Raw genomic sequence first — 542681 nt, forward strand, 5'->3', positions numbered from 1 at the left:
CCCGAGGAGAGTTTCCCTTTCGAGAAGGCAGCTCCCAGAAGCTAGTTTTGTGCCCTTTCTGAGATGAGCCCTAGGTGGTTCCCTCCCTAGCAGGCGGAGGTTGGGGTGCTGGGGCCAGTGCACACAAGGCCTTTTCAGACCCCATCCCCCTTCTCCCTGAAGGAGAGCACGTTTGGAGTTGGTTTCCAGCTCTGGTGGCCCTGGGCAAAGCACCGGTGCACAGGGAGCGGGAGGCAGCCCAGACCCTCCTCGGCCCTAGGGCGATCACAGGCCTAGGGGCGAAACCAGCAAGCGCTGCTTTGCTGAGCACACACGCAGTGGGGCTGAGCTTGCTTTCCCGAGGAGAGTTTCCCTTTTGTGAACGCAGCTCCCAGAAGCTAGTTTTGTGTCCTTTCGGAGATGGGCCCTAGGTGGGTCCCTCCCGAGCAGGTGAAGTGTGGGGTGCTGGGGCCAGTGCCCACAAGGCCTTTTCAGGCCCCATCCGCGTTCTCCCTGAAGTAGAGCACGTTTGGAGGTGGTTTCCAACTCCGGTGACCCTCGGCCAAGCACCGGTGCACAGGGAGCGGGAGGCAGCCCAGATCCTCCTCGGCCGAAGGGCGAGCACAGGCCTAGGGGCGAAACCATCAAGCGCTGCTTTGCTGAGCAAACACGCACTGGGGCTGAGCTTGCTTTCCCGAGGAGAGTTTCCCTCTCGAGAAGGCAGCTCCCAGAAGCTCGTTTTGTGCCCTTTCTGAGATGGGCCCTAGGTGGGTCCCTCCCTAGCAGGTGGAGGGTGGGGTGCTGGGGCCAGTGCACACAAGGCTTTTTCAGACCCCACCGGCTTCTCCCTGAAGGAGAGCACGTTTGGAGTTGGTTTCCACCTCCGGTGACCCTCGGCCAAGCACCGGCAGACAGGTAGCAGGAGGCAGTCCAGACCCTCCTAGGCCAAAGGGCGAGCAAAGGCCTAGGGGCGAAACCGGCAAGCGCTGCTTTGCTGAGCAAACACGCACTGGGGCTGAGCTTGCTTTCTCGAGGAGAGTTTCCCTCTCGAGAAGGCAGCTCCCAGAAGCTAGTTTTGTGCCCTTTATGAGATGGGCCCTAGGTGGGTCCCTCCCTAGCAGGCGAAGTTTGCGGTGCTAGGGCCAGTGCACACAAGGCCTTTTCAGACCCCATCCGCCTTCTCCCTGAAGGTGAGCACGTTTGGAGGTGGTTTCCAGCTCCGGGGACCCTCGGCCAAGCACCGGTGCCCAGGGAGCGGGAGGCAGCCCAGACCCTCCTAGGCCGAAGGGCGAGCACAGGCCTAGGGGCGAAACCGGCAAGCGCTGCTTTGCTGAGCAAACACGCACTGGGGCTGAGCTTGCTTTCCCGAGGAGAGTTTCCCTTTCGAGAAGGCAGCTCCCAGAAGCTCGTTTTGTGCCCTTTCTGAGATGGGCCCTAGGTGGGTCCCTCCTGAGCAGGCGAAGGGTGGGGTGCTGGGGCCAGTGCACACAAGGCCTTTTCAGACCCCATCCGCCTTCTCCCTGAAGGAGAGCACGTTTGGAGTTGGTTTCCAGCTCCGGTGACCCTCGGCCAAGCACCGGCGCACAGGGAGCAGGAGGCAGCCCAGACCCTCCTCGGCCGAAAGGCGAGCACAGGCCTAGGGGCGAAACCGGCAAGCGCTGCTTTGCTGAGCACACACGCACTGGGGCTGAGCTTGCTTTCCCGATGAGAGTTTCCCTTTCGAGAAGGCAGCTCCCAGAAGCTAGTTTTGTGCCCTTTCTGAGATGAGCCCTAGGTGGTTCCCTCCCTAGCAGGCGGAGGTTGGGGTGCTGGGGCCAGTGCACACAAGGCCTTTTCAGACCCCATCCCCCTTCTCCCTGAAGGAGAGCACGTTTGGAGTTGGTTTCCAGCTCCGGTGGCCCTCGGCCAAGCAACGGTGCACAGGGAGCGGGAGGCAGCCCAGACCCTCCTAGGCCGAACGGCGAGCACAGGCCTAGGGGCGAAACCGGCAAGCGCTGCTTTGCTGAGCACACACGCACTGGGGCTGAGCTTGCTTTCCCAAGGAGAGTTTCCCTTTTGTGAACGCAGCTCCCAGAAGCTAGTTTTGTGCCCTTTCGGAGATGGGCCCTAGGTGGGTCCCTCCCGAGCAGGTGAAGTGTGGGGTGCTGCGGCCAGTGCCCACCAGGCCTTTTCAGGCCCCATCCGTGTTCTCCCTGAAGGAGAGCACGTTTGGAGGTGGTTTCCAGCTCCGGTGACCCTCGGCCAAGCACCGGTGCCCAGGGAGCGGGAGGCAGCCCAGATCCTCCTCGGCCGAAGGGCGAGCACAGGCCTAGGGGCGAAACCGGCAAGCGCTGCTTTGCTGAGCACACACGCACTGGGGCTGAGCTTGCTTTCCCGAGGAGAGTTTCCCTCTCGAGAAGGCAGCTCCCAGAAGCTCGTTTTGTGCCCTTTCTGAGATGGGCCCTAGGTGGGTCCCTCCCTAGCAGGCGGAGGGAGGGGTGCTGGGGCGAGTGCACACAAGGCCTTTGCAGACCCCATCCGCCTTCTCCCTGAAGGAGAGCACGTTTGGAGGTGGTTTCCAGCTCCGGTGACCCTCGGCCAAGCACCGGCAGACAGGGAGCAGGAGGCAGTCCAGACCCTCCTCGGCCGAAGGGCGAGCACAGGCCTAGGGGCGAAACCGGCAAGCGCTGCTTTGCTGAGCACACACGCACTGGGGCTGAGCTTGCTTTCCCGAGGAGAGTTTCCCTTTCGAGAAGGCAGCTCCCAGAAGCTCGTTTTGTGCCCTTTCGGAGATGGGCCCTAGGTGGGTCCCTCCCTAGCAGGCGAAGGGAGGGGTGATGCGGCCAGTGCACACAAGGCCTTTGCAGACCCCATCCGCCTTCTCCCTGAAGGAGAGCACGTTTGGAGGTGGTTTCCAGCTGCGGTGGCCCTCGGCCATGCACCGGTGCCCAGGGAGCAGGAGGCAGCCCAGACCCTCCTCGGCCGAAGGGTGAGCCCAGGCCTAGGGGCGAAACCGGCAAGCGCTGCTTTGCTGAGCACACACGCACTGGGGCTGAGCTTGCTTTCCCGAGGAGAGTTTCCCTTTCGAGAAGGCAGCTCCCAGAAGCTAGTTTTATGCCCTTTCGGAGATGGGCCCTAGGTGGGTTCCTCCCTAGCAGGCGGAGGGTGGGGTGCTGGGTCCAGTGCACACAAGGCCTTTGCAGACCCCATCCGCCTTCTCCCTGAAGGAGAGCAAGTTTGGAGGTGTTTTCCAGCTCCGGTGACCCTCGGCCAAGCACCGGTGCATAGGGAGCATGATGCAGCCCAGACCCTCCTTGGCCGAAGGGCGAGCACAGGCCTAGGGGGGAAAAAGGCAAGCGTTGCTTTGCTGAGCACACACGCACTGGGGCTGAGCTTGCTTTCCCGAGGAGAGTTTCCCTTTCGAGAAGGCAGCTCCCAGAAGCTCATTTTGTGCCCTTTCTGAGATGGGCCCTAGGTGGGTCCCTCCCTAGCAGGCGAAGGTTTGGGTGCTGGGGCCAGTGCACACAAGGCCTTTTCAGACCCCATCCACCTCCTCCCTGAAGGAGAGCACGTTTGGAGTTGGTTTCCAGCTCCGGTGACCCTTGGCCAAGCATCGGCGCACAGGGAGCGGGAGGCAGCCCAGACCCTCCTCTGCCGAAGGGCGAGCACAGGCCTAGGGGCGAAACCGGCAAGCACTGCTTTGCTGAGCACACATGCACTGGGGCTGAGCTTGCTTTCCCGATGAGAGTTTCCCTTTCGAGAAGGCCGCTCCCAGAAGCTAGTTTTGTGCCCTTTCTGAGATGGGCCCTAGGTGGGTCCCTCCCTAGCAGGCGAAGGGTGGGGTGCTGGGGCGAGTGCACACAAGGCCTTTGCAGACCCCATCCGCCTTCTCCCTGAAGGAGAGCACGTTTGGAGGTGGTTTCCACCTCCGGGGACCTTCGGCCAAGCACCGGTGCCCAGGGAGCGGGAGGCAGCCCAGACCCTCCTAGGCCGAAGGGCGAGCACAGGCCTAGGGGCGAAACCGGCAAGCGCTGCTTTGCTGAGCAAACACGCACTGGGGCTGAGCTTGCTTTCCCGAGGAGAGTTTCCCTTTCGAGAAGGCAGCTCCCAGAAGCTCGTTTTGTGCCCTTTCTGAGATGGGCCCTAGGTGGGTCCCTCCTGAGCAGGCGAAGGTTTGGGTGCTGGGGCCAGTGCACACAAGGCCTTTTCAGACCCCATCCGCCTTCTCCCTGAAGGAGAGCACGTTTGGAGTTGGTTTCCAGCTCCGGTGACCCTCGGCCAAGCACCGGCGCACAGGGAGCAGGAGGCAGCCCAGACCCTCCTCGGCCGAAAGGCGAGCACAGGCCTAGGGGCGAAACCGGCAAGCGCTGCTTTGCTGAGCACACACGCACTGGGGCTGAGCTTGCTTTCCCGATGAGAGTTTCCCTTTCAAGAAGGCAGCTCCCAGAAGCTAGTTTTGTGCCCTTTCTGAGATGAGCCCTAGGTGGTTCCCTCCCTAGCAGGCGGAGGTTGGGGTGCTGGGGCCAGTGCACACAAGGCCTTTTCAGACCCCATCCCCCTTCTCCCTGAAGGAGAGCACGTTTGGAGTTGGTTTCCAGCTCCGGTGGCCCTCGGCCAAGCAACGGTGCACAGGGAGCGGGAGGCAGCCCAGACCCTCCTAGGCCGAACGGCGAGCACAGGCCTAGGGGCGAAACCGGCAAGCGCTGCTTTGCTGAGCACACACGCACTGGGGCTGAGCTTGCTTTCCCAAGGAGAGTTTCCCTTTTGTGAACGCAGCTCCCAGAAGCTAGTTTTGTGCCCTTTCGGAGATGGGCCCTAGGTGGGTCCCTCCCTAGCAGGCGGAGGGAGGGGTGCTGGGGCGAGTGCACACAAGGCCTTTGCAGACCCCATCCGCCTTCTCCCTGAAGGAGAGCACGTTTGGAGGTGGTTTCCAGCTCCGGTGACCCTCGGCCAAGCACCGGCAGACAGGGAGCAGGAGGCAGCCCAGACCCTCCTCGGCCGAAGGGTGAGCCCAGGCCTAGGGGCGAAACCGGCAAGCGCTGCTTTGCTGAGCACACACGCACTGGGGCTGAGCTTGCTTTCCCGAGGAGAGTTTCCCTTTCGAGAAGGCAGCTCCCAGAAGCTAGTTTTATGCCCTTTCGGAGATGGGCCCTAGGTGGGTTCCTCCCTAGCAGGCGGAGGGTGGGGTGCTGGGTCCAGTGCACACAAGGCCTTTGCAGACCCCATCCGCCTTCTCCCTGAAGGAGAGCAAGTTTGGAGGTGTTTTCCAGCTCCGGTGACCCTCGGCCAAGCACCGGTGCATAGGGAGCATGATGCAGCCCAGACCCTCCTTGGCCGAAGGGCGAGCACAGGCCTAGGGGGGAAAAAGGCAAGCGTTGCTTTGCTGAGCACACACGCACTGGGGCTGAGCTTGCTTTCCCGAGGAGAGTTTCCCTTTCGAGAAGGCAGCTCCCAGAAGCTCATTTTGTGCCCTTTCTGAGATGGGCCCTAGGTGGGTCCCTCCCTAGCAGGCGAAGGGTGGGGTGCTGGGGCCAGTGCCCACAAGGCCTTTTCAGACCCCATCCGCCTTCTCCCTGAAGGAGAGCACGTTTGGAGGTGGTTTCCAGCTCCGGTGACCCTCGGCCAAGCACCGGCGCACAGGGAGCAGGAGGCAGCCCAGACCCTCCTCGGACGAAAGGCGAGCACAGGCCTAGGGGCGAAACCGGCAAGCGCTGCTTTGCTGAGCAAACACGCACTGGGGCTGAGCTTGCTTTCCCGAGGAGAGTTTCCCTTTCGAGAAGGCAGCTCCCAGAAGCTAGTTTTGTGCCCTTTCTGAGATGGGCCCTAGGTGGGTTCCTCCCTAGCAGGCGGAGGGTGGGGTGCTGGGGCCAGTGTACACAAGGCCTTTGCAGAGCCCATCCGCCTTCTCCCTGAAGGAGAGCAAGTTTGGAGGTGGTTTCCAGCTCCGGTGACCCTCGGCCAAGCACCGGTGCATAGGGAGCATGATGCAGCCCAGACCCTCCTTGGCCGAAGGGCGAGCACAGGCCTAGGGGCGAAACAGTCAAGCCCTGCTTTGCTGAGCACACACGCACTGGGGCTGAGCTTGCTTTCCCGAGGAGAGTTTCCCTTTCGAGAAGGCCGCTCCCAGAAGCTAGTTTTGTGCCCTTTCTGAGATGGGCCCTAGGTGGGTCCCTCCCTAGCAGGCGAAGGGTGGGGTGCTGGGGCGAGTGCACACAAGGCCTTTGCAGACCCCATCCGCCTTCTCCCTGAAGGAGAGCACGTTTGGAGGTGGATTCCAGCTCCGGTGACCTTCGGCCAAGCAGCGGTGCCCAGCGAGCAGGAGGCAGCCCAGACCCTCCTCGGCCGAAGGGTGAGCACAGGCCTAGGGGCGAAACCGGCAAGCGCTGCTTTGCTGAGCAAACACGCACTGGGGCTGAGCTTGCTTTCCCGAGGAGAGTTTCCCTTTCTAGAAGGCAGCTCCCAGAAGCTAGTTTTGTGCCCTTTCTGAGATGAGCCCTAGGTGGTTCCCTCCCTAGCAGGCGGAGGTTGGAGTGCTGGGGCTAGTGCACACAAGGCCTATTCAGACCCCATCCCCCTTCTCCCTGAAGGAGAGCACGTTTGGAGTTTGTTTCCAGCTCTGGTGGCCCTCGGCCAAGCACCGGTGCACAGGGAGCGGGAGGCAGCCCAGACCCTCCTCGGCCCTAGGGCGATCACAGGCCTAGGGGCGAAACCGGCAAGCGCTGCTTTGCTGAGCACACACGCACTGGGGCTGAGCTTGCTTTCCCGAGGAGAGTTTCCCTTTCGAGAAGGCAGCTCCCAGAAGCTCGTTTTGTGCCCTTTCTGAGATGGGCCCTAGGTGGGTCCCTCCCTAGCAGGCGAAGGGTGGGGTGCTGGGGCCAGTGCCCACAAGGACTTTTCAGACCCCATCCGCCTTCTCCCTGAAGGAGAGCACGTTTGGAGTTGGTTTCCAGCTCCGGTGACCCTCGGCCAAGCACCGGCGCACAGGGAGCAGGAGGCAGCCCAGACCCTCCTCGGCCGAAAGGCGAGCACAGGCCTAGGGGCGAAACCGGCAAGCGCTGCTTTGCTGAGCAAACACGCACTGGGGCTGAGCTTGCTTTCCCGAGGAGAGTTTCCCTTTCGAGAAGGCAGCTCCCAGAAGCTCGTTTTGTGCCCTTTCGGAGATGGGCCCTAGGTGGGTTCCTCCCTAGCAGGCGGAGGGTGGGGTGCTGGGGCCAGTGCCCACAAGGCCTTTTCAGGCCCCATCCGCGATCTCCCTGAAGTAGAGCACGTTTGGAGGTGGTTTCCAGCTCCGGTGACCCTCGGCCAAGCACCGGTGCCCAGGGAGCGGGAGGCAGCCCAGATCCTCCTCGGCCGAAGGGCGAGCACATGCCTAGGGGCGAAACCGGCAAGCGCTGCTTTGCTGAGCACACACGCACTGGGGCTGAGCTTGCTTTCCCGAGGAGAGTTTCCCTTTCGAGAAGGCAGCTCCCAGAAGCTCGTTTTGTGCCCTTTCTGAGATGGGCCCTAGGTGGGTCCCTCCCTAGCAGGCGAAGGGTGGGGTGCTGGGGCCAGTGCCCACAAGGCCTTTTCAGACCCCATCCGCCTTCTCCCTGAAGGAGAGCACGTTTGGAGGTGGTTTCCAGCTCCGGTGACCCTCGGCCAAGCACCGGCGCACAGGGAGCAGGAGGCAGCCCAGACCCTCCTCGGCCGAAAGGCGAGCACAGGCCTAGGGGCGAAACCGGCAAGCGCTGCTTTGCTGAGCACACACGCACTGGGGCTGAGCTTGCTTTCCCGAGGAGAGTTTCCCTTTCGAGAAGGCAGCTCCCAGAAGCTAGTTTTGTGCCCTTTCGGAGATGGGCCCTAGGTGGGTTCCTCCCTAGCAGGCGGAGGGTGGGGTGCTGGGGCCAGTGTACACAAGGCCTTTGCAGAGCCCATCCGCCTTCTCCCTGAAGGAGAGCACGTTTGGAGGTGGTTTCCAGCTCCGGTGACCCTCGGCCAAGCACCGGCGCACAGGGAGCAGGAGGCAGCCCAGACCCTCCTCGGACGAAAGGCGAGCACAGGCCTAGGGGCGAAACCGGCAAGCGCTGCTTTGCTGAGCAAACACGCACTGGGGCTGAGCTTGCTTTCCCGAGGAGAGTTTCCCTTTCGAGAAGGCAGCTCCCAGAAGCTAGTTTTGTGCCCTTTCGGAGATGGGCCCTAGGTGGGTTCCTCCCTAGCAGGCGGAGGGTGGGGTGCTGGGGCCAGTGTACACAAGGCCTTTGCAGAGCCCATCCGCCTTCTCCCTGAAGGAGAGCAAGTTTGGAGGTGGTTTCCAGCTCCGGTGACCCTCGGCCAAGCACCGGTGCATAGGGAGCATGATGCAGCCCAGACCCTCCTTGGCCGAAGGGCGAGCACAGGCCTAGGGGCGAAACAGTCAAGCCCTGCTTTGCTGAGCACACACGCACTGGGGCTGAGCTTGCTTTCCCGAGGAGAGTTTCCCTTTCGAGAAGGCCGCTCCCAGAAGCTAGTTTTGTGCCCTTTCTGAGATGGGCCCTAGGTGGGTCCCTCCCTAGCAGGCGAAGGGTGGGGTGCTGGGGCGAGTGCACACAAGGCCTTTGCAGACCCCATCCGCCTTCTCCCTGAAGGAGAGCACGTTTGGAGGTGGATTCCAGCTCCGGTGACCTTCGGCCAAGCAGCGGTGCCCAGCGAGCAGGAGGCAGCCCAGACCCTCCTCGGCCGAAGGGTGAGCACAGGCCTAGGGGCGAAACCGGCAAGCGCTGCTTTGCTGAGCAAACACGCACTGGGGCTGAGCTTGCTTTCCCGAGGAGAGTTTCCCTTTCTAGAAGGCAGCTCCCAGAAGCTAGTTTTGTGCCCTTTCTGAGATGAGCCCTAGGTGGTTCCCTCCCTAGCAGGCGGAGGTTGGAGTGCTGGGGCTAGTGCACACAAGGCCTATTCAGACCCCATCCCCCTTCTCCCTGAAGGAGAGCACGTTTGGAGTTTGTTTCCAGCTCTGGTGGCCCTCGGCCAAGCACCGGTGCACAGGGAGCGGGAGGCAGCCCAGACCCTCCTCGGCCCTAGGGCGATCACAGGCCTAGGGGCGAAACCGGCAAGCGCTGCTTTGCTGAGCACACACGCACTGGGGCTGAGCTTGCTTTCCCGAGGAGAGTTTCCCTTTCGAGAAGGCAGCTCCCAGAAGCTCGTTTTGTGCCCTTTCTGAGATGGGCCCTAGGTGGGTCCCTCCCTAGCAGGCGAAGGGTGGGGTGCTGGGGCCAGTGCCCACAAGGACTTTTCAGACCCCATCCGCCTTCTCCCTGAAGGAGAGCACGTTTGGAGTTGGTTTCCAGCTCCGGTGACCCTCGGCCAAGCACCGGCGCACAGGGAGCAGGAGGCAGCCCAGACCCTCCTCGGCCGAAAGGCGAGCACAGGCCTAGGGGCGAAACCGGCAAGCGCTGCTTTGCTGAGCAAACACGCACTGGGGCTGAGCTTGCTTTCCCGAGGAGAGTTTCCCTTTCGAGAAGGCAGCTCCCAGAAGCTCGTTTTGTGCCCTTTCGGAGATGGGCCCTAGGTGGGTTCCTCCCTAGCAGGCGGAGGGTGGGGTGCTGGGGCCAGTGCCCACAAGGCCTTTTCAGGCCCCATCCGCGTTCTCCCTGAAGTAGAGCACGTTTGGAGGTGGTTTCCAGCTCCGGTGACCCTCGGCCAAGCACCGGTGCCCAGGGAGCGGGAGGCAGCCCAGATCCTCCTCGGCCGAAGGGCGAGCACATGCCTAGGGGCGAAACCGGCAAGCGCTGCTTTGCTGAGCACACACGCACTGGGGCTGAGCTTGCTTTCCCGAGGAGAGTTTCCCTTTCGAGAAGGCAGCTCCCAGAAGCTCGTTTTGTGCCCTTTCTGAGATGGGCCCTAGGTGGGTCCCTCCCTAGCAGGCGAAGGGTGGGGTGCTGGGGCCAGTGCCCACAAGGCCTTTTCAGACCCCATCCGCCTTCTCCCTGAAGGAGAGCACGTTTGGAGGTGGTTTCCAGCTCCGGTGACCCTCGGCCAAGCACCGGCGCACAGGGAGCAGGAGGCAGCCCAGACCCTCCTCGGCCGAAAGGCGAGCACAGGCCTAGGGGCGAAACCGGCAAGCGCTGCTTTGCTGAGCACACACGCACTGGGGCTGAGCTTGCTTTCCCGAGGAGAGTTTCCCTTTCGAGAAGGCAGCTCCCAGAAGCTAGTTTTGTGCCCTTTCGGAGATGGGCCCTAGGTGGGTTCCTCCCTAGCAGGCGGAGGGTGGGGTGCTGGGGCCAGTGTACACAAGGCCTTTGCAGAGCCCATCCGCCTTCTCCCTGAAGGAGAGCAAGTTTGGAGGTGGTTTCCAGCTCCGGTGACCCTCGGCCAAGCACCGGTGCATAGGGAGCATGATGCAGCCCAGACCCTCCTTGGCCGAAGGGCGAGCACAGGCCTAGGGGCGAAACAGTCAAGCGCTGCTTTGCTGAGCAAACACGCACTGGGGCTGAGCTTGCTTTCCCGAGGAGAGTTTCCCTTTCGAGAAGGCAGCTCCCAGAAGCTCATTTTGTGCCCTTTCTGAGATGGGCCCTAGGTGGGTCCCTCCCTAGCAGGCGAAGGTTTGGGTGCTGGGGCCAGTGCCCACAAGGCCTTTTCAGGCCCCATCCGCCTTCTCCCTGAAGGACAGCACGTTTGGAGTTGCTTTGCAGCTCCGGTGATCCTTGGTCAAGCATCGGCGCACAGGGAGCGGGAGGCAGCCCAGACCCTCCTCTGCCGAAGGGCGAGCACAGGCGTAGGGGCGAAACCGGCAAGCACTGCTTTGCTGAGCACACACGCACTGGGGCTGAGCTTGCTTTCCCGAGGAGAGTTTCCCTTTCGAGAAGGCCGCTCCCAGAAGCTAGTTTTGTGCCCTTTCTGAGATGAGCCCTAGGTGCTTCCCACCCTAGCAGGCGGAGGTTGGGATGCTGGGGCCAGTGCACACAAGGCCTTTTCAGACCCCATCCCCCTTCTCCCTGAAGGAGAGCACGTTTGGAGTTGGTTTCCAGCTCCGGTGGCCCTCGGCCAAGCACCGGTGCACAGGGAGTGGGAGGCAGCCCAGACCCTCCTCGGCCCTAGGGCGATCACAGGCCTAGGGGCGAAACTGGCAAGCGCTGCTTTGCTGAGCACATACGCACTGGAGCTGAGCTTGCTTTCCCAAGGAGAGTTTCCCATTTGTGAACGCAGCTCCCAGAAGCTAGTTTTGTGCCCTTTCTGAGATGGGCCCTAGGTGGGTCCCTCCCTAGCAGGTGGAGGGTGGGGTGCTGGGGCCAGTGCACACAAGGCTTTTTCAGACCCCACCGCCTTCTCCCTGAAGGAGAGCACGTTTGGAGGTGGATTCCAGCTCCGGTGACCCTCGGCCAAGCACCGGTGCACAGGGAGCGGGAAAAGCCCAGACCCTCCTCGGCCGAAGGGCGAGCACAGGCCTAGGGGCGAAACCGGCAAACGCTGATTTGTGAGCACACACGCACTGGGGCTGAGCTTGCTTTCCCGAGGAGAGTTTCCCTCTCGAGAAGGCAGCTCCCAGAAGCTAGTTTTGTGCCCTTTTTGAGATGGGCCCTAGGTGGGTCCCTCCCTAGCAGGCGGAGGGAGGGGTGCTGGGGCGAGTGCACACAAGGCCTTTGCAGACCCCATCCGCCTTCTCCCTGAAGGAGAGCACGTTTGGAGGTGGTTTCCAGCTCCGGTGACCCTCGGCCAAGCACCGGCAGACAGGGAGCAGGAGGCAGTCCAGACCCTCCTCGGCCGAAGGGAGAGCACAGGCCTAGGGGCGAAACCGGCAAGCGCTGCTTTGCTGAGCAAACACGCACTGGGGCTGAGCTTGCTTTCCCGAGGAGAGTTTCCCTCTCGAGAAGGCAGCTCCCAGAAGCTCGTTTTGTGCCCTTTCTGAGATGGGGCCTAGGTGGGTCCCTCCCTAGCAGGCAAAGGGTGGGGTGCTGGGGCCAGTGCACACAAGGCCTTTTCAGACCCCATCCGACTTCTCCCTGAGGGAGAGCACGTTTGGAGGTGGATTCCAGCTCCGGTGACCCTCGCCCAAGCACCGGTGCCCAGGGAGCGGGAGGCAGCCCAGACCCTCCTCGGCACTAGGGCGAGCACAGGCCTAGGGGCGAAACCGGCAAGCGCTGCTTTGCTGAGCACACACGCACTGGGGCTGAGCTTGCTTTCCCGAGGAGAGTTTCCCTCTCGAGAAGGCAGCTCCCAGAAGCTCGTTTTGTGCCCTTTCTGAGATGGGGCCTAGGTGGGTCCCTCCCTAGCAGGCAAAGGGTGGGGTGCTGGGGCCAGTGCACACAAGGCCTTTTCAGACCCCATCCGACTTCTCCCTGAGGGAGAGCACGTTTGGAGTTGGTTTCCAGCTCCGGTGGCCCTCGGCCAAGCAACGGTGCACAGGGAGCGGGAGGCAGCCCAGACCCTCCTAGGCCGAACGGCGAGCACAGGCCTAGGGGCGAAACCGGCAAGCGCTGCTTTGCTGAGCACACACGCACTGGGGCTGAGCTTGCTTTCCCAAGGAGAGTTTCCCTTTTGTGAACGCAGCTCCCAGAAGCTAGTTTTGTGCCCTTTCGGAGATGGGACCTAGGTGGGTCCCTCCCGAGCAGGTGAAGTGTGGGGTGCTGCGGCCAGTGCCCACCAGGCCTTTTCAGGCCCCATCCGTGTTCTCCCTGAAGGAGAGCACGTTTGGAGGTGGTTTCCAGCTCCGGTGACCCTCGGCCAAGCACCGGTGCCCAGGGAGCGGGAGGCAGCCCAGATCCTCCTCGGCCGAAGGGCGAGCACAGGCCTAGGGGCGAAACCGGCAAGCGCTGCTTTGCTGAGCACACACGCACTGGGGCTGAGCTTGCTTTCCCGAGGAGAGTTTCCCTCTCGAGAAGGCAGCTCCCGGAAGCTCGTTTTGTGCCCTTTCTGAGATGGGCCCTAGGTGGGTCCCTCCCCAGCAGGCGAAGGGTGGGGTGCTGGGGCCAGTGCACACAAGGCCTTTTCAGACCCCATCCGCCTTCTCCCTGAAGGAGAGCACGTTTGGAGGTGGTTTCCAGCTCCGGTGACCCTCGGCCAAGCACCTGCGCACAGGGAGCAGGAGGCCGCCCAGACCCTCCTCGGCCGAAAGGCGAGCACAGGCCTAGGGGCGAAACCGGCAAGCGCTGCTTTGCTGAGCACACACGCACTGGGGCTGAGCTTGTTTTCCCGAGGAGAGTTTCCCTCTCGAGAAGGCAGCTCCCAGAAGCTCGTTTTGTGCCCTTTCTGAGATGGGCCCTAGGTGGGTCCCTCCCTAGCAGGCGAAGGGTGGGGTGCTGGGGCCAGTGCACACAAGGCCTTTTCAGACCCCATCTGCCTTCGCCCTGAAGGAGAGCACGTTTGGAGTTGGTTTCCAGCTCCGGTGACGCTCGGCCAAGCACCGGTGCACAGGGAGCGGGAGGCAGCCCAGACCCTCCTAGGCCGAAGGGCGAGCACAGGCCTAGGGGCGAAACCGGCAAGCGCTGCTTTGCTGAGGAAACACGCACTGGGGCTGGCTTGCTTTCCCGAGGAGAGTTTCCCTTTCGAGAAGGCAGCTCCCAGAAGCTCATTTTGTGCCCTTTCTGAGATGGGCCCTAGGTGGGTCCCTCCCTAGCAGGCGAAGGTTTGGGTGCTGGGGCCAGTGCACACAAGGCCTTTTCAGACCCCATCCACCTTCTCCCTGAAGGAGAGCACGTTTGGAGGTGGTTTCCAGCTCCGGTGACCCTTGGCCAAGCATCGGCGCACAGGGAGCGAGAGGCAGCCCAGACCCTCCTCTGCCGAAGGGCGAGCACAGGGGTAGGGGCGAAACCGGCAAGCACTGCTTTGCTGAGCACACACGCACTGGGGCTGAGCTTGCTTTCCCGATGAGAGTTTCCCTTTCGAGAAGGCCGCTCCCAGAAGCTAGTTTTGTGCCCTTTCTGAGATGGGCCCTAGGTGGGTCCCTCCCTAGCAGGCGAAGGGTGGGGTGCTGGGGCCAGTGCACATAAGGCCTTTTCAGACCCCATCCGCCTTCTCCCTGAAGGAGAGCACGTTTGGAGGTGGTTTCCAGCTCCGGTGACCTTCGGCCAAGCAGCGGTTCCCAGGGAGCAGGAGGCAGCCCAGACCCTCCTCGGCCGAAGGGCGAGCACAGGCCTAGGGGCGAAACCGCCAAGCGCTGCTTTGCTGAGCACACACGCACTGGGGCTGAGCTTGCTTTCCCGAGGAGAGTTTCCCTCTCGAGAAGGCAGCTCCCAGAAGCTAGTTTTGTGCCCTTTATGAGATGGGCCCTAGGTGGGTCCCTCCCGAGCAGGTGAAGTGTGGGGTGCTGGGGCCAGTGTACACAAGGCCTTTTCAGACCCCATCCGCCTTCTCCCTGAAGGAGAGCACGTTTGGAGGTGGTTTCCACCTCCGGGGACCTTCTACCAAGCACCGGTGCCCAGGGAGCGGGAGGCAGCCCAGACCCTCCTAGGCCGAAGGGAGAGCACAGGCCTAGGGGCGAAACCGGCAAGCGCTGCTTTGCTGAGCAAACACGCACTGGGGCTGAGCTTGCTTTCCCGAGGAGACTTTCCCTTTCGAGAAGGCAGCTCCCAGAAGCTCGTTTTGTGCCCTTTCTGAGATGGGCCCTAGGTGGGTCCCTCCCCAGCAGGCGAAGGGTGGGGTGCTGGGGCCAGTGCACACAAGGCCTTTTCAGACCCCATCCGCCTTCTCCCTGAAGGAGAGCACGTTTGGAGTTGGTTTCCAGCTCCGGTGACCCTCGGCCAAGCACCGGCGCACAGGGAGCAGGAGGCCGCCCAGACCCTCCTCGGCCGAAAGGCGAGCACAGGCTTAGGGGCGAAACCGGCAAGCGCTGCTTTGCTGAGCACACACGCACTGGGGCTGAGCTTGTTTTCCCGAGGAGAGTTTCCCTCTCGAGAAGGCAGCTCCCAGAAGCTCGTTTTGTGCCCTTTCTGAGATGGGCCCTAGGTGGGTCCCTCCCTAGCAGGCGAAGGGTGGGGTGCTGGGGCCAGTGCACACAAGGCCTTTTCAGACCCCATCTGCCTTCGCCCTGAAGGAGAGCACGTTTGGAGTTGGTTTCCAGCTCCGGTGACGCTCGGCCAAGCACCGGTGCACAGGGAGCGGGAGGCAGCCCAGACCCTCCTAGGCCGAAGGGCGAGCACAGGCCTAGGGGCGAAACCGGCAAGCGCTGCTTTGCTGAGGAAACACGCACTGGGGCTGGCTTGCTTTCCCGAGGAGAGTTTCCCTCTCGAGAAGGCAGCTCCCAGAAGCTCGTTTTGTGCCCTTTCTGAGATGGGCCCTAGGTGGGTCCCTCCCTAGCAGGCGGAGGGTGGGGTGCTGGGGCCAGTGCACACAAGGCCTTTTCAGACCCCATCCGCCTTCTCCCTGAAGGAGAGCACGTTTGGAGGTGGTTTCCAGCTCCGGTGACCTTCGACCAAGCAGCGGTTCCCAGGGAGCAGGAGGCAGCCCAGACCCTCCTCGGCCGAAGGGCGAGCACAGGCCTAGGGGCGAAACCGGCAAGCGCTGCTTTGCTGAGCAAACACGCACTGGGGCTGAGCTTTCTTTCCCGAGGAGAGTTTCCCTTTCGAGAAGGCAGCTCCCAGAAGCTAGTTTTGTGCCCTTTCTGAGATGAGCCCTAGGTGGTTCCCTCCCTAGCAGGCGGAGGTTGGGGTGCTGGGGCCAGTGCACACAAGGCCTTTTCAGACCCCATCCCCCTTCTCCCTGAAGGAGAGCACGTTTGGAGTTGGTTTCCAGCTCTGGTGGCCCTCGGCAAAGCACCGGTGCACAGGGAGCGGGAGGCAGCCCAGACCCTCCTCGGCCCTAGGGCGATCACAGGCCTAGGGGCGAAACCAGCAAGCGCTGCTTTGCTGAGCACACACGCAGTGGGGCTGAGCTTGCTTTCCCGAGGAGAGTTTCCCTTTTGTGAACGCAGCTCCCAGAAGCTAGTTTTGTGTCCTTTCGGAGATGGGCCCTAGGTGGGTCCCTCCCGAGCAGGTGAAGTGTGGGGTGCTGGGGCCAGTGCCCACAAGGCCTTTTCAGGCCCCATCCGCGTTCTCCCTGAAGTAGAGCACGTTTGGAGGTGGTTTCCAACTCCGGTGACCCTCGGCCAAGCACCGGTGCACAGGGAGCGGGAGGCAGCCCAGATCCTCCTCGGCCGAAGGGCGAGCACAGGCCTAGGGGCGAAACCATCAAGCGCTGCTTTGCTGAGCAAACACGCACTGGGGCTGAGCTTGCTTTCCCGAGGAGAGTTTCCCTCTCGAGAAGGCAGCTCCCAGAAGCTCGTTTTGTGCCCTTTCTGAGATGGGCCCTAGGTGGGTCCCTCCCTAGCAGGTGGAGGGTGGGGTGCTGGGGCCAGTGCACACAAGGCTTTTTCAGACCCCACCGGCTTCTCCCTGAAGGAGAGCACGTTTGGAGTTGGTTTCCACCTCCGGTGACCCTCGGCCAAGCACCGGCAGACAGGTAGCAGGAGGCAGTCCAGACCCTCCTAGGCCAAAGGGCGAGCAAAGGCCTAGGGGCGAAACCGGCAAGCGCTGCTTTGCTGAGCAAACACGCACTGGGGCTGAGCTTGCTTTCTCGAGGAGAGTTTCCCTCTCGAGAAGGCAGCTCCCAGAAGCTAGTTTTGTGCCCTTTATGAGATGGGCCCTAGGTGGGTCCCTCCCTAGCAGGCGAAGTTTGCGGTGCTAGGGCCAGTGCACACAAGGCCTTTTCAGACCCCATCCGCCTTCTCCCTGAAGGAGAGCACGTTTGGAGGTGGTTTCCAGCTCCGGGGACCTTCGGCCAAGCACCGGTGCCCAGGGAGCGGGAGGCAGCCCAGACCCTCCTAGGCCGAAGGGCGAGCACAGGCCTAGGGGCGAAACCGGCAAGCGCTGCTTTGCTGAGCAAACACGCACTGGGGCTGAGCTTGCTTTCCCGAGGAGAGTTTCCCTTTCGAGAAGGCAGCTCCCAGAAGCTCGTTTTGTGCCCTTTCTGAGATGGGCCCTAGGTGGGTCCCTCCTGAGCAGGCGAAGGGTGGGGTGCTGGGGCCAGTGCACACAAGGCCTTTTCAGACCCCATCCGCCTTCTCCCTGAAGGAGAGCACGTTTGGAGTTGGTTTCCAGCTCCGGTGACCCTCGGCCAAGCACCGGCGCACAGGGAGCAGGAGGCAGCCCAGACCCACCTCGGCCGAAAGGCGAGCACAGGCCTAGGGGCGAAACCGGCAAGCGCTGCTTTGCTGAGCACACACGCACTGGGGCTGAGCTTGCTTTCCCGATGAGAGTTTCCCTTTCGAGAAGGCAGCTCCCAGAAGCTAGTTTTGTGCCCTTTCTGAGATGAGCCCTAGGTGGTTCCCTCCCTAGCAGGCGGAGGTTGGGGTGCTGGGGCCAGTGCACACAAGGCCTTTTCAGACCCCATCCCCCTTCTCCCTGAAGGAGAGCACGTTTGGAGTTGGTTTCCAGCTCCGGTGGCCCTCGGCCAAGCAACGGTGCACAGGGAGCGGGAGGCAGCCCAGACCCTCCTAGGCCGAACGGCGAGCACAGGCCTAGGGGCGAAACCGGCAAGCGCTGCTTTGCTGAGCAAACACGCACTGGGGCTGAGCTTGCTTTCTCGAGGAGAGTTTCCCTCTCGAGAAGGCAGCTCCCAGAAGCTAGTTTTGTGCCCTTTATGAGATGGGCCCTAGGTGGGTCCCTCCCTAGCAGGCGAAGTTTGCGGTGCTAGGGCCAGTGCACACAAGGCCTTTTCAGACCCCATCCGCCTTCTCCCTGAAGGAGAGCACGTTTGGAGGTGGTTTCCAGCTCCGGGGACCTTCGGCCAAGCACCGGTGCCCAGGGAGCGGGAGGCAGCCCAGACCCTCCTAGGCCGAAGGGCGAGCACAGGCCTAGGGGCGAAACCGGCAAGCGCTGCTTTGCTGAGCAAACACGCACTGGGGCTGAGCTTGCTTTCCCGAGGAGAGTTTCCCTTTCGAGAAGGCAGCTCCCAGAAGCTCGTTTTGTGCCCTTTCTGAGATGGGCCCTAGGTGGGTCCCTCCTGAGCAGGCGAAGGGTGGGGTGCTGGGGCCAGTGCACACAAGGCCTTTTCAGACCCCATCCGCCTTCTCCCTGAAGGAGAGCACGTTTGGAGTTGGTTTCCAGCTCCGGTGACCCTCGGCCAAGCACCGGCGCACAGGGAGCAGGAGGCAGCCCAGACCCTCCTCGGCCGAAAGGCGAGCACAGGCCTAGGGGCGAAACCGGCAAGCGCTGCTTTGCTGAGCACACACGCACTGGGGCTGAGCTTGCTTTCCCGATGAGAGTTTCCCTTTCGAGAAGGCAGCTCCCAGAAGCTAGTTTTGTGCCCTTTCTGAGTTGAGCCCTAGGTGGTTCCCTCCCTAGCAGGCGGAGGTTGGGGTGCTGGGGCCAGTGCACACAAGGCCTTTTCAGACCCCATCCCCCTTCTCCCTGAAGGAGAGCACGTTTGGAGTTGGTTTCCAGCTCCGGTGGCCCTCGGCCAAGCAACGGTGCACAGGGAGCGGGAGGCAGCCCAGACCCTCCTAGGCCGAACGGCGAGCACAGGCCTAGGGGCGAAACCGGCAAGCGCTGCTTTGCTGAGCACACACGCACTGGGGCTGAGCTTGCTTTCCCAAGGAGAGTTTCCCTTTTGTGAACGCAGCTCCCAGAAGCTAGTTTTGTGCCCTTTCGGAGATGGGCCCTAGGTGGGTCCCTCCCGAGCAGGTGAAGTGTGGGGTGCTGCGGCCAGTGCCCACCAGGCCTTTTCAGGCCCCATCCGTGTTCTCCCTGAAGGAGAGCACGTTTGGAGGTGGTTTCCAGCTCCGGTGACCCTCGGCCAAGCACCGGTGCCCAGGGAGCGGGAGGCAGCCCAGATCCTCCTCGGCCGAAGGGCGAGCACAGGCCTAGGGGCGAAACCGGCAAGCGCTGCTTTGCTGAGCACACACGCACTGGGGCTGAGCTTGCTTTCCCGAGGAGAGTTTCCCTCTCGAGAAGGCAGCTCCCAGAAGCTCGTTTTGTGCCCTTTCTGAGATGGGCCCTAGGTGGGTCCCTCCCTAGCAGGCGGAGGGAGGGGTGCTGGGGCGAGTGCACACAAGGCCTTTGCAGACCCCATCCGCCTTCTCCCTGAAGGAGAGCACGTTTGGAGGTGGTTTCCAGCTCCGGTGACCCTCGGCCAAGCACCGGCAGACAGGGAGCAGGAGGCAGTCCAGACCCTCCTCGGCCGAAGGGCGAGCACAGGCCTAGGGGCGAAACCGGCAAGCGCTGCTTTGCTGAGCACACACGCACTGGGGCTGAGCTTGCTTTCCCGAGGAGAGTTTCCCTTTCGAGAAGGCAGCTCCCAGAAGCTCGTTTTGTGCCCTTTCGGAGATGGGCCCTAGGTGGGTCCCTCCCTAGCAGGCGAAGGGAGGGGTGATGCGGCCAGTGCACACAAGGCCTTTGCAGACCCCATCCGCCTTCTCCCTGAAGGAGAGCACGTTTGGAGGTGGTTTCCAGCTGCGGTGGCCCTCGGCCATGCACCGGTGCCCAGGGAGCAGGAGGCAGCCCAGACCCTCCTCGGCCGAAGGGTGAGCCCAGGCCTAGGGGCGAAACCGGCAAGCGCTGCTTTGCTGAGCACACACGCACTGGGGCTGAGCTTGCTTTCCCGAGGAGAGTTTCCCTTTCGAGAAGGCAGCTCCCAGAAGCTAGTTTTATGCCCTTTCGGAGATGGGCCCTAGGTGGGTTCCTCCCTAGCAGGCGGAGGGTGGGGTGCTGGGTCCAGTGCACACAAGGCCTTTGCAGACCCCATCCGCCTTCTCCCTGAAGGAGAGCAAGTTTGGAGGTGTTTTCCAGCTCCGGTGACCCTCGGCCAAGCACCGGTGCATAGGGAGCATGATGCAGCCCAGACCCTCCTTGGCCGAAGGGCGAGCACAGGCCTAGGGGGGAAAAAGGCAAGCGTTGCTTTGCTGAGCACACACGCACTGGGGCTGAGCTTGCTTTCCCGAGGAGAGTTTCCCTTTCGAGAAGGCAGCTCCCAGAAGCTCATTTTGTGCCCTTTCTGAGATGGGCCCTAGGTGGGTCCCTCCCTAGCAGGCGAAGGTTTGGGTGCTGGGGCCAGTGCACACAAGGCCTTTTCAGACCCCATCCACCTCCTCCCTGAAGGAGAGCACGTTTGGAGTTGGTTTCCAGCTCCGGTGACCCTTGGCCAAGCATCGGCGCACAGGGAGCGGGAGGCAGCCCAGACCCTCCTCTGCCGAAGGGCGAGCACAGGCCTAGGGGCGAAACCGGCAAGCACTGCTTTGCTGAGCACACATGCACTGGGGCTGAGCTTGCTTTCCCGATGAGAGTTTCCCTTTCGAGAAGGCCGCTCCCAGAAGCTAGTTTTGTGCCCTTTCTGAGATGGGCCCTAGGTGGGTCCCTCCCTAGCAGGCGAAGGGTGGGGTGCTGGGGCGAGTGCACACAAGGCCTTTGCAGACCCCATCCGCCTTCTCCCTGAAGGAGAGCACGTTTGGAGGTGGTTTCCACCTCCGGGGACCTTCGGCCAAGCACCGGTGCCCAGGGAGCGGGAGGCAGCCCAGACCCTCCTAGGCCGAAGGGCGAGCACAGGCCTAGGGGCGAAACCGGCAAGCGCTGCTTTGCTGAGCAAACACGCACTGGGGCTGAGCTTGCTTTCCCGAGGAGAGTTTCCCTTTCGAGAAGGCAGCTCCCAGAAGCTCGTTTTGTGCCCTTTCTGAGATGGGCCCTAGGTGGGTCCCTCCTGAGCAGGCGAAGGTTTGGGTGCTGGGGCCAGTGCACACAAGGCCTTTTCAGACCCCATCCGCCTTCTCCCTGAAGGAGAGCACGTTTGGAGTTGGTTTCCAGCTCCGGTGACCCTCGGCCAAGCACCGGCGCACAGGGAGCAGGAGGCAGCCCAGACCCTCCTCGGCCGAAAGGCGAGCACAGGCCTAGGGGCGAAACCGGCAAGCGCTGCTTTGCTGAGCACACACGCACTGGGGCTGAGCTTGCTTTCCCGATGAGAGTTTCCCTTTCGAGAAGGCAGCTCCCAGAAGCTAGTTTTGTGCCCTTTCTGAGATGAGCCCTAGGTGGTTCCCTCCCTAGCAGGCGGAGGTTGGGGTGCTGGGGCCAGTGCACACAAGGCCTTTTCAGACCCCATCCCCCTTCTCCCTGAAGGAGAGCACGTTTGGAGTTGGTTTCCAGCTCCGGTGGCCCTCGGCCAAGCAACGGTGCACAGGGAGCGGGAGGCAGCCCAGACCCTCCTAGGCCGAACGACGAGCACAGGCCTAGGGGCGAAACCGGCAAGCGCTGCTTTGCTGAGCACACACGCACTGGGGCTGAGCTTGCTTTCCCAAGGAGAGTTTCCCTTTTGTGAACGCAGCTCCCAGAAGCTAGTTTTGTGCCCTTTCGGAGATGGGCCCTAGGTGGGTCCCTCCCGAGCAGGTGAAGTGTGGGGTGCTGCGGCCAGTGCCCACCAGGCCTTTTCAGGCCCCATCCGTGTTCTCCCTGAAGGAGAGCACGTTTGGAGGTGGTTTCCAGCTCCGGTGACCCTCGGCCAAGCACCGGTGCCCAGGGAGCGGGAGGCAGCCCAGATCCTCCTCGGCCGAAGGGCGAGCACAGGCCTAGGGGCGAAACCGGCAAGCGCTGCTTTGCTGAGCACACACGCACTGGGGCTGAGCTTGCTTTCCCGAGGAGAGTTTCCCTCTCGAGAAGGCAGCTCCCAGAAGCTCGTTTTGTGCCCTTTCTGAGATGGGCCCTAGGTGGGTCCCTCCCTAGCAGGCGGAGGGAGGGGTGCTGGGGCGAGTGCACACAAGGCCTTTGCAGACCCCATCCGCCTTCTCCCTGAAGGAGAGCACGTTTGGAGGTGGTTTCCAGCTCCGGTGACCCTCGGCCAAGCACCGGCAGACAGGGAGCAGGAGGCAGCCCAGACCCTCCTCGGCCGAAGGGTGAGCCCAGGCCTAGGGGCGAAACCGGCAAGCGCTGCTTTGCTGAGCACACACGCACTGGGGCTGAGCTTGCTTTCCCGAGGAGAGTTTCCCTTTAGAGAAGGCAGCTCCCAGAAGCTAGTTTTATGCCCTTTCGGAGATGGGCCCTAGGTGGGTTCCTCCCTAGCAGGCGGAGGGTGGGGTGCTGGGTCCAGTGCACACAAGGCCTTTGCAGACCCCATCCGCCTTCTCCCTGAAGGAGAGCAAGTTTGGAGGTGTTTTCCAGCTCCGGTGACCCTCGGCCAAGCACCGGTGCATAGGGAGCATGATGCAGCCCAGACCCTCCTTGGCCGAAGGGCGAGCACAGGCCTAGGGGGGAAAAAGGCAAGCGTTGCTTTGCTGAGCACACACGCACTGGGGCTGAGCTTGCTTTCCCGAGGAGAGTTTCCCTTTCGAGAAGGCAGCTCCCAGAAGCTCATTTTGTGCCCTTTCTGAGATGGGCCCTAGGTGGGTCCCTCCCTAGCAGGCGAAGGGTGGGGTGCTGGGGCCAGTGCCCACAAGGCCTTTTCAGACCCCATCCGCCTTCTCCCTGAAGGAGAGCACGTTTGGAGGTGGTTTCCAGCTCCGGTGACCCTCGGCCAAGCACCGGCGCACAGGGAGCAGGAGGCAGCCCAGACCCTCCTCGGACGAAAGGCGAGCACAGGCCTAGGGGCGAAACCGGCAAGCGCTGCTTTGCTGAGCAAACACGCACTGGGGCTGAGCTTGCTTTCCCGAGGAGAGTTTCCCTTTCGAGAAGGCAGCTCCCAGAAGCTAGTTTTGTGCCCTTTCGGAGATGGGCCCTAGGTGGGTTCCTCCCTAGCAGGCGGAGGGTGGGGTGCTGGGGCCAGTGTACACAAGGCCTTTGCAGAGCCCATCCGCCTTCTCCCTGAAGGAGAGCAAGTTTGGAGGTGGTTTCCAGCTCCGGTGACCCTCGGCCAAGCACCGGTGCATAGGGAGCATGATGCAGCCCAGACCCTCCTTGGCCGAAGGGCGAGCACAGGCCTAGGGGCGAAACAGTCAAGCCCTGCTTTGCTGAGCACACACGCACTGGGGCTGAGCTTGCTTTCCCGAGGAGAGTTTCCCTTTCGAGAAGGCCGCTCCCAGAAGCTAGTTTTGTGCCCTTTCTGAGATGGGCCCTAGGTGGGTCCCTCCCTAGCAGGCGAAGGGTGGGGTGCTGGGGCGAGTGCACACAAGGCCTTTGCAGACCCCATCCGCCTTCTCCCTGAAGGAGAGCACGTTTGGAGGTGGATTCCAGCTCCGGTGACCTTCGGCCAAGCAGCGGTGCCCAGCGAGCAGGAGGCAGCCCAGACCCTCCTCGGCCGAAGGGTGAGCACAGGCCTAGGGGCGAAACCGGCAAGCGCTGCTTTGCTGAGCAAACACGCACTGGGGCTGAGCTTGCTTTCCCGAGGAGAGTTTCCCTTTCTAGAAGGCAGCTCCCAGAAGCTAGTTTTGTGCCCTTTCTGAGATGAGCCCTAGGTGGTTCCCTCCCTAGCAGGCGGAGGTTGGAGTGCTGGGGCTAGTGCACACAAGGCCTATTCAGACCCCATCCCCCTTCTCCCTGAAGGAGAGCACGTTTGGAGTTTGTTTCCAGCTCTGGTGGCCCTCGGCCAAGCACCGGTGCACAGGGAGCGGGAGGCAGCCCAGACCCTCCTCGGCCCTAGGGCGATCACAGGCCTAGGGGCGAAACCGGCAAGCGCTGCTTTGCTGAGCACACACGCACTGGGGCTGAGCTTGCTTTCCCGAGGAGAGTTTCCCTTTCGAGAAGGCAGCTCCCAGAAGCTCGTTTTGTGCCCTTTCTGAGATGGGCCCTAGGTGGGTCCCTCCCTAGCAGGCGAAGGGTGGGGTGCTGGGGCCAGTGCCCACAAGGACTTTTCAGACCCCATCCGCCTTCTCCCTGAAGGAGAGCACGTTTGGAGTTGGTTTCCAGCTCCGGTGACCCTCGGCCAAGCACCGGCGCACAGGGAGCAGGAGGCAGCCCAGACCCTCCTCGGCCGAAAGGCGAGCACAGGCCTAGGGGCGAAACCGGCAAGCGCTGCTTTGCTGAGCAAACACGCACTGGGGCTGAGCTTGCTTTCCCGAGGAGAGTTTCCCTTTCGAGAAGGCAGCTCCCAGAAGCTCGTTTTGTGCCCTTTCGGAGATGGGCCCTAGGTGGGTTCCTCCCTAGCAGGCGGAGGGTGGGGTGCTGGGGCCAGTGCCCACAAGGCCTTTTCAGGCCCCATCCGCGTTCTCCCTGAAGTAGAGCACGTTTGGAGGTGGTTTCCAGCTCCGGTGACCCTCGGCCAAGCACCGGTGCCCAGGGAGCGGGAGGCAGCCCAGATCCTCCTCGGCCGAAGGGCGAGCACATGCCTAGGGGCGAAACCGGCAAGCGCTGCTTTGCTGAGCACACACGCACTGGGGCTGAGATTGCTTTCCCGAGGAGAGTTTCCCTTTCGAGAAGGCAGCTCCCAGAAGCTCGTTTTGTGCCCTTTCTGAGATGGGCCCTAGGTGGGTCCCTCCCTAGCAGGCGAAGGGTGGGGTGCTGGGGCCAGTGCCCACAAGGCCTTTTCAGACCCCATCCGCCTTCTCCCTGAAGGAGAGCACGTTTGGAGGTGGTTTCCAGCTCCGGTGACCCTCGGCCAAGCACCGGCGCACAGGGAGCAGGAGGCAGCCCAGACCCTCCTCGGCCGAAAGGCGAGCACAGGCCTAGGGGCGAAACCGGCAAGCGCTGCTTTGCTGAGCACACACGCACTGGGGCTGAGCTTGCTTTCCCGAGGAGAGTTTCCCTTTCGAGAAGGCAGCTCCCAGAAGCTAGTTTTGTGCCCTTTCGGAGATGGGCCCTAGGTGGGTTCCTCCCTAGCAGGCGGAGGGTGGGGTGCTGGGGCCAGTGTACACAAGGCCTTTGCAGAGCCCATCCGCCTTCTCCCTGAAGGAGAGCACGTTTGGAGGTGGTTTCCAGCTCCGGTGACCCTCGGCCAAGCACCGGCGCACAGGGAGCAGGAGGCAGCCCAGACCCTCCTCGGACGAAAGGCGAGCACAGGCCTAGGGGCGAAACCGGCAAGCGCTGCTTTGCTGAGCAAACACGCACTGGGGCTGAGCTTGCTTTCCCGAGGAGAGTTTCCCTTTCGAGAAGGCAGCTCCCAGAAGCTAGTTTTGTGCCCTTTCGGAGATGGGCCCTAGGTGGGTTCCTCCCTAGCAGGCGGAGGGTGGGGTGCTGGGGCCAGTGTACACAAGGCCTTTGCAGAGCCCATCCGCCTTCTCCCTGAAGGAGAGCAAGTTTGGAGGTGGTTTCCAGCTCCGGTGACCCTCGGCCAAGCACCGGTGCATAGGGAGCATGATGCAGCCCAGACCCTCCTTGGCCGAAGGGCGAGCACAGGCCTAGGGGCGAAACAGTCAAGCCCTGCTTTGCTGAGCACACACGCACTGGGGCTGAGCTTGCTTTCCCGAGGAGAGTTTCCCTTTCGAGAAGGCCGCTCCCAGAAGCTAGTTTTGTGCCCTTTCTGAGATGGGCCCTAGGTGGGTCCCTCCCTAGCAGGCGAAGGGTGGGGTGCTGGGGCGAGTGCACACAAGGCCTTTGCAGACCCCATCCGCCTTCTCCCTGAAGGAGAGCACGTTTGGAGGTGGTTTCCAGCTCCGGTGACCTTCGGCCAAGCAGCGGTGCCCAGCGAGCAGGAGGCAGCCCAGACCCTCCTCGGCCGAAGGGTGAGCACAGGCCTAGGGGCGAAACCGGCAAGCGCTGCTTTGCTGAGCAAACACGCACTGGGGCTGAGCTTGCTTTCCCGAGGAGAGTTTCCCTTTCTAGAAGGCAGCTCCCAGAAGCTAGTTTTGTGCCCTTTCTGAGATGAGCCCTAGGTGGTTCCCTCCCTAGCAGGCGGAGGTTGGAGTGCTGGGGCTAGTGCACACAAGGCCTATTCAGACCCCATCCCCCTTCTCCCTGAAGGAGAGCACGTTTGGAGTTTGTTTCCAGCTCTGGTGGCCCTCGGCCAAGCACCGGTGCACAGGGAGCGGGAGGCAGCCCAGACCCTCCTCGGCCCTAGGGCGATCACAGGCCTAGGGGCGAAACCGGCAAGCGCTGCTTTGCTGAGCACACACGCACTGGGGCTGAGCTTGCTTTCCCGAGGAGAGTTTCCCTCTCGAGAAGGCAGCTCCCAGAAGCTCATTTTGTGCCCTTTCTGAGATGGGCCCTAGGTGGGTCCCTCCCTAGCAGGCGAAGGTTTGGGTGCTGGGGCCAGTGCACACAAGGCCTTTTCAGACCCCATCCACCTTCTCCCTGAAGGAGAGCACGTTTGGAGGTGGTTTCCAGCTCCGGTGACCCTTGGCCAAGCATCGGCGCACAGGGAGCGAGAGGCAGCCCAGACCCTCCTCTGCCGAAGGGCGAGCACAGGGGTAGGGGCGAAACCGGCAAGCACTGCTTTGCTGAGCACACACGCACTGGGGCTGAGCTTGCTTTCCCGATGAGAGTTTCCCTTTCGAGAAGGCCGCTCCCAGAAGCTAGTTTTGTGCCCTTTCTGAGATGGGCCCTAGGTGGGTCCCTCCCTAGCAGGCGAAGGGTGGGGTGCTGGGGCCAGTGCACACAAGGCCTTTTCAGACCCCATCCGCCTTCTCCCTGAAGGAGAGCACGTTTGGAGGTGGTTTCCAGCTCCGGTGACCTTCGGCCAAGCAGCGGTTCCCAGGGAGCAGGAGGCAGCCCAGACCCTCCTCGGCCGAAGGGCGAGCACAGGCCTAGGGGCGAAACCGCCAAGCGCTGCTTTGCTGAGCACACACGCACTGGGGCTGAGCTTGCTTTCCCGAGGAGAGTTTCCCTCTCGAGAAGGCAGCTCCCAGAAGCTAGTTTTGTGCCCTTTATGAGATGGGCCCTAGGTGGGTCCCTCCCGAGCAGGTGAAGTGTGGGGTGCTGGGGCCAGTGTACACAAGGCCTTTTCAGACCCCATCCGCCTTCTCCCTGAAGGAGAGCACGTTTGGAGGTGGTTTCCACCTCCGGGGACCTTCGACCAAGCACCGGTGCCCAGGGAGCAGGAGGCAGCCCAGACCCTCCTCGGCCGAAGGGCGAGCACAGGCCTAGGGGCGAAACCGGCAAGCGCTGCTTTGCTGAGCAAACACGCACTGGGGCTGAGCTTTCTTTCCCGAGGAGAGTTTCCCTTTCGAGAAGGCAGCTCCCAGAAGCTAGTTTTGTGCCCTTTCTGAGATGAGCCCTAGGTGGTTCCCTCCCTAGCAGGCGGAGGTTGGGGTGCTGGGGCCAGTGCACACAAGGCCTTTTCAGACCCCATCCCCCTTCTCCCTGAAGGAGAGCACGTTTGGAGTTGGTTTCCAGCTCTGGTGGCCCTCGGCAAAGCACCGGTGCACAGGGAGCGGGAGGCAGCCCAGACCCTCCTCGGCCCTAGGGCGATCACAGGCCTAGGGGCGAAACCAGCAAGCGCTGCTTTGCTGAGCACACACGCAGTGGGGCTGAGCTTGCTTTCCCGAGGAGAGTTTCCCTTTTGTGAACGCAGCTCCCAGAAGCTAGTTTTGTGCCCTTTCGGAGATGGGCCCTAGGTGGGTCCCTCCCGAGCAGGTGAAGTGTGGGGTGCTGGGGCCAGTGCCCACAAGGCCTTTTCAGGCCCCATCCGCGTTCTCCCTGAAGGAGAGCACGTTTGGAGGTGGTTTCCAACTCCGGTGACCCTCGGCCAAGCACCGGTGCACAGGGAGCGGGAGGCAGCCCAGATCCTCCTCGGCCGAAGGGCGAGCACAGGCCTAGGGGCGAAACCATCAAGCGCTGCTTTGCTGAGCAAACACGCACTGGGGCTGAGCTTGCTTTCCCGAGGAGAGTTTCCCTCTCGAGAAGGCAGCTCCCAGAAGCTCGTTTTGTGCCCTTTCTGAGATGGGCCCTAGGTGGGTCCCTCCCTAGCAGGTGGAGGGTGGGGTGCTGGGGCCAGTGCACACAAGGCTTTTTCAGACCCCACCGGCTTCTCCCTGAAGGAGAGCACGTTTGGAGTTGGTTTCCACCTCCGGTGACCCTCGGCCAAGCACCGGCAGACAGGTAGCAGGAGGCAGTCCAGACCCTCCTAGGCCAAAGGGCGAGCAAAGGCCTAGGGGCGAAACCGGCAAGCGCTGCTTTGCTGAGCAAACACGCACTGGGGCTGAGCTTGCTTTCTCGAGGAGAGTTTCCCTCTCGAGAAGGCAGCTCCCAGAAGCTAGTTTTGTGCCCTTTATGAGATGGGCCCTAGGTGGGTCCCTCCCTAGCAGGCGAAGTTTGCGGTGCTAGGGCCAGTGCACACAAGGCCTTTTCAGACCCCATCCGCCTTCTCCCTGAAGGAGAGCACGTTTGGAGGTGGTTTCCAGCTCCGGGGACCTTCGGCCAAGCACCGGTGCCCAGGGAGCGGGAGGCAGCCCAGACCCTCCTCGGCCGAAGGGCGAGCACAGGCCTAGGGGCGAAACCGGCAAGCGCTGCTTTGCTGAGCACACACGCACTGGGGCTGAGCTTGCTTTCCCGAGGAGAGTTTCCCTTTCGAGAAGGCAGCTCCCAGAAGCTCGTTTTGTGCCCTTTCTGAGATGGGCCCTAGGTGGGTCCCTCCTGAGCAGGCGAAGGGTGGGGTGCTGGGGCCAGTGCACACAAGGCCTTTTCAGACCCCATCCGCCTTCTCCCTGAAGGAGAGCACGTTTGGAGTTGGTTTCCAGCTCCGGTGACCCTCGGCCAAGCACCGGCGCACAGGGAGCAGGAGGCAGCCCAGACCCTCCTCGGCCGAAAGGCGAGCACAGGCCTAGGGGCGAAACCGGCAAGCGCTGCTTTGCTGAGCACACACGCACTGGGGCTGAGCTTGCTTTCCCGATGAGAGTTTCCCTTTCGAGAAGGCAGCTCCCAGAAGCTAGTTTTGTGCCCTTTCTGAGATGAGCCCTAGGTGGTTCCCTCCCTAGCAGGCGGAGGTTGGGGTGCTGGGGCCAGTGCACACAAGGCCTTTTCAGACCCCATCCCCCTTCTCCCTGAAGGAGAGCACGTTTGGAGTTGGTTTCCAGCTCCGGTGGCCCTCGGCCAAGCACCGGTGCACAGGGAGCGGGAGGCAGCCCAGACCCTCCTAGGCCGAACGGCGAGCACAGGCCTAGGGGCGAAACCGGCAAGCGCTGCTTTGCTGAGCACACACGCACTGGGGCTGAGCTTGCTTTCCCGAGGAGAGTTTCCCTTTTGTGAACGCAGCTCCCAGAAGCTAGTTTTGTGCCCTTTCGGAGATGGGCCCTAGGTGGGTCCCTCCCGAGCAGGTGAAGTGTGGGGTGCTGCGGCCAGTGCCCACCAGGCCTTTTCAGGCCCCATCCGTGTTCTCCCTGAAGGAGAGCACGTTTGGAGGTGGTTTCCAGCTCCGGTGACCCTCGGCCAAGCACCGGTGCCCAGGGAGCGGGAGGCAGCCCAGATCCTCCTCGGCCGAAGGGCGAGCACAGGCCTAGGGGCGAAACCGGCAAGCGCTGCTTTGCTGAGCACACACGCACTGGGGCTGAGCTTGCTTTCCCGAGGAGAGTTTCCCTCTCGAGAAGGCAGCTCCCAGAAGCTCGTTTTGTGCCCTTTCTGAGATGGGCCCTAGGTGGGTCCCTCCCTAGCAGGCGGAGGGAGGGGTGCTGGGGCGAGTGCACACAAGGCCTTTGCAGACCCCATCCGCCTTCTCCCTGAAGGAGAGCACGTTTGGAGGTGGTTTCCAGCTCCGGTGACCCTCGGCCAAGCACCGGCAGACAGGGAGCAGGAGGCAGTCCAGACCCTCCTAGGCCGAAGGGCGAGCACAGGCCTAGGGGCGAAACCGGCAAGCGCTGCTTTGCTGAGCACACACGCACTGGGGCTGAGCTTGCTTTCCCGAGGAGAGTTTCCCTTTCGAGAAGGCAGCTCCCAGAAGCTCGTTTTGTGCCCTTTCGGAGATGGGCCCTAGGTGGGTCCCTCCCTAGCAGGCGAAGGGAGGGGTGATGCGGCCAGTGCACACAAGGCCTTTGCAGACCCCATCCGCCTTCTCCCTGAAGGAGAGCACGTTTGGAGGTGGTTTCCAGCTGCGGTGGCCCTCGGCCATGCACCGGTGCCCAGGGAGCAGGAGGCAGCCCAGACCCTCCTCGGCCGAAGGGTGAGCCCAGGCCTAGGGGCGAAACCGGCAAGCGCTGCTTTGCTGAGCACACACGCACTGGGGCTGAGCTTGCTTTCCCGAGGAGAGTTTCCCTTTCGAGAAGGCAGCTCCCAGAAGCTAGTTTTATGCCCTTTCGGAGATGGGCCCTAGGTGGGTTCCTCCCTAGCAGGCGGAGGGTGGGGTGCTGGGTCCAGTGCACACAAGGCCTTTGCAGACCCCATCCGCCTTCTCCCTGAAGGAGAGCAAGTTTGGAGGTGTTTTCCAGCTCCGGTGACCCTCGGCCAAGCACCGGTGCATAGGGAGCATGATGCAGCCCAGACCCTCCTTGGCCGAAGGGCGAGCACAGGCCTAGGGGGGAAAAAGGCAAGCGTTGCTTTGCTGAGCACACACGCACTGGGGCTGAGCTTGCTTTCCCGAGGAGAGTTTCCCTTTCGAGAAGGCAGCTCCCAGAAGCTCATTTTGTGCCCTTTCTGAGATGGGCCCTAGGTGGGTCCCTCCCTAGCAGGCGAAGGTTTGGGTGCTGGGGCCAGTGCACACAAGGCCTTTTCAGACCCCATCCACCTCCTCCCTGAAGGAGAGCACGTTTGGAGTTGGTTTCCAGCTCCGGTGACCCTTGGCCAAGCATCGGCGCACAGGGAGCGGGAGGCAGCCCAGACCCTCCTCTGCCGAAGGGCGAGCACAGGCCTAGGGGCGAAACCGGCAAGCACTGCTTTGCTGAGCACACATGCACTGGGGCTGAGCTTGCTTTCCCGATGAGAGTTTCCCTTTCGAGAAGGCCGCTCCCAGAAGCTAGTTTTGTGCCCTTTCTGAGATGGGCCCTAGGTGGGTCCCTCCCTAGCAGGCGAAGGGTGGGGTGCTGGGGCGAGTGCACACAAGGCCTTTGCAGACCCCATCCGCCTTCTCCCTGAAGGAGAGCACGTTTGGAAGTGGTTTCCACCTCCGGGGACCTTCGGCCAAGCACCGGTGCCCAGGGAGCGGGAGGCAGCCCAGACCCTCCTAGGCCGAAGGGCGAGCACAGGCCTAGGGGCGAAACCGGCAAGCGCTGCTTTGCTGAGCAAACACGCACTGGGGCTGAGCTTGCTTTCCCGAGGAGAGTTTCCCTTTCGAGAAGGCAGCTCCCAGAAGCTCGTTTTGTGCCCTTTCTGAGATGGGCCCTAGGTGGGTCCCTCCTGAGCAGGCGAAGGTTTGGGTGCTGGGGCCAGTGCACACAAGGCCTTTTCAGACCCCATCCGCCTTCTCCCTGAAGGAGAGCACGTTTGGAGTTGGTTTCCAGCTCCGGTGACCCTCGGCCAAGCACCGGCGCACAGGGAGCAGGAGGCAGCCCAGACCCTCCTCGGCCGAAAGGCGAGCACAGGCCTAGGGGCGAAACCGGCAAGCGCTGCTTTGCTGAGCACACACGCACTGGGGCTGAGCTTGCTTTCCCGATGAGAGTTTCCCTTTCGAGAAGGCAGCTCCCAGAAGCTAGTTTTGTGCCCTTTCTGAGATGAGCCCTAGGTGGTTCCCTCCCTAGCAGGCGGAGGTTGGGGTGCTGGGGCCAGTGCACACAAGGCCTTTTCAGACCCCATCCCCCTTCTCCCTGAAGGAGAGCACGTTTGGAGTTGGTTTCCAGCTCCGGTGGCCCTCGGCCAAGCACCGGCGCACAGGGAGCAGGAGGCAGCCCAGACCCTCCTCGGCCGAAAGGCGAGCACAGGCCTAGGGGCGAAACCGGCAAGCGCTGCTTTGCTGAGCACACACGCACTGGGGCTGAGCTTGCTTTCCCGAGGAGAGTTTCCCTTTCGAGAAGGCAGCTCCCAGAAGCTCGTTTTGTGCCCTTTCGGAGATGGGCCCTAGGTGGGTTCCTCCCTAGCAGGCGGAGGGTGGGGTGCTGGGGCCAGTGCCCACAAGGCCTTTTCAGGCCCCATCCGCGTTCTCCCTGAAGTAGAGCACGTTTGGAGGTGGTTTCCAGCTCCGGTGACCCTCGGCCAAGCACCGGTGCCCAGGGAGCGGGAGGCAGCCCAGATCCTCCTCGGCCGAAGGGCGAGCACATGCCTAGGGGCGAAACCGGCAAGCGCTGCTTTGCTGAGCACACACGCACTGGGGCTGAGCTTGCTTTCCCGAGGAGAGTTTCCCTTTCGAGAAGGCAGCTCCCAGAAGCTCGTTTTGTGCCCTTTCTGAGATGGGCCCTAGGTGGGTCCCTCCCTAGCAGGCGAAGGGTGGGGTGCTGGGGCCAGTGCCCACAAGGCCTTTTCAGACCCCATCCGCCTTCTCCCTGAAGGAGAGCACGTTTGGAGGTGGTTTCCAGCTCCGGTGACCCTCGGCCAAGCACCGGCGCACAGGGAGCGGGAGGCAGCCCAGACCCTCCTCGGCCGAAAGGCGAGCACAGGCCTAGGGGCGAAACCGGCAAGCGCTGCTTTGCTGAGCACACACGCACTGGGGCTGAGCTTGCTTTCCCGAGGAGAGTTTCCCTTTCGAGAAGGCAGCTCCCAGAAGCTAGTTTTGTGCCCTTTCGGAGATGGGCCCTAGGTGGGTTCCTCCCTAGCAGGCGGAGGGTGGGGTGCTGGGGCCAGTGTACACAAGGCCTTTGCAGAGCCCATCCGCCTTCTCCCTGAAGGAGAGCACGTTTGGAGGTGGTTTCCAGCTCCGGTGACCCTCGGCCAAGCACCGGCGCACAGGGAGCAGGAGGCAGCCCAGACCCTCCTCGGACGAAAGGCGAGCACAGGCCTAGGGGCGAAACCGGCAAGCGCTGCTTTGCTGAGCAAACACGCACTGGGGCTGAGCTTGCTTTCCCGAGGAGAGTTTCCCTTTCGAGAAGGCAGCTCCCAGAAGCTAGTTTTGTGCCCTTTCGGAGATGGGCCCTAGGTGGGTTCCTCCCTAGCAGGCGGAGGGTGGGGTGCTGGGGCCAGTGTACACAAGGCCTTTGCAGAGCCCATCCGCCTTCTCCCTGAAGGAGAGCAAGTTTGGAGGTGGTTTCCAGCTCCGGTGACCCTCGGCCAAGCACCGGTGCATAGGGAGCATGATGCAGCCCAGACCCTCCTTGGCCGAAGGGCGAGCACAGGCCTAGGGGCGAAACAGTCAAGCCCTGCTTTGCTGAGCACACACGCACTGGGGCTGAGCTTGCTTTCCCGAGGAGAGTTTCCCTTTCGAGAAGGCCGCTCCCAGAAGCTAGTTTTGTGCCCTTTCTGAGATGGGCCCTAGGTGGGTCCCTCCCTAGCAGGCGAAGGGTGGGGTGCTGGGGCGAGTGCACACAAGGCCTTTGCAGACCCCATCCGCCTTCTCCCTGAAGGAGAGCACGTTTGGAGGTGGATTCCAGCTCCGGTGACCTTCGGCCAAGCAGCGGTGCCCAGCGAGCAGGAGGCAGCCCACACCCTCCTCGGCCGAAGGGTGAGCACAGGCCTAGGGGCGAAACCGGCAAGCGCTGCTTTGCTGAGCAAACACGCACTGGGGCTGAGCTTGCTTTCCCGAGGAGAGTTTCCCTTTCTAGAAGGCAGCTCCCAGAAGCTAGTTTTGTGCCCTTTCTGAGATGAGCCCTAGGTGGTTCCCTCCCTAGCAGGCGGAGGTTGGAGTGCTGGGGCTAGTGCACACAAGGCCTATTCAGACCCCATCCCCCTTCTCCCTGAAGGAGAGCACGTTTGGAGTTGGTTTCCAGCTCCGGTGACCCTCGGCCAAGCACCGGCGCACAGGGAGCAGGAGGCAGCCCAGACCCTCCTCGGCCGAAAGGCGAGCACAGGCCTAGGGGCGAAACCGGCAAGCGCTGCTTTGCTGAGCAAACACGCACTGGGGCTGAGCTTGCTTTCCCGAGGAGAGTTTCCCTTTCGAGAAGGCAGCTCCCAGAAGCTCGTTTTGTGCCCTTTCGGAGATGGGCCCTAGGTGGGTTCCTCCCTAGCAGGCGGAGGGTGGGGTGCTGGGGCCAGTGCCCACAAGGCCTTTTCAGGCCCCATCCGCGTTCTCCCTGAAGTAGAGCACGTTTGGAGGTGGTTTCCAGCTCCGGTGACCCTCGGCCAAGCACCGGTGCCCAGGGAGCGGGAGGCAGCCCAGATCCTCCTCGGCCGAAGGGCGAGCACATGCCTAGGGGCGAAACCGGCAAGCGCTGCTTTGCTGAGCACACACGCACTGGGGCTGAGCTTGCTTTCCCGAGGAGAGTTTCCCTTTCGAGAAGGCAGCTCCCAGAAGCTCGTTTTGTGCCCTTTCTGAGATGGGCCCTAGGTGGGTCCCTCCCTAGCAGGCGAAGGGTGGGGTGCTGGGGCCAGTGCCCACAAGGCCTTTTCAGACCCCATCCGCCTTCTCCCTGAAGGAGAGCACGTTTGGAGGTGGTTTCCAGCTCCGGTGACCCTCGGCCAAGCACCGGCGCACAGGGAGCAGGAGGCAGCCCAGACCCTCCTCGGCCGAAAGGCGAGCACAGGCCTAGGGGCGAAACCGGCAAGCGCTGCTTTGCTGAGCACACACGCACTGGAGCTGAGCTTGCTTTCCCAAGGAGAGTTTCCCATTTGTGAACGCAGCTCCCAGAAGCTAGTTTTGTGCCCTTTCTGAGATGGGCCCTAGGTGGGTCCCTCCCTAGCAGGTGGAGGGTGGGGTGCTGGGGCCAGTGCACACAAGGCTTTTTCAGACCCCACCGCCTTCTCCCTGAAGGAGAGCACGTTTGGAGGTGGATTCCAGCTCCGGTGACCCTCGGCCAAGCACCGGTGCACAGGGAGCGGGAAAAGCCCAGACCCTCCTCGGCCGAAGGGCGAGCACAGGCCTAGGGGCGAAACCGGCAAACGCTGATTTGTGAGCACACACGCACTGGGGCTGAGCTTGCTTTCCCGAGGAGAGTTTCCCTCTCGAGAAGGCAGCTCCCAGAAGCTAGTTTTGTGCCCTTTTTGAGATGGGCCCTAGGTGGGTCCCTCCCTAGCAGGCGGAGGGAGGGGTGCTGGGGCGAGTGCACACAAGGCCTTTTCAGACCCCATCCGCCTTCTCCCTGAAGGAGAGCACGTTTGGAGGTGGTTTCCAGCTCCGGTGACCCTCGGCCAAGCACCGGCGGACAGGGAGCAGGAGGCAGTCCAGACCCTCCTCGGCCGAAGGGAGAGCACAGGCCTAGGGGCGAAACCGGCAAGCGCTGCTTTGCTGAGCAAACACGCACTGGGGCTGAGCTTGCTTTCCCGAGGAGAGTTTCCCTCTCGAGAAGGCAGCTCCCAGAAGCTCGTTTTGTGCCCTTTCTGAGATGGGGCCTAGGTGGGTCCCTCCCTAGCAGGCAAAGGGTGGGGTGCTGGGGCCAGTGCACACAAGGCCTTTTCAGACCCCATCCGACTTCTCCCTGAGGGAGAGCACGTTTGGAGGTGGATTCCAGCTCCGGTGACCCTCGCCCAAGCACCGGTGCCCAGGGAGCGGGAGGCAGCCCAGACCCTCCTCGGCACTAGGGCGAGCACAGGCCTAGGGGCGAAACCGGCAAGCGCTGCTTTGCTGAGCACACACGCACTGGGGCTGAGCTTGCTTTCCCGAGGAGAGTTTCCCTCTCGAGAAGGCAGCTCCCAGAAGCTCGTTTTGTGCCCTTTCTGAGATGGGCCCTAGGTGGGTCCCTCCCGAGCAGGCGAATGGTGGGGTGCTGGGACCAGTGCCCACAAGGCCTTTTCAGGCCCCATCCGCCTTCTCCCTGAAGGACAGCACGTTTGGAGTTGCTTTGCAGCTCCGGTGATCCTTGGCCAAGCATCGGCGCACAGGGAGCGGGAGGCAGCCCAGACCCTCCTCTGCCGAAGGGCGAGCACAGGCGTAGGGGCGAAACCGGCAAGCACTGCTTTGCTGAGCACACACGCACTGGGGCTGAGCTTGCTTTCCCGATGAGATTTTCCCTTTCGAGAAGGCAGCTCCCAGAAGCTAGTTTTGTGCCCTTTCTGAGATGAGCCCTAGGTGGTTCCCTCCCTAGCAGGCGGAGGTTGGGGTGCTGGGGCCAGTGCACACAAGGCCTTTTCAGACCCCATCCCCCTTCTCCCTGAAGGAGAGCACGTTTGGAGTTGGTTTCCAGCTCCGGTGGCCCTCGGCCAAGCACCGGTGCACAGGGAGTGGGAGGCAGCCCAGACCCTCCTCGGCCCTAGGGCGATCACAGGCCTAGGGGCGAAAGCGGCAAGCGCTGCTTTGCTGAGCACACACGCACTGGAGCTGAGCTTGCTTTCCGAAGGAGAGTTTCCCATTTGTGAACGCAGCTCCCAGAAGCTAGTTTTGTGCCGTTTCTGAGATGGGCCCTAGGTGGGTCCCTCCCGAGCAGGTGAAGTGTGGGGTGCTGGGGCCAGAGCCCACAAGGCCTTTTTAGGCCCCATCCGCGTTCTCCCTGAAGGAGAGCACGTTTGGAGTTGGTTTCCAGCTCCGGTGACCCTCGGCCAAGCACCGGTGCCCAGGGAGCGGGAGGCAGCCCAGATCCTCCTCGGCCGAAGGGCGAGCACAGGCCTAGGGGCGAAACCGGCAAGCGCTGCTTTGCTGAGCACACACGCACTGGGGCTGAGCTTGCTTTCCGGAGGAGAGTTTCCCTCTCGAGAAGGCAGCTCCCAGAAGCTCGTTTTGGGCCCTTTTGGAGATGGGCCCTAGGTGGGTCCCTCCCTAGCAGGTGGAGGGTGGGGTGCTGGGGCCAGTGCACACAAGGCCTTTTCAGACCCCATCCGCCTTCTCCCTGAAGGAGAGCACGTTTGGAGGTGGTTTCCAGCTCCGGTGACCCTCAGCCAAGCACCGGCGCACAGGGAGCTGGAGGCAGCCCAGACCCTCCTCGGCCGAAAGGCGAGCACAAGCCTAGGGGCGAAACCGGCAAGCGCTGATTTGCTGAGCAAACACGCACTGGGGCTGAGCTTGTTTTCCCGAGGAGAGATTCCCTCTCGAGAAGGCAGCTCCCAGAAGCTCGTTTTGTGCCCTTTCTGAGATGGGCCCTTGGTGGGTCCCTACCTAGCAGGTGGAGGGTGGGCTGCTGGGGCCAGTGCACACAAGGCTTTTTCAGACCCCACCGCCTTCTCCCTGAAGGAGAGCAGGTTTGGAGTTGGTTTCCAACTCCGGTGACCCTCGGCCAAGCACCGGTGCACAAGGAGCGGGAAAAACCCACACCCTCCTCGGCGGAAAGGCGAGCACAGGCCTAGGGGCGAAACCGGCAAGCGCTGCTTTGCTGAGCAAACACGCACTGGGGCTGAGCTTGCTTTCCGGAGGAGAGTTTCCCTCTCGAGAAGGCAGCTCCCAGAAGCTCGTTTTGTGCCCTTTCTGAGATGGGCACTAGGTGGGTCCCTCTCTAGCAGGCGAAGGGTGGGGTGCTGGGGCCAGTGCACACAAGGCCTTTTCAGACCCCATCCGCCTTCTCCCTGAAGGAGAGCACGTTTGGAGGTGGTTTCCAGCTCCGGTGGCCCTCGGCCAAGCACCGGTGCACAGGGAGCGGGAGGCAGCCCGAACCCTCCTAGGCCCTAGGGCAAGCACAGGTCTAGGGGCGAAACCGGCAAGCGCTGCTTTGTTGAGCAAACACGCACTGGGGTGAGCTTGCGTTCCCGAGGAGAGTTTCCCTTTCGAGAAGGCAGCTCCTAGAAGCTCGTTTTGTGCCCTTTCTGAGATGGGCCCTAGGTGGGTCCCTCCCTAGCAGGCAAAGGGTCGGGTGCTGGGGCCAGTGCACACAAGGCCTTTTCAGACCCCATCCGACTTCTCCCTGAAGGAGAGCACGTTTGGAGGTGGATTCCAGCTCCGGAGACCCTCGGCCAAGCACCGGTGCCCAGGGAGTGGGAGACAGCCGGAAACCTCCTAGGCCCTAGGGCAAGCACAGGTCTAGGGGCGAAACCGGCAAAGGCTGCTTTGTTGAGCAAACATGCACTGGGTTGAGCTTTCGATCCCGAGGAGAGTTTCCCTTTCGAGAAGGCAGCTCCTAGAAGCTCGTTTTGTGCCCTTTCTGAGATGGGCCCTAGGTGGGTCCCTCCCTAGCAGGCAAAGGGTGGGGTGCTGGGGCCAGTGCACACAAGGCCTTTTCAGACCCCATCCGACTTCTCCCTGAAGGAGAGCACGTTTGGAGGTGGATTCCAGCTCCGGTGACCCTCGGCCAAGCACCGGCGCACAGGGAGTGGGAGGCAGCCCAGACCCTCCTCGGCACTAGGGCGAGCACAGGCCTAGGGGCGAAACCGGCAAGCGCTGCTTTGCTGAGCAAACACGCACTGGGGTGAGCTTGCGTTCCCGAGGAGAGTTTCCCTTTCGAGAAGGCAGCTCCCAGAAGCTCGTTTTGTGCCCTTTCTGAGATGGGCCCTAGGTGGGTCCCTCCCGAGCAGGGGGAGCGTGGGGTGCTGGGGCCAGGGCACACAAGGCCTTTGCAGACCCCATCCGACTTCTCCCTGAAGGAGAGCACGTTTGGAGGTGGTTTCCAGCTCCGGTGACCCTCGGCCAAGCGCCGGTGCACAGGGTGCGGGAGGCAGCCCAGACCCTCCTCGGCCGAAGGGCGAGCACAGGCCTAGGGGCAAAACCGGCAAGCGCTGCTTTGCTGAGCAAACACGCACTGGGGCTGAGCTTGCTTTCCCGAGGAGAGTTTCCCTTTCGAGAAGGCAGCTCCCAGAAGCTCGTTTTGTGCCCTTTCTGAGATGGGCCCTAGGTGGGTCCCTCCCTAGCAGGCGAAGGGTGGGGTGCTGGGGCCAGTGCACACAAGGCCTTTTCAGACCCCATCCGCCTTCTCCCTGAAGGAGAGCACGTTTGGAGTTGGTTTCCAGCTCCGGTGACCCTCGGCCAAACACCGGTGCACAGGGAGCGGGAGGCAGCCCACACCCTCCTCGGCCGAAGGGCGAGCACAGGCCTAGGGGCGAAACCGGCAAGCGCTGCTTTGCTGAGCAAACACGCACTGGGGCTGAGCTTGCTTTCCTGAGCAGAGTTTCCCTTTGGAGAAGGCAGCTCCCAGAGGCTAGTTTTGTGCCCTTTCTGAGATGGGCACTAGGTGGGTCCCTCTCTAGCAGGCGAAGGGTGGGGTGCTGGGGCCAGTGCACACAAGGCCTTTTCAGACCCCATCCGCCTTCTCCCTGAAGGAGAGCACGTTTGGAGTTGGTTTCCAGCTCCGGTGGCCCTCGGCCAAGCACCGTTGCACAGGGAGCGGGAGGCATCCCGAACCCTCCTAGGCCCTAGGGCAAGCACAGGTCTAGGGGCGAAACCGGCAAGGGCTGCTTTGTTGACCAAACACGCACTTGGGTGAGCTTGCGTTCCCGAGGAGAGTTTCCCTCTCGAGAAGGCAGCTCCCAGAAGCTCGTTTTGTGCCCTTTCTGAGATGGGGCCTAGGTGGGTCCCTCCCTAGCAGGCAAAGGGTGGGGTGCTGGGGCCAGTGCACACAAGGCCTTTTCAGACCCCATCCGACTTCTCCCTGAGGGAGAGCACGTTTGGAGGTGGATTCCAGCTCCGGTGACCCTCGCCCAAGCACCGGTGCCCAGGGAGCGGGAGGCAGCCCAGACCCTCCTCGGCACTAGGGCGAGCACAGGCCTAGGGGCGAAACCGGCAAGCGCTGCTTTGCTGAGCACACACGCACTGGGGCTGAGCTTGCTTTCCCGAGGAGAGTTTCCCTCTCGAGAAGGCAGCTCCCAGAAGCTCGTTTTGTGCCCTTTCTGAGATGGGCCCTAGGTGGGTCCCTCCCGAGCAGGCGAATGGTGGGGTGCTGGGACCAGTGCCCACAAGGCCTTTTCAGGCCCCATCCGCCTTCTCCCTGAAGGACAGCACGTTTGGAGTTGCTTTGCAGCTCCGGTGATCCTTGGCCAAGCATCGGCGCACAGGGAGCGGGAGGCAGCCCAGACCCTCCTCGGCCGAAGGGCGAGCACAGGCCTAGGGGCGAAACCGGCAAGCACTGCTTTGCTGAGCACACACGCACTGGGGCTGAGCTTGCTTTCCCGATGAGATTTTCCCTTTCGAGAAGGCAGCTCCCAGAAGCTAGTTTTGTGCCCTTTCTGAGATGAGCCCTAGGTGGTTCCCTCCCTAGCAGGCGGAGGTTGGGGTGCTGGGGCCAGTGCACACAAGGCCTTTTCAGACCCCATCCCCCTTCTCCCTGAAGGAGAGCACGTTTGGAGTTGGTTTCCAGCTCCGGTGGCCCTCGGCCAAGCACCGGTGCACAGGGAGTGGGAGGCAGCCCAGACCCTCCTCGGCCCTAGGGCGATCACAGGCCTAGGGGCGAAAGCGGCAAGCGCTGCTTTGCTGAGCACACACGCACTGGAGCTGAGCTTGCTTTCCGAAGGAGAGTTTCCCATTTGTGAACGCAGCTCCCAGAAGCTAGTTTTGTGCCGTTTCTGAGATGGGCCCTAGGTGGGTCCCTCCCGAGCAGGTGAAGTGTGGGGTGCTGGGGCCAGAGCCCACAAGGCCTTTTCAGGCCCCATCCGCGTTCTCCCTGAAGGAGAGCACGTTTGGAGTTGGTTTCCAGCTCCGGTGACCCTCGGCCAAGCACCGGTGCCCAGGGAGCGGGAGGCAGCCCAGATCCTCCTCGGCCGAAGGGCGAGCACAGGCCTAGGGGCGAAACCGGCAAGCGCTGCTTTGCTGAGCACACACGCACTGGGGCTGAGCTTGCTTTCCGGAGGAGAGTTTCCCTCTCGAGAAGGCAGCTCCCAGAAGCTCGTTTTGGGCCCTTTTGGAGATGGGCCCTAGGTGGGTCCCTCCCTAGCAGGTGGAGGGTGGGGTGCTGGGGCCAGTGCACACAAGGCCTTTTCAGACCCCATCCGCCTTCTCCCTGAAGGAGAGCACGTTTGGAGGTGGTTTCCAGCTACGGTGACCCTCAGCCAAGCACCGGCGCACAGGGAGCTGGAGGCAGCCCAGACCCTCCTCGGCCGAAAGGCGAGCACAAGCCTAGGGGCGAAACCGGCAAGCGCTGATTTGCTGAGCAAACACGCACTGGGGCTGAGCTTGTTTTCCCGAGGAGAGATTCCCTCTCGAGAAGGCAGCTCCCAGAAGCTCGTTTTGTGCCCTTTCTGAGATGGGCCCTTGGTGGGTCCCTACCTAGCAGGTGGAGGGTGGGCTGCTGGGGCCAGTGCACACAAGGCTTTTTCAGACCCCACCGCCTTCTCCCTGAAGGAGAGCAGGTTTGGAGTTGGTTTCCAACTCCGGTGACCCTCGGCCAAGCACCGGTGCACAAGGAGCGGGAAAAACCCACACCCTCCTCGGCGGAAAGGCGAGCACAGGCCTAGGGGCGAAACCGGCAAGCGCTGCTTTGCTGAGCAAACACGCACTGGGGCTGAGCTTGCTTTCCGGAGGAGAGTTTCCCTCTCGAGAAGGCAGCTCCCAGAAGCTCGTTTTGTGCCCTTTCTGAGATGGGCACTAGGTGGGTCCCTCTCTAGCAGGCGAAGGGTGGGGTGCTGGGGCCAGTGCACACAAGGCCTTTTCAGACCCCATCCGCCTTCTCCCTGAAGGAGAGCACGTTTGGAGGTGGTTTCCAGCTCCGGTGGCCCTCGGCCAAGCACCGGTGCACAGGGAGCGGGAGGCAGCCCGAACCCTCCTAGGCCCTAGGGCAAGCACAGGTCTAGGGGCGAAACCGGCAAGCGCTGCTTTGTTGAGCAAACACGCACTGGGGTGAGCTTGCGTTCCCGAGGAGAGTTTCCCTTTCGAGAAGGCAGCTCCTAGAAGCTCGTTTTGTGCCCTTTCTGAGATGGGCCCTAGGTGGGTCCCTCCCTAGCAGGCAAAGGGTCGGGTGCTGGGGCCAGTGCACACAAGGCCTTTTCAGACCCCATCCGACTTCTCCCTGAAGGAGAGCACGTTTGGAGGTGGATTCCAGCTCCGGAGACCCTCGGCCAAGCACCGGTGCCCAGGGAGTGGGAGACAGCCGGAAACCTCCTAGGCCCTAGGGCAAGCACAGGTCTAGGGGCGAAACCGGCAAAGGCTGCTTTGTTGAGCAAACATGCACTGGGTTGAGCTTTCGATCCCGAGGAGAGTTTCCCTTTCGAGAAGGCAGCTCCTAGAAGCTCGTTTTGTGCCCTTTCTGAGATGGGCCCTAGGTGGGTCCCTCCCTAGCAGGCAAAGGGTGGGGTGCTGGGGCCAGTGCACACAAGGCCTTTTCAGACCCCATCCGACTTCTCCCTGAAGGAGAGCACGTTTGGAGGTGGATTCCAGCTCCGGTGACCCTCGGCCAAGCACCGGCGCACAGGGAGTGGGAGGCAGCCCAGACCCTCCTCGGCACTAGGGCGAGCACAGGCCTAGGGGCGAAACCGGCAAGCGCTGCTTTGCTGAGCAAACACGCACTGGGGTGAGCTTGCGTTCCCGAGGAGAGTTTCCCTTTCGAGAAGGCAGCTCCCAGAAGCTCGTTTTGTGCCCTTTCTGAGATGGGCCCTAGGTGGGTCCCTCCCGAGCAGGGGGAGCGTGGGGTGCTGGGGCCAGGGCACACAAGGCCTTTGCAGACCCCATCCGACTTCTCCCTGAAGGAGAGCACGTTTGGAGGTGGTTTCCAGCTCCGGTGACCCTCGGCCAAGCGCCGGTGCACAGGGTGCGGGAGGCAGCCCAGACCCTCCTCGGCCGAAGGGCGAGCACAGGCCTAGGGGCAAAACCGGCAAGCGCTGCTTTGCTGAGCAAACACGCACTGGGGCTGAGCTTGCTTTCCCGAGGAGAGTTTCCCTTTCGAGAAGGCAGCTCCCAGAAGCTCGTTTTGTGCCCTTTCTGAGATGGGCCCTAGGTGGGTCCCTCCCTAGCAGGCGAAGGGTGGGGTGCTGGGGCCAGTGCACACAAGGCCTTTTCAGACCCCATCCGCCTTCTCCCTGAAGGAGAGCACGTTTGGAGTTGGTTTCCAGCTCCGGTGACCCTCGGCCAAACACCGGTGCACAGGGAGCGGGAGGCAGCCCACACCCTCCTCGGCCGAAGGGCGAGCACAGGCCTAGGGGCGAAACCGGCAAGCGCTGCTTTGCTGAGCAAACACGCACTGGGGCTGAGCTTGCTTTCCTGAGCAGAGTTTCCCTTTGGAGAAGGCAGCTCCCAGAGGCTAGTTTTGTGCCCTTTCTGAGATGGGCACTAGGTGGGTCCCTCTCTAGCAGGCGAAGGGTGGGGTGCTGGGGCCAGTGCACACAAGGCCTTTTCAGACCCCATCCGCCTTCTCCCTGAAGGAGAGCACGTTTGGAGTTGGTTTCCAGCTCCGGTGGCCCTCGGCCAAGCACCGTTGCACAGGGAGCGGGAGGCATCCCGAACCCTCCTAGGCCCTAGGGCAAGCACAGGTCTAGGGGCGAAACCGGCAAGGGCTGCTTTGTTGACCAAACACGCACTTGGGTGAGCTTGCGTTCCCGAGGAGAGTTTCCCTCTCGAGAAGGCAGCTCCCAGAAGCTCGTTTTGTGCCCTTTCTGAGATGGGGCCTAGGTGGGTCCCTCCCTAGCAGGCAAAGGGTGGGGTGCTGGGGCCAGTGCACACAAGGCCTTTTCAGACCCCATCCGACTTCTCCCTGAGGGAGAGCACGTTTGGAGGTGGATTCCAGCTCCGGTGACCCTCGCCCAAGCACCGGTGCCCAGGGAGCGGGAGGCAGCCCAGACCCTCCTCGGCACTAGGGCGAGCACAGGCCTAGGGGCGAAACCGGCAAGCGCTGCTTTGCTGAGCACACACGCACTGGGGCTGAGCTTGCTTTCCCGAGGAGAGTTTCCCTCTCGAGAAGGCAGCTCCCAGAAGCTCGTTTTGTGCCCTTTCTGAGATGGGCCCTAGGTGGGTCCCTCCCGAGCAGGCGAATGGTGGGGTGCTGGGACCAGTGCCCACAAGGCCTTTTCAGGCCCCATCCGCCTTCTCCCTGAAGGACAGCACGTTTGGAGTTGCTTTGCAGCTCCGGTGATCCTTGGCCAAGCATCGGCGCACAGGGAGCGGGAGGCAGCCCAGACCCTCCTCGGCCGAAGGGCGAGCACAGGCCTAGGGGCGAAACCGGCAAGCACTGCTTTGCTGAGCACACACGCACTGGGGCTGAGCTTGCTTTCCCGATGAGATTTTCCCTTTCGAGAAGGCAGCTCCCAGAAGCTAGTTTTGTGCCCTTTCTGAGATGAGCCCTAGGTGGTTCCCTCCCTAGCAGGCGGAGGTTGGGGTGCTGGGGCCAGTGCACACAAGGCCTTTTCAGACCCCATCCCCCTTCTCCCTGAAGGAGAGCACGTTTGGAGTTGGTTTCCAGCTCCGGTGGCCCTCGGCCAAGCACCGGTGCACAGGGAGTGGGAGGCAGCCCAGACCCTCCTCGGCCCTAGGGCGATCACAGGCCTAGGGGCGAAAGCGGCAAGCGCTGCTTTGCTGAGCACACACGCACTGGAGCTGAGCTTGCTTTCCGAAGGAGAGTTTCCCATTTGTGAACGCAGCTCCCAGAAGCTAGTTTTGTGCCGTTTCTGAGATGGGCCCTAGGTGGGTCCCTCCCGAGCAGGTGAAGTGTGGGGTGCTGGGGCCAGAGCCCACAAGGCCTTTTCAGGCCCCATCCGCGTTCTCCCTGAAGGAGAGCACGTTTGGAGTTGGTTTCCAGCTCCGGTGACCCTCGGCCAAGCACCGGTGCCCAGGGAGCGGGAGGCAGCCCAGATCCTCCTCGGCCGAAGGGCGAGCACAGGCCTAGGGGCGAAACCGGCAAGCGCTGCTTTGCTGAGCACACACGCACTGGGGCTGAGCTTGCTTTCCGGAGGAGAGTTTCCCTCTCGAGAAGGCAGCTCCCAGAAGCTCGTTTTGGGCCCTTTTGGAGATGGGCCCTAGGTGGGTCCCTCCCTAGCAGGTGGAGGGTGGGGTGCTGGGGCCAGTGCACACAAGGCCTTTTCAGACCCCATCCGCCTTCTCCCTGAAGGAGAGCACGTTTGGAGGTGGTTTCCAGCTACGGTGACCCTCAGCCAAGCACCGGCGCACAGGGAGCTGGAGGCAGCCCAGACCCTCCTCGGCCGAAAGGCGAGCACAAGCCTAGGGGCGAAACCGGCAAGCGCTGATTTGCTGAGCAAACACGCACTGGGGCTGAGCTTGTTTTCCCGAGGAGAGATTCCCTCTCGAGAAGGCAGCTCCCAGAAGCTCGTTTTGTGCCCTTTCTGAGATGGGCCCTTGGTGGGTCCCTACCTAGCAGGTGGAGGGTGGGCTGCTGGGGCCAGTGCACACAAGGCTTTTTCAGACCCCACCGCCTTCTCCCTGAAGGAGAGCAGGTTTGGAGTTGGTTTCCAACTCCGGTGACCCTCGGCCAAGCACCGGTGCACAAGGAGCGGGAAAAACCCACACCCTCCTCGGCGGAAAGGCGAGCACAGGCCTAGGGGCGAAACCGGCAAGCGCTGCTTTGCTGAGCAAACACGCACTGGGGCTGAGCTTGCTTTCCGGAGGAGAGTTTCCCTCTCGAGAAGGCAGCTCCCAGAAGCTCGTTTTGTGCCCTTTCTGAGATGGGCACTAGGTGGGTCCCTCTCTAGCAGGCGAAGGGTGGGGTGCTGGGGCCAGTGCACACAAGGCCTTTTCAGACCCCATCCGCCTTCTCCCTGAAGGAGAGCACGTTTGGAGGTGGTTTCCAGCTCCGGTGGCCCTCGGCCAAGCACCGGTGCACAGGGAGCGGGAGGCAGCCCGAACCCTCCTAGGCCCTAGGGCAAGCACAGGTCTAGGGGCGAAACCGGCAAGCGCTGCTTTGTTGAGCAAACACGCACTGGGGTGAGCTTGCGTTCCCGAGGAGAGTTTCCCTTTCGAGAAGGCAGCTCCTAGAAGCTCGTTTTGTGCCCTTTCTGAGATGGGCCCTAGGTGGGTCCCTCCCTAGCAGGCAAAGGGTCGGGTGCTGGGGCCAGTGCACACAAGGCCTTTTCAGACCCCATCCGACTTCTCCCTGAAGGAGAGCACGTTTGGAGGTGGATTCCAGCTCCGGAGACCCTCGGCCAAGCACCGGTGCCCAGGGAGTGGGAGACAGCCGGAAACCTCCTAGGCCCTAGGGCAAGCACAGGTCTAGGGGCGAAACCGGCAAAGGCTGCTTTGTTGAGCAAACATGCACTGGGTTGAGCTTTCGATCCCGAGGAGAGTTTCCCTTTCGAGAAGGCAGCTCCTAGAAGCTCGTTTTGTGCCCTTTCTGAGATGGGCCCTAGGTGGGTCCCTCCCTAGCAGGCAAAGGGTGGGGTGCTGGGGCCAGTGCACACAAGGCCTTTTCAGACCCCATCCGACTTCTCCCTGAAGGAGAGCACGTTTGGAGGTGGATTCCAGCTCCGGTGACCCTCGGCCAAGCACCGGCGCACAGGGAGTGGGAGGCAGCCCAGACCCTCCTCGGCACTAGGGCGAGCACAGGCCTAGGGGCGAAACCGGCAAGCGCTGCTTTGCTGAGCAAACACGCACTGGGGCTGAGATTGCTTTCCCGAGCAGAGTTTCCCTTTCGAGAAGGAAGCTCCCAGAAGCTAGTTTTGTGCCCTTTCTGAGATGGGCCCTAGGTGGGTCCCTCCCTAGCAGGCGAAGTGTGGGGTGCTGGGGCCAGTGCACACAAGGCCTTTTCAGACCCCATCCGACTTCTCCCTGAAGGAGAGCACGTTTGGTGGTGGATTCCAGCTCCGGTGACCCTCGGCCATGCACCGGTGCACAGGGAGCGGGAGGCAGCCCAGACCCTCCTCGGCCGAAGGGCGAGCACAGGCCTAGGGGCGAAACCGGCAAGTGCTGCTTTGCTGAGCACACACGCACTGGGGCTGAGCTTGCTTTCCCGAGGAGAGTTTCCCTCTCGAGAAGGCAGCTCCCAGAAGCTAGTTTTGTGCCCTTTCTGAGATGGGCACTAGGTGGGTCCCTCTCTAGCAGGCGAAGGGTGGGGTGCTGGGGCCAGTGCACACAAGGCCTTTTCAGACCCCATCCGCCTTCTCCCTGAAGGAGAGCACGTTTGGAGGTGGTTTCCAGCTCCGGTGGCCCTCGGCCAAGCACCGGTGCACAGCGAGTGGGAGGCATCCCGAACCCTCCTAGGCCCTAGGGCAAGCACAGGTCTAGGGGCGAAACCGGCAAGGGCTGCTTTGTTGAGCAAACACGCACTGGGGTGAGCTTGCGTTCCCGAGGAGAGTTTCCCTTTCGAGAAGGCAGCTCCCAGAAGCTCGTTTTGTGCCCTTTCTGAGATGGGCCCTAGGTGGGTCCCTCCCGAGCAGGGGGAGCGTGGGGTGCTGGGGCCAGGGCACACAAGGCCTTTGCAGACCCCATCCGCCTTCTCCCTGAAGGAGAGCACGTTCGGAGGTGGTTTCCAGCTCCGGTGACCCTCGGCCAAGCGCCGGTGCACAGGGTGCGGGAGGCAGCCCAGACCCTCCTCGGCCGAAGGGCGAGCACAGGCCTAGGGGCAAAACCGGCAAGCGCTGCTTTGCTGAGCAAACACGCACTGGGGCTGAGCTTGCTTTCCCGAGGAGAGTTTCCCTTTCGAGAAGGCAGCTCCCAGAAGCTCGTTTTGTGCCCTTTCTGAGATGGGCCCTAGGTGGGTCCCTCCCTAGCAGGCGGAGGGTGGGGTGCTGGGGCCAGTGCACACAAGGCCTTTTCAGACCCCATCCGCCTTCTCCCTGAAGGAGAGCACGTTTGGAGTTGGTTTCCAGCTCCGGTGACCCTCGGCCAAACACCGGTGCACAGGGAGCGGGAGGCAGCCCACACCCTCCTCGGCCGAAGGGCGAGCACAGGCCTAGGGGCGAAACCGGCAAGCGCTGCTTTGCTGAGCAAACACGCACTGGGGCTGAGCTTGCTTTCCTGAGCAGAGTTTCCCTTTGGAGAAGGCAGCTCCCAGAGGCTAGTTTTGTGCCCTTTCTGAGATGGGCACTAGGTGGGTCCCTCTCTAGCAGGCGAAGGGTGGGGTGCTGGGGCCAGTGCACACAAGGCCTTTTCAGACCCCATCCGCCTTCTCCCTGAAGGAGAGCACGTTTGGAGTTGGTTTCCAGCTCCGGTGGCCCTTGGCCAAGCACCGTTGCACAGGGAGCGGGAGGCATCCCGAACCCTCCTAGGCCCTAGGGCAAGCACAGGTCTAGGGGCGAAACCGGCAAGGGCTGCTTTGTTGACCAAACACGCACTTGGGTGAGCTTGCGTTCCCGAGGAGAGTTTCCCTCTCAAGAAGGCAGCTCCCAGAATCTAGTTTTGTGCCCTTTCTGAGATGGGCCCTAGGTGGGTCCCTCCCTAGCAGGCGGAGGGTGGAGTGCTGGGGCCAGTGCACACAAGGCCTTTTCAGACCCCATCCGACTTCTCCCTGAAGGAGAGCACGTTTGGAGTTGGTTTCCAGCTCCGGTGACCCTCGGCCAAACACCGGTGCACAGGGAGCGGGAGGCAGCCCAGACCCTCCTCGGCCGAAGGGCAAGCACAGGCCTAGGGGCGAAACCGGCAAGCGCTGCTTTGCTGAGCACACACGCACTGGGGCTGAGCTTGCTTTCCCGAGGAGAGTTTCCCTTTCGAGAAGGCAGCTCCCAGAAGCTCGTTTTGTGCCGTTTCTGAGATGGGCCCTAGGTGGGTCCCTCCCTAGCAGGCGAAGGTTGGGGTGCTGGGGCCAGTGCACACAAGGCCTTTTCAGACCCCATCCGCCTTCTCCCTGAAGGAGAGCACGTTTGGTGGTGGATTCCAGCTCCGGTGACCCTCGGCCAAGCACCGGTGCCCAGGCAGTGGGAGGCAGCCCAGACCCTCCTCGGCCGAAGGGCGAGCACAGGCCTAGGTGCGAAACCGGCAAGCGCTGCTTTGCTGAGCACACAGGCACTGGGGCTGAGCTTGCTTTCCCGAGGAGAGTTTCCCTTTCGAGAAGGCAGCTCCCAGAAGCTCGTTTTGTGCCCTTTCTGAGATGGGCCCTAGGTGGGTCCCTCCCGAGCAGGCGAAGGGTGGGGTGCTGGGGCCAGTGCCCACAAGGCCTTTTCAGACCCCATCCGCCTTCTCCCTGAAGGAGAGCACGTTTGGAGGTGGTTTCCAGCTCCGGTGGCCCTCGGCCAAGCACCGGTGCACAGCGAGTGGGAGGCATCCCGAACCCTCCTAGGCCCTAGGGCAAGCACAGGTCTAGGGGCGAAACCGGCAAGGGCTGCTTTGTTGAGCAAACACGCACTGGGGTGAGCTTGCGTTCCCGAGGAGAGTTTCCCTTTCGAGAAGGCAGCTCCTAGAAGCTCGTTTTGTGCCCTTTCTGAGATGGGCCCTAGGTGGGTCCCTCCCTAGCAGGCGAAGGGTTGGGTGCTGGGGCCAGTGCACACAAGGCCTTTTCAGACCCCATCCGACTTCTCCCTGAAGGAGAGCACGTTTGGTGGTGGATTCCAGCTCCGGTGACCCTCGGCCAAGCACCGGTGCCCAGGGAGTGGGAGGCAGCCCAGACCCTCCTCGGCCGAAGGGCGAGCACAGGCCTAGAGGCGAAACCTGCAAGCGCTGCTTTGCTGAGCATACACGCACTGGGGCTGAACTTGCTTTCCCGAGCCGAGTTTCCCTTACGAGAAGGCAGCTCCCAGAAGCTAGTATTGTGCCCTTTCTGAGATGGGCCCTAGGTGGGTCCCTCCCGAGCAGGCGAAGGGTGGGGTGCTGGGGCCAGTGCACACAAGGCCTTTTCAGACCCCATCCGCCTTCTCCCTGAAGGAGAGCACGTTTGGTGGTGGATTCCAGCTCCGGTGACCCTCGGCCAAGCACCGGTGCCCAGGCAGTGGGAGGCAGCCCAGACCCTCCTCGGCCGAAGGGCGAGCACAGGCCTAGGTGCGAAACCGGCAAGCGCTGCTTTGCTGAGCACACACGCACTGGGGCTGAGCTTGCTTTCCCGAGGAGAGTTTCCCTTTCGAGAAGGCAGCTCCCAGAAGCTCGTTTTGTGCCCTTTCTGAGATGGGCCCTAGGTGGGTCCCTCCCGAGCAGGCGAAGGGTGGGGTGCTGGGGCCAGTGCCCACAAGGCCTTTTCAGACCCCATCCGCCTTCTAGCTGAAGGAGAGCACGTTTGGAGGTGGATTCCAGCTCCGGTGACCCTCGGCCAAGCACCGGTGCACAGGGAGCGGGAGGCAGCCCAGACCCTCCTCGGCACTAGGGCAAGCACAGGCCTAGGGGCGAAACCGGCAAGCGCTGCTTTGCTGAGGAAACACGCATTGGGGCTGAGCTTGCTTTCCCGAGGAGAGTTTCCCTTTCGAGAAGGCAGCTCCCAGAAGCTAGTTTTGTGCCCTTTCTGAGATGGGCCCTAGGTGGGTCCCTCCCTAGCAGGCGAAGGTTGGGGTGCTGGGGCCAGTGCACACAAGGCCTTTTCAGACCCCATCCGACTTCTCCCTGAAGGAGAGCACGTTTGGTGGTGGACTCCAGCTCCGGTGACCCTCGGCCAAGCACCGGTGCCCAGGGAGTGGGAGGCAGCCCAGACCCTCCTCGGCCGAAGGGCGAGCACAGGCCTAGGGGCGAAACCGGCAAGCGCTGCTTTGCTGAGCAAACACGCACTGGGGCTGAGCTTGCTTTCCCGAGGAGAGTTTCCCTTTCGAGAAGGCAGCTCCCAGAAGCTCGTTTTGTGCCCTTTCTGAGATGGGCCCTAGGTGGGTCCCTCCCGAGCAGGTGAAGTGTGGGGTGCTGGGGCCAGTGCCCACAAGGCCTTTTCAGACCCCATCCGCCTTCTCCCTGAAGGAGAGCACGTTTGGAGGTGGTTTCCAGCTCCGGTGACCCTCGGCCAAGCACCGGTGCACAGGGAGCGGGAGCCAGCCCAGACCCTCCTCGGCCGAAGGGCGAGCACAGGCCTAGGGGCGAAACCGCCAAGCGCTGCTTTGCTGAGCACACACGCACTGGGGCTGAGCTTGCGTTCCCGAGGAGAGTTTCCCTTTCGAGAAGGCAGCTCCTAGAAGCTCGTTTTGTGCCCTTTCTGAGATGGGCCCTAGTTGGGTACCTCCCTAGCAGGCGGAGTGTGGGGTGCTGGGGCCAGTGCACACAAGGCCTTTTCAGACCCCATCCGCCTTCTCCCTGAAGGAGAGCACGTTTGGAGTTGGTTTCCAGCTCCGGTGACCCTCGGCCAAGCACCGGTGCACATGGAGCGGGAGGCAGCCCACACCCTCCTCGGCGGATGGGCGAGCACAGGCCTAGGGGCGAAACCGGCAACCGCTGCTTTGCTGAGCACACACGCACTGGGGCTGAGCTTGCTTTCCCGAGGAGAGATTCCCTCTCGAGAAGGCAGCTCCCAGAAGCTCGTTTTGTGCCCTTTCTGAGATGGGCACTAGGTGGGTCCCTCTCTAGCAGGCGAAGGCTGGGGTGCTGGGGCCAGTGAACACAAGGCCTTTTCAGACCCCATCCGCCTTCTCCCTGAAGGAGAGCACGTTTGGAGGTGGTTTCCAGCTCCGGTCGCCCTCGGCCAAGCACCGGTGCACAGGGAGTGGGAGGCAGCCCGAACCCTCCTAGGCCCTAGGGCAAGCACAGGTCTAGGGGAGAAACCGGCAAGCGCTGCTTTGTTGAGCAAACACGCACTGGGGTGAGCTTGCGTTCCCGAGGAGAGTTTCCCTTTCGAGAATGCAGCTCCTAGAAGCTCGTTTTGTGCCCTTTCTGAGATGGGCCCTAGGTGGGTCCCTCCCTAGCTGGCGAAGGGTTGGGTGCTGGGGCCAGTGCCCACAAGGCCTTTTCAGACCCCATCCGACTTCTCCCTGAGAGAGAGCACGTTTGGTGGTGGATTCCAGCTCCGGTGACCCTCGGCCAAGCACCGGTGCCCAGGGAGTGGGAGGCAGCCCAGACCCTCCTGGGCCGAAGGGCGAGCACAGGCCTAGAGGCGAAACCGGCAAGGGCTGCTTTGTTGAGCAAACACGCACTGGGGTGAGCTTGCGTTCCCGAGGAGAATTTCCCTTTCGAGAAGGCAGCTCCTAGAAGCTCGTTTTGTGCCCTTTCTGAGATGGGCCCTAGGAGGTTCCCTCCCGAGCAGGCAAAGCGTGGGGTGCTGGGGCCAGTGCACACAAGGCCTTTTCAGACCCCATCCGACTTCTCCCTGAAGGAGAGCACGTTTGGAGGTGGATTCCAGCTCCGGTGACCCTCGGCCAAGCACCGGTGCCCAGGGAGCAGGAGGCAGCCCAGACCCTCCTCGGCCGAAGGGCGAGCACAGGCCTAGGGGTGAAACCGGCAAGCGCTGCTTTGCTGAGCAAACACGCACTAGGGCTGAGCTTGCTTTCCCCAGCAGAGTTTCCCTTTCGAGAAGGCAGCTCCCAGAAGCTAGTTTTGTGCCCTTTCTGAGATGGGCACTAGGTGGGTCCCTCTCTAGCAGGCGGAGTGTGGGGTGCTGGGGCCAGTGCACACAAGGCCTTTTCAGACCCCATCCGCCTTCTCCCTGACGGAGAGCACGTTTGGAGTTGGTTTCCAGCTCCGGTGACCCTCGGCCAAACACCGGTGCACAGGGAGCGGGAGGCAGCCCAGACCCTCCTCGGCCGAAGGGCGAGCACAGGCCTAGGGGCGAAACCGGCAAGCGCTGCTTTGCTGAGCAAACACGCACTGGGGCTGAGCTTGCATTCCTGAGCAGAGTTTCCCTTTGGAGAAGGCAGCTCCCAGAAGCTAGTTTTGTGCCCTTTCTGAGATGGGCACTAGGTGGGTCCCTCCCTAGCAGGCGAAGGGTGGGGTGCTGGGGCCAGTGCCCACAAGGCCTTTTCAGACCCCATCCGCCTTCTCCCTGAAGGAGAGCACGTTTGGAGGTGGTTTCCAGCTCCGGTGGCCCTCGGCCAAGCACCGGTGCACAGGGAGCGGGAGGCATCCCGAACCCTCCTAGGCCCTAGGGCAAGCACAGGTCTAGGGGCGAAACCGGCAAGGGCTGCTTTGTTGAGCAAACACGCACTGGGGTGAGCTTGCTTTCCCGAGGAGAGTTTCCCTTTCGAGAAGGCAGCTCCTAGAAGCTCGTTTTGTGCCCTTTCTGAGATGGGCCCTAGGTGGGTCCCTCCCTAGCAGGCGAAGGGTGGGGTGTTGGGACCAGTGCACACAAGGCCTTTTCAGACCCCATCCGACTTCTCCCTGAAGCAGAGCACCTTTGGAGGTGGATTCCAGCTCCGGTGACCCTCGGCCAAGCACCGGTGCCCAGGGAGTGTGAGGCAGCCCAGACCCTCCTCGGCCGAAGGGCGAGCACAGGCCTAGGGGCGAAACCTGCAAGCGCTGCTTTGCTGAGCAAACACGCACTGGGGCTGAGCTTGCTTTCCCGAGGAGAGTTTCCCTTTCGAGAAGGCAGCTCCCAGAAGCTAGTATTGTGCCCTTTCTGAGATGGGCCCTAGGTGGGTCCCTCCCTAGCAGGCGAAGGGTGGGGTGCTGGGGCCAGTGCCCACAAGGCCTTTTCAGACCCCACCGCCTTCTCCCTGAAGGAGAGCACGTTTGGAGTTGGTTTCCAGCTCCGGTGACCCTCGGCCAAGCACCGGTGCACAGGGAGCGGGAAAAGCCCACACCTTCCTCGGCCGAAGGGAGAGCACAGGCCTAGGGGCGAAACCGGCAAACGCTGATTTGCTGAGCACACACGCACTGGGGCTGAGCTTGCTTTCCCGAGGAGAGTTTCCCTCTCGAGAAGGCAGCTCCCAGCATCTAGTTTTGTGCCCTTTCTGAGATGGGCCCTAGGTGGGTCCCTCCCTAGCAGGCGGAGGGTGGGGTGCTGGGGCGAGTGCACACAAGGCCTTTTCAGACGCCATCGGCCTTCTCCCTGAAGGACAGCAAGTTTGGAGGTGGTTTCCAGCTCCGGTGAACCTCGGCCAAACATCGGCCCACAGGGAGCGGGAGGCAGCCCAGACCCTCCTAGGCCGAAGGGCGAGCACAGGCCTGGGGGCGAAACCAGCAAGCGCTGCTTTGCTGAGGAAACACGCACTGGGGCTGAGCTTGCTTTCCCGAGGAGAGTTTCCCTTTCGAGAAGGCAGCTCCCAGAAGCTCGTTTTGTGCCCTTTCTGAGATGGGCCCTAGGTGGGTCCCTCCCGAGCAGGTGAAGTGTGGGGTGCTGGGGCCAGTGCCCACAAGGCCTTTTCAGACCTCATCCGCCATCTCCCTGAAGGAGAGCACGTTTGGAGGTGGTTTCCATCTCCGGTGGCCCTCGGCCAAGCACCGGCGCACAGGGAGCGGGAGGCAGCCCAGACCCTCCTCGGCCGAATTGCGAGCACAGGCCTAGGGGCGAAACCGGCAAGCGCTGCTTTGCTGAGCAAACACGCACTGGGGCTGAGCTTGCTTTCCCGAGGAGAGTTTCCCTTTCGAGAAGGCAGCTCCCAGAAGCTCGTTTTGTGCCCTTTCTGAGATGGGCACTAGGTGGGTCCCTCTCTAGCAGGCGAAGGGTGGAGTGCTGGGGCCAGTGCCCACAAGGACTTTTCAGACCCCATCCGCCTTCTCCCTGAAGGAGAGCACGTTTGGAGGTGGTTTCCAGCTCCGGTGACCCTCGGCCAAGCACCGGCGCACAGGGAGCGGGAGGCAGCCCAGACCCTCCTCGGCCGAAGGGCGAGCACAGGCCTAGGGGCGAAACCGGCAAGCGCTGCTTTGCTGAGCACACACGCACTGGGGCTGAGCTTGCTTTCCCGAGGAGAGTTTCCCTTTCGAGAAGGCAGCTCCCAGAAGCTAGTATTGTGCCCTTTCTGAGATGGGCCCTAGGTGGGTCCCTCCCGAGCAGGCGAAGGGTGGGGTGCTGGGGCCAGTGCCCACAAGGCCTTTTCAGACCCCATCCGCCTTCTCCCTGAAGGAGAGCACGTTTGGAGGTGGTTTCCAGCTCCGGTGACCCTCGGCCAAGCACCGGTGCACAGGGAGCGGGAGGCAGCCCAGACCCTCCTCGGCACTAGGGCGAGCACAGGCCTAGGGGCGAAACCGGCAAGCGCTGCTTTGCTGAGCAAACACGCACTGGGGTGAGCTTGCGTTCCCGAGGAGAGTTTCCCTTTCGAGAAGGCAGCTCCTAGAAGCTCGTTTTGTGCCCTTTCTGAGATGGGCCCTAGGTGGGTCCCTCTCTAGCAGGCAAAGGGTGGGGTGCTGGGGCCAGTGCACACAAGGCCTTTTCAGACCCCATCCGCCTTCTCCCTGAAGGAGAGCACGTTTGGAGGTGGTTTCCAGCTCCGGTGGCCCTCGGCCAAGCACCGGTGCACAGGGAGCTGGAGGCATCCCGAACCCTCCTAGGCCCTAGGGCAAGCACAGGTCTAGGGGCGAAAACGGCAAGCGCTGCTTTGTTGAGCAAACACGCACTGGGGTGAGCTTGCGTTCCCGAGGAGAGTTTCCCTTTCGAGAAGGCAGCTCCTAGAAGCTCGTTTTGTGCCCTTTCTGAGATGGGCCCTAGGTGGGTCCCTCCCTAGCAGGCGAAGGGTGGGGTGTTGGGGCCAGTGCACACAAGGCCTTTTCAGACCCCATACGCCTTCTCCCTGACGGAGAGCACGTTTGGAGGTGGATTCCAGCTCCGGTGACCCTCGGCCAAGCACCGGTGCCCAGGGAGTGGGAGGCAGCCCAGACCCTCCTTGGCCGAAGGGCGAGCACAGGCCTAGGGGCGAAACCGGCAAGCGCTGCTTTGCTGAGCAAACACGCACTGGGGCTGAGCTTGCTTTCCCGAGGAGAGTTTCCCTTTCGAGAAGGCAGCTCCCAGAAGCTAGTTTTGTGCCCTTTCTGAGATGGGCACTAGGTGGGTCCCTCCCGAGCAGGTGAAGTGTGGGGTGCTGGGGCCAGTGCACACAAGGCCTTTTCAGACCCCATCCGCCTTCTCCCTGAAGGAGAGCACGTTTGGAGGTGGTTTCCAGCTCCAGTGGCCCTCGGCCAAGCACCGGTGCACAGGGAGCGGGAGGCAGCCCGAACCCTCCTAGGCCCTAGGGCAAGCACAGGTCTGGGGGCGAAAACGGCAAGCGCTGCTTTGCTGAGCACACACGCACTGGGGCTGAGCTTGCTTTCCCGAGGAGAGTTTCCCTTTCGAGAAGGCAGCTCCCAGAAGCTCGTTTTGTGCCCTTTCTGAGATGGGCCCTAGGTGGGTCCCTCCCGAGCAGGAGAAGGGTGGGGTGCTGGGGCCAGTGCACACAAGGCCTTTTCAGACCCCATCCGCCTTCTCCCTGAAGGAGAGCACGTTTGGAGGTGGTTTCCAGCTCCGGTGACCCTCGGCCAAGCACCGGTGCACAGGGAGCGGGAGGCAGCCCAGACCCTCCTCGGCCGAAGGGCGAGCACAGGCCTAGGGGCGAAACCGGCAAGCGCTGCTTTGCTGAGCACACACGCACTGGGGCTGAGCTTGCTTTCCCGAGGAGAGTTTCCCTTTCGAGAAGGCAGCTCCCAGAAGCTCGTTTTGTGCCCTTTCTGAGATGGGCCCTAGGTGGCTCCCTCCCGAGCAGGCGGAGCGTGGGGTGCTGGGGCCAGTGCACACAAGGCCTTTTCAGACCCCATCCGCCTTCTCCCTGAAGGAGAGCACGTTTGGAGGTGGTTTCCAGCTCCGGTGACCCTCGGCCAAGCACCGGTGCACAGGGAGCGGGAGGCAGCCCAGACCCTCCTCGGCCGAAGGGCGAGCACAGGCCTAGGGGCGAAACCGGCAAGCGCTGCTTTGCTGAGCACACACGCACTGGGGCTGAGCTTGCTTTCCCGAGGAGAGTTTCCCTTTCGAGAAGGCAGCTCCCAGAAGCTCGTTTTGTGCCCTTTCTGAGATGGGCCCTAGGTGGCTCCCTCCCGAGCAGGCAGAGCGTGGGGTGCTGGGACCAGTGCACACAAGGCCTTTTCAGACCCCATCCGCCTTCTCCCTGAAGGAGAGCACGTTTGGAGGTGGTTTCCAGCTCCGGTGACCCTCGGCCAAGCACCGGTGCACAGGGAGCGGGAGGCAGCCCAGACCCTCCTCGGCCGAAGGGCGAGCACAGGCCTAGGGGCGAAACCGGCAAGCGCTGCTTTGCTGAGCACACACGCACTGGGGCTGAGCTTGCTTTCCCGAGGAGAGTTTCCCTTTCGAGAAGGCAGCTCCCAGAAGCTCGTTTTGTGCCCTTTCTGAGATGGGCCCTAGGTGGCTCCCTCCCGAGCAGGCGAAGGGTGGGGTGCTGGGGCCAGTGCACACAAGGCCTTTTCAGACCCCATCCGCCTTCTCCCTGAAGGAGAGCACGTTTGGAGGCGGTTTCCAGCTCCGGTGACCCTCGGCCAAGCACCGGTGCACAGGGAGCGGGAGGCAGCCCAGACCCTCCTCGGCCGAAGGGCGAGCAGAGGCCTAGGGGCGAAACCGGCAAGCGCTGCTTTGCTGAGCACACACGCACTGGGGCTGAGCTTGCTTTCCCGAGGAGAGTTTCCCTTTCGAGAAGGCAGCTCCCAGAAGCTCGTTTTGTGCCCTTTCTGAGATGGGCCCTAGGTGGCTCCCTCCCGAGCAAGCGGAGCGTGGGGTGCTGGGACCAGTGCACACAAGGCATTTTCAGACCCCATCCGCCTTCTCCCTGAAGGAGAGCACGTTTGGAGGTGGTTTCCAGCTCCGGTGACCCTCGGCCAAGCACCGGTGCACAGGGAGCGGGAGGCAGCCCAGACCCTCCTCGGCCGAAGGGCGAGCACAGGCCTAGGGGCGAAACCGGCAAGCGCTGCTTTGCTGAGCACACACGCACTGGGGCTGAGCTTGCTTTCCCGAGGAGAGTTTCCCTTTCGAGAAGGCAGCTCCCAGAAGCTCGTTTTGTGCCCTTTCTGAGATGGGCCCTAGGTGGGTCCCTCCCTAGCAGGTGAAGTGTGGGGTGCTGGGGCCAGTGCACACAAGGCCTTTTCAGACCCCATCCGCCTTCTCCCTGAAGGAGAGCACGTTTGGAGGTGGTTTCCAGCTCCAGTGGCCCTCGGCCAAGCACCGGTGCACAGGGAGCGGGAGGCAGCCCGAACCCTCCTAGGCCCTAGGGCAAGCACAGGTCTGGGGGCGAAACCGGCAAGCGCTGCTTTGCTGAGCACACACGCACTGGGGCTGAGCTTGCTTTCCCGAGGAGAGTTTCCCTTTCGAGAAGGCAGCTCCCAGAAGCTCGTTTTGTGCCCTTTCTGAGATGGGCCCTAGGTGGGTCCCTCCCGAGCAGGAGAAGGGTGGGGTGCTGGGGCCAGTGCACACAAGGCCTTTTCAGACCCCATCCGCCTTCTCCCTGAAGGAGAGCACGTTTGGAGGTGGTTTCCAGCTCCGGTGACCCTCGGCCAAGCACCGGTGCACAGGGAGCGGGAGGCAGCCCAGACCCTCCTCGGCCGAAGGGCGAGCACAGGCCTAGGGGCGAAACCGGCAAGCGCTGCTTTGCTGAGCACACACGCACTGGGGCTGAGCTTGCTTTCCCGAGGAGAGTTTCCCTTTCGAGAAGGCAGCTCCCAGAAGCTCGTTTTGTGCCCTTTCTGAGATGGGCCCTAGGTGGGTCCCTCCCGAGCAGGCGGAGCGTGGGGTGCTGGGGCCAGTGCACACAAGGCCTTTTCAGACCCCATCCGCCTTCTCCCTGAAGGAGAGCACGTTTGGAGGTGGTTTCCAGCTCCGGTGACCCTCGGCCAAGCACCGGTGCACAGGGAGCGGGAGGCAGCCCAGACCCTCCTCGGCCGAAGGGCGAGCACAGGCCTAGGGGCGAAACCGGCAAGCGCTGCTTTGCTGAGCACACACGCACTGGGGCTGAGCTTGCTTTCCCGAGGAGAGTTTCCCTTTCGAGAAGGCAGCTCCCAGAAGCTCGTTTTGTGCCCTTTCTGAGATGGGCCCTAGGTGGGTCCCTCCCGAGCAGGCGAAGGGTGGGGTGCTGGGGCCAGTGCACACAAGGCCTTTTCAGACCCCATCCGCCTTCTCCCTGAAGGAGAGCACGTTTGGAGGTGGTTTCCAGCTCCGGTGACCCTCGGCCAAGCACCGGTGCACAGGGAGCGGGAGGCAGCCCAGACCCTCCTCGGCCGAAGGGCGAGCACAGGCCTAGGGGCGAAACCGGCAAGCGCTGCTTTGCTGAGCACACACGCACTGGGGCTGAGCTTGCTTTCCCGAGGAGAGTTTCCCTTTCGAGAAGGCAGCTCCCAGAAGCTCGTTTTGTGCCCTTTCTGAGATGGGCCCTAGGTGGCTCCCTCCCGAGCAGGCAGAGCGTGGGGTGCTGGGACCAGTGCACACAAGGCCTTTTCAGACCCCATCCGCCTTCTCCCTGAAGGAGAGCACGTTTGGAGGTGGTTTCCAGCTCCGGTGACCCTCGGCCAAGCACCGGTGCACAGGGAGCGGGAGGCAGCCCAGACCCTCCTCGGCCGAAGGGCGAGCACAGGCCTAGGGGCGAAACCGGCAAGCGCTGCTTTGCTGAGCACACACGCACTGGGGCTGAGCTTGCTTTCCCGAGGAGAGTTTCCCTTTCGAGAAGGCAGCTCCCAGAAGCTCGTTTTGTGCCCTTTCTGAGATGGGCCCTAGGTGGCTCCCTCCCGAGCAGGCGAAGCGTGGGGTGCTGGGACCAGTGCACACAAGGCATTTTCAGACCCCATCCGCCTTCTCCCTGAAGGAGAGCACGTTTGGAGGTGGTTTCCAGCTCCGGTGACCCTCGGCCAAGCACCGGTGCACAGGGAGCGGGAGGCAGCCCAGACCCTCCTCGGCCGAAGGGCGAGCACAGGCCTAGGGGCGAAACCCGCAAGCGCTGCTTTGCTGAGCACACACGCACTGGGGCTGAGCTTGCTTTCCCGAGGAGAGTTTCCCTTTCGAGAAGGCAGCTCCCAGAAGCTCGTTTTGTGCCCTTTCTGAGATGGGCCCTAGGTGGGTCCCTCCCCAGCAGGCGAAGGGTGGGGTGCTGGGGCCAGTGCACACAAGGTCTTTTCAGACCCCATCCGCCTTCTCCCTGAAGGAGAGCACGTTTGGAGGTGATTTCCAGCTCCGGTGACCCTCTGCCAAGCACCGGCGCACAGGGAGCGGGAGGCAGCCCACACACTCCTAGGCCGAAGGGCGAGCACAGGCCTAGGGGCGAAACCGGCAAGCGCTGCTTTGCTGAGCACACACGCACTAGGGCTGAGCTTGCTTTCCCGAGGAGAGTTTCCCTTTCGAGAAGGCAGCTCCCAGAAGCTCGTTTTGTGCCCTTTCTGAGATGGGCCCTAGGTGGGTCCCTCCCGAGCAGGCGAAGGGTGGGGTGCCGGGGCCAGTGCACACAAGGCCTTTTCAGACCCCATCCGCCTTCTCCCTGAAGGAGAGCACGTTTGCAGGTGGTTTCCAGCTCCGGTGACCCTCGGCCAAGCACCGGTGCACAGGGAGCGGGAGGCAGCCCAGACCCTCCTCGGCCGAAGGGCGAGCACAGGCCTAGGGGCGAAACCGGCAAGCGCTGCTTTGCTGAGCACACACGCACTGGGGCTGAGCTTGCTTTCCCGAGGAGAGTTTCCCTTTCGAGAAGGCAGCTCCCAGAAGCTCGTTTTGTGCCCTTTCTGAGATGGGCCCTAGGTGGCTCCCTCCCGAGCAGGCGGAGCGTGGGGTGCTGGGGCCAGTGCACACAAGGCCTTTTCAGACCCCATCCGCCTTCTCCCTGAAGGAGAGCACGTTTGGAGGTGGATTCCAGCTCCGGTGACCCTCGGCCAAGCACCGGTGCACAGGGAGCGGGAGGCAGCCCAGACCCTCCTCGGCCCTAGGGCGATCACAGGCCTAGGGGCGAAACCGGCAAGCGCTGCTTTGCTGAGCACACACGCACTGGGGCTGAGCTTGCTTTCCCGAGGAGAGTTTCCCTTTCGAGAAGGCAGCTCCCAGAAGCTCGTTTTGTGCCCTTTCTGAGATGGGCCCTTGGTGGGTCCCTCCCGAGCAGGCGAAGGGTGGGGTGCTGGGACCAGTGCACACAAGGCCTTTTCAGACCCCATCCGACTTCTCCCTGAAGGAGAGCACGTTTGGAGGTGGTTTCCAGCTCCGGTGACCCTCGGCCAAGCACCGGTGCACAGGGAGCGGGAGGCAGCCCAGACCCTCCTCGGCCGAAGGGCGAGCACAGGCCTAGGGGCGAAACCGGCAAGCGCTGCTTTGCTGAGCACACACGCACTGGGGCTGAGCTTGCTTTCCCGAGGAGAGTTTCCCTTTCGAGAAGGCAGCTCCCAGAAGCTCGTTTTGTGCCCTTTCTGAGATGGGCCCTAGGTGGCTCCCTCCCGAGCAGGCGGAGCGTGGGGTGCTGGGACCAGTGCACACAAGGCCTTTTCAGACCCCATCCGCCTTCTCCCTGAAGGAGAGCACGTTTGGAGGCGGTTTCCAGCTCCGGTGACCCTCGGCCAAGCACCGGTGCACAGGGAGCGGGAGGCAGCCCAGACCCTCCTCGGCCGAAGGGCGAGCACAGGCCTAGGGGCGAAACCCGCAAGCGCTGCTTTGCTGAGCACACACGCACCTGGGCTGAGCTTGCTTTCCCGAGGAGAGTTTCCCTTTCGAGAAGGCAGCTCCCAGAAGCTCGTTTTGTGCCCTTTCTGAGATGGGCCCTAGGTGGGTCCCTCCCTAGCAGGCGAAGGGTGGGGTGCTGGGGCCAGTGCACACAAGGTCTTTTCAGACCCCATCCGCCTTCTCCCTGAAGGAGAGCACGTTGGGAGGTGATTTCCAGCTCCGGTGACCCTCTGCCAAGCACCGGCGCACAGGGAGCGGGAGGCAGCCCAGACCCTCCTAGGCCGAAGGGCGAGCACAGGCCTAGGGGCGAAACCGGCAAGCGCTGCTTTGCTGAGCACACACGCACTAGGGCTGAGCTTGCTTTCCCGAGGAGAGTTTCCCTTTCGAGAAGGCAGCTCCCAGAAGCTCGTTTTGTGCCCTTTCTGAGATGGGCCCTAGGTGGGTCCCTCCCGAGCAGGCGAAGGGTGGGGTGCTGGGGCCAGTGCACACAAGGCCTTTTCAGACCCCATCCGCCTTCTCCCTGAAGGAGAGCACGTTTGGAGGTGGTTTCCAGCTCCGGTGACCCTCGGCCAAACACCGGCGCACAGGGAGCGGGAGGCAGCCCAGACCCTCCTCGGCCGAAGGGCGAGCACAGGCCTAGGGGCGAAACCGGCAAGCGCTGCTTTGCTGAGCACACACGCACTGGGGCTGAGCTTGCTTTCCCGAGGAGAGTTTCCCTTTCGAGAAGGCAGCTCCCAGAAGCTCGTTTTGTGCCCTTTCTGAGATGGGCCCTAGGTGGGTCCCTCCCTAGCAGGCGGAGGGTGGGGTGCTGGGGCCAGTGCACACAAGGCCTTTGCAGACCCCATCCGCCTTCTCCCTGAAGGAGAGCACGTTTGCAGTTGGTTTACACCTCCGGTGACCCTCGGGCAAGCACCGGTGCACAGGGAGCGGGAGGCAGCCCAGACCCTCCTCGGCCCTAGGGCGATCACAGGCCTAGGGGCGAAACCGGCAAGCGCTGCTTTGCTGAGCACACACGCACTGGGGCTGAGCTTGCTTTCCCGAGGATAGTTTCCCTTTCGAGAAGGCAGCTCCCAGAAGCTCGTTTTGTGCCCTTTCTGAGATGGGCCCTTGGTGGGTCCCTCCCGAGCAGGCGAAGGGTGGGGTGCTGGGGCCAGTGCACACAAGACCTTTTCAGACCCCATCCGCCTTCTCCCTGAAGGAGAGCACGTTTGGAGGTGGTTTCCAGCTCCGGTGACCCTCGGCCAAGCACCGGCGCACAGGGAGCGGGAGGCAGCCCAGACCCTCCTAGGCCGAAGGGCGAGCACAGGCCTAGGGGCGAAAGCGGCAAGCGCTGCTTTGCTGAGCACACACGCACTGGGGTGAGCTTGCTTTCCCGAGGAGAGTTTCCCTTTTGAGAAGGCAGCTCCCAGAAGCTCGTTTTGTGCCCTTTCTGAGATGGGCCCTAGGTGGGTCCCTCCCTAGCAGGCGGAGGGTGGGGTGCACACAAGGCCTTTTCAGACCCCATCCGCCTTCTCCCTGAAGGAGAGCACGTTTGGACGTGGTTTCCAGCTCCGGTGACCCTCGGCCAAGCACCGGTGCACAGGGAGCGGGAGGCAGCCCAGACCCTCCTCGGCCGAAGGGCGAGCACAGGCCTAGGGGCGAAACCGGCAAGCGCTGCTTTGCTGAGCACACACGCACTGGGGCTGAGCTTGCTTTCCCGAGGAGAGTTTCCCTTTCGAGAAGGCAGCTCCCAGAAGCTCGTTTTGTGCCCTTTCTGAGATGGGCCCTAGGTGGCTCCCTCCCGAGCAGGCGAAGGGTGGGGTGCTGGGGCCAGTGCACACAAGGCCTTTTCAGACCCCATCCGCCTTCTCCCTGAAGGAGAGCACGTTTGGAGGTGGTTTCCAGCTCCGGTGACCCTCGGCCAAGCACCGGTGCACAGGGAGCGGGAGGCAGCCCAGACCCTCCTCGGCCGAAGGGCGAGCACAGGCCTAGGGGCGAAACCGGCAAGCGCTGCTTTGCTGAGCACACACGCACTGGGGCTGAGCTTGCTTTCCCGAGGAGAGTTTCCCTTTCGAGAAGGCAGCTCCCAGAAGCTCGTTTTGTGCCCTTTCTGAGATGGGCCCTAGGTGGGTCCCTCCCGAGCAGGCAGAGCGTGGGGTGCTGGGACCAGTGCACACAAGGCCTTTTCAGACCCCATCCGCCTTCTCCCTGAAGGAGAGCACGTTTGGAGGTGGTTTCCAGCTCCGGTGACCCTCGGCCAAGCACCGGTGCACAGGGAGCGGGAGGCAGCCCAGACCCTCCTCGGCCGAAGGGCGAGCACAGGCCTAGGGGCGAAACCGGCAAGCGCTGCTTTGCTGAGCACACACGCACTGGGGCTGAGCTTGCTTTCCCGAGGAGAGTTTCCCTTTCGAGAAGGCAGCTCCCAGAAGCTCGTTTTGTGCCCTTTCTGAGATGGGCCCTAGGTGGGTCCCTCCCGAGCAGGCGAAGGGTGGGGTGCTGGGGCCAGTGCACACAAGGCCTTTTCAGACCCCATCCGCCTTCTCCCTGAAGGAGAGCACGTTTGGAGGCGGTTTCCAGCTCCGGTGACCCTCGGCCAAGCACCGGTGCACAGGGAGCGGGAGGCAGCCCAGACCCTCCTCGGCCGAAGGGCGAGCAGAGGCCTAGGGGCGAAACCGGCAAGCGCTGCTTTGCTGAGCACACACGCACTGGGGCTGAGCTTGCTTTCCCGAGGAGAGTTTCCCTTTCGAGAAGGCAGCTCCCAGAAGCTCGTTTTGTGCCCTTTCTGAGATGGGCCCTTGGTGGGTCCCTCCCGAGCAGGCGAAGGGTGGGGTGCTGGGGCCAGTGCACACAAGACCTTTTCAGACCCCATCCGCCTTCTCCCTGAAGGAGAGCACGTTTGGAGGTGGTTTCCAGCTCCGGTGACCCTCGGCCAAGCACCGGCGCACAGGGAGCGGGAGGCAGCCCAGACCCTCCTAGGCCGAAGGGCGAGCACAGGCCTAGGGGCGAAAGCGGCAAGCGCTGCTTTGCTGAGCACACACGCACTGGGGTGAGCTTGCTTTCCCGAGGAGAGTTTCCCTTTTGAGAAGGCAGCTCCCAGAAGCTCGTTTTGTGCCCTTTCTGAGATGGGCCCTAGGTGGGTCCCTCCCTAGCAGGCGGAGGGTGGGGTGCACACAAGGCCTTTTCAGACCCCATCCGCCTTCTCCCTGAAGGAGAGCACGTTTGGACGTGGTTTCCAGCTCCGGTGACCCTCGGCCAAGCACCGGTGCACAGGGAGCGGGAGGCAGCCCAGACCCTCCTCGGCCGAAGGGCGAGCACAGGCCTAGGGGCGAAACCGGCAAGCGCTGCTTTGCTGAGCACACACGCACTGGGGCTGAGCTTGCTTTCCCGAGGAGAGTTTCCCTTTCGAGAAGGCAGCTCCCAGAAGCTCGTTTTGTGCCCTTTCTGAGATGGGCCCTAGGTGGCTCCCTCCCGAGCAGGCGAAGGGTGGGGTGCTGGGGCCAGTGCACACAAGGCCTTTTCAGACCCCATCCGCCTTCTCCCTGAAGGAGAGCACGTTTGGAGGTGGTTTCCAGCTCCGGTGACCCTCGGCCAAGCACCGGTGCACAGGGAGCGGGAGGCAGCCCAGACCCTCCTCGGCCGAAGGGCGAGCACAGGCCTAGGGGCGAAACCGGCAAGCGCTGCTTTGCTGAGCACACACGCACTGGGGCTGAGCTTGCTTTCCCGAGGAGAGTTTCCCTTTCGAGAAGGCAGCTCCCAGAAGCTCGTTTTGTGCCCTTTCTGAGATGGGCCCTAGGTGGGTCCCTCCCGAGCAGGCAGAGCGTGGGGTGCTGGGACCAGTGCACACAAGGCCTTTTCAGACCCCATCCGCCTTCTCCCTGAAGGAGAGCACGTTTGGAGGTGGTTTCCAGCTCCGGTGACCCTCGGCCAAGCACCGGTGCACAGGGAGCGGGAGGCAGCCCAGACCCTCCTCGGCCGAAGGGCGAGCACAGGCCTAGGGGCGAAACCGGCAAGCGCTGCTTTGCTGAGCACACACGCACTGGGGCTGAGCTTGCTTTCCCGAGGAGAGTTTCCCTTTCGAGAAGGCAGCTCCCAGAAGCTCGTTTTGTGCCCTTTCTGAGATGGGCCCTAGGTGGGTCCCTCCCGAGCAGGCGAAGGGTGGGGTGCTGGGGCCAGTGCACACAAGGCCTTTTCAGACCCCATCCGCCTTCTCCCTGAAGGAGAGCACGTTTGGAGGCGGTTTCCAGCTCCGGTGACCCTCGGCCAAGCACCGGTGCACAGGGAGCGGGAGGCAGCCCAGACCCTCCTCGGCCGAAGGGCGAGCACAGGCCTAGGGGCGAAACCGGCAAGCGCTGCTTTGCTGAGCACACACGCACTGGGGCTGAGCTTGCTTTCCCGAGGAGAGTTTCCCTTTCGAGAAGGCAGCTCCCAGAAGCTCGTTTTGTGCCCTTTCTGAGATGGGCCCTAGGTGGCTCCCTCCCGAGCAAGCGGAGCGTGGGGTGCTGGGACCAGTGCACACAAGGCATTTTCAGACCCCATCCGCCTTCTCCCTGAAGGAGAGCACGTTTGGAGGTGGTTTCCAGCTCCGGTGACCCTCGGCCAAGCACCGGTGCACAGGGAGCGGGAGGCAGCCCAGACCCTCCTCGGCCGAAGGGCGAGCACAGGCCTAGGGGCGAAACCCGCAAGCGCTGCTTTGCTGAGCACACACGCACTGGGGCTGAGCTTGCTTTCCCGAGGAGAGTTTCACTTTCGAGAAGGCAGCTCCCAGAAGCTCGTTTTGTGCCCTTTCTGAGATGGGCCCTAGGTGGGTCCCTCCCTAGCAGGTGAAGTGTGGGGTGCTGGGGCCAGTGCACACAAGGCATTTTCAGACCCCATCCGCCTTCTCCCTGAAGGAGAGCACGTTTGGAGGTGGTTTCCAGCTCCAGTGGCCCTCGGCCAAGCACCGGTGCACAGGGAGCGGGAGGCAGCCCGAACCCTCCTAGGCCCTAGGGCAAGCACAGGTCTGGGGGCGAAACCGGCAAGCGCTGCTTTGCTGAGCACACACGCACTGGGGCTGAGCTTGCTTTCCCGAGGAGAGTTTCCCTTTCGAGAAGGCAGCTCCCAGAAGCTCGTTTTGTGCCCTTTCTGAGATGGGCCCTAGGTGGGTCCCTCCCGAGCAGGAGAAGGGTGGGGTGCTGGGGCCAGTGCACACAAGGCCTTTTCAGACCCCATCCGCCTTCTCCCTGAAGGAGAGCACGTTTGGAGGTGGTTTCCAGCTCCGGTGACCCTCGGCCAAGCACCGGTGCACAGGGAGCGGGAGGCAGCCCAGACCCTCCTCGGCCGAAGGGCGAGCACAGGCCTAGGGGCGAAACCGGCAAGCGCTGCTTTGCTGAGCACACACGCACTGGGGCTGAGCTTGCTTTCCCGAGGAGAGTTTCCCTTTCGAGAAGGCAGCTCCCAGAAGCTCGTTTTGTGCCCTTTCTGAGATGGGCCCTAGGTGGGTCCCTCCCGAGCAGGCGGAGCGTGGGGTGCTGGGGCCAGTGCACACAAGGCCTTTTCAGACCCCATCCGCCTTCTCCCTGAAGGAGAGCACGTTTGGAGGTGGTTTCCAGCTCCGGTGACCCTCGGCCAAGCACCGGTGCACAGGGAGCGGGAGGCAGCCCAGACCCTCCTCGGCCGAAGGGCGAGCACAGGCCTAGGGGCGAAACCGGCAAGCGCTGCTTTGCTGAGCACACACGCACTGGGGCTGAGCTTGCTTTCCCGAGGAGAGTTTCCCTTTCGAGAAGGCAGCTCCCAGAAGCTCGTTTTGTGCCCTTTCTGAGATGGGCCCTAGGTGGGTCCCTCCCGAGCAGGCGAAGGGTGGGGTGCTGGGGCCAGTGCACACAAGGCCTTTTCAGACCCCATCCGCCTTCTCCCTGAAGGAGAGCACGTTTGGAGGTGGTTTCCAGCTCCGGTGACCCTCGGCCAAGCACCGGTGCACAGGGAGCGGGAGGCAGCCCACACCCTCCTCGGCCGAAGGGCGAGCACAGGCCTAGGGGCGAAACCGGCAAGCGCTGCTTTGCTGAGCACACACGCACTAGGGCTGAGCTTGCTTTCCCGAGGAGAGTTTCCCTTTCGAGAAGGCAGCTCCCAGAAGCTCGTTTTGTGCCCTTTCTGAGATGGGCCCTAGGTGGGTCCCTCCCGAGCAGGCGGAGCGTGGGGTGCTGGGGCCAGTGCACACAAGGCCTTTTCAGACCCCATCCGCCTTCTCCCTGAAGGAGAGCACGTTTGCAGGTGGTTTCCAGCTCCGGTGACCCTCGGCCAAGCACCGGTGCACAGGGAGCGGGAGGCAGCCCAGACCCTCCTAGGCCGAAGGGCGAGCACAGGCCTAGGGGCGAAACCGGCAAGCGCTGCTTTGCTGAGCACACACGCACTGGGGCTGAGCTTGCTTTCCCGAGGAGAGTTTCCCTTTCGAGAAGGCAGCTCCCAGAAGCTCGTTTTGTGCCCTTTCTGAGATGGGCCCTAGGTGGCTCCCTCCCGAGCAGGCGGAGCGTGGGGTGCTGGGACCAGTGCACACAAGGCCTTTTCAGACCCCATCCGCCTTCTCCCTGAAGGAGAGCACGTTTGGAGGTGGATTCCAGCTCCGGTGACCCTCGGCCAAGCACCGGTGCACAGGGAGCGGGAGGCAGCCCAGACCCTCCTCGGCCCAAGGGCGAGCACAGGCCTAGGGGCGAAACCGGCAAGCGCTGCTTTGCTGAGCACACACGCACTGGGGCTGAGCTTGCTTTCCCGAGGAGAGTTTCCCTTTCGAGAAGGCAGCTCCCAGAAGCTCGTTTTGTGCCCTTTCTGAGATGGGCCCTTGGTGGGTCCCTCCCGAGCAGGCGAAGGGTGGGGTGCTGGGACCAGTGCACACAAGGCCTTTTCAGACCCCATCCGACTTCTCCCTGAAGGAGAGCACGTTTGGAGGTGGTTTCCAGTTCCGGTGACCCTCGGCCAAGCACCGGTGCACAGGGAGCGGGAGGCAGCCCAGACCCTCCTCGGCCGAAGGGCGAGCACAGGCCTAGGGGCGAAACCGGCAAGCGCTGCTTTGCTGAGCACACACGCACTGGGGCTGAGCTTGCTTTCCCGAGGAGAGTTTCCCTTTCGAGAAGGCAGCTCCCAGAAGCTCGTTTTGTGCCCTTTCTGAGATGGGCCCTAGGTGGCTCCCTCCCGAGCAGGCGGAGCGTGGGGTGCTGGGACCAGTGCACACAAGGCATTTTCAGACCCCATCCGCCTTCTCCCTGAAGGAGAGCACGTTTGGAGGTGGTTTCCAGCTCCGGTGACCCTCGGCCAAGCACCGGTGCACAGGGAGCGGGAGGCAGCCCAGACCCTCCTCGGCCGAAGGGCGAGCACAGGCCTAGGGGCGAAACCGGCAAGCGCTGCTTTGCTGAGCACACACGCACTGGGGCTGAGCTTGCTTTCCCGAGGAGAGTTTCCCTTTCGAGAAGGCAGCTCCCAGAAGCTCGTTTTGTGCCCTTTCTGAGATGGGCCCTAGGTGGGTCCCTCCCTAGCAGGCGAAGGGTGGGGTGCTGGGGCCAGTGCACACAAGGTCTTTTCAGACCCCATCCGCCTTCTCCCTGAAGGAGAGCACGTTTGGAGGTGATTTCCAGCTCCGGTGACCCTCTGCCAAGCACCGGCGCACAGGGAGCGGGAGGCAGCCCAGACACTCCTAGGCCGAAGGGCGAGCACAGGCCTAGGGGCGAAACCGGCAAGCGCTGCTTTGCTGAGCACACACGCACTAGGGCTGAGCTTGCTTTCCCGAGGAGAGTTTCTCTTTCGAGAAGGCAGCTCCCAGAAGCTCGTTTTGTGCCCTTTCTGAGATGGGCCCTAGGTGGGTCCCTCCCGAGCAGGCGAAGGGTGGGGTGCTGGGGCCATTGCACACAAGGCCTTTTCAGACCCCATCCGCCTTCTCCCTGAAGGAGAGCACGTTTGGAGGTGGTTTCCAGCTCCGGTGACCCTCGGCCAAACACCGGCGCACAGGGAGCGGGAGGCAGCCCAGACCCTCCTAGGCCGAAGGGCGAGCACAGGCCTAGGGGCGAAACCGGCAAGCGCTGCTTTGCTGAGCACACACGCACTGGGGCTGAGCTTGCTTTCCCGAGGAGAGTTTCCCTTTCGAGAAGGCAGCTCCCAGAAGCTCGTTTTGTGCCCTTTCTGAGATGGGCCCTAGGTGGGTCCCTCCCTAGCAGGCGGAGGGTGGGGTGCTGGGGCCAGTGCACACAAGGCCTTTGCAGACCCCATCCGCCTTCTCCCTGAAGGAGAGCACGTTTGCAGTTGGTTAACACCTCCGGTGACCCTCGGGTAAGCACCGGTGCACAGGGAGCTGGAGGCAGCCCAGACCCTCCTCGGCCCTAGGGCGATCACAGGCCTAGGGGCGAAACCGGCAAGCGCTGCTTTGCTGAGCACACACGCACTGGGGCTGAGCTTGCTTTCCCGAGGATAGTTTCCCTTTCGAGAAGGCAGCTCCCAGAAGCTCGTTCTGTGCCCTTTCTGAGATGGGCCCTTGGTGGGTCCCTCCCGAGCAGGCGAAGGGTGGGGTGCTGGGGCCAGTGCACACAAGACCTTTTCAGACCCCATCCGCCTTCTCCCTGAAGGAGAGCACGTTTGGAGGTGGTTTCCAGCTCCGGTGACCCTCGGCCAAGCACCGGCGCACAGGGAGCGGGAGGCAGCCCAGACCCTCCTAGGCCGAAGGGCGAGCACAGGCCTAGGGGCGAAAGCGGCAAGCGCTGCTTTGCTGAGCACACACGCACTGGGGTGAGCTTGCTTTCCCGAGGAGAGTTTCCCTTTTGAGAAGGCAGCTCCCAGAAGCTCGTTTTGTGCCCTTTCTGAGATGGGCCCTAGGTGGGTCCCTCCCTAGCAGGCGGAGGGTGGGGTGCACACAAGGCCTTTTCAGACCCCATCCGCCTTCTCCCTGAAGGAGAGCACGTTTGGACGTGGTTTCCAGCTCCGGTGACCCTCGGCCAAGCACCGGCGCACAGGGAGCGGGAGGCAGCCCAGACCCTCCTAGGCCGAAGGGCGAACACAGGCCTCGGGGCGAAACCGGCAAGCGCTGCTTTGCTGAGCACACACGCACTGGGGCTGAGCTTGCTTTCCCGAGGAGAGTTTCCCTTTCGAGAAGGCAGCTCCCAGAAGCTCGTTTTGTGCCCTTTCTGAGATGGGCCCTTGGTGGGTCCCTCCCGAGCAGGCGAAGTGTGGGGTGCTGGGGCCAGTGCACACAAGGCCTTTTCAGACCCCATCCGCCTTCTCCCTGAAGGAGAGCACGTTTGGAGGTGGTTTCCAGCTCCGGTGACCCTCGGCCAAGCACCGGTGCACAGGGAGCGGGAGGCAGCCCAGACCCTCCTCGGCCAAAGGGCGAGCACAGGCCTAGGGGCTAAACCGGCAAGCGCTGCTTTGCTGAGCACACACGCACTGGGGCTGAGCTTGCTTTCCCGAGGAGAGTTTCCCTTTCGAGAAGGGAGCTCCCAGAAGCTCGTTTTGTGCCCTTTCTGAGATGGGCCCTAGGTGGGTCCCTCCCGAGCAGGCGAAGGGTGGGGTGCTGGGGCCATTGCACACAAGGCCTTTTCAGACCCCATCCGCCTTCTCCCTGAAGGAGAGCACGTTTGGAGGTGGATTACAGCTCCGGTGACCCTCGGCCAAGCACCGGTGCACAGGGAGCGGGAGGCAGCCCAGACCCTCCTCGGCCCTAGGGCGATCACAGGCCTAGGGGCGAAACCCGCAAGCGCTGCTTTGCAGAGCACACACGCACTGGGGCTGAGCTTGCTTTCCCGAGGAGAGTTTCCCTTTCGAGAAGGCAGCTCCCAGAAGCTCGTTTTGTGCCCTTTCTGAGATGGGCCCTAGGTGGGTCCCTCCCTAGCAGGCGAAGGGTGGGGTGCTGGGGCCAGTGCACACAAGGCCTTTTCAGACCCCATCCGCCTTCTCCCTGAAGGAGAGCACGTTTGGAGGTGGTTTCCAGCTCCGGTGACCCTCGGCCAAGCACCGGCGCACAGGGAGCGGGAGGCAGCCCAGACCCTCCTAGGCCGAAGGGCGAGCACAGGCCTAGGGGCGAAACCGGCAAGCGCTGCTTTGCTGAGCACACACGCACTGGGGCTGAGCTTGCTTTCCCGAGGAGAGTTTCCCTTTCGAGAAGGCAGCTCCCAGAAGCTCGTTTTGTGCCCTTTCTGAGATGGGCCCTAGGTGGGTCCCTCCCTAGCAGGCGAAGGTTGGGGTGCTTGGACCAGTGCACACAAGGTCTATTCAGACCCCATCCGCCTTCTCCCAGAAGGAGAGCACGTTTGGAGGTGGTTTCCAGCTCCGGTGACCCTCGGCCAAGCACCGGTGCACAGGGAGCGGGAGGCAGCCCAGACCCTCCTCGGCCGAAGGGCGAGCACAGGCCTAGGGGCGAAACCGGCAAGCGCTGCTTTGCTGAGCACACACGCACTGGGGCTGAGCTTGCTTTCCCGAGGAGAGTTTCCCTTTCGAGAAGGCAGCTCCCAGAAGCTCGTTTTGTGCCCTTTCTGAGATGGGCCCTAGGTGGGTCCCTCCCTAGCAGGCGAAGGGTGGGGTGCTGGGACCAGTGCACACAAGGCCTTTTCAGACCCCATCCGCCTTCTCCCTGAAGGAGAGCACGTTTGGAGGTGGTTTCCAGCTCCGGTGACTCTCGGCCAAGCACCGGTGCACAGGGAGCGGGAGGCAGCCCAGACCCTCCTCGGCCGAAGGGCGAGCACAGGCCTAGGGGCGAAACCGGCAAGCGCTGCTTTGCTGAGCACACACGCACTGGGGCTGAGCTTGCTTTCCCGAGGAGAGTTTCCCTTTCGAGAAGGCAGCTCCCAGAAGCTCGTTTTGTGCCCTTTCTGAGATGGGCCCTAGGTGGGTCCCTCCCTAGCAGGCGGAGGGTGGGGTGCCGGGGCCAGTGCACACAAGGCCTTTTCAGACCCCATCCGCCTTGTCCCTGAAGGAGAGCACGTTTGGAGGTGGTTTCCAGCTCCGGTGACCCTCGGCCAAGCACCGGCGCACAGGGAGCGGGAGGCAGCCCAGACCCTCCTCGGCCGAAGGGCGAGCACAGGCCTAGGGGCGAAAGCGGCAAGCGCTGCTTTGCTGAGCACACACGCACTGGGGTGAGCTTGCTTTCCCGAGGAGAGTTTCCCTTTCGAGAAGGCAGCTCCCAGAAGCTCGTTTTGTGCCCTTTCTGAGATGGGCCCTAGGTGGGTCCCTCCCTAGCAGGCGGAGGGTGGGGTGCACACAAGGCCTTTTTAGACCCCATCCGCCTTCTCCCTGAAGGAGAGCACGTTTGGAGGTGGTTTCCAGCTCCGGTGACCCTCGGCCAAGCACCGGTGCACAGGGAGCGGGAGGCAGCCCAGACCCTCCTCGGCCGAAGGGCGAGCACAGGCCTAGGGGCGAAACCGGCAAGCGCTGCTTTGCTGAGCACACACGCACTGGGGCTGAGCTTGCTTTCCCGAGGAGAGTTTCCCTTTCGAGAAGGGAGCTCCCAGAAGCTCGTTTTGTGCCCTTTCTGAGATGGGCCCTAGGTGGGTCCCTCCCGAGCAGGCGAAGGGTGGGGTGCTGGGGCCAGTGCACACAAGGCCTTTTCAGACCCCATCCGCCTTCTCCCTGAAGGAGAGCACGTTTGGAGGTGGATTCCAGCTCCGGTGACCCTCGGCCAAGCACCGGTGCACAGGGAGCGGGAGGCAGCCCAGACCCTCCTCGGCCCTAGGGCGATCACAGGCCTAGGGGCGAAACCCGCAAGCGCTGCTTTGCTGAGCACACACGCACTGGGGCTGAGCTTGCTTTCCCGAGGAGAGTTTCCCTTTCGAGAAGGCAGCTCCCAGAAGCTCGTTTTGTGCCCTTTCTGAGATGGGCCCTAGGTGGGTCCCTCCCTAGCAGGCGAAGGGTGGGGTGCTGGGGCCAGTGCACACAAGGCCTTTACAGACCCCATCCGCCTTCTCCCTGAAGGAGAGCACGTTTGGAGGTGGTTTCCAGCTCCGGTGACCCTCGGCCAAGCACCGGCGCACAGGGAGCGGGAGGCAGCCCAGACCCTCCTAGGCCGAAGGGCGAGCACAGGCCTAGGGGCGAAACCGGCAAGCGCTGCTTTGCTGAGCACACACGCACTGGGGCTGAGCTTGCTTTCCCGAGGAGAGTTTCCCTTTCGAGAAGGCAGCTCCCAGAAGCTCGTTTTGTGCCCTTTCTGAGATGGGCCCTAGGTGGGTCCCTCCCTAGCAGGCGAAGGTTGGGGTGCTTGGACCAGTGCACACAAGGTCTTTTCAGACCCCATCCGCCTTCTCCCAGAAGGAGAGCACGTTTGGAGGTGGTTTCCAGCTCCGGTGACCCTCGGCCAAGCACCGGTGCACAGGGAGCGGGAGGCAGCCCAGACCCTCCTCGGCCGAAGGGCGAGCACAGGCCTAGGGGCGAAACCGGCAAGCGCTGCTTTGCTGAGCACACACGCACTGGGGCTGAGCTTGCTTTCCCGAGGAGAGTTTCCCTTTCGAGAAGGCAGCTCCCAGAAGCTCGTTTTGTGCCCTTTCTGAGATGGGCCCTAGGTGGGTCCCTCCCGAGCAGGAGAAGGGTGGGGTGCTGGGGCCAGTGCACACAAGGCCTTTTCAGACCCCATCCGCCTTCTCCCTGAAGGAGAGCACGTTTGGAGGTGGTTTCCAGCTCCGGTGACCCTCGGCCAAGCACCGGCGCACAGGGAGCGGGAGGCAGCCCAGACCCTCCTAGGCCGTAGGGCGAGCACAGGCCTAGGGGCGAAACCGGCAAGCGCTGCTTTGCTGAGCACACACGCACTGGGGCTGAGCTTGCTTTCCCGAGGAGAGTTTCCCTTTCGAGAAGGCAGCTCCCAGAAGCTCGTTTTGTGCCCTTTCTGAGATGGGCCCTAGGTGGGTCCCTTCCTAGCAGGCGAAGGGTGGGGTGCTGGGACCAGTGCACACAAGGCCTTTTCAGACCCCATCCGCCTTCTCCCTGAAGGAGAGCACGTTTGGAGGTGGTTTCCAGCTCCGGTGACTCTCGGCCAAGCACCGGTGCACAGGGAGCGGGAGGCAGCCCAGACCCTCCTCGGCCGAAGGGCGAGCACAGGCCTAGGGGCGAAACCGGCAAGCGCTGCTTTGCTGAGCACACACGCACTGGGGCTGAGCTTGCTTTCCCGAGGAGAGTTTCCCTTTCGAGAAGGCAGCTCCCAGAAGCTCGTTTTGTGCCCTTTCTGAGATGGGCCCTAGGTGGGTCCCTCCCTAGCAGGCGGAGGGTGGGGTGCCGGGGCCAGTGCACACAAGGCCTTTTCAGACCCCATCCGCCTTGTCCCTGAAGGAGAGCACGTTTGGAGGTGGTTTCCAGCTCCGGTGACCCTCGGCCAAGCACCGGCGCACAGGGAGCGGGAGGCAGCCCAGACCCTCCTAGGCCGAAGGGCGAGCACAGGCCTAGGGGCGAAAGCGGCAAGCGCTGCTTTGCAGAGCACACACGCACTGGGGTGAGCTTGCTTTCCCGAGGAGAGTTTCCCTTTCGAGAAGGCAGCTCCCAGAAGCTCGTTTTGTGCCCTTTCTGAGATGGGCCCTAGGTGGGTCCCTCCCTAGCAGGCGGAGGGTGGGGTGCACACAAGGCCTTTTCAGACCCCATCCGCCTTCTCCCTGAAGGAGAGCACGTTTGGAGGTGGTTTCCAGCTCCGGTGACCCTCGGCCAAGCACCGGTGCACAGGGAGCGGGAGGCAGCCCAGACCCTCCTCGGCCGAAGGGCGAGCACAGGCCTAGGGGCGAAACCGGCAAGCGCTGCTTTGCTGAGCACACACGCACTGGGGCTGAGCTTGCTTTCCCGAGGAGAGTTTCCCTTTCGAGAAGGCAGCTCCCAGAAGCTCGTTTTGTGCCCTTTCTGAGATGGGCCCTAGGTGGCTCCCTCCCGAGCAGGCGAAGGGTGGGGTGCTGGGGCCAGTGCACACAAGGCCTTTTCAGACCCCATCCGCCTTCTCCCTGAAGGAGAGCACGTTTGGAGGTGGATTCCAGCTCCGGTGACCCTCGGCCAAGCACCGGTGCACAGGGAGCGGGAGGCAGCCCAGACCCTCCTCGGCCCTAGGGCGATCACAGGCCTAGGGGCGAAACCGGCAAGCGCTGCTTTGCTGAGCACACACGCACTGGGGCTGAGCTTGCTTTCCCGAGGAGAGTTTCCCTTTCGAGAAGGCAGCTCCCAGAAGCTCGTTTTGTGCCCTTTCTGAGATGGGCCCTTGGTGGGTCCCTCCCGAGCAGGCGAAGGTTGGGGTGCTGGGGCCAGTGCACACAAGACCTTTTCAGACCCCATCCGCCTTCTCCCTGAAGGAGAGCACGTTTGGAGGTGGTTTCCAGCTCCGGTGACCCTCGGCCAAGCACCGGCGCACAGGGAGCGGGAGGCAGCCCAGACCCTCCTAGGCCGAAGGGCGAGCACAGGCCTAGGGGCGAAACCGGCAAGCGCTGCTTTGCCTAGCACACACGCACTGGGGCTGAGCTTTCCTTCCCGAGGAGAGTTTCCCTTTCGAGAAGGCAGCTCCCAGAAGCTCGTTTTGTGCCCTTTCTGAGATGGGCCCTAGGTGGGTCCCTCCCTAGCAGGCGAAGTTTGGGGTGCTGGGGCCAGTGCACACAAGGACTTTTCAGACCCCATCCGCCTTCTCCCAGAAGGAGAGCACGTTTGGAGGTGGTTTCCAGCTCCGGTGACCCTCGGCCAAGCACCGGTGCACAGGGAGCGGGAGGCAGCCCAGACCCTCCTCGGCCGAAGGGCGAGCACAGGCCTAGGGGCGAAACCGGCAAGTGCTGCTTTGCTGAGCACACACGCACTGGGGCTGAGCTTGCTTTCCCGAGGAGAGTTTCCCTTTCGAGAAGGCAGCTCCCAGAAGCTCGTTTTGTGCCCTTTCTGAGATGGGCCCTAGGTGGGTCCCTCCCGAGCAGGAGAAGGGTGGGGTGCTGGGGCCAGTGCACACAAGGCCTTTTCAGACCCCATCCGCCTTCTCCCTGAAGGAGAGCACGTTTGGAGGTGGTTTCCAGCTCCGGTGACCCTCGGCCAAGCACCGGCGCACAGGGAGCGGGAGGCAGCCCAGACCCTCCTAGGCCGTAGGGCGAGCACAGGCCTAGGGGCGAAACCGGCAAGCGCTGCTTTGCTGAGCACACACGCACTGGGGCTGAGCTTGCTTTCCCGAGGAGAGTTTCCCTTTCGAGAAGGCAGCTCCCAGAAGCTCGTTTTGTGCCCTTTCTGAGATGGGCCCTAGGTGGGTCCCTCCCTAGCAGGCGGAGGGTGGGGTGCTGGGACCAGTGCACACAAGGCCTTTTCAGACCCCATCCGCCTTCTCCCTGAAGGAGAGCACGTTTGGAGGTGGTTTCCAGCTCCGGTGACTCTCGGCCAAGCACCGGTGCACAGGGAGCGGGAGGCAGCCCAGACCCTCCTCGGCCGCAGGGCGAGCACAGGCCTAGGGGCGAAACCGGCAAGCGCTGCTTTGCTGAGCACACACGCACTGGGGCTGAGCTTGCTTTCCCGAGGAGAGTTTCCCTTTCGAGAAGGCAGCTCCCAGAAGCTCGTTTTGTGCCCTTTCTGAGATGGGCCCTAGGTGGGTCCCTCCCTAGCAGGCGGAGGGTGGGGTGCCGGGGCCAGTGCACACAAGGCCTTTTCAGACCCCATCCGCCTTGTCCCTGAAGGAGAGCACGTTTGGAGGTGGTTTCCAGCTCCGGTGACCCTCGGCCAAGCACCGGCGCACAGGGAGCGGGAGGCAGCCCAGACCCTCCTCGGCCGAAGGGCGAGCACAGGCCTAGGGGCGAAACCGGCAAGCGCTGCTTTGCTGAGCACACACGCACTGGGGCTGAGCTTTCCTTCCCGAGGAGAGTTTCCCTTTCGAGAAGGCAGCTCCCAGAAGCTCGTTTTGTGCCCTTTCTGAGATGGGCCCTAGGTGGGTCCCTCCCTAGCAGGCGGAGGGTGGGGTGCTGGGGCCAGTGCACACAAGGCCTTTTCAGACCCCATCCGCCTTCTCCCTGAAGGAGAGCACGTTTGGAGGTGGTTTCCAGCTCCGGTGACCCTCGGCCAAGCACCGGCACACAGGGAGCGGGAGGCAGCCCAGACCCTCCTCGGCCGAAGGGCGAGCACAGGCCTAGGGGCGAAACCGGCAAGCGCTGCTTTGCTGAGCACACACGCACTGGGGCTGAGCTTGCTTTCCCGAGGAGAGTTTCTCTTTCGAGAAGGCAGCTCCCAGAAGCTCGTTTTGTGCCCTTTCTGAGATGGGCCCTTGGTGGGTCCCTCCCGAGCAGGCGAAGGGTGGGGTGCTGGGGCCAGTGCACACAAGGCCTTTTCAGACCCCATCCGCCTTCTCCCTGAAGGAGAGCACGTTTGGAGGTGGTTTCCAGCTCCGGTGACCCTCGGCCAAGCACCGGTGCACAGGGAGCTGGAGGCAGCCCAGATCCTCCTCGGCCAAAGGGCGAGCACAGGCCTAGGGGCGAAACCGGCAAGCGCTGCTTTGCTGAGCACACACGCACTGGGGCTGAGCTTGCTTTCCCGAGGAGAGTTTCCCTTTCGAGAAGGCAGCTCCCAGAAGCTCGTTTTGTGCCCTTTCTGAGATGGGCCCTAGGTGGGTCCCTCCCTAGCAGGCGGAGGGTGGGGTGCTGGGGCCAGTGCACACAAGGCCTTTTCAGACCCCATCCGCCTTCTCCCTGAAGGAGAGCACGTTTGGAGGTGGTTTCCAGCTCCGGTGACCCTCGGCCAAGCACCGGTGCACAGGGAGCGGGAGGCAGCCCAGACCCTCCTCGGCCGAAGGGCGAGCACAGGCCTAGGGGCGAAACCGGCAAGCGCTGCTTTGCTGAGCACACACGCACTGGGGCTGAGCTTGCTTTCCCGAGGAGAGTTTCCCTTTCGAGAAGGCAGCTCCCAGAAGCTCGTTTTGTGCCCTTTCTGAGATGGGCCCTAGGTGGGTCCCTCCCGAGCAGGCGAAGGGTGGGGTGCTGGGACCAGTGCACACAAGGCCTTTTCAGACCCCATCCCACTTCTCCCAGAAGGAGAGCACGTTTGGAGGTGGTTTCCAGCTCCGGTGACCCTCGGCCAAGCACCGGGGAAGAGGGAGCGGGAGGCAGCCCAAACCCTCCTCGGCCGAAGGGCGAGCACAGGCCTAGGGGCGAAACCGGCAAGCGCTGCTTTGCTGAGCACACACGCACTAGGGCTGAGCTTGCTTTCCCGAGGAGAGTTTCCCTTTCGAGAAGGCAGCTCCCAGAAGCTCGTTTTGTGCCCTTTCTGAGATGGGCCCTAGGTGGGTCCCTCCCTAGCAGGCGGAGGGTGGGGTGCTGGGGCCAGTGCACACAAGGCCTTTTCAGACCCCATCCGCCTTCTCCCTGAAGGAGAGCACGTTTGGAGGTGGTTTCCAGCTCCGGTGACCCTCGGCCAAGCACCGGTGCACAGGGAGCGGGAGGCAGCCCAGACCCTCCTCGGCCGAAGGGCGAGCACAGGCCTAGGGGCGAAACCGGCAAGCGCTGCTTTGCTGAGCACACACGCACTGGGGCTGAGCTTGCTTTCCCGAGGAGAGTTTCCCTTTCGAGAAGGCAGCTCCCAGAAGCTAGTTTTGTGCCCTTTCTGAGATGGGCCCTAGGTGGGTCCCTCCCGAGCAGGCGAAGGGTGGGGTGCTGGGACCAGTGCACACAAGGCCTTTTCAGACCCCATCCCACTTCTCCCAGAAGGAGAGCACGTTTGGAGGTGGTTTCCAGCTCCGGTGACCCTCGGCCAAGCACCGGGGAACAGGGAGCGGGAGGCAGCCCAAACCCTCCTCGGCCGAAGGGCGAGCACAGGCCTAGGGGCGAAACCGGCAAGCGCTGCTTTGCTGAGCACACACGCACTGGGGCTGAGCTTGCTTTCCCGAGGAGAGTTTCCCTTTCGAGAAGGCAGCTCCCAGAAGCTCGTTTTGTGCCCTTTCTGAGATGGGCCCTAGGTGGGTCCCTCCCTAGCAGGCGGAGGGTGGGGTGCTGGGGCCAGTGCACACAAGGCCTTTTCAGACCCCATCCGCCTTCTCCCTGAAGGAGAGCACGTTTGGAGGTGGTTTCCAGCTCCGGTGACCCTCGGCCAAGAACCGGTGCACAGGGAGCGGAGGCAGCCCAGATCCTCCTCGGCCGAAGGGCGAGACCAGGCCTGGGGCGAAACCCGCAAGCGCTGCTTTGCTGAGCACACACGCATTGGGGCTGAGCTTTCCTTCCCGAGGAGAGTTTCCCTTTCGAGAAGGCAGCTCCCAGAAGCTCGTTTTGTGCCCTTTCTGAGATGGGCCCTAGGTGGGTCCCTCCCGAGCAGGCGAAGGGTGGGGTGCTGGGGCCAGTGCACACAAGGCCTTTTCAGACCCCATCCGCCTTCTCCCTGAAGGAGAGCACGTTTGGAGGTGGTTTCCAGCTCCGGTGACCCTAGGCCAAGCACCGGTGCACAGGGAGCGGGAGGCAGCCCAGACCCTCCTCGGCCGAAGGGCGAGCACAGGCCTAGGGGCGAAACCGGCAAGCGCTGCTTTGCTGAGCACACACGCACTGGGGCTGAGCTTGCTTTCCCGAGGAGAGTTTCCCTTTCGAGAAGGCAGCTCCCAGAAGCTCGTTTTGTGCCCTTTCTGAGATGGGCCCTAGGTGGGTCCCTCCCGAGCAGGCGAAGGGTGGGGTGCTGGGGCCAGTGCACACAAGGCCTTTTCAGACCCCATCCGCCTTCTCCCTGAAGGAGAGCACGTTTGGAGGTGGTTTCCAGCTCCGGTGACCCTCGGCCAAGCACCGGTGCACAGGGAGCGGGAGGCAGCCCAGACCCTCCTCGGCCGAAGGGCGAGCACAGGCCTAGGGGCGAAACCGGCAAGCGCTGCTTTGCTGAGCACACACGCACTGGGGCTGAGCTTTCCTTCCCGAGGAGAGTTTCCCTTTCGAGAAGGCAGCTCCCAGAAGCTCGTTTTGTGCCCTTTCTGAGATGGGCCCTAGGTGGGTCCCTCCCTAGCAGGCGGAGGGTGGGGTGCTGGGGCCAGTGCACACAAGGCCTTTTCAGACCCCATCCGCCTTCTCCCTGAAGGAGAGCACGTTTGGAGGTGGTTTCCAGCTCCGGTGACCCTCGGCCAAGCACCGGTGCACAGGGAGCTGGAGGCAGCCCAGATCCTCCTCGGCCAAAGGGCGAGCACAGGCCTAGGGGCGAAACCGGCAAGCGCTGCTTTGCTGAGCACACACGCACTGGGGCTGAGCTTGCTTTCCCGAGGAGAGTTTCCCTTTCGAGAAGGCAGCTCCCAGAAGCTCGTTTTGTGCCCTTTCTGAGATGGGCCCTAGGTGGGTCCCTCCCTAGCAGGCGGAGGGTGGGGTGCTGGGGCCAGTGCACACAAGGCCTTTTCAGACCCCATCCGCCTTCTCCCTGAAGGAGAGCACGTTTGGAGGTGGTTTCCAGCTCCGGTGACCCTCGGCCAAGCACCGGTGCACAGGGAGCGGGAGGCAGCCCAGACCCTCCTCGGCCGAAGGGCGAGCACAGGCCTAGGGGCGAAACCGGCAAGCGCTGCTTTGCTGAGCACACACGCACTGGGGCTGAGCTTGCTTTCCCGAGGAGAGTTTCCCTTTCGAGAAGGCAGCTCCCAGAAGCTCGTTTTGTGCCCTTTCTGAGATGGGCCCTAGGTGGGTCCCTCCCGAGCAGGCGAAGGGTGGGGTGCTGGGGCCAGTGCCCACAAGGCCTTTTCAGACCCCATCCCACTTCTCCCAGAAGGAGAGCACGTTTGGAGGTGGTTTCCAGCTCCGGTGACCCTCGGCCAAGCACCGGGGAAGAGGGAGCGGGAGGCAGCCCAAACCCTCCTCGGCCGAAGGGCGAGCACAGGCCTAGGGGCGAAACCGGCAAGCGCTGCTTTGCTGAGCACACACGCACTAGGGCTGAGCTTGCTTTCCCGAGGAGAGTTTCCCTTTCGAGAAGGCAGCTCCCAGAAGCTCGTTTTGTGCCCTTTCTGAGATGGGCCCTAGGTGGGTCCCTCCCTAGCAGGCGGAGGGTGGGGTGCTGGGGCCAGTGCACACAAGGCCTTTTCAGACCCCATCCGCCTTCTCCCTGAAGGAGAGCACGTTTGGAGGTGGTTTCCAGCTCCGGTGACCCTCGGCCAAGCACCGGTGCACAGGGAGCGGGAGGCAGCCCAGACCCTCCTCGGCCGAAGGGCGAGCACAGGCCTAGGGGCGAAACCGGCAAGCGCTGCTTTGCTGAGCACACACGCACTGGGGCTGAGCTTGCTTTCCCGAGGAGAGTTTCCCTTTCGAGAAGGCAGCTCCCAGAAGCTAGTTTTGTGCCCTTTCTGAGATGGGCCCTAGGTGGGTCCCTCCCGAGCAGGCGAAGGGTGGGGTGCTGGGACCAGTGCACACAAGGCCTTTTCAGACCCCATCCCACTTCTCCCAGAAGGAGAGCACGTTTGGAGGTGGTTTCCAGCTCCGGTGACCCTCGGCCAAGCACCGGGGAACAGGGAGCGGGAGGCAGCCCAAACCCTCCTCGGCCGAAGGGCGAGCACAGGCCTAGGGGCGAAACCGGCAAGCGCTGCTTTGCTGAGCACACACGCACTGGGGCTGAGCTTGCTTTCCCGAGGAGAGTTTCCCTTTCGAGAAGGCAGCTCCCAGAAGCTCGTTTTGTGCCCTTTCTGAGATGGGCCCTAGGTGGGTCCCTCCCTAGCAGGCGGAGGGTGGGGTGCTGGGGCCAGTGCACACAAGGCCTTTTCAGACCCCATCCGCCTTCTCCCTGAAGGAGAGCACGTTTGGAGGTGGTTTCCAGCTCCGGTGACCCTCGGCCAAGAACCGGTGCACAGGGAGCGGAGGCAGCCCAGATCCTCCTCGGCCGAAGGGCGAGACCAGGCCTGGGGCGAAACCCGCAAGCGCTGCTTTGCTGAGCACACACGCATTGGGGCTGAGCTTTCCTTCCCGAGGAGAGTTTCCCTTTCGAGAAGGCAGCTCCCAGAAGCTCGTTTTGTGCCCTTTCTGAGATGGGCCCTAGGTGGGTCCCTCCCGAGCAGGCGAAGGGTGGGGTGCTGGGGCCAGTGCACACAAGGCCTTTTCAGACCCCATCCGCCTTCTCCCTGAAGGAGAGCACGTTTGGAGGTGGTTTCCAGCTCCGGTGACCCTAGGCCAAGCACCGGTGCACAGGGAGCGGGAGGCAGCCCAGACCCTCCTCGGCCGAAGGGCGAGCACAGGCCTAGGGGCGAAACCGGCAAGCGCTGCTTTGCTGAGCACACACGCACTGGGGCTGAGCTTGCTTTCCCGAGGAGAGTTTCCCTTTCGAGAAGGCAGCTCCCAGAAGCTCGTTTTGTGCCCTTTCTGAGATGGGCCCTAGGTGGGTCCCTCCCGAGCAGGCGAAGGGTGGGGTGCTGGGGCCAGTGCACACAAGGCCTTTTCAGACCCCATCCGCCTTCTCCCTGAAGGAGAGCACGTTTGGAGGTGGTTTCCAGCTCCGGTGACCCTCGGCCAAGCACCGGTGCACAGGGAGCGGGAGGCAGCCCAGACCCTCCTCGGCCGAAGGGCGAGCACAGGCCTAGGGGCGAAACCGGCAAGCGCTGCTTTGCTGAGCACACACGCACTGGGGCTGAGCTTGCTTTCCCGAGGAGAGTTTCCCTTTCGAGAAGGCAGCTCCCAGATGCTCGTTTTGTGCCCTTTCTGAGATGGGCCCTAGGTGGCTCCCTCCCGAGCAGGAGGAGCGTGGGGTGCTGGGGCCAGTGCACACAAGGACTTTTCAGACCCCATCCGCCTTCTCCCTGAAGGAGAGCACGTTTGGAGGTGGTTTCCAGCTCCGGTGACCCTCGGCCATGCACCGGTGCACAGGGAGCGGGAGGCAGCCCACACCCTCCTCGGCCGAAGGGCGAGCACAGGCCTAGGGGCGAAACCGGCAAGCGCTGCTTTGCTGAGCACACACGCACTGGGGCTGAGCTTGCTTTCCCGAGGAGAGTTTCCCTTTCGAGAAGGCAGCTCCCAGAAGCTCGTTTTGTGCCCTTTCTGAGATGGGCCCTAGGTGGGTCCCTCCCGAGCAGGCGAAGGGTGGGGTGCTGGGGCCAGTGCACACAAGGCCTTTTCAGACCCCATCCGCCTTCTCCCTGAAGGAGAGCACGTTTGGAGGTGGTTTCCAGCTCCGGTGACCCTCGGCCAAGCACCGGTGCACAGGGAGCGGGAGGCAGCCCAGACCCTCCTCGGCCGAAGGGCGAGCACAGGCCTAGGGGCGAAACCGGCAAGCGCTGCTTTGCTGAGCACACACGCACTGGGGCTGAGCTTGCTTTCCCGAGGAGAGTTTCCCTTTCGAGAAGGCAGCTCCCAGAAGCTCGTTTTGTGCCCTTTCTGAGATGGGCCCTAGGTGGCTCCCTCCCGAGCAGGCAGAGCGTGGGGTGCTGGGACCAGTGCACACAAGGCCTTTTCAGACCCCATCCGCCTTCTCCCTGAAGGAGAGCACGTTTGGAGGTGGTTTCCAGCTCCGGTGACCCTCGGCCAAGCACCGGTGCACAGGGAGCGGGAGGCAGCCCAGACCCTCCTCGGCCGAAGGGCGAGCACAGGCCTAGGGGCGAAACCGGCAAGCGCTGCTTTGCTGAGCACACACGCACTGGGGCTGAGCTTGCTTTCCCGAGGAGAGTTTCCCTTTCGAGAAGGCAGCTCCCAGAAGCTCGTTTTGTGCCCTTTCTGAGATGGGCCCTAGGTGGGTCCCTCCCGAGCAGGCGAAGGGTGGGGTGCTGGGGCCAGTGCACACAAGGCCTTTTCAGACCCCATCCGCCTTCTCCCTGAAGGAGAGCACGTTTGGAGGTGGTTTCCAGCTCCGGTGACCCTCGGCCAAGCACCGGCGCACAGGGAGCGGGAGGCAGCCCAGACCCTCCTCGGCCGAAGGGCGAGCAGAGGCCTAGGGGCGAAACCGGCAAGCGCTGCTTTGCTGAGCACACACGCACTGGGGCTGAGCTTGCTTTCCCGAGGAGAGTTTCCCTTTCGAGAAGGCAGCTCCCAGAAGCTCGTTTTGTGCCCTTTCTGAGATGGGCCCTAGGTGGCTCCCTCCCGAGCAGGCGGAGCGTGGGGTGCTGGGACCAGTGCACACAAGGCATTTTCAGACCCCATCCGCCTTCTCCCTGAAGGAGAGCACGTTTGGAGGTGGTTTCCAGCTCCGGTGACCCTCGGCCAAGCACCGGTGCACAGGGAGCGGGAGGCAGCCCAGACCCTCCTCGGCCGAAGGGCGAGCACAGGCCTAGGGGCGAAACCCGCAAGCGCTGCTTTGCTGAGCACACACGCACTGGGGCTGAGCTTGCTTTCCCGAGGAGAGTTTCCCTTTCGAGAAGGCAGCTCCCAGAAGCTCGTTTTGTGCCCTTTCTGAGATGGGCCCTAGGTGGGTCCCTCCCTAGCAGGCGAAGGGTGGGGTGCTGGGGCCAGTGCACACAAGGTCTTTTCAGACCCCATCCGCCTTCTCCCTGAAGGAGAGCACGTTTGGAGGTGATTTCCAGCTCCGGTGACCCTCTGCCAAGCACCGTCGCACAGGGAGCGGGAGGCAGCCCACACACTCCTAGGCCGAAGGGCGAGCACAGGCCTAGGGGCGAAACCGGCAAGCGCTGCTTTGCTGAGCACACACGCACTAGGGCTGAGCTTGCTTTCCCGAGGAGAGTTTCCCTTTCGAGAAGGCAGCTCCCAGAAGCTCGTTTTGTGCCCTTTCTGAGATGGGCCCTAGGTGGGTCCCTCCCGAGAAGGCGAAGGGTGGGGTGCCGGGGCCAGTGCACACAAGGCCTTTTCAGACCCCATCCGCCTTCTCCCTGAAGGAGAGCACGTTTGGAGGTGGTTTCCAGCTCCGGTGACCCTCGGCCAAGCACCGGTGCACAGGGAGCGGGAGGCAGCCCAGACCCTCCTAGGCCGAAGGGCGAGCACAGGCCTAGGGGCGAAACCGGCAAGCGCTGCTTTGCTGAGCACACACGCACTGGGGCTGAGCTTGCTTTCCCGAGGAGAGTTTCCCTTTCGAGAAGGCAGCTCCCAGAAGCTCGTTTTGTGCCCTTTCTGAGATGGGCCCTAGGTGGCTCCCTCCCGAGCAGGCGGAGCGTGGGGTGCTGGGGCCAGTGCACACAAGGCCTTTTCAGACCCCATCCGCCTTCTCCCTGAAGGAGAGCACGTTTGGAGGTGGATTCCAGCTCCGGTGACCCTCGGCCAAGCACCGGTGCACAGGGAGCGGGAGGCAGCCCAGACCCTCCTCGGCCCTAGGGCGATCACAGGCCTAGGGGCGAAACCGGCAAGCGCTGCTTTGCTGAGCACACACGCACTGGGGCTGAGCTTGCTTTCCCGAGGAGAGTTTCCCTTTCGAGAAGGCAGCTCCCAGAAGCTCGTTTTGTGCCCTTTCTGAGATGGGCCCTTGGTGGGTCCCTCCCGAGCAGGCGAAGGGTGGGGTGCTGGGACCAGTGCACACAAGGCCTTTTCAGACCCCATCCGACTTCTCCCTGAAGGAGAGCACGTTTGGAGGTGGTTTCCAGTTCCGGTGACCCTCGGCCAAGCACCGGTGCACAGGGAGCGGGAGGCAGCCCAGACCCTCCTCGGCCGAAGGGCGAGCACAGGCCTAGGGGCGAAACCGGCAAGCGCTGCTTTGCTGAGCACACACGCACTGGGGCTGAGCTTGCTTTCCCGAGGAGAGTTTCCCTTTCGAGAAGGCAGCTCCCAGAAGCTCGTTTTGTGCCCTTTCTGAGATGGGCCCTAGGTGGCTCCCTCCCTAGCAGGCGGAGCGTGGGGTGCTGGGACCAGTGCACACAAGGCATTTTCAGACCCCATCCGCCTTCTCCCTGAAGGAGAGCACGTTTGGAGGTGGTTTCCAGCTCCGGTGACCCTCGGCCAAGCACCGGTGCACAGGGAGCGGGAGGCAGCCCAGACCCTCCTCGGCCGAAGGGCGAGCACAGGCCTAGGGGCGAAACCCGCAAGCGCTGCTTTGCTGAGCACACACGCACTGGGGCTGAGCTTGCTTTCCCGAGGAGAGTTTCCCTTTCGAGAAGGCAGCTCCCAGAAGCTCGTTTTGTGCCCTTTCTGAGATGGGCCCTAGGTGGGTCCCTCCCTAGCAGGCGAAGGGTGGGGTGCTGGGGCCAGTGCACACAAGGTCTTTTCAGACCCCATCCGCCTTCTCCCTGAAGGAGAGCACGTTTGGAGGTGATTTCCAGCTCCGGTGACCCTCTGCCAAGCACCGGCGCACAGGGAGCGGGAGGCAGCCCAGACCCTCCTAGGCCGAAGGGCGAGCACAGGCCTAGGGGCGAAACCGGCAAGCGCTGCTTTGCTGAGCACACACGCACTAGGGCTGAGCTTGCTTTCCCGAGGAGAGTTTCTCTTTCGAGAAGGCAGCTCCCAGAAGCTCGTTTTGTGCCCTTTCTGAGATGGGCCCTAGGTGGGTCCCTCCCGAGCAGGCGAAGGGTGGGGTGCTGGGGCCAGTGCACACAAGGCCTTTTCAGACCCCATCCGCCTTCTCCCTGAAGGAGAGCACGTTTGGAGGTGGTTTCCAGCTCCGGTGACCCTCGGCCAAACACCGGCGCACAGGGAGCGGGAGGCAGCCCAGACCCTCCTAGGCCGAAGGGCGAGCACAGGCCTAGGGGCGAAACCGGCAAGCGCTGCTTTGCTGAGCACACACGCACTGGGGCTGAGCTTGCTTTCCCGAGGAGAGTTTCCCTTTCGAGAAGGCAGCTCCCAGAAGCTCGTTTTGTGCCCTTTCTGAGATGGGCCCTAGGTGGGTCCCTCCCTAGCAGGCGGAGGGTGGGGTGCTGGGGCCAGTGCACACAAGGCCTTTGCAGACCCCATCCGCCTTCTCCCTGAAGGAGAGCACGTTTGCAGTTGGTTTACACCTCCGGTGACCCTCGGGTAAGCACCGGTGCACAGGGAGCGGGAGGCAGCCCAGACCCTCCTCGGCCCTAGGGCGATCACAGGCCTAGGGGCGAAACCGGCAAGCGCTGCTTTGCTGAGCACACACGCACTGGGGCTGAGCTTGCTTTCCCGAGGATAGTTTCCCTTTCGAGAAGGCAGCTCCCAGAAGCTCGTTTTGTGCCCTTTCTGAGATGGGCCCTTGGTGGGTCCCTCCCGAGCAGGCGAAGGGTGGGGTGCTGGGGCCAGTGCACACAAGACCTTTTCAGACCCCATCCGCCTTCTCCCTGAAGGAGAGCCCGTTTGGAGGTGGTTTCCAGCTCCGGTGACCCTCGGCCAAGCACCTGCGCACAGGGAGCGGGAGGCAGCCCAGACCCTCCTAGGCCGAAGGGCGAGCACAGGCCTAGGGGCGAAACCGGCAAGCGCTGCTTTGCTGAGCACACACGCACTGGGGTGAGCTTGCTTTCCCGAGGAGAGTTTCCCTTTTGAGAAGGCAGCTCCCAGAAGCTCGTTTTGTGCCCTTTCTGAGATGGGCCCTAGGTGGGTCCCTCCCTAGCAGGCGGAGGGTGGGGTGCACACAAGGCCTTTTCAGACCCCATCCGCCTTCTCCCTGAAGGAGAGCACGTTTGGACGTGGTTTCCAGCTCCGGTGACCCTCGGCCAAGCACCGGCGCACAGGGAGCGGGAGGCAGCCCAGACCCTCCTAGGCCGAAGGGCGAGCACAGGCCTCGGGGCGAAACCGGCAAGCGCTGCTTTGCTGAGCACACACGCACTGGGGCTGAGCTTGCTTTCCCGAGGAGAGTTTCCCTTTCGAGAAGGCAGCTCCCAGAAGCTCGTTTTGTGCCCTTTCTGAGATGGGCCATAGGTGGGTCCCTCCCGAGCAGGCGAAGTGTGGGGTGCTGGGGCCAGTGCACACAAGGCCTTTTCAGACCCCATCCGCCTTCTCCCTGAAGGAGAGCACGTTTGGAGGTGGTTTCCAGCTCCGGTGACCCTCGGCCAAGCACCGGTGCACAGGGAGCGGGAGGCAGCCCAGACCCTCCTCGGCCAAAGGGCGAGCACAGGCCTAGGGGCTAAACCGGCAAGCGCTGCTTTGCTGAGCACACACGCACTGGGGCTGAGCTTGCTTTCCCGAGGAGAGTTTCCCTTTCGAGAAGGGAGCTCCCAGAAGCTCGTTTTGTGCCCTTTCTGAGATGGGCCCTAGGTGGGTCCCTCCCGAGCAGGCGAAGGGTGGGGTGCTGGGGCCAGTGCACACAAGGCCTTTTCAGACCCCATCCGCCTTCTCCCTGAAGGAGAGCACGTTTGGAGGTGGATTCCAGCTCCGGTGACCCTCGGCCAAGCACCGGTGCACAGGGAGCGGGAGGCAGCCCAGACCCTCCTCGGCCCTAGGGCGATCACAGGCCTAGGGGCGAAACCCGCAAGCGCTGCTTTGCTGAGCACACACGCACTGGGGCTGAGCTTGCTTTCCCGAGGAGAGTTTCCCTTTCGAGAAGGCAGCTCCCAGAAGCTCGTTTTGTGCCCTTTCTGAGATGGGCCCTAGGTGGGTCCCTCCCTAGCAGGCGAAGGGTGGGGTGCTGGGGCCAGTGCACACAAGGCCTTTTCAGACCCCATCCGCCTTCTCCCTGAAGGAGAGCACGTTTGGAGGTGGTTTCCAGCTCCGGTGACCCTCGGCCAAGCACCGGCGCACAGGGAGCGGGAGGCAGCCCAGACCCTCCTAGGCCGAAGGGCGAGCACAGGCCTAGGGGCGAAACCGGCAAGCGCTGCTTTGCTGAGCACACACGCACTGGGGCTGAGCTTGCTTTCCCGAGGAGAGTTTCCCTTTCGAGAAGGCAGCTCCCAGAAGCTCGTTTTGTGCCCTTTCTGAGATGGGCCCTAGGTGGGTCCCTCCCTAGCAGGCGAAGGTTGGGGTGCTTGGACCAGTGCACACAAGGTCTTTTCAGACCCCATCCGCCTTCTCCCAGAAGGAGAGCACGTTTGGAGGTGGTTTCCAGCTCCGGTGACCCTCGGCCAAGCACCGGTGCACAGGGAGCGGGAGGCAGCCCAGACCCTCCTCGGCCGAAGGGCGAGCACAGGCCTAGGGGCGAAACCGGCAAGCGCTGCTTTGCTGAGCACACACGCACTGGGGCTGAGCTTGCTTTCCCGAGGAGAGTTTCCCTTTCGAGAAGGCAGCTCCCAGAAGCTCGTTTTGTGCCCTTTCTGAGATGGGCCCTAGGTGGGTCCCTCCCGAGCAGGAGAAGGGTGGGGTGCTGGGGCCAGTGCACACAAGGCCTTTTCAGACCCCATCCGCCTTCTCCCTGAAGGAGAGCACGTTTGGAGGTGGTTTCCAGCTCCGGTGACCCTCGGCCAAGCACCGGCGCACAGGGAGCGGGAGGCAGCCCAGACCCTCCTAGGCCGTAGGGCGAGCACAGGCCTAGGGGCGAAACCGGCAAGCGCTGCTTTGCTGAGCACACACGCACTGGGGCTGAGCTTGCTTTCCCGAGGAGAGTTTCCCTTTCGAGAAGGCAGCTCCCAGAAGCTCGTTTTGTGCCCTTTCTGAGATGGGCCCTAGGTGGGTCCCTCCCTAGCAGGCGAAGGGTGGGGTGCTGGGACCAGTGCACACAAGGCCTTTTCAGACCCCATCCGCCTTCTCCCTGAAGGAGAGCACGTTTGGAGGTGGTTTCCAGCTCCGGTGACTCTCGGCCAAGCACCGGTGCACAGGGAGCGGGAGGCAGCCCAGACCCTCCTCGGCCGAAGGGCGAGCACAGGCCTAGGGGCGAAACCGGCAAGCGCTGCTTTGCTGAGCACACACGCACTGGGGCTGAGCTTGCTTTCCCGAGGAGAGTTTCCCTTTCGAGAAGGCAGCTCCCAGAAGCTCGTTTTGTGCCCTTTCTGAGATGGGCCCTAGGTGGGTCCCTCCCTAGCAGGCGGAGGGTGGGGTGCCGGGGCCAGTGCACACAAGGCCTTTTCAGACCCCATCCGCCTTGTCCCTGAAGGAGAGCACGTTTGGAGGTGGTTTCCAGCTCCGGTGACCCTCGGCCAAGCACCGGCGCACAGGGAGCGGGAGGCAGCCCAGACCCTCCTAGGCCGAAGGGCGAGCACAGGCCTAGGGGCGAAAGCGGCAAGCGCTGCTTTGCTGAGCACACACGCACTGGGGTGAGCTTGCTTTCCCGAGGAGAGTTTCCCTTTCGAGAAGGCAGCTCCCAGAAGCTCGTTTTGTGCCCTTTCTGAGATGGGCCCTAGGTGGGTCCCTCCCTAGCAGGCGGAGGGTGGGGTGCACACAAGGCCTTTTCAGACCCCATCCGCCTTCTCCCTGAAGGAGAGCACGTTTGGAGGTGGTTTCCAGCTCCGGTGACCCTCGGCCAAGCACCGGTGCACAGGGAGCGGGAGGCAGCCCAGACCCTCCTCGGCCGAAGGGCGAGCACAGGCCTAGGGGCGAAACCGGCAAGCGCTGCTTTGCTGAGCACACACGCACTGGGGCTGAGCTTGCTTTCCCGAGGAGAGTTTCCCTTTCGAGAAGGCAGCTCCCAGAAGCTCGTTTTGTGCCCTTTCTGAGATGGGCCCTAGGTGGCTCCCTCCCGAGCAGGCGAAGGGTGGGGTGCTGGGGCCAGTGCACACAAGGCCTTTTCAGACCCCATCCGCCTTCTCCCTGAAGGAGAGCACGTTTGGAGGTGGATTCCAGCTCCGGTGACCCTCGGCCAAGCACCGGTGCACAGGGAGCGGGAGGCAGCCCAGACCCTCCTCGGCCCTAGGGCGATCACAGGCCTAGGGGCGAAACCGGCAAGCGCTGCTTTGCTGAGCACACACGCACTGGGGCTGAGCTTGCTTTCCCGAGGAGAGTTTCCCTTTCGAGAAGGCAGCTCCCAGAAGCTCGTTTTGTGCCCTTTCTGAGATGGGCCCTTGGTGGGTCCCTCCCGAGCAGGCGAAGTTTGGGGTGCTGGGACCAGTGCACACAAGGTCTTTTCAGACCCCATCCGCCTTCTCCCAGAAGGAGAGCACGTTTGGAGGTGGTTTCCAGCTCCGGTGACCCTCGGCCAAGCACCGGTGCACAGGGAGCGGGAGGCAGCCCAGACCCTCCTCGGCCGAAGGGCGAGCACAGGCCTAGGGGCGAAACCGGCAAGCGCTGCTTTGCTGAGCACACACGCACTGGGGCTGAGCTTGCTTTCCCGAGGAGAGTTTCCCTTTCGAGAAGGCAGCTCCCAGAAGCTCGTTTTGTGCCCTTTCTGAGATGGGCCCTAGGTGGGTCCCTCCCGAGCAGGAGAAGGGTGGGGTGCTGGGGCCAGTGCACACAAGGCCTTTTCAGACCCCATCCGCCTTCTCCCTGAAGGAGAGCACGTTTGGAGGTGGTTTCCAGCTCCGGTGACCCTCGGCCAAGCACCGGCGCACAGGGAGCGGGAGGCAGCCCAGACCCTCCTAGGCCGTAGGGCGAGCACAGGCCTAGGGGCGAAACCGGCAAGCGCTGCTTTGCTGAGCACACACGCACTGGGGCTGAGCTTGCTTTCCCGAGGAGAGTTTCCCTTTCGAGAAGGCAGCTCCCAGAAGCTCGTTTTGTGCCCTTTCTGAGATGGGCCCTAGGTGGGTCCCTCCCTAGCAGGCGGAGGGTGGGGTGCTGGGACCAGTGCACACAAGGCCTTTTCAGACCCCATCCGCCTTCTCCCTGAAGGAGAGCACGTTTGGAGGTGGTTTCCAGCTCCGGTGACTCTCGGCCAAGCACCGGTGCACAGGGAGCGGGAGGCAGCCCAGACCCTCCTCGGCCGCAGGGCGAGCACAGGCCTAGGGGCGAAACCGGCAAGCGCTGCTTTGCTGAGCACACACGCACTGGGGCTGAGCTTGCTTTCCCGAGGAGAGTTTCCCTTTCGAGAAGGCAGCTCCCAGAAGCTCGTTTTGTGCCCTTTCTGAGATGGGCCCTAGGTGGGTCCCTCCCTAGCAGGCGGAGGGTGGGGTGCCGGGGCCAGTGCACACAAGGCCTTTTCAGACCCCATCCGCCTTGTCCCTGAAGGAGAGCACGTTTGGAGGTGGTTTCCAGCTCCGGTGACCCTCGGCCAAGCACCGGCGCACAGGGAGCGGGAGGCAGCCCAGACCCTCCTCGGCCGAAGGGCGAGCACAGGCCTAGGGGCGAAACCGGCAAGCGCTGCTTTGCTGAGCACACACGCACTGGGGCTGAGCTTTCCTTCCCGAGGAGAGTTTCCCTTTCGAGAAGGCAGCTCCCAGAAGCTCGTTTTGTGCCCTTTCTGAGATGGGCCCTAGGTGGGTCCCTCCCTAGCAGGCGGAGGGTGGGGTGCTGGGGCCAGTGCACACAAGGCCTTTTCAGACCCCATCCGCCTTCTCCCTGAAGGAGAGCACGTTTGGAGGTGGTTTCCAGCTCCGGTGACCCTCGGCCAAGCACCGGCGCACAGGGAGCGGGAGGCAGCCCAGACCCTCCTCGGCCGAAGGGCGAGCACAGGCCTAGGGGCGAAACCGGCAAGCGCTGCTTTGCTGAGCACACACGCACTGGGGCTGAGCTTGCTTTCCCGAGGAGAGTTTCTCTTTCGAGAAGGCAGCTCCCAGAAGCTCGTTTTGTGCCCTTTCTGAGATGGGCCCTTGGTGGGTCCCTCCCGAGCAGGCGAAGGGTGGGGTGCTGGGGCCAGTGCACACAAGGCCTTTTCAGACCCCATCCGCCTTCTCCCTGAAGGAGAGCACGTTTGGAGGTGGTTTCCAGCTCCGGTGACCCTCGGCCAAGCACCGGTGCACAGGGAGCTGGAGGCAGCCCAGATCCTCCTCGGCCAAAGGGCGAGCACAGGCCTAGGGGCGAAACCGGCAAGCGCTGCTTTGCTGAGCACACACGCACTGGGGCTGAGCTTGCTTTCCCGAGGAGAGTTTCCCTTTCGAGAAGGCAGCTCCCAGAAGCTCGTTTTGTGCCCTTTCTGAGATGGGCCCTAGGTGGGTCCCTCCCTAGCAGGCGGAGGGTGGGGTGCTGGGGCCAGTGCACACAAGGCCTTTTCAGACCCCATCCGCCTTCTCCCTGAAGGAGAGCACGTTTGGAGGTGGTTTCCAGCTCCGGTGACCCTCGGCCAAGCACCGGTGCACAGGGAGCGGGAGGCAGCCCAGACCCTCCTCGGCCGAAGGGCGAGCACAGGCCTAGGGGCGAAACCGGCAAGCGCTGCTTTGCTGAGCACACACGCACTGGGGCTGAGCTTGCTTTCCCGAGGAGAGTTTCCCTTTCGAGAAGGCAGCTCCCAGAAGCTCGTTTTGTGCCCTTTCTGAGATGGGCCCTAGGTGGGTCCCTCCCGAGCAGGCGAAGGGTGGGGTGCTGGGACCAGTGCACACAAGGCCTTTTCAGACCCCATCCCACTTCTCCCAGAAGGAGAGCACGTTTGGAGGTGGTTTCCAGCTCCGGTGACCCTCGGCCAAGCACCGGGGAAGAGGGAGCGGGAGGCAGCCCAAACCCTCCTCGGCCGAAGGGCGAGCACAGGCCTAGGGGCGAAACCGGCAAGCGCTGCTTTGCTGAGCACACACGCACTGGGGCTGAGCTTGCTTTCCCGAGGAGAGTTTCCCTTTCGAGAAGGCAGCTCCCAGAAGCTAGTTTTGTGCCCTTTCTGAGATGGGCCCTAGGTGGGTCCCTCCCGAGCAGGCGAAGGGTGGGGTGCTGGGACCAGTGCACACAAGGCCTTTTCAGACCCCATCCCACTTCTCCCAGAAGGAGAGCACGTTTGGAGGTGGTTTCCAGCTCCGGTGACCCTCGGCCAAGCACCGGGGAACAGGGAGCGGGAGGCAGCCCAAACCCTCCTCGGCCGAAGGGCGAGCACAGGCCTAGGGGCGAAACCGGCAAGCGCTGCTTTGCTGAGCACACACGCACTGGGGCTGAGCTTGCTTTCCCGAGGAGAGTTTCCCTTTCGAGAAGGCAGCTCCCAGAAGCTCGTTTTGTGCCCTTTCTGAGATGGGCCCTAGGTGGGTCCCTCCCTAGCAGGCGGAGGGTGGGGTGCTGGGGCCAGTGCACACAAGGCCTTTTCAGACCCCATCCGCCTTCTCCCTGAAGGAGAGCACGTTTGGAGGTGGTTTCCAGCTCCGGTGACCCTCGGCCAAGAACCGGTGCACAGGGAGCGGAGGCAGCCCAGATCCTCCTCGGCCGAAGGGCGAGACCAGGCCTGGGGCGAAACCCGCAAGCGCTGCTTTGCTGAGCACACACGCATTGGGGCTGAGCTTTCCTACCCGAGGAGAGTTTCCCTTTCGAGAAGGCAGCTCCCAGAAGCTCGTTTTGTGCCCTTTCTGAGATGGGCCCTAGGTGGGTCCCTCCCGAGCAGGCGAAGGGTGGGGTGCTGGGGCCAGTGCACACAAGGCCTTTTCAGACCCCATCCGCCTTCTCCCTGAAGGAGAGCACGTTTGGAGGTGGTTTCCAGCTCCGGTGACCCTAGGCCAAGCACCGGTGCACAGGGAGCGGGAGGCAGCCCAGACCCTCCTAGGCCGAAGGGCGAGCACAGGCCTAGGGGCGAAACCGGCAAGCGCTGCTTTGCTGAGCACACACGCACTGGGGCTGAGCTTGCTTTCCCGAGGAGAGTTTCCCTTTCGAGAAGGCAGCTCCCAGAAGCTCGTTTTGTGCCCTTTCTGAGATGGGCCCTAGGTGGGTCCCTCCCGAGCAGGCGAAGGGTGGGGTGCTGGGGCCAGTGCACACAAGGCCTTTTCAGACCCCATCCGCCTTCTCCCTGAAGGAGAGCACGTTTGGAGGTGGTTTCCAGCTCCGGTGACCCTCGGCCAAGCACCGGTGCACAGGGAGCGGGAGGCAGCCCAGACCCTCCTCGGCCGAAGGGCGAGCACAGGCCTAGGGGCGAAACCGGCAAGCGCTGCTTTGCTGAGCACACACGCACTGGGGCTGAGCTTGCTTTCCCGAGGAGAGTTTCCCTTTCGAGAAGGCAGCTCCCAGATGCTCGTTTTGTGCCCTTTCTGAGATGGGCCCTAGGTGGCTCCCTCCCGAGCAGGAGGAGCGTGGGGTGCTGGGGCCAGTGCACACAAGGACTTTTCAGACCCCATCCGCCTTCTCCCTGAAGGAGAGCACGTTTGGACGTGGTTTCCAGCTCCGGTGACCCTCGGCCATGCACCGGTGCACAGGGAGCGGGAGGCAGCCCACACCCTCCTCGGCCGAAGGGCGAGCACAGGCCTAGGGGCGAAACCGGCAAGCGCTGCTTTGCTGAGCACACACGCACTGGGGCTGAGCTTGCTTTCCCGAGGAGAGTTTCCCTTTCGAGAAGGCAGCTCCCAGAAGCTCGTTTTGTGCCCTTTCTGAGATGGGCCCTTGGTGGGTCCCTCCCGAGCAGGCGAAAGGTGGGTTGCTGGGGCCAGTGCACACAAGGCCTTTTCAGACCCCATCCGCCTTCTCCCTGAAGGAGAGAACGTTTGGAGGTGGTTTCCAGCTCCGGTGACCCTCGGCCAAGCACCGGTGCACAGGGAGCGGGAGGCAGCCCAGACCCTCCTCGGCCGAAGGGCGAGCACAGGCCTAGGGGCGAAACCGGCAAGCGCTGCTTTGCTGAGCACACACGCACTGGGGCTGAGCTTGCTTTCCCGAGGAGAGTTTCCCTTTCGAGAAGGCAGCTCCCAGAAGCTCGTTTTGGGCCCTTTTGGAGATGGGCCCTAGGTGGGTCCCTCCCGAGCAGGCGAAGGGTGGGGTGCTGGGGCCAGTGCACACAAGGCCTTTTCAGACCCCATCCGCCTTCTCCCTGAAGGAGAGCACGTTTGGAGGTGGTTTCCAGCTCCGGTGACCCTAGGCCAAGCACCGGTGCACAGGGAGCGGGAGGCAGCCCAGACCCTCCTCGGCCGAAGGGCGAGCACAGGCCTAGGGGCGAAACCGGCAAGCGCTGCTTTGCTGAGCACACACGCACTGGGGCTGAGCTTGCTTTCCCGAGGAGAGTTTCCCTTTCGAGAAGGCAGCTCCCAGAAGCTCGTTTTGTGCCCTTTCTGAGATGGGCCCTAGGTGGGTCCCTCCCGAGCAGGCGAAGATGGGGTGCCTGGAGAAGTGCACACAAGGCATTTTCAGACCCCATCCGCCTTCTCCCTGAAGGAGAGCACGTTTGGACGTGGTTTCCAGCTCCGGTGACCCTCGGTCAAGCACCGGTGCACAGGGAGCGGGAGGTAGCCCAGACCCTCCTAGGCCGAAGGGCGAGCACAGGCCTAGGGGCGAAACCACCAAGCGCTGCTTTGCTGAGCACACACGCACTGGGGCTGAGCTTGCTTTCCCGAGGAGAGTTTCCCTTTCGAGAAGGCAGCTCCCAGAAGCTCGTTTTGTGCCCTTTCTGAGATGGGCCCTAGGTGGGTCCCTCCCTAGCAGGCGAAGGGTGGGGTGCTGGGACCAGTGCACACAAGGCCTTTTCAGACCCCATCCGCCTTCTCCCTGAAGGAGAGCACGTTTGGACGTGGTTTCCAGCTCCGGTGACCCTCGGCCAAGCACCGGTGCACAGGGAGCGGGAGGCAGCCCAGACCCTCCTAGGCCGAAGGGCGAGCACAGGCCTAGGGGCGAAACCACCAAGCGCTGCTTTGCTGAGCACACACGCACTGGGGCTGAGCTTGCTTTCCCGAGGAGAGTTTCCCTTTCGAGAAGGCAGCTCCCAGAAGCTCGTTTTGTGCCCTTTCTGAGATGGGCCCTAGGTGGGTCCCTCCCTAGCAGGCGGAGGGTGGGGTGCTGGGGCCAGTGCACACAAGGCCTTTTCAGACCCCATCCGCCTTCTCCCTGAAGGAGAGCACGTTTGGAGGTGGTTTCCAGCTCCGGTGACCCTCGGCCAAGCACCGGTGCACAGGGAGCGGGAGGCAGCCCAGACCCTCCTCGGCCGAAGGGCGAGCACAGGCCTAGGGGCGAAACCGGCAAGCGCTGCTTTGCTGAGCACACACGCACTGGGGCTGAGCTTGCTTTCCCGAGGAGAGTTTCCCTTTCGAGAAGGCAGCTCCCAGAAGCTCGTTTTGTGCCCTTTCTGAGATGGGCCCTAGGTGGGTCCCTCCCGAGCAGGCGAAGGGTGGGGTGCTGGGACCAGTGCACACAAGGCCTTTTCAGACCCCATCCCACTTCTCCCAGAAGGAGAGCACGTTTGGAGGTGGTTTCCAGCTCCGGTGACCCTCGGCCAAGCACCGGGGAAGAGGGAGCGGGAGGCAGCCCAAACCCTCCTCGGCCGAAGGGCGAGCACAGGCCTAGGGGCGAAACCGGCAAGCGCTGCTTTGCTGAGCACACACGCACTGGGGCTGAGCTTGCTTTCCCGAGGAGAGTTTCCCTTTCGAGAAGGCAGCTCCCAGAAGCTCGTTTTGTGCCCTTTCTGAGATGGGCCCTAGGTGGGTCCCTCCCTAGCAGGCGGAGGGTGGGGTGCTGGGGCCAGTGCACACAAGGCCTTTTCAGACCCCATCCGCCTTCTCCCTGAAGGAGAGCACGTTTGGAGGTGGTTTCCAGCTCCGGTGACCCTCGGCCAAGCACCGGTGCACAGGGAGCGGGAGGCAGCCCAGACCCTCCTCGGCAGAAGGGCGAGCACAGGCCTAGGGGCGAAACCGGCAAGCGCTGCTTTGCTGAGCACACACGCACTGGGGCTGAGCTTGCTTTCCCGAGGAGAGTTTCCCTTTCGAGAAGGCAGCTCCCAGAAGCTAGTTTTGTGCCCTTTCTGAGATGGGCCCTAGGTGGGTCCCTCCCGAGCAGGCGAAGGGTGGGGTGCTGGGACCAGTGCACACAAGGCCTTTTCAGACCCCATCCCACTTCTCCCAGAAGGAGAGCACGTTTGGAGGTGGTTTCCAGCTCCGGTGACCCTCGGCCAAGCACCGGGGAACAGGGAGCGGGAGGCAGCCCAAACCCTCCTCGGCCGAAGGGCGAGCACAGGCCTAGGGGCGAAACCGGCAAGCGCTGCTTTGCTGAGCACACACGCACTGGGGCTGAGCTTGCTTTCCCGAGGAGAGTTTCCCTTTCGAGAAGGCAGCTCCCAGAAGCTCGTTTTGTGCCCTTTCTGAGATGGGCCCTAGGTGGGTCCCTCCCTAGCAGGCGGAGGGTGGGGTGCTGGGGCCAGTGCACACAAGGCCTTTTCAGACCCCATCCGCCTTCTCCCTGAAGGAGAGCACGTTTGGAGGTGGTTTCCAGCTCCGGTGACCCTCGGCCAAGAACCGGTGCACAGGGAGCGGAGGCAGCCCAGATCCTCCTCGGCCGAAGGGCGAGACCAGGCCTGGGGCGAAACCCGCAAGCGCTGCTTTGCTGAGCACACACGCATTGGGGCTGAGCTTTCCTTCCCGAGGAGAGTTTCCCTTTCGAGAAGGCAGCTCCCAGAAGCTCGTTTTGTGCCCTTTCTGAGATGGGCCCTAGGTGGGTCCCTCCCGAGCAGGCGAAGGGTGGGGTGCTGGGGCCAGTGCACACAAGGCCTTTTCAGACCCCATCCGCCTTCTCCCTGAAGGAGAGCACGTTTGGAGGTGGTTTCCAGCTCCGGTGACCCTCGGCCAAGCACCGGTGCACAGGGAGCGGGAGGCAGCCCAGACCCTCCTCGGCCGAAGGGCGAGCACAGGCCTAGGGGCGAAACCGGCAAGCGCTGCTTTGCTGAGCACACACGCACTGGGGCTGAGCTTGCTTTCCCGAGGAGAGTTTCCCTTTCGAGAAGGCAGCTCCCAGAAGCTCGTTTTGTGCCCTTTCTGAGATGGGCCCTAGGTGGGTCCCTCCCGAGCAGGCGAAGGGTGGGGTGCTGGGGCCAGTGCACACAAGGCCTTTTCAGACCCCATCCGCCTTCTCCCTGAAGGAGAGCACGTTTGGACGTGGTTTCCAGCTCCGGTGACCCTCGGCCAAGCACCGGTGCACAGGGAGCGGGAGGCAGCCCAGACCCTCCTCGGCCGAAGGGCGAGCACAGGCCTAGGGGCGAAACCGGCAAGCGCTGCTTTGCTGAGCACACACGCACTGGGGCTGAGCTTGCTTTCCCGAGGAGAGTTTCCCTTTCGAGAAGGCAGCTTCCAGATGCTCGTTTTGTGCCCTTTCTGAGATGGGCCCTAGGTGGCTCCCTCCCGAGCAGGAGGAGCGTGGGGTGCTGGGGCCAGTGCACACAAGGACTTTTCAGACCCCATCCGCCTTCTCCCTGAAGGAGAGCACGTTTGGAGGTGGTTTCCAGCTCTGGTGACCCTCGGCCATGCACCGGTGCACAGGGAGCGGGAGGCAGCCCACACCCTCCTCGGCCGAAGGGCGAGCACAGGCCTAGGGGCGAAACCGGCAAGCGCTGCTTTGCTGAGCACACACGCACTGGGGCTGAGCTTGCTTTCCCGAGGAGAGTTTCCCTTTCGAGAAGGCAGCTCCCAGAAGCTCGTTTTGTGCCCTTTCTGAGATGGGCCCTTGGTGGGTCCCTCCCGAGCAGGCGAAGGGTGGGTTGCTGGGGCCAGTGCACACAAGGCCTTTTCAGACCCCATCCGCCTTCTCCCTGAAGGAGAGAACGTTTGGAGGTGGTTTCCAGCTCCGGTGACCCTCGGCCAAGCACCGGTGCACAGGGAGCGGGAGGCAGCCCAGACCCTCCTCGGCCGAAGGGCGAGCACAGGCCTAGGGGCGAAACCGGCAAGCGCTGCTTTGCTGAGCACACACGCACTGGGGCTGAGCTTGCTTTCCCGAGGAGAGTTTCCCTTTCGAGAAGGCAGCTCCCAGAAGCTCGTTTTGGGCCCTTTCTGAGATGGGCCCTAGGTGGGTCCCTCCCGAGCAGGCGAAGATGGGGTGCCTGGAGAAGTGCACACAAGGCATTTTCAGACCCCATCCGCCTTCTCCCTGAAGGAGAGCACGTTTGGACGTGGTTTCCAGCTCCGGTGACCCTCGGTCAAGCACCGGTGCACAGGGAGCGGGAGGCAGCCCAGACCCTCCTAGGCCGAAGGGCGAGCACAGGCCTAGGGGCGAAACCACCAAGCGCTGCTTTGCTGAGCACACACGCACTGGGGCTGAGCTTGCTTTCCCGAGGAGAGTTTCCCTTTCGAGAAGGCAGCTCCCAGAAGCTCGTTTTGTGCCCTTTCTGAGATGGGCCCTAGGTGGGTCCCTCCCTAGCAGGCGATGGGTGGGGTGCTGGGACCAGTGCACACAAGGCCTTTTCAGACCCCATCCGCCTTCTCCCTGAAGGAGAGCACGTTTGGACGTGGTTTCCAGCTCCGGTGACCCTCGGCCAAGCACCGGTGCACAGGGAGCGGGAGGCAGCCCAGACCCTCCTAGGCCGAAGGGCGAGCACAGGCCTAGGGGCGAAACCACCAAGCGCTGCTTTGCTGAGCACACACGCACTGGGGCTGAGCTTGCTTTCCCAAGGAGAGTTTCCCTTTCGAGAAGGCAGCTCCCAGAAGCTCGTTTTGTGCCCTTTCTGAGATGGGCCCTAGGTGGGTCCCTCCCTAGCAGGCGAAGGGTGGGGTGCTGGGACCAGTGCACACAAGGCCTTTTCAGACCCCATCCGCCTTCTCCCTGAAGGAGAGCACGTTTGGAGGTGGTTTCCAGCTCCGGTGACCCTCGGCCAAGCACCGGTGCACAGGGAGCGGGAGGCAGCCCAGACCCTCCTCGGCCGAAGGGCGAGCACAGGCCTAGGGGCGAAACCGGCAAGCGCTGCTTTGCTGAGCACACACGCACTGGGGCTGAGCTTGCTTTCCCGAGGAGAGTTTCCCTTTCGAGAAGGCAGCTCCCAGAAGCTCGTTTTGTGCCCTTTCTGAGATGGGCCCTAGGTGGGTCCCTCCCGAGCAGGCGAAGGGTGGGGTGCTGGGACCAGTGCACACAAGGCCTTTTCAGACCCCATCCCACTTCTCCCAGAAGGAGAGCACGTTTGGAGGTGGTTTCCAGCTCCGGTGACCCTCGGCCAAGCACCGGTGCACAGGGAGCGGATGCAGCCCAGATCCTCCTCGGCCGAAGGGCGAGACCAGGCCTGGGGCGAAACCCGCAAGCGCTGCTTTGCTGAGCACACACGCATTGGGGCTGAGCTTTCCTTCCCGAGGAGAGTTTCCCTTTCGAGAAGGCAGCTCCCAGAAGCTCGTTTTGTGCCCTTTCTGAGATGGGCCCTAGGTGGGTCCCTCCCGAGCAGGCGAAGGGTGGGGTGCTGGGGCCAGTGCACACAAGGCCTTTTCAGACCCCATCCGCCTTCTCCCTGAAGGAGAGCACGTTTGGAGGTGGTTTCCAGCTCCGGTGACCCTCGGGCAAGCACCGGTGCACAGGGAGCGGGAGGCAGCCCAGACCCTCCTCGGCCGAAGGGCGAGCACAGGCCTAGGGGCGAAACCGGCAAGCGCTGCTTTGCTGAGCACACACGCACTGGGGCTGAGCTTGCTTTCCCGAGGAGAGTTTCCCTTTCGAGAAGGCAGCTCCCAGAAGCTCGTTTTGTGCCCTTTCTGAGATGGGCCCTAGGTGGGTCCCTCCCGAGCAGGCGAAGGGTGGGGTGCTGGGGCCAGTGCACACAAGGCCTTTTCAGACCCCATCCGCCTTCTCCCTGAAGGAGAGCACGTTTGGAGGTGGTTTCCAGCTCCGGTGACCCTCGGCCAAGCACCGGTGCACAGGGAGCGGGAGGCAGCCCAGACCCTCCTCGGCCGAAGGGCGAGCACAGGCCTAGGGGCGAAACCGGCAAGCGCTGCTTTGCTGAGCACACACGCACTGGGGCTGAGCTTGCTTTCCCGAGGAGAGTTTCCCTTTCGAGAAGGCAGCTCCCAGAAGCTCGTTTTGTGCCCTTTCTGAGATGGGCCCTAGGTGGGTCCCTCCCGAGCAGGGGAAGGGTGGGTGCTGGGACCAGTGCACACAAGGCCTTTTCAGACCCCATCCGCCTTCTCCCTGAAGGAGAGCTCGTTTGGAGGTGGTTTCCAGCTCCGGTGACCCTCGGCCAAGCACCGGTGCAGAGGGAGCGGGAGGCAGCCCAGACCCTCCTAGGCCGAAGGGCGAGCACAGGCCTAGGGCGAAACCGGCAAGCGCTGCTTTGCTGAGCACACACGCACTGGGGCTGAGCTTGCTTTCCCGAGGAGTGTTTCCCTTTCGAGAAGGCAGCTCCCAGAAGCTCGTTTTGTGCCCTTTCTGAGATGGGCCCTAGGTGGGTCCCTCCCTAGCAGGCGGAGGGTGGGGTGCTGGGGCCAGCGCACACAAGGCCTTTTCAGACCCCATCCGCCTTCTCCCTGAAGGAGAGCACGTTTGGAGTTGGTTTACACCTCCGGTGACCCTCGGGCAAGCACCGGTGCACAGGGAGCGGGAGGCAGCCCAGACCCTCCTCGGCCGAAGGGCGAGCACAGGCCTAGGGGCGAAACCCGCAAGCGTACCTTTGCTGAGCACACACGCACTGGGGCTGAGCTTGCTTTCCCGAGGAGAGTTTCCCTTTCGAGAAGGCAGCTCCCAGAAGCTCGTTTTGGGCCCTTTTGGAGATGGGCCCTAGGTGGGTCCCTCCCGAGCAGGCGAAGGGTGGGGTGCTGGGGACAGTGCACACAAGGCCTTTTCAGACCCCATCCGCCTTCTCCCTGAAGGAGAGCACGTTTGGAGGTGGTTTCCAACTCTGGTGACCCTCGGCCATGCAGCGGCGCACAGGGAGCGGGAGGCAGCCCAGACCCTCCTCGGCCGAAGGGCGAGCACAGGCCTAGGGGCGAAACCGGCAAGCGCTGCTTTGCTGAGCACACACGCACTGGGGCTGAGCTTGCTTTCCCGAGGAGAGTTTCCCTTTCGAGAAGGCAGCTCCCAGAAGCTCGTTTTGTGCCCTCTCTGAGATGGGCCCTAGGTGGCTCCCTCCCGAGCAGGCGAAGATGGGGTGCCTGGAGAAGTGCACACAAGGCATTTTCAGACCCCATCCGCCTTCTCCCTGAAGGAGAGCACGTTTGGAGGTGGTTTCCAGCTCCGGTGACCCTCGGCCAAGCACCGGTGCACAGGGAGCGGGAGGCAGCCCAAACCCTCCTCGGCCGAAGGGCGAGCACAGGCCTAGGGGCGAAACCGGCAAGCGCTGCTTTGCTGAGCACACACGCACTGGGGCTGAGCTTGCTTTCCCGAGGAGAGTTTCCCTTTCGAGAAGACAGCTCCCAGAAGCTCGTTTTGTGCCCTTTCTGAGATGGGCCCTAGGTGGGTCCCTCCCTAGCAGGCGGAGGGTGGGGTGCTGGGGCCAGTGCACACAAGGCCTTTTCAGACCCCATCCGCCTTCTCCCTGAAGGAGAGCACGTTTGGAGGTGGTTTCCAGCTCCGGTGACCCTCGGCCAAGAACCGGTGCACAGGGAGCGGAGGCAGCCCAGATCCTCCTCGGCCGAAGGGCGAGACCAGGCCTGGGGCGAAACCCGCAAGCGCTGCTTTGCTGAGCACACACGCATTGGGGCTGAGCTTTCCTACCCGAGGAGAGTTTCCCTTTCGAGAAGGCAGCTCCCAGAAGCTCGTTTTGTGCCCTTTCTGAGATGGGCCCTAGGTGGGTCCCTCCCGAGCAGGCGAAGGGTGGGGTGCTGGGGCCAGTGCACACAAGGCCTTTTCAGACCCCATCCGCCTTCTCCCTGAAGGAGAGCACGTTTGGAGGTGGTTTCCAGCTCCGGTGACCCTAGGCCAAGCACCGGTGCACAGGGAGCGGGAGGCAGCCCAGACCCTCCTAGGCCGAAGGGCGAGCACAGGCCTAGGGGCGAAACCGGCAAGCGCTGCTTTGCTGAGCACACACGCACTGGGGCTGAGCTTGCTTTCCCGAGGAGAGTTTCCCTTTCGAGAAGGCAGCTCCCAGAAGCTCGTTTTGTGCCCTTTCTGAGATGGGCCCTAGGTGGGTCCCTCCCGAGCAGGCGAAGGGTGGGGTGCTGGGGCCAGTGCACACAAGGCCTTTTCAGACCCCATCCGCCTTCTCCCTGAAGGAGAGCACGTTTGGAGGTGGTTTCCAGCTCCGGTGACCCTCGGCCAAGCACCGGTGCACAGGGAGCGGGAGGCAGCCCAGACCCTCCTCGGCCGAAGGGCGAGCACAGGCCTAGGGGCGAAACCGGCAAGCGCTGCTTTGCTGAGCACACACGCACTGGGGCTGAGCTTGCTTTCCCGAGGAGAGTTTCCCTTTCGAGAAGGCAGCTCCCAGATGCTCGTTTTGTGCCCTTTCTGAGATGGGCCCTAGGTGGCTCCCTCCCGAGCAGGAGGAGCGTGGGGTGCTGGGGCCAGTGCACACAAGGACTTTTCAGACCCCATCCGCCTTCTCCCTGAAGGAGAGCACGTTTGGACGTGGTTTCCAGCTCCGGTGACCCTCGGCCATGCACCGGTGCACAGGGAGCGGGAGGCAGCCCACACCCTCCTCGGCCGAAGGGCGAGCACAGGCCTAGGGGCGAAACCGGCAAGCGCTGCTTTGCTGAGCACACACGCACTGGGGCTGAGCTTGCTTTCCCGAGGAGAGTTTCCCTTTCGAGAAGGCAGCTCCCAGAAGCTCGTTTTGTGCCCTTTCTGAGATGGGCCCTTGGTGGGTCCCTCCCGAGCAGGCGAAAGGTGGGTTGCTGGGGCCAGTGCACACAAGGCCTTTTCAGACCCCATCCGCCTTCTCCCTGAAGGAGAGAACGTTTGGAGGTGGTTTCCAGCTCCGGTGACCCTCGGCCAAGCACCGGCGCACAGGGAGCGGGAGGCAGCCCAGACCCTCCTCGGCCGAAGGGCGAGCACAGGCCTAGGGGCGAAACCGGCAAGCGCTGCTTTGCTGAGCACACACGCACTGGGGCTGAGCTTGCTTTCCCGAGGAGAGTTTCCCTTTCGAGAAGGCAGCTCCCAGAAGCTCGTTTTGGGCCCTTTTGGAGATGGGCCCTAGGTGGGTCCCTCCCGAGCAGGCGAAGGGTGGGGTGCTGGGGCCAGTGCACACAAGGCCTTTTCAGACCCCATCCGCCTTCTCCCTGAAGGAGAGCACGTTTGGAGGTGGTTTCCAGCTCCGGTGACCCTAGGCCAAGCACCGGTGCACAGGGAGCGGGAGGCAGCCCAGACCCTCCTCGGCCGAAGGGCGAGCACAGGCCTAGGGGCGAAACCGGCAAGCGCTGCTTTGCTGAGCACACACGCACTGGGGCTGAGCTTGCTTTCCCGAGGAGAGTTTCCCTTTCGAGAAGGCAGCTCCCAGAAGCTCGTTTTGTGCCCTTTCTGAGATGGGCCCTAGGTGGGTCCCTCCCGAGCAGGCGAAGATGGGGTGCCTGGAGAAGTGCACACAAGGCATTTTCAGACCCCATCCGCCTTCTCCCTGAAGGAGAGCACGTTTGGACGTGGTTTCCAGCTCCGGTGACCCTCGGTCAAGCACCGGTGCACAGGGAGCGGGAGGTAGCCCAGACCCTCCTAGGCCGAAGGGCGAGCACAGGCCTAGGGGCGAAACCACCAAGCGCTGCTTTGCTGAGCACACACGCACTGGGGCTGAGCTTGCTTTCCCGAGGAGAGTTTCCCTTTCGAGAAGGCAGCTCCCAGAAGCTCGTTTTGTGCCCTTTCTGAGATGGGCCCTAGGTGGGTCCCTCCCTAGCAGGCGAAGGGTGGGGTGCTGGGACCAGTGCACACAAGGCCTTTTCAGACCCCATCCGCCTTCTCCCTGAAGGAGAGCACGTTTGGACGTGGTTTCCAGCTCCGGTGACCCTCGGCCAAGCACCGGTGCACAGGGAGCGGGAGGCAGCCCAGACCCTCCTAGGCCGAAGGGCGAGCACAGGCCTAGGGGCGAAACCACCAAGCGCTGCTTTGCTGAGCACACACGCACTGGGGCTGAGCTTGCTTTCCCGAGGAGAGTTTCCCTTTCGAGAAGGCAGCTCCCAGAAGCTCGTTTTGTGCCCTTTCTGAGATGGGCCCTAGGTGGGTCCCTCCCGAGCAGGCGAAGGGTGGGGTGCTGGGACCAGTGCACACAAGGCCTTTTCAGACCCCATCCCACTTCTCCCAGAAGGAGAGCACGTTTGGAGGTGGTTTCCAGCTCCGGTGACCCTCGGCCAAGCACCGGGGAAGAGGGAGCGGGAGGCAGCCCAAACCCTCCTCGGCCGAAGGGCGAGCACAGGCCTAGGGGCGAAACCGGCAAGCGCTGCTTTGCTGAGCACACACGCACTGGGGCTGAGCTTGCTTTCCCGAGGAGAGTTTCCCTTTCGAGAAGGCAGCTCCCAGAAGCTCGTTTTGTGCCCTTTCTGAGATGGGCCCTAGGTGGGTCCCTCTCTAGCAGGCGGAGGGTGGGGTGCTGGGGCCAGTGCACACAAGGCCTTTTCAGACCCCATCCGCCTTCTCCCTGAAGGAGAGCACGTTTGGAGGTGGTTTCCAGCTCCGGTGACCCTCGGCCAAGCACCGGTGCACAGGGAGCGGGAGGCAGCCCAGACCCTCCTCGGCCGAAGGGCGAGCACAGGCCTAGGGGCGAAACCGGCAAGCGCTGCTTTGCTGAGCACACACGCACTGGGGCTGAGCTTGCTTTCCCGAGGAGAGTTTCCCTTTCGAGAAGGCAGCTCCCAGAAGCTAGTTTTGTGCCCTTTCTGAGATGGGCCCTAGGTGGGTCCCTCCCGAGCAGGCGAAGGGTGGGGTGCTGGGACCAGTGCACACAAGGCCTTTTCAGACCCCATCCCACTTCTCCCAGAAGGAGAGCACGTTTGGAGGTGGTTTCCAGCTCCGGTGACCCTCGGCCAAGCACCGGGGAACAGGGAGCGGGAGGCAGCCCAAACCCTCCTCGGCCGAAGGGCGAGCACAGGCCTAGGGGCGAAACCGGCAAGCGCTGCTTTGCTGAGCACACACGCACTGGGGCTGAGCTTGCTTTCCCGAGGAGAGTTTCCCTTTCGAGAAGACAGCTCCCAGAAGCTCGTTTTGTGCCCTTTCTGAGATGGGCCCTAGGTGGGTCCCTCCCTAGCAGGCGGAGGGTGGGGTGCTGGGGCCAGTGCACACAAGGCCTTTTCAAACCCCATCCGCCTTCTCCCTGAAGGAGAGCACGTTTGGAGGTGGTTTCCAGCTCCGGTGACCCTCGGCCAAGAACCGGTGCACAGGGAGCGGAGGCAGCCCAGATCCTCCTCGGCCGAAGGGCGAGACCAGGCCTGGGGCGAAACCCGCAAGCGCTGCTTTGCTGAGCACACACGCATTGGGGCTGAGCTTTCCTTCCCGAGGAGAGTTTCCCTTTCGAGAAGGCAGCTCCCAGAAGCTCGTTTTGTGCCCTTTCTGAGATGGGCCCTAGGTGGGTCCCTCCCGAGCAGGCGAAGGGTGGGGTGCTGGGGCCAGTGCACACAAGGCCTTTTCAGACCCCATCCGCCTTCTCCCTGAAGGAGAGCACGTTTGGAGGTGGTTTCCAGCTCCGGTGACCCTAGGCCAAGCACCGGTGCACAGGGAGCGGGAGGCAGCCCAGACCCTCCTCGGCCGAAGGGCGAGCACAGGCCTAGGGGCGAAACCGGCAAGCGCTGCTTTGCTGAGCACACACGCACTGGGGCTGAGCTTGCTTTCCCGAGGAGAGTTTCCCTTTCGAGAAGGCAGCTCCCAGAAGCTCGTTTTGTGCCCTTTCTGAGATGGGCCCTAGGTGGGTCCCTCCCGAGCAGGCGAAGGGTGGGGTGCTGGGGCCAGTGCACACAAGGCCTTTTCAGACCCCATCCGCCTTCTCCCTGAAGGAGAGCACGTTTGGACGTGGTTTCCAGCTCCGGTGACCCTCGGCCAAGCACCGGTGCACAGGGAGCGGGAGGCAGCCCAGACCCTCCTCGGCCGAAGGGCGAGCACAGGCCTAGGGGCGAAACCGGCAAGCGCTGCTTTGCTGAGCACACACGCACTGGGGCTGAGCTTGCTTTCCCGAGGAGAGTTTCCCTTTCGAGAAGGCAGCTCCCAGATGCTCGTTTTGTGCCCTTTCTGAGATGGGCCCTAGGTGGCTCCCTCCCGAGCAGGAGGAGCGTGGGGTGCTGGGGCCAGTGCACACAAGGACTTTTCAGACCCCATCCGCCTTCTCCCTGAAGGAGAGCACGTTTGGAGGTGGTTTCCAGCTCTGGTGACCCTCGGCCATGCACCGGTGCACAGGGAGCGGGAGGCAGCCCACACCCTCCTCGGCCGAAGGGCGAGCACAGGCCTAGGGGCGAAACCGGCAAGCGCTGCTTTGCTGAGCACACACGCACTGGGGCTGAGCTTGCTTTCCCGAGGAGAGTTTCCCTTTCGAGAAGGCAGCTCCCAGAAGCTCGTTTTGTGCCCTTTCTGAGATGGGCCCTTGGTGGGTCCCTCCCGAGCAGGCGAAGGGTGGGTTGCTGGGGCCAGTGCACACAAGGCCTTTTCAGACCCCATCCGCCTTCTCCCTGAAGGAGAGAACGTTTGGAGGTGGTTTCCAGCTCCGGTGACCCTCGGCCAAGCACCGGTGCACAGGGAGCGGGAGGCAGCCCAGACCCTCCTCGGCCGAAGGGCGAGCACAGGCCTAGGGGCGAAACCGGCAAGCGCTGCTTTGCTGAGCACACACGCACTGGGGCTGAGCTTGCTTTCCCGAGGAGAGTTTCCCTTTCGAGAAGGCAGCTCCCAGAAGCTCGTTTTGGGCCCTTTCTGAGATGGGCCCTAGGTGGGTCCCTCCCGAGCAGGCGAAGATGGGGTGCCTGGAGAAGTGCACACAAGGCATTTTCAGACCCCATCCGCCTTCTCCCTGAAGGAGAGCACGTTTGGACGTGGTTTCCAGCTCCGGTGACCCTCGGTCAAGCACCGGTGCACAGGGAGCGGGAGGCAGCCCAGACCCTCCTAGGCCGAAGGGCGAGCACAGGCCTAGGGGCGAAACCACCAAGCGCTGCTTTGCTGAGCACACACGCACTGGGGCTGAGCTTGCTTTCCCGAGGAGAGTTTCCCTTTCGAGAAGGCAGCTCCCAGAAGCTCGTTTTGTGCCCTTTCTGAGATGGGCCCTAGGTGGGTCCCTCCCTAGCAGGCGAAGGGTGGGGTGCTGGGACCAGTGCACACAAGGCCTTTTCAGACCCCATCCGCCTTCTCCCTGAAGGAGAGCACGTTTGGACGTGGTTTCCAGCTCCGGTGACCCTCGGCCAAGCACCGGTGCACAGGGAGCGGGAGGCAGCCCAGACCCTCCTAGGCCGAAGGGCGAGCACAGGCCTAGGGGCGAAACCACCAAGCGCTGCTTTGCTGAGCACACACGCACTGGGGCTGAGCTTGCTTTCCCGAGGAGAGTTTCCCTTTCGAGAAGGCAGCTCCCAGAAGCTCGTTTTGTGCCCTTTCTGAGATGGGCCCTAGGTGGGTCCCTCCCTAGCAGGCGAAGGGTGGGGTGCTGGGACCAGTGCACACAAGGCCTTTTCAGACCCCATCCGCCTTCTCCCTGAAGGAGAGCACGTTTGGAGGTGGTTTCCAGCTCCGGTGACCCTCGGCCAAGCACCGGTGCACAGGGAGCGGGAGGCAGCCCAGACCCTCCTAGGCCGAAGGGCGAGCACAGGCCTAGGGGCGAAACCGGCAAGCGCTGCTTTGCTGAGCACACACGCACTGGGGCTGAGCTTGCTTTCCCGAGGAGAGTTTCCCTTTCGAGAAGGCAGCTCCCAGAAGCTCGTTTTGTGCCCTTTCTGAGATGGGCCCTAGGTGGGTCCCTCCCGAGCAGGCGAAGGGTGGGGTGCTGGGACCAGTGCACACAAGGCCTTTTCAGACCCCATCCCACTTCTCCCAGAAGGAGAGCACGTTTGGAGGTGGTTTCCAGCTCCGGTGACCCTCGGCCAAGCACCGGTGCACAGGGAGCGGATGCAGCCCAGATCCTCCTCGGCCGAAGGGCGAGACCAGGCCTGGGGCGAAACCCGCAAGCGCTGCTTTGCTGAGCACACACGCATTGGGGCTGAGCTTTCCTTCCCGAGGAGAGTTTCCCTTTCGAGAAGGCAGCTCCCAGAAGCTCGTTTTGTGCCCTTTCTGAGATGGGCCCTAGGTGGGTCCCTCCCGAGCAGGCGAAGGGTGGGGTGCTGGGGCCAGTGCACACAAGGCCTTTTCAGACCCCATCCGCCTTCTCCCTGAAGGAGAGCACGTTTGGAGGTGGTTTCCAGCTCCGGTGACCCTCGGGCAAGCACCGGTGCACAGGGAGCGGGAGGCAGCCCAGACCCTCCTCGGCCGAAGGGCGAGCACAGGCCTAGGGGCGAAACCGGCAAGCGCTGCTTTGCTGAGCACACACGCACTGGGGCTGAGCTTGCTTTCCCGAGGAGAGTTTCCCTTTCGAGAAGGCAGCTCCCAGAAGCTCGTTTTGTGCCCTTTCTGAGATGGGCCCTAGGTGGGTCCCTCCCGAGCAGGCGAAGGGTGGGGTGCTGGGGCCAGTGCACACAAGGCCTTTTCAGACCCCATCCGCCTTCTCCCTGAAGGAGAGCACGTTTGGAGGTGGTTTCCAGCTCCGGTGACCCTCGGCCAAGCACCGGTGCACAGGGAGCGGGAGGCAGCCCAGACCCTCCTCGGCCGAAGGGCGAGCACAGGCCTAGGGGCGAAACCGGCAAGCGCTGCTTTGCTGAGCACACACGCACTGGGGCTGAGCTTGCTTTCCCGAGGAGAGTTTCCCTTTCGAGAAGGCAGCTCCCAGAAGCTCGTTTTGTGCCCTTTCTGAGATGGGCCCTAGGTGGGTCCCTCCCGAGCAGGGGAAGGGTGGGTGCTGGGACCAGTGCACACAAGGCCTTTTCAGACCCCATCCGCCTTCTCCCTGAAGGAGAGCTCGTTTGGAGGTGGTTTCCAGCTCCGGTGACCCTCGGCCAAGCACCGGTGCAGAGGGAGCGGGAGGCAGCCCAGACCCTCCTAGGCCGAAGGGCGAGCACAGGCCTAGGGCGAAACCGGCAAGCGCTGCTTTGCTGAGCACACACGCACTGGGGCTGAGCTTGCTTTCCCGAGGAGTGTTTCCCTTTCGAGAAGGCAGCTCCCAGAAGCTCGTTTTGTGCCCTTTCTGAGATGGGCCCTAGGTGGGTCCCTCCCTAGCAGGCGGAGGGTGGGGTGCTGGGGACAGTGCACACAAGGCCTTTTCAGACCCCATCCGCCTTCTCCCTGAAGGAGAGCACGTTTGGAGGTGGTTTCCAACTCTGGTGACCCTCGGCCATGCAGCGGCGCACAGGGAGCGGGAGGCAGCCCAGACCCTCCTCGGCCGAAGGGCGAGCACAGGCCTAGGGGCGAAACCGGCAAGCGCTGCTTTGCTGAGCACACACGCACTGGGGCTGAGCTTGCTTTCCCGAGGAGAGTTTCCCTTTCGAGAAGGCAGCTCCCAGAAGCTCGTTTTGTGCCCTCTCTGAGATGGGCCCTAGGTGGCTCCCTCCCGAGCAGGCGAAGATGGGGTGCCTGGAGAAGTGCACACAAGGCATTTTCAGACCCCATCCGCCTTCTCCCTGAAGGAGAGCACGTTTGGACGTGGTTTCCAGCTCCGGTGACCCTCGGTCAAGCACCGGTGCACAGGGAGCGGGAGGCAGCCCAGACCCTCCTAGGCCGAAGGGCGAGCACAGGCCTAGGGGCGAAACCACCAAGCGCTGCTTTGCTGAGCACACACGCACTGGGGCTGAGCTTGCTTTCCCGAGGAGAGTTTCCCTTTCGAGAAGGCAGCTCCCAGAAGCTCGTTTTGTGCCCTTTCTGAGATGGGCCCTAGGTGGGTCCCTCCCGAGCAGGCGAAGGGTGGGGTGCTGGGGCCAGTGCACACAAGGCCTTTTCAGACCCCATCCGCCTTCTCCCTGAAGGAGAGCACGTTTGGACGTGGTTTCCAGCTCCGGTGACCCTCGGCCAAGAACCGGTGCCCAGGGAGCGGGAGGCAGCCCAGACCCTCCTCGGCCGAAGGGCGAGCACAGGCCTAGGGGCGAAACCGGCAAGCGCTGCTTTGCTGAGCACACACGCACTGGGGCTGAGCTTGCTTTCCCGAGGAGAGTTTCCCTTTCGAGAAGGCAGCTCCCAGAAGCTCGTTTTGTGCCCTTTCTGAGATGGGCCCTTGGTGGGTCCCTCCCGAGCAGGCGAAGGGTGGGTGCTGGGACCAGTGCACACAAGGCCTTTTCAGACCCCATCCGCCTTCTCCCTGAAGGAGAGCACGTTTGGAGGTGGTTTCCAGCTCCGGTGACCCTCGGCCAAGCACCGGTGCACAGGGAGCGGGAGGCAGCCCAGACCCTCCTCGGCCGAAGGGCGAGCACAGGCCTAGGGGCGAAACCGGCAAGCGCTGCTTTGCTGAGCAAACACGCACTGGGGCTGAGCTTTCTTTCCCGAGGAGAGTTTCCCTTTCGAGAAGGCAGCTCCCAGAAGCTCGTTTTGTGCCCTTTCTGAGATGGGCCCTAGGTGGATCCCTCCCTAGCAGGCGGAGGGTGGGGTGCTGGGGCCAGTGCACACAAGGCCTTTTCAGACCCCATCCGCCTTCTCCCTGAAGGAGAGCACGTTTGGAGGTGGTTTCCAGCTCCGGTGACCCTCAGCCAAGCACCGGTGCACAGGGAGCGGGAGGCAGCCCAGACCCTCCTAGGCCGAAGGGCGAGCACAGGCCTAGGGCGAAACCGGCAAGCGCTGCTTTGCTGAGCACACACGCACTGGGACTGAACTTGCTTTCCCAAGGAGAGTTTCCCTTTCGAGAAGGCAGCTCCCAGAAGCTCGTTTTGTGCCCTTTCTGAGATGGGCCCTAGGTGGGTCCCTCCCGAGCAGGCGGAGGGTGGGGTGCTTGGGCCAGCGCACACAAGGCCTTTTCAGACCCCATCCGCCTTCTCCCTGAAGGAGAGCACGTTTGGAATTGGTTTACAGCTCCGATGACCCTCGGGCAAGCACCGGTGCACAGGGAGCGGGAGGCAGCCCAGACCCTCCTAGGCCGAAGGGCGAGCACAGGCCTCGGGGCGAAACCGGCAAGCGCTGCTTTGCTGAGCACACACGCACTGGGGCTGAGCTTGCTTTCCCGAGGAGAGTTTCCCTTTCGAGAAGGCAGCTCCCAGAAGCTCGTTTTGTGCCCTTTCTGAGATGGGCCCTAGGTGGGTCCCTCCCGAGCAGGGGAAGGGTGGGTGCTGGGACCAGTGCACACAAGGCCTTTTCAGACCCCATCCGCCTTCTCCCTGAAGGAGAGCTCGTTTGGAGGTGGTTTCCAGCTCCGGTGACCCTCGGCCAAGCACCGGTGCAGAGGGAGCGGGAGGCAGCCCAGACCCTCCTAGGCCGAAGGGCGAGCACAGGCCTAGGGCGAAACCGGCAAGCGCTGCTTTGCTGAGCACACACGCACTGGGGCTGAGCTTGCTTTCCCGAGGAGTGTTTCCCTTTCGAGAAGGCAGCTCCCAGAAGCTCGTTTTGTGCCCTTTCTGAGATGGGCCCTAGGTGGGTCCCTCCCTAGCAGGCGGAGGGTGGGGTGCTGGGGCCAGCGCACACAAGGCCTTTTCAGACCCCATCCGCCTTCTCCCTGAAGGAGAGCACGTTTGGAGTTGGTTTACACCTCCGGTGACCCTCGGGCAAGCACCGGTGCACAGGGAGCGGGAGGCAGCCCAGACCCTCCTCGGCCGAAGGGCGAGCACAGGCCTAGGGGCGAAACCCGCAAGCGTACCTTTGCTGAGCACACACGCACTGGGGCTGAGCTTGCTTTCCCGAGGAGTGTTTCCCTTTCGAGAAGGCAGCTCCCAGAAGCTTGTTTTGGGCCCTTTTGGAGATGGGCCCTAGGTGGGTCCCTCCCGAGCAGGCGAAGGGTGGGGTGCTGGGGACAGTGCACACAAGGCCTTTTCAGACCCCATCCGCCTTCTCCCTGAAGGAGAGCACGTTTGGAGGTGGTTTCCAACTCTGGTGACCCTCGGCCATGCAGCGGCGCACAGGGAGCGGGAGGCAGCCCAGACCCTCCTCGGCCGAAGGGCGAGCACAGGCCTAGGGGCGAAACCGGCAAGCGCTGCTTTGCTGAGCACACACGCACTGGGGCTGAGCTTGCTTTCCCGAGGAGAGTTTCCCTTTCGAGAAGGCAGCTCCCAGAAGCTCGTTTTGTGCCCTCTCTGAGATGGGCCCTAGGTGGCTCCCTCCCGAGCAGGCGAAGATGGGGTGCCTGGAGAAGTGCACACAAGGCATTTTCAGACCCCATCCGCCTTCTCCCTGAAGGAGAGCACGTTTGGACGTGGTTTCCAGCTCCGGTGACCCTCGGTCAAGCACCGGTGCACAGGGAGCGGGAGGCAGCCCAGACCCTCCTAGGCCGAAGGGCGAGCACAGGCCTAGGGGCGAAACCACCAAGCGCTGCTTTGCTGAGCACACACGCACTGGGGCTGAGCTTGCTTTCCCGAGGAGAGTTTCCCTTTCGAGAAGGCAGCTCCCAGAAGCTCGTTTTGTGCCCTTTCTGAGATGGGCCCTAGGTGGGTCCCTCCCGAGCAGGCGAAGGGTGGGGTGCTGGGGCCAGTGCACACAAGGCCTTTTCAGACCCCATCCGCCTTCTCCCTGAAGGAGAGCACGTTTGGACGTGGTTTCCAGCTCCGGTGACCCTCGGCCAAGAACCGGTGCCCAGGGAGCGGGAGGCAGCCCAGACCCTCCTCGGCCGAAGGGCGAGCACAGGCCTAGGGGCGAAACCCGCAATCGCTGCTTTGCTGAGCACACACGCATTGGGGCTGAGCTTTCTTTCCCGAGGAGAGTTTCCCTTTCGAGAAGGCAGCTCCCAGAAGCTCGTTTTGTGCCCTTTCTGAGATGGGCCCTAGGTGGGTCCCTCCCGAGCAGGCGAAGTGTGGGGTGCTGGGGCCAGTGCACACAAGGCCTTTTCAGACCCCATCCGCCTTCTCCCTGAAGGAGAGCACGTTTGGAGGTGGTTTCCAGCTCCGGTGACCCTCGGCCAAGCACCGGTGCACAGGGAGCGGGAGGCAGCCCAGACCCTCCTAGGCCGAAATGCGAGCACAGGCCTAGGGGCGAAACCGGCAAGCGCTGCTTTGCTGAGCACACACGCACTGGGGCTGAGCTTGCTTTCCCGAGGAGAGTTTCCCTTTCGAGAAGGCAGCTCCCAGAAGCTCGTTTTGAGCCCTTTCTGAGATGGGCCCTAGGTGGGTCCCTCCCGAGGAGGCGAAGGGTGGGGTGCTGGGACCAGTGCACACAAGGCCTTTTCAGACCCCATCCGCCTTCTCCCTGAAGGAGAGCACGTTTGGAGGTGGTTTCCAGCTCCGGTGAACCTCGACCAAGCACCGGTGCACAAGGAGCGGGAGGCAGCACACACCCTCCTCGGCCGAAGGGCGAGCACAGGCCTAGGGGCGAAACCGGCAAGCGCTGCTTTGCTGAGCACACACGCACTGGGGCTGAGCTTGCTTTCCCGAGGAGAGTTTCCCTTTCGAGAAGGCAGCTCCCAGAAGCTCGTTTTGTGCCCTTTCTGAGATGGGCCCTTGGTGGGTCCCTCCCGAGCAGGCGAAGGGTGGGTGCTGGGACCAGTGCACACAAGGCCTTTTCAGACCCCATCCGCCATCTCCCTGAAGGAGAGCACGTTTGGAGGTGGTTTCCAGCTCCGGTGACCCTCGGCCAAGCACCGGTGCACAGGGAGCGGTAGGCAGCCCAGACCCTCCTCGGCCGAAGGGCGAGCACAGGCCTAGGGGCGAAACCGGCAAGCGCTGCTTTGCTGAGCAAACACGCACTGGGGCTGAGCTTTCTTTCCCGAGGAGAGTTTCCCTTTCGAGAAGGCAGCTCCCAGAAGCTCGTTTTGTGCCCTTTCTGAGATGGGCCCTAGGTGGATCCCTCCCTAGCAGGCGGAGGGTGGGGTGCTGGGGCCAGTGCACACAAGGCCTTTTCAGACCCCATCCGCCTTCTCCCTGAAGGAGAGCACGTTTGGAGGTGGTTTCCAGCTCCGGTGACCCTCAGCCAAGCACCGGTGCACAGGGAGCGGGAGGCAGCCCAGACCCTCCTAGGCCGAAGGGCGAGCACAGGCCTAGGGCGAAACCGGCAAGCGCTGCTTTGCTGAGCACACACGCACTGGGACTGAACTTGCTTTCCCAAGGAGAGTTTCCCTTTCGAGAAGGCAGCTCCCAGAAGCTCGTTTTGTGCCCTTTCTGAGATGGGCCCTAGGTGGGTCCCTCCCGAGCAGGCGGAGGGTGGGGTGCTTAGGCCAGCGCACACAAGGCCTTTTCAGACCCCATCCGCCTTCTCCCTGAAGGAGAGCACGTTTGGAATTGGTTTACAGCTCCGATGACCCTCGGGCAAGCACCGGTGCACAGGGAGCGGGAGGCAGCCCAGACCCTCCTAGGCCGAAGGGCGAGCACAGGCCTCGGGGCGAAACCGGCAAGCGCTGCTTTGCTGAGCACACACGCACTGGGGCTGAGCTTTCTTTCCCGAGGAGAGTTTCCCTTTCGAGAAGGCAGCTCCCAGAAGCTCGTTTTGTGCCCTTTCTGAGATGGGCCCTAGGTGGGTCCCTCCCTAGCAGGCGGAGGGTGGGGTGCTGGGACCAGTGCACACAAGGCCTTTTCAGACCCCATCCGCCTTCTCCCTGAAGGAGAGCACCTTGGGAGGTGGTTTCCAGCTCCGGTGACCCTCGGCCAAGCACCGGCGCACAGGGAGCGGGAGGCAGCCCAGACCCTCCTAGGCCGAAGGGCGAGCACAGGCCTAGGGGCGAAACCGGCAAGCGCTGCTTTGCTGAGCACACACGCACTGGGGCTGAGCTTGCTTTCCCGAGGAGAGTTTCCCTTTCGAGAAGGCAGCTCCCAGAAGCTCGTTTTGTGCCCTTTCTGAGATGGGCCCTAGGTGGGTCCCTCCCTAGCAGGCGGAGGGTGGGGTGCTGGGACCAGTGCACACAAGGCCTTTTCGGACCCCATCCGCCTTGTCCCTGAAGGAGAGCACGTTTGGAGGTGGTTTCCAGCTCCGGTGACCCTCGGCCAAGCACCGGTGCACAGGGAGCGGGAGGCAGCCCAGACCCTCCTCGGCCGAAGGGCGAGCACAGGCCTAGGGGCGAAACCGGCAAGCGCTGCTTTGCTGAGCACACACGCACTGGGGCTGAGCTTGCTTTCCCGAGGAGAGTTTCCCTTTCGAGAAGGCAGCTCCCAGAAGCTCGTTTTGTGCCCTTTCTGAGATGGGCCCTAGGTGGGTCCCTCCCGAGCAGGCGGAGGGTGGGGTGCTGGGACCAGTGCACACAAGGCCTTTTCAGACCCCATCCGCCTTATCCCTGAAGGAGAGCACGTTTGGACGTGGTTTCCAGCTCCGGTGACCCTCGGCCAAGAACCGGTGCCCAGGGAGCGGGAGGCAGCCAAGACCCTCCTCGGCCGAAGGGCGAGCACAGGCCTAGGGGCGAAACCCGCAATCGCTGCTTTGCTGAGCACACATGCACTGGGGCTGAGCTTGCTTTCCCGAGGAGAGTTTCCCTTTCGAGAAGGCAGCTCCCAGAAGCTCGTTTTGTGCCCTTTCTGAGATGGGCCCTAGGTGGGTCCCTCCCGAGCAGGCGGAGCGTGGGGTGCTGGGGCCAGTGCACACAAGGCCTTTTCAGACCCCATCCGCCTTCTCCCTGAAGGAGAGCACGTTTGGAGGTGGTTTCCAGCTCCGGTGACCCTCGGCCAAGCACCGGTGCACAGGGAGCGGTAGGCAGCCCAGACCCTCCTCGGCCGAAGGGCGAGCACAGGCCTAGGGGCGAAACCGGCAAGCGCTGCTTTGCTGAGCACACACGCACTGGGGCTGAGCTTGCTTTCCCGAGGAGAGTTTCCCTTTCGAGAAGGCAGCTCCCAGAAGCTCGTTTTGTGCCCTTTCTGAGATGGGCCCTAGGTGGGTCCCTCCCGAGCAGGCGAAGGTTGGGGTGCTGGGACCAGTGCACACAAGGCCTTTTCAGACCCCATCCGCCTTCTCCCTGAAGGAGAGCACGTTTGGAGGTGGTTTCCAGCTCCGGTGACCCTCGGACAAGCACCGGTGCACAGGGAGCGGGAGGCAGCCCAGACCCTCCTCGGCCGAAGGGCGAGCACAGGCCTAGGGGCGAAACCGGCAAGCGCTGCTTTGCTGAGCACACACGCACTGGGGCTGAGCTTTCTTTCCCGAGGAGAGTTTCCCTTTCGAGAAGGCAGCTCCCAGAAGCTCGTTTTGTGCCCTTTCTGAGATGGGCCCTAGGTGGGTCCCTCCCTAGCAGGCGGAGGGTGGGGTGATGGGACCAGTGCACACAAGGCCTTTTCAGACCCCATCCGCCTTCTCCCTGAAGGAGAGCACGTTTGGAGGTGGTTTCCAGCTCCGGTGACCCTCGGCCAAGCACCGGCGCACAGGGAGCGGGAGGCAGCCCAGACCCTCCTAGGCCGAAGGGCGAGCACAGGCCTAGGGGCGAAACCGGCAAGCGCTGCTTTGCTGAGCACACACGCACTGGGGCTGAGCTTGCTTTCCCGAGGAGAGTTTCCCTTTCGAGAAGGCAGCTCCCAGAAGCTCGTTTTGTGCCCTTTCTGAGATGGGCCCTAGGTGGGTCCCTCCCTAGCAGGCGGAGGGTGGGGTGCTGGGACCAGTGCACACAAGGCCTTTTCAGACCCCATCCGCCTTCTCCCTGAAGGAGAGCACGTTTGGAGGTGGTTTCCAGCTCCGGTGACCCTCGGCCAAGAACCGGTGCCCAGGGAGCGGGAGGCAGCCAAGACCCTCCTCGGGCGAAGGGCGAGCACAGGCCTAGGGGCGAAACCCGCAATCGCTGCTTTGCTGAGCACACACGCATTGGGGCTGAGCTTTCTTTCCCGAGGAGAGTTTCCCTTTCGAGAAGGCAGCTCCCAGAAGCTCGTTTTGTGCCCTTTCTGAGATGGGCCCTAGGTGGGTCCCTCCCGAGCAGGCGAAGTGTGGGGTGCTGGGGCCAGTGCACACAAGGCCTTTTCAGACCCCATCCGCCTTCTCCCTGAAGGAGAGCACGTTTGGAGGTGGTTTCCAGCTCCGGTGACCCTCGGCCAAGCACCGGTGCACAGGGAGCGGGAGGCAGCCCAGACCCTCCTCGGCCGAAGGGCGAGCACAGGCCTAGGGGCGAAACCGGCAAGCGCTGCTTTGCTGAGCACACACGCACTGGGGCTGAGCTTGCTTTCCCGAGGAGAGTTTCCCTTTCGAGAAGGCAGCTCCCAGAAGCTCGTTTTGTGCCCTTTCTGAGATGGGCCCTAGGTGGGTCCCTCCCGAGGAGGCGAAGGGTGGGGTGCTGGGACCAGTGCACACAAGGCATTTTCAGACCCAATCCGCCTTCTCCCTGAAGGAGAGCACGTTTGGAGGTGGTTTCCAGCTCCGGTGAACCTCGGCCAAGCACCGGTGCACAAGGAGCGGGAGGCAGCCCAGACCCTCCTCGGCCGAAGGGCGAGCACAGGCCTAGGGGCGAAACCGGCAAGCGCTGCTTTGCTGAGCACACACGCACTGGGGCTGAGCTTGCTTTCCCGAGGAGAGTTTCCCTTTCGAGAAGGCAGCTCCCAGAAGCTCGTTTTGTGCCCTTTCTGAGATGGGCCCTTGGTGGGTCCCTCCCGAGCAGGCGAAGGGTGGGTGCTGGGGCCAGTGCACACAAGGCCTTTTCAGACCCCATCCGCCTTCTCCCTGAAGGAGAGCACGTTTGGAGGTGGTTTCCAGCTCCGGTGACCCTCGGCCAAGCACCGGTGCACAGGGAGCGGGAGGCAGCCCAGACCCTCCTCGGCCGAAGGGCGAGCACAGGCCTAGGGGCAAAACCGGCAAGCGCTGCTTTGCTGAGCAAACACGCACTGGGGCTGAGCTTGCTTTCCCGAGGAGAGTTTCCCTTTCGAGAAGGCAGCTCCCAGAAGCTCGTTTTGTGCCCTTTCTGAGATGGGCCCTAGGTGGGTCCCTCCCGAGCAGGCGAAGGATGGGGTGCTGGGGCCAGTGCACACAAGGCCTTTTCAGACCCCATCCGCCTTCTCCCTGAAGGAGAGCACGTTTGGAGGTGGTTTCCAGCTCCGGTGAACCTCGGCCAAGCACCGGTGCACAAGGAGCGGGAGGCAGCCCACACCCTCCTCGGCCGAAGGGCGAGCACAGGCCTAGGGGCGAAACCGGCAAGCGCTGCTTTGCTGAGCACACACGCACTGGGGCTGAGCTTGCTTTCCCGAGGAGAGTTTCCCTTTCGAGAAGGCAGCTCCCAGAAGCTCGTTTTGTGCCCTTTCTGAGATGGGCCCTTGGTGGGTCCCTCCCGAGCAGGCGAATGGTGGGTGCTGGGACCAGTGCACACAGGGCCTTTTCAGACCCCATCCGCCTTCTCCCTGAAGGAGAGCACGTTTGGAGGTTGTTTCCAGCTCCGGTGACCCTCGGCCAAGCACCGGTGCACAGGGAGCGGGAGGCAGCCCAGACCCTCCTCGGCCGAAGGGCGAGCACAGGCCTAGGGGCGAAACCGGCAAGCGCTGCTTTGCTGAGCACACACGCACTGGGGCTGAGCTTGCTTTCCCGAGGAGAGTTTCCCTTTCGAGAAGGCAGCTCCCAGAAGCTCGTTTTGTGCCCTTTCTGAGATGGGCCCTAGGTGGGTCCCTCCCTAGCAGGCGGAGGGTGGGGTGATGGGACCAGTGCACACAAGGCCTTTTCAGACCCCATCCGCCTTCTCCCTGAAGGAGAGCACGTTTGGAGGTGGTTTCCAGCTCCGGTGACCCTCGGCCAAGCACCGGCGCACAGGGAGCGGGAGGCAGCCCAGACCCTCCTAGGCCGAAGGGCGAGCACAGGCCTAGGGGCGAAACCGGCAAGCGCTGCTTTGCTGAGCACACACGCACTGGGGCTGAGCTTGCTTTCCCGAGGAGAGTTTCCCTTTCGAGAAGGCAGCTCCCAGAAGCTCGTTTTGTGCCCTTTCTGAGATGGGCCCTAGGTGGGTCCCTCCCTAGCAGGCGGAGGGTGGGGTGCTGGGACCAGTGCACACAAGGCCTTTTCAGACCCCATCCGCCTTGTCCCTGAAGGAGAGCACGTTTGGAGGTGGTTTCCAGCTCCGGTGACCCTCGGCCAAGCACCGGTGCCCAGGGAGCGGGAGGCAGCCAAGACCCTCCTAGGCCGAAGGGCGAGCACAGGCCTAGGGCGAAACCGGCAAGCGCTGCTTTGCTGAGCACACACGCACTGGGGCTGAGCTTGCTTTCCCGAGGAGAGTTTCCCTTTCGAGAAGGCAGCTCCCAGAAGCTCGTTTTGTGCCCTTTCTGAGATGGGCCCTAGGTGGGTCCCTCCCGAGCAGGCGAAGGGTGGGGTGCTGGGGCCAGTGCACACAAGGCCTTTTCAGACCCCATCCGCCTTCTCCCTGAAGGAGAGCACGTTTGGAGGTGGTTTCCAACTCTGGTGACCCTCGGCCAAGCAGCGGCGCACAGGGAGCGGGAGGCAGCCCAGACCCTCCTAGGCCGAAGGGCGAGCACAGGCCTAGGGGCGAAACCGGCAAGCGCTGCTTTGCTGAGCACACACGCACTGGGGCTGAGCTTGCTTTCCCGAGGAGAGTTTCCCTTTCGAGAAGGCAGCTCCCAGAAGCTCGTTTTGTGCCCTTTCTGAGATGGGCCCTAGGTGTGTCCCTCCCGAGCAGGCGAAGGATGGGGTGCCTGGAGAAGTGCACACAAGGCATTTTCAGACCCCATCCGCCTTCTCCCTGAAGGAGAGCACGTTTGGACGTGGTTTCCAGCTCCGGTGACCCTCGGCCAAGCACCGGTGCACAGGGAGCGGGAGGCAGCCCAGACCCTCCTAGGCCGAAGGGCGAGCACAGGCCTAGGGGCTAAACCGGCAAGCGCTGCTTTGCTGAGCACACACGCACTGGGGCTGAGCTTGCTTTCCCAAGGAGAGTTTCCCTTTCGAGAAGGCAGCTCCCAGAAGCTCGTTTTGTGCCCTTTCTGAGATGGGCCCTAGGTGGGTCCCTCCCGAGCAGGCGAAGGGTGGGGTGCTTGGGCCAGCGCACACAAGGCCTTTTCAGACCCCATCCGCCTTCTCCCTGAAGGAGAGCACGTTTGGAGGTGGTTTCCAGCTCCGGTGACCCTCGGCCAAGCACCGGTGCACAGGGAGCGGGAGGCAGCCCAGACCCTCCTGGGCCGAAGGGCGAGCACAGGCCTAGGGGCGAAACCGGCAAGCGCTGCTTTGCTGAGCACACACGCACTGGGGCTGAGCTTGCTTTCCCGAGGAGAGTTTCCCTTTCGAGAAGGCAGCTCCCAGAAGCTCGTTTTGTGCCCTTTCTGAGATGGGCCCTAGGTGGGTCCCTCCCGAGGAGGCGAAGGGTGGGGTGCTGGGACCAGTGCACACAAGGCCTTTTCAGACCCCATCCGCCTTCTCCCTGAAGGAGAGCACGTTTGGAGGTGGTTTCCAGCTCCGGTGACCTTCGGCCAAGCACCGGTGCACAAGGAGCGGGAGGCAGCCCAGACCCTCCTCGGCCGAAGGGCGAGCACAGGCCTAGGGGCGAAACCGGCAAGCGCTGCTTTGCTGAGCACACACGCACTGGGGCTGAGCTTGCTTTCCCGAGGAGAGTTTCCCTTTCGAGAAGGCAGCTCCCAGAAGCTCGTTTTGTGCCCTTTCTGAGATGGGCCCTTGGTGGGTCCCTCCCGAGCAGGCGAAGGGTGGGTGCTGGGACCAGTGCACACAAGGCCTTTTCAGACCCCATCCGCCTTCTCCCTGAAGGAGAGCACGTTTGGAGGTGGTTTCCAGCTCCGGTGACCCTCGGCCAAGCACCGGTGCACAGGGAGCGGGAGGCAGCCCAGACCCTCCTCGGCCGAAGGGCGAGCACAGGCCTAGGGGCGAAACCGGCAAGCGCTGCTTTGCTGAGCACACACGCACTGGGGCTGAGCTTGCTTTCCCGAGGAGAGTTTCCCTTTCGAGAAGGCAGCTCCCAGAAGCTCGTTTTGTGCCCTTTCTGAGATGGGCCCTAGGTGGGTCCCTCCCGAGCAGGCGAAGGGTGGGGTGCTGGGGCCAGTGCACACAAGGCCTTTTCAGACCCCATCCGCCTTCTCCCTGAAGGAGAGCACGTTTGGAGGTGGTTTCCAGCTCCGGTGACCCTCGGCCAAGCACCGGTGCACAGGGAGCGGGAGGCAGCCCAGACCCTCCTAGGCAGAAGGGCGAGCACAGGCCTAGGGGCGAAACCCGCAAGCGCTGCTTTGCTGAGCACACACGCATTGGGGCTGTGCTTGCTTTCCCGAGGAGAGTTTCCCTTTCGAGAAGGCAGCTCCCAGAAGCTCGTTTTGTGCCCTTTCTGAGATGGGCCCTAGGTGGGTCCCTCCCGAGCAGGCGAAGGATGGGGTGCCTGGAGAAGTGCACACAAGGCCTTTTCAGACCCCATCCGCCTTCTCCCTGAAGGAGAGCACGTTTGGAGGTGGTTTCCAGCTCCGGTGACCCTCGGCCAAGCACCGGTGCACAGGGAGCGGGAGGCAGCCCAGACCCTCCTCGGCCGAAGGGCGAGCACAGGCCTAGGGGCGAAACCGGCAAGCGCTGCTTTGCTGAGCACACACGCACTGGGGCTGAGCTTGCTTTCCCGAGGAGAGTTTCCCTTTCGAGAAGGCAGCTCCCAGAAGCTCGTTTTGTGCCCTTTCTGAGATGGGCCCTTGGTGGGTCCCTCCCGAGCAGGCGAAGGGTGGGTGCTGGGACCAGTGCACACAAGGCCTTTTCAGACCCCATCCGCCTTCTCCCTGAAGGAGAGCACGTTTGGAGGTGGTTTCCAGCTCCGGTGACCCTCGGCCAAGCACCGGTGCACAGGGAGCGGGAGGCAGCCCAGACCCTCCTCGGCCGAAGGGCGAGCACAGGCCTAGGGGCGAAACCGGCAAGCGCTGCTTTGCTGAGCACACACGCACTGGGGCTGAGCTTGCTTTCCCGAGGAGAGTTTCCCTTTCGAGAAGGCAGCTCCCAGAAGCTCGTTTTGTGCCCTTTCTGAGATGGGCCCTAGGTGGGTCCCTCCCGAGCAGGCGAAGGGTGGGGTGCTGGGGCCAGTGCACACAAGGCCTTTTCAGACCCCATCCGCCTTCTCCCTGAAGGAGAGCACGTTTGGAGGTGGTTTCCAGCTCCGGTGACCCTCGGCCAAGCACCGGTGCACAGGGAGCGGGAGGCAGCCCAGACCCTCCTAGGCAGAAGGGCGAGCACAGGCCTAGGGGCGAAACCCGCAAGCGCTGCTTTGCTGAGCACACACGCATTGGGGCTGTGCTTGCTTTCCCGAGGAGAGTTTCCCTTTCGAGAAGGCAGCTCCCAGAAGCTCGTTTTGTGCCCTTTCTGAGATGGGCCCTAGGTGGGTCCCTCCCGAGCAGGCGAAGGATGGGGTGCCTGGAGAAGTGCACACAAGGCATTTTCAGACCCCATCCGCCTTCTCCCTGAAGGAGAGCACGTTTGGACGTGGTTTCCAGCTCCGGTGACCCTCGGCCAAGCACCGGTGCACAGGGAGCGGGAGGCAGCCCAGACCCTCCTCGGCCGAAGGGCGAGCACAGGCCTAGGGGCGAAACCGGCAAGCGCTGCTTTGCTGAGCACACACGCACTGGGGCTGAGCTTGCTTTCCCGAGGAGAGTTTCCCTTTCGAGAAGGCAGCTCCCAGAAGCTCGTTTTGTGCCCTTTCTGAGATGGGCCCTAGGTGGGTCCCTCCCGAGGAGGCGAAGGGTGGGGTGCTGGGACCAGTGCACACAAGGCCTTTTCAGACCCCATCCGCCTTCTCCCTGAAGGAGAGCACGTTTGGAGGTGGTTTCCAGCTCCGGTGACCCTCGGCCAAGCACCGGTGCACAGGGAGCGGGAGGCAGCCCAGACCCTCCTCGGCCGAAGGGCGAGCACAGGCCTAGGGGCGAAACCGGCAAGCGCTGCTTTGCTGAGCACACACGCACTGGGGCTGAGCTTGCTTTCCCGAGGAGAGTTTCCCTTTCGAGAAGGCAGCTCCCAGAAGATCGTTTTGTGCCCTTTCTGAGATGGGCGCTTGGTGGGTCCCTCCCGAGCAGGCGAAGGGTGGGGTGCTGGGACCAGTGCACACAAGGCCTTTTCAGACCCCATCCGCCTTCTCCCTGAAGGAGAGCACGTTTGGAGGTGGTTTCCAGCTCCGGTGACCCTCGGCCAAGCACCGGTGCACAGGGAGCGGGAGGCAGCCCAGACCCTCCTCGGCCGAAGGGCGAGCACAGGCCTAGGGGCGAAACCGGCAAGCGCTGCTTTGCTGAGCAAACACGCACTGGGGCTGAGCTTTCTTTCCCGAGGAGAGTTTCCCTTTCGAGAAGGCAGCTCCCAGAAGCTCGTTTTGTGCCCTTTCTGAGATGGGCCCTAGGTGGGTCCCTACCTATCAGGCGGAGGGTGGGGTGGTGGGACCAGTGCACACAAGGCCTTTTCAGACCCCATCCACCTTCTCCCTGAAGGAGAGCACGTTTGGAGGTGGTTTCCAGCTCCGGTGACCCTCGGCCAAGCACCGGTGCACAGGGAGCGGGAGGCAGCCCAGACCCTCCTAGGCCGAAGGGCGAGCACAGGCCTAGGGGCGAAACCGGCAAGCGCTGCTTTGCTGAGCACACACGCACTGGGGCTGAGCTTGCTTTCCCGAGGAGAGTTTCCCTTTCGAGAAGGCAGCTCCCAGAAGCTCGTTTTGTGCCCTTTCTGAGATGGGCCCTAGGTGGGTCCCTCCCGAGCAGGCGAAGGGTGGGGTGCTGGGGCCATTGCACACAAGGCCTTTTCAGACCCCATCCGCCTTCTCCCTGAAGGAGAGCACGTTTGGAGGTGGTTTCCAGCTCCGGTGACCCTCGGCCAAGCACCGGCGCACAGGGAGCGGGAGGCAGCCCAGACCCTCCTAGGCCGAAGGGCGAGCACAGGCCTAGGGGCGAAACCGGCAAGCGCTGCTTTGCTGAGCACACACGCACTGGGGCTGAGCTTGCTTTCCCGAGGAGAGTTTCCCTTTCGAGAAGGCAGCTCCCAGAAGCTCGTTTTGTGCCCTTTCTGAGATGGGCCCTAGGTGGGTCCCTCCCGAGCAGGCGAAGGGTGGGGTGCTGGGGCCAGTGCACACAAGGCCTTTTCAGACCCCATCCGCCTTCTCCCTGAAGGAGAGCACGTTTGGAGGTGGTTTCCAGCTCCGGTGACCCTCGGCCAAGCACCGGTGCACAGGGAGCGGGAGGCAGCCCAGACCCTCCTAGGCAGAAGGGCGAGCACAGGCCTAGGGGCGAAACCCGCAAGCGCTGCTTTGCTGAGCACACACGCATTGGGGCTGTGCTTGCTTTCCCGAGGAGAGTTTCCCTTTCGAGAAGGCAGCTCCCAGAAGCTCGTTTTGTGCCCTTTCTGAGATGGGCCCTAGGTGGCTCCCTCCCGAGCAGGCGAAGGGTGGGGTGCTGGGGCCAGTGCACACAAGGCCTTTTCAGACCCCATCCGCCTTCTCCCTGAAGGAGAGCACGTTTGGAGGTGGTTTCCAGCTCCGGTGACCCTCGGCCAAGCACCGGTGCACAGGGAGCGGGAGGCAGCCCAGACCCTCCTCGGCCGAAGGGCGAGCACAGGCCTAGGGGCGAAACCGGCAAGCGCTGCTTTGCTGAGCACACACGCACTGGGGCTGAGCTTGCTTTCCCGAGGAGAGTTTCCCTTTCGAGAAGGCAGCTCCCAGAAGCTCGTTTTGTGCCCTTTCTGAGATGGGCCCTAGGTGGGTCCCTCCCGAGCAGGCGAAGGGTGGGGTGCTGGGACCAGTGCACACAAGGCCTTTTCAGACCCCATCCGCCTTCTCCCTGAAGGAGAGCACGTTTGGAGGTGGTTTCCAGCTCCGGTGACCCTCGGCCAAGCACCGGTGCACAGGGAGCGGGAGGCAGCCCAGACCCTCCTAGGCCGAAGGGCGAGCACAGGCCTAGGGGCGAAACCGGCAAGCGCTGCTTTGCTGAGCACACACGCACTGGGGCTGAGCTTGCTTTCCCGAGGAGAGTTTCCCTTTCGAGAAGGCAGCTCCCAGAAGCTCGTTTTGTGCCCTTTCTGAGATGGGCCCTAGGTGGGTCCCTCCCGAGCAGGCGAAGGGTGGGGTGCCTGGAGCAGTGCACACAAGGCCTTTTCAGACCCCATCCGCCTTCTCCCTGAAGGAGAGCACGTTTGGAGGTGGTTTCCAGCTCCGGTGACCCTCGGCCAAGCACCGGTGCACAGGGAGCGGGAGGCAGCCCACACCCTCCTCGGCCGAAGGGCGAGCACAGGCCTAGGGGCGAAACCGGCAAGCGCTGCTTTGCTGAGCACACACGCACTGGGGCTGAGCTTGCTTTCCCGAGGAGAGTTTCCCTTTCGAGAAGGCAGCTCCCAGAAGCTCGTTTTGTGCCCTTTCTGAGATGGGCCATAGGTGGGTCCCTCCCTAGCAGGCGGAGGTTGGGGTGCTGGGGCCAGTGCACACAAGGCCTTTTCAGACCCCATCCGCCTTGTCCCTGAAGGAGAGCACGTTTTGAGGTGGTTTCCAGCTCCGGAGACCCTCGGCCAAGAACCGGTGCACAGGGAGCGGAGGCAGCCCAGACCCTCCTCGGCCGAAGGGCGAGCACAGGCCTAGGGGCGAAACCGGCAAGCGCTGCTTTGCTGAGCACACACGCACTGGGGCTGAGCTTGCTTTCCCGAGGAGAGTTTCACTTTCGAGAAGGCAGCTCCCAGAAGCTCGTTTTGTGCCCTTTCTGAGATGGGCCCTAGGTGGGTCCCTCCCGAGCAGGCGAAGTGTGGGGTGCTGGGGCCAGTGCACACAAGGCCTTTTCAGACCCCATCCGCCTTCTCCCTGAAGGAGAGCACGTTTGGAGGTGGTTTCCAGCTCCGGTGACCCTCGGCCAAGCACCGGTGCACAGGGAGCGGGAGGCAGCCCAGACCCTCCTCGGCCAAAGGGCGAGCACAGGCCTAGGGGCGAAACCGGCAAGCGCTGCTTTGCTGAGCACACACGCACTGGGGCTGAGCTTGCTTTCCCGAGGAGAGTTTCCCTTTCGAGAAGGCCGCTCCCAGAAGCTAGTTTTGTGCCCTTTCTGAGATGGGCCCTTGGTGGGTCCCTCCCGAGCAGGCGAAGGGTGGGTGCTGGGACCAGTGCACACAAGGCCTTTTCAGACCCCATCCGCCTTCTCCCTGAAGGAGAGCACGTTTGGAGGTGGTTTCCAGCTCCGGTGACCCTCGGCCAAGCACCGGTGCACAGGGAGCGGGAGGCAGCCCAGACCCTCCTCGGCCGAAGGGCGAGCACAGGCCTAGGGGCGAAACCGGTAAGCGCTGCTTTGCTGAGCACACACGCACTGGGGCTGAGCTTGCTTTCCCGAGGAGAGTTTCACTTTCGAGAAGGCAGCTCCCAGAAGCTCGTTTTGTGCCCTTTCTGAGATGGGCCCTAGGTGGGTCCCTCCCGAGCAGGCGAAGTGTGGGGTGCTGGGGCCAGTGCACACAAGGCCTTTTCAGACCCCATCCGCCTTCTCCCTGAAGGAGAGCACGTTTGGAGGTGGTTTCCAGCTCCGGTGACCCTCGGCCAAGCACCGGTGCACAGGGAGCGGGAGGCAGCCCAGACCCTCCTAGGCCGAAGGGCGAGCACAGGCCTAGGGGCGAAACCGGCAAGCGCTGCTTTGCTGAGCACACACGCACTGGGGCTGAGCTTGCTTTCCCGAGGAGAGTTTCCCTTTCGAGAAGGCAGCTCCCAGAAGCTCGTTTTGTGCCCTTTCTGAGATGGGCCCTAGGTGGGTCCCTCCCGAGCAGGCGAAGGGTGGGGTGCCTGGAGCAGTGCACACAAGGCCTTTTCAGACCCCATCCGCCTTCTCCCTGAAGGAGAGCACGTTTGGAGGTGGTTTCCAGCTCCGGTGACCCTCGGCCAAGAACCGGTGCACAGGGAGCTGAGGCAGCCCAGACCCTCCTCGGCCGAAGGGCGAGCACAGGCCTAGGGGCGAAACCGGCAAGCGCTGCTTTGCTGAGCACACACGCACTGGGGCTGAGCTTGCTTTCCCGAGGAGAGTTTCCCTTTCGAGAAGGCAGCTCCCAGAAGCTCGTTTTGTGCCCTTTCTGAGATGGGCCCTAGGTGGGTCCCTCCCGAGCAGGCGAAGTGTGGGGTGCTGGGGCCAGTGCACACAAGGCCTTTTCAGACCCCATCCGCCTTCTCCCTGAAGGAGAGCACGTTTGGAGGTGGTTTCCAGCTCCGGTGACCCTCGGCCAAGCACCGGTGCACAGGGAGCGGGAGGCAGCCCAGACCCTCCTCGGCCAAAGGGCGAGCACAGGCCTAGGGGCGAAACCGGCAAGCGCTGCTTTGCTGAGCACACACGCACTGGGGCTGAGCTTGCTTTCCCGAGGAGAGTTTCCCTTTCGAGAAGGCAGCTCCCAGAAGCTCGTTTTGTGCCCTTTCTGAGATGGGCCCTAGGTGGGTCCCTCCCGAGGAGGCGAAGGGTGGGGTGCTGGGACCAGTGCACACAAGGCCTTTTCAGACCCCATCCGCCTTCTCCCTGAAGGAGAGCACGTTTGGAGGTGGTTTCCAGCTCCGGTGACCCTCGGCCAAGCACCGGTGCACAAGGAGCGGGAGGCAGCCCACACCCTCCTCGGCCGAAGGGCGAGCACAGGCCTAGGGGCGAAACCGGCAAGCGCTGCTTTGCTGAGCACACACGCACTGGGGCTGAGCTTGCTTTCCCGAGGAGAGTTTCCCTTTCGAGAAGGCAGCTCCCAGAAGCTCGTTTTGTGCCCTTTCTGAGATGGGCCCTAGGTGGGTCCCTCCCGAGCAGGCGAAGGGTGGGGTGCCTGGAGCAGTGCACACAAGGCCTTTTCAGACCCCATCCGCCTTCTCCCTGAAGGAGAGCACGTTTGGAGGTGGTTTCCAGCTCCGGTGACCCTCGGCCAAGCACCGGTGCACAGGGAGCGGGAGGCAGCCCAGACCCTCCTCGGCCGAAGGGCGAGCACAGGCCTAGGGGCGAAACCGGCAAGCGCTGCTTTGCTGAGCACACACGCACTGGGGCTGAGCTTGCTTTCCCGAGGAGAGTTTCCCTTTCGAGAAGGCAGCTCCCAGAAGCTCGTTTTGTGCCCTTTCTGAGATGGGCCATAGGTGGGTCCCTCCCTAGCAGGCGGAGGGTGGGGTGCTGGGGCCAGTGCACACAAGGCCTTTTCAGACCCCATCCGCCTTGTCCCTGAAGGAGAGCACGTTTGGAGGTGGTTTCCAGCTCCGGTGACCCTCGGCCAAGAACCGGTGCACAGGGAGCGGAGGCAGCCCAGACCCTCCTCGGCCGAAGGGCGAGCACAGGCCTAGGGGCGAAACCGGCAAGCGCTGCTTTGCTGAGCACACACGCACTGGGGCTGAGCTTGCTTTCCCGAGGAGAGTTTCCCTTTCGAGAAGGCAGCTCCCAGAAGCTCGTTTTGTGCCCTCTCTGAGATGGGCCCTAGGTGGGTCCCTCCTGAGCAGGCGAAGTGTGGGGTGCTGGGGCCAGTGCACACAAGGCCTTTTCAGACCCCATCCGCCTTCTCCCTGAAGGAGAGCACGTTTGGAGGTGGTTTCCAGCTCCGGTGACCCTCGGCCAAGCACCGGTGCACAGGGAGCGGGAGGCAGCCCAGACCCTCCTCGGCCGAAGGGCGAGCACAGGCCTAGGGGCGAAACCGGCAAGCGCTGCTTTGCTGAGCACACACGCACTGGGGCTGAGCTTGCTTTCCCGAGGAGAGTTTCCCTTTCGAGAAGGCAGCTCCCAGAAGCTCGTTTTGTGCCCTTTCTGAGATGGGCCCTAGGTGGGTCCCTCCCGAGGAGGCGAAGGGTGGGGTGCTGGGACCAGTGCACACAAGGCCTTTTCAGACCCCATCCGCCTTCTCCCTGAAGGAGAGCACGTTTGGAGGTGGTTTCCAGCTCCGGTGACCCTCGGCCAAGCACCGGTGCACAAGGAGCGGGAGGCAGCCCACACCCTCCTCGGCCGAAGGGCGAGCACAGGCCTAGGGGCGAAACCGGCAAGCGCTGCTTTGCTGAGCACACACGCACTGGGGCTGAGCTTGCTTTCCCGAGGAGAGTTTCCCTTTCGAGAAGGCAGCTCCCAGAAGCTCGTTTTGTGCCCTTTCTGAGATGGGCCCTTGGTGGGTCCCTCCCGAGCAGGCGAAGGGTGGGGTGCCTGGAGCAGTGCACACAAGGCCTTTTCAGACCCCATCCGCCTTCTCCCTGAAGGAGAGCACGTTTGGAGGTGGTTTCCAGCTCCGGTGACCCTCGGCCAAGCACCGGTGCACAGGGAGCGGGAGGCAGCCCAGACCCTCCTCGGCCGAAGGGCGAGCACAGGCCTAGGGGCGAAACCGGCAAGCGCTGCTTTGCTGAGCACACACGCACTGGGGCTGAGCTTGCTTTCCCGAGGAGAGTTTCCCTTTCGAGAAGGCAGCTCCCAGAAGCTCGTTTTGTGCCCTTTCTGAGATGGGCCATAGGTGGGTCCCTCCCTAGCAGGCGGAGGGTGGGGTGCTGGGGCCAGTGCACACAAGGCCTTTTCAGACCCCATCCGCCTTGTCCCTGAAGGAGAGCACGTTTGGAGGTGGTTTCCAGCTCCGGTGACCCTCGGCCAAGAACCGGTGCACAGGGAGCGGAGGCAGCCCAGACCCTCCTCGGCCGAAGGGCGAGCACAGGCCTAGGGGCGAAACCGGCAAGCGCTGCTTTGCTGAGCACACACGCACTGGGGCTGAGCTTGCTTTCCCGAGGAGAGTTTCCCTTTCGAGAAGGCAGCTCCCAGAAGCTCGTTTTGTGCCCTTTCTGAGATGGGCCCTTGGTGGGTCCCTCCCGAGCAGGCGAAGGGTGGGTGCTGGGACCAGTGCACACAAGGCCTTTTCAGACCCCATCTGCCTTCTCCCTGAAGGAGAGCACGTTTGGAGGTGGTTTCCAGCTCCGGTGACCCTCGGCCAAGCACCGGTGCACAGGGAGCGGGAGGCAGCCCAGACCCTCCTAGGCCTAAGGGCGAGCACAGGCCTAGGGGCGAAACCGGCAAGCGCTGCTTTGCTGAGCAAACACGCACTGGGGCTGAGCTTTCTTTCCCGAGGAGAGTTTCCCTTTCGAGAAGGCAGCTCCCAGAAGTTCGTTTTGTGCCCTTTCTGAGATGGGCCCTAGGTGGCTCCCTCCCGAGCAGGCGGAGCGTGGGGTGCTGGGGCCAGTGCACACAAGGCCTTTTCAGACCCCATCCGCCTTCTCCCTGAAGGAGAGCACGTTTGGAGGTGGTTTCCAGCTCCGGTGACCCTCGGCCAAGCACCGGTGCACAGGGAGCGGGAGGCAGCCCAGACCCTCCTCGGCCAAAGGGCGAGCACAGGCCTAGGGGCGAAACCGGCAAGCGCTGCTTTGCTGAGCACACACGCACTGGGGCTGAGCTTGCTTTCCCGAGGAGAGTTTCCCTTTCGAGAAGGCAGCTCCCAGAAGCTCGTTTTGTGCCCTTTCTGAGATGGGCCCTAGGTGGGTCCCTCCCGAGGAGGCGAAGGGTGGGGTGCTGGGACCAGTGCACACAAGGCCTTTTCAGACCCCATCCGCCTTCTCCCTGAAGGAGAGCATGTTTGGAGGTGGTTTCCAGCTCCGGTGAACCTCGACCAAGCACCGGTGCACAAGGAGCGGGAGGCAGCACACACCCTCCTCGGCCGAAGGGCGAGCACAGGCCTAGGGGCGAAACCGGCAAGCGCTGCTTTGCTGAGCACACACGCACTGGGGCTGAGCTTGCTTTCCCGAGGAGAGTTTCCCTTTCGAGAAGGCAGCTCCCAGAAGCTCGTTTTGTGCCCTTTCTGAGATGGGCCCTAGGTGGGTCCCTCCCGAGCAGGCGAAGGGTGGGGTGCCTGGAGCAGTGCACACAAGGCCTTTTCAGACCCCATCCGCCTTCTCCCTGAAGGAGAGCACGTTTGGAGGTGGTTTCCAGCTCCGGTGACCCTCGGCCAAGCACCGGTGCACAGGGAGCGGGAGGCAGCCCAGACCCTCCTCGGCCGAAGGGCGAGCACAGGCCTAAGGGCGAAACCGGCAAGCGCTGCTTTGCTGAGCACACACGCACTGGGGCTGAGCTTGCTTTCCCGAGGAGAGTTTCCCTTTCGAGAAGGCAGCTCCCAGAAGCTCGTTTTGTGCCCTTTCTGAGATGGGCCATAGGTGGGTCCCTCCCTAGCAGGCGGAGGGTGGGGTGCTGGGGCCAGTGCACACAAGGCCTTTTCAGACCCCATCCGCCTTGTCCCTGAAGGAGAGCACGTTTGGAGGTGGTTTCCAGCTCCGGTGACCCTCGGCCAAGAACCGGTGCACAGGGAGCGGAGGCAGCCCAGACCCTCCTCGGCCGAAGGGCGAGCACAGGCCTAGGGGCGAAACCGGCAAGCGCTGCTTTGCTGAGCACACACGCACTGGGGCTGAGCTTGCTTTCCCGAGGAGAGTTTCCCTTTCGAGAAGGCAGCTCCCAGAAGCTCGTTTTGTGCCCTTTCTGAGATGGGCCCTTGGTGGGTCCCTCCCGAGCAGGCGAAGGGTGGGTGCTGGGACCAGTGCACACAAGGCCTTTTCAGACCCCATCTGCCTTCTCCCTGAAGGAGAGCACGTTTGGAGGTGGTTTCCAGCTCCGGTGACCCTCGGCCAAGCACAGGTGCACAGGGAGCGGGAGGCAGCCCAGACCCTCCTAGGCCTAAGGGCGAGCACAGGCCTAGGGGCGAAACCGGCAAGCGCTGCTTTGCTGAGCAAACACGCACTGGGGCTGAGCTTTCTTTCCCGAGGAGAGTTTCCCTTTCGAGAAGGCAGCTCCCAGAAGTTCGTTTTGTGCCCTTTCTGAGATGGGCCCTAGGTGGGTCCCTCCCTAGCAGGCGGAGGGTGGGGTGCTGGGGCCAGTGCACACAAGGCCTTTTCAGACCCCATCCGCCTTCTCCCTGAAGGAGAGCACGTTTGGAGGTGGTTTCCAGCTCCGGTGACCCTCGGCCAAGCACCGGTGCACAGGGAGCGGGAGGCAGCCCAGACCCTCCTCGGCACTAGGGCGAGCACAGGCCTAGGGGCGAAACCGGCAAGCGCTGCTTTGCTGAGCACACACGCACTGGGGCTGAGCCTGCTTTCCCGAGGAGAGTTTCCCTTTCGAGAAGGCAGCTCCCAGAAGCTCGTTTTGTTCCCTTTCTGAGATGGGCCCTAGGTGCGTCCCTCCCTAGCAGGCGGAGGGTGGGGTGCTGGGACCAGTGCACACAAGGCCTTTTCAGACCCCATCCGCCTTCTCCCTGAAGGAGAGCACGTTTGGAGGTGGTTTCCAGCTCCGGTGACCCTCGGCCAAGCACCGGCGCACAGGGAGCGGGAGGCAGCCCAGACCCTCCTAGGCCGAAGGGCGAGCACAGGCCTAGGGGCGAAAGCGGCAAGCGCTGCTTTGCTGAGCACACACGCACTGGGGCTGAGCTTGCTTTCCCGAGGAGAGTTTCCCTTTCGAGAAGGCAGCTCCCAGAAGCTCGTTTTGTGCCCTTTCTGAGATGGGCCCTAGGTGGGTCCCTCCCGAGCAGGCGAAGGGTGGGGTGCTGGGACCAGTGCACACAAGGCCTTTTCAGACCCCATCCGCCTTCTCCCTGAAGGAGAGCACGTTTGGAGGTGGTTTCCAGCTCCGGTGACCCTCGGCCAAGCACCGGTGCCCAGGGAGCGGGAGGCAGCCCAGACCCTCCTAGGCCGAAGGGCGAGCACAGGCCTAGGGGCGAAACCGGCAAGCGCTGCTTTGCTGAGCACACACGCACTGGGGCTGAGCCTGCTTTCCCGAGGAGAGTTTCCCTTTCGAGAAGGCAGCTCCCAGAAGCTCGTTTTGTTCCCTTTCTGAGATGGGCCCTAGGTGCGTCCCTCCCTAGCAGGCGGAGGGTGGGGTGCTGGGACCAGTGCACACAAGGCCTTTTCAGACCCCATCCGCCTTCTCCCTGAAGGAGAGCACGTTTGGAGGTGGTTTCCAGCTCCGGTGACCCTCGGCCAAGCACCGGCGCACAGGGAGCGGGAGGCAGCCCAGACCCTCCTAGGCCGAAGGGCGAGCACAGGCCTAGGGGCGAAACCGGCAAGCGCTGCTTTGCTGAGCACACACGCACTGGGGCTGAGCTTGCTTTCCCGAGGAGAGTTTCCCTTTCGAGAAGGCAGCTCCCAGAAGCTCGTTTTGTACCCTTTCTGAGATGGGCCCTAGGTGGGTCCCTCCCGAGCAGGCGAAGGGTGGGGTGCTGGGGCCATTGCACACAAGGCCTTTTCAGACCCCATCCGCCTTCTCCCTGAAGGAGAGCACGTTTGGAGGTGGTTTCCAGCTCCGGTGACCCTCGGCCAAGCACCGGCGCACAGGGAGCGGGAGGCAGCCCAGACCCTCCTAGGCCGAAGGGCGAGCACAGGCCTAGGGGCGAAAGCGGCAAGCGCTGCTTTGCTGAGCACACACGCACTGGGGCTGAGCTTGCTTTCCCGAGGAGAGTTTCCCTTTCGAGAAGGCAGCTCCCAGAAGCTCGTTTTGTGCCCTTTCTGAGATGGGCCCTAGGTGGGTCCCTCCCGAGCAGGCGAAGGGTGGGGTGCTGGGACCAGTGCACACAAGGCCTTTTCAGACCCCATCCGCCTTCTCCCTGAAGGAGAGCACGTTTGGAGGTGGTTTCCAGCTCCGGTGACTCTCGGCCAAGCACCGGTGCACAGGGAGCGGAAGGCAGCCCAGACCCTCCTAGGCCGAAGGGCGAGCACAGGCCTAGGGGCGAAACACGCAAGCGTACCTTTGCTGAGCACACACGCATTGGGGCTGTGCTTGCTTTCCCGAGGAGAGTTTCCCTTTCGAGAAGGCAGCTCCCAGAAGCTCGTTTTGTGCCCTTTCTGAGATGGGCCCTAGGTGGGTCCCTCCCGAGCAGGCGAAGGGTGGGGTGCCTGGAGCAGTGCACACAAGGCCTTTTCAGACCCCATCCGCCTTCTCCCTGAAGGAGAGCACGTTTGGACGTGGTTTCCAGCTCCGGTGACCCTCGGCCAAGCACCGGTGCACAGGGAGCGGGACGCAGCCCAGACCCTCCTCGGCCGAAGGGCGAGCACAGGCCTAGGGGCGAAACCGGCAAGCGCTGCTTTGCTGAGCACACACGCACTGGGGCTGAGCTTGCTTTCCCGAGGAGAGTTTCCCTTTCGAGAAGGCAGCTCCCAGAAGCTCGTTTTGTGCCCTTTCTGAGATGGGCCCTAGGTGGGTCCCTCCCTAGCAGGCGGAGGGTGGGGTGCTGGGACCAGTGCACACAAGGCCTTTTCAGACCCCATCCGCCTTCTCCCTGAAGGAGAGCACGTTTGGAGGTGGTTTCCAGCTCCGGTGACCCTCGGCCAAGCACCGGCGCACAGGGAGCGGGAGGCAGCCCAGACCCTCCTAGGCCGAAGGGCGAGCACAGGCCTAGGGGCGAAACCGGCAAGCGCTGCTTTGCTGAGCACACACGCACTGGGGCTGAGCTTGCTTTCCCGAGGAGAGTTTCCCTTTCGAGAAGGCAGCTCCCAGAAGCTCGTTTTGTGCCCTTTCTGAGATGGGCCCTAGGTGGGTCCCTCCCTAGCAGGCGGAGGGTGGGGTGCTGGGGCCAGTGCACACAAGGCCTTTTCAGACCCCATCCGCCTTCTCCCTGAAGGAGAGCACGTTTGGAGGTGGTTTCCAGCTCCGGTGACCCTCGGCCAAGCACCGGTGCACAGGGAGCGGGAGGCAGCCCAGACCCTCCTAGGCCGAAGGGCGAGCACAGGGCGAGGGGCGAAACACGCAAGCGTACCTTTGCTGAGCACACACGCATTGGGGCTGTGCTTGCTTTCCCGAGGAGAGTTTCCCTTTCGAGAAGGCAGCTCCCAGAAGCTCGTTTTGTGCCCTTTCTGAGATGGGCCCTAGGTGGGTCCCTCCCGAGCAGGCGAAGGGTGGGGTGCCTGGAGCAGTGCACACAAGGCCTTTTCAGACCCCATCCGCATTCTCCCTGAAGGAGAGCACGTTTGGACGTGGTTTCCAGCTCCGGTGACCCTCGGCCAAGCACCGGTGCACAGGGAGCGGGAGGCAGCCCAGACCCTCCTCGGCCGAAGGGCGAGCACAGGCCTAGGGGCGAAACCGGCAAGCGCTGCTTTGCTGAGCACACACGCACTGGGGCTGAGCTTGCTTTCCCGAGGAGAGTTTCCCTTTCGAGAAGGCAGCTCCCAGAAGCTCGTTTTGTGCCCTTTCTGAGATGGGCCCTTGGTGGGTCCCTCCCGAGCAGGCGAAGGGTGGGTGCTGGGACCAGTGCACACAAGGCCTTTTCAGACCCCATCCGCCTTCTCCCTGAAGGAGAGCACGTTTGGAGGTGGTTTCCAGCTCCGGTGACCCTCGGCCAAGCACCGGCGCACAGGGAGCGGGAGGCAGCCCAGACCCTCCTAGGCCGAAGGGCGAGCACAGGCCTAGGGGCGAAAGCGGCAAGCGCTGCTTTGTTGAGCACACACGCACTGGGGCTGAGCTTGCTTTCCCGAGGAGAGTTTCCCTTTCGAGAAGGCAGCTCCCAGAAGCTCGTTTTGTGCCCTTTCTGAGATGGGCCCTAGGTGGGTCCCTCCCGAGCAGGCGAAGGGTGGGGTGCTGGGGCCAGTGCACACAAGGCCTTTTCAGACCCCATCCACCTTCTCCCTGAAGGAGAGCACGTTTGGACGTGGTTTCCAGCTCCGGTGACCCTCGGCCAAGCACCGGTGCACAGGGAGCGGGAGGCAGCCCAGACCCTCCTAGGCAGAAGGGCGAGCACAGGCCTAGGGGCGAAACCAGCAAGCGCTGCTTTGCTGAGCACACACGCATTGGGGCTGTGCTTGCTTTCCCGAGGAGAGTTTCCCTTTCGAGAAGGCAGCTCCCAGAAGCTCGTTTTGTGCCCTTTCTGAGATGGGCCCTAGGTGGGTCCCTCCCGAGCAGGCGAAGGGTGGGGTGCTGGGACCAGTGCACACAAGGCCTTTTCAGACCCCATCCGCCTTCTCCCTGAAGGAGAGCACGTTTGGAGGTGGTTTCCAGCTCCGGTGACCCTCGGCCAAGCACCGGTGCACAAGGAGCGGGAGGCAGCCCAGACCCTCCTCGGCCGAAGGGCGAGCACAGGCCTAGGGGCGAAACCGGCAAGCGCTGCTTTGCTGAGCACACACGCACTGGGGCTGAGCTTGCTTTCCCGAGGAGAGTTTCCCTTTCGAGAAGGCAGCTCCCAGAAGCTCGTTTTGTGCCTTTTCTGAGATGGGCCATAGGTGGGTCCCTCCCTAGCAGGCGGAGGGTGGGGTGCTGGGGCCAGTGCACACAAGGCCTTTTCAGACCCCATCCGCCTTGTCCCTGAAGGAGAGCACGTTTGGAGGTGGTTTCCAGCTCCGGTGACCCTCGGCCAAGAACCGGTGCACAGGGAGCGGAGGCAGCCCAGACCCTCCTCGGCCGAAGGGCGAGCACAGGCCTAGGGGCGAAACCGGCAAGCGCTGCTTTGCTGAGCACACACGCACTGGAGCTGAGCTTGCTTTCCCGAGGAGAGTTTCCCTTTCGAGAAGGCAGCTCCCAGAAGCTCGTTTTGTGCCCTTTCTGAGATGGGCCCTAGGTGGGTCCCTCCCGAGCAGGCGAAGTGTGGGGTGCTGGGGCCAGTGCACACAAGGCCTTTTCAGACCCCATCCGCCTTCTCCCTGAAGGAGAGCACGTTTGGAGGTGGTTTCCAGCTCCGGTGACCCTCGGCCAAGCACCGGTGCACAGGGAGCGGGAGGCAGCCCAGACCCTCCTCGGCCGAAGGGCGAGCACAGGCCTAGGGACGAAACCGGCAAGCGCTGCTTTGCTGAGCACACACGCACTGCGGCTGAGCTTGCTTTCCCGAGGAGAGTTTCCCTTTCGAGAAGGCAGCTCCCAGAAGCTCGTTTTGTGCCCTTTCTGAGATGGGCCCTAGGTGGGTCCCTCCCGAGGAGGCGAAGGGTGGGGTGCTGGGACCAGTGCACACAAGGCCTTTTCAGACCCCATCCGCCTTCTCCCTGAAGGAGAGCACGTTTGGAGGTGGTTTCCAGCTCCGGTGAACCTCGGCCAAGCACCGGTGCACAAGGAGCGGGAGGCAGCCCAGACCCTCCTCGGCCGAAGGGCGAGCACAGGCCTAGGGGCGAAAGCGGCAAGCGCTGCTTTGCTGAGCACACACGCACTGGGGCTGAGCTTGCTTTCCCGAGGAGAGTTTCCCTTTCGAGAAGGCAGCTCCCAGAAGCTCGTTTTGTGCCCTTTCTGAGATGGGCCCTAGGTGGGTCCCTCCCTAGCAGGCGGAGGGTGGGGTGCTGGGACCAGTGCACACAAGGCCTTTTCAGACCCCATCCGCCTTCTCCCTGAAGGAGAGCACGTTTGGAGGTGGTTTCCAGCTCCGGTGAACCTCGGCCAAGCACCGGTGCACAAGGAGCGGGAGGCAGCCCACACCCTCCTCGGCCGAAGGGCGAGCACAGGCCTAGGGGCGAAACCGGCAAGCGCTGCTTTGCTGAGCACACACGCACTGGGGCTGAGCTTGCTTTCCCGAGGAGAGTTTCCCTTTCGAGAAGGCAGCTCCCAGAAGCTCGTTTTGTGCCCTTTCTGAGATGGGCCCTAGGTGGGTCCCTCCCTAGCAGGCGGAGGGTGGGGTGCTGGGGCCAGTGCACACAAGGCCTTTTCAGACCCCATCCGCCTTCTCCCTGAAGGAGAGCACGTTTGGAGGTGGTTTCCAGCTCCGGTGAACCTCGGCCAAGCACCGGTGCACAAGGAGCGGGAGGCAGCCCACACCCTCCTCGGCCGAAGGGCGAGCACAGGCCTAGGGGCGAAACCGGCAAGCACTGCTTTGCTGAGCACACACGCACTGGGGCTGAGCTTGCTTTCCCGAGGAGAGTTTCCCTTTCGAGAAGGCAGCTCCCAGAAGCTCGTTTTGTGCCCTTTCTGAGATGGGCCCTTGGTGGGTCCCTCCCGAGCAGGCGAAGGGTGGGTGCTGGGACCAGTGCACACAAGGCCTTTTCAGACCCCATCCGCCTTCTCCCTGAAGGAGAGCATGTTTGGAGGTGGTTTCCAGCTCCGGTGACCCTCGGCCAAGCACCGGTGCACAGGGAGCGCGAGGCAGCCCAGACCCTCCTCGGCCGAAGGGCGAGCACAGGCCTAGGGGCGAAACCGGCAAGCGCTGATTTGCTGAGCAAACACGCACTGGGGCTGAGCTTGCTTTCCCGAGGAGAGTTTCCCTTTCGAGAAGGCAGCTCCCAGAAGCTCGTTTTGTGCCCTTTCTGAGATGGGCCCTAGGTGGGTCCCTCCCTAGCAGGCGGAGGGTGGGGTGCTGGGACCAGTGCACACAAGGCCTTTTCAGACCCCATCCGCCTTCTCCCTGAAGGAGAGCATGTTTGGAGGTGGTTTCCAGCTCCGGTGACCCTCGGCCAAGCACCGGTGCACAGGGAGCGGGAGGCAGCCCAGACCCTCCTCGGCCGAAGGGCGAGCACAGGCCTAGGGGCGAAAGCGGCAAGCGCTGCTTTGCTGAGCACACACGCACTGGGGCTGAGCTTGCTTTCCCGAGGAGAGTTTCCCTTTCGAGAAGGCAGCTCCCAGAAGCTCGTTTTGTGCCCTTTCTGAGATGGGCCCTAGGTGGGTCCCTCCCGAGCAGGCGAAGGGTGGGGTGCTGGGGCCAGTGCACACAAGGCCTTTTCAGACCCCATCTGCCTTCTCCCTGAAGGAGAGCACGTTTGGAGGTGGTTTCCAGCTCCGGTGACCCTCGGCCAAGCACCGGCGCACAGGGAGCGGGAGGCAGCCCAGACCCTCCTAGGCCGAAGGGCGAGCACAGGCCTAGGGGCGAAAGCGGCAAGCGCTGCTTTGCTGAGCACACACGCACTGGGGCTGAGCTTGCTTTCCCGAGGAGAGTTTCCCTTTCGAGAAGGCAGCTCCCAGAAGCTCGTTTTGTGCCCTTTCTGAGATGGGCCCTAGGTGGGTCCCTCACGAGCAGGCGAAGGGTGGGGTGCTGGGGCCAGTGCACACAAGGCCTTTTCAGACCCCATCCGCCTTCTCCCTGAAGGAGAGCACGTTTGGACGTGGTTTCCAGCTCCGGTGACCCTCGGCCAAGCACCGGTGCACAGGGAGCGGGAGGCAGCCCAGACCCTCCTAGGCAGAAGGGCGAGCACAGGCCTAGGGGCGAAACCAGCAAGCGCTGCTTTGCTGAGCACACACGCATTGGGCTGTGCTTGCTTTCCCGAGGAGAGTTTCCCTTTCGAGAAGGCAGCTCCCAGAAGCTCGTTTTGTGCCCTTTCTGAGATGGGCCCTAGGTGGGTCCCTCCCGAGCAGGCGAAGGGTGGGGTGCTGGGACCAGTGCACACAAGGCCTTTTCAGACCCCATCCGACTTCTCCCTGAAGGAGAGCACGTTTGGAGGTGGTTTCCAGCTCCGGTGACCCTCGGCCAAGCACCGGTGCACAAGGAGCGGGAGGCAGCCCACACCCTCCTCGGCCGAAGGGCGAGCACAGGCCTAGGGGCGAAACCGGCAAGCGCTGCTTTGCTGAGCACACACGCACTGGGGCTGAGCTTGCTTTCCCGAGGAGAGTTTCCCTTTCGAGAAGGCAGCTCCCAGAAGCTCGTTTTGTGCCCTTTCTGAGATGGGCCCTTGGTGGGTCCCTCCCGAGCAGGCGAAGGGTGGGTGCTGGGACCAGTGCACACAAGGCCTTTTCAGACCCCATCTGCCTTCTCCCTGAAGGAGAGCACGTTTGGAGGTGGTTTCCAGCTCCGGTGACCCTCGGCCAAGCACTGGTGCACAGGGAGCGGGAGGCAGCCCAGACCCTCCTAGGCCTAAGGGCGAGCACAGGCCTAGGGGCGAAACCGGCAAGCGCTGCTTTGCTGAGCAAACACGCACTGGGGCTGAGCTTTCTTTCCCGAGGAGAGTTTCCCTTTCGAGAAGGCAGCTCCCAGAAGCTCGTTTTGTGTCCTTTCTGAGATGGGCCCTAGGTGGGTCCCTCCCTAGCAGGCGGAGGGTGGGGTGCTGGGACCAGTGCACACAAGGCCTTTTCAGTCCCCATCCGCCTTCTCCCTGAAGGAGAGCACGTTTGGAGGTGGTTTCCAGCTCCGGTGACCCTCGGCCAAGCACCGGCGCACAGGGAGCGGGAGGCAGCCCAGACCCTCCTAGGCCGAAGGGCGAGCACAGGCCTAGGGGCGAAACCGGCAAGCGCTGCTTTGCTGAGCACACACGCACTGGGGCTGAGCTTGCTTTCCCGAGGAGAGTTTCCCTTTCGAGAAGGCAGCTCCCAGAAGCTCGTTTTGTGCCCTTTCTGAGATGGGCCCTAGGTGGGTCCCTCCCGAGCAGGCGAAGGGTGGGGTGCTGGGGCCAGTGCACACAAGGCCTTTGCAGACCCCATCCGCCTTCTCCCTGAAGGAGAGCACGTTTGGAGGTGGTTTCCAGCTCCGGTGACCCTCGGCCAAGCACCGGCGCACAGGGAGCGGGAGGCAGCCCAGACCCTCCTAGGCCGAAGGGCGAGCACAGGCCTAGGGGCGAAAGCGGCAAGCGCTGCTTTGCTGAGCACACACGCACTGGGGCTGAGCTTGCTTTCCCGAGGAGAGTTTCCCTTTCGAGAAGGCAGCTCCCAGAAGCTCGTTTTGTGCCCTTTCTGAGATGGGCCCTAGGTGGGTCCCTCCCGAGCAGGCGAAGGGTGGGGTGCTGGGGCCAGTGCACACAAGGCCTTTTCAGACCCCATCCGCCTTCTCCCTGAAGGAGAGCACGTTTGGAGGTGGTTTCCAGCTCCGGTGACCCTCGGCCAAGCACCGGTGCACAGGGAGCGGGAGGCAGCCCAGACCCTCCTAGGCAGAAGGGCGAGCACAGGCCTAGGGGCGAAACCGGCAAGCGCTGCTTTGCTGAGCACACACGCACTGGGGCTGAGCTTGCTTTCCCGAGGAGAGTTTCCCTTTCGAGAAGGCAGCTCCCAGAAGCTCGTTTTGTGCCCTTTCTGAGATGGGCCCTAGGTGGGTCCCTCCCGAGCAGGCGAAGGGTGGGGTGCTGGGACCAGTGCACACAAGGCCTTTTCAGACCCCATCCGCCTTCTCCCTGAAGGAGAGCACGTTTGGAGGTGGTTTCCAGCTCCGGTGACCCTCGGCCAAGCACCGGTGCACAGGGAGCGGGAGGCAGCCCACACCCTCCTCGGCCGAAGGGCGAGCACAGGCCTAGGGGCGAAACCAGCAAGCGCTGCTTTGCTGAGCAAACACGCACTGGGGCTGAGCTTTCTTTCCCGAGGAGAGTTTCCCTTTCGAGAAGGCAGCTCCCAGAAGCTCGTTTTGTGCCCTTTCTGAGATGGGCCCTAGGTGGGTCCCTCCCTAGCAGGCGGAGGGTGGGGTGCTGGGGCCAGTGCACACAAGGCCTTTTCAGACCCCATCCGCCTTCTCCCTGAAGGAGAGCACGTTTGGAGGTGGTTTCCAGCTCCGGTGACCCTCGGCCAAGCACCGGTGCACAGGGAGCGGGAGGCAGCCCAGACCCTCCTAGGCCGAAGGGCGAGCACAGGCCTAGGGGCGAAACACGCAAGCGTACCTTTGCTGAGCACACACGCATTGGGGCTGTGCTTGCTTTCCCGAGGAGAGTTTCCCTTTCGAGAAGGCAGCTCCCAGAAGCTCGTTTTGTGCCCTTTCTGAGATGGGCCCTAGGTGGGTCCCTCCCTAGCAGGCGAAGGGTGGGGTGCCTGGAGCAGTGCACACAAGGCCTTTTCAGACCCCATCCGCCTTCTCCCTGAAGGAGAGCACGTTTGGAGGTGGTTTCCAGCTCCGGTGACCCTCGGCCAAGCACCGGTGCACAGGGAGCGGGAGGCAGCCCAGACCCTCCTCGGCCGAAGGGCGAGCACAGGCCTAGGGGCGAAACCGGCAAGCGCTGCTTTGCTGAGCACACACGCACTGGGGCTGAGCTTGCTTTCCCGAGGAGAGTTTCCCTTTCGAGAAGGCAGCTCCCAGAAGCTCGTTTTGTGCCTTTTCTGAGATGGGCCATAGGTGGGTCCCTCCCTAGCAGGCGGAGGGTGGGGTGCTGGGGCCAGTGCACACAAGGCCTTTTCAGACCCCATCCGCCTTGTCCCTGAAGGAGAGCACGTTTGGAGGTGGTTTCCAGCTCCGGTGACCCTCGGCCAAGAACCGGTGCACAGGGAGCGGAGGCAGCCCAGACCCTCCTCGGCCGAAGGGCGAGCACAGGCCTAGGGGCGAAACCGGCAAGCGCTGCTTTGCTGAGCACACACGCACTGGCGCTGAGCTTGCTTTCCCGAGGAGAGTTTCACTTTCGAGAAGGCAGCTCCCAGAAGCTCGTTTTGTGCCCTTTCTGAGATGGGCCCTAGGTGGGTCCCTCCCGAGCAGGCGAAGTGTGGGGTGCTGGGGCCAGTGCACACAAGGCCTTTTCAGACCCCATCCGCCTTCTCCCTGAAGGAGAGCACGTTTGGAGGTGGTTTCCAGCTCCGGTGACCCTCGGCCAAGCACCGGTGCACAGGGAGCGGGAGGCAGCCCAGACCCTCCTCGGCCGAAGGGCGAGCACAGGCCTAGGGACGAAACCGGCAAGCGCTGCTTTGCTGAGCACACACGCACTGGGGCTGAGCTTGCTTTCCCGAGGAGAGTTTCCCTTTCGAGAAGGCAGCTCCCAGAAGCTCGTTTTGTGCCCTTTCTGAGATGGGCCCTAGGTGGGTCCCTCCCGAGGAGGCGAAGGGTGGGGTGCTGGGACCAGTGCACACAAGGCCTTTTCAGACCCCATCCGCCTTCTCCCTGAAGGAGAGCACGTTTGGAGGTGGTTTCCAGCTCCGGTAAACCTCGGCCAAGCACCGGTGCACAAGGAGCGGGAGGCAGCCCACACCCTCCTCGGCCGAAGGGCGAGCACAGGCCTAGGGGCGAAACCGGCAAGCGCTGCTTTGCTGAGCACACACGCACTGGGGCTGAGCTTGCTTTCCCGAGGAGAGTTTCCCTTTCGAGAAGGCAGCTCCCAGAAGCTCGTTTTGTGCCCTTTCTGAGATGGGCCCTTGGTGGGTCCCTCCCGAGCAGGCGAAGGGTGGGTGCTGGGACCAGTGCACACAAGGCCTTTTCAGACCCCATCCGCCTTCTACCTGAAGGAGAGCATGTTTGGAGGTGGTTTCCAGCTCCGGTGACCCTCGGCCAAGCACCGGTGCACAGGGAGCGCGAGGCAGCCCAGACCCTCCTCGGCCGAAGGGCGAGCACAGGCCTAGGGGCGAAACCGGCAAGCGCTGCTTTGCTGAGCAAACACGCACTGGGGCTGAGCTTTCTTTCCCGAGGAGAGTTTCCCTTTCGAGAAGGCAGCTCCCAGAAGCTCGTTTTGTGCCCTTTCTGAGATGGGCCCTAGGTGGGTCCCTCCCTAGCAGGCGGAGGGTGGGGTGCTGGGACCAGTGCACACAAGGCCTTTTCAGACCCCATCCGCCTTCTCCCTGAAGGAGAGCACGTTTGGAGGTGGTTTCCAGCTCCGGTGACCCTCGGCCAAGCACCGGCGCACAGGGAGCGGGAGGCAGCCCAGACCCTCCTCGGCCGAAGGGCGAGCACAGGCCTAGGGGCGAAAGCGGCAAGCGCTGCTTTGCTGAGCACACACGCACTGGGGCTGAGCTTGCTTTCCCGAGGAGAGTTTCCCTTTCGAGAAGGCAGCTCCCAGAAGCTCGTTTTGTGCCCTTTCTGAGATGGGCCCTAGGTGGGTCCCTCCCGAGCAGGCGAAGGGTGGGGTGCTGGGGCCAGTGCACACAAGGCCTTTTCAGACCCCATCCGCCTTCTCCCTGAAGGAGAGCACGTTTGGAGGTGGTTTCCAGCTCCGGTGACCCTCGGCCAAGCACCGGCGCACAGGGAGCGGGAGGCAGCCCAGACCCTCCTAGGCAGAAGGGCGAGCACAGGCCTAGGGGCGAAACCAGCAAGCGCTGCTTTGCTGAGCAAACACGCACTGGGGCTGAGCTTGCTTTCCCGAGGAGAGTTTCCCTTTCGAGAAGGCAGCTCCCAGAAGCTCGTTTTGTGCCCTTTCTGAGATGGGCCCTAGGTGGGTCCCTCCCTAGCAGGCGGAGGGTGGGGTGCTGGGGCCAGTGCACACAAGGCCTTTTCAGACCCCATCCGCCTTCTCCCTGAAGGAGAGCACGTTTGGAGGTGGTTTCCAGCTCCGGTGACCCTCGGCCAAGCACCGGTGCACAGGGAGCGGGAGGCAGCCCAGACCCTCCTAGGCCGAAGGGCGAGCACAGGCCTAGGGGCGAAACCCGCAAGCGTACCTTTGCTGAGCACACACGCATTGGGGCTGAGCTTGCTTTCCCGAGGAGAGTTTCCCTTTCGAGAAGGCAGCTCCCAGAAGCTCGTTTTGTGCCCTTTCTGAGATGGGCCCTAGGTGGGTCCCTCCCGAGCAGGCGAAGTGTGGGGTGCTGGGGCCAGTGCACACAAGGCCTTTTCAGACCCCATCCGCCTTCTCCCTGAAGGAGAGCACGTTTGGAGGTGGTTTCCAGCTCCGGTGACCCTCGGCCAAGCACCGGTGCACAGGGAGCGGGAGGCAGCCCAGACCCTCCTCGGCCGAAGGGCGAGCACAGGCCTAGGGACGAAACCGGCAAGCGCTGCTTTGCTGAGCACACACGCACTGGGGCTGAGCTTGCTTTCCCGAGGAGAGTTTCCCTTTCGAGAAGGCAGCTCCCAGAAGCTCGTTTTGTGCCCTTTCTGAGATGGGCCCTAGGTGGGTCCCTCCCGAGGAGGCGAAGGGTGGGGTGCTGGGACCAGTGCACACAAGGCCTTTTCAGACCCCATCCGCCTTCTCCCTGAAGGAGAGCACGTTTGGAGGTGGTTTCCAGCTCCGGTAAACCTCGGCCAAGCACCGGTGCACAAGGAGCGGGAGGCAGCCCACACCCTCCTCGGCCGAAGGGCGAGCACAGGCCTAGGGGCGAAACCGGCAAGCGCTGCTTTGCTGAGCACACACGCACTGGGGCTGAGCTTGCTTTCCCGAGGAGAGTTTCCCTTTCGAGAAGGCAGCTCCCAGAAGCTCGTTTTGTGCCCTTTCTGAGATGGGCCCTTGGTGGGTCCCTCCCGAGCAGGCGAAGGGTGGGTGCTGGGACCAGTGCACACAAGGCCTTTTCAGACCCCATCCGCCTTCTACCTGAAGGAGAGCATGTTTGGAGGTGGTTTCCAGCTCCGGTGACCCTCGGCCAAGCACCGGTGCACAGGGAGCGCGAGGCAGCCCAGACCCTCCTCGGCCGAAGGGCGAGCACAGGCCTAGGGGCGAAACCGGCAAGCGCTGCTTTGCTGAGCAAACACGCACTGGGGCTGAGCTTTCTTTCCCGAGGAGAGTTTCCCTTTCGAGAAGGCAGCTCCCAGAAGCTCGTTTTGTGCCCTTTCTGAGATGGGCCCTAGGTGGGTCCCTCCCTAGCAGGCGGAGGGTGGGGTGCTGGGACCAGTGCACACAAGGCCTTTTCAGACCCCATCCGCCTTCTCCCTGAAGGAGAGCACGTTTGGAGGTGGTTTCCAGCTCCGGTGACCCTCGGCCAAGCACCGGCGCACAGGGAGCGGGAGGCAGCCCAGACCCTCCTCGGCCGAAGGGCGAGCACAGGCCTAGGGGCGAAAGCGGCAAGCGCTGCTTTGCTGAGCACACACGCACTGGGGCTGAGCTTGCTTTCCCGAGGAGAGTTTCCCTTTCGAGAAGGCAGCTCCCAGAAGCTCGTTTTGTGCCCTTTCTGAGATGGGCCCTAGGTGGGTCCCTCCCGAGCAGGCGAAGGGTGGGGTGCTGGGGCCAGTGCACACAAGGCCTTTTCAGACCCCATCCGCCTTCTCCCTGAAGGAGAGCACGTTTGGAGGTGGTTTCCAGCTCCGGTGACCCTCGGCCAAGCACCGGCGCACAGGGAGCGGGAGGCAGCCCAGACCCTCCTAGGCAGAAGGGCGAGCACAGGCCTAGGGGCGAAACCAGCAAGCGCTGCTTTGCTGAGCAAACACGCACTGGGGCTGAGCTTGCTTTCCCGAGGAGAGTTTCCCTTTCGAGAAGGCAGCTCCCAGAAGCTCGTTTTGTGCCCTTTCTGAGATGGGCCCTAGGTGGGTCCCTCCCTAGCAGGCGGAGGGTGGGGTGCTGGGGCCAGTGCACACAAGGCCTTTTCAGACCCCATCCGCCTTCTCCCTGAAGGAGAGCACGTTTGGAGGTGGTTTCCAGCTCCGGTGACCCTCGGCCAAGCACCGGTGCACAGGGAGCGGGAGGCAGCCCAGACCCTCCTAGGCCGAAGGGCGAGCACAGGCCTAGGGGCGAAACCCGCAAGCGTACCTTTGCTGAGCACACACGCATTGGGGCTGAGCTTGCTTTCCCGAGGAGAGTTTCCCTTTCGAGAAGGCAGCTCCCAGAAGCTCGTTTTGTGCCCTTTCTGAGATGGGCCCTAGGTGGGTCCCTCCCGAGCAGGCGAAGGGTGGGGTGCCTGGAGCAGTGCACACAAGGCCTTTTCAGACCCCATCCGCCTTCTCCCTGAAGGAGAGCACGTTTGGACGTGGTTTCCAGCTCCGGTGACCCTCGGCCAAACACCGGTGCACAGGGAGCGGGAGGCAGCCCACACCCTCCTCGGCCGAAGGGCGAGCACAGGCCTAGGGGCGAAACCGGCAAGCGCTGCTTTGCTGAGCACACACGCACTGGGGCTGAGCTTGCTTTCCCGAGGAGAGTTTCCCTTTCGAGAAGGCAGCTCCCAGAAGCTCGTTTTGTGCCCTTTCTGAGATGGGCCATAGGTGGGTCCCTCCCTAGCAGGCGGAGGGTGGGGTGCTGGGGCCAGTGCACACAAGGCCTTTTCAGACCCCATCCGCCTTGTCCCTGAAGGAGAGCACGTTTGGAGGTGGTTTCCAGCTCCGGTGACCCTCGGCCAAGAACCGGTGCACAGGGAGCGGAGGCAGCCCAGACCCTCCTCGGCCGAAGGGCGAGCACAGGCCTAGGGGCGAAACCGGCAAGCGCTGCTTTGCTGAGCACACACGCACTGGGGCTGAGCTTGCTTTCCCGAGGAGAGTTTCCCTTTCGAGAAGGCCGCTCCCAGAAGCTCGTTTTGTGCCCTTTCTGAGATGGGCCCTAGGTGGGTCCCTCCCGAGCAGGCGAAGTGTGGGGTGCTGGGGCCAGTGCACACAAGGCCTTTTCAGACCCCATCCGCCTTCTCCCTGAAGGAGAGCACGTTTGGAGGTGGTTTCCAGCTCCGGTGACCCTCGGCCAAGCACCGGTGCACAGGGAGCGGGAGGCAGCCCAGACCCTCCTGGGCCGAAGGGCGAGCACAGGCCTAGGGGCGAAACCGGCAAGCGCTGCTTTGCTGAGCACACACGCACTGGGGCTGAGCTTGCTTTCCCGAGGAGAGTTTCCCTTTCGAGAAGGCAGCTCCCAGAAGCTCGTTTTGTGCCCTTTCTGAGATGGGCCCTAGGTGGGTCCCTCCCTAGCAGGCGGAGGGTGGGGTGCTGGGACCAGTGCACACAAGGCCTTTTCAGACCCCATCCGCCTTCTCCCTGAAGGAGAGCACGTTTGGAGGTGGTTTCCAGCTCCGGTGACCCTCGGCCAAGCACCGGCGCACAGGGAGCGGGAGGCAGCCCAGACCCTCCTAGGCCGAAGGGCGAGCACAGGCCTAGGGGCGAAACCGGCAAGCGCTGCTTTGCTGAGCACACACGCACTGGGGCTGAGCTTGCTTTCCCGAGGAGAGTTTCCCTTTCGAGAAGGCAGCTCCCAGAAGCTCGTTTTGTGCCCTTTCTGAGATGGGCCCTAGGTGGGTCCCTCCCTAGCAGGCGGAGGGTGGGGTGCTGGGGCCAGTGCACACAAGGCCTTTTCAGACCCCATCCGCCTTCTCCCTGAAGGAGAGCACGTTTGGAGGTGGTTTCCAGCTCCGGTGACCCTCGGCCAAGCACCGGTGCACAGGGAGCGGGAGGCAGCCCAGACCCTCCTAGGCCGAAGGGCGAGCACAGGGCGAGGGGCGAAACACGCAAGCGTACCTTTGCTGAGCACACACGCATTGGGGCTGTGCTTGCTTTCCCGAGGAGAGTTTCCCTTTCGAGAAGGCAGCTCCCAGAAGCTCGTTTTGTGCCCTTTCTGAGATGGGCCCTAGGTGGGTCCCTCCCGAGCAGGCGAAGGGTGGGGTGCCTGGAGCAGTGCACACAAGGCCTTTTCAGACCCCATCCGCCTTCTCCCTGAAGGAGAGCACGTTTGGACGTGGTTTCCAGCTCCGGTGACCCTCGGCCAAGCACCGGTGCACAGGGAGCGGGAGGCAGCCCAGACCCTCCTCGGCCGAAGGGCGAGCACAGGCCTAGGGGCGAAACCGGCAAGCGCTGCTTTGCTGAGCACACACGCACTGGGGCTGAGCTTGCTTTCCCGAGGAGAGTTTCCCTTTCGAGAAGGCAGCTCCCAGAAGCTCGTTTTGTGCCCTTTCTGAGATGGGCCCTTGGTGGGTCCCTCCCGAGCAGGCGAAGGGTGGGTGCTGGGACCAGTGCACACAAGGCCTTTTCAGACCCCATCCGCCTTCTCCCTGAAGGAGAGCATGTTTGGAGGTGGTTTCCAGCTCCGGTGACCCTCGGCCAAGCACCGGCGCACAGGGAGCGGGAGGCAGCCCAGACCCTCCTCGGCCGAAGGGCGAGCACAGGCCTAGGGGCGAAAGCGGCAAGCGCTGCTTTGCTGAGCACACACGCACTGGGGCTGAGCTTGCTTTCCCGAGGAGAGTTTCCCTTTCGAGAAGGCAGCTCCCAGAAGCTCGTTTTGTGCCCTTTCTGAGATGGGCCCTAGGTGGGTCCCTCCCGAGCAGGCGAAGGGTGGGGTGCTGGGGCCAGTGCACACAAGGCCTTTTCAGACCCCATCCACCTTCTCCCTGAAGGAGAGCACGTTTGGACGTGGTTTCCAGCTCCGGTGACCCTCGGCCAAGCACCGGTGCACAGGGAGCGGGAGGCAGCCCAGACCCTCCTAGGCAGAAGGGCGAGCACAGGCCTAGGGGCGAAACCAGCAAGCGCTGCTTTGCTGAGCACACACGCATTGGGGCTGTGCTTGCTTTCCCGAGGAGAGTTTCCCTTTCGAGAAGGCAGCTCCCAGAAGCTCGTTTTGTGCCCTTTCTGAGATGGGCCCTAGGTGGGTCCCTCCCGAGCAGGCGAAGGGTGGGGTGCTGGGACCAGTGCACACAAGGCCTTTTCAGACCCCATCCGCCTTCTCCCTGAAGGAGAGCACGTTTGGAGGTGGTTTCCAGCTCCGGTGACCCTCGGCCAAGCACCGGTGCACAAGGAGCGGGAGGCAGCCCACACCCTCCTAGGCCGAAGGGCGAGCACAGGCCTAGGGGCGAAACCGGCAAGCGCTGCTTTGCTGAGCACACACGCACTGGGGCTGAGCTTGCTTTCCCGAGGAGAGTTTCCCTTTCGAGAAGGCAGCTCCCAGAAGCTCGTTTTGTGCCTTTTCTGAGATGGGCCATAGGTGGGTCCCTCCCTAGCAGGGGGAGGGTGGGGTGCTGGGGCCAGTGCACACAAGGCCTTTTCAGACCCCATCCGCCTTGTCCCTGAAGGAGAGCACGTTTGGACGTGGTTTCCAGCTCCGGTGACCCTCGGCCAAGCACCGGTGCACAGGGAGCGGAGGCAGCCCAGACCCTCCTCGGCCGAAGGGCGAGCACAGGCCTAGGGGCGAAACCGGCAAGCGCTGCTTTGCTGAGCACACACGCACTGGAGCTGAGCTTGCTTTCCCGAGGAGAGTTTCCCTTTCGAGAAGGCAGCTCCCAGAAGCTCGTTTTGTGCCCTTTCTGAGATGGGCCCTAGGTGGGTCCCTCCCGAGCAGGCGAAGTGTGGGGTGCTGGGGCCAGTGCACACAAGGCCTTTTCAGACCCCATCCGCCTTCTCCCTGAAGGAGAGCACGTTTGGAGGTGGTTTCCAGCTCCGGTGACCCTCGGCCAAGCACCGGTGCACAGGGAGCGGGAGGCAGCCCAGACCCTCCTCGGCCGAAGGGCGAGCACAGGCCTAGGGACGAAACCGGCAAGCGCTGCTTTGCTGAGCACACACGCACTGCGGCTGAGCTTGCTTTCCCGAGGAGAGTTTCCCTTTCGAGAAGGCAGCTCCCAGAAGCTCGTTTTGTGCCCTTTCTGAGATGGGCCCTAGGTGGGTCCCTCCCGAGGAGGCGAAGGGTGGGGTGCTGGGACCAGTGCACACAAGGCCTTTTCAGACCCCATCCGCCTTCTCCCTGAAGGAGAGCACGTTTGGAGGTGGTTTCCAGCTCCGGTGAACCTCGGCCAAGCACCGGTGCACAAGGAGCGGGAGGCAGCCCAGACCCTCCTCGGCCGAAGGGCGAGCACAGGCCTAGGGGCGAAAGCGGCAAGCGCTGCTTTGCTGAGCACACACGCACTGGGGCTGAGCTTGCTTTCCCGAGGAGAGTTTCCCTTTCGAGAAGGCAGCTCCCAGAAGCTCGTTTTGTGCCCTTTCTGAGATGGGCCCTAGGTGGGTCCCTCCCTAGCAGGCGGAGGGTGGGGTGCTGGGACCAGTGCACACAAGGCCTTTTCAGACCCCATCCGCCTTCTCCCTGAAGGAGAGCACGTTTGGAGGTGGTTTCCAGCTCCGGTGAACCTCGGCCAAGCACCGGTGCACAAGGAGCGGGAGGCAGCCCACACCCTCCTCGGCCGAAGGGCGAGCACAGGCCTAGGGGCGAAACCGGCAAGCGCTGCTTTGCTGAGCACACACGCACTGGGGCTGAGCTTGCTTTCCCGAGGAGAGTTTCCCTTTCGAGAAGGCAGCTCCCAGAAGCTCGTTTTGTGCCCTTTCTGAGATGGGCCCTAGGTGGGTCCCTCCCTAGCAGGCGGAGGGTGGGGTGCTGGGACCAGTGCACACAAGGCCTTTTCAGACCCCATCCGCCTTCTCCCTGAAGGAGAGCACGTTTGGAGGTGGTTTCCAGCTCCGGTGAACCTCGGCCAAGCACCGGTGCACAAGGAGCGGGAGGCAGCCCACACCCTCCTCGGCCGAAGGGCGAGCACAGGCCTAGGGGCGAAACCGGCAAGCACTGCTTTGCTGAGCACACACGCACTGGGGCTGAGCTTGCTTTCCCGAGGAGAGTTTCCCTTTCGAGAAGGCAGCTCCCAGAAGCTCGTTTTGTGCCCTTTCTGAGATGGGCCCTTGGTGGGTCCCTCCCGAGCAGGCGAAGGGTGGGTGCTGGGACCAGTGCACACAAGGCCTTTTCAGACCCCATCCGCCTTCTCCCTGAAGGAGAGCATGTTTGGAGGTGGTTTCCAGCTCCGGTGACCCTCGGCCAAGCACCGGTGCACAGGGAGCGCGAGGCAGCCCAGACCCTCCTCGGCCGAAGGGCGAGCACAGGCCTAGGGGCGAAACCGGCAAGCGCTGATTTGCTGAGCAAACACGCACTGGGGCTGAGCTTGCTTTCCCGAGGAGAGTTTCCCTTTCGAGAAGGCAGCTCCCAGAAGCTCGTTTTGTGCCCTTTCTGAGATGGGCCCTAGGTGGGTCCCTCCCGAGCAGGCGAAGGGTGGGGTGCTGGGGCCAGTGCACACAAGGCCTTTTCAGACCCCATCTGCCTTCTCCCTGAAGGAGAGCACGTTTGGAGGTGGTTTCCAGCTCCGGTGACCCTCGGCCAAGCACCGGCGCACAGGGAGCGGGAGGCAGCCCAGACCCTCCTAGGCCGAAGGGCGAGCACAGGCCTAGGGGCGAAAGCGGCAAGCGCTGCTTTGCTGAGCACACACGCACTGGAGCTGAGCTTGCTTTCCCGAGGAGAGTTTCCCTTTCGAGAAGGCAGCTCCCAGAAGCTCGTTTTGTGCCCTTTCTGAGATGGGCCCTAGGTGGGTCCCTCCCGAGCAGGCGAAGGGTGGGGTGCTGGGGCCAGTGCACACAAGGCCTTTTCAGACCCCATCCGCCTTCTCCCTGAAGGAGAGCACGTTTGGACGTGGTTTCCAGCTCCGGTGACCCTCGGCCAAGCACCGGTGCACAGGGAGCGGGAGGCAGCCCAGACCCTCCTAGGCCGAAGGGCGAGCACAGGCCTAGGGGCGAAACCAGCAAGCGCTGCTTTGCTGAGCACACACGCATTGGGCTGTGCTTGCTTTCCCGAGGAGAGTTTCCCTTTCGAGAAGGCAGCTCCCAGAAGCTCGTTTTGTGCCCTTTCTGAGATGGGCCCTAGGTGGGTCCCTCCCGAGCAGGCGAAGGGTGGGGTGCTGGGACCAGTGCACACAAGGCCTTTTCAGACCCCATCCGCCTTCTCCCTGAAGGAGAGCACGTTTGGAGGTGGTTTCCAGCTCCGGTGACCCTCGGCCAAGCACCGGTGCACAAGGAGCGGGAGGCAGCCCACACCCTCCTAGGCCGAAGGGCGAGCACAGGCCTAGGGGCGAAACCGGCAAGCGCTGCTTTGCTGAGCACACACGCACTGGGGCTGAGCTTGCTTTCCCGAGGAGAGTTTCCCTTTCGAGAAGGCAGCTCCCAGAAGCTCGTTTTGTGCCTTTTCTGAGATGGGCCATAGGTGGGTCCCTCCCTAGCAGGCGGAGGGTGGGGTGCTGGGGCCAGTGCACACAAGGCCTTTTCAGACCCCATCCGCCTTCTCCCTGAAGGAGAGCACGTTTGGAGGTGGTTTCCAGCTCCGGTGACCCTCGGCCAAGCACCGGTGCACAGGGAGCGGGAGGCAGCCCAGACCCTCCTCGGCCGAAGGGCGAGCACAGGCCTAGGGACGAAACCGGCAAGCGCTGCTTTGCTGAGCACACACGCACTGCGGCTGAGCTTGCTTTCCCGAGGAGAGTTTCCCTTTCGAGAAGGCAGCTCCCAGAAGCTCGTTTTGTGCCCTTTCTGAGATGGGCCCTAGGTGGGTCCCTCCCGAGGAGGCGAAGGGTGGGGTGCTGGGACCAGTGCACACAAGGCCTTTTCAGACCCCATCCGCCTTCTCCCTGAAGGAGAGCACGTTTGGAGGTGGTTTCCAGCTCCGGTGAACCTCGGCCAAGCACCGGTGCACAAGGAGCGGGAGGCAGCCCAGACCCTCCTCGGCCGAAGGGCGAGCACAGGCCTAGGGGCGAAAGCGGCAAGCGCTGCTTTGCTGAGCACACACGCACTGGGGCTGAGCTTGCTTTCCCGAGGAGAGTTTCCCTTTCGAGAAGGCAGCTCCCAGAAGCTCGTTTTGTGCCCTTTCTGAGATGGGCCCTAGGTGGGTCCCTCCCTAGCAGGCGGAGGGTGGGGTGCTGGGACCAGTGCACACAAGGCCTTTTCAGACCCCATCCGCCTTCTCCCTGAAGGAGAGCACGTTTGGAGGTGGTTTCCAGCTCCGGTGAACCTCGGCCAAGCACCGGTGCACAAGGAGCGGGAGGCAGCCCACACCCTCCTCGGCCGAAGGGCGAGCACAGGCCTAGGGGCGAAACCGGCAAGCGCTGCTTTGCTGAGCACACACGCACTGGGGCTGAGCTTGCTTTCCCGAGGAGAGTTTCCCTTTCGAGAAGGCAGCTCCCAGAAGCTCGTTTTGTGCCCTTTCTGAGATGGGCCCTAGGTGGGTCCCTCCCTAGCAGGCGGAGGGTGGGGTGCTGGGACCAGTGCACACAAGGCCTTTTCAGACCCCATCCGCCTTCTCCCTGAAGGAGAGCACGTTTGGAGGTGGTTTCCAGCTCCGGTGAACCTCGGCCAAGCACCGGTGCACAAGGAGCGGGAGGCAGCCCACACCCTCCTCGGCCGAAGGGCGAGCACAGGCCTAGGGGCGAAACCGGCAAGCACTGCTTTGCTGAGCACACACGCACTGGGGCTGAGCTTGCTTTCCCGAGGAGAGTTTCCCTTTCGAGAAGGCAGCTCCCAGAAGCTCGTTTTGTGCCCTTTCTGAGATGGGCCCTTGGTGGGTCCCTCCCGAGCAGGCGAAGGGTGGGTGCTGGGACCAGTGCACACAAGGCCTTTTCAGACCCCATCCGCCTTCTCCCTGAAGGAGAGCATGTTTGGAGGTGGTTTCCAGCTCCGGTGACCCTCGGCCAAGCACCGGTGCACAGGGAGCGCGAGGCAGCCCAGACCCTCCTCGGCCGAAGGGCGAGCACAGGCCTAGGGGCGAAACCGGCAAGCGCTGATTTGCTGAGCAAACACGCACTGGGGCTGAGCTTGCTTTCCCGAGGAGAGTTTCCCTTTCGAGAAGGCAGCTCCCAGAAGCTCGTTTTGTGCCCTTTCTGAGATGGGCCCTAGGTGGGTCCCTCCCTAGCAGGCGGAGGGTGGGGTGCTGGGACCAGTGCACACAAGGCCTTTTCAGACCCCATCCGCCTTCTCCCTGAAGGAGAGCATGTTTGGAGGTGGTTTCCAGCTCCGGTGACCCTCGGCCAAGCACCGGTGCACAGGGAGCGGGAGGCAGCCCAGACCCTCCTCGGCCGAAGGGCGAGCACAGGCCTAGGGGCGAAAGCGGCAAGCGCTGCTTTGCTGAGCACACACGCACTGGGGCTGAGCTTGCTTTCCCGAGGAGAGTTTCCCTTTCGAGAAGGCAGCTCCCAGAAGCTCGTTTTGTGCCCTTTCTGAGATGGGCCCTAGGTGGGTCCCTCCCGAGCAGGCGAAGGGTGGGGTGCTGGGGCCAGTGCACACAAGGCCTTTTCAGACCCCATCTGCCTTCTCCCTGAAGGAGAGCACGTTTGGAGGTGGTTTCCAGCTCCGGTGACCCTCGGCCAAGCACCGGCGCACAGGGAGCGGGAGGCAGCCCAGACCCTCCTAGGCCGAAGGGCGAGCACAGGCCTAGGGGCGAAAGCGGCAAGCGCTGCTTTGCTGAGCACACACGCACTGGGGCTGAGCTTGCTTTCCCGAGGAGAGTTTCCCTTTCGAGAAGGCAGCTCCCAGAAGCTCGTTTTGTGCCCTTTCTGAGATGGGCCCTAGGTGGGTCCCTCCCGAGCAGGCGAAGGGTGGGGTGCTGGGGCCAGTGCACACAAGGCCTTTTCAGACCCCATCCGCCTTCTCCCTGAAGGAGAGCACGTTTGGACGTGGTTTCCAGCTCCGGTGACCCTCGGCCAAGCACCGGTGCACAGGGAGCGGGAGGCAGCCCAGACCCTCCTAGGCAGAAGGGCGAGCACAGGCCTAGGGGCGAAACCAGCAAGCGCTGCTTTGCTGAGCACACACGCATTGGGCTGTGCTTGCTTTCCCGAGGAGAGTTTCCCTTTCGAGAGGCAGCTCCCAGAAGCTCGTTTTGTGCCCTTTCTGAGATGGGCCCTAGGTGGGTCCCTCCCGAGCAGGCGAAGGGTGGGGTGCTGGGACCAGTGCACACAAGGCCTTTTCAGACCCCATCCGACTTCTCCCTGAAGGAGAGCACGTTTGGAGGTGGTTTCCAGCTCCGGTGACCCTCGGCCAAGCACCGGTGCACAAGGAGCGGGAGGCAGCCCACACCCTCCTCGGCCGAAGGGCGAGCACAGGCCTAGGGGCGAAACCGGCAAGCGCTGCTTTGCTGAGCACACACGCACTGGGGCTGAGCTTGCTTTCCCGAGGAGAGTTTCCCTTTCGAGAAGGCAGCTCCCAGAAGCTCGTTTTGTGCCCTTTCTGAGATGGGCCCTTGGTGGGTCCCTCCCGAGCAGGCGAAGGGTGGGTGCTGGGACCAGTGCACACAAGGCCTTTTCAGACCCCATCTGCCTTCTCCCTGAAGGAGAGCACGTTTGGAGGTGGTTTCCAGCTCCGGTGACCCTCGGCCAAGCACTGGTGCACAGGGAGCGGGAGGCAGCCCAGACCCTCCTAGGCCTAAGGGCGAGCACAGGCCTAGGGGCGAAACCGGCAAGCGCTGCTTTGCTGAGCAAACACGCACTGGGGCTGAGCTTTCTTTCCCGAGGAGAGTTTCCCTTTCGAGAAGGCAGCTCCCAGAAGCTCGTTTTGTGTCCTTTCTGAGATGGGCCCTAGGTGGGTCCCTCCCTAGCAGGCGGAGGGTGGGGTGCTGGGACCAGTGCACACAAGGCCTTTTCAGTCCCCATCCGCCTTCTCCCTGAAGGAGAGCACGTTTGGAGGTGGTTTCCAGCTCCGGTGACCCTCGGCCAAGCACCGGCGCACAGGGAGCGGGAGGCAGCCCAGACCCTCCTAGGCCGAAGGGCGAGCACAGGCCTAGGGGCGAAACCGGCAAGCGCTGCTTTGCTGAGCACACACGCACTGGGGCTGAGCTTGCTTTCCCGAGGAGAGTTTCCCTTTCGAGAAGGCAGCTCCCAGAAGCTCGTTTTGTGCCCTTTCTGAGATGGGCCCTAGGTGGGTCCCTCCCGAGCAGGCGAAGGGTGGGGTGCTGGGGCCAGTGCACACAAGGCCTTTTCAGACCCCATCCGCCTTCTCCCTGAAGGAGAGCACGTTTGGAGGTGGTTTCCAGCTCCGGTGACCCTCGGCCAAGCACCGGCGCACAGGGAGCGGGAGGCAGCCCAGACCCTCCTAGGCCGAAGGGCGAGCACAGGCCTAGGGGCGAAAGCGGCAAGCGCTGCTTTGCTGAGCACACACGCACTGGGGCTGAGCTTGCTTTCCCGAGGAGAGTTTCCCTTTCGAGAAGGCAGCTCCCAGAAGCTCGTTTTGTGCCCTTTCTGAGATGGGCCCTAGGTGGGTCCCTCCCGAGCAGGCGAAGGGTGGGGTGCTGGGGCCAGTGCACACAAGGCCTTTTCAGACCCCATCCGCCTTCTCCCTGAAGGAGAGCACGTTTGGAGGTGGTTTCCAGCTCCGGTGACCCTCGGCCAAGCACCGGTGCACAGGGAGCGGGAGGCAGCCCAGACCCTCCTAGGCAGAAGGGCGAGCACAGGCCTAGGGGCGAAACCGGCAAGCGCTGCTTTGCTGAGCACACACGCACTGGGGCTGAGCTTGCTTTCCCGAGGAGAGTTTCCCTTTCGAGAAGGCAGCTCCCAGAAGCTCGTTTTGTGCCCTTTCTGAGATGGGCCCTAGGTGGGTCCCTCCCGAGCAGGCGAAGGGTGGGGTGCTGGGACCAGTGCACACAAGGCCTTTTCAGACCCCATCCGCCTTCTCCCTGAAGGAGAGCACGTTTGGAGGTGGTTTCCAGCTCCGGTGACCCTCGGCCAAGCACCGGTGCACAGGGAGCGGGAGGCAGCCCACACCCTCCTCGGCCGAAGGGCGAGCACAGGCCTAGGGGCGAAACCAGCAAGCGCTGCTTTGCTGAGCAAACACGCACTGGGGCTGAGCTTTCTTTCCCGAGGAGAGTTTCCCCTTCGAGAAGGCAGCTCCCAGAAGCTCGTTTTGTGCCCTTTCTGAGATGGGCCCTAGGTGGGTCCCTCCCTAGCAGGCGGAGGGTGGGGTGCTGGGGCCAGTGCACACAAGGCCTTTTCAGACCCCATCCGCCTTCTCCCTGAAGGAGAGCACGTTTGGAGGTGGTTTCCAGCTCCGGTGACCCTCGGCCAAGCACCGGTGCACAGGGAGCGGGAGGCAGCCCAGACCCTCCTAGGCCGAAGGGCGAGCACAGGCCTAGGGGCGAAACACGCAAGCGTACCTTTGCTGAGCACACACGCATTGGGGCTGTGCTTGCTTTCCCGAGGAGAGTTTCCCTTTCGAGAAGGCAGCTCCCAGAAGCTCGTTTTGTGCCCTTTCTGAGATGGGCCCTAGGTGGGTCCCTCCCTAGCAGGCGAAGGGTGGGGTGCCTGGAGCAGTGCACACAAGGCCTTTTCAGACCCCATCCGCCTTCTCCCTGAAGGAGAGCACGTTTGGACGTGGTTTCCAGCTCCGGTGACCCTCGGCCAAGCACCGGTGCACAGGGAGCGGGAGGCAGCCCAGACCCTCCTCGGCCGAAGGGCGAGCACAGGCCTAGGGGCGAAACCGGCAAGCGCTGCTTTGCTGAGCACACACGCACTGGGGCTGAGCTTGCTTTCCCGAGGAGAGTTTCCCTTTCGAGAAGGCAGCTCGCAGAAGCTCGTTTTGTGCCTTTTCTGAGATGGGCCCTAGGTGGGTCCCTCCCTAGCAGGCGGAGGGTGGGGTGCTGGGGCCAGTGCACACAAGGCCTTTTCAGACCCCATCCGCCTTGTCCCTGAAGGAGAGCACGTTTGGAGGTGGTTTCCAGCTCCGGTGACCCTCGGCCAAGAACCGGTGCACAGGGAGCGGAGGCAGCCCAGACCCTCCTCGGCCGAAGGGCGAGCACAGGCCTAGGGGCGAAACCGGCAAGCGCTGCTTTGCTGAGCACACACGCACTGGCGCTGAGCTTGCTTTCCCGAGGAGAGTTTCACTTTCGAGAAGGCAGCTCCCAGAAGCTCGTTTTGTGCCCTTTCTGAGATGGGCCCTAGGTGGGTCCCTCCCGAGCAGGCGAAGTGTGGGGTGCTGGGGCCAGTGCACACAAGGCCTTTTCAGACCCCATCCGCCTTCTCCCTGAAGGAGAGCACGTTTGGAGGTGGTTTCCAGCTCCGGTGACCCTCGGCCAAGCACCGGTGCACAGGGAGCGGGAGGCAGCCCAGACCCTCCTCGGCCGAAGGGCGAGCACAGGCCTAGGGACGAAACCGGCAAGCGCTGCTTTGCTGAGCACACACGCACTGGGGCTGAGCTTGCTTTCCCGAGGAGAGTTTCCCTTTCGAGAAGGCAGCTCCCAGAAGCTCGTTTTGTGCCCTTTCTGAGATGGGCCCTAGGTGGGTCCCTCCCGAGGAGGCGAAGGGTGGGGTGCTGGGACCAGTGCACACAAGGCCTTTTCAGACCCCATCCGCCTTCTCCCTGAAGGAGAGCACGTTTGGAGGTGGTTTCCAGCTCCGGTAAACCTCGGCCAAGCACCGGTGCACAGGGAGCGGGAGGCAGCCCAGACCCTCCTGGGCCGAAGGGCGAGCACAGGCCTAGGGGCGAAACCGGCAAGCGCTGCTTTGCTGAGCACACACGCACTGGGGCTGAGCTTGCTTTCCCGAGGAGAGTTTCCCTTTCGAGAAGGCAGCTCCCAGAAGCTCGTTTTGTGCCCTTTCTGAGATGGGCCCTAGGTGGGTCCCTCCCGAGCAGGCGAAGTGTGGGGTGTTGGGACCAGTGCACACAAGGCCTTTTCAGACCCCATCCGCCTTCTCCCTGAAGGAGAGCACGTTTGGAGGTGGTTTCCAGCTCCGGTGACCCTCGGCCAAGCACCGGCGCACAGGGAGCGGGAGGCAGCCCAGACCCTCCTAGGCCGAAGGGCGAGCACAGGCCTAGGGGCGAAACACGCAAGCGTACCTTTGCTGAGCACACACGCATTGGGGCTGTGCTTGCTTTCCCGAGGAGAGTTTCCCTTTCGAGAAGGCAGCTCCCAGAAGCTCGTTTTGTGCCCTTTCTGAGATGGGCCCTAGGTGGGTCCCTCCCGAGCAGGCGAAGGGTGGGGTGCCTGGAGCAGTGCACACAAGGCCTTTTCAGACCCCATCCGCCTTCTCCCTGAAGGAGAGCACGTTTGGACGTGGTTTCCAGCTCCGGTGACCCTCGGCCAAGCACCGGTGCACAGGGAGCGGGAGGCAGCCCAGACCCTCCTCGGCCGAAGGGCGAGCACAGGCCTAGGGGCGAAACCGGCAAGCGCTGCTTTGCTGAGCACACACGCACTGGGGCTGAGCTTGCTTTCCCGAGGAGAGTTTCCCTTTCGAGAAGGCAGCTCCCAGAAGCTCGTTTTGTGCCTTTTCTGAGATGGGCCATAGGTGGGTCCCTCCCTAGCAGGCGGAGGGTGGGGTGCTGGGGCCAGTGCACACAAGGCCTTTTCAGACCCCATCCGCCTTGTCCCTGAAGGAGAGCACGTTTGGAGGTGGTTTCCAGCTCCGGTGACCCTCGGCCAAGAACCGGTGCACAGGGAGCGGAGGCAGCCCAGACCCTCCTCGGCCGAAGGGCGAGCACAGGCCTAGGGGCGAAACCGGCAAGCGCTGCTTTGCTGAGCACACACGCACTGGGGCTGAGCTTGCTTTCCCGAGGAGAGTTTCACTTTCGAGAAGGCAGCTCCCAGAAGCTCGTTTTGTGCCCTTTCTGAGATGGGCCCTAGGTGGGTCCCTCCCGAGCAGGCGAAGTGTGGGGTGCTGGGGCCAGTGCACACAAGGCCTTTTCAGACCCCATCCGCCTTCTCCCTGAAGGAGAGCACGTTTGGAGGTGGTTTCCAGCTCCGGTGACCCTCGGCCAAGCACCGGTGCACAGGGAGCGGGAGGCAGCCCAGACCCTCCTCGGCCGAAGGGCGAGCACAGGCCTAGGGACGAAACCGGCAAGCGCTGCTTTGCTGAGCACACACGCACTGGGGCTGAGCTTGCTTTCCCGAGGAGAGTTTCCCTTTCGAGAAGGCAGCTCCCAGAAGCTCGTTTTGTGCCCTTTCTGAGATGGGCCCTAGGTGGGTCCCTCCCGAGGAGGCGAAGGGTGGGGTGCTGGGACCAGTGCACACAAGGCCTTTTCAGACCCCATCCGCCTTCTCCCTGAAGGAGAGCACGTTTGGAGGTGGTTTCCAGCTCCGGTGAACCTCGGCCAAGCACCGGTGCACAAGGAGCGGGAGGCAGCCCACACCCTCCTCGGCCGAAGGGCGAGCACAGGCCTAGGGGCGAAACCGGCAAGCGCTGCTTTGCTGAGCACACACGCACTGGGGCTGAGCTTGCTTTCCCGAGGAGAGTTTCCCTTTCGAGAAGGCAGCTCCCAGAAGCTCGTTTTGTGCCCTTTCTGAGATGGGCCCTTGGTGGGTCCCTCCCGAGCAGGCGAAGGGTGGGTGCTGGGACCAGTGCACACAAGGCCTTTTCAGACCCCATCCGCCTTCTACCTGAAGGAGAGCATGTTTGGAGGTGGTTTCCAGCTCCGGTGACCCTCGGCCAAGCACCGGTGCACAGGGAGCGCGAGGCAGCCCAGACCCTCCTGGGCCGAAGGGCGAGCACAGGCCTAGGGGCGAAACCGGCAAGCGCTGCTTTGCTGAGCAAACACGCACTGGGGCTGAGCTTTCTTTCCCGAGGAGAGTTTCCCTTTCGAGAAGGCAGCTCCCAGAAGCTCGTTTTGTGCCCTTTCTGAGATGGGCCCTAGGTGGGTCCCTCCCTAGCAGGCGGAGGGTGGGGTGCTGGGACCAGTGCACACAAGGCCTTTTCAGACCCCATCCGCCTTCTCCCTGAAGGAGAGCACGTTTGGAGGTGGTTTCCAGCTCCGGTGACCCTCGGCCAAGCACCGGCGCACAGGGAGCGGGAGGCAGCCCAGACCCTCCTGGGCCGAAGGGCGAGCACAGGCCTAGGGGCGAAACCGGCAAGCGCTGCTTTGCTGAGCACACACGCACTGGGGCTGAGCTTGCTTTCCCGAGGAGAGTTTCCCTTTCGAGAAGGCAGCTCCCAGAAGCTCGTTTTGTGCCCTTTCTGAGATGGGCCCTAGGTGGGTCCCTCCCGAGCAGGCGAAGTGTGGGGTGTTGGGACCAGTGCACACAAGGCCTTTTCAGACCCCATCCGCCTTCTCCCTGAAGGAGAGCACGTTTGGAGGTGGTTTCCAGCTCCGGTGACCCTCGGCCAAGCACCGGCGCACAGGGAGCGGGAGGCAGCCCAGACCCTCCTAGGCCGAAGGGCGAGCACAGGCCTAGGGGCGAAACACGCAAGCGTACCTTTGCTGAGCACACACGCATTGGGGCTGTGCTTGCTTTCCCGAGGAGAGTTTCCCTTTCGAGAAGGCAGCTCCCAGAAGCTCGTTTTGTGCCCTTTCTGAGATGGGCCCTAGGTGGGTCCCTCCCGAGCAGGCGAAGGGTGGGGTGCCTGGAGCAGTGCACACAAGGCCTTTTCAGACCCCATCCGCCTTGTCCCTGAAGGAGAGCACGTTTGGAGGTGGTTTCCAGCTCCGGTGACCCTCGGCCAAGCACCGGTGCACAGGGAGCGGGAGGCAGCCCAGACCCTCCTCGGCCGAAGGGCGAGCACAGGCCTAGGGGCGAAACCGGCAAGCGCTGCTTTGCTGAGCACACACGCACTGGGGCTGAGCTTGCTTTCCCGAGGAGAGTTTCCCTTTCGAGAAGGCAGCTCCCAGAAGCTCGTTTTGTGCCTTTTCTGAGATGGGCCATAGGTGGGTCCCTCCCTAGCAGGCGGAGGGTGGGGTGCTGGGCCCAGTGCACACAAGGCCTTTTCAGACCCCATCCGCCATGTCCCTGAAGGAGAGCACGTTTGGAGGTGGTTTCCAGCTCCGGTGACCCTCGGCCAAGAACCGGTGCACAGGGAGCGGAGGCAGCCCAGACCCTCCTCGGCCGAAGGGCGAGCACAGGCCTAGGGGCGAAACCGGCAAGCGCTGCTTTGCTGAGCACACACGCACTGGGGCTGAGCTTGCTTTCCCGAGGAGAGTTTCACTTTCGAGAAGGCAGCTCCCAGAAGCTCGTTTTGTGCCCTTTCTGAGATGGGCCCTAGGTGGGTCCCTCCCGAGCAGGCGAAGTGTGGGGTGCTGGGGCCAGTGCACACAAGGCCTTTTCAGACCCCATCCGCCTTCTCCCTGAAGGAGAGCACGTTTGGAGGTGGTTTCCAGCTCCGGTGACCCTCGGCCAAGCACCGGTGCACAGGGAGCGGGAGGCAGCCCAGACCCTCCTCGGCCGAAGGGCGAGCACAGGCCTAGGGACGAAACCGGCAAGCGCTGCTTTGCTGAGCACACACGCACTGGGGCTGAGCTTGCTTTCCCGAGGAGAGTTTCCCTTTCGAGAAGGCAGCTCCCAGAAGCTCGTTTTGTGCCCTTTCTGAGATGGGCCCTAGGTGGGTCCCTCCCTAGCAGGCGGAGGGTGGGGTGCTGGGACCAGTGCACACAAGGCCTTTTCAGACCCCATCCGCCTTCTCCCTGAAGGAGAGCACGTTTGGAGGTGGTTTCCAGCTCCGGTGAACCTCGGCCAAGCACCGGTGCACAAGGAGCGGGAGGCAGCCCACACCCTCCTCGGCCGAAGGGCGAGCACAGGCCTAGGGGCGAAACCGGCAAGCGCTGCTTTGCTGAGCACACACGCACTGGGGCTGAGCTTGCTTTCCCGAGGAGAGTTTCCCTTTCGAGAAGGCAGCTCCCAGAAGCTCGTTTTGTGCCCTTTCTGAGATGGGCCCTTGGTGGTTCCCTCCCGAGCAGGCGAAGGGTGGGTGCTGGGACCAGTGCACACAAGGCCTTTTCAGACCCCATCCGCCTTCTACCTGAAGGAGAGCATGTTTGGAGGTGGTTTCCAGCTCCGGTGACCCTCGGCCAAGCACCGGTGCACAGGGAGCGGGAGGCAGCCCAGACCCTCCTAGGCCGAAGGGCGAGCACAGGCCTAGGGGCGAAACCGGCAAGCGCTGCTTTGCTGAGCAAACACGCACTGGGGCTGAGCTTTCTTTCCCGAGGAGAGTTTCCCTTTCGAGAAGGCAGCTCCCAGAAGCTCGTTTTGTGCCCTTTCTGAGATGGGCCCTAGGTGGGTCCCTCCCTAGCAGGCGGAGGGTGGGGTGCTGGGACCAGTGCACACAAGGCCTTTTCAGACCCCATCCGCCTTCTCCCTGAAGGAGAGCACGTTTGGAGGTGGTTTCCAGCTCCGGTGACCCTCGGCCAAGCACCGGCGCACAGGGAGCAGGAGGCAGTCCAGACCCTCCTCGGCCGAAGGGCGAGCACAGGCCTAGGGGCGAAAGCGGCAAGCGCTGCTTTGCTGAGCACACACGCACTGGGGCTGAGCTTGCTTTCCCGAGGAGAGTTTCCCTTTCGAGAAGGCAGCTCCCAGAAGCTCGTTTTGTGCCCTTTCTGAGATGGGCCCTAGGTGGGTCCCTCCCGAGCAGGCGAAGGGTGGGGTGCTAGGGCCAGTGCACACAAGGCCTTTTCAGACCCCATCCGCCTTCTCCCTGAAGGAGAGCACGTTTGGAGGTGGTTTCCAGCTCCGGTGACCCTCGGCCAAGCACCGGCGCACAGGGAGCGGGAGGCAGCCCAGACCCTCCTAGGCCGAAGGGCGAGCACAGGCCTAGGGGCGAAAGCGGCAAGCGCTGCTTTGCTGAGCACACACGCACTGGGGCTGAGCTTGCTTTCCCGAGGAGAGTTTCCCTTTCGAGAAGGCCGCTCCCAGAAGCTCGTTTTGTGCCCTTTCTGAGATGGGCCCTAGGTGGGTCCCTCCCGAGCAGGCGAAGGGTGGGGTGCTGGGGCCAGTGCACACAAGGCCTTTTCAGACCCCATCCGCCTTCTCCCTGAAGGAGAGCACGTTTGGAGGTGGTTTCCAGCTCCGGTGACCCTCGGCCAAGCACCGGTGCACAGGGAGCGGGAGGCAGCCCAGACCCTCCTAGGCAGAAGGGCGAGCACAGGCCTAGGGGCGAAACCAGCAAGCGCTGCTTTGCTGAGCACACACGCATTGGGGCTGTGCTTGCTTTCCCGAGGAGAGTTTCCCTTTCGAGAAGGCAGCTCCCAGAAGCTCGTTTTGTGCCCTTTCTGAGATGGGCCCTAGGTGGGTCCCTCCCTAGCAGGCGGAGGGTTTGGTGCCTGGAGCAGTGCACACAAGGCCTTTTCAGACCCCATCCGCCTTCTCCCTGAAGGAGAGCACGTTTGGAGGTGGTTTCCAGCTCCGGTGACCCTCGGCCAAGCACCGGTGCACAGGGAGCGGGAGGCAGCCCAGACCCTCCTAGGCCGAAGGGCGAGCACAGGCCTAGGGGCGAAACCCGCAAGCGTACCTTTGCTGAGCACACACGCATTGGGGCTGTGCTTGCTTTCCCGAGGAGAGTTTCCCTTTCGAGAAGGCAGCTCCCAGAAGCTCGTTTTGTGCCCTTTCTGAGATGGGCCCTAGGTGGGTCCCTCCCGAGCAGGCGAAGGGTGGGGTGCCTGGAGCAGTGCACACAAGGCCTTTTCAGACCCCATCCGCCTTCTCCCTGAAGGAGAGCACGTTTGGACGTGGTTTCCAGCTCCGGTGACCCTCGGCCAAACACCGGTGCACAGGGAGCGGGAGGCAGCCCACACCCTCCTCGGCCGAAGGGCGAGCACAGGCCTAGGGGCGAAACCGGCAAGCGCTGCTTTGCTGAGCACACACGCACTGGGGCTGAGCTTGCTTTCCCGAGGAGAGTTTCCCTTTCGAGAAGGCAGCTCCCAGAAGCTCGTTTTGTGCCCTTTCTGAGATGGGCCCTAGGTGGGTCCCTCCCTAGCAGGCGGAGGGTGGGGTGCCTGGAGCAGTGCACACAAGGCCTTTTCAGACCCCATCCGCCTTCTCCCTGAAGGAGAGCACGTTTGGAGGTGGTTTCCAGCTCCGGTGACCCTCGGCCAAGCACCGGTGCACAGGGAGCGGGAGGCAGCCCAGACCCTCCTAGGCCGAAGGGCGAGCACAGGCCTAGGGGCGAAACCCGCAAGCGTACCTTTGCTGAGCACACACGCATTGGGGCTGTGCTTGCTTTCCCGAGGAGAGTTTCCCTTTCGAGAAGGCAGCTCCCAGAAGCTCGTTTTGTGCCCTTTCTGAGATGGGCCCTAGGTGGGTCCCTCCCGAGCAGGCGAAGGGTGGGGTGCCTGGAGCAGTGCACACAAGGCCTTTTCAGACCCCATCCGCCTTCTCCCTGAAGGAGAGCACGTTTGGACGTGGTTTCCAGCTCCGGTGACCCTCGGCCAAACACCGGTGCACAGGGAGCGGGAGGCAGCCCACACCCTCCTCGGCCGAAGGGCGAGCACAGGCCTAGGGGCGAAAGCGGCAAGCGCTGCTTTGCTGAGCACACACGCACTGGGGCTGAGCTTGCTTTCCCGAGGAGAGTTTCCCTTTCGAGAAGGCAGCTCCCAGAAGCTCGTTTTGTGCCCTTTCTGAGATGGGCCCTAGGTGGGTCCCTCCCTAGCAGGCGGAGGGTGGGGTGCTGGGACCAGTGCACACAAGGCCTTTTCAGACCCCATCCGCCTTCTCCCTGAAGGAGAGCACGTTTGGAGGTGGTTTCCAGCTCCGGTGACCCTCGGCCAAGCACCGGCGCACAGGGAGCGGGAGGCAGTCCAGACCCTCCTCGGCCGAAGGGCGAGCACAGGCCTAGGGGCGAAAGCGGCAAGCGCTGCTTTGCTGAGCACACACGCACTGGGGCTGAGCTTGCTTTCCCGAGGAGAGTTTCCCTTTCGAGAAGGCAGCTCCCAGAAGCTCGTTTTGTGCCCTTTCTGAGATGGGCCCTAGGTGGGTCCCTCCCGAGCAGGCGAAGGGTGGGGTGCTAGGGCCAGTGCACACAAGGCCTTTTCAGACCCCATCCGCCTTCTCCCTGAAGGAGAGCACGTTTGGAGGTGGTTTCCAGCTCCGGTGACCCTCGGCCAAGCACCGGCGCACAGGGAGCGGGAGGCAGCCCAGACCCTCCTAGGCCGAAGGGCGAGCACAGGCCTAGGGGCGAAAGCGGCAAGCGCTGCTTTGCTGAGCACACACGCACTGGGGCTGAGCTTGCTTTCCCGAGGAGAGTTTCCCTTTCGAGAAGGCAGCTCCCAGAAGCTCGTTTTGTGCCCTTTCTGAGATGGGCCCTAGGTGGGTCCCTCCCGAGCAGGCGAAGTGTGGGGTGTTGGGACCAGTGCACACAAGGCCTTTTCAGACCCCATCCGCCTTCTCCCTGAAGGAGAGCACGTTTGGAGGTGGTTTCCAGCTCCGGTGACCCTCGGCCAAGCACCGGCGCACAGGGAGCGGGAGGCAGCCCAGACCCTCCTAGGCCGAAGGGCGAGCAAAGGCCTAGGGGCGAAACACGCAAGCGTACCTTTGCTGAGCACACACGCATTGGGGCTGTGCTTGCTTTCCCAAGGAGAGTTTCCCTTTCGAGAAGGCAGCTCCCAGAAGCTCGTTTTGTGCCCTTTCTGAGATGGGCCCTAGGTGGGTCCCTCCCGAGCAGGCGAAGGGTGGGGTGCCTGGAGCAGTGCACACAAGGCCTTTTCAGACCCCATCCGCCTTCTCCCTGAAGGAGAGCACGTTTGGACGTGGTTTCCAGCTCCGGTGACCCTCGGCCAAGCACCGGTGCACAGGGAGCGGGAGGCAGCCCAGACCCTCCTCGGCCGAAGGGCGAGCACAGGCCTAGGGGCGAAACCGGCAAGCGCTGCTTTGCTGAGCACACACGCACTGGGGCTGAGCTTGCTTTCCCGAGGAGAGTTTCCCTTTCGAGAAGGCAGCTCCCAGAAGCTCGTTTTGTGCCTTTTCTGAGATGGGCCATAGGTGGGTCCCTCCCAAGCAGGCGGAGGGTGGGGTGCTGGGGCCAGTGCACACAAGGCCTTTTCAGACCCCATCCGCCTTGTCCCTGAAGGAGAGCACGTTTGGAGGTGGTTTCCAGCTCCGGTGACCCTCGGCCAAGAACCGGTGCACAGGGAGCGGAGGCAGCCCAGACCCTCCTCGGCCGAAGGGCGAGCACAGGCCTAGGGGCGAAACCGGCAAGCGCTGCTTTGCTGAGCACACACGCACTGGGGCTGAGCTTGCTTTCCCGAGGAGAGTTTCACTTTCGACAAGGCAGCTCCCAGAAGCTCGTTTTGTGCCCTTTCTGAGATGGGCCCTAGGTGGGTCCCTCCCGAGCAGGCGAAGTGTGGGGTGCTGGGGCCAGTGCACACAAGGCCTTTTCAGACCCCATCCGCCTTCTCCCTGAAGGAGAGCACGTTTGGAGGTGGTTTCCAGCTCCGGTGACCCTCGGCCAAGCACCGGTGCACAGGGAGCGGGAGGCAGCCCAGACCCTCCTCGGCCGAAGGGCGAGCACAGGCCTAGGGACGAAACCGGCAAGCGCTGCTTTGCTGAGCACACACGCACTGGGGCTGAGCTTGCTTTCCCGAGGAGAGTTTCCCTTTCGAGAAGGCAGCTCCCAGAAGCTCGTTTTGTGCCCTTTCTGAGATGGGCCCTAGGTGGGTCCCTCCCGAGGAGGCGAAGGGTGGGGTGCTGGGACCAGTGCACACAAGGCCTTTTCAGACCCCATCCGCCTTCTCCCTGAAGGAGAGCACGTTTGGAGGTGGTTTCCAGCTCCGGTGACCCTCGGCCAAGCACCGGTGCACAAGGAGCGGGAGGCAGCCCACACCCTCCTCGGCCGAAGGGCGAGCACAGGCCTAGGGGCGAAACCGGCAAGCGCTGCTTTGCTGAGCACACACGCACTGGGGCTGAGCTTGCTTTCCCGAGGAGAGTTTCCCTTTCGAGAAGGCAGCTCCCAGAAGCTCGTTTTGTGCCCTTTCTGAGATGGGCCCTTGGTGGGTCCCTCCCGAGCAGGCGAAGGGTGGGTGCTGGGACCAGTGCACACAAGGCCTTTTCAGACCCCATCCGCCTTCTACCTGAAGGAGAGCATGTTTGGAGGTGGTTTCCAGCTCCGGTGACCCTCGGCCAAGCACCGGTGCACAGGGAGCGCGAGGCAGCCCAGACCCTCCTCGGCCGAAGGGCGAGCACAGGCCTAGGGGCGAAACCGGCAAGCGCTGCTTTGCTGAGCAAACACGCACTGGGGCTGAGCTTTCTTTCCCGAGGAGAGTTTCCCTTTCGAGAAGGCAGCTCCCAGAAGCTCGTTTTGTGCCCTTTCTGAGATGGGCCCTAGGTGGGTCCCTCCCTAGCAGGCGGAGGGTGGGGTGCTGGGACCAGTGCACACAAGGCCTTTTCAGACCCCATCCGCCTTCTCCCTGAAGGAGAGCACGTTTGGAGGTGGTTTCCAGCTCCGGTGACCCTCGGCCAAGCACCGGCGCACAGGGAGCGGGAGGCAGCCCAGACCCTCCTGGGCCGAAGGGCGAGCACAGGCCTAGGGGCGAAACCGGCAAGCGCTGCTTTGCTGAGCACACACGCACTGGGGCTGAGCTTGCTTTCCCGAGGAGAGTTTCCCTTTCGAGAAGGCAGCTCCCAGAAGCTCGTTTTGTGCCCTTTCTGAGATGGGCCCTAGGTGGGTCCCTCCCGAGCAGGCGAAGTGTGGGGTGTTGGGACCAGTGCACACAAGGCCTTTTCAGACCCCATCCGCCTTCTCCCTGAAGGAGAGCACGTTTGGAGGTGGTTTCCAGCTCCGGTGACCCTCGGCCAAGCACCGGCGCACAGGGAGCGGGAGGCAGCCCAGACCCTCCTAGGCCGAAGGGCGAGCACAGGCCTAGGGGCGAAACACGCAAGCGTACCTTTGCTGAGCACACACGCATTGGGGCTGTGCTTGCTTTCCCGAGGAGAGTTTCCCTTTCGAGAAGGCAGCTCCCAGAAGCTCGTTTTGTGCCCTTTCTGAGATGGGCCCTAGGTGGGTCCCTCCCGAGCAGGCGAAGGGTGGGGTGCCTGGAGCAGTGCACACAAGGCCTTTTCAGACCCCATCCGCCTTCTCCCTGAAGGAGAGCACGTTTGGAGGTGGTTTCCAGCTCCGGTGACCCTCGGCCAAGCACCGGTGCACAGGGAGCGGGAGGCAGCCCAGACCCTCCTCGGCCGAAGGGCGAGCACAGGCCTAGGGGCGAAACCGGCAAGCGCTGCTTTGCTGAGCACACACGCACTGGGGCTGAGCTTGCTTTCCCGAGGAGAGTTTCCCTTTCGAGAAGGCAGCTCCCAGAAGCTCGTTTTGTGCCTTTTCTGAGATGGGCCATAGGTGGGTCCCTCCCTAGCAGGCGGAGGGTGGGGTGCTGGGGCCAGTGCACACAAGGCCTTTTCAGACCCCATCCGCCTTGTCCCTGAAGGAGAGCACGTTTGGAGGTGGTTTCCAGCTCCGGTGACCCTCGGCCAAGCACCGGTGCACAGGGAGCGGAGGCAGCCCAGACCCTCCTCGGCCGAAGGGCGAGCACAGGCCTAGGGACGAAACCGGCAAGCGCTGCTTTGCTGAGCACACACGCACTGGGGCTGAGCTTGCTTTCCCGAGGAGAGTTTCCCTTTCGAGAAGGCAGCTCCCAGAAGCTCGTTTTGTGCCCTTTCTGAGATGGGCCCTAGGTGGGTCCCTCCCGAGGAGGCGAAGGGTGGGGTGCTGGGACCAGTGCACACAAGGCCTTTTCAGACCCCATCCGCCTTCTCCCTGAAGGAGAGCACGTTTGGAGGTGGTTTCCAGCTCCGGTGACCCTCGGCCAAGCACCGGTGCACAAGGAGCGGGAGGCAGCCCACACCCTCCTCGGCCGAAGGGCGAGCACAGGCCTAGGGGCGAAACCGGCAAGCGCTGCTTTGCTGAGCACACACGCACTGGGGCTGAGCTTGCTTTCCCGAGGAGAGTTTCCCTTTCGAGAAGGCAGCTCCCAGAAGCTCGTTTTGTGCCCTTTCTGAGATGGGCCCTTGGTGGGTCCCTCCCGAGCAGGCGAAGGGTGGGTGCTGGGACCAGTGCACACAAGGCCTTTTCAGACCCCATCCGCCTTCTACCTGAAGGAGAGCATGTTTGGAGGTGGTTTCCAGCTCCGGTGACCCTCGGCCAAGCACCGGTGCACAGGGAGCGCGAGGCAGCCCAGACCCTCCTCGGCCGAAGGGCGAGCACAGGCCTAGGGGCGAAACCGGCAAGCGCTGCTTTGCTGAGCAAACACGCACTGGGGCTGAGCTTTCTTTCCCGAGGAGAGTTTCCCTTTCGAGAAGGCAGCTCCCAGAAGCTCGTTTTGTGCCCTTTCTGAGATGGGCCCTAGGTGGGTCCCTCCCTAGCAGGCGGAGGGTGGGGTGCTGGGACCAGTGCACACAAGGCCTTTTCAGACCCCATCCGCCTTCTCCCTGAAGGAGAGCACGTTTGGAGGTGGTTTCCAGCTCCGGTGACCCTCGGCCAAGCACCGGCGCACAGGGAGCGGGAGGCAGCCCAGACCCTCCTGGGCCGAAGGGCGAGCACAGGCCTAGGGGCGAAACCGGCAAGCGCTGCTTTGCTGAGCACACACGCACTGGGGCTGAGCTTGCTTTCCCGAGGAGAGTTTCCCTTTCGAGAAGGCAGCTCCCAGAAGCTCGTTTTGTGCCCTTTCTGAGATGGGCCCTAGGTGGGTCCCTCCCGAGCAGGCGAAGTGTGGGGTGTTGGGACCAGTGCACACAAGGCCTTTTCAGACCCCATCCGCCATCTCCCTGAAGGAGAGCACGTTTGGAGGTGGTTTCCAGCTCCGGTGACCCTCGGCCAAGCACCGGTGCACAGGGAGCGGGAGGCAGCCCAGACCCTCCTAGGCCGAAGGGCGAGCACAGGCCTAGGGGCGAAACACGCAAGCGTACCTTTGCTGAGCACACACGCATTGGGGCTGTGCTTGCTTTCCCGAGGAGAGTTTCCCTTTCGAGAAGGCAGCTCCCAGAAGCTCGTTTTGTGCCCTTTCTGAGATGGGCCCTAGGTGGGTCCCTCCCGAGCAGGCGAAGGGTGGGGTGCCTGGAGCAGTGCACACAAGGCCTTTTCAGACCCCATCCGCCTTCTCCCTGAAGGAGAGCACGTTTGGAGGTGGTTTCCAGCTCCGGTGACCCTCGGCCAAGCACCGGTGCACAGGGAGCGGGAGGCAGCCCAGACCCTCCTCGGCCGAAGGGCGAGCACAGGCCTAGGGGCGAAACCGGCAAGCGCTGCTTTGCTGAGCACACACGCACTGGGGCTGAGCTTGCTTTCCCGAGGAGAGTTTCCCTTTCGAGAAGGCAGCTCCCAGAAGCTCGTTTTGTGCCTTTTCTGAGATGGGCCATAGGTGGGTCCCTCCCTAGCAGGCGGAGGGTGGGGTGCTGGGGCCAGTGCACACAAGGCCTTTTCAGACCCCATCCGCCTTGTCCCTGAAGGAGAGCACGTTTGGAGGTGGTTTCCAGCTCCGGTGACCCTCGGCCAAGAACCGGTGCACAGGGAGCGGAGGCAGCCCAGACCCTCCTCGGCCGAAGGGCGAGCACAGGCCTAGGGGCGAAACCGGCAAGCGCTGCTTTGCTGAGCACACACGCACTGGGGCTGAGCTTGCTTTCCCGAGGAGAGTTTCACTTTCGAGAAGGCAGCTCCCAGAAGCTCGTTTTGTGCCCTTTCTGAGATGGGCCCTAGGTGGGTCCCTCCCGAGCAGGCGAAGTGTGGGGTGCTGGGGCCAGTGCACACAAGGCCTTTTCAGACCCCATCCGCCTTCTCCCTGAAGGAGAGCACGTTTGGAGGTGGTTTCCAGCTCCGGTGACCCTCGGCCAAGCACCGGTGCACAGGGAGCGGGAGGCAGCCCAGACCCTCCTCGGCCGAAGGGCGAGCACAGGCCTAGGGACGAAACCGGCAAGCGCTGCTTTGCTGAGCACACACGCACTGGGGCTGAGCTTGCTTTCCCGAGGAGAGTTTCCCTTTCGAGAAGGCAGCTCCCAGAAGCTCGTTTTGTGCCCTTTCTGAGATGGGCCCTAGGTGGGTCCCTCCCGAGGAGGCGAAGGGTGGGGTGCTGGGACCAGTGCACACAAGGCCTTTTCAGACCCCATCCGCCTTCTCCCTGAAGGAGAGCACGTTTGGAGGTGGTTTCCAGCTCCGGTGAACCTCGGCCAAGCACCGGTGCACAAGGAGCGGGAGGCAGCCCACACCCTCCTCGGCCGAAGGGCGAGCACAGGCCTAGGGGCGAAACCGGCAAGCGCTGCTTTGCTGAGCACACACGCACTGGGGCTGAGCTTGCTTTCCCGAGGAGAGTTTCCCTTTCGAGAAGGCAGCTCCCAGAAGCTCGTTTTGTGCCCTTTCTGAGATGGGCCCTTGGTGGGTCCCTCCCGAGCAGGCGAAGGGTGGGTGCTGGGACCAGTGCACACAAGGCCTTTTCAGACCCCATCCGCCTTCTACCTGAAGGAGAGCATGTTTGGAGGTGGTTTCCAGCTCCGGTGACCCTCGGCCAAGCACCGGTGCACAGGGAGCGCGAGGCAGCCCAGACCCTCCTCGGCCGAAGGGCGAGCACAGGCCTAGGGGCGAAACCGGCAAGCGCTGCTTTGCTGAGCAAACACGCACTGGGGCTGAGCTTTCTTTCCCGAGGAGAGTTTCCCTTTCGAGAAGGCAGCTCCCAGAAGCTCGTTTTGTGCCCTTTCTGAGATGGGCCCTAGGTGGGTCCCTCCCTAGCAGGCGGAGGGTGGGGTGCTGGGACCAGTGCACACAAGGCCTTTTCAGACCCCATCCGCCTTCTCCCTGAAGGAGAGCACGTTTGGAGGTGGTTTCCAGCTCCGGTGACCCTCGGCCAAGCACCGGCGCACAGGGAGCGGGAGGCAGTCCAGACCCTCCTCGGCCGAAGGGCGAGCACAGGCCTAGGGGCGAAAGCGGCAAGCGCTGCTTTGCTGAGCACACACGCACTGGGGCTGAGCTTGCTTTCCCGAGGAGAGTTTCCCTTTCGAGAAGGCAGCTCCCAGAAGCTCGTTTTGTGCCCTTTCTGAGATGGGCCCTAGGTGGGTCCCTCCCGAGCAGGCGAAGGGTGGGGTGCTAGGGCCAGTGCACACAAGGCCTTTTCAGACCCCATCCGCCTTCTCCCTGAAGGAGAGCACGTTTGGAGGTGGTTTCCAGCTCCGGTGACCCTCGGCCAAGCACCGGCGCACAGGGAGCGGGAGGCAGCCCAGACCCTCCTAGGCCGAAGGGCGAGCACAGGCCTAGGGGCGAAAGCGGCAAGCGCTGCTTTGCTGAGCACACACGCACTGGGGCTGAGCTTGCTTTCCCGAGGAGAGTTTCCCTTTCGAGAAGGCCGCTCCCAGAAGCTCGTTTTGTGCCCTTTCTGAGATGGGCCCTAGGTGGGTCCCTCCCGAGCAGGCGAAGGGTGGGGTGCTGGGGCCAGTGCACACAAGGCCTTTTCAGACCCCATCCGCCTTCTCCCTGAAGGAGAGCACGTTTGGAGGTGGTTTCCAGCTCCGGTGACCCTCGGCCAAGCACCGGTGCACAGGGAGCGGGAGGCAGCCCAGACCCTCCTAGGCAGAAGGGCGAGCACAGGCCTAGGGGCGAAACCAGCAAGCGCTGCTTTGCTGAGCACACACGCATTGGGGCTGTGCTTGCTTTCCCGAGGAGAGTTTCCCTTTCGAGAAGGCAGCTCCCAGAAGCTCGTTTTGTGCCCTTTCTGAGATGGGCCCTAGGTGGGTCCCTCCCTAGCAGGCGGAGGGTGGGGTGCTGGGGCCAGTGCACACAAGGCCTTTTCAGACCCCATCCGCCTTCTCCCTGAAGGAGAGCACGTTTGGAGGTGGTTTCCAGCTCCGGTGACCCTCGGCCAAGCACCGGTGCACAGGGAGCGGGAGGCAGCCCAGACCCTCCTAGGCCGAAGGGCGAGCACAGGCCTAGGGGCGAAACCCGCAAGCGTACCTTTGCTGAGCACACACGCATTGGGGCTGTGCTTGCTTTCCCGAGGAGAGTTTCCCTTTCGAGAAGGCAGCTCCCAGAAGCTCGTTTTGTGCCCTTTCTGAGATGGGCCCTAGGTGGGTCCCTCCCGAGCAGGCGAAGGGTGGGGTGCCTGGAGCAGTGCACACAAGGCCTTTTCAGACCCCATCCGCCTTCTCCCTGAAGGAGAGCACGTTTGGACGTGGTTTCCAGCTCCGGTGACCCTCGGCCAAACACCGGTGCACAGGGAGCGGGAGGCAGCCCACACCCTCCTCGGCCGAAGGGCGAGCACAGGCCTAGGGGCGAAACCGGCAAGCGCTGCTTTGCTGAGCACACACGCACTGGGGCTGAGCTTGCTTTCCCGAGGAGAGTTTCCCTTTCGAGAAGGCAGCTCCCAGAAGCTCGTTTTGTGCCCTTTCTGAGATGGGCCATAGGTGGGTCCCTCCCTAGCAGGCGGAGGGTGGGGTGCTGGGGCCAGTGCACACAAGGCCTTTTCAGACCCCATCCGCCTTGTCCCTGAAGGAGAGCACGTTTGGAGGTGGTTTCCAGCTCCGGTGACCCTCGGCCAAGAACCGGTGCACAGGGAGCGGAGGCAGCCCAGACCCTCCTCGGCCGAAGGGCGAGCACAGGCCTAGGGGCGAAACCGGCAAGCGCTGCTTTGCTGAGCACACACGCACTGCGGCTGAGCTTGCTTTCCCGAGGAGAGTTTCCCTTTCGAGAAGGCCGCTCCCAGAAGCTAGTTTTGTGCCCTTTCTGAGATGGGCCCTAGGTGGGTCCCTCCCGAGCAGGCGGAGGGTGGGGTGCTTAGGCCAGCGCACACAAGGCCTTTTCAGACCCCATCCGCCTTCTCCCTGAAGGAGAGCACGTTTGGAATTGGTTTACAGCTCCGATGACCCTCGGGCAAGCACCGGTGCACAGGGAGCGCGAGGCAGCCCAGACCCTCCTAGGCCGAAGGGCGAGCACAGGCCTCGGGGCGAAACCGGCAAGCGCTGCTTTGCTGAGCACACACGCACTGGGGCTGAGCTTTCTTTCCCGAGGAGAGTTTCCCTTTCGAGAAGGCAGCTCCCAGAAGCTCGTTTTGTGCCCTTTCTGAGATGGGCCCTAGGTGGGTCCCTCCCTAGCAGGCGGAGGGTGGGGTGCTGGGACCAGTGCACACAAGGCCTTTTCAGACCCCATCCGCCTTCTCCCTGAAGGAGAGCACCTTGGGAGGTGGTTTCCAGCTCCGGTGACCCTCGGCCAAGCACCGGCGCACAGGGAGCGGGAGGCAGCCCAGACCCTCCTAGGCCGAAGGGCGAGCACAGGCCTAGGGGCGAAACCGGCAAGCGCTGCTTTGCTGAGCACACACGCACTGGGGCTGAGCTTGCTTTCCCGAGGAGAGTTTCCCTTTCGAGAAGGCAGCTCCCAGAAGCTCGTTTTGTGCCCTTTCTGAGATGGGCCCTAGGTGGGTCCCTCCCTAGCAGGCGGAGGGTGGGGTGCTGGGACCAGTGCACACAAGGCCTTTTCGGACCCCATCCGCCTTGTCCCTGAAGGAGAGCACGTTTGGAGGTGGTTTCCAGCTCCGGTGACCCTCGGCCAAGCACCGGTGCACAGGGAGCGGGAGGCAGCCCAGACCCTCCTCGGCCGAAGGGCGAGCACAGGCCTAGGGGCGAAACCGGCAAGCGCTGCTTTGCTGAGCACACACGCACTGGGGCTGAGCTTGCTTTCCCGAGGAGAGTTTCCCTTTCGAGAAGGCAGCTCCCAGAAGCTCGTTTTGTGCCCTTTCTGAGATGGGCCCTAGGTGGGTCCCTCCCGAGCAGGCGGAGCGTGGGGTGCTGGGGCCAGTGCACACAAGGCCTTTTCAGACCCCATCCGCCTTCTCCCTGAAGGAGAGCACGTTTGGAGGTGGTTTCCAGCTCCGGTGACCCTCGGCCAAGCACCGGTGCACAGGGAGCGGGAGGCAGCCCAGACCCTCCTCGGCCGAAGGGCGAGCACAGGCCTAGGGGCGAAACCGGCAAGCGCTGCTTTGCTGAGCACACACGCACTGGGGCTGAGCTTGCTTTCCCGAGGAGAGTTTCCCTTTCGAGAAGGCAGCTCCCAGAAGCTCGTTTTGTGCCCTTTCTGAGATGGGCCCTAGGTGGGTCCCTCCCGAGCAGGCGAAGGTTGGGGTGCTGGGACCAGTGCACACAAGGCCTTTTCAGACCCCATCCGCCTTCTCCCTGAAGGAGAGCACGTTTGGAGGTGGTTTCCAGCTCCGGTGACCCTCGGACAAGCACCGGTGCACAGGGAGCGGGAGGCAGCCCAGACCCTCCTCGGCCGAAGGGCGAGCACAGGCCTAGGGGCGAAACCGGCAAGCGCTGCTTTGCTGAGCACACACGCACTGGGGCTGAGCTTTCTTTCCCGAGGAGAGTTTCCCTTTCGAGAAGGCAGCTCCCAGAAGCTCGTTTTGTGCCCTTTCTGAGATGGGCCCTAGGTGGGTCCCTCCCTAGCAGGCGGAGGGTGGGGTGATGGGACCAGTGCACACAAGGCCTTTTCAGACCCCATCCGCCTTGTCCCTGAAGGAGAGCACGTTTGGAGGTGGTTTCCAGCTCCGGTGACCCTCGGCCAAGCACCGGCGCACAGGGAGCGGGAGGCAGCCCAGACCCTCCTAGGCCGAAGGGCGAGCACAGGCCTAGGGGCGAAACCGGCAAGCGCTGCTTTGCTGAGCACACACGCACTGGGGCTGAGCTTGCTTTCCCGAGGAGAGTTTCCCTTTCGAGAAGGCAGCTCCCAGAAGCTCGTTTTGTGCCCTTTCTGAGATGGGCCCTAGGTGGGTCCCTCCCTAGCAGGCGGAGGGTGGGGTGCTGGGACCAGTGCACACAAGGCCTTTTCAGACCCCATCCGCCTTGTCCCTGAAGGAGAGCACGTTTGGAGGTGGTTTCCAGCTCCGGTGACCCTCGGCCAAGAACCGGTGCCCAGGGAGCGGGAGGCAGCCAAGACCCTCCTCGGGCGAAGGGCGAGCACAGGCCTAGGGGCGAAACCCGCAATCGCTGCTTTGCTGAGCACACACGCATTGGGGCTGAGCTTTCTTTCCCGAGGAGAGTTTCCCTTTCGAGAAGGCAGCTCCCAGAAGCTCGTTTTGTGCCCTTTCTGAGATGGGCCCTAGGTGGCTCCCTCCCGAGCAGGCGAAGGGTGGGGTGCTGGGGCCAGTGCACACAAGGCCTTTTCAGACCCCATCCGCCTTCTCCCTGAAGGAGAGCACGTTTGGAGGTGGTTTCCAGCTCCGGTGACCCTCGGCCAAGCACCGGTGCACAGGGAGCGGGAGGCAGCCCAGACCCTCCTCGGCCGAAGGGCGAGCACAGGCCTAGGGGCGAAACCGGCAAGCGCTGCTTTGCTGAGCACACACGCACTGGGGCTGAGCTTGCTTTCCCGAGGAGAGTTTCCCTTTCGAGAAGGCAGCTCCCAGAAGCTCGTTTTGTGCCCTTTCTGAGATGGGCCCTAGGTGGGTCCCTCCCGAGGAGGCGAAGGGTGGGGTGCTGGGACCAGTGCACACAAGGCATTTTCAGACCCAATCCGCCTTCTCCCTGAAGGAGAGCACGTTTGGAGGTGGTTTCCAGCTCCGGTGAACCTCGGCCAAGCACCGGTGCACAAGGAGCGGGAGGCAGCCCAGACCCTCCTCGGCCGAAGGGCGAGCACAGGCCTAGGGGCGAAACCGGCAAGCGCTGCTTTGCTGAGCACACACGCACTGGGGCTGAGCTTGCTTTCCCGAGGAGAGTTTCCCTTTCGAGAAGGCAGCTCCCAGAAGCTCGTTTTGTGCCCTTTCTGAGATGGGCCCTTGGTGGGTCCCTCCCGAGCAGGCGAAGGGTGGGTGCTGGGGCCAGTGCACACAAGGCCTTTTCAGACCCCATCCGCCTTCTCCCTGAAGGAGAGCACGTTTGGAGGTGGTTTCCAGCTCCGGTGACCCTCGGCCAAGCACCGGTGCACAGGGAGCGGGAGGCAGCCCAGACCCTCCTCGGCCGAAGGGCGAGCACAGGCCTAGGGGCAAAACCGGCAAGCGCTGCTTTGCTGAGCAAACACGCACTGGGGCTGAGCTTGCTTTCCCGAGGAGAGTTTCCCTTTCGAGAAGGCAGCTCCCAGAAGCTCGTTTTGTGCCCTTTCTGAGATGGGCCCTAGGTGGGTCCCTCCCGAGCAGGCGAAGGATGGGGTGCTGGGGCCAGTGCACACAAGGCCTTTTCAGACCCCATCCGCCTTCTCCCTGAAGGAGAGCACGTTTGGAGGTGGTTTCCAGCTCCGGTGAACCTCGGCCAAGCACCGGTGCACAAGGAGCGGGAGGCAGCCCACACCCTCCTCGGCCGAAGGGCGAGCACAGGCCTAGGGGCGAAACCGGCAAGCGCTGCTTTGCTGAGCACACACGCACTGGGGCTGAGCTTGCTTTCCCGAGGAGAGTTTCCCTTTCGAGAAGGCAGCTCCCAGAAGCTCGTTTTGTGCCCTTTCTGAGATGGGCCCTTGGTGGGTCCCTCCCGAGCAGGCGAATGGTGGGTGCTGGGACCAGTGCACACAGGGCCTTTTCAGACCCCATCCGCCTTCTCCCTGAAGGAGAGCACGTTTGGAGGTTGTTTCCAGCTCCGGTGACCCTCGGCCAAGCACCGGTGCACAGGGAGCGGGAGGCAGCCCAGACCCTCCTCGGCCGAAGGGCGAGCACAGGCCTAGGGGCGAAACCGGCAAGCGCTGCTTTGCTGAGCACACACGCACTGGGGCTGAGCTTGCTTTCCCGAGGAGAGTTTCCCTTTCGAGAAGGCAGCTCCCAGAAGCTCGTTTTGTGCCCTTTCTGAGATGGGCCCTAGGTGGGTCCCTCCCTAGCAGGCGGAGGGTGGGGTGATGGGACCAGTGCACACAAGGCCTTTTCAGACCCCATCCGCCTTCTCCCTGAAGGAGAGCACGTTTGGAGGTGGTTTCCAGCTCCGGTGACCCTCGGCCAAGCACCGGCGCACAGGGAGCGGGAGGCAGCCCAGACCCTCCTAGGCCGAAGGGCGAGCACAGGCCTAGGGGCGAAACCGGCAAGCGCTGCTTTGCTGAGCACACACGCACTGGGGCTGAGCTTGCTTTCCCGAGGAGAGTTTCCCTTTCGAGAAGGCAGCTCCCAGAAGCTCGTTTTGTGCCCTTTCTGAGATGGGCCCTAGGTGGGTCCCTCCCTAGCAGGCGGAGGGTGGGGTGCTGGGACCAGTGCACACAAGGCCTTTTCAGACCCCATCCGCCTTGTCCCTGAAGGAGAGCACGTTTGGAGGTGGTTTCCAGCTCCGGTGACCCTCGGCCAAGAACCGGTGCCCAGGGAGCGGGAGGCAGCCAAGACCCTCCTAGGCCGAAGGGCGAGCACAGGCCTAGGGCGAAACCGGCAAGCGCTGCTTTGCTGAGCACACACGCACTGGGGCTGAGCTTGCTTTCCCGAGGAGAGTTTCCCTTTCGAGAAGGCAGCTCCCAGAAGCTCGTTTTGTGCCCTTTCTGAGATGGGCCCTAGGTGGGTCCCTCCCGAGCAGGCGAAGGGTGGGGTGCTGGGGCCAGTGCACACAAGGCCTTTTCAGACCCCATCCGCCTTCTCCCTGAAGGAGAGCACGTTTGGAGGTGGTTTCCAACTCTGGTGACCCTCGGCCAAGCAGCGGCGCACAGGGAGCGGGAGGCAGCCCAGACCCTCCTAGGCCGAAGGGCGAGCACAGGCCTAGGGGCGAAACCGGCAAGCGCTGCTTTGCTGAGCACACACGCACTGGGGCTGAGCTTGCTTTCCCGAGGAGAGTTTCCCTTTCGAGAAGGCAGCTCCCAGAAGCTCGTTTTGTGCCCTTTCTGAGATGGGCCCTAGGTGGGTCCCTCCCGAGCAGGCGAAGGATGGGGTGCCTGGAGAAGTGCACACAAGGCATTTTCAGACCCCATCCGCCTTCTCCCTGAAGGAGAGCACGTTTGGACGTGGTTTCCAGCTCCGGTGACCCTCGGCCAAGCACCGGTGCACAGGGAGCGGGAGGCAGCCCAGACCCTCCTAGGCCGAAGGGCGAGCACAGGCCTAGGGGCTAAACCGGCAAGCGCTGCTTTGCTGAGCACACACGCACTGGGGCTGAGCTTGCTTTCCCAAGGAGAGTTTCCCTTTCGAGAAGGCAGCTCCCAGAAGCTCGTTTTGTGCCCTTTCTGAGATGGGCCCTAGGTGGGTCCCTCCCGAGCAGGCGAAGGGTGGGGTGCTTGGGCCAGCGCACACAAGGCCTTTTCAGACCCCATCCGCCTTCTCCCTGAAGGAGAGCACGTTTGGAGGTGGTTTCCAGCTCCGGTGACCCTCGGCCAAGCACCGGTGCACAGGGAGCGGGAGGCAGCCCAGACCCTCCTGGGCCGAAGGGCGAGCACAGGCCTAGGGGCGAAACCGGCAAGCGCTGCTTTGCTGAGCACACACGCACTGGGGCTGAGCTTGCTTTCCCGAGGAGAGTTTCCCTTTCGAGAAGGCAGCTCCCAGAAGCTCGTTTTGTGCCCTTTCTGAGATGGGCCCTAGGTGGGTCCCTCCCGAGGAGGCGAAGGGTGGGGTGCTGGGACCAGTGCACACAAGGCCTTTTCAGACCCCATCCGCCTTCTCCCTGAAGGAGAGCACGTTTGGAGGTGGTTTCCAGCTCCGGTGACCTTCGGCCAAGCACCGGTGCACAAGGAGCGGGAGGCAGCCCAGACCCTCCTCGGCCGAAGGGCGAGCACAGGCCTAGGGGCGAAACCGGCAAGCGCTGCTTTGCTGAGCACACACGCACTGGGGCTGAGCTTGCTTTCCCGAGGAGAGTTTCCCTTTCGAGAAGGCAGCTCCCAGAAGCTCGTTTTGTGCCCTTTCTGAGATGGGCCCTTGGTGGGTCCCTCCCGAGCAGGCGAAGGGTGGGTGCTGGGACCAGTGCACACAAGGCCTTTTCAGACCCCATCCGCCTTCTCCCTGAAGGAGAGCACGTTTGGAGGTGGTTTCCAGCTCCGGTGACCCTCGGCCAAGCACCGGTGCACAGGGAGCGGGAGGCAGCCCAGACCCTCCTCGGCCGAAGGGCGAGCACAGGCCTAGGGGCGAAACCGGCAAGCGCTGCTTTGCTGAGCACACACGCACTGGGGCTGAGCTTGCTTTCCCGAGGAGAGTTTCCCTTTCGAGAAGGCAGCTCCCAGAAGCTCGTTTTGTGCCCTTTCTGAGATGGGCCCTAGGTGGGTCCCTCCCGAGCAGGCGAAGGGTGGGGTGCTGGGGCCAGTGCACACAAGGCCTTTTCAGACCCCATCCGCCTTCTCCCTGAAGGAGAGCACGTTTGGAGGTGGTTTCCAGCTCCGGTGACCCTCGGCCAAGCACCGGTGCACAGGGAGCGGGAGGCAGCCCAGACCCTCCTAGGCAGAAGGGCGAGCACAGGCCTAGGGGCGAAACCCGCAAGCGCTGCTTTGCTGAGCACACACGCATTGGGGCTGTGCTTGCTTTCCCGAGGAGAGTTTCCCTTTCGAGAAGGCAGCTCCCAGAAGCTCGTTTTGTGCCCTTTCTGAGATGGGCCCTAGGTGGGTCCCTCCCGAGCAGGCGAAGGATGGGGTGCCTGGAGAAGTGCACACAAGGCCTTTTCAGACCCCATCCGCCTTCTCCCTGAAGGAGAGCACGTTTGGAGGTGGTTTCCAGCTCCGGTGACCCTCGGCCAAGCACCGGTGCACAGGGAGCGGGAGGCAGCCCAGACCCTCCTCGGCCGAAGGGCGAGCACAGGCCTAGGGGCGAAACCGGCAAGCGCTGCTTTGCTGAGCACACACGCACTGGGGCTGAGCTTGCTTTCCCGAGGAGAGTTTCCCTTTCGAGAAGGCAGCTCCCAGAAGCTCGTTTTGTGCCCTTTCTGAGATGGGCCCTTGGTGGGTCCCTCCCGAGCAGGCGAAGGGTGGGTGCTGGGACCAGTGCACACAAGGCCTTTTCAGACCCCATCCGCCTTCTCCCTGAAGGAGAGCACGTTTGGAGGTGGTTTCCAGCTCCGGTGACCCTCGGCCAAGCACCGGTGCACAGGGAGCGGGAGGCAGCCCAGACCCTCCTCGGCCGAAGGGCGAGCACAGGCCTAGGGGCGAAACCGGCAAGCGCTGCTTTGCTGAGCACACACGCACTGGGGCTGAGCTTGCTTTCCCGAGGAGAGTTTCCCTTTCGAGAAGGCAGCTCCCAGAAGCTCGTTTTGTGCCCTTTCTGAGATGGGCCCTAGGTGGGTCCCTCCCGAGCAGGCGAAGGGTGGGGTGCTGGGGCCAGTGCACACAAGGCCTTTTCAGACCCCATCCGCCTTCTCCCTGAAGGAGAGCACGTTTGGAGGTGGTTTCCAGCTCCGGTGACCCTCGGCCAAGCACCGGTGCACAGGGAGCGGGAGGCAGCCCAGACCCTCCTAGGCAGAAGGGCGAGCACAGGCCTAGGGGCGAAACCCGCAAGCGCTGCTTTGCTGAGCACACACGCATTGGGGCTGTGCTTGCTTTCCCGAGGAGAGTTTCCCTTTCGAGAAGGCAGCTCCCAGAAGCTCGTTTTGTGCCCTTTCTGAGATGGGCCGTAGGTGGGTCCCTCCCGAGCAGGCGAAGGATGGGGTGCCTGGAGAAGTGCACACAAGGCATTTTCAGACCCCATCCGCCTTCTCCCTGAAGGAGAGCACGTTTGGACGTGGTTTCCAGCTCCGGTGACCCTCGGCCAAGCACCGGTGCACAGGGAGCGGGAGGCAGCCCAGACCCTCCTCGGCCGAAGGGCGAGCACAGGCCTAGGGGCGAAACCGGCAAGCGCTGCTTTGCTGAGCACACACGCACTGGGGCTGAGCTTGCTTTCCCGAGGAGAGTTTCCCTTTCGAGAAGGCAGCTCCCAGAAGCTCGTTTTGTGCCCTTTCTGAGATGGGCCCTAGGTGGGTCCCTCCCGAGGAGGCGAAGGGTGGGGTGCTGGGACCAGTGCACACAAGGCCTTTTCAGACCCCATCCGCCTTCTCCCTGAAGGAGAGCACGTTTGGAGGTGGTTTCCAGCTCCGGTGACCCTCGGCCAAGCACCGGTGCACAGGGAGCGGGAGGCAGCCCAGACCCTCCTCGGCCGAAGGGCGAGCACAGGCCTAGGGGCGAAACCGGCAAGCGCTGCTTTGCTGAGCACACACGCACTGGGGCTGAGCTTGCTTTCCCGAGGAGAGTTTCCCTTTCGAGAAGGCAGCTCCCAGAAGATCGTTTTGTGCCCTTTCTGAGATGGGCCCTTGGTGGGTCCCTCCCGAGCAGGCGAAGGGTGGGGTGCTGGGACCAGTGCACACAAGGCCTTTTCAGACCCCATCCGCCTTCTCCCTGAAGGAGAGCACGTTTGGAGGTGGTTTCCAGCTCCGGTGACCCTCGGCCAAGCACCGGTGCACAGGGAGCGGGAGGCAGCCCAGACCCTCCTCGGCCGAAGGGCGAGCACAGGCCTAGGGGCGAAACCGGCAAGCGCTGCTTTGCTGAGCACACACGCACTGGGGCTGAGCTTGCTTTCCCGAGGAGAGTTTCCCTTTCGAGAAGGCAGCTCCCAGAAGCTCGTTTTGTGCCCTTTCTGAGATGGGCCCTAGGTGGGTCCCTACCTATCAGGCGGAGGGTGGGGTGGTGGGACCAGTGCACACAAGGCCTTTTCAGACCCCATCCACCTTCTCCCTGAAGGAGAGCACGTTTGGAGGTGGTTTCCAGCTCCGGTGACCCTCGGCCAAGCACCGGTGCACAGGGAGCGGGAGGCAGCCCAGACCCTCCTAGGCCGAAGGGCGAGCACAGGCCTAGGGGCGAAACCGGCAAGCGCTGCTTTGCTGAGCACACACGCACTGGGGCTGAGCTTGCTTTCCCGAGGAGAGTTTCCCTTTCGAGAAGGCAGCTCCCAGAAGCTCGTTTTGTGCCCTTTCTGAGATGGGCCCTAGGTGGGTCCCTCCCGAGCAGGCGAAGGGTGGGGTGCTGGGGCCATTGCACACAAGGCCTTTTCAGACCCCATCCGCCTTCTCCCTGAAGGAGAGCACGTTTGGAGGTGGTTTCCAGCTCCGGTGACCCTCGGCCAAGCACCGGCGCACAGGGAGCGGGAGGCAGCCCAGACCCTCCTAGGCCGAAGGGCGAGCACAGGCCTAGGGGCGAAACCGGCAAGCGCTGCTTTGCTGAGCACACACGCACTGGGGCTGAGCTTGCTTTCCCGAGGAGAGTTTCCCTTTCGAGAAGGCAGCTCCCAGAAGCTCGTTTTGTGCCCTTTCTGAGATGGGCCCTAGGTGGCTCCCTCCCGAGCAGGCGAAGGGTGGGGTGCTGGGGCCAGTGCACACAAGGCCTTTTCAGACCCCATCCGCCTTCTCCCTGAAGGAGAGCACGTTTGGAGGTGGTTTCCAGCTCCGGTGACCCTCGGCCAAGCACCGGTGCACAGGGAGCGGGAGGCAGCCCAGACCCTCCTAGGCAGAAGGGCGAGCACAGGCCTAGGGGCGAAACCCGCAAGCGCTGCTTTGCTGAGCACACACGCATTGGGGCTGTGCTTGCTTTCCCGAGGAGAGTTTCCCTTTCGAGAAGGCAGCTCCCAGAAGCTCGTTTTGTGCCCTTTCTGAGATGGGCCCTAGGTGGCTCCCTCCCGAGCAGGCGAAGGGTGGGGTGCTGGGGCCAGTGCACACAAGGCCTTTTCAGACCCCATCCGCCTTCTCCCTGAAGGAGAGCACGTTTGGAGGTGGTTTCCAGCTCCGGTGACCCTCGGCCAAGCACCGGTGCACAGGGAGCGGGAGGCAGCCCAGACCCTCCTCGGCCGAAGGGCGAGCACAGGCCTAGGGGCGAAACCGGCAAGCGCTGCTTTGCTGAGCACACACGCACTGGGGCTGAGCTTGCTTTCCCGAGGAGAGTTTCCCTTTCGAGAAGGCAGCTCCCAGAAGCTCGTTTTGTGCCCTTTCTGAGATGGGCCCTAGGTGGGTCCCTCCCGAGCAGGCGAAGGGTGGGGTGCTGGGACCAGTGCACACAAGGCCTTTTCAGACCCCATCCGCCTTCTCCCTGAAGGAGAGCACGTTTGGAGGTGGTTTCCAGCTCCGGTGACCCTCGGCCAAGCACCGGTGCACAGGGAGCGGGAGGCAGCCCAGACCCTCCTAGGCCGAAGGGCGAGCACAGGCCTAGGGGCGAAACCGGCAAGCGCTGCTTTGCTGAGCACACACGCACTGGGGCTGAGCTTGCTTTCCCGAGGAGAGTTTCCCTTTCGAGAAGGCAGCTCCCAGAAGCTCGTTTTGTGCCCTTTCTGAGATGGGCCCTAGGTGGGTCCCTCCCGAGCAGGCGAAGGGTGGGGTGCCTGGAGCAGTGCACACAAGGCCTTTTCAGACCCCATCCGCCTTCTCCCTGAAGGAGAGCACGTTTGGAGGTGGTTTCCAGCTCCGGTGACCCTCGGCCAAGCACCGGTGCACAGGGAGCGGGAGGCAGCCCACACCCTCCTCGGCCGAAGGGCGAGCACAGGCCTAGGGGCGAAACCGGCAAGCGCTGCTTTGCTGAGCACACACGCACTGGGGCTGAGCTTGCTTTCCCGAGGAGAGTTTCCCTTTCGAGAAGGCAGCTCCCAGAAGCTCGTTTTGTGCCCTTTCTGAGATGGGCCATAGGTGGGTCCCTCCCTAGCAGGCGGAGGTTGGGGTGCTGGGGCCAGTGCACACAAGGCCTTTTCAGACCCCATCCGCCTTGTCCCTGAAGGAGAGCACGTTTTGAGGTGGTTTCCAGCTCCGGAGACCCTCGGCCAAGAACCGGTGCACAGGGAGCGGAGGCAGCCCAGACCCTCCTCGGCCGAAGGGCGAGCACAGGCCTAGGGGCGAAACCGGCAAGCGCTGCTTTGCTGAGCACACACGCACTGGGGCTGAGCTTGCTTTCCCGAGGAGAGTTTCACTTTCGAGAAGGCAGCTCCCAGAAGCTCGTTTTGTGCCCTTTCTGAGATGGGCCCTAGGTGGGTCCCTCCCGAGCAGGCGAAGTGTGGGGTGCTGGGGCCAGTGCACACAAGGCCTTTTCAGACCCCATCCGCCTTCTCCCTGAAGGAGAGCACGTTTGGAGGTGGTTTCCAGCTCCGGTGACCCTCGGCCAAGCACCGGTGCACAGGGAGCGGGAGGCAGCCCAGACCCTCCTCGGCCAAAGGGCGAGCACAGGCCTAGGGGCGAAACCGGCAAGCGCTGCTTTGCTGAGCACACACGCACTGGGGCTGAGCTTGCTTTCCCGAGGAGAGTTTCCCTTTCGAGAAGGCCGCTCCCAGAAGCTAGTTTTGTGCCCTTTCTGAGATGGGCCCTTGGTGGGTCCCTCCCGAGCAGGCGAAGGGTGGGTGCTGGGACCAGTGCACACAAGGCCTTTTCAGACCCCATCCGCCTTCTCCCTGAAGGAGAGCACGTTTGGAGGTGGTTTCCAGCTCCGGTGACCCTCGGCCAAGCACCGGTGCACAGGGAGCGGGAGGCAGCCCAGACCCTCCTCGGCCGAAGGGCGAGCACAGGCCTAGGGGCGAAACCGGCAAGCGCTGCTTTGCTGAGCACACACGCACTGGGGCTGAGCTTGCTTTCCCGAGGAGAGTTTCACTTTCGAGAAGGCAGCTCCCAGAAGCTCGTTTTGTGCCCTTTCTGAGATGGGCCCTAGGTGGGTCCCTCCCGAGCAGGCGAAGTGTGGGGTGCTGGGGCCAGTGCACACAAGGCCTTTTCAGACCCCATCCGCCTTCTCCCTGAAGGAGAGCACGTTTGGAGGTGGTATCCAGCTCCGGTGACCCTCGGCCAAGCACCGGTGCACAGGGAGCGGGAGGCAGCCCAGACCCTCCTAGGCCGAAGGGCGAGCACAGGCCTAGGGGCGAAACCGGCAAGCGCTGCTTTGCTGAGCACACACGCACTGGGGCTGAGCTTGCTTTCCCGAGGAGAGTTTCCCTTTCGAGAAGGCAGCTCCCAGAAGCTCGTTTTGTGCCCTTTCTGAGATGGGCCCTAGGTGGGTCCCTCCCGAGCAGGCGAAGGGTGGGGTGCCTGGAGCAGTGCACACAAGGCCTTTTCAGACCCCATCCGCCTTCTCCCTGAAGGAGAGCACGTTTGGAGGTGGTTTCCAGCTCCGGTGACCCTCGGCCAAGAACCGGTGCACAGGGAGCGGAGGCAGCCCAGACCCTCCTCGGCCGAAGGGCGAGCACAGGCCTAGGGGCGAAACCGGCAAGCGCTGCTTTGCTGAGCACACACGCACTGGGGCTGAGCTTGCTTTCCCGAGGAGAGTTTCCCTTTCGAGAAGGCAGCTCCCAGAAGCTCGTTTTGTGCCCTTTCTGAGATGGGCCCTAGGTGGGTCCCTCCCGAGCAGGCGAAGTGTGGGGTGCTGGGGCCAGTGCACACAAGGCCTTTTCAGACCCCATCCGCCTTCTCCCTGAAGGAGAGCACGTTTGGAGGTGGTTTCCAGCTCCGGTGACCCTCGGCCAAGCACCGGTGCACAGGGAGCGGGAGGCAGCCCAGACCCTCCTCGGCCAAAGGGCGAGCACAGGCCTAGGGGCGAAACCGGCAAGCGCTGCTTTGCTGAGCACACACGCACTGGGGCTGAGCTTGCTTTCCCGAGGAGAGTTTCCCTTTCGAGAAGGCAGCTCCCAGAAGCTCGTTTTGTGCCCTTTCTGAGATGGGCCCTAGGTGGGTCCCTCCCGAGGAGGCGAAGGGTGGGGTGCTGGGACCAGTGCACACAAGGCCTTTTCAGACCCCATCCGCCTTCTCCCTGAAGGAGAGCACGTTTGGAGGTGGTTTCCAGCTCCGGTGACCCTCGGCCAAGCACCGGTGCACAAGGAGCGGGAGGCAGCCCACACCCTCCTCGGCCGAAGGGCGAGCACAGGCCTAGGGGCGAAACCGGCAAGCGCTGCTTTGCTGAGCACACACGCACTGGGGCTGAGCTTGCTTTCCCGAGGAGAGTTTCCCTTTCGAGAAGGCAGCTCCCAGAAGCTCGTTTTGTGCCCTTTCTGAGATGGGCCCTAGGTGGGTCCCTCCCGAGCAGGCGAAGGGTGGGGTGCCTGGAGCAGTGCACACAAGGCCTTTTCAGACCCCATCCGCCTTCTCCCTGAAGGAGAGCACGTTTGGAGGTGGTTTCCAGCTCCGGTGACCCTCGGCCAAGCACCGGTGCACAGGGAGCGGGAGGCAGCCCAGACCCTCCTCGGCCGAAGGGCGAGCACAGGCCTAGGGGCGAAACCGGCAAGCGCTGCTTTGCTGAGCACACACGCACTGGGGCTGAGCTTGCTTTCCCGAGGAGAGTTTCCCTTTCGAGAAGGCAGCTCCCAGAAGCTCGTTTTGTGCCCTTTCTGAGATGGGCCATAGGTGGGTCCCTCCCTAGCAGGCGGAGGGTGGGGTGCTGGGGCCAGTGCACACAAGGCCTTTTCAGACCCCATCCGCCTTGTCCCTGAAGGAGAGCACGTTTGGAGGTGGTTTCCAGCTCCGGTGACCCTCGGCCAAGAACCGGTGCACAGGGAGCGGAGGCAGCCCAGACCCTCCTCGGCCGAAGGGCGAGCACAGGCCTAGGGGCGAAACCGGCAAGCGCTGCTTTGCTGAGCACACACGCACTGGGGCTGAGCTTGCTTTCCCGAGGAGAGTTTCCCTTTCGAGAAGGCAGCTCCCAGAAGCTCGTTTTGTGCCCTCTCTGAGATGGGCCCTAGGTGGGTCCCTCCTGAGCAGGCGAAGTGTGGGGTGCTGGGGCCAGTGCACACAAGGCCTTTTCAGACCCCATCCGCCTTCTCCCTGAAGGAGAGCACGTTTGGAGGTGGTTTCCAGCTCCGGTGACCCTCGGCCAAGCACCGGTGCACAGGGAGCGGGAGGCAGCCCAGACCCTCCTCGGCCGAAGGGCGAGCACAGGCCTAGGGGCGAAACCGGCAAGCGCTGCTTTGCTGAGCACACACGCACTGGGGCTGAGCTTGCTTTCCCGAGGAGAGTTTCCCTTTCGAGAAGGCAGCTCCCAGAAGCTCGTTTTGTGCCCTTTCTGAGATGGGCCCTAGGTGGGTCCCTCCCGAGGAGGCGAAGGGTGGGGTGCTGGGACCAGTGCACACAAGGCCTTTTCAGACCCCATCCGCCTTCTCCCTGAAGGAGAGCACGTTTGGAGGTGGTTTCCAGCTCCGGTGACCCTCGGCCCAGCACCGGTGCACAGGGAGCGGGAGGCAGCCCAGACCCTCCTCGGGCGAAGGGCGAGCCCAGGCCTAGGGGCGAAACCGGCAAGCGCTGCTTTGCTGAGCACACACGCACTGGGGCTGAGCTTGCTTTCCCGAGGAGAGTTTCCCTTTCGAGAAGGCCGCTCCCAGAAGCTCGTTTTGTGCCCTTTCTGAGATGGGCCCTTGGTGGGTCCCTCCCGAGCAGGCGAAGGTTGGGGTGCCTGGAGCAGTGCACACAAGGCCTTTTCAGACCCCATCCGCCTTCTCCCTGAAGGAGAGCACGTTTGGAGGTGGTTTCCAGCTCCGGTGACCCTCGGCCAAGCACCGGTGCACAGGGAGCGGGAGGCAGCCCAGACCCTCCTCGGCCGAAGGGCGAGCACAGGCCTAGGGGCGAAACCGGCAAGCGCTGCTTTGCTGAGCACACACGCACTGGGGCTGAGCTTGCTTTCCCGAGGAGAGTTTCCCTTTCGAGAAGGCAGCTCCCAGAAGCTCGTTTTGTGCCCTTTCTGAGATGGGCCATAAGTGGGTCCCTCCCTAGCAGGCGGAGTGTGGGGTGCTGGGGCCAGTGCACACAAGGCCTTTTCAGACCCCATCCGCCTTGTCCCTGAAGGAGAGCACGTTTGGAGGTGGTTTCCAGCTCCGGTGACCCTCGGCCAAGAACCGGTGCACAGGGAGCGGAGGCAGCCCAGACCCTCCTCGGCCGAAGGGCGAGCACAGGCCTAGGGGCGAAACCGGCAAGCGCTGCTTTGCTGAGCACACACGCACTGGGGCTGAGCTTGCTTTCCCGAGGAGAGTTTCCCTTTCGAGAAGGCAGCTCCCAGAAGCTCGTTTTGTGCCCTTTCTGAGATGGGCCCTTGGTGGGTCCCTCCCGAGCAGGCGAAGGGTGGGTGCTGGGACCAGTGCACACAAGGCCTTTTCAGACCCCATCTGCCTTCTCCCTGAAGGAGAGCACGTTTGGAGGTGGTTTCCAGCTCCGGTGACCCTCGGCCAAGCACCGGTGCACAGGGAGCGGGAGGCAGCCCAGACCCTCCTAGGCCTAAGGGCGAGCACAGGCCTAGGGGCGAAACCGGCAAGCGCTGCTTTGCTGAGCAAACACGCACTGGGGCTGAGCTTTCTTTCCCGAGGAGAGTTTCCCTTTCGAGAAGGCAGCTCCCAGAAGTTCGTTTTGTGCCCTTTCTGAGATGGGCCCTAGGTGGCTCCCTCCCGAGCAGGCGGAGCGTGGGGTGCTGGGGCCAGTGCACACAAGGCCTTTTCAGACCCCATCCGCCTTCTCCCTGAAGGAGAGCACGTTTGGAGGTGGTTTCCAGCTCCGGTGACCCTCGGCCAAGCACCGGTGCACAGGGAGCGGGAGGCAGCCCAGACCCTCCTCGGCCAAAGGGCGAGCACAGGCCTAGGGGCGAAACCGGCAAGCGCTGCTTTGCTGAGCACACACGCACTGGGGCTGAGCTTGCTTTCCCGAGGAGAGTTTCCCTTTCGAGAAGGCAGCTCCCAGAAGCTCGTTTTGTGCCCTTTCTGAGATGGGCCCTAGGTGGGTCCCTCCCGAGGAGGCGAAGGGTGGGGTACTGGGACCAGTGCACACAAGGCCTTTTCAGACCCCATCCGCCTTCTCCCTGAAGGAGAGCACGTTTGGAGGTGGTTTCCAGCTCCGGTGAACCTCGACCAAGCACCGGTGCACAAGGAGCGGGAGGCAGCACACACCCTCCTCGGCCGAAGGGCGAGCACAGGCCTAGGGGCGAAACCGGCAAGCGCTGCTTTGCTGAGCACACACGCACTGGGGCTGAGCTTGCTTTCCCGAGGAGAGTTTCCCTTTCGAGAAGGCAGCTCCCAGAAGCTCGTTTTGTGCCCTTTCTGAGATGGGCCCTAGGTGGGTCCCTCCCGAGCAGGCGAAGGGTGGGGTGCCTGGAGCAGTGCACACAAGGCCTTTTCAGACCCCATCCGCCTTCTCCCTGAAGGAGAGCACGTTTGGAGGTGGTTTCCAGCTCCGGTGACCCTCGGCCAAGCACCGGTGCACAGGGAGCGGGAGGCAGCCCAGACCCTCCTCGGCCGAAGGGCGAGCACAGGCCTAGGGGCGAAACCGGCAAGCGCTGCTTTGCTGAGCACACACGCACTGGGGCTGAGCTTGCTTTCCCGAGGAGAGTTTCCCTTTCGAGAAGGCAGCTCCCAGAAGCTCGTTTTGTGCCCTTTCTGAGATGGGCCATAGGTGGGTCCCTCCCTAGCAGGCGGAGGGTGGGGTGCTGGGGCCAGTGCACACAAGGCCTTTTCAGACCCCATCCGCTTTGTCCCTGAAGGAGAGCACGTTTGGAGGTGGTTTCCAGCTCCGGTGACCCTCGGCCAAGAACCGGTGCACAGGGAGCGGAGGCAGCCCAGACCCTCCTCGGCCGAAGGGCGAGCACAGGCCTAGGGGCGAAACCGGCAAGCGCTGCTTTGCTGAGCACACACGCACTGGGGCTGAGCTTGCTTTCCCGAGGAGAGTTTCCCTTTCGAGAAGGCAGCTCCCAGAAGCTCGTTTTGTGCCCTTTCTGAGATGGGCCCTTGGTGGGTCCCTCCCGAGCAGGCGAAGGGTGGGTGCTGGGACCAGTGCACACAAGGCCTTTTCAGACCCCATCTGCCTTCTCCCTGAAGGAGAGCACGTTTGGAGGTGGTTTCCAGCTCCGGTGACCCTCGGCCAAGCACAGGTGCACAGGGAGCGGGAGGCAGCCCAGACCCTCCTAGGCCTAAGGGCGAGCACAGGCCTAGGGGCGAAACCGGCAAGCGCTGCTTTGCTGAGCAAACACGCACTGGGGCTGAGCTTTCGTTCCCGAGGAGAGTTTCCCTTTCGAGAAGGCAGCTCCCAGAGGTTCGTTTTGTGCCCTTTCTGAGATGGGCCCTAGGTGGGTCCCTCCCTAGCAGGCGGAGGGTGGGGTGCTGGGGCCAGTGCACACAAGGCCTTTTCAGACCCCATCCGCCTTCTCCCTGAAGGAGAGCACGTTTGGAGGTGGTTTCCAGCTCCGGTGACCCTCGGCCAAGCACCGGTGCACAGGGAGCGGGAGGCAGCCCAGACCCTCCTCGGCACTAGGGCGAGCACAGGCCTAGGGGCGAAACCGGCAAGCGCTGCTTTGCTGAGCACACACGCACTGGGGCTGAGCCTGCTTTCCCGAGGAGAGTTTCCCTTTCGAGAAGGCAGCTCCCAGAAGCTCGTTTTGTTCCCTTTCTGAGATGGGCCCTAGGTGCGTCCCTCCCTAGCAGGCGGAGGGTGGGGTGCTGGGACCAGTGCACACAAGGCCTTTTCAGACCCCATCCGCCTTCTCCCTGAAGGAGAGCACGTTTGGAGGTGGTTTCCAGCTCCGGTGACCCTCGGCCAAGCACCGGCGCACAGGGAGCGGGAGGCAGCCCAGACCCTCCTAGGCCGAAGGGCGAGCACAGGCCTAGGGGCGAAAGCGGCAAGCGCTGCTTTGCTGAGCACACACGCACTGGGGCTGAGCTTGCTTTCCCGAGGAGAGTTTCCCTTTCGAGAAGGCAGCTCCCAGAAGCTCGTTTTGTGCCCTTTCTGAGATGGGCCCTAGGTGGGTCCCTCCCGAGCAGGCGAAGGGTGGGGTGCTGGGACCAGTGCACACAAGGCCTTTTCAGACCCCATCCGCCTTCTCCCTGAAGGAGAGCACGTTTGGAGGTGGTTTCCAGCTCCGGTGACCCTCGGCCAAGCACCGGTGCCCAGGGAGCGGGAGGCAGCCCAGACCCTCCTAGGCCGAAGGGCGAGCACAGGCCTAGGGGCGAAACCGGCAAGCGCTGCTTTGCTGAGCACACACGCACTGGGGCTGAGCCTGCTTTCCCGAGGAGAGTTTCCCTTTCGAGAAGGCAGCTCCCAGAAGCTCGTTTTGTTCCCTTTCTGAGATGGGCCCTAGGTGCGTCCCTCCCTAGCAGGCGGAGGGTGGGGTGCTGGGACCAGTGCACACAAGGCCTTTTCAGACCCCATCCGCCTTCTCCCTGAAGGAGAGCACGTTTGGAGGTGGTTTCCAGCTCCGGTGACCCTCGGCCAAGCACCGGCGCACAGGGAGCGGGAGGCAGCCCAGACCCTCCTAGGCCGAAGGGCGAGCACAGGCCTAGGGGCGAAACCGGCAAGCGCTGCTTTGCTGAGCACACACGCACTGGGGCTGAGCTTGCTTTCCCGAGGAGAGTTTCCCTTTCGAGAAGGCAGCTCCCAGAAGCTCGTTTTGTACCCTTTCTGAGATGGGCCCTAGGTGGGTCCCTCCCGAGCAGGCGAAGGGTGGGGTGCTGGGGCCATTGCACACAAGGCCTTTTCAGACCCCATCCGCCTTCTCCCTGAAGGAGAGCACGTTTGGAGGTGGTTTCCAGCTCCGGTGACCCTCGGCCAAGCACCGGCGCACAGGGAGCGGGAGGCAGCCCAGACCCTCCTAGGCCGAAGGGCGAGCACAGGCCTAGGGGCGAAAGCGGCAAGCGCTGCTTTGCTGAGCACACACGCACTGGGGCTGAGCTTGCTTTCCCGAGGAGAGTTTCCCTTTCGAGAAGGCAGCTCCCAGAAGCTCGTTTTGTGCCCTTTCTGAGATGGGCCCTAGGTGGGTCCCTCCCGAGGAGGCGAAGGGTGGGGTACTGGGACCAGTGCACACAAGGCCTTTTCAGACCCCATCCGCCTTCTCCCTGAAGGAGAGCACGTTTGGAGGTGGTTTCCAGCTCCGGTGAACCTCGACCAAGCACCGGTGCACAAGGAGCGGGAGGCAGCACACACCCTCCTCGGCCGAAGGGCGAGCACAGGCCTAGGGGCGAAACCGGCAAGCGCTGCTTTGCTGAGCACACACGCACTGGGGCTGAGCTTGCTTTCCCGAGGAGAGTTTCCCTTTCGAGAAGGCAGCTCCCAGAAGCTCGTTTTGTGCCCTTTCTGAGATGGGCCCTAGGTGGGTCCCTCCCGAGCAGGCGAAGGGTGGGGTGCCTGGAGCAGTGCACACAAGGCCTTTTCAGACCCCATCCGCCTTCTCCCTGAAGGAGAGCACGTTTGGAGGTGGTTTCCAGCTCCGGTGACCCTCGGCCAAGCACCGGTGCACAGGGAGCGGGAGGCAGCCCAGACCCTCCTCGGCCGAAGGGCGAGCACAGGCCTAGGGGCGAAACCGGCAAGCGCTGCTTTGCTGAGCACACACGCACTGGGGCTGAGCTTGCTTTCCCGAGGAGAGTTTCCCTTTCGAGAAGGCAGCTCCCAGAAGCTCGTTTTGTGCCCTTTCTGAGATGGGCCATAGGTGGGTCCCTCCCTAGCAGGCGGAGGGTGGGGTGCTGGGGCCAGTGCACACAAGGCCTTTTCAGACCCCATCCGCTTTGTCCCTGAAGGAGAGCACGTTTGGAGGTGGTTTCCAGCTCCGGTGACCCTCGGCCAAGAACCGGTGCACAGGGAGCGGAGGCAGCCCAGACCCTCCTCGGCCGAAGGGCGAGCACAGGCCTAGGGGCGAAACCGGCAAGCGCTGCTTTGCTGAGCACACACGCACTGGGGCTGAGCTTGCTTTCCCGAGGAGAGTTTCCCTTTCGAGAAGGCAGCTCCCAGAAGCTCGTTTTGTGCCCTTTCTGAGATGGGCCCTTGGTGGGTCCCTCCCGAGCAGGCGAAGGGTGGGTGCTGGGACCAGTGCACACAAGGCCTTTTCAGACCCCATCTGCCTTCTCCCTGAAGGAGAGCACGTTTGGAGGTGGTTTCCAGCTCCGGTGACCCTCGGCCAAGCACAGGTGCACAGGGAGCGGGAGGCAGCCCAGACCCTCCTAGGCCTAAGGGCGAGCACAGGCCTAGGGGCGAAACCGGCAAGCGCTGCTTTGCTGAGCAAACACGCACTGGGGCTGAGCTTTCGTTCCCGAGGAGAGTTTCCCTTTCGAGAAGGCAGCTCCCAGAGGTTCGTTTTGTGCCCTTTCTGAGATGGGCCCTAGGTGGGTCCCTCCCTAGCAGGCGGAGGGTGGGGTGCTGGGGCCAGTGCACACAAGGCCTTTTCAGACCCCATCCGCCTTCTCCCTGAAGGAGAGCACGTTTGGAGGTGGTTTCCAGCTCCGGTGACCCTCGGCCAAGCACCGGTGCACAGGGAGCGGGAGGCAGCCCAGACCCTCCTCGGCACTAGGGCGAGCACAGGCCTAGGGGCGAAACCGGCAAGCGCTGCTTTGCTGAGCACACACGCACTGGGGCTGAGCCTGCTTTCCCGAGGAGAGTTTCCCTTTCGAGAAGGCAGCTCCCAGAAGCTCGTTTTGTTCCCTTTCTGAGATGGGCCCTAGGTGCGTCCCTCCCTAGCAGGCGGAGGGTGGGGTGCTGGGACCAGTGCACACAAGGCCTTTTCAGACCCCATCCGCCTTCTCCCTGAAGGAGAGCACGTTTGGAGGTGGTTTCCAGCTCCGGTGACCCTCGGCCAAGCACCGGCGCACAGGGAGCGGGAGGCAGCCCAGACCCTCCTAGGCCGAAGGGCGAGCACAGGCCTAGGGGCGAAAGCGGCAAGCGCTGCTTTGCTGAGCACACACGCACTGGGGCTGAGCTTGCTTTCCCGAGGAGAGTTTCCCTTTCGAGAAGGCAGCTCCCAGAAGCTCGTTTTGTGCCCTTTCTGAGATGGGCCCTAGGTGGGTCCCTCCCGAGCAGGCGAAGGGTGGGGTGCTGGGACCAGTGCACACAAGGCCTTTTCAGACCCCATCCGCCTTCTCCCTGAAGGAGAGCACGTTTGGAGGTGGTTTCCAGCTCCGGTGACCCTCGGCCAAGCACCGGTGCCCAGGGAGCGGGAGGCAGCCCAGACCCTCCTAGGCCGAAGGGCGAGCACAGGCCTAGGGGCGAAACCGGCAAGCGCTGCTTTGCTGAGCACACACGCACTGGGGCTGAGCCTGCTTTCCCGAGGAGAGTTTCCCTTTCGAGAAGGCAGCTCCCAGAAGCTCGTTTTGTTCCCTTTCTGAGATGGGCCCTAGGTGCGTCCCTCCCTAGCAGGCGGAGGGTGGGGTGCTGGGACCAGTGCACACAAGGCCTTTTCAGACCCCATCCGCCTTCTCCCTGAAGGAGAGCACGTTTGGAGGTGGTTTCCAGCTCCGGTGACCCTCGGCCAAGCACCGGCGCACAGGGAGCGGGAGGCAGCCCAGACCCTCCTAGGCCGAAGGGCGAGCACAGGCCTAGGGGCGAAACCGGCAAGCGCTGCTTTGCTGAGCACACACGCACTGGGGCTGAGCTTGCTTTCCCGAGGAGAGTTTCCCTTTCGAGAAGGCAGCTCCCAGAAGCTCGTTTTGTACCCTTTCTGAGATGGGCCCTAGGTGGGTCCCTCCCGAGCAGGCGAAGGGTGGGGTGCTGGGGCCATTGCACACAAGGCCTTTTCAGACCCCATCCGCCTTCTCCCTGAAGGAGAGCACGTTTGGAGGTGGTTTCCAGCTCCGGTGACCCTCGGCCAAGCACCGGCGCACAGGGAGCGGGAGGCAGCCCAGACCCTCCTAGGCCGAAGGGCGAGCACAGGCCTAGGGGCGAAAGCGGCAAGCGCTGCTTTGCTGAGCACACACGCACTGGGGCTGAGCTTGCTTTCCCGAGGAGAGTTTCCCTTTCGAGAAGGCAGCTCCCAGAAGCTCGTTTTGTGCCCTTTCTGAGATGGGCCCTAGGTGGGTCCCTCCCGAGCAGGCGAAGGGTGGGGTGCTGGGGCCAGTGCACACAAGGCCTTTTCAGACCCCATCCGCCTTCTCCCTGAAGGAGAGCACGTTTGGAGGTGGTTTCCAGCTCCGGTGACCCTCGGCCAAGCACCGGTGCACAGGGAGCGGGAGGCAGCCCAGACCCTCCTCGGCCGAAGGGCGAGCACAGGCCTAGGGGCGAAACCGGCAAGCGCTGCTTTGCTGAGCAAACACGCACTGGGGCTGAGCTTTCTTTCCCGAGGAGAGTTTCCCTTTCGAGAAGGCAGCTCCCAGAAGCTCGTTTTGTGCCCTTTCTGAGATGGGCCCTAGGTGGGTCCCTCCCTAGCAGGCGGAGGGTGGGGTGCTGGGGCCAGTGCACACAAGGCCTTTTCAGACCCCATCCGCCTTCTCCCTGAAGGAGAGCACGTTTGGAGGTGGTTTCCAGCTCCGGTGACTCTCGGCCAAGCACCGGTGCACAGGGAGCGGAAGGCAGCCCAGACCCTCCTAGGCCGAAGGGCGAGCACAGGCCTAGGGGCGAAACACGCAAGCGTACCTTTGCTGAGCACACACGCATTGGGGCTGTGCTTGCTTTCCCGAGGAGAGTTTCCCTTTCGAGAAGGCAGCTCCCAGAAGCTCGTTTTGTGCCCTTTCTGAGATGGGCCCTAGGTGGGTCCCTCCCGAGCAGGCGAAGGGTGGGGTGCCTGGAGCAGTGCACACAAGGCCTTTTCAGACCCCATCCGCCTTCTCCCTGAAGGAGAGCACGTTTGGACGTGGTTTCCAGCTCCGGTGACCCTCGGCCAAGCACCGGTGCACAGGGAGCGGGAGGCAGCCCAGACCCTCCTCGGCCGAAGGGCGAGCACAGGCCTAGGGGCGAAATCGGCAAGCGCTGCTTTGCTGAGCACACACGCACTGGGGCTGAGCTTGCTTTCCCGAGGAGAGTTTCCCTTTCGAGAAGGCAGCTCCCAGAAGCTCGTTTTGTGCCCTTTCTGAGATGGGCCCTAGGTGGGTCCCTCCCTAGCAGGCGGAGGGTGGGGTGCTGGGACCAGTGCACACAAGGCCTTTTCAGACCCCATCCGCCTTCTCCCTGAAGGAGAGCACGTTTGGAGGTGGTTTCCAGCTCCGGTGACCCTCGGCCAAGCACCGGCGCACAGGGAGCGGGAGGCAGCCCAGACCCTCCTAGGCCGAAGGGCGAGCACAGGCCTAGGGGCGAAACCGGCAAGCGCTGCTTTGCTGAGCACACACGCACTGGGGCTGAGCTTGCTTTCCCGAGGAGAGTTTCCCTTTCGAGAAGGCAGCTCCCAGAAGCTCGTTTTGTGCCCTTTCTGAGATGGGCCCTAGGTGGGTCCCTCCCTAGCAGGCGGAGGGTGGGGTGCTGGGGCCAGTGCACACAAGGCCTTTTCAGACCCCATCCGCCTTCTCCCTGAAGGAGAGCACGTTTGGAGGTGGTTTCCAGCTCCGGTGACCCTCGGCCAAGCACCGGTGCACAGGGAGCGGGAGGCAGCCCAGACCCTCCTAGGCCGAAGGGCGAGCACAGGGCGAGGGGCGAAACACGCAAGCGTACCTTTGCTGAGCACACACGCATTGGGGCTGTGCTTGCTTTCCCGAGGAGAGTTTCCCTTTCGAGAAGGCAGCTCCCAGAAGCTCGTTTTGTGCCCTTTCTGAGATGGGCCCTAGGTGGGTCCCTCCCGAGCAGGCGAAGGGTGGGGTGCCTGGAGCAGTGCACACAAGGCCTTTTCAGACCCCATCCGCCTTCTCCCTGAAGGAGAGCACGTTTGGACGTGGTTTCCAGCTCCGGTGACCCTCGGCCAAGCACCGGTGCACAGGGAGCGGGAGGCAGCCCAGACCCTCCTCGGCCGAAGGGCGAGCACAGGCCTAGGGGCGAAACCGGCAAGCGCTGCTTTGCTGAGCACACACGCACTGGGGCTGAGCTTGCTTTCCCGAGGAGAGTTTCCCTTTCGAGAAGGCAGCTCCCAGAAGCTCGTTTTGTGCCCTTTCTGAGATGGGCCCTTGGTGGGTCCCTCCCGAGCAGGCGAAGGGTGGGTGCTGGGACCAGTGCACACAAGGCCTTTTCAGACCCCATCCGCCTTCTCCCTGAAGGAGAGCACGTTTGGAGGTGGTTTCCAGCTCCGGTGACCCTCGGCCAAGCACCGGCGCACAGGGAGCGGGAGGCAGCCCAGACCCTCCTAGGCCGAAGGGCGAGCACAGGCCTAGGGGCGAAAGCGGCAAGCGCTGCTTTGCTGAGCACACACGCACTGGGGCTGAGCTTGCTTTCCCGAGGAGAGTTTCCCTTTCGAGAAGGCAGCTCCCAGAAGCTCGTTTTGTGCCCTTTCTGAGATGGGCCCTAGGTGGGTCCCTCCCGAGCAGGCGAAGGGTGGGGTGCTGGGGCCAGTGCACACAAGGCCTTTTCAGACCCCATCCACCTTCTCCCTGAAGGAGAGCACGTTTGGACGTGGTTTCCAGCTCCGGTGACCCTCGGCCAAGCACCGGTGCACAGGGAGCGGGAGGCAGCCCAGACCCTCCTAGGCAGAAGGGCGAGCACAGGCCTAGGGGCGAAACCAGCAAGCGCTGCTTTGCTGAGCACACACGCATTGGGGCTGTGCTTGCTTTCCCGAGGAGAGTTTCCCTTTCGAGAAGGCAGCTCCCAGAAGCTCGTTTTGTGCCCTTTCTGAGATGGGCCCTAGGTGGGTCCCTCCCGAGCAGGCGAAGGGTGGGGTGCTGGGACCAGTGCACACAAGGCCTTTTCAGACCCCATCCGCCTTCTCCCTGAAGGAGAGCACGTTTGGAGGTGGTTTCCAGCTCCGGTGACCCTCGGCCAAGCACCGGTGCACAAGGAGCGGGAGGCAGCCCACACCCTCCTAGGCCGAAGGGCGAGCACAGGCCTAGGGGCGAAACCGGCAAGCGCTGCTTTGCTGAGCACACACGCACTGGGGCTGAGCTTGCTTTCCCGAGGAGAGTTTCCCTTTCGAGAAGGCAGCTCCCAGAAGCTCGTTTTGTGCCTTTTCTGAGATGGGCCATAGGTGGGTCCCTCCCTAGCAGGCGGAGGGTGGGGTGCTGGGGCCAGTGCACACAAGGCCTTTTCAGACCCCATCCGCCTTCTCCCTGAAGGAGAGCACGTTTGGAGGTGGTTTCCAGCTCCGGTGAACCTCGGCCAAGCACCGGTGCACAAGGAGCGGGAGGCAGCCCACACCCTCCTCGGCCGAAGGGCGAGCACAGGCCTAGGGGCGAAACCGGCAAGCACTGCTTTGCTGAGCACACACGCACTGGGGCTGAGCTTGCTTTCCCGAGGAGAGTTTCCCTTTCGAGAAGGCAGCTCCCAGAAGCTCGTTTTGTGCCCTTTCTGAGATGGGCCCTTGGTGGGTCCCTCCCGAGCAGGCGAAGGGTGGGTGCTGGGACCAGTGCACACAAGGCCTTTTCAGACCCCATCCGCCTTCTCCCTGAAGGAGAGCATGTTTGGAGGTGGTTTCCAGCTCCGGTGACCCTCGGCCAAGCACCGGTGCACAGGGAGCGGGAGGCAGCCCAGACCCTCCTCGGCCAAAGGGTGAGCACAGGCCTAGGGGCGAAACCGGCAAGCGCTGATTTGCTGAGCAAACACGCACTGGGGCTGAGCTTGCTTTCCCGAGGAGAGTTTCCCTTTCGAGAAGGCAGCTCCCAGAAGCTCGTTTTGTGCCCTTTCTGAGATGGGCCCTAGGTGGGTCCCTCCCTAGCAGGCGGAGGGTGGGGTGCTGGGACCAGTGCACACAAGGCCTTTTCAGACCCCATCCGCCTTCTCCCTGAAGGAGAGCATGTTTGGAGGTGGTTTCCAGCTCCGGTGACCCTCGGCCAAGCACCGGTGCACAGGGAGCGGGAGGCAGCCCAGACCCTCCTCGGCCGAAGGGCGAGCACAGGCCTAGGGGCGAAAGCGGCAAGCGCTGCTTTGCTGAGCACACACGCACTGGGGCTGAGCTTGCTTTCCCGAGGAGAGTTTCCCTTTCGAGAAGGCAGCTCCCAGAAGCTCGTTTTGTGCCCTTTCTGAGATGGGCCCTAGGTGGGTCCCTCCCGAGCAGGCGAAGGGTGGGGTGCTGGGGCCAGTGCACACAAGGCCTTTTCAGACCCCATCTGCCTTCTCCCTGAAGGAGAGCACGTTTGGAGGTGGTTTCCAGCTCCGGTGACCCTCGGCCAAGCACCGGCGCACAGGGAGCGGGAGGCAGCCCAGACCCTCCTAGGCCGAAGGGCGAGCACAGGCCTAGGGGCGAAAGCGGCAAGCGCTGCTTTGCTGAGCACACACGCACTGGGGCTGAGCTTGCTTTCCCGAGGAGAGTTTCCCTTTCGAGAAGGCAGCTCCCAGAAGCTCGTTTTGTGCCCTTTCTGAGATGGGCCCTAGGTGGGTCCCTCACGAGCAGGCGAAGGGTGGGGTGCTGGGGCCAGTGCACACAAGGCCTTTTCAGACCCCATCCGCCTTCTCCCTGAAGGAGAGCACGTTTGGACGTGGTTTCCAGCTCCGGTGACCCTCGGCCAAGCACCGGTGCACAGGGAGCGGGAGGCAGCCCAGACCCTCCTAGGCAGAAGGGCGAGCACAGGCCTAGGGGCGAAACCAGCAAGCGCTGCTTTGCTGAGCACACACGCATTGGGCTGTGCTTGCTTTCCCGAGGAGAGTTTCCCTTTCGAGAAGGCAGCTCCCAGAAGCTCGTTTTGTGCCCTTTCTGAGATGGGCCCTAGGTGGGTCCCTCCCGAGCAGGCGAAGGGTGGGGTGCTGGGACCAGTGCACACAAGGCCTTTTCAGACCCCATCCGACTTCTCCCTGAAGGAGAGCACGTTTGGAGGTGGTTTCCAGCTCCGGTGACCCTCGGCCAAGCACCGGTGCACAAGGAGCGGGAGGCAGCCCACACCCTCCTCGGCCGAAGGGCGAGCACAGGCCTAGGGGCGAAACCGGCAAGCGCTGCTTTGCTGAGCACACACGCACTGGGGCTGAGCTTGCTTTCCCGAGGAGAGTTTCCCTTTCGAGAAGGCAGCTCCCAGAAGCTCGTTTTGTGCCCTTTCTGAGATGGGCCCTTGGTGGGTCCCTCCCGAGCAGGCGAAGGGTGGGTGCTGGGACCAGTGCACACAAGGCCTTTTCAGACCCCATCTGCCTTCTCCCTGAAGGAGAGCACGTTTGGAGGTGGTTTCCAGCTCCGGTGACCCTCGGCCAAGCACTGGTGCACAGGGAGCGGGAGGCAGCCCAGACCCTCCTAGGCCTAAGGGCGAGCACAGGCCTAGGGGCGAAACCGGCAAGCGCTGCTTTGCTGAGCAAACACGCACTGGGGCTGAGCTTTCTTTCCCGAGGAGAGTTTCCCTTTCGAGAAGGCAGCTCCCAGAAGCTCGTTTTGTGTCCTTTCTGAGATGGGCCCTAGGTGGGTCCCTCCCTAGCAGGCGGAGGGTGGGGTGCTGGGACCAGTGCACACAAGGCCTTTTCAGTCCCCATCCGCCTTCTCCCTGAAGGAGAGCACGTTTGGAGGTGGTTTCCAGCTCCGGTGACCCTCGGCCAAGCACCGGCGCACAGGGAGCGGGAGGCAGCCCAGACCCTCCTAGGCCGAAGGGCGAGCACAGGCCTAGGGGCGAAACCGGCAAGCGCTGCTTTGCTGAGCACACACGCACTGGGGCTGAGCTTGCTTTCCCGAGGAGAGTTTCCCTTTCGAGAAGGCAGCTCCCAGAAGCTCGTTTTGTGCCCTTTCTGAGATGGGCCCTAGGTGGGTCCCTCCCGAGCAGGCGAAGGGTGGGGTGCTGGGGCCAGTGCACACAAGGCCTTTGCAGACCCCATCCGCCTTCTCCCTGAAGGAGAGCACGTTTGGAGGTGGTTTCCAGCTCCGGTGACCCTCGGCCAAGCACCGGCGCACAGGGAGCGGGAGGCAGCCCAGACCCTCCTAGGCCGAAGGGCGAGCACAGGCCTAGGGGCGAAAGCGGCAAGCGCTGCTTTGCTGAGCACACACGCACTGGGGCTGAGCTTGCTTTCCCGAGGAGAGTTTCCCTTTCGAGAAGGCAGCTCCCAGAAGCTCGTTTTGTGCCCTTTCTGAGATGGGCCCTAGGTGGGTCCCTCCCGAGCAGGCGAAGGGTGGGGTGCTGGGGCCAGTGCACACAAGGCCTTTTCAGACCCCATCCGCCTTCTCCCTGAAGGAGAGCACGTTTGGAGGTGGTTTCCAGCTCCGGTGACCCTCGGCCAAGCACCGGTGCACAGGGAGCGGGAGGCAGCCCAGACCCTCCTAGGCAGAAGGGCGAGCACAGGCCTAGGGGCGAAACCGGCAAGCGCTGCTTTGCTGAGCACACACGCACTGGGGCTGAGCTTGCTTTCCCGAGGAGAGTTTCCCTTTCGAGAAGGCAGCTCCCAGAAGCTCGTTTTGTGCCCTTTCTGAGATGGGCCCTAGGTGGGTCCCTCCCGAGCAGGCGAAGGGTGGGGTGCTGGGACCAGTGCACACAAGGCCTTTTCAGACCCCATCCGCCTTCTCCCTGAAGGAGAGCACGTTTGGAGGTGGTTTCCAGCTCCGGTGACCCTCGGCCAAGCACCGGTGCACAGGGAGCGGGAGGCAGCCCACACCCTCCTCGGCCGAAGGGCGAGCACAGGCCTAGGGGCGAAACCAGCAAGCTCTGCTTTGCTGAGCAAACACGCACTGGGGCTGAGCTTTCTTTCCCGAGGAGAGTTTCCCTTTCGAGAAGGCAGCTCCCAGAAGCTCGTTTTGTGCCCTTTCTGAGATGGGCCCTAGGTGGGTCCCTCCCTAGCAGGCGGAGGGTGGGGTGCTGGGGCCAGTGCACACAAGGCCTTTTCAGACCCCATCCGCCTTCTCCCTGAAGGAGAGCACGTTTGGAGGTGGTTTCCAGCTCCGGTGACCCTCGGCCAAGCACCGGTGCACAGGGAGCGGGAGGCAGCCCAGACCCTCCTAGGCCGAAGGGCGAGCACAGGCCTAGGGGCGAAACACGCAAGCGTACCTTTGCTGAGCACACACGCATTGGGGCTGTGCTTGCTTTCCCGAGGAGAGTTTCCCTTTCGAGAAGGCAGCTCCCAGAAGCTCGTTTTGTGCCCTTTCTGAGATGGGCCCTAGGTGGGTCCCTCCCTAGCAGGCGAAGGGTGGGGTGCCTGGAGCAGTGCACACAAGGCCTTTTCAGACCCCATCCGCCTTCTCCCTGAAGGAGAGCACGTTTGGACGTGGTTTCCAGCTCCGGTGACCCTCGGCCAAGCACCGGTGCACAGGGAGCGGGAGGCAGCCCAGACCCTCCTCGGCCGAAGGGCGAGCACAGGCCTAGGGGCGAAACCGGCAAGCGCTGCTTTGCTGAGCACACACGCACTGGGGCTGAGCTTGCTTTCCCGAGGAGAGTTTCCCTTTCGAGAAGGCAGCTCCCAGAAGCTCGTTTTGTGCCTTTTCTGAGATGGGCCATAGGTGGGTCCCTCCCTAGCAGGCGGAGGGTGGGGTGCTGGGGCCAGTGCACACAAGGCCTTTTCAGACCCCATCCGCCTTGTCCCTGAAGGAGAGCACGTTTGGAGGTGGTTTCCAGCTCCGGTGACCCTCGGCCAAGAACCGGTGCACAGGGAGCGGAGGCAGCCCAGACCCTCCTCGGCCGAAGGGCGAGCACAGGCCTAGGGGCGAAACCGGCAAGCGCTGCTTTGCTGAGCACACACGCACTGGCGCTGAGCTTGCTTTCCCGAGGAGAGTTTCACTTTCGAGAAGGCAGCTCCCAGAAGCTCGTTTTGTGCCCTTTCTGAGATGGGCCCTAGGTGGGTCCCTCCCGAGCAGGCGAAGTGTGGGGTGCTGGGGCCAGTGCACACAAGGCCTTTTCAGACCCCATCCGCCTTCTCCCTGAAGGAGAGCACGTTTGGAGGTGGTTTCCAGCTCCGGTGACCCTCGGCCAAGCACCGGTGCACAGGGAGCGGGAGGCAGCCCAGACCCTCCTCGGCCGAAGGGCGAGCACAGGCCTAGGGACGAAACCGGCAAGCGCTGCTTTGCTGAGCACACACGCACTGGGGCTGAGCTTGCTTTCCCGAGGAGAGTTTCCCTTTCGAGAAGGCAGCTCCCAGAAGCTCGTTTTGTGCCCTTTCTGAGATGGGCCCTAGGTGGGTCCCTCCCGAGGAGGCGAAGGGTGGGGTGCTGGGACCAGTGCACACAAGGCCTTTTCAGACCCCATCCGCCTTCTCCCTGAAGGAGAGCACGTTTGGAGGTGGTTTCCAGCTCCGGTAAACCTCGGCCAAGCACCGGTGCACAAGGAGCGGGAGGCAGCCCACACCCTCCTCGGCCGAAGGGCGAGCACAGGCCTAGGGGCGAAACCGGCAAGCGCTGCTTTGCTGAGCACACACGCACTGGGGCTGAGCTTGCTTTCCCGAGGAGAGTTTCCCTTTCGAGAAGGCAGCTCCCAGAAGCTCGTTTTGTGCCCTTTCTGAGATGGGCCCTTGGTGGGTCCCTCCCGAGCAGGCGAAGGGTGGGTGCTGGGACCAGTGCACACAAGGCCTTTTCAGACCCCATCCGCCTTCTACCTGAAGGAGAGCATGTTTGGAGGTGGTTTCCAGCTCCGGTGACCCTCGGCCAAGCACCGGTGCACAGGGAGCGCGAGGCAGCCCAGACCCTCCTCGGCCGAAGGGCGAGCACAGGCCTAGGGGCGAAACCGGCAAGCGCTGCTTTGCTGAGCAAACACGCACTGGGGCTGAGCTTTCTTTCCCGAGGAGAGTTTCCCTTTCGAGAAGGCAGCTCCCAGAAGCTCGTTTTGTGCCCTTTCTGAGATGGGCCCTAGGTGGGTCCCTCCCTAGCAGGCGGAGGGTGGGGTGCTGGGACCAGTGCACACAAGGCCTTTTCAGACCCCATCCGCCTTCTCCCTGAAGGAGAGCACGTTTGGAGGTGGTTTCCAGCTCCGGTGACCCTCGGCCAAGCACCGGCGCACAGGGAGCGGGAGGCAGCCCAGACCCTCCTCGGCCGAAGGGCGAGCACAGGCCTAGGGGCGAAAGCGGCAAGCGCTGCTTTGCTGAGCACACACGCACTGGGGCTGAGCTTGCTTTCCCGAGGAGAGTTTCCCTTTCGAGAAGGCAGCTCCCAGAAGCTCGTTTTGTGCCCTTTCTGAGATGGGCCCTAGGTGGGTCCCTCCCGAGCAGGCGAAGGGTGGGGTGCTGGGGCCAGTGCACACAAGGCCTTTTCAGACCCCATCCGCCTTCTCCCTGAAGGAGAGCACGTTTGGAGGTGGTTTCCAGCTCCGGTGACCCTCGGCCAAGCACCGGCGCACAGGGAGCGGGAGGCAGCCCAGACCCTCCTAGGCCGAAGGGCGAGCACAGGCCTAGGGGCGAAAGCGGCAAGCGCTGCTTTGCTGAGCACACACGCACTGGGGCTGAGCTTGCTTTCCCGAGGAGAGTTTCCCTTTCGAGAAGGCCGCTCCCAGAAGCTCGTTTTGTGCCCTTTCTGAGATGGGCCCTAGGTGGGTCCCTCCCGAGCAGGCGAAGGGTGGGGTGCTGGGGCCAGTGCACACAAGGCCTTTTCAGACCCCATCCGCCTTCTCCCTGAAGGAGAGCACGTTTGGAGGTGGTTTCCAGCTCCGGTGACCCTCGGCCAAGCACCGGTGCACAGGGAGCGGGATGCAGCCCAGACCCTCCTAGGCAGAAGGGCGAGCACAGGCCTAGGGGCGAAACCAGCAAGCGCTGCTTTGCTGAGCAAACACGCACTGGGGCTGAGCTTGCTTTCCCGAGGAGAGTTTCCCTTTCGAGAAGGCAGCTCCCAGAAGCTCGTTTTGTGCCCTTTCTGAGATGGGCCCTAGGTGGGTCCCTCCCTAGCAGGCGGAGGGTGGGGTGCTGGGGCCAGTGCACACAAGGCCTTTTCAGACCCCATCCGCCTTCTCCCTGAAGGAGAGCACGTTTGGAGGTGGTTTCCAGCTCCGGTGACCCTCGGCCAAGCACCGGTGCACAGGGAGCGGGAGGCAGCCCAGACCCTCCTAGGCCGAAGGGCGAGCACAGGCCTAGGGGCGAAACCCGCAAGCGTACCTTTGCTGAGCACACACGCATTGGGGCTGAGCTTGCTTTCCCGAGGAGAGTTTCCCTTTCGAGAAGGCAGCTCCCAGAAGCTCGTTTTGTGCCCTTTCTGAGATGGGCCCTAGGTGGGTCCCTCCCGAGCAGGCGAAGGGTGGGGTGCCTGGAGCAGTGCACACAAGGCCTTTTCAGACCCCATCCGCCTTCTCCCTGAAGGAGAGCACGTTTGGACGTGGTTTCCAGCTCCGGTGACCCTCGGCCAAACACCGGTGCACAGGGAGCGGGAGGCAGCCCACACCCTCCTCGGCCGAAGGGCGAGCACAGGCCTAGGGGCGAAACCGGCAAGCGCTGCTTTGCTGAGCACACACGCACTGGGGCTGAGCTTGCTTTCCCGAGGAGAGTTTCCCTTTCGAGAAGGCAGCTCCCAGAAGCTCGTTTTCTGCCCTTTCTGAGATGGGCCATAGGTGGGTCCCTCCCTAGCAGGCGGAGGGTGGGGTGCTGGGGCCAGTGCACACAAGGCCTTTTCAGACCCCATCCGCCTTGTCCCTGAAGGAGAGCACGTTTGGAGGTGGTTTCCAGCTCCGGTGACCCTCGGCCAAGAACCGGTGCACAGGGAGCGGAGGCAGCCCAGACCCTCCTCGGCCGAAGGGCGAGCACAGGCCTAGGGGCGAAACCGGCAAGCGCTGCTTTGCTGAGCACACACGCACTGGGGCTGAGCTTGCTTTCCCGAGGAGAGTTTCCCTTTCGAGAAGGCCGCTCCCAGAAGCTCGTTTTGTGCCCTTTCTGAGATGGGCCCTAGGTGGGTCCCTCCCGAGCAGGCGAAGTGTGGGGTGCTGGGGCCAGTGCACACAAGGCCTTTTCAGACCCCATCCGCCTTCTCCCTGAAGGAGAGCACGTTTGGAGGTGGTTTCCAGCTCCGGTGACCCTCGGCCAAGCACCGGTGCACAGGGAGCGGGAGGCAGCCCAGACCCTCCTGGGCCGAAGGGCGAGCACAGGCCTAGGGGCGAAACCGGCAAGCGCTGCTTTGCTGAGCACACACGCACTGGGGCTGAGCTTGCTTTCCCGAGGAGAGTTTCCCTTTCGAGAAGGCAGCTCCCAGAAGCTCGTTTTGTGCCCTTTCTGAGATGGGCCCTAGGTGGGTCCCTCCCTAGCAGGCGGAGGGTGGGGTGCTGGGACCAGTGCACACAAGGCCTTTTCAGACCCCATCCGCCTTCTCCCTGAAGGAGAGCACGTTTGGAGGTGGTTTCCAGCTCCGGTGACCCTCGGCCAAGCACCGGCGCACAGGGAGCGGGAGGCAGCCCAGACCCTCCTAGGCCGAAGGGCGAGCACAGGCCTAGGGGCGAAACCGGCAAGCGCTGCTTTGCTGAGCACACACGCACTGGGGCTGAGCTTGCTTTCCCGAGGAGAGTTTCCCTTTCGAGAAGGCAGCTCCCAGAAGCTCGTTTTGTGCCCTTTCTGAGATGGGCCCTAGGTGGGTCCCTCCCTAGCAGGCGGAGGGTGGGGTGCTGGGGCCAGTGCACACAAGGCCTTTTCAGACCCCATCCGCCTTCTCCCTGAAGGAGAGCACGTTTGGAGGTGGTTTCCAGCTCCGGTGACCCTCGGCCAAGCACCGGTGCACAGGGAGCGGGAGGCAGCCCAGACCCTCCTAGGCCGAAGGGCGAGCACAGGGCGAGGGGCGAAACACGCAAGCGTACCTTTGCTGAGCACACACGCATTGGGGCTGTGCTTGCTTTCCCGAGGAGAGTTTCCCTTTCGAGAAGGCAGCTCCCAGAAGCTCGTTTTGTGCCCTTTCTGAGATGGGCCCTAGGTGGGTCCCTCCCGAGCAGGCGAAGGGTGGGGTGCCTGGAGCAGTGCACACAAGGCCTTTTCAGACCCCATCCGCCTTCTCCCTGAAGGAGAGCACGTTTGGACGTGGTTTCCAGCTCCGGTGACCCTCGGCCAAGCACCGGTGCACAGGGAGCGGGAGGCAGCCCAGACCCTCCTCGGCCGAAGGGCGAGCACAGGCCTAGGGGCGAAACCGGCAAGCGCTGCTTTGCTGAGCACACACGCACTGGGGCTGAGCTTGCTTTCCCGAGGAGAGTTTCCCTTTCGAGAAGGCAGCTCCCAGAAGCTCGTTTTGTGCCCTTTCTGAGATGGGCCCTTGGTGGGTCCCTCCCGAGCAGGCGAAGGGTGGGTGCTGGGACCAGTGCACACAAGGCCTTTTCAGACCCCATCCGCCTTCTCCCTGAAGGAGAGCATGTTTGGAGGTGGTTTCCAGCTCCGGTGACCCTCGGCCAAGCACCGGCGCACAGGGAGCGGGAGGCAGCCCAGACCCTCCTAGGCCGAAGGGCGAGCACAGGCCTAGGGGCGAAAGCGGCAAGCGCTGCTTTGCTGAGCACACACGCACTGGGGCTGAGCTTGCTTTCCCGAGGAGAGTTTCCCTTTCGAGAAGGCAGCTCCCAGAAGCTCGTTTTGTGCCCTTTCTGAGATGGGCCCTAGGTGGGTCCCTCCCGAGCAGGCGAAGGGTGGGGTGCTGGGGCCAGTGCACACAAGGCCTTTTCAGACCCCATCCACCTTCTCCCTGAAGGAGAGCACGTTTGGACGTGGTTTCCAGCTCCGGTGACCCTCGGCCAAGCACCGGTGCACAGGGAGCGGGAGGCAGCCCAGACCCTCCTAGGCAGAAGGGCGAGCACAGGCCTAGGGGCGAAACCAGCAAGCGCTGCTTTGCTGAGCACACACGCATTGGGGCTGTGCTTGCTTTCCCGAGGAGAGTTTCCCTTTCGAGAAGGCAGCTCCCAGAAGCTCGTTTTGTGCCCTTTCTGAGATGGGCCCTAGGTGGGTCCCTCCCGAGCAGGCGAAGGGTGGGGTGCTGGGACCAGTGCACACAAGGCCTTTTCAGACCCCATCCGCCTTCTCCCTGAAGGAGAGCACGTTTGGAGGTGGTTTCCAGCTCCGGTGACCCTCGGCCAAGCACCGGTGCACAAGGAGCGGGAGGCAGCCCACACCCTCCTAGGCCGAAGGGCGAGCACAGGCCTAGGGGCGAAACCGGCAAGCGCTGCTTTGCTGAGCACACACGCACTGGGGCTGAGCTTGCTTTCCCGAGGAGAGTTTCCCTTTCGAGAAGGCAGCTCCCAGAAGCTCGTTTTGTGCCTTTTCTGAGATGGGCCATAGGTGGGTCCCTCCCTAGCAGGCGGAGGGTGGGGTGCTGGGGCCAGTGCACACAAGGCCTTTTCAGACCCCATCCGCCTTGTCCCTGAAGGAGAGCACGTTTGGACGTGGTTTCCAGCTCCGGTGACCCTCGGCCAAGCACCGGTGCACAGGGAGCGGAGGCAGCCCAGACCCTCCTCGGCCGAAGGGCGAGCACAGGCCTAGGGGCGAAACCGGCAAGCGCTGCTTTGCTGAGCACACACGCACTGGAGCTGAGCTTGCTTTCCCGAGGAGAGTTTCCCTTTCGAGAAGGCAGCTCCCAGAAGCTCGTTTTGTGCCCTTTCTGAGATGGGCCCTAGGTGGGTCCCTCCCGAGCAGGCGAAGTGTGGGGTGCTGGGGCCAGTGCACACAAGGCCTTTTCAGACCCCATCCGCCTTCTCCCTGAAGGAGAGCACGTTTGGAGGTGGTTTCCAGCTCCGGTGACCCTCGGCCAAGCACCGGTGCACAGGGAGCGGGAGGCAGCCCAGACCCTCCTCGGCCGAAGGGCGAGCACAGGCCTAGGGACGAAACCGGCAAGCGCTGCTTTGCTGAGCACACACGCACTGCGGCTGAGCTTGCTTTCCCGAGGAGAGTTTCCCTTTCGAGAAGGCAGCTCCCAGAAGCTCGTTTTGTGCCCTTTCTGAGATGGGCCCTAGGTGGGTCCCTCCCGAGGAGGCGAAGGGTGGGGTGCTGGGACAAGTGCACACAAGGCCTTTTCAGACCCCATCCGCCTTCTCCCTGAAGGAGAGCACGTTTGGAGGTGGTTTCCAGCTCCGGTGAACCTCGGCCAAGCACCGGTGCACAAGGAGCGGGAGGCAGCCCAGACCCTCCTCGGCCGAAGGGCGAGCACAGGCCTAGGGGCGAAAGCGGCAAGCGCTGCTTTGCTGAGCACACACGCACTGGGGCTGAGCTTGCTTTCCCGAGGAGAGTTTCCCTTTCGAGAAGGCAGCTCCCAGAAGCTCGTTTTGTGCCCTTTCTGAGATGGGCCCTAGGTGGGTCCCTCCCTAGCAGGCGGAGGGTGGGGTGCTGGGACCAGTGCACACAAGGCCTTTTCAGACCCCATCCGCCTTCTCCCTGAAGGAGAGCACGTTTGGAGGTGGTTTCCAGCTCCGGTGAACCTCGGCCAAGCACCGGTGCACAAGGAGCGGGAGGCAGCCCACACCCTCCTCGGCCGAAGGGCGAGCACAGGCCTAGGGGCGAAACCGGCAAGCGCTGCTTTGCTGAGCACACACGCACTGGGGCTGAGCTTGCTTTCCCGAGGAGAGTTTCCCTTTCGAGAAGGCAGCTCCCAGAAGCTCGTTTTGTGCCCTTTCTGAGATGGGCCCTAGGTGGGTCCCTCCCTAGCAGGCGGAGGGTGGGGTGCTGGGACCAGTGCACACAAGGCCTTTTCAGACCCCATCCGCCTTCTCCCTGAAGGAGAGCACGTTTGGAGGTGGTTTCCAGCTCCGGTGAACCTCGGCCAAGCACCGGTGCACAAGGAGCGGGAGGCAGCCCACACCCTCCTCGGCCGAAGGGCGAGCACAGGCCTAGGGGCGAAACCGGCAAGCACTGCTTTGCTGAGCACACACGCACTGGGGCTGAGCTTGCTTTCCCGAGGAGAGTTTCCCTTTCGAGAAGGCAGCTCCCAGAAGCTCGTTTTGTGCCCTTTCTGAGATGGGCCCTTGGTGGGTCCCTCCCGAGCAGGCGAAGGGTGGGTGCTGGGACCAGTGCACACAAGGCCTTTTCAGACCCCATCCGCCTTCTCCCTGAAGGAGAGCATGTTTGGAGGTGGTTTCCAGCTCCGGTGACCCTCGGCCAAGCACCGGTGCACAGGGAGCGCGAGGCAGCCCAGACCCTCCTCGGCCGAAGGGCGAGCACAGGCCTAGGGGCGAAACCGGCAAGCGCTGATTTGCTGAGCAAACACGCACTGGGGCTGAGCTTGCTTTCCCGAGGAGAGTTTCCCTTTCGAGAAGGCAGCTCCCAGAAGCTCGTTTTGTGCCCTTTCTGAGATGGGCCCTAGGTGGGTCCCTCCCTAGCAGGCGGAGGGTGGGGTGCTGGGACCAGTGCACACAAGGCCTTTTCAGACCCCATCCGCCTTCTCCCTGAAGGAGAGCACGTTTGGAGGTGGTTTCCAGCTCCGGTGACCCTCGGCCAAGCACCGGCGCACAGGGAGCGGGAGGCAGCCCAGACCCTCCTAGGCCGAAGGGCGAGCACAGGCCTAGGGGCGAAACCGGCAAGCGCTGCTTTGCTGAGCACACACGCACTGGGGCTGAGCTTGCTTTCCCGAGGAGAGTTTCCCTTTCGAGAAGGCAGCTCCCAGAAGCTCGTTTTGTGCCCTTTCTGAGATGGGCCCTAGGTGGGTCCCTCCCTAGCAGGCGGAGGGTGGGGTGCTGGGGCCAGTGCACACAAGGCCTTTTCAGACCCCATCCGCCTTCTCCCTGAAGGAGAGCACGTTTGGAGGTGGTTTCCAGCTCCGGTGACCCTCGGCCAAGCACCGGTGCACAGGGAGCGGGAGGCAGCCCAGACCCTCCTAGGCCGAAGGGCGAGCACAGGGCGAGGGGCGAAACACGCAAGCGTACCTTTGCTGAGCACACACGCATTGGGGCTGTGCTTGCTTTCCCGAGGAGAGTTTCCCTTTCGAGAAGGCAGCTCCCAGAAGCTCGTTTTGTGCCCTTTCTGAGATGGGCCCTAGGTGGGTCCCTCCCGAGCAGGCGAAGGGTGGGGTGCTGGGACCAGTGCACACAAGGCCTTTTCAGACCCCATCCGCCTTCTCCCTGAAGGAGAGCACGTTTGGACGTGGTTTCCAGCTCCGGTGACCCTCGGCCAAGCACCGGTGCACAGGGAGCGGGAGGCAGCCCAGACCCTCCTCGGCCGAAGGGCGAGCACAGGCCTAGGGGCGAAACCGGCAAGCGCTGCTTTGCTGAGCACACACGCACTGGGGCTGAGCTTGCTTTCCCGAGGAGAGTTTCCCTTTCGAGAAGGCAGCTCCCAGAAGCTCGTTTTGTGCCCTTTCTGAGATGGGCCCTTGGTGGGTCCCTCCCGAGCAGGCGAAGGGTGGGTGCTGGGACCAGTGCACACAAGGCCTTTTCAGACCCCATCCGCCTTCTCCCTGAAGGAGAGCATGTTTGGAGGTGGTTTCCAGCTCCGGTGACCCTCGGCCAAGCACCGGCGCACAGGGAGCGGGAGGCAGCCCAGACCCTCCTAGGCCGAAGGGCGAGCACAGGCCTAGGGGCGAAAGCGGCAAGCGCTGCTTTGCTGAGCACACACGCACTGGGGCTGAGCTTGCTTTCCCGAGGAGAGTTTCCCTTTCGAGAAGGCAGCTCCCAGAAGCTCGTTTTGTGCCCTTTCTGAGATGGGCCCTAGGTGGGTCCCTCCCGAGCAGGCGAAGGGTGGGGTGCTGGGGCCAGTGCACACAAGGCCTTTTCAGACCCCATCCACCTTCTCCCTGAAGGAGAGCACGTTTGGACGTGGTTTCCAGCTCCGGTGACCCTCGGCCAAGCACCGGTGCACAGGGAGCGGGAGGCAGCCCAGACCCTCCTAGGCAGAAGGGCGAGCACAGACCTAGGGGCGAAACCAGCAAGCGCTGCTTTGCTGAGCACACACGCATTGGGGCTGTGCTTGCTTTCCCGAGGAGAGTTTCCCTTTCGAGAAGGCAGCTCCCAGAAGCTCGTTTTGTGCCCTTTCTGAGATGGGCCCTAGGTGGGTCCCTCCCGAGCAGGCGAAGGGTGGGGTGCTGGGACCAGTGCACACAAGGCCTTTTCAGACCCCATCCGCCTTCTCCCTGAAGGAGAGCACGTTTGGAGGTGGTTTCCAGCTCCGGTGACCCTCGGCCAAGCACCGGTGCACAAGGAGCGGGAGGCAGCCCACACCCTCCTAGGCCGAAGGGCGAGCACAGGCCTAGGGGCGAAACCGGCAAGCGCTGCTTTGCTGAGCACACACGCACTGGGGCTGAGCTTGCTTTCCCGAGGAGAGTTTCCCTTTCGAGAAGGCAGCTCCCAGAAGCTCGTTTTGTGCCTTTTCTGAGATGGGCCATAGGTGGGTCCCTCCCTAGCAGGCGGAGGGTGGGGTGCTGGGGCCAGTGCACACAAGGCCTTTTCAGACCCCATCCGCCTTGTCCCTGAAGGAGAGCACGTTTGGACGTGGTTTCCAGCTCCGGTGACCCTCGGCCAAGCACCGGTGCACAGGGAGCGGGAGGCAGCCCAGACCCTCCTCGGCCGAAGGGCGAGCACAGGCCTAGGGACGAAACCGGCAAGCGCTGCTTTGCTGAGCACACACGCACTGGAGCTGAGCTTGCTTTCCCGAGGAGAGTTTCCCTTTCGAGAAGGCAGCTCCCAGAAGCTCGTTTTGTGCCCTTTCTGAGATGGGCCCTAGGTGGGTCCCTCCCGAGCAGGCGAAGTGTGGGGTGCTGGGGCCAGTGCACACAAGGCCTTTTCAGACCCCATCCGCCTTCTCCCTGAAGGAGAGCACGTTTGGAGGTGGTTTCCAGCTCCGGTGACCCTCGGCCAAGCACCGGTGCACAGGGAGCGGGAGGCAGCCCAGACCCTCCTCGGCCGAAGGGCGAGCACAGGCCTAGGGACGAAACCGGCAAGCGCTGCTTTGCTGAGCACACACGCACTGCGGCTGAGCTTGCTTTCCCGAGGAGAGTTTCCCTTTCGAGAAGGCAGCTCCCAGAAGCTCGTTTTGTGCCCTTTCTGAGATGGGCCCTAGGTGGGTCCCTCCCGAGGAGGCGAAGGGTGGGGTGCTGGGACCAGTGCACACAAGGCCTTTTCAGACCCCATCCGCCTTCTCCCTGAAGGAGAGCACGTTTGGAGGTGGTTTCCAGCTCCGGTGAACCTCGGCCAAGCACCGGTGCACAAGGAGCGGGAGGCAGCCCAGACCCTCCTCGGCCGAAGGGCGAGCACAGGCCTAGGGGCGAAAGCGGCAAGCGCTGCTTTGCTGAGCACACACGCACTGGGGCTGAGCTTGCTTTCCCGAGGAGAGTTTCCCTTTCGAGAAGGCAGCTCCCAGAAGCTCGTTTTGTGCCCTTTCTGAGATGGGCCCTAGGTGGGTCCCTCCCTAGCAGGCGGAGGGTGGGGTGCTGGGACCAGTGCACACAAGGCCTTTTCAGACCCCATCCGCCTTCTCCCTGAAGGAGAGCACGTTTGGAGGTGGTTTCCAGCTCCGGTGAACCTCGGCCAAGCACCGGTGCACAAGGAGCGGGAGGCAGCCCACACCCTCCTCGGCCGAAGGGCGAGCACAGGCCTAGGGGCGAAACCGGCAAGCGCTGCTTTGCTGAGCACACACGCACTGGGGCTGAGCTTGCTTTCCCGAGGAGAGTTTCCCTTTCGAGAAGGCAGCTCCCAGAAGCTCGTTTTGTGCCCTTTCTGAGATGGGCCCTAGGTGGGTCCCTCCCTAGCAGGCGGAGGGTGGGGTGTTGGGGCCAGTGCACACAAGGCCTTTTCAGACCCCATCCGCCTTCTCCCTGAAGGAGAGCATGTTTGGAGGTGGTTTCCAGCTCCGGTGACCCTCGGCCAAGCACCGGTGCACAGGGAGCGCGAGGCAGCCCAGACCCTCCTCGGCCGAAGGGCGAGCACAGGCCTAGGGGCGAAACCGGCAAGCGCTGATTTGCTGAGCAAACACGCACTGGGGCTGAGCTTGCTTTCCCGAGGAGAGTTTCCCTTTCGAGAAGGCAGCTCCCAGAAGCTCGTTTTGTGCCCTTTCTGAGATGGGCCCTAGGTGGGTCCCTCCCTAGCAGGCGGAGGGTGGGGTGCTGGGACCAGTGCACACAAGGCCTTTTCAGACCCCATCCGCCTTCTCCCTGAAGGAGAGCATGTTTGGAGGTGGTTTCCAGCTCCGGTGACCCTCGGCCAAGCACCGGTGCACAGGGAGCGGGAGGCAGCCCAGACCCTCCTCGGCCGAAGGGCGAGCACAGGCCTAGGGGCGAAAGCGGCAAGCGCTGCTTTGCTGAGCACACACGCACTGGGGCTGAGCTTGCTTTCCCGAGGAGAGTTTCCCTTTCGAGAAGGCAGCTCCCAGAAGCTCGTTTTGTGCCCTTTCTGAGATGGGCCCTAGGTGGGTCCCTCCCGAGCAGGCGAAGGGTGGGGTGCTGGGGCCAGTGCACACAAGGCCTTTTCAGACCCCATCTGCCTTCTCCCTGAAGGAGAGCACGTTTGGAGGTGGTTTCCAGCTCCGGTGACCCTCGGCCAAGCACCGGCGCACAGGGAGCGGGAGGCAGCCCAGACCCTCCTAGGCCGAAGGGCGAGCACAGGCCTAGGGGCGAAAGCGGCAAGCGCTGCTTTGCTGAGCACACACGCACTGGAGCTGAGCTTGCTTTCCCGAGGAGAGTTTCCCTTTCGAGAAGGCAGCTCCCAGAAGCTCGTTTTGTGCCCTTTCTGAGATGGGCCCTAGGTGGGTCCCTCCCGAGCAGGCGAAGGGTGGGGTGCTGGGGCCAGTGCACACAAGGCCTTTTCAGACCCCATCCGCCTTCTCCCTGAAGGAGAGCACGTTTGGACGTGGTTTCCAGCTCCGGTGACCCTCGGCCAAGCACCGGTGCACAGGGAGCGGGAGGCAGCCCAGACCCTCCTAGGCCGAAGGGCGAGCACAGGCCTAGGGGCGAAACCAGCAAGCGCTGCTTTGCTGAGCACACACGCATTGGGCTGTGCTTGCTTTCCCGAGGAGAGTTTCCCTTTCGAGAAGGCAGCTCCCAGAAGCTCGTTTTGTGCCCTTTCTGAGATGGGCCCTAGGTGGGTCCCTCCCGAGCAGGCGAAGGGTGGGGTGCTGGGACCAGTGCACACAAGGCCTTTTCAGACCCCATCCGCCTTCTCCCTGAAGGAGAGCACGTTTGGAGGTGGTTTCCAGCTCCGGTGACCCTCGGCCAAGCACCGGTGCACAAGGAGCGGGAGGCAGCCCACACCCTCCTAGGCCGAAGGGCGAGCACAGGCCTAGGGGCGAAACCGGCAAGCGCTGCTTTGCTGAGCACACACGCACTGGGGCTGAGCTTGCTTTCCCGAGGAGAGTTTCCCTTTCGAGAAGGCAGCTCCCAGAAGCTCGTTTTGTGCCTTTTCTGAGATGGGCCATAGGTGGGTCCCTCCCTAGCAGGCGGAGGGTGGGGTGCTGGGGCCAGTGCACACAAGGCCTTTTCAGACCCCATCCGCCTTCTCCCTGAAGGAGAGCACGTTTGGAGGTGGTTTCCAGCTCCGGTGACCCTCGGCCAAGCACCGGTGCACAGGGAGCGGGAGGCAGCCCAGACCCTCCTCGGCCGAAGGGCGAGCACAGGCCTAGGGACGAAACCGGCAAGCGCTGCTTTGCTGAGCACACACGCACTGCGGCTGAGCTTGCTTTCCCGAGGAGAGTTTCCCTTTCGAGAAGGCAGCTCCCAGAAGCTCGTTTTGTGCCCTTTCTGAGATGGGCCCTAGGTGGGTCCCTCCCGAGGAGGCGAAGGGTGGGGTGCTGGGACCAGTGCACACAAGGCCTTTTCAGACCCCATCCGCCTTCTCCCTGAAGGAGAGCACGTTTGGAGGTGGTTTCCAGCTCCGGTGAACCTCGGCCAAGCACCGGTGCACAAGGAGCGGGAGGCAGCCCAGACCCTCCTCGGCCGAAGGGCGAGCACAGGCCTAGGGGCGAAAGCGGCAAGCGCTGCTTTGCTGAGCACACACGCACTGGGGCTGAGCTTGCTTTCCCGAGGAGAGTTTCCCTTTCGAGAAGGCAGCTCCCAGAAGCTCGTTTTGTGCCCTTTCTGAGATGGGCCCTAGGTGGGTCCCTCCCTAGCAGGCGGAGGGTGGGGTGCTGGGACCAGTGCACACAAGGCCTTTTCAGACCCCATCCGCCTTCTCCCTGAAGGAGAGCACGTTTGGAGGTGGTTTCCAGCTCCGGTGAACCTCGGCCAAGCACCGGTGCACAAGGAGCGGGAGGCAGCCCACACCCTCCTCGGCCGAAGGGCGAGCACAGGCCTAGGGGCGAAACCGGCAAGCGCTGCTTTGCTGAGCACACACGCACTGGGGCTGAGCTTGCTTTCCCGAGGAGAGTTTCCCTTTCGAGAAGGCAGCTCCCAGAAGCTCGTTTTGTGCCCTTTCTGAGATGGGCCCTAGGTGGGTCCCTCCCTAGCAGGCGGAGGGTGGGGTGCTGGGACCAGTGCACACAAGGCCTTTTCAGACCCCATCCGCCTTCTCCCTGAAGGAGAGCACGTTTGGAGGTGGTTTCCAGCTCCGGTGAACCTCGGCCAAGCACCGGTGCACAAGGAGCGGGAGGCAGCCCACACCCTCCTCGGCCGAAGGGCGAGCACAGGCCTAGGGGCGAAACCGGCAAGCACTGCTTTGCTGAGCACACACGCACTGGGGCTGAGCTTGCTTTCCCGAGGAGAGTTTCCCTTTCGAGAAGGCAGCTCCCAGAAGCTCGTTTTGTGCCCTTTCTGAGATGGGCCCTTGGTGGGTCCCTCCCGAGCAGGCGAAGGGTGGGTGCTGGGACCAGTGCACACAAGGCCTTTTCAGACCCCATCCGCCTTCTCCCTGAAGGAGAGCATGTTTGGAGGTGGTTTCCAGCTCCGGTGACCCTCGGCCAAGCACCGGTGCACAGGGAGCGCGAGGCAGCCCAGACCCTCCTCGGCCGAAGGGCGAGCACAGGCCTAGGGGCGAAACCGGCAAGCGCTGATTTGCTGAGCAAACACGCACTGGGGCTGAGCTTGCTTTCCCGAGGAGAGTTTCCCTTTCGAGAAGGCAGCTCCCAGAAGCTCGTTTTGTGCCCTTTCTGAGATGGGCCCTAGGTGGGTCCCTCCCTAGCAGGCGGAGGGTGGGGTGCTGGGACCAGTGCACACAAGGCCTTTTCAGACCCCATCCGCCTTCTCCCTGAAGGAGAGCATGTTTGGAGGTGGTTTCCAGCTCCGGTGACCCTCGGCCAAGCACCGGTGCACAGGGAGCGGGAGGCAGCCCAGACCCTCCTCGGCCGAAGGGCGAGCACAGGCCTAGGGGCGAAAGCGGCAAGCGCTGCTTTGCTGAGCACACACGCACTGGGGCTGAGCTTGCTTTCCCGAGGAGAGTTTCCCTTTCGAGAAGGCAGCTCCCAGAAGCTCGTTTTGTGCCCTTTCTGAGATGGGCCCTAGGTGGGTCCCTCCCGAGCAGGCGAAGGGTGGGGTGCTGGGGCCAGTGCACACAAGGCCTTTTCAGACCCCATCTGCCTTCTCCCTGAAGGAGAGCACGTTTGGAGGTGGTTTCCAGCTCCGGTGACCCTCGGCCAAGCACCGGCGCACAGGGAGCGGGAGGCAGCCCAGACCCTCCTAGGCCGAAGGGCGAGCACAGGCCTAGGGGCGAAAGCGGCAAGCGCTGCTTTGCTGAGCACACACGCACTGGGGCTGAGCTTGCTTTCCCGAGGAGAGTTTCCCTTTCGAGAAGGCAGCTCCCAGAAGCTCGTTTTGTGCCCTTTCTGAGATGGGCCCTAGGTGGGTCCCTCCCGAGCAGGCGAAGGGTGGGGTGCTGGGGCCAGTGCACACAAGGCCTTTTCAGACCCCATCCGCCTTCTCCCTGAAGGAGAGCACGTTTGGACGTGGTTTCCAGCTCCGGTGACCCTCGGCCAAGCACCGGTGCACAGGGAGCGGGAGGCAGCCCAGACCCTCCTAGGCAGAAGGGCGAGCACAGGCCTAGGGGCGAAACCAGCAAGCGCTGCTTTGCTGAGCACACACGCATTGGGCTGTGCTTGCTTTCCCGAGGAGAGTTTCCCTTTCGAGAAGGCAGCTCCCAGAAGCTCGTTTTGTGCCCTTTCTGAGATGGGCCCTAGGTGGGTCCCTCCCGAGCAGGCGAAGGGTGGGGTGCTGGGACCAGTGCACACAAGGCCTTTTCAGACCCCATCCGACTTCTCCCTGAAGGAGAGCACGTTTGGAGGTGGTTTCCAGCTCCGGTGACCCTCGGCCAAGCACCGGTGCACAAGGAGCGGGAGGCAGCCCACACCCTCCTCGGCCGAAGGGCGAGCACAGGCCTAGGGGCGAAACCGGCAAGCGCTGCTTTGCTGAGCACACACGCACTGGGGCTGAGCTTGCTTTCCCGAGGAGAGTTTCCCTTTCGAGAAGGCAGCTCCCAGAAGCTCGTTTTGTGCCCTTTCTGAGATGGGCCCTTGGTGGGTCCCTCCCGAGCAGGCGAAGGGTGGGTGCTGGGACCAGTGCACACAAGGCCTTTTCAGACCCCATCTGCCTTCTCCCTGAAGGAGAGCACGTTTGGAGGTGGTTTCCAGCTCCGGTGACCCTCGGCCAAGCACTGGTGCACAGGGAGCGGTAGGCAGCCCAGACCCTCCTAGGCCTAAGGGCGAGCACAGGCCTAGGGGCGAAACCGGCAAGCGCTGCTTTGCTGAGCAAACACGCACTGGGGCTGAGCTTTCTTTCCCGAGGAGAGTTTCCCTTTCGAGAAGGCAGCTCCCAGAAGCTCGTTTTGTGTCCTTTCTGAGATGGGCCCTAGGTGGGTCCCTCCCTAGCAGGCGGAGGGTGGGGTGCTGGGACCAGTGCACACAAGGCCTTTTCAGTCCCCATCCGCCTTCTCCCTGAAGGAGAGCACGTTTGGAGGTGGTTTCCAGCTCCGGTGACCCTCGGCCAAGCACCGGCGCACAGGGAGCGGGAGGCAGCCCAGACCCTCCTAGGCCGAAGGGCGAGCACAGGCCTAGGGGCGAAACCGGCAAGCGCTGCTTTGCTGAGCACACACGCACTGGGGCTGAGCTTGCTTTCCCGAGGAGAGTTTCCCTTTCGAGAAGGCAGCTCCCAGAAGCTCGTTTTGTGCCCTTTCTGAGATGGGCCCTAGGTGGGTCCCTCCCGAGCAGGCGAAGGGTGGGGTGCTGGGGCCAGTGCACACAAGGCCTTTTCAGACCCCATCCGCCTTCTCCCTGAAGGAGAGCACGTTTGGAGGTGGTTTCCAGCTCCGGTGACCCTCGGCCAAGCACCGGCGCACAGGGAGCGGGAGGCAGCCCAGACCCTCCTAGGCCGAAGGGCGAGCACAGGCCTAGGGGCGAAAGCGGCAAGCGCTGCTTTGCTGAGCACACACGCACTGGGGCTGAGCTTGCTTTCCCGAGGAGAGTTTCCCTTTCGAGAAGGCAGCTCCCAGAAGCTCGTTTTGTGCCCTTTCTGAGATGGGCCCTAGGTGGGTCCCTCCCGAGCAGGCGAAGGGTGGGGTGCTGGGGCCAGTGCACACAAGGCCTTTTCAGACCCCATCCGCCTTCTCCCTGAAGGAGAGCACGTTTGGAGGTGGTTTCCAGCTCCGGTGACCCTCGGCCAAGCACCGGTGCACAGGGAGCGGGAGGCAGCCCAGACCCTCCTAGGCAGAAGGGCGAGCACAGGCCTAGGGGCGAAACCGGCAAGCGCTGCTTTGCTGAGCACACACGCACTGGGGCTGAGCTTGCTTTCCCGAGGAGAGTTTCCCTTTCGAGAAGGCAGCTCCCAGAAGCTCGTTTTGTGCCCTTTCTGAGATGGGCCCTAGGTGGGTCCCTCCCGAGCAGGCGAAGGGTGGGGTGCTGGGACCAGTGCACACAAGGCCTTTTCAGACCCCATCCGCCTTCTCCCTGAAGGAGAGCACGTTTGGAGGTGGTTTCCAGCTCCGGTGACCCTCGGCCAAGCACCGGTGCACAGGGAGCGGGAGGCAGCCCACACCCTCCTCGGCCGAAGGGCGAGCACAGGCCTAGGGGCGAAACCAGCAAGCGCTGCTTTGCTGAGCAAACACGCACTGGGGCTGAGCTTTCTTTCCCGAGGAGAGTTTCCCTTTCGAGAAGGCAGCTCCCAGAAGCTCGTTTTGTGCCCTTTCTGAGATGGGCCCTAGGTGGGTCCCTCCCTAGCAGGCGGAGGGTGGGGTGCTGGGGCCAGTGCACACAAGGCCTTTTCAGACCCCATCCGCCTTCTCCCTGAAGGAGAGCACGTTTGGAGGTGGTTTCCAGCTCCGGTGACCCTCGGCCAAGCACCGGTGCACAGGGAGCGGGAGGCAGCCCAGACCCTCCTAGGCCGAAGGGCGAGCACAGGCCTAGGGGCGAAACACGCAAGCGTACCTTTGCTGAGCACACACGCATTGGGGCTGTGCTTGCTTTCCCGAGGAGAGTTTCCCTTTCGAGAAGGCAGCTCCCAGAAGCTCGTTTTGTGCCCTTTCTGAGATGGGCCCTAGGTGGGTCCCTCCCTAGCAGGCGAAGGGTGGGGTGCCTGGAGCAGTGCACACAAGGCCTTTTCAGACCCCATCCGCCTTCTCCCTGAAGGAGAGCACGTTTGGACGTGGTTTCCAGCTCCGGTGACCCTCGGCCAAGCACCGGTGCACAGGGAGCGGGAGGCAGCCCAGACCCTCCTCGGCCGAAGGGCGAGCACAGGCCTAGGGGCGAAACCGGCAAGCGCTGCTTTGCTGAGCACACACGCACTGGGGCTGAGCTTGCTTTCCCGAGGAGAGTTTCCCTTTCGAGAAGGCAGCTCGCAGAAGCTCGTTTTGTGCCTTTTCTGAGATGGGCCATAGGTGGGTCCCTCCCTAGCAGGCGGAGGGTGGGGTGCTGGGGCCAGTGCACACAAGGCCTTTTCAGACCCCATCCGCCTTGTCCCTGAAGGAGAGCACGTTTGGAGGTGGTTTCCAGCTCCGGTGACCCTCGGCCAAGAACCGGTGCACAGGGAGCGGAGGCAGCCCAGACCCTCCTCGGCCGAAGGGCGAGCACAGGCCTAGGGGCGAAACCGGCAAGCGCTGCTTTGCTGAGCACACACGCACTGGCGCTGAGCTTGCTTTCCCGAGGAGAGTTTCACTTTCGAGAAGGCAGCTCCCAGAAGCTCGTTTTGTGCCCTTTCTAAGATGGGCCCTAGGTGGGTCCCTCCCGAGCAGGCGAAGTGTGGGGTGCTGGGGCCAGTGCACACAAGGCCTTTTCAGACCCCATCCGCCTTCTCCCTGAAGGAGAGCACGTTTGGAGGTGGTTTCCAGCTCCGGTGACCCTCGGCCAAGCACCGGTGCACAGGGAGCGGGAGGCAGCCCAGACCCTCCTCGGCCGAAGGGCGAGCACAGGCCTAGGGACGAAACCGGCAAGCGCTGCTTTGCTGAGCACACACGCACTGGGGCTGAGCTTGCTTTCCCGAGGAGAGTTTCCCTTTCGAGAAGGCAGCTCCCAGAAGCTCGTTTTGTGCCCTTTCTGAGATGGGCCCTAGGTGGGTCCCTCCCGAGGAGGCGAAGGGTGGGGTGCTGGGACCAGTGCACACAAGGCCTTTTCAGACCCCATCCGCCTTCTCCCTGAAGGAGAGCACGTTTGGAGGTGGTTTCCAGCTCCGGTAAACCTCGGCCAAGCACCGGTGCACAGGGAGCGGGAGGCAGCCCAGACCCTCCTGGGCCGAAGGGCGAGCACAGGCCTAGGGGCGAAACCGGCAAGCGCTGCTTTGCTGAGCACACACGCACTGGGGCTGAGCTTGCTTTCCCGAGGAGAGTTTCCCTTTCGAGAAGGCAGCTCCCAGAAGCTCGTTTTGTGCCCTTTCTGAGATGGGCCCTAGGTGGGTCCCTCCCGAGCAGGCGAAGTGTGGGGTGTTGGGACCAGTGCACACAAGGCCTTTTCAGACCCCATCCGCCTTCTCCCTGAAGGAGAGCACGTTTGGAGGTGGTTTCCAGCTCCGGTGACCCTCGGCCAAGCACCGGCGCACAGGGAGCGGGAGGCAGCCCAGACCCTCCTAGGCCGAAGGGCGAGCACAGGCCTAGGGGCGAAACACGCAAGCGTACCTTTGCTGAGCACACACGCATTGGGGCTGTGCTTGCTTTCCCGAGGAGAGTTTCCCTTTCGAGAAGGCAGCTCCCAGAAGCTCGTTTTGTGCCCTTTCTGAGATGGGCCCTAGGTGGGTCCCTCCCGAGCAGGCGAAGGGTGGGGTGCCTGGAGCAGTGCACACAAGGCCTTTTCAGACCCCATCCGCCTTCTCCCTGAAGGAGAGCACGTTTGGACGTGGTTTCCAGCTCCGGTGACCCTCGGCCAAGCACCGGTGCACAGGGAGCGGGAGGCAGCCCAGACCCTCCTCGGCCGAAGGGCGAGCACAGGCCTAGGGGCGAAACCGGCAAGCGCTGCTTTGCTGAGCACACACGCACTGGGGCTGAGCTTGCTTTCCCGAGGAGAGTTTCCCTTTCGAGAAGGCAGCTCCCAGAAGCTCGTTTTGTGCCTTTTCTGAGATGGGCCATAGGTGGGTCCCTCCCTAGCAGGCGGAGGGTGGGGTGCTGGGGCCAGTGCACACAAGGCCTTTTCAGACCCCATCCGCCTTGTCCCTGAAGGAGAGCACGTTTGGAGGTGGTTTCCAGCTCCGGTGACCCTCGGCCAAGAACCGGTGCACAGGGAGCGGAGGCAGCCCAGACCCTCCTCGGCCGAAGGGCGAGCACAGGCCTAGGGGCGAAACCGGCAAGCGCTGCTTTGCTGAGCACACACGCACTGGGGCTGAGCTTGCTTTCCCGAGGAGAGTTTCACTTTCGAGAAGGCAGCTCCCAGAAGCTCGTTTTGTGCCCTTTCTGAGATGGGCCCTAGGTGGGTCCCTCCCGAGCAGGCGAAGTGTGGGGTGCTGGGGCCAGTGCACACAAGGCCTTTTCAGACCCCATCCGCCTTCTCCCTGAAGGAGAGCACGTTTGGAGGTGGTTTCCAGCTCCGGTGACCCTCGGCCAAGCACCGGTGCACAGGGAGCGGGAGGCAGCCCAGACCCTCCTCGGCCGAAGGGCGAGCACAGGCCTAGGGACGAAACCGGCAAGCGCTGCTTTGCTGAGCACACACGCACTGGGGCTGAGCTTGCTTTCCCGAGGAGAGTTTCCCTTTCGAGAAGGCAGCTCCCAGAAGCTCGTTTTGTGCCCTTTCTGAGATGGGCCCTAGGTGGGTCCCTCCCGAGGAGGCGAAGGGTGGGGTGCTGGGACCAGTGCACACAAGGCCTTTTCAGACCCCATCCGCCTTCTCCCTGAAGGAGAGCACGTTTGGAGGTGGTTTCCAGCTCCGGTGAACCTCGGCCAAGCACCGGTGCACAAGGAGCGGGAGGCAGCCCACACCCTCCTCGGCCGAAGGGCGAGCACAGGCCTAGGGGCGAAACCGGCAAGCGCTGCTTTGCTGAGCACACACGCACTGGGGCTGAGCTTGCTTTCCCGAGGAGAGTTTCCCTTTCGAGAAGGCAGCTCCCAGAAGCTCGTTTTGTGCCCTTTCTGAGATGGGCCCTTGGTGGGTCCCTCCCGAGCAGGCGAAGGGTGGGTGCTGGGACCAGTGCACACAAGGCCTTTTCAGACCCCATCCGCCTTCTACCTGAAGGAGAGCATGTTTGGAGGTGGTTTCCAGCTCCGGTGACCCTCGGCCAAGCACCGGTGCACAGGGAGCGCGAGGCAGCCCAGACCCTCCTCGGCCGAAGGGCGAGCACAGGCCTAGGGGCGAAACCGGCAAGCGCTGCTTTGCTGAGCAAACACGCACTGGGGCTGAGCTTTCTTTCCCGAGGAGAGTTTCCCTTTCGAGAAGGCAGCTCCCAGAAGCTCGTTTTGTGCCCTTTCTGAGATGGGCCCTAGGTGGGTCCCTCCCTAGCAGGCGGAGGGTGGGGTGCTGGGACCAGTGCACACAAGGCCTTTTCAGACCCCATCCGCCTTCTCCCTGAAGGAGAGCACGTTTGGAGGTGGTTTCCAGCTCCGGTGACCCTCGGCCAAGCACCGGCACACAGGGAGCGGGAGGCAGCCCAGACCCTCCTGGGCCGAAGGGCGAGCACAGGCCTAGGGGCGAAACCGGCAAGCGCTGCTTTGCTGAGCACACACGCACTGGGGCTGAGCTTGCTTTCCCGAGGAGAGTTTCCCTTTCGAGAAGGCAGCTCCCAGAAGCTCGTTTTGTGCCCTTTCTGAGATGGGCCCTAGGTGGGTCCCTCCCGAGCAGGCGAAGTGTGGGGTGTTGGGACCAGTGCACACAATGCCTTTTCAGACCCCATCCGCCTTCTCCCTGAAGGAGAGCACGTTTGGAGGTGGTTTCCAGCTCCGGTGACCCTCGGCCAAGCACCGGCGCACAGGGAGCGGGAGGCAGCCCAGACCCTCCTAGGCCGAAGGGCGAGCACAGGCCTAGGGGCGAAACACGCAAGCGTACCTTTGCTGAGCACACACGCATTGGGGCTGTGCTTGCTTTCCCGAGGAGAGTTTCCCTTTCGAGAAGGCAGCTCCCAGAAGCTCGTTTTGTGCCCTTTCTGAGATGGGCCCTAGGTGGGTCCCTCCCGAGCAGGCGAAGGGTGGGGTGCCTGGAGCAGTGCACACAAGGCCTTTTCAGACCCCATCCGCCTTCTCCCTGAAGGAGAGCACGTTTGGACGTGGTTTCCAGCTCCGGTGACCCTCGGCCAAGCACCGGTGCACAGGGAGCGGGAGGCAGCCCAGACCCTCCTCGGCCGAAGGGCGAGCACAGGCCTAGGGGCGAAACCGGCAAGCGCTGCTTTGCTGAGCACACACGCACTGGGGCTGAGCTTGCTTTCCCGAGGAGAGTTTCCCTTTCGAGAAGGCAGCTCCCAGAAGCTCGTTTTGTGCCTTTTCTGAGATGGGCCATAGGTGGGTCCCTCCCTAGCAGGCGGAGGGTGGGGTGCTGGGGCCAGTGCACACAAGGCCTTTTCAGACCCCATCCGCCTTGTCCCTGAAGGAGAGCACGTTTGGAGGTGGTTTCCATCTCCGGTGACCCTCGGCCAAGAACCGGTGCACAGGGAGCGGAGGCAGCCCAGACCCTCCTCGGCCGAAGGGCGAGCACAGGCCTAGGGGCGAAACCGGCAAGCGCTGCTTTGCTGAGCACACACGCACTGGGGCTGAGCTTGCTTTCCCGAGGAGAGTTTCACTTTCGAGAAGGCAGCTCCCAGAAGCTCGTTTTGTGCCCTTTCTGAGATGGGCCCTAGGTGGGTCCCTCCCGAGCAGGCGAAGTGTGGGGTGCTGGGGCCAGTGCACACAAGGCCTTTTCAGACCCCATCCGCCTTCTCCCTGAAGGAGAGCACGTTTGGAGGTGGTTTCCAGCTCCGGTGACCCTCGGCCAAGCACCGGTGCACAGGGAGCGGGAGGCAGCCCAGACCCTCCTCGGCCGAAGGGCGAGCACAGGCCTAGGGACGAAACCGGCAAGCGCTGCTTTGCTGAGCACACACGCACTGGGGCTGAGCTTGCTTTCCCGAGGAGAGTTTCCCTTTCGAGAAGGCAGCTCCCAGAAGCTCGTTTTGTGCCCTTTCTGAGATGGGCCCTAGGTGGGTCCCTCCCGAGGAGGCGAAGGGTGGGGTGCTGGGACCAGTGCACACAAGGCCTTTTCAGACCCCATCCGCCTTCTCCCTGAAGGAGAGCACGTTTGGAGGTGGTTTCCAGCTCCGGTGAACCTCGGCCAAGCACCGGTGCACAAGGAGCGGGAGGCAGCCCACACCCTCCTCGGCCGAAGGGCGAGCACAGGCCTAGGGGCGAAACCGGCAAGCGCTGCTTTGCTGAGCACACACGCACTGGGGCTGAGCTTGCTTTCCCGAGGAGAGTTTCCCTTTCGAGAAGGCAGCTCCCAGAAGCTCGTTTTGTGCCCTTTCTGAGATGGGCCCTTGGTGGGTCCCTCCCGAGCAGGCGAAGGGTGGGTGCTGGGACCAGTGCACACAAGGCCTTTTCAGACCCCATCCGCCTTCTACCTGAAGGAGAGCATGTTTGGAGGTGGTTTCCAGCTCCGGTGACCCTCGGCCAAGCACCGGTGCACAGGGAGCGGGAGGCAGCCCAGACCCTCCTAGGCCGAAGGGCGAGCACAGGCCTAGGGGCGAAACCGGCAAGCGCTGCTTTGCTGAGCAAACACGCACTGGGGCTGAGCTTTCTTTCCCGAGGAGAGTTTCCCTTTCGAGAAGGCAGCTCCCAGAAGCTCGTTTTGTGCCCTTTCTGAGATGGGCCCTAGGTGGGTCCCTCCCTAGCAGGCGGAGGGTGGGGTGCTGGGACCAGTGCACACAAGGCCTTTTCAGACCCCATCCGCCTTCTCCCTGAAGGAGAGCACGTTTGGAGGTGGTTTCCAGCTCCGGTGACCCTCGGCCAAGCACCGGCGCACAGGGAGCGGGAGGCAGTCCAGACCCTCCTCGGCCGAAGGGCGAGCACAGGCCTAGGGGCGAAAGCGGCAAGCGCTGCTTTGCTGAGCACACACGCACTGGGGCTGAGCTTGCTTTCCCGAGGAGAGTTTCCCTTTCGAGAAGGCAGCTCCCAGAAGCTCGTTTTGTGCCCTTTCTGAGATGGGCCCTAGGTGGGTCCCTCCCGAGCAGGCGAAGGGTGGGGTGCTAGGGCCAGTGCACACAAGGCCTTTTCAGACCCCATCCGCCTTCTCCCTGAAGGAGAGCACGTTTGGAGGTGGTTTCCAGCTCCGGTGACCCTCGGCCAAGCACCGGCGCACAGGGAGCGGGAGGCAGCCCAGACCCTCCTAGGCCGAAGGGCGAGCACAGGCCTAGGGGCGAAAGCGGCAAGCGCTGCTTTGCTGAGCACACACGCACTGGGGCTGAGCTTGCTTTCCCGAGGAGAGTTTCCCTTTCGAGAAGGCCGCTCCCAGAAGCTCGTTTTGTGCCCTTTCTGAGATGGGCCCTAGGTGGGTCCCTCCCGAGCAGGCGAAGGGTGGGGTGCTGGGGCCAGTGCACACAAGGCCTTTTCAGACCCCATCCGCCTTCTCCCTGAAGGAGAGCACGTTTGGAGGTGGTTTCCAGCTCCGGTGACCCTCGGCCAAGCACCGGTGCACAGGGAGCGGGAGGCAGCCCAGACCCTCCTAGGCAGAAGGGCGAGCACAGGCCTAGGGGCGAAACCAGCAAGCGCTGCTTTGCTGAGCACACACGCATTGGGGCTGTGCTTGCTTTCCCGAGGAGAGTTTCCCTTTCGAGAAGGCAGCTCCCAGAAGCTCGTTTTGTGCCCTTTCTGAGATGGGCCTAGGTGGGTCCCTCCCTAGCAGGCGGAGGGTGGGGTGCCTGGAGCAGTGCACACAAGGCCTTTTCAGACCCCATCCGCCTTCTCCCTGAAGGAGAGCACGTTTGGAGGTGGTTTCCAACTCCGGTGACCCTCGGCCAAGCACCGGTGCACAGGGAGCGGGAGGCAGCCCAGACCCTCCTAGGCCGAAGGGCGAGCACAGGCCTAGGGGCGAAACCCGCAAGCGTACCTTTGCTGAGCACACACGCATTGGGGCTGTGCTTGCTTTCCCGAGGAGAGTTTCCCTTTCGAGAAGGCAGCTCCCAGAAGCTCGTTTTGTGCCCTTTCTGAGATGGGCCCTAGGTGGGTCCCTCCCGAGCAGGCGAAGGGTGGGGTGCCTGGAGCAGTGCACACAAGGCCTTTTCAGACCCCATCCGCCTTCTCCCTGAAGGAGAGCACGTTTGGACGTGGTTTCCAGCTCCGGTGACCCTCGGCCAAACACCGGTGCACAGGGAGCGGGAGGCAGCCCACACCCTCCTCGGCCGAAGGGCGAGCACAGGCCTAGGGGCGAAACCGGCAAGCGCTGCTTTGCTGAGCACACACGCACTGGGGCTGAGCTTGCTTTCCCGAGGAGAGTTTCCCTTTCGAGAAGGCAGCTCCCAGAAGCTCGTTTTGTGCCCTTTCTGAGATGGGCCCTAGGTGGGTCCCTCCCTAGCAGGCGGAGGGTGGGGTGCTGGGACCAGTGCACACAAGGCCTTTTCAGACCCCATCCGCCTTCTCCCTGAAGGAGAGCACGTTTGGAGGTGGTTTCCAGCTCCGGTGACCCTCGGCCAAGCACCGGCGCACAGGGAGCGGGAGGCAGTCCAGACCCTCCTCGGCCGAAGGGCGAGCACAGGCCTAGGGGCGAAAGCGGCAAGCGCTGCTTTGCTGAGCACACACGCACTGGGGCTGAGCTTGCTTTCCCGAGGAGAGTTTCCCTTTCGAGAAGGCAGCTCCCAGAAGCTCGTTTTGTGCCCTTTCTGAGATGGGCCCTAGGTGGGTCCCTCCCGAGCAGGCGAAGGGTGGGGTGCTAGGGCCAGTGCACACAAGGCCTTTTCAGACCCCATCCGCCTTCTCCCTGAAGGAGAGCACGTTTGGAGGTGGTTTCCAGCTCCGGTGACCCTCGGCCAAGCACCGGCGCACAGGGAGCGGGAGGCAGCCCAGACCATCCTAGGCCGAAGGGCAAGCACAGGCCTAGGGGCGAAAGCGGCAAGCGCTGCTTTGCTGAGCACACACGCACTGGGGCTGAGCTTGCTTTCCCGAGGAGAGTTTCCCTTTCGAGAAGGCAGCTCCCAGAAGCTCGTTTTGTGCCCTTTCTGAGATGGGCCCTAGGTGGGTCCCTCCCTAGCAGGCGGAGGGTGGGGTGCTGGGACCAGTGCACACAAGGCCTTTTCAGACCCCATCCACCTTCTCCCTGAAGGAGAGCACGTTTGGAGGTGGTTTCCAGCTCCGGTGACCCTCGGCCAAGCACCGGCGCACAGGGAGCGGGAGGCAGCCCAGACCCTCCTGGGCCGAAGGGCGAGCACAGGCCTAGGGGCGAAACCGGCAAGCGCTGCTTTGCTGAGCACACACGCACTAGGGCTGAGCTTCCTTCCCGAGGAGAGTTTCCCTTTCGAGAAGGCAGCTCCCAGAAGCTCGTTTTGTGCCCTTTCTGAGATGGGCCCTAGGTGGGTCCCTCCCGAGCAGGCGAAGGGTGGGGTGCTGGGGCCAGTGCACACAAGGCCTTTTCAGACCCCATCCGCCTTCTCCCTGAAGGAGAGCACGTTTGGAGGTGGTTTCCAGCTCCGGTGACCCTCAGACAAGCAGCGGCGCACAGGGAACAAGAGGCAGCCCAGACCCTCCTCGGCCGAAGGGCGAGCACAGGCCTAGGGACGAAACCGGCAAGCGCTGCTTTGCTGAGCACACACGCACTGGGGCTGAGCTTGCTTTCCCGAGGAGAGTTTCCCTTTCGAGAAGGCAGCTCCCAGAAGCTCATTTTGTGCCCTTTCTGAGATGGGCCCTAGGTGGGTCCCTCCCGAGGAGGCGAAGGGTGGGGTGCTGGGACCAGTGCACACAAGGCCTTTTCAGACCCCATCCGCCTTCTCCCTGAAGGAGAGCACGTTTGGAGGTGGTTTCCAGCTCCGGTGAACCTCGGCCAAGCACCGGTGCACAAGGAGCGGGAGGCAGCCCACACCCTCCTCGGCCGAAGGGCGAGCACAGGCCTAGGGGCGAAACCGGCAAGCGCTGCTTTGCTGAGCACACACGCACTGGGGCTGAGCTTGCTTTCCCGAGGAGAGTTTCCCTTTCGAGAAGGCAGCTCCCAGAAGCTCGTTTTGTGCCCTTTCTGAGATGGGCCCTTGGTGGGTCCCTCCCGAGCAGGCGAAGGGTGGGTGCTGGGACCAGTGCACACAAGGCCTTTTCAGACCCCATCCGCCTTCTACCTGAAGGAGAGCATGTTTGGAGGTGGTTTCCAGCTCCGGTGACCCTCGGCCAAGCACCGGTGCACAGGGAGCGCGAGGCAGCCCAGACCCTCCTCGGCCGAAGGGCGAGCACAGGCCTAGGGGCGAAACCGGCAAGCGCTGCTTTGCTGAGCAAACACGCACTGGGGCTGAGCTTTCTTTCCCGAGGAGAGTTTCCCTTTCGAGAAGGCAGCTCCCAGAAGCTCGTTTTGTGCCCTTTCTGAGATGGGCCCTAGGTGGGTCCCTCCCTAGCAGGCGGAGGGTGGGGTGCTGGGACCAGTGCACACAAGGCCTTTTCAGACCCCATCCGCCTTCTCCCTGAAGGAGAGCACGTTTGGAGGTGGTTTCCAGCTCCGGTGACCCTCGGCCAAGCACCGGCGCACAGGGAGCGGGAGGCAGTCCAGACCCTCCTCGGCCGAAGGGCGAGCACAGGCCTAGGGGCGAAAGCGGCAAGCGCTGCTTTGCTGAGCACACACGCACTGGGGCTGAGCTTGCTTTCCCGAGGAGAGTTTCCCTTTCGAGAAGGCAGCTCCCAGAAGCTCGTTTTGTGCCCTTTCTGAGATGGGCCCTAGGTGGGTCCCTCCCGAGCAGGCGAAGGGTGGGGTGCTAGGGCCAGTGCACACAAGGCCTTTTCAGACCCCATCCGCCTTCTCCCTGAAGGAGAGCACGTTTGGAGGTGGTTTCCAGCTCCGGTGACCCTCGGCCAAGCACCGGCGCACAGGGAGCGGGAGGCAGCCCAGACCCTCCTAGGCCGAAGGGCGAGCACAGGCCTAGGGGCGAAAGCGGCAAGCGCTGCTTTGCTGAGCACACACGCACTGGGGCTGAGCTTGCTTTCCCGAGGAGAGTTTCCCTTTCGAGAAGGCCGCTCCCAGAAGCTCGTTTTGTGCCCTTTCTGAGATGGGCCCTAGGTGGGTCCCTCCCGAGCAGGCGAAGGGTGGGGTGCTGGGGCCAGTGCACTCAAGGCCTTTTCAGACCCCATCCGCCTTCTCCCTGAAGGAGAGCACGTTTGGAGGTGGTTTCCAGCTCCGGTGACCCTCGGCCAAGCACCGGTGCACAGGGAGCGGGAGGCAGCCCAGACCCTCCTAGGCAGAAGGGCGAGCACAGGCCTAGGGGCGAAACCAGCAAGCGCTGCTTTGCTGAGCACACACGCATTGGGGCTGTGCTTGCTTTCCCGAGGAGAGTTTCCCTTTCGAGAAGGCAGCTCCCAGAAGCTCGTTTTGTGCCCTTTCTGAGATGGGCCCTAGGTGGGTCCCTCCCTAGCAGGCGGAGGGTGGGGTGCTGGGGCCAGTGCACACAAGGCCTTTTCAGACCCCATCCGCCTTCTCCCTGAAGGAGAGCACGTTTGGAGGTGGTTTCCAGCTCCGGTGACCCTCGGCCAAGCACCGGTGCACAGGGAGCGGGAGGCAGCCCAGACCCTCCTAGGCCGAAGGGCGAGCACAGGCCTAGGGGCGAAACCCGCAAGCGTACCTTTGCTGAGCACACACGCATTGGGGCTGTGCTTGCTTTCCCGAGGAGAGTTTCCCTTTCGAGAAGGCAGCTCCCAGAAGCTCGTTTTGTGCCCTTTCTGAGATGGGCCCTAGGTGGGTCCCTCCCGAGCAGGCGAAGGGTGGGGTGCCTGGAGCAGTGCACACAAGGCCTTTTCAGACCCCATCCGCCTTCTCCCTGAAGGAGAGCACGTTTGGACGTGGTTTCCAGCTCCGGTGACCCTCGGCCAAACACCGGTGCACAGGGAGCGGGAGGCAGCCCACACCCTCCTCGGCCGAAGGGCGAGCACAGGCCTAGGGGCGAAACCGGCAAGCGCTGCTTTGCTGAGCACACACGCACTGGGGCTGAGCTTGCTTTCCCGAGGAGAGTTTCCCTTTCGAGAAGGCAGCTCCCAGAAGCTCGTTTTGTGCCCTTTCTGAGATGGGCCATAGGTGGGTCCCTCCCTAGCAGGCGGAGGGTGGGGTGCTGGGGCCAGTGCACACAAGGCCTTTTCAGACCCCATCCGCCTTGTCCCTGAAGGAGAGCACGTTTGGAGGTGGTTTCCAGCTCCGGTGACCCTCGGCCAAGAACCGGTGCACAGGGAGCGGAGGCAGCCCAGACCCTCCTCGGCCGAAGGGCGAGCACAGGCCTAGGGGCGAAACCGGCAAGCGCTGCTTTGCTGAGCACACACGCACTGGGGCTGAGCTTGCTTTCCCGAGGAGAGTTTCCCTTTCGAGAAGGCAGCTCCCAGAAGCTAGTTTTGTGCCCTTTCTGAGATGGGCCCTAGGTGGGTCCCTCCCGAGCAGGCGAAGTGTGGGGTGCTGGGGCCAGTGCACACAAGGCCTTTTCAGACCCCATCCGCCTTCTCCCTGAAGGAGAGCACGTTTGGAGGTGGTTTCCAGCTCCGGTGACCCTCGGCCAAGCACCGGTGCACAGGGAGCGGGAGGCAGCCCAGACCCTCCTGGGCCGAAGGGCGAGCACAGGCCTAGGGGCGAAACCGGCAAGCGCTGCTTTGCTGAGCACACACGCACTGGGGCTGAGCTTGCTTTCCCGAGGAGAGTTTCCCTTTCGAGAAGGCAGCTCCCAGAAGCTCGTTTTGTGCCCTTTCTGAGATGGGCCCTAGGTGGGTCCCTCCCGAGCAGGCGAAGTGTGGGGTGCTGGGGCCAGTGCACACAAGGCCTTTTCAGACCCCATCCGCCTTCTCCCTGAAGGAGAGCACGTTTGGAGGTGGTTTCCAGCTCCGGTGACCCTTGGCCAAGCACCGGTGCACAGGGAGCGGGAGGCAGCCCAGACCCTCCTCGGCCGAAGGGCGAGCACAGGCCTAGGGGCGAAACCGGCAAGCGCTGCTTTGCTGAGCACACACGCACTGGGGCTGAGCTTGCTTTCCCGAGGAGAGTTTTCCTTTCGAGAAGGCAGCTCCCAGAAGCTCGTTTTGTGCCCTTTCTGAGATGGGCCCTAGGTGGGTCCCTCCCGAGCAGGCGAAGGGTGGGGTGCTGGGGCCAGTGCACACAAGGCCTTTTCAGACCCCATCCGCCTTCTCCCTGAAGGAGAGCACGTTTGGAGGTGGTTTCCAGCTCCGGTGACCCTCGGCCAAGCACCGGTGCACAGGGAGCGGGAGGCAGCCCAGACCCTCCTGGGCCGAAGGGCGAGCACAGGCCTAGGGGCGAAACCGGCAAGCGCTGCTTTGCTGAGCACACACGCACTGGGGCTGAGCTTGCTTTCCCGAGGAGAGTTTCCCTTTCGAGAAGGCAGCTCCCAGAAGCTCGTTTTGTGCCCTTTCTGAGATGGGCCCTAGGTGGGTCCCTCCCGAGCAGGCGAAGGGTGGGGTGTTGGGACCAGTGCACACAAGGCCTTTTCAGACCCCATCCGCCTTGTCCCTGAAGGAGAGCACGTTTGGAGGTGGTTTCCAGCTCCGGTGACCCTCGGCCAAGCACCGGCGCACAGGGAGCGGGAGGCAGCCCAGACCCTCCTAGGCCGAAGGGCGAGCACAGGCCTAGGGGCGAAACCGGCAAGCGCTGCTTTGCTGAGCACACACGCACTGGGGCTGAGCTTGCTTTCCCGAGGAGAGTTTCCCTTTCGAGAAGGCAGCTCCCAGAAGCTCGTTTTGTGCCCTTTCTGAGATGGGCCCTAGGTGGGTCCCTCCCTAGCAGGCGGAGGGTGGGGTGCTGGGGCCAGTGCACACAAGGCCTTTTCAGACCCCATCCGCCTTCTCCCTGAAGGAGAGCACGTTTGGAGGTGGTTTCCAGCTCCGGTGACCCTCGGCCAAGCACCGGTGCACAGGGAGCGGGAGGCAGCCCAGACCCTCCTCGGCCGAAGGGCGAGCACAGGCCTAGGGGCGAAACCGGCAAGCGCTGCTTTGCTGAGCACACACGCACTGGGGCTGAGCTTGCTTTCCCGAGGAGAGTTTTCCTTTCGAGAAGGCAGCTCCCAGAAGCTCGTTTTGTGCCCTTTCTGAGATGGGCCCTAGGTGGGTCCCTCCCGAGCAGGCGAAGGGTGGGGTGCTGGGGCCAGTGCACACAAGGCCTTTTCAGACCCCATCCGCCTTCTCCCTGAAGGAGAGCACGTTTGGAGGTGGTTTCCAGCTCCGGTGACCCTCGGCCAAGCACCGGTGCACAGGGAGCGGGAGGCAGCCCAGACCCTCCTCGGCCGAAGGGCGAGCACAGGCCTAGGGGCGAAACCGGCAAGCGCTGCTTTGCTGAGCACACACGCACTGGGGCTGAGCTTGCTTTCCCGAGGAGAGTTTCCCTTTCGAGAAGGCAGCTCCCAGAAGCTCGTTTTGTGCCCTTTCTGAGATGGGCCCTAGGTGGGTCCCTCCCGAGCAGGCGAAGGGTGGGGTGTTGGGACCAGTGCACACAAGGCCTTTTCAGACCCCATCCGCCTTCTCCCTGAAGGAGAGCACGTTTGGAGGTGGTTTCCAGCTCCGGTGACCCTCGGCCAAGCACCGGCGCACAGGGAGCGGGAGGCAGCCCAGACCCTCCTAGGCCGAAGGGCGAGCACAGGCCTAGGGGCGAAACCGGCAAGCGCTGCTTTGCTGAGCACACACGCACTGGGGCTGAGCTTGCTTTCCCGAGGAGAGTTTCCCTTTCGAGAAGGCTGCTCCCAGAAGCTCGTTTTGTGCCCTTTCTGAGATGGGCCCTAGGTGGGTCCCTCCCTAGCAGGCGGAGGGTGGGGTGCTGGGGCCAGTGCACACAAGGCCTTTTCAGACCCCATCCGCCTTCTCCCTGAAGGAGAGCACGTTTGGAGGTGGTTTCCAGCTCCGGTGACCCTCGGCCAAGCACCGGCGCACAGGGAGCGGGAGGCAGCCCAGACCCTCCTCGGCCGAAGGGCGAGCACAGGCCTAGGGGCGAAACCGGCAAGCGCTGCTTTGCTGAGCACACACGCACTGGGGCTGAGCTTGCTTTCCCGAGGAGAGTTTCCCTTTCGAGAAGGCAGCTCCCAGAAGCTCGTTTTGTGCCCTTTCTGAGATGGGCCCTAGGTGGGTCCCTCCCGAGCAGGCGAAGGGTGGAGTGCTGGGGCCAGTGCACACAAGGCCTTTTCAGACCCCATCCGCCTTCTCCCTGAAGGAGAGCACGTTTGGAGGTGGTTTCCAGCTCCGGTGACCCTCGGCCAAGCACCGGTGCACAGGGAGCGGGAGGCAGCCCAGACCCTCCTAGGCAGAAGGGCGAGCACAGGCCTAGGGGCGAAACCAGCAAGCGCTGCTTTGCTGAGCACACACGCACTGGGGCTGTGCTTGCTTTCCCGAGGAGAGTTTCTCTTTCGAGAAGGCAGCTCCCAGAAGCTCGTTTTGTGCCCTTTCTGAGATGGGCCCTAGGTGGGTCCCTCCCGAGCAGGCGAAGGGTGGGGTGCTGGGACCAGTGCACACAAGGCCTTTTCAGACCCCATCCGCCTTCTCCCTGAAGGAGAGCACGTTTGGAGGTGGTTTCCAGCTCCGGTGACCCTCGGCCAAGCACCGGTGCACAGGGAGCTGGAGGCAGCCCAGACCCTCCTGGGCCGAAGGGCGAGCACAGGCCTAGGGGCGAAACCGGCAAGCGCTGCTTTGCTGAGCACACACGCACTGGGGCTGAGCTTGCTTTCCCGAGGAGAGTTTCCCTTTCGAGAAGGCAGCTCCCAGAAGCTCGTTTTGTGCCCTTTCTGAGATGGGCCCTAGGTGGGTCCCTCCCGAGCAGGCGAAGGGTGGGGTGTTGGGACCAGTGCACACAAGGCCTTTTCAGACCCCATCCGCCTTCTCCCTGAAGGAGAGCACGTTTGGAGGTGGTTTCCAGCTCCGGTGACCCTCGGCCAAGCACCGGCGCACAGGGAGCGGGAGGCAGCCCAGACCCTCCTAGGCCGAAGGGCGAGCACAGGCCTAGGGGCGAAAGCGGCAAGCGCTGCTTTGCTGAGCACACACGCACTGGGGCTGAGCTTGCTTTCCCGAGGAGAGTTTCCCTTTCGAGAAGGCAGCTCCCAGAAGCTCGTTTTGTGCCCTTTCTGAGATGGGCCCTAGGTGGGTCCCTCCCTAGCAGGCGGAGGGTGGGGTGCTGGGGCCAGTGCACACAAGGCCTTTTCAGACCCCATCCGCCTTCTCCCTGAAGGAGAGCACGTTTGGAGGTGGTTTCCAGCTCCGGTGACCCTTGGCCAAGCACCGGTGCACAGGGAGCGGGAGGCAGCCCAGACCCTCCTCGGCCGAAGGGCGAGCACAGGCCTAGGGGCGAAACCGGCAAGCGCTGCTTTGCTGAGCACACACGCACTGGGGCTGAGCTTGCTTTCCCGAGGAGAGTTTTCCTTTCGAGAAGGCAGCTCCCAGAAGCTCGTTTTGTGCCCTTTCTGAGATGGGCCCTAGGTGGGTCCCTCCCGAGCAGGCGAAGGGTGGGGTGCTGGGGCCAGTGCACACAAGGCCTTTTCAGACCCCATCCGCCTTCTCCCTGAAGGAGAGCACGTTTGGAGGTGGTTTCCAGCTCCGGTGACCCTCGGCCAAGCACCGGTGCACAGGGAGCGGGAGGCAGCCCAGACCCTCCTGGGCCGAAGGGCGAGCACAGGCCTAGGGGCGAAACCGGCAAGCGCTGCTTTGCTGAGCACACACGCACTGGGGCTGAGCTTGCTTTCCCGAGGAGAGTTTCCCTTTCGAGAAGGCAGCTCCCAGAAGCTCGTTTTGTGCCCTTTCTGAGATGGGCCCTAGGTGGGTCCCTCCCGAGCAGGCGAAGGGTGGGGTGTTGGGACCAGTGCACACAAGGCCTTTTCAGACCCCATCCGCCTTGTCCCTGAAGGAGAGCACGTTTGGAGGTGGTTTCCAGCTCCGGTGACCCTCGGCCAAGCACCGGCGCACAGGGAGCGGGAGGCAGCCCAGACCCTCCTAGGCCGAAGGGCGAGCACAGGCCTAGGGGCGAAACCGGCAAGCGCTGCTTTGCTGAGCACACACGCACTGGGGCTGAGCTTGCTTTCCCGAGGAGAGTTTCCCTTTCGAGAAGGCAGCTCCCAGAAGCTCGTTTTGTGCCCTTTCTGAGATGGGCCCTAGGTGGGTCCCTCCCTAGCAGGCGGAGGGTGGGGTGCTGGGGCCAGTGCACACAAGGCCTTTTCAGACCCCATCCGCCTTCTCCCTGAAGGAGAGCACGTTTGGAGGTGGTTTCCAGCTCCGGTGACCCTCGGCCAAGCACCGGTGCACAGGGAGCGGGAGGCAGCCCAGACCCTCCTCGGCCGAAGGGCGAGCACAGGCCTAGGGGCGAAACCGGCAAGCGCTGCTTTGCTGAGCACACACGCACTGGGGCTGAGCTTGCTTTCCCGAGGAGAGTTTTCCTTTCGAGAAGGCAGCTCCCAGAAGCTCGTTTTGTGCCCTTTCTGAGATGGGCCCTAGGTGGGTCCCTCCCGAGCAGGCGAAGGGTGGGGTGCTGGGGCCAGTGCACACAAGGCCTTTTCAGACCCCATCCGCCTTCTCCCTGAAGGAGAGCACGTTTGGAGGTGGTTTCCAGCTCCGGTGACCCTCGGCCAAGCACCGGTGCACAGGGAGCGGGAGGCAGCCCAGACCCTCCTCGGCCGAAGGGCGAGCACAGGCCTAGGGGCGAAACCGGCAAGCGCTGCTTTGCTGAGCACACACGCACTGGGGCTGAGCTTGCTTTCCCGAGGAGAGTTTCCCTTTCGAGAAGGCAGCTCCCAGAAGCTCGTTTTGTGCCCTTTCTGAGATGGGCCCTAGGTGGGTCCCTCCCGAGCAGGCGAAGGGTGGGGTGTTGGGACCAGTGCACACAAGGCCTTTTCAGACCCCATCCGCCTTGTCCCTGAAGGAGAGCACGTTTGGAGGTGGTTTCCAGCTCCGGTGACCCTCGGCCAAGCACCGGCGCACAGGGAGCGGGAGGCAGCCCAGACCCTCCTAGGCCGAAGGGCGAGCACAGGCCTAGGGGCGAAACCGGCAAGCGCTGCTTTGCTGAGCACACACGCACTGGGGCTGAGCTTGCTTTCCCGAGGAGAGTTTCCCTTTCGAGAAGGCAGCTCCCAGAAGCTCGTTTTGTGCCCTTTCTGAGATGGGCCCTAGGTGGGTCCCTCCCTAGCAGGCGGAGGGTGGGGTGCTGGGGCCAGTGCACACAAGGCCTTTTCAGACCCCATCCGCCTTCTCCCTGAAGGAGAGCACGTTTGGAGGTGGTTTCCAGCTCCGGTGACCCTCGGCCAAGCACCGGTGCACAGGGAGCGGGAGGCAGCCCAGACCCTCCTCGGCCGAAGGGCGAGCACAGGCCTAGGGGCGAAACCGGCAAGCGCTGCTTTGCTGAGCACACACGCACTGGGGCTGAGCTTGCTTTCCCGAGGAGAGTTTCCCTTTCGAGAAGGCAGCTCCCAGAAGCTCGTTTTGTGCCCTTTCTGAGATGGGCCCTAGGTGGGTCCCTCCCGAGCAGGCGAAGGGTGGGGTGCTTGGGCCAGTGCACACAAGGCCTTTTCAGACCCCATCCGCCTTCTCCCTGAAGGAGAGCACGTTTGGAGGTGGTTTCCAGCTCCGGTGACCCTCGGCCAAGCACCGGTGCACAGGGAGCGGGAGGCAGCCCAGACCCTCCTCGGCCGAAGGGCGAGCACAGGCCTAGGGGCGAAACCGGCAAGCGCTGCTTTGCTGAGCACACACGCACTGGGGCTGAGCTTGCTTTCCCGAGGAGAGTTTCCCTTTCGAGAAGGCAGCTCCCAGAAGCTCGTTTTGTGCCCTTTCTGAGATGGGCCCTAGGTGGGTCCCTCCCGAGCAGGCGAAGGGTGGGGTGTTGGGACCAGTGCACACAAGGCCTTTTCAGACCCCATCCGCCTTCTCCCTGAAGGAGAGCACGTTTGGAGGTGGTTTCCAGCTCCGGTGACCCTCGGCCAAGCACCGGCGCACAGGGAGCGGGAGGCAGCCCAGACCCTCCTAGGCCGAAGGGCGAGCACAGGCCTAGGGGCGAAAGCGGCAAGCGCTGCTTTGCTGAGCACACACGCACTGGGGCTGAGCTTGCTTTCCCGAGGAGAGTTTCCCTTTCGAGAAGGCAGCTCCCAGAAGCTCGTTTTGTGCCCTTTCTGAGATGGGCCCTAGGTGGGTCCCTCCCTAGCAGGCGGAGGGTGGGGTGCTGGGGCCAGTGCACACAAGGCCTTTTCAGACCCCATCCGCCTTCTCCCTGAAGGAGAGCACGTTTGGAGGTGGTTTCCAGCTCCGGTGACCCTTGGCCAAGCACCGGTGCACAGGGAGCGGGAGGCAGCCCAGACCCTCCTCGGCCGAAGGGCGAGCACAGGCCTAGGGGCGAAACCGGCAAGCGCTGCTTTGCTGAGCACACACGCACTGGGGCTGAGCTTGCTTTCCCGAGGAGAGTTTTCCTTTCGAGAAGGCAGCTCCCAGAAGCTCGTTTTGTGCCCTTTCTGAGATGGGCCCTAGGTGGGTCCCTCCCGAGCAGGCGAAGGGTGGGGTGCTGGGGCCAGTGCACACAAGGCCTTTTCAGACCCCATCCGCCTTCTCCCTGAAGGAGAGCACGTTTGGAGGTGGTTTCCAGCTCCGGTGACCCTCGGCCAAGCACCGGTGCACAGGGAGCGGGAGGCAGCCCAGACCCTCCTGGGCCGAAGGGCGAGCACAGGCCTAGGGGCGAAACCGGCAAGCGCTGCTTTGCTGAGCACACACGCACTGGGGCTGAGCTTGCTTTCCCGAGGAGAGTTTCCCTTTCGAGAAGGCAGCTCCCAGAAGCTCGTTTTGTGCCCTTTCTGAGATGGGCCCTAGGTGGGTCCCTCCCGAGCAGGCGAAGGGTGGGGTGTTGGGACCAGTGCACACAAGGCCTTTTCAGACCCCATCCGCCTTGTCCCTGAAGGAGAGCACGTTTGGAGGTGGTTTCCAGCTCCGGTGACCCTCGGCCAAGCACCGGCGCACAGGGAGCGGGAGGCAGCCCAGACCCTCCTAGGCCGAAGGGCGAGCACAGGCCTAGGGGCGAAACCGGCAAGCGCTGCTTTGCTGAGCACACACGCACTGGGGCTGAGCTTGCTTTCCCGAGGAGAGTTTCCCTTTCGAGAAGGCAGCTCCCAGAAGCTCGTTTTGTGCCCTTTCTGAGATGGGCCCTAGGTGGGTCCCTCCCTAGCAGGCGGAGGGTGGGGTGCTGGGGCCAGTGCACACAAGGCCTTTTCAGACCCCATCCGCCTTCTCCCTGAAGGAGAGCACGTTTGGAGGTGGTTTCCAGCTCCGGTGACCCTCGGCCAAGCACCGGTGCACAGGGAGCGGGAGGCAGCCCAGACCCTCCTCGGCCGAAGGGCGAGCACAGGCCTAGGGGCGAAACCGGCAAGCGCTGCTTTGCTGAGCACACACGCACTGGGGCTGAGCTTGCTTTCCCGAGGAGAGTTTTCCTTTCGAGAAGGCAGCTCCCAGAAGCTCGTTTTGTGCCCTTTCTGAGATGGGCCCTAGGTGGGTCCCTCCCGAGCAGGCGAAGGGTGGGGTGCTGGGGCCAGTGCACACAAGGCCTTTTCAGACCCCATCCGCCTTCTCCCTGAAGGAGAGCACGTTTGGAGGTGGTTTCCAGCTCCGGTGACCCTCGGCCAAGCACCGGTGCACAGGGAGCGGGAGGCAGCCCAGACCCTCCTCGGCCGAAGGGCGAGCACAGGCCTAGGGGCGAAACCGGCAAGCGCTGCTTTGCTGAGCACACACGCACTGGGGCTGAGCTTGCTTTCCCGAGGAGAGTTTCCCTTTCGAGAAGGCAGCTCCCAGAAGCTCGTTTTGTGCCCTTTCTGAGATGGGCCCTAGGTGGGTCCCTCCCGAGCAGGCGAAGGGTGGGGTGTTGGGACCAGTGCACACAAGGCCTTTTCAGACCCCATCCGCCTTGTCCCTGAAGGAGAGCACGTTTGGAGGTGGTTTCCAGCTCCGGTGACCCTCGGCCAAGCACCGGCGCACAGGGAGCGGGAGGCAGCCCAGACCCTCCTAGGCCGAAGGGCGAGCACAGGCCTAGGGGCGAAACCGGCAAGCGCTGCTTTGCTGAGCACACACGCACTGGGGCTGAGCTTGCTTTCCCGAGGAGAGTTTCCCTTTCGAGAAGGCAGCTCCCAGAAGCTCGTTTTGTGCCCTTTCTGAGATGGGCCCTAGGTGGGTCCCTCCCTAGCAGGCGGAGGGTGGGGTGCTGGGGCCAGTGCACACAAGGCCTTTTCAGACCCCATCCGCCTTCTCCCTGAAGGAGAGCACGTTTGGAGGTGGTTTCCAGCTCCGGTGACCCTCGGCCAAGCACCGGTGCACAGGGAGCGGGAGGCAGCCCAGACCCTCCTCGGCCGAAGGGCGAGCACAGGCCTAGGGGCGAAACCGGCAAGCGCTGCTTTGCTGAGCACACACGCACTGGGGCTGAGCTTGCTTTCCCGAGGAGAGTTTCCCTTTCGAGAAGGCAGCTCCCAGAAGCTCGTTTTGTGCCCTTTCTGAGATGGGCCCTAGGTGGGTCCCTCCCGAGCAGGCGAAGTGTGGGGTGCTTGGGCCAGTGCACACAAGGCCTTTTCAGACCCCATCCGCCTTCTCCCTGAAGGAGAGCACGTTTGGAGGTGGTTTCCAGCTCCGGTGACCCTCGGCCAAGCACCGGTGCACAGGGAGCGGGAGGCAGCCCAGACCCTCCTGGGCCGAAGGGCGAGCACAGGCCTAGGGGCGAAACCGGCAAGCGCTGCTTTGCTGAGCACACACGCACTGGGGCTGAGCTTGCTTTCCCGAGGAGAGTTTCCCTTTCGAGAAGGCAGCTCCCAGAAGCTCGTTTTGTGCCCTTTCTGAGATGGGCCCTAGGTGGGTCCCTCCCGAGCAGGCGAAGGGTGGGGTGTTGGGACCAGTGCACACAAGGCCTTTTCAGACCCCATCCGCCTTCTCCCTGAAGGAGAGCACGTTTGGAGGTGGTTTCCAGCTCCGGTGACCCTCGGCCAAGCACCGGCGCACAGGGAGCGGGAGGCAGCCCAGACCCTCCTAGGCCGAAGGGCGAGCACAGGCCTAGGGGCGAAAGCGGCAAGCGCTGCTTTGCTGAGCACACACGCACTGGGGCTGAGCTTGCTTTCCCGAGGAGAGTTTCCCTTTCGAGAAGGCAGCTCCCAGAAGCTCGTTTTGTGCCCTTTCTGAGATGGGCCCTAGGTGGGTCCCTCCCTAGCAGGCGGAGGGTGGGGTGCTGGAGCCAGTGCACACAAGGCCTTTTCAGACCCCATCCGCCTTCTCCCTGAAGGAGAGCACGTTTGGAGGTGGTTTCCAGCTCCGGTGACCCTTGGCCAAGCACCGGTGCACAGGGAGCGGGAGGCAGCCCAGACCCTCCTCGGCCGAAGGGCGAGCACAGGCCTAGGGGCGAAACCGGCAAGCGCTGCTTTGCTGAGCACACACGCACTGGGGCTGAGCTTGCTTTCCCGAGGAGAGTTTTCCTTTCGAGAAGGCAGCTCCCAGAAGCTCGTTTTGTGCCCTTTCTGAGATGGGCCCTAGGTGGGTCCCTCCCGAGCAGGCGAAGGGTGGGGTGCTGGGGCCAGTGCACACAAGGCCTTTTCAGACCCCATCCGCCTTCTCCCTGAAGGAGAGCACGTTTGGAGGTGGTTTCCAGCTCCGGTGACCCTCGGCCAAGCACCGGTGCACAGGGAGCGGGAGGCAGCCCAGACCCTCCTGGGCCGAAGGGCGAGCACAGGCCTAGGGGCGAAACCGGCAAGCGCTGCTTTGCTGAGCACACACGCACTGGGGCTGAGCTTGCTTTCCCGAGGAGAGTTTCCCTTTCGAGAAGGCAGCTCCCAGAAGCTCGTTTTGTGCCCTTTCTGAGATGGGCCCTAGGTGGGTCCCTCCCGAGCAGGCGATGGGTGGGGTGTTGGGACCAGTGCACACAAGGCCTTTTCAGACCCCATCCGCCTTGTCCCTGAAGGAGAGCACGTTTGGAGGTGGTTTCCAGCTCCGGTGACCCTCGGCCAAGCACCGGCGCACAGGGAGCGGGAGGCAGCCCAGACCCTCCTAGGCCGAAGGGCGAGCACAGGCCTAGGGGCGAAACCGGCAAGCGCTGCTTTGCTGAGCACACACGCACTGGGGCTGAGCTTGCTTTCCCGAGGAGAGTTTCCCTTTCGAGAAGGCAGCTCCCAGAAGCTCGTTTTGTGCCCTTTCTGAGATGGGCCCTAGGTGGGTCCCTCCCTAGCAGGCGGAGGGTGGGGTGCTGGGGCCAGTGCACACAAGGCCTTTTCAGACCCCATCCGCCTTCTCCCTGAAGGAGAGCACGTTTGGAGGTGGTTTCCAGCTCCGGTGACCCTCGGCCAAGCACCGGTGCACAGGGAGCGGGAGGCAGCCCAGACCCTCCTCGGCCGAAGGGCGAGCACAGGCCTAGGGGCGAAACCGGCAAGCGCTGCTTTGCTGAGCACACACGCACTGGGGCTGAGCTTGCTTTCCCGAGGAGAGTTTTCCTTTCGAGAAGGCAGCTCCCAGAAGCTCGTTTTGTGCCCTTTCTGAGATGGGCCCTAGGTGGGTCCCTCCCGAGCAGGCGAAGGGTGGGGTGCTGGGGCCAGTGCACACAAGGCCTTTTCAGACCCCATCCGCCTTCTCCCTGAAGGAGAGCACGTTTGGAGGTGGTTTCCAGCTCCGGTGACCCTCGGCCAAGCACCGGTGCACAGGGAGCGGGAGGCAGCCCAGACCCTCCTCGGCCGAAGGGCGAGCACAGGCCTAGGGGCGAAACCGGCAAGCGCTGCTTTGCTGAGCACACACGCACTGGGGCTGAGCTTGCTTTCCCGAGGAGAGTTTCCCTTTCGAGAAGGCAGCTCCCAGAAGCTCGTTTTGTGCCCTTTCTGAGATGGGCCCTAGGTGGGTCCCTCCCGAGCAGGCGAAGGGTGGGGTGTTGGGACCAGTGCACACAAGGCCTTTTCAGACCCCATCCGCCTTGTCCCTGAAGGAGAGCACGTTTGGAGGTGGTTTCCAGCTCCGGTGACCCTCGGCCAAGCACCGGCGCACAGGGAGCGGGAGGCAGCCCAGACCCTCCTAGGCCGAAGGGCGAGCACAGGCCTAGGGGCGAAACCGGCAAGCGCTGCTTTGCTGAGCACACACGCACTGGGGCTGAGCTTGCTTTCCCGAGGAGAGTTTCCCTTTCGAGAAGGCTGCTCCCAGAAGCTCGTTTTGTGCCCTTTCTGAGATGGGCCCTAGGTGGGTCCCTCCCTAGCAGGCGGAGGGTGGGGTGCTGGGGCCAGTGCACACAAGGCCTTTTCAGACCCCATCCGCCTTCTCCCTGAAGGAGAGCACGTTTGGAGGTGGTTTCCAGCTCCGGTGACCCTCGGCCAAGCACCGGTGCACAGGGAGCGGGAGGCAGCCCAGACCCTCCTCGGCCGAAGGGCGAGCACAGGCCTAGGGGCGAAACCGGCAAGCGCTGCTTTGCTGAGCACACACGCACTGGGGCTGAGCTTGCTTTCCCGAGGAGAGTTTCCCTTTCGAGAAGGCAGCTCCCAGAAGCTCGTTTTGTGCCCTTTCTGAGATGGGCCCTAGGTGGGTCCCTCCCGAGCAGGCGAAGGGTGGAGTGCTGGGGCCAGTGCACACAAGGCCTTTTCAGACCCCATCCGCCTTCTCCCTGAAGGAGAGCACGTTTGGAGGTGGTTTCCAGCTCCGGTGACCCTCGGCCAAGCACCGGTGCACAGGGAGCGGGAGGCAGCCCAGACCCTCCTAGGCAGAAGGGCGAGCACAGGCCTAGGGGCGAAACCAGCAAGCGCTGCTTTGCTGAGCACACACGCATTGGGGCTGTGCTTGCTTTCCCGAGGAGAGTTTCTCTTTCGAGAAGGCAGCTCCCAGAAGCTCGTTTTGTGCCCTTTCTGAGATGGGCCCTAGGTGGGTCCCTCCCGAGCAGGCGAAGGGTGGGGTGCTGGGACCAGTGCACACAAGGCCTTTTCAGACCCCATCCGCCTTCTCCCTGAAGGAGAGCACGTTTGGAGGTGGTTTCCAGCTCCGGTGACCCTCGGCCAAGCACCGGTGCACAGGGAGCTGGAGGCAGCCCAGACCCTCCTCGGCCGAAGGGCGAGCACAGGCCTAGGGGCGAAACCGGCAAGCGCTGCTTTGCTGAGCACACACGCACTGGGGCTGAGCTTGCTTTCCCGAGGAGAGTTTCCCTTTCGAGAAGGCAGCTCCCAGAAGCTCGTTTTGTGCCCTTTCTGAGATGGGCCCTAGGTGGGTCCCTCCCGAGCAGGCGAAGGGTGGGGTGCTGGGACCAGTGCACACAAGGCCTTTTCAGACCCCATCCGCCTTCTCCCTGAAGGAGAGCACGTTTGGAGGTGGTTTCCAGCTCCGGTGACCCTCGGCCAAGCACCGGTGCACAGGGAGCGGGAGGCAGCCCAGACCCTCCTCGGCCGAAGGGCGAGCACAGGCCTAGGGGCGAAACCGGCAAGCGCTGCTTTGCTGAGAAAACACGCACTGGGGCTGAGCTTTCTTTCCCGAGGAGAGTTTCCCTTTCGAGAAGGCAGCTCCCAGAAGCTCGTTTTGTGCCCTTTCTGAGATGGGCCCTAGGTGGGTCCCTCCCGAGCAGGCGGAGGGTGGGGTGCTGGGACCAGTGCACACAAGGCCTTTTCAGACCCCATCCGCCTTCTCCCTGAAGGAGAGCACGTTTGGAGGTGGTTTCCAGCTCCGGTGACCCTCGGCCAAGCACCGGTGCACAGGGAGCTGGAGGCAGCCCAGACCCTCCTAGGCCGAAGGGCGAGCACAGGCCTAGGGGCGAAACTCGCAAGCGTACCTTTGCTGAGCACACACGCATTGGGGCTGTGCTTGCTTTCCCGAGGAGAGTTTCCCTTTCGAGAAGGCAGCTCCCAGAAGCTCGTTTTGTGCCCTTTCTGAGATGGGCCCTAGGTGGGTCCCTCCCGAGCAGGCGAAGGGTGGGGTGCCTGGAGCAGTGCACACAAGGCCTTTTCAGACCCCATCCGCCTTCTCCCTGAAGGAGAGCACGTTTGGAGGTGGTTTCCAGCTCCGGTGACCCTCGGCCAAACACCGGTGCACAGGGAGCGGGAGGCAGCCCAGACCCTCCTCGGCCGAAGGGCGAGCACAGGCCTAGGGGCGAAACCGGCAAGCGCTGCTTTGCTGAGCACACACGCACTGGGGCTGAGCTTGCTTTCCCGAGGAGAGTTTCCCTTTCGAGAAGGCAGCTCCCAGAAGCTCGTTTTGTGCCCTTTCTGAGATGGGCCATAGGTGGGTCCCTCCCTAGCAGGCGGAGGGTGGGGTGCTGGGGCCAGTGCACACAAGGCCTTTTCAGACCCCATCCGCCTTGTCCCTGAAGGAGAGCACGTTTGGAGGTGGTTTCCAGCTCCGGTGACCCTCGGCCAAGAACCGGTGCACAGGGAGCGGAGGCAGCCCAGACCCTCCTCGGCCGAAGGGCGAGCACAGGCCTAGGGGCGAAACCGGCAAGCGCTGCTTTGCTGAGCACACACGCACTGGGGCTGAGCTTGCTTTCCCGAGGAGAGTTTCCCTTTCGAGAAGGCCGCTCCCAGAAGCTCGTTTTGTGCCCTTTCTGAGATGGGCCCTAGGTGGGTCCCTCCCGAGCAGGCGAAGTGTGGGGTGCTGGGGCCAGTGCACACAAGGCCTTTTCAGACCCCATCCGCCTTCTCCCTGAAGGAGAGCACGTTTGGAGGTGGTTTCCAGCTCCGGTGACCCTCGGCCAAGCACCGGTGCACAGGGAGCGGGAGGCAGCCCAGACCCTCCTGGGCCGAAGGGCGAGCACAGGCCTAGGGGCGAAACCGGCAAGCGCTGCTTTGCTGAGCACACACGCACTGGGGCTGAGCTTGCTTTCCCGAGGAGAGTTTCCCTTTCGAGAAGGCAGCTCCCAGAAGCTCGTTTTGTGCCCTTTCTGAGATGGGCCCTAGGTGGGTCCCTCCCGAGCAGGCGAAGGGTGGGGTGTTGGGACCAGTGCACACAAGGCCTTTTCAGACCCCATCCGCCTTCTCCCTGAAGTAGAGCACGTTTGGAGGTGGTTTCCAGCTCCGGTGACCCTCGGCCAAGCACCGGCGCACAGGGAGCGGGAGGCAGCCCAGACCCTCCTAGGCCGAAGGGCGAGCACAGGCCTAGGGGCGAAACCGGCAAGCGCTGCTTTGCTGAGCACACACGCACTGGGGCTGAGCTTGCTTTCCCGAGGAGAGTTTCCCTTTCGAGAAGGCAGCTCCCAGAAGCTCGTTTTGTGCCCTTTCTGAGATGGGCCCTAGGTGGGTCCCTCCCTAGCAGGCGGAGGGTGGGGTGCTGGGGCCAGTGCACACAAGGCCTTTTCAGACCCCATCCGCCTTCTCCCTGAAGGAGAGCACGTTTGGAGGTGGTTTCCAGCTCCGGTGACCCTCGGCCAAGCACCGGTGCACATGGAGCGGGAGGCAGCCCAGACCCTCCTCGGCCGAAGGGCGAGCACAGGCCTAGGGGCGAAACCGGCAAGCGCTGCTTTGCTGAGCACACACGCACTGGGGCTGAGCTTGCTTTCCCGAGGAGAGTTTCCCTTTCGAGAAGGCATCTCCCAGAAGCTCGTTTTGTGCCCTTTCTGAGATGGGCCCTAGGTGGGTCCCTCCCGAGCAGGCGAAGGGTGGGGTGCTGGGGCCAGTGCACACAAGGCCTTTTCAGACCCCATCCGCCTTCTCCCTGAAGGAGAGCACGTTTGGAGGTGGTTTCCAGCTCCGGTGACCCTCGGCCAAACACCGGTGCACAGGGAGCGGGAGGCAGCCCAGACCCTCCTAGGCCGAAGGGCGAGCACAGGCCTAGGGGCGAAACACGCAAGCGTACCTTTGCTGAGCACACACGCATTGGGGCTGTGCTTGCTTTCCCGAGGAGAGTTTCCCTTTCGAGAAGGCAGCTCCCAGAAGCTCGTTTTGTGCCCTTTCTGAGATGGGCCCTAGGTGGGTCCCTCCCGAGCAGGCGGAGGGTGGGGTGCTGGGGCCAGTGCACACAAGGCCTTTTCAGACCCCATCCGCCTTGTCCCTGAAGGAGAGCACGTTTGGAGGTGGTTTCCAGCTCCGGTGACCCTCGGCCAAGAACCGGTGCACAGGGAGCGGAGGCAGCCCAGACCCTCCTCGGCCGAAGGGCGAGCACAGGCCTAGGGACGAAACCGGCAAGCGCTGCTTTGCTGAGCACACACGCACTGGGGCTGAGCTTGCTTTCCCGAGGAGAGTTTCCCTTTCGAGAAGGCAGCTCCCAGAAGCTCGTTTTGTGCCCTTTCTGAGATGGGCCCTAGGTGGGTCCCTCCCGAGGAGGCGAAGGGTGGGGTGCTGGGACCAGTGCACACAAGGCCTTTTCAGACCCCATCCGCCTTCTCCCTGAAGGAGAGCACGTTTGGAGGTGGTTTCCAGCTCCGGTGAACCTAGGCCAAGCACCGGTGCACAAGGAGCGGGAGGCAGCCCACACCCTCCTCGGCCGAAGGGCGAGCACAGGCCTAGGGGCGAAACCGGCAAGCGCTGCTTTGCTGAGCACACACGCACTGGGGCTGAGCTTGCTTTCCCGAGGAGAGTTTCCCTTTCGAGAAGGCAGCTCCCAGAAGCTCGTTTTGTGCCCTTTCTGAGATGGGCCCTAGGTGGGTCCCTCCCTAGCAGGCGGAGGGTGGGGTGCTGGGGCCAGTGCACACAAGGCCTTTTCAGACCCCATCCGCCTTCTCCCTGAAGGAGAGCACGTTTGGAGGTGGTTTCCAGCTCCGGTGACCCTCGGCCAAGCACCGGTGCACAGGGAGCGCGAGGCAGCCCAGACCCTCCTCGGCCGAAGGGCGAGCACAGGCCTAGGGGCGAAACCGGCAAGCGCTGCTTTGCTGAGCAAACACGCACTGGGGCTGAGCTTTCTTTCCCGAGGAGAGTTTCCCTTTCGAGAAGGCAGCTCCCAGAAGCTCGTTTTGTGCCCTTTCTGAGATGGGCCCTAGGTGGGTCCCTCCCTAGCAGGCGGAGGGTGGGGTGCTGGGGCCAGTGCACACAAGGCCTTTTCAGACCCCATCCGCCTTCTCCCTGAAGGAGAGCACGTTTGGAGGTGGTTTCCAGCTCCGGTGACCCTCGGCCAAGCACCGGTGCACAGGGAGCGTGAGGCAGCCCAGACCCTCCTAGGCCGAAGGGCGAGCACAGGCCTAGGGGCGAAACCGGCAAGCGCTGCTTTGCTGAGCACACACGCACTGGGGCTGAGCTTGCTTTCCCGAGGAGAGTTTCCCTTTCGAGAAGGCAGCTCCCAGAAGCTCGTTTTGTGCCCTTTCTGAGATGGGCCCTAGGTGGGTCCCTCCCGAGCAGGCGAAGGGTGGGGTGCCTGGAGCAGTGCACACAAGGCCTTTTCAGACCCCATCCGCCTTCTCCCTGAAGGAGAGCACGTTTGGAGGTGGTTTCCAGCTCCGGTGACCCTCGGCCAAGCACCGGTGCACAGGGAGCGGGAGGCAGCCCAGACCCTCCTCGGCCGAAGGGCGAGCACAGGCCTAGGGGCGAAACCGGCAAGCGCTGCTTTGCTGAGCACACACGCACTGGGGCTGAGCTTGCTTTCCCGAGGAGAGTTTCCCTTTCGAGAAGGCAGCTCCCAGAAGCTCGTTTTGTGCCCTTTCTGAGATTGGCCCTAGGTGGGTCCCTCCCGAGGAGGCGAAGGGTGGGGTGCTGGGACCAGTGCACACAAGGCCTTTTCAGACCCCATCCGCCTTCTCCCTGAAGGAGAGCACGTTTGGAGGTGGTTTCCAGCTCCGGTGACCCTCGGCCAAGCACCGGTGCACAAGGAGCGGGAGGCAGCCCACACCCTCCTCGGCCGAAGGGCGAGCACAGGCCTAGGGGCGAAACCGGCAAGCGCTGCTTTGCTGAGCACACACGCACTGGGGCTGAGCTTGCTTTCCCGAGGAGAGTTTCCCTTTCGAGAAGGCAGCTCCCAGAAGCTCGTTTTGTGCCCTTTCTGAGATGGGCCCTTGGTGGGTCCCTCCCGAGCAGGCGAAGGGTGGGTGCTGGGACCAGTGCACACAAGGCCTTTTCAGACCCCATCTGCCTTCTCCCTGAAGGAGAGCACGTTTGGAGGTGGTTTCCAGCTCCGGTGACCCTCGGCCAAGCACCGGTGCACAGGGAGCGGGAGGCAGCCCAGACCCTCCTAGGCCTAAGGGCGAGCACAGGCCTAGGGGCGAAACCGGCAAGCGCTGCTTTGCTGAGCAAACACGCACTGGGGCTGAGCTTTCTTTCCCGAGGAGAGTTTCCCTTTCGAGAAGGCAGCTCCCAGAAGCTCGTTTTGTGCCCTTTCTGAGATGGGCCCTAGGTGGGTCCCTCCCTAGCAGGCGGAGGGTGGGGTGCTGGGACCAGTGCACACAAGGCCTTTTCAGACCCCATCCGCCTTCTCCCTGAAGGAGAGCACGTTTGGAGGTGGTTTCCAGCTCCGGTGACCCTCGGCCAAGCACCGGCGCACAGGGAGCGGGAGGCAGCCCAGACCCTCCTAGGCCGAAGGGCGAGCACAGGCCTAGGGGCGAAACCGGCAAGCGCTGCTTTGCTGAGCACACACGCACTGGGGCTGAGCTTGCTTTCCCGAGGAGAGTTTCCCTTTCGAGAAGGCAGCTCCCAGAAGCTCGTTTTGTGCCCTTTCTGAGATGGGCCCTAGGTGGGTCCCTCCCGAGCAGGCGAAGGGTGGGGTGCTGGGGCCAGTGCACACAAGGCCTTTTCAGACCCCATCCGCCTTCTCCCTGAAGGAGAGCACGTTTGGAGGTGGTTTCCAGCTCCGGTGACCCTCGGCCAAGCACCGGTGCACAGGGAGCGGGAGGCAGCCCAGACCCTCCTCGGCCGAAGGGCGAGCACAGGCCTAGGGGCGAAACCGGCAAGCGCTGCTTTGCTGAGCACACACGCACTGGGGCTGAGCTTGCTTTCCCGAGGAGAGTTTCCCTTTCGAGAAGGCAGCTCCCAGAAGCTCGTTTTGTGCCCTTTCTGAGATGGGCCCTAGGTGGGTCCCTCCCGAGCAGGCGAAGGGTGGGGTGCTGGGACCAGTGCACACAAGGCCTTTTCAGACCCCATCCGCCTTCTCCCTGAAGGAGAGCACGTTTGGAGGTGGTTTCCAGCTCCGGTGACCCTCGGCCAAGCACCGGTGCACAGGGAGCGGGAGGCAGCCCAGACCCTCCTCGGCCGAAGGGTGAGCACAGGCCTAGGGGCGAAACCGGCAAGCGCTGCTTTGCTGAGCAAACACGCACTGGGGCTGAGCTTTCTTTCCCGAGGAGAGTTTCCCTTTCGAGAAGGCAGCTCCCAGAAGCTCGTTTTGTGCCCTTTCTGAGATGGGCCCTAGGTGGGTCCCTCCCTAGCAGGCGGAGGGTGGGGTGCTGGGGCCAGTGCACACAAGGCCTTTTCAGACCCCATCCGCCTTCTCCCTGAAGGAGAGCACGTTTGGAGGTGGTTTCCAGCTCCGGTGACCCTCGGCCAAGCACCGGTGCACAGGGAGCGGGAGGCAGCCCAGACCCTCCTCGGCCGAAGGGCGAGCACAGGCCTAGGGGCGAAACCGGCAAGCGCTGCTTTGCTGAGCAAACACGCACTGGGGCTGAGCTTTCTTTCCCGAGGAGAGATTCCCTTTCGAGAAGGCAGCTCCCAGAAGCTCGTTTTGTTCCCTTTCTGAGATGGGCCCTAGGTGGGTCCCTCCCTAGCAGGCGGAGGGTGGGGTGCTGGGGCCAGTGCACACAAGGCCTTTTCAGACCCCATCCGCCTTCTCCCTGAAGGAGAGCACGTTTGGAGGTGGTTTCCAGCTCTGGTGACCCTCGGCCAAGCACCGGTGCACAGGGAGCGTGAGGCAGCCCATACCCTCCTAGGCCGAAGGGCGAGCACAGGCCTAGGGGCGAAACCGGCAAGCGCTGCTTTGCTGAGCAAACACGCACTGGGGCTGAGCTTGCTTTCCCGAGGAGAGTTTCCCTTTCGAGAAGGCAGCTCCCAGAAGCTCGTTTTGTGCCCTTTCTGAGATGGGCCCTAGGTGGGTCCCTCCCGAGCAGGCGAAGGGTGGGGTGCCTGGAGCAGTGCACACAAGGCCTTTTCAGACCCCATCCGCCTTGTCCCTGAAGGAGAGCACGTTTGGAGGTGGTTTCCAGCTCCGGTGACCCTCGGCCAAGCACCGGCGCACAGGGAGCGGGAGGCAGCCCAGACCCTCCTAGGCCGAAGGGCGAGCACAGGCCTAGGGGCGAAACCGGCAAGCGCTGCTTTGCTGAGCACACACGCACTGGGGCTGAGCTTGCTTTCCCGAGGAGAGTTTCCCTTTCGAGAAGGCAGCTCCCAGAAGCTCGTTTTGTGCCCTTTCTGAGATGGGCCCTAGGTGGGTCCCTCCCGAGCAGGCGAAGGGTGGGGTGCTGGGGCCAGTGCACACAAGGCCTTTTCAGACCCCATCCGCCTTCTCCCTGAAGGAGAGCACGTTTGGAGGTGGTTTCCAGCTCCGGTGACCCTCGGCCAAGCACCGGTGCACAGGGAGCGGGAGGCAGCCCAGACCCTCCTCGGCCGAAGGGCGAGCACAGGCCTAGGGGCGAAACCGGCAAGCGCTGCTTTGCTGAGCACACACGCACTGGGGCTGAGCTTGCTTTCCCGAGGAGAGTTTCCCTTTCGAGAAGGCAGCTCCCAGAAGCTCGTTTTGTGCCCTTTCTGAGATGGGCCCTAGGTGGGTCCCTCCCGAGCAGGCGAAGGGTGGGGTGCTGGGACCAGTGCACACAAGGCCTTTTCAGACCCCATCCGCCTTCTCCCTGAAGGAGAGCACGTTTGGAGGTGGTTTCCAGCTCCGGTGACCCTCGGCCAAGCACCGGTGCACAGGGAGCGGGAGGCAGCCCAGACCCTCCTCGGCCGAAGGGTGAGCACAGGCCTAGGGGCGAAACCGGCAAGCGCTGCTTTGCTGAGCAAACACGCACTGGGGCTGAGCTTTCTTTCCCGAGGAGAGTTTCCCTTTCGAGAAGGCAGCTCCCAGAAGCTCGTTTTGTGCCCTTTCTGAGATGGGCCCTAGGTGGGTCCCTCCCTAGCAGGCGGAGGGTGGGGTGCTGGGGCCAGTGCACACAAGGCCTTTTCAGACCCCATCCGCCTTCTCCCTGAAGGAGAGCACGTTTGGAGGTGGTTTCCAGCTCCGGTGACCCTCGGCCAAGCACCGGTGCACAGGGAGCGGGAGGCAGCCCAGACCCTCCTCGGCCGAAGGGCGAGCACAGGCCTAGGGGCGAAACCGGCAAGCGCTGCTTTGCTGAGCAAACACGCACTGGGGCTGAGCTTTCTTTCCCGAGGAGAGATTCCCTTTCGAGAAGGCAGCTCCCAGAAGCTCGTTTTGTTCCCTTTCTGAGATGGGCCCTAGGTGGGTCCCTCCCTAGCAGGCGGAGGGTGGGGTGCTGGGGCCAGTGCACACAAGGCCTTTTCAGACCCCATCCGCCTTCTCCCTGAAGGAGAGCACGTTTGGAGGTGGTTTCCAGCTCTGGTGACCCTCGGCCAAGCACCGGTGCACAGGGAGCGTGAGGCAGCCCATACCCTCCTAGGCCGAAGGGCGAGCACAGGCCTAGGGGCGAAACCGGCAAGCGCTGCTTTGCTGAGCAAACACGCACTGGGGCTGAGCTTGCTTTCCCGAGGAGAGTTTCCCTTTCGAGAAGGCAGCTCCCAGAAGCTCGTTTTGTGCCCTTTCTGAGATGGGCCCTAGGTGGGTCCCTCCCGAGCAGGCGAAGGGTGGGGTGCCTGGAGCAGTGCACACAAGGCCTTTTCAGACCCCATCCGCCTTCTCCCTGAAGGAGAGCACGTTTGGAGGTGGTTTCCAGCTCCGGTGACCCTCGGCCAAGCAGCGGCGCACAGGGAGCGGGAGGCAGCCCAGACCCTCCTAGGCCGAAGGGCGAGCACAGGCCTAGGGGCGAAACCGGCAAGCGCTGCTTTGCTGAGCACACACGCACTGGGGCTGAGCTTGCTTTCCCGAGGAGAGTTTCCCTTTCGAGAAGGCAGCTCCCAGAAGCTCTTTTTGTGCCCTTTCTGAGATGGGCCCTAGGTGGGTCCCTCCCGAGCAGGCGAAGGGTGGGGTGCTGGGGCCAGTGCACACAAGGCCTTTTCAGACCCCATCCGCCTTCTCCCTGAAGGAGAGCACGTTTGGAGGTGGTTTCCAGCTCCGGTGACCCTCGGCCAAGCACCGGTGCACAGGGAGCGGGAGGCAGCCCAGACCCTCCTCGGCCGAAGGGCGAGCACAGGCCTAGGGGCGAAACCGGCAAGCGCTGCTTTGCTGAGCACACACGCACTGGGGCTGAGCTTGCTTTCCCGAGGAGAGTTTCCCTTTCGAGAAGGCAGCTCCCAGAAGCTCGTTTTGTGCCCTTTCTGAGATGGGCCCTAGGTGGGTCCCTCCCGAGCAGGCGAAGGGTGGGGTGCTGGGACCAGTGCACACAAGGCCTTTTCAGACCCCATCCGCCTTCTCCCTGAAGGAGAGCACGTTTGGAGGTGGTTTCCAGCTCCGGTGACCCTCGGCCAAGCACCGGTGCACAGGGAGCGGGAGGCAGCCCAGACCCTCCTCGGCCGAAGGGTGAGCACAGGCCTAGGGGCGAAACCGGCAAGCGCTGCTTTGCTGAGCAAACACGCACTGGGGCTGAGCTTTCTTTCCCGAGGAGAGTTTCCCTTTCGAGAAGGCAGCTCCCAGAAGCTCGTTTTGTGCCCTTTCTGAGATGGGCCCTAGGTGGGTCCCTCCCTAGCAGGCGGAGGGTGGGGTGCTGGGGCCAGTGCACACAAGGCCTTTTCAGACCCCATCCGCCTTCTCCCTGAAGGAGAGCACGTTTGGAGGTGGTTTCCAGCTCCGGTGACCCTCGGCCAAGCACCGGTGCACAGGGAGCGGGAGGCAGCCCAGACCCTCCTCGGCCGAAGGGCGAGCACAGGCCTAGGGGCGAAACCGGCAAGCGCTGCTTTGCTGAGCAAACACGCACTGGGGCTGAGCTTTCTTTCCCGAGGAGAGATTCCCTTTCGAGAAGGCAGCTCCCAGAAGCTCGTTTTGTGCCCTTTCTGAGATGGGCCCTAGGTGGGTCCCTCCCTAGCAGGCGGAGGGTGGGGTGCTGGGGCCAGTGCACACAAGGCCTTTTCAGACCCCATCCGCCTTCTCCCTGAAGGAGAGCACGTTTGGAGGTGGTTTCCAGCTCCGGTGACCCTCGGCCAAGCACCGGTGCACAGGGAGCGTGAGGCAGCCCAGACCCTCCTAGGCCGAAGGGCGAGCACAGGCCTAGGGGCGAAACCGGCAAGCGCTGCTTTGCTGAGCACACACGCACTGGGGCTGAGCTTGCTTTCCCGAGGAGAGTTTCCCTTTCGAGAAGGCAGCTCCCAGAAGCTCGTTTTGTGCCCTTTCTGAGATGGGCCCTAGGTGGGTCCCTCCCGAGCAGGCGAAGGGTGGGGTGCCTGGAGCAGTGCACACAAGGCCTTTTCAGACCCCATCCGCCTTCTCCCTGAAGGAGAGCACGTTTGGAGGTGGTTTCCAGCTCCGGTGACCCTCGGCCAAGCACCGGTGCACAGGGAGCGGGAGGCAGCCCAGACCCTCCTCGGCCGAAGGGCGAGCACAGGCCTAGGGGCGAAACCGGCAAGCGCTGCTTTGCTGAGCACACACGCACTGGGGCTGAGCTTGCTTTCCCGAGGAGAGTTTCCCTTTCGAGAAGGCAGCTCCCAGAAGCTCGTTTTGTGCCCTTTCTGAGATGGGCCATAGGTGGGTCCCTCCCTAGCAGGCGGAGGGTGGGGTGCTGGGGCCAGTGCACACAAGGCCTTTTCAGACCCCATCCGCCTTGTCCCTGAAGGAGAGCACGTTTTGAGGTGGTTTCCAGCTCCGGTGACCCTCGGCCAAGAACCGGTGCACAGGGAGCGGAGGCAGCCCAGACCCTCCTCGGCCGAAGGGCGAGCACAGGCCTAGGGGCGAAACCGGCAAGCGCTGCTTTGCTGAGCACACACGCACTGGGGCTGAGCTTGCTTTCCCGAGGAGAGTTTCCCTTTCGAGAAGGCAGCTCCCAGAAGCTCGTTTTGTGCCCTTTCTGAGATGGGCCCTAGGTGGGTCCCTCCCGAGGAGGCGAAGGGTGGGGTGCTGGGACCAGTGCACACAAGGCCTTTTCAGACCCCATCCGCCTTCTCCCTGAAGGAGAGCACGTTTGGAGGTGGTTTCCAGCTCCGGTGACCCTCGGCCAAGCACCGGTGCACAAGGAGCGGGAGGCAGCCCACACCCTCCTCGGCCGAAGGGCGAGCACAGGCCTAGGGGCGAAACCGGCAAGCGCTGCTTTGCTGAGCACACACGCACTGGGGCTGAGCTTGCTTTCCCGAGGAGAGTTTCCCTTTCGAGAAGGCAGCTCCCAGAAGCTCGTTTTGTGCCCTTTCTGAGATGGGCCCTTGGTGGGTCCCTCCCGAGAGGGGAAGGGTGGGTCCAGGGACCAGTGCACACAAGGCCTTTTCAGACCACATCTGCCTTCTCCCTGAAGGAGAGCACGTTTGGAGGTGGTTTCCAGCTCCGGTGACCCTCGGCCAAGCACCGGTGCACAGGGAGCGGGAGGCAGCCCAGACCCTCCTAGGCCGAAGGGCGAGCACAGGCCTAGGGGCGAAACCGGCAAGCGCTGCTTTGCTGAGCACACACGCACTGGGGCTGAGCTTTCTTTCCCGAGGAGAGTTTCCCTTTCGAGAAGGCAGCTCCCAGAAGCTCGTTTTGTGCCCTTTCTGAGATGGGCCCTAGGTGGGTCCCTCCCTAGCAGGCGGAGGGTGGGGTGCTGGGACCAGTGCACACAAGGCCTTTTCAGACCCCATCCGCCTTCTCCCTGAAGGAGAGCACGTTTGGAGGTGGTTTCCAGCTCCGGTGACCCTCGGCCAAGCACCGGCGCACAGGGAGCGGGAGGCAGCCCAGACCCTCCTAGGCCGAAGGGCGAGCACAGGCCTAGGGGCGAAACCGGCAAGCGCTGCTTTGCTGAGCACACACGCACTGGGGCTGAGCTTGCTTTCCCGAGGAGAGTTTCCCTTTCGAGAAGGCAGCTCCCAGAAGCTCGTTTTGTGCCCTTTCTGAGATGGGCCCTAGGTGGGTCCCTCCCGAGCAGGCGAAGGGTGGGGTGCTGGGGCCAGTGCACACAAGGCCTTTTCAGACCCCATCCGCCTTCTCCCTGAAGGAGAGCACGTTTGGAGGTGGTTTCCAGCTCCGGTGACCCTCGGCCAAGCACCGGTGCACAGGGAGCGGGAGGCAGCCCAGACCCTCCTCGGCCGAAGGGCGAGCACAGGCCTAGGGGCGAAAGCGGCAAGCGCTGCTTTGCTGAGCACACACGCACTGGGGCTGAGCTTGCTTTCCCGAGGAGAGTTTCCCTTTCGAGAAGGCAGCTCCCAGAAGCTCGTTTTGTGCCCTTTCTGAGATGGGCCCTAGGTGGGTCCCTCCCGAGCAGGCGGAGCGTGGGGTGCTGGGGCCAGTGCACCCAAGGCCTTTTCAGACCCCATCCGCCTTCTCCCTGAAGGAGAGCACGTTTGGAGGTGGTTTCCAGCTCCGGTGACCCTCGGCCAAGCACCGGTGCACAGGGAGCGGGAGGCAGCCCAGACCCTCCTCGGCCGAAGGGTGAGCACAGGCCTAGGGGCGAAACCGGCAAGCGCTGCTTTGCTGAGCAAACACGCACTGGGGCTGAGCTTTCTTTCCCGAGGAGAGTTTCCCTTTCGAGAAGGCAGCTCCCAGAAGCTCGTTTTGTGCCCTTTCTGAGATGGGCCCTAGGTGGGTCCCTCCCTAGCAGGCGGAGGGTGGGGTGCTGGGGCCAGTGCACACAAGGCCTTTTCAGACCCCATCCGCCTTCTCCCTGAAGGAGAGCACGTTTGGAGGTGGTTTCCAGCTCCGGTGACCCTCGGCCAAGCACCGGTGCACAGGGAGCGGGAGGCAGCCCAGACCCTCCTAGGCCGAAGGGCGAGCACAGGCCGAGGGGCGAAACACGCAAGCGTACCTTTGCTGAGCACACACGCATTGGGGCTGTGCTTGCTTTCCCGAGGAGAGTTTCCCTTTCGAGAAGGCAGCTCCCAGAAGCTCGTTTTGTGCCCTTTCTGAGATGGGCCCTAGGTGGGTCCCTCCCGAGCAGGCGAAGGGTGGGGTGCCTGGAGCAGTGCACACAAGGCCTTTTCAGACCCCATCCGCCTTCTCCCTGAAGGAGAGCACGTTTGGACGTGGTTTCCAGCTCCGGTGACCCTCGGCCAAGCACCGGTGCACAGGGAGCGGGAGGCAGCCCAGACCCTCCTCGGCCGAAGGGCGAGCACAGGCCTAGGGGCGAAACCGGCAAGCGCTGCTTTGCTGAGCACACACGCACTGGGGCTGAGCTTGCTTTCCCGAGGAGAGTTTCCCTTTCGAGAAGGCAGCTCCCAGAAGCTCGTTTTGTGCCTTTTCTGAGATGGGCCATAGGTGGGTCCCTCCCTAGCAGGCGGAGGGTGGGGTGCTGGGGCCAGTGCACACAAGGCCTTTTCAGACCCCATCCGCCTTGTCCCTGAAGGAGAGCACGTTTGGAGGTGGTTTCCAGCTCCGGTGACCCTCGGCCAAGAACCGGTGCACAGGGAGCGGAGGCAGCCCAGACCCTCCTCGGCCGAAGGGCGAGCACAGGCCTAGAGGCGAAACCGGCAATCGCTGCTTTGCTGAGCACACACGCACTGGAGCTGAGCTTGCTTTCCCGAGGAGAGTTTCCCTTTCGAGAAGGCAGCTCCCAGAAGCTCGTTTTGTGCCCTTTCTGAGATGGGCACTAGGTGGGTCCCTCCCGAGGAGGCGAAGGGTGGGGTGCTGGGACCAGTGCACACAAGGCCTTTTCAGACCCCATCCGCCTTCTCCCTGAAGAAGAGCACGTTTGGAGGTGGTTTCCAGCTCCGGTCAACCTCGGCCAAGCACCGGTGCACAAGGAGCGGGAGGCAGCCCACACCCTCCTCGGTCGAAGGGCGAGCACAGGCCTAGGGGCGAAAGCGGCAAGCGCTGCTTTGCTGAGCACACACGCACTGGGGCTGAGCTTGCTTTCCCGAGGAGAGTTTCCCTTTCAAGAAGGCAGCTCCCAGAAGCTCGTTTTGTGCCCTTTCTGAGATGGGCCCTTGGTGGGTCCCTCCCGAGCAGGCGAAGGGTGGGTGCTGGGACCAGTGCACACAAGGCCTTTTCAGACCCCATCCGCCTTCTCCCTGAAGGAGAGCATGTTTGGAGGTGGTTTCCAGCTCCGGTGACCCTCGGCCAAGCACCGGTGCACAGGGAGCGGGAGGCAGCCCAGACCCTCCTCGGCCGAAGGGCGAGCACAGGCCTAGGGGCGAAAGCGGCAAGCGCTGCTTTGCTGAGCACACACGCACTGGGGCTGAGCTTGCTTTCCCGAGGAGAGTTTCCCTTTCGAGAAGGCAGCTCCCAGAAGCTCGTTTTGTGCCCTTTCTGAGATGGGCCCTAGGTGGGTCCCTCCCGAGCAGGCGAAGGGTGGGGTGCTGGGGCCAGTGCACACAAGGCCTTTGCAGACCCCATCCGCCTTCTCCCTGAAGGAGAGCACGTTTGGAGGTGGTTTCCAGCTCCGGTGACCCTCGGCCAAGCACCGGCGCACAGGGAGCGGGAGGCAGCCCAGACCCTCCTAGGCCGAAGGGCGAGCACAGGCCTAGGGGCGAAAGCGGCAAGCGCTGCTTTGCTGAGCACACACGCACTGGGGCTGAGCTTGCTTTCCCGAGGAGAGTTTCCCTTTCGAGAAGGCAGCTCCCAGAAGCTCGTTTTGTGCCCTTTCTGAGATGGGCCCTAGGTGGGTCCCTCCCGAGCAGGCGAAGGGTGGGGTGCTGGGGCCAGTGCACACAAGGCCTTTTCAGACCCCATCCACCTTCTCCCTGAAGGAGAGCACGTTTGGACGTGGTTTCCAGCTCCGGTGACCCTCGGCCAAGCACCGGTGCACAGGGAGCGGGAGGCAGCCCAGACCCTCCTAGGCCGAAGGGCGAGCACAGGCCTAGGGGCGAAACCAGCAAGCGCTGCTTTGCTGAGCACACACGCATTGGGGCTGTGCTTGCTTTCCCGAGGAGAGTTTCCCTTTCGAGAAGGCAGCTCCCAGAAGCTCGTTTTGTGCCCTTTCTGAGATGGGCCCTAGGTGGGTCCCTCCCGAGCAGGCGAAGGGTGGGGTGCTGGGACCAGTGCACACAAGGCCTTTTCAGACCCCATCCGCCTTCTCCCTGAAGGAGAGCACGTTTGGAGGTGGTTTCCAGCTCCGGTGACCCTCGGCCAAGCACCGGTGCACAAGGAGCGGGAGGCAGCCCACACCCTCCTAGGCCGAAGGGCGAGCACAGGCCTAGGGGCGAAACCGGCAAGCGCTGCTTTGCTGAGCACACACGCACTGGGGCTGAGCTTGCTTTCCCGAGGAGAGTTTCCCTTTCGAGAAGGCAGCTCCCAGAAGCTCGTTTTGTGCCTTTTCTGAGATGGGCCATAGGTGGGTCCCTCCCTAGCAGGCGGAGGGTGGGGTGCTGGGGCCAGTGCACACAAGGCCTTTTCAGACCCCATCCGCCTTGTCCCTGAAGGAGAGCACGTTTGGAGGTGGTTTCCAGCTCCGGTGACCCTCGGCCAAGAACCGGTGCACAGGGAGCGGAGGCAGCCCAGACCCTCCTCGGCCGAAGGGCGAGCACAGGCCTAGGGGCGAAACCGGCAAGCGCTGCTTTGCTGAGCACACACGCACTGGAGCTGAGCTTGCTTTCCCGAGGAGAGTTTCACTTTCGAGAAGGCAGCTCCCAGAAGCTCGTTTTGTGCCCTTTCTGAGATGGGCCCTAGGTGGGTCCCTCCCGAGCAGGCGAAGTGTGGGGTGCTGGGGCCAGTGCACACAAGGCCTTTTCAGACCCCATCCGCCTTCTCCCTGAAGGAGAGCACGTTTGGAGGTGGTTTCCAGCTCCGGTGACCCTCGGCCAAGCACCGGTGCACAGGGAGCGGGAGGCAGCCCAGACCCTCCTCGGCCGAAGGGCGAGCACAGGCCTAGGGACGAAACCGGCAAGCGCTGCTTTGCTGAGCACACACGCACTGCGCCTGAGCTTGCTTTCCCGAGGAGAGTTTCCCTTTCGAGAAGGCAGCTCCCAGAAGCTCGTTTTGTGCCCTTTCTGAGATGGGCCCTAGGTGGGTCCCTCCCGAGGAGGCGAAGGGTGGGGTGCTGGGACCAGTGCACACAAGGCCTTTTCAGACCCCATCCGCCTTCTCCCTGAAGGAGAGCACGTTTGGAGGTGGTTTCCAGCTCCGGTGAACCTCGGCCAAGCACCGGTGCACAAGGAGCGGGAGGCAGCCCACACCCTCCTCGGCCGAAGGGCGAGCACAGGCCTAGGGGCGAAACCGGCAAGCGCTGCTTTGCTGAGCACACACGCACTGGGGCTGAGCTTGCTTTCCCGAGGAGAGTTTCCCTTTCGAGAAGGCAGCTCCCAGAAGCTCGTTTTGTGCCCTTTCTGAGATGGGCCCTTGGTGGGTCCCTTCCGAACAGGCGAAGGGTGGGTGCTGGGACCAGTGCACACAAGGCCTTTTCAGACCCCATCCGCCTTCTCCCTGAAGGAGAGCATGTTTGGAGGTGGTTTCCAGCTCCGGTGACCCTCGGCCAAGCACCGGTGCACAGGGAGCGCGAGGCAGCCCAGACCCTCCTCGGCCGAAGGGCGAGCACAGGCCTAGGGGCGAAACCAGCAAGCGCTGCTTTGCTGAGCAAACACGCACTGGGGCTGAGCTTTCTTTCCCGAGGAGAGTTTCCCTTTCGAGAAGGCAGCTCCCAGAAGCTCGTTTTGTGCCCTTTCTGAGATGGGCCCTAGGTGGGTCCCTCCCTAGCAGGCGGAGGGTGGGGTGCTGGGACCAGTGCACACAAGGCCTTTTCAGACCCCATCCGCCTTCTCCCTGAAGGAGAGCACGTTTGGAGGTGGTTTCCAGCTCCGGTGACCCTCGGCCAAGCACCTGCGCACAGGGAGCGGGAGGCAGCCCAGACCCTCCTAGGCCGAAGGGCGAGCACAGGCCTAGGGGCGAAAGCGGCAAGCGCTGCTTTGCTGAGCACACACGCACTGGGGCTGAGCTTGCTTTCCCGAGGAGAGTTTCCCTTTCGAGAAGGCAGCTCCCAGAAGCTCGTTTTGTGCCCTTTCTGAGATGGGCCCTAGGTGGGTCCCTCCCTAGCAGGCGGAGGGTGGGGTGCTGGGACCAGTGCACACAAGGCCTTTTCAGACCCCATCCGCCTTCTCCCTGAAGGAGAGCACGTTTGGAGGTGGTTTCCAGCTCCGGTGAACCTCGGCCAAGCACCGGTGCACAAGGAGCGGGAGGCAGCCCAGACCCTCCTAGGCCGAAGGGCGAGCACAGGCCTAGGGGCGAAACCGGCAAGCGCTGCTTTGCTGAGCACACACGCACTGGGGCTGAGCTTGCTTTCCCGAGGAGAGTTTCCCTTTCGAGAAGGCAGCTCCCAGAAGCTCGTTTTGTGCCCTTTCTGAGATGGGCCCTTGGTGGGTCCCTCCCTAGCAGGCGGAGGGTGGGGTGCTGGGACCAGTGCACACAAGGCCTTTTCACACCCCATCCGCCTTCTCCCTGAAGGAGAGCACGTTTGGAGGTGGTTTCCAGCTCCGGTGAACCTCGGCCAAGCACCGGTGCACAAGGAGCGGGAGGCAGCCCACACCCTCCTCGGCCGAAGGGCGAGCACAGGCCTAGGGGCGAAACCGGCAAGCGCTGCTTTGCTGAGCACACACGCACTGGGGCTGAGCTTGCTTTCCCGAGGAGAGTTTCCCTTTCGAGAAGGCAGCTCCCAGAAGCTCGTTTTGTGCCCTTTCTGAGATGGGCCCTAGGTGGGTCCCTCCCGAGCAGGCGAAGGGTGGGTGCTGGGACCAGTGCACACAAGGCCTTTTCAGACCCCATCCGCCTTCTCCCTGAAGGAGAGAATGTTTGGAGGTGGTTTCCAGCTCCGGTGACCCTCGGCCAAGCACCGGTGCACAGGGAGCGCGAGGCAGCCCAGACCCTCCTCGGCCGAAGGGCGAGCACAGGCCTAGGGGCGAAACCGGCAAGCGCTGCTTTGCTGAGCAAACACGCACTGGGGCTGAGCTTTCTTTCCCGAGGAGAGTTTCCCTTTCGAGAAGGCAGCTCCCAGAAGCTCGTTTTGTGCCCTTTCTGAGATGGGCCCTAGGTGGGTCCCTCCCTAGCAGGCGGAGGGTGGGGTGCTGGGACCAGTGCACACAAGGCCTTTTCAGACCCCATCCGCCTTCTCCCTGAAGGAGAGCATGTTTGGAGGTGGTTTCCAGCTCCGGTGACCCTCGGCCAAGCACCGGTGCACAGGGAGCGGGAGGCAGCCCAGACCCTCCTCGGCCGAAGGGCGAGCACAGGCCTAGGGGCGAAACCGGCAAGCGCTGCTTTGCTGAGCACACACGCACTGGGGCTGAGCTTGCTTTCCCGAGGAGAGTTTCCCTTTCGAGAAGGCAGCTCCCAGAAGCTCGTTTTGTGCCCTTTCTGAGATGGGCCCTAGGTGGGTCCCTCCCGAGCAGGCGAAGGGTGGGGTGCTGGGGCCAGTGCACACAAGGCCTTTTCAGACCCCATCTGCCTTCTCCCTGAAGGAGAGCACGTTTGGAGGTGGTTTCCAGCTCCGGTGACCCTCGGCCAAGCACCGGCGCACAGGGAGCGGGAGGCAGCCCAGACCCTCCTAGGCCGAAGGGCGAGCACAGGCCTAGGGGCGAAAGCGGCAAGCGCTGCTTTGCTGAGCACACACGCACTGGGGCTGAGCTTGCTTTCCCGAGGAGAGTTTCCCTTTCGAGAAGGCAGCTCCCAGAAGCTCGTTTTGTGCCCTTTCTGAGATGGGCCCTAGGTGGGTCCCTCCCGAGCAGGCGAAGGGTGGGGTGCTGGGGCCAGTGCACACAAGGCCTTTTCAGACCCCATCCGCCTTCTCCCTGAAGGAGAGCACGTTTGGAGGTGGTTTCCAGCTCCGGTGACCCTCGGCCAAGCACCGGCGCACAGGGAGCGGGAGGCAGCCCAGACCCTCCTAGGCCGAAGGGCGAGCACAGGCCTAGGGGCGAAAGCGGCAAGCGCTGCTTTGCTGAGCACACACGCACTGGGGCTGAGCTTGCTTTCCCGAGGAGAGTTTCCCTTTCGAGAAGGCAGCTCCCAGAAGCTCGTTTTGTGCCCTTTCTGAGATGGGCCCTAGGTGGGTCCCTCCCTAGCAGGCGGAGGGTGGGGTGCTGGGGCCAGTGCACACAAGGCCTTTTCAGACCCCATCCGCCTTCTCCCTGAAGGAGAGCACGTTTGGAGGTGGTTTCCAGCTCCGGTGACCCTCGGCCAAGCACCGGTGCACAGGGAGCGGGAGGCAGCCCAGACCCTCCTCGGCCGAAGGGCGAGCACAGGCCTAGGGGCGAAACCGGCAAGCGCTGCTTTGCTGAGCACACACGCACTGGGGCTGAGCTTGCTTTCCCGAGGAGAGTTTCCCTTTCGAGAAGGCAGCTCCCAGAAGCTCGTTTTGTGCCCTTTCTGAGATGGGCCCTAGGTGGGTCCCTCCCGAGCAGGCGAAGGGTGGGGTGCTGGGACCAGTGCACACAAGGCCTTTTCAGACCCCATCCGCCTTCTCCCTGAAGGAGAGCACGTTTGGAGGTGGTTTCCAGCTCCGGTGACCCTCGGCCAAGCACCGGTGCACAGGGAGCGGGAGGCAGCCCAGACCCTCCTCGGCCGAAGGGCGAGCACAGGCCTAGGGGCGAAACCTGCAAGCGCTGCTTTGCTGAGCAAACACGCACTGGGGCTGAGCTTTCTTTCCCGAGGAGAGTTTCCCTTTCGAGAAGGCAGCTCCCAGAAGCTCGTTTTGTGCCCTTTCTGAGATGGGCCCTAGGTGGGTCCCTCCCTAGCAGGCGGAGGGTGGGGTGCTGGGGCCAGTGCACACAAGGCCTTTTCAGACCCCATCCGCCTTCTCCCTGAAGGAGAGCACGTTTGGAGGTGGTTTCCAGCTCCGGTGACCCTCGGCCAAGCACCGGTGCACAGGGAGCGGGAGGCAGCCCAGACCCTCCTAGGCCGAAGGGCGAGCACAGGCCTAGGGGCGAAACACGCAAGCGTACCTTTGCTGAGCACACACGCATTGGGGCTGTGCTTGCTTTCCCGAGGAGAGTTTCCCTTTCGAGAAGGCAGCTCCCAGAAGCTCGTTTTGTGCCCTTTCTGAGATGGGCCCTAGGTGGGTCCCTCCCGAGCAGGCGAAGGGTGGGGTGCCTGGAGCAGTGCACACAAGGCCTTTTCAGACCCCATCCGCCTTCTCCCTGAAGGAGAGCACGTTTGGACGTGGTTTCCAGCTCCGGTGACCCTCGGCCAAGCACCGGCGCACAGGGAGCGGGAGGCAGCCCAGACCCTCCTAGGCCGAAGGGCGAGCACAGGCCTAGGGGCGAAACCGGCAAGCGCTGCTTTGCTGAGCAAACACGCACTGGGGCTGAGCCTGCTTTCCCGAGGAGAGTTTCCCTTTCGAGAAGGCAGCTCCCAGAAGCTCGTTTTGTGCCCTTTCTGAGATGGGCCCTAGGTGGGTCCCTCCCTAGCAGGCGAAGGGTGGGGTGCTGGGGCCAGTGCACACAAGGCCTTTTCAGACCCCATCCGCCTTCTCCCTGAAGGAGAGCACGTTTGGAGGTGGTTTCCAGCTCCGGTGACCCTCGGCCCAGCACCGGTGCACAGGGAGCGGGAGGCAGCCCAGACCCTCCTCGGGCGAAGGGCGAGCACAGGCCTAGGGGCGAAACCGGCAAGCGCTGCTTTGCTGAGCACACACGCACTGGGGCTGAGCTTGCTTTCCCGAGGAGAGTTTCCCTTTCGAGAAGGCAGCTCCCAGAAGCTCGTTTTGTGCCCTCTCTGAGATGGGCCCTAGGTGGGTCCCTCCCGAGCAGGCGGAGGTTGGGGTGCTGGGGCCAGTGCACACAAGGCCTTTTCAGACCCCATCCGCCTTCTCCCTGAAGGAGAGCACGTTTGGAGGTGGTTTCCAGCTCCGGTGACCCTCAGCCCAGCACCGGCGCCCAGGGAACGAGAGGCAGCCCAGACCCTCCTAGGCCGAAGGGCGAGCACAGGCCTAGGGGCGAAACCGGCAAGCGCTGCTTTGCTGAGCAGATACGCACTGGGGCTGAGCTTGCTTTCCCGAGGAGAGTTTCCCTTTCGAGAAGGCAGCTCCCAGAAGCTCGTTTTGTGCCCTTTCTGAGATGGGCCCTAGGTAGGTTCCTCTCTAGCAGGCGAAGGGTGGGGTGCTGGGGCCAGTGCACACAAGGCCTTTTCAGACCCCATCCGCCTTCTCCCTGAAGGAGAGCACGTTTGGAGGTGGTTTCCAGCTCCGGTGACCCTCGGCCAAGCACCGGCGCACAGGGAACAAGAGGCAGCCCAGACCCTCCTCGGGTGAAGGGCGAGCACAGGCCTAGGGGCGAAACCGGCAAGCGCTGCTTTGCTGAGCACACACGCACTGGGACTGAGCTTGCTTTCCCGAGGAGAGTTTCCCTTTCGAGAAGGCAGCTCCCAGAAGCTCGTTTTGTGCCCTTTCTGAGATGGGCCCTAGGTGGGTCCCTCCCTAGCAGGCGAAGGGTGGGGTGCTGGGGCCAGTGCACACAAGGCCTTTTCAGACCCCATCCGCCTTCTCCCTGAAGGAGAGCACGTTTGGAGGTGGTTTCCAGCTCCGGTGAACCTCGGCCAAGCACCGGTGCACAAGGAGCGGGAGGCAGCCCAGACCCTCCTAGGCCGAAGGGCGAGCACAGGCCTAGGGGCGAAACCGGCAAGCGCTGCTTTGCTGAGCACACACGCACTGGGGCTGAGCTTGCTTTCCCGAGGAGAGTTTCCCTTTCGAGAAGGCAGCTCCCAGAAGCTCGTTTTGTGCCCTTTCTGAGATGGGCCCTAGGTGGGTCCCTCCCGAGCAGGCGAAGGGTGGGTGCTGGGACCAGTGCACACAAGGCCTTTTCAGACCCCATCCGCCTTCTCCCTGAAGGAGAGAATGTTTGGAGGTGGTTTCCAGCTCCGGTGACCCTCGGCCAAGCACCGGTGCACAGGGAGCGCGAGGCAGCCCAGACCCTCCTCGGCCGAAGGGCGAGCACAGGCCTAGGGGCGAAACCGGCAAGCGCTGCTTTGCTGAGCAAACACGCACTGGGGCTGAGCTTTCTTTCCCGAGGAGAGTTTCCCTTTCGAGAAGGCAGCTCCCAGAAGCTCGTTTTGTGCCCTTTCTGAGATGGGCCCTAGGTGGGTCCCTCCCTAGCAGGCGGAGGGTGGGGTGCTGGGACCAGTGCACACAAGGCCTTTTCAGACCCCATCCGCCTTCTCCCTGAAGGAGAGCATGTTTGGAGGTGGTTTCCAGCTCCGGTGACCCTCGGCCAAGCACCGGTGCACAGGGAGCGGGAGGCAGCCCAGACCCTCCTCGGCCGAAGGGCGAGCACAGGCCTAGGGGCGAAACCGGCAAGCGCTGCTTTGCTGAGCACACACGCACTGGGGCTGAGCTTGCTTTCCCGAGGAGAGTTTCCCTTTCGAGAAGGCAGCTCCCAGAAGCTCGTTTTGTGCCCTTTCTGAGATGGGCCCTAGGTGGGTCCCTCCCGAGCAGGCGAAGGGTGGGGTGCTGGGGCCAGTGCACACAAGGCCTTTTCAGACCCCATCTGCCTTCTCCCTGAAGGAGAGCACGTTTGGAGGTGGTTTCCAGCTCCGGTGACCCTCGGCCAAGCACCGGCGCACAGGGAGCGGGAGGCAGCCCAGACCCTCCTAGGCCGAAGGGCGAGCACAGGCCTAGGGGCGAAAGCGGCAAGCGCTGCTTTGCTGAGCACACACGCACTGGGGCTGAGCTTGCTTTCCCGAGGAGAGTTTCCCTTTCGAGAAGGCAGCTCCCAGAAGCTCGTTTTGTGCCCTTTCTGAGATGGGCCCTAGGTGGGTCCCTCCCGAGCAGGCGAAGGGTGGGGTGCTGGGGCCAGTGCACACAAGGCCTTTTCAGACCCCATCCGCCTTCTCCCTGAAGGAGAGCACGTTTGGAGGTGGTTTCCAGCTCCGGTGACCCTCGGCCAAGCACCGGCGCACAGGGAGCGGGAGGCAGCCCAGACCCTCCTAGGCCGAAGGGCGAGCACAGGCCTAGGGGCGAAAGCGGCAAGCGCTGCTTTGCTGAGCACACACGCACTGGGGCTGAGCTTGCTTTCCCGAGGAGAGTTTCCCTTTCGAGAAGGCAGCTCCCAGAAGCTCGTTTTGTGCCCTTTCTGAGATGGGCCCTAGGTGGGTCCCTCCCTAGCAGGCGGAGGGTGGGGTGCTGGGGCCAGTGCACACAAGGCCTTTTCAGACCCCATCCGCCTTCTCCCTGAAGGAGAGCACGTTTGGAGGTGGTTTCCAGCTCCGGTGACCCTCGGCCAAGCACCGGTGCACAGGGAGCGGGAGGCAGCCCAGACCCTCCTCGGCCGAAGGGCGAGCACAGGCCTAGGGGCGAAACCGGCAAGCGCTGCTTTGCTGAGCACACACGCACTGGGGCTGAGCTTGCTTTCCCGAGGAGAGTTTCCCTTTCGAGAAGGCAGCTCCCAGAAGCTCGTTTTGTGCCCTTTCTGAGATGGGCCCTAGGTGGGTCCCTCCCGAGCAGGCGAAGGGTGGGGTGCTGGGACCAGTGCACACAAGGCCTTTTCAGACCCCATCCGCCTTCTCCCTGAAGGAGAGCACGTTTGGAGGTGGTTTCCAGCTCCGGTGACCCTCGGCCAAGCACCGGTGCACAGGGAGCGGGAGGCAGCCCAGACCCTCCTCGGCCGAAGGGCGAGCACAGGCCTAGGGGCGAAACCTGCAAGCGCTGCTTTGCTGAGCAAACACGCACTGGGGCTGAGCTTTCTTTCCCGAGGAGAGTTTCCCTTTCGAGAAGGCAGCTCCCAGAAGCTCGTTTTGTGCCCTTTCTGAGATGGGCCCTAGGTGGGTCCCTCCCTAGCAGGCGGAGGGTGGGGTGCTGGGGCCAGTGCACACAAGGCCTTTTCAGACCCCATCCGCCTTCTCCCTGAAGGAGAGCACGTTTGGAGGTGGTTTCCAGCTCCGGTGACCCTCGGCCAAGCACCGGTGCACAGGGAGCGGGAGGCAGCCCAGACCCTCCTAGGCCGAAGGGCGAGCACAGGCCTAGGGGCGAAACACGCAAGCGTACCTTTGCTGAGCACACACGCATTGGGGCTGTGCTTGCTTTCCCGAGGAGAGTTTCCCTTTCGAGAAGGCAGCTCCCAGAAGCTCGTTTTGTGCCCTTTCTGAGATGGGCCCTAGGTGGGTCCCTCCCGAGCAGGCGAAGGGTGGGGTGCCTGGAGCAGTGCACACAAGGCCTTTTCAGACCCCATCCGCCTTCTCCCTGAAGGAGAGCACGTTTGGACGTGGTTTCCAGCTCCGGTGACCCTCGGCCAAGCACCGGCGCACAGGGAGCGGGAGGCAGCCCAGACCCTCCTAGGCCGAAGGGCGAGCACAGGCCTAGGGGCGAAACCGGCAAGCGCTGCTTTGCTGAGCAAACACGCACTGGGGCTGAGCCTGCTTTCCCGAGGAGAGTTTCCCTTTCGAGAAGGCAGCTCCCAGAAGCTCGTTTTGTGCCCTTTCTGAGATGGGCCCTAGGTGGGTCCCTCCCTAGCAGGCGAAGGGTGGGGTGCTGGGGCCAGTGCACACAAGGCCTTTTCAGACCCCATCCGCCTTCTCCCTGAAGGAGAGCACGTTTGGAGGTGGTTTCCAGCTCCGGTGACCCTCGGCCCAGCACCGGTGCACAGGGAGCGGGAGGCAGCCCAGACCCTCCTCGGGCGAAGGGCGAGCACAGGCCTAGGGGCGAAACCGGCAAGCGCTGCTTTGCTGAGCACACACGCACTGGGGCTGAGCTTGCTTTCCCGAGGAGAGTTTCCCTTTCGAGAAGGCAGCTCCCAGAAGCTCGTTTTGTGCCCTCTCTGAGATGGGCCCTAGGTGGGTCCCTCCCGAGCAGGCGGAGGTTGGGGTGCTGGGGCCAGTGCACACAAGGCCTTTTCAGACCCCATCCGCCTTCTCCCTGAAGGAGAGCACGTTTGGAGGTGGTTTCCAGCTCCGGTGACCCTCAGCCCAGCACCGGCGCCCAGGGAACGAGAGGCAGCCCAGACCCTCCTAGGCCGAAGGGCGAGCACAGGCCTAGGGGCGAAACCGGCAAGCGCTGCTTTGCTGAGCAGATACGCACTGGGGCTGAGCTTGCTTTCCCGAGGAGAGTTTCCCTTTCGAGAAGGCAGCTCCCAGAAGCTCGTTTTGTGCCCTTTCTGAGATGGGCCCTAGGTAGGTTCCTCTCTAGCAGGCGAAGGGTGGGGTGCTGGGGCCAGTGCACACAAGGCCTTTTCAGACCCCATCCGCCTTCTCCCTGAAGGAGAGCACGTTTGGAGGTGGTTTCCAGCTCCGGTGACCCTCGGCCAAGCACCGGCGCACAGGGAACAAGAGGCAGCCCAGACCCTCCTCGGGTGAAGGGCGAGCACAGGCCTAGGGGCGAAACCGGCAAGCGCTGCTTTGCTGAGCACACACGCACTGGGACTGAGCTTGCTTTCCCGAGGAGAGTTTCCCTTTCGAGAAGGCAGCTCCCAGAAGCTCGTTTTGTGCCCTTTCTGAGATGGGCCCTAGGTGGGTCCCTCCCTAGCAGGCGAAGGGTGGGGTGCTGGGGCCAGTGCACACAAGGCCTTTTCAGACCCCATCCGCCTTCTCCCTGAAGGAGAGCATGTTTGGAGGTGGTTTCCAGCTCCGGTGACCCTCGGCCAAGCACCGGTGCACAGGGAGCGGGAGGCAGCCCAGACCCTCCTAGGCCGAAGGGCGAGCACAGGCCTAGGGGCGAAACCGGCAAGCGCTGCTTTGCTGAGCACACACGCACTGGGGCTGAGCTTGCTTTCCCGAGGAGAGTTTCCCTTTCGAGAAGGCAGCTCCCAGAAGCTCGTTTTGTGCCCTTTCTGAGATGGGCCCTAGGTGGGTCCCTCCCGAGCAGGCGAAGGGTGGGGTGCTGGGGCCAGTGCACACAAGGCCTTTTCAGACCCCATCTGCCTTCTCCCTGAAGGAGAGCACGTTTGGAGGTGGTTTCCAGCTCCGGTGACCCTCGGCCAAGCACCGGCGCACAGGGAGCGGGAGGCAGCCCAGACCCTCCTAGGCCGAAGGGCGAGCACAGGCCTAGGGGCGAAAGCGGCAAGCGCTGCTTTGCTGAGCACACACGCACTGGGGCTGAGCTTGCTTTCCCGAGGAGAGTTTCCCTTTCGAGAAGGCAGCTCCCAGAAGCTCGTTTTGTGCCCTTTCTGAGATGGGCCCTAGGTGGGTCCCTCCCGAGCAGGCGAAGGGTGGGGTGCTGGGGCCAGTGCACACAAGGCCTTTTCAGACCCCATCCGCCTTCTCCCTGAAGGAGAGCACGTTTGGAGGTGGTTTCCAGCTCCGGTGACCCTCGGCCAAGCACCGGCGCACAGGGAGCGGGAGGCAGCCCAGACCCTCCTAGGCCGAAGGGCGAGCACAGGCCTAGGGGCGAAAGCGGCAAGCGCTGCTTTGCTGAGCACACACGCACTGGGGCTGAGCTTGCTTTCCCGAGGAGAGTTTCCCTTTCGAGAAGGCAGCTCCCAGAAGCTCGTTTTGTGCCCTTTCTGAGATGGGCCCTAGGTGGGTCCCTCCCTAGCAGGCGGAGGGTGGGGTGCTGGGGCCAGTGCACACAAGGCCTTTTCAGACCCCATCCGCCTTCTCCCTGAAGGAGAGCACGTTTGGAGGTGGTTTCCAGCTCCGGTGACCCTCGGCCAAGCACCGGTGCACAGGGAGCGGGAGGCAGCCCAGACCCTCCTCGGCCGAAGGGCGAGCACAGGCCTAGGGGCGAAACCGGCAAGCGCTGCTTTGCTGAGCACACACGCACTGGGGCTGAGCTTGCTTTCCCGAGGAGAGTTTCCCTTTCGAGAAGGCAGCTCCCAGAAGCTCGTTTTGTGCCCTTTCTGAGATGGGCCCTAGGTGGGTCCCTCCCGAGCAGGCGAAGGGTGGGGTGCTGGGACCAGTGCACACAAGGCCTTTTCAGACCCCATCCGCCTTCTCCCTGAAGGAGAGCACGTTTGGAGGTGGTTTCCAGCTCCGGTGACCCTCGGCCAAGCACCGGTGCACAGGGAGCGGGAGGCAGCCCAGACCCTCCTCGGCCGAAGGGCGAGCACAGGCCTAGGGGCGAAACCTGCAAGCGCTGCTTTGCTGAGCAAACACGCACTGGGGCTGAGCTTTCTTTCCCGAGGAGAGTTTCCCTTTCGAGAAGGCAGCTCCCAGAAGCTCGTTTTGTGCCCTTTCTGAGATGGGCCCTAGGTGGGTCCCTCCCTAGCAGGCGGAGGGTGGGGTGCTGGGGCCAGTGCACACAAGGCCTTTTCAGACCCCATCCGCCTTCTCCCTGAAGGAGAGCACGTTTGGAGGTGGTTTCCAGCTCCGGTGACCCTCGGCCAAGCACCGGTGCACAGGGAGCGGGAGGCAGCCCAGACCCTCCTAGGCCGAAGGGCGAGCACAGGCCTAGGGGCGAAACACGCAAGCGTACCTTTGCTGAGCACACACGCATTGGGGCTGTGCTTGCTTTCCCGAGGAGAGTTTCCCTTTCGAGAAGGCAGCTCCCAGAAGCTCGTTTTGTGCCCTTTCTGAGATGGGCCCTAGGTGGGTCCCTCCCGAGCAGGCGAAGGGTGGGGTGCCTGGAGCAGTGCACACAAGGCCTTTTCAGACCCCATCCGCCTTCTCCCTGAAGGAGAGCACGTTTGGACGTGGTTTCCAGCTCCGGTGACCCTCGGCCAAGCACCGGCGCACAGGGAGCGGGAGGCAGCCCAGACCCTCCTAGGCCGAAGGGCGAGCACAGGCCTAGGGGCGAAACCGGCAAGCGCTGCTTTGCTGAGCAAACACGCACTGGGGCTGAGCCTGCTTTCCCGAGGAGAGTTTCCCTTTCGAGAAGGCAGCTCCCAGAAGCTCGTTTTGTGCCCTTTCTGAGATGGGCCCTAGGTGGGTCCCTCCCTAGCAGGCGAAGGGTGGGGTGCTGGGGCCAGTGCACACAAGGCCTTTTCAGACCCCATCCGCCTTCTCCCTGAAGGAGAGCACGTTTGGAGGTGGTTTCCAGCTCCGGTGACCCTCGGCCCAGCACCGGTGCACAGGGAGCGGGAGGCAGCCCAGACCCTCCTCGGGCGAAGGGCGAGCACAGGCCTAGGGGCGAAACCGGCAAGCGCTGCTTTGCTGAGCACACACGCACTGGGGCTGAGCTTGCTTTCCCGAGGAGAGTTTCCCTTTCGAGAAGGCAGCTCCCAGAAGCTCGTTTTGTGCCCTCTCTGAGATGGGCCCTAGGTGGGTCCCTCCCGAGCAGGCGGAGGTTGGGGTGCTGGGGCCAGTGCACACAAGGCCTTTTCAGACCCCATCCGCCTTCTCCCTGAAGGAGAGCACGTTTGGAGGTGGTTTCCAGCTCCGGTGACCCTCAGCCCAGCACCGGCGCCCAGGGAACGAGAGGCAGCCCAGACCCTCCTAGGCCGAAGGGCGAGCACAGGCCTAGGGGCGAAACCGGCAAGCGCTGCTTTGCTGAGCAGATACGCACTGGGGCTGAGCTTGCTTTCCCGAGGAGAGTTTCCCTTTCGAGAAGGCAGCTCCCAGAAGCTCGTTTTGTGCCCTTTCTGAGATGGGCCCTAGGTAGGTTCCTCTCTAGCAGGCGAAGGGTGGGGTGCTGGGGCCAGTGCACACAAGGCCTTTTCAGACCCCATCCGCCTTCTCCCTGAAGGAGAGCACGTTTGGAGGTGGTTTCCAGCTCCGGTGACCCTCGGCCAAGCACCGGCGCACAGGGAACAAGAGGCAGCCCAGACCCTCCTCGGGTGAAGGGCGAGCACAGGCCTAGGGGCGAAACCGGCAAGCGCTGCTTTGCTGAGCACACACGCACTGGGACTGAGCTTGCTTTCCCGAGGAGAGTTTCCCTTTCGAGAAGGCAGCTCCCAGAAGCTCGTTTTGTGCCCTTTCTGAGATGGGCCCTAGGTGGGTCCCTCCCTAGCAGGCGAAGGGTGGGGTGCTGGGGCCAGTGCACACAAGGCCTTTTCAGACCCCATCCGCCTTCTCCCTGAAGGAGAGCACGTTTGGAGGTGGTTTCCAGCTCCGGTGACCCTCGGCCAAGCACCGGCGCACAGGGAGCGGGAGGCAGCCCAGACCCTCCTAGGCCGAAGGGCGAGCACAGGCCTAGGGGCGAAACCGGCAAGCGCTGCTTTGCTGAGCAAACACGCACTGGGGCTGAGCTTGCTTTCCCGAGGAGAGTTTCCCTTTCGAGAAGGCCGCTCCCAGAAGCTCGTTTTGTGCCCTTTCTGAGATGGGCCCTAGGTGGGTCCCTCCCTAGCAGGCGAAGGGTGGGGTGCTGGGGCCAGTGCACACAAGGCCTTTTCAGACCCCATCCGCCTTCTCCCTGAAGGAGAGCACGTTTGGAGGTGGTTTCCAGCTCCGGTGACCCTCGGCCAAGCACCGGCGCACAGGGAGCGGGAGGCAGCCCAGACCCTCCTAGGCCGAAGGGCGAGCACAGGCCTAGGGGCGAAACCGGCAAGCGCTGCTTTGCTGAGCACACACGCACTGGGGCTGAGCTTGCTTTCCCGAGGAGAGTTTCCCTTTCGAGAAGGCAGCTCCCAGAAGCTCGTTTTGTGCCCTCTCTGAGATGGGCCCTAGGTGGGTCCCTCCCGAGCAGGCGGAGGGTGGGGTGTTGGGGCCAGTGCACACAAGGCCTTTTCAGACCCCATCCGCCTTCTCCCTGAAGGAGAGCACGTTTGGAGGTGGTTTCCAGCTCCGGTGACCCTCAGCCAAGCACCAGCGCCCAGCGAACGAGAGGCAGCCCAGACCGTCCTAGGCCGAAGGGCGAGCACAGGCCTAGGGGCGAAACCGGCAAGCGCTGCTTTGCTGAGCAAACACGCACTAGGGCTGAGCTTGCTTTCCCGAGGAGAGTTTCCCTTTCGAGAAGGCCGCTCCCAGAAGCTCGTTTTGTGCCCTTTCTGAGATGGGCCCTAGGTGGGTCCCTCCCTAGCAGGCGGAGGGTGGGGTGCTGGGGCCAGTGCACACAAGGCCTTTTCAGACCCCATCCGCCTTCTCCCTGAAGTAGAGCACGTTGGGAGGTGGTTTCCAGCTCTGGTGACCCTCGGACAAGCAGCGGCGCACAGGGAGCGGGAGGCAGCCCAGACCGTCCTAGGCCGAAGGGCGAGCACAGGCCTAGGGGCGAAACCGGCAAGCGCTGCTTTGCTGAGCAAACACGCACTAGGGCTGAGCTTGCTTTCCCGAGGAGAGTTTCCCTTTCGAGAAGGCCGCTCCCAGAAGCTCGTTTTGTGCCCTTTCTGAGATGGGCCCTAGGTGGGTCCCTCCCTAGCAGGTGGAGGGTGGGGTGCTGGGGCCAGTGCACAAAGGCCTTTTCAGACCCCATCCGCCTTCTCCCTGAAGGAGAGCACGTTGGGAGGTGGTTTCCAGCTCCGGTGACCCTCAGCTAAGCAGCGGCGCACAGGGAACGAGAGGCAGCCCAGACCCTCCTCGGGTGAAGGGCGAGCACAGGCCTAGGGGCGAAACCGGCAAGCGCTGCTTTGCTGAGCACACACGCACTGGGGCTGAGCTTGCTTTCCCGAGGAGAGTTTCCCTTTCGAGAAGGCAGCTCCCAGAAGCTCGTTTTGTGCCCTTTCTGAGATGGGCCCTAGGTGGGTCCCTCCCGAGCAGGCGAAGGGTGGGGTGCCTGGAGCAGTGCACACAAGGCCTTTTCAGACCCCATCCGCCTTCTCCCTGAAGGAGAGCACGTTTGGACGTGGTTTCCAGCTCCGGTGACCCTCGGCCCAGCACCGGTGCACAGGGAGCGGGAGGCAGCCCAGACCCTCCTCGGGCGAAGGGCGAGCACAGGCCTAGGGGCGAAACCGGCAAGCGCTGCTTTGCTGAGCACACACGCACTGGGGCTGAGCTTGCTTTCCCGAGGAGAGTTTCCCTTTCGAGAAGGCAGCTCCCAGAAGCTCGTTTTGTGCCCTCTCTGAGATGGGCCCTAGGTGGGTCCCTCCCGAGCAGGCGGAGGTTGGGGTGCTGGGGCCAGTGCACACAAGGCCTTTTCAGACCCCATCCGCCTTCTCCCTGAAGGAGAGCACGTTTGGAGGTGGTTTCCAGCTCCGGTGACCCTCAGCCCAGCACCGGCGCCCAGGGAACGAGAGGCAGCCCAGACCCTCCTAGGCCGAAGGGCGAGCACAGGCCTAGGGGCGAAACCGGCAAGCGCTGCTTTGCTGAGCAGATACGCACTGGGGCTGAGCTTGCTTTCCCGAGGAGAGTTTCCCTTTCGAGAAGGCAGCTCCCAGAAGCTCGTTTTGTGCCCTTTCTGAGATGGGCCCTAGGTAGGTTCCTCTCTAGCAGGCGAAGGGTGGGGTGCTGGGGCCAGTGCACACAAGGCCTTTTCAGACCCCATCCGCCTTCTCCCTGAAGGAGAGCACGTTTGGAGGTGGTTTCCAGCTCCGGTGACCCTCGGCCAAGCACCGGCGCACAGGGAACAAGAGGCAGCCCAGACCCTCCTCGGGTGAAGGGCGAGCACAGGCCTAGGGGCGAAACCGGCAAGCGCTGCTTTGCTGAGCACACACGCACTGGGACTGAGCTTGCTTTCCCGAGGAGAGTTTCCCTTTCGAGAAGGCAGCTCCCAGAAGCTCGTTTTGTGCCCTTTCTGAGATGGGCCCTAGGTGGGTCCCTCCCTAGCAGGCGAAGGGTGGGGTGCTGGGGCCAGTGCACACAAGGCCTTTTCAGACCCCATCCGCCTTCTCCCTGAAGGAGAGCATGTTTGGAGGTGGTTTCCAGCTCCGGTGACCCTCGGCCAAGCACCGGTGCACAGGGAGCGGGAGGCAGCCCAGACCCTCCTCGGCCGAAGGGCGAGCACAGGCCTAGGGGCGAAACCGGCAAGCGCTGCTTTGCTGAGCACACACGCACTGGGGCTGAGCTTGCTTTCCCGAGGAGAGTTTCCCTTTCGAGAAGGCAGCTCCCAGAAGCTCGTTTTGTGCCCTTTCTGAGATGGGCCCTAGGTGGGTCCCTCCCGAGCAGGCGAAGGGTGGGGTGCTGGGGCCAGTGCACACAAGGCCTTTTCAGACCCCATCTGCCTTCTCCCTGAAGGAGAGCACGTTTGGAGGTGGTTTCCAGCTCCGGTGACCCTCGGCCAAGCACCGGCGCACAGGGAGCGGGAGGCAGCCCAGACCCTCCTAGGCCGAAGGGCGAGCACAGGCCTAGGGGCGAAAGCGGCAAGCGCTGCTTTGCTGAGCACACACGCACTGGGGCTGAGCTTGCTTTCCCGAGGAGAGTTTCCCTTTCGAGAAGGCAGCTCCCAGAAGCTCGTTTTGTGCCCTTTCTGAGATGGGCCCTAGGTGGGTCCCTCCCGAGCAGGCGAAGGGTGGGGTGCTGGGGCCAGTGCACACAAGGCCTTTTCAGACCCCATCCGCCTTCTCCCTGAAGGAGAGCACGTTTGGAGGTGGTTTCCAGCTCCGGTGACCCTCGGCCAAGCACCGGCGCACAGGGAGCGGGAGGCAGCCCAGACCCTCCTAGGCCGAAGGGCGAGCACAGGCCTAGGGGCGAAAGCGGCAAGCGCTGCTTTGCTGAGCACACACGCACTGGGGCTGAGCTTGCTTTCCCGAGGAGAGTTTCCCTTTCGAGAAGGCAGCTCCCAGAAGCTCGTTTTGTGCCCTTTCTGAGATGGGCCCTAGGTGGGTCCCTCCCTAGCAGGCGGAGGGTGGGGTGCTGGGGCCAGTGCACACAAGGCCTTTTCAGACCCCATCCGCCTTCTCCCTGAAGGAGAGCACGTTTGGAGGTGGTTTCCAGCTCCGGTGACCCTCGGCCAAGCACCGGTGCACAGGGAGCGGGAGGCAGCCCAGACCCTCCTCGGCCGAAGGGCGAGCACAGGCCTAGGGGCGAAACCGGCAAGCGCTGCTTTGCTGAGCACACACGCACTGGGGCTGAGCTTGCTTTCCCGAGGAGAGTTTCCCTTTCGAGAAGGCAGCTCCCAGAAGCTCGTTTTGTGCCCTTTCTGAGATGGGCCCTAGGTGGGTCCCTCCCGAGCAGGCGAAGGGTGGGGTGCTGGGACCAGTGCACACAAGGCCTTTTCAGACCCCATCCGCCTTCTCCCTGAAGGAGAGCACGTTTGGAGGTGGTTTCCAGCTCCGGTGACCCTCGGCCAAGCACCGGTGCACAGGGAGCGGGAGGCAGCCCAGACCCTCCTCGGCCGAAGGGCGAGCACAGGCCTAGGGGCGAAACCTGCAAGCGCTGCTTTGCTGAGCAAACACGCACTGGGGCTGAGCTTTCTTTCCCGAGGAGAGTTTCCCTTTCGAGAAGGCAGCTCCCAGAAGCTCGTTTTGTGCCCTTTCTGAGATGGGCCCTAGGTGGGTCCCTCCCTAGCAGGCGGAGGGTGGGGTGCTGGGGCCAGTGCACACAAGGCCTTTTCAGACCCCATCCGCCTTCTCCCTGAAGGAGAGCACGTTTGGAGGTGGTTTCCAGCTCCGGTGACCCTCGGCCAAGCTCCGGTGCACAGGGAGCGGGAGGCAGCCCAGACCCTCCTAGGCCGAAGGGCGAGCACAGGCCTAGGGGCGAAACACGCAAGCGTACCTTTGCTGAGCACACACGCATTGGGGCTGTGCTTGCTTTCCCGAGGAGAGTTTCCCTTTCGAGAAGGCAGCTCCCAGAAGCTCGTTTTGTGCCCTTTCTGAGATGGGCCCTAGGTGGGTCCCTCCCGAGCAGGCGAAGGGTGGGGTGCCTGGAGCAGTGCACACAAGGCCTTTTCAGACCCCATCCGCCTTCTCCCTGAAGGAGAGCACGTTTGGACGTGGTTTCCAGCTCCGGTGACCCTCGGCCAAGCACCGGCGCACAGGGAGCGGGAGGCAGCCCAGACCCTCCTAGGCCGAAGGGCGAGCACAGGCCTAGGGGCGAAACCGGCAAGCGCTGCTTTGCTGAGCAAACACGCACTGGGGCTGAGCCTGCTTTCCCGAGGAGAGTTTCCCTTTCGAGAAGGCAGCTCCCAGAAGCTCGTTTTGTGCCCTTTCTGAGATGGGCCCTAGGTGGGTCCCTCCCTAGCAGGCGAAGGGTGGGGTGCTGGGGCCAGTGCACACAAGGCCTTTTCAGACCCCATCCGCCTTCTCCCTGAAGGAGAGCACGTTTGGAGGTGGTTTCCAGCTCCGGTGACCCTCGGCCCAGCACCGGTGCACAGGGAGCGGGAGGCAGCCCAGACCCTCCTCGGGCGAAGGGCGAGCACAGGCCTAGGGGCGAAACCGGCAAGCGCTGCTTTGCTGAGCACACACGCACTGGGGCTGAGCTTGCTTTCCCGAGGAGAGTTTCCCTTTCGAGAAGGCAGCTCCCAGAAGCTCGTTTTGTGCCCTCTCTGAGATGGGCCCTAGGTGGGTCCCTCCCGAGCAGGCGGAGGTTGGGGTGCTGGGGCCAGTGCACACAAGGCCTTTTCAGACCCCATCCGCCTTCTCCCTGAAGGAGAGCACGTTTGGAGGTGGTTTCCAGCTCCGGTGACCCTCAGCCCAGCACCGGCGCCCAGGGAACGAGAGGCAGCCCAGACCCTCCTAGGCCGAAGGGCGAGCACAGGCCTAGGGGCGAAACCGGCAAGCGCTGCTTTGCTGAGCAGATACGCACTGGGGCTGAGCTTGCTTTCCCGAGGAGAGTTTCCCTTTCGAGAAGGCAGCTCCCAGAAGCTCGTTTTGTGCCCTTTCTGAGATGGGCCCTAGGTAGGTTCCTCTCTAGCAGGCGAAGGGTGGGGTGCTGGGGCCAGTGCACACAAGGCCTTTTCAGACCCCATCCGCCTTCTCCCTGAAGGAGAGCACGTTTGGAGGTGGTTTCCAGCTCCGGTGACCCTCGGCCAAGCACCGGCGCACAGGGAACAAGAGGCAGCCCAGACCCTCCTCGGGTGAAGGGCGAGCACAGGCCTAGGGGCGAAACCGGCAAGCGCTGCTTTGCTGAGCACACACGCACTGGGACTGAGCTTGCTTTCCCGAGGAGAGTTTCCCTTTCGAGAAGGCAGCTCCCAGAAGCTCGTTTTGTGCCCTTTCTGAGATGGGCCCTAGGTGGGTCCCTCCCTAGCAGGCGAAGGGTGGGGTGCTGGGGCCAGTGCACACAAGGCCTTTTCAGACCCCATCCGCCTTCTCCCTGAAGGAGAGCACGTTTGGAGGTGGTTTCCAGCTCCGGTGACCCTCGGCCAAGCACCGGCGCACAGGGAGCGGGAGGCAGCCCAGACCCTCCTAGGCCGAAGGGCGAGCACAGGCCTAGGGGCGAAACCGGCAAGCGCTGCTTTGCTGAGCAAACACGCACTGGGGCTGAGCTTGCTTTCCCGAGGAGAGTTTCCCTTTCGAGAAGGCCGCTCCCAGAAGCTCGTTTTGTGCCCTTTCTGAGATGGGCCCTAGGTGGGTCCCTCCCTAGCAGGCGAAGGGTGGGGTGCTGGGGCCAGTGCACACAAGGCCTTTTCAGACCCCATCCGCCTTCTCCCTGAAGGAGAGCACGTTTGGAGGTGGTTTCCAGCTCCGGTGACCCTCGGCCAAGCACCGGCGCACAGGGAGCGGGAGGCAGCCCAGACCCTCCTAGGCCGAAGGGCGAGCACAGGCCTAGGGGCGAAACCGGCAAGCGCTGCTTTGCTGAGCACACACGCACTGGGGCTGAGCTTGCTTTCCCGAGGAGAGTTTCCCTTTCGAGAAGGCAGCTCCCAGAAGCTCGTTTTGTGCCCTCTCTGAGATGGGCCCTAGGTGGGTCCCTCCCGAGCAGGCGGAGGGTGGGGTGTTGGGGCCAGTGCACACAAGGCCTTTTCAGACCCCATCCGCCTTCTCCCTGAAGGAGAGCACGTTTGGAGGTGGTTTCCAGCTCCGGTGACCCTCAGCCAAGCACCAGCGCCCAGCGAACGAGAGGCAGCCCAGACCGTCCTAGGCCGAAGGGCGAGCACAGGCCTAGGGGCGAAACCGGCAAGCGCTGCTTTGCTGAGCAAACACGCACTAGGGCTGAGCTTGCTTTCCCGAGGAGAGTTTCCCTTTCGAGAAGGCCGCTCCCAGAAGCTCGTTTTGTGCCCTTTCTGAGATGGGCCCTAGGTGGGTCCCTCCCTAGCAGGCGGAGGGTGGGGTGCTGGGGCCAGTGCACACAAGGCCTTTTCAGACCCCATCCGCCTTCTCCCTGAAGTAGAGCACGTTGGGAGGTGGTTTCCAGCTCTGGTGACCCTCGGACAAGCAGCGGCGCACAGGGAGCGGGAGGCAGCCCAGACCGTCCTAGGCCGAAGGGCGAGCACAGGCCTAGGGGCGAAACCGGCAAGCGCTGCTTTGCTGAGCAAACACGCACTAGGGCTGAGCTTGCTTTCCCGAGGAGAGTTTCCCTTTCGAGAAGGCCGCTCCCAGAAGCTCGTTTTGTGCCCTTTCTGAGATGGGCCCTAGGTGGGTCCCTCCCTAGCAGGTGGAGGGTGGGGTGCTGGGGCCAGTGCACAAAGGCCTTTTCAGACCCCATCCGCCTTCTCCCTGAAGGAGAGCACGTTGGGAGGTGGTTTCCAGCTCCGGTGACCCTCAGCTAAGCAGCGGCGCACAGGGAACGAGAGGCAGCCCAGACCCTCCTCGGGTGAAGGGCGAGCACAGGCCTAGGGGCGAAACCGGCAAGCGCTGCTTTGCTGAGCACACACGCACTGGGGCTGAGCTTGCTTTCCCGAGGAGAGTTTCCCTTTCGAGAAGGCAGCTCCCAGAAGCTCGTTTTGTGCCCTTTCTGAGATGGGCCCTAGGTGGGTCCCTCCCGAGCAGGCGAAGGGTGGGGTGCTGGGGCCAGTGCACACAAGGCCTTTTCAGACCCCATCCGCCTTCTCCCTGAAGGAGAGCACGTTTGGAGGTGGTTTCCAGCTCCGGTGACCCTCGGCCAAGCACCGGCGCACAGGGAGCGGGAGGCAGCCCAGACCCTCCTAGGCCGAAGGGCGAGCACAGGCCTAGGGGCGAAACCGGCAAGCGCTGCTTTGCTGAGCAAACACGCACTGGGGCTGAGCTTGCTTTCCCGAGGAGAGTTTCCCTTTCGAGAAGGCAGCTCCCAGAAGCTCGTTTTGTGCCCTTTCTGAGATGGGCCCTAGGTGGGTCCCTCCCTAGCAGGCGAAGGGTGGGGTGCTGGGGCCAGTGCACACAAGGCCTTTTCAGACCCCATCCGCCTTCTCCCTGAAGGAGAGCACGTTTGGAGGTGGTTTCCAGCTCCGGTGACCCTCGGCCAAGCACCGGCGCACAGGGAGCGGGAGGCAGCCCAGACCCTCCTAGGCCGAAGGGCGAGCACAGGCCTAGGGGCGAAACCGGCAAGCGCTGCTTTGCTGAGCACACACGCACTGGGGCTGAGCTTGCTTTCCCGAGGAGAGTTTCCCTTTCGAGAAGGCAGCTCCCAGAAGCTCGTTTTGTGCCCTCTCTGAGATGGGCCCTAGGTGGGTCCCTCCCGAGCAGGCGGAGGTTGGGGTGCTGGGGCCAGTGCACACAAGGCCTTTTCAGACCCCATCCGCCTTCTCCCTGAAGGAGAGCACGTTTGGAGGTGGTTTCCAGCTCCGGTGACCCTCAGCCAAGCACCGGCCCCCAGGGAACGAGAGGCAGCCCAGACCCTCCTAGGCCGAAGGGCGAGCACAGGCCTAGGGGCGAAACCGGCAAGCGCTGCTTTGCTGAGCAAACACGCACTGGGGCTGAGCTTGCTTTCCCGAGGAGAGTTTCCCTTTCGAGAAGGCAGCTCCCAGAAGCTCGTTTTGTGCCCTTTCTGAGATGGGCCCTAGGTAGGTTCCTCTCTAGCAGGCGAAGGGTGGGGTGCTGGGGCCAGTGCACACAAGGCCTTTTCAGACCCCATCCGCCTTCTCCCTGAAGGAGAGCACGTTTGGAGGTGGTTTCCAGCTCTGGTGACCCTCGGACAAGCAGCGGCGCACAGGGAGCGGGAGGCAGCCCAGACCGTCCTAGGCCGAAGGGCGAGCACAGGCCTAGGGGCGAAACCGGCAAGCGCTGCTTTGCTGAGCACACACGCACTGGGGCTGAGCTTGCTTTCCCGAGGAGAGTTTCCCTTTCGAGAAGGCAGCTCCCAGAAGCTCGTTTTGTGCCCTTTCTGAGATGGGCCCTAGGTGGGTCCCTCCCTAGCAGGCGAAGGGTGGGGTGCTGGGGCCAGTGCACACAAGGCCTTTTCAGACCCCATCCGCCTTCTCCCTGAAGGAGAGCACGTTTGGAGGTGGTTTCCAGCTCCGGTGACCCTCGGCCAAGCACCGGCGCACAGGGAGCGGGAGGCAGCCCAGACCCTCCTAGGCCGAAGGGCGAGCACAGGCCTAGGGGCGAAACCGGCAAGCGCTGCTTTGCTGAGCAAACACGCACTGGGGCTGAGCCTGCTTTCCCGAGGAGAGTTTCCCTTTCGAGAAGGCAGCTCCCAGAAGCTCGTTTTGTGCCCTTTCTGAGATGGGCCCTAGGTGGGTCCCTCCCTAGCAGGCGAAGGGTGGGGTGCTGGGGCCAGTGCACACAAGGCCTTTTCAGACCCCATCCGCCTTCTCCCTGAAGGAGAGCACGTTTGGAGGTGGTTTCCAGCTCCGGTGACCCTCGGCCCAGCACCGGTGCACAGGGAGCGGGAGGCAGCCCAGACCCTCCTCGGGCGAAGGGCGAGCACAGGCCTAGGGGCGAAACCGGCAAGCGCTGCTTTGCTGAGCACACACGCACTGGGGCTGAGCTTGCTTTCCCGAGGAGAGTTTCCCTTTCGAGAAGGCAGCTCCCAGAAGCTCGTTTTGTGCCCTCTCTGAGATGGGCCCTAGGTGGGTCCCTCCCGAGCAGGCGGAGGTTGGGGTGCTGGGGCCAGTGCACACAAGGCCTTTTCAGACCCCATCCGCCTTCTCCCTGAAGGAGAGCACGTTTGGAGGTGGTTTCCAGCTCCGGTGACCCTCAGCCCAGCACCGGCGCCCAGGGAACGAGAGGCAGCCCAGACCCTCCTAGGCCGAAGGGCGAGCACAGGCCTAGGGGCGAAACCGGCAAGCGCTGCTTTGCTGAGCAGATACGCACTGGGGCTGAGCTTGCTTTCCCGAGGAGAGTTTCCCTTTCGAGAAGGCAGCTCCCAGAAGCTCGTTTTGTGCCCTTTCTGAGATGGGCCCTAGGTAGGTTCCTCTCTAGCAGGCGAAGGGTGGGGTGCTGGGGCCAGTGCACACAAGGCCTTTTCAGACCCCATCCGCCTTCTCCCTGAAGGAGAGCACGTTTGGAGGTGGTTTCCAGCTCCGGTGACCCTCGGCCAAGCACCGGCGCACAGGGAACAAGAGGCAGCCCAGACCCTCCTCGGGTGAAGGGCGAGCACAGGCCTAGGGGCGAAACCGGCAAGCGCTGCTTTGCTGAGCACACACGCACTGGGACTGAGCTTGCTTTCCCGAGGAGAGTTTCCCTTTCGAGAAGGCAGCTCCCAGAAGCTCGTTTTGTGCCCTTTCTGAGATGGGCCCTAGGTGGGTCCCTCCCTAGCAGGCGAAGGGTGGGGTGCTGGGGCCAGTGCACACAAGGCCTTTTCAGACCCCATCCGCCTTCTCCCTGAAGGAGAGCACGTTTGGAGGTGGTTTCCAGCTCCGGTGACCCTCGGCCAAGCACCGGCGCACAGGGAGCGGGAGGCAGCCCAGACCCTCCTAGGCCGAAGGGCGAGCACAGGCCTAGGGGCGAAACCGGCAAGCGCTGCTTTGCTGAGCAAACACGCACTGGGGCTGAGCTTGCTTTCCCGAGGAGAGTTTCCCTTTCGAGAAGGCCGCTCCCAGAAGCTCGTTTTGTGCCCTTTCTGAGATGGGCCCTAGGTGGGTCCCTCCCTAGCAGGCGAAGGGTGGGGTGCTGGGGCCAGTGCACACAAGGCCTTTTCAGACCCCATCCGCCTTCTCCCTGAAGGAGAGCACGTTTGGAGGTGGTTTCCAGCTCCGGTGACCCTCGGCCAAGCACCGGCGCACAGGGAGCGGGAGGCAGCCCAGACCCTCCTAGGCCGAAGGGCGAGCACAGGCCTAGGGGCGAAACCGGCAAGCGCTGCTTTGCTGAGCACACACGCACTGGGGCTGAGCTTGCTTTCCCGAGGAGAGTTTCCCTTTCGAGAAGGCAGCTCCCAGAAGCTCGTTTTGTGCCCTCTCTGAGATGGGCCCTAGATGGGTCCCTCCCGAGCAGGCGGAGGGTGGGGTGTTGGGGCCAGTGCACACAAGGCCTTTTCAGACCCCATCCGCCTTCTCCCTGAAGGAGAGCACGTTTGGAGGTGGTTTCCAGCTCCGGTGACCCTCAGCCAAGCACCGGCGCCCAGCGAACGAGAGGCAGCCCAGACCGTCCTAGGCCGAAGGGCGAGCACAGGCCTAGGGGCGAAACCGGCAAGCGCTGCTTTGCTGAGCAAACACGCACTAGGGCTGAGCTTGCTTTCCTGAGGAGAGTTTCCCTTTCGAGAAGGCCGCTCCCAGAAGCTCGTTTTGTGCCCTTTCTGAGATGGGCCCTAGGTGGGTCCCTCCCTAGCAGGCGGAGGGTGGGGTGCTGGGGCCAGTGCACACAAGGCCTTTTCAGACCCCATCCGCCTTCTCCCTGAAGTAGAGCACGTTGGGAGGTGGTTTCCAGCTCTGGTGACCCTCGGACAAGCAGCGGCGCACAGGGAGCGGGAGGCAGCCCAGACCGTCCTAGGCCGAAGGGCGAGCACAGGCCTAGGGGCGAAACCGGCAAGCGCTGCTTTGCTGAGCAAACACGCACTAGGGCTGAGCTTGCTTTCCCGAGGAGAGTTTCCCTTTCGAGAAGGCCGCTCCCAGAAGCTCGTTTTGTGCCCTTTCTGAGATGGGCCCTAGGTGGGTCCCTCCCTAGCAGGTGGAGGGTGGGGTGCTGGGGCCAGTGCACAAAGGCCTTTTCAGACCCCATCCGCCTTCTCCCTGAAGGAGAGCACGTTGGGAGGTGGTTTCCAGCTCCGGTGACCCTCAGCTAAGCAGCGGCGCACAGGGAACGAGAGGCAGCCCAGACCCTCCTCGGGTGAAGGGCGAGCACAGGCCTAGGGGCGAAACCGGCAAGCGCTGCTTTGCTGAGCACACACGCACTGGGGCTGAGCTTGCTTTCCCGAGGAGAGTTTCCCTTTCGAGAAGGCAGCTCCCAGAAGCTCGTTTTGTGCCCTTTCTGAGATGGGCCCTAGGTGGGTCCCTCCCGAGCAGGCGAAGGGTGGGGTGCTGGGGCCAGTGCACACAAGGCCTTTTCAGACCCCATCCGCCTTCTCCCTGAAGGAGAGCACGTTTGGAGGTGGTTTCCAGCTCCGGTGACCCTCGGCCAAGCACCGGCGCACAGGGAGCGGGAGGCAGCCCAGACCCTCCTAGGCCGAAGGGCGAGCACAGGCCTAGGGGCGAAACCGGCAAGCGCTGCTTTGCTGAGCAAACACGCACTGGGGCTGAGCTTGCTTTCCCGAGGAGAGTTTCCCTTTCGAGAAGGCAGCTCCCAGAAGCTCGTTTTGTGCCCTTTCTGAGATGGGCCCTAGGTGGGTCCCTCCCTAGCAGGCGAAGGGTGGGGTGCTGGGGCCAGTGCACACAAGGCCTTTTCAGACCCCATCCGCCTTCTCCCTGAAGGAGAGCACGTTTGGAGGTGGTTTCCAGCTCCGGTGACCCTCGGCCAAGCACCGGCGCACAGGGAGCGGGAGGCAGCCCAGACCCTCCTAGGCCGAAGGGCGAGCACAGGCCTAGGGGCGAAACCGGCAAGCGCTGCTTTGCTGAGCACACACGCACTGGGGCTGAGCTTGCTTTCCCGAGGAGAGTTTCCCTTTCGAGAAGGCAGCTCCCAGAAGCTCGTTTTGTGCCCTCTCTGAGATGGGCCCTAGGTGGGTCCCTCCCGAGCAGGCGGAGGTTGGGGTGCTGGGGCCAGTGCACACAAGGCCTTTTCAGACCCCATCCGCCTTCTCCCTGAAGGAGAGCACGTTTGGAGGTGGTTTCCAGCTCCGGTGACCCTCAGCCAAGCACCGGCCCCCAGGGAACGAGAGGCAGCCCAGACCCTCCTAGGCCGAAGGGCGAGCACAGGCCTAGGGGCGAAACCGGCAAGCGCTGCTTTGCTGAGCAAACACGCACTGGGGCTGAGCTTGCTTTCCCGAGGAGAGTTTCCCTTTCGAGAAGGCAGCTCCCAGAAGCTCGTTTTGTGCCCTTTCTGAGATGGGCCCTAGGTAGGTTCCTCTCTAGCAGGCGAAGGGTGGGGTGCTGGGGCCATTGCACACAAGGCCTTTTCAGACCCCATCCGCCTTCTCCCTGAAGGAGAGCACGTTTGGAGGTGGTTTCCAGCTCTGGTGACCCTCGGACAAGCAGCGGCGCACAGGGAGCGGGAGGCAGCCCAGACCGTCCTAGGCCGAAGGGCGAGCACAGGCCTAGGGGCGAAACCGGCAAGCGCTGCTTTGCTGAGCACACACGCACTGGGGCTGAGCTTGCTTTCCCGAGGAGAGTTTCCCTTTCGAGAAGGCAGCTCCCAGAAGCTCGTTTTGTGCCCTTTCTGAGATGGGCCCTAGGTGGGTCCCTCCCTAGCAGGCGAAGGGTGGGGTGCTGGGGCCAGTGCACACAAGGCCTTTTCAGACCCCATCCGCCTTCTCCCTGAAGGAGAGCACGTTTGGAGGTGGTTTCCAGCTCCGGTGACCCTCGGCCAAGCACCGGCGCACAGGGAGCGGGAGGCAGCCCAGACCCTCCTAGGCCGAAGGGCGAGCACAGGCCTAGGGGCGAAACCGGCAAGCGCTGCTTTGCTGAGCACACACGCACTGGGGCTGAGCTTGCTTTCCCGAGGAGAGTTTCCCTTTCGAGAAGGCCGCTCCCAGAAGCTCGTTTTGTGCCCTTTCTGAGATGGGCCCTAGGTGGGTCCCTCCCTAGCAGGCGAAGGGTGGGGTGCTGGGGCCAGTGCACACAAGGCCTTTTCAGACCCCATCCGCCTTCTCCCTGAAGGAGAGCACGTTTGGAGGTGGTTTCCAGCTCCGGTGACCCTCGGCCAAGCACCGGCGCACAGGGAGCGGGAGGCAGCCCAGACCCTCCTAGGCCGAAGGGCGAGCACAGGCCTAGGGGCGAAACCGGCAAGCGCTGCTTTGCTGAGCAAACACGCACTGGGGCTGAGCTTGCTTTCCCGAGGAGAGTTTCCCTTTCGAGAAGGCCGCTCCCAGAAGCTCGTTTTGTGCCCTTTCTGAGATCGGCCCTAGGTGGGTCCCTCCCTAGCAGGCGGAGGGTGGGGTGCTGGGGCCAGTGCACACAAGGCCTTTTCAGACCCCATCCGCCTTCTCCCTGAAGGAGAGCACGTTTGGAGGTGGTTTCCAGCTCTGGTGACCCTCGGACAAGCAGCGGCGCACAGGGAGCGGGAGGCAGCCCAGACCGTCCTAGGCCGAAGGGCGAGCACAGGCCTAGGGGCGAAACCGGCAAGCGCTGCTTTGCTGAGCAAACACGCACTGGGGCTGAGCTTGCTTTCCCGAGGAGAGTTTCCCTTTCGAGAAGGCCGCTCCCAGAAGCTCGTTTTGTGCCCTTTCTGAGATGGGCCCTAGGTGGGTCTCTCCCTAGCAGGCGAAGGGTGGGGTGCTGGGGCCAGTGCACACAAGGCCTTTTCAGACCCCATCCGCCTTCTCTCTGAAGGAGAGCACGTTTGGAGGTGGTTTCCAGCTCCGGTGACCCTCAGCCAAGCAGCGGCGCACAGGGAACGAGAGGCAGCCCAGACCCTCCTCGGCCGAAGGGCGAGCACAGGCCTAGGGGCGAAACCGGCAAGCGCTGCTTTGCTGAGCACACACGCACTGGGGCTGAGCTTGCTTTCCCGAGGAGAGTTTCCCTTTCGAGAAGGCAGCTCCCAGAAGCTCGTTTTGTGCCCTTTCTGAGATGGGCCCTAGGTGGGTCCCTCCCTAGGAGGCGAAGGGTGGGGGGCTGGGGCCAGTGCACACAAGGCCTTTGCAGACCCCATCCGCCTTCTCCCTGAAGGAGAGCACGTTTGGAGGTGGTTTCCAGCTCCGGTGACCCTCGGACAAGCACCGGTGCACAGGGAGCAGGAGTCAGCCCAGACCCTCCTAGGCCGAAGGGCGAGCACAGGCCTAGGGGCGAAACCGGCAAGCGCTGCTTTGCTGAGCAAACACGCACTGGGGCTGAGCTTGATTTCCCGAGGAGAGTTTCCCTTTCGAGAAGGCCGCTCCCAGAAGCTCGTTCTGTGCCCTTTCTGAGATGGGCCCTAGGTGGGTCCCTCCCGAGCAGGCGAAGGGTGGGGTGCTGGGGCCAGTGCACACAAGGCCTTTTCAGACCCCATCCGCCTTCTCCCTGAAGGAGAGCACGTTTGGAGGTGGTTTCCAGCTCCGGTGACCCTCGGCCAAGCACCGGCGCACAGGGAGCGGGAGGCAGCCCAGACCGTCCTAGGCCGAAGGGCGAGCACAGGCCTAGGGGCGAAACCGGCAAGCGCTGCTTTGCTGAGCAAACACGCACTGGGGCTGAGCTTTCTTTCCCGAGGAGAGTTTCCCTTTCGAGAAGGCAGCTCCCAGAAGCTCGTTTTGTGCCCTTTCTGAGATGGGCCCTAGGTGGGTCCCTCCCTAGCAGGCGGAGGGTGGGGTGCTGGGACCAGTGCACACAAGGCCTTTTCAGTCCCCATCCGCCTTCTCCCTGAAGGAGAGCACGTTTGGAGGTGGTTTCCAGCTCCGGTGACCCTCGGCCAAGCACCGGCGCACAGGGAGCGGGAGGCAGCCCAGACCCTCCTAGGCCGAAGGGCGAGCACAGGCCTAGGGGCGAAACCGGCAAGCGCTGCTTTGCTGAGCACACACGCACTGGGGCTGAGCTTGCTTTCCCGAGGAGAGTTTCCCTTTCGAGAAGGCATCTCCCAGAAGCTCGTTTTGTGCCCTTTCTGAGATGGGCCCTAGGTGGGTCCCTCCCGAGCAGGCGAAGGGTGGGGTGCTGGGGCCAGTGCACACAAGGCCTTTTCAGACCCCATCCGCCTTCTCCCTGAAGGAGAGCACGTTTGGAGGTGGTTTCCAGCTCCGGTGACCCTCGGCCAAGCACCGGCGCACAGGGAGCGGGAGGCAGCCCAGACCCTCCTAGGCCGAAGGGCGAGCACAGGCCTAGGGGCGAAAGCGGCAAGCGCTGCTTTGCTGAGCACACACGCACTGGGGCTGAGCTTGCTTTCCCGAGGAGAGTTTCCCTTTCGAGAAGGCAGCTCCCAGAAGCTCGTTTTGTGCCCTTTCTGAGATGGGCCCTAGGTGGGTCCCTCCCGAGCAGGCGAAGGGTGGGGTGCTGGGGCCAGTGCACACAAGGCCTTTTCAGACCCCATCCGCCTTCTCCCTGAAGGAGAGCACGTTTGGAGGTGGTTTCCAGCTCCGGTGACCCTCGGCCAAGCACCGGTGCACAGGGAGCGGGAGGCAGCCCAGACCCTCCTCGGCCGAAGGGCGAGCACAGGCCTAGGGGCGAAACCGGCAAGCGCTGCTTTGCTGAGCACACACGCACTGGGGCTGAGCTTGCTTTCCCGAGGAGAGTTTCCCTTTCGAGAAGGCAGCTCCCAGAAGCTCGTTTTGTGCCCTTTCTGAGATGGGCCCTAGGTGGGTCCCTCCCGAGCAGGCGAAGGGTGGGGTGCTGGGACCAGTGCACACAAGGCCTTTTCAGACCCCATCCGCCTTCTCCCTGAAGGAGAGCACGTTTGGAGGTGGTTTCCAGCTCCGGTGACCCTCGGCCAAGCACCGGCGCACAGGGAACAAGAGGCAGCCCAGACCCTCCTAGGCCGAAGGGCGAGCACAGGCCTAGGGGCGAAACCGGCAAGCGCTGCTTTGCTGAGCAAACACGCACTAGGGCTGAGCTTGCTTTCCCGAGGAGAGTTTCCCTTTCGAGAAGGCCGCTCCCAGAAGCTCGTTTTGTGCCCTTTCTGAGATGGGCCCTAGGTGGGTCCCTCCCTAGCAGGCGGAGGGTGGGGTGCTGGGGCCAGTGCACAAAGGCCTTTTCAGACCCCATCCGCCTTCTCCCTGAAGGAGAGCACGTTGGGAGGTGGTTTCCAGCTCCGGTGACCCTCAGCTAAGCAGCGGCGCACAGGGAACGAGAGGCAGCCCAGACCCTCCTCGGGTGAAGGGCGAGCACAGGCCTAGGGGCGAAACCGGCAAGCGCTGCTTTGCTGAGCACACACGCACTGGGACTGAGCTTGCTTTCCCGAGGAGAGTTTCCCTTTCGAGAAGGCAGCTCCCAGAAGCTCGTTTTGTGCCCTTTCTGAGATGGGCCCTAGGTGGGTCCCTCCCTAGCAGGCGAAGGGTGGGGTGCTGGGGCCAGTGCACACAAGGCCTTTTCAGACCCCATCCGCCTTCTCCCTGAAGGAGAGCACGTTTGGAGGTGGTTTCCAGCTCCGGTGACCCTCGGCCAAGCACCGGCGCACAGGGAGCGGGAGGCAGCCCAGACCCTCCTAGGCCGAAGGGCGAGCACAGGCCTAGGGGCGAAACCGGCAAGCGCTGCTTTGCTGAGCAAACACGCACTGGGGCTGAGCTTGCTTTCCCGAGGAGAGTTTCCCTTTCGAGAAGGCCGCTCCCAGAAGCTCGTTTTGTGCCCTTTCTGAGATGGGCCCTAGGTGGGTCCCTCCCTAGCAGGCGAAGGGTGGGGTGCTGGGGCCAGTGCACACAAGGCCTTTTCAGACCCCATCCGCCTTCTCCCTGAAGGAGAGCACGTTTGGAGGTGGTTTCCAGCTCCGGTGACCCTCGGCCAAGCACCGGCGCACAGGGAGCGGGAGGCAGCCCAGACCCTCCTAGGCCGAAGGGCGAGCACAGGCCTAGGGGCGAAACCGGCAAGCGCTGCTTTGCTGAGCACACACGCACTGGGGCTGAGCTTGCTTTCCCGAGGAGAGTTTCCCTTTCGAGAAGGCAGCTCCCAGAAGCTCGTTTTGTGCCCTCTCTGAGATGGGCCCTAGGTGGGTCCCTCCCGAGCAGGCGGAGGGTGGGGTGTTGGGGCCAGTGCACACAAGGCCTTTTCAGACCCCATCCGCCTTCTCCCTGAAGGAGAGCACGTTTGGAGGTGGTTTCCAGCTCCGGTGACCCTCAGCCAAGCACCGGCGCCCAGCGAACGAGAGGCAGCCCAGACCGTCCTAGGCCGAAGGGCGAGCACAGGCCTAGGGGCGAAACCGGCAAGCGCTGCTTTGCTGAGCAAACACGCACTAGGGCTGAGCTTGCTTTCCCGAGGAGAGTTTCCCTTTCGAGAAGGCCGCTCCCAGAAGCTCGTTTTGTGCCCTTTCTGAGATGGGCCCTAGGTGGGTCCCTCCCTAGCAGGCGGAGGGTGGGGTGCTGGGGCCAGTGCACACAAGGCCTTTTCAGACCCCATCCGCCTTCTCCCTGAAGGAGAGCACGTTGGGAGGTGGTTTCCAGCTCTGGTGACCCTCGGACAAGCAGCGGCGCACAGGGAGCGGGAGGCAGCCCAGACCGTCCTAGGCCGAAGGGCGAGCACAGGCCTAGGGGCGAAACCGGCAAGCGCTGCTTTGCTGAGCAAACACGCACTGGGGCTGAGCCTGCTTTCCCGAGGAGAGTTTCCCTTTCGAGAAGGCAGCTCCCAGAAGCTCGTTTTGTGCCCTCTCTGAGATGGGCCCTAGGTGGGTCCCTCCCGAGCAGGCGGAGGTTGGGGTGCTGGGGCCAGTGCACACAAGGCCTTTTCAGACCCCATCCGCCTTCTCCCAGAAGGAGAGCACGTTTGGAGGTGGTTTCCAGCTCCGGTGACCCTCAGCCAAGCACCGGCCCCCAGGGAACGAGAGGCAGCCCAGACCCTCCTAGGCCGAAGGGCGAGCACAGGCCTAGGGGCGAAACCGGCAAGCGCTGCTTTGCTGAGCAAACACGCACTGGGGCTGAGCTTGCTTTCCCGAGGAGAGTTTCCCTTTCGAGAAGGCAGCTCCCAGAAGCTCGTTTTGTGCCCTTTCTGAGATGGGCCCTAGGTGGGTCCCTCCCTAGCAGGCGAAGGGTGGGGTGCTGGGGCCAGTGCACACAAGGCCTTTTCAGACCCCATCCGCCTTCTCCCTGAAGGAGAGCACGTTTGGAGGTGGTTTCCAGCTCCGGTGACCCTCGGCCAAGCACCGGCGCACAGGGAGCGGGAGGCAGCCCAGACCGTCCTAGGCCGAAGGGCGAGCACAGGCCTAGGGGCGAAACCGGCAAGCGCTGCTTTGCTGAGCAAACACGCACTGGGGCTGAGCTTGCTTTCCCGAGGAGAGTTTCCCTTTCGAGAAGGCCGCTCCCAGAAGCTCGTTTTGTGCCCTTTCTGAGATGGGCCCTAGGTGGGTCCCTCCCTAGCAGGCGAAGGGTGGGGTGCTGGGGCCAGTGCACACAAGGCCTTTTCAGACCCCATCCGCCTTCTCCCTGAAGGAGAGCACGTTTGGAGGTGGTTTCCAGCTCCGGTGACCCTCGGCCAAGCACCGGCGCACAGGGAGCGGGAGGCAGCCCAGACCCTCCTAGGCCGAAGGGCGAGCACAGGCCTAGGGGCGAAACCGGCAAGCGCTGCTTTGCTGAGCAAACACGCACTGGGGCTGAGCTTGCTTTCCCGAGGAGAGTTTCCCTTTCGAGAAGGCCGCTCCCAGAAGCTCGTTTTGTGCCCTTTCTGAGATCGGCCCTAGGTGGGTCCCTCCCTAGCAGGCGGAGGGTGGGGTGCTGGGGCCAGTGCACACAAGGCCTTTTCAGACCCCATCCGCCTTCTCTCTGAAGGAGAGCACGTTTGGAGGTGGTTTCCAGCTCCGGTGACCCTCAGCCAAGCAGCGGCGCACAGGGAACGAGAGGCAGCCCAGACCCTCCTCGGCCGAAGGGCGAGCACAGGCCTAGGGGCGAAACCGGCAAGCGCTGCTTTGCTGAGCACACACGCACTGGGGCTGAGCTTGCTTTCCCGAGGAGAGTTTCCCTTTCGAGAAGGCAGCTCCCAGAAGCTCGTTTTGTGCCCTTTCTGAGATGGGCCCTAGGTGGGTCCCTCCCTAGGAGGCGAAGGGTGGGGGGCTGGGGCCAGTGCACACAAGGCCTTTGCAGACCCCATCCGCCTTCTCCCTGAAGGAGAGCACGTTTGGAGGTGGTTTCCAGCTCCGGTGACCCTCGGACAAGCACCGGTGCACAGGGAGCAGGAGTCAGCCCAGACCCTCCTAGGCCGAAGGGCGAGCACAGGCCTAGGGGCGAAACCGGCAAGCGCTGCTTTGCTGAGCAAACACGCACTGGGGCTGAGCTTGCTTTCCCGAGGAGAGTTTCCCTTTCGAGAAGGCCGCTCCCAGAAGCTCGTTTTGTGCCCTTTCTGAGATGGGCCCTAGGTGGGTCCCTCCCGAGCAGGCGAAGGGTGGGGTGCTGGGGCCAGTGCACACAAGGCCTTTTCAGACCCCATCCGCCTTCTCCCTGAAGGAGAGCACGTTTGGAGGTGGTTTCCAGCTCCGGTGACCCTCGGCCAAGCACCGGCGCACAGGGAGCGGGAGGCAGCCCAGACCCTCCTAGGCCGAAGGGCGAGCACAGGCCTAGGGGCGAAACCGGCAAGCGCTGCTTTGCTGAGCAAACACGCACTGGGGCTGAGCTTGCTTTCCCGAGGAGAGTTTCCCTTTCGAGAAGGCCGCTCCCAGAAGCTCGTTTTGTGCCCTTTCTGAGATGGGCCCTAGGTGGGTCCCTCCCTAGCAGGCGAAGGGTGGGGTGCTGGGGCCAGTGCACACAAGGCCTTTTCAGACCCCATCCGCCTTCTCCCTGAAGGAGAGCACGTTTGGAGGTGGTTTCCAGCTCCGGTGACCCTCGGCCAAGCACCGGCGCACAGGGAGCGGGAGGCAGCCCAGACCCTCCTAGGCCGAAGGGCGAGCACAGGCCTAGGGGCGAAACCGGCAAGCGCTGCTTTGCTGAGCAAACACGCACTGGGGCTGAGCTTGCTTTCCCGAGGAGAGTTTCCCTTTCGAGAAGGCCGCTCCCAGAAGCTCGTTTTGTGCCCTTTCTGAGATCGGCCCTAGGTGGGTCCCTCCCTAGCAGGCGGAGGGTGGGGTGCTGGGGCCAGTGCACACAAGGCCTTTTCAGACCCCATCCGCCTTCTCCCTGAAGGAGAGCACGTTTGGAGGTGGTTTCCAGCTCTGGTGACCCTCGGACAAGCAGCGGCGCACAGGGAGCGGGAGGCAGCCCAGACCCTCCTAGGCCGAAGGGCGAGCACAGGCCTAGGGGCGAAACCGGCAAGCGCTGCTTTGCTGAGCAAACACGCACTGGGGCTGAGCTTGCTTTCCCGAGGAGAGTTTCCCTTTCGAGAAGGCCGCTCCCAAAAGCTCGTTTTGTGCCCTTTCTGAGATGGGCCCTAGGTGGGTCTCTCCCTAGCAGGCGAAGGGTGGGGTGCTGGGGCCAGTGCACACAAGGCCTTTTCAGACCCCATCCGCCTTCTCTCTGAAGGAGAGCACGTTTGGAGGTGGTTTCCAGCTCCGGTGACCCTCAGCCAAGCAGCGGCGCACAGGGAACGAGAGGCAGCCCAGACCCTCCTCGGCCGAAGGGCGAGCACAGGCCTAGGGGCGAAACCGGCAAGCGCTGCTTTGCTGAGCACACACGCACTGGGGCTGAGCTTGCTTTCCCGAGGAGAGTTTCCCTTTCGAGAAGGCAGCTCCCAGAAGCTCGTTTTGTGCCCTTTCTGAGATGGGCCCTAGGTGGGTCCCTCCCTAGGAGGCGAAGGGTGGGGGGCTGGGGCCAGTGCACACAAGGCCTTTGCAGACCCCATCCGCCTTCTCCCTGAAGGAGAGCACGTTTGGAGGTGGTTTCCAGCTCCGGTGACCCTCGGACTAGCACCGGTGCACAGGGAGCAGGAGTCAGCCCAGACCCTCCTAGGCCGAAGGGCGAGCACAGGCCTAGGGGCGAAACCGGCAAGCGCTGCTTTGCTGAGCACACACGCACTGGGGCTGAGCTTGCTTTCCCGAGGAGAGTTTCCCTTTCGAGAAGGCCGCTCCCAGAAGCTCGTTTTGTGCCCTTTCTGAGATGGGCCCTAGGTGGGTCCCTCCCGAGCAGGCGAAGGGTGGGGTGCTGGGGCCAGTGCACACAAGGCCTTTTCAGACCCCATCCGCCTTCTCCCTGAAGGAGAGCACGTTTGGAGGTGGTTTCCAGCTCCGGTGACCCTCGGCCAAGCACCGGCGCACAGGGAGCGGGAGGCAGCCCAGACCCTCCTAGGCCTAAGGGCGAGCACAGGCCTAGGGGCGAAACCGGCAAGCGCTGCTTTGCTGAGCAAACACGCACTGGGGCTGAGCTTGCTTTCCCGAGGAGAGTTTCCCTTTCGAGAAGGCCGCTCCCAGAAGCTCGTTTTGTGCCCATTCTGAGATGGGCCCTAGGTGGGTCCCTCCCGAGCAGGCGAAGGGTGGGGTGCTGGGGCCAGTGCACACAAGGCCTTTTCAGACCCCATCCGCCTTCTCCCTGAAGGAGAGCACGTTTGGAGGTGGTTTCCAGCTCCGGTGACCCTCGGCCAAGCACCGGCGCACAGGGAGCGGGAGGCAGCCCAGACCCTCCTAGGCCGAAGGGCGAGCACAGGCCTAGGGGCGAAACCGGCAAGCGCTGCTTTGCTGAGCAAACACGCACTGGGGCTGAGCTTGCTTTCCCGAGGAGAGTTTCCCTTTCCAGAAGGCCGCTCCCAGAAGCTCGTTTTGTGCCCTTTCTGAGATGGGCCCTAGGTGGGTCCCTCCCTAGCAGGCGGAGGGTGGGGTGCTGGGGCCAGTGCACACAAGGCCTTTTCAGACCCCATCCGCCTTCTCCCTGAAGGAGAGCACGTTTGGAGGTGGTTTCCAGCTCCGGTGACCCTCGGCCAAGCACCGGTGCACAGGGAGCGGGAGGCAGCCCAGACCCTCCTCGGGCGAAGGGCCAGCACAGGCCTAGGGGCGAAACCGACAAGCGCTGCTTTGCTGAGCACACACGCACTGGGGCTGAGCTTGCTTTCCCGAGGAGAGTTTCCCTTTCGAGAAGGCAGCTCCCAGAAGCTCGTTTTGTGCCCTCTCTGAGATGGGCCCTAGGTGGGTCCCTCCCGAGCAGGCGGAGGGTGGGGTGTTGGGGCCAGTGCACACAAGGCCTTTTCAGACCCCATCCGCCTTCTCCCTGAAGGAGAGCACGTTTGGAGGTGGTTTCCAGCTCCGGTGACCCTCGGCCAAGCACCGGCGCACAGGGAGCGGGAGGCAGCCCAGACCCTCCTAGGCCGAAGGGCGAGCACAGGCCTAGGGGCGAAACCGGCAAGCGCTGCTTTGCTGAGCAAACACGCACTGGGGCTGAGCTTGCTTTCCCGAGGAGAGTTTCCCTTTCGAGAAGGCCGCTCCCAGAAGCTCGTTTTGTGCCCTTTCTGAGATGGGCCCTAGGTGGGTCCCTCCCTAGCAGGCGAAGGGTGGGGTGCTGGGGCCAGTGCACACAAGGCCTTTTCAGACCCCATCCGCCTTCTCCCTGAAGGAGAGCACGTTTGGAGGTGGTTTCCAGCTCCGGTGACCCTCGGCCAAGCACCGGCGCACAGGGAGCGGGAGGCAGCCCAGACCCTCCTAGGCCGAAGGGCGAGCACAGGCCTAGGGGCGAAACCGGCAAGCGCTGCTTTGCTGAGCAAACACGCACTGGGGCTGAGCTTGCTTTCCCGAGGAGAGTTTCCCTTTCCAGAAGGCCGCTCCCAGAAGCTCGTTTTGTGCCCTTTCTGAGATGGGCCCTAGGTGGGTCCCTCCCTAGCAGGCGGAGGGTGGGGTGCTGGGGCCAGTGCACACAAGGCCTTTTCAGACCCCATCCGCCTTCTCCCTGAAGGAGAGCACGTTTGGAGGTGGTTTCCAGCTCCGGTGACCCTCGGCCCAGCACCGGTGCACAGGGAGCAGGAGGCAGCCCAGACCCTCCTCGGGCGAAGGGCGAGCACAGGCCTAGGGGCGAAACCGGCAAGCGCTGCTTTGCTGAGCACACACGCACTGGGGCTGAGCTTGCTTTCCCGAGGAGAGTTTCCCTTTCGAGAAGGCAGCTCCCAGAAGCTCGTTTTGTGCCCTCTCTGAGATGGGCCCTAGGTGGGTCCCTCCCGAGCAGGCGGAGGGTGGGGTGTTGGGGCCAGTGCACACAAGGCCTTTTCAGACCCCATCCGCCTTCTCCCTGAAGGAGAGCACGTTTGGAGGTGGTTTCCAGCTCCGGTGACCCTCAGCCAAGCACCGGCGCCCAGCGAACGAGAGGCAGCCCAGACCCTCCTAGGCCGAAGGGCGAGCACAGGCCTAGGGGCGAAACCGGCAAGCGCTGCTTTGCTGAGCAGATACGCACTGGGGCTGAGCTTGCTTTCCCGAGGAGAGTTTCCCTTTCGAGAAGGCAGCTCCCAGAAGCTCGTTTTGTGCCCTTTCTGAGATGGGCCCTAGGTGGGTCCCTCCCTAGCAGGCGAAGGGTGGGGTGCTGGGGCCAGTGCACACAAGGCCTTTTCAGACCCCATCCGCCTTCTCCCTGAAGGAGAGCACGTTTGGAGGTGGTTTCCAGCTCCGGTGACCCTCGGCCAAGCACCGGAGCACAGGGAGCGGGAGGCAGCCCAGACCCTCCTAGGCCGAAGGGCGAGCACAGGCCTAGGGGCGAAACCGGCAAGCGCTGCTTTGCTGAGCAAACACGCACTGGGGCTGAGCTTGCTTTCCCGAGGAGAGTTTCCCTTTCGAGAAGGCCGCTCCCAGAAGCTCGTTTTGTGCCCTTTCTGAGATCGGCCCTAGGTGGGTCCCTCCCTAGCAGGCGGAGGGTGGGGTGCTGGGGCCAGTGCACACAAGGCCTTTTCAGACCCCATCCGCCTTCTCCCTGAAGGAGAGCACGTTTGGAGGTGGTTTCCAGCTCTGGTGACCCTCGGATAAGCAGCGGCGCACAGGGAGCGGGAGGCAGCCCAGACCGTCCTAGGCCGAAGGGCGAGCACAGGCCTAGGGGCGAAACCGGCAAGCGCTGCTTTGCTGAGCAAACACGCACTGGGGCTGAGCTTGCTTTCCCGAGGAGAGTTTCCCTTTCGAGAAGGCCGCTCCCAGAAGCTCGTTTTGTGCCCTTTCTGAGATGGGCCCTAGGTGGGTCTCTCCCTAGCAGGCGAAGGGTGGGGTGCTGGGGCCAGTGCACACAAGGCCTTTTCAGACCCCATCCGCCTTCTCTCTGAAGGAGAGCACGTTTGGAGGTGGTTTCCAGCTCCGGTGACCCTCAGCCAAGCAGCGGCGCACAGGGAACGAGAGGCAGCCCAGACCCTCCTCGGCCGAAGGGCGAGCACAGGCCTAGGGGCGAAACCGGCAAGCGCTGCTTTGCTGAGCACACACGCACTGGGGCTGAGCTTGCTTTCCCGAGGAGAGTTTCCCTTTCGAGAAGGCAGCTCCCAGAAGCTCGTTTTGTGCCCTTTCTGAGATGGGCCCTAGGTGGGTCCCTCCCTAGGAGGCGAAGGGTGGGGGGCTGGGGCCAGTGCACACAAGGCCTTTGCAGACCCCATCCGCCTTCTCCCTGAAGGAGAGCACGTTTGGAGGTGGTTTCCAGCTCCGGTGACCCTCGGACAAGCACCGGTGCACAGGGAGCAGGAGTCAGCCCAGACCCTCCTAGGCCGAAGGGCGAGCACAGGCCTAGGGGCGAAACCGGCAAGCGCTGCTTTGCTGAGCAAACACGCACTGGGGCTGAGCTTGCTTTCCCGAGGAGAGTTTCCCTTTCGAGAAGGCCGCTCCCAGAAGCTCGTTTTGTGCCCTTTCTGAGATGGGCCCTAGGTGGGTCCCTCCCGAGCAGGCGAAGGGTGGGGTGCTGGGGCCAGTGCACACAAGGCCTTTTCAGACCCCATCCGCCTTCTCCCTGAAGGAGAGCACGTTTGGAGGTGGTTTCCAGCTCCGGTGACCCTCGGCCAAGCACCGGCGCACAGGGAGCGGGAGGCAGCCCAGACCCTCCTAGGCCGAAGGGCGAGCACAGGCCTAGGGGCGAAACCGGCAAGCGCTGCTTTGCTGAGCACACACGCACTGGGGCTGAGCTTGCTTTCCCGAGGAGAGTTTCCCTTTCGAGAAGGCAGCTCCCAGAAGCTCGTTTTGTGCCCTTTCTGAGATGGGCCCTAGGTGGGTCCCTCCCGAGCAGGCGAAGGGTGGGGTGCTGGGGCCAGTGCACACAAGGCCTTTTCAGACCCCATCCGCCTTCTCCCTGAAGGAGAGCACGTTTGGAGGTGGTTTCCAGCTCCGGTGACCCTCGGCCAAGCACCGGCGCACAGGGAGCGGGAGGCAGCCCAGACCCTCCTAGGCCGAAGGGCGAGCACAGGCCTAGGGGCGAAACCGGCAAGCGCTGCTTTGCTGAGCAAACACGCACTGGGGCTGAGCTTGCTTTCCCGAGGAGAGTATCCCTTTCGAGAAGGCAGCTCCCAGAAGCTCGTTTTGTGCCCTTTCTGAGATGGGCCCTAGGTAGGTTCCTCTCTAGCAGGCGAAGGGTGGGGTGCTGGGGCCAGTGCACACAAGGCCTTTTCAGACCCCATCCGCCTTCTCCCTGAAGGAGAGCACGTTTGGAGGTGGTTTCCAGCTCTGGTGACCCTCAGCCAAGCAGCGACGCACAGGGAGCGGGAGGCAGCCCAGACCGTCCTGGGCCGAAGGGCGAGCACAGGCCTAGGGGCGAAACCGGCAAGCGCTGCTTTGCTGAGCAAACACGCACTGGGGCTGAGCTTGCTTTCCCGAGGAGAGTTTCCCTTTCGAGAAGGCCGCTCCCAGAAGCTCGTTTTGTGCCCTTTCTGAGATGGGCCCTAGGTGGGTCCCTCCCTAGCAGGCGGAGGGTGGGGTGCTGGGGCCAGTGCACACAAGGCCTTTTCAGACCCCATCCGCCTTCTCCCTGAAGGAGAGCACGTTTGGAGGTGGTTTCCAGCTCTGGTGACCCTCGGACAAGCAGCGGCGCACAGGGAGCGGGAGGCAGCCCAGACCGTTCTAGGCCGAAGGGCGAGCACAGGCCTAGGGGCGAAACCGGCAAGCGCTGCTTTGCTGAGCAAACACGCACTGGGGCTGAGCTTGCTTTCACGAGGAGAGTTTCCCTTTCGAGAAGGCCGCTCCCAGAAGCTCGTTTTGTGCCCTTTCTGAGATGGGCCCTAGGTGGGTCTCTCCCTAGCAGGCGAAGGGTGGGGTGCTGGGGCCAGTGCACACAAGGCCTTTGCAGACCCCATCCGCCTTCTCCCTGAAGGAGAGCACGTTTGGAGGTGGTTTCCAGCTCCGGTGACCCTCGGCCAAGCAGCGGCGCACAGGGAGCGGGAGGCAGCCCAGACCCTCCTAGGCCGAAGGGCGAGCACAGGCCTAGGGGCGAAACCGGCAAGCGCTGCTTTGCTGAGCAAACACGCACTGGGGCTGAGCCTGCTTTCCCGAGGAGAGTTTCCCTTTGGAGAAGGCAGCTCCCAGAAGCTCGTTTTGTGCCCTTTCTGAGATGGGCCCTAGGTGGGTCCCTCCCGAGCAGGCGAAGGGTGGGGTGCTGGGGCCAGTGCACACAAGGCCTTTTCAGACCCCATCCGCCTTCTCCCTGAAGGAGAGCACGTTTGGAGGTGGTTTCCAGCTCCGGTGACCCTCGGCCCAGCACCGGTGCACAGGGAGCGGGAGGCAGCCCAGACCCTCCTCGGGCGAAGGGCGAGCACAGGCCTAGGGGCGAAACCGGCAAGCGCTGCTTTGCTGAGCACACACGCACTGGGGCTGAGCTTGCTTTCCCGAGGAGAGTTTCCCTTTCGAGAAGGCAGCTCCCAGAAGCTCGTTTTGTGCCCTCTCTGAGATGGGCCCTAGGTGGGTCCCTCCCGAGCAGGCGGAGGGTGGGGTGTTGGGGCCAGTGCACACAAGGCCTTTTCAGACCCCATCCGCCTTCTCCCTGAAGGAGAGCACGTTTGGAGGTGGTTTCCAGCTCCGGTGACCCTCAGCCAAGCACCGGCGCCCAGGGAACGAGAGGCAGCCCAGACCCTCCTAGGCCGAAGGGCGAGCACAGGCCTAGGGGCGAAACCGGCAAGCGCTGCTTTGCTGAGCACACACGCACTGGGGCTGAGCTTGCTTTCCCGAGGAGAGTTTCCCTTTCGAGAAGGCAGCTCCCAGAAGCTCGTTTTGTGCCCTTTCTGAGATGGACCCTAGGTAGGTTCCTCTCTAGCAGGCGAAGGGTGGGGTGCTGGGGCCAGTGCACACAAGGCCTTTTCAGACCCCATCCGCCTTCTCCCTGAAGGAGAGCACGTTTGGAGGTGGTTTCCAGCTCCGGTGACCCTCGGCCAATCACCGGCGCACAGGGAACAAGAGGCAGCCCAGACCCTCCTAGGCCGAAGGGCGAGCACAGGCCTAGGGGCGAAACCGGCAAGCGCTGCTTTGCTGAGCAAACACGCACTAGGGCTGAGCTTGCTTTCCCGAGGAGAGTTTCCCTTTCGAGAAGGCCGCTCCCAGAAGCTCGTTTTGTGCCCTTTCTGAGATGGGCCCTAGGTGGGTCCCTCCCTAGCAGGCGAAGGGTGGGGTGCTGGGGCCAGTGCACACAAGGCCTTTTCAGACCCCATCCGCCTTCTCCCTGAAGGAGAGCACGTTTGGAGGTGGTTTCCAGCTCCGGTGACCCTCGGCCCAGCACCGGTGCACAGGGAGCGGGAGGCAGCCCAGACCCTCCTCGGGTGAAGGGCGAGCACAGGCCTAGGGGCGAAACCGGCAAGCGCTGCTTTGCTGAGCACACACGCACTGGGGCTGAGCTTGCTTTCCCGAGGAGAGTTTCCCTTTCGAGAAGGCAGCTCCCAGAAGCTCGTTTTGTGCCCTCTCTGAGATGGGCCCTAGGTGGGTCCCTCCCTAGCAGGCGGAGGTTGGGGTGCTGGGGCCAGTGCACACAAGGCCTTTTCAGACCCCATCCGCCTTCTCCCAGAAGGAGAGCACGTTTGGAGGTGGTTTCCAGCTCCGGTGACCCTCAGCCAAGCACCGGCGCCCAGGGAACGAGAGGCAGCCCAGACCCTCCTAGGCCGAAGGGCGAGCACAGGCCTAGGGGCGAAACCGGCAAGCGCTGCTTTGCTGAGCAAACACGCACTGGGGCTGAGCTTGCTTTCCCGAGGAGAGTTTCCCTTTCGAGAAGGCAGCTCCCAGAAGCTCGTTTTGTGCCCTTTCTGAGATGGGCCCTAGGTAGGTTCCTCTCTAGCAGGCGAAGGGTGGGGTGCTGGGGCCAGTGCACACAAGGCCTTTTCAGACCCCATCCGCCTTCTCCCTGAAGGAGAGCACGTTTGGAGGTGGTTTCCAGCTCTGGTGACCCTCAGCCAAGCAGCGACGCACAGGGAGCGGGAGGCAGCCCAGACCCTCCTAGGCCGAAGGGCGAGCACAGGCCTAGGGGCGAAACCGGCAAGCGCTGCTTTGCTGAGCACACACGCACTGGGGCTGAGCTTGCTTTCCCGAGGAGAGTTTCCCTTTCGAGAAGGCAGCTCCCAGAAGCTCGTTTTGTGCCCTTTCTGAGATGGGCCCTAGGTGGGTCCCTCCCTAGCAGGCGAAGGGTGGGGTGCTGGGGCCAGTGCACACAAGGCCTTTTCAGACCCCATCCGCCTTCTCCCTGAAGGAGAGCACGTTTGGAGGTGGTTTCCAGCTCCGGTGACCCTCGGCCAAGCACCGGAGCACAGGGAGCGGGAGGCAGCCCAGACCCTCCTAGGCCGAAGGGCGAGCACAGGCCTAGGGGCGAAACCGGCAAGCGCTGCTTTGCTGAGCAAACACGCACTGGGGCTGAGCTTGCTTTCCCGAGGAGAGTTTCCCTTTCGAGAAGGCCGCTCCCAGAAGCTCGTTTTGTGCCCTTTCTGAGATCGGCCCTAGGTGGGTCCCTCCCTAGCAGGCGGAGGGTGGGGTGCTGGGGCCAGTGCACACAAGGCCTTTTCAGACCCCATCCGCCTTCTCCCTGAAGGAGAGCACGTTTGGAGGTGGTTTCCAGCTCTGGTGACCCTCGGATAAGCAGCGGCGCACAGGGAGCGGGAGGCAGCCCAGACCGTCCTAGGCCGAAGGGCGAGCACAGGCCTAGGGGCGAAACCGGCAAGCGCTGCTTTGCTGAGCAAACACGCACTGGGGCTGAGCTTGCTTTCCCGAGGAGAGTTTCCCTTTCGAGAAGGCCGCTCCCAGAAGCTCGTTTTGTGCCCTTTCTGAGATGGGCCCTAGGTGGGTCTCTCCCTAGCAGGCGAAGGGTGGGGTGCTGGGGCCAGTGCACACAAGGCCTTTTCAGACCCCATCCGCCTTCTCTCTGAAGGAGAGCACGTTTGGAGGTGGTTTCCAGCTCCGGTGACCCTCAGCCAAGCAGCGGCGCACAGGGAACGAGAGGCAGCCCAGACCCTCCTCGGCCGAAGGGCGAGCACAGGCCTAGGGGCGAAACCGGCAAGCGCTGCTTTGCTGAGCACACACGCACTGGGGCTGAGCTTGCTTTCCCGAGGAGAGTTTCCCTTTCGAGAAGGCAGCTCCCAGAAGCTCGTTTTGTGCCCTTTCTGAGATGGGCCCTAGGTGGGTCCCTCCCTAGGAGGCGAAGGGTGGGGGGCTGGGGCCAGTGCACACAAGGCCTTTGCAGACCCCATCCGCCTTCTCCCTGAAGGAGAGCACGTTTGGAGGTGGTTTCCAGCTCCGGTGACCCTCGGACAAGCACCGGTGCACAGGGAGCAGGAGTCAGCCCAGACCCTCCTAGGCCGAAGGGCGAGCACAGGCCTAGGGGCGAAACCGGCAAGCGCTGCTTTGCTGAGCAAACACGCACTGGGGCTGAGCTTGCTTTCCCGAGGAGAGTTTCCCTTTCGAGAAGGCCGCTCCCAGAAGCTCGTTTTGTGCCCTTTCTGAGATGGGCCCTAGGTGGGTCCCTCCCGAGCAGGCGAAGGGTGGGGTGCTGGGGCCAGTGCACACAAGGCCTTTTCAGACCCCATCCGCCTTCTCCCTGAAGGAGAGCACGTTTGGAGGTGGTTTCCAGCTCCGGTGACCCTCGGCCAAGCACCGGCGCACAGGGAGCGGGAGGCAGCCCAGACCCTCCTAGGCCGAAGGGCGAGCACAGGCCTAGGGGCGAAACCGGCAAGCGCTGCTTTGCTGAGCACACACGCACTGGGGCTGAGCTTGCTTTCCCGAGGAGAGTTTCCCTTTCGAGAAGGCAGCTCCCAGAAGCTCGTTTTGTGCCCTTTCTGAGATGGGCCCTAGGTGGGTCCCTCCCGAGCAGGCGAAGGGTGGGGTGCTGGGGCCAGTGCACACAAGGCCTTTTCAGACCCCATCCGCCTTCTCCCTGAAGGAGAGCACGTTTGGAGGTGGTTTCCAGCTCCGGTGACCCTCGGCCAAGCACCGGCGCACAGGGAGCGGGAGGCAGCCCAGACCCTCCTAGGCCGAAGGGCGAGCACAGGCCTAGGGGCGAAACCGGCAAGCGCTGCTTTGCTGAGCAAACACGCACTGGGGCTGAGCTTGCTTTCCCGAGGAGAGTTTCCCTTTCGAGAAGGCAGCTCCCAGAAGCTCGTTTTGTGCCCTTTCTGAGATGGGCCCTAGGTAGGTTCCTCTCTAGCAGGCGAAGGGTGGGGTGCTGGGGCCAGTGCACACAAGGCCTTTTCAGACCCCATCCGCCTTCTCCCTGAAGGAGAGCACGTTTGGAGGTGGTTTCCAGCTCTGGTGACCCTCAGCCAAGCAGCGACGCACAGGGAGCGGGAGGCAGCCCAGACCGTCCTGGGCCGAAGGGCGAGCACAGGCCTAGGGGCGAAACCGGCAAGCGCTGCTTTGCTGAGCAAACACGCACTGGGGCTGAGCTTGCTTTCCCGAGGAGAGTTTCCCTTTCGAGAAGGCCGCTCCCAGAAGCTCGTTTTGTGCCCTTTCTGAGATGGGCCCTAGGTGGGTCCCTCCCTAGCAGGCGGAGGGTGGGGTGCTGGGGCCAGTGCACACAAGGCCTTTTCAGACCCCATCCGCCTTCTCCCTGAAGGAGAGCACGTTTGGAGGTGGTTTCCAGCTCTGGTGACCCTCGGACAAGCAGCGGCGCACAGGGAGCGGGAGGCAGCCCAGACCGTTCTAGGCCGAAGGGCGAGCACAGGCCTAGGGGCGAAACCGGCAAGCGCTGCTTTGCTGAGCAAACACGCACTGGGGCTGAGCTTGCTTTCACGAGGAGAGTTTCCCTTTCGAGAAGGCCGCTCCCAGAAGCTCGTTTTGTGCCCTTTCTGAGATGGGCCCTAGGTGGGTCTCTCCCTAGCAGGCGAAGGGTGGGGTGCTGGGGCCAGTGCACACAAGGCCTTTGCAGACCCCATCCGCCTTCTCCCTGAAGGAGAGCACGTTTGGAGGTGGTTTCCAGCTCCGGTGACCCTCGGCCAAGCACCGGCGCACAGGGAGCGGGAGGCAGCCCAGACCCTCCTAGGCCGAAAGGCGAGCACAGGCCTAGGGGCGAAACCGGCAAGCGCTGCTTTGCTGAGCAAACACGCACTGGGGCTGAGCCTGCTTTCCCGAGGAGAGTTTCCCTTTGGAGAAGGCAGCTCCCAGAAGCTCGTTTTGTGCCCTTTCTGAGATGGGCCCTAGGTGGGTCCCTCCCGAGCAGGCGAAGGGTGGGGTGCTGGGGCCAGTGCACACAAGGCCTTTTCAGACCCCATCCGCCTTCTCCCTGAAGGAGAGCACGTTTGGAGGTGGTTTCCAGCTCCGGTGACCCTCGGCCCAGCACCGGTGCACAGGGAGCGGGAGGCAGCCCAGACCCTCCTCGGGCGAAGGGCGAGCACAGGCCTAGGGGCGAAACCGGCAAGCGCTGCTTTGCTGAGCACACACGCACTGGGGCTGAGCTTGCTTTCCCGAGGAGAGTTTCCCTTTCGAGAAGGCAGCTCCCAGAAGCTCGTTTTGTGCCCTCTCTGAGATGGGCCCTAGGTGGGTCCCTCCCGAGCAGGCGGAGGGTGGGGTGTTGGGGCCAGTGCACACAAGGCCTTTTCAGACCCCATCCGCCTTCTCCCTGAAGGAGAGCACGTTTGGAGGTGGTTTCCAGCTCCGGTGACCCTCAGCCAAGCACCGGCGCCCAGGGAACGAGAGGCAGCCCAGACCCTCCTAGGCCGAAGGGCGAGCACAGGCCTAGGGGCGAAACCGGCAAGCGCTGCTTTGCTGAGCAGATACGCACTGGGGCTGAGCTTGCTTTCCCGAGGAGAGTTTCCCTTTCGAGAAGGCAGCTCCCAGAAGCTCGTTTTGTGCCCTTTCTGAGATGGACCCTAGGTAGGTTCCTCTCTAGCAGGCGAAGGGTGGGGTGCTGGGGCCAGTGCACACAAGGCCTTTTCAGACCCCATCCGCCTTCTCCCTGAAGGAGAGCACGTTTGGAGGTGGTTTCCAGCTCCGGTGACCCTCGGCCAATCACCGGCGCACAGGGAACAAGAGGCAGCCCAGACCCTCCTAGGCCGAAGGGCGAGCACAGGCCTAGGGGCGAAACCGGCAAGCGCTGCTTTGCTGAGCAAACACGCACTAGGGCTGAGCTTGCTTTCCCGAGGAGAGTTTCCCTTTCGAGAAGGCCGCTCCCAGAAGCTCGTTTTGTGCCCTTTCTGAGATGGGCCCTAGGTGGGTCCCTCCCTAGCAGGCGAAGGGTGGGGTGCTGGGGCCAGTGCACACAAGGCCTTTTCAGACCCCATCCGCCTTCTCCCTGAAGGAGAGCACGTTTGGAGGTGGTTTCCAGCTCCGGTGACCCTCGGCCCAGCACCGGTGCACAGGGAGCGGGAGGCAGCCCAGACCCTCCTCGGGTGAAGGGCGAGCACAGGCCTAGGGGCGAAACCGGCAAGCGCTGCTTTGCTGAGCACACACGCACTGGGGCTGAGCTTGCTTTCCCGAGGAGAGTTTCCCTTTCGAGAAGGCAGCTCCCAGAAGCTCGTTTTGTGCCCTCTCTGAGATGGGCCCTAGGTGGGTCCCTCCCTAGCAGGCGGAGGTTGGGGTGCTGGGGCCAGTGCACACAAGGCCTTTTCAGACCCCCATCCGCCTTCTCCCAGAAGGAGAGCACGTTTGGAGGTGGTTTCCAGCTCCGGTGACCCTCAGCCAAGCACCGGCGCCCAGGGAACGAGAGGCAGCCCAGACCCTCCTAGGCCGAAGGGCGAGCACAGGCCTAGGGGCGAAACCGGCAAGCGCTGCTTTGCTGAGCAAACACGCACTGGGGCTGAGCTTGCTTTCCCGAGGAGAGTTTCCCTTTCGAGAAGGCAGCTCCCAGAAGCTCGTTTTGTGCCCTTTCTGAGATGGGCCCTAGGTAGGTTCCTCTCTAGCAGGCGAAGGGTGGGGTGCTGGGGCCAGTGCACACAAGGCCTTTTCAGACCCCATCCGCCTTCTCCCTGAAGGAGAGCACGTTTGGAGGTGGTTTCCAGCTCTGGTGACCCTCAGCCAAGCAGCGACGCACAGGGAGCGGGAGGCAGCCCAGACCGTCCTAGGCCGAAGGGCGAGCACAGGCCTAGGGGCGAAACCGGCAAGCGCTGCTTTGCTGAGCACACACGCACTGGGGCTGAGCTTGCTTTCCCGAGGAGAGTTTCCCTTTCGAGAAGGCAGCTCCCAGAAGCTCGTTTTGTGCCCTTTCTGAGATGGGCCCTAGGTGGGTCCCTCCCTAGCAGGCGAAGGGTGGGGGGCTGGGGCCAGTGCACACAAGGCCTTTGCAGACCCCATCCGCCTTCTCCCTGAAGGAGAGCACGTTTGGAGGTGGTTTCCAGCTCCGGTGACCCTCGGACAAGCACCGGTGCACAGGGAGCGGGAGTCAGCCCAGACCCTCCTAGGCCGAAGGGCGAGCACAGGCCTAGGGGCGAAACCGGCAAGCGCTGCTTTGCTGAGCACACACGCACTGGGACTGAGCTTGCTTTCCCGAGGAGAGTTTCCCTTTCGAGAAGGCAGCTCCCAGAAGCTCGTTTTGTGCCCTTTCTGAGATGGGCCCTAGGTGGGTCCCTCCCTAGCAGGTGGAGGGTGGGGTGCTGGGGCCAGTGCACACAAGGCCTTTTCAGACCCCATCCGCCTTCTCCCTGAAGGAGAGCACGTTTGGAGGTGGTTTCCAGCTCCGGTGACCCTCGGCCAAGCACCGGCGCACAGGGAGCGGGAGGCAGCCCAGACCCTCCTAGGCCGAAGGGCGAGCACAGGCCTAGGGGCGAAACCGGCAAGCGCTGCTTTGCTGAGCACACACGCACTGGGGCTGAGCTTGCTTTCCCGAGGAGAGTTTCCCTTTCGAGAAGGCAGCTCCCAGAAGCTCGTTTTGTGCCCTCTCTGAGATGGGCCCTAGGTGGGTCCCTCCCGAGCAGGCGAAGGGTGGGGTGCTGGGGCCAGTGCACACAAGGCCTTTTCAGACCCCATCCGCCTTCTCCCTGAAGGAGAGCACGTTTGGAGGTGGTTTCCAGCTCCGGTGACCCTCAGCCAAGCACCGGCGCCCAGGGAACGAGAGGCAGCCCAGACCCTCCTAGGCCGAAGGGCGAGCACAGGCCTAGGGGCGAAACCGGCAAGCGCTGCTTTGCTGAGCACACACGCACTGGGGCTGAGCTTGCTTTCCCGAGGAGAGTTTCCCTTTCGAGAAGGCAGCTCCCAGAAGCTCGTTTTGTGCCCTTTCTGAGATGGGCCCTAGGTGGGTCCCTCCCTAGCAGGCGAAGGGTGGGGTGCTGGGGCCAGTGCACACAAGGCCTTTTCAGACCCCATCCGCCTTCTCCCTGAAGGAGAGCACGTTTGGAGGTGGTTTCCAGCTCCGGTGACCCTCGGCCAAGCACCGGCGCACAGGGAGCGGGAGGCAGCCCAGACCCTCCTAGGCCGAAGGGCGAGCACAGGCCTAGGGGCGAAACCGGCAAGCGCTGCTTTGCTGAGCAAACACGCACTGGGGCTGAGCCTGCTTTCCCGAGGAGAGTTTCCCTTTCGAGAAGGCCGCTCCCAGAAGCTCGTTTTGTGCCCTTTCTGAGATGGGCCCTAGGTGGGTCCCTCCCTAGCAGGCGGAGGGTGGGGTGCTGGGGCCAGTGCACACAAGGCCTTTTCAGACCCCATCCGCCTTCTCCCTGAAGGAGAGCACGTTTGGAGGTGGTTTCCAGCTCTGGTGACCCTCGGACAAGCAGCGGCGCACAGGGAGCGGGAGGCAGCCCAGACCCTCCTAGGCCGAAGGGCGAGCACAGGCCTAGGGGCGAAACCGGCAAGCGCTGCTTTGCTGAGCAAACACGCACTGGGGCTGAGCTTGCTTTCCCGAGGAGAGTTTCCCTTTCGAGAAGGCCGCTCCCAGAAGTTCGTTTTGTGCCCTTTCTGAGATGGGCCCTAGGTGGGTCTCTCCCTAGCAGGCGAAGGGTGGGGTGCTGGGGCCAGTGCACACAAGGCCTTTTCAGACCCCATCCGCCTTCTCTCTGAAGGAGAGCACGTTTGGAGGTGGTTTCCAGCTCCGGTGACCCTCAGCCAAGCAGCGGCGCACAGGGAACGAGAGGCAGCCCAGACCCTCCTCGGCCGAAGGGCGAGCACAGGCCTAGGGGCGAAACCGGCAAGCGCTGCTTTGCTGAGCAAACACGCACTGGGGCTGAGCTTGCTTTCCCGAGGAGAGTTTCCCTTTCGAGAAGGCAGCTCCCAGAAGCTCGTTTTGTGTCCTTTCTGAGATGGGCCCTAGGTGGGTCCCTCCCGAGCAGGCGAAGGGTGGGGTGCTGGGGCCAGTGCACACAAGGCCTTTTCAGACCCCATCCGCCTTCTCCCTGAAGGAGAGCACGTTTGGAGGTGGTTTCCAGCTCCGGTGACCCTCAGCCAAGCAGCGGCGCACAGGGAACGAGAGGCAGCCCAGACCCTCCTAGGCCGAAGGGCGAGCACAGGCCTAGGGGCGAAACCGGCAAGCGCTGCTTTGCTGAGCACACACGCACTGGGGCTGAGCTTGCTTTCCCGAGGAGAGTTTCCCTTTCGAGAAGGCAGCTCCCAGAAGCTCGTTTTGTGCCCTTTCTGAGATGGGCCCTAGGTGGGTCCCTCCCGAGCAGGCGAAGGGTGGGGTGCTGGGGCCAGTGCACACAAGGCCTTTGCAGACCCCATCCGCCTTCTCCCTGAAGGAGAGCACGTTTGGAGGTGGTTTCCAGCTCCGGTGACCCTCGGCCAAGCACCGGCGCACAGGGAGCGGGAGGCAGCCCAGACCCTCCTAGGCCGAAGGGCGAGCACAGGCCTAGGGGCGAAACCGGCAAGCGCTGCTTTGCTGAGCAAACACGCACTGGGGCTGAGCCTGCTTTCCCGAGGAGAGTTTCCCTTTCGAGAAGGCAGCTCCCAGAAGCTCGTTTTATGCCCTTTCTGAGATGGGCCCTAGGTGGGTCCCTCCCTAGCAGGCGAAGGGTGGGGTGCTGGGGCCAGTGCACACAAGGCCTTTGCAGACCCCATCCGCCTTCTCCCTGAAGGAGAGCACGTTTGGAGGTGGTTTCCAGCTCCGGTGACCCTCGGCCAAGCACCGGTGCACAGGGAGCGGGAGGCAGCCCAGACCCTCCTCGGGCGAAGGGCGAGCACAGGCCTAGGGGCGAAACCGGCAAGCGCTGCTTTGCTGAGCACACACGCACTGGGGCTGAGCTTGCTTTCCCGAGGAGAGTTTCCCTTTCGAGAAGGCAGCTCCCAGAAGCTCGTTTTGTGCCCTCTCTGAGATGGGCCCTAGGTGGGTCCCTCCCGAGCAGGCGAAGGGTGGGGTGTTGGGGCCAGTGCACACAAGGCCTTTTCAGACCCCATCCGCCTTCTCCCTGAAGGAGAGCACGTTTGGAGGTGGTTTCCAGCTCCGGTGACCCTCGGCCAAGCACCGGCGCCCAGGGAACGAGAGGCAGCCCAGACCCTCCTAGGCCGAAGGGCGAGCACAGGCCTAGGGGCGAAACCGGCAAGCGCTGCTTTGCTGAGCACACACGCACTGGGGCTGAGCTTGCTTTCCCGAGGAGAGTTTCCCTTTCGAGAAGGCAGCTCCCAGAAGCTCGTTTTGTGCCCTCTCTGAGATGGGCCCTAGGTGGGTCCCTCCCGAGCAGGCGGAGGTTGGGGTGCTGGGGCCAGTGCACACAAGGCCTTTTCAGACCCCATCCGCCTTCTCCCAGAAGGAGAGCACGTTTGGAGGTGGTTTCCAGCTCCGGTGACCCTCAGCCAAGCACCGGCGCCCAGGGAACGAGAGGCAGCCCAGACCCTCCTAGGCCGAAGGGCGAGCACAGGCCTAGGGGCGAAACCGGCAAGCGCTGCTTTGCTGAGCACACACGCACTGGGGCTGAGCTTGCTTTCCCGAGGAGAGTTTCCCTTTCGAGAAGGCAGCTCCCAGAAGCTCGTTTTGTGCCCTTTCTGAGATGGGCCCTAGGTGGGTCCCTCCCGAGCAGGCGAAGGGTGGGGTGCTGGGGCCAGTGCACACAAGGCCTTTGCAGACCCCATCCGCTTTCTCCCTGAAGGAGAGCACGTTTGGAGGTGGTTTCCAGCTCCGGTGACCCTCGGCCAAGCACCGGCGCACAGGGAGCGGGAGGCAGCCCAGACCCTCCTAGGCCGAAGGGCGAGCACAGGCCTAGGGGCGAAACCGGCAAGCGCTGCTTTGCTGAGCAAACACGCACTGGGGCTGAGCCTGCTTTCCCGAGGAGAGTTTCCCTTTCGAGAAGGCAGCTCCCAGAAGCTCGTTTTATGCCCTTTCTGAGATGGGCCCTAGGTGGGTCCCTCCCTAGCAGGCGAAGGGTGGGGTGCTGGGGCCAGTGCACACAAGGCCTTTGCAGACCCCATCCGCCTTCTCCCTGAAGGAGAGCACGTTTGGAGGTGGTTTCCAGCTCCGGTGACCCTCGGCCAAGCACCGGTGCACAGGGAGCGGGAGGCAGCCCAGACCCTCCTCGGGCGAAGGGCGAGCACAGGCCTAGGGGCGAAACCGGCAAGCGCTGCTTTGCTGAGCACACACGCACTGGGGCTGAGCTTGCTTTCCCGAGGAGAGTTTCCCTTTCGAGAAGGCAGCTCCCAGAAGCTCGTTTTGTGCCCTCTCTGAGATGGGCCCTAGGTGGGTCCCTCCCGAGCAGGCGGAGGGTGGGGTGTTGGGGCCAGTGCACACAAGGCCTTTTCAGACCCCATCCGCCTTCTCCCTGAAGGAGAGCACGTTTGGAGGTGGTTTCCAGCTCCGGTGACCCTCAGCCAAGCACCGGCGCCCAGGGAACGAGAGGCAGCCCAGACCCTCCTAGGCCGAAGGGCGAGCACAGGCCTAGGGGCGAAACCGGCAAGCGCTGCTTTGCTGAGCACACACGCACTGGGGCTGAGCTTGCTTTCCCGAGGAGAGTTTCCCTTTCGAGAAGGCAGCTCCCAGAAGCTCGTTTTGTGCCCTCTCTGAGATGGGCCCTAGGTGGGTCCCTCCCGAGCAGGCGGAGGTTGGGGTGCTGGGGCCAGTGCACACAAGGCCTTTTCAGACCCCATCCGCCTTCTCCCTGAAGGAGAGCACGTTTGGAGGTGGTTTCCAGCTCCGGTGACCCTCAGCCAAGCAGCGGCGCACAGGGAACGAGAGGCAGCCCAGACCCTCCTAGGCCGAAGGGCGAGCACAGGCCTAGGGGCGAAACCGGCAAGCGCTGCTTTGCTGAGCAAACATGCACTGGGGCTGAGCTTGCTTTCCCGAGGAGAGTTTCCCTTTCGAGAAGGCAGCTCCCAGAAGCTCGTTTTGTGCCCTTTCTGAGATGGGCCCTAGGTAGGTTCCTCTCTAGCAGGCGAAGGGTGGGGTGCTGGGGCCAGTGCACACAAGGCCTTTTCAGACCCCATCCGCCTTCTCCCTGAAGGAGAGCACGTTTGGAGGTGGTTTCCAGCTCTGGTGACCCTCGGACAAGCAGCGGCGCACAGGGAGCGGGAGGCAGCCCAGACCGTCCTAGGCCGAAGGGCGAGCAGAGGCCTAGGGGCGAAACCGGCAACCGCTGCTTTGCTGAGCACACACGCACTGGGGCTGAGCTTGCTTTCCCGAGGAGAGTTTCCCTTTCGAGAAGGCCGCTCCCAGAAGCTCGTTTTGTGCCCTTTCTGAGATGGGCCCTAGGTGGGTCCCTCCCTAGCAGGCGAAGGGTGGGGTGCTGGGGCCAGTGCACACAAGGCCTTTTCAGACCCCATCCGCCTTCTCCCTGAAGGAGAGCACGTTTGGAGGTGGTTTCCAGCTCCGGTGACCCTCGGCCAAGCACCGGCGCACAGGGAGCGGGAGGCAGCCCAGACCCTCCTAGGCCGAAGGGCGAGCACAGGCCTAGGGGCGAAACCGGCAAGCGCTGCTTTGCTGAGCAAACACGCACTGGGGCTGAGCTTGCTTTCCCGAGGAGAGTTTCCCTTTCGAGAAGGCCGCTCCCAGAAGCTCGTTTTGTGCCCTTTCTGAGATGGGCCCTAGGTGGGTCCCTCCCTAGCAGGCGGAGGGTGGGGTGCTGGGGCCAGTGCACACAAGGCCTTTGCAGACCCCATCCGCCTTCTCCCTGAAGGAGAGCACGTTTGGAGGTGGTTTCCAGCTCTGGTGACCCTCGGACAAGCAGCGGCGCACAGGAAGCGGGAGGCAGCCCAGACCATCCTAGGCCGAAGGGCGAGCACAGGCCTAGGGGCGAAACCGGCAAGCGCTGCTTTGCTGAGCAAACACGCACTGGGGCTGAGCTTGCTTTCCCGAGGAGAGTTTCCCTTTCGAGAAGGCCGCTCCCAGAAGTTCGTTTTGTGCCCTTTCTGAGATGGGCCCTAGGTGGGTCTCTCCCGAGCAGGCGAAGGGTGGGGTGCTGGGGCCAGTGCACACAAGGCCTTTTCAGACCCCATCCGCCTTCTCTCTGAAGGAGAGCACGTTTGGAGGTGGTTTCCAGCTCCGGTGACCCTCAGCCAAGCAGCGGCGCACAGGGAACGACAGGCAGCCCAGACCCTCCTCGGCCGAAGGGCGAGCACAGGCCTAGGGGCGAAACCGGCAAGCGCTGCTTTGCTGAGCACACACGCACTGGGGCTGAGCTTGCTTTCCCGAGGAGAGTTTCCCTTTCGAGAAGGCAGCTCCCAGAAGCTCGTTTTGTGCCCTTTCTGAGATGGGCCCTAGGTGGGTCCCTCCCTAGCAGGCGAAGGGTGGGGGGCTGGGGCCAGTGCACACAAGGCCTTTGCAGACCCCATCAGCCTTCTCCCTGAAGGAGAGCACGTTTGGAGGTGGTTTCCAGCTCCGGTGACCCTCGGACAAGCACCGGTGCACAGGGAGCGGGAGTCAGCCCAGACCCTCCTAGGCCGAAGGGCGAGCACAGGCCTAGGGGCGAAACCGGCAAGCGCTGCTTTGCTGAGCAAACACGCACTGGGGCTGAGCTTGCTTTCCCGAGGAGAGTTTCCCTTTCGAGAAGGCAGCTCCCAGAAGCTCGTTTTGTGCCCTTTCTGAGATGGGCCCTAGGTGGGTCCCTCCCGAGCAGGCGAAGGGTGGGGTGCTGGGGCCAGTGCACACAAGGCCTTTTCAGACCCCATCCGCCTTCTCCCTGAAGGAGAGCACGTTTGGAGGTGGTTTCCAGCTCCGGTGACCCTCAGCCAAGCAGCGGCGCACAGGGAACGAGAGGCAGCCCAGACCCTCCTAGGCCGAAGGGCGAGCACAGGCCTAGGGGCGAAACCGGCAAGCGCTGCTTTGCTGAGCACACACGCACTGGGGCTGAGCTTGCTTTCCCGAGGAGAGTTTCCCTTTCGAGAAGGCAGCTCCCAGAAGCTCGTTTTGTGCCCTTTCTGAGATGGGCCCTAGGTGGCTCCCTCCCGAGCAGGCGGAGCGTGGGGTGCTGGGGCCAGTGCACACAAGGCCTTTTCAGACCCCATCCGCCTTCTCCCTGAAGGAGAGCACGTTTGGAGGTGGTTTCCAGCTCCGGTGACCCTCGGCCAAGCACCGGCGCACAGGGAGCGGGAGGCAGCCCAGACCCTCCTAGGCCGAAGGGCGAGCACAGGCCTAGGGGCGAAACCGGCAAGCGCTGCTTTGCTGAGCAAACACGCACTAGGGCTGAGCTTGCTTTCCCGAGGAGAGTTTCCCTTTCGAGAAGGCAGCTCCCAGAAGCTCGTTTTGTGCCCTTTCTGAGATGGGCCCTAGGTGGGTCCCTCCCGAGCAGGCGAAGGGTGGGGTGCTGGGGCCAGTGCACACAAGGCCTTTTCAGACCCCATCCGCCTTCTCCCTGAAGGAGAGCACGTTTGGAGGTGGTTTCCAGCTCCGGTGACCCTCGGCCAAGCACCGGCGCACAGGGAGCGGGAGGCAGCCCAGACCCTCCTAGGCCGAAGGGCGAGCACAGGCCTAGGGGCGAAACCGGCAAGCGCTGCTTTGCTGAGCAAACACGCACTGGGGCTGAGCCTGCTTTCCCGAGGAGAGTTTCCCTTTCGAGAAGGCAGCTCCCAGAAGCTCGTTTTGTGCCCTTTCTGAGATGGGCCCTAGGTGGGTCCCTCCCTAGCAGGCGAAGGGTGGGGTGCTGGGGCCAGTGCACACAAGGCCTTTGCAGACCCCATCCGCCTTCTCCCTGAAGGAGAGCACGTTTGGAGGTGGTTTCCAGCTCCGGTGACCCTCAGCCAAGCAGCGGCGCACAGGGAACGAGAGGCAGCCCAGACCCTCCTAGGCCGAAGGGCGAGCACAGGCCTAGGGGCGAAACCGGCAAGCGCTGCTTTGCTGAGCACACACGCACTGGGACTGAGCTTGCTTTCCCGAGGAGAGTTTCCCTTTCGAGAAGGCAGCTCCCAGAAGCTCGTTTTGTGCCCTTTCTGAGATGGGCCCTAGGTGGGTCCCTCCCTAGCAGTTGGAGGGTGGGGTGCTGGGGCCAGTGCACACAAGGCCTTTTCAGACCCCATCCGCCTTCTCCCTGAAGGAGAGCACGTTGGGAGGTGGTTTCCAGCTCCGGTGACCCTCGGCCAAGCACCGGCGCACAGGGAGCGGGAGGCAGCCCAGACCCTCCTAGGCCGAAGGGCGAGCACAGGCCTAGGGGCGAAACCGGCAAGCGCTGCTTTGCTGAGCAAACACGCACTGGGGCTGAGCTTGCTTTCCCGAGGAGAGTTTCCCTTTCGAGAAGGCAGCTCCCAGAAGCTCGTTTTGTGCCCTTTCTGAGATGGGCCCTAGGTGGGTCTCTCCCGAGCAGGCGAAGGGTGGGGTGCTGGGGCCAGTGCACACAAGGCCTTTTCAGACCCCATCCGCCTTCTCTCTGAAGGAGAGCACGTTTGGAGGTGGTTTCCAGCTCCGGTGACCCTCAGCCAAGCAGCGGCGCACAGGGAACGACAGGCAGCCCAGACCCTCCTCGGCCGAAGGGCGAGCACAGGCCTAGGGGCGAAACCGGCAAGCGCTGCTTTGCTGAGCACACACGCACTGGGGCTGAGCTTGCTTTCCCGAGGAGAGTTTCCCTTTCGAGAAGGCAGCTCCCAGAAGCTCGTTTTGTGCCCTTTCTGAGATGGGCCCTAGGTGGGTCCCTCCCTAGCAGGCGAAGGGTGGGGGGCTGGGGCCAGTGCACACAAGGCCTTTGCAGACCCCATCAGCCTTCTCCCTGAAGGAGAGCACGTTTGGAGGTGGTTTCCAGCTCCGGTGACCCTCGGACAAGCACCGGTGCACAGGGAGCGGGAGTCAGCCCAGACCCTCCTAGGCCGAAGGGCGAGCACAGGCCTAGGGGCGAAACCGGCAAGCGCTGCTTTGCTGAGCAAACACGCACTGGGGCTGAGCTTGCTTTCCCGAGGAGAGTTTCCCTTTCGAGAAGGCAGCTCCCAGAAGCTCGTTTTGTGCCCTTTCTGAGATGGGCCCTAGGTGGGTCCCTCCCGAGCAGGCGAAGGGTGGGGTGCTGGGGCCAGTGCACACAAGGCCTTTTCAGACCCCATCCGCCTTCTCCCTGAAGGAGAGCACGTTTGGAGGTGGTTTCCAGCTCCGGTGACCCTCAGCCAAGCAGCGGCGCACAGGGAACGAGAGGCAGCCCAGACCCTCCTAGGCCGAAGGGCGAGCACAGGCCTAGGGGCGAAACCGGCAAGCGCTGCTTTGCTGAGCACACACGCACTGGGGCTGAGCTTGCTTTCCCGAGGAGAGTTTCCCTTTCGAGAAGGCAGCTCCCAGAAGCTCGTTTTGTGCCCTTTCTGAGATGGGCCCTAGGTGGCTCCCTCCCGAGCAGGCGGAGCGTGGGGTGCTGGGGCCAGTGCACACAAGGCCTTTTCAGACCCCATCCGCCTTCTCCCTGAAGGAGAGCACGTTTGGAGGTGGTTTCCAGCTCCGGTGACCCTCGGCCAAGCACCGGCGCACAGGGAGCGGGAGGCAGCCCAGACCCTCCTAGGCCGAAGGGCGAGCACAGGCCTAGGGGCGAAACCGGCAAGCGCTGCTTTGCTGAGCAAACACGCACTAGGGCTGAGCTTGCTTTCCCGAGGAGAGTTTCCCTTTCGAGAAGGCAGCTCCCAGAAGCTCGTTTTGTGCCCTTTCTGAGATGGGCCCTAGGTGGGTCCCTCCCGAGCAGGCGAAGGGTGGGGTGCTGGGGCCAGTGCACACAAGGCCTTTTCAGACCCCATCCGCCTTCTCCCTGAAGGAGAGCACGTTTGGAGGTGGTTTCCAGCTCCGGTGACCCTCGGCCAAGCACCGGCGCACAGGGAGCGGGAGGCAGCCCAGACCCTCCTAGGCCGAAGGGCGAGCACAGGCCTAGGGGCGAAACCGGCAAGCGCTGCTTTGCTGAGCAAACACGCACTGGGGCTGAGCCTGCTTTCCCGAGGAGAGTTTCCCTTTCGAGAAGGCAGCTCCCAGAAGCTCGTTTTGTGCCCTTTCTGAGATGGGCCCTAGGTGGGTCCCTCCCTAGCAGGCGAAGGGTGGGGTGCTGGGGCCAGTGCACACAAGGCCTTTGCAGACCCCATCCGCCTTCTCCCTGAAGGAGAGCACGTTTGGAGGTGGTTTCCAGCTCCGGTGACCCTCAGCCAAGCAGCGGCGCACAGGGAACGAGAGGCAGCCCAGACCCTCCTAGGCCGAAGGGCGAGCACAGGCCTAGGGGCGAAACCGGCAAGCGCTGCTTTGCTGAGCACACACGCACTGGGACTGAGCTTGCTTTCCCGAGGAGAGTTTCCCTTTCGAGAAGGCAGCTCCCAGAAGCTCGTTTTGTGCCCTTTCTGAGATGGGCCCTAGGTGGGTCCCTCCCTAGCAGTTGGAGGGTGGGGTGCTGGGGCCAGTGCACACAAGGCCTTTTCAGACCCCATCCGCCTTCTCCCTGAAGGAGAGCACGTTGGGAGGTGGTTTCCAGCTCCGGTGACCCTCGGCCAAGCACCGGCGCACAGGGAGCGGGAGGCAGCCCAGACCCTCCTAGGCCGAAGGGCGAGCACAGGCCTAGGGGCGAAACCGGCAAGCGCTGCTTTGCTGAGCAAACACGCACTGGGGCTGAGCTTGCTTTCCCGAGGAGAGTTTCCCTTTCGAGAAGGCAGCTCCCAGAAGCTCGTTTTGTGCCCTTTCTGAGATGGGCCCTAGGTGGGTCCCTCCCGAGCAGGCGAAGGGTGGGGTGCTGGGGCCAGTGCACACAAGGCCTTTTCAGACCCCATCCGCCTTCTCCCTGAAGGAGAGCACGTTTGGAGGTGGTTTCCAGCTCCGGTGACCCTCGGCCAAGCACCGGCGCACAGGGAGCGGGAGGCAGCCCAGACCCTCCTAGGCCGAAGGGCGAGCACAGGCCTAGGGGCGAAACCGGCAAGCGCTGCTTTGCTGAGCAAACACGCACTGGGGCTGAGCCTGCTTTCCCGAGGAGAGTTTCCCTTTCGAGAAGGCAGCTCCCAGAAGCTCGTTTTGTGCCCTTTCTGAGATGGGCCCTAGGTGGGTCCCTCCCTAGCAGGCGAAGGGTGGGGTGCTGGGGCCAGTGCACACAAGGCCTTTGCAGACCCCATCCGCCTTCTCCCTGAAGGAGAGCACGTTTGGAGGTGGTTTCCAGCTCCGGTGACCCTCAGCCAAGCACCGGCGCCCAGGGAACGAGAGGCAGCCCAGACCCTCCTAGGCCGAAGGGCGAGCACAGGCCTAGGGGCGAAACCGGCAAGCGCTGCTTTGCTGAGCAAACACGCACTGGGGCTGAGCTTGCTATCCCGAGGAGAGTTTCCCTTTCGAGAAGGCAGCTCCCAGAAGCTCGTTTTGTGCCCTTTCTGAGATGGGCCCTAGGTGGGTCCCTCCCTAGCAGTTGGAGGGTGGGGTGCTGGGGCCAGTGCACACAAGGCCTTTTCAGACCCCATCCGCCTTCTCCCTGAAGGAGAGCACGTTTGGAGGTGGTTTCCAGCTCCGGTGACCCTCGGCCAAGCACCGGCGCACAGGGAGCGGGAGGCAGCCCAGACCCTCCTAGGCCGAAGGGCGAGCACAGGCCTAGGGGCGAAACCGGCAAGCGCTGCTTTGCTGAGCAAACACGCACTGGGGCTGAGCTTGCTTTCCCGAGGAGAGTTTCCCTTTCGAGAAGGCAGCTCCCAGAAGCTCGTTTTGTGCCCTTTCTGAGATGGGCCCTAGGTGGGTCCCTCCCTAGCAGGCGAAGGGTGGGGTGCTGGGGCCAGTGCACACAAGGCCTTTTCAGACCCCATCCGCCTTCTCCCTGAAGGAGAGCACGTTTGGAGGTGGTTTCCAGCTCCGGTGACCCTCGGCCAAGCACCGGCGCACAGGGAGCGGGAGGCAGCCCAGACCCTCCTAGGCCGAAGGGCGAGCACAGGCCTAGGGGCGAAACCGGCAAGCGCTGCTTTGCTGAGCAAACACGCACTGGGGCTGAGCCTGCTTTCCCGAGGAGAGTTTCCCTTTCGAGAAGGCAGCTCCCAGAAGCTCGTTTTGTGCCCTTTCTGAGATGGGCCCTAGGTGGGTCCCTCCCTAGCAGGCGAAGGGTGGGGTGCTGGGGCCAGTGCACACAAGGCCTTTGCAGACCCCATCCGCCTTCTCCCTGAAGGAGAGCACGTTTGGAGGTGGTTTCCAGCTCCGGTGACCCTCGGCCCAGCACCGGTGCACAGGGAGCGGGAGGCAGCCCAGACCCTCCTCGGGCGAAGGGCGAGCACAGGCCTAGGGGCGAAACCGGCAAGCGCTGCTTTGCTGAGCACACACGCACTGGGGCTGAGCTTGCTTTCCCGAGGAGAGTTTCCCTTTCGAGAAGGCAGCTCCCAGAAGCTCGTTTTGTGCCCTCTCTGAGATGGGCCCTAGGTGGGTCCCTCCCGAGCAGGCGGAGGGTGGGGTGCTGGGGCCAGTGCACACAAGGCCTTTTCAGACCCCATCCGCCTTCTCCCTGAAGGAGAGCACGTTTGGAGGTGGTTTCCAGCTCCGGTGACCCTCAGCCAAGCACCGGCGCCCAGGGAACGAGAGGCAGCCCAGACCCTCCTAGGCCGAAGGGCGAGCACAGGCCTAGGGGCGAAACCGGCAAGCGCTGCTTTGCTGAGCAAACACGCACTGGGGCTGAGCTTGCTTTCCCGAGGAGAGTTTCCCTTTCGAGAAGGCAGCTCCCAGAAGCTCGTTTTGTGCCCTTTCTGAGATGGGCCCTAGGTAGGTTCCTCTCTAGCAGGCGAAGGGTGGGGTGCTGGGGCCAGTGCACACAAGGCCTTTTCAGACCCCATCCGCCTTCTCCCTGAAGGAGAGCACGTTTGGAGGTGGTTTCCAGCTCCGGTGACCCTCAGCCAAGCAGCGGCGCACAGGGAACGAGAGGCAGCCCAGACCCTCCTAGGCCGAAGGGCGAGCACAGGCCTAGGGGCGAAACCGGCAAGCGCTGCTTTGCTGAGCACACACGCACTGGGACTGAGCTTGCTTTCCCGAGGAGAGTTTCCCTTTCGAGAAGGCAGCTCCCAGAAGCTCGTTTTGTGCCCTTTCTGAGATGGGCCCTAGGTGGGTCCCTCCCTAGCAGTTGGAGGGTGGGGTGCTGGGGCCAGTGCACACAAGGCCTTTTCAGACCCCATCCGCCTTCTCCCTGAAGGAGAGCACGTTGGGAGGTGGTTTCCAGCTCCGGTGACCCTCGGCCAAGCACCGGCGCACAGGGAGCGGGAGGCAGCCCAGACCCTCCTAGGCCGAAGGGCGAGCACAGGCCTAGGGGCGAAACCGGCAAGCGCTGCTTTGCTGAGCAAACACGCACTGGGGCTGAGCTTGCTTTCCCGAGGAGAGTTTCCCTTTCGAGAAGGCAGCTCCCAGAAGCTCGTTTTGTGCCCTTTCTGAGATGGGCCCTAGGTGGGTCCCTCCCGAGCAGGCGAAGGGTGGGGTGCTGGGGCCAGTGCACACAAGGCCTTTTCAGACCCCATCCGCCTTCTCCCTGAAGGAGAGCACGTTTGGAGGTGGTTTCCAGCTCCGGTGACCCTCGGCCAAGCACCGGCGCACAGGGAGCGGGAGGCAGCCCAGACCCTCCTAGGCCGAAGGGCGAGCACAGGCCTAGGGGCGAAACCGGCAAGCGCTGCTTTGCTGAGCAAACACGCACTGGGGCTGAGCCTGCTTTCCCGAGGAGAGTTTCCCTTTCGAGAAGGCAGCTCCCAGAAGCTCGTTTTGTGCCCTTTCTGAGATGGGCCCTAGGTGGGTCCCTCCCTAGCAGGCGAAGGGTGGGGTGCTGGGGCCAGTGCACACAAGGCCTTTGCAGACCCCATCCGCCTTCTCCCTGAAGGAGAGCACGTTTGGAGGTGGTTTCCAGCTCCGGTGACCCTCAGCCAAGCACCGGCGCCCAGGGAACGAGAGGCAGCCCAGACCCTCCTAGGCCGAAGGGCGAGCACAGGCCTAGGGGCGAAACCGGCAAGCGCTGCTTTGCTGAGCAAACACGCACTGGGGCTGAGCTTGCTTTCCCGAGGAGAGTTTCCCTTTCGAGAAGGCAGCTCCCAGAAGCTCGTTTTGTGCCCTTTCTGAGATGGGCCCTAGGTAGGTTCCTCTCTAGCAGGCGAAGGGTGGGGTGCTGGGGCCAGTGCACACAAGGCCTTTTCAGACCCCATCCGCCTTCTCCCTGAAGGAGAGCACGTTTGGAGGTGGTTTCCAGCTCTGGTGACCCTCGGACAAGCAGCGGCGCACAGGGAGCGGGAGGCAGCCCAGACCGTCCTAGGCCGAAAGGCTAGCAGAGGCCTAGGGGCGAAACCGGCAAGCGCTGCTTTGCTGAGCACACACGCACTGGGGCTGAGCTTGCTTTCCCGAGGAGAGTTTCCCTTTCGAGAAGGCAGCTCCCAGAAGCTCGTTTTGTGCCCTTTCTGAGATGGGCCCTAGGTGGGTCCCTCCCGAGCAGGCGAAGGGTGGGGTGCTGGGGCCAGTGCACACAAGGCCTTTTCAGACCCCATCCGCCTTCTCCCTGAAGGAGAGCACGTTTGGAGGTGGTTTCCAGCTCCGGTGACCCTCGGCCAAGCACCGGCGCACAGGGAGCGGGAGGCAGCCCAGACCCTCCTAGGCCGAAGGGCGAGCACAGGCCTAGGGGCGAAACCGGCAAGCGCTGCTTTGCTGAGCAAACACGCACTGGGGCTGAGCTTGCTTTCCCGAGGAGAGTTTCCCTTTCGAGAAGGCCGCTCCCAGAAGCTCGTTTTGTGCCCTTTCTGAGATGGGCCCTAGGTGGGTCCCTCCCTAGCAGGCGAAGGGTGGGGTGCTGGGGCCAGTGCACACAAGGCCTTTTCAGACCCCATCCGCCTTCTCCCTGAAGGAGAGCACGTTTGGAGGTGGTTTCCAGCTCCGGTGACCCTCGGCCAAGCACCGGCGCACAGGGAGCGGGAGGCAGCCCAGACCCTCCTAGGCCGAAGGGCGAGCACAGGCCTAGGGGCGAAACCGGCAAGCGCTGCTTTGCTGAGCAAACACGCACTGGGGCTGAGCTTGCTTTCCCGAGGAGAGTTTCCCTTTCGAGAAGGCCGCTCCCAGAAGCTCGTTTTGTGCCCTTTCTGAGATGGGCCCTAGGTGGGTCCCTCCCTAGCAGGCGGAGGGTGGGGTGCTGGGGCCAGTGCACACAAGGCCTTTTCAGACCCCATCCGCCTTCTCCCTGAAGGAGAGCACGTTTGGAGGTGGTTTCCAGCTCTGGTGACCCTCGGACAAGCAGCGGCGCACAGGGAGCGGGAGGCAGCCCAGACCGTCCTAGGCCGAAGGGCGAGCACAGGCCTAGGGGCGAAACCGGCAAGCGCTGCTTTGCTGAGCAAACACGCACTGGGGCTGAGCTTGCTTTCCCGAGGAGAGTTTCCCTTTCGAGAAGGCCGCTCCCAGAAGTTCGTTTTGTGCCCTTTCTGAGATGGGCCCTAGGTGGGTCTCTCCCTAGCAGGCGAAGGGTGGGGTGCTGGGGCCAGTGCACACAAGGCCTTTTCAGACCCCATCCGCCTTCTCTCTGAAGGAGAGCACGTTTGGAGGTGGTTTCCAGCTCCGGTGACCCTCAGCCAAGCAGCGGCGCACAGGGAACGACAGGCAGCCCAGACCCTCCTCGGCCGAAGGGCGAGCACAGGCCTAGGGGCGAAACCGGCAAGCGCTGCTTTGCTGAGCACACACGCACTGGGGCTGAGCTTGCTTTCCCGAGGAGAGTTTCCCTTTCGAGAAGGCAGCTCCCAGAAGCTCGTTTTGTGCCCTTTCTGAGATGGGCCCTAGGTGGGTCCCTCCCTAGCAGGCGAAGGGTGGGGGGCTGGGGCCAGTGCACACAAGGCCTTTGCAGACCCCATCCGCCTTCTCCCTGAAGGAGAGCACGTTTGGAGGTGGTTTCCAGCTCCGGTGACCCTCGGCCAAGCACCGGCGCACAGGGAGCGGGAGTCAGCCCAGACCCTCCTAGGCCGAAGGGCGAGCACAGGCCTAGGGGCGAAACCGGCAAGCGCTGCTTTGCTGAGCAAACACGCACTGGGGCTGAGCTTGCTTTCCCGAGGAGAGTTTCCCTTTCGAGAAGGCAGCTCCCAGAAGCTCGTTTTGTGCCCTTTCTGAGATGGGCCCTAGGTGGGTCCCTCCCGAGCAGGCGGAGGGTGGGGTGCTGGGGCCAGTGCACACAAGGCCTTTTCAGACCCCATCCGCCTTCTCCCTGAAGGAGAGCACGTTTGGAGGTGGTTTCCAGCTCCGGTGACCCTCGGCCAAGCACCGGCGCACAGGGAGCGGGAGGCAGCCCAGACCCTCCTAGGCCGAAGGGCGAGCACAGGCCTAGGGGCGAAACCGGCAAGCGCTGCTTTGCTGAGCAAACACGCACTAGGGCTGAGCTTGCTTTCCCGAGGAGAGTTTCCCTTTCGAGAAGGCCGCTCCCAGAAGCTCGTTTTGTGCCCTTTCTGAGATGGGCCCTAGGTGGGTCCCTCCCTAGCAGGAGAAGGTTGGGGTGCTGGGGCCAGTGCACACAAGGCCTTTTCAGACCCCATCCGCCTTCTCCCTGAAGGAGAGCACGTTTGGAGGTGGTTTCCAGCTCCGGTGACCCTCAGCCAAGCAGCGGCGCACAGGGAACGAGAGGCAGCCCAGACCCTCCTAGGCCGAAGGGCGAGCACAGGCCTAGGGGCGAAACCGGCAAGCGCTGCTTTGCTGAGCACACACGCACTGGGGCTGAGCTTGCTTTCCCGAGGAGAGTTTCCCTTTCGAGAAGGCCGCTCCCAGAAGCTCGTTTTGTGCCCTTTCTGAGATGGGCCCTAGGTGGGTCCCTCCCGAGCAGGCGAAGGGTGGGGTGCTGGGGCCAGTGCACACAAGGCCTTTTCAGACCCCATCCGCCTTCTCCCTGAAGGAGAGCACGTTTGGAGGTGGTTTCCAGCTCCGGTGACCCTCGGCCAAGCACCGGCGCACAGGGAGCGGGAGGCAGCCCAGACCCTCCTCGGCCGAAGGGCGAGCACAGGCCTAGGGGCGAAACCGGCAAGCGCTGCTTTGCTGAGCAAACACGCACTAGGGCTGAGCTTGCTTTCCCGAGGAGAGTTTCCCTTTCGAGAAGGCCGCTCCCAGAAGCTCGTTTTGTGCCCTTTCTGAGATGGGCCCTAGGTGGGTCCCTCCCGAGCAGGCGAAGGGTGGGGTGCTGGGGCCAGTGCACACAAGGCCTTTTCAGACCCCATCCGCCTTCTCCCTGAAGGAGAGCACGTTTGGAGGTGGTTTCCAGCTCCGGTGACCCTCGGCCAAGCACCGGCGCACAGGGAACGAGAGGCAGCCCAGACCCTCCTAGGCCGAAGGGCGAGCACAGGCCTAGGGGCGAAACCGGCAAGCGCTGCTTTGCTGAGCAAACACGCACTAGGGCTGAGCTTGCTTTCCCGAGGAGAGTTTCCCTTTCGAGAAGGCCGCTCCCAGAAGCTCGTTTTGTGCCCTTTCTGAGATGGGCCCTAGGTGGGTCCCTCCCGAGCAGGCGGAGGGTGGGGTGCTGGGGCCAGTGCACACAAGGCCTTTTCAGACCCCATCCGCCTTCTCCCTGAAGGAGAGCACGTTTGGAGGTGGTTTCCAGCTCCGGTGACCCTCGGCCAAGCACCGGCGCACAGGGAGCGGGAGGCAGCCCAGACCGTCCTAGGCCGAAGGGCGAGCACAGGCCTAGGGGCGAAACCGGCAAGCGCTGCTTTGCTGAGCAAACACGCACTAGGGCTGAGCTTGCTTTCCCGAGGAGAGTTTCCCTTTCGAGAAGGCCGCTCCCAGAAGCTCGTTTTGTGCCCTTTCTGAGATGGGCCCTAGGTGGGTCCCTCCCTAGCAGGAGAAGGTTGGGGTGCTGGGGCCAGTGCACACAAGGCCTTTTCAGACCCCATCCGCCTTCTCCCTGAAGGAGAGCACGTTTGGAGGTGGTTTCCAGCTCCGGTGACCCTCAGCCAAGCAGCGGCGCACAGGGAACGAGAGGCAGCCCAGACCCTCCTAGGCCGAAGGGCGAGCACAGGCCTAGGGGCGAAACCGGCAAGCGCTGCTTTGCTGAGCACACACGCACTGGGGCTGAGCTTGCTTTCCCGAGGAGAGTTTCCCTTTCGAGAAGGCCGCTCCCAGAAGCTCGTTTTGTGCCCTTTCTGAGATGGGCCCTAGGTGGGTCCCTCCCGAGCAGGCGAAGGGTGGGGTGCTGGGGCCAGTGCACACAAGGCCTTTTCAGACCCCATCCGCCTTCTCCCTGAAGGAGAGCACGTTTGGAGGTGGTTTCCAGCTCCGGTGACCCTCGGCCAAGCACCGGCGCACAGGGAGCGGGAGGCAGCCCAGACCCTCCTAGGCCGAAGGGCGAGCACAGGCCTAGGGGCGAAACCGGCAAGCGCTGCTTTGCTGAGCAAACACGCACTGGGGCTGAGCCTGCTTTCCCGAGGAGAGTTTCCCTTTCGAGAAGGCAGCTCCCAGAAGCTCGTTTTGTGCCCTTTCTGAGATGGGCCCTAGGTGGGTCCCTCCCTAGCAGGCGAAGGGTGGGGTGCTGGGGCCAGTGCACACAAGGCCTTTGCAGACCCCATCCGCCTTCTCCCTGAAGGAGAGCTCGTTTGGAGGTGGTTTCCAGCTCCGGTGACCCTCGGCCAAGCACCGGCGCACAGGGAACAAGAGGCAGCCCAGACCCTCCTAGGCCGAAGGGCGAGCACAGGCCTAGGGGCGAAACCGGCAAGCGCTGCTTTGCTGAGCAAACACGCACTGGGGCTGAGCCTGCTTTCCCGAGGAGAGTTTCCCTTTCGAGAAGGCCGCTCCCAGAAGCTCGTTTTGTGCCCTTTCTGAGATGGGCCCTAGGTGGGTCCCTCCCTAGCAGGCGAAGGGTGGGGTGCTGGGGCCAGTGCACACAAGGCCTTTGCAGACCCCATCCGCCTTCTCCCTGAAGGAGAGCTCGTTTGGAGGTGGTTTCCAGCTCCGGTGACCCTCGGCCAAGCACCGGCGCACAGGGAGCGGGAGGCAGCCCAGACCCTCCTAGGCCGAAGGGCGAGCACAGGCCTAGGGGCGAAACCGGCAAGCGCTGCTTTGCTGAGCAAACACGCACTGGGGCTGAGCTTGCTTTCCCGAGGAGAGTTTCCCTTTCGAGAAGGCCGCTCCCAGAAGTTCGTTTTGTGCCCTTTCTGAGATGGGCCCTAGGTGGGTCTCTCCCTAGCAGGCGAAGGGTGGGGTGCTGGGGCCAGTGCACACAAGGCCTTTTCAGACCCCATCCGCCTTCTCTCTGAAGGAGAGCACGTTTGGAGTTGGTTTCCAGCTCCGGTGACCCTCAGCCAAGCAGCGGCGCACAGGGAACGAGAGGCAGCCCAGACCCTCCTCGGCCGAAGGGCGAGCACAGGCCTAGGGGCGAAACCGGCAAGCGCTACTTTGCTGAGCACACACGCACTGGGGCTGAGCTTGCTTTCCCGAGGAGAGTTTCCCTTTCGAGAAGGCAGCTCCCAGAAGCTCGTTTTGTGCCCTTTCTGAGATGGGCCCTAGGTGGGTCCCTCCCTAGCAGGCGAAGGGTGGGGGGCTGGGGCCAGTGCACACAAGGCCTTTGCAGACCCCATCCGCCTTGTCCCTGAAGGAGAGCACGTTTGGAGGTGGTTTCCAGCTCCGGTGACCCTCGGCCAAGCACCGGTGCACAGGGAGCGGGAGTCAGCCCAGACCCTCCTAGGCCGAAGGGCGAGCACAGGCCTAGGGGCGAAACCGGCAAGCGCTGCTTTGCTGAGCAAACACGCACTGGGGCTGAGCTTGCTTTCCCGAGGAGAGTTTCCCTTTCGAGAAGGCCGCTCCCAGAAGCTCGTTTTGTGCCCTTTCTGAGATGGGCCCTAGGTGGGTCCCTCCCGAGCAGGCGAAGGGTGGGGTGCTGGGGCCAGTGCACACAAGGCCTTTTCAGACCCCATCCGCCTTCTCCCTGAAGGAGAGCACGTTTGGAGGTGGTTTCCAGCTCCGGTGACCCTCGGCCAAGCACCGGCGCACAGGGAGCGGGAGGCAGCCCAGACCCTCCTAGGCCGAAGGGCGAGCACAGGCCTAGGGGCGAAACCGGCAAGCGCTGCTTTGCTGAGCAAACACGCACTGGGGCTGAGCTTGCTTTCCCGAGGAGAGTTTCCCTTTCGAGAAGGCCGCTCCCAGAAGCTCGTTTTGTGCCCTTTCTGAGATGGGCCCTAGGTGGTTCCTCCCCTAGCAGGTGGAGGGTAGGGTGCTGGGGCCAGTGCACACAAGGCCTTTTCAGACCCCATCCGCCTTCTCCCTGAAGGAGAGCACGTTTGGAGGTGGTTTCCAGCTCCGGTGACCCTCAGCCAAGCAGCGGCGCACAGGGAACGAGAGGCAGCCCAGACCCTCCTAGGCCGAAGGGCGAGCACAGGCCTAGGGGCGAAACCGGCAAGCGCTGCTTTGCTGAGCGCACACGCACTGGGGCTGAGCTTGCTTTCCCGAGGAGAGTTTCCCTTTCGAGAAGGCCGCTCCCAGAAGCTCGTTTTGTGCCCTTTCTGAGATGGGCCCTAGGTGGGTCCCTCCCGAGCAGGCGAAGGGTGGGGTGCTGGGGCCAGTGCACACAAGGCCTTTTCAGACCCCATCCGCCTTCTCCCTGAAGGAGAGCACGTTTGGAGGTGGTTTCCAGCTCCGGTGACCCTCGGCCAAGCACCGGCGCACAGGGAGCGGGAGGCAGCCCAGACCCTCCTAGGCCGAAGGGCGAGCACAGGCCTAGGGGCGAAACCGGCAAGCGCTGCTTTGCTGAGCAAACACGCACTAGGGCTGAGCTTGCTTTCCCGAGGAGAGTTTCCCTTTCGAGAAGGCCGCTCCCAGAAGCTCGTTTTGTGCCCTTTCTGAGATGGGCCCTAGGTGGGTCCCTCCCTAGCAGGTGGAGGGTGGGGTGCTGGGGCCAGTGCACACAAGGCCTTTTCAGACCCCATCCGCCTTCTCCCTGAAGGAGAGCACGTTTGGAGGTGGTTTCCAGCTCCGGTGACCCTCAGCCAAGCAGCGGCGCACAGGGAACGAGAGGCAGCCCAGACCCTCCTAGGCCGAAGGGCGAGCACAGGCCTAGGGGCGAAACCGGCAAGCGCTGCTTTGCTGAGCACACACGCACTGGGACTGAGCTTGCTTTCCCGAGGAGAGTTTCCCTTTCGAGAAGGCAGCTCCCAGAAGCTCGTTTTGTGCCCTTTCTGAGATGGGCCCTAGGTGGGTCCCTCCCTAGCAGGCGAAGGGTGGGGTGCTGGGGCCAGTGCACACAAGGCCTTTGCAGACCCCATCCGCCTTCTCCCTGAAGGAGAGCACGTTTGGAGGTGGTTTCCAGCTCCGGTGACCCTCGGCCAAGCACCGGCGCACAGGGAGCGGGAGTCAGCCCAGACCCTCCTAGGCCGAAGGGCGAGCACAGGCCTAGGGGCGAAACCGGCAAGCGCTGCTTTGCTGAGCAAACACGCACTGGGGCTGAGCTTGCTTTCCCGAGGAGAGTTTCCCTTTCGAGAAGGCAGATCCCAGAAGCTCGTTTTGTGCCCTTTCTGAGATGGGCCCTAGGTGGGTCCCTCCCGAGCAGGCGAAGGGTGGGGTGCTGGGGCCAGTGCACACAAGGCCTTTTCAGACCCCATCCGCCTTCTCCCTGAAGGAGAGCACGTTTGGAGGTGGTTTCCAGCTCCGGTGACCCTCGGCCAAGCACCGGCGCACAGGGAGCGGGAGGCAGCCCAGACCCTCCTAGGCCGAAGGGCGAGCACAGGCCTAGGGGCGAAACCGGCAAGCGCTGCTTTGCTGAGCAAACACGCACTGGGGCTGAGCTTGCTTTCCCGAGGAGAGTTTCCCTTTCGAGAAGGCCGCTCCCAGAAGTTCGTTTTGTGCCCTTTCTGAGATGGGCCCTAGGTGGGTCTCTCCCTAGCAGGCGAAGGGTGGGGTGCTGGGGCCAGTGCACACAAGGCCTTTTCAGACCCCATCCGCCTTCTCTCTGAAGGAGAGCACGTTTGGAGGTGGTTTCCAGCTCCGGTGACCCTCAGCCAAGCAGCGGCGCACAGGGAACGAGAGGCAGCCCAGACCCTCCTCGGCCGAAGGGCGAGCACAGGCCTAGGGGCGAAACCGGCAAGCGCTGCTTTGCTGAGCACACACGCACTGGGGCTGAGCTTGCTTTCCCGAGGAGAGTTTCCCTTTCGAGAAGGCAGCTCCCAGAAGCTCGTTTTGTGCCCTTTCTGAGATGGGCCCTAGGTGGGTCCCTCCCTAGCAGGCGAAGGGTGGGGGGCTGGGGCCAGTGCACACAAGGCCTTTGCAGACCCCATCCGCCTTCTCCCTGAAGGAGAGCACGTTTGGAGGTGGTTTCCAGCTCCGGTGACCCTCGGCCAAGCACCGGTGCACAGGGAGCGGGAGTCAGCCCAGACCCTCCTAGGCCGAAGGGCGAGCACAGGCCTAGGGGCGAAACCGGCAAGCGCTGCTTTGCTGAGCAAACACGCACTGGGGCTGAGCTTGCTTTCCCGAGGAGAGTTTCCCTTTCGAGAAGGCCGCTCCCAGAAGCTCGTTTTGTGCCCTTTCTGAGATGGGCCCTAGGTGGGTCCCTCCCGAGCAGGCGAAGGGTGGGGTGCTGGGGCCAGTGCACACAAGGCCTTTTCAGACCCCATCCGCCTTCTCCCTGAAGGAGAGCACGTTTGGAGGTGGTTTCCAGCTCCGGTGACCCTCGGCCAAGCACCGGCGCACAGGGAGCGGGAGGCAGCCCAGACCCTCCTAGGCCGAAGGGCGAGCACAGGCCTAGGGGCGAAACCGGCAAGCGCTGCTTTGCTGAGCAAACACGCACTAGGGCTGAGCTTGCTTTCCCGAGGAGAGTTTCCCTTTCGAGAAGGCCGCTCCCAGAAGCTCGTTTTGTGCCCTTTCTGAGATGGGCCCTAGGTGGTTCCCTCCCTAGCAGGTGGAGGGTAGGGTGCTGGGGCCAGTGCACACAAGGCCTTTTCAGACCCCATCCGCCTTCTCCCTGAAGGAGAGCACGTTTGGAGGTGGTTTCCAGCTCCGGTGACCCTCAGCCAAGCAGCGGCGCACAGGGAACGAGAGGCAGCCCAGACCCTCCTAGGCCGAAGGGCGAGCACAGGCCTAGGGGCGAAACCGGCAAGCGCTGCTTTGCTGAGCACACACGCACTGGGGCTGAGCTTGCTTTCCCGAGGAGAGTTTCCCTTTCGAGAAGGCAGATCCCAGAAGCTCGTTTTGTGCCCTTTCTGAGATGGGCCCTAGGTGGGTCCCTCCCGAGCAGGCGAAGGGTGGGGTGCTGGGGCCAGTGCACACAAGGCCTTTTCAGACCCCATCCGCCTTCTCCCTGAAGGAGAGCACGTTTGGAGGTGGTTTCCAGCTCCGGTGACCCTCGGCCAAGCACCGGCGCACAGGGAGCGGGAGGCAGCCCAGACCCTCCTAGGCCGAAGGGCGAGCACAGGCCTAGGGGCGAAACCGGCAAGCGCTGCTTTGCTGAGCAAACACGCACTGGGGCTGAGCTTGCTTTCCCGAGGAGAGTTTCCCTTTCGAGAAGGCCGCTCCCAGAAGTTCGTTTTGTGCCCTTTCTGAGATGGGCCCTAGGTGGGTCTCTCCCTAGCAGGCGAAGGGTGGGGTGCTGGGGCCAGTGCACACAAGGCCTTTTCAGACCCCATCCGCCTTCTCTCTGAAGGAGAGCACGTTTGGAGGTGGTTTCCAGCTCCGGTGACCCTCGGCCAAGCACCGGCGCACAGGGAGCGGGAGGCAGCCCAGACCCTCCTAGGCCGAAGGGCGAGCACAGGCCTAGGGGCGAAACCGGCAAGCGCTGCTTTGCTGAGCACACACGCACTGGGGCTGAGCTTGCTTTCCCGAGGAGAGTTTCCCTTTCGAGAAGGCAGCTCCCAGAAGCTCGTTTTGTGCCCTTTCTGAGATGGGCCCTAGGTGGGTCCCTCCCTAGCAGGCGAAGGGTGGGGGGCTGGGGCCAGTGCACACAAGGCCTTTGCAGACCCCATCCGCCTTCTCCCTGAAGGAGAGCACGTTTGGAGGTGGTTTCCAGCTCCGGTGACCCTCGGACAAGCACCGGTGCACAGGGAGCGGGAGTCAGCCCAGACCCTCCTAGGCCGAAGGGCGAGCACAGGCCTAGGGGCGAAACCGGCAAGCGCTGCTTTGCTGAGCAAACACGCACTGGGGCTGAGCTTGCTTTCCCGAGGAGAGTTTCCCTTTCGAGAAGGCCGCTCCCAGAAGCTCGTTTTGTGCCCTTTCTGAGATGGGCCCTAGGTGGGTCCCTCCCTAGCAGGTGGAGGGTGGGGTGCTGGGGCCAGTGCACACAAGGCCTTTTCAGACCCCATCCGCCTTCTCCCTGAAGGAGAGCACGTTTGGAGGTGGTTTCCAGCTCCGGTGACCCTCAGCCAAGCAGCGGCGCACAGGGAACGAGAGGCAGCCCAGACCCTCCTAGGCCGAAGGGCGAGCACAGGCCTAGGGGCGAAACCGGCAAGCGCTGCTTTGCTGAGCAAACACGCACTGGGGCTGAGCTTGCTTTCCCGAGGAGAGTTTCCCTTTCGAGAAGGCCGCTCCCAGAAGCTCGTTTTGTGCCCTTTCTGAGATGGGCCCTAGGTGGGTCCCTCCCGAGCAGGCGAAGGGTGGGGTGCTGGGGCCAGTGCACACAAGGCCTTTTCAGACCCCATCCGCCTTCTCCCTGAAGGAGAGCACGTTTGGAGGTGGTTTCCAGCTCCGGTGACCCTCGGCCAAGCACCGGCGCACAGGGAGCGGGAGGCAGCCCAGACCCTCCTAGGCCGAAGGGCGAGCACAGGCCTAGGGGCGAAACCGGCAAGCGCTGCTTTGCTGAGCAAACACGCACTGGGGCTGAGCCTGCTTTCCCGAGGAGAGTTTCCCTTTCGAGAAGGCAGCTCCCAGAAGCTCGTTTTGTGCCCTTTCTGAGATGGGCCCTAGGTGGGTCCCTCCCTAGCAGGCGAAGGGTGGGGTGCTGGGGCCAGTGCACACAAGGCCTTTGCAGACCCCATCCGCCTTCTCCCTGAAGGAGAGCTCGTTTGGAGGTGGTTTCCAGCTCCGGTGACCCTCGGCCAAGCACCGGCGCACAGGGAACAAGAGGCAGCCCAGACCCTCCTAGGCCGAAGGGCGAGCACAGGCCTAGGGGCGAAACCGGCAAGCGCTGCTTTGCTGAGCAAACACGCACTAGGGCTGAGCTTGCTTTCCCGAGGAGAGTTTCCCTTTCGAGAAGGCCGCTCCCAGAAGCTCGTTTTGTGCCCTTTCTGAGATGGGCCCTAGGTGGGTCCCACCCTAGCAGGTGGAGGGTGGGGTGCTGGGGCCAGTGCACACAAGGCCTTTTCAGACCCCATCCGCCTTCTCCCTGAAGGAGAGCACGTTGGGAGGTGGTTTCCAGCTCCGGTGACCCTCAGCCAAGCAGCGGCGCACAGGGAACGAGAGGCAGCCCAGACCCTCCTAGGCCGAAGGGCGAGCACAGGCCTAGGGGCGAAACCGGCAAGCGCTGCTTTGCTGAGCACACACGCACTGGGACTGAGCTTGCTTTCCCGAGGAGAGTTTCCCTTTCGAGAAGGCAGCTCCCAGAAGCTCGTTTTGTGCCCTTTCTGAATTGGGCCCTAGGTGGGTCCCTCCCTAGCAGGCGAAGGGTGGGGTGCTGGGGCCAGTGCACACAAGGCCTTTTCAGACCCCATCCGCCTTCTCCCTGAAGGAGAGCACGTTTGGAGGTGGTTTCCAGCTCCGGTGACCCTCTGCCCAGCACCGGTGCACAGGGAGCGGGAGGCAGACCAGACCCTCCTCGGCCGAAGGGCGAGCACAGGCCTAGGGGCGAAACCGGCAAGCGCTGCTTTGCTGAGCACACACGCACTGGGGCTGAGCTTGCTTTCCCGAGGAGAGTTTCCCTTTCGAGAAGGCAGGTCCCAGAAGCTCGTTTTGTGCCCTCTCTGAGATGGGCCCTAGGTGGGTCCCTCCCGAGCAGGCGGAGGGTTCGGTGCTGGGGCCAGTGCACACAAGGCCTTTTCAGACCCCATCCGCCTTCTCCCTGAAGGAGAGCACGTTTGGAGGTGGTTTCCAGCTCCGGTGACCCTCAGCCAAGCACCGGCGCCCAGGGAACGAGAGGCAGCCCAGACCCTCCTAGGCCGAAGGGCGAGCACAGGCCTAGGGGCGAAACCGGCAAGCGCTGCTTTGCTGAGCACACACGCACTGGGGCTGAGCTTGCTTTCCCGAGGAGAGTTTCCCTTTCGAGAAGGCAGCTCCCAGAAGCTCGTTTTGTGCCCTTTCTGAGATGGGCCCTAGGTAGGTTCCTCTCTAGCAGGCGAAGGGTGGGGTGCTGGGGCCAGTGCACACAAGGCCTTTTCAGACCCCATCCGCCTTCTCCCTGAAGGAGAGCACGTTTGGAGGTGGTTTCCAGCTCTGGTGACCCTCAGCCAAGCAGCGGCGCACAGGGAGCGGGAGGCAGCCCAGACCGTCCTAGGCCGAAGGGCGAGCACAGGCCTAGGGGCGAAACCGGCAAGCGCTGCTTTGCTGAGCAAACACGCACTGGGGCTGAGCTTGCTTTCCCGAGGAGAGTTTCCCTTTCGAGAAGGCAGCTCCCAGAAGCTCGTTTTGTGCCCTTTCTGAGATGGGCCCTAGGTAGGTTCCTCTCTAGCAGGCGAAGGGTGGGGTGCTGGGGCCAGTGCACACAAGGCCTTTTCAGACCCCATCCGCCTTCTCCCTGAAGGAGAGCACGTTTGGAGGTGGTTTCCAGCTCTGGTGACCCTCAGCCAAGCAGCGGCGCACAGGGAGCGGGAGGCAGCCCAGACCGTCCTAGGCCGAAGGGCGAGCACAGGCCTAGGGGCGAAACCGGCAAGCGCTGCTTTGCTGAGCACACACGCACTGGGGCTTAGCTTGCTTTCCCGAGGAGAGTTTCCCTTTCGAGAAGGCAGCTCCCAGAAGCTCGTTTTGTGCCCTTTCTGAGATGGGCCCTAGGTGGGTCCCTCCCTAGCAGGCGAAGTGTGGGGTGCTGGGGCCAGTGCACACAAGGCCTTTGCAGACCCCATCCGCCTTCTCCCTGAAGGAGAGCACGTTTGGAGGTGGTTTCCAGCTCCGGTGACCCTCGGCCAAGCACCGGCGCACAGGGAGCGGGAGGCAGCCCAGACCCTCCTAGGCCGAAGGGCGAGCACAGGCCTAGGGGCGAAACCGGCAAGCGCTGCTTTGCTGAGCAAACACGCACTGGGGCTGAGCTTGCTTTCCCGAGGAGAGTTTCCCTTTCGAGAAGGCCGCTCCCAGAAGCTCGTTTTGTGCCCTTTCTGAGATGGGCCCTAGGTGGGTCCCTCCCTAGCAGGCGAAGGGTGGGGTGCTGGGGCCAGTGCACACAAGGCCTTTTCAGACCCCATCCGCCTTCTCCCTGAAGGAGAGCACGTTTGGAGGTGGTTTCCAGCTCCGGTGACCCTCGGCCAAGCACCGGAGCACAGGGAGCGGGAGGCAGCCCAGACCCTCCTAGGCCGAAGGGCGAGCACAGGCCTAGGGGCGAAACCGGCAAGCGCTGCTTTGCTGAGCAAACACGCACTGGGGCTGAGCTTGCTTTCCCGAGGAGAGTTTCCCTTTCGAGAAGGCCGCTCCCAGAAGCTCGTTTTGTGCCCTTTCTGAGATGGGCCCTAGGTGGGTCCCTCCCTAGCAGGCGGAGGGTGGGGTGCTGGGGCCAGTGCACACAAGGCCTTTTCAGACCCCATCCGCCTTCTCCCTGAAGGAGAGCACGTTTGGAGGTGGTTTCCAGCTCCGGTGACCCTCAGCCAAGCACCGGCGCCCAGGGAACGAGAGGCAGCCCAGACCCTCCTCGGCCGAAGGGCGAGCACAGGCCTAGGGGCGAAACCGGCAAGCGCTGCTTTGCTGAGCAAACACGCACTGGGGCTGAGCTTGCTTTCCCGAGGAGAGTTTCCCTTTCGAGAAGGCCGCTCCCAGAAGCTCGTTTTGTGCCCTTTCTGAGATGGGCCCTAGGTAGGTTCCTCTCTAGCAGGCGAAGGGTGGGGTGCTGGGGCCAGTGCACACAAGGCCTTTTCAGACCCCATCCGCCTTCTCCCTGAAGGAGAGCACGTTTGGAGGTGGTTTCCAGCTCCGGTGACCCTCAGCCAAGCACCGGCGCCCAGGGAACGAGAGGCAGCCCAGACCCTCCTAGGCCGAAGGGCGAGCACAGGCCTAGGGGCGAAACCGGCAAGCGCTGCTTTGCTGAGCACACACGCACTGGGGCTGAGCTTGCTTTCCCGAGGAGAGTTTCCCTTTCGAGAAGGCAGCTCCCAGAAGCTCGTTTTGTGCCCTTTCTGAGATGGGCCCTAGGTAGGTTCCTCTCTAGCAGGCGAAGGGTGGGGTGCTGGGGCCAGTGCACACAAGGCCTTTTCAGACCCCATCCGCCTTCTCCCTGAAGGAGAGCACGTTTGGAGGTGGTTTCCAGCTCTGGTGACCCTCAGCCAAGCAGCGGCGCACAGGGAGCGGGAGGCAGCCCAGACCGTCCTAGGCCGAAGGGCGAGCACAGGCCTAGGGGCGAAACCGGCAAGCGCTGCTTTGCTGAGCAAACACGCACTGGGGCTGAGCTTGCTTTCCCGAGGAGAGTTTCCCTTTCGAGAAGGCAGCTCCCAGAAGCTCGTTTTGTGCCCTTTCTGAGATGGGCCCTAGGTAGGTTCCTCTCTAGCAGGCGAAGGGTGGGGTGCTGGGGCCAGTGCACACAAGGCCTTTTCAGACCCCATCCGCCTTCTCCCTGAAGGAGAGCACGTTTGGAGGTGGTTTCCAGCTCTGGTGACCCTCAGCCAAGCAGCGGCGCACAGGGAGCGGGAGGCAGCCCAGACCGTCCTAGGCCGAAGGGCGAGCACAGGCCTAGGGGCGAAACCGGCAAGCGCTGCTTTGCTGAGCACACACGCACTGGGGCTTAGCTTGCTTTCCCGAGGAGAGTTTCCCTTTCGAGAAGGCAGCTCCCAGAAGCTCGTTTTGTGCCCTTTCTGAGATGGGCCCTAGGTGGGTCCCTCCCTAGCAGGCGAAGTGTGGGGTGCTGGGGCCAGTGCACACAAGGCCTTTGCAGACCCCATCCGCCTTCTCCCTGAAGGAGAGCACGTTTGGAGGTGGTTTCCAGCTCCGGTGACCCTCGGCCAAGCACCGGCGCACAGGGAGCGGGAGGCAGCCCAGACCCTCCTAGGCCGAAGGGCGAGCACAGGCCTAGGGGCGAAACCGGCAAGCGCTGCTTTGCTGAGCAAACACGCACTGGGGCTGAGCTTGCTTTCCCGAGGAGAGTTTCCCTTTCGAGAAGGCCGCTCCCAGAAGCTCGTTTTGTGCCCTTTCTGAGATGGGCCCTAGGTGGGTCCCTCCCTAGCAGGCGAAGGGTGGGGTGCTGGGGCCAGTGCACACAAGGCCTTTTCAGACCCCATCCGCCTTCTCCCTGAAGGAGAGCACGTTTGGAGGTGGTTTCCAGCTCCGGTGACCCTCGGCCAAGCACCGGAGCACAGGGAGCGGGAGGCAGCCCAGACCCTCCTAGGCCGAAGGGCGAGCACAGGCCTAGGGGCGAAACCGGCAAGCGCTGCTTTGCTGAGCAAACACGCACTGGGGCTGAGCTTGCTTTCCCGAGGAGAGTTTCCCTTTCGAGAAGGCCGCTCCCAGAAGCTCGTTTTGTGCCCTTTCTGAGATGGGCCCTAGGTGGGTCCCTCCCTAGCAGGCGGAGGGTGGGGTGCTGGGGCCAGTGCACACAAGGCCTTTTCAGACCCCATCCGCCTTCTCCCTGAAGGAGAGCACGTTTGGAGGTGGTTTCCAGCTCCGGTGACCCTCAGCCAAGCACCGGCGCCCAGGGAACGAGAGGCAGCCCAGACCCTCCTCGGCCGAAGGGCGAGCACAGGCCTAGGGGCGAAACCGGCAAGCGCTGCTTTGCTGAGCAAACACGCACTGGGGCTGAGCTTGCTTTCCCGAGGAGAGTTTCCCTTTCGAGAAGGCCGCTCCCAGAAGCTCGTTTTGTGCCCTTTCTGAGATGGGCCCTAGGTAGGTTCCTCTCTAGCAGGCGAAGGGTGGGGTGCTGGGGCCAGTGCACACAAGGCCTTTTCAGACCCCATCCGCCTTCTCCCTGAAGGAGAGCACGTTTGGAGGTGGTTTCCAGCTCTGGTGACCCTCAGCCAAGCAGCGGCGCACAGGGAGCGGGAGGCAGCCCAGACCGTCCTAGGCCGAAGGGCGAGCACAGGCCTAGGGGCGAAACCGGCAAGCGCTGCTTTGCTGAGCAAACACGCACTGGGGCTGAGCTTGCTTTCCCGAGGAGAGTTTCCCTTTCGAGAAGGCAGCTCCCAGAAGCTCGTTTTGTGCCCTTTCTGAGATGGGCCCTAGGTAGGTTCCTCTCTAGCAGGCGAAGGGTGGGGTGCTGGGGCCAGTGCACACAAGGCCTTTTCAGACCCCATCCGCCTTCTCCCTGAAGGAGAGCACGTTTGGAGGTGGTTTCCAGCTCTGGTGACCCTCAGCCAAGCAGCGGCGCACAGGGAGCGGGAGGCAGCCCAGACCGTCCTAGGCCGAAGGGCGAGCACAGGCCTAGGGGCGAAACCGGCAAGCGCTGCTTTGCTGAGCACACACGCACTGGGGCTGAGCTTGCTTTCCCGAGGAGAGTTTCCCTTTCGAGAAGGCAGCTCCCAGAAGCTCGTTTTGTGCCCTTTCTGAGATGGGCCCTAGGTGGGTCCCTCCCTAGCAGGCGAAGTGTGGGGTGCTGGGGCCAGTGCACACAAGGCCTTTGCAGACCCCATCCGCCTTCTCCCTGAAGGAGAGCACGTTTGGAGGTGGTTTCCAGCTCCGATGACCCTCGGCCAAGCACCGGCGCACAGGGAGCGGGAGGCAGCCCAGACCCTCCTAGGCCGAAGGGCGAGCACAGGCCTAGGGGCGAAACCGGCAAGCGCTGCTTTGCTGAGCAAACACGCACTGGGGCTGAGCTTGCTTTCCCGAGGAGAGTTTCCCTTTCGAGAAGGCCGCTCCCAGAAGCTCGTTTTGTGCCCTTTCTGAGATGGGCCCTAGGTGGGTCCCTCCCTAGCAGGCGGAGGGTGGGGTGCTGGGGCCAGTGCACACAAGGCCTTTTCAGACCCCATCCGCCTTCTCCCTGAAGGAGAGCACGTTTGGAGGTGGTTTCCAGCTCCGGTGACCCTCAGCCAAGCAGCGGCGCACAGGGAACGAGAGGCAGCCCAGACCCTCCTCGGCCGAAGGGCGAGCACAGGCCTAGGGGCGAAACCGGCAAGCGCTGCTTTGCTGAGCAAACACGCACTGGGGCTGAGCTTGCTTTCCTGAGGAGAGTTTCCCTTTCGAGAAGGCAGATCCCAGAAGCTCGTTTTGTGCCCTTTCTGAGATGGGCCCTAGGTGGGTCCCTCCCGAGCAGGCGAAGGGTGGGGTGCTGGGGCCAGTGCACACAAGGCCTTTTCAGACCCCATCCGCCTTCTCCCTGAAGGAGAGCACGTTTGGAGGTGGTTTCCAGCTCCGGTGACCCTCGGCCAAGCACCGGCGCACAGGGAGCGGGAGGCAGCCCAGACCCTCCTAGGCCGAAGGGCGAGCACAGGCCTAGGGGCGAAACCGGCAAGCGCTGCTTTGCTGAGCAAACACGCACTGGGGCTGAGCCTGCTTTCCCGAGGAGAGTTTCCCTTTCGAGAAGGCAGCTCCCAGAAGCTCGTTTTGTGCCCTTTCTGAGATGGGCCCTAGGTGGGTCCCTCCCTAGCAGGCGAAGGGTGGGGTGCTGGGGCCAGTGCACACAAGGCCTTTGCAGACCCCATCCGCCTTCTCCCTGAAGGAGAGCTCGTTTGGAGGTGGTTTCCAGCTCCGGTGACCCTCGGCCAAGCACCGGCGCACAGGGAACAAGAGGCAGCCCAGACCCTCCTAGGCCGAAGGGCGAGCACAGGCCTAGGGGCGAAACCGGCAAGCGCTGCTTTGCTGAGCAAACACGCACTAGGGCTGAGCTTGCTTTCCCGAGGAGAGTTTCCCTTTCGAGAAGGCCGCTCCCAGAAGCTCGTTTTGTGCCCTTTCTGAGATGGGCCCTAGGTGGGTCCCACCCTAGCAGGTGGAGGGTGGGGTGCTGGGGCCAGTGCACACAAGGCCTTTTCAGACCCCATCCGCCTTCTCCCTGAAGGAGAGCACGTTGGGAGGTGGTTTCCAGCTCCGGTGACCCTCAGCCAAGCAGCGGCGCACAGGGAACGAGAGGCAGCCCAGACCCTCCTAGGCCGAAGGGCGAGCACAGGCCTAGGGGCGAAACCGGCAAGCGCTGCTTTGCTGAGCACACACGCACTGGGACTGAGCTTGCTTTCCCGAGGAGAGTTTCCCTTTCGAGAAGGCAGCTCCCAGAAGCTCGTTTTGTGCCCTCTCTGAGATGGGCCCTAGGTGGGTCCCTCCCTAGCAGGCGAAGGGTGGGGTGCTGGGGCCAGTGCACACAAGGCCTTTGCAGACCCCATCCGCCTTCTCCCTGAAGGAGAGCACGTTTGGAGGTGGTTTCCAGCTCCGGTGACCCTCTGCCCAGCACCGGTGCACAGGGAGCGGGAGGCAGACCAGACCCTCCTCGGCCGAAGGGCGAGCACAGGCCTAGGGGCGAAACCGGCAAGCGCTGCTTTGCTGAGCACACACGCACTGGGGCTGAGCTTGCTTTCCCGAGGAGAGTTTCCCTTTCGAGAAGGCAGCTCCCAGAAGCTCGTTTTGTGCCCTCTCTGAGATGGGCCCTAGGTGGGTCCCTCCCGAGCAGGCGGAGGGTTCGGTGCTGGGGCCAGTGCACACAAGGCCTTTTCAGACCCCATCCGCCTTCTCCCTGAAGGAGAGCACGTTTGGAGGTGGTTTCCAGCTCCGGTGACCCTCAGCCAAGCACCGGCGCCCAGGGAACGAGAGGCAGCCCAGACCCTCCTAGGCCGAAGGGCGAGCACAGGCCTAGGGGCGAAACCGGCAAGCGCTGCTTTGCTGAGCACACACGCACTGGGGCTGAGCTTGCTTTCCCGAGGAGAGTTTCCCTTTCGAGAAGGCAGCTCCCAGAAGCTCGTTTTGTGCCCTTTCTGAGATGGGCCCTAGGTAGGTTCCTCTCTAGCAGGCGAAGGGTGGGGTGCTGGGGCCAGTGCACACAAGGCCTTTTCAGACCCCATCCGCCTTCTCCCTGAAGGAGAGCACGTTTGGAGGTGGTTTCCAGCTCTGGTGACCCTCAGCCAAGCAGCGGCGCACAGGGAGCGGGAGGCAGCCCAGACCGTCCTAGGCCGAAGGGCGAGCACAGGCCTAGGGGCGAAACCGGCAAGCGCTGCTTTGCTGAGCAAACACGCACTGGGGCTGAGCTTGCTTTCCCGAGGAGAGTTTCCCTTTCGAGAAGGCCGCTCCCAGAAGCTCGTTTTGTGCCCTTTCTGAGATGGGCCCTAGGTGGGTCCCTCCCTAGCAGGCGAAGGGTGGGGTGCTGGGGCCAGTGCACACAAGGCCTTTTCAGACCCCATCCGCCTTCTTCCTGAAGGAGAGCACGTTTGGAGGTGGTTTCCAGCTCCGGTGACCCTCGGCCAAGCACCGGAGCACAGGGAGCGGGAGGCAGCCCAGACCCTCCTAGGCCGAAGGGCGAGCACAGGCCTAGGGGCGAAACCGGCAAGCGCTGCTTTGCTGAGCAAACACGCACTGGGGCTGAGCTTGCTTTCCCGAGGAGAGTTTCCCTTTCGAGAAGGCCGCTCCCAGAAGCTCGTTTTGTGCCCTTTCTGAGATGGGCCCTAGGTGGGTCCCTCCCTAGCAGGCGGAGGGTGGGGTGCTGGGGCCAGTGCACACAAGGCCTTTTCAGACCCCATCCGCCTTCTCCCTGAAGGAGAGCACGTTTGGAGGTGGTTTCCAGCTCCGGTGACCCTCGGCCAAGCACCGGCGCACAGGGAGCGGGAGGCAGCCCAGACCCTCCTAGGCCGAAGGGCGAGCACAGGCCTAGGGGCGAAACCGGCAAGCGCTGCTTTGCTGAGCAAACACGCACTGGGACTGAGCTTGCTTTCCCGAGGAGAGTTTCCCTTTCGAGAAGGCAGCTCCCAGAAGCTCGTTTTGTGCCCTTTCTGAGATGGGCCCTAGGTGGGTCCCTCCCTAGCAGGCGAAGGGTGGGGTGCTGGGGCCAGTGCACACAAGGCCTTTTCAGACCCCATCCGCCTTCTCCCTGAAGGAGAGCACGTTTGGAGGTGGTTTCCAGCTCCGGTGACCCTCTGCCCAGCACCGGTGCACAGGGAGCGGGAGGCAGACCAGACCCTCCTCGGCCGAAGGGCGAGCACAGGCCTAGGGGCGAAACCGGCAAGCGCTGCTTTGCTGAGCACACACGCACTGGGGCTGAGCTTGCTTTCCCGAGGAGAGTTTCCCTTTCGAGAAGGCAGCTCCCAGAAGCTCGTTTTGTGCCCTCTCTGAGATGGGCCCTAGGTGGGTCCCTCCCGAGCAGGCGGAGGGTGGGGTGCTGGGGCCAGTGCACACAAGGCCTTTTCAGACCCCATCCGCCTTCTCCCTGAAGGAGAGCACGTTTGGAGGTGGTTTCCAGCTCCGGTGACCCTCAGCCAAGCACCGGCGCCCAGGGAACGAGAGGCAGCCCAGACCCTCCTAGGCCGAAGGGCGAGCACAGGCCTAGGGGCGAAACCGGCAAGCGCTGCTTTGCTGAGCAAACACGCACTGGGGCTGAGCTTGCTTTCCCGAGGAGAGTTTCCCTTTCGAGAAGGCAGCTCCCAGAAGCTCGTTTTGTGCCCTTTCTGAGATGGGCCCTAGGTAGGTTCCTCTCTAGCAGGCGAAGGGTGGGGTGCTGGGGCCAGTGCACACAAGGCCTTTTCAGACCCCATCCGCCTTCTCCCTGAAGGAGAGCACGTTTGGAGGTGGTTTCCAGCTCTGGTGACCCTCAGCCAAGCAGCGGCGCACAGGGAGCGGGAGGCAGCCCAGACCGTCCTAGGCCGAAGGGCGAGCACAGGCCTAGGGGCGAAACCGGCAAGCGCTGCTTTGCTGAGCAAACACGCACTGGGGCTGAGCTTGCTTTCCCGAGGAGAGTTTCCCTTTCGAGAAGGCAGCTCCCAGAAGCTCGTTTTGTGCCCTTTCTGAGATGGGCCCTAGGTAGGTTCCTCTCTAGCAGGCGAAGGGTGGGGTGCTGGGGCCAGTGCACACAAGGCCTTTTCAGACCCCATCCGCCTTCTCCCTGAAGGAGAGCACGTTTGGAGGTGGTTTCCAGCTCTGGTGACCCTCAGCCAAGCAGCGGCGCACAGGGAGCGGGAGGCAGCCCAGACCGTCCTAGGCCGAAGGGCGAGCACAGGCCTAGGGGCGAAACCGGCAAGCGCTGCTTTGCTGAGCACACACGCACTGGGGCTTAGCTTGCTTTCCCGAGGAGAGTTTCCCTTTCGAGAAGGCAGCTCCCAGAAGCTCGTTTTGTGCCCTTTCTGAGATGGGCCCTAGGTGGGTCCCTCCCTAGCAGGCGAAGTGTGGGGTGCTGGGGCCAGTGCACACAAGGCCTTTGCAGACCCCATCCGCCTTCTCCCTGAAGGAGAGCACGTTTGGAGGTGGTTTCCAGCTCCGGTGACCCTCGGCCAAGCACCGGCGCACAGGGAGCGGGAGGCAGCCCAGACCCTCCTAGGCCGAAGGGCGAGCACAGGCCTAGGGGCGAAACCGGCAAGCGCTGCTTTGCTGAGCAAACACGCACTGGGGCTGAGCTTGCTTTCCCGAGGAGAGTTTCCCTTTCGAGAAGGCCGCTCCCAGAAGCTCGTTTTGTGCCCTTTCTGAGATGGGCCCTAGGTGGGTCCCTCCCTAGCAGGCGGAGGGTGGGGTGCTGGGGCCAGTGCACACAAGGCCTTTTCAGACCCCATCCGCCTTCTCCCTGAAGGAGAGCACGTTTGGAGGTGGTTTCCAGCTCCGGTGACCCTCAGCCAAGCAGCGGCGCACAGGGAACGAGAGGCAGCCCAGACCCTCCTCGGCCGAAGGGCGAGCACAGGCCTAGGGGCGAAACCGGCAAGCGCTGCTTTGCTCAGCACACACGCACTGGGGCTGAGCTTGCTTTCCCGAGGAGAGTTTCCCTTTCGAGAAGGCAGCTCCCAGAAGCTCGTTTTGTGCCCTTTCTGAGATGGGCCCTAGGTGGGTCCCTCCCTAGGAGGCGGAGGGTGGGGTGCTGGGGCCAGTGCACACAAGGCCTTTTCAGACCCCATCCGCCTTCTCCCTGAAGGAGAGCACGTTTGGAGGTGGTTTCCAGCTCCGGTGACCCTCGGCCAAGCAGCGGCGCACAGGGAGCGGGAGGCAGCCCAGACCGTCCTAGGCCGAAGGGCGAGCACAGGCCTAGGGGCGAAACCGGCAAGCGCTGCTTTGCTGAGCAAACACGCACTGGGGCTGAGCTTGCTTTCCCGAGGAGAGTTTCCCTTTCGAGAAGGCAGCTCCCAGAAGCTCGTTTTGTGCCCTCTCTGAGATGGGCCCTAGGTGGGTCCCTCCCTAGCAGGCGAAGGGTGGGGTGCTGGGGCCAGTGCACACAAGGCCTTTTCAGACCCCATCCGCCTTCTCTCTGAAGGAGAGCACGTTTGGAGGTGGTTTCCAGCTCCGGTGAACCTCAGCCAAGCAGCGGCGCACAGGGAACGAGAGGCAGCCCAGACCCTCCTAGGCCGAAGGGCGAGCACAGGCCTAGGGGCGAAACCGGCAAGCGCTGCTTTGCTGAGCAAACACGCACTGGGACTGAGCTTGCTTTCCCGAGGAGAGTTTCCCTTTCGAGAAGGCAGCTCCCAGAAGCTCGTTTTGTGCCCTTTCTGAGATGGGCCCTAGGTGGGTCCCTCCCTAGCAGGCGAAGGGTGGGGGGCTGGGGCCAGTGCACACAAGGCCTTTGCAGACCCCATCCGCCTTCTCCCTGAAGGAGAGCACGTTTGGAGGTGGTTTCCAGCTCCGGTGACCCTCGGCCAAGCACCGGTGCACAGGGAGCGGGAGGCAGCCCAGACCCTCCTAGGCCGAAGGGCGAGCACAGGCCTAGGGGCGAAACCGGCAAGCGCGGCTTTGCTGAGCAAACACGCACTGGGGCTGAGCTTGCTTTCCCGAGGAGAGTTTCCCTTTCGAGAAGGCAGCTCCCAGAAGCTCGTTTTGTGCCCTTTCTGAGATGGGCCCTAGGTGGGTCCCTCCCGAGCAGGCGAAGGGTGGGGTGCTGGGGCCAGTGCACACAAGGCCTTTTCAGACCCCATCCGCCTTCTCCCTGAAGGAGAGCACGTTTGGAGGTGGTTTCCAGCTCCGGTGACCCTCAGCCAAGCACCGGCGCCCAGGGAACGAGAGGCAGCCCAGACCCTCCTAGGCCGAAGGGCGAGCACAGGCCTAGGGGCGAAACCGGCAAGCGCTGCTTTGCTGAGCAAACACGCACTGGGGCTGAGCTTGCTTTCCCGAGGAGAGTTTCCCTTTCGAGAAGGCAGCTCCCAGAAGCTCGTTTTGTGCCCTTTCTGAGATGGGCCCTAGGTAGGTTCCTCTCTAGCAGGCGAAGGGTGGGGTGCTGGGGCCAATGCACACAAGGCCTTTTCAGACCCCATCCGCCTTCTCCCTGAAGGAGAGCACGTTTGGAGGTGGTTTCCAGCTCCGGTGACCCTCGGCCAAGCACCGGCGCACAGGGAGCGGGAGGCAGCCCAGACCCTCCTAGGCCGAAGGGCGAGCACAGGCCTAGGGGCGAAACCGGCAAGCGCTGCTTTGCTGAGCACACACGCACTGGGGCTGAGCTTGCTTTCCCGAGGAGAGTTTCCCTTTCGAGAAGGCCGCTCCCAGAAGCTCGTTTTGTGCCCTTTCTGAGATGGGCCCTAGGTGGGTCCCACCCTAGCAGGTGGAGGGTGGGGTGCTGGGGCCAGTGCACACAAGGCCTTTTCAGACCCCATCCGCCTTCTCCCTGAAGGAGAGCACGTTGGGAGGTGGTTTCCAGCTCCGGTGACCCTCAGCCAAGCAGCGGCGCACAGGGAACGAGAGGCAGCCCAGACCCTCCTCGGCCGAAGGGCGAGCACAGGCCTAGGGGCGAAACCGGCAAGCGCTGCTTTGCTGAGCACACACGCACTGGGGCTGAGCTTGCTTTCCCGAGGAGAGTTTCCCTTTCGAGAAGGCAGCTCCCAGAAGCTCGTTTTGTGCCCTCTCTGAGATGGGCCCTAGGTGGGTCCCTCCCGAGCAGGCGAAGGGTGGGGTGCTGGGGCCAGTGCACACAAGGCCTTTTCAGACCCCATCCGCCTTCTCCCTGAAGGAGAGCACGTTTGGAGGTGGTTTCCAGCTCCGGTGACCCTCAGCCAAGCACCGGCGCCCAGGGAACGAGAGGCAGCCCAGACCGTCCTAGGCCGAAGGGCGAGCACAGGCCTAGGGGCGAAACCGGCAAGCGCTGCTTTGCTGAGCAAACACGCACTGGGGCTGAGCTTGCTTTCCCGAGGAGAGTTTCCCTTTCGAGAAGGCAGCTCCCAGAAGCTCGTTTTGTGCCCTTTCTGAGATGGGCCCTAGGTAGGTTCCTCTCTAGCAGGCGAAGGGTGGGGTGCTGGGGCCAGTGCACACAAGGCCTTTTCAGACCCCATCCGCCTTCTCCCTGAAGGAGAGCACGTTTGGAGGTGGTTTCCAGCTCTGGTGACCCTCAGCCAAGCAGCGGCGCACAGGGAGCGGGAGGCAGCCCAGAACGTCCTAGGCCGAAGGGCGAGCACAGGCCTAGGGGCGAAACCGGCAAGCGCTGCTTTGCTGAGCACACACGCACTGGGGCTTAGCTTGCTTTCCCGAGGAGAGTTTCCCTTTCGAGAAGGCAGCTCCCAGAAGCTCGTTTTGTGCCCTTTCTGAGATGGGCCCTAGGTGGGTCCCTCCCTAGCAGGCGAAGTGTGGGGTGCTGGGGCCAGTGCACACAAGGCCTTTTCAGACCCCATCCGCCTTCTCCCTGAAGGAGAGCACGTTTGGAGGTGGTTTCCAGCTCCGGTGACCCTCAGCCAAGCACCGGCGCCCAGGGAACGAGAGGCAGCCCAGACCGTCCTAGGCCGAAGGGCGAGCACAGGCCTAGGGGCGAAACCGGCAAGCGCTGCTTTGCTGAGCAAACACGCACTGGGGCTGAGCTTGCTTTCCCGAGGAGAGTTTCCCTTTCGAGAAGGCAGCTCCCAGAAGCTCGTTTTGTGCCCTTTCTGAGATGGGCCCTAGGTAGGTTCCTCTCTAGCAGGCGAAGGGTGGGGTGCTGGGGCCAGTGCACACAAGGCCTTTTCAGACCCCATCCGCCTTCTCCCTGAAGGAGAGCACGTTTGGACGTGGTTTCCAGCTCCGGTGACCCTCAGCCAAGCACCGGCGCCCAGGGAACGAGAGGCAGCCCAGACCCTCCTAGGCCGAAGGGCGAGCACAGGCCTAGGGGCGAAACCGGCAAGCGCTGCTTTGCTGAGCAAACACGCACTGGGGCTGAGCTTGCTTTCCCGAGGAGAGTTTCCCTTTCGAGAAGGCAGCTCCCAGAAGCTCGTTTTGTGCCCTTTCTGAGATGGGCCCTAGGTAGGTTCCTCTCTAGCAGGCGAAGGGTGGGGTGCTGGGGCCAGTGCACACAAGGCCTTTTCAGACCCCATCCGCCTTCTCCCTGAAGGAGAGCACGTTTGGAGGTGGTTTCCAGCTCTGGTGACCCTCAGCCAAGCAGCGGCGCACAGGGAGCGGGAGGCAGCCCAGACCGTCCTAGGCCGAAGGGCGAGCACAGGCCTAGGGGCGAAACCGGCAAGCGCTGCTTTGCTGAGCAAACACGCACTGGGGCTGAGCTTGCTTTCCCGAGGAGAGTTTCCCTTTCGAGAAGGCAGCTCCCAGAAGCTCGTTTTGTGCCCTTTCTGAGATGGGCCCTAGGTAGGTTCCTCTCTAGCAGGCGAAGGGTGGGGTGCTGGGGCCAGTGCACACAAGGCCTTTTCAGACCCCATCCGCCTTCTCCCTGAAGGAGAGCACGTTTGGAGGTGGTTTCCAGCTCTGGTGACCCTCAGCCAAGCAGCGGCGCACAGGGAGCGGGAGGCAGCCCAGAACGTCCTAGGCCGAAGGGCGAGCACAGGCCTAGGGGCGAAACCGGCAAGCGCTGCTTTGCTGAGCACACACGCACTGGGGCTTAGCTTGCTTTCCCGAGGAGAGTTTCCCTTTCGAGAAGGCAGCTCCCAGAAGCTCGTTTTGTGCCCTTTCTGAGATGGGCCCTAGGTGGGTCCCTCCCTAGCAGGCGAAGTGTGGGGTGCTGGGGCCAGTGCACACAAGGCCTTTGCAGACCCCATCCGCCTTCTCCCTGAAGGAGAGCACGTTTGGAGGTGGTTTCCAGCTCCGGTGACCCTCGGCCAAGCACCGGCGCACAGGGAGCGGGAGGCAGCCCAGACCCTCCTAGGCCGAAGGGCGAGCACAGGCCTAGGGGCGAAACCGGCAAGCGCTGCTTTGCTGAGCAAACACGCACTGGGGCTGAGCTTGCTTTCCCGAGGAGAGTTTCCCTTTCCAGAAGGCAGCTCCCAGAAGCTCGTTTTGTGCCCTTTCTGAGATGGGCCCTAGGTGGGTCCCTCCCTAGCAGGCGGAGGGTGGGGTGCTGGGGCCAGTGCACACAAGGCCTTTTCAGACCCCATCCGCCTTCTCCCTGAAGGAGAGCACGTTTGGAGGTGGTTTCCAGCTCCGGTGACCCTCGGCCAAGCACCGGCGCACAGGGAGCGGGAGGCAGCCCAGACCCTCCTAGGCCGAAGGGCGAGCACAGGCCTAGGGGCGAAACCGGCAAGCGCTGCTTTGCTGAGCAAACACGCACTGGGGCTGAGCTTGCTTTCCCGAGGAGAGTTTCCCTTTCGAGAAGGCAGCTCCCAGAAGCTCGTTTTGTGCCCTTTCTGAGATGGGCCCTAGGTGGGTCCCTCCCTAGCAGGCGAAGGGTGGGGTGCTGGGGCCAGTGCACACAAGGCCTTTTCAGACCCCATCCGCCTTCTCCCTGAAGGAGAGCACGTTTGGAGGTGGTTTCCAGCTCCGGTGACCCTCTGCCCAGCACCGGTGCACAGGGAGCGGGAGGCAGACCAGACCCTCTTCGGCCGAAGGGCGAGCACAGGCCTAGGGGCGAAACCGGCAAGCGCTGCTTTGCTGAGCACACACGCACTGGGGCTGAGCTTGCTTTCCCGAGGAGAGTTTCCCTTTCGAGAAGGCAGCTCCCAGAAGCTCGTTTTGTGCCCTTTCTGAGATGGGCCCTAGGTAGGTTCCTCTCTAGCAGGCGAAGGGTGGGGTGCTGGGGCCAGTGCACACAAGGCCTTTTCAGACCCCATCCGCCTTCTCCCTGAAGGAGAGCACGTTTGGAGGTGGTTTCCAGCTCTGGTGACCCTCAGCCAAGCAGCGGCGCACAGGGAGCGGGAGGCAGCCCAGAACGTCCTAGGCCGAAGGGCGAGCACAGGCCTAGGGGCGAAACCGGCAAGCGCTGCTTTGCTGAGCACACACGCACTGGGGCTTAGCTTGCTTTCCCGAGGAGAGTTTCCCTTTCGAGAAGGCAGCTCCCAGAAGCTCGTTTTGTGCCCTTTCTGAGATGGGCCCTAGGTGGGTCCCTCCCTAGCAGGCGAAGTGTGGGGTGCTGGGGCCAGTGCACACAAGGCCTTTGCAGACCCCATCCGCCTTCTCCCTGAAGGAGAGCACGTTTGGAGGTGGTTTCCAGCTCCGGTGACCCTCTGCCCAGCACCGGTGCACAGGGAGCGGGAGGCAGACCAGACCCTCCTCGGCCGAAGGGCGAGCACAGGCCTAGGGGCGAAACCGGCAAGCGCTGCTTTGCTGAGCACACACGCACTGGGGCTGAGCTTGCTTTCCCGAGGAGAGTTTCCCTTTCGAGAAGGCAGCTCCCAGAAGCTCGTTTTGTGCCCTCTCTGAGATGGGCCCTAGGTGGGTCCCTCCCGAGCAGGCGGAGGGTTCGGTGCTGGGGCCAGTGCACACAAGGCCTTTTCAGACCCCATCCGCCTTCTCCCTGAAGGAGAGCACGTTTGGAGGTGGTTTCCAGCTCCGGTGACCCTCAGCCAAGCAGCGGCGCACAGGGAACGAGAGGCAGCCCAGACCCTCCTCGGCCGAAGGGCGAGCACAGGCCTAGGGGCGAAACCGGCAAGCGCTGCTTTGCTGAGCACACACGCACTGGGGCTGAGCTTGCTTTCCCGAGGAGAGTTTCCCTTTCGAGAAGGCAGCTCCCAGAAGCTCGTTTTGTGCCCTTTCTGAGATGGGCCCTAGGTGGGTCCCTCCCTAGGAGGCGGAGGGTGGGGTGCTGGGGCCAGTGCACACAAGGCCTTTTCAGACCCCATCCGCCTTCTCCCTGAAGGAGAGCACGTTTGGAGGTGGTTTCCAGCTCCGGTGACCCTCGGCCAAGCACCGGCGCACAGGGAGCGGGAGGCAGCCCAGACCCTCCTGGGCCAAAGGGCCAGCACAGGCCTAGGGGCGAAACCGGCAAGCGCTGCTTTGCTGAGCACACACGCACTGGGGCTGAGCTTGCTTTCCCGAGGAGAGTTTCCCTTTCGAGAAGGCAGCTCACAGAAGCTCGTTTTGTGCCCTTTCTGAGATGGGCCCTAGGTGGGTCCCTCCCTAGCAGGCGAAGGGTGGGGTGCTGGGGCCAGTGCACACAAGGCCTTTGCAGACCCCATCCGCCTTCTCCCTGAAGGAGAGCACGTTTGGAGGTGGTTTCCAGCTCCGGTGACCCTCGGCCAAGCAGCGGCGCACAGGGAGCGGGAGGCAGCCCAGACCGTCCTAGGCCGAAGGGCGAGCACAGGCCTAGGGGCGAAACCGGCAAGCGCTGCTTTGCTGACCAAACACGCACTGGGACTGAGCTTGCTTTCCCGAGGAGAGTTTCCCTTTCGAGAAGGCAGCTCCCAGAAGCTCGTTTTGTGCCCTTTCTGAGATGGGCCCTAGGTGGGTCCCTCCCTAGCAGGCGAAGGGTGGGGTGCTGGGGCCAGTGCACACAAGGCCTTTTCAGACCCCATCCGCCTTCTCCCTGAAGGAGAGCACGTTTGGAGGTGGTTTCCAGCTCCGGTGACCCTCTGCCCAGCACCGGTGCACAGGGAGCGGGAGGCAGACCAGACCCTCTTCGGCCGAAGGGCGAGCACAGGCCTAGGGGCGAAACCGGCAAGCGCTGCTTTGCTGAGCACACACGCACTGGGGCTGAGCTTGCTTTCCCGAGGAGAGTTTCCCTTTCGAGAAGGCAGCTCCCAGAAGCTCGTTTTGTGCCCTTTCTGAGATGGGCCCTAGGTGGGTCCCTCCCGAGCAGGCGAAGGGTGGGGTGCTGGGGCCAGTGCACACAAGGCCTTTTCAGACCCCATCCGCCTTCTCCCTGAAGGAGAGCACGTTTGGAGGTGGTTTCCAGCTCCGGTGACCCTCAGCCAAGCACCGGCGCCCAGGGAACGAGAGGCAGCCCAGACCCTCCTAGGCCGAAGGGCGAGCACAGGCCTAGGGGCGAAACCGGCAAGCGCTGCTTTGCTGAGCAAACACGCACTGGGGCTGAGCTTGCTTTCCCGAGGAGAGTTTCCCTTTCGAGAAGGCAGCTCCCAGAAGCTCGTTTTGTGCCCTTTCTGAGATGGGCCCTAGGTAGGTTCCTCTCTAGCAGGCGAAGGGTGGGGTGCTGGGGCCAATGCACACAAGGCCTTTTCAGACCCCATCCGCCTTCTCCCTGAAGGAGAGCACGTTTGGAGGTGGTTTCCAGCTCCGGTGACCCTCGGCCAAGCACCGGCGCACAGGGAGCGGGAGGCAGCCCAGACCCTCCTAGGCCGAAGGGCGAGCACAGGCCTAGGGGCGAAACCGGCAAGCGCTGCTTTGCTGAGCACACACGCACTGGGGCTGAGCTTGCTTTCCCGAGGAGAGTTTCCCTTTCGAGAAGGCCGCTCCCAGAAGCTCGTTTTGTGCCCTTTCTGAGATGGGCCCTAGGTGGGTCCCACCCTAGCAGGTGGAGGGTGGGGTGCTGGGGCCAGTGCACACAAGGCCTTTTCAGACCCCATCCGCCTTCTCCCTGAAGGAGAGCACGTTGGGAGGTGGTTTCCAGCTCCGGTGACCCTCAGCCAAGCAGCGGCGCACAGGGAACGAGAGGCAGCCCAGACCCTCCTCGGCCGAAGGGCGAGCACAGGCCTAGGGGCGAAACCGGCAAGCGCTGCTTTGCTGAGCACACACGCACTGGGGCTGAGCTTGCTTTCCCGAGGAGAGTTTCCCTTTCGAGAAGGCAGCTCCCAGAAGCTCGTTTTGTGCCCTTTCTGAGATGGGCCCTAGGTGGGTCCCTTCCGAGCAGGCGAAGGGTGGGGTGCTGGGGCCAGTGCACACAAGGCCTTTTCAGACCCCATCCGCCTTCTCCCTGAAGGAGAGCACGTTTGGAGGTGGTTTCCAGCTCCGGTGACCCTCAGCCAAGCACCGGCGCCCAGGGAACGAGAGGCAGCCCAGACCGTCCTAGGCCGAAGGGCGAGCACAGGCCTAGGGGCGAAACCGGCAAGCGCTGCTTTGCTGAGCAAACACGCACTGGGGCTGAGCTTGCTTTCCCGAGGAGAGTTTCCCTTTCGAGAAGGCAGCTCCCAGAAGCTCGTTTTGTGCCCTTTCTGAGATGGGCCCTAGGTAGGTTCCTCTCTAGCAGGCGAAGGGTGGGGTGCTGGGGCCAGTGCACACAAGGCCTTTTCAGACCCCATCCGCCTTCTCCCTGAAGGAGAGCACGTTTGGAGGTGGTTTCCAGCTCTGGTGACCCTCAGCCAAGCAGCGGCGCACAGGGAGCGGGAGGCAGCCCAGAACGTCCTAGGCCGAAGGGCGAGCACAGGCCTAGGGGCGAAACCGGCAAGCGCTGCTTTGCTGAGCACACACGCACTGGGGCTTAGCTTGCTTTCCCGAGGAGAGTTTCCCTTTCGAGAAGGCAGCTCCCAGAAGCTCGTTTTGTGCCCTTTCTGAGATGGGCCCTAGGTGGGTCCCTCCCTAGCAGGCGAAGTGTGGGGTGCTGGGGCCAGTGCACACAAGGCCTTTTCAGACCCCATCCGCCTTCTCCCTGAAGGAGAGCACGTTTGGAGGTGGTTTCCAGCTCCGGTGACCCTCAGCCAAGCACCGGCGCCCAGGGAACGAGAGGCAGCCCAGACCCTCCTAGGCCGAAGGGCGAGCACAGGCCTAGGGGCGAAACCGGCAAGCGCTGCTTTGCTGAGCAAACACGCACTGGGGCTGAGCTTGCTTTCCCGAGGAGAGTTTCCCTTTCGAGAAGGCAGCTCCCAGAAGCTCGTTTTGTGCCCTTTCTGAGATGGGCCCTAGGTAGGTTCCTCTCTAGCAGGCGAAGGGTGGGGTGCTGGGGCCAGTGCACACAAGGCCTTTTCAGACCCCATCCGCCTTCTCCCTGAAGGAGAGCACGTTTGGACGTGGTTTCCAGCTCCGGTGACCCTCAGCCAAGCACCGGCGCCCAGGGAACGAGAGGCAGCCCAGACCCTCCTAGGCCGAAGGGCGAGCACAGGCCTAGGGGCGAAACCGGCAAGCGCTGCTTTGCTGAGCAAACACGCACTGGGGCTGAGCTTGCTTTCCCGAGGAGAGTTTCCCTTTCGAGAAGGCAGCTCCCAGAAGCTCGTTTTGTGCCCTTTCTGAGATGGGCCCTAGGTAGGTTCCTCTCTAGCAGGCGAAGGGTGGGGTGCTGGGGCCAGTGCACACAAGGCCTTTTCAGACCCCATCCGCCTTCTCCCTGAAGGAGAGCACGTTTGGACGTGGTTTCCAGCTCTGGTGACCCTCAGCCAAGCAGCGGCGCACAGGGAGCGGGAGGCAGCCCAGACCGTCCTAGGCCGAAGGGCGAGCACAGGCCTAGGGGCGAAACCGGCAAGCGCTGCTTTGCTGAGCAAACACGCACTGGGGCTGAGCTTGCTTTCCCGAGGAGAGTTTCCCTTTCGAGAAGGCAGCTCCCAGAAGCTCGTTTTGTGCCCTTTCTGAGATGGGCCCTAGGTAGGTTCCTCTCTAGCAGGCGAAGGGTGGGGTGCTGGGGCCAGTGCACACAAGGCCTTTTCAGACCCCATCCGCCTTCTCCCTGAAGGAGAGCACGTTTGGAGGTGGTTTCCAGCTCTGGTGACCCTCAGCCAAGCAGCGGCGCACATGGAGCGGGAGGCAGCCCAGAACGTCCTAGGCCGAAGGGCGAGCACAGGCCTAGGGGCGAAACCGGCAAGCGCTGCTTTGCTGAGCACACACGCACTGGGGCTTAGCTTGCTTTCCCGAGGAGAGTTTCCCTTTCGAGAAGGCAGCTCCCAGAAGCTCGTTTTGTGCCCTTTCTGAGATGGGCCCTAGGTGGGTCCCTCCCTAGCAGGCGAAGTGTGGGGTGTTGGGGCCAGTGCACACAAGGCCTTTGCAGACCCCATCCGCCTTCTCCCTGAAGGAGAGCACGTTTGGAGGTGGTTTCCAGCTCCGGTGACCCTCGGCCAAGCACCGGCGCACAGGGAGCGGGAGGCAGCCCAGACCCTCCTAGGCCGAAGGGCGAGCACAGGCCTAGGGGCGAAACCGGCAAGCGCTGCTTTGCTGAGCAAACACGCACTGGGGCTGAGCTTGCTTTCCCGAGGAGAGTTTCCCTTTCCAGAAGGCAGCTCCCAGAAGCTCGTTTTGTGCCCTTTCTGAGATGGGCCCTAGGTGGGTCCCTCCCTAGCAGGCGGAGGGTGGGGTGCTGGGGCCAGTGCACACAAGGCCTTTTCAGACCCCATCCGCCTTCTCCCTGAAGGAGAGCACGTTTGGAGGTGGTTTCCAGCTCCGGTGACCCTCGGCCAAGCACCGGCGCACAGGGAGCGGGAGGCAGCCCAGACCCTCCTAGGCCGAAGGGCGAGCACAGGCCTAGGGGCGAAACCGGCAAGCGCTGCTTTGCTGAGCAAACACGCACTGGGGCTGAGCTTGCTTTCCCGAGGAGAGTTTCCCTTTCGAGAAGGCAGCTCCCAGAAGCTCGTTTTGTGCCCTTTCTGAGATGGGCCCTAGGTGGGTCCCTCCCTAGCAGGCGAAGGGTGGGGTGCTGGGGCCAGTGCACACAAGGCCTTTTCAGACCCCATCCGCCTTCTCCCTGAAGGAGAGCACGTTTGGAGGTGGTTTCCAGCTCCGGTGACCCTCTGCCCAGCACCGGTGCACAGGGAGCGGGAGGCAGACCAGACCCTCTTCGGCCGAAGGGCGAGCACAGGCCTAGGGGCGAAACCGGCAAGCGCTGCTTTGCTGAGCACACACGCACTGGGGCTGAGCTTGCTTTCCCGAGGAGAGTTTCCCTTTCGAGAAGGCAGCTCCCAGAAGCTCGTTTTGTGCCCTTTCTGAGATGGGCCCTAGGTAGGTTCCTCTCTAGCAGGCGAAGGGTGGGGTGCTGGGGCCAGTGCACACAAGGCCTTTTCAGACCCCATCCGCCTTCTCCCTGAAGGAGAGCACGTTTGGAGGTGGTTTCCAGCTCTGGTGACCCTCAGCCAAGCAGCGGCGCACAGGGAGCGGGAGGCAGCCCAGAACGTCCTAGGCCGAAGGGCGAGCACAGGCCTAGGGGCGAAACCGGCAAGCGCTGCTTTGCTGAGCACACACGCACTGGGGCTTAGCTTGCTTTCCCGAGGAGAGTTTCCCTTTCGAGAAGGCAGCTCCCAGAAGCTCGTTTTGTGCCCTTTCTGAGATGGGCCCTAGGTGGGTCCCTCCCTAGCAGGCGAAGTGTGGGGTGCTGGGGCCAGTGCACACAAGGCCTTTGCAGACCCCATCCGCCTTCTCCCTGAAGGAGAGCACGTTTGGAGGTGGTTTCCAGCTCCGGTGACCCTCTGCCCAGCACCGGTGCACAGGGAGCGGGAGGCAGACCAGACCCTCCTCGGCCGAAGGGCGAGCACAGGCCTAGGGGCGAAACCGGCAAGCGCTGCTTTGCTGAGCACACACGCACTGGGGCTGAGCTTGCTTTCCCGAGGAGAGTTTCCCTTTCGAGAAGGCAGCTCCCAGAAGCTCGTTTTGTGCCCTCTCTGAGATGGGCCCTAGGTGGGTCCCTCCCGAGCAGGCGGAGGGTTCGGTGCTGGGGCCAGTGCACACAAGGCCTTTTCAGACCCCATCCGCCTTCTCCCTGAAGGAGAGCACGTTTGGAGGTGGTTTCCAGCTCCGGTGACCCTCAGCCAAGCAGCGGCGCACAGGGAACGAGAGGCAGCCCAGACCCTCCTCGGCCGAAGGGCGAGCACAGGCCTAGGGGCGAAACCGGCAAGCGCTGCTTTGCTGAGCACACACGCACTGGGGCTGAGCTTGCTTTCCCGAGGAGAGTTTCCCTTTCGAGAAGGCAGCTCCCAGAAGCTCGTTTTGTGCCCTTTCTGAGATGGGCCCTAGGTGGGTCCCTCCCTAGGAGGCGAAGGGTGGGGTGCTGGGGCCAGTGCACACAAGGCCTTTTCAGACCCCATCCGCCTTCTCCCTGAAGGAGAGCACGTTTGGAGGTGGTTTCCAGCTCCGGTGACCCTCGGCCAAGCACCGGCGCACAGGGAGCGGGAGGCAGCCCAGACCCTCCTGGGCCAAAGGGCCAGCACAGGCCTAGGGGCGAAACCGGCAAGCGCTGCTTTGCTGAGCACACACGCACTGGGGCTGAGCTTGCTTTCCCGAGGAGAGTTTCCCTTTCGAGAAGGCAGCTCACAGAAGCTCGTTTTGTGCCCTTTCTGAGATGGGCCCTAGGTGGGTCCCTCCCTAGCAGGCGAAGGGTGGGGTGCTGGGGCCAGTGCACACAAGGCCTTTGCAGACCCCATCCGCCTTCTCCCTGAAGGAGAGCACGTTTGGAGGTGGTTTCCAGCTCCGGTGACCCTCGGCCAAGCAGCGGCGCACAGGGAGCGGGAGGCAGCCCAGACCGTCCTAGGCCGAAGGGCGAGCACAGGCCTAGGGGCGAAACCGGCAAGCGCTGCTTTGCTGACCAAACACGCACTGGGACTGAGCTTGCTTTCCCGAGGAGAGTTTCCCTTTCGAGAAGGCAGCTCCCAGAAGCTCGTTTTGTGCCCTTTCTGAGATGGGCCCTAGGTGGGTCCCTCCCTAGCAGGCGAAGGGTGGGGTGCTGGGGCCAGTGCACACAAGGCCTTTTCAGACCCCATCCGCCTTCTCCCTGAAGGAGAGCACGTTTGGAGGTGGTTTCCAGCTCCGGTGACCCTCTGCCCAGCACCGGTGCACAGGGAGCGGGAGGCAGACCAGACCCTCTTCGGCCGAAGGGCGAGCACAGGCCTAGGGGCGAAACCGGCAAGCGCTGCTTTGCTGAGCACACACGCACTGGGGCTGAGCTTGCTTTCCCGAGGAGAGTTTCCCTTTCGAGAAGGCAGCTCCCAGAAGCTCGTTTTGTGCCCTTTCTGAGATGGGCCCTAGGTAGGTTCCTCTCTAGCAGGCGAAGGGTGGGGTGCTGGGGCCAGTGCACACAAGGCCTTTTCAGACCCCATCCGCCTTCTCCCTGAAGGAGAGCACGTTTGGAGGTGGTTTCCAGCTCTGGTGACCCTCAGCCAAGCAGCGGCGCACAGGGAGCGGGAGGCAGCCCAGAACGTCCTAGGCCGAAGGGCGAGCACAGGCCTAGGGGCGAAACCGGCAAGCGCTGCTTTGCTGAGCACACACGCACTGGGGCTTAGCTTGCTTTCCCGAGGAGAGTTTCCCTTTCGAGAAGGCAGCTCCCAGAAGCTCGTTTTGTGCCCTTTCTGAGATGGGCCCTAGGTGGGTCCCTCCCTAGCAGGCGAAGGGTGGGGTGCTGGGGCCAGTGCACACAAGGCCTTTTCAGACCCCATCCGCCTTCTCCCTGAAGGAGAGCACGTTTGGAGGTGGTTTCCAGCTCCGGTGACCCTCTGCCCAGCACCGGTGCACAGGGAGCGGGAGGCAGACCAGACCCTCCTCGGCCGAAGGGCGAGCACAGGCCTAGGGGCGAAACCGGCAAGCGCTGCTTTGCTGAGCACACACGCACTGGGGCTGAGCTTGCTTTCCCGAGGAGAGTTTCCCTTTCGAGAAGGCAGCTCCCAGAAGCTCGTTTTGTGCCCTCTCTGAGATGGGCCCTAGGTGGGTCCCTCCCGAGCAGGCGGAGGGTTCGGTGCTGGGGCCAGTGCACACAAGGCCTTTTCAGACCCCATCCGCCTTCTCCCTGAAGGAGAGCACGTTTGGAGGTGGTTTCCAGCTCCGGTGACCCTCAGCCAAGCAGCGGCGCACAGGGAACGAGAGGCAGCCCAGACCCTCCTAGGCCGAAGGGCGAGCACAGGCCTAGGGGCGAAACCGGCAAGCGCTGCTTTGCTGAGCACACACGCACTGGGGCTGAGCTTGCTTTCCCGAGGAGAGTTTCCCTTTCGAGAAGGCAGCTCCCAGAAGCTCGTTTTGTGCCCTTTCTGAGATGGGCCCTAGGTGGGTCCCTCCCTCGCAGGCGGAGGGTGGGGTGCTGGGGCCAGTGCACACAAGGCCTTTGCAGACCCCATCCGCCTTCTCCCTGAAGGAGAGCACGTTTGGAGGTGGTTTCCAGCTCCGGTGACCCTCGGCCAAGCACCGGCGCACAGGGAGCGGGAGGCAGCCCAGACCCTCCTGGGCCAAAGGGCCAGCACAGGCCTAGGGGCGAAACCGGCAAGCGCTGCTTTGCTGAGCACACACGCACTGGGGCTGAGCTTGCTTTCCCGAGGAGAGTTTCCCTTTCGAGAAGGCCGCTCCCAGAAGCTCGTTTTGTGCCCTTTCTGAGATGGGCCCTAGGTGGGTCCCTCCCGAGCAGGCGAAGGGTGGGGTGCTGGGGCCAGTGCACACAAGGCCTTTTCAGACCCCATCCGCCTTCTCCCTGAAGGAGAGCACGTTTGGAGGTGGTTTCCAGCTCCGGTGACCCTCGGCCAAGCACCGGCGCACAGGGAGCGGGAGGCAGCCCAGACCCTCCTAGGCCATAGGGCGATCACAGGCCTAGGGGCGAAACCGGCAAGCGCTGCTTTGCTGAGCAAACACGCACTGGGACTGAGCTTGCTTTCCCGAGGAGAGTTTCCCTTTCGAGAAGGCAGCTCCCAGAAGCTCGTTTTGTGCCCTTTCTGAGATGGGCCCTAGGTGGGTCCCTCCCTAGGAGGCGGAGGGTGGGGTGCTGGGGCCAGTGCACACAAGGCCTTTTCAGACCCCATCCGCCTTCTCCCTGAAGGAGAGCACGTTTGGAGGTGGTTTCCAGCTCCGGTGACCCTCTGCCAAGCAGCGGCGCACAGGGAGCGGGAGGCAGCCCAGACCCTCCTAGGCAAAAGGGCCAGCACAGGCCTAGGGGCGAAACCGGCAAGCGCTGCTTTGCTGAGCACACACGCACTGGGGCTGAGCTTGCTTTCCCGAGGAGAGTTTCCCTTTCGAGAAGGCAGCTCCCAGAAGCTCGTTTTGTGCCCTTTCTGAGATGGGCCCTAGGTGGGTCCCTCCCTAGCAGGCGAAGGGTGGGGTGCTGGGGCCAGTGCACACAAGGCCTTTGCAGACCCCATCCGCCTTCTCCCTGAAGGAGAGCACGTTTGGAGGTGGTTTCCAGCTCCGGTGACCCTCGGCCAAGCACCGGCGCACAGGGAACAAGAGGCAGCCCAGACCCTCCTAGGCCGAAGGGCGAGCACAGGCCTAGGGGCGAAACCGGCAAGCGCTGCTTTGCTGAGCAAACACGCACTGGGACTGAGCTTGCTTTCCCGAGGAGAGTTTCCCTTTCGAGAAGGCAGCTCCCAGAAGCTCGTTTTGTGCCCTTTCTGAGATGGGCCCTAGGTGGGTCCCTCCCTAGCAGGCGAAGTGTGGGGTGCTGGGGCCAGTGCACACAAGGCCTTTTCAGACCCCATCCGCCTTCTCCCTGAAGGAGAGCACGTTTGGAGGTGGTTTCCAGCTCCGGTGACCCTCGGCCAAGCACCGGCGCACAGGGAGCGGGAGGCAGCCCAGACCCTCCTCGGGCGAAGGGCGAGCACAGGCCTAGGGGCGAAACCGGCAAGCGCTGCTTTGCTGAGCACACACGCACTGGGGCTGAGCTTGCTTTCCCGAGGAGAGTTTCCCTCTCGAGAAGGCAGCTCCCAGAAGCTCGTTTTGTGCCCTTTCTGAGATGGGCCCTAGGTGGGTCCCTCCCTAGCAGGCGAAGGGTGGGGTGCTGGGGCCAGTGCACACAAGGCCTTTTCAGACCCCATCCGCCTTCTCCCTGAAGGAGAGCACGTTTGGAGGTGGTTTCCAGCTCCGGTGACCCTCGGCCAAGCACCGGCGCACAGGGAGCGGGAGGCAGCCCAGACCCTCCTGGGCCAAAGGGCGAGCACAGGCCTAGGGGCAAAACCGGCAAGCGCTGCTTTGCTGAGCAAACACGCACTGGGGCTGAGCTTGCTTTCCCGAGGAGAGTTTCCCTTTCGAGAAGGCCGCTCCCAGAAGCTCGTTTTGTGCCCTTTCTGAGATGGGCCCTAGGTAGGTTCCTCTCTAGCAGGCGAAGGGTGGGGTGCTGGGGCCAGTGCACACAAGGCCTTTTCAGACCCCATCCGCCTTCTCCCTGAAGGAGAGCACGTTTGGAGGTGGTTTCCAGCTCTGGTGACACTCGGACAAGCAGCGGCGCACAGGGAACAAGAGGCAGCCCAGACCGTCCTAGGCCGAATGTTGAGCACAGGCCTAGGGGCGAAACCGGCAAGCGCTGCTTTGCTGAGCACACACGCACTGGGGCTGAGCTTGCTTTCCCGAGGAGAGTTTCCCTTTCGAGAAGGCAGCTCCCAGAAGCTCGTTTTGTGCCCTTTCTGAGATGGGCCCTAGGTGGGTCCCTCCCGAGCAGGCGAAGGGTGGGGTGCTGGGGCCAGTGCACACAAGGCCTTTTCAGACCCCATCCGCCTTCTCCCTGAATGAGAGCACGTTTGGAGGTGGTTTCCAGCTCCGGTGACCCTCGGCCAAGCACCGGCGCACAGGGAGCGGGAGGCAGCCCAGACCCTCCTCGGGCGAAGGGCGAGCACAGGCCTAGGGGCGAAACCGGCAAGCGCTGCTTTGCTGAGCACACACGCACTGGGGCTGAGCTTGCTTTCCCGAGGAGAGTTTCCCTTTCGAGAAGGCAGCTCCCAGAAGCTCGTTTTGTGCCCTCTCTGAGATGGGCCCTAGGTGGGTCCCTCCCGAGCAGGCGGAGGGTGGGGTGCTGGGGCCAGTGCACACAAGGCCTTTTCAGACCCCATCCGCCTTCTCCCTGAAGGAGAGCACGTTTGGAGGTGGTTTCCAGCTCTGGTGACCCTCAGCCAAGCACCGGCGCCCAGGGAACGAGAGGCAGCCCAGACCCTCCTAGGCCGAAGGGCGAGCACAGGCCTAGGGGCGAAACCGGCAAGCGCTGCTTTGCTGAGCACACACGCACTGGGGTGAGCTTGCTTTCCCGAGGAGAGTTTCCCTTTCGAGAAGGCAGCTCCCAGAAGCTCGTTTTGTGCCCTTTCTGAGATGGGCCCTAGGTGGGTCCCTCCCTAGCAGGTGGAGGGTGGGGTGCTGGGGCCAGTGCACACAAGGCCTTTTCAGACCCCATCCGCCTTCTCCCTGAAGGAGAGCACGTTTGGAGGTGGTTTCCAGCTCCGGTGACCCTCGGCCAAGCACCGGCGCACAGGGAGCGGGAGGCAGCCCAGACCCTCCTAGGCCGAAGGGCGAGCACAGGCCTAGGGGCGAAACCGGCAAGCGCTGCTTTGCTGAGCACACACGCACTGGGGCTGAGCTTGCTTTCCCGAGGAGAGTTTCCCTTTCGAGAAGGCAGCTCCCAGAAGCTCGTTTTGTGCCCTTTCTGAGATGGGCCCTAGGTGGGTCCCTCCCTAGCAGGCGAAGGGTGGGGTGCTGGGGCCAGTGCACACAAGGCTTTTTCAGACCCCATCCGCCTTCTCCCTGAAGGAGAGCACGTTTGGAGGTGGTTTCCAGCTCCGGTGACCCTCGGCCAAGCACCGGCGCACAGGGAGCGGGAGGCAGCCCAGACCCTCCTAGGCCATAGGGCGATCACAGGCCTAGGGGCGAAACCGGCAAGCGCTGCTTTGCTGAGCAAACACGCACTGGGGCTGAGCTTGCTTTCCCGAGGAGAGTTTCCCTTTCGAGAAGGCAGCTCCCAGAAGCTCGTTTTGTGCCCTTTCTGAGATGGGCCCTAGGTGGGTCCCTCCCGAGCAGGCGGAGGGTGGGGTGCTGGGGCCAGTGCACACAAGGCCTTTTCAGACCCCATCCGCCTTCTCCCTGAAGGAGAGCACGTTTGGAGGTGGTTTCCAGCTCCGGTGACCCTCGGCCAAGCACCGGTGCACAGGGAGCGTGAGGCAGCCCAGACCCTCCTAGGCCGAAGGGCGAGCACAGGCCTAGGGGCGAAACCGGCAAGCGCTGCTTTGCTGAGCAAACACGCACTGGGGCTGAGCTTGCTTTCCCGAGGAGAGTTTCCCTTTCGAGAAGGCAGCTCCCAGAAGCTCGTTTTGTGCCCTTTCTGAGATGGGCCCTAGGTGGGTCCCTCCCTCGCAGGCGAAGGGTGGGGTGCTGGGGCCAGTGCACACAAGGCCTTTTCAGACCCCATCCGCCTTCTCCCTGAAGGAGAGCACGTTTGGAGGTGGTTTCCAGCTCCGGTGACCCTCAGCCAAGCACCGGCGCCCAGGGAACGAGAGGCAGCCCAGACCCTCCTAGGCCGAAGGGCGAGCACAGGCCTAGGGGCGAAACCGGCAAGCGCTGCTTTGCTGAGCAAACACGCACTGGGGCTGAGCTTGCTTTCCCGAGGAGAGTTTCCCTTTCGAGAAGGCAGCTCCCAGAAGCTCGTTTTGTGCCCTTTCTGAGATGGGCCCTAGGTAGGTTCCTCTCTAGCAGGCGAAGGGTGGGGTGCTGGGGCCAGTGCACACAAGGCCTTTTCAGACCCCATCCGCCTTCTCCCTGAAGGAGAGCACGTTTGGACGTGGTTTCCAGCTCCGGTGACCCTCAGCCAAGCACCGGCGCCCAGGGAACGAGAGGCAGCCCAGACCCTCCTAGGCCGAAGGGCGAGCACAGGCCTAGGGGCGAAACCGGCAAGCGCTGCTTTGCTGAGCAAACACGCACTGGGGCTGAGCTTGCTTTCCCGAGGAGAGTTTCCCTTTCGAGAAGGCAGCTCCCAGAAGCTCGTTTTGTGCCCTTTCTGAGATGGGCCCTAGGTAGGTTCCTCTCTAGCAGGCGAAGGGTGGGGTGCTGGGGCCAGTGCACACAAGGCCTTTTCAGACCCCATCCGCCTTCTCCCTGAAGGAGAGCACGTTTGGACGTGGTTTCCAGCTCTGGTGACCCTCAGCCAAGCAGCGGCGCACAGGGAGCGGGAGGCAGCCCAGACCGTCCTAGGCCGAAGGGCGAGCACAGGCCTAGGGGCGAAACCGGCAAGCGCTGCTTTGCTGAGCAAACACGCACTGGGGCTGAGCTTGCTTTCCCGAGGAGAGTTTCCCTTTCGAGAAGGCAGCTCCCAGAAGCTCGTTTTGTGCCCTTTCTGAGATGGGCCCTAGGTAGGTTCCTCTCTAGCAGGCGAAGGGTGGGGTGCTGGGGCCAGTGCACACAAGGCCTTTTCAGACCCCATCCGCCTTCTCCCTGAAGGAGAGCACGTTTGGAGGTGGTTTCCAGCTCTGGTGACCCTCAGCCAAGCAGCGGCGCACATGGAGCGGGAGGCAGCCCAGAACGTCCTAGGCCGAAGGGCGAGCACAGGCCTAGGGGCGAAACCGGCAAGCGCTGCTTTGCTGAGCACACACGCACTGGGGCTTAGCTTGCTTTCCCGAGGAGAGTTTCCCTTTCGAGAAGGCAGCTCCCAGAAGCTCGTTTTGTGCCCTTTCTGAGATGGGCCCTAGGTGGGTCCCTCCCTAGCAGGCGAAGTGTGGGGTGTTGGGGCCAGTGCACACAAGGCCTTTGCAGACCCCATCCGCCTTCTCCCTGAAGGAGAGCACGTTTGGAGGTGGTTTCCAGCTCCGGTGACCCTCGGCCAAGCACCGGCGCACAGGGAGCGGGAGGCAGCCCAGACCCTCCTAGGCCGAAGGGCGAGCACAGGCCTAGGGGCGAAACCGGCAAGCGCTGCTTTGCTGAGCAAACACGCACTGGGGCTGAGCTTGCTTTCCCGAGGAGAGTTTCCCTTTCCAGAAGGCAGCTCCCAGAAGCTCGTTTTGTGCCCTTTCTGAGATGGGCCCTAGGTGGGTCCCTCCCTAGCAGGCGGAGGGTGGGGTGCTGGGGCCAGTGCACACAAGGCCTTTTCAGACCCCATCCGCCTTCTCCCTGAAGGAGAGCACGTTTGGAGGTGGTTTCCAGCTCCGGTGACCCTCGGCCAAGCACCGGCGCACAGGGAGCGGGAGGCAGCCCAGACCCTCCTAGGCCGAAGGGCGAGCACAGGCCTAGGGGCGAAACCGGCAAGCGCTGCTTTGCTGAGCAAACACGCACTGGGGCTGAGCTTGCTTTCCCGAGGAGAGTTTCCCTTTCGAGAAGGCAGCTCCCAGAAGCTCGTTTTGTGCCCTTTCTGAGATGGGCCCTAGGTGGGTCCCTCCCTAGCAGGCGAAGGGTGGGGTGCTGGGGCCAGTGCACACAAGGCCTTTTCAGACCCCATCCGCCTTCTCCCTGAAGGAGAGCACGTTTGGAGGTGGTTTCCAGCTCCGGTGACCCTCTGCCCAGCACCGGTGCACAGGGAGCGGGAGGCAGACCAGACCCTCTTCGGCCGAAGGGCGAGCACAGGCCTAGGGGCGAAACCGGCAAGCGCTGCTTTGCTGAGCACACACGCACTGGGGCTGAGCTTGCTTTCCCGAGGAGAGTTTCCCTTTCGAGAAGGCAGCTCCCAGAAGCTCGTTTTGTGCCCTTTCTGAGATGGGCCCTAGGTAGGTTCCTCTCTAGCAGGCGAAGGGTGGGGTGCTGGGGCCAGTGCACACAAGGCCTTTTCAGACCCCATCCGCCTTCTCCCTGAAGGAGAGCACGTTTGGAGGTGGTTTCCAGCTCTGGTGACCCTCAGCCAAGCAGCGGCGCACAGGGAGCGGGAGGCAGCCCAGAACGTCCTAGGCCGAAGGGCGAGCACAGGCCTAGGGGCGAAACCGGCAAGCGCTGCTTTGCTGAGCACACACGCACTGGGGCTTAGCTTGCTTTCCCGAGGAGAGTTTCCCTTTCGAGAAGGCAGCTCCCAGAAGCTCGTTTTGTGCCCTTTCTGAGATGGGCCCTAGGTGGGTCCCTCCCTAGCAGGCGAAGTGTGGGGTGCTGGGGCCAGTGCACACAAGGCCTTTGCAGACCCCATCCGCCTTCTCCCTGAAGGAGAGCACGTTTGGAGGTGGTTTCCAGCTCCGGTGACCCTCTGCCCAGCACCGGTGCACAGGGAGCGGGAGGCAGACCAGACCCTCCTCGGCCGAAGGGCGAGCACAGGCCTAGGGGCGAAACCGGCAAGCGCTGCTTTGCTGAGCACACACGCACTGGGGCTGAGCTTGCTTTCCCGAGGAGAGTTTCCCTTTCGAGAAGGCAGCTCCCAGAAGCTCGTTTTGTGCCCTCTCTGAGATGGGCCCTAGGTGGGTCCCTCCCGAGCAGGCGGAGGGTTCGGTGCTGGGGCCAGTGCACACAAGGCCTTTTCAGACCCCATCCGCCTTCTCCCTGAAGGAGAGCACGTTTGGAGGTGGTTTCCAGCTCCGGTGACCCTCAGCCAAGCAGCGGCGCACAGGGAACGAGAGGCAGCCCAGACCCTCCTCGGCCGAAGGGCGAGCACAGGCCTAGGGGCGAAACCGGCAAGCGCTGCTTTGCTGAGCACACACGCACTGGGGCTGAGCTTGCTTTCCCGAGGAGAGTTTCCCTTTCGAGAAGGCAGCTCCCAGAAGCTCGTTTTGTGCCCTTTCTGAGATGGGCCCTAGGTGGGTCCCTCCCTAGGAGGCGGAGGGTGGGGTGCTGGGGCCAGTGCACACAAGGCCTTTTCAGACCCCATCCGCCTTCTCCCTGAAGGAGAGCACGTTTGGAGGTGGTTTCCAGCTCCGGTGACCCTCGGCCAAGCACCGGCGCACAGGGAGCGGGAGGCAGCCCAGACCCTCCTGGGCCAAAGGGCCAGCACAGGCCTAGGGGCGAAACCGGCAAGCGCTGCTTTGCTGAGCACACACGCACTGGGGCTGAGCTTGCTTTCCCGAGGAGAGTTTCCCTTTCGAGAAGGCAGCTCACAGAAGCTCGTTTTGTGCCCTTTCTGAGATGGGCCCTAGGTGGGTCCCTCCCTAGCAGGCGAAGGGTGGGGTGCTGGGGCCAGTGCACACAAGGCCTTTGCAGACCCCATCCGCCTTCTCCCTGAAGGAGAGCACGTTTGGAGGTGGTTTCCAGCTCCGGTGACCCTCGGCCAAGCAGCGGCGCACAGGGAGCGGGAGGCAGCCCAGACCGTCCTAGGCCGAAGGGCGAGCACAGGCCTAGGGGCGAAACCGGCAAGCGCTGCTTTGCTGACCAAACACGCACTGGGACTGAGCTTGCTTTCCCGAGGAGAGTTTCCCTTTCGAGAAGGCAGCTCCCAGAAGCTCGTTTTGTGCCCTTTCTGAGATGGGCCCTAGGTGGGTCCCTCCCTAGCAGGCGAAGGGTGGGGTGCTGGGGCCAGTGCACACAAGGCCTTTTCAGACCCCATCCGCCTTCTCCCTGAAGGAGAGCACGTTTGGAGGTGGTTTCCAGCTCCGGTGACCCTCTGCCCAGCACCGGTGCACAGGGAGCGGGAGGCAGACCAGACCCTCTTCGGCCGAAGGGCGAGCACAGGCCTAGGGGCGAAACCGGCAAGCGCTGCTTTGCTGAGCACACACGCACTGGGGCTGAGCTTGCTTTCCCGAGGAGAGTTTCCCTTTCGAGAAGGCAGCTCCCAGAAGCTCGTTTTGTGCCCTTTCTGAGATGGGCCCTAGGTAGGTTCCTCTCTAGCAGGCGAAGGGTGGGGTGCTGGGGCCAGTGCACACAAGGCCTTTTCAGACCCCATCCGCCTTCTCCCTGAAGGAGAGCACGTTTGGAGGTGGTTTCCAGCTCTGGTGACCCTCAGCCAAGCAGCGGCGCACAGGGAGCGGGAGGCAGCCCAGAACGTCCTAGGCCGAAGGGCGAGCACAGGCCTAGGGGCGAAACCGGCAAGCGCTGCTTTGCTGAGCACACACGCACTGGGGCTTAGCTTGCTTTCCCGAGGAGAGTTTCCCTTTCGAGAAGGCAGCTCCCAGAAGCTCGTTTTGTGCCCTTTCTGAGATGGGCCCTAGGTGGGTCCCTCCCTAGCAGGCGAAGGGTGGGGTGCTGGGGCCAGTGCACACAAGGCCTTTGCAGACCCCATCCGCCTTCTCCCTGAAGGAGAGCACGTTTGGAGGTGGTTTCCAGCTCCGGTGACCCTCTGCCCAGCACCGGTGCACAGGGAGCGGGAGGCAGACCAGACCCTCCTCGGCCGAAGGGCGAGCACAGGCCTAGGGGCGAAACCGGCAAGCGCTGCTTTGCTGAGCACACACGCACTGGGGCTGAGCTTGCTTTCCCGAGGAGAGTTTCCCTTTCGAGAAGGCAGCTCCCAGAAGCTCGTTTTGTGCCCTCTCTGAGATGGGCCCTAGGTGGGTCCCTCCCGAGCAGGCGGAGGGTTCGGTGCTGGGGCCAGTGCACACAAGGCCTTTTCAGACCCCATCCGCCTTCTCCCTGAAGGAGAGCACGTTTGGAGGTGGTTTCCAGCTCCGGTGACCCTCAGCCAAGCAGCGGCGCACAGGGAACGAGAGGCAGCCCAGACCCTCCTAGGCCGAAGGGCGAGCACAGGCCTAGGGGCGAAACCGGCAAGCGCTGCTTTGCTGAGCACACACGCACTGGGGCTGAGCTTGCTTTCCCGAGGAGAGTTTCCCTTTCGAGAAGGCAGCTCCCAGAAGCTCGTTTTGTGCCCTTTCTGAGATGGGCCCTAGGTGGGTCCCTCCCTCGCAGGCGGAGGGTGGGGTGCTGGGGCCAGTGCACACAAGGCCTTTGCAGACCCCATCCGCCTTCTCCCTGAAGGAGAGCACGTTTGGAGGTGGTTTCCAGCTCCGGTGACCCTCGGCCAAGCACCGGCGCACAGGGAGCGGGAGGCAGCCCAGACCCTCCTGGGCCAAAGGGCCAGCACAGGCCTAGGGGCGAAACCGGCAAGCGCTGCTTTGCTGAGCACACACGCACTGGGGCTGAGCTTGCTTTCCCGAGGAGAGTTTCCCTTTCGAGAAGGCCGCTCCCAGAAGCTCGTTTTGTGCCCTTTCTGAGATGGGCCCTAGGTGGGTCCCTCCCGAGCAGGCGAAGGGTGGGGTGCTGGGGCCAGTGCACACAAGGCCTTTTCAGACCCCATCCGCCTTCTCCCTGAAGGAGAGCACGTTTGGAGGTGGTTTCCAGCTCCGGTGACCCTCGGCCAAGCACCGGCGCACAGGGAGCGGGAGGCAGCCCAGACCCTCCTAGGCCATAGGGCGATCACAGGCCTAGGGGCGAAACCGGCAAGCGCTGCTTTGCTGAGCAAACACGCACTGGGACTGAGCTTGCTTTCCCGAGGAGAGTTTCCCTTTCGAGAAGGCAGCTCCCAGAAGCTCGTTTTGTGCCCTTTCTGAGATGGGCCCTAGGTGGGTCCCTCCCTAGGAGGCGAAGGGTGGGGTGCTGGGGCCAGTGCACACAAGGCCTTTTCAGACCCCATCCGCCTTCTCCCTGAAGGAGAGCACGTTTGGAGGTGGTTTCCAGCTCCGGTGACCCTCAGCCAAGCAGCGGCGCACAGGGAACGAGAGGCAGCCCAGACCCTCCTCGGCCGAAGGGCGAGCACAGGCCTAGGGGCGAAACCGGCAAGCGCTGCTTTGCTGAGCAAACACGCACTGGGGCTGAGCTTGCTTTCCCGAGGAGAGTTTCCCTTTCGAGAAGGCAGCTCCCAGAAGCTCGTTTTGTGCCCTTTCTGAGATGGGCCCTAGGTGGGTCCCTCCCTAGCAGGCGAAGGGTGGGGTGCTGGGGCCAGTGCACACAAGGCCTTTTCAGACCCCATCCGCCTTCTCCCTGAATGAGAGCACGTTTGGAGGTGGTTTCCAGCTCCGGTGACCCTCGGCCAAGCACCGGCGCACAGGGAGCGGGAGGCAGCCCAGACCCTCCTCGGGCGAAGGGCGAGCACAGGCCTAGGGGCGAAACCGGCAAGCGCTGCTTTGCTGAGCACACACGCACTGGGGCTGAGCTTGCTTTCCCGAGGAGAGTTTCCCTTTCGAGAAGGCAGCTCCCAGAAGCTCGTTTTGTGCCCTTTCTGAGATGGGCCCTAGGTAGGTTCCTCTCTAGCAGGCGAAGGGTGGGGTGCTGGGGCCAGTGCACACAAGGCCTTTGCAGACCCCATCCGCCTTCTCCCTGAAGGAGAGCACGTTTGGAGGTGGTTTCCAGCTCTGGTGACACTCGGACAAGCAGCGGCGCACAGGGAACAAGAGGCAGCCCAGACCGTCCTAGGCCGAATGTTGAGCACAGGCCTAGGGGCGAAACCGGCAAGCGCTGCTTTGCTGAGCACACACGCACTGGGGCTGAGCTTGCTTTCCCGAGGAGAGTTTCCCTTTCGAGAAGGCAGCTCCCAGAAGCTCGTTTTGTGCCCTTTCTGAGATGGGCCCTAGGTGGGTCCCTCCCGAGCAGGCGAAGGGTGGGGTGCTGGGGCCAGTGCACACAAGGCCTTTTCAGACCCCATCCGCCTTCTCCCTGAATGAGAGCACGTTTGGAGGTGGTTTCCAGCTCCGGTGACCCTCGGCCAAGCACCGGCGCACAGGGAGCGGGAGGCAGCCCAGACCCTCCTCGGGCGAAGGGCGAGCACAGGCCTAGGGGCGAAACCGGCAAGCGCTGCTTTGCTGAGCACACACGCACTGGGGCTGAGCTTGCTTTCCCGAGGAGAGTTTCCCTTTCGAGAAGGCAGCTCCCAGAAGCTCGTTTTGTGCCCTCTCTGAGATGGGCCCTAGGTGGGTCCCTCCCGAGCAGGCGGAGGGTGGGGTGCTGGGGCCAGTGCACACAAGGCCTTTTCAGACCCCATCCGCCTTCTCCCTGAAGGAGAGCACGTTTGGAGGTGGTTTCCAGCTCTGGTGACCCTCAGCCAAGCACCGGCGCCCAGGGAACGAGAGGCAGCCCAGACCCTCCTAGGCCGAAGGGCGAGCACAGGCCTAGGGGCGAAACCGGCAAGCGCTGCTTTGCTGAGCACACACGCACTGGGGTGAGCTTGCTTTCCCGAGGAGAGTTTCCCTTTCGAGAAGGCAGCTCCCAGAAGCTCGTTTTGTGCCCTTTCTGAGATGGGCCCTAGGTGGGTCCCTCCCTAGCAGGTGGAGGGTGGGGTGCTGGGGCCAGTGCACACAAGGCCTTTTCAGACCCCATCCGCCTTCTCCCTGAAGGAGAGCACGTTTGGAGGTGGTTTCCAGCTCCGGTGACCCTCGGCCAAGCACCGGCGCACAGGGAGCGGGAGGCAGCCCAGACCCTCCTAGGCCGAAGGGCGAGCACAGGCCTAGGGGCGAAACCGGCAAGCGCTGCTTTGCTGAGCACACACGCACTGGGGCTGAGCTTGCTTTCCCGAGGAGAGTTTCCCTTTCGAGAAGGCAGCTCCCAGAAGCTCGTTTTGTGCCCTTTCTGAGATGGGCCCTAGGTGGGTCCCTCCCTAGCAGGCGAAGGGTGGGGTGCTGGGGCCAGTGCACACAAGGCTTTTTCAGACCCCATCCGCCTTCTCCCTGAAGGAGAGCACGTTTGGAGGTGGTTTCCAGCTCCGGTGACCCTCGGCCAAGCACCGGCGCACAGGGAGCGGGAGGCAGCCCAGACCCTCCTAGGCCATAGGGCGATCACAGGCCTAGGGGCGAAACCGGCAAGCGCTGCTTTGCTGAGCAAACACGCACTGGGGCTGAGCTTGCTTTCCCGAGGAGAGTTTCCCTTTCGAGAAGGCAGCTCCCAGAAGCTCGTTTTGTGCCCTTTCTGAGATGGGCCCTAGGTGGGTCCCTCCCGAGCAGGCGGAGGGTGGGGTGCTGGGGCCAGTGCACACAAGGCCTTTTCAGACCCCATCCGCCTTCTCCCTGAAGGAGAGCACGTTTGGAGGTGGTTTCCAGCTCCGGTGACCCTCGGCCAAGCACCGGTGCACAGGGAGCGTGAGGCAGCCCAGACCCTCCTAGGCCGAAGGGCGAGCACAGGCCTAGGGGCGAAACCGGCAAGCGCTGCTTTGCTGAGCAAACACGCACTGGGGCTGAGCTTGCTTTCCCGAGGAGAGTTTCCCTTTCGAGAAGGCAGCTCCCAGAAGCTCGTTTTGTGCCCTTTCTGAGATGGGCCCTAGGTGGGTCCCTCCCTCGCAGGCGAAGGGTGGGGTGCTGGGGCCAGTGCACACAAGGCCTTTTCAGACCCCATCCGCCTTCTCCCTGAAGGAGAGCACGTTTGGAGGTGGTTTCCAGCTCCGGTGACCCTCAGCCAAGCACCGGCGCCCAGGGAACGAGAGGCAGCCCAGACCCTCCTAGGCCGAAGGGCGAGCACAGGCCTAGGGGCGAAACCGGCAAGCGCTGCTTTGCTGAGCAAACACGCACTGGGGCTGAGCTTGCTTTCCCGAGGAGAGTTTCCCTTTCGAGAAGGCAGCTCCCAGAAGCTCGTTTTGTGCCCTTTCTGAGATGGGCCCTAGGTAGGTTCCTCTCTAGCAGGCGAAGGGTGGGGTGCTGGGGCCAGTGCACACAAGGCCTTTTCAGACCCCATCCGCCTTCTCCCTGAAGGAGAGCACGTTTGGACGTGGTTTCCAGCTCCGGTGACCCTCAGCCAAGCACCGGCGCCCAGGGAACGAGAGGCAGCCCAGACCCTCCTAGGCCGAAGGGCGAGCACAGGCCTAGGGGCGAAACCGGCAAGCGCTGCTTTGCTGAGCAAACACGCACTGGGGCTGAGCTTGCTTTCCCGAGGAGAGTTTCCCTTTCGAGAAGGCAGCTCCCAGAAGCTCGTTTTGTGCCCTTTCTGAGATGGGCCCTAGGTAGGTTCCTCTCTAGCAGGCGAAGGGTGGGGTGCTGGGGCCAGTGCACACAAGGCCTTTTCAGACCCCATCCGCCTTCTCCCTGAAGGAGAGCACGTTTGGACGTGGTTTCCAGCTCTGGTGACCCTCAGCCAAGCAGCGGCGCACAGGGAGCGGGAGGCAGCCCAGACCGTCCTAGGCCGAAGGGCGAGCACAGGCCTAGGGGCGAAACCGGCAAGCGCTGCTTTGCTGAGCAAACACGCACTGGGGCTGAGCTTGCTTTCCCGAGGAGAGTTTCCCTTTCGAGAAGGCAGCTCCCAGAAGCTCGTTTTGTGCCCTTTCTGAGATGGGCCCTAGGTAGGTTCCTCTCTAGCAGGCGAAGGGTGGGGTGCTGGGGCCAGTGCACACAAGGCCTTTTCAGACCCCATCCGCCTTCTCCCTGAAGGAGAGCACGTTTGGAGGTGGTTTCCAGCTCTGGTGACCCTCAGCCAAGCAGCGGCGCACATGGAGCGGGAGGCAGCCCAGAACGTCCTAGGCCGAAGGGCGAGCACAGGCCTAGGGGCGAAACCGGCAAGCGCTGCTTTGCTGAGCACACACGCACTGGGGCTTAGCTTGCTTTCCCGAGGAGAGTTTCCCTTTCGAGAAGGCAGCTCCCAGAAGCTCGTTTTGTGCCCTTTCTGAGATGGGCCCTAGGTGGGTCCCTCCCTAGCAGGCGAAGTGTGGGGTGTTGGGGCCAGTGCACACAAGGCCTTTGCAGACCCCATCCGCCTTCTCCCTGAAGGAGAGCACGTTTGGAGGTGGTTTCCAGCTCCGGTGACCCTCGGCCAAGCACCGGCGCACAGGGAGCGGGAGGCAGCCCAGACCCTCCTAGGCCGAAGGGCGAGCACAGGCCTAGGGGCGAAACCGGCAAGCGCTGCTTTGCTGAGCAAACACGCACTGGGGCTGAGCTTGCTTTCCCGAGGAGAGTTTCCCTTTCCAGAAGGCAGCTCCCAGAAGCTCGTTTTGTGCCCTTTCTGAGATGGGCCCTAGGTGGGTCCCTCCCTAGCAGGCGGAGGGTGGGGTGCTGGGGCCAGTGCACACAAGGCCTTTTCAGACCCCATCCGCCTTCTCCCTGAAGGAGAGCACGTTTGGAGGTGGTTTCCAGCTCCGGTGACCCTCGGCCAAGCACCGGCGCACAGGGAGCGGGAGGCAGCCCAGACCCTCCTAGGCCGAAGGGCGAGCACAGGCCTAGGGGCGAAACCGGCAAGCGCTGCTTTGCTGAGCAAACACGCACTGGGGCTGAGCTTGCTTTCCCGAGGAGAGTTTCCCTTTCGAGAAGGCAGCTCCCAGAAGCTCGTTTTGTGCCCTTTCTGAGATGGGCCCTAGGTGGGTCCCTCCCTAGCAGGCGAAGGGTGGGGTGCTGGGGCCAGTGCACACAAGGCCTTTTCAGACCCCATCCGCCTTCTCCCTGAAGGAGAGCACGTTTGGAGGTGGTTTCCAGCTCCGGTGACCCTCTGCCCAGCACCGGTGCACAGGGAGCGGGAGGCAGACCAGACCCTCTTCGGCCGAAGGGCGAGCACAGGCCTAGGGGCGAAACCGGCAAGCGCTGCTTTGCTGAGCACACACGCACTGGGGCTGAGCTTGCTTTCCCGAGGAGAGTTTCCCTTTCGAGAAGGCAGCTCCCAGAAGCTCGTTTTGTGCCCTTTCTGAGATGGGCCCTAGGTAGGTTCCTCTCTAGCAGGCGAAGGGTGGGGTGCTGGGGCCAGTGCACACAAGGCCTTTTCAGACCCCATCCGCCTTCTCCCTGAAGGAGAGCACGTTTGGAGGTGGTTTCCAGCTCTGGTGACCCTCAGCCAAGCAGCGGCGCACAGGGAGCGGGAGGCAGCCCAGAACGTCCTAGGCCGAAGGGCGAGCACAGGCCTAGGGGCGAAACCGGCAAGCGCTGCTTTGCTGAGCACACACGCACTGGGGCTTAGCTTGCTTTCCCGAGGAGAGTTTCCCTTTCGAGAAGGCAGCTCCCAGAAGCTCGTTTTGTGCCCTTTCTGAGATGGGCCCTAGGTGGGTCCCTCCCTAGCAGGCGAAGTGTGGGGTGCTGGGGCCAGTGCACACAAGGCCTTTGCAGACCCCATCCGCCTTCTCCCTGAAGGAGAGCACGTTTGGAGGTGGTTTCCAGCTCCGGTGACCCTCTGCCCAGCACCGGTGCACAGGGAGCGGGAGGCAGACCAGACCCTCCTCGGCCGAAGGGCGAGCACAGGCCTAGGGGCGAAACCGGCAAGCGCTGCTTTGCTGAGCACACACGCACTGGGGCTGAGCTTGCTTTCCCGAGGAGAGTTTCCCTTTCGAGAAGGCAGCTCCCAGAAGCTCGTTTTGTGCCCTCTCTGAGATGGGCCCTAGGTGGGTCCCTCCCGAGCAGGCGGAGGGTTCGGTGCTGGGGCCAGTGCACACAAGGCCTTTTCAGACCCCATCCGCCTTCTCCCTGAAGGAGAGCACGTTTGGAGGTGGTTTCCAGCTCCGGTGACCCTCAGCCAAGCAGCGGCGCACAGGGAACGAGAGGCAGCCCAGACCCTCCTCGGCCGAAGGGCGAGCACAGGCCTAGGGGCGAAACCGGCAAGCGCTGCTTTGCTGAGCACACACGCACTGGGGCTGAGCTTGCTTTCCCGAGGAGAGTTTCCCTTTCGAGAAGGCAGCTCCCAGAAGCTCGTTTTGTGCCCTTTCTGAGATGGGCCCTAGGTGGGTCCCTCCCTAGGAGGCGGAGGGTGGGGTGCTGGGGCCAGTGCACACAAGGCCTTTTCAGACCCCATCCGCCTTCTCCCTGAAGGAGAGCACGTTTGGAGGTGGTTTCCAGCTCCGGTGACCCTCGGCCAAGCACCGGCGCACAGGGAGCGGGAGGCAGCCCAGACCCTCCTGGGCCAAAGGGCCAGCACAGGCCTAGGGGCGAAACCGGCAAGCGCTGCTTTGCTGAGCACACACGCACTGGGGCTGAGCTTGCTTTCCCGAGGAGAGTTTCCCTTTCGAGAAGGCAGCTCACAGAAGCTCGTTTTGTGCCCTTTCTGAGATGGGCCCTAGGTGGGTCCCTCCCTAGCAGGCGAAGGGTGGGGTGCTGGGGCCAGTGCACACAAGGCCTTTGCAGACCCCATCCGCCTTCTCCCTGAAGGAGAGCACGTTTGGAGGTGGTTTCCAGCTCCGGTGACCCTCGGCCAAGCAGCGGCGCACAGGGAGCGGGAGGCAGCCCAGACCGTCCTAGGCCGAAGGGCGAGCACAGGCCTAGGGGCGAAACCGGCAAGCGCTGCTTTGCTGACCAAACACGCACTGGGACTGAGCTTGCTTTCCCGAGGAGAGTTTCCCTTTCGAGAAGGCAGCTCCCAGAAGCTCGTTTTGTGCCCTTTCTGAGATGGGCCCTAGGTGGGTCCCTCCCTAGCAGGCGAAGGGTGGGGTGCTGGGGCCAGTGCACACAAGGCCTTTTCAGACCCCATCCGCCTTCTCCCTGAAGGAGAGCACGTTTGGAGGTGGTTTCCAGCTCCGGTGACCCTCTGCCCAGCACCGGTGCACAGGGAGCGGGAGGCAGACCAGACCCTCTTCGGCCGAAGGGCGAGCACAGGCCTAGGGGCGAAACCGGCAAGCGCTGCTTTGCTGAGCACACACGCACTGGGGCTGAGCTTGCTTTCCCGAGGAGAGTTTCCCTTTCGAGAAGGCAGCTCCCAGAAGCTCGTTTTGTGCCCTTTCTGAGATGGGCCCTAGGTAGGTTCCTCTCTAGCAGGCGAAGGGTGGGGTGCTGGGGCCAGTGCACACAAGGCCTTTTCAGACCCCATCCGCCTTCTCCCTGAAGGAGAGCACGTTTGGAGGTGGTTTCCAGCTCTGGTGACCCTCAGCCAAGCAGCGGCGCACAGGGAGCGGGAGGCAGCCCAGAACGTCCTGGGCCGAAGGGCGAGCACAGGCCTAGGGGCGAAACCGGCAAGCGCTGCTTTGCTGAGCAAACACGCACTGGGGCTTAGCTTGCTTTCCCGAGGAGAGTTTCCCTTTCGAGAAGGCAGCTCCCAGAAGCTCGTTTTGTGCCCTTTCTGAGATGGGCCCTAGGTGGGTCCCTCCCTAGCAGGCGAAGGGTGGGGTGCTGGGGCCAGTGCACACAAGGCCTTTGCAGACCCCATCCGCCTTCTCCCTGAAGGAGAGCACGTTTGGAGGTGGTTTCCAGCTCCGGTGACCCTCTGCCCAGCACCGGTGCACAGGGAGCGGGAGGCAGACCAGACCCTCCTCGGCCGAAGGGCGAGCACAGGCCTAGGGGCGAAACCGGCAAGCGCTGCTTTGCTGAGCACACACGCACTGGGGCTGAGCTTGCTTTCCCGAGGAGAGTTTCCCTTTCGAGAAGGCAGCTCCCAGAAGCTCGTTTTGTGCCCTCTCTGAGATGGGCCCTAGGTGGGTCCCTCCCGAGCAGGCGGAGGGTTCGGTGCTGGGGCCAGTGCACACAAGGCCTTTTCAGACCCCATCCGCCTTCTCCCTGAAGGAGAGCACGTTTGGAGGTGGTTTCCAGCTCCGGTGACCCTCAGCCAAGCAGCGGCGCACAGGGAACGAGAGGCAGCCCAGACCCTCCTAGGCCGAAGGGCGAGCACAGGCCTAGGGGCGAAACCGGCAAGCGCTGCTTTGCTGAGCACACACGCACTGGGGCTGAGCTTGCTTTCCCGAGGAGAGTTTCCCTTTCGAGAAGGCAGCTCCCAGAAGCTCGTTTTGTGCCCTTTCTGAGATGGGCCCTAGGTGGGTCCCTCCCTCGCAGGCGGAGGGTGGGGTGCTGGGGCCAGTGCACACAAGGCCTTTGCAGACCCCATCCGCCTTCTCCCTGAAGGAGAGCACGTTTGGAGGTGGTTTCCAGCTCCGGTGACCCTCGGCCAAGCACCGGCGCACAGGGAGCGGGAGGCAGCCCAGACCCTCCTGGGCCAAAGGGCCAGCACAGGCCTAGGGGCGAAACCGGCAAGCGCTGCTTTGCTGAGCACACACGCACTGGGGCTGAGCTTGCTTTCCCGAGGAGAGTTTCCCTTTCGAGAAGGCCGCTCCCAGAAGCTCGTTTTGTGCCCTTTCTGAGATGGGCCCTAGGTGGGTCCCTCCCGAGCAGGCGAAGGGTGGGGTGCTGGGGCCAGTGCACACAAGGCCTTTTCAGACCCCATCCGCCTTCTCCCTGAAGGAGAGCACGTTTGGAGGTGGTTTCCAGCTCCGGTGACCCTCGGCCAAGCACCGGCGCACAGGGAGCGGGAGGCAGCCCAGACCCTCCTAGGCCATAGGGCGATCACAGGCCTAGGGGCGAAACCGGCAAGCGCTGCTTTGCTGAGCAAACACGCACTGGGACTGAGCTTGCTTTCCCGAGGAGAGTTTCCCTTTCGAGAAGGCAGCTCCCAGAAGCTCGTTTTGTGCCCTTTCTGAGATGGGCCCTAGGTGGGTCCCTCCCTAGGAGGCGGAGGGTGGGGTGCTGGGGCCAGTGCACACAAGGCCTTTTCAGACCCCATCCGCCTTCTCCCTGAAGGAGAGCACGTTTGGAGGTGGTTTCCAGCTCCGGTGACCCTCTGCCAAGCAGCGGCGCACAGGGAGCGGGAGGCAGCCCAGACCCTCCTAGGCCAAAGGGCCAGCACAGGCCTAGGGGCGAAACCGGCAAGCGCTGCTTTGCTGAGCACACACGCACTGGGGCTGAGCTTGCTTTCCCGAGGAGAGTTTCCCTTTCGAGAAGGCAGCTCCCAGAAGCTCGTTTTGTGCCCTTTCTGAGATGGGCCCTAGGTGGGTCCCTCCCTAGCAGGCGAAGGGTGGGGTGCTGGGGCCAGTGCACACAAGGCCTTTGCAGACCCCATCCGCCTTCTCCCTGAAGGAGAGCACGTTTGGAGGTGGTTTCCAGCTCCGGTGACCCTCGGCCAAGCACCGGCGCACAGGGAACAAGAGGCAGCCCAGACCCTCCTAGGCCGAAGGGCGAGCACAGGCCTAGGGGCGAAACCGGCAAGCGCTGCTTTGCTGATCAAACACGCACTGGGACTGAGCTTGCTTTCCCGAGGAGAGTTTCCCTTTCGAGAAGGCAGCTCCCAGAAGCTCGTTTTGTGCCCTTTCTGAGATGGGCCCTAGGTGGGTCCCTCCCTAGCAGGCGAAGTGTGGGGTGCTGGGGCCAGTGCACACAAGGCCTTTTCAGACCCCATCCGCCTTCTCCCTGAAGGAGAGCACGTTTGGAGGTGGTTTCCAGCTCCGGTGACCCTCGGCCAAGCACCGGCGCACAGGGAGCGGGAGGCAGCCCAGACCCTCCTCGGGCGAAGGGCGAGCACAGGCCTAGGGGCGAAACCGGCAAGCGCTGCTTTGCTGAGCACACACGCACTGGGGCTGAGCTTGCTTTACCGAGGAGAGTTTCCCTCTCGAGAAGGCAGCTCCCAGAAGCTCGTTTTGTGCCCTTTCTGAGATGGGCCCTAGGTGGGTCCCTCCCTAGCAGGCGAAGGGTGGGGTGCTGGGGCCAGTGCACACAAGGCCTTTTCAGACCCCATCCGCCTTCTCCCTGAAGGAGAGCACGTTTGGAGGTGGTTTCCAGCTCCGGTGACCCTCGGCCAAGCACCGGCGCACAGGGAGCGGGAGGCAGCCCAGACCCTCCTGGGCCAAAGGGCGAGCACAGGCCTAGGGGCAAAACCGGCAAGCGCTGCTTTGCTGAGCAAACACGCACTGGGGCTGAGCTTGCTTTCCCGAGGAGAGTTTCCCTTTCGAGAAGGCCGCTCCCAGAAGCTCGTTTTGTGCCCTTTCTGAGATGGGCCCTAGGTAGGTTCCTCTCTAGCAGGCGAAGGGTGGGGTGCTGGGGCCAGTGCACACAAGGCCTTTTCAGACCCCATCCGCCTTCTCCCTGAAGGAGAGCACGTTTGGAGGTGGTTTCCAGCTCTGGTGACACTCGGACAAGCAGCGGCGCACAGGGAACAAGAGGCAGCCCAGACCGTCCTAGGCCGAATGTTGAGCACAGGCCTAGGGGCGAAACCGGCAAGCGCTGCTTTGCTGAGCACACACGCACTGGGGCTGAGCTTGCTTTCCCGAGGAGAGTTTCCCTTTCGAGAAGGCAGCTCCCAGAAGCTCGTTTTGTGCCCTTTCTGAGATGGGCCCTAGGTGGGTCCCTCCCGAGCAGGCGAAGGGTGGGGTGCTGGGGCCAGTGCACACAAGGCCTTTTCAGACCCCATCCGCCTTCTCCCTGAATGAGAGCACGTTTGGAGGTGGTTTCCAGCTCCGGTGACCCTCGGCCAAGCACCGGCGCACAGGGAGCGGGAGGCAGCCCAGACCCTCCTCGGGCGAAGGGCGAGCACAGGCCTAGGGGCGAAACCGGCAAGCGCTGCTTTGCTGAGCACACACGCACTGGGGCTGAGCTTGCTTTCCCGAGGAGAGTTTCCCTTTCGAGAAGGCAGCTCCCAGAAGCTCGTTTTGTGCCCTCTCTGAGATGGGCCCTAGGTGGGTCCCTCCCGAGCAGGCGGAGGGTGGGGTGCTGGGGCCAGTGCACACAAGGCCTTTTCAGACCCCATCCGCCTTCTCCCTGAAGGAGAGCACGTTTGGAGGTGGTTTCCAGCTCTGGTGACCCTCAGCCAAGCACCGGCGCCCAGGGAACGAGAGGCAGCCCAGACCCTCCTAGGCCGAAGGGCGAGCACAGGCCTAGGGGCGAAACCGGCAAGCGCTGCTTTGCTGAGCACACACGCACTGGGGTGAGCTTGCTTTCCCGAGGAGAGTTTCCCTTTCGAGAAGGCAGCTCCCAGAAGCTCGTTTTGTGCCCTTTCTGAGATGGGCCCTAGGTGGGTCCCTCCCTAGCAGGTGGAGGGTGGGGTGCTGGGGCCAGTGCACACAAGGCCTTTTCAGACCCCATCCGCCTTCTCCCTGAAGGAGAGCACGTTTGGAGGTGGTTTCCAGCTCCGGTGACCCTCAGCCAAGCAGCGGCGCACAGGGAACGAGAGGCAGCCCAGACCCTCCTCGGCCGAAGGGCGAGCACAGGCCTAGGGGCGAAACCGGCAAGCGCTGCTTTGCTGAGCAAACACGCACTGGGGCTGAGCTTGCTTTCCCGAGGAGAGTTTCCCTTTCGAGAAGGCAGCTCCCAGAAGCTCGTTTTGTGCCCTTTCTGAGATGGGCCCTAGGTGGGTCCCTCCCGAGCAGGCGGAGGGTGGGGTGCTGGGGCCAGTGCACACAAGGCCTTTTCAGACCCCATCCGCCTTCTCCCTGAAGGAGAGCACGTTTGGAGGTGGTTTCCAGCTCCGGTGACCCTCGGCCAAGCACCGGTGCACAGGGAGCGTGAGGCAGCCCAGACCCTCCTAGGCCGAAGGGCGAGCACAGGCCTAAGGGCGAAACCGGCAAGCGCTGCTTTGCTGAGCAAACACGCACTGGGGCTGAGCTTGCTTTCCCGAGGAGAGTTTCCCTTTCGAGAAGGCAGCTCCCAGAAGCTCGTTTTGTGCCCTTTCTGAGATGGGCCCTAGGTGGGTCCCTCCCTCGCAGGCGAAGGGTGGGGTGCTGGGGCCAGTGCACACAAGGCCTTTTCAGACCCCATCCGCCTTCTCCCTGAAGGAGAGCACGTTTGGAGGTGGTTTCCAGCTCCGGTGACCCTCGGCCAAGCACCGGCGCACAGGGAGCGGGAGGCAGCCCAGACCCTCCTAGGCCGAAGGGCGAGCACAGGCCTAGGGGCAAAACCGGCAAGCGCTGCTTTGCTGAGCACACACGCACTGGGGCTGAGCTTGCTTTCCCGAGGAGAGTTTCCCTTTCGAGAAGGCAGCTCCCAGAAGCTCGTTTTGTGCCCTTTCTGAGATGGGCCCTAGGTGGGTCCCTCCCTAGCAGGCGAAGGGTGGGGTGCTGGGGCCAGTGCACACAAGGCCTTTGCAGACCCCATCCGCCTTCTCCCTGAAGGAGAGCACGTTTGGAGGTGGTTTCCAGCTCCGGTGACAATCAGCTAAGCAGCGGCGCACAGGGAACGAGAGGCAGCCCAGACCCTCCTAGGCCGAAGGGCGAGCACAGGCCTAGGGGCGAAACCGGCAAGCGCTGCTTTGCTGAGCAAACACGCACTGGGGCTGAGCTTGCTTTCCCGAGGAGAGTTTCCCTTTCGAGAAGGCAGCTCCCAGAAGCTCGTTTTGTGCCCTCTCTGAGATGGGCCCTAGGTGGGTCCCTCCCTCGCAGGCGGAGGGTGGGGTGCTGGGGCCAGTGCACACAAGGCCTTTTCAGACCCCATCCGCCTTCTCCCTGAAGGAGAGCACGTTTGGAGGTGGTTTCCAGCTCCGGTGACCCTCAGCCAAGCAGCGGCGCACAGGGAACGAGAGGCAGCCCAGACCCTCCTCGGCCGAAGGGAGAGCACAGGCCTAGGGGCGAAACCGGCAAGCGCTGCTTTGCTGAGCAAACACGCACTGGGGCTGAGCTTGCTTTCCCGAGGAGAGTTTCCCTTTCGAGAAGGCAGCTCCCAGAAGCTCGTTTTGTGCCCTTTCTGAGATGGGCCCTAGGTGGGTCCCTCCCTTGCAGGCGAAGGGTGGGGTGCTGGGGCCAGTGCACACAAGGCCTTTGCAGACCCCATCCGCCTTCTCCCTGAAGGAGAGCACGTTTGGAGGTGGTTTCCAGCTCCGGTGATCCTCGGCCAAGCACCGGCGCACAGGGAGCGGGAGGCAGCCCAGACCCTCCTAGGCCGAAGGGCGAGCACAGGCCTAGGGGCGAAACCGGCAAGCGCTGCTTTGCTGAGCACACACGCACTGGGGCTGAGCTTGCTTTCCCGAGGAGAGTTTCCCTTTCGAGAAGGCAGCTCCCAGAAGCTCGTTTTGTGCCCTCTCTGAGATGGGCCCTAGGTGGGTCCCTCCCTAGCAGTCGGAGGGTGGGGTGCTGGGGCCAGTGCACACAAGGCCTTTTCAGACCCCATCCGCCTTCTCCCTGAAGGAGAGCACGTTTGGAGGTGGTTTCCAGCTCCGGTGACCCTCAGCCAAGCACCGGCGCACAGGGAACGAGAGGCAGCCCAGACCCTCCTCGGCCGAAGGGCGAGCACAGGCCTAGGGGCGAAACCGGCAAGCGCTGCTTTGCTGAGCAAACACGCACTGGGGCTGAGCTTGCTTTCCCGAGCAGAGTTTCCCTTTCGAGAAGGCAGCTCCCAGAAGCTCGTTTTGTGCCCTCTCTGAGATGGGCCCTAGGTGGGTCCCTCCCTCGCAGGCGGAGGGTGGGGTGCTGGGGCCAGTGCACACAAGGCCTTTTCAGACCCCATCCGCCTTCTCCCTGAAGGAGAGCACGTTTGGAGGTGGTTTCCAGCTCCGGTGACCCTCAGACAAGCAGCGGCGCACAGGGAACAAGAGGCAGCCCAGACCCTCCTCGGCCGAAGGGAGAGCACAGGCCTAGGGGCGAAACCGGCAAGCGCTGCTTTGCTGAGCACACACGCACTGGGGTGAGCTTGCTTTCCCGAGGAGAGTTTCCCTTTCGAGAAGGCAGCTCCCAGAAGCTCGTTTTGTGCCCTTTCTGAGATGGGCCCTAGGTGGGTCCCTCCCTAGCAGGTGGAGGGTGGGGTGCTGGGGCCAGTGCACACAAGGCCTTTTCAGACCCCATCCGCCTTCTCCCTGAAGGAGAGCACGTTTGGAGGTGGTTTCCAGCTCCGGTGACCCTCAGCCAAGCAGCGGCGCACAGGGAACGAGAGGCAGCCCAGACCCTCCTCGGCCGAAGGGCGAGCACAGGCCTAGGGGCGAAACCGGCAAGCGCTGCTTTGCTGAGCAAACACGCACTGGGGCTGAGCTTGCTTTCCCGAGGAGAGTTTCCCTTTCGAGAAGGCAGCTCCCAGAAGCTCGTTTTGTGCCCTTTCTGAGATGGGCCCTAGGTGGGTCCCTCCCGAGCAGGCGGAGGGTGGGGTGCTGGGGCCAGTGCACACAAGGCCTTTTCAGACCCCATCCGCCTTCTCCCTGAAGGAGAGCACGTTTGGAGGTGGTTTCCAGCTCCGGTGACCCTCGGCCAAGCACCGGTGCACAGGGAGCGTGAGGCAGCCCAGACCCTCCTAGGCCGAAGGGCGAGCACAGGCCTAAGGGCGAAACCGGCAAGCGCTGCTTTGCTGAGCAAACACGCACTGGGGCTGAGCTTGCTTTCCCGAGGAGAGTTTCCCTTTCGAGAAGGCAGCTCCCAGAAGCTCGTTTTGTGCCCTTTCTGAGATGGGCCCTAGGTGGGTCCCTCCCTCGCAGGCGAAGGGTGGGGTGCTGGGGCCAGTGCACACAAGGCCTTTTCAGACCCCATCCGCCTTCTCCCTGAAGGAGAGCACGTTTGGAGGTGGTTTCCAGCTCCGGTGACCCTCGGCCAAGCACCGGCGCACAGGGAGCGGGAGGCAGCCCAGACCCTCCTAGGCCGAAGGGCGAGCACAGGCCTAGGGGCAAAACCGGCAAGCGCTGCTTTGCTGAGCACACACGCACTGGGGCTGAGCTTGCTTTCCCGAGGAGAGTTTCCCTTTCGAGAAGGCAGCTCCCAGAAGCTCGTTTTGTGCCCTTTCTGAGATGGGCCCTAGGTGGGTCCCTCCCTAGCAGGCGAAGGGTGGGGTGCTGGGGCCAGTGCACACAAGGCCTTTGCAGACCCCATCCGCCTTCTCCCTGAAGGAGAGCACGTTTGGAGGTGGTTTCCAGCTCCGGTGACAATCAGCTAAGCAGCGGCGCACAGGGAACGAGAGGCAGCCCAGACCCTCCTAGGCCGAAGGGCGAGCACAGGCCTAGGGGCGAAACCGGCAAGCGCTGCTTTGCTGAGCAAACACGCACTGGGGCTGAGCTTGCTTTCCCGAGGAGAGTTTCCCTTTCGAGAAGGCAGCTCCCAGAAGCTCGTTTTGTGCCCTCTCTGAGATGGGCCCTAGGTGGGTCCCTCCCTCGCAGGCGGAGGGTGGGGTGCTGGGGCCAGTGCACACAAGGCCTTTTCAGACCCCATCCGCCTTCTCCCTGAAGGAGAGCACGTTTGGAGGTGGTTTCCAGCTCCGGTGACCCTCAGCCAAGCAGCGGCGCACAGGGAACGAGAGGCAGCCCAGACCCTCCTCGGCCGAAGGGAGAGCACAGGCCTAGGGGCGAAACCGGCAAGCGCTGCTTTGCTGAGCAAACACGCACTGGGGCTGAGCTTGCTTTCCCGAGGAGAGTTTCCCTTTCGAGAAGGCAGCTCCCAGAAGCTCGTTTTGTGCCCTTTCTGAGATGGGCCCTAGGTGGGTCCCTCCCTAGCAGGCGAAGGGTGGGGTGCTGGGGCCAGTGCACACAAGGCCTTTGCAGACCCCATCCGCCTTCTCCCTGAAGGAGAGCACGTTTGGAGGTGGTTTCCAGCTCCGGTGATCCTCGGCCAAGCACCGGCGCACAGGGAGCGGGAGGCAGCCCAGACCCTCCTAGGCCGAAGGGCGAGCACAGGCCTAGGGGCGAAACCGGCAAGCGCTGCTTTGCTGAGCACACACGCACTGGGGCTGAGCTTGCTTTCCCGAGGAGAGTTTCCCTTTCGAGAAGGCAGCTCCCAGAAGCTCGTTTTGTGCCCTCTCTGAGATGGGCCCTAGGTGGGTCCCTCCCTAGCAGTCGGAGGGTGGGGTGCTGGGGCCAGTGCACACAAGGCCTTTTCAGACCCCATCCGCCTTCTCCCTGAAGGAGAGCACGTTTGGAGGTGGTTTCCAGCTCCGGTGACCCTCAGCCAAGCACCGGCGCACAGGGAACGAGAGGCAGCCCAGACCCTCCTCGGCCGAAGGGCGAGCACAGGCCTAGGGGCGAAACCGGCAAGCGCTGCTTTGCTGAGCAAACACGCACTGGGGCTGAGCTTGCTTTCCCGAGCAGAGTTTCCCTTTCGAGAAGGCAGCTCCCAGAAGCTCGTTTTGTGCCCTCTCTGAGATGGGCCCTAGGTGGGTCCCTCCCTCGCAGGCGGAGGGTGGGGTGCTGGGGCCAGTGCACACAAGGCCTTTTCAGACCCCATCCGCCTTCTCCCTGAAGGAGAGCACGTTTGGAGGTGGTTTCCAGCTCCGGTGACCCTCAGACAAGCAGCGGCGCACAGGGAACAAGAGGCAGCCCAGACCCTCCTCGGCCGAAGGGAGAGCACAGGCCTAGGGGCGAAACCGGCAAGCGCTGCTTTGCTGAGCACAAACGCACTGGGGCTGAGCTTGCTTTCCCGAGGAGAGTTTCCCTTTCGTGAAGGCAGCTCCCAGAAGCTCGTTTTGTGCCCTTTCTGAGATGGGCCCTAGGTGGGTCCCTCCCTAGCAGGCGAAGGGTGGGGTGCTGGGGCCAGTGCACACAAGGCCTTTGCAGACCCCATCCACCTTCTCCCTGAAGGAGAGCACGTTTGGAGGTGGTTTCCAGCTCCGGTGACCCTCGGCCAAGCACCGGCGCACAGGGAGCGGGAGGCAGCCCAGACCCTCCTCGGGCGAAGGGCGAGCACAGGCCTAGGGGCGAAACCGGCAAGCGCTGCTTTGCTGAGCACACACGCACTGGGGCTGAGCTTGCTTTCCCGAGGAGAGTTTCCCTCTCGAGAAGGCAGCTCCCAGAAGCTCGTTTTGTGCCCTTTCTGAGATGGGCCCTAGGTGGGTCCCTCCCTAGCAGGCGAAGGGTGGGGTGCTGGGGCCAGTGCACACAAGGCCTTTTCAGACCCCATCCGCCTTCTCCCTGAAGGAGAGCACGTTTGGAGGTGGTTTCCAGCTCCGGTGACCCTCGGCCAAGCACCGGCGCACAGGGAGCGGGAGGCAGCCCAGACCCTCCTGGGCCAAAGGGCGAGCACAGGCCTAGGGGCAAAACCGGCAAGCGCTGCTTTGCTGAGCAAACACGCACTGGGGCTGAGCTTGCTTTCCCGAGGAGAGTTTCCCTTTCGAGAAGGCCGCTCCCAGAAGCTCGTTTTGTGCCCTTTCTGAGATGGGCCCTAGGTAGGTTCCTCTCTAGCAGGCGAAGGGTGGGGTGCTGGGGCCAGTGCACACAAGGCCTTTTCAGACCCCATCCGCCTTCTCCCTGAAGGAGAGCACGTTTGGAGGTGGTTTCCAGCTCTGGTGACACTCGGACAAGCAGCGGCGCACAGGGAACAAGAGGCAGCCCAGACCGTCCTAGGCCGAATGTTGAGCACAGGCCTAGGGGCGAAACCGGCAAGCGCTGCTTTGCTGAGCACACACGCACTGGGGCTGAGCTTGCTTTCCCGAGGAGAGTTTCCCTTTCGAGAAGGCAGCTCCCAGAAGCTCGTTTTGTGCCCTTTCTGAGATGGGCCCTAGGTGGGTCCCTCCCGAGCAGGCGAAGGGTGGGGTGCTGGGGCCAGTGCACACAAGGCCTTTTCAGACCCCATCCGCCTTCTCCCTGAATGAGAGCACGTTTGGAGGTGGTTTCCAGCTCCGGTGACCCTCGGCCAAGCACCGGCGCACAGGGAGCGGGAGGCAGCCCAGACCCTCCTCGGGCGAAGGGCGAGCACAGGCCTAGGGGCGAAACCGGCAAGCGCTGCTTTGCTGAGCACACACGCACTGGGGCTGAGCTTGCTTTCCCGAGGAGAGTTTCCCTTTCGAGAAGGCAGCTCCCAGAAGCTCGTTTTGTGCCCTCTCTGAGATGGGCCCTAGGTGGGTCCCTCCCGAGCAGGCGGAGGGTGGGGTGCTGGGGCCAGTGCACACAAGGCCTTTTCAGACCCCATCCGCCTTCTCCCTGAAGGAGAGCACGTTTGGAGGTGGTTTCCAGCTCTGGTGACCCTCAGCCAAGCACCGGCGCCCAGGGAACGAGAGGCAGCCCAGACCCTCCTAGGCCGAAGGGCGAGCACAGGCCTAGGGGCGAAACCGGCAAGCGCTGCTTTGCTGAGCACACACGCACTGGGGTGAGCTTGCTTTCCCGAGGAGAGTTTCCCTTTCGAGAAGGCAGCTCCCAGAAGCTCGTTTTGTGCCCTTTCTGAGATGGGCCCTAGGTGGGTCCCTCCCTAGCAGGTGGAGGGTGGGGTGCTGGGGCCAGTGCACACAAGGCCTTTTCAGACCCCATCCGCCTTCTCCCTGAAGGAGAGCACGTTTGGAGGTGGTTTCCAGCTCCGGTGACCCTCAGCCAAGCAGCGGCGCACAGGGAACGAGAGGCAGCCCAGACCCTCCTCGGCCGAAGGGCGAGCACAGGCCTAGGGGCGAAACCGGCAAGCGCTGCTTTGCTGAGCAAACACGCACTGGGGCTGAGCTTGCTTTCCCGAGGAGAGTTTCCCTTTCGAGAAGGCAGCTCCCAGAAGCTCGTTTTGTGCCCTTTCTGAGATGGGCCCTAGGTGGGTCCCTCCCGAGCAGGCGGAGGGTGGGGTGCTGGGGCCAGTGCACACAAGGCCTTTTCAGACCCCATCCGCCTTCTCCCTGAAGGAGAGCACGTTTGGAGGTGGTTTCCAGCTCCGGTGACCCTCGGCCAAGCACCGGTGCACAGGGAGCGTGAGGCAGCCCAGACCCTCCTAGGCCGAAGGGCGAGCACAGGCCTAGGGGCGAAACCGGCAAGCGCTGCTTTGCTGAGCAAACACGCACTGGGGCTGAGCTTGCTTTCCCGAGGAGAGTTTCCCTTTCGAGAAGGCAGCTCCCAGAAGCTCGTTTTGTGCCCTTTCTGAGATGGGCCCTAGGTGGGTCCCTCCCTCGCAGGCGAAGGGTGGGGTGCTGGGGCCAGTGCACACAAGGCCTTTTCAGACCCCATCCGCCTTCTCCCTGAAGGAGAGCACGTTTGGAGGTGGTTTCCAGCTCCGGTGACCCTCGGCCAAGCACCGGCGCACAGGGAGCGGGAGGCAGCCCAGACCCTCCTAGGCCGAAGGGCGAGCACAGGCCTAGGGGCAAAACCGGCAAGCGCTGCTTTGCTGAGCACACACGCACTGGGGCTGAGCTTGCTTTCCCGAGGAGAGTTTCCCTTTCGAGAAGGCAGCTCCCAGAAGCTCGTTTTGTGCCCTTTCTGAGATGGGCCCTAGGTGGGTCCCTCCCTAGCAGGCGAAGGGTGGGGTGCTGGGGCCAGTGCACACAAGGCCTTTGCAGACCCCATCCGCCTTCTCCCTGAAGGAGAGCACGTTTGGAGGTGGTTTCCAGCTCCGGTGACAATCAGCTAAGCAGCGGCGCACAGGGAACGAGAGGCAGCCCAGACCCTCCTAGGCCGAAGGGCGAGCACAGGCCTAGGGGCGAAACCGGCAAGCGCTGCTTTGCTGAGCAAACACGCACTGGGGCTGAGCTTGCTTTCCCGAGGAGAGTTTCCCTTTCGAGAAGGCAGCTCCCAGAAGCTCGTTTTGTGCCCTCTCTGAGATGGGCCCTAGGTGGGTCCCTCCCTCGCAGGCGGAGGGTGGGGTGCTGGGGCCAGTGCACACAAGGCCTTTTCAGACCCCATCCGCCTTCTCCCTGAAGGAGAGCACGTTTGGAGGTGGTTTCCAGCTCCGGTGACCCTCAGCCAAGCAGCGGCGCACAGGGAACGAGAGGCAGCCCAGACCCTCCTCGGCCGAAGGGAGAGCACAGGCCTAGGGGCGAAACCGGCAAGCGCTGCTTTGCTGAGCAAACACGCACTGGGGCTGAGCTTGCTTTCCCGAGGAGAGTTTCCCTTTCGAGAAGGCAGCTCCCAGAAGCTCGTTTTGTGCCCTTTCTGAGATGGGCCCTAGGTGGGTCCCTCCCTAGCAGGCGAAGGGTGGGGTGCTGGGGCCAGTGCACACAAGGCCTTTGCAGACCCCATCCGCCTTCTCCCTGAAGGAGAGCACGTTTGGAGGTGGTTTCCAGCTCCGGTGATCCTCGGCCAAGCACCGGCGCACAGGGAGCGGGAGGCAGCCCAGACCCTCCTAGGCCGAAGGGCGAGCACAGGCCTAGGGGCGAAACCGGCAAGCGCTGCTTTGCTGAGCACACACGCACTGGGGCTGAGCTTGCTTTCCCGAGGAGAGTTTCCCTTTCGAGAAGGCAGCTCCCAGAAGCTCGTTTTGTGCCCTCTCTGAGATGGGCCCTAGGTGGGTCCCTCCCTAGCAGTCGGAGGGTGGGGTGCTGGGGCCAGTGCACACAAGGCCTTTTCAGACCCCATCCGCCTTCTCCCTGAAGGAGAGCACGTTTGGAGGTGGTTTCCAGCTCCGGTGACCCTCAGCCAAGCACCGGCGCACAGGGAACGAGAGGCAGCCCAGACCCTCCTCGGCCGAAGGGCGAGCACAGGCCTAGGGGCGAAACCGGCAAGCGCTGCTTTGCTGAGCAAACACGCACTGGGGCTGAGCTTGCTTTCCCGAGCAGAGTTTCCCTTTCGAGAAGGCAGCTCCCAGAAGCTCGTTTTGTGCCCTCTCTGAGATGGGCCCTAGGTGGGTCCCTCCCTCGCAGGCGGAGGGTGGGGTGCTGGGGCCAGTGCACACAAGGCCTTTTCAGACCCCATCCGCCTTCTCCCTGAAGGAGAGCACGTTTGGAGGTGGTTTCCAGCTCCGGTGACCCTCAGACAAGCAGCGGCGCACAGGGAACAAGAGGCAGCCCAGACCCTCCTCGGCCGAAGGGAGAGCACAGGCCTAGGGGCGAAACCGGCAAGCGCTGCTTTGCTGAGCACAAACGCACTGGGGCTGAGCTTGCTTTCCCGAGGAGAGTTTCCCTTTCGTGAAGGCAGCTCCCAGAAGCTCGTTTTGTGCCCTTTCTGAGATGGGCCCTAGGTGGGTCCCTCCCTAGCAGGCGAAGGGTGGGGTGCTGGGGCCAGTGCACACAAGGCCTTTGCAGACCCCATCCACCTTCTCCCTGAAGGAGAGCACGTTTGGAGGTGGTTTCCAGCTCCGGTGATCCTCTGCCAAGCACCGGCGCACAGGGAGCGGGAGGCAGCCCAGACCCTCCTAGGCCGAAGGGCGAGCACAGGCCTAGGGGCGAAACCGGCAAGCGCTGCTTTGCTGAGCACACACGCACTGGGGCTGAGCTTGCTTTCCCGAGGAGAGTTTCCCTTTCGAGAAGGCAGCTCCCAGAAGCTCGTTTTGTGCCCTTTCTGAGATGGGCCCTAGGTGGGTCCCTCCCGAGCAGGCGAAGGGTGGGGTGCTGGGGCCAGTGCACACAAGGCCTTTGCAGACCCCATCCGCCTTCTCCCTGAAGGAGAGCACGTTTGGAGGTGGTTTCCAGCTCCGGTGACCCTCGGCCAAGCACCGGCGCACAGGGAGCGGGAGGCAGCCCAGACCCTCCTAGGCCGAAGGGCGAGCACAGGCCTAGGGGCGAAACCGGCAAGCGCTGCTTTGCTGAGCAAACACGCAATGGGGCTGAGCTGCTTTCCCGAGGAGAGTTTCCCTTTCGAGAAGGCAGCTCCCAGAAGCTCGTTTTGTGTCCTCTCTGAGATGGGCCCTAGGTGGGTCCCTCCCTCGCAGGCGGAGGGTGGGGTGCTGGGGCCAGTGCACACAAGGCCTTTTCAGACCCCATCCGCCTTCTCCCTGAAGGAGAGCACGTTTGGAGGTGGTTTCCAGCTCCGGTGACCCTCAGCCTAGCAGCGGCGCACAGGGAACGAGAGGCAGCCCAGACCCTCCTCGGCCGAAGGGCGAGCACAGGCCTAGGGGCGAAACCGGCAAGCGCTGCTTTGCTGAGCAAACACGCACTGGGGCTGAGCTTGCTTTCCCGAGGAGAGTTTCCCTTTCGAGAAGGCAGCTCCCAGAAGCTCGTTTTGTGCCCTTTCTGAGATGGGCCCTAGGTGGGTCCCTCCCTAGCAGGCGAAGGGTGGGGTGCTGGCTGGGGCCAGTGCACACAAGGCCTTTGCAGACCCCATCCGCCTTCTCCCTGAAGGAGAGCACGTTTGGAGGTGGTTTCCAGCTCCGGTGACCCTCGGCCAAGCACCGGCGCACAGGGAGCGGGAGGCAGCCCAGACCCTCCTAGGCCGAAGGGCGAGCACAGGCCTAGGGGCGAAACCGGCAAGCGCTGCTTTGCTGAGCACACACGCACTGGGGCTGAGCTTGCTTTCCCGAGGAGAGTTTCCCTTTCGAGAAGGCAGCTCCCAGAAGCTCGTTTTGTGCCCTCTCTGAGATGGGCCCTAGGTGGGTCCCTCCCTCGCAGGCGGAGGGTGGGGTGCTGGGGCCAGTGCACACAAGGCCTTTTCAGACCCCATCCGCCTTCTCCCTGAAGGAGAGCACGTTTGGAGGTGGTTTCCAGCTCCGGTGACCCTCAGCCAAGCACCTGCGCACAGGGAGCGGGAGGCAGCCCAGACCCTCCTCGGCCGAAGGGCGAGCACAGGCCTAGGGGCGAAACCGGCAAGCGCTGCTTTGCTGAGCAAACACGCACTGGGGCTGAGCTTGCTTTCCCGAGCAGAGTTTCCCTTTCGAGAAGGCAGCTCCCAGAAGCTCGTTTTGTGCCCTCTCTGAGATGGGCCCTAGGTGGGTCCCTCCCTCGCAGGCGGAGGGTGGGGTGCTGGGGCCAGTGCACACAAGGCCTTTTCAGACCCCATCCGCCTTCTCCCTGAAGGAGAGCACGTTTGGAGGTGGTTTCCAGCTCCGGTGACCCTCAGACAAGCAGCGGCGCACAGGGAACAAGAGGCAGCCCAGACCCTCCTCGGCCGAAGGGAGAGCACAGGCCTAGGGGCGAAACCGGCAAGCGCTGCTTTGCTGAGCACACACGCACTGGGGCTGAGCTTGCTTTCCCGAGGAGAGTTTCCCTTTCGTGAAGGCAGCTCCCAGAAGCTCGTTTTGTGCCCTTTCTGAGATGGGCCCTAGGTGGGTCCCTCCCTCGCAGGCGAAGGGTGGGGTGCTGGGGCCAGTGCACACAAGGCCTTTGCAGACCCCATCCGCCTTCTCCCTGAAGGAGAGCACGTTTGGAGGTGGTTTCCAGCTCCGGTGACCCTCGGCCAAGCACCGGCGCACAGGGAGCGGGAGGCAGCCCAGACCCTCCTAGGCCGAAGGGCGAGCACAGGCCTAGGGGCGAAACCGGCAAGCGCTGCTTTGCTGAGCACACACGCACTGGGGCTGAGCTTGCTTTCCCGAGCAGAGTTTCCCTTTCGAGAAGGCAGCTCCCAGAAGCTCGTTTTGTGCCCTCTCTGAGATGGGCCCTAGGTGGGTCCCTCCCTCGCAGGCGGAGGGTGGGGTGCTGGGGCCAGTGCACACAAGGCCTTTGCAGACCCCATCCGCCTTCTCCCTGAATTAGAGCACGTTTGGAGGTGGTTTCCAGCTCCGGTGACCCTCGGCCAAGCACCGGCGCACAGGGAGCGGGAGGCAGCCCAGACCCTCCTAGGCCGAAGGGCGAGCACAGGCCTAGGGGTGAAACCGGCAAGCGCTGCTTTGCTGAGCAAACACGCACTGGTGCTGAGCTTGCTTTCCCGAGGAGAGTTTCCCTTTCGAGAAGGCAGCTCCCAGAAGCTCGTTTTGTGCCCTTTCTGAGATGGGCCCTAGGTGGGTCCCTCCCTCGCAGGCGGAGGGTGGGGTGCTGGGGCCAGTGCACACAAGGCCTGTTCAGACCCCATCCGCCTTCTCCCTGAAGGAGAGCACGTTTGCAGGTGGTTTCCAGCTCCGGTGACCCTCGGCCAAGCAGCGGCGCACAGGGAACGAGAGGCAGCACAGACCCTCCTAGGCCGAAGGGCGAGCACAGGCCTAGGGGCGAAACCGGCAAGCGCTGCTTTGCTGAGCAAACACGCACTGGGGCTGAGCTTGCTTTCCCGAGGAGAGTTTCCCTTTCGAGAAGGCAGCTCCCAGAAGCTCGTTTTGTGCCCTTTCTGAGATGGGCCCTAGGTGGGTCCCTCCCGAGCAGGCGGAGGGTGGGGTGCTGGGACCAGTGCACACAAGGCCTTTTCAGACCCCATCCGCCTTCTCCCTGAAGGAGAGCACGTTTGGAGGTGGTTTCCAGCTCCGGTGACCCTCGGCCAAGCACCGGTGCACAGGGAGCGTGAGGCAGCCCAGACCCTCCTAGGCCGAAGGGCGAGCACAGGCCTAGGGGCGAAACCGGCAAGCGCTGCTTTGCTGAGCAAACACGCACTGGGGCTGAGCTTGCTTTCCCGAGGAGAGTTTCCCTTTCGAGAAGGCAGCTCCCAGAAGCTCGTTTTGTGCCCTTTCTGAGATGGGCCCTAGGTGGGTCCCTCCCTCGCAGGCGGAGGGTGGGGTGCTGGGGCCAGTGCACACAAGGCCTTTGCAGACCCCATCCGCCTTCTCCCTGAAGGAGAGCACGTTTGGAGGTGGTTTCCAGCTCCGGTGACCCTCGGCCAAGCACCGGCGCACAGGGAGCGGGAGGCAGCCCAGACCCTCCTAGGCCGAAGGGCGAGCACAGGCCTAGGGGCGAAACCGGCAAGCGCTGCTTTGCTGAGCAAACACGCACTGGGGCTGAGCTTGCTTTCCCGAGGAGAGTTTCCCTTTCGAGAAGGCAGCTCCCAGAAGCTCGTTTTGTGCCCTCTCTGAGATGGGCCCTAGGTGGGTCCCTCCCTCGCAGGCGGAGGGTGGGGTGCTGGGGCCAGTGCACACAAGGCCTTTTCAGACCCCATCCGCCTTCTCCCTGAAGGAGAGCACGTTTGGAGGTGGTTTCCAGCTCCGGTGACCCTCGGCCAAGCACCGGCGCACAGGGAGCGGGAGGCAGCCCAGACCCTCCTAGGCCGAAGGGCGAGCACAGGCCTAGGGGCAAAACCGGCAAGCGCTGCTTTGCTGAGCAAACACGCACTGGGGCTGAGCTTGCTTTCCCGAGGAGAGTTTCCCTTTCGAGAAGGCAGCTCCCAGAAGCTCGTTTTGTGCCCTCTCTGAGATGGGCCCTAGGTGGGTCCCTCCCTAGCAGGCGAAGGGTGGGGTGCTGGGGCCAGTGCACACAAGGCCTTTGCAGACCCCATCCGCCTTCTCCCTGAAGGAGAGCACGTTTGGAGGTGGTTTCCAGCTCCGGTGACAATCAGCTAAGCAGCGGCGCACAGGGAACGAGAGGCAGCCCAGACCCTCCTAGGCCGAAGGGCGAGCACAGGCCTAGGGGCGAAACCGGCAAGCGCTGCTTTGCTGAGCAAACACGCACTGGGGCTGAGCTTGCTTTCCCGAGGAGAGTTTCCCTTTCGAGAAGGCAGCTCCCAGAAGCTCGTTTTGTGCCCTCTCTGAGATGGGCCCTAGGTGGGTCCCTCCCTCGCAGGCGGAGGGTGGGGTGCTGGGGCCAGTGCACACAAGGCCTTTTCAGACCCCATCCGCCTTCTCCCTGAAGGAGAGCACGTTTGGAGGTGGTTTCCAGCTCCGGTGACCCTCAGCCAAGCAGCGGCGCACAGGGAACGAGAGGCAGCCCAGACCCTCCTCGGCCGAAGGGAGAGCACAGGCCTAGGGGCGAAACCGGCAAGCGCTGCTTTGCTGAGCAAACACGCACTGGGGCTGAGCTTGCTTTCCCGAGGAGAGTTTCCCTTTCGAGAAGGCAGCTCCCAGAAGCTCGTTTTGTGCCCTTTCTGAGATGGGCCCTAGGTGGGTCCCTCCCTAGCAGGCGAAGGGTGGGGTGCTGGGGCCAGTGCACACAAGGCCTTTGCAGACCCCATCCGCCTTCTCCCTGAAGGAGAGCACGTTTGGAGGTGGTTTCCAGCTCCGGTGATCCTCGGCCAAGCACCGGCGCACAGGGAGCGGGAGGCAGCCCAGACCCTCCTAGGCCGAAGGGCGAGCACAGGCCTAGGGGCGAAACCGGCAAGCGCTGCTTTGCTGAGCACACACGCACTGGGGCTGAGCTTGCTTTCCCGAGGAGAGTTTCCCTTTCGAGAAGGCAGCTCCCAGAAGCTCGTTTTGTGCCCTCTCTGAGATGGGCCCTAGGTGGGTCCCTCCCTAGCAGTCGGAGGGTGGGGTGCTGGGGCCAGTGCACACAAGGCCTTTTCAGACCCCATCCGCCTTCTCCCTGAAGGAGAGCACGTTTGGAGGTGGTTTCCAGCTCCGGTGACCCTCAGCCAAGCACCGGCGCACAGGGAACGAGAGGCAGCCCAGACCCTCCTCGGCCGAAGGGCGAGCACAGGCCTAGGGGCGAAACCGGCAAGCGCTGCTTTGCTGAGCAAACACGCACTGGGGCTGAGCTTGCTTTCCCGAGCAGAGTTTCCCTTTCGAGAAGGCAGCTCCCAGAAGCTCGTTTTGTGCCCTCTCTGAGATGGGCCCTAGGTGGGTCCCTCCCTCGCAGGCGGAGGGTGGGGTGCTGGGGCCAGTGCACACAAGGCCTTTTCAGACCCCATCCGCCTTCTCCCTGAAGGAGAGCACGTTTGGAGGTGGTTTCCAGCTCCGGTGACCCTCAGACAAGCAGCGGCGCACAGGGAACAAGAGGCAGCCCAGACCCTCCTCGGCCGAAGGGAGAGCACAGGCCTAGGGGCGAAACCGGCAAGCGCTGCTTTGCTGAGCACAAACGCACTGGGGCTGAGCTTGCTTTCCCGAGGAGAGTTTCCCTTTCGTGAAGGCAGCTCCCAGAAGCTCGTTTTGTGCCCTTTCTGAGATGGGCCCTAGGTGGGTCCCTCCCTAGCAGGCGAAGGGTGGGGTGCTGGGGCCAGTGCACACAAGGCCTTTGCAGACCCCATCCACCTTCTCCCTGAAGGAGAGCACGTTTGGAGGTGGTTTCCAGCTCCGGTGATCCTCTGCCAAGCACCGGCGCACAGGGAGCGGGAGGCAGCCCAGACCCTCCTAGGCCGAAGGGCGAGCACAGGCCTAGGGGCGAAACCGGCAAGCGCTGCTTTGCTGAGCACACACGCACTGGGGCTGAGCTTGCTTTCCCGAGGAGAGTTTCCCTTTCGAGAAGGCAGCTCCCAGAAGCTCGTTTTGTGCCCTTTCTGAGATGGGCCCTAGGTGGGTCCCTCCCGAGCAGGCGAAGGGTGGGGTGCTGGGGCCAGTGCACACAAGGCCTTTGCAGACCCCATCCGCCTTCTCCCTGAAGGAGAGCACGTTTGGAGGTGGTTTCCAGCTCCGGTGACCCTCGGCCAAGCACCGGCGCACAGGGAGCGGGAGGCAGCCCAGACCCTCCTAGGCCGAAGGGCGAGCACAGGCCTAGGGGCGAAACCGGCAAGCGCTGCTTTGCTGAGCAAACACGCAATGGGGCTGAGCTGCTTTCCCGAGGAGAGTTTCCCTTTCGAGAAGGCAGCTCCCAGAAGCTCGTTTTGTGTCCTCTCTGAGATGGGCCCTAGGTGGGTCCCTCCCTCGCAGGCGGAGGGTGGGGTGCTGGGGCCAGTGCACACAAGGCCTTTTCAGACCCCATCCGCCTTCTCCCTGAAGGAGAGCACGTTTGGAGGTGGTTTCCAGCTCCGGTGACCCTCAGCCTAGCAGCGGCGCACAGGGAACGAGAGGCAGCCCAGACCCTCCTCGGCCGAAGGGCGAGCACAGGCCTAGGGGCGAAACCGGCAAGCGCTGCTTTGCTGAGCAAACACGCACTGGGGCTGAGCTTGCTTTCCCGAGGAGAGTTTCCCTTTCGAGAAGGCAGCTCCCAGAAGCTCGTTTTGTGCCCTTTCTGAGATGGGCCCTAGGTGGGTCCCTCCCTAGCAGGCGAAGGGTGGGGTGCTGGCTGGGGCCAGTGCACACAAGGCCTTTGCAGACCCCATCCGCCTTCTCCCTGAAGGAGAGCACGTTTGGAGGTGGTTTCCAGCTCCGGTGACCCTCGGCCAAGCACCGGCGCACAGGGAGCGGGAGGCAGCCCAGACCCTCCTAGGCCGAAGGGCGAGCACAGGCCTAGGGGCGAAACCGGCAAGCGCTGCTTTGCTGAGCACACACGCACTGGGGCTGAGCTTGCTTTCCCGAGGAGAGTTTCCCTTTCGAGAAGGCAGCTCCCAGAAGCTCGTTTTGTGCCCTCTCTGAGATGGGCCCTAGGTGGGTCCCTCCCTCGCAGGCGGAGGGTGGGGTGCTGGGGCCAGTGCACACAAGGCCTTTTCAGACCCCATCCGCCTTCTCCCTGAAGGAGAGCACGTTTGGAGGTGGTTTCCAGCTCCGGTGACCCTCAGCCAAGCACCTGCGCACAGGGAGCGGGAGGCAGCCCAGACCCTCCTCGGCCGAAGGGCGAGCACAGGCCTAGGGGCGAAACCGGCAAGCGCTGCTTTGCTGAGCAAACACGCACTGGGGCTGAGCTTGCTTTCCCGAGCAGAGTTTCCCTTTCGAGAAGGCAGCTCCCAGAAGCTCGTTTTGTGCCCTCTCTGAGATGGGCCCTAGGTGGGTCCCTCCCTCGCAGGCGGAGGGTGGGGTGCTGGGGCCAGTGCACACAAGGCCTTTTCAGACCCCATCCGCCTTCTCCCTGAAGGAGAGCACGTTTGGAGGTGGTTTCCAGCTCCGGTGACCCTCAGACAAGCAGCGGCGCACAGGGAACAAGAGGCAGCCCAGACCCTCCTCGGCCGAAGGGAGAGCACAGGCCTAGGGGCGAAACCGGCAAGCGCTGCTTTGCTGAGCACACACGCACTGGGGCTGAGCTTGCTTTCCCGAGGAGAGTTTCCCTTTCGTGAAGGCAGCTCCCAGAAGCTCGTTTTGTGCCCTTTCTGAGATGGGCCCTAGGTGGGTCCCTCCCTCGCAGGCGAAGGGTGGGGTGCTGGGGCCAGTGCACACAAGGCCTTTGCAGACCCCATCCGCCTTCTCCCTGAAGGAGAGCACGTTTGGAGGTGGTTTCCAGCTCCGGTGACCCTCGGCCAAGGACCGGCGCACAGGGAGCGGGAGGCAGCCCAGACCCTCCTAGGCCGAAGGGCGAGCACAGGCCTAGGGGCGAAACCGGCAAGCGCTGCTTTGCTGAGCACACACGCACTGGGGCTGAGCTTGCTTTCCCGAGCAGAGTTTCCCTTTCGAGAAGGCAGCTCCCAGAAGCTCGTTTTGTGCCCTCTCTGAGATGGGCCCTAGGTGGGTCCCTCCCTCGCAGGCGGAGGGTGGGGTGCTGGGGCCAGTGCACACAAGGCCTTTGCAGACCCCATCCGCCTTCTCCCTGAATTAGAGCACGTTTGGAGGTGGTTTCCAGCTCCGGTGACCCTCGGCCAAGCACCGGCGCACAGGGAGCGGGAGGCAGCCCAGACCCTCCTAGGCCGAAGGGCGAGCACAGGCCTAGGGGTGAAACCGGCAAGCGCTGCTTTGCTGAGCAAACACGCACTGGTGCTGAGCTTGCTTTCCCGAGGAGAGTTTCCCTTTCGAGAAGGCAGCTCCCAGAAGCTCGTTTTGTGCCCTTTCTGAGATGGGCCCTAGGTGGGTCCCTCCCTCGCAGGCGGAGGGTGGGGTGCTGGGGCCAGTGCACACAAGGCCTGTTCAGACCCCATCCGCCTTCTCCCTGAAGGAGAGCACGTTTGCAGGTGGTTTCCAGCTCCGGTGACCCTCGGCCAAGCAGCGGCGCACAGGGAACGAGAGGCAGCACAGACCCTCCTAGGCCGAAGGGCGAGCACAGGCCTAGGGGCGAAACCGGCAAGCGCTGCTTTGCTGAGCAAACACGCACTGGGGCTGAGCTTGCTTTCCCGAGGAGAGTTTCCCTTTCGAGAAGGCAGCTCCCAGAAGCTCGTTTTGTGCCCTTTCTGAGATGGGCCCTAGGTGGGTCCCTCCCGAGCAGGCGGAGGGTGGGGTGCTGGGACCAGTGCACACAAGGCCTTTTCAGACCCCATCCGCCTTCTCCCTGAAGGAGAGCACGTTTGGAGGTGGTTTCCAGCTCCGGTGACCCTCGGCCAAGCACCGGTGCACAGGGAGCGTGAGGCAGCCCAGACCCTCCTAGGCCGAAGGGCGAGCACAGGCCTAGGGGCGAAACCGGCAAGCGCTGCTTTGCTGAGCAAACACGCACTGGGGCTGAGCTTGCTTTCCCGAGGAGAGTTTCCCTTTCGAGAAGGCAGCTCCCAGAAGCTCGTTTTGTGCCCTTTCTGAGATGGGCCCTAGGTGGGTCCCTCCCTCGCAGGCGGAGGGTGGGGTGCTGGGGCCAGTGCACACAAGGCCTTTGCAGACCCCATCCGCCTTCTCCCTGAAGGAGAGCACGTTTGGAGGTGGTTTCCAGCTCCGGTGACCCTCGGCCAAGCACCGGCGCACAGGGAGCGGGAGGCAGCCCAGACCCTCCTAGGCCGAAGGGCGAGCACAGGCCTAGGGGCGAAACCGGCAAGCGCTGCTTTGCTGAGCACACACGCACTGGGGCTGAGCTTGCTTTCCCGAGGAGAGTTTCCCTTTCGAGAAGGCAGCTCCCAGAAGCTCGTTTTGTGCCCTCTCTGAGATGGGCCCTAGGTGGGTCGCTCCCTCACAGGCGGAGGGTGGGGTGCTGGGGCCAGTGCACACAAGGCCTTTTCAGACCCCATCCGCCTTCTCCCTGAAGGAGAGCACGTTTGGAGGTGGTTTCCAGCTCCGGTGACCCTCAGCCAAGCAGCGGCGCACAGGGAACGAGAGGCAGCCCAGACCCTCCTAGGCCGAAGGGCGAGCACAGGCCTAGGGGCGAAACCGGCAAGCGCTGCTTTGCTGAGCAAACACGCACTGGGGCTGAGCTTGCTTTCCCGAGGAGAGTTTCCCTTTCGAGAAGGCAGCTCCCAGAAGCTCGTTTTGTGCCCTCTCTGAGATGGGCCCTAGGTGGGTCCCTCCCTCGCAGGCGGAGGGTGGGGTGCTGGGGCCAGTGCACACAAGGCCTTTTCAGACCCCATCCGCCTTCTCCCTGAAGGAGAGCACGTTTGGAGGTGGTTTCCAGCTCCGGTGACCCTCAGCCAAGCAGCGGCGCACAGGGAACGAGAGGCAGCCCAGACCCTCCTCGGCCGAAGGGCGAGCACAGGCCTAGGGGCGAAACCGGCAAGCGCTGCTTTGCTGAGCAAACACGCACTGGGGCTGAGCTTGCTTTCCCGAGGAGAGTTTCCCTTTCGAGAAGGCAGCTCCCAGAAGCTCGTTTTGTGCCCTCTCTGAGATGGGCCCTAGGTGGGTCCCACCCTAGCAGGCGAAGGGTGGGGTGCTGGCTGGGGCCAGTGCACACAAGGCCTTTGCAGACCCCATCCGCCTTCTCCCTGAAGGAGAGCACGTTTGGAGGTGGTTTCCAGCTCCGGTGACCCTCGGCCAAGCACCGGCGCACAGGGAGCGGGAGGCAGCCCAGACCCTCCTAGGCCGAAGGGCGAGCACAGGCCTAGGGGCGAAACCGGCAAGCGCTGCTTTGCTGAGCACACACGCACTGGGGCTGAGCTTGCTTTCCCGAGGAGAGTTTCCCTTTCGAGAAGGCAGCTCCCAGAAGCTCGTTTTGTGCCCTCTCTGAGATGGGCCCTAGGTGGGTCCCTCCCTCGCAGGCGGAGGGTGGGGTGCTGGGGCCAGTGCACACAAGGCCTTTTCAGACCCCATCCGCCTTCTCCCTGAAGGAGAGCACGTTTGGAGGTGGTTTCCAGCTCCGGTGACCCTCAGCCAAGCACCTGCGCACAGGGAGCGGGAGGCAGCCCAGACCCTCCTCGGCCGAAGGGCGAGCACAGGCCTAGGGGCGAAACCGGCAAGGGCTGCTTTGCTGAGCAAACACGCACTGGGGCTGAGCTTGCTTTCCCGAGCAGAGTTTCCCTTTCGAGAAGGCAGCTCCCAGAAGCTCGTTTTGTGCCCTCTCTGAGATGGGCCCTAGGTGGGTCCCTCCCTCGCAGGCGGAGGGTGGGGTGCTGGGGCCAGTGCACACAAGGCCTTTTCAGACCCCATCCGCCTTCTCCCTGAAGGAGAGCACGTTTGGAGGTGGTTTCCAGCTCCGGTGACCCTCAGACAAGCAGCGGCGCACAGGGAACAAGAGGCAGCCCAGACCCTCCTCGGCCGAAGGGAGAGCACAGGCCTAGGGGCGAAACCGGCAAGCGCTGCTTTGCTGAGCACACACGCACTGGGGCTGAGCTTGCTTTCCCGAGGAGAGTTTCCCTTTCGTGAAGGCAGCTCCCAGAAGCTCGTTTTGTGCCCTTTCTGAGATGGGCCCTAGGTGGGTCCCTCCCTCGCAGGCGAAGGGTGGGGTGCTGGGGCCAGTGCACACAAGGCCTTTGCAGACCCCATCCGCCTTCTCCCTGAAGGAGAGCACGTTTGGAGGTGGTTTCCAGCTCCGGTGACCCTCGGCCAAGCACCGGCGCACAGGGAGCGGGAGGCAGCCCAGACCCTCCTAGGCCGAAGGGCGAGCACAGGCCTAGGGGCGAAACCGGCAAGCGCTGCTTTGCTGAGCACACACGCACTGGGGCTGAGCTTGCTTTCCCGAGCAGAGTTTCCCTTTCGAGAAGGCAGCTCCCAGAAGCTCGTTTTGTGCCCTCTCTGAGATGGGCCCTAGGTGGGTCCCTCCCTCGCAGGCGGAGGGTGGGGTGCTGGGGCCAGTGCACACAAGGCCTTTGCAGACCCCATCCGCCTTCTCCCTGAATTAGAGCACGTTTGGAGGTGGTTTCCAGCTCCGGTGACCCTCGGCCAAGCACCGGCGCACAGGGAGCGGGAGGCAGCCCAGACCCTCCTAGGCCGAAGGGCGAGCACAGGCCTAGGGGTGAAACCGGCAAGCGCTGCTTTGCTGAGCAAACACGCACTGGTGCTGAGCTTGCTTTCCCGAGGAGAGTTTCCCTTTCGAGAAGGCAGCTCCCAGAAGCTCGTTTTGTGCCCTTTCTGAGATGGGCCCTAGGTGGGTCCCTCCCTCGCAGGCGGAGGGTGGGGTGCTGGGGCCAGTGCACACAAGGCCTGTTCAGACCCCATCCGCCTTCTCCCTGAAGGAGAGCACGTTTGCAGGTGGTTTCCAGCTCCGGTGACCCTCGGCCAAGCAGCGGCGCACAGGGAACGAGAGGCAGCACAGACCCTCCTAGGCCGAAGGGCGAGCACAGGCCTAGGGGCGAAACCGGCAAGCGCTGCTTTGCTGAGCAAACACGCACTGGGGCTGAGCTTGCTTTCCCGAGGAGAGTTTCCCTTTCGAGAAGGCAGCTCCCAGAAGCTCGTTTTGTGCCCTTTCTGAGATGGGCCCTAGGTGGGTCCCTCCCGAGCAGGCGGAGGGTGGGGTGCTGGGACCAGTGCACACAAGGCCTTTTCAGACCCCATCCGCCTTCTCCCTGAAGGAGAGCACGTTTGGAGGTGGTTTCCAGCTCCGGTGACCCTCGGCCAAGCACCGGTGCACAGGGAGCGTGAGGCAGCCCAGACCCTCCTAGGCCGAAGGGCGAGCACAGGCCTAGGGGCGAAACCGGCAAGCGCTGCTTTGCTGAGCAAACACGCACTGGGGCTGAGCTTGCTTTCCCGAGGAGAGTTTCCCTTTCGAGAAGGCAGCTCCCAGAAGCTCGTTTTGTGCCCTTTCTGAGATGGGCCCTAGGTGGGTCCCTCCCTCGCAGGCGGAGGGTGGGGTGCTGGGGCCAGTGCACACAAGGCCTTTGCAGACCCCATCCGCCTTCTCCCTGAAGGAGAGCACGTTTGGAGGTGGTTTCCAGCTCCGGTGACCCTCGGCCAAGCACCGGCGCACAGGGAGCGGGAGGCAGCCCAGACCCTCCTAGGCCGAAGGGCGAGCACAGGCCTAGGGGCGAAACCGGCAAGCGCTGCTTTGCTGAGCACACACGCACTGGGGCTGAGCTTGCTTTCCCGAGGAGAGTTTCCCTTTTGAGAAGGCAGCTCCCAGAAGCTCGTTTTGTGCCCTCTCTGAGATGGGCCCTAGGTGGGTCGCTCCCTCACAGGCGGAGGGTGGGGTGCTGGGGCCAGTGCACACAAGGCCTTTTCAGACCCCATCCGCCTTCTCCCTGAAGGAGAGCACGTTTGGAGGTGGTTTCCAGCTCCGGTGACCCTCAGCCAAGCACCGGCGCACAGGGAACGAGAGGCAGCCCAGACCCTCCTCGGCCGAAGGGCGAGCACAGGCCTAGGGGCGAAACCGGCAAGCGCTGCTTTGCTGAGCAAACACGCACTGGGGCTGAGCTTGTTTCCCGAGCAGAGTTTCCCTTTCGAGAAGGCAGCTCCCAGAAGCTCGTTTTGTGCCCTTTCTGAGATGGGCCCTAGGTGGGTCCCTCCCTCGCAGGCGAAGGGTGGGGTGCTGGGGCCAGTGCACACAAGGCCTTTGCAGACCCCATCCGCCTTCTCCCTGAAGGAGAGCACGTTTGGAGGTGGTTTCCAGCTCCGGTGACAATCAGCTAAGCAGCGGTGCACAGGGAACGAGAGGCAGCCCAGACCCTCCTAGGCCGAAGGGCGAGCACAGGCCTAGGGGCGAAACCGGCAAGCGCTGCTTTGCTGAGCAAACACGCACTGGGGCTGAGCTTGCTTTCCCGAGGAGAGTTTCCCTTTCGAGAAGGCAGCTCCCAGAAGCTCGTTTTGTGCCCTCTCTGAGATGGGCCCTAGGTGGGTCCCTCCCTCGCAGGCGGAGGGTGGGGTGCTGGGGCCAGTGCACACAAGGCCTTTTCAGACCCCATCCGCCTTCTCCCTGAAGGAGAGCACGTTTGGAGGTGGTTTCCAGCTCCGGTGACCCTCAGCCAAGCAGCGGCGCACAGGGAACGAGAGGCAGCCCAGACCCTCCTCGGCCGAAGGGCGAGCACAGGCCTAGGGGCGAAACCGGCAAGCGCTGCTTTGCTGAGCAAACACGCACTGGGGCTGAGCTTGCTTTCCCGAGGAGAGTTTCCCTTTCGAGAAGGCAGCTCCCAGAAGCTCGTTTTGTGCCCTTTCTGAGATGGGCCCTAGGTGGGTCCCTCCCTAGCAGGCGAAGGGTGGGGTGCTGGGGCCAGTGCACACAAGGCCTTTGCAGACCCCATCCGCCTTCTCCCTGAAGGAGAGCACGTTTGGAGGTGGTTTCCAGCTCCGGTGACCCTCGGCCAAGCACCGGCGCACAGGGAGCGGGAGGCAGCCCAGACCCTCCTAGGCCGAAGGGCGAGCACAGGCCTAGGGGCGAAACCGGCAAGCGCTGCTTTGCTGAGCACACACGCACTGGGGCTGAGCTTGCTTTCCCGAGGAGAGTTTCCCTTTCGAGAAGGCAGCTCCCAGAAGCTCGTTTTGTGCCCTCTCTGAGATGGGCCCTAGGTGTGTCCCTCCCTAGCAGTTGGAGGGTGGGGTGTTGGGGCCAGTGCACACAAGGCCTTTTCAGACCCCATCCGCCTTCTCCCTGAAGGAGAGCACGTTTGAAGGTGGTTTCCAGCTCCGGTGATCCACGGCCAAGCACCGGCGCACAGGGAGCGGGAGGCAGCCCAGACCCTCCTAGGCCGAAGGGCGAGCACAGGCCTAGGGGCGAAACCGGCAAGCGCTGCTTTGCTGAGCACACACGCACTGGGGCTGAGCTTGCTTTCCCGAGGAGAGTTTCCCTTTCGAGAAGGCAGCTCCCAGAAGCTCGTTTTGTGCCCTTTCTGAGATGGGCCCTAGGTGGGTCCCTCCCGAGCAGGCGGAGTGTGGGGTGCTGGGGCCAGTGCACACAAGGCCTTTTCAGACCCCATCCGCCTTCTCCCTGAAGGAGAGCACGTTTGGAGGTGGTTTCCAGCTCCGGTGACCCTCGGCCAAGCACCGGTGCACAGGGAGCGTGAGGCAGCCCAGACCCTCCTAGGCCGAAGGGCGAGCACAGGCCTAGGGGCGAAACCGGCAAGCGCTGCTTTGCTGAGCAAACACGCACTGGGGCTGAGCTTGCTTTCCCGAGGAGAGTTTCCCTTTCCAGAAGGCAGCTCCCAGAAGCTCGTTTTGTGCCCTCTCTGAGATGGGCCCTAGGTGGGTCCCTCCCGAGCAGGCGAAGGGTGGGGTGCTGGGGCCAGTGCACACAAGGCCTTTGCAGACCCCATCCGCCTTCTCCCTGAAGGAGAGCACGTTTGGAGGTGGTTTCCAGCTCCGGTGACCCTCGGCCAAGCACCGGCGCACAGGGAGCGGGAGGCAGCCCAGACCCTCCTAGGCCGAAGGGCGAGCACAGGCCTAGGGGCGAAACCGGCAAGCGCTGCTTTGCTGAGCACACAGGCACTGGGGCTGAGCTTGCTTTCCCGAGGAGAGTTTCCCTTTCGAGAAGGCAGCTCCCAGAAGCTCGTTTTGTGCCCTTTCTGAGATGGGCCCTAGGTGGGTCCCTCCCTAGCAGGCGAAGGGTGGGGTGCTGGGGCCAGTGCACACAAGGCCTTTGCAGACCCCATCCGCCTTCTCCCTGAAGGAGAGCACGTTTGGAGGTGGTTTCCAGCTCCGGTGACAATCAGCTAAGCAGCGGCGCACAGGGAACGAGAGGCAGCCCAGACCCTCCTAGGCCGAAGGGCGAGCACAGGCCTAGGGGCGAAACCGGCAAGCGCTGCTTTGCTGAGCACACACGCACTGGGGCTGAGCTTGCTTTCCCGAGCAGAGTTTCCCTTTCGAGAAGGCAGCTCCCAGAAGCTCGTTTTGTGCCCTCTCTGAGATGGGCCCTAGGTGGGTCCCTCCCTAGCAGGCGAAGGGTGGGGTGCTGGGGCCAGTGCACACAAGGCCTTTGCAGACCCCATCCGCCTTCTCCCTGAAGGAGAGCACGTTTGGAGGTGGTTTCCAGCTCCGGTGACCCTCGGCCAAGCACCGGCGCACAGGGAGCGGGAGGCAGCCCAGACCCTCCTAGGCCGAAGGGCGAGCACAGGCCTAGGGGCGAAACCGGCAAGCGCTGCTTTGCTGAGCACACACGCACTGGGGCTGAGCTTGCTTTCCCGAGCAGAGTTTCCCTTTCGAGAAGAGAGCACCCAGAAGCTCGTTTTCTGCCCTATCTGAGATGGGCCCTAGGTGGGTCGCTCCCTCGCAGGCGGAGGGTGGGGTGCTGGGGCCAGTGCACACAAGGCCTTTGCAGACCCCATCCGCCTTCTCCCTGAAGGAGAGCACGTTTGGAGGTGGTTTCCAGCTCCGGTGACCCTCGGCCAAGCACCGGCGCACAGGGAGCGGGAGGCAGCCCAGACCCTCCTAGGCCGAACGGCGAGCACAGGCCTAGGGGCGAAACCGGCAAGCGCTGCTTTGCTGAGCAAACACGCACTGGTGCTGAGCTTGCTTTCCCGAGGAGAGTTTCCCTTTCGAGAAGGCAGCTCCCAGAAGCTCGTTTTGTGCCCTTTCTGAGATGGGCCCTAGGTGGGTCCCTCCCTCGCAGGCGGAGGGTGGGGTGCTGGGGCCAGTGCACACAAGGCCTGTTCAGACCCCATCCGCCTTCTCCCTGAAGGAGAGCACGTTTGCAGGTGGTTTCCAGCTCCGGTGACCCTCGGCCAAGCAGCGGCGCACAGGGAACGAGAGGCAGCACAGACCCTCCTAGGCCGAAGGGCGAGCACAGGCCTAGGGGCGAAACCGGCAAGCGCTGCTTTGCTGAGCAAACACGCACTGGGGCTGAGCTTGCTTTCCCGAGGAGAGTTTCCCTTTCGAGAAGGCAGCTCCCAGAAGCTCGTTTTGTGCCCTTTCTGAGATGGGCCCTAGGTGGGTCCCTCCCGAGCAGGCGGAGGGTGGGGGTGCTGGGACCAGTGCACACAAGGCCTTTTCAGACCCCATCCGCCTTCTCCCTGAAGGAGAGCACGTTTGGAGGTGGTTTCCAGCTCCGGTGACCCTCGGCCAAGCACCGGTGCACAGGGAGCGTGAGGCAGCCCAGACCCTCCTAGGCCGAAGGGCGAGCACAGGCCTAGGGGCGAAACCGGCAAGCGCTGCTTTGCTGAGCAAACACGCACTGGGGCTGAGCTTGCTTTCCCGAGGAGAGTTTCCCTTTCCAGAAGGCAGCTCCCAGAAGCTCGTTTTGTGCCCTCTCTGAGATGGGCCCTAGGTGGGTCCCTCCCGAGCAGGCGAAGGGTGGGGTGCTGGGGCCAGTGCACACAAGGCCTTTGCAGACCCCATCCGCCTTCTCCCTGAAGGAGAGCACGTTTGGAGGTGGTTTCCAGCTCCGGTGACCCTCGGCCAAGCACCGGCGCACAGGGAGCGGGAGGCAGCCCAGACCCTCCTAGGCCGAAGGGCGAGCACAGGCCTAGGGGCGAAACCGGCAAGCGCTGCTTTGCTGAGCACACACGCACTGGGGCTGAGCTTGCTTTCCCGAGGAGAGTTTCCCTTTCGAGAAGGCAGCTCCCAGAAGCTCGTTTTGTGCCCTTTCTGAGATGGGCCCTAGGTGGGTCCCTCCCTAGCAGGCGAAGGGTGGGGTGCTGGGGCCAGTGCACACAAGGCCTTTGCAGACCCCATCCGCCTTCTCCCTGAAGGAGAGCACGTTTGGAGGTGGTTTCCAGCTCCGGTGACAATCAGCTAAGCAGCGGCGCACAGGGAACGAGAGGCAGCCCAGACCCTCCTAGGCCGAAGGGCGAGCACAGGCCTAGGGGCGAAACCGGCAAGCGCTGCTTTGCTGAGCACACACGCACTGGGGCTGAGCTTGCTTTCCCGAGCAGAGTTTCCCTTTCGAGAAGGCAGCTCCCAGAAGCTCGTTTTGTGCCCTCTCTGAGATGGGCCCTAGGTGGGTCCCTCCCTAGCAGGCGAAGGGTGGGGTGCTGGGGCCAGTGCACACAAGGCCTTTGCAGACCCCATCCGCCTTCTCCCTGAAGGAGAGCACGTTTGGAGGTGGTTTCCAGCTCCGGTGACCCTCGGCCAAGCACCGGCGCACAGGGAGCGGGAGGCAGCCCAGACCCTCCTAGGCCGAAGGGCGAGCACAGGCCTAGGGGCGAAACCGGCAAGCGCTGCTTTGCTGAGCACACACGCACTGGGGCTGAGCTTGCTTTCCCGAGCAGAGTTTCCCTTTCGAGAAGAGAGCACCCAGAAGCTCGTTTTCTGCCCTATCTGAGATGGGCCCTAGGTGGGTCGCTCCCTCGCAGGCGGAGGGTGGGGTGCTGGGGCCAGTGCACACAAGGCCTTTGCAGACCCCATCCGCCTTCTCCCTGAAGGAGAGCACGTTTGGAGGTGGTTTCCAGCTCCGGTGACCCTCGGCCAAGCACCGGCGCACAGGGAGCGGGAGGCAGCCCAGACCCTCCTAGGCCGAACGGCGAGCACAGGCCTAGGGGCGAAACCGGCAAGCGCTGCTTTGCTGAGCAAACACGCACTGGTGCTGAGCTTGCTTTCCCGAGGAGAGTTTCCCTTTCGAGAAGGCAGCTCCCAGAAGCTCGTTTTGTGCCCTTTCTGAGATGGGCCCTAGGTGGGTCCCTCCCTCGCAGGCGGAGGGTGGGGTGCTGGGGCCAGTGCACACAAGGCCTGTTCAGACCCCATCCGCCTTCTCCCTGAAGGAGAGCACGTTTGCAGGTGGTTTCCAGCTCCGGTGACCCTCGGCCAAGCAGCGGCGCACAGGGAACGAGAGGCAGCACAGACCCTCCTAGGCCGAAGGGCGAGCACAGGCCTAGGGGCGAAACCGGCAAGCGCTGCTTTGCTGAGCAAACACGCACTGGGGCTGAGCTTGCTTTCCCGAGGAGAGTTTCCCTTTCGAGAAGGCAGCTCCCAGAAGCTCGTTTTGTGCCCTTTCTGAGATGGGCCCTAGGTGGGTCCCTCCCGAGCAGGCGGAGGGTGGGGGTGCTGGGACCAGTGCACACAAGGCCTTTTCAGACCCCATCCGCCTTCTCCCTGAAGGAGAGCACGTTTGGAGGTGGTTTCCAGCTCCGGTGACCCTCGGCCAAGCACCGGTGCACAGGGAGCGTGAGGCAGCCCAGACCCTCCTAGGCCGAAGGGCGAGCACAGGCCTAGGGGCGAAACCGGCAAGCGCTGCTTTGCTGAGCAAACACGCACTGGGGCTGAGCTTGCTTTCCCGAGGAGAGTTTCCCTTTCGAGAAGGCAGCTCCCAGAAGCTCGTTTTGTGCCCTTTCTGAGATGGGCCCTAGGTGGGTCCCTCCCGAGCAGGCGGAGGGTGGGGTGCTGGGGCCAGTGCACACAAGGCCTTTGCAGACCCCATCCGCCTTCTCCCTGAAGGAGAGCACGTTTGGAGGTGGTTTCCAGCTCCGGTGACCCTCGGCCAAGCACCGGCGCACAGGGAGCGGGAGGCAGCCCAGACCCTCCTAGGCCGAAGGGCGAGCACAGGCCTAGGGGCGAAACCGGCAAGCGCTGCTTTGCTGAGCACACACGCACTGGGGCTGAGCTTGCTTTCCCGAGGAGAGTTTCCCTTTCGAGAAGGCAGCTCCCAGAAGCTCGTTTTGTGCCCTCTCTGAGATGGGCCCTAGGTGGGTCGCTCCCTCACAGGCGGAGGGTGGGGTGCTGGGGCCAGTGCACACAAGGCCTTTTCAGACCCCATCCGCCTTCTCCCTGAAGGAGAGCACGTTTGGAGGTGGTTTCCAGCTACGGTGACCCTCAGCCAAGCTCCGGCGCACAGGGAACGAGAGGCAGCCCAGACCCTCCTCGGCCGAAGGGCGAGCACAGGCCTAGGGGCGAAACCGGCAAGCGCTGCTTTGCTGAGCAAACACGCACTGGGGCTGAGCTTGCTTTCCCGAGCAGAGTTTCCCTTTCGAGAAGGCAGCTCCCAGAAGCTCGTTTTGTGCCCTCTCTGAGATGGGCCCTAGGTGGGTCCGTCCCTCGCAGGCGGAGGGTGGGGTGCTGGGGCCAGTGCACACAAGGCCTTTTCAGACCCCATCCGCCTTCTCCCTGAAGGAGAGCACATTTGGAGGTGGTTTCCAGCTCCGGTGACCCTCAGCCAAGCAGCGGTGCACAGGGAACAAGAGGCAGCCCAGACCCTCCTCGGCCGAAGGGAGAGCACAGGCCTAGGGGCGAAACCGGCAAGCGCTGCTTTGCTGAGCACACACGCACTGGGGCTGAGCTTGCTTTCCCGAGGAGAGTTTCCCTTTCGAGAAGGCAGCTCCCAGAAGCTCGTTTTGTGCCCTTTCTGAGATGGGCCCTAGGTGGGTCCCTCCCGAGCAGGCGGAGGGTGGGGTGCTGGGGCCAGTGCACACAAGGCCTTTTCAGACCCCATCCGCCTTCTCCCTGAAGGAGAGCACGTTTGGAGGTGGTTTCCAGCTCCGGTGACCCTCGGCCAAGCACCGGTGCACAGGGAGCGTGAGGCAGCCCAGACCCTCCTAGGCCGAAGGGCGAGCACAGGCCTAGGGGCGAAACCGGCAAGCGCTGCTTTGCTGAGCAAACACGCACTGGGGCTGAGCTTGCTTTCCCGAGGAGAGTTTCCCTTTCGAGAAGGCAGCTCCCAGAAGCTCGTTTTGTGCCCTTTCTGAGATGGGCCCTAGGTGGGTCCCTCCCTCGCAGGCGAAGGGTGGGGTGCTGGGGCCAGTGCACACAAGGCCTTTTCAGACCCCATCCGCCTTCTCCCTGAAGGAGAGCACGTTTGGAGGTGGTTTCCAGCTCCGGTGACCCTCAGCCAAGCACCGGCGCCCAGGGAACGAGAGGCAGCCCAGACCCTCCTAGGCCGAAGGGCGAGCACAGGCCTAGGGGCGAAACCGGCAAGCGCTGCTTTGCTGAGCAAACACGCACTGGGGCTGAGCTTGCTTTCCCGAGGAGAGTTTCCCTTTCGAGAAGGCAGCTCCCAGAAGCTCGTTTTGTGCCCTTTCTGAGATGGGCCCTAGGTAGGTTCCTCTCTAGCAGGCGAAGGGTGGGGTGCTGGGGCCAGTGCACACAAGGCCTTTTCAGACCCCATCCGCCTTCTCCCTGAAGGAGAGCACGTTTGGACGTGGTTTCCAGCTCCGGTGACCCTCAGCCAAGCACCGGCGCCCAGGGAACGAGAGGCAGCCCAGACCCTCCTAGGCCGAAGGGCGAGCACAGGCCTAGGGGCGAAACCGGCAAGCGCTGCTTTGCTGAGCAAACACGCACTGGGGCTGAGCTTGCTTTCCCGAGGAGAGTTTCCCTTTCGAGAAGGCAGCTCCCAGAAGCTCGTTTTGTGCCCTTTCTGAGATGGGCCCTAGGTAGGTTCCTCTCTAGCAGGCGAAGGGTGGGGTGCTGGGGCCAGTGCACACAAGGCCTTTTCAGACCCCATCCGCCTTCTCCCTGAAGGAGAGCACGTTTGGACGTGGTTTCCAGCTCTGGTGACCCTCAGCCAAGCAGCGGCGCACAGGGAGCGGGAGGCAGCCCAGACCGTCCTAGGCCGAAGGGCGAGCACAGGCCTAGGGGCGAAACCGGCAAGCGCTGCTTTGCTGAGCAAACACGCACTGGGGCTGAGCTTGCTTTCCCGAGGAGAGTTTCCCTTTCGAGAAGGCAGCTCCCAGAAGCTCGTTTTGTGCCCTTTCTGAGATGGGCCCTAGGTAGGTTCCTCTCTAGCAGGCGAAGGGTGGGGTGCTGGGGCCAGTGCACACAAGGCCTTTTCAGACCCCATCCGCCTTCTCCCTGAAGGAGAGCACGTTTGGAGGTGGTTTCCAGCTCTGGTGACCCTCAGCCAAGCAGCGGCGCACATGGAGCGGGAGGCAGCCCAGAACGTCCTAGGCCGAAGGGCGAGCACAGGCCTAGGGGCGAAACCGGCAAGCGCTGCTTTGCTGAGCACACACGCACTGGGGCTTAGCTTGCTTTCCCGAGGAGAGTTTCCCTTTCGAGAAGGCAGCTCCCAGAAGCTCGTTTTGTGCCCTTTCTGAGATGGGCCCTAGGTGGGTCCCTCCCTAGCAGGCGAAGTGTGGGGTGTTGGGGCCAGTGCACACAAGGCCTTTGCAGACCCCATCCGCCTTCTCCCTGAAGGAGAGCACGTTTGGAGGTGGTTTCCAGCTCCGGTGACCCTCGGCCAAGCACCGGCGCACAGGGAGCGGGAGGCAGCCCAGACCCTCCTAGGCCGAAGGGCGAGCACAGGCCTAGGGGCGAAACCGGCAAGCGCTGCTTTGCTGAGCAAACACGCACTGGGGCTGAGCTTGCTTTCCCGAGGAGAGTTTCCCTTTCCAGAAGGCAGCTCCCAGAAGCTCGTTTTGTGCCCTTTCTGAGATGGGCCCTAGGTGGGTCCCTCCCTAGCAGGCGGAGGGTGGGGTGCTGGGGCCAGTGCACACAAGGCCTTTTCAGACCCCATCCGCCTTCTCCCTGAAGGAGAGCACGTTTGGAGGTGGTTTCCAGCTCCGGTGACCCTCGGCCAAGCACCGGCGCACAGGGAGCGGGAGGCAGCCCAGACCCTCCTAGGCCGAAGGGCGAGCACAGGCCTAGGGGCGAAACCGGCAAGCGCTGCTTTGCTGAGCAAACACGCACTGGGGCTGAGCTTGCTTTCCCGAGGAGAGTTTCCCTTTCGAGAAGGCAGCTCCCAGAAGCTCGTTTTGTGCCCTTTCTGAGATGGGCCCTAGGTGGGTCCCTCCCTAGCAGGCGAAGGGTGGGGTGCTGGGGCCAGTGCACACAAGGCCTTTTCAGACCCCATCCGCCTTCTCCCTGAAGGAGAGCACGTTTGGAGGTGGTTTCCAGCTCCGGTGACCCTCGGCCAAGCACCGGCGCACAGGGAGCGGGAGGCAGCCCAGACCCTCCTAGGCCGAAGGGCGAGCACAGGCCTAGGGGCGAAACCGGCAAGCGCTGCTTTGCTGAGCAAACACGCACTGGGGCTGAGCTTGCTTTCCCGAGGAGAGTTTCCCTTTCGAGAAGGCAGCTCCCAGAAGCTCGTTTTGTGCCCTTTCTGAGATGGGCCCTAGGTGGGTCCCTCCCTAGCAGGCGAAGGGTGGGGTGCTGGGGCCAGTGCACACAAGGCCTTTTCAGACCCCATCCGCCTTCTCCCTGAAGGAGAGCACGTTTGGAGGTGGTTTCCAGCTCCGGTGACCCTCTGCCCAGCACCGGTGCACAGGGAGCGGGAGGCAGACCAGACCCTCTTCGGCCGAAGGGCGAGCACAGGCCTAGGGGCGAAACCGGCAAGCGCTGCTTTGCTGAGCACACACGCACTGGGGCTGAGCTTGCTTTCCCGAGGAGAGTTTCCCTTTCGAGAAGGCAGCTCCCAGAAGCTCGTTTTGTGCCCTTTCTGAGATGGGCCCTAGGTAGGTTCCTCTCTAGCAGGCGAAGGGTGGGGTGCTGGGGCCAGTGCACACAAGGCCTTTTCAGACCCCATCCGCCTTCTCCCTGAAGGAGAGCACGTTTGGAGGTGGTTTCCAGCTCTGGTGACCCTCAGCCAAGCAGCGGCGCACAGGGAGCGGGAGGCAGCCCAGAACGTCCTAGGCCGAAGGGCGAGCACAGGCCTAGGGGCGAAACCGGCAAGCGCTGCTTTGCTGAGCACACACGCACTGGGGCTTAGCTTGCTTTCCCGAGGAGAGTTTCCCTTTCGAGAAGGCAGCTCCCAGAAGCTCGTTTTGTGCCCTTTCTGAGATGGGCCCTAGGTGGGTCCCTCCCTAGCAGGCGAAGTGTGGGGTGCTGGGGCCAGTGCACACAAGGCCTTTGCAGACCCCATCCGCCTTCTCCCTGAAGGAGAGCACGTTTGGAGGTGGTTTCCAGCTCCGGTGACCCTCTGCCCAGCACCGGTGCACAGGGAGCGGGAGGCAGACCAGACCCTCCTCGGCCGAAGGGCGAGCACAGGCCTAGGGGCGAAACCGGCAAGCGCTGCTTTGCTGAGCACACACGCACTGGGGCTGAGCTTGCTTTCCCGAGGAGAGTTTCCCTTTCGAGAAGGCAGCTCCCAGAAGCTCGTTTTGTGCCCTCTCTGAGATGGGCCCTAGGTGGGTCCCTCCCGAGCAGGCGGAGGGTTCGGTGCTGGGGCCAGTGCACACAAGGCCTTTTCAGACCCCATCCGCCTTCTCCCTGAAGGAGAGCACGTTTGGAGGTGGTTTCCAGCTCCGGTGACCCTCAGCCAAGCAGCGGCGCACAGGGAACGAGAGGCAGCCCAGACCCTCCTCGGCCGAAGGGCGAGCACAGGCCTAGGGGCGAAACCGGCAAGCGCTGCTTTGCTGAGCACACACGCACTGGGGCTGAGCTTGCTTTCCCGAGGAGAGTTTCCCTTTCGAGAAGGCAGCTCCCAGAAGCTCGTTTTGTGCCCTTTCTGAGATGGGCCCTAGGTGGGTCCCTCCCTAGGAGGCGGAGGGTGGGGTGCTGGGGCCAGTGCACACAAGGCCTTTTCAGACCCCATCCGCCTTCTCCCTGAAGGAGAGCACGTTTGGAGGTGGTTTCCAGCTCCGGTGACCCTCGGCCAAGCACCGGCGCACAGGGAGCGGGAGGCAGCCCAGACCCTCCTGGGCCAAAGGGCCAGCACAGGCCTAGGGGCGAAACCGGCAAGCGCTGCTTTGCTGAGCACACACGCACTGGGGCTGAGCTTGCTTTCCCGAGGAGAGTTTCCCTTTCGAGAAGGCAGCTCACAGAAGCTCGTTTTGTGCCCTTTCTGAGATGGGCCCTAGGTGGGTCCCTCCCTAGCAGGCGAAGGGTGGGGTGCTGGGGCCAGTGCACACAAGGCCTTTGCAGACCCCATCCGCCTTCTCCCTGAAGGAGAGCACGTTTGGAGGTGGTTTCCAGCTCCGGTGACCCTCGGCCAAGCAGCGGCGCACAGGGAGCGGGAGGCAGCCCAGACCGTCCTAGGCCGAAGGGCGAGCACAGGCCTAGGGGCGAAACCGGCAAGCGCTGCTTTGCTGACCAAACACGCACTGGGACTGAGCTTGCTTTCCCGAGGAGAGTTTCCCTTTCGAGAAGGCAGCTCCCAGAAGCTCGTTTTGTGCCCTTTCTGAGATGGGCCCTAGGTGGGTCCCTCCCTAGCAGGCGAAGGGTGGGGTGCTGGGGCCAGTGCACACAAGGCCTTTTCAGACCCCATCCGCCTTCTCCCTGAAGGAGAGCACGTTTGGAGGTGGTTTCCAGCTCCGGTGACCCTCTGCCCAGCACCGGTGCACAGGGAGCGGGAGGCAGACCAGACCCTCTTCGGCCGAAGGGCGAGCACAGGCCTAGGGGCGAAACCGGCAAGCGCTGCTTTGCTGAGCACACACGCACTGGGGCTGAGCTTGCTTTCCCGAGGAGAGTTTCCCTTTCGAGAAGGCAGCTCCCAGAAGCTCGTTTTGTGCCCTTTCTGAGATGGGCCCTAGGTAGGTTCCTCTCTAGCAGGCGAAGGGTGGGGTGCTGGGGCCAGTGCACACAAGGCCTTTTCAGACCCCATCCGCCTTCTCCCTGAAGGAGAGCACGTTTGGAGGTGGTTTCCAGCTCTGGTGACCCTCAGCCAAGCAGCGGCGCACAGGGAGCGGGAGGCAGCCCAGAACGTCCTAGGCCGAAGGGCGAGCACAGGCCTAGGGGCGAAACCGGCAAGCGCTGCTTTGCTGAGCACACACGCACTGGGGCTGAGCTTGCTTTCCCGAGGAGAGTTTCCCTTTCGAGAAGGCAGCTCCCAGAAGCTCGTTTTGTGCCCTCTCTGAGATGGGCCCTAGGTGGGTCCCTCCCGAGCAGGCGGAGGGTTCGGTGCTGGGGCCAGTGCACACAAGGCCTTTTCAGACCCCATCCGCCTTCTCCCTGAAGGAGAGCACGTTTGGAGGTGGTTTCCAGCTCCGGTGACCCTCAGCCAAGCAGCGGCGCACAGGGAACGAGAGGCAGCCCAGACCCTCCTAGGCCGAAGGGCGAGCACAGGCCTAGGGGCGAAACCGGCAAGCGCTGCTTTGCTGAGCACACACGCACTGGGGCTGAGCTTGCTTTCCCGAGGAGAGTTTCCCTTTCGAGAAGGCAGCTCCCAGAAGCTCGTTTTGTGCCCTTTCTGAGATGGGCCCTAGGTGGGTCCCTCCCTCGCAGGCGGAGGGTGGGGTGCTGGGGCCAGTGCACACAAGGCCTTTGCAGACCCCATCCGCCTTCTCCCTGAAGGAGAGCACGTTTGGAGGTGGTTTCCAGCTCCGGTGACCCTCGGCCAAGCACCGGCGCACAGGGAGCGGGAGGCAGCCCAGACCCTCCTGGGCCAAAGGGCCAGCACAGGCCTAGGGGCGAAACCGGCAAGCGCTGCTTTGCTGAGCACACACGCACTGGGGCTGAGCTTGCTTTCCCGAGGAGAGTTTCCCTTTCGAGAAGGCCGCTCCCAGAAGCTCGTTTTGTGCCCTTTCTGAGATGGGCCCTAGGTGGGTCCCTCCCGAGCAGGCGAAGGGTGGGGTGCTGGGGCCAGTGCACACAAGGCCTTTTCAGACCCCATCCGCCTTCTCCCTGAAGGAGAGCACGTTTGGAGGTGGTTTCCAGCTCCGGTGACCCTCGGCCAAGCACCGGCGCACAGGGAGCGGGAGGCAGCCCAGACCCTCCTAGGCCATAGGGCGATCACAGGCCTAGGGGCGAAACCGGCAAGCGCTGCTTTGCTGAGCAAACACGCACTGGGACTGAGCTTGCTTTCCCGAGGAGAGTTTCCCTTTCGAGAAGGCAGCTCCCAGAAGCTCGTTTTGTGCCCTTTCTGAGATGGGCCCTAGGTGGGTCCCTCCCTAGGAGGCGGAGGGTGGGGTGCTGGGGCCAGTGCACACAAGGCCTTTTCAGACCCCATCCGCCTTCTCCCTGAAGGAGAGCACGTTTGGAGGTGGTTTCCAGCTCCGGTGACCCTCTGCCAAGCAGCGGCGCACAGGGAGCGGGAGGCAGCCCAGACCCTCCTAGGCCAAAGGGCCAGCACAGGCCTAGGGGCGAAACCGGCAAGCGCTGCTTTGCTGAGCACACACGCACTGGGGCTGAGCTTGCTTTCCCGAGGAGAGTTTCCCTTTCGAGAAGGCAGCTCCCAGAAGCTCGTTTTGTGCCCTTTCTGAGATGGGCCCTAGGTGGGTCCCTCCCTAGCAGGCGAAGGGTGGGGTGCTGGGGCCAGTGCACACAAGGCCTTTGCAGACCCCATCCGCCTTCTCCCTGAAGGAGAGCACGTTTGGAGGTGGTTTCCAGCTCCGGTGACCCTCGGCCAAGCACCGGCGCACAGGGAACAAGAGGCAGCCCAGACCCTCCTAGGCCGAAGGGCGAGCACAGGCCTAGGGGCGAAACCGGCAAGCGCTGCTTTGCTGAGCAAACACGCACTGGGACTGAGCTTGCTTTCCCGAGGAGAGTTTCCCTTTCGAGAAGGCAGCTCCCAGAAGCTCGTTTTGTGCCCTTTCTGAGATGGGCCCTAGGTGGGTCCCTCCCTAGCAGGCGAAGTGTGGGGTGCTGGGGCCAGTGCACACAAGGCCTTTTCAGACCCCATCCGCCTTCTCCCTGAAGGAGAGCACGTTTGGAGGTGGTTTCCAGCTCCGGTGACCCTCGGCCAAGCACCGGCGCACAGGGAGCGGGAGGCAGCCCAGACCCTCCTCGGGCGAAGGGCGAGCACAGGCCTAGGGGCGAAACCGGCAAGCGCTGCTTTGCTGAGCACACACGCACTGGGGCTGAGCTTGCTTTCCCGAGGAGAGTTTCCCTCTCGAGAAGGCAGCTCCCAGAAGCTCGTTTTGTGCCCTTTCTGAGATGGGCCCTAGGTGGGTCCCTCCCTAGCAGGCGAAGGGTGGGGTGCTGGGGCCAGTGCACACAAGGCCTTTTCAGACCCCATCCGCCTTCTCCCTGAAGGAGAGCACGTTTGGAGGTGGTTTCCAGCTCCGGTGACCCTCGGCCAAGCACCGGCGCACAGGGAGCGGGAGGCAGCCCAGACCCTCCTGGGCCAAAGGGCGAGCACAGGCCTAGGGGCAAAACCGGCAAGCGCTGCTTTGCTGAGCAAACACGCACTGGGGCTGAGCTTGCTTTCCCGAGGAGAGTTTCCCTTTCGAGAAGGCCGCTCCCAGAAGCTCGTTTTGTGCCCTTTCTGAGATGGGCCCTAGGTAGGTTCCTCTCTAGCAGGCGAAGGGTGGGGTGCTGGGGCCAGTGCACACAAGGCCTTTTCAGACCCCATCCGCCTTCTCCCTGAAGGAGAGCACGTTTGGAGGTGGTTTCCAGCTCTGGTGACACTCGGACAAGCAGCGGCGCACAGGGAACAAGAGGCAGCCCAGACCGTCCTAGGCCGAATGTTGAGCACAGGCCTAGGGGCGAAACCGGCAAGCGCTGCTTTGCTGAGCACACACGCACTGGGGCTGAGCTTGCTTTCCCGAGGAGAGTTTCCCTTTCGAGAAGGCAGCTCCCAGAAGCTCGTTTTGTGCCCTTTCTGAGATGGGCCCTAGGTGGGTCCCTCCCGAGCAGGCGAAGGGTGGGGTGCTGGGGCCAGTGCACACAAGGCCTTTTCAGACCCCATCCGCCTTCTCCCTGAATGAGAGCACGTTTGGAGGTGGTTTCCAGCTCCGGTGACCCTCGGCCAAGCACCGGCGCACAGGGAGCGGGAGGCAGCCCAGACCCTCCTCGGGCGAAGGGCGAGCACAGGCCTAGGGGCGAAACCGGCAAGCGCTGCTTTGCTGAGCACACACGCACTGGGGCTGAGCTTGCTTTCCCGAGGAGAGTTTCCCTTTCGAGAAGGCAGCTCCCAGAAGCTCGTTTTGTGCCCTCTCTGAGATGGGCCCTAGGTGGGTCCCTCCCGAGCAGGCGGAGGGTGGGGTGCTGGGGCCAGTGCACACAAGGCCTTTTCAGACCCCATCCGCCTTCTCCCTGAAGGAGAGCACGTTTGGAGGTGGTTTCCAGCTCTGGTGACCCTCAGCCAAGCACCGGCGCCCAGGGAACGAGAGGCAGCCCAGACCCTCCTAGGCCGAAGGGCGAGCACAGGCCTAGGGGCGAAACCGGCAAGCGCTGCTTTGCTGAGCACACACGCACTGGGGTGAGCTTGCTTTCCCGAGGAGAGTTTCCCTTTCGAGAAGGCAGCTCCCAGAAGCTCGTTTTGTGCCCTTTCTGAGATGGGCCCTAGGTGGGTCCCTCCCTAGCAGGTGGAGGGTGGGGTGCTGGGGCCAGTGCACACAAGGCCTTTTCAGACCCCATCCGCCTTCTCCCTGAAGGAGAGCACGTTTGGAGGTGGTTTCCAGCTCCGGTGACCCTCAGCCAAGCAGCGGCGCACAGGGAACGAGAGGCAGCCCAGACCCTCCTCGGCCGAAGGGCGAGCACAGGCCTAGGGGCGAAACCGGCAAGCGCTGCTTTGCTGAGCAAACACGCACTGGGGCTGAGCTTGCTTTCCCGAGGAGAGTTTCCCTTTCGAGAAGGCAGCTCCCAGAAGCTCGTTTTGTGCCCTTTCTGAGATGGGCCCTAGGTGGGTCCCTCCCGAGCAGGCGGAGGGTGGGGTGCTGGGGCCAGTGCACACAAGGCCTTTTCAGACCCCATCCGCCTTCTCCCTGAAGGAGAGCACGTTTGGAGGTGGTTTCCAGCTCCGGTGACCCTCGGCCAAGCACCGGTGCACAGGGAGCGTGAGGCAGCCCAGACCCTCCTAGGCCGAAGGGCGAGCACAGGCCTAAGGGCGAAACCGGCAAGCGCTGCTTTGCTGAGCAAACACGCACTGGGGCTGAGCTTGCTTTCCCGAGGAGAGTTTCCCTTTCGAGAAGGCAGCTCCCAGAAGCTCGTTTTGTGCCCTTTCTGAGATGGGCCCTAGGTGGGTCCCTCCCTCGCAGGCGAAGGGTGGGGTGCTGGGGCCAGTGCACACAAGGCCTTTTCAGACCCCATCCGCCTTCTCCCTGAAGGAGAGCACGTTTGGAGGTGGTTTCCAGCTCCGGTGACCCTCGGCCAAGCACCGGCGCACAGGGAGCGGGAGGCAGCCCAGACCCTCCTAGGCCGAAGGGCGAGCACAGGCCTAGGGGCAAAACCGGCAAGCGCTGCTTTGCTGAGCACACACGCACTGGGGCTGAGCTTGCTTTCCCGAGGAGAGTTTCCCTTTCGAGAAGGCAGCTCCCAGAAGCTCGTTTTGTGCCCTTTCTGAGATGGGCCCTAGGTGGGTCCCTCCCTAGCAGGCGAAGGGTGGGGTGCTGGGGCCAGTGCACACAAGGCCTTTGCAGACCCCATCCGCCTTCTCCCTGAAGGAGAGCACGTTTGGAGGTGGTTTCCAGCTCCGGTGACAATCAGCTAAGCAGCGGCGCACAGGGAACGAGAGGCAGCCCAGACCCTCCTAGGCCGAAGGGCGAGCACAGGCCTAGGGGCGAAACCGGCAAGCGCTGCTTTGCTGAGCAAACACGCACTGGGGCTGAGCTTGCTTTCCCGAGGAGAGTTTCCCTTTCGAGAAGGCAGCTCCCAGAAGCTCGTTTTGTGCCCTCTCTGAGATGGGCCCTAGGTGGGTCCCTCCCTCGCAGGCGGAGGGTGGGGTGCTGGGGCCAGTGCACACAAGGCCTTTTCAGACCCCATCCGCCTTCTCCCTGAAGGAGAGCACGTTTGGAGGTGGTTTCCAGCTCCGGTGACCCTCAGCCAAGCAGCGGCGCACAGGGAACGAGAGGCAGCCCAGACCCTCCTCGGCCGAAGGGAGAGCACAGGCCTAGGGGCGAAACCGGCAAGCGCTGCTTTGCTGAGCAAACACGCACTGGGGCTGAGCTTGCTTTCCCGAGGAGAGTTTCCCTTTCGAGAAGGCAGCTCCCAGAAGCTCGTTTTGTGCCCTTTCTGAGATGGGCCCTAGGTGGGTCCCTCCCTAGCAGGCGAAGGGTGGGGTGCTGGGGCCAGTGCACACAAGGCCTTTGCAGACCCCATCCGCCTTCTCCCTGAAGGAGAGCACGTTTGGAGGTGGTTTCCAGCTCCGGTGATCCTCGGCCAAGCACCGGCGCACAGGGAGCGGGAGGCAGCCCAGACCCTCCTAGGCCGAAGGGCGAGCACAGGCCTAGGGGCGAAACCGGCAAGCGCTGCTTTGCTGAGCACACACGCACTGGGGCTGAGCTTGCTTTCCCGAGGAGAGTTTCCCTTTCGAGAAGGCAGCTCCCAGAAGCTCGTTTTGTGCCCTCTCTGAGATGGGCCCTAGGTGGGTCCCTCCCTAGCAGTCGGAGGGTGGGGTGCTGGGGCCAGTGCACACAAGGCCTTTTCAGACCCCATCCGCCTTCTCCCTGAAGGAGAGCACGTTTGGAGGTGGTTTCCAGCTCCGGTGACCCTCAGCCAAGCACCGGCGCACAGGGAACGAGAGGCAGCCCAGACCCTCCTCGGCCGAAGGGCGAGCACAGGCCTAGGGGCGAAACCGGCAAGCGCTGCTTTGCTGAGCAAACACGCACTGGGGCTGAGCTTGCTTTCCCGAGCAGAGTTTCCCTTTCGAGAAGGCAGCTCCCAGAAGCTCGTTTTGTGCCCTCTCTGAGATGGGCCCTAGGTGGGTCCCTCCCTCGCAGGCGGAGGGTGGGGTGCTGGGGCCAGTGCACACAAGGCCTTTTCAGACCCCATCCGCCTTCTCCCTGAAGGAGAGCACGTTTGGAGGTGGTTTCCAGCTCCGGTGACCCTCAGACAAGCAGCGGCGCACAGGGAACAAGAGGCAGCCCAGACCCTCCTCGGCCGAAGGGAGAGCACAGGCCTAGGGGCGAAACCGGCAAGCGCTGCTTTGCTGAGCACAAACGCACTGGGGCTGAGCTTGCTTTCCCGAGGAGAGTTTCCCTTTCGTGAAGGCAGCTCCCAGAAGCTCGTTTTGTGCCCTTTCTGAGATGGGCCCTAGGTGGGTCCCTCCCTAGCAGGCGAAGGGTGGGGTGCTGGGGCCAGTGCACACAAGGCCTTTGCAGACCCCATCCACCTTCTCCCTGAAGGAGAGCACGTTTGGAGGTGGTTTCCAGCTCCGGTGACCCTCGGCCAAGCACCGGCGCACAGGGAGCGGGAGGCAGCCCAGACCCTCCTCGGGCGAAGGGCGAGCACAGGCCTAGGGGCGAAACCGGCAAGCGCTGCTTTGCTGAGCACACACGCACTGGGGCTGAGCTTGCTTTCCCGAGGAGAGTTTCCCTCTCGAGAAGGCAGCTCCCAGAAGCTCGTTTTGTGCCCTTTCTGAGATGGGCCCTAGGTGGGTCCCTCCCTAGCAGGCGAAGGGTGGGGTGCTGGGGCCAGTGCACACAAGGCCTTTTCAGACCCCATCCGCCTTCTCCCTGAAGGAGAGCACGTTTGGAGGTGGTTTCCAGCTCCGGTGACCCTCGGCCAAGCACCGGCGCACAGGGAGCGGGAGGCAGCCCAGACCCTCCTGGGCCAAAGGGCGAGCACAGGCCTAGGGGCAAAACCGGCAAGCGCTGCTTTGCTGAGCAAACACGCACTGGGGCTGAGCTTGCTTTCCCGAGGAGAGTTTCCCTTTCGAGAAAGCCGCTCCCAGAAGCTCGTTTTGTGCCCTTTCTGAGATGGGCCCTAGGTAGGTTCCTCTCTAGCAGGCGAAGGGTGGGGTGCTGGGGCCAGTGCACACAAGGCCTTTTCAGACCCCATCCGCCTTCTCCCTGAAGGAGAGCACGTTTGGAGGTGGTTTCCAGCTCTGGTGACACTCGGACAAGCAGCGGCGCACAGGGAACAAGAGGCAGCCCAGACCGTCCTAGGCCGAATGTTGAGCACAGGCCTAGGGGCGAAACCGGCAAGCGCTGCTTTGCTGAGCACACACGCACTGGGGCTGAGCTTGCTTTCCCGAGGAGAGTTTCCCTTTCGAGAAGGCAGCTCCCAGAAGCTCGTTTTGTGCCCTTTCTGAGATGGGCCCTAGGTGGGTCCCTCCCGAGCAGGCGAAGGGTGGGGTGCTGGGGCCAGTGCACACAAGGCCTTTTCAGACCCCATCCGCCTTCTCCCTGAATGAGAGCACGTTTGGAGGTGGTTTCCAGCTCCGGTGACCCTCGGCCAAGCACCGGCGCACAGGGAGCGGGAGGCAGCCCAGACCCTCCTCGGGCGAAGGGCGAGCACAGGCCTAGGGGCGAAACCGGCAAGCGCTGCTTTGCTGAGCACACACGCACTGGGGCTGAGCTTGCTTTCCCGAGGAGAGTTTCCCTTTCGAGAAGGCAGCTCCCAGAAGCTCGTTTTGTGCCCTCTCTGAGATGGGCCCTAGGTGGGTCCCTCCCGAGCAGGCGGAGGGTGGGGTGCTGGGGCCAGTGCACACAAGGCCTTTTCAGACCCCATCCGCCTTCTCCCTGAAGGAGAGCACGTTTGGAGGTGGTTTCCAGCTCTGGTGACCCTCAGCCAAGCACCGGCGCCCAGGGAACGAGAGGCAGCCCAGACCCTCCTAGGCCGAAGGGCGAGCACAGGCCTAGGGGCGAAACCGGCAAGCGCTGCTTTGCTGAGCACACACGCACTGGGGTGAGCTTGCTTTCCCGAGGAGAGTTTCCCTTTCGAGAAGGCAGCTCCCAGAAGCTCGTTTTGTGCCCTTTCTGAGATGGGCCCTAGGTGGGTCCCTCCCTAGCAGGTGGAGGGTGGGGTGCTGGGGCCAGTGCACACAAGGCCTTTTCAGACCCCATCCGCCTTCTCCCTGAAGGAGAGCACGTTTGGAGGTGGTTTCCAGCTCCGGTGACCCTCAGCCAAGCAGCGGCGCACAGGGAACGAGAGGCAGCCCAGACCCTCCTCGGCCGAAGGGCGAGCACAGGCCTAGGGGCGAAACCGGCAAGCGCTGCTTTGCTGAGCAAACACGCACTGGGGCTGAGCTTGCTTTCCCGAGGAGAGTTTCCCTTTCGAGAAGGCAGCTCCCAGAAGCTCGTTTTGTGCCCTTTCTGAGATGGGCCCTAGGTGGGTCCCTCCCGAGCAGGCGGAGGGTGGGGTGCTGGGGCCAGTGCACACAAGGCCTTTTCAGACCCCATCCGCCTTCTCCCTGAAGGAGAGCACGTTTGGAGGTGGTTTCCAGCTCCGGTGACCCTCGGCCAAGCACCGGTGCACAGGGAGCGTGAGGCAGCCCAGACCCTCCTAGGCCGAAGGGCGAGCACAGGCCTAGGGGCGAAACCGGCAAGCGCTGCTTTGCTGAGCAAACACGCACTGGGGCTGAGCTTGCTTTCCCGAGGAGAGTTTCCCTTTCGAGAAGGCAGCTCCCAGAAGCTCGTTTTGTGCCCTTTCTGAGATGGGCCCTAGGTGGGTCCCTCCCTCGCAGGCGAAGGGTGGGGTGCTGGGGCCAGTGCACACAAGGCCTTTTCAGACCCCATCCGCCTTCTCCCTGAAGGAGAGCACGTTTGGAGGTGGTTTCCAGCTCCGGTGACCCTCGGCCAAGCACCGGCGCACAGGGAGCGGGAGGCAGCCCAGACCCTCCTAGGCCGAAGGGCGAGCACAGGCCTAGGGGCAAAACCGGCAAGCGCTGCTTTGCTGAGCACACACGCACTGGGGCTGAGCTTGCTTTCCCGAGGAGAGTTTCCCTTTCGAGAAGGCAGCTCCCAGAAGCTCGTTTTGTGCCCTTTCTGAGATGGGCCCTAGGTGGGTCCCTCCCTAGCAGGCGAAGGGTGGGGTGCTGGGGCCAGTGCACACAAGGCCTTTGCAGACCCCATCCGCCTTCTCCCTGAAGGAGAGCACGTTTGGAGGTGGTTTCCAGCTCCGGTGACAATCAGCTAAGCAGCGGCGCACAGGGAACGAGAGGCAGCCCAGACCCTCCTAGGCCGAAGGGCGAGCACAGGCCTAGGGGCGAAACCGGCAAGCGCTGCTTTGCTGAGCAAACACGCACTGGGGCTGAGCTTGCTTTCCCGAGGAGAGTTTCCCTTTCGAGAAGGCAGCTCCCAGAAGCTCGTTTTGTGCCCTCTCTGAGATGGGCCCTAGGTGGGTCCCTCCCTCGCAGGCGGAGGGTGGGGTGCTGGGGCCAGTGCACACAAGGCCTTTTCAGACCCCATCCGCCTTCTCCCTGAAGGAGAGCACGTTTGGAGGTGGTTTCCAGCTCCGGTGACCCTCAGCCAAGCAGCGGCGCACAGGGAACGAGAGGCAGCCCAGACCCTCCTCGGCCGAAGGGAGAGCACAGGCCTAGGGGCGAAACCGGCAAGCGCTGCTTTGCTGAGCAAACACGCACTGGGGCTGAGCTTGCTTTCCCGAGGAGAGTTTCCCTTTCGAGAAGGCAGCTCCCAGAAGCTCGTTTTGTGCCCTTTCTGAGATGGGCCCTAGGTGGGTCCCTCCCTAGCAGGCGAAGGGTGGGGTGCTGGGGCCAGTGCACACAAGGCCTTTGCAGACCCCATCCGCCTTCTCCCTGAAGGAGAGCACGTTTGGAGGTGGTTTCCAGCTCCGGTGATCCTCGGCCAAGCACCGGCGCACAGGGAGCGGGAGGCAGCCCAGACCCTCCTAGGCCGAAGGGCGAGCACAGGCCTAGGGGCGAAACCGGCAAGCGCTGCTTTGCTGAGCACACACGCACTGGGGCTGAGCTTGCTTTCCCGAGGAGAGTTTCCCTTTCGAGAAGGCAGCTCCCAGAAGCTCGTTTTGTGCCCTCTCTGAGATGGGCCCTAGGTGGGTCCCTCCCTAGCAGTCGGAGGGTGGGGTGCTGGGGCCAGTGCACACAAGGCCTTTTCAGACCCCATCCGCCTTCTCCCTGAAGGAGAGCACGTTTGGAGGTGGTTTCCAGCTCCGGTGACCCTCAGCCAAGCACCGGCGCACAGGGAACGAGAGGCAGCCCAGACCCTCCTCGGCCGAAGGGCGAGCACAGGCCTAGGGGCGAAACCGGCAAGCGCTGCTTTGCTGAGCAAACACGCACTGGGGCTGAGCTTGCTTTCCCGAGCAGAGTTTCCCTTTCGAGAAGGCAGCTCCCAGAAGCTCGTTTTGTGCCCTCTCTGAGATGGGCCCTAGGTGGGTCCCTCCCTCGCAGGCGGAGGGTGGGGTGCTGGGGCCAGTGCACACAAGGCCTTTTCAGACCCCATCCGCCTTCTCCCTGAAGGAGAGCACGTTTGGAGGTGGTTTCCAGCTCCGGTGACCCTCAGACAAGCAGCGGCGCACAGGGAACAAGAGGCAGCCCAGACCCTCCTCGGCCGAAGGGAGAGCACAGGCCTAGGGGCGAAACCGGCAAGCGCTGCTTTGCTGAGCACAAACGCACTGGGGCTGAGCTTGCTTTCCCGAGGAGAGTTTCCCTTTCGTGAAGGCAGCTCCCAGAAGCTCGTTTTGTGCCCTTTCTGAGATGGGCCCTAGGTGGGTCCCTCCCTAGCAGGCGAAGGGTGGGGTGCTGGGGCCAGTGCACACAAGGCCTTTGCAGACCCCATCCACCTTCTCCCTGAAGGAGAGCACGTTTGGAGGTGGTTTCCAGCTCCGGTGATCCTCTGCCAAGCACCGGCGCACAGGGAGCGGGAGGCAGCCCAGACCCTCCTAGGCCGAAGGGCGAGCACAGGCCTAGGGGCGAAACCGGCAAGCGCTGCTTTGCTGAGCACACACGCACTGGGGCTGAGCTTGCTTTCCCGAGGAGAGTTTCCCTTTCGAGAAGGCAGCTCCCAGAAGCTCGTTTTGTGCCCTTTCTGAGATGGGCCCTAGGTGGGTCCCTCCCGAGCAGGCGAAGGGTGGGGTGCTGGGGCCAGTGCACACAAGGCCTTTGCAGACCCCATCCGCCTTCTCCCTGAAGGAGAGCACGTTTGGAGGTGGTTTCCAGCTCCGGTGACCCTCGGCCAAGCACCGGCGCACAGGGAGCGGGAGGCAGCCCAGACCCTCCTAGGCCGAAGGGCGAGCACAGGCCTAGGGGCGAAACCGGCAAGCGCTGCTTTGCTGAGCAAACACGCAATGGGGCTGAGCTGCTTTCCCGAGGAGAGTTTCCCTTTCGAGAAGGCAGCTCCCAGAAGCTCGTTTTGTGTCCTCTCTGAGATGGGCCCTAGGTGGGTCCCTCCCTCGCAGGCGGAGGGTGGGGTGCTGGGGCCAGTGCACACAAGGCCTTTTCAGACCCCATCCGCCTTCTCCCTGAAGGAGAGCACGTTTGGAGGTGGTTTCCAGCTCCGGTGACCCTCAGCCTAGCAGCGGCGCACAGGGAACGAGAGGCAGCCCAGACCCTCCTCGGCCGAAGGGCGAGCACAGGCCTAGGGGCGAAACCGGCAAGCGCTGCTTTGCTGAGCAAACACGCACTGGGGCTGAGCTTGCTTTCCCGAGGAGAGTTTCCCTTTCGAGAAGGCAGCTCCCAGAAGCTCGTTTTGTGCCCTTTCTGAGATGGGCCCTAGGTGGGTCCCTCCCTAGCAGGCGAAGGGTGGGGTGCTGGCTGGGGCCAGTGCACACAAGGCCTTTGCAGACCCCATCCGCCTTCTCCCTGAAGGAGAGCACGTTTGGAGGTGGTTTCCAGCTCCGGTGACCCTCGGCCAAGCACCGGCGCACAGGGAGCGGGAGGCAGCCCAGACCCTCCTAGGCCGAAGGGCGAGCACAGGCCTAGGGGCGAAACCGGCAAGCGCTGCTTTGCTGAGCACACACGCACTGGGGCTGAGCTTGCTTTCCCGAGGAGAGTTTCCCTTTCGAGAAGGCAGCTCCCAGAAGCTCGTTTTGTGCCCTCTCTGAGATGGGCCCTAGGTGGGTCCCTCCCTCGCAGGCGGAGGGTGGGGTGCTGGGGCCAGTGCACACAAGGCCTTTTCAGACCCCATCCGCCTTCTCCCTGAAGGAGAGCACGTTTGGAGGTGGTTTCCAGCTCCGGTGACCCTCAGCCAAGCACCTGCGCACAGGGAGCGGGAGGCAGCCCAGACCCTCCTCGGCCGAAGGGCGAGCACAGGCCTAGGGGCGAAACCGGCAAGCGCTGCTTTGCTGAGCAAACACGCACTGGGGCTGAGCTTGCTTTCCCGAGCAGAGTTTCCCTTTCGAGAAGGCAGCTCCCAGAAGCTCGTTTTGTGCCCTCTCTGAGATGGGCCCTAGGTGGGTCCCTCCCTCGCAGGCGGAGGGTGGGGTGCTGGGGCCAGTGCACACAAGGCCTTTTCAGACCCCATCCGCCTTCTCCCTGAAGGAGAGCACGTTTGGAGGTGGTTTCCAGCTCCGGTGACCCTCAGACAAGCAGCGGCGCACAGGGAACAAGAGGCAGCCCAGACCCTCCTCGGCCGAAGGGAGAGCACAGGCCTAGGGGCGAAACCGGCAAGCGCTGCTTTGCTGAGCACACACGCACTGGGGCTGAGCTTGCTTTCCCGAGGAGAGTTTCCCTTTCGTGAAGGCAGCTCCCAGAAGCTCGTTTTGTGCCCTTTCTGAGATGGGCCCTAGGTGGGTCCCTCCCTCGCAGGCGAAGGGTGGGGTGCTGGGGCCAGTGCACACAAGGCCTTTGCAGACCCCATCCGCCTTCTCCCTGAAGGAGAGCACGTTTGGAGGTGGTTTCCAGCTCCGGTGACCCTCGGCCAAGCACCGGCGCACAGGGAGCGGGAGGCAGCCCAGACCCTCCTAGGCCGAAGGGCGAGCACAGGCCTAGGGGCGAAACCGGCAAGCGCTGCTTTGCTGAGCACACACGCACTGGGGCTGAGCTTGCTTTCCCGAGCAGAGTTTCCCTTTCGAGAAGGCAGCTCCCAGAAGCTCGTTTTGTGCCCTCTCTGAGATGGGCCCTAGGTGGGTCCCTCCCTCGCAGGCGGAGGGTGGGGTGCTGGGGCCAGTGCACACAAGGCCTTTGCAGACCCCATCCGCCTTCTCCCTGAATGAGAGCACGTTTGGAGGTGGTTTCCAGCTCCGGTGACCCTCGGCCAAGCACCGGCGCACAGGGAGCGGGAGGCAGCCCAGACCCTCCTAGGCCGAAGGGCGAGCACAGGCCTAGGGGTGAAACCGGCAAGCGCTGCTTTGCTGAGCAAACACGCACTGGTGCTGAGCTTGCTTTCCCGAGGAGAGTTTCCCTTTCGAGAAGGCAGCTCCCAGAAGCTCGTTTTGTGCCCTTTCTGAGATGGGCCCTAGGTGGGTCCCTCCCGCGCAGGCGGAGGGTGGGGTGCTGGGGCCAGTGCACACAAGGCCTTTTCAGACCCCATCCGCCTTCTCCCTGAAGGAGAGCACGTTTGGAGGTGGTTTCCAGCTCCGGTGACCCTCGGCCAAGCAGCGGCGCACAGGGAACGAGAGGCAGCACAGACCCTCCTAGGCCGAAGGGCGAGCACAGGCCTAGGGGCGAAACCGGCAAGCGCTGCTTTGCTGAGCAAACACGCACTGGGGCTGAGCTTGCTTTCCCGAGGAGAGTTTCCCTTTCGAGAAGGCAGCTCCCAGAAGCTCGTTTTGTGCCCTTTCTGAGATGGGCCCTAGGTGGGTCCCTCCCTAGCAGGCGGAGGGTGGGGTGCTGGGACCAGTGCACACAAGGCCTTTGCAGACCCCATCCGCCTTCTCCCTGAAGGAGAGCACGTTTGGAGGTGGTTTCCAGCTCCGGTGACCCTCGGCCAAGCACCGGCGCACAGGGAGCGTGAGGCAGCCCAGACCCTCCTAGGCCGAAGGGCGAGCACAGGCCTAGGGGCGAAACCGGCAAGCGCTGCTTTGCTGAGCAAACACGCACTGGGGCTGAGCTTGCTTTCCCGAGGAGAGTTTCCCTTTCGAGAAGGCAGCTCCCAGAAGCTCGTTTTGTGCCCTCTCTGAGATGGGCCCTAGGTGGGTCGCTCCCTCACAGGCGGAGGGTGGGGTGCTGGGGCCAGTGCACACAAGGCCTTTTCAGACCCCATCCGCCTTCTCCCTGAAGGAGAGCACGTTTGGAGGTGGTTTCCAGCTCCGGTGACCCTCGGCCAAGCACCGGCGCACAGGGAGCGGGAGGCAGCCCAGACCCTCCTAGGCCGAAGGGCGAGCACAGGCCTAGGGGCAAAACCGGCAAGCGCTGCTTTGCTGAGCAAACACGCACTGGGGCTGAGCTTGCTTTCCCGAGGAGAGTTTCCCTTTCGAGAAGGCAGCTCCCAGAAGCTCGTTTTGTGCCCTCTCTGAGATGGGCCCTAGGTGGGTCCCTCCCTAGCAGGCGAAGGGTGGGGTGCTGGGGCCAGTGCACACAAGGCCTTTGCAGACCCCATCCGCCTTCTCCCTGAAGGAGAGCACGTTTGGAGGTGGTTTCCAGCTCCGGTGACAATCAGCTAAGCAGCGGCGCACAGGGAACGAGAGGCAGCCCAGACCCTCCTAGGCCGAAGGGCGAGCACAGGCCTAGGGGCGAAACCGGCAAGCGCTGCTTTGCTGAGCAAACACGCACTGGGGCTGAGCTTGCTTTCCCGAGGAGAGTTTCCCTTTCGAGAAGGCAGCTCCCAGAAGCTCGTTTTGTGCCCTCTCTGAGATGGGCCCTAGGTGGGTCCCTCCCTCGCAGGCGGAGGGTGGGGTGCTGGGGCCAGTGCACACAAGGCCTTTTCAGACCCCATCCGCCTTCTCCCTGAAGGAGAGCACGTTTGGAGGTGGTTTCCAGCTCCGGTGACCCTCAGCCAAGCAGCGGCGCACAGGGAACGAGAGGCAGCCCAGACCCTCCTCGGCCGAAGGGAGAGCACAGGCCTAGGGGCGAAACCGGCAAGCGCTGCTTTGCTGAGCAAACACGCACTGGGGCTGAGCTTGCTTTCCCGAGGAGAGTTTCCCTTTCGAGAAGGCAGCTCCCAGAAGCTCGTTTTGTGCCCTTTCTGAGATGGGCCCTAGGTGGGTCCCTCCCTAGCAGGCGAAGGGTGGGGTGCTGGGGCCAGTGCACACAAGGCCTTTGCAGACCCCATCCGCCTTCTCCCTGAAGGAGAGCACGTTTGGAGGTGGTTTCCAGCTCCGGTGATCCTCGGCCAAGCACCGGCGCACAGGGAGCGGGAGGCAGCCCAGACCCTCCTAGGCCGAAGGGCGAGCACAGGCCTAGGGGCGAAACCGGCAAGCGCTGCTTTGCTGAGCACACACGCACTGGGGCTGAGCTTGCTTTCCCGAGGAGAGTTTCCCTTTCGAGAAGGCAGCTCCCAGAAGCTCGTTTTGTGCCCTCTCTGAGATGGGCCCTAGGTGGGTCCCTCCCTAGCAGTCGGAGGGTGGGGTGCTGGGGCCAGTGCACACAAGGCCTTTTCAGACCCCATCCGCCTTCTCCCTGAAGGAGAGCACGTTTGGAGGTGGTTTCCAGCTCCGGTGACCCTCAGCCAAGCACCGGCGCACAGGGAACGAGAGGCAGCCCAGACCCTCCTCGGCCGAAGGGCGAGCACAGGCCTAGGGGCGAAACCGGCAAGCGCTGCTTTGCTGAGCAAACACGCACTGGGGCTGAGCTTGCTTTCCCGAGCAGAGTTTCCCTTTCGAGAAGGCAGCTCCCAGAAGCTCGTTTTGTGCCCTCTCTGAGATGGGCCCTAGGTGGGTCCCTCCCTCGCAGGCGGAGGGTGGGGTGCTGGGGCCAGTGCACACAAGGCCTTTTCAGACCCCATCCGCCTTCTCCCTGAAGGAGAGCACGTTTGGAGGTGGTTTCCAGCTCCGGTGACCCTCAGACAAGCAGCGGCGCACAGGGAACAAGAGGCAGCCCAGACCCTCCTCGGCCGAAGGGAGAGCACAGGCCTAGGGGCGAAACCGGCAAGCGCTGCTTTGCTGAGCACAAACGCACTGGGGCTGAGCTTGCTTTCCCGAGGAGAGTTTCCCTTTCGTGAAGGCAGCTCCCAGAAGCTCGTTTTGTGCCCTTTCTGAGATGGGCCCTAGGTGGGTCCCTCCCTAGCAGGCGAAGGGTGGGGTGCTGGGGCCAGTGCACACAAGGCCTTTGCAGACCCCATCCACCTTCTCCCTGAAGGAGAGCACGTTTGGAGGTGGTTTCCAGCTCCGGTGATCCTCTGCCAAGCACCGGCGCACAGGGAGCGGGAGGCAGCCCAGACCCTCCTAGGCCGAAGGGCGAGCACAGGCCTAGGGGCGAAACCGGCAAGCGCTGCTTTGCTGAGCACACACGCACTGGGGCTGAGCTTGCTTTCCCGAGGAGAGTTTCCCTTTCGAGAAGGCAGCTCCCAGAAGCTCGTTTTGTGCCCTTTCTGAGATGGGCCCTAGGTGGGTCCCTCCCGAGCAGGCGAAGGGTGGGGTGCTGGGGCCAGTGCACACAAGGCCTTTGCAGACCCCATCCGCCTTCTCCCTGAAGGAGAGCACGTTTGGAGGTGGTTTCCAGCTCCGGTGACCCTCGGCCAAGCACCGGCGCACAGGGAGCGGGAGGCAGCCCAGACCCTCCTAGGCCGAAGGGCGAGCACAGGCCTAGGGGCGAAACCGGCAAGCGCTGCTTTGCTGAGCAAACACGCAATGGGGCTGAGCTGCTTTCCCGAGGAGAGTTTCCCTTTCGAGAAGGCAGCTCCCAGAAGCTCGTTTTGTGTCCTCTCTGAGATGGGCCCTAGGTGGGTCCCTCCCTCGCAGGCGGAGGGTGGGGTGCTGGGGCCAGTGCACACAAGGCCTTTTCAGACCCCATCCGCCTTCTCCCTGAAGGAGAGCACGTTTGGAGGTGGTTTCCAGCTCCGGTGACCCTCAGCCTAGCAGCGGCGCACAGGGAACGAGAGGCAGCCCAGACCCTCCTCGGCCGAAGGGCGAGCACAGGCCTAGGGGCGAAACCGGCAAGCGCTGCTTTGCTGAGCAAACACGCACTGGGGCTGAGCTTGCTTTCCCGAGGAGAGTTTCCCTTTCGAGAAGGCAGCTCCCAGAAGCTCGTTTTGTGCCCTTTCTGAGATGGGCCCTAGGTGGGTCCCTCCCTAGCAGGCGAAGGGTGGGGTGCTGGCTGGGGCCAGTGCACACAAGGCCTTTGCAGACCCCATCCGCCTTCTCCCTGAAGGAGAGCACGTTTGGAGGTGGTTTCCAGCTCCGGTGACCCTCGGCCAAGCACCGGCGCACAGGGAGCGGGAGGCAGCCCAGACCCTCCTAGGCCGAAGGGCGAGCACAGGCCTAGGGGCGAAACCGGCAAGCGCTGCTTTGCTGAGCACACACGCACTGGGGCTGAGCTTGCTTTCCCGAGGAGAGTTTCCCTTTCGAGAAGGCAGCTCCCAGAAGCTCGTTTTGTGCCCTCTCTGAGATGGGCCCTAGGTGGGTCCCTCCCTCGCAGGCGGAGGGTGGGGTGCTGGGGCCAGTGCACACAAGGCCTTTTCAGACCCCATCCGCCTTCTCCCTGAAGGAGAGCACGTTTGGAGGTGGTTTCCAGCTCCGGTGACCCTCAGCCAAGCACCTGCGCACAGGGAGCGGGAGGCAGCCCAGACCCTCCTCGGCCGAAGGGCGAGCACAGGCCTAGGGGCGAAACCGGCAAGCGCTGCTTTGCTGAGCAAACACGCACTGGGGCTGAGCTTGCTTTCCCGAGCAGAGTTTCCCTTTCGAGAAGGCAGCTCCCAGAAGCTCGTTTTGTGCCCTCTCTGAGATGGGCCCTAGGTGGGTCCCTCCCTCGCAGGCGGAGGGTGGGGTGCTGGGGCCAGTGCACACAAGGCCTTTTCAGACCCCATCCGCCTTCTCCCTGAAGGAGAGCACGTTTGGAGGTGGTTTCCAGCTCCGGTGACCCTCAGACAAGCAGCGGCGCACAGGGAACAAGAGGCAGCCCAGACCCTCCTCGGCCGAAGGGAGAGCACAGGCCTAGGGGCGAAACCGGCAAGCGCTGCTTTGCTGAGCACACACGCACTGGGGCTGAGCTTGCTTTCCCGAGGAGAGTTTCCCTTTCGTGAAGGCAGCTCCCAGAAGCTCGTTTTGTGCCCTTTCTGAGATGGGCCCTAGGTGGGTCCCTCCCTCGCAGGCGAAGGGTGGGGTGCTGGGGCCAGTGCACACAAGGCCTTTGCAGACCCCATCCGCCTTCTCCCTGAAGGAGAGCACGTTTGGAGGTGGTTTCCAGCTCCGGTGACCCTCGGCCAAGGACCGGCGCACAGGGAGCGGGAGGCAGCCCAGACCCTCCTAGGCCGAAGGGCGAGCACAGGCCTAGGGGCGAAACCGGCAAGCGCTGCTTTGCTGAGCACACACGCACTGGGGCTGAGCTTGCTTTCCCGAGCAGAGTTTCCCTTTCGAGAAGGCAGCTCCCAGAAGCTCGTTTTGTGCCCTCTCTGAGATGGGCCCTAGGTGGGTCCCTCCCTCGCAGGCGGAGGGTGGGGTGCTGGGGCCAGTGCACACAAGGCCTTTGCAGACCCCATCCGCCTTCTCCCTGAATTAGAGCACGTTTGGAGGTGGTTTCCAGCTCCGGTGACCCTCGGCCAAGCACCGGCGCACAGGGAGCGGGAGGCAGCCCAGACCCTCCTAGGCCGAAGGGCGAGCACAGGCCTAGGGGTGAAACCGGCAAGCGCTGCTTTGCTGAGCAAACACGCACTGGTGCTGAGCTTGCTTTCCCGAGAGTTTCCCTTTCGAGAAGGCAGCTCCCAGAAGCTCGTTTTGTGCCCTTTCTGAGATGGGCCCTAGGTGGGTCCCTCCCTCGCAGGCGGAGGGTGGGGTGCTGGGGCCAGTGCACACAAGGCCTGTTCAGACCCCATCCGCCTTCTCCCTGAAGGAGAGCACGTTTGCAGGTGGTTTCCAGCTCCGGTGACCCTCGGCCAAGCAGCGGCGCACAGGGAACGAGAGGCAGCACAGACCCTCCTAGGCCGAAGGGCGAGCACAGGCCTAGGGGCGAAACCGGCAAGCGCTGCTTTGCTGAGCAAACACGCACTGGGGCTGAGCTTGCTTTCCCGAGGAGAGTTTCCCTTTCGAGAAGGCAGCTCCCAGAAGCTCGTTTTGTGCCCTTTCTGAGATGGGCCCTAGGTGGGTCCCTCCCGAGCAGGCGGAGGGTGGGGTGCTGGGACCAGTGCACACAAGGCCTTTTCAGACCCCATCCGCCTTCTCCCTGAAGGAGAGCACGTTTGGAGGTGGTTTCCAGCTCCGGTGACCCTCGGCCAAGCACCGGTGCACAGGGAGCGTGAGGCAGCCCAGACCCTCCTAGGCCGAAGGGCGAGCACAGGCCTAGGGGCGAAACCGGCAAGCGCTGCTTTGCTGAGCAAACACGCACTGGGGCTGAGCTTGCTTTCCCGAGGAGAGTTTCCCTTTCGAGAAGGCAGCTCCCAGAAGCTCGTTTTGTGCCCTTTCTGAGATGGGCCCTAGGTGGGTCCCTCCCTCGCAGGCGGAGGGTGGGGTGCTGGGGCCAGTGCACACAAGGCCTTTGCAGACCCCATCCGCCTTCTCCCTGAAGGAGAGCACGTTTGGAGGTGGTTTCCAGCTCCGGTGACCCTCGGCCAAGCACCGGCGCACAGGGAGCGGGAGGCAGCCCAGACCCTCCTAGGCCGAAGGGCGAGCACAGGCCTAGGGGCGAAACCGGCAAGCGCTGCTTTGCTGAGCACACACGCACTGGGGCTGAGCTTGCTTTCCCGAGGAGAGTTTCCCTTTCGAGAAGGCAGCTCCCAGAAGCTCGTTTTGTGCCCTCTCTGAGATGGGCCCTAGGTGGGTCGCTCCCTCACAGGCGGAGGGTGGGGTGCTGGGGCCAGTGCACACAAGGCCTTTTCAGACCCCATCCGCCTTCTCCCTGAAGGAGAGCACGTTTGGAGGTGGTTTCCAGCTCCGGTGACCCTCAGCCAAGCAGCGGCGCACAGGGAACGAGAGGCAGCCCAGACCCTCCTAGGCCGAAGGGCGAGCACAGGCCTAGGGGCGAAACCGGCAAGCGCTGCTTTGCTGAGCAAACACGCACTGGGGCTGAGCTTGCTTTCCCGAGGAGAGTTTCCCTTTCGAGAAGGCAGCTCCCAGAAGCTCGTTTTGTGCCCTCTCTGAGATGGGCCCTAGGTGGGTCCCTCCCTCGCAGGCGGAGGGTGGGGTGCAGGGGCCAGTGCACACAAGGCCTTTTCAGACCCCATCCGCCTTCTCCCTGAAGGAGAGCACGTTTGGAGGTGGTTTCCAGCTCCGGTGACCCTCAGCCAAGCAGCGGCGCACAGGGAACGAGAGGCAGCCCAGACCCTCCTCGGCCGAAGGGCGAGCACAGGCCTAGGGGCGAAACCGGCAAGCGCTGCTTTGCTGAGCAAACACGCACTGGGGCTGAGCTTGCTTTCCCGAGGAGAGTTTCCCTTTCGAGAAGGCAGCTCCCAGAAGCTCGTTTTGTGCCCTCTCTGAGATGGGCCCTAGGTGGGTCCCACCCTAGCAGGCGAAGGGTGGGGTGCTGGCTGGGGCCAGTGCACACAAGGCCTTTGCAGACCCCATCCGCCTTCTCCCTGAAGGAGAGCACGTTTGGAGGTGGTTTCCAGCTCCGGTGACCCTCGGCCAAGCACCGGCGCACAGGGAGCGGGAGGCAGCCCAGACCCTCCTAGGCCGAAGGGCGAGCACAGGCCTAGGGGCGAAACCGGCAAGCGCTGCTTTGCTGAGCACACACGCACTGGGGCTGAGCTTGCTTTCCCGAGGAGAGTTTCCCTTTCGAGAAGGCAGCTCCCAGAAGCTCGTTTTGTGCCCTCTCTGAGATGGGCCCTAGGTGGGTCCCTCCCTCGCAGGCGGAGGGTGGGGTGCTGGGGCCAGTGCACACAAGGCCTTTTCAGACCCCATCCGCCTTCTCCCTGAAGGAGAGCACGTTTGGAGGTGGTTTCCAGCTCCGGTGACCCTCAGCCAAGCACCTGCGCACAGGGAGCGGGAGGCAGCCCAGACCCTCCTCGGCCGAAGGGCGAGCACAGGCCTAGGGGCGAAACCGGCAAGGGCTGCTTTGCTGAGCAAACACGCACTGGGGCTGAGCTTGCTTTCCCGAGCAGAGTTTCCCTTTCGAGAAGGCAGCTCCCAGAAGCTCGTTTTGTGCCCTCTCTGAGATGGGCCCTAGGTGGGTCCCTCCCTCGCAGGCGGAGGGTGGGGTGCTGGGGCCAGTGCACACAAGGCCTTTTCAGACCCCATCCGCCTTCTCCCTGAAGGAGAGCACGTTTGGAGGTGGTTTCCAGCTCCGGTGACCCTCAGACAAGCAGCGGCGCACAGGGAACAAGAGGCAGCCCAGACCCTCCTCGGCCGAAGGGAGAGCACAGGCCTAGGGGCGAAACCGGCAAGCGCTGCTTTGCTGAGCACACACGCACTGGGGCTGAGCTTGCTTTCCCGAGGAGAGTTTCCCTTTCGTGAAGGCAGCTCCCAGAAGCTCGTTTTGTGCCCTTTCTGAGATGGGCCCTAGGTGGGTCCCTCCCTCGCAGGCGAAGGGTGGGGTGCTGGGGCCAGTGCACACAAGGCCTTTGCAGACCCCATCCGCCTTCTCCCTGAAGGAGAGCACGTTTGGAGGTGGTTTCCAGCTCCGGTGACCCTCGGCCAAGCACCGGCGCACAGGGAGCGGGAGGCAGCCCAGACCCTCCTAGGCCGAAGGGCGAGCACAGGCCTAGGGGCGAAACCGGCAAGCGCTGCTTTGCTGAGCACACACGCACTGGGGCTGAGCTTGCTTTCCCGAGCAGAGTTTCCCTTTCGAGAAGGCAGCTCCCAGAAGCTCGTTTTGTGCCCTCTCTGAGATGGGCCCTAGGTGGGTCCCTCCCTCGCAGGCGGAGGGTGGGGTGCTGGGGCCAGTGCACACAAGGCCTTTGCAGACCCCATCCGCCTTCTCCCTGAATTAGAGCACGTTTGGAGGTGGTTTCCAGCTCCGGTGACCCTCGGCCAAGCACCGGCGCACAGGGAGCGGGAGGCAGCCCAGACCCTCCTAGGCCGAAGGGCGAGCACAGGCCTAGGGGTGAAACCGGCAAGCGCTGCTTTGCTGAGCAAACACGCACTGGTGCTGAGCTTGCTTTCCCGAGGAGAGTTTCCCTTTCGAGAAGGCAGCTCCCAGAAGCTCGTTTTGTGCCCTTTCTGAGATGGGCCCTAGGTGGGTCCCTCCCTCGCAGGCGGAGGGTGGGGTGCTGGGGCCAGTGCACACAAGGCCTGTTCAGACCCCATCCGCCTTCTCCCTGAAGGAGAGCACGTTTGCAGGTGGTTTCCAGCTCCGGTGACCCTCGGCCAAGCAGCGGCGCACAGGGAACGAGAGGCAGCACAGACCCTCCTAGGCCGAAGGGCGAGCACAGGCCTAGGGGCGAAACCGGCAAGCGCTGCTTTGCTGAGCAAACACGCACTGGGGCTGAGCTTGCTTTCCCGAGGAGAGTTTCCCTTTCGAGAAGGCAGCTCCCAGAAGCTCGTTTTGTGCCCTTTCTGAGATGGGCCCTAGGTGGGTCCCTCCCGAGCAGGCGGAGGGTGGGGTGCTGGGACCAGTGCACACAAGGCCTTTTCAGACCCCATCCGCCTTCTCCCTGAAGGAGAGCACGTTTGGAGGTGGTTTCCAGCTCCGGTGACCCTCGGCCAAGCACCGGTGCACAGGGAGCGTGAGGCAGCCCAGACCCTCCTAGGCCGAAGGGCGAGCACAGGCCTAGGGGCGAAACCGGCAAGCGCTGCTTTGCTGAGCAAACACGCACTGGGGCTGAGCTTGCTTTCCCGAGGAGAGTTTCCCTTTCGAGAAGGCAGCTCCCAGAAGCTCGTTTTGTGCCCTTTCTGAGATGGGCCCTAGGTGGGTCCCTCCCTCGCAGGCGGAGGGTGGGGTGCTGGGGCCAGTGCACACAAGGCCTTTGCAGACCCCATCCGCCTTCTCCCTGAAGGAGAGCACGTTTGGAGGTGGTTTCCAGCTCCGGTGACCCTCGGCCAAGCACCGGCGCACAGGGAGCGGGAGGCAGCCCAGACCCTCCTAGGCCGAAGGGCGAGCACAGGCCTAGGGGCGAAACCGGCAAGCGCTGCTTTGCTGAGCACACACGCACTGGGGCTGAGCTTGCTTTCCCGAGGAGAGTTTCCCTTTTGAGAAGGCAGCTCCCAGAAGCTCGTTTTGTGCCCTCTCTGAGATGGGCCCTAGGTGGGTCGCTCCCTCACAGGCGGAGGGTGGGGTGCTGGGGCCAGTGCACACAAGGCCTTTTCAGACCCCATCCGCCTTCTCCCTGAAGGAGAGCACGTTTGGAGGTGGTTTCCAGCTCCGGTGACCCTCAGCCAAGCACCGGCGCACAGGGAACGAGAGGCAGCCCAGACCCTCCTCGGCCGAAGGGCGAGCACAGGCCTAGGGGCGAAACCGGCAAGCGCTGCTTTGCTGAGCAAACACGCACTGGGGCTGAGCTTGTTTCCCGAGCAGAGTTTCCCTTTCGAGAAGGCAGCTCCCAGAAGCTCGTTTTGTGCCCTTTCTGAGATGGGCCCTAGGTGGGTCCCTCCCTCGCAGGCGAAGGGTGGGGTGCTGGGGCCAGTGCACACAAGGCCTTTGCAGACCCCATCCGCCTTCTCCCTGAAGGAGAGCACGTTTGGAGGTGGTTTCCAGCTCCGGTGACAATCAGCTAAGCAGCGGTGCACAGGGAACGAGAGGCAGCCCAGACCCTCCTAGGCCGAAGGGCGAGCACAGGCCTAGGGGCGAAACCGGCAAGCGCTGCTTTGCTGAGCAAACACGCACTGGGGCTGAGCTTGCTTTCCCGAGGAGAGTTTCCCTTTCGAGAAGGCAGCTCCCAGAAGCTCGTTTTGTGCCCTCTCTGAGATGGGCCCTAGGTGGGTCCCTCCCTCGCAGGCGGAGGGTGGGGTGCTGGGGCCAGTGCACACAAGGCCTTTTCAGACCCCATCCGCCTTCTCCCTGAAGGAGAGCACGTTTGGAGGTGGTTTCCAGCTCCGGTGACCCTCAGCCAAGCAGCGGCGCACAGGGAACGAGAGGCAGCCCAGACCCTCCTCGGCCGAAGGGCGAGCACAGGCCTAGGGGCGAAACCGGCAAGCGCTGCTTTGCTGAGCAAACACGCACTGGGGCTGAGCTTGCTTTCCCGAGGAGAGTTTCCCTTTCGAGAAGGCAGCTCCCAGAAGCTCGTTTTGTGCCCTTTCTGAGATGGGCCCTAGGTGGGTCCCTCCCTAGCAGGCGAAGGGTGGGGTGCTGGGGCCAGTGCACACAAGGCCTTTGCAGACCCCATCCGCCTTCTCCCTGAAGGAGAGCACGTTTGGAGGTGGTTTCCAGCTCCGGTGACCCTCGGCCAAGCACCGGCGCACAGGGAGCGGGAGGCAGCCCAGACCCTCCTAGGCCGAAGGGCGAGCACAGGCCTAGGGGCGAAACCGGCAAGCGCTGCTTTGCTGAGCACACACGCACTGGGGCTGAGCTTGCTTTCCCGAGGAGAGTTTCCCTTTCGAGAAGGCAGCTCCCAGAAGCTCGTTTTGTGCCCTCTCTGAGATGGGCCCTAGGTGTGTCCCTCCCTAGCAGTTGGAGGGTGGGGTGTTGGGGCCAGTGCACACAAGGCCTTTTCAGACCCCATCCGCCTTCTCCCTGAAGGAGAGCACGTTTGAAGGTGGTTTCCAGCTCCGGTGATCCACGGCCAAGCACCGGCGCACAGGGAGCGGGAGGCAGCCCAGACCCTCCTAGGCCGAAGGGCGAGCACAGGCCTAGGGGCGAAACCGGCAAGCGCTGCTTTGCTGAGCACACACGCACTGGGGCTGAGCTTGCTTTCCCGAGGAGAGTTTCCCTTTCGAGAAGGCAGCTCCCAGAAGCTCGTTTTGTGCCCTTTCTGAGATGGGCCCTAGGTGGGTCCCTCCCGAGCAGGCGGAGGGTGGGGTGCTGGGGCCAGTGCACACAAGGCCTTTTCAGACCCCATCCGCCTTCTCCCTGAAGGAGAGCACGTTTGGAGGTGGTTTCCAGCTCCGGTGACCCTCGGCCAAGCACCGGTGCACAGGGAGCGTGAGGCAGCCCAGACCCTCCTAGGCCGAAGGGCGAGCACAGGCCTAGGGGCGAAACCGGCAAGCGCTGCTTTGCTGAGCAAACACGCACTGGGGCTGAGCTTGCTTTCCCGAGGAGAGTTTCCCTTTCCAGAAGGCAGCTCCCAGAAGCTCGTTTTGTGCCCTCTCTGAGATGGGCCCTAGGTGGGTCCCTCCCGAGCAGGCGAAGGGTGGGGTGCTGGGGCCAGTGCACACAAGGCCTTTGCAGACCCCATCCGCCTTCTCCCTGAAGGAGAGCACGTTTGGAGGTGGTTTCCAGCTCCGGTGACCCTCGGCCAAGCACCGGCGCACAGGGAGCGGGAGGCAGCCCAGACCCTCCTAGGCCGAAGGGCGAGCACAGGCCTAGGGGCGAAACCGGCAAGCGCTGCTTTGCTGAGCACACACGCACTGGGGCTGAGCTTGCTTTCCCGAGGAGAGTTTCCCTTTCGAGAAGGCAGCTCCCAGAAGCTCGTTTTGTGCCCTTTCTGAGATGGGCCCTAGGTGGGTCCCTCCCTAGCAGGCGAAGGGTGGGGTGCTGGGGCCAGTGCACACAAGGCCTTTGCAGACCCCATCCGCCTTCTCCCTGAAGGAGAGCACGTTTGGAGGTGGTTTCCAGCTCCGGTGACAATCAGCTAAGCAGCGGCGCACAGGGAACGAGAGGCAGCCCAGACCCTCCTAGGCCGAAGGGCGAGCACAGGCCTAGGGGCGAAACCGGCAAGCGCTGCTTTGCTGAGCACACACGCACTGGGGCTGAGCTTGCTTTCCCGAGCAGAGTTTCCCTTTCGAGAAGGCAGCTCCCAGAAGCTCGTTTTGTGCCCTCTCTGAGATGGGCCCTAGGTGGGTCCCTCCCTAGCAGGCGAAGGGTGGGGTGCTGGGGCCAGTGCACACAAGGCCTTTGCAGACCCCATCCGCCTTCTCCCTGAAGGAGAGCACGTTTGGAGGTGGTTTCCAGCTCCGGTGACCCTCGGCCAAGCACCGGCGCACAGGGAGCGGGAGGCAGCCCAGACCCTCCTAGGCCGAAGGGCGAGCACAGGCCTAGGGGCGAAACCGGCAAGCGCTGCTTTGCTGAGCACACACGCACTGGGGCTGAGCTTGCTTTCCCGAGCAGAGTTTCCCTTTCGAGAAGAGAGCACCCAGAAGCTCGTTTTCTGCCCTATCTGAGATGGGCCCTAGGTGGGTCGCTCCCTCGCAGGCGGAGGGTGGGGTGCTGGGGCCAGTGCACACAAGGCCTTTGCAGACCCCATCCGCCTTCTCCCTGAAGGAGAGCACGTTTGGAGGTGGTTTCCAGCTCCGGTGACCCTCGGCCAAGCACCGGCGCACAGGGAGCGGGAGGCAGCCCAGACCCTCCTAGGCCGAACGGCGAGCACAGGCCTAGGGGCGAAACCGGCAAGCGCTGCTTTGCTGAGCAAACACGCACTGGTGCTGAGCTTGCTTTCCCGAGGAGAGTTTCCCTTTCGAGAAGGCAGCTCCCAGAAGCTCGTTTTGTGCCCTTTCTGAGATGGGCCCTAGGTGGGTCCCTCCCTCGCAGGCGGAGGGTGGGGTGCTGGGGCCAGTGCACACAAGGCCTGTTCAGACCCCATCCGCCTTCTCCCTGAAGGAGAGCACGTTTGCAGGTGGTTTCCAGCTCCGGTGACCCTCGGCCAAGCAGCGGCGCACAGGGAACGAGAGGCAGCACAGACCCTCCTAGGCCGAAGGGCGAGCACAGGCCTAGGGGCGAAACCGGCAAGCGCTGCTTTGCTGAGCAAACACGCACTGGGGCTGAGCTTGCTTTCCCGAGGAGAGTTTCCCTTTCGAGAAGGCAGCTCCCAGAAGCTCGTTTTGTGCCCTTTCTGAGATGGGCCCTAGGTGGGTCCCTCCCGAGCAGGCGGAGGGTGGGGGTGCTGGGACCAGTGCACACAAGGCCTTTTCAGACCCCATCCGCCTTCTCCCTGAAGGAGAGCACGTTTGGAGGTGGTTTCCAGCTCCGGTGACCCTCGGCCAAGCACCGGTGCACAGGGAGCGTGAGGCAGCCCAGACCCTCCTAGGCCGAAGGGCGAGCACAGGCCTAGGGGCGAAACCGGCAAGCGCTGCTTTGCTGAGCAAACACGCACTGGGGCTGAGCTTGCTTTCCCGAGGAGAGTTTCCCTTTCCAGAAGGCAGCTCCCAGAAGCTCGTTTTGTGCCCTCTCTGAGATGGGCCCTAGGTGGGTCCCTCCCGAGCAGGCGAAGGGTGGGGTGCTGGGGCCAGTGCACACAAGGCCTTTGCAGACCCCATCCGCCTTCTCCCTGAAGGAGAGCACGTTTGGAGGTGGTTTCCAGCTCCGGTGACCCTCGGCCAAGCACCGGCGCACAGGGAGCGGGAGGCAGCCCAGACCCTCCTAGGCCGAAGGGCGAGCACAGGCCTAGGGGCGAAACCGGCAAGCGCTGCTTTGCTGAGCACACACGCACTGGGGCTGAGCTTGCTTTCCCGAGGAGAGTTTCCCTTTCGAGAAGGCAGCTCCCAGAAGCTCGTTTTGTGCCCTTTCTGAGATGGGCCCTAGGTGGGTCCCTCCCTAGCAGGCGAAGGGTGGGGTGCTGGGGCCAGTGCACACAAGGCCTTTGCAGACCCCATCCGCCTTCTCCCTGAAGGAGAGCACGTTTGGAGGTGGTTTCCAGCTCCGGTGACAATCAGCTAAGCAGCGGCGCACAGGGAACGAGAGGCAGCCCAGACCCTCCTAGGCCGAAGGGCGAGCACAGGCCTAGGGGCGAAACCGGCAAGCGCTGCTTTGCTGAGCACACACGCACTGGGGCTGAGCTTGCTTTCCCGAGCAGAGTTTCCCTTTCGAGAAGGCAGCTCCCAGAAGCTCGTTTTGTGCCCTCTCTGAGATGGGCCCTAGGTGGGTCCCTCCCTAGCAGGCGAAGGGTGGGGTGCTGGGGCCAGTGCACACAAGGCCTTTGCAGACCCCATCCGCCTTCTCCCTGAAGGAGAGCACGTTTGGAGGTGGTTTCCAGCTCCGGTGACCCTCGGCCAAGCACCGGCGCACAGGGAGCGGGAGGCAGCCCAGACCCTCCTAGGCCGAAGGGCGAGCACAGGCCTAGGGGCGAAACCGGCAAGCGCTGCTTTGCTGAGCACACACGCACTGGGGCTGAGCTTGCTTTCCCGAGCAGAGTTTCCCTTTCGAGAAGAGAGCACCCAGAAGCTCGTTTTCTGCCCTATCTGAGATGGGCCCTAGGTGGGTCGCTCCCTCGCAGGCGGAGGGTGGGGTGCTGGGGCCAGTGCACACAAGGCCTTTGCAGACCCCATCCGCCTTCTCCCTGAAGGAGAGCACGTTTGGAGGTGGTTTCCAGCTCCGGTGACCCTCGGCCAAGCACCGGCGCACAGGGAGCGGGAGGCAGCCCAGACCCTCCTAGGCCGAACGGCGAGCACAGGCCTAGGGGCGAAACCGGCAAGCGCTGCTTTGCTGAGCAAACACGCACTGGTGCTGAGCTTGCTTTCCCGAGGAGAGTTTCCCTTTCGAGAAGGCAGCTCCCAGAAGCTCGTTTTGTGCCCTTTCTGAGATGGGCCCTAGGTGGGTCCCTCCCTCGCAGGCGGAGGGTGGGGTGCTGGGGCCAGTGCACACAAGGCCTGTTCAGACCCCATCCGCCTTCTCCCTGAAGGAGAGCACGTTTGCAGGTGGTTTCCAGCTCCGGTGACCCTCGGCCAAGCAGCGGCGCACAGGGAACGAGAGGCAGCACAGACCCTCCTAGGCCGAAGGGCGAGCACAGGCCTAGGGGCGAAACCGGCAAGCGCTGCTTTGCTGAGCAAACACGCACTGGGGCTGAGCTTGCTTTCCCGAGGAGAGTTTCCCTTTCGAGAAGGCAGCTCCCAGAAGCTCGTTTTGTGCCCTTTCTGAGATGGGCCCTAGGTGGGTCCCTCCCGAGCAGGCGGAGGGTGGGGGTGCTGGGACCAGTGCACACAAGGCCTTTTCAGACCCCATCCGCCTTCTCCCTGAAGGAGAGCACGTTTGGAGGTGGTTTCCAGCTCCGGTGACCCTCGGCCAAGCACCGGTGCACAGGGAGCGTGAGGCAGCCCAGACCCTCCTAGGCCGAAGGGCGAGCACAGGCCTAGGGGCGAAACCGGCAAGCGCTGCTTTGCTGAGCAAACACGCACTGGGGCTGAGCTTGCTTTCCCGAGGAGAGTTTCCCTTTCGAGAAGGCAGCTCCCAGAAGCTCGTTTTGTGCCCTTTCTGAGATGGGCCCTAGGTGGGTCCCTCCCGAGCAGGCGGAGGGTGGGGTGCTGGGGCCAGTGCACACAAGGCCTTTGCAGACCCCATCCGCCTTCTCCCTGAAGGAGAGCACGTTTGGAGGTGGTTTCCAGCTCCGGTGACCCTCGGCCAAGCACCGGCGCACAGGGAGCGGGAGGCAGCCCAGACCCTCCTAGGCCGAAGGGCGAGCACAGGCCTAGGGGCGAAACCGGCAAGCGCTGCTTTGCTGAGCACACACGCACTGGGGCTGAGCTTGCTTTCCCGAGGAGAGTTTCCCTTTCGAGAAGGCAGCTCCCAGAAGCTCGTTTTGTGCCCTCTCTGAGATGGGCCCTAGGTGGGTCGCTCCCTCACAGGCGGAGGGTGGGGTGCTGGGGCCAGTGCACACAAGGCCTTTTCAGACCCCATCCGCCTTCTCCCTGAAGGAGAGCACGTTTGGAGGTGGTTTCCAGCTACGGTGACCCTCAGCCAAGCTCCGGCGCACAGGGAACGAGAGGCAGCCCAGACCCTCCTCGGCCGAAGGGCGAGCACAGGCCTAGGGGCGAAACCGGCAAGCGCTGCTTTGCTGAGCAAACACGCACTGGGGCTGAGCTTGCTTTCCCGAGCAGAGTTTCCCTTTCGAGAAGGCAGCTCCCAGAAGCTCGTTTTGTGCCCTCTCTGAGATGGGCCCTAGGTGGGTCCGTCCCTCGCAGGCGGAGGGTGGGGTGCTGGGGCCAGTGCACACAAGGCCTTTTCAGACCCCATCCGCCTTCTCCCTGAAGGAGAGCACATTTGGAGGTGGTTTCCAGCTCCGGTGACCCTCAGCCAAGCAGCGGTGCACAGGGAACAAGAGGCAGCCCAGACCCTCCTCGGCCGAAGGGAGAGCACAGGCCTAGGGGCGAAACCGGCAAGCGCTGCTTTGCTGAGCACACACGCACTGGGGCTGAGCTTGCTTTCCCGAGGAGAGTTTCCCTTTCGAGAAGGCAGCTCCCAGAAGCTCGTTTTGTGCCCTTTCTGAGATGGGCCCTAGGTGGGTCCCTCCCTCGCAGGCGAAGGGTGGGGTGCTGGGGCCAGTGCACACAAGGCCTTTGCAGACCCCATCCGCCTTCTCCCTGAAGGAGAGCACGTTTGGAGGTGGTTTCCAGCTCCGGTGACAATCAGCTAAGCAGCGGTGCACAGGGAACGAGAGGCAGCCCAGACCCTCCTAGGCCGAAGGGCGAGCACAGGCCTAGGGGCGAAACCGGCAAGCGCTGCTTTGCTGAGCAAACACGCACTGGGGCTGAGCTTGCTTTCCCGAGGAGAGTTTCCCTTTCGAGAAGGCAGCTCCCAGAAGCTCGTTTTGTGCCCTCTCTGAGATGGGCCCTAGGTGGGTCCCTCCCTCGCAGGCGGAGGGTGGGGTGCTGGGGCCAGTGCACACAAGGCCTTTTCAGACCCCATCCGCCTTCTCCCTGAAGGAGAGCACGTTTGGAGGTGGTTTCCAGCTCCGGTGACCCTCGGCCAAGCACCGGCGCACAGGGAGCGGGAGGCAGCCCAGACCCTCCTCGGCCGAAGGGCGAGCACAGGCCTAGGGGCGAAACCGGCAAGCGCTGCTTTGCTGAGCAAACACGCACTGGGGCTGAGCTTGCTTTCCCGAGGAGAGTTTCCCTTTCGAGAAGGCAGCTCCCAGAAGCTCGTTTTGTGCCCTTTCTGAGATGGGCCCTAGGTGGGTCCCTCCCTCGCAGTCGGAGGGTGGGGTGTTGGGGCCAGTGCACACAAGGCCTTTTCAGACCCCATCCGCCTTCTCCCTGAAGGAGAGCACGTTTGGAGGTGGTTTCCAGCTCCGGTGACCCTCAGCCAAGCACCGGCGCACAGGGAACGAGAGGTAGCCCAGACCCTCCTAGGCCGAAGGGCGAGAACAGGCCTAGGGGCGAAACCGGCAAGCGCTGCTTTGCTGAGCAAACACGCACTGGGGCTGAGCTTGCTTTCCTGAGCAGAGTTTCCCTTTCGAGAAGGCAGCTCCCAGAAGCTCGTTTTGTGCCCTCTCTGAGATGGGCCCTAGGTGGGTCCCTCCCTCGCAGGCGGAGTGTGGGGTGCTGGGGCCAGTGCACACAAGGCCTTTTCAGACCCCATCCGCCTTCTCCCTGAAGGAGAGCACGTTTGGAGGTGGTTTCCAGCTCCGGTGACCCTCAGACAAGCAGTGGCGCACAGGGAACAAGAGGCAGCCCAGACCCTCCTCGGCCGAAGGGAGAGCACAGGCCTAGGGGCGAAACCGGCAAGCGCTGCTTTGCTGAGCACACACGCACTGGGGCTGAGCTTGCTTTCCCGAGGAGAGTTTCCCTTTCGTGAAGGCAGCTCCCAGAAGCTCGTTTTATGCCCTTTCTGAGATGGGCCCTAGGTGGGTCCCTCCCTAGCAGGCGAAGGGTGGGGTGCTGGGGCCAGTGCACACAAGGCCTTTGCAGACCCCATCCGCCTTCTCCCTGAAGGAGAGCACGTTTGGAGGTGGTTTCCAGCTCCGGTGATCCACGGCCAAGCACCGGCGCACAGGGAGCGGGAGGCAGCCCAGACCCTCCTAGGCCGAAGGGCGAGCACAGGCCTAGGGGCGAAACCGGCAAGCGCTGCTTTGCTGAGCACACACGCACTGGGGCTGAGCTTGCTTTCCCGAGGAGAGTTTCCCTTTCGAGAAGGCAGCTCCCAGAAGCTCGTTTTGTGCCCTTTCTGAGATGGGCCCTAGGTGGGTCCCTCCCGAGCAGGCGGAGTGTGGGGTGCTGGGGCCAGTGCACACAAGGCCTTTTCAGACCCCATCCGCCTTCTCCCTGAAGGAGAGCACGTTTGGAGGTGGTTTCCAGCTCCGGTGACCCTCGGCCAAGCACCGGTGCACAGGGAGCGTGAGGCAGCCCAGACCCTCCTAGGCCGAAGGGCGAGCACAGGCCTAGGGGCGAAACCGGCAAGCGCTGCTTTGCTGAGCAAACACGCACTGGGGCTGAGCTTGCTTTCCCGAGGAGAGTTTCCCTTTCCAGAAGGCAGCTCCCAGAAGCTCGTTTTGTGCCCTCTCTGAGATGGGCCCTAGGTGGGTCGCTCCCGAGCAGGCGAAGGGTGGGGTGCTGGGGCCAGTGCACACAAGGCCTTTGCAGACCCCATCCGCCTTCTCCTTGAAGGAGAGCACGTTTGGAGGTGGTTTCCAGCTCCGGTGACCCTCGGCCAAGCACCGGCGCACAGGGAGCGGGAGGCAGCCCAGACCCTCCTAGGCCGAAGGGCGAGCACAGGCCTAGGGGCGAAACCGGCAAGCGCTGCTTTGCTGAGCACACACGCACTGGGGCTGAGCTTGCTTTCCCGAGGAGAGTTTCCCTTTCGAGAAGGCAGCTCCCAGAAGCTCGTTTTGTGCCCTTTCTGAGATGGGCCCTAGGTGGGTCCCTCCCTAGCAGGCGAAGGGTGGGGTGCTGGGGCCAGTGCACACAAGGCCTTTGCAGACCCCATCCGCCTTCTCCCTGAAGGAGAGCACGTTTGGAGGTGGTTTCCAGCTCCGGTGACAATCAGCTAAGCAGCGGCGCACAGGGAACGAGAGGCAGCCCAGACCCTCCTAGGCCGAATGGCGAGCACAGGCCTAGGGGCGAAACCGGCAAGCGCTGCTTTGCTGAGCACACACGCACTGGGGCTGAGCTTGCTTTCCCGAGCAGAGTTTCCCTTTCGAGAAGGCAGCTCCCAGAAGCTCGTTTTGTGCCCTCTCTGAGATGGGCCCTAGGTGGGTCCGTCCCTCGCAGGCGGAGGGTGGGGTGCTGGGGCCAGTGCACACAAGGCCTTTTCAGACCCCATCTGCCTTCTCCCTGAAGGAGAGCACATTTGGAGGTGGTTTCCAGCTCCGGTGACCCTCAGCCAAGCAGCGGTGCACAGGGAACAAGAGGCAGCCCAGACCCTCCTCGGCCGAAGGGAGAGCACAGGCCTAGGGGCGAAACCGGCAAGCGCTGCTTTGCTGAGCACACACGCACTGGGGCTGAGCTTGCTTTCCCGAGGAGAGTTTCCCTTTCGAGAAGGCAGCTCCCAGAAGCTCGTTTTGTGCCCTCTCTGAGATGGGCCCTAGGTGGGTCCCTCCCTCGCAGGCGAAGGGTGGGGTGCTGGGGCCAGTGCACACAAGGCCTTTGCAGACCCCATCCGCCTTCTCCCTGAAGGAGAGCACGTTTGGAGGTGGTTTCCAGCTCCGGTGACCCTCGGCCAAGCACCGGCGCACAGGGAGCGGGAGGCAGCCCAGACCCTCCTAGGCCGAAGGGCGAGCACAGGCCTAGGGGCGAAACCGGCAAGCGCTGCTTTGCTGAGCACACACGCACTGGGGCTGAGCTTGCTTTCCCGAGCAGAGTTTCCCTTTCGAGAAGAGAGCTCCCAGAAGCTCGTTTTCTGCCCTCTCTGAGATGGGCCATAGGTGGGTCGCTCCCTCGCAGGCGGAGGGTGGGGTGCTGGGGCCAGTGCACACAAGGCCTGTTCAGACCCCATCCGCCTTCTCCCTGAAGGAGAGCACGTTTGCAGGTGGTTTCCAGCTCCGGTGACCCTCGGCCAAGCAGCGGCGCACAGGGAACGAGAGGCAGCACAGACCCTCCTCGGCCGAAGGGCGAGCACAGGCCTAGGGGCGAAACCGGCAAGCGCTGCTTTGCTGAGCAAACACGCACTGGGGCTGAGCTTGCTTTCCCGAGGAGAGTTTCCCTTTCGAGAAGGCAGCTCCCAGAAGCTCGTTTTGTGCCCTTTCTGAGATGGGCCCTAGGTGGGTCCCTCCCTCGCAGGCGGAGGGTGGGGTGCTGGGGCCAGTGCACACAAGGCCTGTTCAGACCCCATCCGCCTTCTCCCTGAAGGAGAGCACGTTTGCAGGTGGTTTCCAGCTCCGGTGACCCTCGGCCAAGCAGCGGCGCACAGGGAACGAGAGGCAGCACAGACCCTCCTAGGCCGAAGGGCGAGCACAGGCCTAGGGGCGAAACCGGCAAGCGCTGCTTTGCTGAGCAAGCACGCACTGGGGCTGAGCTTGCTTTCCCGAGGAGAGTTTCCCTTTCGAGAAGGCAGCTCCCAGAAGCTCGTTTTGTGCCCTTTCTGAGATGGGCCCTAGGTGGGTCCCTCCCGAGCAGGCGGAGGGTGGGGTGCTGGGGCCAGTGCACACAAGGCCTTTGCAGACCCCATCCGCCTTCTCCCTGAAGGAGAGCACGTTTGGAGGTGGTTTCCAGCTCCGGTGACCCTCGGCCAAGCACCGGCGCACAGGGAGCGGGAGGCAGCCCAGACCCTCCTAGGCCGAAGGGCGAGCACAGGCCTAGGGGCGAAACCGGCAAGCGCTGCTTTGCTGAGCACACACGCACTGGGGCTGAGCTTGCTTTCCCGAGCAGAGTTTCCCTTTCGAGAAGGCAGCTCCCAGAAGCTCGTTTTCTGCCCTCTCTGAGATGGGCCCTAGGTGGGTCCCTCCCTAGCAGTCGGAGGGTGGGGTGCTGGGGCCAGTGCACACAAGGCCTTTTCAGACCCCATCCGCCTTCTCCCTGAAGGAGAGCACGTTTGGAGGTGGTTTCCAGCTCCGGTGACCCTCAGCCAAGCTCCGGCGCACAGGGAACGAGAGGCAGCCCAGACCCTCCTCGGCCGAAGGGCGAGCACAGGCCTAGGGGCGAAACCGGCAAGCGCTGCTTTGCTGAGCAAACACGCACTGGGGCTGAGCTTGCTTTCCCGAGCAGAGTTTCCCTTTCGAGAAGGCAGCTCCCAGAAGCTCGTTTTGTGCCCTCTCTGAGATGGGCCCTAGGTGGGTCCGTCCCTCGCAGGCGGAGGGTGGGGTGCTGGGGCCAGTGCACACAAGGCCTTTTCAGACCCCATCCGCCTTCTCCCTGAAGGAGAGCACATTTGGAGGTGGTTTCCAGCTCCGGTGACCCTCAGCCAAGCAGCGGTGCACAGGGAACAAGAGGCAGCCCAGACCCTCCTCGGCCGAAGGGAGAGCACAGGCCTAGGGGCGAAACCGGCAAGCGCTGCTTTGCTGAGCACACACGCACTGGGGCTGAGCTTGCTTTCCCGAGGAGAGTTTCCCTTTCGAGAAGGCAGCTCCCAGAAGCTCGTTTTGTGCCCTTTCTGAGATGGGCCCTAGGTGGGTCCCTCCCTCGCAGGCGAAGGGTGGGGTGCTGGGGCCAGTGCACACAAGGCCTTTGCAGACCCCATCCGCCTTCTCCCTGAAGGAGAGCACGTTTGGAGGTGGTTTCCAGCTCCGGTGACAATCAGCTAAGCAGCGGTGCACAGGGAACGAGAGGCAGCCCAGACCCTCCTAGGCCGAAGGGCGAGCACAGGCCTAGGGGCAAAATCGGCAAGCGCTGCTTTGCTGAGCAAACACGCACTGGGGCTGAGCTTGCTTTCCCGAGCAGAGTTTCCCTTTCGAGAAGGCAGCTCCCAGAAGCTCGTTTTGTGCCCTCTCTGAGATGGGCCCTAGGTGGGTCCCTCCCTCGCAGGCGGAGGGTGGGGTGCTGGGGCCAGTGCACACAAGGCCTTTTCAGACCCCATCCGCCTTCTCCCTGAAGGAGAGCACGTTTGGAGGTGGTTTCCAGCTCCGGTGACGCTCAGCCAAGCAGCGGCGCACAGGGAACGAGAGGCAGCCCAGACCCTCCTCGGCCGAAGGGCGAGCACAGGCCTAGGGGCGAAACCGGCAAGCGCTGCTTTGCTGAGCAAACACGCACTGGGGCTGAGCTTGCTTTCCCGAGGAGAGTTTCCCTTTCGAGAAGGCAGCTCCCAGAAGCTCGTTTTGTGCCCTTTCTGAGATGGGCCCTAGGTGGGTCCCTCCCTAGCAGGCGAAGGGTGGGGTGCTGGGGCCAGTGCACACAAGGCCTTTGCAGACCCCATCCGCCTTCTCCCTGAAGGAGAGCACGTTTGGAGGTGGTTTCCAGCTCCGGTGACCCTCGGCCAAGCACCGGCGCACAGGGAGCGGGAGGCAGCCCAGACCCTCCTAGGCCGAAGGGCGAGCACAGGCCTAGGGGCGAAACCGGCAAGCGCTGCTTTGCTGAGCACACACGCACTGGGGCTGAGCTTGCTTTCCCGAGGAGAGTTTCCCTTTCGAGAAAGCAGCTCCCAGAAGCTCGTTTTGTGCCCTCTCTGAGATGCGCCCTAGGTGGGTCCCTCCCTAGCAGTCGGAGGGTGGGGTGTTGGGGCCAGTGCACACAAGGCCTTTTCAGACCCCATCCGCCTTCTCCCTGAAGGAGAGCACGTTTGGAGGTGGTTTCCAGCTCCGGTGACCCTCAGCCAAGCACCGGCGCACAGGGAACGAGAGGCAGCCCAGACCCTCCTAGGCCGAAGGGCGAGCACAGGCCTAGGGGCGAAACCGGCAAGCGCTGCTTTGCTGAGCACACACGCACTGGGGCTGAGCTTGCTTTCCCGAGCAGAGTTTCCCTTTCGAGAAGGCAGCTCCCAGAAGCTCGTTTTGTGCCCTCTCTGAGATGGGCCCTAGGTGGGTCCCTCCCTCGCAGGCGGAGGGTGGGGTGCTGGGGCCAGTGCACACAAGGCCTTTTCAGACCCCATCCGCCTTCTCCCTGAAGGAGAGCACGTTTGGAGGTGGTTTCCAGCTCCGGTGACCCTCAGACAAGCAGTGGCGCACAGGGAACAAGAGGCAGCCCAGACCCTCCTCGGCCGAAGGGAGAGCACAGGCCTAGGGGCGAAACCGGCAAGCGCTGCTTTGCTGAGCACACACGCACTGGGGCTGAGCTTGCTTTCCCGAGGAGAGTTTCCCTTTCGAGAAGGCAGCTCCCAGAAGCTCGTTTTGTGCCCTCTCTGAGATGGGCCCTAGGTGGGTCCCTCCCTCGCAGGCGAAGGGTGGGGTGCTGGGGCCAGTGCACACAAGGCCTTTGCAGACCCCATCCGCCTTCTCCCTGAAGGAGAGCACGTTTGGAGGTGGTTTCCAGCTCCGGTGACCCTCGGCCAAGCACCGGCGCACAGGGAGCGGGAGGCAGCCCAGACCCTCCTAGGCCGAAGGGCGAGCACAGGCCTAGGGGCGAAACCGGCAAGCGCTGCTTTGCTGAGCACACACGCACTGGGGCTGAGCTTGCTTTCCCGAGCAGAGTTTCCCTTTCGAGAAGAGAGCTCCCAGAAGCTCGTTTTCTGCCCTCTCTGAGATGGGCCATAGGTGGGTCGCTCCCTCGCAGGCGGAGGGTGGGGTGCTGGGGCCAGTGCACACAAGGCCTGTTCAGACCCCATCCGCCTTCTCCCTGAAGGAGAGCACGTTTGCAGGTGGTTTCCAGCTCCGGTGACCCTCGGCCAAGCAGCGGCGCACAGGGAACGAGAGGCAGCACAGACCCTCCTAGGCCGAAGGGCGAGCACAGGCCTAGGGGCGAAACCGGCAAGCGCTGCTTTGCTGAGCAAACACGCACTGGGGCTGAGCTTGCTTTCCCGAGGAGAGTTTCCCTTTCGAGAAGGCAGCTCCCAGAAGCTCGTTTTGTGCCCTTTCTGAGATGGGCCCTAGGTGGGTCCCTCCCTCGCAGGCGGAGGGTGGGGTGCTGGGGCCAGTGCACACAAGGCCTGTTCAGACCCCATCCGCCTTCTCCCTGAAGGAGAGCACGTTTGCAGGTGGTTTCCAGCTCCGGTGACCCTCGGCCAAGCAGCGGCGCACAGGGAACGAGAGGCAGCACAGACCCTCCTAGGCCGAAGGGCGAGCACAGGCCTAGGGGCGAAACCGGCAAGCGCTGCTTTGCTGAGCAAGCACGCACTGGGGCTGAGCTTGCTTTCCCGAGGAGAGTTTCCCTTTCGAGAAGGCAGCTCCCAGAAGCTCGTTTTGTGCCCTTTCTGAGATGGGCCCTAGGTGGGTCCCTCCCGAGCAGGCGGAGGGTGGGGTGCTGGGGCCAGTGCACACAAGGCCTTTGCAGACCCCATCCGCCTTCTCCCTGAAGGAGAGCACGTTTGGAGGTGGTTTCCAGCTCCGGTGACCCTCGGCCAAGCACCGGCGCACAGGGAGCGGGAGGCAGCCCAGACCCTCCTAGGCCGAAGGGCGAGCACAGGCCTAGGGGCGAAACCGGCAAGCGCTGCTTTGCTGAGCACACACGCACTGGGGCTGAGCTTGCTTTCCCGAGCAGAGTTTCCCTTTCGAGAAGGCAGCTCCCAGAAGCTCGTTTTCTGCCCTCTCTGAGATGGGCCCTAGGTGGGTCCCTCCCTAGCAGTCGGAGGGTGGGGTGCTGGGGCCAGTGCACACAAGGCCTTTTCAGACCCCATCCGCCTTCTCCCTGAAGGAGAGCACGTTTGGAGGTGGTTTCCAGCTCCGGTGACCCTCAGCCAAGCTCCGGCGCACAGGGAACGAGAGGCAGCCCAGACCCTCCTCGGCCGAAGGGCGAGCACAGGCCTAGGGGCGAAACCGGCAAGCGCTGCTTTGCTGAGCAAACACGCACTGGGGCTGAGCTTGCTTTCCCGAGCAGAGTTTCCCTTTCGAGAAGGCAGCTCCCAGAAGCTCGTTTTGTGCCCTCTCTGAGATGGGCCCTAGGTGGGTCCGTCCCTCGCAGGCGGAGGGTGGGGTGCTGGGGCCAGTGCACACAAGGCCTTTTCAGACCCCATCCGCCTTCTCCCTGAAGGAGAGCACATTTGGAGGTGGTTTCCAGCTCCGGTGACCCTCAGCCAAGCAGCGGTGCACAGGGAACAAGAGGCAGCCCAGACCCTCCTCGGCCGAAGGGAGAGCACAGGCCTAGGGGCGAAACCGGCAAGCGCTGCTTTGCTGAGCACACACGCACTGGGGCTGAGCTTGCTTTCCCGAGGAGAGTTTCCCTTTCGAGAAGGCAGCTCCCAGAAGCTCGTTTTGTGCCCTTTCTGAGATGGGCCCTAGGTGGGTCCCTCCCTCGCAGGCGAAGGGTGGGGTGCTGGGGCCAGTGCACACAAGGCCTTTGCAGACCCCATCCGCCTTCTCCCTGAAGGAGAGCACGTTTGGAGGTGGTTTCCAGCTCCGGTGACAATCAGCTAAGCAGCGGTGCACAGGGAACGAGAGGCAGCCCAGACCCTCCTAGGCCGAAGGGCGAGCACAGGCCTAGGGGCAAAATCGGCAAGCGCTGCTTTGCTGAGCAAACACGCACTGGGGCTGAGCTTGCTTTCCCGAGCAGAGTTTCCCTTTCGAGAAGGCAGCTCCCAGAAGCTCGTTTTGTGCCCTCTCTGAGATGGGCCCTAGGTGGGTCCCTCCCTCGCAGGCGGAGGGTGGGGTGCTGGGGCCAGTGCACACAAGGCCTTTTCAGACCCCATCCGCCTTCTCCCTGAAGGAGAGCACGTTTGGAGGTGGTTTCCAGCTCCGGTGACGCTCAGCCAAGCAGCGGCGCACAGGGAACGAGAGGCAGCCCAGACCCTCCTCGGCCGAAGGGCGAGCACAGGCCTAGGGGCGAAACCGGCAAGCGCTGCTTTGCTGAGCAAACACGCACTGGGGCTGAGCTTGCTTTCCCGAGGAGAGTTTCCCTTTCGAGAAGGCAGCTCCCAGAAGCTCGTTTTGTGCCCTTTCTGAGATGGGCCCTAGGTGGGTCCCTCCCTAGCAGGCGAAGGGTGGGGTGCTGGGGCCAGTGCACACAAGGCCTTTGCAGACCCCATCCGCCTTCTCCCTGAAGGAGAGCACGTTTGGAGGTGGTTTCCAGCTCCGGTGACCCTCGGCCAAGCACCGGCGCACAGGGAGCGGGAGGCAGCCCAGACCCTCCTAGGCCGAAGGGCGAGCACAGGCCTAGGGGCGAAACCGGCAAGCGCTGCTTTGCTGAGCACACACGCACTGGGGCTGAGCTTGCTTTCCCGAGGAGAGTTTCCCTTTCGAGAAAGCAGCTCCCAGAAGCTCGTTTTGTGCCCTCTCTGAGATGCGCCCTAGGTGGGTCCCTCCCTAGCAGTCGGAGGGTGGGGTGTTGGGGCCAGTGCACACAAGGCCTTTTCAGACCCCATCCGCCTTCTCCCTGAAGGAGAGCACGTTTGGAGGTGGTTTCCAGCTCCGGTGACCCTCAGCCAAGCACCGGCGCACAGGGAACGAGAGGCAGCCCAGACCCTCCTAGGCCGAAGGGCGAGCACAGGCCTAGGGGCGAAACCGGCAAGCGCTGCTTTGCTGAGCACACACGCACTGGGGCTGAGCTTGCTTTCCCGAGCAGAGTTTCCCTTTCGAGAAGGCAGCTCCCAGAAGCTCGTTTTGTGCCCTCTCTGAGATGGGCCCTAGGTGGGTCCCTCCCTCGCAGGCGGAGGGTGGGGTGCTGGGGCCAGTGCACACAAGGCCTTTTCAGACCCCATCCGCCTTCTCCCTGAAGGAGAGCACGTTTGGAGGTGGTTTCCAGCTCCGGTGACCCTCAGACAAGCAGTGGCGCACAGGGAACAAGAGGCAGCCCAGACCCTCCTCGGCCGAAGGGAGAGCACAGGCCTAGGGGCGAAACCGGCAAGCGCTGCTTTGCTGAGCACACACGCACTGGGGCTGAGCTTGCTTTCCCGAGGAGAGTTTCCCTTTCGTGAAGGCAGCTCCCAGAAGCTCGTTTTGTGCCCTTTCTGAGATGGGCCCTAGGTGGGTCCCTCCCTAGCAGGCGAAGGGTGGGGTGCTGGGGCCAGTGCACACAAGGCCTTTGCAGACCCCATCCGCCTTCTCCCTGAAGGAGAGCACGTTTGAAGGTGGTTTGCAGCTCCGGTGATCCACGGCCAAGCACCGGCGCACAGGGAGCGGGAGGCAGCCCAGACCCTCCTAGGCCGAAGGGCGAGCACAGGCCTAGGGGCGAAACCGGCAAGCGCTGCTTTGCTGAGCACACACGCACTGGGGCTGAGCTTGCTTTCCCGAGGAGAGTTTCCCTTTCGAGAAGGCAGCTCCCAGAAGCTCGTTTTGTGCCCTTTCTGAGATGGGCCCTAGGTGGGTCCCTCCCGAGCAGGCGGAGTGTGGGGTGCTGGGGCCAGTGCACACAAGGCCTTTTCAGACCCCATCCGCCTTCTCCCTGAAGGAGAGCACGTTTGGAGGTGGTTTCCAGCTCCGGTGACCCTCGGCCAAGCACCGGTGCACAGGGAGCGTGAGGCAGCCCAGACCCTCCTAGGCCGAAGGGCGAGCACAGGCCTAGGGGCGAAACCGGCAAGCGCTGCTTTGCTGAGCAAACACGCACTGGGGCTGAGCTTGCTTTCCCGAGGAGAGTTTCCCTTTCGAGAAGGCAGCTCCCAGAAGCTCGTTTTGTGCCCTTTCAGAGATGGGCCCTAGGTGGGTCCCTCCCGAGCAGGCGAAGGGTGGGGTGCTGGGGCCAGTGCACACAAGGCCTTTGCAGACCCCATCCGCCTTCTCCCTGAAGGAGAGCACGTTTGGAGGTGGTTTCCAGCTCCGGTGACCCTCGGCCAAGCACCGGCGCACAGGGAGCGGGAGGCAGCCCAGACCCTCCTAGGCCGAAGGGCGAGCACAGGCCTAGGGGCGAAACCGGCAAGCGCTGCTTTGCTGAGCACACACGCACTGGGGCTGAGCTTGCTTTCCCGAGGAGAGTTTCCCTTTCGAGAAGGCAGCTCCCAGAAGCTCGTTTTGTGCCCTTTCGGAGATGGGCCCTAGGTGGGTCCCTCCCTAGCAGGCGAAGGGTGGGGTGCTGGGGCCAGTGCACACAAGGCCTTTGCAGACCCCATCCGCCTTCTCCCTGAAGGAGAGCACGTTTGGAGGTGGTTTCCAGCTCCGGTGACAATCAGCTAAGCAGCGGCGCACAGGGAACGAGAGGCAGCCCAGACCCTCCTAGGCCGAATGGCGAGCACAGGCCTAGGGGCGAAACCGGCAAGCGCTGCTTTGCTGAGCACACACGCACTGGGGCTGAGCTTGCTTTCTCGAGCAGAGTTTCCCTTTCGAGAAGGCAGCTCCCAGAATCTCGTTTTGTGCCCTCTCTGAGATGGGCCCTAGGTGGGTCCGTCCCTCGCAGGCGGAGGGTGGGGTGCTGGGGCCAGTGCACACAAGGCCTTTGCAGACCCCATCCGCCTTCTCCCTGAAGGAGAGCACGTTTGGAGGTGGTTTCCAGCTCCGGTGACAATCAGCTAAGCAGCGGCGCACAGGGAACGAGAGGCAGCCCAGACCCTCCTAGGCCGAATGGCGAGCACAGGCCTAGGGGCGAAACCGGCAAGCGCTGCTTTGCTGAGCAAACACGCACTGGGGCTGAGCTTGCTTTCCCAAGGAGAGTTTCCCTTTCGAGAAGGCAGCTCCCAGAAGCTCGTTTTGTGCCCTCTCTGAGATGGGCCCTAGGTGGGTCCCTCCCTAGCAGGCGGAGGGTGGGGTGCTGGGGCCAGTGCACACAAGGCCTTTTCAGACCCCATCCGCCTTCTCCCTGAAGGAGAGCACGTTTGGAGGTGGTTTCCAGCTCCGGTGACCCTCAGCCAAGCACCGGCGCACAGGGAACGAGAGGCAGCCCAGACCCTCCTCAGCCGAAGGGCGAGCACAGGCCTAGGGGCGAAACCGGCAAGCGCTGCTTTGCTGAGCAAACACGCACTGGGGCTGAGCTTGCTTTCCCGAGCAGAGTTTCCCTTTCGAGAAGGCAGCTCCCAGAAGCTCGTTTTGTGCCCTCTCTGAGATGGGCCCTAGGTGGGTCCCTCCCTCGCAGGCGGAGGGTGGGGTGCTGGGGCCAGTGCACACAAGGCCTTTTCAGACCCCATCCGCCTTCTCCCTGAAGGAGAGCACGTTTGGAGGTGGTTTCCAGCTCCGGTGACGCTCAGCCAAGCAGCGGCGCACAGGGAACGAGAGGCAGCCCAGACCCTCCTCGGCCGAAGGGAGAGCACAGGCCTAGGGGCGAAACCGGCAAGCGCTGCTTTGCTGAGCACACACGCACTGGGGCTGAGCTTGCTTTCCCGAGGAGAGTTTCCCTTTCGTGAAGGCAGCTCCCAGAAGCTCGTTTTGTGCCCTTTCTGAGATGGGCCCTAGGTGGGTCCCTCCCTAGCAGGCGAAGGGTGGGGTGCTGGGGCCAGTGCACACAAGGCCTTTGCAGACCCCATCCACCTTCTCCCTGAAGGAGAGCACGTTTGGAGGTGGTTTCCAGCTCCGGTGACCCTCGGCCAAGCACCGGCGCACAGGGAGCGGGAGGCAGCCCAGACCCTCCTAGGCCGAAGGGCGAGCACAGGCCTAGGGGCGAAACCGGCAAGCGCTGCTTTGCTGAGCACACACGCACTGGGGCTGAGCTTGCTTTCCCGAGGAGAGTTTCCCTTTTGAGAAGGCAGCTCCCAGAAGCTCGTTTTGTGCCCTTTCTGAGATGGGCCCTAGGTGGGTCCCTCCCTAGGAGGCGGAGGGTGGGGTGCTGGGGCCAGTGCACACAAGGCCTTTTCAGACCCCATCCGCCTTCTCCCTGAAGGAGAGCACGTTTGGAGGTGGTTTCCAGCTCCGGTGACCCTCGGCCAAGCAGCGGCGCACAGGGAACGAGAGGCAGCACAGACCCTCCTAGGCCGAAGGGCGAGCACAGGCCTAGGGGCGAAACCGGCAAGCGCTGCTTTGCTGAGCACACACGCACTGGGGCTGAGCTTGCTTTCCCGAGGAGAGTTTCCCTTTCGAGAAGGCAGCTCCCAGAAGCTCGTTTTGTGCCCTCTCTGAGATGGGCCCTAGGTGGGTCCCTCCCTAGCAGGCGGAGGGTGGGGTGCTGGGGCCAGTGCACACAAGGCCTTTTCAGACCCCATCCGCCTTCTCCCTGAAGGAGAGCACGTTTGGAGGTGGTTTCCAGCTCCGGTGACCCTCAGCCAAGCAGCGGTGCACAGGGAACAAGAGGCAGCCCAGACCCTCCTCGGCCGAAGGGAGAGCACAGGCCTAGGGGCGAAACCGGCAAGCGCTGCTTTGCTGAGCAAACACGCACTGGGGCTGAGCTTGCTTTCCCGAGGAGAGTTTCCCTTTCGAGAAGGCAGCTCCCAGAAGCTCGTTTTGTGCCCTTTCTGAGATGGGCCCTAGGTGGGTCCCTCCCTCGCAGGCGAAGGGTGGGGTGCTGGGGCCAGTGCACACAAGGCCTTTGCAGACCCCATCCGCCTTCTCCCTGAAGGAGAGCACGTTTGGAGGTGGTTTCCAGCTCCGGTGACCCTCGGCCAAGCACCGGCGCACAGGGAGCGGGAGGCAGCCCAGACCCTCCTAGGCCGAAGGGCGAGCACAGGCCTAGGGGCGAAACCGGCAAGCGCTGCTTTGCTGAGCACACACGCACTGGGGCTGAGCTTGCTGTCCCGAGCAGAGTTTCCCTTTCGAGAAGGCAGCTCCCAGAAGCTCGTTTTCTGCCCTCTCTAAGATGGGCCCTAGGTGGGTCCCTCCCTCGCAGGCGGAGGGTGGGGTGCTGGGGCCAGTGCACACAAGGCCTTTGCAGACCCCATCCGCCTTCTCCCTGAAGGAGAGCACGTTTGGAGGTGGTTTCCAGCTCCGGTGATCCTCGGCCAAGCACCGGCGCACAGGGAGCGGGAGGCAGCCCAGACCCTCCTAGGCCGAAGGGCGAGCACAGGCCTAGGGGCGAAACCGGCAAGCGCTGCTTTGCTGAGCAAACACGCACTGGGGCTGAGCTTGCTTTCCGAGGAGAGTTTCCCTTTTGAGAAGGCAGCTCCCAGAAGCTCGTTTTGTGCCCTTTCTGAGATGGGCCCTAGGTGGGTCCCTCCCTAGCAGGCGGAGGGTGGGGTGCTGGGGCCAGTGCACACAAGGCCTTTTCAGACCCCATCCGCCTTCTCCCTGAAGGAGAGCACGTTTGGAGGTGGTTTCCAGCTCCGGTGACCCTCGGCCAAGCAGCGGCGCACAGGGAACGAGAGGCAGCCCAGACCCTACTAGGCCGAAGGGCGAGCACAGGCCTAGGGGCGAAACCGACAAGCGCTGCTTTGCTGAGCACACACGCACTGGGGCTGAGCTTGCTTTCCCGAGGAGAGTTTCCCTTTCGAGAAGGCAGCTCCCAGAAGCTCGTTTTGTGCCCTCTCTGAGATGGGCCCTAGGTGGGTCCCTCCCTCGCAGGCGGAGGGTGGGGTGCTGGGGCCAGTGCACACAAGGCCTTTGCAGACCCCATCCGCCTTCTCCCTGAAGGAGAGCACGTTTGGAGGTGGTTTCCAGCTCCGGTGATCCTCGGCCAAGCACCGGCGCACAGGGAGCGGGAGGCAGCCCAGACCCTCCTAGGCCGAAGGGCGAGCACAGGCCTAGGGGCGAAACCGGCAAGCGCTGCTTTGCTGAGCAAACACGCACTGGGGCTGAGCTTGCTTTCCGAGGAGAGTTTCCCTTTTGAGAATGCAGCTCCCAGAAGCTCGTTTTGTGCCCTTTCTGAGATGGGCCCTAGGTGGGTCCCTCCCTAGCAGGCGGAGGGTGGGGTGCTGGGGCCAGTGCACACAAGGCCTTTTCAGACCCCATCCGCCTTCTCCCTGAAGGAGAGCACGTTTGGAGGTGGTTTCCAGCTCCGGTGACCCTCGGCCAAGCAGCGGCGCACAGGGAACGAGAGGCAGCCCAGACCCTCCTAGGCCGAAGGGAGAGCACAGGCCTAGGGGCGAAACTGGCAAGCGCTGCTTTGCTGAGCAAACACGCACTGGGGCTGAGCTTGCTTTCCCGAGGAGAGTTTCCCTTTCGAGAAGGCCGCTCCCAGAAGCTCGTTTTGTGCCCTCTCTGAGATGGGCCCTAGGTGGGTCCCTCCCGAGCAGGCGGAGTGTGGGGTGCTGGGGCCAGTGCACACAAGGCCTTTTCAGACCCCATCCGCCTTCTCCCTGAAGGAGAGCACGTTTGGAGGTGGTTTCCAGCTCCGGTGACCCTCGGCCAAGCACCGGTGCACAGGGAGCGTGAGGCAGCCCAGACCCTCCTAGGCCGAAGGGCGAGCACAGGCCTAGGGGCGAAACCGGCAAGCGCTGCTTTGCTGAGCACACACGCACTGGGGCTGAGCTTGCTTTCCCGAGCAGAGTTTCCCTTTCGAGAAGGCAGCTCCCAGAAGCTCGTTTTGTGCCCTCTCTGAGATGGGCCCTAGGTGGGTCCCTCCCTCGCAGGCGGAGGGTGGGGTGCTGGGGCCAGTGCACACAAGGCCTTTTCAGACCCCATCCGCCTTCTCCCTGAAGGAGAGCACGTTTGGAGGTGGTTTCCAGCTCCGGTGACCCTCAGCCAAGCAGCGGTGCACAGGGAACAAGAGGCAGCCCAGACCCTCCTCGGCCGAAGGGAGAGCACAGGCCTAGGGGCGAAACCGGCAAGCGCTGCTTTGCTGAGCAAACACGCACTGGGGCTGAGCTTGCTTTCCCGAGGAGAGTTTCCCTTTCGAGAAGGCAGCTCCCAGAAGCTCGTTTTGTGCCCTTTCTGAGATGGGCCCTAGGTGGGTCCCTCCCTCGCAGGCGAAGGGTGGGGTGCTGGGGCCAGTGCACACAAGGCCTTTGCAGACCCCATCCGCCTTCTCCCTGAAGGAGAGCACGTTTGGAGGTGGTTTCCAGCTCCGGTGACCCTCGGCCAAGCACCGGCGCACAGGGAGCGGGAGGCAGCCCAGACCCTCCTAGGCCGAAGGGCGAGCACAGGCCTAGGGGCGAAACCGGCAAGCGCTGCTTTGCTGAGCACACACGCACTGGGGCTGAGCTTGCTTTCCCGAGCAGAGTTTCCCTTTCGAGAAGGCAGCTCCCAGAAGCTCGTTTTCTGCCCTCTCTGAGATGGGCCCTAGGTGGGTCCCTCCCTAGCAGTCGGAGGGTGGGGTGCTGGGGCCAGTGCACACAAGGCCTTTTCAGACCCCATCCGCCTTCTCCCTGAAGGAGAGCACGTTTGGAGGTGGTTTCCAGCTCCGGTGACCCTCAGCCAAGCACCTGCGCACAGGGAACGAGAGGCAGCCCAGACCCTCCTCGGCCGAAGGGCGAGCACAGGCCTAGGGGCGAAACCGGCAAGCGCTGCTTTGCTGAGCACACACGCACTGGGGCTGAGCTTGCTTTCCCGAGGAGAGTTTCCCTTTCGAGAAGGCAGCTCCCAGAAGCTCGTTTTGTGCCCTCTCTGAGATGGGCCCTAGGTGGGTCCCTCCCTCGCAGGCGGAGGGTGGGGTGCTGGGGCCAGTGCACACAAGGCCTTTTCAGACCCCATCCGCCTTCTCCCTGAAGGAGAGCACGTTTGGAGGTGGTTTCCAGCTCCGGTGACCCTCAGACAAGCAGCGGCGCACAGGGAACAAGAGGCAGCCCAGACCCTCCTCGGCCGAAGGGAGAGCACAGGCCTAGGGGCGAAACCGGCAAGCGCTGCTTTGCTGAGCACACACGCACTGGGGCTGAGCTTGCTTTCCCGAGGAGAGTTTCCCTTTCGTGAAGGCAGCTCCCAGAAGCTCGTTTTGTGCCCTTTCTGAGATGGGCCCTAGGTGGGTCCCTCCCTAGCAGGCGAAGGGTGGGGTGCTGGGGCCAGTGCACACAAGGCCTTTGCAGACCCCATCCACCTTCTCCCTGAAGGAGAGCACGTTTGGAGGTGGTTTCCAGCTCCGGTGACCCTCGGCCAAGCACCGGCGCACAGGGAGCGGGAGGCAGCCCAGACCCTCCTAGGCCGAAGGGCGAGCACAGGCCTAGGGGCGAAACCGGCAAGCGCTGCTTTGCTGAGCACACACGCACTGGGGCTGAGCTTGCTTTCCCGAGGAGAGTTTTCCTTTCGAGAAGGCAGCTCCCAGAAGCTCGTTTTGTGCCCTTTCTGAGATGGGCCCTAGGTGGGTCCCTCCCTAGCAGGCGGAGGGTGGGGTGCTGGGGCCAGTGCACACAAGGCCTTTGCAGACCCCATCCGCCTTCTCCCTGAAGGAGAGCACGTTTGGAGGTGGTTTCCAGCTCCGGTGACCCTCGGCCAAGCAGCGGCGCACAGGGAACGAGAGGCAGCACAGACCCTCCTAGGCCGAAGGGCGAGCACAGGCCTAGGGGCAAAACCGGCAAGCGCTGCTTTGCTGAGCACACACGCACTGGGGCTGAGCTTGCTTTCCGGAGGAGAGTTTCCCTTTCGAGAAGGCAGCTCCCAGAAGCTCGTTTTGTGCCCTCTCTGAGATGGGCCCTAGGTGGGTCCCTCCCTCGCAGGCGGAGGGTGGGGTGCTGGGGCCAGTGCACACAAGGCCTTTTCAGACCCCATCCGCCTTCTCCCTGAAGGAGAGCACGTTTGGAGGTGGTTTCCAGCTCCGGTGACCCTCAGCCAAGCAGCGGTGCACAGGGAACAAGAGGCAGCCCAGACCCTCCTCGGCCGAAGGGAGAGCACAGGCCTAGGGGCGAAACCGGCAAGCGCTGCTTTGCTGAGCAAACACGCACTGGGGCTGAGCTTGCTTTCCCGAGGAGAGTTTCCCTTTCGAGAAGGCAGCTCCCAGAAGCTCGTTTTGTGCCCTTTCTGAGATGGGCCCTAGGTGGGTCCCTCCCTCGCAGGCGAAGGGTGGGGTGCTGGGGCCAGTGCACACAAGGCCTTTTCAGACCCCATCCGCCTTCTCCCTGAAGGAGAGCACGTTTGGAGGTGATTTCCAGCTCCGGTGACCCTCGGCCAAGCACCGGTGCACAGGGAGCGGGAGGCAGCCCAGACCCTCCTAGGCCGAAGGGCGAGCACAGGCCAAGGGGCGAAACCGGCAAGCGCTGCTTTGCTGAGCACACACGCACTGGGGCTGAGCTTGCTTTCCCGAGCAGAGTTTCCCTTTCGAGAAGGCAGCTCCCAGAAGCTCGTTTTCTGCCCTCTCTGAGATGGGCCCTAGGTGGGTCGCTCCCTCGCAGGCGGAGGGTGGGGTGCTGGGGCCAGTGCACACAAGGCCTTTGCAGACCCCATCCGCCTTCTCCCTGAATTAGAGCACGTTTGGAGGTGGTTTCCAGCTCCGGTGACCCTCGCCCAAGCACCGGCGCACAGGGAGCGGGAGGCAGCCCAGACCCTCCTAGGCCGAAGGGCGAGCACAGGCCTATGGGTGAAACCGGCAAGCGCTGCTTTGCTGAGCAAACACGCACTGGTGCTGAGCTTGCTTTCCCGAGGAGAGTTTCCCTTTCGAGAAGGCAGCTCCCAGAAGCTCGTTTTGTGCCCTTTCTGAGATGGGCCCTAGGTGGGTCCCTCCCTCGCAGGCGGAGGGTGGGGTGCTGGGGCCAGTGCACACAAGGCCTGTTCAGACCCCATCCGCCTTCTCCCTGAAGGAGAGCACGTTTGCAGGTGGTTTCCAGCTCCGGTGACCCTCGGCCAAGCAGCGGCGCACAGGGAACGAGAGGCAGCACAGACCCTCCTAGGCCGAAGGGCGAGCACAGGCCTAGGGGCGAAACCGGCAAGCGCTGCTTTGCTGAGCAAACACGCACTGGGGCGGAGCTTGCTTTCCCGAGGAGAGTTTCCCTTTCGAGAAGGCAGCTCCCAGAAGCTCGTTTTGTGCCCTTTCTGAGATGGGCCCTAGGTGGGTCCCTCCCGAGCAGGCGGAGGGTGGGGTGCTGGGGCCAGTGCACACAAGGCCTTTGCAGACCCCATCCGCCTTCTCCCTGAAGGAGAGCACGTTTGGAGGTGGTTTCCAGCTCCGGTGACCCTCGGCCAAGCACCGGCGCACAGGGAGCGGGAGGCAGCCCAGACCCTCCTAGGCCGAAGGGCGAGCACAGGCCTAGGGGCGAAACCGGCAAGCGCTGCTTTGCTGAGCACACACGCACTGGGGCTGAGCTTGCTTTCCCGAGCAGAGTTTCCCTTTTGAGAAGGCAGCTCCCAGAAGCTCGTTTTCTGCCCTCTCTGAGATGGGCCCTAGGTGGGTCGCTCCCTCGCAGGCGGAGGGTGGGGTGCTGGGGCCAGTGCACACAAGGCCTTTTCAGACCCCATCCGCCTTCTCCCTGAAGGAGAGCACGTTTGGAGGTGGTTTCCAGCTCCGGTGACCCTCAGCCAAGCACCGGCGCACAGGGAACGAGAGGCAGCCCAGACCCTCCTCGGCCGAAGGGCGAGCACAGGCCTAGGGGCGAAACCAGCAAGCGCTGCTTTGCTGAGCAAACACGCACTGGGGCTGAGCTTGCTTTCCCGAGCAGAGTTTCCCTTTCGAGAAGGCAGCTCCCAGAAGCTCGTTTTGTGCCCTTTCTGAGATGGGCCCTAGGTGGGTCCCTCCCTCGCAGGCGAAGGGTGGGGTGCTGGGGCCAGTGCACACAAGGCCTTTGCAGACCCCATCCGCCTTCTCCCTGAAGGAGAGCACGTTTGGAGGTGGTTTCCAGCTCCGGTGACCCTCGGCCAAGCAGCGGCGCACAGGGAACGAGAGGCAGCACAGACCCTCCTAGGCCGAAGGGCGAGCACAGGCCTAGGGGCAAAACCGGCAAGCGCTGCTTTGCTGAGCACACACGCACTGGGGCTGAGCTTGCTTTCCGGAGGAGAGTTTCCCTTTCGAGAAGGCAGCTCCCAGAAGCTCGTTTTGTGCCCTCTCTGAGATGGGCCCTAGGTGGGTCCCTCCCTCGCAGGCGGAGGGTGGGGTGCTGGGGCCAGTGCACACAAGGCCTTTTCAGACCCCATCCGCCTTCTCCCTGAAGGAGAGCACGTTTGGAGGTGGTTTCCAGCTCCGGTGACCCTCAGCCAAGCAGCGGCGCACAGGGAACAAGAGGCAGCCCAGACCCTCCTCGGCCGAAGGGCGAGCACAGGCCTAGGGGCGAAACCGGCAAGCGCTGCTTTGCTGAGCAAACACGCACTGGGGCTGAGCTTGCTTTCCCGAGGAGAGTTTCCCTTTCGAGAAGGCAGCTCCCAGAAGCTCGTTTTGTGCCCTCTCTGAGATGGGCCCTAGGTGGGTCCCTCCCTAGCAGGCGGAGGGTGGGGTGCTGGGGCCAGTGCACACAAGGCCTTTGCAGACCCCATCCGCCTTCTCCCTGAAGGAGAGCACGTTTGGAGGTGGTTTCCAGCTCCGGTGACCCTCGGCCAAGCACCGGCGCACAGGGAGCGGGAGGCAGCCCAGACCCTCCTAGGCCGAAGGGCGAGCACAGGCCTAGGGGCGAAACCGGCAAGCGCTGCTTTGCTGAGCAAACACGCACTGGGGCTGAGCTTGCTTTCCGAGGAGAGTTTCCCTTTTGAGAATGCAGCTCCCAGAAGCTCGTTTTGTGCCCTTTCTGAGATGGGCCCTAGGTGGGTCCCTCCCTAGCAGGCGGAGGGTGGGGTGCTGGGGCCAGTGCACACAAGGCCTTTTCAGACCCCATCCGCCTTCTCCCTGAAGGAGAGCACGTTTGGAGGTGGTTTCCAGCTCCGGTGACCCTCGGCCAAGCAGCAGCGCACAGGGAACGAGAGGCAGCCCAGACCCTCCTAGGCCGAAGGGAGAGCACAGGCCTAGGGGCGAAACTGGCAAGCGCTGCTTTGCTGAGCAAACACGCACTGGGGCTGAGCTTGCTTTCCCGAGGAGAGTTTCCCTTTCGAGAAGGCCGCTCCCAGAAGCTCGTTTTGTGCCCTCTCTGAGATGGGCCCTAGGTGGGTCCCTCCCGAGCAGGCGGAGTGTGGGGTGCTGGGGCCAGTGCACACAAGGCCTTTTCAGACCCCATCCGCCTTCTCCCTGAAGGAGAGCACGTTTGGAGGTGGTTTCCAGCTCCGGTGACCCTCGGCCAAGCACCGGTGCACAGGGAGCGTGAGGCAGCCCAGACCCTCCTAGGCCGAAGGGCGAGCACAGGCCTAGGGGCGAAACCGGCAAGCGCTGCTTTGCTGAGCACACACGCACTGGGGCTGAGCTTGCTTTCCCGAGCAGAGTTTCCCTTTCGAGAAGGCAGCTCCCAGAAGCTCGTTTTGTGCCCTCTCTGAGATGGGCCCTAGGTGGGTCCCTCCCTCGCAGGCGGAGGGTGGGGTGCTGGGGCCAGTGCACACAAGGCCTTTTCAGACCCCATCCGCCTTCTCCCTGAAGGAGAGCACGTTTGGAGGTGGTTTCCAGCTCCGGTGACCCTCAGCCAAGCAGCGGTGCACAGGGAACAAGAGGCAGCCCAGACCCTCCTCGGCCGAAGGGAGAGCACAGGCCTAGGGGCGAAACCGGCAAGCGCTGCTTTGCTGAGCAAACACGCACTGGGGCTGAGCTTGCTTTCCCGAGGAGAGTTTCCCTTTCGAGAAGGCAGCTCCCAGAAGCTCGTTTTGTGCCCTTTCTGAGATGGGCCCTAGGTGGGTCCCTCCCTCGCAGGCGAAGGGTGGGGTGCTGGGGCCAGTGCACACAAGGCCTTTGCAGACCCCATCCGCCTTCTCCCTGAAGGAGAGCACGTTTGGAGGTGGTTTCCAGCTCCGGTGACCCTCGGCCAAGCACCGGCGCACAGGGAGCGGGAGGCAGCCCAGACCCTCCTAGGCCGAAGGGCGAGCACAGGCCTAGGGGCGAAACCGGCAAGCGCTGCTTTGCTGAGCACACACGCACTGGGGCTGAGCTTGCTTTCCCGAGCAGAGTTTCCCTTTCGAGAAGGCAGCTCCCAGAAGCTCGTTTTCTGCCCTCTCTGAGATGGGCCCTAGGTGGGTCCCTCCCTAGCAGTCGGAGGGTGGGGTGCTGGGGCCAGTGCACACAAGGCCTTTTCAGACCCCATCCGCCTTCTCCCTGAAGGAGAGCACGTTTGGAGGTGGTTTCCAGCTCCGGTGACCCTCAGCCAAGCACCTGCGCACAGGGAACGAGAGGCAGCCCAGACCCTCCTCGGCCGAAGGGCGAGCACAGGCCTAGGGGCGAAACCGGCAAGCGCTGCTTTGCTGAGCACACACGCACTGGGGCTGAGCTTGCTTTCCCGAGGAGAGTTTCCCTTTCGAGAAGGCAGCTCCCAGAAGCTCGTTTTGTGCCCTCTCTGAGATGGGCCCTAGGTGGGTCCCTCCCTCGCAGGCGGAGGGTGGGGTGCTGGGGCCAGTGCACACAAGGCCTTTTCAGACCCCATCCGCCTTCTCCCTGAAGGAGAGCACGTTTGGAGGTGGTTTCCAGCTCCGGTGACCCTCAGACAAGCAGCGGCGCACAGGGAACAAGAGGCAGCCCAGACCCTCCTCGGCCGAAGGGAGAGCACAGGCCTAGGGGCGAAACCGGCAAGCGCTGCTTTGCTGAGCACACACGCACTGGGGCTGAGCTTGCTTTCCCGAGGAGAGTTTCCCTTTCGTGAAGGCAGCTCCCAGAAGCTCGTTTTGTGCCCTTTCTGAGATGGGCCCTAGGTGGGTCCCTCCCTAGCAGGCGAAGGGTGGGGTGCTGGGGCCAGTGCACACAAGGCCTTTGCAGACCCCATCCACCTTCTCCCTGAAGGAGAGCACGTTTGGAGGTGGTTTCCAGCTCCGGTGACCCTCGGCCAAGCACCGGCGCACAGGGAGCGGGAGGCAGCCCAGACCCTCCTAGGCCGAAGGGCGAGCACAGGCCTAGGGGCGAAACCGGCAAGCGCTGCTTTGCTGAGCACACACGCACTGGGGCTGAGCTTGCTTTCCCGAGGAGAGTTTTCCTTTCGAGAAGGCAGCTCCCAGAAGCTCGTTTTGTGCCCTTTCTGAGATGGGCCCTAGGTGGGTCCCTCCCTAGCAGGCGGAGGGTGGGGTGCTGGGGCCAGTGCACACAAGGCCTTTGCAGACCCCATCCGCCTTCTCCCTGAAGGAGAGCACGTTTGGAGGTGGTTTCCAGCTCCGGTGACCCTCGGCCAAGCAGCGGCGCACAGGGAACGAGAGGCAGCACAGACCCTCCTAGGCCGAAGGGCGAGCACAGGCCTAGGGGCAAAACCGGCAAGCGCTGCTTTGCTGAGCACACACGCACTGGGGCTGAGCTTGCTTTCCGGAGGAGAGTTTCCCTTTCGAGAAGGCAGCTCCCAGAAGCTCGTTTTGTGCCCTCTCTGAGATGGGCCCTAGGTGGGTCCCTCCCTCGCAGGCGGAGGGTGGGGTGCTGGGGCCAGTGCACACAAGGCCTTTTCAGACCCCATCCGCCTTCTCCCTGAAGGAGAGCACGTTTGGAGGTGGTTTCCAGCTCCGGTGACCCTCAGCCAAGCAGCGGTGCACAGGGAACAAGAGGCAGCCCAGACCCTCCTCGGCCGAAGGGAGAGCACAGGCCTAGGGGCGAAACCGGCAAGCGCTGCTTTGCTGAGCAAACACGCACTGGGGCTGAGCTTGCTTTCCCGAGGAGAGTTTCCCTTTCGAGAAGGCAGCTCCCAGAAGCTCGTTTTGTGCCCTTTCTGAGATGGGCCCTAGGTGGGTCCCTCCCTCGCAGGCGAAGGGTGGGGTGCTGGGGCCAGTGCACACAAGGCCTTTTCAGACCCCATCCGCCTTCTCCCTGAAGGAGAGCACGTTTGGAGGTGATTTCCAGCTCCGGTGACCCTCGGCCAAGCACCGGTGCACAGGGAGCGGGAGGCAGCCCAGACCCTCCTAGGCCGAAGGGCGAGCACAGGCCAAGGGGCGAAACCGGCAAGCGCTGCTTTGCTGAGCACACACGCACTGGGGCTGAGCTTGCTTTCCCGAGCAGAGTTTCCCTTTCGAGAAGGCAGCTCCCAGAAGCTCGTTTTCTGCCCTCTCTGAGATGGGCCCTAGGTGGGTCGCTCCCTCGCAGGCGGAGGGTGGGGTGCTGGGGCCAGTGCACACAAGGCCTTTGCAGACCCCATCCGCCTTCTCCCTGAATTAGAGCACGTTTGGAGGTGGTTTCCAGCTCCGGTGACCCTCGCCCAAGCACCGGCGCACAGGGAGCGGGAGGCAGCCCAGACCCTCCTAGGCCGAAGGGCGAGCACAGGCCTATGGGTGAAACCGGCAAGCGCTGCTTTGCTGAGCAAACACGCACTGGTGCTGAGCTTGCTTTCCCGAGGAGAGTTTCCCTTTCGAGAAGGCAGCTCCCAGAAGCTCGTTTTGTGCCCTTTCTGAGATGGGCCCTAGGTGGGTCCCTCCCTCGCAGGCGGAGGGTGGGGTGCTGGGGCCAGTGCACACAAGGCCTGTTCAGACCCCATCCGCCTTCTCCCTGAAGGAGAGCACGTTTGCAGGTGGTTTCCAGCTCCGGTGACCCTCGGCCAAGCAGCGGCGCACAGGGAACGAGAGGCAGCACAGACCCTCCTAGGCCGAAGGGCGAGCACAGGCCTAGGGGCGAAACCGGCAAGCGCTGCTTTGCTGAGCAAACACGCACTGGGGCGGAGCTTGCTTTCCCGAGGAGAGTTTCCCTTTCGAGAAGGCAGCTCCCAGAAGCTCGTTTTGTGCCCTTTCTGAGATGGGCCCTAGGTGGGTCCCTCCCGAGCAGGCGGAGGGTGGGGTGCTGGGGCCAGTGCACACAAGGCCTTTGCAGACCCCATCCGCCTTCTCCCTGAAGGAGAGCACGTTTGGAGGTGGTTTCCAGCTCCGGTGACCCTCGGCCAAGCACCGGCGCACAGGGAGCGGGAGGCAGCCCAGACCCTCCTAGGCCGAAGGGCGAGCACAGGCCTAGGGGCGAAACCGGCAAGCGCTGCTTTGCTGAGCACACACGCACTGGGGCTGAGCTTGCTTTCCCGAGGAGAGTTTCCCTTTTGAGAAGGCAGCTCCCAGAAGCTCGTTTTGTGCCCTCTCTGAGATGGGCCCTAGGTGGGTCGCTCCCTCACAGGCGGAGGGTGGGGTGCTGGGGCCAGTGCACACAAGGCCTTTTCAGACCCCATCCGCCTTCTCCCTGAAGGAGAGCACGTTTGGAGGTGGTTTCCAGCTCCGGTGACCCTCAGCCAAGCACCGGCGCACAGGGAACGAGAGGCAGCCCAGACCCTCCTCGGCCGAAGGGCGAGCACAGGCCTAGGGGCGAAACCAGCAAGCGCTGCTTTGCTGAGCAAACACGCACTGGGGCTGAGCTTGCTTTCCCGAGCAGAGTTTCCCTTTCGAGAAGGCAGCTCCCAGAAGCTCGTTTTGTGCCCTTTCTGAGATGGGCCCTAGGTGGGTCCCTCCCTAGCAGGCGAAGGGTGGGGTGCTGGGGCCAGTGCACACAAGGCCTTTTCAGACCCCATCCGCCTTCTCCCTGAAGGAGAGCACGTTTGGAGGTGGTTTCCAGCTCCGGTGACCCTCGGCCAAGCAGCGGCGCACAGGGAACGAGAGGCAGCACAGACCCTCCTAGGCCGAAGGGCGAGCACAGGCCTAGGGGCAAAACCGGCAAGCGCTGCTTTGCTGAGCACACACGCACTGGGGCTGAGCTTGCTTTCCGGAGGAGAGTTTCCCTTTCGAGAAGGCAGCTCCCAGAAGCTCGTTTTGTGCCCTCTCTGAGATGGGCCCTAGGTGGGTCCCTCCCTCGCAGGCGGAGGGTGGGGTGCTGGGGCCAGTGCACACAAGGCCTTTTCAGACCCCATCCGCCTTCTCCCTGAAGGAGAGCACGTTTGGAGGTGGTTTCCAGCTCCGGTGACCCTCAGCCAAGCAGCGGTGCACAGGGAACAAGAGGCAGCCCAGACCCTCCTCGGCCGAAGGGAGAGCACAGGCCTAGGGGCGAAACCGGCAAGCGCTGCTTTGCTGAGCAAACACGCACTGGGGCTGAGCTTGCTTTCCCCAGGAGAGTTTCCCTTTCGAGAAGGCAGCTCCCAGAAGCTCGTTTTGTGCCCTTTCTGAGATGGGCCCTAGGTGGGTCCCTCCCTAGCAGGCGAAGGGTGGGGTGCTGGGGCCAGTGCACACAAGGCCTTTGCAGACCCCATCCGCCTTCTCCCTGAAGGAGAGCACGTTTGGAGGTGGTTTCCAGCTCCGGTGACCCTCGGCCAAGCACCGGGGCACAGGGAGCGGGAGGCAGCCCAGACCCTCCTAGGCCGAAGGGCGAGCACAGGCCTAGGGGCGAAACCGGCAAGCGCTGCTTTGCTGAGCACACACGCACTGGGGCTGAGCTTGCTTTCCCGAGCAGAGTTTCCCTTTCGAGAAGGCAGCTCCCAGAAGCTCGTTTTCTGCCCTCTCTGAGATGGGCCCTAGGTGGGTCCCTCCCTCGCAGGCGGAGGGTGGGGTGCTGGGGCCAGTGCACACAAGGCCTTTTCAGACCCCATCCGCCTTCTCCCTGAAGGAGAGCACGTTTGGAGGTGGTTTCCAGCTCCGGTGACCCTCAGCCAAGCAGCGGTGCACAGGGAACAAGAGGCAGCCCAGACCCTCCTCGGCCGAAGGGAGAGCACAGGCCTAGGGGCGAAACCGGCAAGCGCTGCTTTGCTGAGCACACACGCACTGGGGCTGAGCTTGCTTTCCCGAGGAGAGTTTCCCTTTCGAGAAGGCAGCTCCCAGAAGCTCGTTTTGTGCCCTTTCTGAGATGGGCCCTAGGTGGGTCCCTCCCTCGCAGGCGAAGGGTGGGGTGCTGGGGCCAGTGCACACAAGGCCTTTGCAGACCCCATCCGCCTTCTCCCTGAAGGAGAGCACGTTTGGAGGTGGTTTCCAGCTCCGGTGACAATCAGCTAAGCAGCGGTGCACAGGGAACGAGAGGCAGCCCAGACCCTCCTAGGCCGAAGGGCGAGCACAGGCCTAGGGGCGAAACCGGCAAGCGCTGCTTTGCTGAGCAAACACGCACTGGGGCTGAGCTTGCTTTCCCGAGGAGAGTTTCCCTTTCGAGAAGGCAGCTCCCAGAAGCTCGTTTTGTGCCCTCTCTGAGATGGGCCCTAGGTGGGTCCCTCCCTCGCAGGCGGAGGGTGGGGTGCTGGGGCCAGTGCACACAAGGCCTTTTCAGACCCCATCCGCCTTCTCCCTGAAGGAGAGCACGTTTGGAGGTGGTTTCCAGCTCCGGTGACGCTCAGCCAAGCAGCGGCGCACAGGGAACGAGAGGCAGCCCAGACCCTCCTCGGCCGAAGGGCGAGCACAGGCCTAGGGGCGAAACCGGCAAGCGCTGCTTTGCTGAGCAAACACGCACTGGGGCTGAGCTTGCTTTCCCGAGGAGAGTTTCCCTTTCGAGAAGGCAGCTCCCAGAAGCTCGTTTTGTGCCCTTTCTGAGATGGGCCCTAGGTGGGTCCCTCCCTAGCAGGCGAAGGGTGGGGTGCTGGGGCCAGTGCACACAAGGCCTTTGCAGACCCCATCCGCCTTCTCCCTGAAGGAGAGCACGTTTGGAGGTGGTTTCCAGCTCCGGTGACCCTCGGCCAAGCACCGGCGCACAGGGAGCGGGAGGCAGCCCAGACCCTCCTAGGCCGAAGGGCGAGCACAGGCCTAGGGGCGAAACCGGCAAGCGCTGCTTTGCTGAGCACACACGCACTGGGGCTGAGCTTGCTTTCCCGAGGAGAGTTTCCCTTTCGAGAAGGCAGCTCCCAGAAGCTCGTTTTGTGCCCTCTCTGAGATGGGCCCTAGGTGGGTCCCTCCCTAGCAGTCGGAGGGTGGGGTGATGGGGCCACTGCACACAAGGCCTTTTCAGACCCCATCCGCCTTCTCCCTGAAGGAGAGCACGTTTGGAGGTGGTTTCCAGCTCCGGTGACCCTCAGCCAAGCACCGGCGCACAGGGAACGAGAGGCAGCCCAGACCCTCCTAGGCCGAAGGGCGAGCACAGGCCTAGGGGCGAAACCGGCAAGCGCTGCTTTGCTGAGCAAACACGCACTGGGGCTGAGCTTGCTTTCCCGAGCAGAGTTTCCCTTTCGAGAAGGCAGCTCCCAGAAGCTCGTTTTGTGCCCTCTCTGAGATGGGCTCTAGGTGGGTCCCTCCCTCGCAGGCGGAGGGTGGGGTGCTGGGGCCAGTGCACACAAGGCCTTTTCAGACCCCATCCGCCTTCTCCCTGAAGGAGAGCACGTTTGGAGGTGGTTTCCAGCTCCGGTGACCCTCAGACAAGCAGTGGCGCACAGGGAACGAGAGGCAGCCCAGACCCTCCTCGGCCGAAGGGAGAGCACAGGCCTAGGGGCGAAACCGGCAAGCGCTGCTTTGCTGAGCACACACGCACTGGGGCTGAGCTTGCTTTCCCGAGGAGAGTTTCCCTTTCGTGAAGGCAGCTCCCAGAAGCTCGTTTTGTGCCCTTTCTGAGATGGGCCCTAGGTGGGTCCCTCCCTAGCAGGCGAAGGGTGGGGTGCTGGGGCCAGTGCACACAAGGCCTTTGCAGACCCCATCCGCCTTCTCCCTGAAGGAGAGCACGTTTGAAGGTGGTTTCCAGCTCCGGTGATCCACGGCCAAGCACCGGCGCACAGGGAGCGGGAGGCAGCCCAGACCCTCCTAGGCCGAAGGGCGAGCACAGGCCTAGGGGCGAAACCGGCAAGCGCTGCTTTGCTGAGCACACACGCACTGGGGCTGAGCTTGCTTTCCCGAGGAGAGTTTCCCTTTCGAGAAGGCAACTCCCAGAAGCTCGTTTTGTGCCCTTTCTGAGATGGGCCCTAGGTGGGTCCCTCCCGAGCAGTCGGAGGGTGGGGTGCTGGGGCCACTGCACACAAGGCCTTTTCAGACCCCATCCGCCTTCTCCCTGAAGGAGAGCACGTTTGGAGGTGGTTTCCAGCTCCGGTGACCCTCAGCCAAGCACCGGCGCACAGGGAACGAGAGGCAGCCCAGACCCTCCTCGGCCGAAGGGCGAGCACAGGCCTAGGGGCGAAACCGGCAAGCGCTGCTTTGCTGAGCAAACACGCACTGGGGCTGAGCTTGCTTTCCCGAGCAGAGTTTCCCTTTCGAGAAGGCAGCTCCCAGAAGCTCGTTTTGTGCCCTCTCTGAGATGGGCCCTAGGTGGGTCCCTCCCTCGCAGGCGGAGGGTGGGGTGCTGGGGCCAGTGCACACAAGGCCTTTTCAGACCCCATCCGCCTTCTCCCTGAAGGAGAGCACGTTTGGAGGTGGTTTCCAGCTCCGGTGACGCTCAGCCAAGCAGCGGCGCACAGGGAACGAGAGGCAGCCCAGACCCTCCTCGGCCGAAGGGAGAGCACAGGCCTAGGGGCGAAACCGGCAAGCGCTGCTTTGCTGAGCACACACGCACTGGGGCTGAGCTTGCTTTCCCGAGGAGAGTTTCCCTTTCGTGAAGGCAGCTCCCAGAAGCTCGTTTTGTGCCCTTTCTGAGATGGGCCCTAGGTGGGTCCCTCCCTAGCAGGCGAAGGGTGGGGTGCTGGGGCCAGTGCACACAAGGCCTTTGCAGACCCCATCCACCTTCTCCCTGAAGGAGAGCACGTTTGGAGGTGGTTTCCAGCTCCGGTGACCCTCGGCCAAGCACCGGCGCACAGGGAGCGGGAGGCAGCCCAGACCCTCCTAGGCCGAAGGGCGAGCACAGGCCTAGGGGCGAAACCGGCAAGCGCTGCTTTGCTGAGCACACACGCACTGGGGCTGAGCTTGCTTTCCCGAGGAGAGTTTCCCTTTTGAGAAGGCAGCTCCCAGAAGCTCGTTTTGTGCCCTTTCTGAGATGGGCCCTAGGTGGGTCCCTCCCTCGCAGGCGGAGGGTGGGGTGCTGGGGCCAGTGCACACAAGGCCTTTGCAGACCCCATCCGCCTTCTCCCTGAAGGAGAGCACGTTTGGAGGTGGTTTCCAGCTCCGGTGACCCTCGGCCAAGCAGCGGCGCACAGGGAACGAGAGGCAGCACAGACCCTCCTAGGCCGAAGGGCGAGCACAGGCCTAGGGGCGAAACCGGCAAGCGCTGCTTTGCTGAGCACACACGCACTGGGGCTGAGCTTGCTTTCCCGAGCAGAGTTTCCCTTTCGAGAAGGCAGCTCCCAGAAGCTCGTTTTGTGCCCTCTCTGAGATGGGCCCTAGGTGGGTCCCTCCCTAGCAGGCGGAGGGTGGGGTGCTGGGGCCAGTGCACACAAGGCCTTTTCAGACCCCATCCGCCTTCTCCCTGAAGGAGAGCACGTTTGGAGGTGGTTTCCAGCTCCGGTGACCCTCAGCCAAGCAGCGGTGCACAGGGAACAAGAGGCAGCCCAGACCCTCCTCGGCCGAAGGGCGAGCACAGGCCTAGGGGCGAAACCGGCAAGCGCTGCTTTGCTGAGCAAACACGCACTGGGGCTGAGCTTGCTTTCCCGAGGAGAGTTTCCCTTTCGAGAAGGCAGCTCCCAGAAGCTCGTTTTGTGCCCTTTCTGAGATGGGCCCTAGGTGGGTCCCTCCCTCGCAGGCGAAGGGTGGGGTGCTGGGGCCAGTGCACACAAGGCCTTTGCAGACCCCATCCGCCTTCTCCCTGAAGGAGAGCACGTTTGGAGGTGGTTTCCAGCTCCGGTGACCCTCGGCCAAGCACCGGCGCACAGGGAGCGGGAGGCAGCCCAGACCCTCCTAGGCCGAAGGGCGAGCACAGGCCTAGGGGCGAAACCGGCAAGCGCTGCTTTGCTGAGCAAACACGCACTGGGGCTGAGCTTGCTTTCCCGAGCAGAGTTTCCCTTTCGAGAAGGCAGCTCCCAGAAGCTCGTTTTCTGCCCTCTCTAAGATGGGCCCTAGGTGGGTCCCTCCCTCGCAGGCGGAGGGTGGGGTGCTGGGGCCAGTGCACACAAGGCCTTTGCAGACCCCATCCGCCTTCTCCCTGAAGGAGAGCACGTTTGGAGGTGGTTTCCAGCTCCGGTGATCCTCGGCCAAGCACCGGCGCACAGGGAGCGGGAGGCAGCCCAGACCCTCCTAGGCCGAAGGGCGAGCACAGGCCTAGGGGCGAAACCGGCAAGCGCTGCTTTGCTGAGCAAACACGCACTGGGGCTGAGCTTGCTTTCCGAGGAGAGTTTCCCTTTTGAGAATGCAGCTCCCAGAAGCTCGTTTTGTGCCCTTTCTGAGATGGGCCCTAGGTGGGTCCCTCCCTAGCAGGCGGAGGGTGGGGTGCTGGGGCCAGTGCACACAAGGCCTTTTCAGACCCCATCCGCCTTCTCCCTGAAGGAGAGCACGTTTGGAGGTGGTTTCCAGCTCCGGTGACCCTCGGCCAAGCAGCGGCGCACAGGGAACGAGAGGCAGCCCAGACCCTCCTAGGCCGAAGGGAGAGCACAGGCCTAGGGGCGAAACTGGCAAGCGCTGCTTTGCTGAGCAAACACGCACTGGGGCTGAGCTTGCTTTCCCGAGGAGAGTTTCCCTTTCGAGAAGGCCGCTCCCAGAAGCTCGTTTTGTGCCCTCTCTGAGATGGGCCCTAGGTGGGTCCCTCCCGAGCAGGCGGAGTGTGGGGTGCTGGGGCCAGTGCACACAAGGCCTTTTCAGACCCCATCCGCCTTCTCCCTGAAGGAGAGCACGTTTGGAGGTGGTTTCCAGCTCCGGTGACCCTCGGCCAAGCAGCGGCGCACAGGGAGCGGGAGGCAGCCCAGACCCTCCTAGGCCGAAGGGCGAGCACAGGCCTAGGGGCGAAACCGGCAAGCGCTGCTTTGCTGAGCACACACGCACTGGGGCTGAGCTTGCTTTCCCGAGGAGAGTTTCCCTTTCGAGAAGGCAGCTCCCAGAAGCTCGTTTTGTGCCCTCTCTGAGATGGGCCCTAGGTGGGTCCCTCCCTCGCAGGCGGAGGGTGGGGTGCTGGGGCCAGTGCACACAAGGCCTTTTCAGACCCCATCCGCCTTCTCCCTGAAGGAGAGCACGTTTGGAGGTGGTTTCCAGCTCCGGTGACCCTCAGCCAAGCAGCGGTGCACAGGGAACAAGAGGCAGCCCAGACCCTCCTCGGCCGAAGGGAGAGCACAGGCCTAGGGGCGAAACCGGCAAGCGCTGCTTTGCTGAGCAAACACGCACTGGGGCTGAGCTTGCTTTCCCGAGCAGAGTTTCCCTTTCGAGAAGGCAGCTCCCAGAAGCTCGTTTTGTGCCCTCTCTGAGATGGGCTCTAGGTGGGTCCCTCCCTCGCAGGCGGAGGGTGGGGTGCTGGGGCCAGTGCACACAAGGCCTGTTCAGACCCCATCCGCCTTCTCCCTGAAGGAGAGCACGTTTGCAGGTGGTTTCCAGCTCCGGTGACCCTCGGCCAAGCAGCGGCGCACAGGGAACGAGAGGCAGCACAGACCCTCCTAGGCCGAAGGGCGAGCACAGGCCTAGGGGCGAAACCGGCAAGCGCTGCTTTGCTGAGCAAACACGCACTGGGGCGTAGCTTGCTTTCCCGAGGAGAGTTTCCCTTTCGAGAAGGCAGCTCCCAGAAGCTCGTTTTGTGCCCTTTCTGAGATGGGCCCTAGGTGGGTCCCTCCCGAGCAGGCGGAGGGTGGGGTGCTGGGGCCAGTGCACACAAGGCCTTTGCAGACCCCATCCGCCTTCTCCCTGAAGGAGAGCACGTTTGGAGGTGGTTTCCAGCTCCGGTGACCCTCGGCCAAGCAGCGGCGCACAGGGAGCGGGAGGCAGCCCAGACCCTCCTAGGCCGAAGGGCGAGCACAGGCCTAGGGGCGAAACCGGCAAGCGCTGCTTTGCTGAGCACACACGCACTGGGGCTGAGCTTGCTTTCCCGAGGAGAGTTTCCCTTTTGAGAAGGCAGCTCCCAGAAGCTCGTTTTGTGCCCTCTCTGAGATGGGCCCTAGGTGGGTCGCTCCCTCACAGGCGGAGGGTGGGGTGCTGGGGCCAGTGCACACAAGACCTTTTCAGACCCCATCCGCCTTCTCCCTGAAGGAGAGCACGTTTGGAGGTGGTTTCCAGCTCCGGTGACCCTCAGCCAAGCACCGGCGCACAGGGAACGAGAGGCAGCCCAGACCCTCCTCGGCCGAAGGGCGAGCACAGGCCTAGGGGCGAAACCAGCAAGCGCTGCTTTGCTGAGCAAACACGCACTGGGGCTGAGCTTGCTTTCCCGAGCAGAGTTTCCCTTTCGAGAAGGCAGCTCCCAGAAGCTCGTTTTGTGCCCTTTCTGAGATGGGCCCTAGGTGGGTCCCTCCCTAGCAGGCGAAGGGTGGGGTGCTGGGGCCAGTGCACACAAGGCCTTTGCAGACCCCATCCGCCTTCTCCCTGAAGGAGAGCACGTTTGAAGGTGGTTTCCAGCTCCGGTGATCCACGGCCAAGCACCGGCGCACAGGGAGCGGGAGGCAGCCCAGACCCTCCTAGGCCGAAGGGCGAGCACAGGCCTAGGGGCGAAACCGGCAAGCGCTGCTTTGCTGAGCACACACGCACTGGGGCTGAGCTTGCTTTCCCGAGGAGAGTTTCCCTTTCGAGAAGGCAACTCCCAGAAGCTCGTTTTGTGCCCTTTCTGAGATGGGCCCTAGGTGGGTCCCTCCCGAGCAGGCGGAGTGTGGGGTGCTGGGGCCAGTGCACACAAGGCCTTTTCAGACCCCATCCGCCTTCTCCCTGAAGGAGAGCACGTTTGGAGGTGGTTTCCAGCTCCGGTGACCCTCGGCCAAGCACCGGTGCACAGGGAGCGTGAGGCAGCCCAGACCCTCCTAGGCCGAAGGGCGAGCACAGGCCAAGGGGCGAAACCGGCAAGCGCTGCTTTGCTGAGCAAACACGCACTGGGGCTGAGCTTGCTTTCCCGAGGAGAGTTTCCCTTTCGAGAAGGCAGCTCCCAGAAGCTCGTTTTGTGCCCTTTCTGAGATGGGCCCTAGGTGGGTCCCTCCCGAGCAGGCGAAGGGTGGGGTGCTGGGGCCAGTGCACACAAGGCCTTTGCAGACCCCATCCGCCTTCTCCCTGAAGGAGAGCACGTTTGGAGGTGGTTTCCAGCTCCGGTGACCCTCGGCCAAGCACCGGCGCACAGGGAGCGGGAGGCAGCCCAGACCCTCCTAGGCCGAAGGGCGAGCACAGGCCTAGGGGCGAAACCGGCAAGCGCTGCTTTGCTGAGCACACACGCACTGGGGCTGAGCTTGCTTTCCCGAGGAGAGTTTCCCTTTCGAGAAGGCAGCTCCCAGAAGCTCGTTTTGTGCCCTTTCTGAGATGGGCCCTAGGTGGGTCCCTCCCTAGCAGGCGAAGGGTGGGGTGCTGGGGCCAGTGCACACAAGGCCTTTGCAGACCCCATCCGCCTTCTCCCTGAAGGAGAGCACGTTTGGAGGTGGTTTCCAGCTCCGGTGACAATCACCTAAGCAGCGGCGCACAGGGAACGAGAGGCAGCCCAGACCCTCCTCGGCCGAAGGGCGAGCACAGGCCTAGGGGCGAAACCGGCAAGCGCTGCTTTGCTGAGCAAACACGCACTGGGGCTGAGCTTGCTTTCCCGAGGAGAGTTTCCCTTTCGAGAAGGCAGCTCCCAGAAGCTCGTTTTGTGCCCTTTCTGAGATGGGCCCTAGGTGGGTCCCTCCCTAGCAGGCGAAGGGTGGGGTGCTGGGGCCAATGCACACAAGGCCTTTGCAGACCCCATCCGCCTTCTCCCTGAAGGAGAGCACGTTTGGAGGTGGTTTCCAGCTCCGGTGACCCTCGGCCAAGCACCGGCGCACAGGGAGCGGGAGGCAGCCCAGACCCTCCTAGGCCGAAGGGCGAGCACAGGCCTAGGGGCGAAACCGGCAAGCGCTGCTTTGCTGAGCACACACGCACTGGGGCTGAGCTTGCTTTCCCGAGGAGAGTTTCCCTTTCGAGAAGGCAGCTCCCAGAAGCTCGTTTTGTGCCCTCTCTGAGATGGGCCCTAGGTGGGTCCCTCCCTAGCAGTCGGAGGGTGGGGTGTTGGGGCCACTGCACACAAGGCCTTTTCAGACCCCATCCGCCTTCTCCCTGAAGGAGAGCACGTTTGGAGGTGGTTTCCAGCTCCGGTGACCCTCAGCCAAGCACCGGCGCACAGGGAACGAGAGGCAGCCCAGACCCTCCTAGGCCGAAGGGCGAGCACAGGCCTAGGGGCAAAACCGGCAAGCGCTGCTTTGCTGAGCAAACACGCACTGGGGCTGAGTTTGCTTTCCCGAGGAGAGTTTCCCTTTCGAGAAGGCAGCTCCCAGAAGCTCGTTTTGTGCCCTCTCTGAGATGGGCCCTAGGTGGGTCCCTCCCTCGCAGGCGGAGGGTGGGGTGCTGGGGCCAGTGCACACAAGGCCTTTTCAGACCCCATCCGCCTTCTCCCTGAAGGAGAGCACGTTTGGAGGTGGTTTCCAGCTCCGGGGACCCTCAGACAAGCAGTGGCGCACAGGGAACAAGAGGCAGCCCAGACCCTCTTCGGCCGAAGGGAGAGCACAGGCCTAGGGGCGAAACCGGCAAGCGCTGCTTTGCTGAGCACACACGCACTGGGGCTAAGCTTGCTTTCCCGAGGAGAGTTTCCCTTTCGTGAAGGCAGCTCCCAGAAGCTCCTTTTGTGCCCTTTCTGAGATGGGCCCTAGGTGGGTCCCTCCCTAGCAGGCGAAGGGTGGGGTGCTGGGGCCAGTGCACACAAGGCCTTTGCAGACCCCATCCGCCTTCTCCCTGAAGGAGAGCACGTTTGAAGGTGGTTTCCAGCTCCGGTGATCCACGGCCAAGCAGCGGCGCACAGGGAGCGGGAGGCAGCCCAGACCCTCCTAGGCCGAAGGGCGAGCACAGGCCTAGGGGCGAAACCGGCAAGCGCTGCTTTGCTGAGCACACACGCACTGGGGCTGAGCTTGCTTTCCCGAGGAGAGTTTCCCTTTCGAGAAGGCAGCTCCCAGAAGCTCGTTTTGTGCCCTTTCTGAGATGGGCCCTAGGTGGGTCCCTCCCGAGCAGGCGAAGGGTGGGGTGCTGGGGCCAGTGCACACAAGGCCTTTGCAGACCCCATCCGCCTTCTCCCTGAAGGAGAGCACGTTTGGAGGTGGTTTCCAGCTCCGGTGACCCTCGGCCAAGCAGCGGCGCACAGGGAGCGGGAGGCAGCCCAGACCCTCCTAGGCCGAAGGGCGAGCACAGGCCTAGGGGCGAAACCGGCAAGCGCTGCTTTGCTGAGCACACACGCACTGGGGCTGAGCTTGCTTTCCCGAGGAGAGTTTCCCTTTCGAGAAGGCAGCTCCCAGAAGCTCGTTTTGTGCCCTTTCTGAGATGGGCCCTAGGTGGGTCCCTCCCTAGCAGGCGAAGGGTGGGGTGCTGGGGCCAGTGCACACAAGGCCTTTGCAGACCCCATCCGCCTTCTCCCTGAAGGAGAGCACGTTTGGAGGTGGTTTCCAGCTCCGGTGACAATCAGCTAAGCAGCGGCGCACAGGGAACGAGAGGCAGCCCAGACCCTCCTAGGCCGAATGGCGAGCACAGGCCTAGGGGCGAAACCGGCAAGCGCTGCTTTGCTGAGCAAACACGCACTGGGGCTGAGCTTGCTTTCCCGAGGAGAGTTTCCCTTTCGAGAAGGCAGCTCCCAGAAGCTCGTTTTGTGCCCTTTCTGAGATGGGCCCTAGGTGGGTCCCTCCCTAGCAGGCGAAGGGTGGAGTGCTGGGGCCAGTGCACACAAGGCCTTTTCAGACCCCATCCGCCTTCTCCCTGAAGGAGAGCACGTTTGGAGGTGGTTTCCAGCTCCGGTGACCCTCAGCCAAGCACCGGCGCACAGGGAACGAGAGGCAGCCCAGACCCTCCTCGGCCGAAGGGCGAGCACAGGCCTAGGGGCGAAACCGGCAAGCGCTGCTTTGCTGAGCAAACACGCACTGGGGCTGAGCTTGCTTTCCCGAGCAGAGTTTCCCTTTCGAGAAGGCAGCTCCCAGAAGCTCGTTTTGTGCCCTCTCTGAGATGGGCCCTAGGTGGGTCCCTCCCTCGCAGGCGGAGGGTGGGGTGCTGGGGCCAGTGCACACAAGGCCTTTTCAGACCCCATCCGCCTTCTCCCTGAAGGAGAGCACGTTTGGAGGTGGTTTCCAGCTCCGGTGACGCTCAGCCAAGCAGCGGCGCACAGGGAACGAGAGGCAGCCCAGACCCTCCTCGGCCGAAGGGAGAGCACAGGCCTAGGGGCGAAACCGGCAAGCGCTGCTTTGCTGAGCACACACGCACTGGGGCTGAGCTTGCTTTCCCGAGGAGAGTTTCCCTTTCGTGAAGGCAGCTCCCAGAAGCTCGTTTTGTGCCCTTTCTGAGATGGGCCCTAGGTGGGTCCCTCCCTAGCAGGCGAAGGGTGGGGTGCTGGGGCCAGTGCACACAAGGCCTTTTCAGACCCCATCCGCCTTCTCCCTGAAGGAGAGCACGTTTGGAGGTGGTTTCCAGCTCCGGTGACCCTCGGCCAAGCACCGGCGCACAGGGAGCGGGAGGCAGCCCAGACCCTCCTAGGCCGAAGGGCGAGCACAGGCCTAGGGGCGAAACCGGCAAGCGCTGCTTTGCTGAGCACACACGCACTGGGGCTGAGCTTGCTTTCCCGAGGAGAGTTTCCCTTTCGAGAAGGCAGCTCCCAGAAGCTCGTTTTGTGCCCTTTCTGAGATGGGCCCTAGGTGGGTCCCTCCCTAGGAGGCGGAGGGTGGGGTGCTGGGGCCAGTGCACACAAGGCCTTTGCAGACCCCATCCGCCTTCTCCCTGAAGGAGAGCACGTTTGGAGGTGGTTTCCAGCTCCGGTGACCCTCGGCCAAGCAGCGGCGCACAGGGAACGAGAGGCAGCACAGACCCTCCTAGGCCGAAGGGCGAGCACAGGCCTAGGGGCGAAACCGGCAAGCGCTGCTTTGCTGAGCACACACGCACTGGGGCTGAGCTTGCTTTCCCGAGGAGAGTTTCCCTTTCGAGAAGGCAGCTCCCAGAAGCTCGTTTTGTGCCCTCTCTGAGATGGGCCCTAGGTGGGTCCCTCCCTAGCAGGCGGAGGGTGGGGTGCTGGGGCCAGTGCACACAAGGCCTTTTCAGACCCCATCCGCCTTCTCCCTGAAGGAGAGCACGTTTGGAGGTGGTTTCCTGCTCCGGTGACCCTCAGCCAAGCAGCGGTGCACAGGGAACAAGAGGCAGCCCAGACCCTCCTCGGCCGAAGGGAGAGCACAGGCCTAGGGGCGAAACCGGCAAGCGCTGCTTTGCTGAGCAAACACGCACTGGGGCTGAGCTTGCTTTCCCGAGGAGAGTTTCCCTTTCGAGAAGGCAGCTCCCAGAAGCTCGTTTTGTGCCCTTTCTGAGATGGGCCCTAGGTGGGTCCCTCCCTCGCAGGCGAAGGGTGGGGTGCTGGGGCCAGTGCACACAAGGCCTTTGCAGACCCCATCCGCCTTCTCCCTGAAGGAGAGCACGTTTGGAGGTGGTTTCCAGCTCCGGTGACCCTCGGCCAAGCACCGGCGCACAGGGAGCGGGAGGCAGCCCAGACCCTCCTAGGCCGAAGGGCGAGCACAGGCCTAGGGGCGAAACCGGCAAGCGCTGCTTTGCTCAGCACACACGCACTGGGGCTGAGCTTGCTTTCCCGAGCAGAGTTTCCCTTTCGAGAAGGCAGCTCCCAGAAGCTCGTTTTCTGCCCTCTCTAAGATGGGCCCTAGGTGGGTCCCTCCCTCGCAGGCGGAGGGTGGGGTGCTGGGGCCAGTGCACACAAGGCCTTTGCAGACCCCATCCGCCTTCTCCCTGAAGGAGAGCACGTTTGGAGGTGGTTTCCAGCTCCGGTGATCCTCGGCCAAGCACCGGCGCACAGGGAGCGGGAGGCAGCCCAGACCCTCCTAGGCCGAAGGGCGAGCACAGGCCTAGGGGCGAAACCGGCAAGCGCTGCTTTGCTGAGCAAACACGCACTGGGGCTGAGCTTGCTTTCCGAGGAGAGTTTCCCTTTTGAGAATGCAGCTCCCAGAAGCTCGTTTTGTGCCCTTTCTGAGATGGGCCCTAGGTGGGTCCCTCCCTAGCAGGCGGAGGGTGGGGTGCTGGGGCCAGTGCACACAAGGCCTTTTCAGACCCCATCCGCCTTCTCCCTGAAGGAGAGCACGTTTGGAGGTGGTTTCCAGCTCCGGTGACCCTCGGCCAAGCAGCGGCGCACAGGGAACGAGAGGCAGCCCAGACCCTCCTAGGCCGAAGGGCGAGCACAGGCCTAGGGGCGAAACTGGCAAGCGCTGCTTTGCTGAGCAAACACGCACTGGGGCTGAGCTTGCTTTCCCGAGGAGAGTTTCCCTTTCGAGAAGGCAGCTCCCAGAAGCTCGTTTTGTGCCCTCTCTGAGATGGGCCCTAGGTGGGTCCCTCCCGAGCAGGCGGAGTGTGGGGTGCTGGGGCCAGTGCACACAAGGCCTTTTCAGACCCCATCCGCCTTCTCCCTGAAGGAGAGCACGTTTGGAGGTGGTTTCCAGCTCCGGTGACCCTCGGCCAAGCAACGGTGCACAGGGAGCGTGAGGCAGCCCAGACCCTCCTAGGCCGAAGGGCGAGCACAGGCCTAGGGGCGAAACCGACAAGCGCTGCTTTGCTGAGCACACACGCACTGGGGCTCAGCTTGCTTTCCCGAGGAGAGTTTCCCTTTCGAGAAGGCAGCTCCCAGAAGCTCGTTTTGTGCCCTCTCTGAGATGGGCCCTAGGTGGGTCCCTCCCTCGCAGGCGGAGGGTGGGGTGCTGGGGCCAGTGCACACAAGGCCTTTTCAGACCCCATCCGCCTTCTCCCTGAAGGAGAGCACGTTTGGAGGTGGTTTCCAGCTCCGGTGACCCTCAGCCAAGCAGCGGTGCACAGGGAACAAGAGGCAGCCCAGACCCTCCTCGGCCGAAGGGAGAGCACAGGCCTAGGGGCGAAACCGGCAAGCGCTGCTTTGCTGAGCACACACGCACTGGGGCTGAGCTTGCTTTCCCGAGCAGAGTTTCCCTTTCGAGAAGGCAGCTCCCAGAATCTCGTTTTCTGCCCTCTCTGAGATGGGCCCTAAGTGGGTCGCTCCCACGCAGGCGGAGGGTGGGGTGCTGGGGCCAGTGCACACAAGGCCTTTTCAGACCCCATCCGCCTTCTCCCTGAATTAGAGCACGTTTAGAGTTGGTTTCCAGCTCCGGTGACCCTCGGCCAAGCACCGGCGCACAGGGAACGAGAGGCAGCCCAGACCCTCCTAGGCCGAAGGGCGAGCACAGGCCTAGGGGCGAAACCGGCAAGCGCTGCTTTGCTGAGCACACACGCACTGGGGCTGAGCTTGCTTTCCCGAGGAGAGTTTCCCTTTCGAGAAGGCAGCTCCCAGAAGCTCGTTTTGTGCCCTTTCTGAGATGGGCCCTAGGTGGGTCCCTCCCTCGCAGGCGAAGGGTGGGGTGCTGGGGCCAGTGCACACAAGGCCTTTGCAGACCCCATCCGCCTTCTCCCTGAAGGAGAGCACGTTTGGAGGTGGTTTCCAGCTCCGGTGACCCTCGGCCAAGCACCGGCGCACAGGGAGCGGGAGGCAGCCCAGACCCTCCTAGGCCGAAGGGCGAGCACAGGCCTAGGGGCGAAACCGGCAAGCGCTGCTTTGCTCAGCACACACGCACTGGGGCTGAGCTTGCTTTCCCGAGCAGAGTTTCCCTTTCGAGAAGGCAGCTCCCAGAAGCTCGTTTTCTGCCCTCTCTAAGATGGGCCCTAGGTGGGTCCCTCCCTCGCAGGCGGAGGGTGGGGTGCTGGGGCCAGTGCACACAAGGCCTTTGCAGACCCCATCCGCCTTCTCCCTGAAGGAGAGCACGTTTGGAGGTGGTTTCCAGCTCCGGTGATCCTCGGCCAAGCACCGGCGCACAGGGAGCGGGAGGCAGCCCAGACCCTCCTAGGCCGAAGGGCGAGCACAGGCCTAGGGGCGAAACCGGCAAGCGCTGCTTTGCTGAGCAAACACGCACTGGGGCTGAGCTTGCTTTCCGAGGAGAGTTTCCCTTTTGAGAATGCAGCTCCCAGAAGCTCGTTTTGTGCCCTTTCTGAGATGGGCCCTAGGTGGGTCCCTCCCTAGCAGGCGGAGGGTGGGGTGCTGGGGCCAGTGCACACAAGGCCTTTTCAGACCCCATCCGCCTTCTCCCTGAAGGAGAGCACGTTTGGAGGTGGTTTCCAGCTCCGGTGACCCTCGGCCAAGCAGCGGCGCACAGGGAACGAGAGGCAGCCCAGACCCTCCTAGGCCGAAGGGCGAGCACAGGCCTAGGGGCGAAACTGGCAAGCGCTGCTTTGCTGAGCAAACACGCACTGGGGCTGAGCTTGCTTTCCCGAGGAGAGTTTCCCTTTCGAGAAGGCAGCTCCCAGAAGCTCGTTTTGTGCCCTCTCTGAGATGGGCCCTAGGTGGGTCCCTCCCGAGCAGGCGGAGTGTGGGGTGCTGGGGCCAGTGCACACAAGGCCTTTTCAGACCCCATCCGCCTTCTCCCTGAAGGAGAGCACGTTTGGAGGTGGTTTCCAGCTCCGGTGACCCTCGGCCAAGCACCGGTGCACAGGGAGCGTGAGGCAGCCCAGACCCTCCTAGGCCGAAGGGCGAGCACAGGCCTAGGGGCGAAACCGACAAGCGCTGCTTTGCTGAGCACACACGCACTGGGGCTCAGCTTGCTTTCCCGAGGAGAGTTTCCCTTTCGAGAAGGCAGCTCCCAGAAGCTCGTTTTGTGCCCTCTCTGAGATGGGCCCTAGGTGGGTCCCTCCCTCGCAGGCGGAGGGTGGGGTGCTGGGGCCAGTGCACACAAGGCCTTTTCAGACCCCATCCGCCTTCTCCCTGAAGGAGAGCACGTTTGGAGGTGGTTTCCAGCTCCGGTGACCCTCAGCCAAGCAGCGGTGCACAGGGAACAAGAGGCAGCCCAGACCCTCCTCGGCCGAAGGGAGAGCACAGGCCTAGGGGCGAAACCGGCAAGCGCTGCTTTGCTGAGCACACACGCACTGGGGCTGAGCTTGCTTTCCCGAGGAGAGTTTCCCTTTCGAGAAGGCAGCTCCCAGAATCTCGTTTTCTGCCCTCTCTGAGATGGGCCCTAGGTGGGTCGCTCCCACGCAGGCGGAGGGTGGGGTGCTGGGGCCAGTGCACACAAGGCCTTTTCAGACCCCATCCGCCTTCTCCCTGAATTAGAGCACGTTTAGAGTTGGTTTCCAGCTCCGGTGACCCTCGGCCAAGCACCGGCGCACAGGGAACGAGAGGCAGCCCAGACCCTCCTAGGCCGAAGGGCGAGCACAGGCCTAGGGGCGAAACCGGCAAGCGCTGCTTTGCTGAGCACACACGCACTGGGGCTGAGCTTGCTTTCCCGAGGAGAGTTTCCCTTTCGAGAAGGCAGCTCCCAGAAGCTCGTTTTGTGCCCTCTCTAAGATGGGCCCTAGGTGGGTCCCTCCCTAGCAGGCGGAGGGTGGGGTGCTGGGTCCAGTGCACACAAGGCCTTTGCAGACCCCATCCGCCTTCTCCCTGAAGGAGAGCACGTTTGGAGGTGGTTTCCAGCTCCGGTGATCCTCGGCCAAGCACCGGCGCACAGGGAGCGGGAGGCAGCCCAGACCCTCCTAGGCCGAAGGGCGAGCACAGGCCTAGGGGCGAAACCGGCAAGCGCTGCTTTGCTGAGCACACACGCACTGGGGCTGAGCTTGCTTTCCCGAGGAGAGTTTCCCTTTTGAGAAGGCAGCTCCCAGAAGCTCGTTTTGTGCCCTTTCTGAGATGGGCCCTAGGTGGGTCCCTCCTGAGCAGGCGAAGGGTGGGGTGCTGGGGCCAGTGCACACAAGGCCTTTGCAGACCCCATCCGCCTTCTCCCTGAAGGAGAGCACGTTTGGAGGTGGTTTCCAGCTCCGGTGACAATCAGCTAAGCAGCGGCGCACAGGGAACGAGAGGCAGCCCAGACCCTCCTAGGCCGAATGGCGAGCACAGGCCTAGGGGCGAAACCGGCAAGCGCTGCTTTGCTGAGCAAACACGCACTGGGGCTGAGCTTGCTTTCCCGAGGAGAGTTTCCCTTTCGAGAAGGCAGCTCCCAGAAGCTCGTTTTGTGCCCTTTCTGAGATGGGCCCTAGGTGGGTCCCTCCCTAGCAGGCGAAGGGTGGAGTGCTGGGGCCAGTGCACACAAGGCCTTTTCAGACCCCATCCGCCTTCTCCCTGAAGGAGAGCACGTTTGGAGGTGGTTTCCAGCTCCGGTGACCCTCAGCCAAGCACCGGCGCACAGGGAACGAGAGGCAGCCCAGACCCTCCTCGGCCGAAGGGCGAGCACAGGCCTAGGGGCGAAACCGGCAAGCGCTGCTTTGCTGAGCAAACACGCACTGGGGCTGAGCTTGCTTTCCCGAGCAGAGTTTCCCTTTCGAGAAGGCAGCTCCCAGAAGCTCGTTTTGTGCCCTCTCTGAGATGGGCCCTAGGTGGGTCCCTCCCTCGCAGGCGGAGGGTGGGGTGCTGGGGCCAGTGCACACAAGGCCTTTTCAGACCCCATCCGCCTTCTCCCTGAAGGAGAGCACGTTTGGAGGTGGTTTCCAGCTCCGGTGACGCTCAGCCAAGCAGCGGCGCACAGGGAACGAGAGGCAGCCCAGACCCTCCTCGGCCGAAGGGAGAGCACAGGCCTAGGGGCGAAACCGGCAAGCGCTGCTTTGCTGAGCACACACGCACTGGGGCTGAGCTTGCTTTCCCGAGGAGAGTTTCCCTTTCGTGAAGGCAGCTCCCAGAAGCTCGTTTTGTGCCCTTTCTGAGATGGGCCCTAGGTGGGTCCCTCCCTAGCAGGCGAAGGGTGGGGTGCTGGGGCCAGTGCACACAAGGCCTTTTCAGACCCCATCCGCCTTCTCCCTGAAGGAGAGCACGTTTGGAGGTGGTTTCCAGCTCCGGTGACCCTCGGCCAAGCACCGGCGCACAGGGAGCGGGAGGCAGCCCAGACCCTCCTAGGCCGAAGGGCGAGCACAGGCCTAGGGGCGAAACCGGCAAGCGCTGCTTTGCTGAGCACACACGCACTGGGGCTGAGCTTGCTTTCCCGAGGAGAGTTTCCCTTTCGAGAAGGCAGCTCCCAGAAGCTCGTTTTGTGCCCTTTCTGAGATGGGCCCTAGGTGGGTCCCTCCCTAGGAGGCGGAGGGTGGGGTGCTGGGGCCAGTGCACACAAGGCCTTTGCAGACCCCATCCGCCTTCTCCCTGAAGGAGAGCACGTTTGGAGGTGGTTTCCAGCTCCGGTGACCCTCGGCCAAGCAGCGGCGCACAGGGAACGAGAGGCAGCACAGACCCTCCTAGGCCGAAGGGCGAGCACAGGCCTAGGGGCGAAACCGGCAAGCGCTGCTTTGCTGAGCACACACGCACTGGGGCTGAGCTTGCTTTCCCGAGGAGAGTTTCCCTTTCGAGAAGGCAGCTCCCAGAAGCTCGTTTTGTGCCCTCTCTGAGATGGGCCCTAGGTGGGTCCCTCCCTAGCAGGCGGAGGGTGGGGTGCTGGGGCCAGTGCACACAAGGCCTTTTCAGACCCCATCCGCCTTCTCCCTGAAGGAGAGCACGTTTGGAGGTGGTTTCCTGCTCCGGTGACCCTCAGCCAAGCAGCGGTGCACAGGGAACAAGAGGCAGCCCAGACCCTCCTCGGCCGAAGGGAGAGCACAGGCCTAGGGGCGAAACCGGCAAGCGCTGCTTTGCTGAGCAAACACGCACTGGGGCTGAGCTTGCTTTCCCGAGGAGAGTTTCCCTTTCGAGAAGGCAGCTCCCAGAAGCTCGTTTTGTGCCCTTTCTGAGATGGGCCCTAGGTGGGTCCCTCCCTCGCAGGCGAAGGGTGGGGTGCTGGGGCCAGTGCACACAAGGCCTTTGCAGACCCCATCCGCCTTCTCCCTGAAGGAGAGCACGTTTGGAGGTGGTTTCCAGCTCCGGTGACCCTCGGCCAAGCACCGGCGCACAGGGAGCGGGAGGCAGCCCAGACCCTCCTAGGCCGAAGGGCGAGCACAGGCCTAGGGGCGAAACCGGCAAGCGCTGCTTTGCTCAGCACACACGCACTGGGGCTGAGCTTGCTTTCCCGAGCAGAGTTTCCCTTTCGAGAAGGCAGCTCCCAGAAGCTCGTTTTCTGCCCTCTCTAAGATGGGCCCTAGGTGGGTCCCTCCCTCGCAGGCGGAGGGTGGGGTGCTGGGGCCAGTGCACACAAGGCCTTTGCAGACCCCATCCGCCTTCTCCCTGAAGGAGAGCACGTTTGGAGGTGGTTTCCAGCTCCGGTGATCCTCGGCCAAGCACCGGCGCACAGGGAGCGGGAGGCAGCCCAGACCCTCCTAGGCCGAAGGGCGAGCACAGGCCTAGGGGCGAAACCGGCAAGCGCTGCTTTGCTGAGCAAACACGCACTGGGGCTGAGCTTGCTTTCCGAGGAGAGTTTCCCTTTTGAGAATGCAGCTCCCAGAAGCTCGTTTTGTGCCCTTTCTGAGATGGGCCCTAGGTGGGTCCCTCCCTAGCAGGCGGAGGGTGGGGTGCTGGGGCCAGTGCACACAAGGCCTTTTCAGACCCCATCCGCCTTCTCCCTGAAGGAGAGCACGTTTGGAGGTGGTTTCCAGCTCCGGTGACCCTCGGCCAAGCAGCGGCGCACAGGGAACGAGAGGCAGCCCAGACCCTCCTAGGCCGAAGGGCGAGCACAGGCCTAGGGGCGAAACTGGCAAGCGCTGCTTTGCTGAGCAAACACGCACTGGGGCTGAGCTTGCTTTCCCGAGGAGAGTTTCCCTTTCGAGAAGGCAGCTCCCAGAAGCTCGTTTTGTGCCCTCTCTGAGATGGGCCCTAGGTGGGTCCCTCCCGAGCAGGCGGAGTGTGGGGTGCTGGGGCCAGTGCACACAAGGCCTTTTCAGACCCCATCCGCCTTCTCCCTGAAGGAGAGCACGTTTGGAGGTGGTTTCCAGCTCCGGTGACCCTCGGCCAAGCACCGGTGCACAGGGAGCGTGAGGCAGCCCAGACCCTCCTAGGCCGAAGGGCGAGCACAGGCCTAGGGGCGAAACCGACAAGCGCTGCTTTGCTGAGCACACACGCACTGGGGCTCAGCTTGCTTTCCCGAGGAGAGTTTCCCTTTCGAGAAGGCAGCTCCCAGAAGCTCGTTTTGTGCCCTCTCTGAGATGGGCCCTAGGTGGGTCCCTCCCTCGCAGGCGGAGGGTGGGGTGCTGGGGCCAGTGCACACAAGGCCTTTTCAGACCCCATCCGCCTTCTCCCTGAAGGAGAGCACGTTTGGAGGTGGTTTCCAGCTCCGGTGACCCTCAGCCAAGCAGCGGTGCACAGGGAACAAGAGGCAGCCCAGACCCTCCTCGGCCGAAGGGAGAGCACAGGCCTAGGGGCGAAACCGGCAAGCGCTGCTTTGCTGAGCACACACGCACTGGGGCTGAGCTTGCTTTCCCGAGCAGAGTTTCCCTTTCGAGAAGGCAGCTCCCAGAATCTCGTTTTCTGCCCTCTCTGAGATGGGCCCTAGGTGGGTCGCTCCCACGCAGGCGGAGGGTGGGGTGCTGGGGCCAGTGCACACAAGGCCTTTTCAGACCCCATCCGCCTTCTCCCTGAATTAGAGCACGTTTAGAGTTGGTTTCCAGCTCCGGTGACCCTCGGCCAAGCACCGGCGCACAGGGAACGAGAGGCAGCCCAGACCCTCCTAGGCCGAAGGGCGAGCACAGGCCTAGGGGCGAAACCGGCAAGCGCTGCTTTGCTGAGCACACACGCACTGGGGCTGAGCTTGCTTTCCCGAGGAGAGTTTCCCTTTCGAGAAGGCAGCTCCCAGAAGCTCGTTTTGTGCCCTTTCTGAGATGGGCCCTAGGTGGGTCCCTCCCTCGCAGGCGAAGGGTGGGGTGCTGGGGCCAGTGCACACAAGGCCTTTGCAGACCCCATCCGCCTTCTCCCTGAAGGAGAGCACGTTTGGAGGTGGTTTCCAGCTCCGGTGACCCTCGGCCAAGCACCGGCGCACAGGGAGCGGGAGGCAGCCCAGACCCTCCTAGGCCGAAGGGCGAGCACAGGCCTAGGGGCGAAACCGGCAAGCGCTGCTTTGCTCAGCACACACGCACTGGGGCTGAGCTTGCTTTCCCGAGCAGAGTTTCCCTTTCGAGAAGGCAGCTCCCAGAAGCTCGTTTTCTGCCCTCTCTAAGATGGGCCCTAGGTGGGTCCCTCCCTCGCAGGCGGAGGGTGGGGTGCTGGGGCCAGTGCACACAAGGCCTTTGCAGACCCCATCCGCCTTCTCCCTGAAGGAGAGCACGTTTGGAGGTGGTTTCCAGCTCCGGTGACCCTCGGCCAAGCACCGGCGCACAGGGAGCGGGAGGCAGCCCAGACCCTCCTAGGCCGAAGGGCGAGCACAGGCCTAGGGGCGAAACCGGCAAGCGCTGCTTTGCTGAGCAAACACGCACTGGGGCTGAGCTTGCTTTCCGAGGAGAGTTTCCCTTTTGAGAATGCAGCTCCCAGAAGCTCGTTTTGTGCCCTTTCTGAGATGGGCCCTAGGTGGGTCCCTCCCTAGCAGGCGGAGGGTGGGGTGCTGGGGCCAGTGCACACAAGGCCTTTTCAGACCCCATCCGCCTTCTCCCTGAAGGAGAGCACGTTTGGAGGTGGTTTCCAGCTCCGGTGACCCTCGGCCAAGCAGCGGCGCACAGGGAACGAGAGGCAGCCCAGACCCTCCTAGGCCGAAGGGCGAGCACAGGCCTAGGGGCGAAACTGGCAAGCGCTGCTTTGCTGAGCAAACACGCACTGGGGCTGAGCTTGCTTTCCCGAGGAGAGTTTCCCTTTCGAGAAGGCAGCTCCCAGAAGCTCGTTTTGTGCCCTCTCTGAGATGGGCCCTAGGTGGGTCCCTCCCGAGCAGGCGGAGTGTGGGGTGCTGGGGCCAGTGCACACAAGGCCTTTTCAGACCCCATCCGCCTTCTCCCTGAAGGAGAGCACGTTTGGAGGTGGTTTCCAGCTCCGGTGACCCTCGGCCAAGCACCGGTGCACAGGGAGCGTGAGGCAGCCCAGACCCTCCTAGGCCGAAGGGCGAGCACAGGCCTAGGGGCGAAACCGACAAGCGCTGCTTTGCTGAGCACACACGCACTGGGGCTCAGCTTGCTTTCCCGAGGAGAGTTTCCCTTTCGAGAAGGCAGCTCCCAGAAGCTCGTTTTGTGCCCTCTCTGAGATGGGCCCTAGGTGGGTCCCTCCCTCGCAGGCGGAGGGTGGGGTGCTGGGGCCAGTGCACACAAGGCCTTTTCAGACCCCATCCGCCTTCTCCCTGAAGGAGAGCACGTTTGGAGGTGGTTTCCAGCTCCGGTGACCCTCAGCCAAGCAGCGGTGCACAGGGAACAAGAGGCAGCCCAGACCCTCCTCGGCCGAAGGGAGAGCACAGGCCTAGGGGCGAAACCGGCAAGCGCTGCTTTGCTGAGCACACACGCACTGGGGCTGAGCTTGCTTTCCCGAGCAGAGTTTCCCTTTCGAGAAGGCAGCTCCCAGAATCTCGTTTTCTGCCCTCTCTGAGATGGGCCCTAGGTGGGTCGCTCCCACGCAGGCGGAGGGTGGGGTGCTGGGGCCAGTGCACACAAGGCCTTTTCAGACCCCATCCGCCTTCTCCCTGAATTAGAGCACGTTTAGAGTTGGTTTCCAGCTCCGGTGACCCTCGGCCAAGCACCGGCGCACAGGGAACGAGAGGCAGCCCAGACCCTCCTAGGCCGAAGGGCGAGCACAGGCCTAGGGGCGAAACCGGCAAGCGCTGCTTTGCTGAGCACACACGCACTGGGGCTGAGCTTGCTTTCCCGAGGAGAGTTTCCCTTTCGAGAAGGCAGCTCCCAGAAGCTCGTTTTGTGCCCTCTCTAAGATGGGCCCTAGGTGGGTCCCTCCCTAGCAGGCGGAGGGTGGGGTGCTGGGTCCAGTGCACACAAGGCCTTTGCAGACCCCATCCGCCTTCTCCCTGAAGGAGAGCACGTTTGGAGGTGGTTTCCAGCTCCGGTGATCCTCGGCCAAGCACCGGCGCACAGGGAGCGGGAGGCAGCCCAGACCCTCCTAGGCCGAAGGGCGAGCACAGGCCTAGGGGCGAAACCGGCAAGCGCTGCTTTGCTGAGCACACACGCACTGGGGCTGAGCTTGCTTTCCCGAGGAGAGTTTCCCTTTTGAGAAGGCAGCTCCCAGAAGCTCGTTTTGTGCCCTTTCTGAGATGGGCCCTAGGTGGGTCCCTCCTGAGCAGGCGAAGGGTGGGGTGCTGGGGCCAGTGCACACAAGGCCTTTGCAGACCCCATCCGCCTTCTCCCTGAAGGAGAGCACGTTTGGAGGTGGTTTCCAGCTCCGGTGACCCTCGGCCAAGCACCGGCGCACAGGGAGCGGGAGGCAGCCCAGACCCTCCTAGGCCGAAGGGCGAGCACAGGCCTAGGGGCGAAACCGGCAAGCGCTGCTTTGCTGAGCACACACGCACTGGGGCTGAGCTTGCTTTCCCGAGGAGAGTTTCCCTTTCGAGAAGGCAGCTCCCAGAAGCTCGTTTTGTGCCCTTTCTGAGATGGGCCCTAGGTGGGTCCCTCCCTAGCAGGCGAAGGGTGGGGTGCTGGGGCCAGTGCACACAAGGCCTTTGCAGACCCCATCCGCCTTCTCCCTGAAGGAGAGCACGTTTGGAGGTGGTTTCCAGCTCCGGTGACAATCAGCTAAGCAGCGGCGCACAGGGAACGAGAGGCAGCCCAGACCCTCCTCGGCCGAAGGGCGAGCACAGGCCTAGGGGCGAAACCGGCAAGCGCTGCTTTGCTGAGCAAACACGCACTGGGGCTGAGCTTGCTTTCCCGAGGAGAGTTTCCCTTTCGAGAAGGCAGCTCCCAGAAGCTCGTTTTGTGCCCTTTCTGAGATGGGCCCTAGGTGGGTCCCTCCCTAGCAGGCGAAGGGTGGGGTGCTGGGGCCAATGCACACAAGGCCTTTGCAGACCCCATCCGCCTTCTCCCTGAAGGAGAGCACGTTTGGAGGTGGTTTCCAGCTCCGGTGACCCTCGGCCAAGCACCGGCGCACAGGGAGCGGGAGGCAGCCCAGACCCTCCTAGGCCGAAGGGCGAGCACAGGCCTAGGGGCGAAACCGGCAAGCGCTGCTTTGCTGAGCACACACGCACTGGGGCTGAGCTTGCTTTCCCGAGGAGAGTTTCCCTTTCGAGAAGGCAGCTCCCAGAAGCTCGTTTTGTGCCCTCTCTGAGATGGGCCCTAGGTGGGTCCCTCCCTAGCAGTCGGAGGGTGGGGTGTTGGGGCCACTGCACACAAGGCCTTTTCAGACCCCATCCGCCTTCTCCCTGAAGGAGAGCACGTTTGGAGGTGGTTTCCAGCTCCGGTGACCCTCAGCCAAGCACCGGCGCACAGGGAACGAGAGGCAGCCCAGACCCTCCTAGGCCGAAGGGCGAGCACAGGCCTAGGGGCAAAACCGGCAAGCGCTGCTTTGCTGAGCAAACACGCACTGGGGCTGAGTTTGCTTTCCCGAGGAGAGTTTCCCTTTCGAGAAGGCAGCTCCCAGAAGCTCGTTTTGTGCCCTCTCTGAGATGGGCCCTAGGTGGGTCCCTCCCTCGCAGGCGGAGGGTGGGGTGCTGGGGCCAGTGCACACAAGGCCTTTTCAGACCCCATCCGCCTTCTCCCTGAAGGAGAGCACGTTTGGAGGTGGTTTCCAGCTCCGGGGACCCTCAGACAAGCAGTGGCGCACAGGGAACAAGAGGCAGCCCAGACCCTCTTCGGCCGAAGGGAGAGCACAGGCCTAGGGGCGAAACCGGCAAGCGCTGCTTTGCTGAGCACACACGCACTGGGGCTAAGCTTGCTTTCCCGAGGAGAGTTTCCCTTTCGTGAAGGCAGCTCCCAGAAGCTCCTTTTGTGCCCTTTCTGAGATGGGCCCTAGGTGGGTCCCTCCCTAGCAGGCGAAGGGTGGGGTGCTGGGGCCAGTGCACACAAGGCCTTTGCAGACCCCATCCGCCTTCTCCCTGAAGGAGAGCACGTTTGAAGGTGGTTTCCAGCTCCGGTGATCCACGGCCAAGCAGCGGCGCACAGGGAGCGGGAGGCAGCCCAGACCCTCCTAGGCCGAAGGGCGAGCACAGGCCTAGGGGCGAAACCGGCAAGCGCTGCTTTGCTGAGCACACACGCACTGGGGCTGAGCTTGCTTTCCCGAGGAGAGTTTCCCTTTCGAGAAGGCAGCTCCCAGAAGCTCGTTTTGTGCCCTTTCTGAGATGGGCCCTAGGTGGGTCCCTCCCGAGCAGGCGAAGGGTGGGGTGCTGGGGCCAGTGCACACAAGGCCTTTGCAGACCCCATCCGCCTTCTCCCTGAAGGAGAGCACGTTTGGAGGTGGTTTCCAGCTCCGGTGACCCTCGGCCAAGCAGCGGCGCACAGGGAGCGGGAGGCAGCCCAGACCCTCCTAGGCCGAAGGGCGAGCACAGGCCTAGGGGCGAAACCGGCAAGCGCTGCTTTGCTGAGCACACACGCACTGGGGCTGAGCTTGCTTTCCCGAGGAGAGTTTCCCTTTCGAGAAGGCAGCTCCCAGAAGCTCGTTTTGTGCCCTTTCTGAGATGGGCCCTAGGTGGGTCCCTCCCTAGCAGGCGAAGGGTGGGGTGCTGGGGCCAGTGCACACAAGGCCTTTGCAGACCCCATCCGCCTTCTCCCTGAAGGAGAGCACGTTTGGAGGTGGTTTCCAGCTCCGGTGACAATCAGCTAAGCAGCGGCGCACAGGGAACGAGAGGCAGCCCAGACCCTCCTAGGCCGAATGGCGAGCACAGGCCTAGGGGCGAAACCGGCAAGCGCTGCTTTGCTGAGCAAACACGCACTGGGGCTGAGCTTGCTTTCCCGAGGAGAGTTTCCCTTTCGAGAAGGCAGCTCCCAGAAGCTCGTTTTGTGCCCTCTCTGAGATGGGCCCTAGGTGGGTCCCTCCCTCGCAGGCGGAGGGTGGGGTGCTGGGGCCAGTGCACACAAGGCCTTTTCAGACCCCATCCGCCTTCTCCCTGAAGGAGAGCACGTTTGGAGGTGGTTTCCAGCTCCGGTGACCCTCAGCCAAGCACCGGCGCACAGGGAACGAGAGGCAGCCCAGACCCTCCTCGGCCGAAGGGCGAGCACAGGCCTAGGGGCGAAACCGGCAAGCGCTGCTTTGCTGAGCAAACACGCACTGGGGCTGAGCTTGCTTTCCCGAGCAGAGTTTCCCTTTCGAGAAGGCAGCTCCCAGAAGCTCGTTTTGTGCCCTCTCTGAGATGGGCCCTAGGTGGGTCCCTCCCTCGCAGGCGGAGGGTGGGGTGCTGGGGCCAGTGCACACAAGGCCTTTTCAGACCCCATCCGCCTTCTCCCTGAAGGAGAGCACGTTTGGAGGTGGTTTCCAGCTCCGGTGACGCTCAGCCAAGCAGCGGCGCACAGGGAACGAGAGGCAGCCCAGACCCTCCTCGGCCGAAGGGAGAGCACAGGCCTAGGGGCGAAACCGGCAAGCGCTGCTTTGCTGAGCACACACGCACTGGGGCTGAGCTTGCTTTCCCGAGGAGAGTTTCCCTTTCGTGAAGGCAGCTCCCAGAAGCTCGTTTTGTGCCCTTTCTGAGATGGGCCCTAGGTGGGTCCCTCCCTAGCAGGCGAAGGGTGGGGTGCTGGGGCCAGTGCACACAAGGCCTTTTCAGACCCCATCCGCCTTCTCCCTGAAGGAGAGCACGTTTGGAGGTGGTTTCCAGCTCCGGTGACCCTCGGCCAAGCACCGGCGCACAGGGAGCGGGAGGCAGCCCAGACCCTCCTAGGCCGAAGGGCGAGCACAGGCCTAGGGGCGAAACCGGCAAGCGCTGCTTTGCTGAGCACACACGCACTGGGGCTGAGCTTGCTTTCCCGAGGAGAGTTTCCCTTTTGAGAAGGCAGCTCCCAGAAGCTCGTTTTGTGCCCTTTCTGAGATGGGCCCTAGGTGGGTCCCTCCCTAGGAGGCGGAGGGTGGGGTGCTGGGGCCAGTGCACACAAGGCCTTTGCAGACCCCATCCGCCTTCTCCCTGAAGGAGAGCACGTTTGGAGGTGGTTTCCAGCTCCGGTGACCCTCGGCCAAGCAGCGGCGCACAGGGAACGAGAGGCAGCACAGACCCTCCTAGGCCGAAGGGCGAGCACAGGCCTAGGGGCGAAACCGGCAAGCGCTGCTTTGCTGAGCACACACGCACTGGGGCTGAGCTTGCTTTCCCGAGGAGAGTTTCCCTTTCGAGAAGGCAGCTCCCAGAAGCTCGTTTTGTGCCCTCTCTGAGATGGGCCCTAGGTGGGTCCCTCCCTAGCAGGCGGAGGGTGGGGTGCTGGGGCCAGTGCACACAAGGCCTTTTCAGACCCCATCCGCCTTCTCCCTGAAGGAGAGCACGTTTGGAGGTGGTTTCCTGCTCCGGTGACCCTCAGCCAAGCAGCGGTGCACAGGGAACAAGAGGCAGCCCAGACACTCCTCGGCCGAAGGGAGAGCACAGGCCTAGGGGCGAAACCGGCAAGCGCTGCTTTGCTGAGCAAACACGCACTGGGGCTGAGCTTGCTTTCCCGAGGAGAGTTTCCCTTTCGAGAAGGCAGCTCCCAGAAGCTCGTTTTGTGCCCTTTCTGAGATGGGCCCTAGGTGGGTCCCTCCCTCGCAGGCGAAGGGTGGGGTGCTGGGGCCAGTGCACACAAGGCCTTTGCAGACCCCATCCGCCTTCTCCCTGAAGGAGAGCACGTTTGGAGGTGGTTTCCAGCTCCGGTGACCCTCGGCCAAGCACCGGCGCACAGGGAGCGGGAGGCAGCCCAGACCCTCCTAGGCCGAAGGGCGAGCACAGGCCTAGGGGCGAAACCGGCAAGCGCTGCTTTGCTCAGCACACACGCACTGGGGCTGAGCTTGCTTTCCCGAGCAGAGTTTCCCTTTCGAGAAGGCAGCTCCCAGAAGCTCGTTTTCTGCCCTCTCTAAGATGGGCCCTAGGTGGGTCCCTCCCTCGCAGGCGGAGGGTGGGGTGCTGGGGCCAGTGCACACAAGGCCTTTGCAGACCCCATCCGCCTTCTCCCTGAAGGAGAGCACGTTTGGAGGTGGTTTCCAGCTCCGGTGATCCTCGGCCAAGCACCGGCGCACAGGGAGCGGGAGGCAGCCCAGACCCTCCTAGGCCGAAGGGCGAGCACAGGCCTAGGGGCGAAACCGGCAAGCGCTGCTTTGCTGAGCAAACACGCACTGGGGCTGAGCTTGCTTTCCGAGGAGAGTTTCCCTTTTGAGAATGCAGCTCCCAGAAGCTCGTTTTGTGCCCTTTCTGAGATGGGCCCTAGGTGGGTCCCTCCCTAGCAGGCGGAGGGTGGGGTGCTGGGGCCAGTGCACACAAGGCCTTTTCAGACCCCATCCGCCTTCTCCCTGAAGGAGAGCACGTTTGGAGGTGGTTTCCAGCTCCGGTGACCCTCGGCCAAGCAGCGGCGCACAGGGAACGAGAGGCAGCCCAGACCCTCCTAGGCCGAAGGGCGAGCACAGGCCTAGGGGCGAAACTGGCAAGCGCTGCTTTGCTGAGCAAACACGCACTGGGGCTGAGCTTGCTTTCCCGAGGAGAGTTTCCCTTTCGAGAAGGCAGCTCCCAGAAACTCGTTTTGTGCCCTTTCTGAGATGGGCCCTAGGTGGGTCCCTCCCGAGCAGGCGGAGTGTGGGGTGCTGGGGCCAGTGCACACAAGGCCTTTTCAGACCCCATCCGCCTTCTCCCTGAAGGAGAGCACGTTTGGAGGTGGTTTCCAGCTCCGGTGACCCTCGGCCAAGCACCGGTGCACAGGGAGCGGGAGGCAGCCCAGACCCTCCTAGGCCGAAGGGCGAGCACAGGCCTAGGGGCGAAACCGACAAGCGCTGCTTTGCTGAGCACACACGCACTGGGGCTCAGCTTGCTTTCCCGAGGAGAGTTTCCCTTTCGAGAAGGCAGCTCCCAGAAGCTCGTTTTGTGCCCTCTCTGAGATGGGCCCTAGGTGGGTCCCTCCCTCGCAGGCGGAGGGTGGGGTGCTGGGGCCAGTGCACACAAGGCCTTTTCAGACCCCATCCGCCTTCTCCCTGAAGGAGAGCACGTTTGGAGGTGGTTTCCAGCTCCGGTGACCCTCAGCCAAGCAGCGGTGCACAGGGAACAAGAGGCAGCCCAGACCCTCCTCGGCCGAAGGGAGAGCACAGGCCTAGGGGCGAAACCGGCAAGCGCTGCTTTGCTGAGCACACACGCACTGGGGCTGAGCTTGCTTTCCCGAGCAGAGTTTCCCTTTCGAGAAGGCAGCTCCCAGAATCTCGTTTTCTGCCCTCTCTGAGATGGGCCCTAGGTGGGTCGCTCCCACGCAGGCGGAGGGTGGGGTGCTGGGGCCAGTGCACACAAGGCCTTTTCAGACCCCATCCGCCTTCTCCCTGAATTAGAGCACGTTTAGAGTTGGTTTCCAGCTCCGGTGACCCTCGGCCAAGCACCGGCGCACAGGGAACGAGAGGCAGCCCAGACCCTCCTAGGCCGAAGGGCGAGCACAGGCCTAGGGGCGAAACCGGCAAGCGCTGCTTTGCTGAGCACACACGCACTGGGGCTGAGCTTGCTTTCCCGAGGAGAGTTTCCCTTTCGAGAAGGCAGCTCCCAGAAGCTCGTTTTGTGCCCTTTCTGAGATGGGCCCTAGGTGGGTCCCTCCCTCGCAGGCGAAGGGTGGGGTGCTGGGGCCAGTGCACACAAGGCCTTTGCAGACCCCATCCGCCTTCTCCCTGAAGGAGAGCACGTTTGGAGGTGGTTTCCAGCTCCGGTGACCCTCGGCCAAGCACCGGCGCACAGGGAGCGGGAGGCAGCCCAGACCCTCCTAGGCCGAAGGGCGAGCACAGGCCTAGGGGCGAAACCGGCAAGCGCTGCTTTGCTCAGCACACACGCACTGGGGCTGAGCTTGCTTTCCCGAGCAGAGTTTCCCTTTCGAGAAGGCAGCTCCCAGAAGCTCGTTTTCTGCCCTCTCTAAGATGGGCCCTAGGTGGGTCCCTCCCTCGCAGGCGGAGGGTGGGGTGCTGGGGCCAGTGCACACAAGGCCTTTGCAGACCCCATCCGCCTTCTCCCTGAAGGAGAGCACGTTTGGAGGTGGTTTCCAGCTCCGGTGATCCTCGGCCAAGCACCGGCGCACAGGGAGCGGGAGGCAGCCCAGACCCTCCTAGGCCGAAGGGCGAGCACAGGCCTAGGGGCGAAACCGGCAAGCGCTGCTTTGCTGAGCAAACACGCACTGGGGCTGAGCTTGCTTTCCGAGGAGAGTTTCCCTTTTGAGAATGCAGCTCCCAGAAGCTCGTTTTGTGCCCTTTCTGAGATGGGCCCTAGGTGGGTCCCTCCCTAGCAGGCGGAGGGTGGGGTGCTGGGGCCAGTGCACACAAGGCCTTTTCAGACCCCATCCGCCTTCTCCCTGAAGGAGAGCACGTTTGGAGGTGGTTTCCAGCTCCGGTGACCCTCGGCCAAGCAGCGGCGCACAGGGAACGAGAGGCAGCCCAGACCCTCCTAGGCCGAAGGGCGAGCACAGGCCTAGGGGCGAAACTGGCAAGCGCTGCTTTGCTGAGCAAACACGCACTGGGGCTGAGCTTGCTTTCCCGAGGAGAGTTTCCCTTTCGAGAAGGCAGCTCCCAGAAGCTCGTTTTGTGCCCTCTCTGAGATGGGCCCTAGGTGGGTCCCTCCCGAGCAGGCGGAGTGTGGGGTGCTGGGGCCAGTGCACACAAGGCCTTTTCAGACCCCATCCGCCTTCTCCCTGAAGGAGAGCACGTTTGGAGGTGGTTTCCAGCTCCGGTGACCCTCGGCCAAGCACCGGTGCACAGGGAGCGTGAGGCAGCCCAGACCCTCCTAGGCCGAAGGGCGAGCACAGGCCTAGGGGCGAAACCGACAAGCGCTGCTTTGCTGAGCACACACGCACTGGGGCTCAGCTTGCTTTCCCGAGGAGAGTTTCCCTTTCGAGAAGGCAGCTCCCAGAAGCTCGTTTTGTGCCCTCTCTGAGATGGGCCCTAGGTGGGTCCCTCCCTCGCAGGCGGAGGGTGGGGTGCTGGGGCCAGTGCACACAAGGCCTTTTCAGACCCCATCCGCCTTCTCCCTGAAGGAGAGCACGTTTGGAGGTGGTTTCCAGCTCCGGTGACCCTCAGCCAAGCAGCGGTGCACAGGGAACAAGAGGCAGCCCAGACCCTCCTCGGCCGAAGGGAGAGCACAGGCCTAGGGGCGAAACCGGCAAGCGCTGCTTTGCTGAGCACACACGCACTGGGGCTGAGCTTGCTTTCCCGAGCAGAGTTTCCCTTTCGAGAAGGCAGCTCCCAGAATCTCGTTTTCTGCCCTCTCTGAGATGGGCCCTAGGTGGGTCCCTCCCTAGCAGGCGGAGGGTGGGGTGCTGGGGCCAGTGCACACAAGGCCTTTTCAGACCCCATCCGCCTTCTCCCTGAATTAGAGCACGTTTAGAGTTGGTTTCCAGCTCCGGTGACCCTCGGCCAAGCACCGGCGCACAGGGAACGAGAGGCAGCCCAGACCCTCCTAGGCCGAAGGGCGAGCACAGGCCTAGGGGCGAAACCGGCAAGCGCTGCTTTGCTGAGCACACACGCACTGGGGCTGAGCTTGCTTTCCCGAGGAGAGTTTCCCTTTCGAGAAGGCAGCTCCCAGAAGCTCGTTTTGTGCCCTCTCTAAGATGGGCCCTAGGTGGGTCCCTCCCTAGCAGGCGGAGGGTGGGGTGCTGGGTCCAGTGCACACAAGGCCTTTGCAGACCCCATCCGCCTTCTCCCTGAAGGAGAGCACGTTTGGAGGTGGTTTCCAGCTCCGGTGATCCTCGGCCAAGCACCGGCGCACAGGGAGCGGGAGGCAGCCCAGACCCTCCTAGGCCGAAGGGCGAGCACAGGCCTAGGGGCGAAACCGGCAAGCGCTGCTTTGCTGAGCACACACGCACTGGGGCTGAGCTTGCTTTCCCGAGGAGAGTTTCCCTTTCGAGAAGGCAGCTCCCAGAAGCTCGTTTTGTGCCCTTTCTGAGATGGGCCCTAGGTGGGTCCCTCCCTCGCAGGCGAAGGGTGGGGTGCTGGGGCCAGTGCACACAAGGCCTTTGCAGACCCCATCCGCCTTCTCCCTGAAGGAGAGCACGTTTGGAGGTGGTTTCCAGCTCCGGTGACCCTCGGCCAAGCACCGGCGCACAGGGAGCGGGAGGCAGCCCAGACCCTCCTAGGCCGAAGGGCGAGCACAGGCCTAGGGGCGAAACCGGCAAGCGCTGCTTTGCTGAGCACACACGCACTGGGGCTGAGCTTGCTTTCCCGAGCAGAGTTTCCCTTTCGAGAAGGCAGCTCCCAGAAGCTCGTTTTCTGCCCTCTCTAAGATGGGCCCTAGGTGGGTCCCTCCCTCGCAGGCGGAGGGTGGGGTGCTGGGGCCAGTGCACACAAGGCCTTTGCAGACCCCATCCGCCTTCTCCCTGAAGGAGAGCACGTTTGGAGGTGGTTTCCAGCTCCGGTGATCCTCGGCCAAGCACCGGCGCACAGGGAGCGGGAGGCAGCCCAGACCCTCCTAGGCCGAAGGGCGAGCACAGGCCTAGGGGCGAAACCGGCAAGCGCTGCTTTGCTGAGCAAACACGCACTGGGGCTGAGCTTGCTTTCCGAGGAGAGTTTCCCTTTTGAGAATGCAGCTCCCAGAAGCTCGTTTTGTGCCCTTTCTGAGATGGGCCCTAGGTGGGTCCCTCCCTAGCAGGCGGAGGGTGGGGTGCTGGGGCCAGTGCACACAAGGCCTTTTCAGACCCCATCCGCCTTCTCCCTGAAGGAGAGCACGTTTGGAGGTGGTTTCCAGCTCCGGTGACCCTCGGCCAAGCAGCGGCGCACAGGGAACGAGAGGCAGCCCAGACCCTCCTAGGCCGAAGGGCGAGCACAGGCCTAGGGGCGAAACCGGCAAGCGCTGCTTTGCTGAGCAAACACGCACTGGGGCTGAGCTTGCTTTCCCGAGGAGAGTTTCCCTTTCGAGAAGGCAGCTCCCAGAAGCTCGTTTTGTGCCCTCTCTGAGATGGGCCCTAGGTGGGTCCCTCCCGAGCAGGCGGAGTGTGGGGTGCTGGGGCCAGTGCACACAAGGCCTTTTCAGACCCCATCCGCCTTCTCCCTGAAGGAGAGCACGTTTGGAGGTGGTTTCCAGCTCCGGTGACCCTCGGCCAAGCACCGGTGCACAGGGAGCGTGAGGCAGCCCAGACCCTCCTAGGCCGAAGGGCGAGCACAGGCCTAGGGGCGAAACCGACAAGCGCTGCTTTGCTGAGCACACACGCACTGGGGCTGAGCTTGCTTTCCCGAGGAGAGTTTCCCTTTCGAGAAGGCAGCTCCCAGAAGCTCGTTTTGTGCCCTCTCTGAGATGGGCCCTAGGTGGGTCCCTCCCTCGCAGGCGGAGGGTGGGGTGCTGGGGCCAGTGCACACAAGGCCTTTTCAGACCCCATCCGCCTTCTCCCTGAAGGAGAGCACGTTTGGAGGTGGTTTCCAGCTCCGGTGACCCTCAGCCAAGCAGCGGTGCACAGGGAACAAGAGGCAGCCCAGACCCTCCTCGGCCGAAGGGAGAGCACAGGACTAGGGGCGAAACCGGCAAGCGCTGCTTTGCTGAGCAAACACGCACTGGGGCTGAGCTTGCTTTCCCGAGGAGAGTTTCCCTTTCGAGAAGGCAGCTCCCAGAAACTCGTTTTGTGCCCTTTCTGAGATGGGCCCTAGGTGGGTCCCTCCCTCGCAGGCGAAGGGTGGGGTGCTGGGGCCAGTGCACACAAGGCCTTTTCAGACCCCATCCGCCTTCTCCCTGAAGGAGAGCACGTTTGGAGGTGGTTTCCAGCTCCGGTGACCCTCGGCCAAGCAGCGGCGCACAGGGAACGAGAGGCAGCCCAGACCCTCCTAGGCCGAAGGGCGAGCACAGGCCTAGGGGCGAAACCGGCAAGCGCTGCTTTGCTGAGCACACACGCACTGGGGCTGATCTTGCTTTCCCGAGGAGAGTTTCCCTTTCGAGAAGGCAGCTCCCAGAAGCTCGTTTTGTGCCCTCTCTGAGATGGGCCCTAGGTGGGTCCCTCCCAACAGTCGGAGGGTGGGGTGTTGGGGCCAGTGCACACAAGGCCTTTTCAGACCCCATCCGCCTTCTCCCTGAAGGAGAGCACGTTTGGAGGTGGTTTCCAGCTCCGGTGACCCTCAGCCAAGCACCGGCGCACAGGGAACGAGAGGCAGCCCAGACCCTCCTAGGCCGAAGGGCGAGCACAGGCCTAGGGGCGAAACCGGCAAGCGCTGCTTTGCTGAGCAAACACGCACTGGGGCTGAGCTTGCTTTCCCGAGCAGAGTTTCCCTTTCGAGAAGGCAGCTCCCAGAAGCTCGTTTTGTGCCCTCTCTGAGATGGGCCCTAGGTGGGTCCCTCCCTCGCAGGCGGAGGGTGGGGTGCTGGGGCCAGTGCACACAAGGCCTTTTCAGACCCCATCCGCCTTCTCCCTGAAGGAGAGCACGTTTGGAGGTGGTTTCCAGCTCCGGTGACCCTCAGACAAGCAGTGGCGCACAGGGAACAAGAGGCAGCCCAGACCCTCCTCGGCCGAAGGGAGAGCACAGGCCTAGGGGCGAAACCGGCAAGCGCTGCTTTGCTGAGCACACACGCACTGGGGCTGAGCTTGCTTTCCCGAGGAGAGTTTCCCTTTCGAGAAGGCAGCTCCCAGAAGCTCATTTTGTGCCCTTTCTGAGATGGGCCCTAGGTGGGTCCCTCCCTAGCAGGCGGAGTGTGGGGTGCTGGGGCCAGTGCACACAAGGCCTTTTCAGACCCCATCCGCCTTCTCCCTGAAGGAGAGCACGTTTGGAGGTGGTTTCCAGCTCCGGTGACCCTCGGCCAAGCACCGGCGCACAGGGAGCGGGAGGCAGCCCAGACCCTCCTAGGCCGAAGGGCGAGCACAGGCCTAGGGGCGAAACCGGCAAGCGCTGCTTTGCTGAGCACACACGCACTGGGGCTGAGCTTGCTTTCCCGAGGAGAGTTTCCCTTTCGAGAAGGCAGCTCCCAGAAGCTCGTTTTGTGCCCTTTCTGAGATGGGCCCTAGGTGGGTCCCTCCCGAGCAGGCGAAGGGTGGGGTGCTGGGGCCAGTGCACACAAGGCCTTTGCAGACCCCATCCGCCTTCTCCCTGAAGGAGAGCACGTTTGGAGGTGGTTTCCAGCTCCGGTGACCCTCGGCCAAGCAGCGGCGCACAGGGAGCGGGAGGCAGCCCAGACCCTCCTAGGCCGAAGGGCGAGCACAGGCCTAGGGGCGAAACCGGCAAGCGCTGCTTTGCTGAGCACACACGCACTGGGGCTGAGCTTGCTTTCCCGAGGAGAGTTTCCCTTTCGAGAAGGCAGCTCCCAGAAGCTCGTTTTGTGCCCTTTCTGAGATGGGCCCTAGGTGGGTCGCTCCCGCGCAGGCGAAGTGTGGGGTGCTGGGGCCAGTGCACAAAAGGCCTTTGCAGACCCCATCCGCCTTCTCCCTGAAGGAGAGCACGTTTGGAGGTGGTTTCCAGCTCCGGTGACCCTCGGCCAAGCAGCGGCGCACAGGGAACGAGAGGCAGCCCAGACCCTCCTCGGCCGAAGGGAGAGCACAGGCCTAGGGGCGAAACCGGCAAGCGCTGCTTTGCTGAGCACACACGCACTGGGGCTGAGCTTGCTTTCCCGAGGAGAGTTTCCCTTTCGAGAAGGCAGCTCCCAGAAGCACGTTTTGTGCCCTTTCTGAGATGGGCCCTAGGTGGGTCCCTCCCTAGCAGGCGGAGGGTGGGGTGCTGGGGCCAGTGCACACAAGGCCTTTTCAGACCCCATCCGCCTTCTCCCTGAAGGAGAGCACGTTTGGAGGTGGTTTCCAGCTCCGGTGACCCTCAGCCAAGCAGCGGCGCACAGGGAACGCTAGGCAGCCCAGACCCTCCTAGGCCGAAGGGAGAGCACAGGCCTAGGGGCGAAACCGGCAAGCGCTGCTTTGCTGAGCAAACACGCACTGGGGCTGAGCTTGCTTTCCCGAGGAGAGTTTCCCTTTCGAGAAGGCAGCTCCCAGAAGCTCGTTTTGTGCCCTTTCTGAGATGGGCCCTAGGTGGGTCCCTCCCTCGCAGGCGAAGGGTGGGGTGCTGGGGCCAGTGCACACAAGGCCTTTGCAGACCCCATCCGCCTTCTCCCTGAAGGAGAGCACGTTTGGAGGTGGTTTCCAGCTCCGGTGACCCTCGGCCAAGCACCGGCGCACAGGGAGCGGGAGGCAGCCCAGACCCTCCTAGGCCGAAGGGCGAGCACAGGCCTAGGGGCGAAACCGGCAAGCGCTGCTTTGCTGAGCACACACGCACTGGGGCTGAGCTTGATTTCCCGAGGAGAGTTTCCCTTTCGAGAAGGCAGCTCCCAGAAGCTCGTTTTGTGCCCTCTCTGAGATGGGCCCTAGGTGGGTCCCTCCCTAGCAGGCGGAGGGTGGGGTCCTGGGGCCAGTGCACACAAGGCCTTTTCAGACCCCATCCGCCTTCTCCCTGAAGGAGAGCACGTTTGGAGTGGTTTCCAGCTCCGGTGACCCTCGGCCAAGCACCGGTGCACAGGGAGCGTGAGGCAGCCCAGACCCTCCTAGGCCGAAGGGCGAGCACAGGCCTAGGGGCGAAACCGGCAAGCGCTGCTTTGCTGAGCACACACGCACTGGGGCTGAGCTTGCTTTCCCGAGGAGAGTTTCCCTTTCGAGAAGGCAGCTCCCAGAAGCTCGTTTTGTGCCCTTTCTGAGATGGGCCCTAGGTGGGTCCCTCCCTCGCAGGCGGATGGTGGGGTGCTGGGGCCAGTGCACACAAGGCCTTTTCAGACCCCATCCGCCTTCTCCCTGAAGGAGAGCACGTTTGGAGGTGGTTTCCAGCTCCGGTGACCCTCGGCCAAGCACCGGCGCACAGGGAGCGGGAGGCAGCCCAGCCCTCCTAGGCCGAAGGGCGAGCACAGGCCTAGGGGCGAAACCGGCAAGCGCTGCTTTGCTGAGCACACACGCACTGGGGCTTAGCTTGCTTTCCCGAGGAGAGTTTCCCTTTCGAGAAGGCAGCTCCCAGAAGCTCGTTTTGTGCCCTTTCTGAGATGGGCCCTAGGTGGGTCGCTCCCGCGCAGGCGAAGTGTGGGGTGCTGGGGCCAGTGCACACAAGGCCTTTGCAGACCCCATCTGCCTTCTCCCTGAAGGAGAGCACGTTTGGAGGTGGTTTCCAGCTCCGGTGACCCTCGGCCAAGCAGCGGCGCACAGGGAACGAGAGGCAGCCCAGACCCTCCTCGGCCGAAGGGAGAGCACAGGCCTAGGGGCGAAACCGGCAAGCGCTGCTTTGCTGAGCACACACGCACTGGGGCTCAGCTTGCTTTCCCGAGGAGAGTTTCCCTTTCGAGAAGGCAGCTCCCAGAAGCACGTTTTGTGCCCTTTCTGAGATGGGCCCTAGGTGGGTCCCTCCCTAGCAGGCGGAGGGTGGGGTGCTGGGGCCAGTGCACACAAGGCCTTTTCAGACCCCATCCGCCTTCTCCCTGAAGGAGAGCACGTTTGGAGGTGGTTTCCAGCTCCGGTGACCCTCAGCCAAGCAGCGGCGCACAGGGAACGAGAGGCAGCCCAGACCCTCCTAGGCCGAAGGGAGAGCACAGGCCTAGGGGCGAAACCGGCAAGCGCTGCTTTGCTGAGCAAACACGCACTGGGGCTGAGCTTGCTTTCCCGAGGAGAGTTTCCCTTTCGAGAAGGCAGCTCCCAGAAGCTCGTTTTGTGCCCTTTCTGAGATGGGCCCTAGGTGGGTCCCTCCCTAGCAGGCGAAGGGTGGGGTGCTGGGGCCAGTGCACACAAGGCCTTTGCAGACCCCATCCGCCTTCTCCCTGAAGGAGAGCACGTTTGGAGGTGGTTTCCAGCTCCGGTGACCCTCGGCCAAGCACCGGCGCACAGGGAGCGGGAGGCAGCCCAGACCCTCCTAGGCCGAAGGGCGAGCACAGGCCTAGGGGCGAAACCGGCAAGCGCTGCTTTGCTGAGCACACACGCACTGGGGCTGAGCTTGCTTTCCCGAGGAGAGTTTCCCTTTCGAGAAGGCAGCTCCCAGAAGCTCGTTTTGTGCCCTTTCTGAGATGGGCCCTAGGTGGGTCCCTCCCTCGCAGGCGGATGGTGGGGTGCTGGGGCCAGTGCACACAAGGCCTTTTCAGACCCCATCCGCCTTCTCCCTGAAGGAGAGCAGGTTTAGAGGTGGTTTCCAGCTCCGGTGACCCTCAGCCAAGCAGCGGCGCACAGGGAACGAGAGGCAGCCCAGACCCTCCTAGGCCGAAGGGCGAGCACAGGCCTAGGGGCGAAACCGGCAAGCGCTGCTTTGCTGAGCACACACGCACTGGGGCTGAGCTTGCTTTCCCGAGGAGAGTTTCCCTTTCGAGAAGGCAGCTCCCAGAAGCTCGTTTTGTGCCCTTTCTGAGATGGGCCCTAGGTGGGCCCCTCCCTCGCAGGTGGAGGGTGGGGTGCTGGGGCCAGTGCACACAAGGCCTTTGCAGACCCCATCCGCCTTCTCCCTGAAGGAGAGCACGTTTGGAGGTGGTTTCCAGCTCCGGTGACCCTCGGCCAAGCACCGGCGCACAGGGAGCGGGAGGCAGCCCAGACCCTCCTAGGCCTAAGGGCGAGCACAGGCCTAGGGGCGAAACCGGCAAGCGCTGCTTTGCTGAGCACACACGCACTGGGGCTGAGCTTGCTTTCCCGAGGAGAGTTTCCCTTTCGAGAAGGCAGCTCCCAGAAGCTCGTTTTGTGCCCTTTCTGAGATGGGCCCTAGGTGGGTCCCTCCCTCGCAGGCGAAGGGTGGGGTGCTGGGGCCAGTGCACACAAGGCCTTTGCAGACCCCATCCGCCTTCTCCCTGAAGGAGAGCACGTTTGGAGGTGGTTTCCAGCTCCGGTGACCCTCGGCCAAGCACCGGCGCACAGGGAGCGGGAGGCAGCCCAGACCCTCCTAGGCCGAAGGGCGAGCACAGGCCTAGGGGCGAAACCGGCAAGCGCTGCTTTGCTGAGCACACACGCACTGGGGCTGAGCTTGCTTTCCCGAGCAGAGTTTCCCTTTCGAGAAGGCAGCTCCCAGAAGCTCGTTTTGTGCCCTCTCTGAGATGGGCCCTAGGTGGGTCCCTCCCTCGCAGGCGGAGGGTGGGGTGCTGGGGCCAGTGCACACAAGGCCTTTGCAGACCCCATCCGCCTTCTCCCTGAATTAGAGCACGTTTGGAGGTGGTTTCCAGCTCCGGTGACCCTCGGCCAAGCACCGGCGCACAGGGAGCGGGAGGCAGCCCAGACCCTCCTAGGCCGAAGGGCGAGCACAGGCCTAGGGGTGAAACCGGCAAGCGCTGCTTTGCTGAGCACACACGCACTGGGGCTGAGCTTGCTTTCCCGAGGAGAGTTTCCCTTTCGAGAAGGCAGCTCCCAGAAGCTCGTTTTGTGCCCTTTCTGAGATGGGCCCTAGGTGGGTCCCTCCCTCGCAGGCGGAGGGTGGGGTGCTGGGGCCAGTGCACACAAGGCCTTTTCAGACCCCATCCGCCTTCTCCCTGAAGGAGAGCACGTTTGGAGTGGTTTCCAGCTCCGGTGACCCTCGGCCAAGCACCGGTGCACAGGGAGCGTGAGGCAGCCCAGACCCTCCTAGGCCGAAGGGCGAGCACAGGCCTAGGGGCGAAACCGGCAATTGCTGCTTTGCTGAGCACACACGCACTGGGGCTGAGCTTGCTTTCCCGAGGAGAGTTTCCCTTTCGAGAAGGCAGCTCCCAGAAGCTCGTTTTGTGCCCTTTCTGAGATGGGCCCTAGGTGGGTCCCTCCCTCGCAGGCGGATGGTGGTGTTCTGGGGCCAGTGCACACAAGGCCTTTTCAGACCCCATCCGCCTTCTCCCTGAAGGAGAGCACGTTTGGAGGTGGTTTCCAGCTCCGGTGACAATCAGCTAAGCACCGGCGCACAGGGAGCGGGAGGCAGCCCAGACCCTCCTAGGCCGAAGGGCGAGCACAGGCCTAGGGGCGAAACCGGCAAGCGCTGCTTTGCTGAGCAAACACGCACTGGGGCTGAGCTTGCTTTCCCGAGGAGAGTTTCCCTTTCGAGAAGGCAGCTCCCAGAAGCTCGTTTTGTGCCCTTTCTGAGATGGGCCCTAGGTGGGTCCCTCCCTCGCAGGCGGAGGGTGGGGTGCTGGGGCCAGTGCACACAAGGCCTTTTCAGACCCCATCCGCCTTCTCCCTGAAGGAGAGCACGTTTGGAGGTGGTTTCCAGCTCCGGTGACCCTCAGCCAAGCAGCGGCGCACAGGGAACGAGAGGCAGCCCAGACCCTCCTCGGCCGAAGGGCGAGCACAGGCCTAGGGGCGAAACCGGCAAGCGCTGCTTTGCTGAGCACACACGCACTGGGGCTGAGCTTGCTTTCCCGAGGAGAGTTTCCCTTTCGAGAAGGCAGCTCCCAGAAGCTCGTTTTGTGCCCTTTCTGAGATGGGCCCTAGGTGGGTCCCTCCCGAGCAGGTGGAGGGTGGGGTGCTGGGGCCAGTGCACACAAGGCCTTTTCAGACCCCATCCGCCTTCTCCCTGAAGGAGAGCACGTTTGGAGGTGGTTTCCAGCTCCGGTGACAATCAGCTAAGCAGCGGCGCACAGGGAACGAGAGGCAGCCCAGACCCTCCTAGGCCGAAGGGCGAGCACAGGCCTAGGGGCGAAACCGGCAAGCGCTGCTTTGCTGAGCAAACACGCACTGGGGCTGAGCTTGCTTTCCCGAGGAGAGTTTCCCTTTCGAGAAGGCAGCTCCCAGAAGCTCGTTTTGTGCCCTTTCTGAGATGGGCCCTAGGTGGGTCCCTCCCTAGCAGGCGGAGGGTGGGGTGCTGGGGCCAGTGCACACAAGGCCTTTTCAGACCCCATCCGCCTTCTCCCTGAAGGAGAGCACGTTTGGAGGTGGTTTCCAGCTCCGGTGACCCTCAGCCAAGCAGCGGCGCACAGGGAAGGAGAGGCAGCCCAGACCCTCCTAGGCCGAAGGGCGAGCACAGGCCTAGGGGCGAAACCGGCAAGCGCTGCTTTGCTGAGCACACACGCACTGGGGCTGAGCTTGCTTTCCCGAGGAGAGTTTCCCTTTCGAGAAGGCAGCTCCCAGAAGCTCGTTTTGTGCCCTTTCTGAGATGGGCCCTAGGTGGGTCCCTCCCTAGCAGGCGAAGGGTGGGGTGCTGGGGCCAGTGCACACAAGGCCTTTGCAGACCCCATCCGCCTTCTCCCTGAAGGAGAGCACGTTTGGAGGTGGTTTCCAGCTCCGGTGACCCTCGGCCAAGCACCGGCGCACAGGGAGCGGGAGGCAGCCCAGACCCTCCTAGGCCGAAGGGCGAGCACAGGCCTAGGGGCGAAACCGGCAAGCGCTGCTTTGCTGAGCACACACGCACTGGGGCTGAGCTTGCTTTCCCGAGGAGAGTTTCCCTTTCGAGAAGGCAGCTCCCAGAAGCTCGTTTTGTGCCCTTTCTGAGATGGGCCCTAGGTGGGTCCTCCCACGCAGGCGGAGGGTGGGGTGCTGGGGCCAGTGCACACAAGGCCTTTTCAGACCCCATCCGCCTTCTCCCTGAATTAGAGCAGGTTTAGAGGTGGTTTCCAGCTCCGGTAACCCTCAGCCAAGCAGCGGCGCACAGGGAACGAGAGGCAGCCCAGACTCTCCTCGGCCGAAGGGCAAGCACAGGCCTAGGGGCGAAACCGGCAAGCGCTGCTTTGCTGAGCACACACGCACTGGGGCTGAGCTTGCTTTCCCGAGCAGAGTTTCCCTTTCGAGAAGGCAGCTCCCAGAAGCTCGTTTTGTGCCCTCTCTGAGATGGGCCCTAGGTGGGTCCCTCCCTCGCAGGCGGAGGGTGGGGTGCTGGGGCCAGTGCACACAAGGCCTTTGCAGACCCCATCCGCCTTCTCCCTGAAGGAGAGCACGTTTGGAGGTGGTTTCCAGCTCCGGTGACCCTCAGCCAAGCAGCGGCGCACAGGGAACGAGAGGCAGCCCAGACCCTCCTCGGCCGAAGGGAGAGCACAGGCCTAGGGGCGAAACCGGCAAGCGCTGCTTTGCTGAGCACACACGCACTGGGGCTGAGCTTGCTTTCCCGAGGAGAGTTTCCCTTTTGAGAAGGCAGCTCCCAGAAGCTCGTTTTGTGCCCTCTCTGAGATGGGCCCTAGGTGGGTCCCTCCCTAGCAGGCGGAGGGTGGGGTCCTGGGGCCAGTGCACACAAGGCCTTTTCAGACCCCATCCGCCTTCTCCCTGAAGGAGAGCACGTTTGGAGTGGTTTCCAGCTCCGGTGACCCTCGGCCAAGCACCGGTGCACAGGGAGCGTGAGGCAGCCCAGACCCTCCTAGGCCGAAGGGCGAGCACAGGCCTAGGGGCGAAACCGGCAATTGCTGCTTTGCTGAGCACACACGCACTGGGGCTGAGCTTGCTTTCCCGAGGAGAGTTTCCCTTTCGAGAAGGCAGCTCCCAGAAGCTCGTTTTGTGCCCTTTCTGAGATGGGCCCTAGGTGGGTCCCTCCCTCGCAGGCGGATGGTGGTGTTCTGGGGCCAGTGCACACAAGGCCTTTTCAGACCCCATCCGCCTTCTCCCTGAAGGAGAGCACGTTTGGAGGTGGTTTCCAGCTCCGGTGACAATCAGCTAAGCACCGGCGCACAGGAAGCGGGAGGCAGCCCAGACCCTCCTAGGCCGAAGGGCGAGCACAGGCCTAGGGGCGAAACCGGCAAGCGCTGCTTTGCTGAGCACACACGCACTGGGGCTGAGCTTGCTTTCCCGAGGAGAGTTTCCCTTTCGAGAAGGCAGCTCCCAGAAGCTCGTTTTGTGCCCTCTCTGAGATGGGCCCTAGGTGGGTCCCTCCCTCGCAGGCGGAGGGTGGGGTGCTGGGGCCAGTGCACACAAGGCCTTTTCAGACCCCATCCGCCTTCTCCCTGAAGGAGAGCACGTTTGGAGGTGGTTTCCAGCTCCGGTGACCCTCAGCCAAGCAGCGGCGCACAGGGAACGAGAGGCAGCCCAGACCCTCCTCGGCCGAAGGGCGAGCACAGGCCTAGGGGCGAAACCGGCAAGCGCTGCTTTGCTGAGCAAACACGCACTGGGGCTGAGCTTGCTTTCCCGAGGAGAGTTTCCCTTTCGAGAAGGCAGCTCCCAGAAGCTCGTTTTGTGCCCTTTCTGAGATGGGCCCTAGGTGGGTCCCTCCCTAGCAGGCGAAGGGTGGGGTGCTGGGGCCAGTGCACACAAGGCCTTTGCAGACCCCATCCGCCTTCTCCCTGAAGGAGAGCACGTTTGGAGGTGGTTTCCAGCTCCGGTGACCCTCGGCCAAGCAGCGGCGCACAGGGAACGAGAGGCAGCCCAGACCCTCCTAGGCCGAAGGGCGAGCACAGGCCTAGCGGCGAAACCGGCAAGCGCTGCTTTGCTGAGCAAACACGCACTGGGGCTGAGCTTGCTTTGCCGAGGAGAGTTTTCCTTTCGAGAAGGCAGCTCCCAGAAGCTCGTTTTGTGCCCTCTCTGAGATGGGCCCTAGGTGGGTCCCTCCCTCGCAGGCGGAGGGTGGGGTGCTGGGGCCAGTGCACACAAGGCCTTTTCAGACCCCATCCGCCTTCTCCCTGAAGGAGAGCACGTTTGGAGGTGGTTTCCAGCTCCGGTGACCCTCGGCCAAGCACCGGTGCACAGGGAGCGGGAGGCAGCCCAGACCCTCCTAGGCCGAAGGGCGAGCACAGGCCTAGGGGCAAAACCGGCAAGCGCTGCTTTGCTGAGCAAACACGCACTGGGGCTGAGCTTGCTTTCCCGAGGAGAGTTTCCCTTTCGAGAAGGCAGCTCCCAGAAGCTCGTTTTGTGCCCTTTCTGAGATGGGCCCTAGGTGGGCCCCTCCCTCGCAGGTGGAGGGTGGGGTGCTGGGGCCAGTGCACACAAGGCCTTTTCAGACCCCATCCGCCTTCTCCCTGAAGGAGAGCACGTTTGGAGGTGGTTTCCAGCTCCGGTGACAATCAGCTAAGCAGCGGCGCACAGGGAACGAGAGGCAGCCCAGACCCTCCTAGGCCGAAGGGCGAGCACAGGCCTAGGGGCGAAACCGGCAAGCGCTGCTTTGCTGAGCAAACACGCACTGGGGCTGAGCTTGCTTTCCCGAGGAGAGTTTCCCTTTCGAGAAGGCAGCTCCCAGAAGCTCGTTTTGTGCCCTTTCTGAGATGGGCCCTAGGTGGGTCCCTCCCTCGCAGGCGGAGGGTGGGGTGCTGGGGCCAGTGCACACAAGGCCTTTTCAGACCCCATCCGCCTTCTCCCTGAAGGAGAGCACGTTTGGAGGTGGTTTCCAGCTCCGGTGACCCTCGGCCAAGCACCGGTGCACAGGGAGCGTGAGGCAGCCCAGACCCTCCTAGGCCGAAGGGCGAGCACAGGCCTAGGGGCAAAACCGGCAAGCGCTGCTTTGCTGAGCAAAAACGCACTGGGGCTGAGCTTGCTTTCCCGAGGAGAGTTTCCCTTTCGAGAATGCAGCTCCCAGAGGCTCGTTTTGTGCCCTTTCTGAGATGGGCCCTAGGAGGGTCCCTCCCACGCAGGCGGAGGGTGGGGTGCTGGGGCCAGTGCACACAAGGCCTTTTCAGACCCCATCCGCCTTCTCCCTGAAGGAGAGCACGTTTGGAGGTGGTTTCCAGCTCCGGTAAACCTCAGCCAAGCAGCGGCGCACAGGGAACGAGAGGCAGCCCAGTCTCTCCTCGGCCGAAGGGCAAGCACAGGCCTAGGGGCGAAACCGGCAAGCGCTGCTTTGCTGAGCACACACGCACTGGGGCTGAGCTTGCTTTCCCGAGGAGAGTTTCCCTTTTGAGAAGGCAGCTCCCAGAAGCTCGTTTTGTGCCCTCTCTGAGATGGGCCCTAGGTGGGTCCCTCCCTCGCAGGCGGAGGGTGGGGTGCTGGGGCCAGTGCACACAAGGCCTTTTCAGACCCCATCCGCCTTCTCCCTGAAGGAGAGCACGTTTGGAGGTGGTTTCCAGCTCCGGTGACCCTCAGCCAAGCAGCGGCGCACAGGGAACGAGAGGCAGCCCAGACCCTCCTAGGCCGAAGGGAGAGCACAGGCCTAGGGGCGAAACCGGCAAGCGCTGCTTTGCTGAGCAAACACGCACTGGGGCTGAGCTTGCTTTCCCGAGGAGAGTTTCCCTTTCGAGAAGGCAGCTCCCAGAAGCTTGTTTTGTGCCCTCTCTGAGATGGGCCCTAGGTGGGTCCCTCCCGAGCAGGCGAAGGGTGGGATGCTGGGGCCAGTGCACACAAGGCCTTTGCAGACCCCATCCGCCTTCTCCCTGAAGGAGAGCACGTTTGGAGTGGTTTCCAGCTCCGGTGACCCTCGGCCAAGCACCGGTGCACAGGGAGCGTAAGGCAGCCCAGACCCTCCTAGGCCGAAGGGCGAGCACAGGCCTAGGGGCGAAACCGGCAAGCGCTGCTTTGCTGAGCACACACGCACTGGGGCTGAGCTTGCTTTCCCGAGGAGAGTTTCCCTTTCGAGAAGGCAGCTCCCAGAAGCTCGTTTTGTGCCCTTTCTGAGATGGGCCCTAGGTGGGTCCCTCCCGAGCAGGCGGAGGGTGGGGTGCTGGGGCCAGTGCACACAAGGCCTTTTCAGACCCCATCCGCCTTCTCCATGAAGGAGAGCAGGTTTAGAGGTGGTTTCCAGCTCCGGTGACCCTCAGCCAAGCAGCGGCACACAGGGAACGAGAGGCAGCCCAGACCCTCCTCGGCCGAAGGGAGAGCACAGGCCTAGGGGCGAAACCGGCAAGCGCTGCTTTGCTGAGCACACACGCACTGGGGCTGAGCTTGCTTTCCCGAGCAGAGTTTCCCTTTCGAGAAGGCAGCTCCCAGAAGCTCGTTTTCTGCCCTCTCTGAGATGGGCCCTAGGTGGGTCCCTCCCTCGCAGGCGGAGGTGGGGTGCTGGGGCCAGTGCACACAAGGCCTTTTCAGACCCCATCCGCCTTCTCCCTGAAGGAGAGCACGTTTGGAGGTGGTTTCCAGCTCCGGTGACCCTCAGCCAAGCAGCGGCGCACAGGGAACAAGAGGCAGCCCAGACCCTCCTCGGCCGAAGGGCGAGCACAGGCCTAGGGGCGAAACCGGCAAGCGCTGCTTTGCTGAGCACACACGCACTGGGGCTGAGCTTGCTTTCCCGAGGAGAGTTTCCCTTTCGAGAAGGCAGCTCCCAGAAGCTCGTTTTGTGCCCTTTCTGAGATGGGCCCTAGGTGGGTCCCTCCCGAGCAGGCGAAGGGTGGGGTGCTGGGGCCAGTGCACACAAGGCCTTTTCAGACCCCATCCGCCTTCTCCCTGAAGGAGAGCACGTTTGGAGGTGGTTTCCAGCTCCGGTGACCCTCGGCCAAGCACCGGCGCACAGGGAGCGGGAGGAAGCCCAGACCCTCCTAGGCCGAAGGGCGAGCACAGGCCTAGGGGCGAAACCGGCAAGCGCTGCTTTGCTGAGCACACACGCACTGGGGCTGAGCTTGCTTTCCCGAGGAGAGTTTCCCTTTCGAGAAGGCAGCTCCCAGAAGCTCGTTTTGTGCCCTTTCTGAGATGGGCCCTAGGTGGGTCCCTCCCTAGCAGGCGAAGGGTGGGGTGCTGGGGCCAGTGCACACAAGGCCTTTGCAGACCCCATCCGCCTTCTCCCTGAAGGAGAGCACGTTTGGAGGTGGTTTCCAGCTCCGGTGACCCTCGGCCAAGCAGCGGCGCACAGGGAACGAGAGGCAGCCCAGACCCTCCTCGGCCGAAGGGAGAGCACAGGCCTAGGGGCGAAACCGGCAAGCGCTGCTTTGCTGAGCACACACGCACTGGGGCTGAGCTTGCTTTCCCGAGGAGAGTTTCCCTTTCGAGAAGGCAGCTCCCAGAAGCTCGTTTTGTGCCCTCTCTGAGATGGGCCCTAGGTGGGTCCCTCCCTCGCAGGCGGAGGGTGGGGTGCTGGGGCCAGTGCACACAAGGCCTTTTCAGACCCCATCCGCCTTCTCCCTGAAGGAGAGCACGTTTGGAGGTGGTTTCCAGCTCCGGTGACCCTCAGCCAAGCAGCGGCGCACAGGGAACGAGAGGCAGCCCAGACCCTCCTCGGCCGAAGGGCGAGCACAGGCCTAGGGGCGAAACCGGCAAGCGCTGCTTTGCTGAGCAAACACGCACTGGGGCTGAGCTTGCTTTCCCGAGGAGAGTTTCCCTTTCGAGAAGGCAGCTCCCAGAAGCTCGTTTTGTGCCCTTTCTGAGATGGGCCCTAGGTGGGTCCCTCCCTAGCAGGCGAAGGGTGGGGTGCTGGGGCCAGTGCACACAAGGCCTTTGCAGACCCCATCCGCCTTCTCCCTGAAGGAGAGCACGTTTGGAGGTGGTTTCCAGCTCCGGTGACCCTCGGCCAAGCAGCGGCGCACAGGGAACGAGAGGCAGCCCAGACCCTCCTAGGCCGAAGGGCGAGCACAGGCCTAGCGGCGAAACCGGCAAGCGCTGCTTTGCTGAGCAAACACGCACTGGGGCTGAGCTTGCTTTGCCGAGGAGAGTTTTCCTTTCGAGAAGGCAGCTCCCAGAAGCTCGTTTTGTGCCCTCTCTGAGATGGGCCCTAGGTGGGTCCCTCCCTCGCAGGCGGAGGGTGGGGTGCTGGGGCCAGTGCACACAAGGCCTTTTCAGACCCCATCCGCCTTCTCCCTGAAGGAGAGCACGTTTGGAGGTGGTTTCCAGCTCCGGTGACCCTCGGCCAAGCACCGGTGCACAGGGAGCGTGAGGCAGCCCAGACCCTCCTAGGCCGAAGGGCGAGCACAGGCCTAGGGGCAAAACCGGCAAGCGCTGCTTTGCTGAGCAAACACGCACTGGGGCTGAGCTTGCTTTCCCGAGGAGAGTTTCCCTTTCGAGAAGGCAGCTCCCAGAAGCTCGTTTTGTGCCCTTTCTGAGATGGGCCCTAGGTGGGCCCCTCCCTCGCAGGTGGAGGGTGGGGTGCTGGGGCCAGTGCACACAAGGCCTTTTCAGACCCCATCCGCCTTCTCCCTGAAGGAGAGCACGTTTGGAGGTGGTTTCCAGCTCCGGTGACAATCAGCTAAGCAGCGGCGCACAGGGAACGAGAGGCAGCCCAGACCCTCTTAGGCCGAAGGGCGAGCACAGGCCTAGGGGCGAAACCGGCAAGCGCTGCTTTGCTGAGCAAACACGCACTGGGGCTGAGCTTGCTTTCCCGAGGAGAGTTTCCCTTTCGAGAAGGCAGCTCCCAGAAGCTCGTTTTGTGCCCTTTCTGAGATGGGCCCTAGGTGGGTCCCTCCCTCGCAGGCGGAGGGTGGGGTGCTGGGGCCAGTGCACACAAGGCCTTTTCAGACCCCATCCGCCTTCTACCTGAAGGAGAGCACGTTTGGAGGTGGTTTCCAGCTCCGGTGACCCTCGGCCAAGCACCGGTGCACAGGGAGCGTGAGGCAGCCCAGACCCTCCTAGGCCGAAGGGCGAGCACAGGCCTAGGGGCAAAACCGGCAAGCGCTGCTTTGCTGAGCAAAAACGCACTGGGGCTGAGCTTGCTTTCCCGAGGAGAGTTTCCCTTTCGAGAATGCAGCTCCCAGAGGCTCGTTTTGTGCCCTTTCTGAGATGGGCCCTAGGAGGGTCCCTCCCACGCAGGCGGAGGGTGGGGTGCTGGGGCCAGTGCACACAAGGCCTTTTCAGACCCCATCCGCCTTCTCCCTGAAGGAGAGCACGTTTGGAGGTGGTTTCCAGCTCCGGTAAACCTCAGCCAAGCAGCGGCGCACAGGGAACGAGAGGCAGCCCAGTCTCTCCTCGGCCGAAGGGCAAGCACAGGCCTAGGGGCGAAACCGGCAAGCGCTGCTTTGCTGAGCACACACGCACTGGGGCTGAGCTTGCTTTCCCGAGGAGAGTTTCCCTTTTGAGAAGGCAGCTCCCAGAAGCTCGTTTTGTGCCCTCTCTGAGATGGGCCCTAGGTGGGTCCCTCCCTCGCAGGCGGAGGGTGGGGTGCTGGGGCCAGTGCACACAAGGCCTTTTCAGACCCCATCCGCCTTCTCCCTGAAGGAGAGCACGTTTGGAGGTGGTTTCCAGCTCCGGTGACCCTCAGCCAAGCAGCGGCGCACAGGGAACGAGAGGCAGCCCAGACCCTCCTAGGCCGAAGGGAGAGCACAGGCCTAGGGGCGAAACCGGCAAGCGCTGCTTTGCTGAGCAAACACGCACTGGGGCTGAGCTTGCTTTCCCGAGGAGAGTTTCCCTTTCGAGAAGGCAGCTCCCAGAAGCTTGTTTTGTGCCCTCTCTGAGATGGGCCCTAGGTGGGTCCCTCCCGAGCAGGCGAAGGGTGGGATGCTGGGGCCAGTGCACACAAGGCCTTTGCAGACCCCATCCGCCTTCTCCCTGAAGGAGAGCACGTTTGGAGTGGTTTCCAGCTCCGGTGACCCTCGGCCAAGCACCGGTGCACAGGGAGCGTAAGGCAGCCCAGACCCTCCTAGGCCGAAGGGCGAGCACAGGCCTAGGGGCGAAACCGGCAAGCGCTGCTTTGCTGAGCACACACGCACTGGGGCTGAGCTTGCTTTCCCGAGGAGAGTTTCCCTTTCGAGAAGGCAGCTCCCAGAAGCTCGTTTTGTGCCCTTTCTGAGATGGGCCCTAGGTGGGTCCCTCCCGAGCAGGCGGAGGGTGGGGTGCTGGGGCCAGTGCACACAAGGCCTTTTCAGACCCCATCCGCCTTCTCCATGAAGGAGAGCAGGTTTAGAGGTGGTTTCCAGCTCCGGTGACCCTCAGCCAAGCAGCGGCACACAGGGAACGAGAGGCAGCCCAGACCCTCCTCGGCCGAAGGGAGAGCACAGGCCTAGGGGCGAAACCGGCAAGCGCTGCTTTGCTGAGCACACACGCACTGGGGCTGAGCTTGCTTTCCCGAGCAGAGTTTCCCTTTCGAGAAGGCAGCTCCCAGAAGCTCGTTTTCTGCCCTCTCTGAGATGGGCCCTAGGTGGGTCCCTCCCTCGCAGGCGGAGGTGGGGTGCTGGGGCCAGTGCACACAAGGCCTTTTCAGACCCCATCCGCCTTCTCCCTGAAGGAGAGCACGTTTGGAGGTGGTTTCCAGCTCCGGTGACCCTCAGCCAAGCAGCGGCGCACAGGGAACAAGAGGCAGCCCAGACCCTCCTCGGCCGAAGGGCGAGCACAGGCCTAGGGGCGAAACCGGCAAGCGCTGCTTTGCTGAGCACACACGCACTGGGGCTGAGCTTGCTTTCCCGAGGAGAGTTTCCCTTTCGTGAAGGCAGCTCCCAGAAGCTCGTTTTGTGCCCTTTCTGAGATGGGCCCTAGGTGGGTCCCTCCCGAGCAGGCGAAGGGTGGGGTGCTGGGGCCAGTGCACACAAGGCCTTTTCAGACCCCATCCGCCTTCTCCCTGAAGGAGAGCACGTTTGGAGGTGGTTTCCAGCTCCGGTGACCCTCGGCCAAGCACCGGCGCACAGGGAGCGGGAGGAAGCCCAGACCCTCCTAGGCCGAAGGGCGAGCACAGGCCTAGGGGCGAAACCGGCAAGCGCTGCTTTGCTGAGCACACACGCACTGGGGCTGAGCTTGCTTTCCCGAGGAGAGTTTCCCTTTCGAGAAGGCAGCTCCCAGAAGCTCGTTTTGTGCCCTTTCTGAGATGGGCCCTAGGTGGGTCCCTCCCTAGCAGGCGAAGGGTGGGGTGCTGGGGCCAGTGCACACAAGGCCTTTGCAGACCCCATCCGCCTTCTCCCTGAAGGAGAGCACGTTTGGAGGTGGTTTCCAGCTCCGGTGACCCTCGGCCAAGCAGCGGCGCACAGGGAACGAGAGGCAGCCCAGACCCTCCTCGGCCGAAGGGAGAGCACAGGCCTAGGGGCGAAACCGGCAAGCGCTGCTTTGCTGAGCACACACGCACTGGGGCTGAGCTTGCTTTCCCGAGGAGAGTTTCCCTTTCGAGAAGGCAGCTCCCAGAAGCACGTTTTGTGCCCTTTCTGAGATGGGCCCTAGGTGGGTCCCTCCCTAGCAGGCGGAGGGTGGGGTGCTGGGGCCAGTGCACACAAGGCCTTTTCAAACCCCATCCGCCTTCTCCCTGAAGGAGAGCACGTTTGGAGGTGGTTTCCAGCTCCGGTGACCCTCAGCCAAGCAGCGGCGCACAGGGAACGAGAGGCAGCCCAGACCCTCCTAGGCCGAAGGGAGAGCACAGGCCTAGGGGCGAAACCGGCAAGCGCTGCTTTGCTGAGCAAACACGCACTGGGGCTGAGCTTGTTTTCCCGAGGAGAGTTTCCCTTTCGAGAAGGCAGCTCCCAGAAGCTCGTTTTGTGCCCTCTCTGAGATGGGCCCTAGGTGGGTCCCTCCCTAGCAGGCGGAGGGTGGGGTCCTGGGGCCAGTGCACACAAGGCCTTTTCAGACCCCATCCGCCTTCTCCCTGAAGGAGAGCACGTTTGGAGGTGGTTTCCAGCTCCGGTGACCCTCGGCCAAGCAGCGGTGCACAGGGAGCGTGAGGCAGCCCAGACCCTCCTAGGCCGAAGGGCGAGCACAGGCCTAGGGGCGAAACCGGCAAGCGCTGCTTTGCTGAGCACACACGCACTGGGGCTGAGCTTGCTTTCCCGAGGAGAGTTTCCCTTTCGAGAAGGCAGCTCCCAGAAGCTCGTTTTGTGCCCTTTCTGAGATGGGCCCTAGGTGGGTCCCTCCCTCGCAGGCAGATGGTGGGGTGCTGGGGCCAGTGCACACAAGGCCTTTTCAGACCCCATCCGCCTTCTCCCTGAAGGAGAGCAGGTTGAGAGGTGGTTTCCAGCTCCGGTGACCCTCAGCCAAGCAGCGGCGCACAGGGAACAAGAGGCAGCCCAGACCCTCCTAGGCCGAAGGGCGAGCACAGGCCTAGGGGCGAAACCGGCAAGCGCTGCTTTGCTGAGCACACACGCACTGGGGCTGAGCTTGCTTTCCCGAGGAGAGTTTCCCTTTCGAGAAGGCAGCTCCCAGAAGCTCGTTTTGTGCCCTTTCTGAGATGGGCCCTAGGTGGGCCCCTCCCTCGCAGGTGGAGGGTGGGGTGCTGGGGCCAGTGCACACAAGGCCTTTTCAGACCCCATCCGCCTTCTCCCTGAAGGAGAGCACGTTTGGAGGTGGTTTCCAGCTCCGGTGACAATCAGCTAAGCAGCGGCGCACAGGGAACGAGAGGCAGCCCAGACCCTCCTAGGCCGAAGGGCGAGCACAGGCCTAGGGGCGAAACCGGCAAGCGCTGCTTTGCTGAGCAAACACGCACTGGGGCTGAGCTTGCTTTCCCGAGGAGAGTTTCCCTTTCGAGAAGGCAGCTCCCAGAAGCTCGTTTTGTGCCCTTTCTGAGATGGGCCCTAGGTGGGTCCCTCCCTAGCAGGCGGAGGGTGGGGTGCTGGGCCCAGTGCACACAAGGCCTTTTCAGACCCCATCCGCCTTCTCCCTGAAGGAGAGCACGTTTGGAGGTGGTTTCCAGCTCCGGTGACCCTCGGCCAAGCACCGGCGCACAGGGAGCGGGAGGAAGCCCAGACCCTCCTAGGCCGAAGGGCGAGCACAGGCCTAGGGGCGAAACCGGCAAGCGCTGCTTTGCTGAGCACACACGCACTGGGGCTGAGCTTGCTTTCCCGAGGAGAGTTTCCCTTTCGAGAAGGCAGCTCCCAGAAGCTCGTTTTGTGCCCTTTCTGAGATGGGCCCTAGGTGGGTTCCTCCCTAGCAGGCGAAGTGTGGGGTGCTGGGGCCAGTGCACACAAGGCCTTTTCAGACCCCATCCGCCTTCTCCCTGAAGGAGAGCACGTTTGGAGGTGGTTTCCAGCTCCGGTGACCCTCGGCCAAGCAGCGGCGCACAGGGAACGAGAGGCAGCCCAGACCCTCCTAGGCCGAAGGGAGAGCACAGGCCTAGGGGCGAAACCGGCAAGCGCTGCTTTGCTGAGCAAACACGCACTGGGGCTGAGCTTGCTTTCCCGAGGAGAGTTTCCCTTTCGAGAAGGCAGCTCCCAGAAGCACGTTTTGTGCCCTTTCTGAGATGGGCCCTAGGTGGGTCCCTCCCTAGCAGGCGGAGGGTGGGGTGCTGGGGCCAGTGCACACAAGGCCTTTTCAGACCCCATCCGCCTTCTCCCTGAAGGAGAGCACGTTTGGAGGTGGTTTCCAGCTCCGGTGACCCTCACCCAAGCAGCGGCGCACAGGGAACGAGAGGCAGCCCAGACCCTCCTAGGCCGAAGGGAGAGCACAGGCCTAGGGGCGAAACCGGCAAGCGCTGCTTTGCTGAGCAAACACGCACTGGGGCTGAGCTTGCTTTCCCGAGGAGAGTTTCCCTTTTGAGAAGGCAGCTCCCAGAAGCTCGTTTTGTGCCCTCTCTGAGATGGGCCCTAGGTGGGTCCCTCCCTAGCAGGCGGAGGGTGGGGTCCTGGGGCCAGTGCACACAAGGCCTTTTCAGACCCCATCCGCCTTCTCCCTGAAGGAGAGCACTTTTGGAGTGGTTTCCAGCTCCGGTGACCCTCGGCCAAGCAGCGGCGCACAGGGAGCGGGAGGCAGCCCAGACCCTCCTAGGCCGAAGGGCGAGCACAGGCCTAGGGGCGAAACCGGCAAGCGCTGCTTTGCTGAGCACACACGCACTGGGGCTGAGCTTGCTTTCCCGAGGAGAGTTTCCCTTTCGAGAAGGCAGCTCCCAGAAGCTCGTTTTGTGCCCTTTCTGAGATGGGCCCTAGGTGGGCCCCTCCCTCGCAGGTGGAGGGTGGGGTGCTGGGGTCAGTGCACACAAGGCCTTTTCAGACCCCATCCGCCTTCTCCCTGAAGGAGAGCACGTTTGGAGGTGGTTTCCAGCTCCGGTGACCCTCAGCCAAGCAGCGGCGCACAGGGAACGAGAGGCAGCCCAGACCCTCCTCGGCCGAAGGGAGAGCACAGGCCTAGGGGCGAAACCGGCAAGCGCTGCTTTGCTGAGCACACACGCACTGGGGCTGAGCTTGCTTTCCCGAGGAGAGTTTCCCTTTCGAGAAGGCAGCTCCCAGAAGCTCGTTTTGTGCCCTTTCTGAGATGGGCCCTAGGTGGGTCCCTCCCTAGCAGGCGAAGGGTGGGGTGCTGGGGCCAGTGCACACAAGGCCTTTGCAGACCCCATCCGCCTTCTCCCTGAAAGAGAGCACGTTTGGAGGTGGTTTCCAGCTCCGGTGACCCTCGGCCAAGCAGCGGCGCACAGGGAACGAGAGGCAGCCCAGACCCTCCTCGGCCGAAGGGAGAGCACAGGCCTAGGGGCGAAACCGGCAAGCGCTGCTTTGCTGAGCAAACACGCACTGGGGCTGAGCTTGCTTTCCCGAGGAGAGTTTCCCTTTCGAGAAGGCAGCTCCCAGAAGCACGTTTTGTGCCCTTTCTGAGATGGGCCCTAGGTGGGTCCCTCCCTAGCAGGCGGAGGGTGGGGTGCTGGGGCCAGTGCACACAAGGCCTTTTCAAACCCCATCCGCCTTCTCCCTGAAGGAGAGCACGTTTGGAGGTGGTTTCCAGCTCCGGTGACCCTCAGCCAAGCAGCGGCGCACAGGGAACGAGAGGCAGCCCAGACCCTCCTAGGCCGAAGGGAGAGCACAGGCCTAGGGGCGAAACCGGCAAGCGCTGCTTTGCTGAGCAAACACGCACTGGGGCTGAGCTTGCTTTCCCGAGGAGAGTTTCCCTTTCGAGAAGGCAGCTCCCAGAAGCTCGTTTTGTGCCCTCTCTGAGATGGGCCCTAGGTGGGTCCCTCCCTCGCAGGCGGAGGGTGGGGTGCTGGGGCCAGTGCACACAAGGCCTTTTCAGACCCCATCCGCCTTCTCCCTGAAGGAGAGCACGTTTGGAGGTGGTTTCCAGCTCCGGTGACCCTCAGCCAAGCAGCGGCGCACAGGGAACGAGAGGCAGCCCAGACCCTCCTCGGCCGAAGGGCGAGCACAGGCCTAGGGGCGAAACCGGCAAGCGCTGCTTTGCTGAGCAAACACGCACTGGGGCTGAGCTTGCTTTCCCGAGGAGAGTTTCCCTTTCGAGAAGGCAGCTCCCAGAAGCTCGTTTTGTGCCCTTTCTGAGATGGGCCCTAGGTGGGTCCCTCCCTAGCAGGCGAAGGGTGGGGTGCTGGGGCCAGTGCACACAAGGCCTTTGCAGACCCCATCCGCCTTCTCCCTGAAGGAGAGCACGTTTGGAGGTGGTTTCCAGCTCCGGTGACCCTCAGCCAAGCAGCGGCGCACAGGGAACGAGAGGCAGCCCAGACCCTCCTAGGCCGAAGGGCGAGCACAGGCCTAGCGGCGAAACCGGCAAGCGCTGCTTTGCTGAGCAAACACGCACTGGGGCTGAGCTTGCTTTCCCGAGGAGAGTTTTCCTTTCGAGAAGGCAGCTCCCAGAAGCTCGTTTTGTGCCCTCTCTGAGATGGGCCCTAGGTGGGTCCCTCCCTCGCAGGCGGAGGGTGGGGTGCTGGGGCCAGTGCACACAAGGCCTTTTCAGACCCCATCCGCCTTCTCCCTGAAGGAGAGCACGTTTGGAGGTGGTTTCCAGCTCCGGTGACCCTCGGCCAAGCACCGGTGCACAGGGAGCGTGAGGCAGCCCAGACCCTCCTAGGCCGAAGGGCGAGCACAGGCCTAGGGGCAAAACCGGCAAGCGCTGCTTTGCTGAGCAAACACGCACTGGGGCTGAGCTTGCTTTCCCGAGGAGAGTTTCCCTTTCGAGAAGGCAGCTCCCAGAAGCTCGTTTTGTGCCCTTTCTGAGATGGGCCCTAGGTGGGCCCCTCCCTCGCAGGTGGAGGGTGGGGTGCTGGGGCCAGTGCACACAAGGCCTTTTCAGACCCCATCCGCCTTCTCCCTGAAGGAGAGCACGTTTGGAGGTGGTTTCCAGCTCCGGTGACAATCAGCTAAGCAGCGGCGCACAGGGAACGAGAGGCAGCCCAGACCCTCCTAGGCCGAAGGGCGAGCACAGGCCTAGGGGCGAAACCGCCAAGCGCTGCTTTGCTGAGCAAACACGCACTGGGGCTGAGCTTGCTTTCCCGAGGAGAGTTTCCCTTTCGAGAAGGCAGCTCCCAGAAGCTCGTTTTGTGCCCTTTCTGAGATGGGCCCTAGGTGGGTCCCTCCCTCGCAGGCGGAGGGTGGGGTGCTGGGGCCAGTGCACACAAGGCCTTTTCAGACCCCATCCGCCTTCTCCCTGAAGGAGAGCACGTTTGGAGGTGGTTTCCAGCTCCGGTGACCCTCGGCCAAGCACCGGTGCACAGGGAGCTTGAGGCAGCCCAGACCCTCCTAGGCCGAAGGGCGAGCACAGGCCTAGGGGCAAAACCGGCAAGCGCTGCTTTGCTGAGCAAAAACGCACTGGGGCTGAGCTTGCTTTCCCGAGGAGAGTTTCCCTTTCGAGAATGCAGCTCCCAGAGGCTCGTTTTGTGCCCTTTCTGAGATGGGCCCTAGGAGGGTCCCTCCCACGCAGGCGGAGGGTGGGGTGCTGGGGCCAGTGCACACAAGGCCTTTTCAGACCCCATCCGCCTTCTCCCTGAAGGAGAGCACGTTTGGAGGTGGTTTCCAGCTCCGGTAAACCTCAGCCAAGCAGCGGCGCACAGGGAACGAGAGGCAGCCCAGACTCTCCTCGGCCGAAGGGCAAGCACAGGCCTAGGGGCGAAACCGGCAAGCGCTGCTTTGCTGAGCACACACGCACTGGGGCTGAGCTTGCTTTCCCGAGGAGAGTTTCCCTTTTGAGAAGGCAGCTCCCAGAAGCTCGTTTTGTGCCCTCTCTGAGATGGGCCCTAGGTGGGTCCCTCCCTCGCAGGCGGAGGGTGGGGTGCTGGGGCCAGTGCACACAAGGCCTTTTCAGACCCCATCCGCCTTCTCCCTGAAGGAGAGCACGTTTGGAGGTGGTTTCCAGCTCCGGTGACCCTCAGCCAAGCAGCGGCGCACAGGGAACGAGAGGCAGCCCAGACCCTCCTAGGCCGAAGGGAGAGCACAGGCCTAGGGGCGAAACCGGCAAGCGCTGCTTTGCTGAGCAAACACGCACTGGGGCTGAGCTTGCTTTCCCGAGGAGAGTTTCCCTTTCGAGAAGGCAGCTCCCAGAAGCTCGTTTTGTGCCCTCTCTGAGATGGGCCCTAGGTGGGTCCCTCCCTCGCAGGCGGAGGGTGGGGTGCTGGGGCCAGTGCACACAAGGCCTTTTCAGACCCCATCCGCCTTCTCCCTGAAGGAGAGCACGTTTGGAGGTGGTTTCCAGCTCCGGTGACCCTCAGCCAAGCAGCGGCGCACAGGGAACGAGAGGCAGCCCAGACCCTCCTCGGCCGAAGGGCGAGCACAGGCCTAGGGGCGAAACCGGCAAGCGCTGCTTTGCTGAGCAAACACGCACTGGGGCTGAGCTTGCTTTCCCGAGGAGAGTTTCCCTTTCGAGAAGGCAGCTCCCAGAAGCTCGTTTTGTGCCCTTTCTGAGATGGGCCCTAGGTGGGTCCCTCCCTAGCAGGCGAAGGGTGGGGTGCTGGGGCCAGTGCACACAAGGCCTTTGCAGACCCCATCCGCCTTCTCCCTGAAGGAGAGCACGTTTGGAGGTGGTTTCCAGCTCCGGTGACCCTCGGCCAAGCAGCGGCGCACAGGGAACGAGAGGCAGCCCAGACCCTCCTAGGCCGAAGGGCGAGCACAGGCCTAGCGGCGAAACCGGCAAGCGCTGCTTTGCTGAGCAAACACGCACTGGGGCTGAGCTTGCTTTCCCGAGGAGAGTTTTCCTTTCGAGAAGGCAGCTCCCAGAAGCTCGTTTTGTGCCCTCTCTGAGATGGGCCCTAGGTGGGTCCCTCCCTCGCAGGCGGAGGGTGGGGTGCTGGGGCCAGTGCACACAAGGCCTTTTCAGACCCCATCCGCCTTCTCCCTGAAGGAGAGCACGTTTGGAGGTGGTTTCCAGCTCCGGTGACCCTCGGCCAAGCACCGGTGCACAGGGAGCGTGAGGCAGCCCAGACCCTCCTAGGCCGAAGGGCGAGCACAGGCCTAGGGGCAAAACCGGCAAGCGCTGCTTTGCTGAGCAAACACGCACTGGGGCTGAGCTTGCTTTCCCGAGGAGAGTTTCCCTTTCGAGAAGGCAGCTCCCAGAAGCTCGTTTTGTGCCCTTTCTGAGATGGGCCCTAGGTGGGCCCCTCCCTCGCAGGTGGAGGGTGGGGTGCTGGGGCCAGTGCACACAAGGCCTTTTCAGACCCCATCCGCCTTCTCCCTGAAGGAGAGCACGTTTGGAGGTGGTTTCCAGCTCCGGTGACAATCAGCTAAGCAGCGGCGCACAGGGAACGAGAGGCAGCCCAGACCCTCCTAGGCCGAAGGGCGAGCACAGGCCTAGGGGCGAAACCGGCAAGCGCTGCTTTGCTGAGCAAACACGCACTGGGGCTGAGCTTGCTTTCCCGAGGAGAGTTTCCCTTTCGAGAAGGCAGCTCCCAGAAGCTCGTTTTGTGCCCTTTCTGAGATGGGCCCTAGGTGGGTCCCTCCCTCGCAGGCGGAGGGTGGGGTGCTGGGGCCAGTGCACACAAGGCCTTTTCAGACCCCATCCGCCTTCTCCCTGAAGGAGAGCACGTTTGGAGGTGGTTTCCAGCTCCGGTGACCCTCGGCCAAGCACCGGTGCACAGGGAGCGTGAGGCAGCCCAGACCCTCCTAGGCCGAAGGGCGAGCACAGGCCTAGGGGCAAAACCGGCAAGCGCTGCTTTGCTGAGCAAAAACGCACTGGGGCTGAGCTTGCTTTCCCGAGGAGAGTTTCCCTTTCGAGAATGCAGCTCCCAGAGGCTCGTTTTGTGCCCTTTCTGAGATGGGCCCTAGGAGGGTCCCTCCCACGCAGGCGGAGGGTGGGGTGCTGGGGCCAGTGCACACAAGGCCTTTTCAGACCCCATCCGCCTTCTCCCTGAAGGAGAGCACGTTTGGAGGTGGTTTCCAGCTCCGGTAAACCTCAGCCAAGCAGCGGCGCACAGGGAACGAGAGGCAGCCCAGACTCTCCTCGGCCGAAGGGCAAGCACAGGCCTAGGGGCGAAACCGGCAAGCGCTGCTTTGCTGAGCACACACGCACTGGGGCTGAGCTTGCTTTCCCGAGGAGAGTTTCCCTTTTGAGAAGGCAGCTCCCAGAAGCTCGTTTTGTGCCCTCTCTGAGATGGGCCCTAGGTGGGTCCCTCCCTCGCAGGCGGAGGGTGGGGTGCTGGGGCCAGTGCACACAAGGCCTTTTCAGACCCCATCCGCCTTCTCCCTGAAGGAGAGCACGTTTGGAGGTGGTTTCCAGCTCCGGTGACCCTCAGCCAAGCAGCGGCGCACAGGGAACGAGAGGCAGCCCAGACCCTCCTAGGCCGAAGGGAGAGCACAGGCCTAGGGGCGAAACCGGCAAGCGCTGCTTTGCTGAGCAAACACGCACTGGGGCTGAGCTTGCTTTCCCGAGGAGAGTTTCCCTTTCGAGAAGGCAGCTCCCAGAAGCTTGTTTTGTGCCCTCTCTGAGATGGGCCCTAGGTGGGTCCCTCCCGAGCAGGCGAAGGGTGGGGTGCTGGGGCCAGTGCACACAAGGCCTTTTCAGACCCCATCCGCCTTCTCCCTGAAGGAGAGCACGTTTGGTGGTGGTTTCCAGCTCCGGTGACCCTCGGCCAAGCACCGGTGCACAGGGAGCGTAAGGCAGCCCAGACCCTCCTAGGCCGAAGGGCGAGCACAGGCCTAGGGGCGAAACCGGCAAGCGCTGCTTTGCTGAGCACACACGCACTGGGGCTGAGCTTGCTTTCCCGAGGAGAGTTTCCCTTTCGAGAAGGCAGCTCCCAGAAGCTCGTTTTGTGCCCCTTCTGAGATGGGCCCTAGGTGGGTCCCTCCCGAGCAGGCGGAGGGTGGGGTGCTGGGGCCAGTGCACACAAGGCCTTTTCAGACCCCATCCGCCTTCTCCATGAAGGAGAGCAGGTTTAGAGGTGGTTTCCAGCTCCGGTGACCCTCAGCCAAGCAGCGGCACACAGGGAACGAGAGGCAGCCCAGACCCTCCTCGGCCGAAGGGAGAGCACAGGCCTAGGGGCGAAACCGGCAAGCGCTGCTTTGCTGAGCACACACGCACTGGGGCTGAGCTTGCTTTCCCGAGCAGAGTTTCCCTTTCGAGAAGGCAGCTCCCAGAAGCTCGTTTTCTGACCTCTCTGAGATGGGCCCTAGGTGGGTCCCTCCCTCGCAGGCGGAGGTGGGGTGCTGGGGCCAGTGCACACAAGGCCTTTTCAGACCCCATCCGCCTTCTCCCTGAAGGAGAGCACGTTTGGAGGTGGTTTCCAGCTCCGGTGACCCTCAGCCAAGCAGCGGCGCACAGGGAACAAGAGGCAGCCCAGACCCTCCTCGGCCGAAGGGCGAGCACAGGCCTAGGGGCGAAACCGGCAAGCGCTGCTTTGCTGAGCACACACGCACTGGGGCTGAGCTTGCTTTCCCGAGGAGAGTTTCCCTTTCGAGAAGGCAGCTCCCAGAAGCTCGTTTTGTGCCCTTTCTGAGATGGGCCCTAGGTGGGTCCCTCCCGAGCAGGCGAAGGGTGGGGTGCTGGGGCCAGTGCACACAAGGCCTTTTCAGACCCCATCCGCCTTCTCCCTGAAGGAGAGCACGTTTGGAGGTGGTTTCCAGCTCCGGTGACCCTCGGCCAAGCACCGGCGCACAGGGAGCGGGAGGAAGCCCAGACCCTCCTAGGCCGAAGGGCGAGCACAGGCCTAGGGGCGAAACCGGCAAGCGCTGCTTTGCTGAGCACACACGCACTGGGGCTGAGCTTGCTTTCCCGAGGAGAGTTTCCCTTTCGAGAAGGCAGCTCCCAGAAGCTCGTTTTGTGCCCTTTCTGAGATGGGCCCTAGGTGGGTCCCTCCCTAGCAGGCGAAGGGTGGGGTGCTGGGGCCAGTGCACACAAGGCCTTTGCAGACCCCATCCGCCTTCTCCCTGAAGGAGAGCACGTTTGGAGGTGGTTTCCAGCTCCGGTGACCCTCGGCCAAGCAGCGGCGCACAGGGAACGAGAGGCAGCCCAGACCCTCCTCGGCCGAAGGGAGAGCACAGGCCTAGGGGCGAAACCGGCAAGCGCTGCTTTGCTGAGCACACACGCACTGGGGCTGAGCTTGCTTTCCCGAGGAGAGTTTCCCTTTCGAGAAGGCAGCTCCCAGAAGCACGTTTTGTGCCCTTTCTGAGATGGGCCCTAGGTGGGTCCCTCCCTAGCAGGCGGAGGGTGGGGTGCTGGGGCCAGTGCACACAAGGCCTTTTCAAACCCCATCCGCCTTCTCCCTGAAGGAGAGCACGTTTGGAGGTGGTTTCCAGCTCCGGTGACCCTCAGCCAAGCAGCGGCGCACAGGGAACGAGAGGCAGCCCAGACCCTCCTAGGCCGAAGGGAGAGCACAGGCCTAGGGGCGAAACCGGCAAGCGCTGCTTTGCTGAGCAAACACGCACTGGGGCTGAGCTTGTTTTCCCGAGGAGAGTTTCCCTTTCGAGAAGGCAGCTCCCAGAAGCTCGTTTTGTGCCCTCTCTGAGATGGGCCCTAGGTGGGTCCCTCCCTAGCAGGCGGAGGGTGGGGTCCTGGGGCCAGTGCACACAAGGCCTTTTCAGACCCCATCCGCCTTCTCCCTGAAGGAGAGCACGTTTGGAGGTGGTTTCCAGCTCCGGTGACCCTCGGCCAAGCAGCGGTGCACAGGGAGCGTGAGGCAGCCCAGACCCGCCTAGGCCGAAGGGCGAGCACAGGCCTAGGGGCGAAACCGGCAAGCGCTGCTTTGCTGAGCACACACGCACTGGGGCTGAGCTTGCTTTCCCGAGGAGAGTTTCCCTTTCGAGAAGGCAGCTCCCAGAAGCTCGTTTTGTGCCCTTTCTGAGATGGGCCCTAGGTGGGTCCCTCCCTCGCAGGCAGATGGTGGGGTGCTGGGCCCAGTGCACACAAGGCCTTTTCAGACCCCATCCGCCTTCTCCCTGAAGGAGAGCAGGTTGAGAGGTGGTTTCCAGCTCCGGTGACCCTCAGCCAAGCAGCGGCGCACAGGGAACAAGAGGCAGCCCAGACCCTCCTAGGCCGAAGGGCGAGCACAGGCCTAGGGGCGAAACCGGCAAGCGCTGCTTTGCTGAGCACACACGCACTGGGGCTGAGCTTGCTTTCCCGAGGAGAGTTTCCCTTTCGAGAAGGCAGCTCCCAGAAGCTCGTTTTGTGCCCTTTCTGAGATGGGCCCTAGGTGGGCCCCTCCCTCGCAGGTGGAGGGTGGGGTGCTGGGGCCAGTGCACACAAGGCCTTTTCAGACCCCATCCGCCTTCTCCCTGAAGGAGAGCACGTTTGGAGGTGGTTTCCAGCTCCGGTGACAATCAGCTAAGCAGCGGCGCACAGGGAACGAGAGGCAGCCCAGACCCTCCTAGGCCGAAGGGCGAGCACAGGCCTAGGGGCGAAACCGGCAAGCGCTGCTTTGCTGAGCAAACACGCACTGGGGCTGAGCTTGCTTTCCCGAGGAGAGTTTCCCTTTCGAGAAGGCAGCTCCCAGAAGCTCGTTTTGTGCCCTTTCTGAGATGGGCCCTAGGTGGGTCCCTCCCTAGCAGGCGGAGGGTGGGGTGCTGGGCCCAGTGCACACAAGGCCTTTTCAGACCCCATCCGCCTTCTCCCTGAAGGAGAGCACGTTTGGAGGTGGTTTCCAGCTCCGGTGACCCTCGGCCAAGCACCGGCGCACAGGGAGCGGGAGGAAGCCCAGACCCTCCTAGGCCGAAGGGCGAGCACAGGCCTAGGGGCGAAACCGGCAAGCGCTGCTTTGCTGAGCACACACGCACTGGGGCTGAGCTTGCTTTCCCGAGGAGAGTTTCCCTTTCGAGAAGGCAGCTCCCAGAAGCTCGTTTTGTGCCCTTTCTGAGATGGGCCCTAGGTGGGTCCCTCCCTAGCAGGCGAAGTGTGGGGTGCTGGGGCCAGTGCACACAAGGCCTTTTCAGACCCCATCCGCCTTCTCCCTGAAGGAGAGCACGTTTGGAGGTGGTTTCCAGCTCCGGTGACCCTCGGCCAAGCAGCGGCGCACAGGGAACGAGAGGCAGCCCAGACCCTCCTCGGCCGAAGGGAGAGCACAGGCCTAGGGGCGAAACCGGCAAGCGCTGCTTTGCTGAGCAAACACGCACTGGGGCTGAGCTTGCTTTCCCGAGGAGAGTTTCCCTTTCGAGAAGGCAGCTCCCAGAAGCACGTTTTGTGCCCTTTCTGAGATGGGCCCTAGGTGGGTCCCTCCCTAGCAGGCGGAGGGTGGGGTGCTGGGGCCAGTGCACACAAGGCCTTTTCAGACCCCATCCGCCTTCTCCCTGAAGGAGAGCACGTTTGGAGGTGGTTTCCAGCTCCGCTGACCCTCACCCAAGCAGCGGCGCACAGGGAACGAGAGGCAGCCCAGACCCTCCTAGGCCGAAGGGAGAGCACAGGCCTAGGGGCGAAACCGGCAAGCGCTGCTTTGCTGAGCAAACACGCACTGGGGCTGAGCTTGCTTTCCCGAGGAGAGTTTCCCTTTTGAGAAGGCAGCTCCCAGAAGCTCGTTTTGTGCCCTCTCTGAGATGGGCCCTAGGTGGGTCCCTCCCTAGCAGGCGGAGGGTGGGGTCCTGGGGCCAGTGCACACAAGGCCTTTTCAGACCCCATCCGCCTTCTCCCTGAAGGAGAGCACTTTTGGAGTGGTTTCCAGCTCCGGTGACCCTCGGCCAAGCAGCGGCGCACAGGGAGCGTGAGGCAGCCCAGACCCTCCTAGGCCGAAGGGCGAGCACAGGCCTAGGGGCGAAACCGGCAAGCGCTGCTTTGCTGAGCACACACGCACTGGGGCTGAGCTTGCTTTCCCGAGGAGAGTTTCCCTTTCGAGAAGGCAGCTCCCAGAAGCTCGTTTTGTGCCCTTTCTGAGATGGGCCCTAGGTGGGCCCCTCCCTCGCAGGTGGAGGGTGGGGTGCTGGGGTCAGTGCACACAAGGCCTTTTCAGACCCCATCCGCCTTCTCCCTGAAGGAGAGCACGTTTGGAGGTGGTTTCCAGCTCCGGTGACCCTCAGCCAAGCAGCGGCGCACAGGGAACGAGAGGCAGCCCAGACCCTCCTCGGCCGAAGGGAGAGCACAGGCCTAGGGGCGAAACCGGCAAGCGCTGCTTTGCTGAGCACACACGCACTGGGGCTGAGCTTGCTTTCCCGAGGAGAGTTTCCCTTTCGAGAAGGCAGCTCCCAGAAGCTCGTTTTGTGCCCTTTCTGAGATGGGCCCTAGGTGGGTCCCTCCCTAGCAGGCGAAGGGTGGGGTGCTGGGGCCAGTGCACACAAGGCCTTTGCAGACCCCATCCGCCTTCTCCCTGAAAGAGAGCACGTTTGGAGGTGGTTTCCAGCTCCGGTGACCCTCGGCCAAGCAGCGGCGCACAGGGAACGAGAGGCAGCCCAGACCCTCCTCGGCCGAAGGGAGAGCACAGGCCTAGGGGCGAAACCGGCAAGCGCTGCTTTGCTGAGCACACACGCACTGGGGCTGAGCTTGCTTTCCCGAGGAGAGTTTCCCTTTCGAGAAGGCAGCTCCCAGAAGCACGTTTTGTGCCCTTTCTGAGATGGGCCCTAGGTGGGTCCCTCCCTAGCAGGCGGAGGGTGGGGTGCTGGGGCCAGTGCACACAAGGCCTTTTCAAACCCCATCCGCCTTCTCCCTGAAGGAGAGCACGTTTGGAGGTGGTTTCCAGCTCCGGTGACCCTCAGCCAAGCAGCGGCGCACAGGGAACGAGAGGCAGCCCAGACCCTCCTAGGCCGAAGGGAGAGCACAGGCCTAGGGGCGAAACCGGCAAGCGCTGCTTTGCTGAGCAAACACGCACTGGGGCTGAGCTTGTTTTCCCGAGGAGAGTTTCCCTTTCGAGAAGGCAGCTCCCAGAAGCTCGTTTTGTGCCCTCTCTGAGATGGGCCCTAGGTGGGTCCCTCCCTAGCAGGCGGAGGGTGGGGTCCTGGGGCCAGTGCACACAAGGCCTTTTCAGACCCCATCCGCCTTCTCCCTGAAGGAGAGCACGTTTGGAGGTGGTTTCCAGCTCCGGTGACCCTCGGCCAAGCAGCGGTGCACAGGGAGCGTGAGGCAGCCCAGACCCTCCTAGGCCGAAGGGCGAGCACAGGCCTAGGGGCGAAACCGGCAAGCGCTGCTTTGCTGAGCACACACGCACTGGGGCTGAGCTTGCTTTCCCGAGGAGAGTTTCCCTTTCGAGAAGGCAGCTCCCAGAAGCTCGTTTTGTGCCCTTTCTGAGATGGGCCCTAGGTGGGTCCCTCCCTCGCAGGCAGATGGTGGGGTGCTGGGGCCAGTGCACACAAGGCCTTTTCAGACCCCATCCGCCTTCTCCCTGAAGGAGAGCAGGTTGAGAGGTGGTTTCCAGCTCCGGTGACCCTCAGCCAAGCAGCGGCTCACAGGGAACAAGAGGCAGCCCAGACCCTCCTAGGCCGAAGGGCGAGCACAGGCCTAGGGGCGAAACCGGCAAGCGCTGCTTTGCTGAGCACACACGCACTGGGGCTGAGCTTGCTTTCCCGAGGAGAGTTTCCCTTTCGAGAAGGCAGCTCCCAGAAGCTCGTTTTGTGCCCTTTCTGAGATGGGCCCTAGGTGGGCCCCTCCCTCGCAGGTGGAGGGTGGGGTGCTGGGGCCAGTGCACACAAGGCCTTTTCAGACCCCATCCGCCTTCTCCCTGAAGGAGAGCACGTTTGGAGGTGGTTTCCAGCTCCGGTGACAATCAGCTAAGCAGCGGCGCACAGGGAACGAGAGGCAGCCCAGACCCTCCTAGGCCGAAGGGCGAGCACAGGCCTAGGGGCGAAACCGGCAAGCGCTGCTTTGCTGAGCAAACACGCACTGGGGCTGAGCTTGCTTTCCCGAGGAGAGTTTCCCTTTCGAGAAGGCAGCTCCCAGAAGCTCGTTTTGTGCCCTTTCTGAGATGGGCCCTAGGTGGGTCCCTCCCTAGCAGGCGGAGGGTGGGGTGCTGGGCCCAGTGCACACAAGGCCTTTTCAGACCCCATCCGCCTTCTCCCTGAAGGAGAGCACGTTTGGAGGTGGTTTCCAGCTCCGGTGACCCTCGGCCAAGCACCGGCGCACAGGGAGCGGGAGGAAGCCCAGACCCTCCTAGGCCGAAGGGCGAGCACAGGCCTAGGGGCGAAACCGGCAAGCGCTGCTTTGCTGAGCACACACGCACTGGGGCTGAGCTTGCTTTCCCGAGGAGAGTTTCCCTTTCGAGAAGGCAGCTCCCAGAAGCTCGTTTTGTGCCCTTTCTGAGATGGGCCCTAGGTGGGTCCCTCCCTAGCAGGCGAAGTGTGGGGTGCTGGGGCCAGTGCACACAAGGCCTTTTCAGACCCCATCCGCCTTCTCCCTGAAGGAGAGCACGTTTGGAGGTGGTTTCCAGCTCCGGTGACCCTCGGCCAAGCAGCGGCGCACAGGGAACGAGAGGCAGCCCAGACCCTCCTCGGCCGAAGGGAGAGCACAGGCCTAGGGGCGAAACCGGCAAGCGCTGCTTTGCTGAGCAAACACGCACTGGGGCTGAGCTTGCTTTCCCGAGGAGAGTTTCCCTTTCGAGAAGGCAGCTCCCAGAAGCACGTTTTGTGCCCTTTCTGAGATGGGCCCTAGGTGGGTCCCTCCCTAGCAGGCGGAGGGTGGGGTGCTGGGGCCAGTGCACACAAGGCCTTTTCAGACCCCATCCGCCTTCTCCCTGAAGGAGAGCACGTTTGGAGGTGGTTTCCAGCTCCGCTGACCCTCACCCAAGCAGCGGCGCACAGGGAACGAGAGGCAGCCCAGACCCTCCTAGGCCGAAGGGAGAGCACAGGCCTAGGGGCGAAACCGGCAAGCGCTGCTTTGCTGAGCAAACACGCACTGGGGCTGAGCTTGCTTTCCCGAGGAGAGTTTCCCTTTTGAGAAGGCAGCTCCCAGAAGCTCGTTTTGTGCCCTCTCTGAGATGGGCCCTAGGTGGGTCCCTCCCTAGCAGGCGGAGGGTGGGGTCCTGGGGCCAGTGCACACAAGGCCTTTTCAGACCCCATCCGCCTTCTCCCTGAAGGAGAGCACTTTTGGAGTGGTTTCCAGCTCCGGTGACCCTCGGCCAAGCAGCGGCGCACAGGGAGCGTGAGGCAGCCCAGACCCTCCTAGGCCGAAGGGCGAGCACAGGCCTAGGGGCGAAACCGGCAAGCGCTGCTTTGCTGAGCACACACGCACTGGGGCTGAGCTTGCTTTCCCGAGGAGAGTTTCCCTTTCGAGAAGGCAGCTCCCAGAAGCTCGTTTTGTGCCCTTTCTGAGATGGGCCCTAGGTGGGCCCCTCCCTCGCAGGTGGAGAGTGGGGTGCTGGGGTCAGTGCACACAAGGCCTTTTCAGACCCCATCCGCCTTCTCCCTGAAGGAGAGCACGTTTGGAGGTGGTTTCCAGCTCCGGTGACCCTCAGCCAAGCAGCGGCGCACAGGGAACGAGAGGCAGCCCAGACCCTCCTCGGCCGAAGGGAGAGCACAGGCCTAGGGGCGAAACCGGCAAGCGCTGCTTTGCTGAGCACACACGCACTGGGGCTGAGCTTGCTTTCCCGAGGAGAGTTTCCCTTTCGAGAAGGCAGCTCCCAGAAGCTCGTTTTGTGCCCTTTCTGAGATGGGCCCTAGGTGGGTCCCTCCCTAGCAGGCGAAGGGTGGGGTGCTGGGGCCAGTGCACACAAGGCCTTTGCAGACCCCATCCGCCTTCTCCCTGAAAGAGAGCACGTTTGGAGGTGGTTTCCAGCTCCGGTGACCCTCGGCCAAGCAGCGGCGCACAGGGAACGAGAGGCAGCCCAGACCCTCCTCGGCCGAAGGGAGAGCACAGGCCTAGGGGCGAAACCGGCAAGCGCTGCTTTGCTGAGCAAACACGCACTGGGGCTGAGCTTGCTTTCCCGAGGAGAGTTTCCCTTTCGAGAAGGCAGCTCCCAGAAGCACGTTTTGTGCCCTTTCTGAGATGGGCCCTAGGTGGGTCCCTCCCTAGCAGGCGGAGGGTGGGGTGCTGGGGCCAGTGCACACAAGGCCTTTTCAAACCCCATCCGCCTTCTCCCTGAAGGAGAGCACGTTTGGAGGTGGTTTCCAGCTCCGGTGACCCTCAGCCAAGCAGCGGCGCACAGGGAACGAGAGGCAGCCCAGACCCTCCTAGGCCGAAGGGAGAGCACAGGCCTAGGGGCGAAACCGGCAAGCGCTGCTTTGCTGAGCAAACACGCACTGGGGCTGAGCTTGCTTTCCCGAGGAGAGTTTCCCTTTCGAGAAGGCAGCTCCCAGAAGCTCGTTTTGTGCCCTCTCTGAGATGGGCCCTAGGTGGGTCCCTCCCTAGCAGGCGGAGGGTGGGGTGCTGGGGCCAGTGCACACAAGGCCTTTTCAGACCCCATCCGCCTTCTCCCTGAAGGAGAGCACTTTTGGAGTGGTTTCCAGCTCCGGTGACCCTCGGCCAAGCACCGGTGCACAGGGAGCGTGAGGCAGCCCAGACCCTCCTAGGCCGAAGGGCGAGCACAGGCCTAGGGGCGAAACCGGCAAGCGCTGCTTTGCTGAGCACACACGCACTGGGGCTGAGCTTGCTTTCCCGAGGAGAGTTTCCCTTTCGAGAAGGCAGCTCCCAGAAGCTCGTTTTGTGCCCTTTCTGAGATGGGCCCTAGGTGGGTCCCTCCCTCGCAGGCAGATGGTGGGGTGCTGGGCCCAGTGCACACAAGGCCTTTTCAGACCCCATCCGCCTTCTCCCTGAAGGAGAGCAGGTTGAGAGGTGGTTTCCAGCTCCGGTGACCCTCAGCCAAGCAGCGGCGCACAGGGAACAAGAGGCAGCCCAGACCCTCCTAGGCCGAAGGGCGAGCACAGGCCTAGGGGCGAAACCGGCAAGCGCTGCTTTGCTGAGCACACACGCACTGGGGCTGAGCTTGCTTTCCCGAGGAGAGTTTCCCTTTCGAGAAGGCAGCTCCCAGAAGCTCGTTTTGTGCCCTTTCTGAGATGGGCCCTAGGTGGGTCCCTCCCTAGCAGGCGGAGGGTGGGGTGCTGGGCCCAGTGCACACAAGGCCTTTTCAGACCCCATCCGCCTTCTCCCTGAAGGAGAGCACGTTTGGAGGTGGTTTCCAGCTCCGGTGACCCTCAGCCAAGCAGCGGCGCACAGGGAACGAGAGGCAGCCCAGACCCTCCTAGGCCGAAGGGCGAGCACAGGCCTAGGGGCGAAACCGGCAAGCGCTGCTTTGCTGAGCAAACACGCACTGGGGCTGAGCTTGCTTTCCCGAGGAGAGTTTCCCTTTCGAGAAGGCAGCTCCCAGAAGCTCGTTTTGTGCCCTTTCTGAGATGGGCCCTAGGTGGGTCCCTCCCTAGCAGGCGGAGGGTGGGGTGCTGGGCCCAGTGCACACAAGGCCTTTTCAGACCCCATCCGCCTTCTCCCTGAAGGAGAGCACGTTTGGAGGTGGTTTCCAGCTCCGGTGACCCTCAGCCAAGCAGCGGCGCACAGGGAACGAGAGGCAGCCCAGACCCTCCTAGGCCGAAGGGAGAGCACAGGCCTAGGGGCGAAACCGGCAAGCGCTGCTTTGCTGAGCAAACACGCACTGGGGCTGAGCTTGCTTTCCCGAGGAGAGTTTCCCTTTCGAGAAGGCAGCTCCCAGAAGCTCGTTTTGTGCCCTTTCTGAGATGGGCCCTAGGTGGGTCCCTCCCTAGCAGGCGAAGGGTGGGGTGCTGGGGCCAGTGCACACAAGGCCTTTGCAGACCCCATCCGCCTTCTCCCTGAAGGAGAGCACGTTTGGAGGTGGTTTCCAGCTCCGGTGACCCTCAGCCAAGCAGCGGCGCACAGGGAACGAGAGGCAGCCCAGACCCTCCTCGGCCGAAGGGAGAGCACAGGCCTAGGGGCGAAACCGGCAAGCGCTGCTTTGCTGAGCACACACGCACTGGGGCTGAGCTTGCTTTCCCGAGGAGAGTATCCCTTTCGAGAAGGCAGCTCCCAGAAGCTCGTTTTGTGCCCTCTCTGAGATGGGCCCTAGGTGGGTCCCTCCCTAGCAGGCGGAGGGTGGGGTCCTGGGGCCAGTGCACACAAGGCCTTTTCAGACCCCATCCGCCTTCTCCCTGAAGGAGAGCACGTTTGGAGTGGTTTCCAGCTCCGGTGACCCTCGGCCAAGCACCGGTGCACAGGGAGCGTGAGGCAGCCCAGACCCTCCTAGGCCGAAGGGCGAGCACAGGCCTAGGGGCGAAACCGGCAATTGCTGCTTTGCTGAGCACACACGCACTGGGGCTGAGCTTGCTTTCCCGAGGAGAGTTTCCCTTTCGAGAAGGCAGCTCCCAGAAGCTCGTTTTGTGCCCTTTCTGAGATGGGCCCTAGGTGGGTCCCTCCCTCGCAGGTGGAGGGTCGGGTGCTGGGGCCAGTGCACACAAGGCCTTTTCAGACCCCATCCGCCTTCTCCCTGAAGGAGAGCACGTTTGGAGGTGGTTTCCAGCTCCGGTGACCCTCGGCCAAGCAGCGGCGCACAGGGAATGAGAGGCAGCCCAGACCCTCCTAGGCCGAAGGGCGAGCACAGGCCTAGGGGCGAAACCGGCAAGCGCTGCTTTGCTGAGCACACACGCACTGGGGCTGAGCTTGCTTTCCCGAGGAGAGTATCCCTTTCGAGAAGGCAGCTCCCAGAAGCTCGTTTTGTGCCCTCTCTGAGATGGGCCCTAGGTGGGTCCCTCCCTAGCAGGCGGAGGGTGGGGTCCTGGGGCCAGTGCACACAAGGCCTTTTCAGACCCCATCCGCCTTCTCCCTGAAGGAGAGCACGTTTGGAGTGGTTTACAGCTCCGGTGACCCTCGGCCAAGCACCGGTGCACAGGGAGCGTGAGGCAGCCCAGACCCTCCTAGGCCGAAGGGCGAGCACAGGCCTAGGGGCGAAACCGGCAATTGCTGCTTTGCTGAGCACACACGCACTGGGGCTGAGCTTGCTTTCCCGAGGAGAGTTTCCCTTTCGAGAAGGCAGCTCCCAGAAGCTCGTTTTGTGCCCTTTCTGAGATGGGCCCTAGGTGGGTCCCTCCCTCGCAGGTGGAGGGTCGGGTGCTGGGGCCAGTGCACACAAGGCCTTTTCAGACCCCATCCGCCTTCTCCCTGAAGGAGAGCACGTTTGGAGGTGGTTTCCAGCTCCGGTGACCCTCGGCCAAGCAGCGGCGCACAGGGAATGAGAGGCAGCCCAGACCCTCCTAGGCCGAAGGGCGAGCACAGGCCTAGGGGCGAAACCGGCAAGCGCTGCTTTGCTGAGCAAACACGCACTGGGGCTGAGCTTGCTTTCCCGAGGAGAGTTTCCCTTTCGAGAAGGCAGCTCCCAGAAGCTCGTTTTGTGCCCTTTCTGAGATGGGCCCTAGGTGGGTCCCTCCCTAGCAGGCGAACGGTGGGGTGATGGGGCCAGTGCACACAAGGCCTTTTCAGACCCCATCCGCCTTCTACCTGAAGGAGAGCACGTTTGGAGGTGGTTTCCAGCTCCGGTGACAATCAGCTAAGCAGCGGCGCACAGGGAACGAGAGGCAGCCCAGACCCTCCTAGGCCGAAGGGCGAGCACAGGCCTAGGGGCGAAACCGGCAAGCGCTGCTTTGCTGAGCACACACGCACTGGGGCTGAGCTTGCTTTCCGAGGAGAGTTTCCCTTTCGAGAAGGCAGCTCCCAGAAGCTCGTTTTGTGCCCTTTCTGAGATGGGCCCTAGGTGGGTCCCTCCCTAGCAGGCGAAGGGTGGGGTGCTGGGGCCAGTGCACACAAGGCCTTTTCAGACCCCATCCGCCTTCTCCCTGAAGGAGAGCACGTTTGGAGGTGGTTTCCAGCTCCGGTGACCCTCAGCTAAGCAGCGGCGCACAGGGATGGAGAGGCAGCCCAGACCCTCCTAGGCCGAAGGGCGAGCACAGGCCTAGGGGCGAAACCGGCAAGCGCTGCTTTGCTGAGCAAACACG

The sequence above is a fragment of the Sus scrofa genome, chromosome 15 (genome assembly GCF_054392235.1).
Source record: "Sus scrofa isolate SSC_HxYL_T2T_F1_AM1 chromosome 15, Sscrofa_HxYL_maternal_Yorkshire_Landrace_v2.0, whole genome shotgun sequence".
Lineage (NCBI taxonomy): Eukaryota > Metazoa > Chordata > Mammalia > Artiodactyla > Suidae > Sus > Sus scrofa.